The sequence below is a fragment of the Staurois parvus genome, unplaced genomic scaffold (assembly GCF_062004578.1).
Source record: "Staurois parvus isolate SC_StPar_1 unplaced genomic scaffold, SC_StPar_1.0 ptg000704l, whole genome shotgun sequence".
NCBI lineage: Eukaryota > Metazoa > Chordata > Amphibia > Anura > Ranidae > Staurois > Staurois parvus.
Genome location: NW_028318500.1, coordinates 6,029,229 through 6,563,049, shown reverse-complemented (window position 1 = coordinate 6,563,049; position 533,821 = coordinate 6,029,229). Strand labels below are relative to the sequence as shown.

At 42.9% G+C, this 533,821-nt stretch overlaps 6 protein-coding genes across 23 annotated transcripts; 3 read left to right on the top strand and 3 right to left on the bottom strand.

The window, feature by feature from the left end:
- Positions 1-10,445: 10,445 nt before the first annotated feature.
- On the bottom strand, positions 10,446-70,545 carry EIF4ENIF1 (eukaryotic translation initiation factor 4E nuclear import factor 1). Of its 5 annotated transcripts, none has more exons than XM_089653270.1 (20): positions 70,378-70,545; positions 60,660-60,778; positions 60,449-60,522; positions 60,213-60,340; positions 59,855-60,138; positions 58,544-58,742; positions 58,207-58,236; positions 55,618-55,784; positions 54,762-54,897; positions 49,048-49,224; positions 44,843-45,075; positions 44,315-44,389; positions 44,043-44,219; positions 38,249-38,332; positions 29,123-29,259; positions 28,950-29,037; positions 24,745-24,871; positions 24,007-24,336; positions 14,446-14,598; positions 10,446-11,158 (listed from the first exon to the last, which is right to left on the bottom strand). In XM_089653270.1, exons 2-20 carry the CDS (start codon positions 60,747-60,749, stop codon positions 10,950-10,952), a joined length of 2,898 nt encoding a protein of 965 aa, XP_089509396.1. In that variant the 5' UTR covers positions 60,750-60,778; positions 70,378-70,545; the 3' UTR covers positions 10,446-10,949. The 5 variants fall into 5 exon arrangements, with proteins under 5 accessions (XP_089509396.1, XP_089509394.1, XP_089509395.1 ...); XM_089653268.1 differs by having other exon boundaries at positions 38,249-38,328; positions 44,039-44,219; positions 70,378-70,544; XM_089653269.1 differs by lacking the exon at positions 70,378-70,545 and adding an exon at positions 70,265-70,283 and having other exon boundaries at positions 38,249-38,328; positions 44,039-44,219.
- Positions 70,546-98,261: 27,716 nt separating this feature from the next.
- SFI1 (SFI1 centrin binding protein) lies at positions 98,262-163,600 on the top strand. The gene is made up of 32 exons (XM_089653256.1): positions 98,262-98,388; positions 98,532-98,696; positions 103,425-103,496; positions 109,103-109,213; positions 117,009-117,103; positions 118,282-118,399; positions 118,493-118,595; positions 131,141-131,297; positions 131,458-131,619; positions 136,553-136,623; positions 136,722-136,814; positions 137,996-138,093; positions 138,176-138,242; positions 139,820-139,950; positions 144,963-145,044; positions 145,135-145,313; positions 147,898-147,973; positions 151,204-151,299; positions 152,807-152,883; positions 153,213-153,315; positions 153,386-153,482; positions 153,559-153,719; positions 154,841-154,915; positions 154,997-155,071; positions 155,151-155,327; positions 156,111-156,346; positions 156,592-156,717; positions 156,800-157,079; positions 158,720-158,864; positions 161,081-161,219; positions 161,298-161,409; positions 163,452-163,600. Exons 2-32 carry the CDS (start codon positions 98,539-98,541, stop codon positions 163,575-163,577), a joined length of 3,798 nt encoding a protein of 1,265 aa, XP_089509382.1. The 5' UTR covers positions 98,262-98,388; positions 98,532-98,538; the 3' UTR covers positions 163,578-163,600.
- Positions 163,601-163,602: 2 nt separating this feature from the next.
- Positions 163,603-219,180, bottom strand: PISD (phosphatidylserine decarboxylase). Of its 5 annotated transcripts, XM_089653258.1 has the most exons (8): positions 219,080-219,180; positions 218,866-218,903; positions 212,544-212,719; positions 177,452-177,688; positions 172,757-172,895; positions 172,323-172,457; positions 165,139-165,299; positions 163,603-164,456 (listed from the first exon to the last, which is right to left on the bottom strand). In XM_089653258.1, exons 1-8 carry the CDS (start codon positions 219,127-219,129, stop codon positions 164,232-164,234), a joined length of 1,161 nt encoding a protein of 386 aa, XP_089509384.1. In that variant the 5' UTR covers positions 219,130-219,180; the 3' UTR covers positions 163,603-164,231. The 5 variants fall into 5 exon arrangements, with proteins under 5 accessions (XP_089509384.1, XP_089509383.1, XP_089509387.1 ...); XM_089653257.1 differs by lacking the exons at positions 212,544-212,719; positions 218,866-218,903; positions 219,080-219,180 and adding exons at positions 187,068-187,233; positions 188,236-188,531; XM_089653261.1 differs by lacking the exons at positions 212,544-212,719; positions 218,866-218,903; positions 219,080-219,180 and adding exons at positions 187,068-187,233; positions 188,418-188,488.
- A 5,692-nt stretch (positions 219,181-224,872) lies between these two features.
- LOC149445951 (serotransferrin-2-like) lies at positions 224,873-306,185 on the top strand. Of its 3 annotated transcripts, XR_016306298.1 has the most exons (19): positions 224,873-224,996; positions 228,026-228,183; positions 228,317-228,416; positions 228,494-228,670; positions 255,472-255,634; positions 255,936-256,000; positions 264,526-264,683; positions 265,940-266,126; positions 268,939-269,087; positions 270,015-270,105; positions 272,153-272,212; positions 273,120-273,302; positions 274,191-274,341; positions 280,728-280,810; positions 280,938-281,122; positions 286,160-286,349; positions 299,311-299,378; positions 305,647-305,770; positions 305,987-306,185. XR_016306298.1 is itself a non-coding variant. In XM_089653254.1 (18 exons), the coding sequence occupies exons 1-17, from the start codon at positions 224,933-224,935 to the stop codon at positions 299,358-299,360; spliced, it is 2,214 nt and encodes a 737-aa protein (XP_089509380.1). In that variant the 5' UTR covers positions 224,873-224,932; the 3' UTR covers positions 299,361-299,378; positions 305,987-306,185. The 3 variants fall into 3 exon arrangements, 2 of the variants coding, with proteins under 2 accessions (XP_089509380.1, XP_089509381.1); XM_089653254.1 differs by lacking the exon at positions 305,647-305,770; XM_089653255.1 differs by lacking the exons at positions 299,311-299,378; positions 305,647-305,770.
- A 25,779-nt stretch (positions 306,186-331,964) lies between these two features.
- PRR14L (proline rich 14 like) lies at positions 331,965-359,316 on the bottom strand. Its single transcript, XM_089653245.1, has 8 exons — positions 359,226-359,316; positions 356,811-357,215; positions 354,295-354,379; positions 347,402-351,347; positions 342,806-343,877; positions 335,739-335,848; positions 335,208-335,279; positions 331,965-333,970 (listed from the first exon to the last, which is right to left on the bottom strand). The coding sequence occupies exons 2-8, from the start codon at positions 357,168-357,170 to the stop codon at positions 333,682-333,684; spliced, it is 5,934 nt and encodes a 1,977-aa protein (XP_089509371.1). The 5' UTR covers positions 357,171-357,215; positions 359,226-359,316; the 3' UTR covers positions 331,965-333,681.
- A 9-nt stretch (positions 359,317-359,325) lies between these two features.
- DEPDC5 (DEP domain containing 5, GATOR1 subcomplex subunit) lies at positions 359,326-512,201 on the top strand. Of its 8 annotated transcripts, none has more exons than XM_089653247.1 (43): positions 359,326-359,479; positions 359,577-359,667; positions 372,977-373,064; positions 376,504-376,550; positions 376,648-376,733; positions 377,560-377,643; positions 377,761-377,810; positions 397,330-397,399; positions 397,483-397,561; positions 401,239-401,300; positions 404,218-404,287; positions 406,247-406,325; positions 406,542-406,645; positions 408,962-409,036; positions 409,145-409,279; positions 412,027-412,088; positions 420,312-420,385; positions 420,456-420,525; positions 420,710-420,746; positions 420,952-421,069; positions 440,305-440,519; positions 449,295-449,498; positions 451,821-451,956; positions 464,004-464,104; positions 464,191-464,250; positions 465,331-465,514; positions 466,764-466,924; positions 474,109-474,226; positions 480,532-480,699; positions 483,852-484,071; positions 484,169-484,290; positions 484,388-484,487; positions 484,659-484,721; positions 495,230-495,351; positions 495,425-495,508; positions 496,944-497,076; positions 497,168-497,276; positions 507,301-507,531; positions 508,561-508,730; positions 508,868-509,039; positions 510,260-510,320; positions 510,412-510,494; positions 510,620-512,201. In XM_089653247.1, the coding sequence occupies exons 1-43, from the start codon at positions 359,477-359,479 to the stop codon at positions 510,913-510,915; spliced, it is 4,797 nt and encodes a 1,598-aa protein (XP_089509373.1). In that variant the 5' UTR covers positions 359,326-359,476; the 3' UTR covers positions 510,916-512,201. The 8 variants fall into 8 exon arrangements, with proteins under 8 accessions (XP_089509373.1, XP_089509374.1, XP_089509375.1 ...); XM_089653248.1 differs by having other exon boundaries at positions 420,949-421,069; positions 465,358-465,514; XM_089653249.1 differs by having other exon boundaries at positions 420,949-421,069; positions 507,301-507,471.
- The last annotated feature ends 21,620 nt before the right edge of the window (positions 512,202-533,821 follow it).

Sequence of the window (533,821 nt, the reverse complement as noted above, 5' to 3'; positions counted from 1 at the left end):
GGGCCACATTACACAGAGCAGGGAGGGCTGTTGTAGGGCCGTATTAAACCGACCCCCGGGCCGTAAATGGCCCACGGGCCGGACTTTGGACATGCCTGCACTACAGTGTAATCCTGACTGTGGCTTGGGGTTACAGCTTTTTGGTACTGAAAATTAACCCAGAGCCACACTTGGGATTACTGGCACAGAGGTTAAACAAGCAGTTGTAATTTTTGTATGATTCTATGGATGTAAGTGTTTGTGTTTTTTTTTTTTTTTTTAGATATTCAATGCAGGTGTCTTTTCAACCTAATATATTTGCACCTTTTATTTACTTTGTGGAAAAACTTCTACTTGAGACAGAAGAATGGAGGCTGCCACTATTGGTCATTCATTTTGAAAATACAAGCAGTTTTGATGCCTTGGGTCAGTGACAAAGAATAGAGACTGTCGCCATTACAGCCAGGCCACTTAGCCTTTTCATAAGAGGCCAGCAATAACCACCTCCATGTTTCTGCCATGAGTTGGACACAAACACAGCAAAAAGCCTAAAGCGGCAAGACCCAAGCCATCAACCAACACAGAGCTCCAAGAAGCTATGGAATCACTTCTGCTTTGCAAGGCAAACAATTTCACATTTGCATTTAACAATCTTGGAACCATTTAAAAAAAAAAAAAAAAGCACACAATAATACTATCATGCTTTAGGTCTCAAAGACAGCAGATTAGTGCCAGATCTGTGCACCTGTTCCTGGCTGTATGGTAAACTTCGACATGCGTATGTGTTTGCTAGTGCTGCATGTGCATCTGTGTCTACGGGCTGCCTGCACGCAATGCTGAAGCACATGCATCTGCCAGTGGCTCTAACTGAGCAATCATGGAAGAAGGGCTTTGGTAAGAAAGGTGACCAAGAACCCAATGGTCACTTCAGAGATGGGACAAAGTTCCAGAAGGCCAACCATCACTGCAGCCCTCCACCAATCTGGGTTCTATGGCAGAGTGACTAGACGGATGCCTCTCCTCAGTGCAAAACATATGCTTGGAGTCTGCAAAAAAGCTTTATGCTGGGTAAGGCCGAGAGTGTCATCTGGTATCAAATGACAGCGCGGTGTGCGTTTGACCAGCCATTTGTCACAAATGGGGTCCAAACCCAGTCACCTGTCACCACCAATGTTTACAGCACATCCCACAGATTACTCAACAGATCTGCAGAATTTGGAAACCAAGGTAATACTTCAAACCATTCTTGAATTCATCAGACCAGGCCCCCTTCTTACATTGCTCCATGGCCCAGTTCTGATGCTCACATGACAATTGCACTGTGCTTTTGACTGTGGACACAGGTCACCATGGCCACCCCAACCAGTCTGCGGCTATACTTTTTCAGCAATTTGAGCTACAGTAACCTCTATTTGATCAGACTACACAGGCCAGCCTTCACTCCCCACATGCATCAATGAGCCTTAGCTGACCCTGTTGCTAAAAGTGGTCCAAGAAAGGAGAACTAGCAAGTCTTAAAACTGCAGACTGGAAACATCCCACAGGAGCTGCAGTTTTGGAGATGCTCTGACCTAGTCATCTAGCCATTCCAATTTGACCCTTGTCAAAGTAATTCAAATCCTTATGCTTGCCCATTTTTTATGCTTTCAACACATCAACTTCTGCGACATGTTCAGTTGCTGCCTAATATATTTAACTGGTATTCACTTTTCCTGTCAGTGGTCATAATGTGTATGGCTGATCAGTGTGTATAATAGTTTTTCTTTCTGGTCCATTCAGGGACACAGAAATTCTTAAAGGATTTTTGACTTGCCTGTAAAATCCATTTGTTGGAGTACAGTAGAAGACATTGGCATAGTCTTAGAAGACTGGTTTGATTGATGCCATCTTCAGGTGATTGCACATAACAAAGTTGGGACCCTCCCCATATAATCCCTCCCACCATCGGTTATCCTCTTGGGTTTTTTTTTTTAGCAAGCACTATGGATCAAGAGACAGAAAACAGAATCAGTATTACTGCAGCTTGGAGGTATGAGAGTTTATTTTTTTTTTTAGCAATACCCAAACTTTTCCTGTAACCGCTCCCAGTCCACCATATGTGTATATACATCCACGGATGGGAGTAGTGATATCTTGATCATTGCAGCTATAATCAAAAGATTTTTTTAGTGATAGCAATTTCCCACATAGTAAGTGATTCAAGCAGCTATACAGCTGCTTGATCACTTTTACATGCCGCCAACCACCTTTACTGGGCTTTCATAACCCATCGTGGAGACCGGTAACTATGCAACCAGTTAGATCCAATGCCAAGACAGCATGAGAGGAACTTCTGTCAAACTGGAAGCGACAGGGAATTTGTCACTTCAGTTTGATCAGATGCCTTGAAGCCGAAACCGGATCTTGGTTTGATCAGATGCTTTGGAGGGCAGAGGAGAGATCTGGGGGTCTACTAGATGACAGATCTCTCCATAAAGAGGACCTGTCACAGCCCATGCTATCACTAGGGATGCTGTTGCTGCATTGTGATAGCAATAAAATTCTATAAAAAGTATCTGCAGAGACCTTATCCTTTTCAAAGGAGAGAAACCTGGACCAGCTCCAAGTATTCCAAATGGAAAACCAGATATAGCACAGATTTCCAAGGGTTGAGGACTCACACATTCCCGTCCAGTGCAGATTCTAAAGCTCAAGTAAGCAGGCATTCTTGTGTCCACTGACTCAAGTAGATCTCTATGCTACAGCAACTGACCTGGCTGATTCCATTTGAAACTTCTATCCTGGACCTGAAATTCCTTCAGATTCAGGAGGAATGCAGTGATGTACTCCATCCTGTTCACTGTTTCAAAAGACAAACTGCTGAAACCTCTCACCTGCAGATACAGGAACAATGACCCATGAGGTGAGCAATTGCTGAAGAGCAGCATACAGATCCTCCAACCTCTAAGGAGAAGGTAGCAGACTGTAAAGCATGACCTGGGGAGGAGGGAAAAAGAGTGAAACTCTAGCCTGTACCCCTGGAGATGACATCCATGACACAGAGGTCCTGCAAATCTCATACCCAGGAAACTGCAAAAGATGTCCCCCACTCAAAGTGGGGGCACTCCCATCACTGAGAGGGGGGGCTTGGTGTCAGGCCTATCTGGCTTGGGAGTTCAGGGTTTGTGATTAAAAGGGGTACTGGGCTTGGGCAAAAAAAAAAAAACTTTCTAAACCAAAAAAGGATTTGTTCATAGGTGTCCTAGCTTTATTCTTGCTAGACAAAAGCATGCTCTTACCACCAGCAACATCCTAAATTAAAATAGACATTCACCAAAGAGATACTCCTTAGGAAAAGTCTCTTCACCTGGTTTGTACATGCCAGTTACACAATATTGACACCACACGATACAAAAGCATCTGCATTGACAGTTCTACCCTGGATAACTGCTGTAGGAAGGCTCTGAGACCATCCACACAATAGTGTAGAGCAGCAGGAAGAAGTGCCAGATGCTTAGCAGAAGGATCTGTAGAACAGAGCCATAGTTCCAGGAGAGGCATCTGCTCTCACAAATTTCCAGAGACGCAATCACAGGCTGAACAGAAGGGCCAATAAGCACAAAAGAGGCCTTAATTACAGTATTTGGGTTCCCAAGCCATGGTAATTACTTAAATTGCTGTTTATGAATTCTCCTCTTTATCCCGATTAAAAAATAGGACACTGCTGTCAGTGTTAGGATACTTTTACATCTCCTTTCCAAAATGGGTCTCCATCTGGTGGTTTTCCATGCAACTTGTCCTCTGATGTTGGGGACTTGCGGTTTGTTTTGTGGCATTGCTTTCTATGATTTCTTGCTGCCTAGTCTGTATAGCTCCCTGTTTTGTGCAGGTCTGAGGGAGTTATACAATCAGGTCCATAAATATTAGGACATCAACACAATTGTAACATTTTTGGCTCTATACACCACCACAATGGATTTGAAATGAAACAAACAAGATGTGCTTTAACTGCAGACTGTTAGCTTTAATTTGTTGTAATTCCTACACCGTTCACCTGATTTGGATGTAAATACCCTCAGTTTGCATATGTGCCTCCCACTTGTTAAGGGACCAAAAGTAATGGGACAATTGGCTTCTCAGCTGTTCCATGGCCAGGTGTGCGTTATTCCCTCATTGTCCCAATTACAATGAAAAGATAAAAGGTCCAGAGTTCATTTCAAGTGTGAGCCATTGGTGAGCCTCAAAAACAGGAATGCCAGATTAAAGTTTGCCAAACAACATCTAAAAAAGCCTTCACAGTTCTGGAACAACATCCTATGGACAGATGAGACCAAGATCAACTTGTACCAGAGTGATGGGAAGAGAAGAGTATGGAGAAGGAAAGGAACTGCTCATGATCCTAAGCATACCACCTCATCAGTGAAGCATGGTGGTGGTAGTGTCATGGCGTGGGCATGTATGGCTGCCAATGGAACTGGTTCTCTTGTATTTATTGATGATGTGACTGCTGACAAAAGCAGCAGGATGAATTCTGAAGTGTTTCGGGCAATATTATCTGCTCATATTCAGCCAAATGCTTCAGAACTCATTGGACGCCGCTTCACAGTGCAGATGGACAATGACCCAAAGCATACTGCAAAAGTAACCAAAGAGTTTAAGGGAAAGAAGTGGAATGTTATGCAATGGCCAAGTCAATCACCTGACCTGAATCCGATTGAGCATGCATTTCACTTGCTGAAGACAAAACTGAAGGGAAAATGCCCCAAGAACAAGCAGGAACTGAAGGCAGTTGCAGTAGAGGCCTGGCAGAGCATCACCAGGAATGAAACCCAGCGTCTGGTGAGGTCTATGCATTCCAGACTTCAGGCTGTAATTGACTGCAAAGGATTTGCAACCAAGTATTAAAAAGTGAAAGTTTGATTTAGGATTATTATTCTCTCCCATTTACTTTTGGTCCCTTAAGTGGGAGGCACATTTGCAAACTGTTGTAATTCCTACACTGTTCACCTGATTTGGATGTAAATACCCTCAAATTAAAGCTGACAGTCTGCAGTTTAAGCACATCTTGTTTGTTTCATTTCAAATCCATTGTGGTGGTGTATACAGCCAAAAATGTTAGTCAGGTCCATAAATATTGGGACATTGCCACGATCATCGAAAAAGATACAGAATTGTGTCAAAGTTACAGAGGGTTAAGGAGTTTGTTACTTTTGTACAATAGAAAACCTATTTAAGTTTTCCAAAAATAAGATGCAAAACGAAAAATAAAATCTAATTTATTTTTAAAATAAGCAATTTAAATCTTTTGTCCACAACATCCTTTAATACTGAAACATCCTCCACTGGGACTGTTAAGGTAAGGATCCAGAGAAGGCTGAGAAAACCACTTCGTTTCCATATAGAACTTCTGCAGACACTGACTTCATCCCAAAAAGTTTGTTACAGACAATTTAGAATGTTAAAAGGGGGATGATATGCTGTAAAAAGTAAAACATGGCCCCTTGATGACGTCAGTGTGACGAAACCGGTTGGGTGTAGCCTACTTGATGTGGGCGTTAGAGAGCCTTGCTGGTCTGTGCTGTATGGGAGAGATCTGCGGTGAGCGTCAACTGTATCTCAACCCTTTTTTGCAATTGAAGTTGGTGTCTGTTAGACACCTTGTTTGTGAGTTTCCTTAAACCTTTTTTATTAAAGAGATAAATGAAAATAACGTATTGCACCATTATGTTCTCTTTTTTGTCCCTGAGTGTACTGCATGCTCTCATGGAGGTATGAGAAAGAGTGGAGAAGTTAATCATAATAGCTTGGGCTGCAAAGTTGTTTGGCTGTGATTATTATTATCTGGAAGTATCTGAAACATCACCATATCTATTTGGACATCAGGTTCATTGCTCTCAGACCACAAGCGCTGTTGCTGGTTTATTATCTGACCAGCCATTAGCTCTGGTGAGTTCATTTAATCTCCTTTGGTGGTGGATTTCTCACAATTGGTTCAAGTCACTGAAGATATATATATATTTTTTTGGACACTAATTTATGTTTGGACACTATAATTATTTAAAACACTAATGTTTTTTGGATGATGATCTACACTTTTGTACAAGTTTATTAGCGCATACCTTTTAATTTGGATTATGGTTGTAAACCTAATTAGCTGGTTCCATAATGTCTGACAGACCCTTGCCTTGGCCGGGTCGTAAAGCTATAAACATACATCCCACTTGAAACCACTTTTTCATACAATTTCCTAAATCCCGGCAGGAACAAGGCACAATAAAACAAAACATATATTCAGAGAGGTCAGTTTAATACGAGTCACTTGATAACTTACACCCCTAGATAACGTCTACCAGAGAGCAGAAAGAAATCTCTTTAACCGTCACAGGCAGATATGTCATATCTGGTGTCAGGTTAATATGCAAAATGATATTCTGAACGTCCAGCCAGTGGCTAGGCTGCTGCATGCACCTATGGAAGGTTATTGGCCATGGTATGAGAGAGAGAGAACGCGCGCAATAACACATCTTTTCTGTAAATATTTTTATTGCACCATTTTGACCTTTTTAGCAATAAATCCTATTTTCTGAAAAGTGTTGAACTGTTTCTAAAGCTCTTTAATGCAAACAATCCCTGTCTCTGAAGAGCGCTACTGTGTTTTAAAACCTCTGTATACACACTGTCACTGCGGACAGATATATCCAGACGCTTATTCAAACAGAGGAAACTCACAAATCTTAGCAGTAGCACTATTTCTCTGTAAAATGGTGGTGGCAGTGTGAAGGGTTAATTGCGTAATTAGTTAAAGATAGTTATTAAGAGGTCGTACAATAAATTACCGTATCACCCAGTAAATGGTCTCCATTCAGTAGCCAAAAAAGGCATGCAAAAAAAGAGGGGTTGTGAAAAGAAATTCACAAAGAAAGCGGCTACATTAAGAACAGAATGTGATATTCAGAAAAATTTCCACAAATTATGCTTTATTACACATACAAATTTGACATTTGGGCAATCGCCCTGGTTTACCATCACCTCAGTATGAGACAATACACACAGACCTAAAACCATATAAAATGACACCAGTACCGGTCTAAATGCATGTGCAACAAGGACAATGACTACAAGAGTCTAAAGTCCCTGTAGCACAGGCGCATAGCTGGACACTTCCCAAAGGAGGTGTATACAAAAATTATACCATAGGTATACCATAACACGTGTTATAAATGTGTAGCCTAAGCTACTACCAGAATGGTTATATCCCATACAGGAAATTTCAAAAAATTATACCATAGATATAAATATCACATGTATGCAATGCAGCAAGCACAGTATGCGTCAAAAAGAAGGCATGCCTCTAGGCCTATATGAGACAAAACAAATGTCATATAAATGATGCAACACATTCCTATGCCAGCACAAGTGGTTGGGGCCCATTCATCTGTGATTATTACCAGCCGTTTCCTAGGGCTCTTGAATAAAAATATGCCCCATTTTTTACCAGGATGAAAGGATAGATGCATAAAGCAGCGCACTGCTTGAAATGGTTTCTTCACCACTGCATGTGGACTACACACCACTTTCTGTGAGAAAAACAAGACACATCCCAATAGATCTTCTGCCTGTTGAAATACATGTGGTATATCTTGTTTCTTATACAAAGCACCATGATGTCCCCATCCTGTAGTGAAACAAACAATATGTGGGAAGTCACTGAAAGAGCTTTCACTCGGTATAGGATATATAGGTCATATATGTCACATAGGACCATATATCTTGTGTCCTGCAACAGATCAGATACGTCACTTCCGGTCATGCGCATTAGGTGGAACGCACGCTGACCCACAAGGAGGAAGCCATTTCACATGCCATGAGGCAAGCCTAGGCAGCACAGGCGCCGAGAAGAGGCTGGAACCCGCGGCATATCGGCGGATGTCAGCGGTGGTTCCTTGGCCTCCCCGGCCTTGTATGGCAGCACCTATGAAGGATATTCTTTCCTCTCCTATTATCCATTGCACAGGTGGTGAGTGGACTGTTGCAGGACACAAGATATATGGTCCTATGTGACATATATGACCTATATATCCTATACAGAGTGAAAGCTCTTTCAGTGACTTCCCACATATTGTTTGTTTCACTACAGGATGGGGACATCATGGTGCTTTGTATAAGAAACAAGATATACCACATGTATTTCAACAGGCAGAAGATCTATTGGGATGTGTCTTGTTTTTCTCACAGAAAGTGGTGTGTAGTCCACATGCAGTGGTGAAGAAACCATTTCAAGCAGTGCGCTGCTTTATGCATCTACCCTTCCATCCTGGTAAAAAATGGGGCATATTTTTATTCAAGAGCCCTAGGAAACAGCTGGTAATAATCACAGATGAATGGGCCCCAACCACTTGTGCTGGCATAGGAATGTGTTGCATCATTTATATGACATTTATGTTTTGTCTCATATAGGCCTAGAGGCATGCCTTCTTTTTGACGCATACTGTGCTTGCTGCATTGCATACATGTGATATTTATATCTATGGTATAATTTTTTGAAATTCCCTGTATGGGATATAACCATTCTGGTAGTAGCTTAGGCTACACATTTATAACACGTGTTATGGTATACCTATGGTATAATTTTTGTATACACCTCCTTTGGGAAGTGTCCACCTATGGGCCTGTGCTACAGGGACTTTAGACTCTTGTAGTCATTGTCCTTGTTGCACATGCATTTAGACCGGTACTGGTGTCATTTTATATGGTTTTAGGTCTGTGTGTATTGTCTCATACTGAGGTGATGGTAAACCAGGGCGATTGCCCATATGTCAAATTTGTATGTGTAATAAAGCATAATTTTTGGAAATTTTTCTGAGTATCACATTCTGTTCTTAATGTAGCCGCTTTCTTTGTGAATTTCTTTTCACAACCCCTCTTTTTTTGCATTAATTGCGTAATTAACCTGACCCAGTAACAATCGCTCTCAGGCTGTTGGCACTTAGATTGGGGTCCAGTGAACTGGAAAAATCTTTGTGCAGGGTGCAGCTGAGAGTGGCATTGTTACGCAAGTGGCAGCGCGGTTTTAGATTGGCTAGTCCTTTGGTCACAAGTTGGTGGGAAGGACTGGGGTGTGACACCGTGCCAGTCACAGTCCGTAATGAAATTTGCATCTTTTTCACTCACAGTGTTGCATAACCGTGCAATTGTCAGTGCAGCAGCGCTGAAAGCTGAAAATTGGCCCGGGCAAGAAGGCAATCTGTGGTGCCATCCAGAATCTGTGTGTACAGCTAACTGCAAAAGACACATTCCAGGCAACAAGGCAAGCCCTGCAAGGTCCCGATATGGTGTCTAAGGCTACCGCTGATTTGGATAGCTATTTATAGTGACTAGCTCAAGCAACTTGTAGAGGTAACCAAAAAAAATAAAAAGATTTTTGCTAGCTATTCTGCTGATTAAAAGGCTAACACTAAAGCATGCTGGTAGGAATTATACCAGGCTGGTATTAATTTTGGCCAAATATTCTAGGCAGCAATATAACTGAACAGTGAATAAATTACTGCATCCCTCAATGAATGCTAAAGAAATTGTTTTCTGGATAACAAAAGTGCCACCTGTGACATCAAGCTTTCAATGTCCACCTGGACAATTATGGTACAAGTGTGACAAGTACGGTACAAATGGGCCCTGAGTTTATAGAGCACAATGGTGTTTTTGTCCAATCATTTCATTATACATAACATTTTATACACACACACACACTTACATTTTTCCTGCAGGAGCCTCGGAAGTATTGCACCCACGATCCATAGACCCTGGGTGCAATGTAGGCTCCTGCACACACATCCTCCAGCTTTCAGCCAATATCTCTGTATGAGCTTTGTTTGAAAGCCGAGGACATATCAGTGGACTAAGGTTGCTCATCAGCACCCCTGAAGCCCAATAAAGCTAGAAGCCCGTCTGAATGAATGACAAGTACCATCTGCCACTGCAGCAGATTCCTGTAAATGAATAAACAAGCCTGTGTGGGTGGGTGGAGCCCCACACAGACTTTTTAAAAAAGTGACAGCAGGTAGGGGTTCTTCTACCTGCACCCACTATCACAGGGAGGGGGCGATTGGGGGGGGGGGGTAAGGGGCAGAAGCTGGAACAGGTTCTAAAAAAGTTTAACTTGGCCTTTAATATCCCACAGTACCGCAACCTACACCAGGCCCCAGCCTCCCCACCCAGCATTCAGGGTGTGGTTACCTATACTGGCAAATGCTAGATCAAAAAGCAGCACAATTTTCTATCCCAAGTTGTTACAAAGAGGCTACCTCCTGGACAACTACAACCATGTGCAAAATAAAGCATTTGATATGCAGATCATGCTAGCTTACATGGTAGCCAGATGGCACTCCTAAGTAGACCCTGCAGGGCAAACTGGTGCGAATTCTGCCCAATCTAATTTCCCAACAAATCTGACAACTCAAGCACCACCATATAATAACCATCAGAACTCATTCCGTTGGCATATGCAGATTTAATTGAAAGAAAAGCGAAATGTACAAATTAAAGGGAGAGCCCAGACTGTAAGTGGCAAAACAGATTCAGCTTTTTTGCATCTGTACAGCTAGCTAAACCAAAAACTATTCTAAATGTGAGTATATACACAAAAGAAGAAAAAAAACCAAACAAAAAAAAAAAACCTTTATACAAGTCTGTACACAAAAGTTCATTGCATGAAGGCCATTCTCTGTTACCCCTCAGCACGCTGCTAGGTCAAAAAAATATAAAATAAAAAATAAAGTGCCCCTTCCGAAAAGGCTTCCTGGGCAAGAGATGATTCCTCCTTCACCAGACTCTGCGCTGGTATTAAGCAGATAAGGGGAAGCATACTCTACTTCACAGCCCAAATTTAAACAAAAACAGAGTTGAGTAGATGGGTCTCTGGGTACAAGACACCAGCCATTCTCTGCCTGGAAGGGATCAGACGGTCCACCATCACCAGATAATTTAGCTCCACTTCACTGTCTGTACTCCAGTTCATCCACACTGATCACTTTAGCAGGCATAGACGGCAAGGGTTGTTGAAGAACATCAGATCCAAACCATTTAGCAAGTCCCACCGGGGAAGAACTCCTCTGAGGACGTTGATCCATCATATGCACATTGGGCCGGTTTGACAAACCTTGAGAAGCAGCGTGCATGCCAGAGAAGTTGTGTGTGCCAGATCCTGAAATACAAATACATAATAAACCATGTTCTTTTGGGTTCATGCAATGTATTCACATTACTATGGAGACCTGAAAGCCTCAGGTAGTACAAGCTAGTGACATCACAATCAAGAATTCTCCTTGCAGAACGTTTAGCAGTTAGCCACTGACTAGGGTAAGGATTCATAAAGAGAATCTGCAGTTCTCAAGTGCTCGCTTGCTTCCTGCAGGACACGTGATGAGAATTTAATGTACAGGTAAAACTCAAACTTTTGCACGATATTATAATTTTTCATTTATTTCAATAATGAAACTTAAAAGGTGAAACTAATATAGAAGAGAGACTCATTACATGCAAAGCAAGATAGTTCAAGCCGTGATTTGTCATAATTGTGATTATGGCTTACAGCTCATGAAAACCCCAAATCCACAATCTCAGAAAATTAGAATATTGTGAAAAGGTGCAATATTCTAGGCTCAAAGTGTCACACTCTAATCAGTTAATTAAGCCATAACACCTGCAAAAGGGTTCCTGAGCCTTTAAATGGTCTCTCAGTCTGGTTCAGTAGGAATCACAATCATGGGAAAGACTGCTGACCTGACACCATCATTGACACCCTCCATAAGGAGCGAAAGCCTCAAAAGCTAATTGCAAAAGAAGTTGGATGTTCCCAAAGTGCTGTATCAAAGCACATTAATAGAAAAGTTATGTGGAAGGGAAAAGTGTGGAAGAAAAAGGTGCACAAGCAGCAGGGATGACCGCAGCCTGCAGAGGATTGTCAGGAAAAGGCCATTTAAAAGTGTTGGGGACTTTCACAAGGAGTGGACTGAGGCTGGAGTCAGTGCATCAAGAGCCACCACACACAGACGGATCCTGGACATGGGCTTCAAATGTCGTATTCCTCTTGTCAAGCCGCTCCTGAACAATAAACAACTTCAGAAGAGTCTTACCTGGGCTAAAGAAAAACAGACCTGGTCTGTTGCTCAGTGGTCCAAAGTCCTCTTTTCTGATGAGAGCAACGTTTGCATCTCATTTGGAAACCAAGGACCCAGAGTATGGAGGAAGAATGGAGAGGAATACACTGCAAGATGCTTGAAATCCAGTGTGAAGTTTCCACGGTCTGTGTTGATTTGGGGAGCCATGTTATCTGCTGGTGTTAGTCCACTCTGGTTCATTAAGTCCAGGGTCAACGCAGCCATCTACCAGGAGATTTTGAAGCACTTCATGCTTCCTTCAGCAGACGAGCTTTATGGGGATGCTGACTTCCTTTTCCAGCAGGACTTGGCACCTGCCCACACTGCCAAAAGCACCAAAACCTGGTTCAATGACCTTGGGATTACTGTGCTTGATTGGCCAGCAAACTCACCTGACCTGAACCCCATAGAGAATCTATGGGGCATTGCCAAGAGAAAGATGAGACACATGAGACCGAACAATGCAGAAGGCCGCTATTGAAGCATCCTGGTCTTCCATAACACCTCAGCAGTGCCACAGGCTGATAGCTTCCATGCCACGCCGCATTGAGGCAGTAATTGCTGAAAAAGGGGCCCAAACCAAGTACATATGCATGCTTATACTTTTCAGAGGTCAGATATTGTTCTATGTACAATCCTTTTATTGATTGCATGTAATATTCTAATTTTCTGAGATTGTGGATTTGGGGTTTTCATGAGCTGTAAGCCATAATCACCACAATTATGACAAATCACGGCTTGAACTATCTTGCTTTGCATGTAATGAGTCCATCTCATATACAAGTTTCACCTTTTAAGTTGCATTACTGAAATAAATTAACTTTTGTACTATATTCTAATTTTTCGCGTTTCACCTGTATTACTTAACCAATTCCCATCTGGCCCATGTAAATAAAACGGCCGGACAGGAGCAGTGCCGAAGCGGGTTGCCGTTTATAAACAGCACCCGCATTGCCTGCTTGTGCGAGCTCCCAGGGAGCACATGGCACCGCGATCCACTGCCCGCTGTGTCCAAACACTGATCGAGACCTCACACAGTGGCCAGTCAGTGATCACATGATCACTGTACGGGACCTATCAGTGATCACATGAATAGTAGTAAGCAAGATGTCACTTCCCGACATTGCTTATTACTTGTGAAATCTACGATCACAGAAGTCACATTGTACAAGCTGTGAACAATCACAGCTCTCACGGTATTTCTCAATGGCTGCAAGAATGCAGCCAGAGAGGGGAAATGATTGCTTTTACACCCATAAAGGCTTAAAAGCAATCAGTGTAAAAAAAAAATAAAAAATCACCCCCCACAATTAGTAGTGTCACTATGGTGACACTGTACTGCTAGGGTGACCTGTTTTAAAAATTTTTTGAAAAATTATATTGTTTATTTTAATTTTTGGTTATAAACCAATTTGGGCTATTTTTTTTTTTTTTTTTTACTAAAAAAGGATAGCTGAATACATTTTGGCTAAGATTTGTGGAGAAAGATTTGCAAAGTTTTATAAGAAACACATTTCAAAATTTTGGAACTTCACTTGGTGGTATTTATTCACCACTGGGATTTTTATTTTTTCACCACTGGGATTTTTATTTTTTTGCTATATAAATGAAAGTTTTATCCTTCTCAAAAAAAGCCAAGAAATTAATACCAGGTACAATGTTGCATGACCACGCAATTGTCATTCAAAGTGGGATAGCACTGAAAGCTGAAGATTGGCCTGGACAGGAAGGGGGTGAAAGTGTCCGGACTTGAAGTTGATAAAAAAAGTTTTGTTTTTTTTTTAAATTTCACAAAAAAAAAAAAAAATTAAGTTATGGCACTCAGACTGTCCACCTATCACAACAACTTAGCTGCACTGTAAAAATTGTGTGATAAAAGTAAAATGTCAGCTTTTTGCCATGTTAAAGTGGTAGTCTGCGTTTTAACGTTACCTACAGGTAAGCCATATAGGCTTACCCAAACGTGCACCGTTTAAGAGATATTCACATTTGTAGCAACAGGTGACATCACAGCACATGTTCACTGAGCTCTGAATGAAAGGCACACTTAAGCGTGCCATCCATTCAGAGCACTATGCCACAACCTGTAAGGGAAGACCGGTTGAAGATGGAAGCCCCTTCAGCAGTGACAGGGCACTGTTGGAGAGATCTGCTTTAAAAGGCAAGATGGTCTTAATGTGATGGTATGGAGTACATACTGGCTGATTATGACATTACCCTGCAGGGGAACCAGTTTTTAAACAAGATACTTTACTAACACTTTAAACGTTCCACATCTGAATATTCACGGTTTTTCATAAAAAAAAAAATAAAAAAATAAAAAAGTTAATACCTTGCCGCTGCATCATTGCAAGTTGTAGAGGGTTTGCAGGGCGCTGATTGAGAAGTGGATGTCCTGTAGGTGCCAGTGGGTAAAAGGGTTGACCAAGGACAGATGGTGAAAGAGCGTGAAGAGCAGACAAATCAATACCAGGAGGTAGTAGTCCTTAGGAAATTAAAAAAAAAAAAAGTTAATAAAACCAGGAAACAAAAACACGCATCAAGTTTCAGAAGAATGCTTAAAGCTGAATTCTGGCAGTGTGAAAAACCCACACTTGCTGTGGGAATTTTATAGACCATATTGTGTTTAAGAATGATGTTCACATCAGATTTAAGGATAATTTTCAGGTGGCAGTGTTCATGTGCAGTGCCAACTAAGAGTAATGTCAGATGCAGTTAAAACAGGAAAGGCTTTTCTTCTGCACACTGGTCAGTAGCAATAATAAAAATAGTCAGATATTGTCAAGGTAAAGGATAAGATCAGTTTTCGGGGGGGGGGGGGGGACGACACAAAAAAAAAAAAAAAAAAAAAAAAAAAAAAAAAAAAAAAAAAACACCCCGCCATTTGTTTTCTTTTAAGAGCAGAACACCTGATCAGACTGCCTCACTTTGAAACATATTCCTACTTTGTAAGAGTGAAGTCTATACAGGAGGTGTCTTTGACCCTCCTGGCTTTCAGTCATGCCTTTAAAACCAGTGACTGGCACACACTGGTAAGTCAGTCCTTGGCTTTCCAGATCATACTGATCTTGTCCCCACACAATCATCTGACACTCTGTAGTATCAAATGCCTGGGCTATCCCCAGCTTGCCTTCCAAATCAATCCCATAACACAAAGGACTTTTGGGACTGGAAAGATATATCATTACACCCTGATTTACAACAACAGAAGCAGCGGATGCTCTGGCTTTTTTTTTTTTTTTTTTAATTTCTTCAGGTACTTCTATAGCGCCGTCAATTTACGCAGCACTTTACACATATATATTGTACATTCACATCAGTCCCAAACCCTCAAGGGGCATACAATCTAAGGTCCCTAACTCACAGTCATACATACACACACATATTAGGGCCAATTTAGACAGGATCCAATTAACCTACCAGCATGTCTTGGCTTTGTGGTGAGATCCCTGTACCTGGAGACAAACCTGTCCAGTTTGTTGAACCAGTAGGCCCCGAGTCACAGGCCCTTAGTCTCATTTATCTACACCTAGACAAATGGCCTTTACTAGGGAAAAAGAGGCCAAAAAGAATGTATTAAAAGGGATAGCCAAAAGGCCAAAATGTTCCCCTTGAGGGAACTTCAAGTTAAGCAAACCTGATAACAGCCAGGCCTGCCAAATACAGAGGCTTGACAGCCCAAGTCCTGAGGGACAGAGAAACAGGATGGTAGACTGGCCCTTGAGACAGAAAATTTAAACAATCCAGAAAATGCCAAGGGGAATTTGCCAGAAGTCAGAGAACTGGTATGTCAAAGAAAGAATCAAACCATTCTGGGCCATTTTGGTGCCACAAGAATCATTGGAATGTTGTGTGGCAACTCCATGGAGACACACACGAAAGCTTAGGTCAATCACTGGGTCCAGAGATCCCCCATTTAGCTTGATGAACCATAATGCTAACAGCCACACAATTGCTCCTTGTCCCCCATCTGCAACAAAGGTCCTGAAAAATCTCTGCTGTCTGGATCAAGGAGTGTGATCTCTTCACCAATCACAACAGTAAATTTACTTCTGCGTGGTGTCTCAGTCCAAAGATGCTAGAAAGTCGACTTGCATCCATTAATGAGAATCCATGGTAAGTTGTAAAACTGTTCCTGCAGGCACCTCCTGCAGATTCAGGCCAACACATCTGTACTAGTGACAACAGCAGATGTGAGACCCCACTGCTGTACAGAAAGAACCTGCTCAAAACTCCTGACCTAAAAGTGCAGCCAGGAGAAGTACAAAGGGGAACACTTGTGTGCATCAGGGTGAGGGCACAGCAACACATGTTAAGGGCGTTTTCTTAGTCAAGCCTGCCCAGATTGGTAACTGAAGGTTTTTATGCTACAAGGCATGGAAAAACAGATCCATGCATCACTGATTGAGACCCGATAGTGCCACACCAGCATCTGCCAGTTAATGAGCAACAGCTTCACACCATTTAGTATACGTTTTGAATACTTTTAACTAGTTATTATATTGTAAAGCACTGAGCAAACTGTTGGTGCTATATTAATCCTGTATAAAGGGAGACAATACAGCAACGATACAGTTCCATACAAGAGAGTTAGGAGGGCCCTGCTCCTTGGAGCTTACAATCTAAGAGGGAGGGGCTGGTGGTACAAAAGGTAATAAATGTGGGGCATGAACTTATGAGAGGAATCTAAGATTCCATTATTAGCTGAAGGCAGGATAGTCTTCCCTGAAGAGATAGGTTTTCAGAGATCGCCTAAAAGTAGGCGATCGTCTGATAAATTGGGGTAGAGTTCCAGAGGATGGGAGAGGTTCGGGAGAAGTCCTGGAAACGAGCATGGGAGGAGACAAGGGAGATAGAGAAGAGGAGGCTGTGAGAGGAGCAGAGAGGACGTTTGGGTGATATTTGGAGACAAGCCGTTTATAACTCTGCCCCAAATTACATCTCCAATCTTATTACGTTATTGTTAATGTTTTGAATTTTATTCATTGGGAAATGAGAAGCCAATGGAGGGATTGGCAGAGACGGAAGGCAGATACAGAACGGTTAGTAGGGTAGAGGAGTCTAGCAGCAAAATTCATGATACACTGAAGAGGGGATAGCCTGCGATGAGGTACGCCAATAAGCTGCTTAGTGGTTTCCGAGGTTTATGCAGCCCATAGATGGGACGTTTATCGGCCAAATTTTTGTCTGCACGAAAAATCGGCCGATAATCACACCGTTCGTTAGGCCAGCCCGTTGCCCATTTTTCGCGGATCTCTCATTTATTTTTAATCGGTCATGCTGTAAAATACACGAAAAACGGCCGTTTTTCGTGGACATGGGTGGCATCGGCAACAGGGCCAACCGATTTTTCATTTAATCGGCCAAAAATTCAGCCGATAAACGGCCCGTCTATGGCCTGCCTAAGACCGTGCGTATCTTGGAGATGTTGCAGAGGTGAAGTCTACAAAATTTGGACAGTGACTGGATTTGGGGCTGAAAGGACAGATGGGAGTCTAGCATTCCACCTAGTACCCTGGCATGAGGGGAGGAACTGCTTGTTGTATTACTGATCTTGGAGAAGTCAGGGGAGGAGGCACGGGCTGGAGGAAATAGTATGAGCTCAGGTTTAGCAAGAGTTCGTTTGATATATCAGCATGGATGTCACTCCACTTCCTCACTTAGTAGAATGTAATGCGAGGAGGAGACTGAAGTGATGAGGCGAGGAGTAGAGTGATAGATTTGTGTGTCATCGGCATAGAGATGGTACTTAAAGTCATGGGAGGTTATCAAGTGAACAAGGGAGGAGGTGTAGATGAAGAGAAGGGGTCCAAAAGGACAGAACTGTGAGGGACCCCTACAGAAAGAGGGAGTAGTGAGGAGACAGAGTTATAGGCAACGCTTAAGGAGCGCTGCGATAGGTAGGAGGAAAACCAGGAGAGAGCAGAGTCTCGGAGCAAAGAGAGTGGAGTTTTTTTTTTTGAGGGGATGTCAAGAGTATCAAAAGCCGCAGAGAGGTCAAGTATTAAGAGTATGGAGTAGTGGCCATTGGTTTTAGCAGTTCGTAAATCATTAGTAATTTTTAGTAGGGCATTTTCAGTTCATGGACTGCTGTCATCTATGATCAACTTAAGTACACAAATATGCCAAAGTATATAAACTTCTAAAATCAAATTTAAAAAAAGGAACTCTATTTCACCAGATTAAAAATAATCACGGTTCACCTCTCCTAAAGGTTGCTAATACTATTTAATTATGCCTTGGACTGCAACTCAAAATTGCCACTATCACCAAACTTGGATTATGTGACAAAAAGAATTATAAAAACCATTTTTACTGTCTAGCCAGTCTTACATGGACAGCTCTTTGTTTGATATGCACAGAGGATCATTCTAGGTTATAGTTTGGATTTCCAATTCATTAAAACCCTTAGGCTAGGTTCACGTTCATGTGGTGTGGCACATCGCATGTAATTTGCACAGGAACGGCACCGCATTCCTGTGCAAATCACATGCGAATTGTGTGCGGTGTGATTTGAGCCACACACTATGCATGGCTCAAATCGCACAAAAAAAAAAAAAAAAAAAAAAAAAAAAAAAAAAAAAAAAAAAAAAAAAAAAAAAAGGTGCAGGACCCTTTTTTGGGCCCGCATTAGAAATGGATCGCATGGGTATTCACACCTATGCGATCCGATTCCACACCGATTTTGGGACTGTTAACATGCACACTTGCAGCGGTTCGCATGAATGGGGTGCGATTCTGATGCAGTGCGGAATTCGCACAGAAAACGCTGCGAATTCCAGACCGCATCAGTGTGAACCCAGGCCCAAGGGTTTTAGTGTGTTTACAGTGAAAATCCATAAGGTCTCCCATTGGTACAACTTTTGGAACCTCTCAGCAAAGGACCAGCTTAAGGGTATAGTTTCTACTACCCAAACTCTGAAGCCTTCCAATTACATCTAATGGGATTGCTAGGATTTGTAGTCCATTTTGGCATGTTTGGGCTCCATGCACACTAGCGTTTTTTTTTTTAAGCTCCTAGAAGCTGAACAGCGTTAGCCTATGTGTCCATGCACACTACTTTAGGCTATTAGCATTTTGTGAGCTTTGAAGTCTAGGAGCAGAAGAAAAATGGTTTTTGTATTTTTTTGGAGCATTTATCCAGCAGAAAAAAAACGCTAACAGCTTTTTCGCCCTTTTTACATAAACTGTAAAAAAAAAAAAAACCCCACACGCTTGTGTGCATGCAGCCTTTATATAGTCAAAAGTAGATCAATATTAAGTGCACTTATACAGTATTTATGTAGCACCAAAATGTTTGCGCAGCGCTGTACATTAGAGTGGGAGACAGTACATGAGACAATACACGAAGGCCCTGCTCCTTGGAGCTTACAATCTAGGAGGGAGGGGATAGTGGTACAGGAGGAAATAGCTGTGGGGGATGGAGTGGTAGGAGGAGATCAGTAGTTAGGCGAGGGCGGGGTAGGCTTCCATAAAGAGATGGGTTTTCAGGTTGCGCCTAAAGGTGAGGAGGGTAGGTGATAGTCTGATAGATTGGGGTAGCCCTGGAGAGGTCCTGGAGTCAGGCATGGGAGGAGGAGACCAGGGAGCTAGAGAGTAGGAGGTCTTAAGTTAATTGTAGACGGTAGCAGTCTATGAACCATTTAGAAAGTATACAGGATAGACACTGAAATCTTGCATCTGTATCTCACAGCCTAAGCCACATGTGTTTTTTGTCCTGTACTTACCCATGCCGGGTACAAGTTGCTGGAAAGTTTTTTTGGTTTTTTTTTTTTTAATAAAATCATACACAACCTTTTAACTGGATCCATTTTGTTTTCTGTCTCCTTTATCCAGATGCCAACAGCTGAGGATGTCTAAATGCCAATTTTATACACCTGAAAATGTCTACTGCAATCAGAGCTTAAACAATGCTCCATCCAAGTCTGAGTCAATTCCACTTTCTTCTCTGCTGCCTGACTTGTACTTTGCCTGATGTAGGCAAGGCTGCTGATAGAAAATCGCGGCGCCCCGTACACGCTACCTGACAGGGCCCCTCCAAGAAAATCAGTGATATTTCACTAAAAATACATGAATCATTAGCAGACAGACATGTGATAAACTTACATAATTCCTGCTACATCTAAAAGATACATCTCTACAGAGTTAATAAAGCTCTTTGTGGATGAGGTCTGGGGTTCATTCACATGGGTGCTGTGGCTTTTACAGTGGGAATCAGTGGTTTATGCGCCTGGGGCCAACTGGAACTGTACGAACACCGCAGGTCCTAATTTGACAGGCGTGTGGATGCAGGTGTACGGCCCTGAACACAGTGTGCATTTGTGGCCACTTGCCCACACTTGCACACTTGTCAAATTAGGACCTGTGGCTCTGTTCATACAGCCGCTGCATCTTCTCACTGACTGGCTGTGTGAAGGAGGGGTTCAGACTGCAGCTGCCCAAGTACCTAATTAGATTTTGTCTATTTTTGTTAACACTATCAGGAAGGAGGGATGGGCTCTGGTGAAAAAGCATTATGACGGACTTTAAAAAAAAAAAAAAAAAAAAAAAGGCTTAGGCTGTGGCCAATTGAATGGCTAAGCTGCAATGAGGTCACTCCCATGCATGCGTGTTGGGAGTCATGGTCGCAGCACAGTTCTCTCTATGGATGGCATGCACATGCATCATTAGCATCACCAGCTGCTACACATGTATAGGTTTCTTAAACGTGCACGTTTAGGAAATATTAACTGTACCTACAGGCAAGCCCTACTATAGGTATAATAAAAAGACAGCAGAGTTTACTACTGCTTCAACTAGATCAGTTAGTAAATGGTTAAGGGGGAGAGGAGTGGGAAGCCCAGCATCATAAAAGCACACTAAGCTGCACTGGGACAAGATAAAAAGGCATATGTGGAATGGTATAACAGTAAATTCGTCATCCCATGGGAACGCAGCTGATGGGCTGTCACTGTCAGGGAGACTGAGCACTGGGGGAGAAAGCGGATAAGAAAAAATACAGGCCGGGCAGTTGGAGCACTGGTACGAGAGAGACAGGAAAGATGAGATTGTATGAGAAGTGCAGAAAGGAAGGACTGAGGCACAATCAATGAGACTGAGAAGGTGATCGGAGCATTACCGCAACACTAGGAGGAAGGAGTGGAGGAAGGAGTGAGCAGGATAAGAAACTGGAAGTGGGTGAGTCATGGATGAGAAAGTAAGGGGTAACAGTCTGAGCACAGCTAACAGAGCGTGTGTGCGTCTCCCTCCCTCCAGCCGGCGGGCAAACAGTGCATTGTTTTGTAATTCTACCCTTACCAATCCCCCTGCTCTCCGGGCCCCACTGTGTGCCCAGGCCCCCTACAGAAGGCCCAGTGGTACCCCCTATCGGCAGCCGTGGATGTAAGGCATGATGCCGTTTGACTGAGCCTGTGAATCTCCAAAGCAGCAACATTCAATGTTGAAGGGACAGTTAAAAGGCCATGAGCTCTAGAATGTTTATTGGCAGTTTAGGGTCCTGTGAAGACACTGTTCCTAGAAAGAACAACATTCCCAGGGCTCCCACCCAGCCCAACAAACTGTTCCACTAACTTGGGAGATTCTCACAATCAATGCAAAACTACTTCCGATTGCAAAGTTTGGCTAGAAATCCACCAAATAAGGTGGTTGGAGTTGAAAGGGAAAAAAAAAAAAAAAAAAAAAAAAAAAAGTATGAAATCGTCAAGTCCATTTGTTTCATGCAGACATTAAGCAAAGTAGCAGAGGTCTGGAGAGAAATTGGGCACACAGCAAGTGCTATCCAGTGTACAGAAGTGAGCCTTGAGTGAAAACCAGAACCACCACCAGAGCAGCAGTGGATAAGCCAAATGGCAGACCCACAAACTAAAAAAAGGATCATTACTGACCACAAAACATGCCTAGGAGGTTACTTTTCTGAACAACCAGCTACACAGCCTAGCGCTTGAACCACAGGATCCAGTCAAATCTGACTAGACAAAAGGCTTACCCTGGACATCTGTTTAAAGGGAGTTTCTAAGACTGTCCACACAATAGAAAGTAAAGAGTTTGATGCTTAACAGAAGGATCCAACAATGGAACCAGAGTCCCGGAACATAAATCTGGTCCATACCATGAAAGTCTCAGGATTTCCACAAAAGCAATCACAGGTTGAAGGGCAGGGCCAATAAATGAAGCCCTGAAGACCTATTCAAATCTCTAGGTCTACAGAGTCTATAAAGGCCAAAAACCATCAAGGGCTTAGAATCCGCCAATAGCAGGCGCGACCCCCCCCCCCCCAAAAAAACAAAACAAAAAAAAAACAAAAAAAAAAAAAAAAAAACACAACCACAAACACCCACACACCTTCTGCCAAACATTTCTTCCATGGGTATTATTGAGAAAAAAAGCTTTGGGAGATCTGACACTCATGTGGTGAGCCCAGTTCGCACATTAAACTTCAGCTGCAGAGTGCATAGGCAAAGTTTTGGGTGGTTTTGCAACCTTTTTAGAACCTATACTCTTAATCTCGAGACTTCATCAGTCTTCTCTAAAGTTACAACAGGAATGCACCTTACTAACAAGGACAGAAATGGTATCTTTGAGCCTGTCATGTTGTGATGATTCCAAGAGTGGCAAGTTTCTCCATTTCCGATTCCAGAAAAGGAAACATCATCCCTGCTTAAAAGACAGGAGTGATACAGAGCACCAGACGATCACAGGGAGTCATAATATCAGGGATGGGTCCTTCAAACAAGCAGAAATTTTGCCCCAGACCCACTGGCATAATTAGTGAGCAGAGGGAGGATGGAGTGAAGGGATATTGGTACTGTTTTTCTCCCCCCCCCTTCCCTCACATATAGCACACAACACACATGGCAGAGGGGATACAGTGGGAGTCCAAACAAGTCCGCCCCAAGTGCTGAACACAAAAGCTTAACACCTTTAGCAGAACCTTCTCTACACAGTCAGTTATCCCAGCAACCGTGCAGTGGATTTGAGCATGCACACAAATACCACCAGTCAGTATAGAAACACAGAAGAGTGACATCAAAAAAAGACCAAGTGGTCCACAGAGTCTGCCCTTTTGTCCAAGTATAGAGCTAGGTTTGTGCCAAGCATGTTTGAAACCACTTCCTGTTGACGGACTATCTTTGCTGGAAGTCTATTTCAAGCATTAAGTACTCTTTCAGTAAAATGTTTTCTAAGATTAGTTTTGAACTTTCCTCCTGTTTGAAGTCATGACCCTCATTTTGTAGATCATTTGACAAGTGTTTCAATCATGTTTTCCCTTTCCCTTATTTCCTGCAGACTCTACATCTTAAGTTCTTGAAGTCTCTCCTGATGCTTTTTCCCTTTAGCCCTTTTACCGATTTTGTTGCCCATTTCTGGACTCATTATCTTGTCAAAATCTTAGCGAGGTCTCTAGAACCGGACACAATTCTAAATGAGATCCAACTAAAGGTCTACATAGAAGAATCAGGACCTCCTTCCTGCTGGTTATCCCTACATTGATGCATCCCAGGGTGGTCATGCAGTGGAAAAAAACAGAATTCCATTTGCTCACTGCCCAATTGAACCCCATTTACAACCACACACTGGTATTTATCCTTTAGCCAATTGCATATCCACTGAACCACCCTAGGGTTAAGTCCTAGTTTGATATAGTTTCACATAATCTGGTAAAGTTGTACAAACATCTAAAGTCAAGACAGGCTATGTGAACAGCACCACCCTGGTCCAAAACAGTGATAGTCAACTTTAGAATATTTTGACGTGATCTGCCCTCAGTAAAGCCATGCTGTTTTGTGGCCAGCAAATTGTGGGTTTTATTTTAAGAACAGGAAAGCAGCAAGAGCTGTCCTCAAGGGGAGAAAAAAAATAAAATAAATAAAAAACCCCTACACAAACTACTAACCTGCCTGTAAGAGGGAGAGATGTTGTGGTGGAACTCCCTGCGCCAGCATTTTTTGCACCAACCCTGGATGCAACTGATGGGATGGTCGAACAACCGGCACAACAGGTACTTGGAGAGGTCGCAGGAAGGAAGCTCCAGGCACTGGTGATGCCAAAGTAGGAGTTTGCCTCCCTGAGGATTTGGGTCGATAGTCCTGGTCTTTGGTGTAGCGATTCTGGTGGGGTAATGGTGGGGTGCATCCAGAACGTTGAGATGTTGGAAATCTTTGTCCCAGCACTGGGGGAGAAGTGCCTCGGACATGGTCAGATACTGGACTAGTTAATTCTCCATCTGTAAAAATAAACCAAGACACCTGAGTCCTAACAGCTAACAGACAGAAAATGCTTAAATCTGGGCTAAACAAATACTGTAATTACAAGAGGCCTATATATTCTTATTGGAAATCTGTCAACCATTTCCTCTACAGCAGCACTGTATCGAGTAGCATAAAACAGCACCAGCACGTTGCTTATAAGACTGGTCACTGCTGCACTCTCCTTGTGCTGTGCGACTGGTCATGTATCCACTGCCCTGTAGCTTCCACCAGGAGCCCTGTAGTGGGTGGACCTACTGGGTCCTCACCACAGTTCTGCTACAGGCTATGTGCAGTACAGCAATAAGGTCACTGTACTGCTACAAGGCAACTTCTGACTGACTTTTGCAGAGTAGATTTAGATTCTTTGTGACTGATTTAATTACCTTCTTGTCCTCTTCGCCCCTCTTCTTTCCCCTGGATGTTCTGTTTTACCAAAGGGTCATCTTTGCTCTTCTCTTTGCTTTCGTACATTTTGCGGATCACTGAGGTAGGTGTAAAGGATGGAGACAGCTACAAAAGAAAGGCAAAAAACCAAAACAAAAAACAAACTTTAAGTCTAGACTGTGCTAGTGCAGTTAAAATATAGAATATATACACAGTATGGAGCTACATTTTTAGGCAGGTGTGGAATAAAATGCTGTAAATCAAGAATCAGAAACATTTCAGAAACAGTAGTGTTAGTAGTTCACTTAAAAATGAAAAGTGAATGAACGAGCAAAAAAAAAAAAAAAAAAAAAAAAAAAAAACGAAAAAAAACACACACCACAGCAAAGATTTTGGTACACAGTGTTTTTAAAAGAACTCAACAGTTAGGTTGTTCCAAACATCTTGCAGAACTAACCATAGATCTGTGGATGCAGGCTGCCTCAAAACCTCTCATCTTATGTAATTCCAGACAGACTCCATGATAAGATTGGGTTCTGTGGGGGCTAAACCATCACTTCTCATTTTTCTTAACATTGAATATATTGGCTGCATGTTTGGGGATGTTTTTCCTGCTACAGAATAAAATCTGGCCAATCACACACCTCCCTGATAGTACAGCATAAGTATCTGCTTGTATTGCTTAACATTGGAGAACACCATTGATCCTGACAATCCCCAACTCAGAAATTCAGCCCCAAGCTTGCAAGGAATCTCCACAATGCTTCACTGTGCGCTGCAGACACTCATTTTACCACTCTCCATCCAGTCGGTGAACAAACTACCTCTAGCTACAGCCAAATATTTAAAATTTTGACTTATCAGTCCAGAGCACCTACTGCCATTTTTTTGCACCCCACGTCCTGTGTTTTTATGCATAGTTGGGTCGCTTAGCCCTGTTTGCATCTACAATGCATAAAAACATAGCAGCAGGTGCTCTGGAATGAGGAGTCAAATTTGAAATATTTGGCTGTAGTAGAAGACAGTTTGAATAGTTACCTTGGAGGTCATTCCACAGCATCTCTGAAGTTAAGGTATGGCCTCTCTGAAAAGGCACATTTTCTTTTTTCTGAAGCCAGTCTGAGTTTTACTTTAATGCTTAGGGTTATTGTCCCGCTATCCAACTTCTACAAAGCTTCAGCTGGCAAAACAGTCACCCAAACATTGTTTATGACATTTTGGTAAATCTTGGAATCGGATGCTCGCAAGTGGTCCAGGCCATCAGGCAGTGAAGCAAGCCCAAATTATGATGTTCCCCTTCACCAGACTTCACCACTGGGATATGGTTTTGTTGTGATGCTATGCCCTTTTTGCACCATAGTGCAGAGTATGCTTCCAAAACAACTCAAAATGGTTTCACAGTTCACAAAACATTTTCGTAGGATCGTTACAATTTACCAAAGGTGCCCTTGGCAGGCAGGCTTCCCATGGCAGAACATCATGGAGAAAGGGCTGGACGGACACACACACACACCTGTTATTCATGGGTTCTTTACCTCATGGAGGACTATGCATTGTTCCTTGGGCATCATCTTGGCTGGTTACTGTAAACAGTACTAAAAAGGTCTCCATTTTTAGCCAATGTGTGTTGACCGATGGATGCCTAAACACAGATTGATTTGTATCCCTTTCCAGTCTTATGGAAATCAACTACTACGTCTTCATTGAGCTCTTTTGCAAGGGACATGGTTCACATCAGCTGATGCTTCTCATGAATAGCAATATTAAAAGTTTAAAGTGTCTTTATCAATGTAGCTGTAAACCACACATCCAAAACTCATTTTATTAATTGGCTTGCAGGTATGCGAGCAGACTGAATTTGCCTTAATTGAATTACTGTATGGGTTCACTTTTATCCTCTACTAAACCCACTCATCAAACATTCACAGTGCTAGAGATAAATTAGAATGAATGGTTTGTGTTATCAGCTCAAGTACATTGCATTTGATTATTGTAACTAAAGTCAGCCATAGACTGTTTGAATCTTGGCCGGTCCCTGCTGAAATTCGATGTATGTATGTATGTATGTATGTATGTATAGGCTTCGTGTACCCAAAGTTTATTAACTTGGGTACAACCAGCCTGTCAGATTTTACTTGCAATTATTGCTAGCAGCTATTATAGTTGCTGGCAGTAATCACTGTTCTCCTGGAGGGGACAGCTCCCCCCACCAGGAGGAGAACACAACGGTTCTGGGAAAAGGGCATATTCTCCCAGATTATGCTGCTGACTGCCTAGAGTGACAGACTCTTCCATGCATATTCCCAGCATGGAAAATTGGCAAACATGAAGTTATGCCTAGGAGATCAGGTCAACTTATTCCTGAGTAGCTCAGCTTCTTATCCCTTCCTTCCTGCAAGTTCCAGGTAGAGTATCTACCATGAACTTACATATGTCCCAAGTACCACTTTCTCCTGGGCCAATTCCGTGTGATAAGAATCTTATCCTATAGGCAAGGGAGAATCTGGAGGGGCTGAAAGTTTGGATATATATTTGGACTTTATAATTTATCATTTATTCATGGTGTTTAAGTTGGCTTATTTTGTAACAGTACTACTTTTGTATTCGAGTCATCTTATTCCATTTTATGGTTTATTGATTTTTTTAATGTAGCAGCAGTGAACATAAATTTGAGGTATAGCAGATATTTAATATCCTCCTAAGCTTGGGGTATTCTGGGTGTTTTCTTGTCCGGTCTTTTGGTAAAGGGTAAGCATTTTAAAGCCGAACTAAACCCTCCCTTCCTTTTCAGTCAAGGAAGCTGCCATCTTAGCCTCTGATATGTAACTGCCATGTTATGGCGCATGTGATCAGTTATGACACCAGCCATTTGACAGTCTGATTGAGAGCACAAGCAAATGTGATAGCTGACATTCCTGGCATGCTGGGAATACAATTTTTGAAACCATAAAAAAAAAACAAAAAAAAAAAAAAACAACAAGTAGTTCCCATTTAAGACAAATTAGAGACTGCCTCCAGGGCAAGACTGGCAGATTCATTCAGATCTTTCCATTTGCCACCATAGGAGCTGGCCTTCTGTGGTTCCTCAGGATTACAATTTATCTGCTCTGGGGTCAAAAAGTGTAACAAGTTAGCTGTTCCTATACTCAGCATGATGCCTTCAACCTGTTTACATCAAGATACAGATGTGGTGAAATAGAGTATAGCAACCACAAGTGGAAAGACATTTACCCCTTTTCTCAACACAGCAGTACTTTACTATTAGGTGTCATGACACTTTCCAGCACTTGTGCATCAGAGGTTAATTCGCCTTATTGTGTACGGGTACTACTAAAGCTGTATAAGACTGCATTATCTTAGCATATGCAACACTCGTTACAGTAATACATATTACCAGTCAACAAGTCCTTAAATAAGAAATGAAGAAAAAAAATTTTTGGATAAAGCAAGGGAGAGCTTTGGCCTGTGAAGGTTATTCCACATATTGGAAATTTTTTCCCCTTCACTTACTGTCCCATAGCTGCAAAAAGGAAAGTAAATCCACCAAAATTTAGCTTTAGTTATTTTTAAAATTTGAATCTCATGTCACAAGCCTCATTTTAAAGAAATCATTCAGAAGAAATGAAAAACCACCACACATGGAAAACGTCAGTTTTATTCCACTATTCGCCACAGCAGTAGTCCCTGCCTGAAGACTGCAGACTAAAAACAAAAGAGAACAAAAAACAAACAAACAAAAAACACACCACATACCAAAAAAAACAAACAAAAAACCCCCACACACACACACACCGCACAACCCCCGACAAACATTCAAATATTCTCGTGTGTAAATAAATCACTTAAATCCCTATTGCGTTAAACATGTAGGGACAATAACCAGGTGGTAACTACTGCTGTGGTTGATTTTGGGATAAACCAATTTATATACAGTACTGACATTTGTGTGCGGCAGTCTCATTCTCAGTATTTGGTGCACAGATGGTCGTTTCAAGAGTAGCACAAGTGAAACTCCAGTGTGGTAAGCAACACAGCCAAGGATTATGCAGAGACCCGACTGAATGACAAAACCCGATCTGATGTAAGGCAGCAAGTTACTGGACCTAGATGTCACAAAAACTTAAGTCTCTTTAGATGGACAGCATTTTTTTTATATTCTTGTATTACTTGCATTAAGATTATTCACTCATGGCCCAGTACTTACCATACTGGTTACAGGGGCATTAGGACCTGGAGACACAGATGACCCTCGTAGATTGCCTACTGGAGATTTATTTAGCCTTTGCTGCGGTCTGCAAACAAAAAAAAAAAAAAGCCACCATTGGTCAGGACAAGATTCATCATACCCATTAATAATGATTAAACAATTACACCAACCTGTTACGGAAACCATCCCTGTGTTTGTCCATTTGCATTTTGCCATAGACTGGGTGAAAGTAGTTAGCAGCTTGGAAAGCTAGTTCAGGTGGCACTAAACCATCCATTACAGCTTGTTGCATTTCCAGTGAACTAATCTGTTAACATATTAAAAAAGGAAACCAGTCACAAACTTGGGTTAAAAATATCAAACACACAGTATAAAATATATACGCACATAAAAACCCACACAAGTTTGATCATTTTGGACATGTGAATTTCACAGTAATTCCAAAGATACAGAAAGCCTAAAGAGTTATGAAATTAACATCCTATAAAAGAAGCGTGTCAACAGCCATTCCAGCCTAAACCTAATTTATACCCGTTTCCAGCCTCATTCTAAGTCATATACTAAACTTGTTAGAGGAAATGTGTATACTTGCGTATTACCTGGGTACTCTGGTCCAGTCACGTGATCGGTTCCCAGTACGGGCTTCAGAAGAGAGAAAAGATCGCCAACAGCAGCAGCAAAGCCTGAATGGTGATATTAACCAAAGGCTTACTATGGAGCACCTGTTAACTTTCACTGCTCTACCTTGACGCCAGTGCTAGGAGCTGATCACATGACTGGACTGCAGAACCCAGGGGATAGGCAAGTAAACATTTTTTTCCTCTACAGGCTAGTTAGGACAGAATGGGTGTGTAGGACAGAGTGGGTATGTAGGTTTTTTTTTGTTTTTTTGTTTTTTTTAAAGTAAGCAATAAGTGACCACAGAGCAGAGGGTCTTGTGTCTTGGTTTCCAAGGTGGTTTTTCCTTGCCTGTAAATTCCTTCTTAGGAAGCATGGCCAAAGCTTTTTTTTTTTTCTTTTCTCTTCTGGGACACAGGAGTGCCCCAGTCAGCTTATAGTAGGCCAATGCCTACTGTGAGGAAAGCACAGAGTCACTCCATATTGTTGGGATCCAGCCTGCTGTGTGATTGAGAATAGTCTTTTCTCCATTCCGAGAAGAATGGATCAATCAGCAGCGATTGCCCAGCTGTCAGTCAGCACCAACATGGAACAGCTATAGCATCCCACCAATGCTGCAGCATGAAGGAGAGTTTTTTTTTTTTTAATGCTCACACTTTATTCATATAGTTCAGGACTTCTCTCACTTTGTTTTGGCTATGGGAAAGGAAATTAGGGGAAATCTCCCCTATGGGACACAAATGGCAAAAATCTAGCAAGGATTAGGCTCCAAATACAGCAGACATGTCGTGGTCACACTGCTTCACACCCACGGCAAAAACAACCCAACATGCTGTGATTGACAGGTGGCAAGCCCAAGTGAATGAAAAGTGCCTCAAATGCCCCACACATCTAAATCTACTCCTGCCCAAGCCAAAAGGGAAAGAGCTTTTTTGCAATGGACAGAATGGGACATGTTGAAACTAGAAAGCTGTAATGAACAGAATTAGGGATTGCATATGCACAGGAGTTGTGTCAAATTGGGATACACATTGTTAGAGGAGTAGAGACATAGGCAAATGTACCACTTTTCTTTGCCTCAACCATTGCATGCAGCAGGGAATCCATCTTAGAGCAGGGGTCTCTAAACTTTCCAAGCAAAAGGGCCAGTTTACTGTCCCTTGGTGTTTAGGGGGGGCTGGACTGTGGCCAGTGGAGGTAGAAAATGACTGGCATCAGTGTCCCATCATTGGTTTTAATGGGAGGAATAGTACCCCATTACTCAAATTGTTTTTTTAAGAGAAGAATAGTACCTCATTGATTGTGTCAGCTGGTAGAATGGTGCCCCATCATTGGTGTCAGTTGGTGGAATGGTGCCTCACAGGCCAGATAAGGGCAAGCAAAGGGTCACATCTGGCTCCCAGGCCATAGTATGGAGACCACTGTCTTAAAGGATCGGTTGTATTCTCAAGTGACTATAAACCACTGTATTTTGCCAATTTATGGTATACTTAAACACAGGCAGAATCTATAATACCATCATATCCAAGTAAAAATGGTAGCAAGAACTAGAAGTAACATTACATGAGAGACAAACCATAAAAGATACTGAACTTGTAAAATACTTCATCAGAAGCCCTAAAATCTCCAGAACAATTTTAAAAACTTAATTCAATGGTAAGTAGAACAAGAACTTGCAATCTCCAATCAAATATCACCCCTCTGTTGGAGATACTGTCATGGTCAAGGAAAAATTCTCACATATCTGGTGGAATTGGCCTAAAATTGAAATGTGAGAAATTGTTACTAGGAACAATTAAACAAGCATGCTCATGGAGCCATGGGCATGCCTGTTCCATAACAGACACTTCGGTAGGCCACTGTCCTTGTGCAATACAAGAGAAAATGCTCTTTACAAGAAAGGTGCATTTCTAGGCATTCCTAGTTTGATAGTGTTCCAGGATTGGGCCTGGTCTGGACAGCTCCCTTGGGTTACATCTTTGGGGTGGGGGGGGGCTGGGGTCACCTCCTGGACTTGAGGTCTATGACTTTTTGCCATTGCAGCCTGCCACAGGTCCAGGGGACAATGGTTCGGTTCCCGTTAGTGGAATGGGCAGATAGTTCCCTCAGGCTCCCGGGAGGGAGGTTGGCTCAGGCAGGCCCTAGTTGGGTGCCAGAATGTCGGTCCTACTGGAAAGTTGGGTAGGGGACCACCTGAGCTGTGTTTGGGTACCACAGCAACCTGTAGTCATCCCCTGGAGGGGGTTGGGCCCCTAAGCTTAGCTGGTTTCCAATGGGGAGGTTTCTGTGGACGTACCCACTTCCGGGGACTCATACCTTTATTACTGTGGGACTCCATTATGTTGTGATTGCCTTTTTGACCCCTGAGGGCTTATGTTTTTGATGTGTTCATTTGTAGCCATGTGTCTGGTGGCAGAGCCACCCCCCAACTGGTATCCTTCAAGTGTAGGATGCACTTCCCCATTGGTGTGATACGACTGCTATTGTACTTACTCCTTATGTCTTTTCTTTCCTTGTTTTCTTTTCTGGTCCTTCAGTTTTTGTTTTATGCAGGGTTTCGTGGCGCCATGGTCCGACCGTCCCTGGAAGTGGAAATTGTTGGCCGACTTAGGCTTCTTCTGCCAAGCGTGCTACGCCGATCCCACCATGGCCTCATTCCTCTTGAAAGTACATGCACAAAATATTCAAGGCTTCAATTCGCCTTAGAGGCGGTCTAAAGTTTTTCATCACCTCAAATCGCAACAAAATTGACGTATGTTTGCAGGAAACCAGGTTCTCCCAGTCCTCCGCCCCACGGTATCTTTCGCCTCATTATTACCACTTTTTACATGGCCTCGGCTCCGGAAAAATGACGGGTTGTGCTTTCAAACGCAATCTCCCCTTAGTCTGCTCAGAATATAGCAGACCCCACGGGCAGGTACTTGCTCCTACAGTGCACCCTCTGGGACCAGGAGGTTACTTTTGTGTCTTACTACGTCCCCAATTGCTTTCAGCATAAAATTTTTTTCTCATCTTTGAATCTCCCAAAAGAAGACCCTTGGAGTGTCGGGAAATGATGGTGCAAATGTTACTTTGGATAGGTGCCATGCTTGGGGGCATCCGCTTCTCACATGCTAGAGAAACGTATGCACTCTCTTGCAGACGGCAGGGCTGGCAGACGTTTGGGGGAAAACTTCACCCAACTTTACATTCTACTCAAATCCCCATGACAGTTTCTGCAGAATTGACCACGTATTTATGCATGTCCAACAGCTTTCCTTGCTCAGGCGGATATTTATCCCCTCCTCGCCCTGGTTGGACCACGCTCCCGTGTTTCTACTCCTTGCCCTCTTAGGGTCGGTACAGCGCCCCTTTCACTGGCGCATTAACAAATCTTTATTGACCACTCAGGTTACCTGCCAACAAATAGAATCTTACATACATACTTTGCAGAAAACTCGGGATCTGTCTCTTCAGCAGTGCCCTTGTGGGAGGTGCATAAAGCCACGGTGAGGGGTCACATAGAGCTGGCAGCTGCTTGGAAGCAGGAGTGCAGTCTTTTGGATCTTCATTCTCTACTGGCCTCTGTGGATGCTCGGTAGAAGTCACTCCCATCTGCGGCACAAACACACGCGGAACGCTCTGGCTGCAGAGTTGGACCTACTTGTTTCTTTGGAGGCTGAACGAACCCTGTGTTAGACCAAACAAATTATTCCTGAGCTAATAAGCCGGGTCTGATGCTGGACAGGAAACAATTCTGTGGGGAAAGCCCACAAACCAATCCAATTGAGACTTCCTGCGGCTGGCTGTACTTCCAATCCCCAGTAGATTGTTTCCCATTTCGCAGACTTCCTTTCACACCTTTACACTAAACCAGATCCCTTCCCTGTGGCTCAGGCAGAGGTGTTCTCCGACTTCCTGGATTGTCCTAAGGGGCGCAGATGGCCCTCAACGCCGGTGTAACTGTATTGGAAGTGCTTCACACTATCAAATCTATGGTCCACCCAGGCCCCAGGTCCTGACGGCTTTTCAGTCTCTATTAAAAGAAATTTGTGACCCTGTTGGTGCCAGTCTTGGCAGATTATTTCAATGAGTTACGACAGGGCTCTTTGCCATCTCCGGACGTGCTCAGAGCTCATATCTCAAATAATTCCCAAGACAGATGATGTGCAGGAACCGCAAGCCTTTCGGCCCATTTCTCTTTTTAATGAAGATCTGAAGATATTGGGCAAGATCCTTAATCTTCGTATCAATAAATATTTGTGTAGTCTGGTCCACAGGGACAAAGTCTGTTTTGTCCCTGGGAGGCAGGCGGGTAATAACGTTCATAGTGGTCCACCTTATACAACAGCGGAAAATCCCGAAATTCTGTCAGTAGACAAAGCTTTTGATTCTCCATCCTGGGAATATCTGCAGTTTGTGCCATCTCATTGGGGACTATATTTGCTCTCTTGGATTCAAGCCTTGTATTCTTCCCCTTTGGCTAAATACGCTGGATATTTCTCAGATCCCTTTCCTATTTGGTGAGGGACGAGACAGGGATGCCCTGTCCCTCTTTGCCCTGGCGCTTGAGCCGCTGGCTTTAGCGCTCCAGGCCGATTGAAATATACCAAGTGTTCCATATGCGGGACAAGAATTCAAGTTGAACCTTTTTGGGACTATGCCCTCTTGATTCAATCCTGACGACGCTCCCAAATTTGCAACAGTTTCTTGCACGTTCCTCCTCTATTTCAGGCCTCCATATTAATTTGGATAAGACTGTCACTCTCAATTACTTTGACCTCAGATTTGGTTTCACACCTATAATCCCACTACCCTTACAAATGGGATTCCTCTAAACTTGAATACCTAGGCATTTGCTTGACCCCCACCTATGGCTCGTTGTTTGCTGCGAATTATCCATTGATTCACTCTGTGTCCTATCTTATGCACTCCTGGCAATTGCCACACCAGTCTTGGATAGGACGGGTTAATTCAGTGAAAATTACCATCCTGCCTAAATTGTACTATTTTCACACTCTCCCAGTGCGGGTTCCTCATTTCCTTCGGTTGATTCAGGCAAGGATTATGCGATTTATCTGGGCCAACAGGTGCTCCAGAAATACACTTTGTGCATAGACTCCAGGGAGGTCTAGGGGTGTCTAAATGTAACCAAGTATCATCAGGTGAGCCAGACCACCCCACTGTCTGTTGCATGCTTCCTGGGACGTTCCGTTCTGAGTGCTGCTGGAACTACATAATTGTGCCCCTATTGCAACATCACTGCTTGGCGTCATTGTCCCATACCAGGCCTGTTGGCTCACCAGCAGAAGTTGGCTTCCGATTTGTTCTCGTCAGCCACTAGAACAATTGCTCAGGCATGGAAAACCCCGTCTGTCCCTCTTCAGGGACTCAATGAACAGATGTCGAGTATCTGTAATGACTCCCAAACAGAATTTTTTTTTAAAATATGGGAGCTGTGGTTGACGCATGCTTTTCCCACACTCCCCCCGGCTAGTCTGGGTTTGTGATGTTGCTTGGTATTGGCGTTCCCGGACCCCTGCTTCTGGTCTTTTCTTACTTTTCTATTCCTCTTTCCTTTCTATTTTTATTTGTCTTTTGTGAGGCGGTGGATAGCTGCCTTTGGTTTGAGCTATGGTCAGTGTTATATCACTGTTTTGGCAATCTATGTGCAATTGATAGCCCCTGCATGGGCACACCTTTTACTGTGTGTTAGAGCACTGTTTTCTTTACTTTTTATGTGCAACTGATAGCTGCTGCGTGGGCGTGTCTTTTTGCTCACATCTTCTTGAAAGGTTTATAAATTAATAAAAACCATTGAAATACAAAAGTTGAAACAAAGAAGATTATAAAACTTCAAGGTGGTAAACCACAGAATGTAGCAAAAGATGTTGCTTTTTCCCCAGTCAGCTATGTCTAAAATCTGGACCAAGTACAAATAAAATGGGAAGGTTGTAAAAGGGAAGCCTACTGGTAGACCAAAGGAAGACATCAAAGCGTCAAGCTAGACAACTTAAAGCAATATGCCTTGAAAACAGAAAATGCACAACAAAACAAATTAGGAACAAATGGGCAGAAACTGGAGTCAATGTCTGACCAAACTAAGACATCACCTAAAGGAAACTGGATTTAGATACAGAAAGCCAAAACGAAAAACCAAACAGCCTAAACAGAAAAACAAGGTTACAGTGTGCTAAAGAAAAACAATCATGGACTGTAGATGACTGGATGAAGATGATATTCAGTGATGAATAATAAATCTGCATTGGGCAGGGTGATTATGCTAGAACGTTTGTTTGGTGCCATTCCAAAGAAATGTATAAAGACAACTGCCTGAAGAAAGCATGCAAATTTCTACAATCACTGATGACATGGGGTTGCATGTTTATGAGATTTTTGACACTTTTCTTATTCCATCAATTGAAAGTATGTTTGGTGATGACATTTTACAGGTTAATGCATCTTGCTATAGGGCAAAAGAAGTTTGGAATGTTAAAATGAAAAATTGTTATGAGGCTTGTCTGAATATTTTTTTTTTTTCTACACTATTAAACAATTGAATGAACATTTTCCAAGAGTGGTGATTCCATACTTTTTGCCAGGGATTGTAGCTAGCCTTTATCTGCAAGCTGTGTAGCGCGTGCTATGCTGCAGTTCTGACATGTGAAGTTCCCAGATAAAAATGTGCAGCATAGCAGTGTGCAGATAAAAGGTGTCTGTAAGAGAATCAATCTGAGCTGTGTGTTGGAGGGGGAGAGAAGCCGTGCTGCTGGTACCGAGGCTGAGCAGTACAGGAATGGGACAAGCCCAATAGGGACAGCTTTCAATGAGGATGAGGGGCACAACTGAAAACGGGGGGGGGGTGAAGTCAAATCCTGTGAGACAGAAGCCAAGCTGCACTCTGCGTCTATGGACACACACAGCCTAGCTCATGAGCAGGTCTGCACGTGTGCCACCATAGGAAGCAGCGGCACATGAAGAGGTAGCCTGCAGAGCACCGGTGTGTGGACCCCAGAAGAGGTGGTTCGGGGCTGCTCTGGCAATAGAACAGGCAAGTAAAACATCTTTTAAAGAGGTTTGTAAAAGTAATTTTTTTTTTCTTCAATAAAAGGACTGAGAGCAGGTAGGCTCCTGCTCACAGTAGCTTTTGCAATGTAAGCCGAGACACAATAGGTATCTAAAATAAGATATTGAAGGTTGAAATCTGTTTCTTAATGGTATTGCAAGCCAGAAACATTTCCACACCAGAATGGAGAAAAACAAAAATGCACCCCATGATATGCGGTTTGGGAATTAAATTTACAAGACCGCCAAGAGAAGCCTCAAGATACCTAAATAGAGAGAGGAGGGGGGGAGGAGGGGGGAATGAACTCGGGAGTCCCTAGACAAAAACTACTGAGAAACTACAAAAAAAAAATAAATAAATAAAAAAAAAAAATTGGACTAGTTATGCACTAAACCAGAATAGGCGATTTGTATATATGTAAATACTAAAAAAAGGGTAATAATTCATTCAATCCTTTTGAATTATTACCCGTTAGTATTTACATATATACAAATCCCCTATTCTGGTTGAGTCCATAACTAGTCAATTTTTTTTTGCTGTTTCTCAATTTTCAAGCATTCCTCCAGGCGAATAAACCACTTCCTGTGTACTACAGTACACCCATCTATAGGTAGACTTTCTAGCCTTGAGAACGGTAGGGATCACAGAGCCAGAAACCACCATCGCTCAGGACCTGGGTTTCAAACAGCCATGCCAGTAGCTGTAAGCAAATGCCAGGGTGCACTGGACAGCACTACGGATTTTTTTGGTAGCCAAGACTCAAAACCAGCAACTTTAGGAAAAGAGGATTTCAGAAGTGGTAACATCAGGTTTGCGAGCGCCACACTGCCAAATTCACCTAGTACACTGTATTAAGATAATTGCCCCCAGAAACCTGCACTGACTGGAAGTGCTACAGGCCGTCCCTGCTGATGTATGCAAGGTTTGCATACAGTGCCCTCTTGGCCTACTGACCACAGTGACCGATCAAGAGCAAATAAAGGCCCGTCACACAGATGTTTCAATCGGGTCCTCCTGTTAAGCTTTTGGAACCTCCATCCTCCTCTATGGAGTGGCAGGTGTAAACTGGCGTGTCCTATTACACTGCCCTTCATCCAATCCCATCTGCCAAAAACTGGCAGATGGTTCTCCTTCAGATTGGATGGCAGTCAGATGTACACAGACTGCCTCTCCATTTACACCCAACTGCCCACAAAAGGAGATCAAGTGGTGCGTACTCTGCATAAGCACAGTGGATGCGGACCTATCGTCCACCCGTTCAGCGCACAATTGCCCTGCAGAGCAAGCTGATTGCAGTCAGAGTCCACCCTGTATGAAAGGGGTCTCAAGTCCACCTCTGCCCAATTAGGGGTGCATTTTTGGGAAACAAAGGTTCACACAAGATCTGCAGAGAAACCAAAGACCCCCAGGGTGGGGGGCTATTTGCATTCTGAAGATTTCAAAATGCTGAAAAGCTCTAGCAGAGGTTGTAGCACTGCAAGAGGAAAGATTGGAGTCAGATACCAGCATTATAGGAAAGAAAAAAAAAAAAAAAAAAGTGGTCTTACAGCTTCCCCCCCAAATGCATGCATTTACTATAGGATGAAGAGCTGAAAAACACTAGGTATAGCATGTGTGAGACGCAAGGCTTTACCTGTGCCATGACTGGGCTGTCAGCTTTAGATATTCCAGTGGGAAACGGTTCTCCTAGAAGTTGAGGACTAGAAGGAAAACCTGCGTAGGGGGAAATAAAAGTGAATGACTTAATACACAGGTGGATCATGTTCTAAGGGATGCAGACTGCAAGGTAACCCTCCATACCTGGCTGAAGGAGAACTAGGTCCATCTACATATATCTTTGTTCTGTTGGCCCCTGAACAACTCAATCTCAGCCAGAATTTGGAAGCCAAATATTAAATTGGAAGTAGAACTAGAGGCAATTTTTTTTTTCTTGATTTTGGATAGAGTAAGGGGGGGTTATAACCCCTATAAGTTTTTTGTGCCCCAATGGAGTGATCTTTACTTCCTGTCTCTTGCCAACACAAAATCCTTTATATTATCCCCATTGGAAGATAAACACTATTACGTTTCTGGGGGCAACTCAAAATTTGGGATTTTTTTTTTTTTTTTTTTTTTTTAAAACCTTTCAGGTTCTGTTCACACTTGATTCCAAAGTGGCAAAATTTCCAGTGAGACACTACACTCTGGCACTCAAGTCGCATCAAAGCATTGCAGGAACCTTTTCAAAGTTGCTTTGACTAAGTTGCATAGAACCAAAAGGGGGCCATTGAAGACCATGGGCTGCAACTTGTCATGGGACTGTGTCCAAAGTCACATGACAAGTCGCACAAGTGTGAACAGAGCCTCCATAAACGGTAAACGGGACAGAGGATAAATCTCACTACTGGGGACACAGACAGCAGTAAACTTGACCGGTGCTCAATACCCAAAAAAAAAACAAACAAAAAAAACATTTTAAAAGTGTCCCCCGTCCCTACTGTGCTCGCTCACACACACACACACACACACACACACACACACACGATTGCATACATAGGTCGCACATGCGATCACATCACCACGAACGTTATAGCAATAGCACCAATTCTAGCTCCAGACAACCTGTGCAACTCTAAACCTGTAAAGGACTTAAATAAAAAAAAAAAAAAGTCACCTATGGAGATTCGTTAAGTAGGTTTGGCACCATACCACACGTGTGCCAAATTTTGAAGCGTGACATGCCGAGTCTTTACTTCTAATAACTTTTTTTTCACCAAAACAATTGGGTATTTTGTGTTTGAGCATTAAGTCATTAAAAAGTGACATTTGAAAAAAAGTAACTTTTGTGGTAGCTGCTCTGAGCACTCACTTTTTTCTATTGATGTATGCATCTCTCGTGAGAGATATAGGTTCTAAGTAAAAAAAAAAAAAAAAACCCCCCCACACACAGATTTTTACATGTAAAACAAACAAACAGTAGCAAAATAGCCCTGGTCTTATTGCTACCTCAAATGACCCGATCAACCCCCCATAGAGTGCACCTTTAAACATACCAAAGTGACCAGAAATATACAGTGCATTCATAAAATAATTTCAGACTCCCTTCACGCTTTTCAATTTTGTTATGTTATAGCCCGCTACTAGGAGTTGTTTAAAATTCATTGTTTTTCCCTATTAATCTACATTCCGTACCCCGTAATGACCAAATGAAAACCAAATTTTAGAAATGTTTGCAAAATGTATAAAAGCAGAATTTTGTAGCCTTCCCCAGGTCTGTGCCTTACAACAATCCCATCTCTGAGCTCTGCAGGCAGTTCCTTTGACCTCATGGCTTTTGCTCTGATATAGTAGAGAGGTGTGTGCCTTTCCAAATCATGGCCAACCAATTGAACCACTTGTGCTCTTTGGGCATACACAATGTACATCCCAAAGAGTGAACCTTAAGCCCTGGATCACATACGCGGCCACGAGAGCCCATTCATTTGTCACGCAGGGAAGAAGTCCCTGCACTTCTTTGGAAACCACAGCCCGCACGGGAACCTTGGTTCCCAGTGCGGTTGCGATTTCCAGTGTGGGCAGCGTGCATTCCAGATAATGGCACCCACCCGCGGGTCCGCATTCTTCTGTGTGGGTGGTGAGGCTACACAGATTTTTGTGCAGATCCGCAGCGGCGCCACCCGCACATGTGAACCCAGCCTTAATCACAAGCTCATAGCAGCCATCAGCTTGTGTGGGCTTTGTTTAACGGGCTTGAAAGTCCCCACCTCCCATGGCTCCTGGGCTCTCCCGCTCTTTCAAGAGCCTGGAAACACAACTGCTGGCGATTGGAGGAACAGCTTTGCGAGACCAAGGCAAATCCATGCCTCAATCTCACATGTAAACAATGAAACCGGAATTTATATCATTTCTAGTTTCAGATGCAGCATTTCCAGGCCAGGACAGCCAGGGAAGACATCTAACCAAGCCAATCTGTGCTTGGTTAGATGGTATTAAGGGCAGGGGAGACATTCGGGTCTATTAGACCACTAAATGTATTCATAAAGAACACCTGTCACCTACGCAATGTTATCACATAGGGGTATTGAATTAAAATTCAAAAGGAGCTCCAGTCACGAAAATTTTCTTCTGGCCGAGGTCCGAATAGGGTATGCCCCTTTACATTAGGTGCCGCCATCAGAGTGCTCCTTTACATCAGGTATTCCCGTCAGCATTCCCCCTTACACTCAAGTACCAGTTTCTATCATATTTCCCCCATCAGAGTGCCCCTTCCCACAGTATGCCCCCCCTAAGGGTCACTCTGATGGGCACATGCATATTAAGGGTCACTCTGATGGGCACATGCATATTAAGGGTCACTCTGATGGGCACATGCATATTAAGGGTCACTCTGATGGGCACATGCATATTAAGGGTCACTCTGATGGGCACATGCATATTAAGGGTCACTCTGATGGGCACATGCATATTAAGGGTCACTCTGATGGGCACATGCATATTAAGGGTCACTCTGATGGGCACATGCATATTAAGGGTCACTCTGATGGGCACATGCATATTAAGGGTCACTCTGATGGGCACATGCATATTAAGGGTCACTCTGATGGGCACATGCATATTAAGGGTCACTCTGATGGGCACATGCATATTAAGGGTCACTCTGATGGGCACATGCATATTAAGGGTCACTCTGATGGGCACATGCATATTAAGGGTCACTCTGATGGGCACATGCATATTAAGGGTCACTCTGATGGGCACATGCATATTAAGGGTCACTCTGATGGGCACATGCATATTAAGGGTCACTCTGATGGGCACATGCATATTAAGGGTCACTCTGATGGGCACATGCATATTAAGGGTCACTCTGATGGGCACATGCATATTAAGGGTCACTCTGATGGGCACATGCATATTAAGGGTCACTCTGATGGGCACATGCATATTAAGGGTCACTCTGATGGGCACATGCATATTAAGGGTCACTCTGATGGGCACATGCATATTAAGGGTCACTCTGATGGGCACATGCATATTAAGGGTCACTCTGATGGGCACATGCATATTAAGGGTCACTCTGATGGGCACATGCATATTAAGGGTCACTCTGATGGGCACATGCATATTAAGGGTCACTCTGATGGGCACATGCATATTAAGGGTCACTCTGATGGGCACATGCATATTAAGGGTCACTCTGATGGGCACATGCATATTAAGGGTCACTCTGATGGGCACATGCATATTAAGGGTCACTCTGATGGGCACATGCATATTAAGGGTCACTCTGATGGGCACATGCATATTAAGGGTCACTCTGATGGGCACATGCATATTAAGGGTCACTCTGATGGGCACATGCATATTAAGGGTCACTCTGATGGGCACATGCATATTAAGGGTCACTCTGATGGGCACATGCATATTAAGGGTCACTCTGATGGGCACATGCATATTAAGGGTCACTCTGATGGGCACATGCATATTAAGGGTCACTCTGATGGGCACATGCATATTAAGGGTCACTCTGATGGGCACATGCATATTAAGGGTCACTCTGATGGGCACATGCATATTAAGGGTCACTCTGATGGGCACATGCATATTAAGGGTCACTCTGATGGGCACATGCATATTAAGGGTCACTCTGATGGGCACATGCATATTAAGGGTCACTCTGATGGGCACATGCATATTAAGGGTCACTCTGATGGGCACATGCATATTAAGGGTCACTCTGATGGGCACATGCATATTAAGGGTCACTCTGATGGGCACATGCATATTAAGGGTCACTCTGATGGGCACATGCATATTAAGGGTCACTCTGATGGGCACATGCATATTAAGGGTCACTCTGATGGGCACATGCATATTAAGGGTCACTCTGATGGGCACATGCATATTAAGGGTCACTCTGATGGGCACATGCATATTAAGGGTCACTCTGATGGGCACATGCATATTAAGGGTCACTCTGATGGGCACATGCATATTAAGGGTCACTCTGATGGGCACATGCATATTAAGGGTCACTCTGATGGGCACATGCATATTAAGGGTCACTCTGATGGGCACATGCATATTAAGGGTCACTCTGATGGGCACATGCATATTAAGGGTCACTCTGATGGGCACATGCATATTAAGGGTCACTCTGATGGGCACATGCATATTAAGGGTCACTCTGATGGGCACATGCATATTAAGGGTCACTCTGATGGGCACATGCATATTAAGGGTCACTCTGATGGGCACATTCTAAGTTGTGCCCATTAGCTTGCCCCTTAACATTCAATGTGTTCAGAGTGTCCCTGTAAGACTACACCCTACCTTGAGGGCAGACAGGAGCTGTGCCGGGATCCTTGCTGTACAGGCAGGGAGCCAGAGACAGTGAGCTGAATGGGGAGCGGCACATGTTATGTCATGTTGCCATGATAACCACCTTGCTCAGCGGCAGATCTATCATTGCGGGTTGGGAAGCAGCACTGCTGGGGCCGTTTGCGGACCGCCATTTAGTGATAGCTGACATAGGGGTTTATAAACATCACTGCAAACGCCAGATTGAAAATAATAATTCTAGCAGAAGAGCTCCTAATCCATTCCAAACTGATGAGCTGTAAAGGCTTTTAAAGTGTCACCCAATATCATGGGCACACAATTTTAACTTTTGCTGCCAGGCCAGTACATTGTAGCCACTGGGATTGTGTATAATACCGACAGGCAGACACCTACCCATCAGGTGGAAGCAGCCAGGCACTCTGCTGCTGCCCAATCGCTTCCACAGCTCGTCAAGTAACCAGGCCCCATCTGTGGGTGCTGGTCCTAGAAGGTGGCGTGAACTATGTCACTTCTGGGCCACAGCTGTCACTTTCCATAGGCGCACACAATTTAAGGTTTGGTATGTTGGGTATGAGGGCACCACCTCATCTTTTACATTTAATTAAAAAAAAAATTTGGTTAACTTATTGCATTCGTTTGCCCTAAAATTCACTTTAGTGTGTTTTTTTACTGAAATTGTGTTTCCTAGACATTTGTGGTAATATCGTGCGGCATAAATTGAAACTACCACTATTTTATTCTCTAGGGTGTCTGCTTTCAGAAATCATGTTTGGGGCGGCGGTTGTCCAATCTTCAAGCCTGAAAGAATTTTTTTTTAAACACGCGTGAAAGGGCTAAGAATTGGAATTTTTTTTTTATTTTTTATTTACTCGTTGAAACGTGTTTTGACCAAAACATTTATATTGCGTTTGCACTAAAAATACATAATATTTATTATTTCCTGAAAATGTGTGTTTAACAGTTGCGCAAATATCAGGTAACAAATGCAACCAAAATTTCTGTTTTGACCTTGTCATTATGGGGTACTGACTGTAGATAGAGAAAAAAAAAAACGAAAAAAAAAAACAAAAACAAAAAAAAAAAAACACCACAATACACTTGCCTAGTGGAGAAGGTACTCTATTTCGAAGGTAGTCTGCAGAGGAGGCACGTGTGGGGAACACTTGTGGCATCTGAGGAGAAGGTGTCCGTTGCCGTAGCATAGACACTGTAGGATCCAGTGTTCCCAAAACATTGTTGAGGACACTAGAGGACGGATCGGGTATTGGAGGGCCAAGAAGCTCCTGTCCAGAACAAGGAAAGCATTTAACCATCAAATCACCAATGACTAGCAAGTCTGGTTGAATTCAGAAAATATAAACACACTGAAACACTATACCTGAAGAATATTTCTCTGAAGAGGAGACTGACCAGCAACATCAGAGGAAGATATCAAATGGCCATCTAGGGTCCGCTAAAGAGAATCAAAAGAAGTTAAAATGGCAAGATTAAAATATACTGTGGATTTAAAGTTGCAGTCCAATTATCCACCAACTGCACCCAGAGTGACATCCCTTTAAAAAAAAGTGCACACCAATACATAAGGGGGAGGAGGGGGGGATTTTTCATAAACCAGGCAAGATATGTCACATTAACAGGAGAGGTATAAATGCCATATCAATGTCAAAGCCCTCCTTAGCAACACCACAAACAAGCTGACCGAGCAAATTCAAGTAAAAGATTTAAACATTTACTAAAGATACGTCCAAGAAATACCTCAAAGTGTCAACACTAATAAGAGGTGCATAGAATTAAGCAGACAGTGCCTTACTTCAAGGCTGTATACAAGGAGCTATGACAAATCTTTCTCAAACACCTACAAGGTCGCTCAGTCACCTTCTGAAACTTTGGTGGTGCAAATACTTACATTGACTTTGGGTTGAGAAGGCAGCGTCCCACTTGCCTTCATGCTGCTAACAAGTTTGTTAAAAGCAGACATATCACCATCCTTCTGTATTTTCCTTGGGCCAGTCATAGCAGTCAATGCCTCCTCCAATTGTTCAGCCATAAAAGGAGTTGCAATCTTGTTCTCTTGTTCTACTTTCAAACCTTTAAGTCCAGCTTCAACCTGTTCCACTGACAATGCCACCCCTGAATGTGCTACATTGGAAAAAAAAAAAAATTAATATATAAAAATTCATAAAAAAAAACCAAGATTTCTTAGGAGTAGCTCATGTTACAACCTACTACAAGAAAAAAAAAAAAAAAAAAAAAAAAAAAAAAAAAAAAGACCCCAAGCTTGGTGTTCATTGAGTAATATAGAAGGTGCCACTGAAAAATACTTCCTTCTAAAAACACAAAATTCCCTGCGTATCACACCTATTAATGTACTTCAAAATACTCAAGTCACTGACCTCAAGTATGTAGATTAAGAATCAGCTTCACTCTAAATCGGCACATTTGTTCTAGGTCTGTGATTCTTTAAAGTACATAAAAACATGTGCACTTAAGCAAAACAGGTTCAGCCCAAGCACAGGTCCTCAAAAACAGGAATTTGTAAATTCCATATCCAAATTACAGCAGACTCCCAACCCAAAACAAACTATTGTGCTAGTTAAACTATGGTAGTAATGTCAGCAGTAGCTTCAGGCAACTCCTTTAGGTTATTAGCTTCCTGGAGAGCAGTAGTTTGACAGCCCCTGTGGCCATGAATGTGTAATGTTCCTTTAGTTTGGAAAGTGAAAAGTAGCACTGTTAAGATCCAGGCAGCAAAGTAGCAGGGATGAATCGATGGCAGTATTCTGTGCAATCCTCATGGAGCAAAAGTTGAAAGGGGTGCTTTCACGTTCCAAACTAAAGTGGACAGGGGGATCCTCGCCCAGGACCTGCTGTCACAATACAAATATAGACGCTGCAGACAGTTCGTAGTTTTCAATTAACTGCAAGGGTGCTGGTGATCTTCCTGGACTTCAGTAACTGTCCGCCCATATGAAGGTACAGGCAGATAGCTGTACTGACAGTGTGGGAGCCTGCCATTGCACACATGAGGATGCAATGCTTTACAGGCTCCGGATTTAAAATAAAAGCACATTTATAAGCAGATTCTTAGACCATGGGTTTATACACCTACCTTCAGGTGGTTAGACACTAGCAAAAGCTTTGCTGGGAACCACTCCCCCAGTGTACCCATGTAACCCTATTCTACTATGAGGCTCCAGCCATAACCCCCCCCCCCCCCAAAAGGGAGATCAGTGTTCGTGCCTATGGTCAAAGAATTACCATGGGGGGGTCTAAATGATGGAGTTCCATCCATGTTAACCACATTCAAGTATGGAGAGATGGGAAATAAAACTGAAACCCATTACAGTTGCTTTTAGATTTCCAATGAACATGTTATGTCTATAGCAGACAAGTCACTCTGTTGCAGTAGACTTGATAATCAGTCTATCTACAGGAGGCTGGTTACTGCAGTAAAGAGGTTCTAGAGAGCATCGTGAGGCATGATTCATTGCATAGACAGTGTCACTGCAGGATTTTTTAAAACATCTAGAGAAAACAAAAACCACACACCCCCCTGCAGACCTCTGTCCTTGAGTGCACCTCTCTAAAGGAGAGACTAAAAGCTCAGGGTGTCGGTACAAAAAAGGTGGGACAAGACATCACTCACCCTTCCCCCTCCCCCTCACAAGGAGCTATAGTACAAGATTCCCTCAGGAGATAAACAAGTTGTCCACGTGGCAGGAGAGGCCCATAGAACAAGGTGGTGAGATAGGATAGTTAAGTAGAAAACGGCTATGACCCACCTCCATGTATTCCTCAAGGGAGTAGTATGCCTTTGAAGGGCATGCGCAAAAGGAACATTTGACAAAGGCGTTCTGCTGACCAGGTCCACATAGGAGAGCAGTGCTGAAGGCAAAACCTGTATTTTTGCAGCAAAAGCTACTGGACCTGGGTGATTTTTTTTTTGGGGGGGGGCAAAATAAGGATGGATGAGGAGATAGAGAGAAACTGCACCATAGATTACGCCAGCCCAGTCTGCCATGAGCAATCAAAAATTGTCAAAAAAAAATTGTCAAAAAAAAAAAAACAAAAAAAAAAAACAAAAAAAAAAAAAACCACACACCACACACAAACCCTCTACTAGGTAGCTCTACGCAGAAACTAGACTATTGCTTCAACCAAGGCATCCACAGTAGACAGCATGTGGTGACTCTGCTAAAGTCAGAACCCCCCTTTCCTTCTTCAAAATGGGTTTTTAGCAACAGAAGTTAATCAGGGGGTGAAGAGGCAGAAGAGTGTTTAGGGTGTTCGTACCCAGATATTCCAAAGTGCTGATAGCCAATTACCCACAAGACTGGTAGGGAAAAAAAAAAAAAAAAAAAAAGTGAAGACCTTAATCAAAGATGAGACTTTACGTAAAATTCTTAGCTAAAGACAAGCAAATTCTGGAATACAATTAGAGTAACACTGTACAGTACTCAATGCAGTCCTCGGACAAGAGAAATCTGAATTTCTGCCACTAGGAGTCACTGCAGGGCAGAGGTTAAAATTAGTTTGCTTGTGGGTTCCATCTTGCATCTCCGACAGTTGGGCGATCGCTGGGATACCATAGATAGTTTGATCTCTTCACAGGCTTAATTGACAGGTAAAAGTAAATCTGAATTTATCTTTATAAACACCCTACTGATGTTCTCCACCATCAGAGCATAATGTTTACCTATAGTCTGATCAGTAAACGTTTGCTTCCTCTCAGTAAAACGGTGAGACTAACATCTGTGCCGATCCCAGCCAGGTGCCTGTATGTAATATAACTCGGGAAGGACAAGAGAGAGGAGTGGGGGATCAGTGTGCCAGATATGATCCAGCAGCTTTCCTAAGCTACTCTGCATGAGGAAAACTGCTACAGACCCTAGTATTGTGTCCTCTAGTACGGTTTCCTCCAGGCTCCCCTGTACTGTGCTCGACTGGCCTCCTTATAAAGTTCTCTTCTGCGCCCCCCCATCTGTTAACTCCTGGATCCCCTGCTGACATCATGTACACTGATTAGCAAAGTTTTGTTCCCCCCCCCCCCTTTAAAAAGTCTGTATATGCACTAAAGCATGCACGTTACACTCACTGTGGAACCTAAGGGGTTAATCCTCCACATTATGTAAAAAGGCTGTTTGATCCAGTCTTCTCTGATCCTCCTTTTACTGTCCCGAAACCATCTGCTGATAATACAGAGCCCTAGAAGTCACACTGCACTTGCTCCGTTTGGTATGTGTAGTTAGAGAGTTTTCTTTGGGAGGGTACATGGGATCAGGGCCAATCAGCACTGTCCAGAGGGTCAGGGGTTATGCAGCCTCATTGGCTGGTCACAGTAGAATGACACTTTATCCATTTTTCTCCCGGACACAGACACAGCTCCGTGTTATAACCTGCTTGAACTTACTCACCAACCAAGTCCCCAAAGACAGTTCCAGGCCTGGGGCTGTGCAACTACCCTGAGAAGCACTCAGATACCAAACAGTACACAAAAAATTCGAAAAAGCACAACAATGCAAAAGCCCAGTCCTAGAAGGCTAGCCCTGCACATCCAGTCCAGCAGAAATGCTAAAGAAATACTAATCCAGATAGCAGCTATGAAAAAAAAAAAAAAAAAAAAAAAAAAAAAAAGCAAGAAAATCTTGATTGAAACCCGCAAAAGGGAGAATGCTAGCAAAAAAAGCATAGCTTAAGAAAAAAGTATTCAACCAAGGACACTAGCAAACAACTATGGGATGCTGGGTAGAAGGAAAGGGGTATATATGGGGTGGATTAAAAGTTTCGGTCCCAGCCTCCTCTAGTAAAAGTATAATCTGACAGTTTCCAGATTCCTTTGTCCCTCAGTGGAAGAAAAAAAGGATTCCATATAGCAGTAAAAATCCAGAGAACACAGCATAATGTTTAAAGAATTTCCCCCTAGTATAGGGGAAAACTAACTTTATGCCATAAGTTTTATGCCAGAATCAAAGTGCTCAGTATTCAATAAATGGGAGATATTAACCAAATGCTCTCACTGACTGCTCTGATCACCAATGACCTTCAGGAAAACCATGCACCTGTCCACCCCCACCCAACAAATTTGTCAGCCTTTCACCAATTTAAACTTACTGCTCTCCCGTAACTTTTCCTTGTTTGCTGTAAGGTTTGACAACAAAGGCTTTAAATCCAATTTGGCTTTCTGAAACATCTCTAAGATATCAACTTTGTCAGCATTTTCTTCAAATTGAATAGGAGCAAAATAATTTCCAGAATTCTGTCCAAGAGAGGGAATAACTTGTTCCAAGCCTGTATCCAAAAGACAATAGTGTGAGCTCACATCCCTTAAAATGCATATTTTCTGTAATAAAGCTCATAATGGCTAGACTTCATTACACATTAGATGAACATAAAATTTGAGCAGATTGAGAAACAAATTCTCAAATTTAAACATCACCATCTTCATGCTTGTGTTCTCCCTGGGCAGCACTGCCCCTTATTACAACCCCTTTTTCTTTATCAATTTCTTCCCTAGTTCTAGCACTGTGCACGTGTCCTGCCTTTTCTCTTTACAAAGAGCCAATTAAACTGTATGCGCTTCCCACGTTTTCCTAGGAGGTCATTACATATAGAAGGATTGGATTTTTGGTTTACCTGTAAAAATTCTTTCCATGATCACAGGACATCTTCAAAATCCATTATGATGGGGGCAAGGGGGGGGGGGCACACACAAACACCCCGCACCCCCTCCAGACATGCCCTCAGTTTTTCTTTAGCAAACCATGAGCAAAAGGAGAGGGATCGCTGTGTTCTGTGATGTTCAAGGAATTTATAGGAAAACCAAAAATCCCATTTTCCTAATTGTACATCTCAGGACACAAGATATTTCCATATCCATTACGATAGGGATGTTCCAAAGCACTGAATAAGTGGAGAAGGCAACAAGCCAACAGACCCAAACCTCACACAGCCGCCTACAAGACTAACCAAATGTCACAGCCTCAGGAGGTTTGAACACCCACTTGGTAGTAACAATATGAACTGAAGGAGAGGTAGAAGAGTTATAACTCTGAGCATGGTTAATTACCCAGGAAGCACCAACACTCCTAGAAGAATGAGTCACAGAGCTGTGGAACCTTGCCCTTTAAGCCATAAGCTTGAGAAACTGGCGCACGCATTGAGGAATGGCACATTTGGAAGCTGCATGACCCTTCAGAAACACAAAGAGGGAACCAGAATTTCAGCAGTCGACTTCAGATAACATGACTGCAGGAACCACCACATCCAAGATAAGAAGTGCATCGTCAGCTGGCATCTGAAGTATGGGTTAGAAAGAAGGCAACACAATGTCCTGGTTAAGATGGAGCGAAGAGACCCATCTTAGGAAAAAAAGGATGTAAAACCACCTTGTCATGATGGAACACCAGAACTCCTTCCAAGTCCTATGGCAAATCTTCCCTGAAGCTGCCTTCCTACCTTTTAGTAAGGTAAAAATGGCAAATCTTGACATCCCCGTCTCGAGACCCTGGCTTCAACAGACAGTTAAAAGTCAGTGACTAAAGGATGGAAGATTGGGTCACTCCAGATGGGTACCACAAGTCACCAAACATGTTTACAATGTTCTCCTGGGCCAAGCCAGGACAGCAGGATGCCTTCCAACCAAACCTCATGAAGCAGAGGAAGAAGCTGTAATATAAAAAAAGGAATAAAAGTTAGGGAAAAATGATCCCAGAGTGTCAGAGCATCTACTGCAAACAGAACATCTGGGGTTCCGCACCTTCTGTAGAGTTCCTCAAACACCCCTGGTAGTTAGCAGCAGAGAAGATCCACCTGACAGTTTTCAAGGTCAGAATGTGGATAGCCGACAGGGCCAGGACAGGAAGTGCCACCAAGACAAGAGTACATCCACTTAAAATCGTCATTACCTGTGGTGCTTCCCTGATGCCACTAGCATTGTCTAACTGAACCCTTACAGGGAGGCCTTCCAGCTGCACTGAGCAGAGCAAGAAGAAAAAAAAAAAAAAAAATCTCCCTCAATTCCAGGATGTTAATTGGTAAAAATCTCTCCTGCAGTGCCCAAGTCCCCTGGATTGAGAGATTGTCCAGAACTTAACCTCAGCACACCAGGCTGTTGTGCATTATCAGGACAGTCTGTCAGCTGTGGACAGGCCAAAAAACGGCAGGACCACAAAATTGAAAATCCACGAGTTGCAAGAATCCAATGTGAAAATATTGGGATATGCAGATAAGCATCCTTGATATGCACAGATGCCAGAGTCACACTGCTAGAGAGAGGCAACTAATGACTACACAAATTCCATCCAGAATGTCAGCATCCCAAGAAACTTGAATCTTGGCATCAAAGATGGGGCAGGACATTGGTGTTCAGTTTCAGAAACGTGAACATGTTTGAGTAAACACATTAAACCTGTCGCTGTTGGGAACCACAGTATCTTTGAGTTTGCCAGATGATGTGGACCTTCTGACATCTAGGTTCAATGGGAGCTGGACAGATCCACATCCAGGACTAGAGACCCCAAGCATTTGCTCTTCAAATACTGTGGGATCAGTTCTCCAATTTATGACAGACTTTACAAATTCTGCTTGCAGTATTCATGTGGAAGGTGCTCTGATGAGTGATTGCCCCAGCCTGGCCCAGAACACTGTGCCATGACATCTTGGGAAAAAAACCCATGCACTCGTGCCTGTTAAAACCAGGGTCCTGAGAGAGGAGAGTCTGATTAGTTAATTTTAAAAAGGCAAGGAAGATTTACCACAGGACCTGGAAAGTCCTTGCGAGGCTCAGACTCCTTCCTTGTTTTTTGTGGGCTGTAATCAAGAGTTGATCGGGGATTGGCCTCGAGTGCAATCATGGGTCAGATTTTGGTCCTGGCGTTACTTTTCCAGAGGCCGATTGCTTCACATTCCTTGGTGCAAGGAGTCGTCGTGCATATTGTTCCAGCGGTTAAGGCTACTAACTTAGTGGGAATTCAATGCAAGGATATCCCTTTAGTCTGACAAGGAAGGTTATTTTTCTGGCTGCTCTTTGACTGTTCATACAAGAGGAACTCAGGAAAAGTTCCCAGTGCTCCACTGTGAGAAGGTTGTTTCATTGCCTCAGCCATCCTTTTTAAAGTGGTTTCTTTATTTCACCTCAACCAGGACACTTGCCATCTTCCGATCCAAAAGACTCAGACAGTGGGGGGAAAATGCTTTTTACACCTTGAATGTGGTTCATGCCACCAGATATTACCTGAAGCCCATTGCTGCTATTCAGTCTGATTCTTTGAGCTTCCCGAAGGCCCAAGGGAGGGTTACACAGGGATTTCCTGTCTTTTTGCCAGTAACCGACCAATCACCTAAGGGTGGCAGCAAAACCCTACTGTAACGGATATGAAGATACCCTTGTCCTGTGATGTACCCACAGGATTTTACAGGTAAACCAGAACAACAATTTTTCTACAACCAGAACAGGAGGAGGAACTTCTACCACCCATTCCACTTCAAGGCCACTCTTCCCAGAAGAGCAGAATACTCTTCTGGTGAAACCTTTGCACAAACAGTCATTATCAGAAGGCGAGCTCAGGGACCTCCACCAATGCAGTCAATATTTTGATCCAAATGTGCTCAAATCTGCAGTGTTTAAAGTGTTTCTAAAGGCTTCAGGTTACTAAAGGCAAAAAAAACTTCAGTGTGCAACTCCTCCCTGAGCCCCAATTATACTTACCAGAGTCCAATTTTGATGCAACGATGTGCATGAGAGCAGTGGCTCTTCCAGATATCTCGCTCCTCATTGGCAGAGACAGCAGCATAAGCCAATGGCAAGCTGCACTTGGGGACACAGTGGCAGCTCAGGAGCGAGCACTCACCAGTGCCCCCTGAGCAAGCAGGTGGGATGAGCCAGAAGTGCCAGTGAGAGATCAGATCAGGGATGCTCCATGCAAAAATTGCAGAGCAGATTTTTTTTTGGTTAAATTTGAACTTTCAGTGCTCGGAGCTTGCTTAGCTGCACAACAGTCAAAATCAGCTGTCAGAATGGGCACGTTTGCGAAGTACCGTGGTTTACCCCTTTACGTGGTGTGAAAACAAGACTTCAGCTGCATGAAAAACTGCAACAAACACAGGCTCATTGGAGAGAAAAAAACAAAACAAAAAACAAACAAAAAAAACCACAAGCTTCTAAACTACAAAAAGTTATGTTACCGTTGAGCACCCAGTTAAAAGCTCCCTACCCCCCAACAAAGGAAAAAAACTCCAGCTGAATAGAAAGCCTGAAATTAGAGGGAAATGCAAATATTTCATAAGTAACCTGAGAAAGGCTAATAAGATTCTTGCATAAACCCAGTGGTGACTTGGAACTCTTAAAAGCTCCAAGTGCTTGCTTCACTGGCACGTGAGCAATACCACATTATAAAAATGTAAAATGCAGCGCTGACAAATGAAAGGTGCCAATGATACAAATGCACAAACAATATAGTAAAATAAAAACGGAAATGCAATAAAGTTCTGTGAAGGTGCTCTCTGCGTTCCCAGTGCATATGGTAGAAAAGCGCACTAACCAGAAGCGTATTCATAATAGGCGGTGTCTTCATTATCCTGAAGATCCCCCCCTCTCTGGTCAGAATATGGACTGGAACTGGAGAAAATGAAGAAGCGCCCTCGTGTGGTGAAGATGGGATCCAGAAAGCCAGAGATCCCCTTCCAGGGATGTGTAGATAGGAAATCCTTGATGGTAAAAAAAAAAAAAAAAAAAAAAAAAAAAACTTTCCCCTCTCTGGAGCTGGTGGATCACATCAGGGCTCTGAAAATTGAAAAGCTCCTCACAGGAGACCGAGGGAAAAACTCAGTGTAGTATATAAGTTAAATATTAGAGCAAGTAAAGCAGGGATGCAATGAATCGCAGTGTCAGGTAAATACGAATAACTGACCATCCAGTATCTAAGATGGCTGCCAGGCCTCCAACGTGGCACCAGCGACGTGACGCCACGACGTCCTGGGCTCCAGCTGACACGTTTGGTGCGCACGCACTTCAGAGGTCTCTACTTCTTCGTCTCTACCTCTGAAGAAGTGTGTGCACATGAAACGCGTCAGTGGAGCCCAGGACGTCGTGACGTAACACCGCCGGTGCCACGTGGAGGCCCGGCCGCCATCTTAGATACTGGATGGTCAGTCATTCGTATTTACCCGACACTGCGATTCATTGCATCCCTGCTTTACTTGCTCTAATATTTAACTTCTATACTACACTATGAGTATTTCCCTCGGTTTCCTGTGAGGAGCCTTTCAATTTTCAGAGCCCTGATGTGATCCACCAGCTCCAGAGAGGGGAAAGTTTTTTTTTACCATCAAGGATTTCCTATCTACACATCCCTGGAAGGGGATCCCTGGCTTTCTGGATCCCATCTTCACCACACGAGGGCGCTTCTTCCTCATTTTCTCCAGTTCCAGTCCATATTCTGACCAGAGAGAGGGGGATCTTCAGGATAATTAGACACCACCTATTATGAATACGCTTCTGGTTAGTGCGCATTTCTACCATATGCACTGGGAACGCAGAGAGCACCTTCACAGAACTTTATTGCATTTCCGTTTCATTTTACCATATTGTTTGTGCATTTGTATCATTGGCACCTTTCATTTGTCAGCGCTGCATTTTACAAGGTTTCCTTGAATGTTTAGCTGCTTATTTTAGAGCGCTCACTGTAGCATTTTACTATTACAATACCACATTTATTTAAGCTTCAAATCTACTGACCAAATCAAATACTTTTCAAATCCCAGTAGGCTTGAAGACAAAATACCAAAGACTAGCAGAACAGATAATGAAAATATTGAAAGCAGTTTACCTGCTAGCCTTTCCAGTTCTTCATGAGGGGTGGACCTTAGGCTACTGGATCGACTCCCAGAATAGCTGTTACTGGAGAACCATCTACTAAATCTGCTGGAAGCCATTGATCCTTCTCCTAGTACATCCTCAATCATCTGCAGGAACAGAACATACACAGACTAAGTGATTGATCATGTAGAGAGTGTGACATGAGTTCCAATGGTGTTACACTTACTTGTAGGTGAAGGGACCACTTTGTGGCTTTGGAATACCAGCTTTGAACCCGAAGTCCAGCATTTAGATTTTAATGCCCCACCATTCACATTACTTCATATGAAGGCAATTTGTATAATAAACCACAATAGCAATACAGAACCAAATCACGCTGCACAACACAAAACATGGACTACCAAAACTCAAAAGCACTGAGCCAAGGAATTTCACCAAAATTAACATGAGCCAAACCTGCCTAGGCCAGCTAAACAAGACAACCTATAGATTCACAAAATGATACCCCCCAAACTAGGGCAGAAACCTCAGATACACATCCTATAGAAGATGACTCACGGTCTAACGTGGACTTACACAATTCAGCAAGAAACAAAAAAAAAAACAAACAGTTCTTTCAGTGATATATCAAGCCAGGTAAAAACAAAAAAAAAAAAAAAAACACAAAACAAAAACCATCAGACACCCTCTGTGTGCAAAACTGTGACTACCCATCACCAGTTTAAAACAAAAAAGATAGGCAATAAGTATTACTTAGAAGAGCTTTAAAGATTGCATGCCAAGACAACATTATGGAGGCTTACAATACCCACAAAGATTTGGTGCTTTTAGAGATACAAATGTGAGCATTACACCACAGCACTTACCGATGCCAAGCCAGGGACAGACTTATCCAGGTTAAAGAACTCATTAAAGTCAAACTCCCCTGGGGCTGGTCCTGGGAGAACAGCCTCTTGAGGCACTTCCTGGTCAGCCGATTCTCTTTGAATAGGAACTGCTTCCTCTTCTAAGACACCACCATTACATTCAATTCCTGAGAAAAAGGCCATGAAATAATGAACCTTATACAGTTTAGAAAAAGCAGAAGACATGTTAACAAAGACAGTTTAAACTGAACAGTTCTCCTGGGTATGTTATATTGAAATTATAAAAAAAAAAAAAATAATCACATTATATCTAGTCTAGGTTTTTAAAATGTTAGAGATATTGCTACCAGCAAGATTTCAGTTCCTTGACAAAAAAAGCCCCAGAATATACTGAGCTCCAACTAAAGCTCTCACTAGATTCAAACCAACTTGGACTTATCAGTTGGTAAATACTATGAGGACTCATTACGCAAAAGCTTTGGATTGGGCATGTTAGAAATTTCATAACAGTAGCTGGAGGAAACTAGTGGGCTACAAAACTATGCATATTGTTATGGAAATCACAAGTCACATTAGGAAGCAGACCTCTCCTCCCCCCCAACCATAGTTCCCACAACTGCCAATACACTGAACATTTGGGACCTGGTACGATATGCCATAATTGTCCAGAATGGGCTAGAGCAAGTTTAGTTGACAAATTCCCCAGTTCCATCCAGGCCTAGACGAAATGGCTTTCAAAACACTGGTCTATCCAGGGCCATTACAACTAGACCTTGTAACTAAACATGGTAAGAGACAGTTTCAGAATGAGAAGAGGCCCTAGACATCCAGGAATAGCTCAGATTCTGCAAACTTATTAACCTTTCAACAGTTTGGAAACTTGACTAAGAAGTCTTAAGTTAAAAACCCTTGATAAAATTCCCTTCAGAGTCCAGAGTACATAGCACTTTAGCCCTGTAAATCTGTGCTGGGGTTGAAAAGCATTTTAACCACTTAGCTACCGACCTATAGCAGATATACTGCTACAGGGCGGCTGCTCTGCACAAAACCATGTAAATATACACGATTTTGCAGTTCTAGGTAGGTGGCGCGCACGCGCCGCCCTACCTGTGCGGCCATTGCTTGCATCGGATGTCAATCACTGGGTCCTGGCCGGCACTCTGATCTCCACTAAAGCTGAGAGGGGAGAGAGATCTGTGTGTAAACACAGATCCGTCTCCTGTCAGCATGGACATGCTGCTCTCTGCAAAGCAGAGAGAAAGCATCATGTCTCCCTAGTAAAACAGCACACAGTGTAATCACAACAGTTACCCTTGCTTGCCCTAGATGTTAACCCCTTCCTGCTCAGTGTCATCAGTATGGTACCAGTGCTGTTTATTAGCACTACACACCGCCATTTGTAGATGCTATAAAAAAAAAAAAAACTCATGTAAACCAATTTACACGTATTGGTATTTTATTTTTTTTTTTTTTTAAGCAAAGACATGTAGCAGAATACATTTTGACCTAAAATTATGAATTTTTTTTTTCTTTTTAATTGGATAGGTTTTATAGCAAAGTCAAAAATACTGTTTTTCCCAAAAAATTTAGTTTATAGCAAAAAAACAAACGTCATTTATGTACAGCATTGCATGAACACGCAATTATCAGTTAAAGTAATGAAGCGCCATATTGCAAAAAATGGCCTTGTCAGGAAAGGGGGTAAATCCTCTGGAGGGCAAGAGGTTAATGACCCTTGTTGCTTTGGGTTAGAGAGTTAAAAAGTCTTTGCCCACAACTGTCCCCTCATGGCATCTCACCATTCTACAAAATGGTCTGTGGCTGTAAATGTAGCCCATGCCCCTGTCATTACTTGACTCCCTAGGAACAGAATGGCCTCACACCCTGTTTGATGAGCACCTACTCAAAATTACTTCTAACATTACCTCTAACACTAGCAAATACAAAAATACAACTGTTGGCGCTATATAAATCCTGAACAAACCGGTGACTTTACCAAGTTTAAAACCTCTTTTCCTTTGAGCCCTTCCACCCCCCCTCCAAGTTCTTGTGTCTATGTACAGTGTTTGCAAGTTTGTGTCCTGTTATGGAATGTTTAATTTTATAGTTCTTCCACAACAGGCTGTATGAAAAGTTAGTCTAGGGGGTCTTGAAAGATTTCAGATCAACTGCATTGTATTGTGATTAAAGTGATATTAAGCCCAGAAATATATTGCAGCTTACCAATCATTGGATGTGGTGGCTGTATTAGGTTGTTTTTTTAACTCTAGGGGGGTAGGAGTGTCATGGCTATCAGAGGGATGGGAGTGCTATATGTACTAGCAGATTGCGGTACACTAACAAATTGAAGATGAACTCAAACTAATACTTTATAGTCCATTACAGCAAATGTTTTTGGGATAACCGGAGGAAAAAAAAAAAAAACCCACACACAAACCACAAAAAAAAAAAAAACAACACACACACACACACACACTGGCTGTATTACCAGGTGAAAAATAAATGAAAGCTTACAAAGGAAATCAATAAAGACATATCCAAGAATTGGTAAGCTGTGATATAATGTTTGCTTTTGGGTTTAATACTTACTGGAAAAGGTTCGTGTAGTGTTCCAAATGCCTGTTCGTTAATTTAAACAGAAAAAACGCCAATTAAAAAAATAAAATTAATCAAAGACAACACACACGTATATGGACCAATGCCAGTTATGCTTAAACATTGTTTGGAAGAAAAAGGTCAGGAAGAAAAGTCAGGAAACACTCAACCAGAAATGTAAGCGTATGCTTCACGAATGTGAAGCTGAACAGCAGAAACGGTCACCTGCCTACAATGGTTTGCCACTGACCGTTTAAGATCTTGGAGGATTGTCAATGTACAAGAGTTATTAAAAGGAAGAGTCACAGAACCAAAAAAAGCCATTACTTGCCTTCTTTCACAGATGTTCTTTTGCGTGTTCTTTTTCTTCCCTTCTGATCTTCTTCCAGAATTTTCTCATCAAAGCCAGTGAGCTCTATTGTCTCAGACTGGCTAGTAGGACCACCAGAAAACCATTCGGGCTCCTCTTCTGTATAGGAATCATTCCTCTTGCGTTCACCAAATACTCTCTTACTATCACCATATTCTCTCTAAATGCGAGACAAACACCAAAGCAAAAACTCAAGTGTGCATTAGAAATCTAGGACTGCTGACCCCATTCAAACTCCTGTGGGGAGAGAGAGACTCTCTCTCGATTTACCATGAGCATTACAAGAACCCGTGCGCTTCATTTGATAAAATCTACTACTTGCAGCATTCATGATAAGGTTTCTATCAAACTACATTCTTCAGGAGAAGAGACACAGCACCTCCAGATGGCCACTATTTAGAGTAAGACTTAAATCATCTGCACAGGTTTACTTAAATGGGGGGGCGTAACACCACAAAAATAGACTCCTCCCCCCCCCCCCCCCACTTTGTGGCAAAATGTTGGCATATACTGTATTTTTTGCTCCATAAGATGGGGGGGGGGGGGGGGTGACATGTCTGTCTTATGGAGCAGCCGGTCCGGTATTTCCACTGGGCCGCCCGCTCAGCTCTGCAGCAGGACCTTACCTGTTCCTCGGTCCAGCGCTGCGCAGTCTTCCCTTTGGGGAGCAAGGGGCGGGAACCTGAATTTGACAGGTACCCGCTCCCACTTTCGCGGAGTTGTCCTCCCTTTAGTGCGCATGCGCAAAAAGCGCTGTGCTTTGTGAATGGTACGGCGTCTTCTGGGACACATGACAGGTCCCAGAAGACGCCAGACTTATTACAAAGCGCAGAGCTTCTCGCGCACTAAAGGGAGGACAACTCCGTGGAAGTGGGTTCAGGTACCCGCCCCCCTTCCCTCCCCAAAGGTCAGCAGTCTTGGTCACCTCCTCTACTGTGTCCACAGTCCATTAGTTCAGAATATTTTTTTCTTCTTGTTTTCTGCCTCTAAAACCTAGGCGCGTCTTATGGAGCGAAAAATACAGTAAATAATGGTTTCCTTTATACCTATATTAATGTACACACATGCAGCAGTCCCACTTCATGTACATTTTATTTTTAATCTTATACAGTAGCAGTAACAAAAGCCAAGCTTGCCGAAACCTCTGTGCCGAGTCAACAAGCAATACAAAATGTGCAACTTAAGGACCACCAGACTCCTACCAGTACCATGAATATTGCCTTAGCTTGAACTGGCCATTTCAATAACAAAAACCAAAGCAACAGGTCTTACCCTGAAACGCTTATCTTTGTACTCCTTTTCCCTTGTCTCACGAGGTTCTCGTAGATCTTTTTCACCTCGCAGATCACGTTCAAACCCTCTAGCAGCTATGATTCTGCCACTGCCAATTCTTCTGCCACCAATAAGTCGCAAGCTCTCATTCTCCTTGTTATCCAGGGGACTCCCAGATCGACGGGAACCGACAGCTGCAGTAACATGGCAACCACCCCCAAAGCTCCGTCGTTGCGGACTGAGGACCACATCAAGGTCATCTTCCTTAACGCGCTCTCTTGGGTCTGCAAAAAGACAAATCCATGCTGTATCTGTCTATAAGTCATCAAGAGAAGCCCAATAGAGCCTGGCACTTTACCTGCTATTCGACGTTTCAGAGATCCTCTTTCTACTTCAGTGTCTTTTCTGGAAGGGTCAACAGGAGAGCTGCGTCCAGAATTTGGATATAGAGATGCATGCCATTTCTCAGGGTCCCAAACACCATCACTGCCAAACAGGGCCATATATTTTTCATAAAGTATAAAGGCAAACTTTAAATCAAAATCAAACTTTCGTTAACTAGTCAACTCAAGCACAACATTCAATGCTACACACCTGTCATATTTGTCTAGTAAACAAGATGGTCTCTGTCTAGAGTGTGGCAGCTCCTTGATGTCCAGAAGTTCTTCCTGTTAAAGCAAACAGTTACTAACCATGAAAACCCCAAAGCATTTCACAAAGAACCCATGTCATCTTTTTCATAGCAGTTGCCTGTATAGAGAACAGCCACTGATTTGCTTTATAGTTACTAAAATAATGGAAATACCTTGGAGTATTGGTGATGGGATTTGCTTCGAGGGGCCTTCTTGAGGTTACCAAAAGATTCTCTGATGTCTGGGTCCTCTTTGTGATCCATTCCAACAAGCCCAGATATCCACAACAAACCTAACAAGGGGGAAATTTGTTAGGTAGCCTTAGTAGCAGATTTTTAATAAGCTAGCCTGGGACAACTGTGTAGTCTGCAATACTTTACACTGAGGCAACATGAATATCATCGAATGAAACTTATTTGGTCAAACTACCAAAAGACAACTGCAGCACTTAAAATAAAATCACACAAGACATATGCCCAATGAAAAAAAAAACAAAAAAAAACTCAAATTTGTCCATTGAAGAAAGCCAAAATCGGGAGTGGGCATCTTAGCAGATTTAAAAGAAAAAACAGGCCATCATATCACTAACAGGACAGAGTTCAGTATTCTGAAAGGAGGTTACTGTTAACAGGCTACCATTGGCAAAGGTTTAAAATAAGTATGGTCAAAGCTTTTGATCATGCCTCTCTTAAGGGTCACAGGATTACATTTGCTTTTGTACTCCTGTGAAGTCCAGTTATAGCAGGCTATATGCCACTATTAGGCGACGAGGTAGACCTGCATCAAGCTTGGAAGGATCTTAATATCGGAGGAGAGGTTGTTTTTTCTTGTTTTTTTAATTTAAATGACTGTAAGCTGCAATAGATAGCATTATTTAGCTTCAGGTTTCAGATCACTTTAAGATCTGTGATGGTGCAAACATCTCAGTTTTGTTCTGGAACTGTAAAATAGGTTTGAGCAGAAACAAACCTTTCGCTCTCTGGGATGATCACTCCCTGAGATAGATGATCGAGAGAACAAAACACAGATTGCAGATTCAAAAACATTTGATTGTCTACTGTGCAAGATTCAGCCGTCTGCCTTCCACATCTAAGCTCACTCTCCAAGTAGAAAAACCGCCACTCCTTTGTAGTACATTTCCTCAACATGGCCAGAACTTGTATCCCAACTGGAAATCCACCTTGCCTCCTGCATCAAGTCAGTGGATTAAAGTGAAACTACATTTACCTTGGCTCCAATGATACGGAGTCCCCCACCTGACATCTTTGGGTGGCCAGCTTCCAATCGCGGGCCGGGGATGACCTCACTCATGTATGTGCAAGAGATCGGACAGAATCAGCATTGCCAGGCTTGTACAGTGAGCTCTGTGTGTAGCCAACTGTACAAGGGCAGAAAGGCAGGTAAGAAACTAATACATGGAAACAGAATGTCTCTTTTGCATCACAATTCCTGCCTGTACGTCCTTTTGCATTTTTTGAGCTCATGTTTCACTTTAATAAAAGATAACAAAAAAAAAAAAAAAAAAAGGCGGCCAATTTCCATACACTGAAGCCAGCGCTGGGATCCAATCATGTGACCACTCAGTGGTCTGACCTGAACCTAGTGGCTCTCCCCCAATTTTTCTGTTTGCCTCATGCTGGCATTGTGCCTACAGAAGCATTTTGCAGAGCAGTTTAAGTATTTCAAATCCCCAGACCTGTGAAGTGGCTTTTTGTTGTTGGACAGCATGAAATTGGTGCAAGGCTTCCCACACCACTCCTGCGTGATCTCAGGCTATGACAAGTGGTGAGGAAACTGAACACGATTTGGACAGAAGTTGCACCACATCCCTGTTCACACCAATTCATTTTGTAAGGACGCAATCGCACTTCAAAGTATCAGTTTTGGGAGTATTTCCATGAGTATGAGTAATCATGAAAATACTTGGTTTTAACACCGATACATCCCTAATTACCAGTCAAGATCAGAATACAAAAATCCACACACTGAAAAACCAATACAGAGGGGTCATCTGGCGATTTGTTTTTTTTAAAAAAGCATCATAAACACACCAATATGTTTTGTTTCACGAATTTGTGTGTAATCCTTAAGAGGGAGGAGCCAAGAGCACTGGCAGGGGACCCAGGAAAGAGAAGGATCGGGGTTGCTTTGTGCAAAACTCTCACAGAGCAGTTATGTAGAACATGTTTGGGGGAAAAAAAAAAAATGATATAGATATACACACACAGTTGTGTTCAAAATAAGAGTGTGTTGAAAAAAGTGAATTAAGTTCAAAATCCTTCTAATAGCTTTTATTTCCATACACACAAATGCACTGGGAACACTACACATTCTATTCCAAATCAAAACAGGAATATCAAATGTGTTCCTCTAAAAAAATTGAAGAAAAGTGATTAGACGGTTCAAAAAAATAGCAGCGTTTGTATTCTTTACAAACGCAAACATTGACTATATAAACTGAAAAATGTTTGAAGATTTTGCTTTCCTTTGAATCAATTAATATTTAGTTGTATAAGCACTGTTTCTGAGAACTGCTGTACATCTGTGTTGCATGGAGTCAACCAACTTCTGGCACCTGTGAACAGGTATTCGAGCCCAGGATGATTGGACTACATTCCACAGTTCTTTATTTCTTGGTTTTGCCTCAGAAACTGCATTTTTGAGGTCACCCCACAAGTTTTCTATTGGATTAAGATCCGGGGATTGGGCTGGCCACTCCATAACGTCAATCTTGTTGGCCTGGAACCAAGATGTTGCACGTTTACTGGGGTGTTTGGGGTCGTTGTCTTGTTGGAACACCCATTTCAAGGGCATTTCCTCTTCAGCTTGAGGCAGCATGACCTCTTCCAGTATTCTGATGTATTCAAACTGATCCATGATCATTGGTATGCGATAAATAGGCCCAACACCGTAGTATGAGAAACATCCCCATATCATGATGCTTGCACCACCATGCTTCACTGTCTTCACAGTGTACTGTGGCTTGAATTCAGTGTTTGGGGGTCGTCTGACAAACTGTCTCCGGCCACTAGACCCAAAAAGAACAATCTTACTTTCATCAGTCCACAAAATGTTGCATCATTTCTCTTTAGGCCAGTCAATGTGCTCTTTGGCAAATTGTAACCTCTTCAGCACGTCTTTTTTTCAACAGTGGGACTTTGCGGGGGCTTCTTGCAGATAGCTTGGCTTCACATAGGCGTCTTCTAATTGTAACAGTACTCACAGGTAACTTTAGACCTTCTTTGATCTTCCTGGAGCTGATTGTTGGCTGAGTCCTTGCCATTTTGGCTATTCTTCTATCCATTCGAATGGTAGTTTTTCGCTTTCTTCCACGTTTTGGTTGCCATTTTAAAGCATTTGCAATCATTTTAGCTGAGCAGCCTATCATTTTCTGCACTTCTTTATAGGTTTTCCCCTCTCTAATCAACTTTGTAATCAAGGTACGCTGTTCTTCTGAACAATGTCTGGAACAACCCATTTTCCTCAGAATTTCAGAGAGAAGTGCACTGTAACCAGCATGTACAACATTTGCTGCCTTCCTTAACCACTTGCCTACCAGACACTTATACCCCCTTATTTACCAGGCCAATTTTTAGCTTTCAGCGCTGCTGCACTTTGATTGACAATTGCGCGGTCATGCAACATTGTACCCATATGAAATTTTGATCATTTTTTTCTCACAAATAGAGCTTTCTTTTGGTGGTATTTAATCGCCACTGGGCGCTTTACTTTTTGCGCTATAAATAAAAAAAGTGCAAAAAATTTGAAAAAAAAAGTTTGTTTCTATTATAAAATTTTTCAAACGGGTATTTTTTCTCCTTCACTGATGTGCGTTGATGAGGCAGCACTGATGGGCACTGATAGGCGGCACTGATAGGCAGCACTAATGAGGTGGCACGGATAGGCGGCACTAATATGCAGCACTGATAGGCGACACTGATGATGGGTACTGATAGACAGCACTGACTGGCATCACTGCTGGGCACTGACTGGCAGCACTGACTGGCACAACCCCTGGGCACTGACTGGCGGCACTGACTGGCACAACCCCTGGGCACCGACTGGCGGCACTGACTGGCAGCACTGCTGGGCTGCACTGGTGGACACAGGTGGGTGGCACTGGTGGACACAGGTGGGTGGCACTGGTGGACACAGGTGGGTGGCACTGGTGGACACAGGTGGGCGGAGCTAGTGGGCGCACTGCTGGGCACAGGTGGGCGGAACTTGCGGGTGGCACTGCTGGGCACCGATCATCAGGGCACTGATCATCAGTGCCCTGATGATCGGTGCCAATCCCCGCTCTGACAACTGCCGGTTCTCGGCAGTACTTTCCTCACGATCTGACAGCGTGAGGAGAGTGCAGCCGAGAACCGGCACTTGCATTTCCCTCTGATCAGCGTGTCATTGGGCACCGCTGATCACGTGGTAAAAGGCCACGGAGATCGCCGGGTGCGCGCCCCCTGGGGCGCGCAGGAGAGCGCGTTCTGGGAGGACGTCATATGACGTCCACTCAGAACTGGCCGGCCGCAGTGTAGCCGTCATTCGGCTATCTGCGGTCGGCAGCTAGTTAAAGAAGGGCAATAATTGCCACCTGTTTTTCAAAGAATGAATGACCTCACTAAGAACTCCACACTGCTATTATTTTGAATATGCCCCTTTCAATTACACAGAATCAGCAGCATGCATGTCATGACTGTTGGATTTCTATTACTCTACTACACCTGCTAGTAAAGTATTTGCCATGTAGAAATATCAACACACACACACACATCGTGCAAAAGTTCATTTGTTTCAGTAATGCAACTTAAAATGTGAAACCAATATAGGAGATAGACTCATGACATGCAAAGCAAGATAGTTCAAGTTGTGATTTGTCATAATTGACCTTTAAATGGTCTCTCAGTCTGGTTCAGTAGGAATCACAATCATGGGAAAGACTGCTGACCTGATAGTTGTGCAGAAAACCAACATTGACACCCTCCATAAGGAGGGAAAGCCTCAAAAGGTAATTGCAAAAGACGTTGGATGTTCCCAAAGTGCTGTATCAAAGCACATTAATAGAAAGTTGTGTGGAAGGGAAAAGTGTGGAAGAAAAAGGTGCACAAGCAGCAGGGATGACCGCAGCCTGGAGAGGATTGTCAGGAAAAGGCCATTCAAAAGTGTTGGGGAATTTCACAAGGAGTGGACTGAGGCTGGAGTCAGTGCATCAAGAGCCACCACACACACACACAAGGATCCTAGACATGGGCTTCAAATGTCGTATTCCTCTTGTCAAGCTGTTCTTGAACAACAAACATCAGAAGAGTCTTACCTGGGCTAAAGAAAAAAAGACCTGGTCTGTTGCTCAGTGGTCCAAAGTCCTCTTTTCTGATGAGAGCAACTTTTGCATCTCATTTGGAAACCAAGGACCCAAAGTATGGAGGAAGAATGGAGAGGCACACACTGCAAGATGCTTGAAGTCCAGTGTGAAGTTTCCACAGTCTGTGTTGATTTGGGGAGCCATGTCATCGGCTGGTGTTGGTCCACTGTGCTTCATTAAGTCCAGGGTCAACGCAGCCGTCTACCAGGAGATTTTGGAGCACTTCATGCTTCCTTCCGCAGACCAGCTTTATGGGGATGCGGACTTCATTTTCCAGCAGGACTTGGCACCTGCCCACACTGCCAAAAGCACCAAAGCCTGGTTCAATGACCGTGGGATTACTGCGCTTGATTGGCCAGCAAACTCGCCTGACCTGAACCCCATAGAGAATCTATGGGGCATTGCCAAGAGAAAGATGAGAGACATGAGACCGAACAATGCAGAAGAGCTGAAGGCCGCTATTGAAGCATCCTGGTCTTCCATAACACCTCAGCAGTGCCACAGGCTGATAACTTCCATGCCACGCCGCATTGAGGCAGTAATTGCTGCAAAAGGGGCCCAAACCAAGTACTGAGTACATATGCATGCTTATACTTTTCAGAGGTCCGATATTGTTCTATGTACAATCCTTGTTTTATTGATTGCATGTAATATTCTAATTTTCTGAGATTGTGGATTTGGGGTTTACATGAACTGTAAGCCATAAGCATCACAATTATGACAAATCACGGCTTGAACTATCTTGCTTTGTATGTAATGAGTCTCATATATTAGTGTCACCTTTTAAGTTGCATACAATCAATATTACTTTTATTCCTTATGCCGCTAGCATTAGAAAATAGATAGGAAAGTATTTCATATTTACTGGTTTTAAACTTTTTTTTTTTTTTAAATTTCTTCAGTTACTTCCTGGATTCTTGCCTAGGCAAATGAAGTCATACATTCCACGAGTCTAAAGAGGAAGTAAACTCCCACTAGACACTAGTACCTACAGGTAAGTTTATAATAAAGCTTACCTGTAGGTACAAGGAATATCTCCTAAACATGCACCGTTTAAGACAGTGGTACTCAACCTTCCTAATGCCGCGACCCTTTAATACAGTTCCTCATGTTGTGGTGACCCCCAACCATAAAATTATTTACCCAGTAATTATAATTCATGAAGTGTCGTTTTACCTCCAATACTGCTGCTTTCAACACCGTAGCTGCTTTCAACACCGTAGCTGCTCATTACACATCGGAAATGTGTTTTCCCAATGGTCTTAGGCGACCCCTGTGAAAGGGTCATTCGACCCCCAAAGGGGTCGCGACCCACAGGTTGAGAACCACTGGTTTAAGAGATACTCAGTGTTCCTGCAGCTGATTACATCACTGGCGCATTCACTCTAAACAAATGGCATACCCATGCCATTCCTTCAGAGCTCTGTGCCGCGGCCGAGACTTCTGTACAGGAGAGATGTCTTTGCAGCTCGGCCAACACTTGCAAACACAGAAGGAAGACCGGATGAAGATGGAATCCCTGTCAACAGTGAGAGCGTGCCACTGGACGGCTTCATTCTAAGTTAAGTCTTTCATAATGTGCTGGTATGCGATACATACCATCACATTAAGACATTTTGCAGGGGACATTTTTTTTTTTTAATCTTTTTTGGCTGTTTACTACTGTCACGGTGTGCCTTCACCCTCCCCTCCTGCAGCGTCCTCATCCTGCACATAGCCTCTGAAGCCAGGCTGTGCAGGATGGGGGGAGGGGACCCCTGCCTTAGGATCACAGCTCATCCGGCAATCTAGGCGGAGGAGCTGTGACCCCCCCCCCCTGCCAGGAGACCCCAGCAGCAGACAGACGAGATGTCTCTGCGCGACCCTGGTGGATGCAGAGCGGGCACGGGGGCTTCCCGCTCTCTGCACACTCCAGCGACAAAGGCCGCGCTCACAAGAAGTGCGGCACGAGTCAAGGGGGCGTGCCTCATTGCCCCAACAACGCGCACTGGGCCAGCCGATGCAACCCGGAAGCGTCCTGGGAGCTTTAAAAGGCCGGAGCTTTTGTGGGAGGTCCGGGCCTCTGCAGCCATCCCCGCTGAGCGCTCTGCATGAGCCCCCCCTCCTCTAAGGTCAGACTCCACAGCCATGACTCCCGGTGCTGTTCCTGACAAACTGGCTGCTGCGAGGGCCCCTGCCTGCTGATCGCTGGGCCCCTGGAGAAGCTGGCCGCTGTGAGGGCCCCTGCCTGCTGACCGCTGGGCCCCTGGAGAAGCTGGCCGCTGTGAGGGCCCCCGCCTGCTAATCGCTGCTGTCCCCTGAAAAGCTGGCAGCTGTGAGGGCGGCCGTCCGTTGCTGAGGGTCCCTGGGAAGCCGCCCTGCCTGCCGATTGCTGGGGCCCTGGGAAGCCGCCCTGCCTGCTGACCACTTTGCCCTGGAAGCCGCCTTCTGCTGAGCGTCCGCAAGTCGCCTACCTCCCTGGAAGCCGCCTGCTGCTGAGCGTCCGAAAGTCACCTACCTCCCTGGAAGCCACCTGCTGCTGAGCGTCCGCAAGTCGCCTAACTCCCTGGAAGCCACCTGCTGCTGAGCGTCCGCAAGTCGCCTAACTCCCTGGAAGCCACCTGCTGCTGAGCGTCCGCAAGTCGCCTAACTCCCTGGAAGCCACCTGCTGCTGAGCGTCCGCAAGTCGCCTACCTCCCTGGAAGCCACCTGCTGCTGAGCGTTCGCAAGTCGCCTACACCCCTCCCCCCCCGAAGCTGCCTGCTGCTAAGCATCTGCAAGACGCCTACCGTGAGTGTCCCTAGAAGCCATGAACTGCCCCTATTGTGCACCCAGACCACCCGTGTCCTGAACTGTCCCTGTTGTGCGCACAGACCACCCGTGTCCTGAACTGTCCCTGTTGTGCGCACAGACCACCCGTGTCCTGAACTGTCCCTGTTGTGCGCACAGACCACCCGTGTCATGAACTGTCCCTATTGTGCGCTCAGACCACCCTAGTCATGAGCTGCCCCTATTGCACTCCCAGACTACCCTTACTTGAACCGCCCCATGACGTGCCCAGAGTTTAGCTACCTGGGATGCCCCCGAGTGCTTGAGCCATCGTTAGCCTTGAGTCCCCGTGAGCCTGATGTCCCTAGTACACTGTGTAGGAGCTGTGTTGAGGCCAGACTCCAGAGCCAAAGTCCCGTTGAGTCCCCGTGAGCCAATGTTGCCCCTAGAAAGCTGTGTGGGGATTGTGCTGAGATCAGACCCCATCGCCAAGGCCCCGTTGAGTCCCCATGAGCCAGCTTACCGTGGGTGTCCCTACAAGCTGCATGTTGCAGAGTGCCATGAACTGTCCTAATTGAGTGTCTTTCATAGTTCAATAAAGCTTTGTGTGTTCCCCATCTTCGTTGTGTGTTCTGTCCTGCCTACGCTTCCATCACAGCTACCATTTTAAAGAGGTGAGAAGGGGAGGAGTGGTTTTCTCAGCAAAGCACACTCTCCTACTTGCTTGAGCTAAGGGAAGAAAGATCCCAGGAAATAAATGCTGCATGAATCATTACTCAAGATGGCCGTTTTTCAAAACTATTTCTCAACAAAATAAAAAGCATAGCCACAAAGCTTTGCTTTGAACTTCAAAATTAAATAGTGTTCTTGGTTTGTGTGGTGCTCAGATGCAGGGAAGAGCCACTTCAAGCTGGCCAAACATACAATGCGCTTTAAATTTCCCTTTAACTATGGTCAGGGCCTGCCTGATGGTACACAAAGGATTTAGGTCTGGCCTTATTATATGGTTTTGGTAAATCTATAGTAATTAAATTCATATAATGTCTGGCCAAGCCTTACTACCACTGCATGTTCTGGTAGCAACTATAAACTCCTATGCCTTCTGTACTGAAATGTATTGTTGCTGTATTGTCTCCCTTTACATTGTAAAGTGCTGAGCAAACTGTTGGCGCTATATAAATCCTGTATAATAATAGTAATGGACTGCCCTTCTGTCTGAGTGGGCCAATGGACAAAGATTATCCTCCCCACCAAGAATGCAAAAACCAAAACAGAAGTTCTAACCCTTCTCTATCTAAAGCTAGATTTAAAAAAAGAAGGTTTTCCCACACATAGCCCTTTAGAAGGGCCCTATAAAGCAGCCCAGCCATCCGCTTCAATGGGCTGTATGGGAGCTACTCACTGACCAGGCTACAAGTACAGTGTCCCCACTGACTGAGGAGCCACCTGACATACCCACAACGCCATACAAAGTCATTAAGAAGCACGCTCACCAGAACAACCACCGCGGCCCAGGAACCCGTTTACAGAAACGTAGTCAGAGAAAAGACCCAATAACCGCCAGCCACCCCCCAAAGTACCCAGACACACGTACTGGCACAATGTAGGCCAGCCCCGAGCACCTGCCGCATGCCCCCACACTTCAAACCCGCTCAAAATCCCCCCTCTTACCTGAATACACCCCCGCTCCGGCCCGGTTCCCCCCTCCCTCTAATACCCCCCGCCGCGTACGGACGCCGCTTACGCACGGCACGCAGTGTACGCACACAACGCAAGGCACGTACCGGCCCCGCGGCTCCCCCTCTCCTCGCCGGTCTGCTCTCCGCTGGGAGCTTCGGGGCCTTCGCTGGCCTCTGCCTCACGTCGCACCGATCTACGATAGCCAGCAACCGTTCCAGGCAGGCACCGAAAATCGGCTACGTCAAAAGGACCCCAGGCGTCCTACGTCACACGTTGACGTTAGAGAGGGCGTGTCGGCCAGACGCTTAACCCCTTAATTAGCGGGCGGGGGAGGGGGGAGGTGTGAATCACGTGACGCTGATGATGTTTGGTTTAAAAGTGAAAGTGAGGTCATCAGACATGACTGGGCAATACAAGATCCTGGAAAAACCTGCTTCTGTTGTACAAGGAGGGGTTTGGATGACTGTGTGTGTTGTCAGCGACTCACTCCAGTCTTGCTCTTAGTGCCACTACAGTCATGTGCTCAGAATTGGAGCGTTGGTATGTGTCTGATATCACTGTGTTGGGCAACCATCAATGTATTCTGCACATCCCACTGCTGCTCTTGAAAAGCTTTTAAATGCATAAAATCAGCCACAGAACCTGTGTAATTAATGTGTTCAGTTTTAAAGGGATGAGGTGGCAACACTAGTCTTGTGACTTCTATCAGTGTCCAGCTGAGCACTGGTTAAAGTTTGTAGGAGGAGTTTTCATTCTCCTCTGGCTGTCCTATGAGGCTGCATAACCCCTGACCCTTTGTCCAGACAGTGCTTGTTGGCCCTGTGCTGATCACATGCACCCCTCTAGCAATATACACCAAACCACCACGTGCAGAGGGACTCCTAGAGCTCTGTACTATCAGCAGATGGATTGGGGACAGCTAAAGAAGGGGAGGTTCAGAGACGACAGGATCAAACAGACTTTTTACATAATGCAGAGGATTAACCCCTCAGGTTCCACAGTGTGGATAACAAGCATGCTTTACTGCATATACAGACAGATTTTACTGTTGTGGGTTTAGTAACACTTTAAAACCTCAGACTCTGCCAATCAAAGGAAGTTTTGTAGTAATTCATAGAATACAAAGCTCCATGTGAATGGCTGAGCACTGCTTAGCCCAACCAGGGGCGGACTGACAACTCATGGGGCCCCCGGGCAATAGGGGATCATGGGGCCCCTGTGTCCTTGCCCAAACTCAAAAAAGCCTATGAAAAAGGTACCAGGGGCATCTCATGGGGCCCTCTACTGTCCCCAGGCCCTTGGGCAGTGCCCGAGTTTCCAAATGTTCAGTCTGCCCCTGAGCCTAACTATTATGTTCCTGGAGTGGGACTGGAAATTCTCATCCCACTGCCAGAACACAGCACTATATACTGTCTGAAACTGAGGCTACATTCCGCTTATACAGTGTACAAAGCTGTTGCATCTGTTAGTGAAGGTAAAAGTTCATTTGGACCAGCCTAGTCCAAACTATTTAACCACTTGCCTACCGGGCACTTATACCGCCTTCCTTACCAGGCCAATTTTCAGCTTTCAGCGCTGTCGCACTTTGAATGACAATTGTGTGGTCTTGCAATATTATACCCATATGAATTGTTTTTTTCCCACAAATAGAGCTTTTTTTGGTGGTATTTACTTGCCGCTGGGTGTTTTACTTTTTGTGCTATAAACAAAAAAAGAGCAAAAAAAAAAAAAATTGTTTCTTTGTTTCTATTATAAAATTTTGCAAACAGGTAATTTTTCTCCTTCACTGATGTGCGTTGATGAGGCTGCACTGATAGGCAGCACTGATGGGCACTGATAGGTGGCACTGATAGGCAGCACTGATGGGCACTGATGATGGGTACTGATAGTCAGCACTGATGATGGGTACTGATAGGCGGCACTGACTGGCGGCATTGCTGGGCACCAATCATCAGGGCCCCGATGATCGGTGCTGATCCCTGCTCTGAGAACTGTTGGTTCTCGGCAGTACTTTCCTCACGCTGTGACAGCGTGAGGAAAGTGCAGCCGAGAATTGGCAATTGCATTTCCCGGTGATCAGCGTGTCATTGTACTTGGCTGATCACGTGCTAAAAGGCTGCTGTGGTTGGCCTTTTACCACATCACGTGATCAGCTGTGTCCGTAGGACACAGAGATCACCGGGTGCGCACCCCTGGGGGCACACAGGAGAGCGTGTTCTGGGAGGAAGTCATATGACGCCCTCCCAGAACTGACCGGCTGCAGTGCAGCCGTCATTCGGCTATCTGCGGTCAGCTACTAGTTAAACTTCACTCAAAGCTGGAGATCAGCTATAAAGCCCAACTCCTGAGAAAATAACATTGGAGTTGCCCCTGTTCTGCGAGGGTTAAATGCTTAGGGGACAGGAAAACCAGTTTTACTACAGGATCCTCTGTTCTCCTGGCAGTTGGCTCTACCCTACGCTTTAGCCGTGGGCTATTCCTCACCATTCTCACATCCAGTGCAAGGCTATGGGCTCTGCATTGGTTTTGATGATGTCAGAGATCTATGGCCATGTATCATGAGAAGGGAGGAGAGGTGGCTGAATGGCCAGTGTTGAATTTTGTGAAAACAATGCAGGGACGTTTTTGAATAAAGGAGAGGACAGAAAGGGGCAGGCAGCCATCAGGAATTTTTCAACGCTGAAAATGCAATGGTCCACACCATCTATCTGGAAAGTGTACAATGACAAGTTTGGATCCAGTATTTATATATAGTTATATGAAGGGAATTGCTTCCCTTTCTGCTGAAGTCTTTTAAATGTACAAATGTGTTCACTGTGTGCAGGGTTATCATCAGTCAGCTGTGCTGAGGAGGCCAATACAAATCTAGGTATGAGTAGTCAGGAAGAAACGTTCCGCAACAGAAACATCCCCACAAAGAAGAAAGTTAAAATTGCTCCCAATGTCTGCGATGCAGAATGCCGGTCCACTGCAGAGAAATCATTTTCTTTAGGAGTGTCAGTCTCGTGTTCCCTGCTACACTAGTGGTTTCTCCTGACAACTCCTATGTCACTGATTATTGTTTCCTGTAGTAACATGGGGGTCAGCAGAAAGACCCAGTGAGCACAGCAGGGGACTTGGGGCCCAATACTCCCATAAGCATCAGTTTCAAAAGAGTCTTGAGGTATCCTAGTTGTCTGCATTAGCCCTGTTTTACACTGATGCATTTTCTGATGGGTTCCAGAATGAGTGTATCGCAGGACAAATGAAATAACATGAGTTTCTATGGATGCCATTCACATACTGTATATGCAGTGCAATTCGAATGCGATATTAAAATGGGTCCTGTGCGAGTTTAATGCAGTGCGATTTGTAGCTACATAGATTTGAATGGAAATCACTTATCTGTCCTAAGATAACCCAAGTACCTTTTCTGCAAGTCTATGCTTCGGGGAGAGAGAGGAGAGAGAGAGAAAACACTGTAAAACTGCATCAGAATCGTGCCTGAATTGCTGAACAATTACCCCTTGAAATCGCACTGAGCCCTGGTTCACACATATGCAGTGCTGGAAACACCGCAATCCTTGTGCATTTCATGCACTGCATGCGCAGTGTGTTTTATGATCTGCTGCGAGTATCAGTTCAAGGTTAAGGACACCCAAAAAGTAGGTTGCGCCTTTGCCTGAACCAGATCGCATGGTACCAAATGACCATGTGATCCGGTTCTAGTGTGTTACCAACAATGCAGATGTGGTGCGATTTGAGCCATTCAAAATGAATGGGATCAAAAGGCACCGCACAGAATCACATGTGAAATGCACAGGAATGCAGTGTGTTACCTGTGCAATTCAAATGCAATCCATAGTGTGAACCTAGGCTGAAACAGGCAGGAAAATTGAACCTAGCCTTTGAAGTGTTTGGTTTTGCGGCAGGGACGAGAGGTATTTTTTTTGCAGGAAGATCATTTATTTCCGCTTTCATTTTAGTGACGTTGCCACTGTAACATAAAATGAGAAAACATTTCTTGGCAAGCCCTGCTAATTTTATTTACTCCACCAAGATGTGCTGTAACTGGAATAAAGAAAACTCCCTGTACTAAGAGAATATGTACGCTATCAATTTATGCCGTCTTCAGTAAACTGCATGGCTGACATCAAAGATGTGGAGTTCTGTAAATATGGGGATGCCATTAAGATCTCCTTCTAACAATAGTATTTTCTAGGGATGCACCGATATAATTTTTTTCACAGCGAGTATGAGTACCGATACTTTTTTTGGTACTTGCCGATACCGATTACGTATACCTGCCGGCAACTGTTTTGTTTACACTTCAGCTGTCAGCAGGGGAACCCCGCTGACAGCTGAATGAGTGATTGTAAATAAAGAAAAACCTGAAAATGGGGACTTTTGAGGCACGGCATCAGCATAAAAACATTATTATATATCAAAATCCAACATCTGTGATATCTTCCTATTTTACATTAACAATACAGAATCATAAAAGATAAAAAAAAATTACAGCATCAAAGAACAGCATATATCTTCTCATATAACCCAATTCTTTGTAGACTTTGAGCTCATTTTTTTAGGCTTGAGCTAAACACGTTTTAGGGACTTGATCTACTTCTTCAGGAGCCATCACCATATAAATAATATGTAACTACTTATACAAACAAAAACATACATTCAATAATATCTCTCATTCTGGGATACTAGAGTATCATATCATGGGCACAACGGGGGCCAGGGGGAGGAAAGCCAGGGGGCCAAACCCTCTAGGGACCCACAGGGGACGGTGGGATCCAAGCTACACTATATTGGCATAAATCTAAAAAACTAAATATTTAAACCACTTAGTTCTTTGCATGGCATAAATGCCCCCTCTTTTTTTCTTTTTTCTGGGTGGTTAAGACTCTTTGCATGGTCAAGAGGAGGCATTTATGCAATAAATAGTTTATAAAATAGAAATGAACAAAAAAAAACATCAAGAAAATAATAATTAAATGGAGAAGGAGAATAAGGAGTTAATTATGACTGATTAGAGTAAACGTAGGATTAATAAGGGGTCAAAAAGAGGAACATTTAATAAAAAATAAAAAAAAACGAAAAATTTTTTTTTACTTGACAGGTTGTTTTAAACTTACTTCATCTAAGTTCATCCCTTTGATCTGTAAATTAATCAACAGAAAGATACAAATAGAAACAATGTTTCTTTTTATCTTTCTGTTTTAGACCAGGGGTAGGCAACCTTTTGAGCATGGTGTGCCCAAAGATGTTTTCAGGCTGGGTTCACACTGATGCGATGCGAAATTCACAGCGTTTTCTGTGTGAATTTCGTATCGCATCAGAATCGCAACCCGTTCATGCGAACCGATGCAAGTGTGTATTTTAAGTTAACAACACCCGGAAATTGGTCCGCAAAACATGGTGCAATGTGCAGAATCGGATCGCATAGGTGTGAATACCCAAGTGATCCAAGTCTAGTGCGCACCCAAAAAAGGGTCCTGCACCTTTTTGGTGCGGGTGCGGTGCGACTTGAGCCATACATAATGTATGGCTCCAATTGGATTGCACACAAATCGCATGTGATTTGCACAGGAATGCAGTGTGGTAGCTGTGCGAATCACATGCGACGTACCACACTGCATTAGTGTGAACCTAGCCTCAAAGAAATTGAGAGTGCCAGTTATATATAAAAAAAGCAAACTTTACACACTCAGTCACGAAAAGGAATTTTTATACAGTAAATGCTGTAAACTATTTGAATAAAATAGTAAGAAAACATGGAGCTTTCCCTGTAACTTACCTCTCTTTCAGAACATGTGATGTGAGGCAAGTATGGTGAGGTTGACATGAATATGTCAACCAAGGACTTCTCTGAAATATACAGTTGGAAATGAAGTGTGAGGTGATAGTAATCACCCTAATAAAGTTCTCTTAGATCAAACCCAATCTCTGTACCCTCAGACCCTAAATCAGCTCTCATTCCTGCACCTTCATACCTCAGATCAACACAATTCTTGCACCTTCACACCTCCAATCACCCCAAATCCTGCACTTTTGCACCCTAGATCAGGCCCAATTCATGTTTCCTCAGGCCGCAGATCAGCCCCAATTCCTGCACCTTCACAACTCAGATCACTTTAATTCCTGCACTTTCACACCTCAGATCACCCCAATTCTTGCACCTCCAGACCTCAGATCAGCTCCAATTCCTGCATCTCCAGACCTAAGATCAACCCGAATTCCTGCACCTTCACATCTCAGCTCACATCAGTGCCTGCACCTTCACCCACCAGATCACCTCGGTGTCTGTACCTTTAAACCCCAGATCACCCCAATTCCTGTACTTTCAAACATCAGATCATACCGAATTCCTGCTCCTTCACACCTCAGATTGGTCCCAAATTCTGTACCTTCACAGCTCAGATCACCCCAATTTCTGCATCTTCACACCTCAGCTCAGCCCAATTCCTTTAACTTCACTCCCCAGCGACAGTTCCTGTGTCTTCAGGCCTCAGCAATTCTTGAACCCCCAGATCACAATTTCCTTGCCTTCACACATCAGATCAGCCCAATTCCTACACATCCACCCTCAGTTCAGTCCAATTTCTGCACCTCCAAGCCTCAGATCAGCCTCAATTTGTGCACTTTCACTTCTCAGATCACCCCAATCCCTACACCTTTATACCTTAGATCACCCCAATTCCTGCACCTTCACACCTCAGATCTGTGCCAGTTCCAGACCTCAGTTCACCCTAATCCCTGTATTTTTACAACCCAGATCAGCCCCAATTCATGTTTACACAACCGGTGATTAGCTGTGTTGATCACTGCTGAATGCACACAAAAGTGTATGTTCAGCAGCCATCATCACGGGTAATCACTGGCTGTGTGAACAGTCTCGAATAGCTGCAGCACCCAGTAACCTGTCATTATAATTTACTGTACAGTCTGGCAGCTGCAGCTAACTGCTCACTGGTATAAAAGAAACTGCAGCAGGAATCAACAGATTCCTGCAGCTGCCATTTGCACCATGGCTAAATGCCTGTGTGGATGTAGCCTAAATTAGTAATTCCCAATAGTTGTTATGTCAGAAAAGCTTTTAAAACCCTTCTCCCTCCACATTAAATCCTTCTTTGCATGTACTCATAAAAGATTGCTGTGGAGAGAATGTTCAGAAAGGGCAGGTACAGCGCTAATAAAATCCTGGCCATTTTTATATGTATGCTGTGTTATTGTGAGTTGTTAGATTATCTGTTAAATCTAAGGATAAACATGATGACAAAACATGGCTTTTGAATAAAAAAGAATAATAATGCATATAATGATTTTGTAATGGTATAAATTACATTTTGCATTTAGATGTGTTTAGGTGCATTTGGTTTAGATGCCTTTAGAAAAATAACAGAAAATCAAATACTTATCATTCCGTAATTTTCCTTTCCTGGTGCCTGTTAATGGTAGTACACAGTACATATGGTTGGTACCAGAGATGGACTGACAACTCATGGGGCCCCCGGACAATAGGGGATCATGGGGCCCCTGTGTCCTCACCCACACTCAAACCACACCCAAAAAAGCCTATGAAAGGTACCAGGGGCATCTCATGGGGCCCCCTACTGACCCCGGGCCCTCAGGCAATGCCGAGTTCCCAAATGGTCAGTCCGCCCCTGGTTGGTATTTTGCCCACATCCAACCACCACAACTGATAGTAACACTAATAAATATTTCAGATTAGGTCAGACTAACCATTCTTATCTTTAAGCCAAGGGAGGGAATCATGTGCTGTATGGACAGGCACCAGGAAAGAAAAATAATGGAAAAGTATTCAGTTTTCCATATTCCCGTTGTCTTAATGTCAGCATATACAGTATATAGTAAGTAACTAGCTACGTGGGAGGGTGCTGCAAATATAGTTTTTCATAAACAGAGGATTCCAACATTCTTTTCCCCAATCCCTTTGAAGTGAAGTGTGCAGGATCAATGCTGTAATGTTTAATGAATATGGGAAAAGAGGACCAATTAGCTGCTCTGCAGATGATTTTCAGGGACACCTTCAAATATGCCACCCAGTATGAAGCCAGGCTCCTGGTGCAGTGAGCCGTGATGCTCTCAGGTAACCCATATTGTAATTCAGTTGACAAGATTCTGTAGATGCAATATAGTGCTTCTCTGATCTTGAATTGTCCAATTCATACAAGACTGACAAGTCATCCTTGCTGCTGCACACTGGAAGAACCCATTCTTAGTTATATTGATATGTTGAAGAAATCTTAGGAACAAAATCAGGGCTAGGATGAAGAACAACCCTGTCTGGGGAAAAATAAGATACATAAAGCTCTGTTACACCAAGGTCTTGTATATTTGATACTCTTCTGGCCATTAAAAAAAATAAAAGTCAGCAGCTACAAAAACTGTAGCTGCTGAGTTTTAAAAAATGGATGGACACTCACCTGTCCTTCGATCCCACGGTATCCTCACATCAGCCAGCGGGGTTGAAGGTTTTGTGCAGTGGACAGTGTGCTGCATGTATGCAACAATGAATCAACAGCTCCAGGATGGATACCGCTGTGACAGATGTGAGCGGGTTGCCCTTCTGGAAACTTGCGTTAGAGATCTGGAGGAGCAAGTTACAACACTGGGCAGAACCAGAAACCTTGAAAGGGGTCTTCTGCTCTCTGAGCAGGTAGCTAATGGGATTGATGTGGAGGGCAGAGGAGCTAATCAGGCTTATCAGGTAGGAAGATAAGTTACTGACTGTAACAAGAGGGAGTGGTAGGGGCTCACAGAAAAGGAAGATTGGCCCTGGGTTTGTGTACCCAAACAGATTTGCCAAGCTGAGTGAAGAAGTGGGGGTGACAAGCTCAGGGGTGGCAGCCCTAGATGTCACTGCTATCTCTAACAGCCGGGAGGGCAGACCATCTGGGAGGGGTGCTGAGGGTAGTGAAGGAAGGCCTAGACAGCTGGTGGTAGTAGGGAATGCTATAATCAGAAAGATTGATAGAATAATTTATCGCCAGGATCGCCTCAAATGAACGGTTAGCTGTCTCCCTGGTGCCAGGGTTCAGCATGTGGTGGACCGGGTTGATAAATTACTGGGAGGGGCTGGGCATGACCCAGCTGTCTTGGTCCATGTTGGAGCCAATGACAGAATACATGGAAGGTGGAGGCTCCTTAATAATCAATTTAAAGAACTAGGCTGCAAGTTGAAGGGAAGGACCTCTAAGGTCATATTCTCTGAAATATTACCTGTGCCATGCGCAACTCAGGAAAAACGGGGAGATTAGAAAACTCAATGCATGGCTAAAGACCTGCTGTAAGAGGGAAGGATTTGGGTTTCTAGAGCACTGCACTGACTTTTCATTGGGGTGCAACCTATATGCTAGAGATGGTTTGCACCTATATGGAAGGGGGTCTGCTGTGCTGGGGGAGAGGTTTATGGGAAAGCTGTAGGAGTATTTAAACTAGGATCGAGGGGGGAGGGAGAATTAGATTATAACGGGGTAAACAGATCAAACAGGGATCAGTACTTATTGGTGGGTGGAATGGGAAAAGATGGGGGGAGGGCTATGGCAGATGATAAGAAGGTTCCCATGTTACAAACAACAAATGGAATTGCTACCATTTGAATGAAAATAAAAAATATGCAAAATACGTTTGCACAAGGTTTCAATGGATTAAAGTGTTTGTTCACCAATGCCAGAAGTCTGCCAAGCACAATAGGTGAGTTGGAAGCTGTCAGGAATCCCAGGGCTCGCGGCGGCGCACGGGTCGGCGCATGCGCAGAACGCCGATGCGCATTAGCCGGCGGGCACTATGACATAGGCAACCGCGGCAACAGCGGCGGCTGCGCATGCGCACTCGCGATCGCGGACACGAGCCTGGCACCAATGACAGCGCAGGGCGCGCTATTTAAACCAGCCCTGTGCATACTTCAGTTGCCATATGGTCTTTGTTCCTTGTTCCCTGCTTCTCTGTTCCTGAGAGATATACCTTGTTACCGACCCTGCTTGATCCTGATCCCTGTTGACCGTCTCCTGCTCTGACCTCTGGCTCATTTGACTACTCTGCTGCCTACTCCTGATTACTTGACCTCCTGTTGCTGAACTTGGCTTGTGACCCGACTACTCTCTGTCTGCTGCTCTGTACCGTTCTGCCTCCGCTGTTACTGACCTGGCCTGTCTGATTACGCTATACTTGCATTGTCATCCGTCCATCCATCCTGCACGGATCCAGTCACTACTGCCCGGGCAGGATGGATTGGCAGGCCATTTTGGAGTATGTAAAACTTTAGAGCTGTTACAGCGCACGTTCTGGTGGCCAAGTATGGTCAAAGATTGCGAATTATATGTGAAGACCTGTGCCATTTGTCAGAGAAGCAAGTCCACCAGAAACAAGGTCTGGGGTCTACTACGACCCTTACCAATACCCGACAGGCCATGGAGAATGATTTCCATAGACTTTATAGTGGAGCTCCCACCTTCTCAAGATTACACTTTAATCTTTGTGATTGTGGATCGCCTGTCAAAAATGGCCCATTTCTTACCGTTAAAGAATACGCCTTCAGCTCCTGAGATGGCACAAATCTTTATTAAGAAAGTTGTAAGACTCCATGGAATTCCTAAAGATATTGTCTCTGACCGGGGGGTCCAGTTCACCTCGAAGTTCTGGAAAGCCCTATGTGAAATCCTAGGAATCAAACTTTCCTTTTCATCCGCATACCATCCACAGACAAATGAGCAGACCGAACGGACAAACCAAACATTGGAACAGTATCTCAGGTGCTACACCTCTTTTCTCCAGGATGATTGGCTGACGCTCCTGTCTTTAGCCCAATTCGCCTACAACAATGTGAGTCATTCCGCCACCAAGCAATCTCCGTTTTTTGCTAATTACGGGTTCCATCCTATGTTTCTGCCTGATCTGATTCCAGAAAGTCCGGTTCCCGCTACACAAGATATGCTAAATTTTTTTTCTTCTAACAACAAGGTGTTACAAGAAGCAATTGCAAAAGCCCAGGAGGATAATAAAAGGGCTTTTGACAGAAGAAGAAGAGGCAAACTAATCCTGCACCCTGGGGACCAGGTTTGGTTAGCTACGACCAACCTGAAAATGTTGTGCCCATCAAGGAAACTGGCACCTAAGTTAATGGGTCCATTCCGGGTGAAACGGAAGATTAATGACGTGGCTTATGAGCTCACACTTCCCGAATCCTTTAAGATACTTCCGGTTTTTCATGTGTCTTTATTAAAACCAGCAATACCGGATCCCTTCCCGGACCGTAGGTCCAGACCCCGGAGGCCATAAACATTGACGGAGAAGAAGAATTTGAAGTTGAGGCTATCTTGGACTGTAGGAAGAGGGGAGGCCAGACGCAATTTCTCATTAAGTGGAAGGGTTATGGAAAATTCGTGGGAACCAGCCCAAAACGTCCACGCTCCTAGGTTGATTCAAGAATTTTTCCGCAACCACCCACAGAGGAGAAATCAGTTGGGCATCCAGGGCTGCTGTGGGGGGCAATGTCAGGAATCCCAGGGCTCGCGGCGGCGCACGGGTCGGCACATGCGCAGAACACCGATGCGCATTAGCCGGCGGGGACTAAGACATAGGCAACTGCAGCAACAGCGGCGGCCGCGCATGTGCACTCGCGATCGCGGACACGCGCCTGGCACCAATGACAGCGCAGGGCGCACTATTTAAACCAGCCCTGTGCCTACTCGAGTTGCCGTATGGTCTTCGTTCCTTGTTCCCTGCTTGTCTGTTCCTGAGAGATATACCTTGTTACCGACCCTGCTTGATCCTGATCCCTGTTGACCGTCTCCTGCTCTGACCTCTGGCTCGTTTGACTACTCTGCTGCCTACTCCTGATTACTTGACCTCCTGTTGCTGAACTTGGCTTGTGACCCGACTACTCTCTGTCTGCTGCTCTGTACCGTTCTGCCTCCGCTGTTACTGACCTGGCCTGTCTGATTACGCTATACTTGCATTGTCATCCGTCCATCCATCCTGCACAGATCCAGTCACTACTGCCAGGGCCTGCCAGCCTCTTCACATCAGGCTTTCTTCCTTTACATACCATATTTCTCTACCACAGTTGGGTGTAGTCAGGGGCCACGACCTGGTCTCAGTCTGCCCCAAGTCCATCCCCACCATCAGGGGCTCTGGTGAATAAGCAGATTGAGGCTTAGACCCTGCACCCTGGGGAATCCCGTTCTGTGGGTTGCTAGAGGTACCGCCGGGCGGTACCTGACAGTACCATACAGCCATGACTAAACCTGGAAGAGGACCTTCTCCTTTGGACGATATATGCCAACTTCTGGCGGTGCTTACCCAAGCGGTTCAAATGCTACAGGAAGGTTATACGCACCTGGAAGGTCGTATTCAGACGCTAGCCTCGCCAGCATCCACATCTCAGAACCCAGTTACTCCATCTCCGGCCAGGAACCCCTTGGAACCTCCTGTCGGAGCAGTGGTCTCAATACCTCCACCTGAACCCCGCGTGCCGACACCGGAACGTTTCAATGGGGATCGAGGAATATTTAGGGCATTTCGCAATTCATGCCAAGTATACTTTGACCTGCAGCCGTGGACATTCTCTGCAGAATCCGTGAAGGTCGGGTTCATTATATCCCTACTGCAAGGTGAACCCCAGGGCTGGGCCCACCGACTACTAGAGACCCGCCATCCGCATCTGAGTTTGGTAACGACATTTTTTAAGGCAATGGCATTGTTATACGTTGATCCGCAGTGGGCAGCTTTGGCTGAAACGGCTCTGCATACACTCAGACAAGGTCACCAAGCAGCGGAAGAATACGCTTCTGATTTCAGACGCTGGAGTGGGGACACCCAATGGAATCATGCGGCCCTGCGTCACCAGTTCCGCATGGGTTTATCCGAGCCACTCAAGGACGAGCTAGCCAGAGTGGGCATACTCGATACCTTAGAAGACCTAATAACTCTGGCCATCCAGATCGACCGCAGATTGAGGGAACGTAGGCTAGAAAGGTCCAGCCAAGGTCAGGGGCCAACATGGGTACTACCTCGTGTTCCGGTCCAGTCTACTCCTCCTGTTGGAAATCAGAACTCAGAAACTACCGACATGCCCGAACCCATGCAATTGGGATTAACGCAACCTTCATTAATGTTTGAAGAACGCCAGAGACGTCAGTTAAATAACCTCTGTCTTTACTGCGGGGAAGCAGATCATGTGGTACGCTCCTGCCCAGCAAAACTAAGTAAGTGTGCCTCTGTTTTTTCTGCTGTGTCTCCCACCTGTCTCAATAACTCAAATGACCTAGCCATGCCTATTTCTTTCCAGCTTCCCGGAAGGACTGTGTCAGCGACGGCAATTAATGATTCAGGAGCTTGCAGTTGCTTCATAGACCTAGACTTTGCAGCTCAGCAGCAGATCCCCCTACAGACAAGGGAATGTGGGTTAAATATCTTCCTGGCCGATGGGTCCCGCATTAAATCAGGGTTGGTAGACCGGGAGACCCCATCCATCTGCACTATGGTGGCTGGCCAGCATCGGGAATTCCTTCACCTGGATGCCATTGCATCCCCTCTATTTCCAATTATCCTGGGGCTTCCCTGGTTACGAGCGCATGATCCCCAGATTAATTGGAAGACAGGGTCGATTCAGTTCTGATCACCCTACTGCCAAGAGCATTGCTGTCCCAAGGCTACCTCAGCTCCACAGTCCCTATTATGTGTGGACGCAGACGCAGAACTGACCCAAGTCATCCCCCCGGCCTACCACAGCTACCTTGATGTGTTTAGTAAGCGAGGGGCAGACATTCTCCCTCCGCATTGAACCTATGATTGCCCAATCGACCTTCTCCCGGGATCTGAGATTCCTTTCGGGCGAATATTCCCTTTATCTGAGCGGGAGCTGGGGGTATTAAAGGAATATATAGGTGAAAACCACCAAAAGGGTTTCATTCGCCCCTCCACATCACCGGCTGGAGCTGGAATCTTTTTCATGGAAAAAAAAGACAAGTCCCTAAGGCCCTGCGTGGACTATCGGGAACTAAACAAGATAACGGTGAAAAATCGCTATCCGCTTCCTTTAGTTCCTGAGCTATTCCAAAGGCTGAAGTTGGCATCTGTTTTTACTAAGTTGGATTTGAGAGGTGCTTATAATTTAGTCCGCATAAGAGAAGGAGATGAATGGAAGACAGCACTCCGCACCACGTTCGGGCACTTTGAGTACCTGGTCATGCCCTTCAGGCTGTGCAACGCACCTGCCACATTTCAGCATTTCATAAATTATGTGTTCAGAGATTATTTAGATGTCTTTGTTGTCGTCTACTTAGACGATATCTTGATTTTCTCCTCATCCCTGGAGGTACATAGAGGTCATGTCAGGTGCGTGTTGGAGCGACTTCGCCAACACGGCTGTATGCCAAGGCAGACAAATGTAGCTTTGAACAACACAGCATTTCTTTCTTGGGACTAATCATCTCCACCACGGGAGTTGCTATGGACCCCCAGAAGATCTCTGCAATCTTGGAGTGGCCAGTACCCACCGATAAAAAGGGTATTCAACGGTTCATTGGCTTCGCCAACTTCTATAGGAAGTTCATCAAAAACTTTTTGGGTCTTGTGTCCCCCATTACCCAACTCACGAAGCAGGGGGTTCGCTTCCAGTGGACACCTGAGGCACAGGTGGCATTCGAATCCCTGAAGAGATTATTTACTGCAGCTCCTATCTTAAGCCACCCGGATTCCTCCTTACCCTAAATACTGGAGGTGGATGCGTCCGAGAACAAAGTGGGGGCAGTCCTATCCCAAAGAAAGGGCATCAAGGAACTCATGCACCCAGTAGCCTTCTTCTCTAGGAAACTCACATCAGCAGAGAGGAACTATGATATTGGAGATCGGGAACTCTTGGTGATCAAGACGGCACTGGAGGAGTGGAGGTACCTGCTGGAGGGGGCTACGCACCCAATCTTAATTTTCACGGACCACAAGAATTTAGAATATTTGAGGACGGCTAAGCGCCTGAGATCACGTCAGGCCAGATGGGCACTATTCTTTTCAAGGTTCATGTTCCATATAACCTATAGACCTGGATCTAAAAACATGAAACCTGATGCGCTCTCACGCATGTTTGAGGACCCTGAAGAGGTTCCTAAACCAGACTGTCAGGGCAGGGGCCGAGGAACGGACAGGCAGGCCTAACAATGTAACGCACTGGCTGACGACAACCACTACCCACAGACCGAAGTCCCTCAGGGCGCGGAGTCTAAGTCCCAGGCTGCCCTTCACCAGGGCCCCTGATGGTGGGGATGGATTGACGCAGCCAGGAACCAGGTCGCGGCCCCCGAGACACCTCAGCTGCGGTAATGGCCGCCGCCAATGGCGTGTAGCTGGTGGAAGAGACAAAAGAGTAGTCAGACAAGCCGGGTCAACACCAACAGGACAAAACAGTACAGGACAGCAGACGAGAATCACAGGTCACGAGCCGGGTTCAGCAACAGAGGGTCAGATCAAGGGAGAATACAAAGAATAGTCAAGTCACAAGCCGAATCAGATACCAGGAGAGTCACGAGAGTCAGAACAGAGTAATAGCAACACAAAGACACAAGACACAAGTGCAAAGAGCATGTGCGGGCCACAGGCTTATATGTCATCAGCCACACCCCTCTGAGGGATGGACCACAGAGACCTGAAGGCATAAAAGGATTCCCATCATGCACAGCAGAATCCAAGATGGACGCCAGCACATGGAGTAACATAACCTCAGGGAAAAGGTAGGACCTTGACACAGACACCATTCTGTCTACAGGGAATTTTCTTGCCGTCTAATCCAAACTGTGGTTCAAGTTACAAACTGCATCCATAGGAATGCCAAGTCCACCCGGGGTTTCCTTGCAGAACAAGGAAGGACTTTTGTGGAAGGAAGGACAGATTGTGGTACCCGAGGAAGCCCGTACCTTGGTTCTGGGCTACTGCCACAATCATCCATTGGCAGGCCATTTTGGAGTATGTAAAACTTTAGAGCTGTTACAGCGCACGTTCTGGTGGCCGAGTATGGTCAAAGATTGCGAATTATATGTGAAGACCTGTGCCATTTGTCAGAGAAGTCCACCAGGAACAAGGTCTGGGGTCTACTACGACCCTTACCAATACCCGACAGGCCATGGAGAATGATTTCCATAGACTTTATAGTGGAGCTCCCACCTTCTCAAGATCACACTGCAATCTTTATGATTGTGGATCGCCTGTCAAAAATGGCCCATTTCTTACCATTAAAGAACACGCCTTCAGCTCCTGAGATGGCATAAATCTTTATTAAGGAAGTTGTAAGACTCCATGGGATTCCTAAAGATATTGTCTCTGACCGGGGGGTCCAGTTCACCTCGAAGTTTTGGAAAGCCCTATGTGAAATCCTAGGAATCAAACTTTCCTTTTCATCCGCATACCATCCACAGACAAATGGGCAGACCGAACGGACAAACCAAACATTGGAACAGTATCTCAGGTGCTACACCTCTTTTCTCCAGGATGATTGGCTGACGCTCCTGTCTTTAGCCCAATTCGCCTACAACAATGTGAGTCATTCCGCCACCAAGCAATCTCCGTTTTTTGCTAATTACGGGTTCCATCCTATGTTTCTGCCTGATCTGATTCCAGAAAGTCCGGTTCCCGCTACACAAGATATGCTAAATTTTTTTTCTTCTAACAACAAGGTGTTACAAGAAGCAATTGCAAAAGCCCAGGAGGATAATAAAAGGGCTTTTGACAGAAGAAGAAGAGGCAAACTAATCCTGCACCCTGGGGACCAGGTCTGGTTAGCTACGACCAACCTGAAAATGTTGTGCCCATCAAGGAAACTGGCACCTAAGTTAATGGGTCCATTCCGGGTGAAACGGAAGATTAATGACGTGGCTTATGAGCTCACACTTCCCAAATCCTTTAGGATACTTCCGGTTTTTCATGTGTCTTTATTAAAACCTGCAATACCGGATCCCTTCCCGGACCGTAGGTCCAGACCCCGGAGGCCATAAACATTGACGGAGAAGAAGAATTTGAGGTTGAGGCTATCTTGGACTGTAGGAAGAGGGGAGGCCAGACGCAATTTCTCATTAAGTGGAAGGGTTATGGCCCGGAGGAAAATTCGTGGGAACCAGCCCAAAACGTCCACGCTCCTAGGTTGATTCAAGAATTTTTCCGCAACCACCCACAGAGGAGTAATCAGTTGGGCATCCGGGGCTGCCGTGGGGGGCAATGTCAGGAATCCCATGGCTCGCAGCGGTGCATGGGTCGGCACATGCGCAGAACACCGATGCGCATTAGCCGGCGGGGACTAAGACATAGGCAACTGCAGCAACAGCGGTGGCCGCGCATGTGCACTCGCGATCGTGGACACGTGCCTGGCACCAATGACAGCGCAGGGCGCACTATTTAAACCAGCCCTGTGCATACTCGAGTTGCCGTATGGTCTTTGTTCCTTGTTCCCTGCTCGTCTGTTCCTGAGAGATATACCTTGTTACCGACCCTGCTTGATCCTGATCCCTGTTGACCGTCTCCTGCTCTGACCTCTGGCTCATTTGACTACTCTGCTGCCTCCTCCTGATTACTTGACCTCCTGTTGCTGAACTTGGCTTGTGACCCGACTACTCTCTGTCTGCTGCTCTGTACCGTTCTGCCTCCGCTGTTACCGACCTGGCCTGTCTGATTACGCTATACTTGCACTGTCATCCGTCCATCCATCCTGCATGGATCCAGTCACTACTGCCCGGGCCTGCCAGCCTCTTCACATCAGGCTCTCTTCCATTACATACCTCCGGCGGTTCCCTCTACCACAGTTGGGTGTACTCAGGGGCCGCGACCTGGTCTCAGTCTGTTCCAAGTCGATCCCCACCATCAGGGGCTCTGGTGAATAAGCAGATTGAGGCTTAGACCCTGCGCCCTGGGGAATCCCGTTCTGTGGGTCGCTAGAGGTACCGCCGGGCGGTACCTGACAGAAGCTTTGGTGCATGAACAAAACTATGATTTAATTGGTATTGCTGAATCTTGGATTCATACTTCACATGGCTGGGCCATTAATATTCCTGGCTAGGTTCTCTTTCGGAGACACAGGGTAAAAAGGAAAGGTGGTGGTGTCTGTCTCTATGTGAGAAGTGATCTCAGAGCGAGTGTGAAAGAGGACCTAGTTGATGGAGAGTGTGATGAGGCTAAAGCATTATAAGTGGAACTGCATATGGGGGTGTGTACTACAAAGGTAATTATTGGGTTTGTTATAGGCCTCCCAGTGTTATTGAGGAGGTGGAGACTCAGCTCTTTTCACAGATCGAAAGGGCTGCAAGGGCTGGGACACTGATAATAATGGGGGATTTTAACTACCCAGAAATTGACTGGAGTAATGGTACTGCAGGAAGAGTTAAAGGGCAAAAATGTTTAAACCTACTACAGGACAATTTTATGGTACAGTTCATAGAGGCCTCAACTAGGAATGATGCTCTGCTGGACAATGCAGAGTTTATTACGAATGTCCATATAAAAGAACATCTGGGTTGCAGTGACCATAACATGATTGAATTTGATGCTCTGCTGGACCATGCAGAGCTTATTACGAATGTCCATATAAAAGAACATCTGGGTTGCAGTGACCATAACATGATTGAATTTATTGTTAGCTGTAAACATCAAGCACAAACAGGAAAAATAAAAACACTCAATTTTAAGAGAGCTAATTTTCCAAGGTTGAGAGCTGCTCTCCAAGACTTAGACTGGGAGGGAATATTGGCATCAATGAACACAACACAGAAATGGGAGTTCTTCAAAAAGACTGTGATCACACTGCAAAAGTTTAAAAGGCTAAAAATCAAACCTATGTGGCTTATGGCCAAAGTTAAAAAAGATATAGATAATAAGAAAAGAGCTTTTATTAAATATAAAAATGAAGGAATGCTATCATTGTTTAAACATTACAAAGAATATAACAGAATATGCAAAAAGGAAATCAAGGCTGCAAAAATTGAAAACGAGCAACAGATTGCAAAAGATAGCTGGACCAACCCCAAAAAAGTCTTCAAATATATTAATAGTAAAAAGGTTCGGTCGGAGCATGTAGGCCCTTTACAAAATAATCTAGAGTGGGTGACTTGGGACAAAGAGAAGGCAAATGTATTAAATACCTTCTTCAGCTCTGTGTATATAAGGGGGGAGCTCTTGTCATAATGGGCATGGTATTGACACAGCTCCAGATGATCCACATTGGCTCACAATTATTATGATCCAGAAATATTTAGACAGAATAAAGGTGAATAAAGCACCTGGACCGGATGGCATACACCCACGGGTCCTTAACGAATTGAGCTCTGTCATTTCAAAGCAATTGTTTCTAATTTTTAGGGACTCTTTAATGACTGGCATAGTACCACTGCATTGGTGTAAGGCCAATGTGGTGCCAATATTTAAAAAGGGGTCAAAATCTTTACCAAGTAATTATAGACCTGTTAGTTTCACATCTATAGTTGGGAAGATACTGGAGAGTTTAATAAAAGACCACATAGATGAGTTCTTGCTGGAAAAAAATATTTTAAGCAACAGACAGCATGGATTCATGAAAGACAGAAGTTGTCAAACAAATCTGATTTCTTTTTATGAGGAGGTGAGCAAAACCTTGGACAGAGGGGTGGCAGTGGACGTGGTATACTTGGATTTTGCAAAAGCGTTTGACACAGTTCCCCACACACAGCTAATGTGTAAGGTAAAGTCTACAGGCTTGGAAAAATCTGTATATAAATGGATAGAAAACTGGCTAAAAGATCATATTCAGAGAGTAGTGTTTAATGATTCATACTCTGAATGGTCTAGGGTTGTCAGTGGTGTACCCCAAGGTTCAGTGTTGGGACCCTTACTTTTTAATGTATTTATAAACAATATAGGGTCTGGGATTAAAAATCCTATAAAGATCCATTATCTCCTGTGTTCAAGGACTCAGATCAAGCAGGTGTTAATGACAAGCAGCGTGTTGTGTGTTCATCCACTGGTGATCAGAGGTTGTGCAGCTCTATTATGAAGCTGGGGAAGCTTAATAAAACTGTAGAGGAAGATGAAAGAAAGAGCGCACAAACCTTGCGCATTACCTCAATAAATAGTGACTAATTTTATTAATAAGGAAATATACTCACAAAATGATTGTATAACAGGCATAAGTAACCATAATCCAAACAGGGTTACAGGTAAATCAAAAAGGGGGGGGTGAAGGCTAACGCGTTTCGAAGGGTGCTCCCTTCTTTTGTTAAACAGGCTGAACTGCTGTAATACTGACACTCAGTGGCTGAATAGCTCCTTGCCATGGGAACTCTGCCATACTGAAGTTTCTATCTGCCAAACCCAGCTCTGATGAAGAAGGGAGCACCCTTCGAAACGCGTTAGCCTTCACCCCCCCCCTTTTTGATTTACCTGTAACCGTGTTTGGATTATGGTTACTTATGCCTGTTATACAATCATTTTGTGAGTATATTTCCTTATTAATAAAATTAGTCACTATTTATTGAGGTAATGTGCAAGGTTTGTGCGCTCTTTCTTTCATCTTCCTCTACAATTAAAAATCCTATTTCAGTCTTTGCAGATGACACCAAGCTGTGCAGTAGAATAACGTGCTTACAGGATGTCTCCAACTTACAAGCCAACCTCAATGCACTGTTTAATTGGGCAGCTTTGTGGCAAATGAGGTTTAATGTTGATAAATGTAAGGTTATGCACTTGGGGGCTAAGAATATGCATGCATCAAACATACTAGGGGGGTACAACTGGGGGAATCAATGGTGGAGAAGGATCTGGGAGTTCTGGTAGATCACAAGCTTAATAATGGCATGCAATGCCAAGCTGCACTTTCTGAAGCGAGCAAAATCCTCTCTTGTATTAAAAGAGGTATAGACTCCAGAGAGAGAGATATCATATTACCCCTGTACAAATCATTAGTAACACCTCATCTGGAATATGCAGTTCAGTTTTGGGCACCAATTCACATAACGAAGATTGGGGAACTGGAGAAAGTACAGAGAAGGGCAACCAAACTGATAAGAGGCATGGAGGAGCTCAGCTATGAGGAAAGATTAGAGGAACTGAATTTATTCTCTCTTGAGAAGAGGAGATTAAGGGGGGATATGATCAACATGTATAAATACATCAGTGGTTCATATAGTGAACTCGGTGTAGAGTTATTCACCCTGAAGTCATCACAGAGGACAAGGGGGCATTCTTTACATCTGGAGGAAAGGAAATTTAATCTCCAAACAAAAGGTTTCTTTACAGTAAGAGCTGTGAAAATGTGGCACAGACTCCCTCAAGAGTTGGTTCTGGCCAGCTCAGTGGATTGCTTTAAAAAAGGCCTGGATTCTTTCTTGGATACACAAAATATAACTGGATACTAACATTTATATATAACATTGATCCAGGGAATATCTGATTGCCTCTCGGGGGATCAGGAAGGAATGCAGGAGCAAATTGAATTATGCTTTGCTGGGTGTTTTTGCCTTCCTCTGGATCAACTGTGGGTATAGAATTATAACTTTTTTTTTTTGTTAATGGTTGAACTGGATGGACTTTTGTCTTTTTTCCAGCCAGACTAACTATGTAACTATGTAACCAGCCGGGTTGACCGACCATCCTGTTTCCTCAGTGTCTGTATCTTCAGTGTGTACACCCATCTGTGACAGCTTGCGGCTTTACAGCTGTGTGCCCACTGCACAGGCGCGAGTAGCACTGCGCTTTGTGAATGGTCCCGTTGTCTTCTGTGACTTGTCACGTGTTCCAGAAGACTAAAAGAAGGGGGGGGGGGGACAACTTAGTCCAGCCCACAGCCAGGCCTTTTTGCTATTTTAGCAGCTTAGCTAATTTCCTCATTGCCCTTGCATGGTCAATGATCTCCAGTGAGTTCCTTCCTATGCCCCTGTGTACAACTTGGTCTGGCTGACTTCTCTTCCGATTCCGGTTCTTAATTTTTGGCAACTAACTACGCTGACTTCTAGTTTCCTGACTCTGGCTAGTCTGATTACCCGTACTGGCATCAAAACCCTGGCTTCTGTTTTTATTACATTCCTGATCTATGTTATATTTGCTATTTCAATAAAGGTGTGATTTTAACTGCACTTTCTGTCTCTGCCTGGTTCAAGGTTCCTGACAGCTACAAACTTATAAACACTGCCATCTACTGGTTAAAGAATATATCTCTACTGACTACTGATGTAGTTGTTGCACAAAATACATGAATACTTTATTCAAACATCCCCACTGAACAACTACTCCTTATATTAGTCCTATTTCGGATCTCAAATCTATAAATCTGTTTCTTGTAGATTGGAAGGCAATCTTCCCTATTGCTTCTCTGGATTTCCTGATAGAAGCCTCCTGTGGCCCGGTCTCTTCTCTTACAGTATTTGGATTGTCTGCATTAATTTCTGTGTCATGTTGTTGCTTACCTTCATGTGATACTGGTGTGGAATTTCCCTCAGTTTGAAGCTTTTGTGTTAGTTAAAGAAATTTTGAACACACTAAAGTTTCATCAACAATTACACTTCTACTGACTGTTACCTTGTTTGTGTCTTGGTGTAGGATTCTGTATCCCTTTTGAGATTACATTTTGATAAATGTGTTGTTTACTTGAGCCAAATACTGCTCAGGTTCCTCTGGTATTTCACTTTTGTTGTGTAACAGATTAGTGTAGAATACCTGGAGTAATCATCTATAAAAGTGAGGAATTACCTCTTCTTTCTTGGAGTCAATTTTTTCATTGGAACACAAAGATCTGAATTAATTAAGTCCAGAGGTTTTTTAGTTATGTTGTTATTCAACTTTGGAAAGGCTTTTCTTGTCATTTTCCTTTTATACAGCCGGTGCATTTCATTGTTTGATCACATGGACTAATTTGTATTCCACTTGCATAGTCATTTTCAGTTATTTCTTCATTATTCCCCTTTTGTGATGGCACAACTGTCTCCTTGGAAGGTCACTACCAGTGATGGGCTGAACACCCCCTGTTCAGTTCACAGTTGAACACTTGAACATAACGAAAGTTTGAATGCGAACTTTGAACAGAGGGGACAATTCACTAAGCAGTATCTTACTGCATCTGAGTATGCAGTAAGATACCGCACAGCTAATAATAATATTCTTTAATGTTTCAGCTGTCAGCGGTGTTCCCCGCTGACAGCTGATTCTAAAAAGAATTGACAGCATTGCCCAGCAATTAAAATTTAAAAAAAAAGTGTGGTGTCCCCCCCAAAATCCAAACCAGACCCTTATTCGAGCATGTAGCCAAGCAGGTCAGGAAAGAGGGGGACAAGCGAGCGCCCCTCCAAACCATACCAGGCCACATGCCCTCAACATGGGGGTGCTTTGGGGCAGAGGGGTTTATTGGAAACGGGAAACCCCCTTAACAAGGGGGTTCCCCAGATCCTGCCCCCCATGTGAATAAGTATAGGGTACATGGTACCCCTAATCATTCACAAACAAAAAGTGTAGTGAATAAATGACAGGTGACAGTCTTTGACAAGTCTTTCATTAAAAACAAAAATTTAAAAATGTCCCCTGAAGTAGATCCAATGTCAATCACGATGCCCGCCACCACTGCTGACCCAAAAAAGAAAAAGAAACAGCTCCACTCTCTGTGGTCAGGTGCATTGCTTTGGCCAATCACAATACACTGTCAGGGCGCAGTGCTTTGCGGGGTGCAAACAGCCTGCCAAAAGCCATTGCTGTTCGTGTGTTCACCGAACACATGAATGGCCGATTTTCGAGCCGAACTTACATTTGACTTGAACATACAGCCCATCACTAGTCACTACATTGCCTTGTTTTGTGACCTTCTTCACTGACAAAATATTAGTTTCAAGAACAGGGATATACAGGACATATTTCACAGGTATCTTTCCAGTAACTATCTGGGGAAAAGGACAGTAAAAAAACTGTCTCCCATTCCTTCTGATTCCATTATTTGCCCATTAGCTGTGGTAATTTCTGTTTTACTCTGGTCAAGGGGAATAAAGAAATTTCTGTCATTTGTGACTCGTAGCTCCTGAATCAACACACCATGTCTGAAAAGATGAGGTGCAACTTTTGGATTGAAAAACATATTCATTATCTAAAGAAAAATCAGTTTCTTCCACCACACTTTTGATTTTTTGTAGTTTAGTTTGTTTTTGTTCTAGCTTTCCAGATTCTGCAATCTGTTTTTAAATGGCCTTGTTTCTTGCACACAAAGTATTCCCAAAGCATGTTACTGTTTTTATTCCTAGTTTTCGTCGTTAAAGCAGACTCTGTGACAGATGCACTGCCACTATTAATGCTTTCTATTTCACACTTATATTCATCCAAAAGCTTGCCTTTAACATATTAACATACATATTAACATATTCCAATGTCAGTTCATCATCTGGACATGCATCAATCAAGTGCTGTGAAAAGCATTTCATAACTTTCTGGTAAACCACTTAGTAACAGTGCTGCAACATAAACAACTTGTATTTCTTCTCCTATATGTATCAGGCATACAACCATTTCCAAGGTGTGCCTTATGTAATCCTACATATCCTGGCATGGCTTTCTAACCAAATACAGTTCATTGCAGAGATTAGCTCTTTCAAGCACCTTTTGGTTGCTTCTCACACTTCTTTAGTAGTTTCACACTTACATATATGTATGATTGATCATCTTCTATGCTAAGAGAGACTGTGCTCTGAGCTTTCTGAACTTTCTCTATCCACTCATCTGAAGGGTGTTCTGGCCTGACTTCATTTATACATTTCCACGTACTATTTCTTATTAGCAGCATTTTCATCTTGTGTTTCCAAGACTGGTGGTTCTGGTTTGTCAGATTTGCAAATGAAAGCATTGTTGCAGCTGTGTTACTGGCCATTTTCTTTTATTCTGTTGCAGTCTGCTTTCTGAAAAAAAAAAAAAACAGAATTGGTTCTGCTAAATGGTAAGGGACTGCTGCTAACACCTACCACACCCTAATAGGAATGTGTAGAAACAGTAAAAACATAGGGTGTAACGTTGTTTCTCATATGTAGTGAAGTAAATCAATGTGCTATGTGGTAAGTACTTGTGACATGAAGTGATTACTCCGTGCTATACAACACCTCCCCCCTATCTGTTCCCCTGAAGATGGATAAATGTAGGAGGATAAATACCTAGAAGGATCCCTCCTTCCTATCAGCCACCTATCTACTCAAATTTACCAAGTGTGTCACACTGAATATGCTCGCCGTGCAAAATGAAAGGGTGGATCTGCAAACTACCTCCCTCTTTTGCAACAGATATTACAACATCCAAAAACGTGAATAATATGTAACCAATTGGATATGTGAGTAGTACCTGAGATTTGGTACTACAATACACCTCCCCATGTAACACCATGCATATACAATAGATTGTAACAAACAGTGCAATATACTCTATATATGTTGCAATAAAAATACTGCAGACCACTTTCCCCCTTTGAAAAAGTAATTTACAATATCACAGTGAACATGAAACTACAGTGTACCTCCCCCTATAAAAAACAATCCATTGAAAAAATACACGTAACATAGATCTCAATTAACCACTTGAGCTCCTGAGGATTTACCCCCCTTAATGACCAGGCCTCTTTTTGCTACTTGGCGCTGCACTAATTCAACTGATAATTGCGCGGTCATGCAATGCTGCACCCAAACGAAATGTATGTCCTTTTTTTTCACACAAATAGAGCTTTCTTTCGGTGGTATTTAATCATCTGTGCACTTTTTATTTTTCACGCTATAAACAAAAAAAGGCCAAAAATTTTGAAGAAAAACAATATTTTTTATTTTCAGCTATAAAAAATATATAGTAAACTCAAAGTTGGTTATAAATTTAGGCCAAAATGTATTCTGCTACATGTTTTTGGTAAAAAAAATCCCAATAAGTGTATATTGATTGCTTTGTGTGGAAGTTATAGCGTCTACAAACTATGGTATAAATACTGCAATTTACGCCATTTTTCTGCTATACAGCACTGCGCTAGTTTAACGGACAATTACGCGGTCATGCAATATGGTACATAAATGAAATTTACATCCTTTTTTTCCCAACAAATTGAGCTTTCTTTCGGTGGTATTTGATCGCCTGTGCGGTTTTTATTTTTTGCGCTATAAAAAAAAAGGCTTACAATTTTGAGGAAAAAAAAACAATATTTTGGACTTTTTGCTATAAAACATGTCCAGTAAAAAAAAATGCAAAATTCAAATGTAGTCATAAATTTCTGCCAAAATGCATTCTGCGACATGTCTTTGCTAAAAAAAAAACCCAATATGTGTAAATTAATTGGTTTACGTGAAAGTTATAGCGTTTACAAATGGCGGGAAAGATACTGGGATTTTTAGGGTTTTTTTTATACTGATAATGGCGGCGATCAGCGAATTATGGCGGCGATCAGGGACTTATGGCAGCGACCAGCGACTTATGGCGGGACTGCGGCGGACATTTTGACATTGGGGGGTACTGACTTGGGGTCACTGACATCCCCAAAAACACTAATACAGTGATCAGTGCAAAAAAAAAAAAAACTGACACTGTACTAATGGCACTGGGGAGGAAGGGGTTAACTTTATTTAGCAGGGAAGGGTTATAGGAGTGAGGGGAGTGTTTTACTAGGGGGCAGGGGTGTGTGCTGGGCGGGACAAGGCTGATCGAGAAAGAAAAACTGTTCTTTCTCGATCAGCTCATCCTCGAGCTGTCAGGGAAGTGACAGACAGCACAGCTACTGCAGCTGTGCTCTCTGTCACTGTTTGCCGCCGATCGCTGGGACATAGCCGCTAAGGAGCGGCTGTGACCAGGCGACTGACATCTGCGGCAGAGAACCGCGGGACAAATAGGGCGGCAGCGCGCCTCGCGCGCGCCCCCTATTTGTTTACAAAACACACGTCTTAAAACGTGGTTTTGCCTGTGGGTGCCGCCCTGCCGCCGTATATGTACAGCGGCTGGGCGGCATGCGGTTAATAAATTAAAATAAAAGTGTCCCTATAATTATAGTCCATATTGTATACTCCAATATGCTATGAGTGGATATAATAAACTTGAGCTTCACATGTGCTCCCCCTTTTGACACCGCACTCACCGCAAAGTTAGACCCCTGTTTCCGTGGGTCTAACGCACTTGTTGTAGCTCTCCAGATCACTGCGCACGGACTGTGCTTGACTCCTCAATTCCAAACATACTGGTGTTCCATAGACCGGACCATAAGAGAAAGAAACCCAGGGAATCACTTTGATCTTCCAAATACCGGACCATAAAGAAAGGAGGAAAGCCTCTATAGTGTAAAACCTTTATTGAAAAAATATTGAAGTGCCAAAAACACACTTACATTGTAAAGAGGTGAAATGAGCACTAAAAATGGAACGCCTTGCATTCCACATCCAAACACCTGGAAACCGGAAGTGACATAAGTTAGCCCCGCCCACCACATTTTGTCATCGTGACATCATCAGAAGCGCGTGACATTATCAGGAGAAATACACATATTGGAATTTTTTTTTAGCAAAGACATGTAGCAGAATACGTTGGCCTAAATGTATGAAGAAAATTGTTTTTAATTTTTTTTACTGGACATGCTTAATAGCAAAAAGTCAAAAAGTTTGTTCTTTTTCTCTCAAAATTGTTTTTTTTTTTATAGTGCAAAAAATAAAAACCGCACAGGCGATTAAATACCACAGAAAGAAAGCTCAATTCGTGGAAAAAGGACATAAATTTAATTTGGGTGCAGTGTTGCATGACCGCGCAATTGTCAGTTAAAGTAATGCATTGCAAAAAATGGCCTGGTCAGGAAGGGAGGTAAATCCTCTGGAGGGCAATTTACCTGATCCTTATCACTTATATATCCAAAACAAAAAAAGCTGCATTGTTGCAGCAAAAAGTATTTTATGGGGGAAGGCAGCCGCTGAGTGTGCGGTAATGCTCACATACTGTCGCTAGAGGGCGCTGTTATACGGTTATGTTGACCGAGGCGTCGTGTGACCAAGACAACGAGCGGGAAGTGAAGCGCGGAAGTTGCGGGAGGCGGAGCGGGCGGAACTGGTAGAGTCCGAGTGATAGATGGAGAATCGGTGCGGTGTTGTGAGTGTCGCACTTATTCATGTAGCCGGCACCGACCTCAGGTAATACAGAGCTGATCAACTCTACAAGGGAGTGAATATCACTTTTATCTGACATGTCAGTGGAAAACGAAAGCAGGAGCCGAGCTGTATGTGTGCTGACATGTGACCCATACATGTGGACATTGACAGAGAATGTCTTTCAGGTAGAACATGAATAATCCCGGCAAAGCCAAGTCCCAGCACAGGGGCCCAGCCAAGGCTCCCCGAACCGCTGGTAACGTGAGGCCGGCGAGGAGCGCTCGTCACATTGAGTACCGAGTCACTTATACCTGGAACCGCGGGGGGAGGCTGAAGGAACTGCGAATCAGGTGAGCTACCCATGTTGCTTTCTTCTGGCCTTGGCTGTATATTGGCTTTTTTGGTGCAAAATAAATCAGGTTTAGTAGCGACATTGTCTTGTTTTTCTTTTTTCAATTTAAAGAAATTGACACTATTATTATTATACAGGATTTATATCGCGCCAACAGTTTGCTCAGCGCTTTACAATATAAAGGGAGACAATACAGCAACAATACAGTTCAATACAAGAGGGATAGGAGGGCCCTGCTCCTTGGAGCTTACAATCTAGGAGGGAGGGGCTAGTGGTACAAAAGGTAGTAACTGTGGGGGATGGACTGGTTGGAAGAGTAGAAGATTCCAGTATTAGCTGAGGGCAGGATAGGCGTCCCTGAAAAGATAGGTTTTCAGAGATCGCCTAAAAGTGAGCAGAGTAGGCGATAGTCTGATAAATTGGGGTAGAGAGTTCCAGAGGATGGGGGAAGCCAGGGAGAAGTCCTGGAGATGAGCATGGGAGGAGATAAGGGAACTAGAGAGTAGGAGGTCTTGTGAGGAGCGGAGAGGACAATTTGGGTGATATTTGGAGACAAGATTGGTGATGTAATTTGGGGCAGAGTTATAAATGGCTTTATACGTTTATTGTTAGTGTTTTGAATTTTATCCGTTGGGCAACGGGAAGCCAGTGGAGGGATTGGCAGAGAGGGATGGCAGATATGGAATGGGAAGCCAGTGGAGGGATTGGCAGAGAGGGATGGCAGATACGGAATGGGAAGCCAGTGGAGGGATTGGCAGAGAGGGATGGCAGATACGGAATGGGAAGCCAGTGGAGGGATTGGCAGAGAGGGATGGCAGATATGGAATGGGAAGCCAGTGGAGGGATTGGCAGATATGGAATGGGAAGCCAGTGGAGGGATTGGCAGAGAGGGATGGTAGATATGGAATGGGAAGCCAGTGGAGGGATTGGCAGAGAGGGAAGGCAGATACGGAATGGGAAGCCAGTGGAGGGATTGGCAGAGAGGGATGGCAGATACAGGACGGTTAGTAAGGTGGATGAGTCTGGCAGTAGCATTCATGATAGACTTGAGTGGGGATAGCCTGCGACGAGATAGGCCAATGAGGAGGGAGTTACAATAGTCAAGGCGAGATATAACAAGGGACTGAATAAGTTGCTTAGTGGTTTCCGAGGTTAGGAACGGGCATATATTGGAGATGTTGCGGAGGTGAAGTCTACAAGATTTGGACAGTGATTGGATTTGGGGGTGAAAGGAGAGATGGGAGTCTAGGATTACACCTAGTACCCTGGCATGAGGGGAGGGACTGATGATTGTGTTATTGATCTTGATGGAGAAGTCAAGGGAGGGGGCACGGGCTGGGGGGAATACTAAGAGCTCAGTTTTGGAAAGATTGAGTTTGAGGAAGTGGAGTGACATCCATGCCGATATGTCACTTAGTAAATAATATACTAAATAAAATAATCCATACACATCCACTACTTTGAGGAATTTGACCCCCCCTCCATTTTTATTATTATTTTTTTTTTAATCCCCTCTTACTTGATGCTGAGATGGCTGCAGTTGAGATACTCATCTACACAGAGGATCCAGCGCTGTCCCACTGAGATCCTCTTCTCTGCTGCCGCTGCCTGCATGTTCTTTTGTGACATCATCAGGAGGCACCTGGAGCACCAAACATCACGCTATTCACTAAGGCTACTTTCACACTGATCCGCTGCAAAAACACATAGGCGTTTTTACCATGCTTTTGCCGCGCTTTCTGAGGGTTTTTAACCCCTTGGTGCCGGCGCCTTCCGGCCCTTTAAGGGTTCCAGGTGGCGGGGTGGGGTTTTAGGGTCATGTGACTGCTGTGATTCGCTGTCACGGCGGTCACATGATCGGGAAAGGTCCCGATCGAAAGAGGAGATCGGGACCTTTCCGTGAGTACCAAACGTGTGCTGGGAGCGCAAAGGGCACGTGCTCTCAGCACTTATGTTTTTTTGTAATAGAACGCAAATGCCCAGCGCCAAGAGGTTAAAGAACACGTGACTTAAAAACTGCACCAAAAAGGTTTCTCAGAGGAGAGATTTTTTTTCATTGATTTCAATGGGAAGAGGCGTCTCTGGGGCGTTTTTTTTTTAACTTCCCAAAGATGCTGCAAGCAGGAGTTTTTACACCGCACTGCAAGCTCAGTGTGAAAACATACATAGATATACATTCACATACATAGGAAAGTGTTTTCTTCAGCTTTTAAGCACTTTTATTTTTTAACTCAAAAACACTACAAAAACTCCTCAGTGTGAAGGTAACCTTATGGATTAACCACTTGCAGTCAGGGCCCCAAGTGCCTCCTGAGATATGAACGTCACATATCCCAAGAGGCGCCAGTTGCACTAACAGCATTCGCCTAGGTGAATGGTGGAGGGTGGGCCAAAACAAAACTATAAAAAAATCGCAATATATGTACTACGGAGGGTGGGCAGATTGCAGACAAGCCATGACACACAAATGAGCGAAAATCCGCTTTAATGGCCCTGTAAACTATTTTTCATTAACCACTTGCCATCCTGAGGATTTACCCCCCTTAATGCTATTCGGCACTGCACTATTTCAACTGATAATTGCGCGATCATGCAATGCTGTACCCAAACTAAATTTCCGTCCTTTTCTTCAAACAAATAGAGGTTTCTTTTGGTGCTATTTGATCACCTGTGTGCTTTTTATTTTTCACTCTATAAACAAAAAAAGTCCAAAAATTTTGAAGAAAAACAATATTTTTTATTTTTGGCTATAAAGAATATATAGTAAACTCAAAGTTAGTCATGAATTTAGACCAAAATGTATTCTGCTACATGTTTTTGGTTAAAAAAATCCCAATACGTGTATATTGATTGCTTTGTGTGAAAGTTATAGCGTCTACAAACTATGGTATAGATAATGGAATTTACACAGCTTTTACTTTCTGACTGCTCATCACATTTCTTGAGGTGCTAAAATACCAGGACAGTACAAACATCCCCAAATTACCCCTTTTCGGAAAGTAGACACCCTAAGCTATCAGCTGAGAGGCATATTGAGTCCATGGAAGATTTTTCTTTTTTTTCCTCAAGTTTTTGGAAAATGACAAAAAATTTTTCTTTTTTTTTTACACAAAGTTGTCATTTAAATGATATATTTCTCACACAAGCCATGGGTAGATGTGGAATTACACCCCAAAATACATTCTGCTACTTCTACCAAGTATGGGGATACCACATGTGTGAGACTTTTTGGGAGCCTAGCTACATACAGGAGCCGCCATTGGCCACCTACCAGGAAATGCAGAATCATGTATATGCGTGATCCTACACACAGGGGCCACCCTGTGGCAGTAAATGTACTGTGGGAGGTCCTTAAGTGGTTAAATCAATTTCCTACATTGTTTCTCTGCCTCCTCGTAATGTCTTCTGTGAGCTACCGAACCTCTCCTTTTCCCTTGCACTTTTGTTTGGAACCAGCAGTGCATGTTAGTTGCAATCCTATACACTGCTCAACGTACACTACAAATCCCACAGTCCATTTCAGGAGCAAGCAAGAGAAGGTGGCTTTGTTCCTTCATACAGTGAGACCATGGAGAATAAATGTAGTTACCCTCTAACAGGAAATCAGATCTCGGCTGTAAAAAATAACCATTGGAGTGGTTGTAGACTCTTCCATGTGGCTGGCCTCTGGCGGTGCACAGAGATGGAGCGGGTCCTCCTATATAGGTTGTGCCTGTTTGTCTGCAGTCTTCTTTTCTCTGCAGTTGTTCAAAGTGCTGAATTTATACAGCTTGTCTGAGAGTTTAGAAAAAAGGGAGCGGGGAGCTGAAGTTGCACATTGCATAGCTCAGTGAGGAGAGCTCTGAGAACTGATTGGAGGGATGAGAAACACCCCCTTCACACAGCTCACAGGAACAGAGCTGAGGCTGTGAATCTGCTGGAGGTCTCTCCCCTGTCACCTTTGAACTCTCTTGGTGTCCGGAAAACTTGTCAGGGGTGGCTTGTGCGGGTGACGGGGGGAGGGTGGGAGCGGACAGGCGTCACACTTGGTGCTCTGGATTGGGTCAGGTGCACGCTGTGCTTTGTTCATATTTCATATCTGAGGTTTACAACCACTTTAAGGCCTTTTGACATCACTGAGTTGCTTTAAAAAAGGGGGGAAAAAAAAAAGGAAGTTGGAGGAGGCAGTGAGCAATAGAAGGTACTTTTTAAGTGATTGTAAGGGTCTTTTTTTTTTTTTTTTGCTTACCTGCTCTGTGGAAAGTAGTCCCATACTACATCTTCTGGAGTCTCCCCACTGGCGATCTTCACTTCTTCTTCCAACGAGTGCCCCCCTCAAAAAGCTGTGTATTAAGCCCCCTCAGGCAGGCTGGCTACCTCACGCTCCCTTCTCACAGGATTTGACTGACAGCAGCAGGAGCCTATGGCTTCCGCTGCTGCCTGTGTCTCCTTTGAGACCAGGAAGAGAGGAGAGCGGGGCTGCAGATGTGACAGCCCTACATCAGTGGAGTCAGGTAAGTGTTTAGGGACAAGGGGGTGGGGGAAGAGGTAGTCGAGCATTTTTTTTTTTTTTTTTTACCTTAATGCATTCAAATGCTAAGACTTTAGAACCATATTAAGTTAGGAATGCATTCTTGAAAATATACTGTATACATTTCTTAAACCAGCATTTCATGTCACTTGAAGTAGCCAAAGCTTGCTAATTGTGGATGAAACCTGCCTAATATGACCAACTTCCTCTCTACAGACACCTGGCTAGAAAGTTTCTGTACCTTTGGATAAGAAGGACATTTGGAAGGGTTCTGCCATCCACTGCTAGGTAAATATATGCTTACTTTTGCCATTCCCATTCCTGTAAATTGTGTGTTTTACTTTGAAATTATAATGGAGCCTATTTCAGCAATGCAGGTCCACACTTCCATTGGGTGCTACTTTTCATCTTTTTAAAACTTTCCTATTTTCCTCCTTTGGCCAGCCCCATTACTGCTCCCACAATCTTTCTGTGTCAGGGTGGCCCCTTACTCTTACAGTGTGCTGTTAAGCTGCCCTTGCATGTACACTCCTGGCTGGCTGTGTCGCACTGTGCTGTGTGCATTAATGCACACACATGTTATGGCAAGCCCCAACTCCACCTGCTCCCTCCTTCAAGCTAATTGAGGGACGGCGGCTGGCGTCTGCACTCAACATTAGTTCAGGGAGCATGCATGTACACTTATGGCCAGTTGTGTCCTTCTGTGCTGTGTGCATAAATGCACAAAGACCATGTTATGGCAAGCCTTTTCTCTACACCACCTCCTTCAAGCTGATTGAGGGACAGCAGCTGGCATCTGTGCTCAATATCAGTTCAGGGAACTGCTCTGATGCTCCCGAGGCCAGTGGTGGTGCATGGAGAAAAAAACAAGTTTTTGCACGTGCAGTGAATTGGGTGCTGGTATTTATTATAAAAAAAGGGTTATGGTTTCACATTGCCATAAGAGTATATGAGGCCCATTCAAACTTCTCTGTTCCTCTTTAATGCGTTAACCCCTTCACGCCTAAGGATTAAAACAAATCTAAATGCCTAAGCACAATTTTGCAACATTGACAGGTGTTTGTAAAACCGTACATAGCATCACAATACTTTGTACATCCGGGTGAATTATACCTTGTTTTTTTTCAGGACAAATTGGGCTTTCATTTGGTGGTAAATGGTATTGGATATCTCCTAATATTTTTTTTTTATTATTATCAAAGGAAAACCGGCCCAAAATAGTAAAAAAAAAAATCATTCTTTTTTTTTAGCTGTGTGTTTCTTGTTACTACCATAACCTACCGCCAAAGAACAACCCAAAATAAATTCTCCAGCTCTTGGCGATCGCAGCGATATCATATATGTGTATGTTATTTGTTGTTTGTACCCGCAGTACAGCCCAGAAACAATAGTGCGAATTTTGTTTTGGTATTTTACTTAAAACACACTGACACCAAATGTTTTTTTTTAAATCCTGACCTTTGACCCTGACCCAAACACTTATGCAGGCCATAGACGGGGAGAAAAACGGCCGATTTTTCTTTTAAAAAACGAAAAATCGGTCGTTCAAGCGGCCGACGTTACCAGCAATGGTAAAAAAAAATTGGCCGATTTTCATCCCGTCTACAGCTGGCAAAAAGTGTCCCTGCAGAGAGCTCTGCTATTTCTCTGACAGTTCTTTGACATCTATAGCGGTTGCAACAATGTATCTATTTGTATCCATTTAGGATACAGATGTTTTTATTCGGAAACAAATAGATACATTGTTGCATCTGCTGTAAATGTCAAGGAACTGTCAAAGAAATAGCGGAGCTCTCTGCAGGGACACTTTTTGCTGGACTGGAATTCCTCTTATTTTTCATCCCTCTTCTTCTTCTTCCTCCTCCTCCCTCCTCCCTCCTCTCCCCAATTTGCCCATCATTGCCGCGAAAATCGGCCGCTTTTTTTTCCAGCTTTACCGATAAAAAAACATCTGCCAAAATACAGAAAAACGGCCGAACAAATAGCCCACTAACGATCCGAAAATCAGCCGATTTTATTTTCGGCCGAAAAATCGGCCGATTTTCGACCCATCTATGGCCTGCATAACTCTGGCACAGAACTAGATCAATCCTTGATCTAGGTATTTTTTCTTTATTTTTTTTATATTTATTTATTTATTTTTTTATTTTTTTTTTTTACAAACATTTTTTTTCTCTCTATGCCAGGAGTTGGAGAGATAAACTGTATCTATCTCTTCTATTCTTAGAGAGAAAAAAAAGGGAGCCAAGCTGTACAGTGACTGATCACTGTGATAGCCAATCAGAGGCTATCACGTGACCCGGAATCGGGAGAACCAGGTCCTGACCGTTAGAACGGGACCCGGTGCTCTCAGTGACATCGTGGTCTGTTCTGGGAGTGCACCGTGCAGCGCGCTCCCAGCAGAAAGACAGGTACGCAAATATGCGGCCCCGCGGAAAAAAGCCCAGTTCTGTGAGGCCGCATTTTCGTGCATTGTCACACTGCATCAAGTAGAATGCTGCATATCCATTTTTTTTCAAATAACTTTATCAAAGGTTTTATTGATACACAGACAACAAAACTAAACAAAAGAAAAACCAAAAACTCAGATGAGTACAAAATAAGACCGTAAAGTCTAGCATGTGGCTCCTCCCATAATACTATGGTAATCATACTTACACTGTATCATTCTGAAATCAAAGTAACAAAATGATAGCAATATATCATATCCTACCAACAAGATTGCCATATATCAGATAAGCTAAGAGTGGTGAAAAAGAAACACTTCTGCCATGATTAACCATTAGATCGGTGAGGCATAACAAGTAATGTAACAGTCAATCCATCCTAATAGAGAGTAGGGGCTAGCACACTTCTGAGCCTATAGTTAAGACCTAATGTACCTTACAAAGAGTACCTTTCTGCCTCATAGCTAGGTCATATAGTTTGAGACAGCCTTGCACAATCCTCCTCTAAGGAGATACAAAATACTTAATATTGTTAGCATTGCAGTAATCGCAGGGATATAAGGGCTAGTGCTGCTGTCCTTTGGCCGGAACGCAGGCAAACCGCTGCAGACGTTCTATGGCTTCATTGCTCCTGTCTCGTGAAGCACGAGGAGGGAGAGGATCAGTGCTATCTTGGCTGCTCCGGTCCAGTGCCCCAGCCTCTTCTCTGTTTCATCTAGTGATGGCTCTGGTCATGGGACACCACTGCAGGTTGGATCAAGAGATGGATCAGGTAAGCAGGGACCCAGAGCACTGTAGCTAGACTCTGTGAGGGTTCTGTAAGGCTGATGACAAGCAGATTTTCAGAGGCAGCTAGGATCTCAACATTCTCTCACATCGTCAGCTTGGCCACACCCTTCATATCCATTTTTTTATTCCATTCTTGACCCATTAAAAATGAATGAGCTACCGTAAGTCAACACATTGCACAACTCACAGCAATGTACACAAAAATGGCAAACTGATTCTTGCCTAAAGCATATCTCAATACAAAAGTTTTTTGCTAGTTTTGGATAGAGTAGGAAATGGTTGAAACCCCTAGAATTTGTTTTTTTTCTCTCCTTTGACCCACCTGGGAGATTTTCCTTCACTTCCTATCTCAAAAGGCAACTGGAAGTGAGAAGAGATCTCTTGATAGTAAAGGACAGTTGTCACCAAACAGATTTTCTCCTCTATTCCTGTTCTAATGATAACGAAAATTTTAGGTTTTTTTCCTCACTTCCATACTTGGTGGGAATGGTCACCAGGACATGGAGAGGATTATTATTATTATACAGTATTTATAAAGCGCCAATAGTTCGCTCAGCGCTGTACATTACAAAGGGGGACAGAACATGTGACAGAACAATACAATGCAAAACATGAGGGGATTGAGGGCCCTGCTCTTTCGAGCTTACAATCTAGGAGATAAATCTTTCTAGCGGGAACAAAAAAAACAGTTAAACCACGACAGAGATCTTAACCCTTTCCTGCTCTATCCAAAATGAAGGTGACTAATGATACAATTTAGAGTAGAACTATAGGCAAAACGTTTTTTTTTTCCAATTTTGGATAGCGTTAAGGAGGGTTTTAACCACTGTCAGATCTTTTTTCGCCATCGGGGTCCCATTGGGGAGATTTACCTTCACTTCCTGTTTCATAGCCAAAACAGGAAGTGAGAGGAAATACCAATGAGAACCAGTGTGCCCAATGGAAGATTTCCCCTCTGTTTTCTGGGAACAACCCAAAATTGTAGGGTTTTCTTTTACTTTCACTTTTATTGATCATGTTAAACAGGACAAATAAAGTGGGTGAAATCTAGCCACAGAGCTGTACAATACAGAATAATTATTATTATATTATTATACAGTGTTTATATAGCGCCAACAGTTTACTCAGCGCTGTACATTGCAATGGGAGACAATACACGTACATACAGTACAATAAAAACACAATGCGATACACGAGGGGTTCGAGGGCCCTGCTCCTTGGAGCTTACAATCTAGTAATACCAAAAAGAATCAGTGTTCCCATAGAGCTCAGCCTTCGGATATGACCAGTAGCACCACATAAAAAAAATACAAATATACAATGAACAATAAAGCAGTCAGAGGGTAGCCAGACAAAGTATTAATTACCCATTAATTAACGGCTACGTATAAGTTTTATCTTATATGACAAACCTAAAAAAAACCGTATACAAAAACTAGAAAAAAAAGATAAAATGTGGAAAGAAAAAGGGGGGGGGGGGAGTAGGGAAAGGGTGAGAAGAAAGTGTATCATTGAGAACTGTGAGATACATCAGAGCATTACCCCCAATGGGGGTACCGAGCATTCCGAGATCCATTAGCAAAATAGGTGTGATAGGCTTGAGAAGATGAGAAAGCCGTCCAATAAAACCAAGTCATCTATTGCTGTTCCTCCCTTCACTTCAAGGCCACAGTAAGGTCCTCCATCAACTGAGTTTCCACAATTACAGGAAACCATTGAGCTAGCAAGAGAGGTTCAGTACACTTCCACTGTTGAGCTACAGAGACCCTAGCTGCGTTAATCAGATGGACCAACAAAAACTTTCTTTAATGATGCCTGGACATCGGGGTCAGATGTAATAAGAAGGCCTCAGGGTGGTCTTCAAGCCGGAAATCTTTGAGTTCATAGATCGTATTTGGACTTTCTCCCAAAAAGGGCAGATAAGCTTGCACTGCCAAAAAATATGCTATAACTTTCCCTGCTCTTGACTGCACCGCCAACACAACAGCGACACTGCCAGGAAGATTTTATTCAACACTATAGGTACTGTATACCATCTGGTCGATAATTTGTACCCAGCCTCTTGAAACCTGTTCAAAATTGTAGTAATGCTTCCCTTTACAAACAAGTCACGGTGCTGAAGAAACCATAGGCACAGGCGAAACACATTGACTTCCCTACTGTATAGTAACACTTTTTGATAATAACTATTCCATATGGCTATATGTACTACACAATATGTAAAGAGTTAATGCCAGGAATGATCCCCTTTTTGAAAGGGTGTCCTGGATCTCATGTTTATCTTGTTTATTATGGTCTTTATGTAAATAAAATTGTAACTTTTCAACATGATAGTTTGGTCTCTCGCTGTGTCTACAAAATCCGTAATTTTGGCCATACAACCCTTGTCCAGCATTAGATATGTAACTGAGATTAGTTTTGAACTTTCCTTCAATTAGTTTAAGGTCATGTCCCTGTGTTCTTGATTTTGGTTTCATGTTGAAAATCCTGCTCTCGTGAACCTTATTCACAACCTTTTGTCTGGCACTTTTTTTTTCTGTATATATTGGATGTGGCACTAGGAAGCTCAATATTTTGCATATATTATATTTTAAGTTTTTTTTTTTTTTTTTTTTGTATGTGGCTATTTACAGAAATAACTTCATAATATCTCTTTAGACATCATTATTCCCATGGCTTGCTGCGCTTCTGCTTTGTCCAGTGGAAGGAGGAATGGTGGATAGCATGTAAAGAGTGGAGGCTTGGAGTTCGAGCTGACTGCCATTACAGGTAATAGGGTTTTGGGTGTGTATTCCTTTTATGTGGACTTTTTTGCTACTTAACGCGACGCTACCAAACGTGAACTATACCAACCAAGAGAAATAGCATATAAACAATAACCAGAAAAACTGTGCTAAAATGCGTTATAAAATGTTTAAATGAATGAAATATAATCTATTGCTGCCACCTCTAAAATATTTAATACAAACAACGTATCCTCTAAGTCAGGGCTTCAAATTTCGAGTCTAGACCTACTAGCCAGGCACAAACCTTACTCTCCACCAGTTGCCCCACCTAACCTTGCCCAGGTCCACCTCCAACCCCACCCCCTGCCCCAACCACGCCCCTTAAAGCTTAAGAAATTAAATTTTTCTTTACAATAAACTTTATTATAAAGAACTTTAATTTCATAAGCTTTAACCACTTGCCTACCGGGCAGGTATACCCCCTTCTTTACCAGGCCAATTTTCAGCTTTCAGCGCTGTCGCACTTTGAATGAGAATTGCGCGATCATGCAAGATTGTACCCAAATGAAAGTTTTATCATTCTTTTCTCACAAATAGAGCTTTCTTTTGGTGGTATTTAATCGCAGCTGGGCACTTTACTTTTTGCGCTGTAAACAAAAAATGCAAAAATTTGAAAAAAAAAAAGTTTCTTTGTTTTCTATTATAAAACTTTTCAAACAGGTAATTTTTCTCCTTCACTGATGTGCGTTGATGAGGCAGGACTGATGGGCACTAATAGGCGGCACTGATAGGCAGCACTGATGGGAACTGATAGGCAGCACTAATGAGGTGGCATGGATAGGCGGCACTGATAGGCAGCACTAATGAGGTGTCACGATAGGCGGCACTGATAGGTGGCACTGACTGGCATCACTGCTGGGCACTGACTGGTGGCACTGCTAGGCATTGACTGGCACAACTTCTGGGCACTGACTGGCACAATCACTGGGCACTAACTGGCAGCACTGCTGGGCTGCACAGGTGGCTGGGCACAGGTGGGCGCACTGCTGGGCACAGGTGGGCGCACTGCTGGGCACAGGTGGGCGCACTGCTGGGCACAGGTGGGCGCATTGCTGGGCACAGGTGGGCGCACTGCTGGGCGGAACTGGTGGGTGGCACTGCTGGGCACCGATCATCAGTGCTCTAATGATCGGTGCCGATCCCTGCTATGGCAATTGCCGGTTCTCGGCAGGACTTCCCTCACGCTCTGACAGCATGAGGAAAGTGCAGCCGAGAACCGGAAATTGCATTTCCTGGTAATCAGCGTGTCATTGGACACGGCTGATCACTTGGTAAAAGGCCGCTGTGATTGGCCTTTTACCACTTCACGTGATCAGCTGTGTCCTTGGACACCGCGATCACAGAGATCGCCGGGTGCGTGCCCCCGGGGGCGCGCAGGAGAGCATGTTCTGGGAGGACGTCTATGACGCCCTCCCAGAGCTGGCCGGCCGCAGTGTAGCCGTCATTCGGCTATCTGCGGTCGGCAGGTGGTTGAGAGATAGAGGGTATAGAGAGAGGGAGGGAGGTCAGAGAGAGGGGGTGAGAGAGAGGGGGGAGTCAGAGGGGGGGGGGGGGGTGAGAGGGAGTGGCGTCATAGAGAGGGGGGGTGTGAGAGACCCCTAGCCTGTCCCTGTCTGCAGTTCCTCCTGGGCCTCCTTGTTCCAGTACCCATTTGCTGTGTGTGATGCTCAGTACGATGCCTTCCATGCCAGCAGGATGTGCATGATAGCCAGCAGCGGGCAGGGTCTGTTCTTGCTCTTGGTGAGGACAGGAGGGGCTCTACTCCTTCCAGTGAATCTATATGATGTGAGATTTAGCGGTCCCTGACTGCCTGCACCTCCAGTTCGTCCCCATTCTCTGGGATCCCGATAAGTCTGTCTTCTGGTCCGGGGAGCAGAGAGGAGGTTGTGTGAGGGGGTGCGCATGCGCCCAACACCACTATAGCAACATCTGACACCGGAGTGGCCATCGGATAAAGACAGCTAGACGCGCCACAGGTCACAAGTACTGGGGGAGAACCTCATACAGTACAGTTGATAGGTAAAAGAAAAGGGAGTGATAGAAGGTGCAGGAACAGTCAGTAATGGGCAAGGAGTAGCCAACAATAACACTCGCCCCCATGTTATTTCCACTCTTCAAATGCAAGCAGGCGTGTGGAAATTTTAAGCTCTGCTCTAAGTGATTCAGTAACGCAAAATATCATAAACATAAATTTCAGAGTGAAAACTCATACAAGTGTAAAAAGTCCAAAGAAAAATCCTTTTTTATTCCAAAATGATTCAGTTTTTTTAAATAAAATCACCACGTGAGTAAGATATATAGTGTCCCCCTCTCGGGTGTGCATTCCCCACGTGGATATGCCTCCCAATCTCATGGTTGGCTTAATCGCTTATGAGATGTTATTCACAAGACAATCAACTTATAAACTGGATGACAAACACCTCCTCCAATTCACCACAATATCTTATTCCAGGATATTCCAATGACATAACATAGATATGGATAAATGGTTGGTATACAGGTGCTATGTGATCGTCTCTCAAATGGCCATGTAAAAGACAAAAAAACCAAAGTAACCCCTATGGTAGAGTATAAAACAGCTCCTTTATTGCCTCAAATAGACAGCCACTTAAAAGCTAGAAATGATAATCAAGCCCAATGAGGTTGCAGATAAGGAAACCAGCTAAGTGAACTATGGAAATCACTGCAGTACTCTCAGCACCACCGAGTTCCACAAAATGGCACCAATCTTTTCACTTCCGGTTCTGATCGTGTCACTTCCGGTTGCCACACAGTCACGCCCTGACGTGTTTCGTCATATCCGACTTACTCATAGGGGTGGCTGTGCGGTGCGGAACTCCTTCTTTATACCCCCTCCCATCACGACGTTACCGCCATTGATAGGCCAATGGTAATCCTCCCAAACTCCCACCCGTGATCTGGCAGAACACTACCTCAATCTAAGATGGATAGAAGGGCAAACTAAATCTGTATGTAAACTGACTACCCAGCTTACATCTATAGTTAACCCATAAAAGTACTACATTTTGCAACATCCTTGGGTGGAACAACAACAAAATGACATGCTTACATAATAATGGTGAATCTAACATAGAACATTAAGATTCATAGTATAAATTCACTAACAGTAAAAATTAGCAATAAAATATTTTTTTTATAGCATTGATTAATTACAATATCGCACAAAACAAAAAATATAATTAATAAAAAATATTACAATTAAAATATCAAAACATAATACATATTAAATTATAAAATAAAAAAAATGAATAAAAATAAAATATAAAAATAATAAACACCCTACAAGGACCCTTTAAACCAATTATTCTAATAAATACCAGTCCACACATGGTGCCAGTCCCAAAAAGCAAGGAATGAGCCCCAAAGTCAATACAGGCTCACAATTTAAATCTAGTTCAATATTGAGACCACCAGGCATCAAAGATTTCAACAAATAAATCCATTTAGTTTCTCTTTTAGAAAGATCCCTTACTCTATTAGACCCCCTCCATGACGGTGAGACCCAATCAACCTCCCAAAATTTCATTTTAGAGGGGTCTTTATTGTGGTAACAAGCAAAATGCTCAGACACACTATGATATGCATAACCCTTTCCTAAAATGTTTAATATGCTCAGCTATTCTCACATTCACATGCACCTGTATACCAACCATTTATCCATATCTATGTTATGTCATTGGGATATCCTGGAATAAGAGATATTGTGGTAATTTGGAGGAGGTGTTTGTCATCCAGTATATAATTTGATCGTCTTGTGGATAACATCTCTTATGCGATTTAAGCCAACCATGAGAATACGAGGCATATCCATGTGGTGAGTGCACACCCGAGAAGGGGACACAATATATCTTACGTGGTGATTTTATTTGAAGAATCTGAATCATTTTGGGATAACAAAAGGACTTTTCTTTTGACGTTTTTCACTTGTATGAGTTTTTACTCTGAAATTTATGTTTATTGTATTTTGTGCTACTGAATCACTTAGAGGATATGTTGTTTATACCAACCAAGAACCTACCTGTAAAGAACAGAGAAAATATTTTTCCTACTGCCTGCACAACATAAGTTCATTCTATTAATGATAAATGGTGCTCCGCACTCACACTTCTGGGGGTGTCCATTTCCACTGTTCCCCACTACCCTCACTGGTTCCTCCTGCTGGCTTCCATGTCATGAGAGACCAGTAAGCTCTTCGGGGGGACTATAAAGAACAATCCTTCTGAAAATGTGTGTGCAAGACGACTTTGGGGGACCATTTCTCATGAATAGAGCAGAGTTCAGTGGCATGGGTAGCGGGAAGCTAGGTATTCTCTCTGTTCTTTAGAGGTATGTGTCTGCGTGATATAGTTTATGTATGGCACAGGGTTGCTATAAAGCTCAACTCCTGCCAAAGCATTTTATTTTGTTTTGGATAGAGCAGAGAAAAGTCAGAGCCTCTCTCAGGTCTTTGTTAGGGAGATTAGTAAGGAGAGGAAGTGATGAAAAATCTCTCAAATAGGGACATACAAAAACCGTTAGTGGAGAAAGGTTACAACTACTAACAATGGTTTTTATTGCTGCTATTGCCTTCCTGTCTAGGTGTAAACAGATCACCCTCATTTCTTTTATATTGGTCAAAGGGACAGGGAAAATTTCCCCAGTGGGATCACAGATAGAAATAAAACCCTGACAGAAATTATAACTCTTCTCTGCTCTGTCCAAAGCAAAAAATGGTTGGAGGTGAGCGATAATTGACCCTTCTCTTAAAGTTCATAAGAGGACAAACCATTACCTTGTGGTATGTGCAGTCTCTGTATTCAGTAGGATACAAATAATGATTGTTGCCTTCCTTTGGCCTATACTAGGCCTGTTCTAGCTTCAGGATGTACAGTGTTTCTAGGAGGCATGCTTAAGTGGACCTTTCAGGCTTATTCATTTTTATCTTCTAATTTTCCTGACAGGTTTCTGGGTTTGAAATATAATGATCTATTATTTCTATTTTGACAGTTGACTTTCTAATTCCCGTGCATGTAAACATAGTGGAATGTGAAGGTATCACTTTGAACTGTTTTACATACACTATATTGCCAAACGTGTTGGGACTTTTACACGCACATGAACTTTAATGGCATCCCAGTCTTAGTTAATAGGGTTCAATACTGAGTTGGCCCACCCTTTGCAGCCATAACAGCTTCAACTCTTCAGTGAAGGCTGTTCACAAGGTTTAGGAGTGTGTCTATGGGAATGTTTGACCATTTTTCCAGAAGTGCATTTGTGAGGTCAGGCACTGATGTCGGACAAGAAGGCCTGGCTCAGTCTCTGCTCTAATTCATCCCAAAAGTGTTCTGTCAGGTTGAGGTCAGGACTCTATTCAGGCAGTCAAGTTCCTCCATCCCAAACTCGCTCATCCATGTCTTTATGGTCCTTACTTTGTGCACTGGTGCGCAGTCATGGTGAAACAGGAAGGGACCACCCCCAAACTGTTCCCACAAAGTTGGAAGCATTAAATTGTCCAAAATGTATTGGTATACTGATGCCTTAAGAGTTCCCATCACTGGAACTAAGAAGGTCAAGCCCAACCCCTGAAGAACAACCCACAACATAATCCCCCTCCACTAAACTTTACACTTGGCATAATGCAGTCAGGCAAGTACCGTTCTCCTGGAACCGCCAAACCCAGACATGTCCATCGGATTGCCAGATAGAGAAGCATGATTCGTCACTCCAGAGAACATGACTCCACTGTTCTAGAGTCCAGTGGTGGCGTGCTTTACACCACTGCATCTGATGCTTTGCATTGCACTTGGATGCAGCTGCTTGGCCGTAGAAACTGTGTGCTTCAGCATGCACTGATCCCGCTGTCATTTTATGTGGCCTACCACTTCATGACTGAGTTGCTGCTGTTCCCAGTTTCTTCCACTTTGTTATAATACCACTAATACTTGAAAAAGTATTCATATCCCTTGAAGTTTTCCATATTTTGTCATGTTACAACCAAAAACGTAAATGTTTTTTATTGGGATTTTATGTGATAGACCAACACAAAGTGGCACATAATTGTGAAGTGGAAGGAAAATGATAAATGGTTTTCAAAATTGTTTACAAATATCTGAAAAGTGTGGCGTGCATTTGTATTCAGCACCCTTTACTCTGATACCCCTAACTAAAATCTAGTGGAACCAATTGCCTTCAGAAGTCATCTAATTAGTAAATAGAGTCCACCTGTGTGTAATTTAATCTCAGTATAAATACAGCTGTTCTGTGAAGCCCTCAGACATTTGTTAGAGAACATTAGTGAACAAACAGCATCATGAAGGCCAAGGAACACACCTGACAGGTCAGGGATAAAGTTGTGGAGACGTTTAAAGCAGAGTTAGGTCATAAAAAAAAATATCCCAAGTTTTAAACATCTCATGGAGCACTGTTCAATCCATCATCTTAAAATGGAAAGCGTATGGCAACAACTGCTCACCTACAAGACATGGCCATCCACCTAAACTGACAGGCTGGGCAAGGAGAGCATTAATCAGAGAAGCAGCCAAGAGGCCCATGGTAACTCAGGAGGAACTGCAGAGATCCACAGCTCAGGTGGGAGAATCTGTTCACAGGGCAACTATTAGTCATGCACTCCACAAATCTGGCCTTTATGGAAGAGTGGCAAGAAGAAAGCCGACGTTCAAAGAAAATCATAAAGAGAGCCATAAGAAGCCCCGTTTTGCAGTTTGCTAGAAGCCATGTGGGGGACACAGCAAGCATGTGGAAGAAGGTGCTCTGATGAGATGAGACCAAATTTGAACTTTTTGGCCTAAAAGCAAAACGCTATGTTTGGCAGAAAACTAAAACTGCACATCGCCCTAAACACACCATTCCCAACAGTTTGGTTCAAAGGTCATGATCAGAGTCAGAGTGTATCAGTGTGTTTTAGTTAGGATAAAAAAAGTGAAATGTGCATTGTTTCTTGGCCCTACTATGGATACAAACCTCAAATAACATTTGAGCAAAAGGAGAATTTGTCTTGGGTTGTTCTTTGATAGTGGGTCATGGTAATGGCAAGAAATAAAGCTAATTTAAAAAAAAAGATCTTTTTTTTTTTTTTCTTACTATTTTGGAACAGTTTTCCTTTTGATTAAAAAATAAACAGGTGATATCCACTGTCATTCATCGCCAAATGAAAGTTCAATGGAATACACTAAGTAGATATGTACAGTTTTTTTTATTAACACATACCAAAGTTGAAAAACTGGATTCAGATGTTAAGGTTTATGTTACCTTTTTTGTTATGAAGGGATGAAGCTTGTTGCCAGCTGGGACTTCTTTGTGCCCTGGCTCTTTAAATTTGCCTTCCAAGTCCTGACTTGAAACCTCAGATATGTAGCTGTCCTAACTTCTAGTTTGGCACAAACAAAAAAACACATTTATATGACTGGAAATAACAAACGGGAAAACCAAAATAAATCATGCTCAGAAATAATATATTTTCAGATTGTAAAATGGCTTTATAAAAACATAGGAATAATAGTTGTGATTGATGCATTTACTCAAGTAGCAGCAAAAAAAAGGGAGATTATAAAGTATCCACTTGTTCAGCATTACAAATATATTGACTAGCAAGTTCAGTATATAACCGACTATTATGCTCCTTTTTTTTTTTTCTTTTTTTTTTCTTTTTTTGTATTCTCTATGTATTTATCAATGTTTGCTGAAATGTAATGCAACTGCTTTCTTTTGCTACACTAGAGTGATAAAGGGCATGTTTACTGTGTATATTAAAATTTTAGGTATATTTGTTACAAGATGTGTTTCTTTGCGTGGAGGAAATTTGTGCAGACACAGCGGGAGACTAAACAGAAGTATCAGGTTGCAAAGTGCCATGGTAAGAATTCTACCAGTAAAAGGAGAAAATGCCTATCGGCTCAGTCCATGTATAACTAGTAAAGACAGTTACCTGCCAGGGTATAAAACAATAATGCTCAGCCTTCAGCCATGTTAGGCAGCTTACCTAGAGGTTACCCCAGTAACTCAGAAGAAAGACAGATTTGTTCAGAAGAGCTATAGACTTGTAAGTGTAAAGACTTGTAAAAATACTTTTAGTGAAAAAGGAACTTCACTTTAATTATTAAAAATTAAAATTCAGCAGCTACAAATACTGTAGCTGCTGATTTTCAAAAATCAGTAAATCAATACTTCCACAAGCCAGCGCTGTCTTCCTGCAGCCCATTGTTCTCAACACTGTTGGTCCCTGCTGCCACCATCTTGGGTTTAGGAGTCAGCTGTGACTTCCTAGTAGATCACAAATAGCTCCACACCGCCCATATGCAGGGAGACTGGTCCTGTAGCTTTCTGGGACCTGGAACATTAGAGGGTTGAAACAAGGAATTTAATACTTACAGGGGTGATTACAAAAGTAAACTTTTAATAACTTATGTAAAACCCTCTCCCAAAAGGAAAAAAAACTGTTGCTGTAGTTGTAAATTGTTAGCTGGTGTTCAGCTTTAATGTGTTGGCCAAGTCAATCTAAATCTGCTAATGCAGCTATCCTTCTCGCAATATTGACAATGCTGCTATCCAAAGGTGTTCCTATTGCTCCTGCACTGGAGCATTATTGGACATGAATGTGCTATTGGCCAGATTACCAGGTGGAAAAAAGCCTAAAAAAGGAAACTAATGCAGCCATCACTTGTAAGCATTGGTAATCTGCAACCAGGGGCGGACTGACCATTTGGAAACTCGGGCACTGCCCGAGGGCCCGGGGTCAGTAGGGGGCCCCATGAGATGCCCCTGGTACCTTTTTCATAGGCTTTTTTGAGTTTGGGCAAGGACACAGGGGCCCCATGATCCCCTATTGCCCGGGGGCCCCATGAGTTGTCAGTCCGCCGCTGTCTGCAACAGATAACAATTTTTTTGGTGAGTGGTCAGTACTACTGTACCACCAATGATTTCACCAGTGCTTTTAAAGGAGTAATCTCAGTACTTGTGATTTATGTAAATAAAATATTTGAATTGTTATGGAGCTGTAACTTTCCCATTTTGTTGTAAATTTCCTGCTCACAGCTCAAAAGCAGATCATATGTCAGGTATGGCATCACTGGATTATCTATGTGCATATCCGCAGAACCAAGCAACACATGCTCTCTGAAGCTCTGGAGTTCAGACAAAATGGAGACCTACAGTGAGTTGACAGTAACTGTAGACTACCTACTCTTTAGCATTCTACTATACAATCTGTGAGATTAATCATCCATATGTTTGTTCTTTTTACCAGCAATACTTGGCACATGTGGGTGGTCCAGTTCCATCGTAGACAAAGAATCCACGAAATGGAAATTCTGTCCTTAAAACACTGGGCTGTGAGCTTGCAAATGAGGGTATGTCAGACTATGCGAGTATAACCTCATTTAAAATCTTTTGTGTCTATATTTCTTACATTACTAGAATTGAAATGTTTGACGTGTTTGGCTCCAGGCACATGCATTTCTGTAACACCTTACCACTTTGTGGATAGCAAAACTGTATTAGAACCTTTTAATCCTTGTGGAGATATTGGCTACCTTTTTGTGTTTTGTAGAAATTGACCACATTATGATTTTCTCACTTCCCAGAAAACTATACAGTGGGGAGAGGTCAGATTACATGTCAATGTGAATGCAAAGGAAACTGCAGAGGCATGCTTTTTGTCAAAAGGGTTCAGGGGACTTACAGGTGAAACTCAAAAAATTAGAATATTGTGCAAACGTTCATTTATTTCAGTAATGCAACTTAAAAGGTGAAACTAATATATGAGACTCATTACATGCAAAGCAAGATAGTTCAAGCCGTGATTTATCATAATTGTGATGATTATGGCTTACAGCTCATGAAAACCCCAAATCCACAATCTCAGAAAATTTGAATATTACATGCAATCAATAAAACAAGGATTGTACATAGAACAATATCGGACCTCTAAAAAAAAGTATAAGCATGCATATGTACTCAGTACTTGGTTTGGGCCCCTTTTGCAGCAATTACTGCCTCAATGCGGCGTGGCATGGAAGCTATCAGCCTGTGGTACTGCTGAGGTGTTATGGAAGACCAGGATGCTTCAATAGCGGCCTTCAGCTCTTCTGCATTGTTCGGTCTCATGTCTCTCATCTTTCTCTTGGCAATGCCCCATAGATTCTCTATGGGGTGCAGGTCAGGCGAGCTTGCTGGCCAGTCAAGCACAGTAATCCCACGGTCATTGAACCAGGTTTTGGTGCTTTTGGCAGTGTGGGCAGGTGCCAAGTCCTGCTGGAAAATGAAGTCAGCATCCCCATAAAGCTCGTCTGCGGAAGGAAGCATGAAGTGCTCCAAAATCTCCTGGTAGACGGCTGTGTTGACCCTGGACTTAATGAAGCACAGTGGACCAACACCTGCAGATGACTTGGCTCCCCAAATCAACACAGACTGTGGAAACGTCACACTTGACTTCAAGCATCTTGCAGTGTGGGCCTCTCCATTCTTCCTCCATACTCTGGGTCCTTGGTTTCCAAATGAGAGGCAAAAGTTGCTCTCATCAGAAAAGAGGACTTTGGACCACTGAGCAACAGACCAGGTCTGTTTTTATTTAGCCCATGTAGGACGTTGTTTGTTGTTCAGGAGCGGCTTGACCAGAGGAATACGACATTTGAAGCCCATGTGCAGGATCCATCTGTGTGTGGTGGCTCTTGATGCAGTGACTCCAGCCTCAGTCCACTCCTTGTGAAAGTCCCCAACACTTTTGAATGGCCTTTTCCTGACAATCCTCTCCAGGCTGCAGTCATCCCTTCTGCTTTGTGCACCTTTCCCTTCCACATAACTTTCTATTAATGTGCTTTGACACAACACTTTGGGAACATCCAACTTCTTTTACCTTTTGAGGCTTTCCCTCCTTATAGAGGGTGTCAATGATGGTTTTCTGCACAACTGTCAGGTCAGCAGTCTTTCCCATGATTGTGGTTCCTACTGAACCAGTGTCAGGAATGGACTGGCCAGCAATGGTGGGACTCACCTGCCTTTTGATCTGCAGTACCAGGGCTGGCCAGCGGGTGCTCCCAGCAATCAGAGACTTAACTTTGCAGCCAGCTAACACCTGGAACGGATTATGCTGGGGTATTTAAGGGATGGCCAGACCCACAGACTCTGCCTTGGTGTGTGTTTGTCCTGGGCCCTGTATCTGTCCTGCATCCTGTTTCTGTTCCTTTGCTGACCCTCTGTACTACGCTGCTTGCTACCTGTCCTGATCCCTGGCTTGTGACCCTGACCGTCCCTCTGCCTGACCCTCTGTACTACACTGCTTGCTACCTGTTCTGATCCCTGGCTTGTGACCCTGACCATCCCTCTGCTTGACCCTCTGTACTACGCTGCTTGCTACCTGCTGAACCTGGCCTGTGACCCCGACCATTCTCCGCTTGCTCCCCCTGTACCTACCTGCCCAATTGATATTGACCCGGCCTGCCTGACGACGCTTGCTTGTATGTACTGTTCTCTGTGGGTGGTTGGTTTGGTTTGTTTGCACTGTATTATGTTTAGTATTGCACTGCGTTTATGTTTGTATTGTTAGTGTTAATAAAATATATTATCCCATATCTGAAGTCTGCGTTTCCCTGCTTCAGTCACACATCTCTGGTCATACCTGGGAGCCCTGACATTACACCAAGGCCAATCCTGACCAGAAGTGGCTGCACAGGGAAGCCATCTTGGTTTGTTGATGGGAAGGATGGATCTGGATGAGGTTGAGTATTTATCTCTGCTAGTGTTTGATGACAGGGAGTATGCTTATCAAACTCTGAAGGAGTATACCCGGGATGAACTGTTAGAATGTATACGGCTCGCTCATGTTCTAGTAGATCAGGGCACAGAGTTCTCTGAGGTGCAGCCTTTGATTGAGGTTTGTGCAGAGTTGGTTTCATCTGGTTCCCCCGAATGCAGGGATGAATTTTTGCCACCATTTAGTGCAGACCAGGTAGAGTCCCTGGTGTGGTTATTAGAGGATGATGTGGGTTACTTTCTGGAGCGTTATTCCACACGTTCACCACAGACACTAAGAGATTGTATAAACGCAGTGCAGTCATTGACCAGACAGGCTTTGTGTAAGCTCAGCTTTGTTCAACCCCTACTGCAGACATGGACAGACTTGTTGCACCCAGCCTCAGTCAGCTTACAAAAACCCAGTCCTGCTTCTAACTCTTCTCCTGTATTCCCAACAGCTCCTCCAGTTACAGCCCAGTATACTTGGCTATCTACCGCATGTCAGTACCCTGTTCCCACTCGCTGCACCTATCCTGCCTTTAACCCTGTAAAAAAGCCCTCTGTAGCAACTGCTCCCTCTCCTGTTCCATCCTCCAGTTCTTCTCTGTCTCCAGCTGCTCCATTCGTTTGCAGACCTGCGTTTACTTGCAGTGCTCCAGTAGTTAAAACCAGAAAAAAGCGAAAATTCTTTCCAACCAATACCATCCTGCCAGTATCCAAACCGGTGAGCCTGCCTTCCGTGGTTCAGCCTGAAGCCTCTACTCGGCCTGAAGCCTCTACTCGGCCTGAAGCCTCTACTCGGCCTGAATCCTCTACTCGGCCTGAATCCTCTACTCGGCCTGAATCCTCTACTCGGCCTGAATCCTCTACTCGGCCTGAAGCCTCTACTCGGCCTGAAGCCTCTACTCGGCCTGAATCCTCTACTCGGCCTGAATCCTCTACTCGGCCTGAATCCTCTACTCGGCCTGAAGCCTCTACTCGGCCTGATGCCTCTACTCGGCCTGATGCCTCTACTCGGCCTGATGCCTCTACTCGGCCTGATGCCTCTACTCGGCCTGATGCCTCTACTCGGCCTGATGCCTCTACTCGGCCTGATGCCTCTACTCGGCCTGATGCCTCTACTCGGCCTGATGCCTCTACTCGGCCTGATGCCTCTACTCGGCCTGAAGCCTCTACTCGGCCTGAAGCCTCTACTCGGCCTGAAGCCTCTACTCGGCCTGAAGCCTCTACTCGGCCTGAAGCCTCTACTCAGCCGGACGCCGGCATTCAGCCTGATGCCTCTACCCAGCATGATGAACTGATCCAGCCTGATGATCCTATTAGGCCAGTTGACTCGATGCCCGCTGTTGATCCAGATGATCCGGTGCTCGCTGTCGTGCCAATTGACTCAGAGCCCGCTGTCGTACCTGGTGACTCGGTGCCCACTGCCTTGCCAGATGACGCGGTGCCCGCTGGCGAGCCAAATGACCTGATGCCTGGTGACCCAGTGCCCGCTGTCATACCTGGTGACCCGATGCCCGCTGTCGAGCCAGACGATCCAATGCCTGGTGACCCGGTGCCCACTGCCTTGCCAGATGACGCGGTGCCCGCTGGCAAGCCAAATGACCTGATGCCTGGTGACCCAGTGCCCGCTGTCGAGCCAGACAATCCGGTACCTGATGACCCGGTGCCCACTGTCGTGCCTGTTGATTCGGAGCCCACTGCCTTGCCAGATGACGCGGTGCCCGCTGTTGAGCCAAATGACCTGATGCCTGGTGACCCGATGCCCGCTGTCCAGTCAGACGATTCAATGTCTGACCCAGTGCCCGCGGTCACTGCCTGCCGCCCCGCCCGGGGGCCCGATGCCTGCCGCCCCGCCCGGGGGCCCGATGCCTGCCGCCCCGCCCGGGGGCCCGATGCCTGCCGCCCCGCCCGGGGGCCCGATGCCTGCCGCCCCGCCCGGGGGCCCGATGCCTGCCGCCCCGCCCGGGGGCCCGGCGCCTGCCGCTTCGCCTGGTAATCCGATGTGCCTCTGCCCGGGGTCCAGCCCGGTGTGCCTCTGCCCGGGGTCCAGCCCGGTGTGCCTCTGCCCGGGGTCCAGCCCGGTGTGCCTCTGCCCGGGGTCCAGCCCGGTGTGCCTCTGCCCGGGGTCCAGCCCGGTGTGCCTCTGCCCGGGGTCCAGCCCGGTGTGCCTCTGCCCGGGGTCCAGCCCGGTGTGCCTCTGCCCGGGGTCCAGCCCGGTGTGCCTCTGCCCGGAGTCCTGCCCGGTGTGCCTCTGCCCGATGTGCCTCTGCCCGGAGTCCAGCCCGGTGTGCCTCTGCCCGGTTTCCAGCCCGGTGTGCCTCTGCCCGATGTGCCTCTGCCCGGAGTCCAGCCCGGTGTGCCTCTGCCCGGAGTCCAGCCCGGTGTGCCTCTGCCCGGAGTCCAGCCCGGTGTGCCTCTGCCCGGAGTCCAGCCCGGTGTGCCTCTGCCCGGAGTCCAGCCCGGTGTGCCTCTGCCCGGAGTCCAGCCCGGTGTGCCTCTGCCCGGAGTCCAGCCCGGTGTGCCTCTGCCCGGAGTCCAGCCCGGTGTGCCTCTGCCCGGAGTCCAGCCCGGTGTGCCTCTGCCCGGAGTCCAGCCCGGTGTGCCTCTGCCCGGAGTCCAGCCCGGTGTGCCTCTGCCCGGAGTCCAGCCCGGTGTGCCTCTGCCCGGAGTCCAGCCCGGTGTGCCTCTGCCCGGAGTCCAGCCCGGTGTGCCTCTGCCCGGAGTCCAGCCCGGTGTGCCTCTGCCCGGAGTCCAGCCCGGTGTGCCTCTGCCCGGAGTCCAGCCCGGTGTGCCTCTGCCCGGAGTCCAGCCCGGTGTGCCTCTGCCCGGAGTCCAGCCCGGTGTGCCTCTGCCCGGAGTCCAGCCCGGTGTGCCTCTGCCCGGAGTCCAGCCCGGTGTGCCTCTGCCCGGAGTCCAGCCCGGTGTGCCTCTGCCCGGAGTCCAGCCCGGTGTGCCTCTGCCCGGAGTCCAGCCCGGTGTGCCTCTGCCCGGAGTCCAGCCCGGTGTGCCTCTGCCCGGAGTCCAGCCCGGTGTGCCTCTGCCCGGAGTCCAGCCCGGTGTGCCTCTGCCCGGAGTCCAGCCCGGTGTGCCTCTGCCCGGAGTCCAGCCCGGTGTGCCTCTGCCCGGAGTCCAGCCCGGTGTGCCTCTGCCCGGAGTCCAGCCCGGTGTGCCTCTGCCCGGAGTCCAGCCCGGTGTGCCTCTGCCCGGAGTCCAGCCCGGTGTGCCTCTGCCCGGAGTCCAGCCCGGTGTGCCTCTGCCCGGAGTCCAGCCCGGTGTGCCTCTGCCCGGAGTCCAGCCCGGTGTGCCTCTGCCCGGTGTACCAGTCTTTGATATCCCGCCAGTTACCAGACCCGGGCGGTGGAACATTTTTCCCAGCTAGGACTGTTTGGAGCGTCCTGAGGCCGCTCCTTGAGGGGGGGGTACTGTCAGGAATGGACTGGCCAGCAATGGTGGGACTCACCTGCCTTTTGATCTGCAGTACCAGGGCTGGCCAGCGGGTGCTCCCAGCAATCAGAGACTTAACTTTGCAGCCAGCTAACACCTGGAACTGATTATGCTGGGGTATTTAAGGGATGGCCAGACCCACAGACTCTGCCTTGGTGTGTGTTTGTCCTGGGCCCTGTATCTGTCCTGCATCCTGTTTCTGTTCCTTTGCTGACCCTCTGTACTACGCTGCTTGCTACCTGTCCTGATCCCTGGCTTGTGACCCTGACCATCCCTCTGCCTGACCCTCTGTACTACGCTGCTTGCTACCTGTTCTGATCCCTGGCTTGTGACCCTGACCATCCCTCTGCTTGACCCTCTGTACTACGCTGCTTGCTACCTGCTGAACCTGACCTGTGACCCCGACCATTCTCCGCTTGCTCCCCCTGTACCTACCTGCCCAATTGATATTGACCCGGCCTGCCTGACGACGCTTGCTTGTATGTACTGTTATCTGTGGGTGGTTGGTTTGGTTTGTTTGCACTGTATTATGTTTAGTATTGCACTGCGTTTATGTTTGTATTGTTAGTGTTAATAAATTATATTGTTTATCCCATATCTGAAGTCTGCGTTTCCCTGCGTCAGTCACACATCTCTGGTCATACCTGGGAGCCCTGACAACCAGACTGAGAGACCATTTAAAGGCTCAGGAACCCTTTGCAGGTGTTACGGCTTAATTAGCTGATTAGTGTGGGACACTTTGAGCCGAGAATATTGCACATTTTCACAATATTCTAATTTTCTGAGATTGTGGATTTGGGGTTTTCATGAGCTGTAAGCCATAATCATCACAATTAGGACAAATTGTGGCTTGAACTATCTTGATTTGCATGTAATGAGTCTATCTCATATATTAGTTTCACCTTTTAAGTTGCATTACTGAAATAAATGAACTTTTGCACGATATTCAAATTTTTCGAGTTTCACCTGTACAGTACATCAAGGTAAAGCCAGTAAAGCAGTGGTTCTACCTTAACTGACACATAATCTTACCTTTTGACAGAAAAAAGGTCACTACTGCTACTTTCTACACAGGACTGTACCTTCTCAAGTGCTCTCAACTTTTAAAGCCTAATTCCAGGTAAAACTGTGTCCCTTCACAGCCTTTCCCAGTAAAGGTGCCCACGGGCATATAGGTAAGATGAGATTTCTCCAGGACACAGACCACAATACAACACTTACTTTTTAATAATCTAAAGAAGCGGTAGAACCTTATACTCAGGCATAACCTCCCCTTCTTTATCTATTTTGAATTATGAGATATAATGCTTCTATAATTCTTTTAAGAGCCATATATCCACAAACCAACAGGCCGTTTTGAGCTCCTCAGCTCAGGCCCACTTTTTTCTCTTTTTCTTAACAGGCAAAATATTGGGTACTGTACGAGAGCTTGGCCCTGTTACTACATATGAGATTTTGTTTTGGTCCTTTTCTGCTCAATTGGTCCCAGATGGGGACATATTTGTGTAAGCGAGTAGGAATTAGAACTGAGCTTTATGAATATTATGTTTCATACGGCAGTATGTTGACTGTCTGAATCCCTCTTTGGATGATTTGAGCTTATCTTTTCTAGGTACTTTGTACAATTATACATTTTTAATACCAGACAGCAATGTTGTCTTTTTTTTTTTTTTTTTCTTTTCTTTTTTGTGCAAAACAATAAAAACGATTGAAATAGAAGGGGTAAAACCTATGGCCCTTCCCCAGTCTCACGCTCTAAAAAAGTGTGTAAGCTGCAGCTAAGCTTTACAGCCAAATTCCATGCAGGTATAAAAACCCTAAGCAACACAGTATTTATTATTATTTACTACTACTATTATTATTCCACTTTTACACGCAATCAATACACTTATTCTGAAAGAAAGACCGAGGACAATGTACAAGCTACAGGCCAATCTCTCTACTTAACCTAGACCTAATTTTTTTTTTTTTTTTTTTCCTCAAAATGTTGCCTATTGGGTTAATTATACACCTACAAAACTACACAAGACTATCCACCAGACCGAGTAGGTTGATTCCAAATAAGGAAGCAAAAGACAACATGACTTTGGCTCTAAACTCTATACCAGTAGTCGTCAACTTGTGAGTTAAAGGGGGCCTCAATTGCGGACATCACCAAATGACCTCACATAATGTTCATTATATGTATTGCTTGAGAGGATTGTCAGAAACTGGAAGGACAATAGGGTAGGTTCCCAAATTTCTCAGTCAGGTAGGGAGAACCCCGTACAAAGTTTACCCTGCAATGGCTCCCCAAAGGGTCAGATTAGCTCTGAATCCCTACCCTTATCTGGTATTTGCACGATTCAGGGGCACAGTCCTCCACTTCCTTAGGTTAAGGGGAAGAATTTTCTGCAGCCATATTTGGTCTGCATGATCCGCTGTCATGCTAGGAATGCCTGGGACACAAATGTGTTTGCTCTACTTCCCCTTTTCTCCTTTTGAGGCAGGTTCAGGCTTCAGAGGGAGAGGTGGAAGCTGTTGAGGATCAGGAATCCTCTGTCGATGAGTCCTCCCAGGAGAGGTCTCGGGATCCAAGACTGTCTCACATAGACCACAGTGGACCTCCTAACAGAAGGGGTGCACACCTTAAGTTAAGGTTGCCATAATCCTCTTCCCCTAAAGTCACTGGTTTTGGGTTCTGGCAGCCTGCAGAGAATACCAAACCTTTTTACAGTGCATCCTCACTTGTAAGAAGTGATGTATGGTGATTGGGCTCACTCAGAGAAGGTGTTTTTACCACCAAACATTTTGCTAACCAATACCCCATGGAGGAGGAATTCTGCAAGAAATGGGGCTCTCCATCACTGAGCTGGCTATTTCCTACTTAAACATAACCCTGACAGTCCTGGTGGATGAGGACCCAGTCTTTAACTGCTTTCCCGCTGCCCTATAGCAGATATACTGCTACAGAGAGGCAGGAGTGCGCAAAATCACATGTATGTGTCTATACATATGTGATTTTTGAATTTCCTGGTAGGGGGCGCACACTCCCTACCCGCGCCGCTATTCGCAGCCACAGCTGTCAATCACCGTGTCTTGGCCAGTGATTACTCGCTGGCACCCGGTGATCGCGGAGCATTACCGACAGAGGGAGAGAATTGTAAGTAAACAAAGCAGTGTGCTTACAGTTGAAAGCGCACACACACACAGCTCACAGTAAAACACACAGTTAATCTTTTGATTGCCCCACATGTTAAACCCTTCCTGCCTAGTGCCATTAGTCCAGTGTCAGTGCATTTTATTGCCACTGATCACTGTATTACTGTCACTGGGGATGTCAGTGACACCAAGTCAGTTCCTCCCAGTGTCAGAATGCCCACAACAGTCCCGCTATAAGTCGCTGATCGCTGCCATTACTAGTAAAACAAAAAATCAAAAAAGAATCCAAGTATATATACCGCCATTTGTAAACGCTATAACTTTCACATAAACCATTTAATTTACATGTATTGGGATTTCTTTTTAGCAAAGACATGTAGCGGAATACATTTTGGCCTAAATTTATGATAAAATTTGATTTTTTTAAAAAAAAAATTTCACTGGATATGTTTAATAGCAAAAAGTCAAATATATTTTTTTTTTCTCAAAATTGTTGGCTTTTTTTTTTATAGCGAAACAAATTAGCTCTATTCGTGGGGAAGAAAGGACTTAAATTTCATTTGGGTGCAGCGTGGCATGACCGCACAATTGTCAGTTAAAGTAACTTGGCGCCGTAACGCAAAAAATGGCCTGATCAGAAAGGGGGTGTGGGGGTAAATCATCTGGAGGGCAAGTGGTTAAAGATGACAAGGACAGAGGTTAGAGGTGCTCTTTAGTAAGAGAACTTGCCAAGCCCTCAAAAGCTGAATGAAGTGTATTCTCCATTCCAAAGATTTGGACCCCAAGAATCCTGCCATCGTGGAAAACTTTCTGAGGACCTTGTCTTTCTCGTTGAATGCCTTGAAAGAAACTCCATAAGGCAGCTTTCTTGGGTAGGCACTATGCCTGACTTCATGGAAAGGATCCTATGGCTCAAGTGTTGGTTAACAGAACTTCTAAGCAAAAAACAAATCAAGAGAATACAATCTATGGGTGCCTTCATCCAGAAGGTGACTTTGGGGAAAAGCACACTTTCACCCATTAAGAAGGAAAAAGAGGTAGATCAGAAGAGTTCCTTTCTTAAAGTGGTATTAAGCCCAAAACCAAAAATGTATTGTATTGCAGTTTACCATTCCTTAAATGTGGTGGCTGAAATAGTTTTCTTGTTTTAGACTTATTTGTTTTATTTTTGCCTTGTGATCCAGCCAGTAAGTCTGTTATTTTTCAAGTCTGTGTCATTCCTGTTGCTTTCTTTCCTCTTCAGCAAAAGTAAATCTTAAAGCTGTCAGCTGATTAGCTTCTAATGGCTCTGATTTTAGGCACAGTGCTGATAATAGAGAGCAATGGATCACGTATAGAGAAGGGGGAGACTGTGCATTACTGAATTTTAAACTGTATAAGCACTATTGCTATACCTGCAAAAGGGACCAGTGACCTATCCGGGCCTAATTTTCTGCTTAAAGTTCCACTTTAAGCAGCCAGCATTTGCTGTAAGCAGAAGCCTAAATCCCAATAACATTAGAAAAACTGGACTCCCAGGTTCCCCAGTTCCAGAGAAAATCCTATTCGCAGTGAAGGGGTGCCCCCAGGTGCATGAATGGAGGGCGGCATCTTTTGGCCTTCATATCCACTTAGCCTCAGCAAGTCTCAAATGTCTGCATCTGTGATGTGGTGTCCTAAGTGTACAAGCTGAAGTTTCACTGCTGTCCCCCACCATGGTTTATGCTCTCAAGGGTATCTTTGGATCCACAAAAAGAATAGTTGCTGGAGGAGAGGTCTCACAGATTCTATTCCAATGTGTTCAGGGTTTCTAAGCCAAACCGGTATGATCTGCCTATTCTGGACCTCAAGAATTTCAGCAAGTTCCTGAAAGTACAAACATTCAGTATTGAGTCCACCCAGTAGGTAATTGCTTCAGTTCATCAAGGGGTCTTTCTGTCATCAGTGGTTATCAAGGATGCTAACCTTCACATCCTGATTTTTCCAGCCTCACTGATGGTTTCTGCGATTTGCAGTGGAAGATCACCACTTTCAATTGGCTGACCTACTTCTCTTTCGGCAATCAGCTCAAAAACTGACATCAAATGTTCAGCAGTCCTGAAGAAGTTTGGATAGGTACTAAACTTTCTGAAATTGCCTTTGGGTCCACCACAATCTCTAGTTTCCGCAGGGGAAATGCCTGTCTTTCAAGCCCAGGTGGAGTCCCTGAGATGTTCAGAAACTCCCTTGATTTAGACCAGCATGAAGGTGGTTGGGAAAAAGGCTGTTGGTACAGGACAAATATCAGGAGCCCTTGAATCTGCCAATTCATCTGACTTCCAGAACCGAGGCAACTCTGAAATGGCGAGTATCCGCATAAATGCTGGAAACTGGAAAATCCTTTTTTCCTATGAATTGGAAAGTCTTGATGAAGGATGCCAGCCTGTCAGGGTGGGAGGTTGTTCTGCAGAACCTTTCAGTTCAGGAAACGTGGCCTTTAGAGGCGCAGAAGCTGTTGATCAACATCCTGGAGTAATTCAGCTGGCTCTACACTGGTTTTTCTTCTACCTCTATAGCCTGGCCACCACAATGCTGTGGCATAAATCAACCATCAAGGAGGAACAACATTGCACAGATTTGCTGTTGCAGGGTCCGGTTTTTCAGTTGCTGGCTTTGATGGCATGGCTGTTAAACCCCAAGTCCAGAAGAATATGGGAGTTTCGGACTCTTTAATCACTACCCTAATCAAGGCTAGAAAGTCAAACTTCAGGAAGGTGTACCATTATACACGGCTTATTTATAAAATTAATTTCTGATGTATGTTGTGGGCTCATATTGGCCTTTCTGTTGTCCTGGTGTGCAGACCTATCTGGCTTTAATTTCCATCAGGGAACAGGTCTGGGCCTTGTCAATCCTGTCCCACTTCTTGATTAAAGCCTTGCTGCAGGGTGTCACCTAGGTTGTACAGCCTGCATGGCCTCCCTGTCTCCATAGAACCTTGGTCTGGTCTGTTCTGCAGTGTTCTCCCTTTGAACATCTCTGAGAGATTACCTTGTCACTCCTTGTTGCTGGCTTTGTTGTTCATCCTTTATGTTCAGTGCTTTGGAATATCCTAAGTAGTAATGCATATTGACTTCTCTGTCCTGCAATGTCTGATTTAAGAAATTAGAATTTTTGGTTTACTTATAAAATCCTTTTTTTGAAGTACATCACAGGACACAGAGATAGTATGAAATAACAGCTTTGTAGATGTTTGCTTCCCGTACTGTCAACAGGGTTCATTTTATACCATGGCCTCTCAAAAGGTAACATCTTCCATGCTTTGGTGACATATGACCCATGATTTTAAAGTTGAAATATCAAGCTCAAAGTCAGTGAGATAAGGGAGGGAATATAAATCTTCCATAAGTAATCCTGCATGTTTATAATTTTCAAGTGAATGTTCCATCATACCAGCAAGTAAAGGGTGCATGTTTTTTTTGGTTTTTTTTTTTTTTTTTTTTTGTTTTGTTTTTCCATTTATGGCATTTAAGTTATATGCAGAATCTACTTTATGTAACATTTATGTGCACTTTTGTCTTGGTCTCCTCATTTATTTGTGTCTTCATGTTTGAAGGTTTGGCTACAGTGGAGAGAATTATACCTTTACACTCAAGAGGAAAAACATAAGGAGCAAAAGGCATTGAAGCACTTTCGGTGCTGCAAATTGAAGACCTCCATAAGATCCTGGCTTCTTTACATGTATTATCGTAGACAAAAGAAGCAGCAGAATAGTAAGAGCAATTTTGAAAAAAGAAATGTATAATTGTATTCTGAACATGTGTTACAGTTTATTTTTTTTTTTTTATTCCAACTTCGTTATGGGAGCTAAAAAAGCACCAGTCTGTCATCTAAAACCTGCCACTTATGTAAGAATATTTGTGTCTTTTACAGTATTGGCTGTGCATTTTTATCATGAGAATCTGATACAGCAATATTTCTCAGTCTGGGTCCACATCTTTGATGAAGTGAAAAAGATGCAGGCTGTCAAAGAACACTGTGATTTCCTGGCCCGTCGATGTGTTCTTAGAAGAGCTTTTACTCACTGGAAGCATTGTATCCTTTTATGTCTTCAGAAATTGCATACATGTGTTAATTGATATTAGCCTACAACATATGATTTCTTTCTTCATTGCTCTCAAGAAAACAAAAAAATGTAGACTAAGGGTCCAGGCACACTGGCTTACAAAAATGCCAGTGCTCTTAGCAGAAAAAAAATCAATAGTTTTTATTTTTGTTGTTTGTTTTTGTTTTTTTTTTCTGCCAGAAAACCGCTCTCAAGAACATAAAACAGAAGGGTTTTTTTTCTGCCTCTAAGCACTGGGCTTAAAATATGCCTCCATACGACCTAATATGCATGGACACATAGGGTAACATTAGTTGCTTATACAGGCAAAATGCAAAACACCTAGTAGCGTTTTTTTTTTTTTTTAAGCCATTGTGTATGGACCCTTAAAGGTACACTCCAGTTAATACCGAAAACAAAGCCTTGAGATGCAGGCAAGGAGCTGAGCCTACTTGCTTAGTACTTTAGTTTTTTTTTATCCATATCAAGCCACTTCGGTTCATTTCTTTGATAATCAGGTGATATCAAAACACACTGGCTTCTGAAACTGTAGACACCTTGCTGCCTCTCAGATACAGTAAAAAAAGCCTAGGTTCTCACAGCCACTAATTAGATTTAAACCTGTTTTGAAAAAATTAATGTGATAGGTGATGCAGGGAGAGAAGTTACACAGTACATAATATCAGGTATTCTGGTTCCTCTTCTACTCCTAGTGAGCCTCTAAAAAGATCTATAAAATAGTCAGTGAAATGGTCAGGAAGCTGCAGGGCCATAGGTGCTGAACTGTCTTGAGATCTCCAGACACTATGGAAACGTAACGTGAAAGACATGGCTCCACATCTCGCATATGTGCAGACAGATCAAGCACTATGCATTTCACATTTCATCTTGCCACTGTGTCGGGTGATCTCAGGAGAGTTCTGCTTCTACGGCCTTTCAGCCTTTTGTGATGTTTGACCTGTACCTTAGATGGCTGGGGGCAGATCTCTCAACACTATGGCAACACCTAATGTGTAAGACACCAGATATGGCACCATGTCTCATCGGGCCGGCTACAAGAACGAGGAATTGACAGCTGGCTCCCAAATGATGAAAGGATTTTTTTTTTTTATTAAGATTACCTTGTACAAAAGGGAAGAGGAAATTTAAAATAACAAAGGAGGTAATGAAAGTTCTCTTAAATATTAGAGCAATAGCCCCAAATTCTGAATTGTATTATCTAAATTAAGTGTGAACTAAGTATAGATGGCTTTGTGTCGTCATTGTCGGTAAAAGTGATACGGTACAAACATGTACTATATTGCCAAAAGTACTGGGACGCCTGCCTTTACACGCACATGAACTTTAATGGCATCCCAGTCTTAGTCCGTAGGGCATTATTTTCAGCTGTAACGGCTTCAAATTTTCTGGGCAGGCTGTTTAGGAGTGTGTCTATAGCAGTGATGGCGAACCTTTTTGAGCCCGAGTGCCCAAACTGCAACCCAAAACCAACTTATTTCTTTCAAAGTGCCAACACTGCAATGAAACCTGAATATCGAGCTTTTGGTTTAGAAAAAACAACTCGTACACTAGTGCAAACTAATTAACAGTACAGGGATGACCAGAGACTGCGGACAGTACAGGGATGACCAGAGACTGCGGACACAGTACAGGGATGACCAGAGACTGCAGACACGGTACAGGGATGACCAGAGACTGCGGACACGGTACAGGGATGACCAGAGACTGCGGACACGGTACAGGGATGACCAGAGACTGCGGACACGGTACAGGAATGACCAGAGACTGCGGACACGGTACAGGGATGACCAGAGACTGCGGACACGGTACAGGGATGACCAGAGACTGCGGACACGGTACAGGAGATGACCAGAGACTGCGGACACGGTACAGGAGATGACCAGAGACTGCGGACACGGTACAGGAGATGACCAGAGACTGCGGACACGGTACAGGAGATGACCAGAGACTGCGGACACGGTACAGGAGATGACCAGAGACTGCGGACACGGTACAGGAGATGACCAGAGACTGCGGACACGGTACAGGAGATGACCAGAGACTGCGGACACGGTACAGGGATGACCAGAGACTGCGGACACGGTACAGGGATGACCAGAGACTGCGGACACGGTACAGGGATGACCAGAGACTGCGGACACGGTACAGGGATGACCAGAGACTGCGGACACGGTACAGGGATGACCAGAGACTGCGGACACGGTACAGGGATGACCAGAGACTGCGGACACGGTACAGGGATGACCAGAGACTGCGGACACGGTACAGGGATGACCAGAGACTGCGGACACGGTACAGGGATGACCAGAGACTGCGGACACGGTACAGGGATGACCAGAGACTGCGGACACGGTACAGGGATGACCAGAGACTGCGGACACAGTACAGGGATGACCAGAGACTGCGGACACAGTACAGGGATGACCAGAGACTGCGGACACGGTACAGGGATGACCAGAGACTGCGGACACGGTACAGGGATGACCAGAGACTGCGGACAGTACAGGGATGACCAGAGACTGCGGACAGTACAGGAGATGACCAGAGACTGCGGAAAGCACAGGGATGACCAGAGACTGCGGACAGTACAGATGACTGCTGACCTTTGGGGAGGGAGGGGGAGCAGGTACCTGAATTTGACAGGTACCCGCTCTTACTTCCGCAGAGTTTTTTTTTTATCTTACCTGTTCCTTTATCCAGCCACGCGCTGTCTTCCCGGCTTCTGTAGTGTGGGCGCTCGTCGGACAGCCGGATGCCCAGTGCGCATGCGCGAGAAGCGCTGCGCTTTGTGATTGGTCCGGCGGCTTCTGGGATCTGTCATGTGTCCCAGGTACCGCCTTACCATTCACAAAGAGCACTGCTTCTTGCGCATGCGCACTTGGGACCCGGCTGTCACGCACACTACAGAAGCCGGGAAGACAGCGCGCCGCTGGATAGAGGGACAGGTACGGTCCCACTGCAGAGCTGAGCGGCCGGCCCGGTATTCTGACACGGCCGTGGTGGAAATACCGGACCGGCCGCTCTATATTCGCTCCATAAGACGCACTGACATTATCCCCCCTTTTTTGGGGGGAAAAAAGTGCGTCTTATGGAGCGAAAAATACGGTATTCTCCTGGCGTGCCCACAGATAAGGCTCGGCGTGCCGGCTGTGGCACGCGTGCCACGGGTTTGCCATCACTGGTCTATAGGAATGTTTGATCATTCTTCAAGAAGCACATTTTGAGGTCGGACGAGAAGGCCTGGCTCGCAGTCTCCGCTCTAATTTATCCCAAAGGTGTTCTATGGGGCTGAGGTCAAGACTCTGTGCAGGCCAGCGAAGTTCCTCCACCCCAAACTTGCTCATCCATGTCTTTATGGTAGTGGTGCACCGAAATGAAAATTCTGGTGCCGAAACCGAAAATTCAGGATGCGCTTGGCCAAAAACCGAATTGTCTGTTACTTTTTAATGTGTGTTTTTATTTATTTTTTTTAACTTATGATTTTATTGCTATCACATATGGGACCAATAGTTCCCCATTTGACAGCATATAAGTGACAGGTCCTCCCTGTAGGGGGGAGGGGGTGTGGGGCAGAGTGTGCAAGGAGGGGGCAGGAGAGGAGCAGAGTATACAGACAGGCTCCCTCACTTTCTGCCGCTAAATGTCATTGCTGGTTTTTAAGTGCAATTGTTGGCTTTTTTTTTTTTTTTCATTTTATAGTTCCGAAAAAAAGCTGGCATTCTCCACGATGATAAAGTAAACAAAGGGGCAGAGTCACTGGGTAATGTCACTGGGCCCTCCCTTTTGTTTACTTTAGCGGCTTGGCGAATGACAACTCCTTCTCGGAGCTATAGTGAAAGAAAAAAAGAAAGCCGGCAATTGCATTTAAAAACCGGCAATGACCTTTAACGTCAGCAAGTGAGGGAGTATGTCTGCATAAACTGCTCCCTCACAGTATACATTGTTTACCTCCTCTCCTGCCTTTCTCCGCCACTCCCCCCATATGCAGTACACACAGCCCCCCCCCCCCAAACCTAAACCCCCCAGCCAAATAGTCAGTCCCTCATTGGGGCCAAGTGTCTCATTATCAGCACCTGTATTGGCTCACTTTTTTTAATTGGCAAAATGATGATAGGGCTATTTTCGGCTGAAAAGTTTTGCCCACCAAAATTTTGGTGCATGCCTGCTTTTATGGACCTTGCTTTGTGCACTGGTGCGCAGTCTTGGTGGAACAGGAAGGGGCAATACCCAAACTGTTCCCACAAAGTTGGGAGCATGAAATTGTCCAAAATGTCTTGGTTTGCTGACGCCTTAAGAGTTCCCTTCACTGGAACTAAGGGGCCAGGCCCAATCCCTGAAAAACAACCCCACACCATAATCCCCCTTCCACCAAACTTTATTCTTGGCAATTAGCCAAGTACTACTCAGACACGTCCATTGGATTGCCAGAAAGACAAGCATGATTCTTCATTTCAGAGAACACATCACCACTACTCTGAGTCCAGTAGCGGCATGCTTTACACCACTTCATCCAACGCTCTGCATTGTACTTGGTGATGTAAGGCATTTTATGGGGCCTACCTCTTCATGGCTGAGTTGCTGTTGTTCCCAGTTGCTTCCACATTGTTATAATATCACTAGCAGTTGACCGTGGAATATTTAGCAGCAGGGAAATTTCACGGATGGACTTACTGCACAGGTGACAACCTGTCACGGTACTACGCCTGAATTCACTGAACTCCTGAGAGCGACCCATTCTTTCACAAATGTTTGTAGAAGCAGTCTGCATGCCTAGGTGCTTGATTTTATACACCTGTGGCCATGGAAGTGATTGGAACACTTGAATCCAATGGTTTGGAGGGCTGGCCCAAAACCTAATAATAATAATAGAGTGTATTTCACATTTCCTTAATTAAGGAACAGATATGCTGATTGCCTCTGAAGAAGTACATTTGCTTAATCTGGCCCAGGACCATTATAGATTACACCTAATGGTATTTGTCTTCTGTTTTTTCGGTGCAATATATCTTTGTTGTGTTCTTGTAAAGTGTGATGTTATTTATGTTGCAAAACGTTTATATTTGTATTGCAGGATGTTGGTTTTCATGCTCTAAAGAAAAACGTATTTCTTATACACACTTCACAGAAGAGAGAGGAGCAAGCTAGCCATCAATACCAAATTTGGGTGAGCAGTTTAAATGAATAGCTTGTTAACTAATCGGAATTCAGCCTGCCTTTCTCTGTGAGTTCTGTATTTAATATGTTTAAATGTAGAATGGCAAGTAAGTTGAACTAAATATGTGGTTTGGTTTGTCATTGGTTTCTTTCATTCAGATTATAAAAGAAATGGCTTTTTAAAAACTTATTGTAATAAGTAAGCTCATAGGTTGTCATTGTTGACTTCACAGTAAATTACCGTATTTCTCGCTCCATAAGACGCACTTTTTTCCCCCCCAAAAAAGGGGGAAAATGTCAGTGCGTCTTATGGAGCGAATGTAAAGTGGCCGGTCCAGTATTTCTTCCGCCACCATGTCAGAATTTCAGGCCGGCCGCTCAGCTCTTCTCTCCTGCAGGACCTTACCTGTTCCTCGCTCCAGCGCTGCAGTCTTCCCGCGGCGGCTTCTGTGATAGCCGGGTGCCCACTGCGCATGCACGAGAAGCGCTGCGCTTTGTGAATGGTCCGGCGTCTTCTGGGACACATGACAGGTCCCAGAATTCTCCGTGCCATTCACAAAGCACAGCGCTTCTCGCACATGCGCAGTGGGCACCCGGCTGTCACAGAAGCAGCCGCGGGAAGAAGGAAGGACAACTCCGCGGAAGTGGGAGCGGGTACCTGTCAAATTCAGGTACCCGTTCCCCCTCCCTCCCCAAAGGTCCGCAGTCTCTGGTCATCCCCTGCACTGTCTGCAGTCTCTGGTCATCTGTACTATGTCCGCAGTCTCTGGTCATCTCCTGTACTATGTCCGCAGTCTCTGGTCATCCCTGTACTGTGTCCGCAGTCTCTGGTCATCTCCTGTACTATGTCCGCAGTCTCTGGTCATCCCCTGTACTGTGTCTGCAGTCTCTGGTCATCTCCTGTACTGTGTCTGCAGTCCATTGGTTCAGAATATTTTTTTTTCTTGTTTTTCTCCTCTAAACCCTAGGCGCGTCTTATAGTCAGGTGCGTCTTATGAAGTGAAAAATACGGTACTTATTTTCTTAGCTGTCATTCTTATCCTGTAAACTTCAAACAAGTACTGTCCTGATCACTACTTGTTCCTGTTCATTTCCTCAAAGTATTGAAGTCAAAGAACCACATTTCTCTCAGTACAGGTTTCACTTATATCCTGATGTTTCAGTTTATGCATATCTTTTCTTGCTGTGCAGTTGCTGCGTAGATTCTGGACTCTATGGCAATATCATCTGGAGCAGAAGGAGGAAGAGAGACTTGGCTCCCTTATAATGGCAGCACATTCTCACTGCAGGTATAAAATGCAATGGTTCTCAGCATTAAAAATGTGTGCTTATTATCTTGCATTCCCATGCTATCTGGTTCTTTTGTTTCAGATTGTTGTTGTTACAGAAATACTTCAGTGCCTGGTTCCAGTACATTCGGCAGCGCAAGTTCAAAAAGGTATTAAAGCTAGATAGTTGTTGTCATTTCTAATAAAATGTATACTAAGGTATCTAATTAAAGAGGGACTGAACCCTAGAAGCTGTTCCAAAAAAAAAAAAAAAGTCATGAAGAGGGCAAATGACTAGTCACCAGTATTTCCTAAGGTGTCCCTGCAGCGGGTCTTTCACCATTACTAACGTATTATAAGTTCTCTGCACTGTAGTTCTGTGTAAAGGTGACAAGTTTGGTAGAGGCAAGGCTTTGCTTCCTCATATCAGAGCCTCCAGAAAGGAGAAGAATGAGTAGCACAGTAGTGGTATGGTCACGTTTTACTTGAATTCTCCTAAAACCAGTAGCAATCAGTGCCTTAAAGTGCTACAAAACCCACAACAGTAAAATCAGTCTGTATATGCAGTATTATTTATTTGTTTCAGGTACTTATATAGTGCCATCAATTTACGCAGCACTTTACATATATATTGTACATTTACGTCAGTCCCTAACCCTCAAGGGGCATACAATCTAAGGTCCCTAACTCACATTCATACATATACTAGGGACAATTTAGACAGGATCCAATTAACCTACTAGCATGTCTTTGGAGTGTGGAAGGAAACCGGAGAACCCAGAGGAAACCCACACAGGCACAGGGAGAACATGCTAACTCCAGGCAGGTGGTGCCATGGCTGTGATTCGAATCAGTGACCCTAGTACTGCCAGGCGGACGTGCTAACCATTTAGCCACTGTGCTGCCTAGTAAAACATGCCTGTTATAATTGCTGTGGAACCTAAGGGGTTAATCCTCCACATTGTGTTAAAAGGCTGTCTGATCTTGTCTTCTTTGATCCTCCTATTCTTCTACTGTCCCCAGTCCATCTGATAGTACAGAGGTCTAGGAGTCACTCTGCATTTGCTCAGCTTAGTGTGTATGGCTAGAGAGGTTTTGTTTTTTTTTTCTTTGGGAGGGTGCATGTGATCAGTAAAGGGCCAATCAGCACTGTCCAGAAAGAGAGTCAGGGGTTATGCAGCCTCACAGAACAGTCAGAGCAGAATGAAAACTCCTCTTACAAGATTAACCAGTGCTCGGCCGGACACTGATAAAAGTCATGACTGCTATATACTGCTGATGAGAAAAGGTATTTAGAAGTTTATATGTACTAAAATAATTGAATTTCCATGTTGTGTGTACAGTGGGAGACCAGATATAGTGCATGCAGGGTCCTGGGTTTAGTAACACTTTAAATGATTTCACACTGCAGATATACAGTAGAACTATGAGACTATAGGCACATGAGTGCACATACCTGGAAGTTCACAGCAATTTCTCAGGAGGAATTCAAGACAAAAAGTAACATTTTAAGGGTACTGCTTGGGTAGAATTAACATTTTTAGATTAACTCATAAAGTGAAGATTTCCTATGTAGGGGACATTTACTGTACATTTATTAATAGTTCATGTTTCTGACTATTGTACAGTCCACATCAGCTTGCAAATGTGATGTATGTTTCAGGGGTTGCCACTGGAATTAAAGGGCCCAGTGTGACTGCTGCTATTGCTTCACTCAAATTCCCTTTTATATATATTTGTTTTCTAGGTGCTGGTCACCACAGCAGAGAGCCATTATGCCAAGTGCCTATTACCTCGCTGCTTCCACGCATGGAGGACATGTGCATACTTACATCAGAAGGACAGAGAAATGGAAGATCAAGCCATCGAGTTTCACAGGTATACAATATCGATGTTCTGTCTTATTGCTTAGTGGCAGCAAGTGAATTTACTTATGGGTCCAATGTGAAGAACAAGGCATGTGTATCTTGGTGTGGTCAGATTATTTTGTGAACGGATAAGCAAAACTTCAAATATAATATTATTATTATACAGGATTTATATAGCGTCAACGGTTTGCTCAGCGCTTTACATTATAGTGGGAGACAATACAGTAACAATACAGTTCAATACAAGAGGGATTTGAGGGCCCTGCTCCTTGGAGCTTACAATCTAGGAGGGAGGGGTGAATGGTACAATAGGTAATAACTGTGGGGGATGGAGTGGTTGGAAGAGTAAAGGATCCGGTATTAGCAGAGGGCGGGATAGGCTTCCCTGAAGAGAGAGGTTTTCAGTGATCGCCTAAAAGTAAGCGATAGTCTGATAGATTAAGTAGGGTGTTCCAGAGGATGGGTGACGCCCTGGAGAAGTCTTGGAGATGAGCATGGGAGGAGGAGAAGGATGCTAGAGAGTAGGAGGTCTTGCGAGGAGCGGAGTGTGCGGTTTGGGTGATATTTAGAGATAAGATCGGTTATGTAAGTTGGGGCAGTGTTGTGGATGGCTTTATATGTCATTGTTTAGTGTTTTGAATTTCCGTTGGGCAACTGGGAGCCAGTGGAGGGATTGGCAGAGAGGGGTGGCAGATACAGAACGGTTAGCGAGGTGGATGAGTCTGGCAGCAGCGTTCATGATAGACTGGAGGGGGGATAGCCTGCGATGAGGTAGGCCAATGAGGAGGGAGTTACAATAGTCGAGGCGTGATATGACAAGGGAGTGAATAAGTTGCTTAGTGGTTTCCGGGGTTAGGAACGGGCGTATCTTGGAGATGTTGTGGAGGTGAAGTCTACATGATTTTGTCAGCGATTGGATCTGGGGCTGGAAGGACAGATGGGAGTCTAGGATTACACCTAGTACCCTGGCATGAGGGGATGGACTGATGATTGTGTTATCAATATTTATGGTGAAGTCAGTGGAGGTGGCACGGGCTGGGGGGAATACTAGGAGCTCAGTTTTGGACAGGTTGAGTTTGAGGAAGTGGAATGACATCCAAGCCAATATGTCATTTAGTAGGCTTTCGATGCGAGTGGAGACTGAATGGGTGAGGTGAGGGGTAGACAGATTTGCGTGTCATCAGCATAGAGATGGTAATTGAAGCCGTGGGAGTTTATCAAGTGACCAAGAGAGGAGGTGTAGATGGAGAAGAGAAGGGGTCCAAGGACCAAAACTTGAGGGACCCCTACAGAGAGAGGGAGTGAAGAGGAGGTGGCAGCGTTATAGGTAACACTGAAGGAGCGTTGCGATAGATAGGAGAACCAGGAGAGAGCGGAGTCTCTGAGGCCAAGAGAATGTAGTTTTTTGAGGAGGCGGGGATGGTCAACCGTGTCAAAAGCCGCGGAGAGGTCGAGTTGTAGGAGTATTGAATAGTGGCCGTTGGTTTTAGCAGTTAGTAGATCATTAGAGAGTTTTACTAGGGCAGTTTCAGTGGAGTGTAGAGGTCGAAAGCCAGCCATGTTATTGCTCAATTGTTTATTTGAAACCTGTACTTAGAGAAATATGGGGCTGCCATTTTTGAGCTATATCTTAAAGCTGAAGTTTAGTCTATCAATCAAAATTAATTATTTTTTTTTATTTTTTTTTACATATCTTCAGTTTCTTCCTGGTTTCCGGCCTAGGTCAACACAATGTCATAAATCCAAAGAGTCTTCATTGGCATTTTTTTTTTCTTTCATTTGGAGGAGGGGATGAGGGTATAGACTCCTATTCATTCACAAAACTGAAGTGTAGTAAACATTGTTTATTATACTTCAGTGATGAATGGACACAGGAGCGATCAGTGCTGATCGCTCACTATATCCATTCAAGGAAAACAAAGGGCTGATAAACATGTGTGTTACATTTTAACTGCATAGCTCTGATCATCAGCTTGTTAGCCGCTAATCAGAGCTATCTGTTTGTTCAGCAGTTTGCTGCATATCAGCAATACCCTTCATTGCTGCTCTTTTATCAGCTTTGGCTGAAGGTGAAGAAACTGAAGTGGGAGGGTTATAACTGTCATAGCCCTCTATGGAATAATTCATTTTTGCCAGAAATTAATAAATTGCAAGGCTTTGGGCTGTGGCGGGAGAGGGGTGTGAGATATTTGCCTCAACTGTACGAGGGCGGTGTATTGAAAACCTATCAGTCACTTCAGGCAGAATTTCATTTTCCGACACAAAGATTTTTCAAATACTTACAAATGAGACCAGCTATAAATGTCCAAGCTTGTACATATAAACTAACTGAATATAAAAATCAAATACTCAAACTACTAACTAAAGCTGACTCCAAAACAGGGCTTATTTCCCACTTATGTAGGATTTTAATGGCTGAGATACAAAACCGCACCTTTTTCCCTTCTAAGACAGGTTGACAGGAAGATCTAGGCCCCTTAACTGGAGACCTATGGGAGCAGGTACTGACTTCTCTTCCCTTTGTGTCCTTGCCACCAACTCGGGCTCACTCAACTTTCCATCCTTAATAGAGTCTACCATACTCTTGCTAAACTGTATAGATGGAAACGTAGGGATATGGATATATATATTTATTTATTTCAGGTACTTATATAGCGCCGTCAATTTACGCAGCGCTTTACATACATATATATATTGTACATTCACATCAGTCCCTAACCCTCAAGGGGCGTACAGTCTAAAGTCCCTAACTCACATTCATACATACACATACTAGGGACAATTTTTTAGACAGGAGCCAATTAACCTACCAGCATGTCTTTGGATTGTGGGAGGAAACCGGAGTACCCAGAGGTAACCCACACAGTCACAGGGAGAACATGCAAACTCCAGGCAGGTGGTGCCGTGGCTGGGATTCGAACCAACGACCCTAGTACTGCTAGGTGGAAGTGCTAACCATTTAGCCACTGTGCTGCCCTGATGTGCCAGAGGTCTGGCATACTTTATTAATCTATTATGGCTCTGCCCAAAACTCCATAGGTATTGGCAAGAGGTTGTGTCTCTCCTATCCTCCATATATCAAGCTACTCTACCACTACTAAATCCTAGATTGTGTCTTCTCATTATTTTTGATGACTCTTGAGTTTCTGATGAGGTGGTAGATTCTAAAACTAGACTGCTTTACATAGCATGGAAATGGGTTACCCAATAATGGATGTTCTTTAGCACTCCAACATTTGTGGAGTGGAGAAACCAAGTTAACTTTATTTCTCATGAAAAGCTGAAATACCAGTATAGGCATTGTACCAGAAAATTTGAAAGACTATGGAACCCTTGGCTGGCAGTACCTGGTCTGGCCCCATCCATTTGATTTTGGATAGCTAACTACGGGGGTCGGCAACCCGTTGATCACGGTCTACCTGTCTACTGCTGGCAAGTGCCAAGTAGACCATGAATGCTCCCTCTCCCCCAGCCTCCTCCGCTGCTGCTGACATTCTCAGTGCAGAGCGGAGAGCAGAAGACAGCATGGCTCAGGACGGAGGGCGGGAGGAGTAGCTGGCCAAATTAACTTTTCATATTAACTTGCAGGTGATTGGTTGCTAGAATGTCAGCAGCAGCGGAGGAGGCTGGAGGAAAGGGGGGAGAGGACTTTGCACGGGGAAGGTGGGGAGAAGGGGACCAGAGGCCACTGCTATGGGGGAAGGGGGGGGGCAGAAGACATTACTGGGGAAAGGGAGGGATAGAAGTCACTGCTATGGGGGAAAGGTGCAGAGGACTCTGCCCCCCCCCCCTTTCCCCCATAGCAGTGACCTCTAGCCCCTTTTCCAAGCCCCCACCCAACAATGTCCTCTACCACCCCCCAGAAATGCCATCTCCCCCCCTTTCCCAGAGCCTCCTCCACTGCTGCTGACATTCTCAGTGTCCTCTGCCCCACCCCCCCCCCCCCTTTTCCCCATAGCAGTGGCCCCTTTGCCTGTCCCCAACTGCTTAGGCAGCCTTCTTAGGGCACCAGGGTAGCTGGGGGACAGGAAAATCCTGCAGGGAGTTAAGATTTTTAAAATACCTGCCTTCCGACGATCCCCTTTATTGTCCTGGAGCAGCTGAAAGCTAGCATCACCTCACCCTCCCCCCAGCATACAACTGCTGCAGGAGGAAAATCCAGGGGATCAGTTCTAGTGAACGCCTCTCCCGCTGCCCCTCCCGTTTTTGTCTTCCTTTTTTCTGCTGCCTGGCCCTTCTCCCAAGTGCTCCCCTTTCAACAGGGCTCCTAAAGAAATTGTGAGAATTATTAAAAAATAAAAATTAAAAAATAAAAACTACAGACACCAACCTCTGCCCTACTAAGTTTGTATTTTTGCAGTGACATTTGTTTTATTATATTTTTCTACATTTTCCTTTGAGTTAGGCCTTGCTAGTTAATTTTTTTTATTTTTTTAAATGGCGCTTAACCCTGGTGATCTTTGATCTTTCATGTTGGTCAGGTAGATCTCCACCTCTCAAAGGTTGCCTACCCCTGGGTTACTGTCCCTTTTGAATATGGAGTCTCTCTGCTCATCTACAGTCTCTGTATTACTTTATTGGAGAGGTCTCAATACATGACATACATAAGCAATAAATATTTTGGTCTATTTGTGCAAGTTAGGTTTAGGTTGTTATACAGATGTAGGTTCATGTTCATACAGGAGAACCCCTTTACTTGGCAAATGTAAGTGAATTGCTAGATATAATTTCACGTTATTGCAGTGTTCTCTACATTGCTACCAAATTGGGTAATGTCTGTTAATTATGGGTGTCCATCTGCTTATGGAAGATATTGTCTTTGTTTAGGATACTTGAACTGTCATTGTATGTCTGAATACCTTCCTTAGTTTGTTGTGTGTAAATGGCTGCTTGCACAGTTGTGCATTTAAAACTAAAAATTCAAAAAAACGTATCTGATTTAGAAATGCTAATCTTCTTGCAACCTCACTACTTTGAGTCACAAAACCAGGAGGCTTAAAACTATTTTTTTTATTCAAATAGGTCTTGTGTACAAAGGAGAGTGCTTTCTACCTGGTGTGAAAAACTGAGCCATCAGAAGGAGACTCGCTTGGCTGAGAGAATGGTCAGCAGTGCTTTCTGTGAGCATGTCCTGGACATTTTGGTACATTTAGAAGTAGGCCACTTTTTTCACCCTTGTTTTTTTTAATTCTAGGCTATATTGCAATATAACTGGCGGCTGCTGGAGCAGTACTGGAGCTCGTGGAAAAGGCGTCTGACAGCTGTTCAGGCAGAGCATGATTTGGATGTCTTGGCTTCTGAGCACTGTTGGAGACGGCAGCTGATGCATGTGTTACACGCATGGAAGGAATATGTACAAGAAATGAAAGCAGAGTAAGGAAAAAACAAAACATACCGACTAATGTGTAGACCATCTTAGCTTTAAATGATATCAAACGTTATATACATCCTTTCTGTAACTTGTCATGTTTTAAGATACTGTAAATTTGTGTCCCTACATAAATCTTCTATACTATATACATTACATAGGATTGCAGTATCCCCAAAATGTTCAACATCTGTGAACATGCCATTTAAGTCTTTGATCACCCTATTCTTTGATGGAAATCCTTTTTCATGTCGGTGAATAACTACATATGTTAGGAGTCACTTTTATGGCTGTAGTTGTGATGCAGCCAGCTGTGCACTTCTGTTGTCTTACCCAATTTACTGTGTTGTGCAGCCTAGCAGCAATTTGATAAGAGGTGCCTGATGTTATGTTCAGTATGATCCCTACTGCACAATCTATCTTTTGCAGTAACTTCCTCTGTTTTTGGTATATTCACCTAAATTGTATGCTCGGATTTCTGGAATTTTTAGAAAGAAGCCTTTAACCACTTGCCTACAGGGCACTTGTACCCCCTTCCTGCCCAGACCAATTTTCAGCTTTCAGTACTGTCCAAACTTTGACTGACAATTACTCAGTCATACAACACTGTACCCATATGAAATTTTTGTCCTTTTTTTCACACAGAGCTTTCTTTTGGCGGTATTTAATCCGCACTGGGTTTTTTATTTTTTGAGCTATAAGTGAAAAAACGACCAAAAAATATGAAAAAAACATTTTTCTTTTTTTCTGTTGGAAAATTTGCAAATAAGTAACTTTTCTTCAAAAATCTTAGCCAAAATTTATACTGCTACATTTCTTTGGTAAAAATTACTTTTATTATTATTATATGTATTATTTGGTCTTTGTGAAAGTGATAGAGTCCACAAGCTATGGTACCAATCATTGAAAATTGTACCAATGTCCTCTCTCATTTTTTGAGACACTAACAAGCCAGGACAGTACAAGTACCCCCCCCCCCAAATGACCCCTTTTGGAAAGTAGACATTTCAAGGTGTTTAGTCAGAGGCATAGTGAATTTTTTGAAGTTGTAATTTTTTCCCACAATTCTATTGAAAATTTACACTTTTTTTTTTTCAACAAAATTGTTATATTAAAAGGTTATTTCTCCCACACGGCATATGCATACTTGCAGCTACACCCCAAAAACACATTCTGCTACTCCTGAGTATGGGGATACCACATGTGTGAGACTTTCACAGTCTGGCCACATAGAGAGGCCCAACATGCAAAGAGCACCGTCAGGTGACCTAGGGGTATAAATTAAACATTTAATTTCCTGTCTACCTATTAAACTTTTGAAGGCCCTGCAACACAATGGCAATGGTACACTGATGGGCGACAGGTACACTGATGAGCACTGTGATGGGCTGTGATCTGTGTATGCACTGTAAAAACCGGTAACTCACTATTAGAAGATTTCTCTCCTCACATAAGATCTGTGTGTGAGGAGAGGAAGCTGGTAACAGTGAGTTACCGCTTTGAGTTTGCATTTATGACAGGCTGTGATTGATCACAGCCTGTCACGTGGAAAAGAACAGCAGCCAACAGCTCCTTACCACAATCGATGATGATCTGTGTCCCAGGAACACAGATCAGCAGCGATCGGCGCGCTCCCGCGGCTGAGCATGCACGTATGACATCCTCCCAGAACGAGAGAACCGCCTTGCGCCCGTCATCTCCTTATATGGTGGGCGCGAGGCGGTTAAATAATAGGGTTCCTGCCTTTACTGCTAAGACCCACTCTACTAGATTTAGGAGTTCCTCTTGGCCTTTTCAGCATCAAAAAACTCTTTCCCAGATTTTGAATATTGACTTCTTGGTTTTCTGTTCACATTGTTTCTAAATTCTACCAGGTGGATGTTGCAGCTTCATCTGTTGCCACATTGGGATGTAAAGTACCTCAGGCAGTTCTCTGAGCTGCAGGTGGTCCTCGGTTTTCTATAGTATACTTGGACCTGCTAGTGTTTTTGTTGTGTTGCCCATCCCTCAGTTGGATTGCTTTTGGGCGTTCCAAAGATTAAAGACTTCTTAAGTCCCTGAGACTAGAGAGAAAATGGGATTTAGATGCTAACTGTAAAATATGTTTTCCATGCCATCCCTCTGAGCTTTATAATTATGTCCTTGGTACTGCTCTACTACAAAGCTCCAGCATGGGTTCTCAGGATAGCCTACTTTTTTTTTTTTGGCAATGTCCAGTCCTCCAATAGGCAGTAGTATAGCCCAAAGATTTATTCCTGGCATTCCTAGCTAGCATAGCTGCCCTGATATATAAACAGAAACTCTAACTTTTAAACCTATACTGTAAATAGCATCGTTGAAAAAAGTCTTTAATGTTCTAATTATGTAAAGTAGGTTTAAAGTAAACTGACAGCGTCTTTGTACATTTTCTGATGTGTATGGTGTAGCCTTAGTGTCTCTAGTGCATATCATATGTAGGCAGATGGGAAAACACAAGCAGAATGTAGTAGAAGAAGAAACTAAAACAATGTAGCTATTGAAAGTAGGAACAGATCAGAGACTAGCTGATATTTTATCCTTTTCACAATGGTGTTCTTGTTTCCAAATCAGGAGATCCAAAGAGGCGGCAGCAATGAGTCATCACAGACAGCACTGTATAAAGACATGTTGGCATCACTGGAGATTGGTGAGCCTTTTATTGTATTCTTGGAAAGCATTTCCTGCTGGTCATGTCTTATTGGCACAGTTCACTGCGTAATGTTTTTTTCGTTTTCAATTTTATTTTTAAATGTTTGCAGGTTTGTGTACTGTCTTTAATACCCGTTTTCCTTGCTTAGATATAAAATCTTCATTTCCAAATTAAAGGTTTACCAAATTAGAATACTTGATGTCTAATAAGGTCAGCATGGACTGCTCAATTGATGACTTATTCTAACTAAAAGGCCATATGGGTGGCCTATCAAAAATAATGCAGCCTATAGATTACTCCATTTTCTCTTGATTCTCCTATCAACACAGTAAATGATGACAGGGGAATGCCTTCTGCAGCACTACTGTGTTTTGGTGGGGGGGGGGGAGAGGGGGTGTCTTCTCGGCAGCAGAACACAATGGTTACTGCTAGTGAGATATAGCCTCTGGCATTGATCAAATTTTACAAATATCAGACTTGTACCCAATCGATTAATGCAGGGCTTAAAATTTCAAGTCTAGACCTACTAGCCAGGCACTAACCTTACTCTCCACCAGTTGCCCCACCCAACCTTGCCTAGGTCCGCCCCCCAGCCCTGCCCCCAACCACGCCCCCTTAAAGCTTATGAAATTATGTTTTTCTTTAGAATAAAGAGTCCAAAACATAAAAAACTGCATTTATAACATAGCTTTATTATGTCAATTTAAACATAACAGCAATAGCTTAATAGAAATAGGGTGCAATCAAAATATCATGTTTTACAGCTGTAAACCTGTAGTGAACATTTTGTATTTTTTTTTGTTTATCTCCTGCATCTTTAAAAAGAAACTTTAGTAACTAAAGTCTGTTTTAAAGATGTAAGTTTAGTTTACAGAAGTATAGCATAAGAAAAAGTGCTTATTTTGATGCCAAAAAACATGGAATAATAGTTACTGTAAACATGTTGTATTTTTTTATCTCCAGCAGAGACCTTGGAGAAGTGTGGCATTAAGAAAAAAGAAAAAAGGGCCTCTTTTGATGGCCAATAAACATTGCATAAAATAAATAACAATAGTAAACATTTTGCATTTTTTATCTCCAGCATCTTATTAAATGAGAACTCTGAGAAGTAGTGCATTTAGAAAAAACAAAAAAGTGCTTATTTAGATGCCAAAAAAATGGCATAACAATAGTAAACATTTTACCAAAGATGTGCTAATAGAGCAGCCATGGTTTGTATTGTACAGCAGGACCAAGACTTGTGTAATACCCTTATTACAGTGGGGGAGAGCGGACCTCTCCTCCAGTCCCCTGCGGCGGTGGAGAGGGTGTCTCCTCTCAGTGGAGTAGAGTGGACCTCTCCTGCACCTGTCCCCTCTGCGGCGCTGCCAGTGTAATGGCGATGCCGAAGAAGCCGTAAACCGGAAGTTGGAAACCGGAACTCGGCTTCACAATGAGGCTTGGAGCGCAGGTGCAGCCTCTCCATCATCTGTGCTCGCCACACAAGAATTTCTCCTCGCATTTGGCGAGCGGGCAAGCAGATTTTTTAAGCCCTGAAATTAATGGATTAACTTTGGTACCATCAGCCTGCCCATACATGAATTGAATCTCAGCCGGTCACTGCTGAACCAGCCAAATTTCGATCCATGTATGCCCTACATAAGAGGAATGTGTACCTCTTCTAAGACATTATTAAGCTGTGTTGTGTTTTTTTTTTTTTTTTTTTTGGAGGAGAGACTAAAGAGCAGAAGACTGAATGGCACAGGCTATTCACACTATTAGCAATTAATTTCTGTTTAGAAATGGTGAATGCCATTAGCTGGCTGCCAGTAATAATTTTTCTTATCCAGTTTTTAATATGTCCATGACTTTACAAAAAAATCTATGCTATATATTGTTTTAACACTAATGCTTCTGCTGGGTGTTCTAACTTTCTGCTTTGTATGTTTAGTCAAGTCGTATTTTATAAAAAAAAAAGCAATGCACTACTTGAACAATCCATGAGTCTGTTGTTAGGTCTCATTAGGGGACAGCTTCATCAGCTTATAAGTACAATTGATGAAATAGTCTCAGTAGATTAAAGAAACATATCCTGCATGTAACTTTTCCATTTTTGAAGTAAGGCGGAGAAGGGGAATTAACTCTAAAAGGGGAGTGAGTGTGTGTGTGTGTGTGTGTGTGTGGGTGGGTGTGTGTGTGGGTGGGTATAAAATCAGGTGGGAGAATCTGTTCACAGGACAACTATTAGTTGTGCACTCCACAAATCTGGCCTTTAGGGAAGAGTGGCAAGAAGAAAGCCATTGTTGAAAGAAAACCGTTAAAAGTCCTGTTTGCAGTTTGTGAGAAGCCATGTGGGGGACACAGCAAACCTGTGGAAGAAGGTGCTCTGGTCAGCTGAGACCAACATTGAACTTGTTGGTCTAAAAGCAAACCACTATGTGTGGCAGAAAACTAACACTGCACATCACCCTGAACACACCATCCCCACCGTGAACTATGGTGGAGACAGCATCATGTTATGGGGATGCTTTTCTTCAGCAGGGACAGGGAACCTGATCAAAGTTGATGAAAAGATGGATGGAGCTAAATACAGGGCAATCTTAAGAGCCCTCAGTTTTGATGCAAACAGTGGGTTGGCACATGAGTGGAATTATGAAAATACCAAATGCCTTGATGGGTTTAGAGGAGAGTGTATATATAGGCAGATTGTGTTTGCATACATACTGCCCTAGGTAATGCTCACATAAGATGCTGAGCCTCCATTATTGAAAAACATGAAATTCAATTAATGGAAGGGGTGGGCCAGGGACAGTAAAGTTGAGGAAGAAAGGACTAGATAATTCTGGACATCCCCCAGCCACTAAAAGAGGCGGGCTCTATCTGACTTGCTGCAGCTTCTAATGAACACTATTGGGAAGCGAACAGTGTGCAGTGAAATCAGAGTAAGCAATTTTAGTAGAGGAGAGGCGCATGCACAATTTTGCAAGACTAAAGGTAAAGCTGGAATTAGCTTTAAAGCAGAACTAAACCCATCAGCTGTGACCACTCATGGCAAAGCACTGTACATTTTATAATTAGTCATTCACCCTTTTGCTGTATTTATTGTGGAAACCAAGGAAGATGCAAATAATGGCAGTTTTCTGTGTTGTGTCCCTTGTATGTAAAAAATGATTCTGAATTTAATATTTTGTTTTTTTTCTTGATGTGTGCTTGATCAATAAAGTGAATGAAAATGTATTTGTCTACAGTTTGTGTGTTACAGACTTCAAAAGCAACAGAGGCTACTACGTGCCCAGGACCACTACCAGCACTGGCTCCTAAAAAGGATTCTAAATGCTTGGAAAGTATGTATGGTCGCTGTGTGGGTTACCTCCTCTTCTTTTTTTTTTTTTTTTTTTATAGCGCACTTTTGTTTGTGCCCATGGTGTTTTCTTGCCTCTTTTACGCCGCATGTATGTTTGAGGATATATTTGTTGTGTGTAGCCCAGTCAGGCTAAGGAAGAGGCATTGACATTTGGCAGAGAAGGTTCCTGTCTCACAGCTCCACTTCTGGGTATTGGCAATAGCGGTTACAGCGGTCCCTTAGTGCAGTGGCTCCAGCTATCAGAGCTGTCTGGATCTGGATTAATCCCCATGCCGGAGGCCAAGGGCGGGGGGTGTGGACATTTTCTGTCGGTTCCTGTTACCATATGACCTATGCCTATTTGCCTTTACAGTATGACCTTTGTGAGTGCATTTTGACTCTTAAAAAATAAACCAGCTTCGTCCAAATGAACTATTCATGGTTACATAAATAATAAAATATTATAAATTAACAACTGCCCCTAAATAGTGACCATACAATTAACAATGAACAATTGTGAATAGATAGGTGCTGTACAACCATATAACATTCAACAAAACATCTCTCTGTATCTTATTTCAAATAATACAAAGTGTGCTAGTAAATACTCACAATTAAATCTGTACAATACAGCACATTTAACATTAGTGAACGTGGAAAACTCACATAATTATCAAAATATTTATGGTGTCAGTCCCTTCAAGATATGTTGCTGTGGACCAAAACTTTGTGCGCTTTCACCTCGTGCAGATGAAATAAGTGAATTTCTCACTCACTGTGTTTGACCCCGGTTAAGGTGGTCACAAAACGCATTATTATGATATGCATAGAAGGTCCACATCTGGCTCTCCTGGTGTATTCCTCCTGGTCATCAGCACGTCACAGATAATAGCCCCAGATGAATATCCACAGGATTCCAAATAAACCAGCAATGTATGGACTACCGATATCAGGCTCTACTTACCAATGAAGAGATGCTCCAAGTGGCTCAAATAAATCAAATAAGATTTAAGCGGTCTAAGTATAGCGTTTTTGTTGGATTTATCACAATGAAAATCATACAGTATTGCACTCACATGTCAAGGTGCCCCACTGACCAGAACCAGTCTGTATATCCTGTGTGTTCAATAAAATTGCCAACGTGCATTCCAAGCCTCGCTTTCGCTGGGCCGGACGTGACGTCACAGAAACCCAGAAGTGACGGAATCACACTTTGGTTTCTGTGACGTCACGTCCGGCCCAGCAAAAGCGAGGCTTGGAATGCACGTCCCCCATATTTTGGAACACACAGGCTATACAGTTCCCAGATTTTGCCATTTTTGTCATCCAGCCTTGATTCGAACTCAAGGAAACCTATACAGATATGGGAAGGATGTACACACGCATGCAGAAAATACCTTTGGAAAGACATCAGTAGTTATCGCTGTGGCATTGTGATGATGCATAGACTATCATTTTGTATGCTGATCTGGAATTTGTTATATGTGCTTTGTTATATTTCTTTGCAGCTTTATCAAAGAAATGCAAAGGACATTCTGCAGTCAGTGATAATTAAAGAGAAGCTGTACAAAGATGTAATCCTCGGGTGAGTTCTTCTTGTATGTTAATGTTTTTTATTCTTCACTGTAAGGTGCATGTTGGCCAACTAGATCTATTGTTGTTCTTATCCTTTTAACATATAACTGGATGGATTGAGGGAGAGTATGGGGCTTTCCTTCATATGGTTTCTCTTTAGTATGTTTAGTAACTTTTCTGTTTTTCTGTTTACATATGAAACAAATAAAAAAAAGACCAAAATTGTAAATATACACTTGAACATTTAATCTGAGCAAATATATGTCGTAAGCTTGTTGCATGTTTGTACATTCAATTTGGTGATGGTGACGGTTCATTGCATGTGGTTGTGATTTCCAGGGGGGCACTGCACACTTGGCGAAGTAACACAATGGCTCAAACTGAGGAGAGAAAACAGACATTCCTTGCTGTAAATCATTACAGAACAACAACACTACGGAAGGTACAGTATCACATTTACCTGATCTTTGCCTTTTAATTAATGCACTCCTAGTAACCTAGCTGATTTGCAGGTTGTGTGGGCATGGAGAGATGCAACATGTGTTCAGGCATATAGTAGGGAGCAGACAGCAGAACAAGTGAGAGAAGCAGCTGCATGTCTACAAAACGGTGAGAACGAATTTGAGGAGAAAATGAACGGGAATGTGCTCTACGTAGGCATTACGTGTTTTGTTTTGTTTTTAAGGAAAGCTTCAACACATGTTCTTGTACTGGAGAGACCACAGCAAAACTACTAAAGACATGCGAGTTAAGATGGAGATGGCAACCAAACACTATGCTAGATGTTTGTTGAGACAATGCCTAAAACAGTGGAAATTCTATCATTCTGCATACTGGAGAAAAATGGTTAGTGGAATGGTATTATTATATATACTGTCAGGTGACGAACAAGCTACAGGAAATACTTCCAGCACTTTGCTAGATTTTTCTCCTGGTTAAGAGGCTAAGCAAAAATACATTAATGACAGATAAAGGTGCAATTGCTATTTTTTATTATTTTTTTGTTTCAATATGTTTTTATTAGAGTTTTCACAAAAAATAAAAGACGACAATAAACATACAAAATATGAACATTCGATGTGTACAATGTCCATATGACTGCATAATATGCTATTTTTATCATTTTTAAATTATGTTTAAAAAATGTTTTTCTCTGCTTTGTTGAAAATTCTGCAGATCACTGTCAGTGCAAGTCCTCTGACATATGGCTGTGATATGTGTCTCCATAAATTTATGAAAAATCAGACTTTCCAAGAAGTACTTCTAGCATTCGCTTGTTATTGTTTCAGCAGTAACGCCTATTTTCCCAAGTGTTAAAAGCCAATCATCTCATTCATGAACATTCCTAAACCTTTTGTCCCATGTGTGGCCACCCCTAAATCTTATGTTTTCTGTATGGCCATCCTAAACCTTAGCAAAATATTACCTGTTTGATTGCTTTATATAATATAGGAATGCATTTCACTGCTATCTGGAATACTGATACGCATACTAATCTGCATAGGTTAGACGTGTTTGTAAGAGGTAAAATACATGTTTTTTTTTATATTTTTCCAAATAAGCAATGTCATGGTACAGTTCATTTCCTCCTGCTAAATAATGACCATGGTAAGGAAAGAGGCTGTCTGATCACACAACCAAGCTTTCAATGAGATGGCTACTCTGGTTAGAAGGGAATTCCCTAAAAGGCTAGTAGAAATTGAAATGTGCTAAACCTGAATCCTCTTAAACATTAGGTTAGGATTAAAACTTGTACCGCAAAAAAAGGAAGGCAGAGGGCATACCATAACACAGACTGGTGTATAAGAACACCAGGATCAGAAGAAAGGAAAAGTGTTCCTTCCAGTCAAACACCCGAGGTTGTTGCTGGGGTTTAATAGAGTTGCATATTTGCCATGGATAAGCACTGTTGTGGTGTCGATAATTTATTGCAGCTAAATAAAAACTGCATTTTCTCTCCACCACAGCTTTTGCAGAGGCAGAAAAACAACTTCTTCAGACTCCACCTAAGTAAATCCTGTCTGAGAAAATGGCAGCAGATGGTAAGGGGCATCTCTGTTAAACATTATTAGTATAATTGTTCTGTACAGCAGATAGATGTAATTGGCATTCTTGTGTTGTAGCTGGTGGAAAAAAGATGGCAGGACAAGCAGACAATACAAGCTTTGTGGCATTGGTCTCTTAATCTGCAAGGAAAGGTAATATTCTGTATGCAAATGCAGTAATAAACATAATGTTGACCCAATGTATAGTTTAATAATCACAATTTATGTTTAGGTGTTTGATTGTTGGCTGGCCTATGCTCTTGAACGCCGAAGAAAGAAGCAGCGATTTGCTGAGGCTGTGGAAGTGTACCGAACTGACCTTATGAGGGAAGGAATCACAAGGATTTTGCGTTTCATGTCTGGAATGAAGCAGTTCAGAGCTGAGATAAGCACTCAAAAACAATTGAAAGTATGTTCACCTACTTCATACTGAGTAATGTCTTCTTTAAGAATTTGGATTGTACTTGCCTTAACCCCAAACTAATTAACTTTTTTGCAAATAATTTTTTTTATATGTTCAGTATATGCATTTTTCAGGTATTTTATTATGCTAATAGCAGGGGTAATCTAAGGCTACGTTCACACTAGCGTTGTGTGCAGGCGGCAGAGAGGCGTTTGGGAAGCGTTTTTACCGCTTCCCAAACGCCTCTGACAATTCTGCACATTGCAGCACATGGTGCTGTTCTAACGGGAGCGTTAGTGTCGCATCGCGGCAAAACAGACGCCTCTGGTCGAGTCAGGAGGCGTTGAAGCCTCCTATTATAGTATATGGTGCCGCTCAGCAAACGCCCGGCCAGCGTTTGCGACACGGTTGCGGAGCGGTAACACCATTCAAACTTCCTTATAGGCGTTTATGGGGCATTTTTAATGCTCGGCAAACGCTTAGCAACCGCCGCTAAACCACGCATGCAGCGTTTGCTGAGCGTTTGCCGAGCGTTACACACTCCGCAAACGCCGGACCAACGTTTGCCAAATGCTATAGGGGCGTTTGTGAACGAGCCCTAAGTGATGCCTGTTAAAAAGATCACAAATGTGGGACATGTATAACTTTCTTCTACTCAGCATCATTGACCTTATCACAACACTGCTGTGCTCCATTTAAGTAGCCTATGGACCTCAGTTCATCAGTGACACAGTAGATACAGTCTGTTTCAGAATAATATCTGCATTTTTTTTTTTTTTTTACTTTTAGGAGGTATATACACAGAATCGGGCAGTTCGTCGCTGTGCCATGATCTGGAAGGAGAAAGTGTTTAGGAAGCGACTGCAGAATTCTGTTCAGAAAAAGAAAGTGACTTTCCAGCTGCCATTTCGTGATGTATGTGGAACGGAGGTCTGCTCCCCTCCTTCAAAGATTTCCTTCCCATATCCTACAGGCAGAGGCAATGCTACTTTCTTATCTAGTGGGCAACCCACCCTGAGCACAATGTAAGAAATTAAAAATCACTAACAATCCTTTATAGTGTAACCAGAATTCTCTACACAAATTTGTAATTATGAAAATGTTAGCTTTGCTTGAGAGATGTCAGGCCAGGCATAGACAAAGCGTTGAAAGCTAGGGAAGCCCTAGACTCCTCCAGTGTGCTTTTTTTTTTTGGTTTCATAGAAGTAGCAAGATTTGATAATTCAGCCAATAACCTCACTCATTCCACTTCCATCTTTCCTTTTTACAGAAACATGGTGAGGTCAGAGCGCCTAAAGCCTCGCACTCCAGACTTCTTGTTGCACTCTTTGGAAAAAGAAGGGGTTCTCGCTGCCATGTTCATAGATTCCAAAAACCTAGACCTCAGTTCTCAAATGTGAGTTATGGTCTTAATTTATGTAAAAAATTATGTGTGAAATTCACAACTAAATGAGTTAAATAAAAACTGTTTCATGCAGTGATCCCAGTGCCAAGGACAATTCAAAGAATTATTCATCAAATCGAGCTTTAGATTCAGATGATGAAATTCAGCTAGAACTGAAGTCAACAAGTTCTGCTCATGAAGCACCGGAAACTGAATGTGTAATTATTCCTCCCACTGATTGTCCTCGAGCACCTCCATGGCTTTCTGGTGGTCCTTTATCAACTGCACCTCAGACCTGCTCGCTGCTGCAGGTGCCGATGGCAATGCCAGGACTGATGCCTCCTTCTTCGTTCAAGCCCCGGGTCCAAACACAGGTAAATATTCTAAAGTGCCATTGGCTGTAATATTCACTGCCAATTTTTTATTTCAATGGTTTTTATTAACTTTTTAAACGTTTTAGCAAAGAAGGACTTGAGCAAAAAAACACACCCACACAGGGGCTCTCAATGAAACATTAAAAATAGAGAACAATGTTATAACACCAACATTGCAGAAGGCACGCGAGGCAGGGGCTATCAATGGCACATAAAATACAAAAACAGTGATATAACCAACAGAAACTCAAAACCATAGACAGATATCTATTGCCTCACAGAAATCAAACAAAAATAAAGAGGACAAAAGAGTAGAGAAGGAAGAAGTAGACAAGACCAGAAGCAGGGGTCCGGGAACACCAACACCGAACAGCATCATACACCCAGACTAGTCGGGGGGAGCGTGGAAAAAGCATATGTCAACCACGGCTCCCATATTTTTAAAAATTTCCGTTGGGAGTCATTACGGATACTCGACATCTGTTCATTGAGCATCAGAGTGGTCATACGGTCCTACACTCCCTGAAGAGGGACAGATGTACTTTTCCAGGCCTGAGCAATTGTTCTAGTTGCCGACAAGAACAAATAGGAAGCCAACAGGCATGGTATGGAACAACGAAGCAAAGCATACTGAGCTTCCCGGCATATAGAGAGATGGAACAAGGTGTAAAGAAGGCCAAATACACAAGATCAAAAACGAATCAGTCTTGGGAAGACCACCATATATGCAACACATCTCCACAATGGCCACAACCCTGAAAGCAGCGATCACTATAGGCAGGGTTTGCCTGGGCTATACAAGCCGGGACCCAATACCAACGAAACAGTGCTTTATATGCCGCCTCCAGCGTGGCTGTATTAAATGAACATTTAGCTATAAACAACCAGGCCTTATTCCAGTCCTCCAGATCCATGACCGCCGCCAAATTGCGCTCCCACTGAGCGACATATAATAGAGTAATACATGTTGAGCGCCTATTCAAGGATGCATAGAGTAGGGAAACAAGACCCGGGGCACCCATAGGCTGTTTGTAAAGCTGTTCAAAGGCAGATTTCTGATATGGAAAGGCGGAAGTGCCACGCAGAGAGGTCAGCCAGTGCCGCAGTTGAAGGTAACAAAAAAAACTCCGGCTGAGGGACATCCCCTGATTCCCGAAGAGAGTTCTAGATGGAGAAGGACCGAGAAGTCAAAAAGTGTTGCACCTGCAAAAAACCATTGGCCACCCACCAAGAGAATGACCCCAGTTGATCTAAGCCCAGCAGGAAAAGAGGATTATTGATAATTGGGAGCAAAGGTAGAAAGGGTGACATCAGGCCACTGGAGTAGCGTACTGAATCCCACACCTGTATGCCATGGAGCAAAATTGGACTCAATGTCATCGGGCGTAGGGCATGGAGCCATAAAAGCGATTCACTGCCGATTTTAGGAGGTGTTTTTTCACCCGAAATTGAATTGTTCACCTTTTGGGACCTCACTCTAGTTTTATCTCAGTTTTGGACAAGAAAAAAAACCTTCCTTTTCTGTATAGAAAAGACGCAAAATTAGATTGTCTAATACTTGTGCATCATAGTTTCTTTCATTTACTGGAAGATGTTTGTCTGTGCCTTACATTTTATTTTTCTTTGTTCACTCCCTACAGAGCACAGCCATACCAAAACTGGCAGAGAAGCCAGAGATTGGGAAGCAGCCCCACTTAAAGCCTGTTTCAGACTACTCTGGCCAGCTTCTATCACCAACTGATTTCCTTCTGGGCAAAGGGATAACACCACATGTTACCAATACAGGTGAATAAACATCAAACTTACACTTCTTTTAGCACATCTTAAACTATCCATGCAAATGCATTCTTGCTACACCTATCAGAAAGTGGTGCTCAGTATGTAATCCAAAGAATGGATTGAACCAAATATTTTAGTACACCGGTTCATATCAAATGGCTGTAGGCACAATAATGTGCCTCCTGAAAGCGGGGCTGAACAGTCACCAGTGTAATGCAGGTGTTAAATGTACTTCTATCACCTGTAAGAAAAGCAAAAACGTGTATATTCATAATGTGTGTCTTTGTGCAATGGCCATGGAATATTTATGCATTTCTAATGGATTAACCCCTTGTCTACCAAGGTACATTTATAAATTCCAATTATTCAAGGAGTTGGTACTGTGACTGTGTCTGGATTTTTGTTGGTTAGCCAGTGATTGGCTGTCATGTAAAAGTGATCACCGCAAACATCTGAGTTGAAGCAATAATTCTAGAACCATAATTCATGGTTAACTCTAAACTGATAACCTGTAACATTGCATATCATAATTTTATGCCATGTGTTTCCCAGTCTCCACTGCAGTGAATGAGCCTAGAAGTGACAAACATTTCGCTTCCTGGTTCGGAGCTGTCATTCACCATCGGGTGTAGACGGGTAAGATAAGCATGGCTAGTGCACATGTAGGGGCCTATGTATGTAAACAGCGATTTCGCCACATGTGAGGTATGGCCGAGAACGTCCGAGTGAAAGCTGTAGTTCTAGGAACATGGTCAACGGTTTATCTCCAAACTGATAACCTGTAAAGGCTTTTAAAATGTCACCTATGGAAAATATTTGGTACTGTAGTTTAGTTTTATACCATTTCACAGACGTGCAATTTTGTGTTATGATATGTTTGGTATTTATGTACTCAATACAACCCAGTCTCTATTTTACCAATATATAAGTATTGTTTTTCCTTTAGCTTTGCTTATGAGGGAGTACATATATATTCTAATATACAGTATCTGTTCCCAAATGAGAATACGTTAGACAGTACTCCACCAACTTGTAGATGTCATGACACTGTAAAGACCTATGTTGACACGCTTTGGGCTTGTGTCAATGACTTCAGTCTGGGGTGCTTCTGAAATCATTCAGAATTCATTGACAGGTGCATTTGACCTATTTTTTGTTAATACCACGTTTCCCCAAAAATAAGACGCTGTCTTTTTTTTTTGGCTCAAAAAAACACAGTAGGTCTAATTTTTGGAGTAGGTCTTATTTTTTAAATGTACAGGTGTGGACAGGGGGTGCAGAGGTGAGCTGCAGGCAGTTATGGATGAGGGTTACTATGGAGAGGGCCGGCTGATGACAGCTGTGAGCTGCAGTCAGGTGTTGCAGGGGAGACTTGACAGGTGATTTACAGACAGGGTGCAGAGGTGAGTTGCAGATGGGGAATGCTGAGCTGTGGCTGGGGGGTGCAACTTAGCTCACCTCTACACCCCCCCAGCCGCAGCTCACCTATGCACACTGTCTGCAACTCACCAAACTCAATTTACCTCTGCAACACCTGACTGCAGCTCACCTTTGCACACCCCCTCCCCCTCAACTACCATCATATGGTTAGCTAGCTTTTCAAAACAAAGCTGTCAGCAGCCGGCCCCTCTCTATAGTAACTCCCGTTTCGGGTCCTATCTTCCCACATAGTGCACCAAGCGCACTTACTCACCGCTCTGTCTCTTCCCCACTGGCCAGCGATCACCAGCTTCCATGCATTTGGCTGCAGGAGGAGATGCCCCACCTCTAAACACACTGCACCCGCAGATATCTGTTCTTTCCCTGTCCCACAGTGAGTACAGGGGTAGGGAGGTTCTGTGGGAACGGATGGTGCTGTCACTTCAGCCACTCTTCTGTGTTTATAAGAGACCGTAGATATGGGTGTGTGCAGGGCCAGTGGTGGAATGGCGTTCCGGTTGAAAAAAAAAGCCCTGATCACAACTAGGTCTTATTTTCAGGGTAGGGCTTATACTTTACCCATTTCCAAAAATAGCACTAGGTCTTATTTTTGGGGTAGGTCTTATTTTAGGGGAAACAGGATAGTTGACAAATGTTAACATGGGGGGGGGGGGAAGCAGCAGCAAAACAAAATTGTATAAACAACACTGCAGCATACACCTTGATTCTAGAAAAAGTGTTGAAAGTGCTGTATACTGTATCTTTTCTAAATCTGCTATCTTCCTCATTTTCATTTTTTTCAGTAAAGGAGACCACTGTTCAAGAAGAAGAGTCAAACCTTTTTCTAAAAGCAGAGGAAATACAGATTGCTGCCCTTCAACAGGAACTTGCTGATATTTACTACAATATGCAGAGATGCCAGGAACAGAAAGAGGAATTGAAGTAAATATACACAGCATATACGAGAACTGTTAATCTGTAGGAATTAGGTGCTAGTAAAATCTCCTATTCCTTTTTCAGAGCCTGGCGGAGGCATGCCCATGTGTTAAGTAGATGGTTGGAATCTGGTGCCCCTGGGGAAGATTCTGCAGAACAAGAAATTGCTAAGGAAGTTCAGAATGAACTACAGCAGGTACTAGTTTATGGTTTGAAGATTTTGCCCATCATCTGGTTAAAAGGAAATTTCACTTAGAAAATGTGTATGTTGCTGAAATTTCTCATTGCCTGTTTGATATACAGAACCTAGCTGCATGCTTAGTGCAAGTCAGTTGCTCAAAGCATTGAGGAAAGAAACCTTTTCTGAAGGAGGTCAATAATAACAACCTTTATAGTTCTCGGTTTTGTTTTTGAGCACAGAAACCTAATGCGATAGGGACCCCTTCATTCAGTGTAGCTGCCTCAATGTATTCATTGAGGAAGTTGCCAAAAGAAACCTGCCATCAAAGGGCATGAGCAAAAGGCACTTCTCATGAACAAGGCCAGTCACATGGATGTTAAAGCTTAAGTCCAGGTGTTTTGTGACTTTAAATAGTTTGAATGGACTGAGCTAGTAGAACTATTTTGCTTCACTAATACATGTGCTCGCTGGGATTGAGGTATAAACTGTATGTAGAATCAGCTACTTGTATACAGCACTGTGTCCTGCCAGTGGGATGAGGACTTCCCATCCTGCTCCTGGCACAAAATCGAGATGGGCTGCATGCTGTTCAGCCATTTATAGGAAGCATTGCATCTAATCAATGAATACAAGGCTTCCTCTGACTGGTTGAGGTGGAGATCATGATGTCATTTGCCTGCCTCTCTCCACCTCAGCCAGTCGGGGTACAGGAAAACCTTTTTCCGTGTTGTTGGTCCCATTCAGGGTTCAGGCTTTGTCCAACATGTTGGGGATAAAGCCAAAGGGCCCATGGACCTGTACAGCACCCTGTGGCCTAGGTGAGCCCTGCATGTAGGAATCCAGTGCCTGAAGCAAACATTACTGGTTGATCCTGCTTCCATAGAGTCCAGGTATGGTTTCTTAGGTGTACTTGAGGCTAACCAAGCTGGAACCTTCTAGTGAGCCATTAAGTAGTCCGTTCTCAATAGAAGTGTCAGTCAAAGGAGATAAAATAAATCTAGTGAATAATAGTGAGAAATTTTTCTCCGAGAGGAGAAGGCATGCATTTCCTAAGAATGCTGTTTGGATTGTATGGAACCACTTAGGGGCAGGCTTGGAAAAGCTTTTGCCATTGTCCAGTCACCTAAAGGTAGTGGCATATAACACATGGTATGAATCAATCCCTCTGTCCTGTATGATAACATTTATCAGAATAAGTGTTTACCATTATGGAACATGACTCCAGGAAAGCAGATGGTCTGAAGTCATGTGTTCATTAGGAGTAGTAATAGATATTCTTACGTGCTGATTACAACATTTTTTTTTTCCATTTAAATCATGATGATGAGGTAACATCTTTCATTCACGAGTAGGTAACAATAAAACCAGTGTCTTGGTGCAAGGATTATCACAAGCTAAAGCCACAGGTCAGTAAGGAAAAAGGTTGTGAACCATATTACGGTGAAGTGGACATTATCTTTAAAAGTTATCTACCTACCTGTCCACCCCTCTACAGTGAGCCACACATGTGCAGATTACTGTACAAATCGGCAAAGCTGAATTTGACTGAACTCCCACATGTGCGCAGGAGTGACATCATCCCTGCCTGGCCAATGAAAATGGCCAGTGATGGAAACCTGGAAGCGGGGAGCTCCAGGATGCTGGATCTAAGGTGAGTATAGTTCTGCTTTTGGTCAGTGTTTACCAGCCATTAATGAGGTATGTACACCTGCCTACATATGGAAGGGCCCACTCCTAGTCATAGTGGGAGGTAAGTGCCATTGTATACTTGTCAATATCTATAGTGCAGTTTAACCTGGAGACAGACAGACTTGCCTGGCCCATTTGCTATCCCGCAAGACAATCAACATCCAGTGAGAATACTGCTGTTCCCTAACACTGAAGAATTTTGGAAAGTGTGCTCTTCTGTTAATTTTGGTAGCAACCACTCATGCGAACATATAATCCCGGAGAGATTTGAGTAGCAGAGATGTCCCATTCAGTGAATGTCTCTTGGGTTGTGGATAGTGGTGCTTTTCAGCAATGTTAATACAACATTATCCTTTTCCTGTTTCCAGCTGGAACAACAAATAGAGGAGCGTGTACAGAAACTAAATGTGGAGAAGACTAAAGTGCACAATTATATTGCCCGTATTGAGGAGATTACTGCATCGCTGGATGCCTTTTCTTTGCCTAGGTTGTAAATAAAAACACTTTTTTGTAAAAATATGGTGTTTGCATTTGTTTTATTTCAAAATGTATGCTAATAAATGAATTTAATATGTTAGCAAGATCATCTCATTTTAGAAGTATAAAATTAGTGAGCTACAGCTCCACTGAGCAGAGATTCACTTCCTGCTTATGCACCACTTCCCTTTTGCAGACACCCAACCAGAACAGTGGTGTTCTTATTCATGTTGCTGCTTGTTACTACATCTGACCAGTGCGCTAAAGCTGCCGTAGGGGGTAGCCCTTCCCTGAGGTTGGCAGTTTCCCTCCAGTCGACGTCCCATTATAAAATTGCTGGCAACAAAATAGAAGTTTCGCCCAGAAGGTATTAAAACATACGTAGATACATATCCCTCAGAGTCTGGAATTCTTTCCTCCAGTGCCAAGGCATCCAGCCACACCTAATTGAGAGAGTGGAAAGAGAAGTGCAGAGTGAGACTAAGAGGGGAGCTGGTGTGAAGGGGCAGTAGGTATAGCGGATGATCTGGATTTGCAATGACTTCCTTTGGTGCTGCCCGTGCACATGTCTTGACTTGCATAGAGATGTAACTCTGCGTCTCCCAACCGCCAAGCACGTATGAACAGCTTCTAGGGCATTCTCTGTTTCACATTTAAGAATACCAATCATATTAGAGCGAGCCCACAGCCTCTCCAAAGTGGATTTTCTGTCCAGCTTTCAAGTTAAAGGTGAAATTCTTTGGTGCCTCAAATATTAATACTATGGTGGAACCAAGATTAAATTCTCCTAGCTGATCTCCTTTCCGCATCACAATTCCATCCTGATTATTGTTCGTTATATAGCTCATGTCATTATGTGAACCTTTGCTGTAGCGGGGGCTGTTAGTCTGTAGATCCTGGAGTGGGAAAGAAAAAAAAGGCTGATTAACACACAGACCACACAAATGTATATTCTCTAATAATTACTATGAAATTGTTCATGGTGTGCAAACATTGAAAGCCTTCATTAAAATCAAGTTTTTAATCAACGATAAGGTCATCTTGCCAAATTTTGTTCTCAAATCAAGTTTAGCATGCAACATAATCCATTCAAAAAAAGTCAAAGCAACATAGAGTATGTACAACTAGATTTTTATTTTTTTTCCCCTTCAAAAGGCCTCTTTTAAAAGGTGGCCACAAACAATATTGCTGATAATGGAATAACATTTGTGTGTGTGTGTGTGTATATATATAATAAAAGTGTGTGATTTTTTTTTTTAATATGTACCTAGCAGGTAAGCACAGTATTAAACCAACAAGACTGTTGTTTCTGAAACTGTACTTTAGCTATGTAACTTGATATGTTTAAAAAAAAAATCATGCTTGCCAATTTCTAAAGAAAGATACGTTAGACTGGATACTCTATCTGGGAGCCCTTCTACGGGCATGGGCATTGGCTAGAGAGAAAGAACTTGTGTAGAGCACCTGACTTTGCTAGCTTTCTACTTCCTGTGTCTGGAATGTCTCTATATTTGTTTTGCTAGGTTGTACAGTTCAAGATAACCTTTTATAATAATACATTACCTATAAAACACTTACCCTGTCAAAATATATGCGTATAGAGCCAACATTAGTGGCTCCGACTGCTGTGAGTGAGAAGAACCCATGTTTCCAGCTCCCTGTGAGCACAACACGTTCATTATAACAGAACAATTCTTTTATCCAACGAGCAACTCCTGGATTCACGGACATGAGTGATCCTAAGAAAGCAAAAGAGCAACAATTTATGTTAAAGCACTCAAATGGCCATATCAACATAAAAGATAGCTTAACAGGAAAAAAAAAGGGTACCCAGATAGGTAGTGTGTTTCATGATACAAGGTCTTTCACTTTAGTGTTATACTCCTGCCTACAGTGGAATTGGACACTGGGGGGAAAAAAAACCCAAAAACTTGGCCAGCCCAGGATAACCCATCCTATTACCAGCATGCCTGTTTTGTAGCAAACATTACTAAGAGGATACTTAAAGTGTTACTAAACCCACAACAGTAAAATCAGTCTGTATTTGCAGTAAAGCATGCTTGTTATACTCTGTGGAACCTAAGGGGTTAATCCTCTGCATTCTGTTAAAATGCTGTTTGATCCTAACTTTTCTGATCCTCCCTTTCTTCCAGTGCCCCCCTCTTATCTCCTGATAAGACATTGTTTGGAGTCACTCTGCACATGCTCAGTTGGATGTGTACTGCTAGAGTTTAATAAAAGATACAATGGCAAAATACAGTAGGATGAAACATCCAATGACAAACTGAGGCAGTGTGTACCATACTCATAATACAAATCACATAGCTGTGATCTAGGAAACATCCAGCAGGAGGACATCAGCATTCCAAAAATGTCAACCTCATAACAATATACTGTAGATTCTAGACATGGTTCCAAGAGATGCCAGATCTGAGTCTTGAAATCTTGTTATGTACATAGGCTGTCAAGTACTCCATATTATAAACATTATGGATGCGTTTATAAAGATCTGTGTCGGAACGTGGCAGTTGTTGCTTCCATTTTAAAGCTATCAAACATCTAGCAGCCATTTAGACATAGTTAAAGTATAACTAAAGGACATTTTTTTTTTTAAATTTTGGATAGAGTGGAGAGGGATTAGAACACCTGTCAGTTTGTATTGCTGTCTGTGCCCCCATTAGGGAGATTCACCTTCTATATTTGTCTTGTATACCAGTATCAGTGAAAGTAAAAGAAAGTCACAAATTTTGGGTTGTCCCCAGAAAAGTAATAGAAGGGAATCTTTCCAATCAGGACACTAGCTCTGGGAACTTGGGAGTCCCCAAGGAATTCCCTTAATTTGCAGAGATTTTCTCACTTCCTGTTTTGGCTATGGTACAGGAAGTGAAGGTAAATCTCCCCAATGGGTCACAGATGGCAAAAAATAAACTGAGCAAGGTTATAACCCTCCCTTACTCTATCCAAAATAATTTTTTAAAAACGTTTTGGATATAGTTCTATTTTAATAAATTTAACGTCGTTTTTTGCTGTATTCGGTGAAATAAGCCCTAGAAGGAAATTATCTGGGTTCAAACGAACAGAAAAACCAAAAAGCTACTCCAAACAGGAATCAGTAGTTTCCCAAAATGGGCACATTTTTTGGGCAATACCATTTAATATTATATAAAGTAGTGACCCCATAGATTCATTACATCGACAACAGAGGGTAGGATAGGGTTAATAGCATGTAACAATTCAGGGGTAAGATACCAATGAAACAAAATTTTATATTGATTCTCTTTTTAACGTATACATAAAGATGTTTTCCTTACGTTATCCCAGATATCTTCCCACTCCTCCTGTTTCAATGTCCAGCCCAGGGTGCCCTCCCATTTTAGCATGTAACCGACCTCCTAGATTTTAACTGAATAGAGTATGAATAACCGAATTAGTGATACCCGTCTTTCAGAACCTGGGCTTCAACAGCCATGGTGTTAAAGCCAGCGTCCAGGAAGCAGGATAAACTGATCTTTGAAACAGAAGATCTGATAGAGCTCATGGAGTTTAACCAGACTGGTGTACCACAACTGGGTGCAAAGATCCAAAAGAGCCATCTGAGCATCCACTGATTCTGATAGATGATCCCCATAACTGGAAAGAAACTTGTCCAAATTTGGCATCCACCAGATATGCCAAATGTCCTGGAAAAACTACAGTAAAGGTATTCATTCCCCTGGGTCCAGATTACTAGCTGAGGAAGTCCATCTACCAATTGTCCACACCTGGGATGTACAAAGTGCACAAGCCTGCAACATGAAGTTCTGCCCAGGACATGATTCAGTCTACTTCTCTTACTGCATGAAGACTTCTAGTTCCTTCCTGATGATTTATATACTCCCTACGCAGCAGAAGACCTTCCAGAATAGTTCAGCACCGCAGATACAGCCAGATCACCAAAAGTTCTAAAATGCTGACTGAAAGCTGAGACTCCCCTTCATCGACAGAGTACCCAGGGCTCCACCCCTGCCCAACTGGCTGGCCTCCATCATCAGGATTTTCTAAAAAGAACTGGGAAAGAAGAACTTCTGATTCCAGAGCCACCAAGCCAGGAACAACCAATTCAGTTTGACCAGGGATTGGACTGATTTGCCTCATGAAATAATGTTCAGTTGTAGAGATTGGGACTGCAACTGGGCAAATGTAACTGCCTTGAAAGGAGGCTACCATCAGGCCTAGGACTCTCATGCAAAAACAGACAGTGACTGTCAGATCACTCCTGGACTGAAGATCTTAAATCTGAGAGTCTGAAATTTCCCCTGTGGATAAAACACTTTGGCCTGCACTGTGTCCAGAACTAGACCCAGATACTCCAAATCAAGGAGTTGGTTCCAGCAACAATTTCTGCACGTTCAAGATTCAACAGAGCTGCTATGTTTGGACAGTCAAGGTAACATCCTGCAGGGCCTACAAAGACTTTTCCCTCAACAGGAGAACATCTAAGTATCGCACAATGGGGATGCCACAAGAACACAGCAGGGAACAAAATGGGGCCAGCACCTTGGTTATCATCAAGTGCAAATAGAAAGCCAAAGGGCAGGAACACAATCTATTAGTTTAGGAGCCCCACAACAAAATCCTAGGTAAGGTGGGAACATGCCAAAAGTGTCCCTGGTGAAAGGTGATGACAAACCTGGTGGACATGTAGAATTTCTGATCTGGAATGAAGACATTCAGGAGGTCTAAAAGATTCAAGACTGGAAGCAGCATTAGCAGAATCAACAGGTCAATCCTCTAGTTTCAAAGTGGTATGCAAAACATCTCTTCATTTGGGAGTAATAGCAGAAGACTGCGACTCCTCCAGAATAAGCTTGTAATGCAAAAACGAGCAACTCAGAATCAGATAGCTTCTGAGCCATCATCTGCAGAGGTTCTAGGACCACAGATAACAGAATCTGTGGGGGATGACACTGAAACATCCTTGTGGGTGCTCTGTTGCCAGAGTCCGTAAATAACTGGATAACTTGGGCCATAAAGTTTTACATGTTTGTACTAGATGCATCAGCTAAATGGGCAGAGGAACCAGCAAGCAGGAACACGTTGAAGTTCTCCATGGCTCTTTGCAAGCAAGAACAGCAGCAGAGAAATGCTTCTAGGATGCTGTATGGCAGCAAAGAGTGTGGCACTCCACCCAGTGGATGACATCAGCATTCAGTTTCACAGCATGATGGTGGAAACTGAAAGAAAACAGAATTTTTGAGGTAGCTCCAAGTGCTCAGCCTTGCCCATTCATTAACTGTCTCAGAGACAGGACAAGCAATGAGGCAACAATAGCAGCTCTGGATCTAAAAAGTGTTCTAACCAGAGTTTGGAAATTTCCTTAAGAAGAACTCATTGCCACAGAGACATTTCCAGGCTATTCCTGGAAAAATACAGGCCGAGGATGGCTGGGTTGGATAGCTCTAATCGAAGAGACCAGCTTTGAATAGCATAAGTAAAAATGTACTAGCAAAACTAGGTTTCAGCAAAGGTGAAAAGAAATTCATCTTAGGACATGAACAAAAACTGAAGGATGCTGGTAGAAGGAGGGGTTATCCTAGGTTGGCTTAAGTTTGTTTGCCAGTGTCCTCCTGTAGGCAGCAGTATAACCTGAAGCTGAAAGATGTCCTGTGTCCCTCAATGGACAAGAAAGAATGCATAACTGGTTTTCTATCTAAGGGTTACCTTCCCAGCATAAAAACAAGATGAGAAAAGAATGTGCATAGTTGAAATACATGTATATGTAAAAATAATTATCAGCCAAACCTTTATTACAAGTAGTTTCCAGAGTACAAAATATAAAGTCAAACTGTGGTCTGCCCTCTGTTGTACTTCACAACAGGTCTATCACCCTGATGAGCAACCTTTCTTGACTGATAATGGGGTGTTGGAGATCGGATGGAGATTAACTTCAGAAACTACACTAATAGCATAATTGCACCCGTGTTTCAGGTTCCTGAGTCACTCTGGAAGCTATCAGAAAATACCCCTAGGTAGCTACTTCTCAAATCTGCTTAGTTTCAAAATCAGCACAGGGCCACTTTAATGATATCTATTCTAACAGAAAATAACTTTAACCCAGGGATATAATCAAGACCTCAGCGGAAATGTATTTGAATTCTTAAACTATTAGTTTGAAACCTTAGAAAAGTGTACATACTCTACATTTCCCTGCATGGGCAACATTTGCCTATATTTTATTTAGGGTAAGTATACAACTTGCTCAAAGACATAAAAAAGCAGGAGATATTATCAGTTACCCCTGTAACATAAGTTACTATGGAGAAAAGTGCAATTCCAGCTGTGAATTATCACAATTCAATGACAAAGCACATTATGAACCTAAGGATACATTTCTCCCAAATCCACTTCTGACTTCCTAAACCCAGTATTTACGAGAAGACAATGGTGTTGTATATAATCTTTCAAAGCCCAAAGTCTGCCTTATCAAGGCGATTAAGCCAATATTGTGCAGCCTGACAAAACCCACATCCCAGTTGGATGATAATGCTGGACATACACTGTTCAAATTTGAAATCCTCTTAGTGGATGGCCCTGTCAGCCCCCTCCTGCTTGACATCCTTTGACTGACTGACAATCTTCTGGCTGGCTCTTTTGATTTTTCACTCTAGCAGTGACACCATCAAATTGATAAACTACAATAGCCCAGTAGGGATATTTGTCCATCTGCGCTATACAGTAGAGAGAGAGAATATAAAAGAGAGAAGGAAATATGAGGAAGGAGTGGGGTGTCAGGGGAGACTGGAAAATGAGAGGATGGGAGGGGTGGGGGGAGTGGAAGAAGGTAAATAAGTTTACCTCTCCCACGGACCACACATCTCAAAGATGTAACATCCATTGATCTGGTTTGGAGTAGAACATTCATGGGGCACAGACCTGGAGAAAGTTTTCACGGGTATGAACTATTCATTAATCATAGTTCCATTCAATCGAGTGATGATGACCTTAGAGAAGTTTAATACTGGGGATTTCCAAGAACAGGCTATAGTTTGTTTAGTGGCATTGAAGATAAAAAGGTAATATGTTTTGTAGTTCAGCTTGGGACATTTAGAGAAGGTTTATTCAGTAGTGCTAGTACTGCCAGGTCTGGCTTCAATTTTTCAATCAAAGTCTGTTGAGCCAACAGGGCCACAGCTCAATTTTTGTCCAATTACTAGTGATGGGCATGATGTTTGAGTCGAACATAAGTTTGACTCCAACATCGGGCGTTCATGTGTTCGGCGAACACACCAACAGTAAAGGCGTTAAGCCGGATGTTCGGCCACCACGCCCCACAATGCACTGCGCCCTGAAAGTGCACTTGACCACAGGTCAGGTGCAATTCTTTGGCCAATCACAGCACATGATGATATCCCAAGGGGGGTGGGTTGATCCCGCCCCCTTGTGACATCATCACAGTATTTAAGAACGGTCATCCCAGCGCAGCTGTCAGACAGCAAGAGCTAGTGTCGAGAGCGGACCGCTTTTTTTTTTTTTTTTTTACTCTGTTTGGGTTGGCAGTGGGCATTGTGACTGACGTTGGATCTACTTCGGGGGACATTTTTTTAATTTTAGTTTTAAATAAAGGACTTGTCTTCTTTTAGTGAATGGGTAGCGGTACCATGTACCCCATACGCATTCATATGGGGGGGCGAGCGCGGGATCTGGGGGCTTCCAGAGTTCGATAAGCCCCCCCACCAGTAGACCCCCACAACCACCAGCCTAAGTTGTGGGAAGAGGCCCTTGTCCTCATCAACATGGGGAAAAGATGCTTTGGGGGCACCCCCCATGTTGAGGGCATGTGGCCTGGTATGGTTCAGGAAGAAACATCCTGACCTGCATCCTCGGATTTCTTTTTTTTTCAATTTTGGCGTGGGGGTTCCCCTCAAAATCCATACCAGAAACTTGAAAGGCTTGGTATGGAAGGGGGGGTTGTTTTTTATTGCCAGGCAATGCCGGCAATTCTTTTTACATTCAGCTGTCAGTGGGGAACCCCGTCGACAGCTGAAATATGAAAGAATGTTTTCACTACTAAAATACTGCAACTAAATTATATAATTCATGCGGTATTTTTGTAGCTGTGCAATACCTTAACCACCTCCCGCCCGCCATATAAGGCAACGACGGGCGCAAGGTGGTTCTCTCATGCTGGGAGGATGTCATATGATGCCCTCCCATTCTAACTGTGCATGTGCGGCTCCGGGAGCATGGTGCGCTGTGTCCCTCGGACACAGCGGATCACCGATCAACAGAAAGAGCCAAATATTTTGGCTCGGTCATGTGATCAGCTGTGTCCAATCAGCACTGAAAGCTGAAAATTGGCCTGGGCAGGAAGGGGGTATAAGTGCCCTGTAGGCTTGTGGTTAAGATACTGTTTGGTAAACTGTCCCATCCGTTCAAAGTTCGCAGTTGAATTTTCGTTAGGTTCAAATGTTCGACTGTGAACCAAACCGAACAGGGGGGTGTTCGGCCCATCACTACTACTACACATGCATTCACATCTGGAGTTGCGTATGCCAGCCTTTAGGCTTTGAGAGCTGTGTACTTCACACAGTGCACCCGTACAGACACACAGACCCTGTGTGTGTACTTCCTGTTCCAAGAGGGAAGCAGGGACAATACATCCAGTTTATTCTATATGTCCGTTATCTACAATTTATTTAAAACCCCTAGTCTACAGCACTGATACATCTTAAACAAAACTGTCCACAGACGCACACAATGTTTTTTTGGAATGGAAGCATTACCTGGGAAATGACGTCTGTGGTACACATTCCAATCTGTTGGTGAGTGAAAGCAGTGATAGTCGCCAGGAGCCAGGTAAATGACACAATGATAGAGCTCATTGCCTTCCTGAGTCACAAGCTGATCCTGGAAAGAACCTGTAAAACAAAGAAATGTAAATAAGCATAATCCAGTAAAGTAATCCATATAGCAGGAAAACCCACTTTTAGCTAACGAAATAAAGCAACAAACTATATCACCAAGGACAGGTTACAATGATGGTAACTGTAATTCAGCTGCAAGTTATACCAGGATTAGTAAAAGGAGATTAGAGCACAAGTATGACAGGGAAGTCTTCAGACAGAGGGAAGTGTGATTATGTAATAATGAAGAAACTGATGTGTAAGCCACTTCACTGAAAACATTGTCCATTTCCCAAGGTTATGTACAAACTCACTCTTTGTGACGGAGAGATTATCGGTCCATGTCTGTGGCCCCAGAAAGGATTCCAGGGAGTAGGTTACCCCTTTAACCTGCTCCACCTCACAGTTTTTCACTCTGCCAAAGTGTAGGATCTTTCCATCAGATGGACTAATCTGGTGACAAAAGTGTAGCAATACAAATAAATTACACATTCGTTGTGTAGCAAACAAGTTTCCACAAATTTGTTTATATTTTGTTTTATTTAATATGTTATACAGATTTTCTAATAGCATGAGGGTGAGCATAATCTAGGTGGCAGCAAATCTTTTACTGCTATTACACTTTAAAGTGAGAATAAAGGCTCAATTTAAAAAAAAAAACAAAAAACATACATACAGTTGTGTTCAAAATAATAGCAGTCAGACATCACTAACCTGATCAATCACTGTTTTTGGTAGAAATGATATTTCTACATGGCAAATAATTTACTAGCAGGTGTAGTAGAGTAATAGAAATCCAACAGACCCAACAGTCATGACATGCATGCTGCTGATTCTGTGTAATTGAATCACTAATTAAAAGAGGCATGTTCAAAATAATAGCAGTGTGGAGTTCTATTAGTGAGGTCATTCATTCTTTGAAAAACAGGTGGCGATTATTGCCCTTATTTAACCGTTTCAATACCGTGCAATTTTACACCTTCCTGCCCAGGCCAGTTTTCACGTTTCAGCGCTCTCACACTTTGAATGACAATTGTGCGGTCATACAATATTGTACCCAAACTAAAATTTTATCATTTTCTTCACACAACTAGAGCTTTCTTTTGGTGGTATTTAATCACCGCTGGGGTTTTTATTTTTTGCTAAATTAACAAAAAAAGACCAAAAAGTTTGAAAAAAAACACGTTTTTCTTTGTTTCTGTTATAAAAGTTTACAAATAAATAATTGTTCTTCATAAATTTAGGCCGAGATGTATTCTGCTACATGTCTTTGGTGAAAATAACCCAAATTAGGATGTATTTTTTAGTTTGTAGGAAAGTTATAGAGTTCACAAACTACGGTATAGATCTGAATATTGATCAATCCTGAAGTACTGACAGCCAATCTAATTTCTTGAGGTCCAAGAATGTCAGAATAGTACATATATCCCCCAAATGACCCCTTTTTGCAGAGTAGACAGTCCGAGGTATTTCATAAGAGGAATGGCGAGTTTTTTGAAGTTGTATTTTTTTTTGTCATAATTTTTCGGAAAATGAAAAAATTAAAAAAATTATTTTCACTATTTTTTTTTTACATACTGTCACCAGTGCAGTACAGTGTCATCATATAACTGGCATGGCGGTGAACAGGGACACTGACTGGTGACAGTATTTAAAAAATATATATATATATATTTTTTTTTAATTTTTTAATTTTTAATTTTTTTTTTTAAGATTTTTTTTTCATATTTTACTATGACCAAAGTAGTACAATGTTACCATAGTAACATTGTACTACTTTGGGGAAGTGATCAGTATTTTTTTTTTTTTACACAATTTGCTTATAGCAAAGAATTACTTTGCTATAAGCAAGCATTTACCTGAATGAAATCGATTCATTCAGTTTTTTTTTTTTTGTGCTTAGCTGTGATTTGGTCACAGCTAATCACATGACATGTGCATGTGACCTGCTGTGACCATTCACAGCTAGGCACTAGTATACAATGGATGGCATGAATGAAGCCATCCATTGTATACAACTGTCATGTGACCTGCTGTGATTGGTCACAGCAGGTCACATGGTACCAGCAACGGGGGCCGGTACTCAGATCTGTCATCGGCCGTGTCCGAGGTACACGGCCGGTGACAGATCGCGCCGCTGTGCCGCTCTGCAGTTGCGCGAACTGAGCATGTGCGGGAGCACGCCAAAGGGCGTGCACCCGGAATGCAGAAGCACTTTTGCCACCGCCAAACGGCCATTGGCCGGGCGGCAAATGGTTAAGGAAGGAAGGCAGCAAATGTTGTACATGCTGGTTACTGTGCATTTCTCTCTGAAATTCTGAGGAAAGTGGGTCGTTCCAGACATTGTTCAGAAGAACAGCGTAACTTGATTAAAAAGTTGATTGGAGAGGGGAAAACATATAAAGAAGTGCAAAAAAGGAGGGCTGCTCAGCTAAAATGATCGCAAATGCTTTAAAATGGCAAAAACTACAATTCGAAGACGCCTATGTGAAGCCAAGCTATCTGCAAGAAGCCCCCGCAAAGTCCCACTGTTGAAAAAAACACGTGCTGAAGAGGTTACAATTTGCCAAAGAGCACATTGACTGGCCTAAAGAGAAATGGCGCAACATTTTGTGGACTGATGAAAGTAAGATTGTTCTTTCTGGGTCTAGTGGCCGGAGACAGTTTGTCAGACGACCCCCAAACACTGAATTCAAGCCACAGTACACTGTGAAGACAGTGAAGCATGGTTGCACAAGCATCATGATATGGGGATGTTTCTCATACTACGGTGTTGGGCCTATTTATCGCATACCAGGGATCATGGATCAGTTTGAATACATCAGAATACTTGAAGAGGTCATGCTGCCTTATGCTGAAGAGGAAATGCCCTTGAAATGGGTGTTCCAACAAGACAACGACCCCAAACACACCAGTAAACGTGCAACATCTTGGTTCCAGACCAACAAGATTGACGTTATGGAGTGGCCAGCCCAATCCCCGGATCTTAATCCAATAGAAAACTTGTGGGGTGACATCAAAAATGCAGTTTCTGAGGCAAAACCAAGAAATAGAGAAGAACTGTGGAATGTAGTCCAATCATCCTGGGCTGGAATACCTGTTCACAGGTGCCAGAAGTTGGTTGACTCCATGCAACACAGATGTACAGCAGTTCTCAGAAACAGTGCTTATACAACTAAATATTAATTAAGTGATTCAAAGGAAAGCAAAATCTTCAAACATTTTTCAGTTTATATAGTGAATGTTTGAGTTTGTAAAGAAGAATACAAACACTGCTATTTTTTTGAACAGTCTAATATTCACTTTTCTTCAATTTTTTTGGAGGAACAACACAAATTTGATATATTTTTCTTCATGTTTTGATTTGGAATAGAATGTGTAGTGTTCCCAATGCATTTGTGTGTATGGAAATAAAAGCTATTAGAAGGATTTTGAGCTTTATTAACTTTTTTCAACACACTGCTATTATTTTGAACACAACTGTACATGTAATATTTACCTGATCTGTACAAAACAGTGTCAATCCTCCTCTTTTTGGGTCTCCTCCCCCCTTCCAGCAAGTGGCCTGCTGGGGGGGGGGGGGGGTTACTTGTGCGGGCTCAGTCCCGAACATGGACAGTGGGGCTGTACCCCGCTCCCTTGTTACTGGCTGTGCCTGACAGCAGCAGGAACCAATGGCCAACGACCAGGAAGAGAGCCAGGACAGCAGCCGCTCTTGTGCACATTGCTGGATCAGGATCAAGCTCAGGTAAGAATGGGGGGGGGGGTCTAGGGGGACAGCTGCATAGTGGAGGTTTTTTACCCTCTTGCATAGAAACTTTGTAGCATAGCTCTCAGCACTGGTCCTATTCGACTCCTGTGTGTTGAATAGCAGCTCCCCTCACTGGCCGCTGTGGTGCCTCCTGCTGATCCCTAGTCGATGTAGGACTCAATAGTGATGTAGGGATCATCAGGAGGAACCATTGCAGCCACAGGTGCTCTTCCAGAGACCTGAAGTGTGGGATAAAAATTGGTGCTGGTAGCTCTGCTGCCAAGCATAATTTTGACACACTGGCCATCGCATGGGTATGGGGGAAGTATAAAGTAATTTTTTTTTCCCCTAACTGTGGATGTAATTTTTTTTAACCCCTGGACAAGCACAAATAACTATGTGCACATAGGAACAGCGATCTGGCTGTTTTTTATCCCTGAAAAGCAGGGTGAAAAAACAGCCAGATTAGTAAGTAAAAGTAGCACACATAACACTTATTAGGTATACAGTTAACCCCTTGATTGCCCCTAGATGTTAACCACTTCCCAGCTAGTGTCATTAGTACAATTTCAGTGTACAGTATTATCACAGATCACGGTGTTAGTGTCACTAGCGATGTCATTGTCAGTTATTGACCATCCTGGCCAGTTTGTGTTAATGCCAGATTGCCCACCACCCTTTCACAGTCACACTAAGTCTCTGAATTTAGCTGAATAAATTTTGGTCTAAAATTATAAATACATTTGATTTTTTTGTTTCTTCAAAATTTTTGGTCTTGTTTTGTTTATATAATAAAAAAACCCAGTGGTGATCAAATACCACCAAAAGAAAGCTTTATTTGTGTGAAAATAATATAAATTTAATTTGCGTACAGTGTTGCATGACCGCGCAATTGGCAGTTAAATTAGCACAGTGTTGAATAGCAAAAAAATGCCCTGGCCATAATGGGAGTAAAACTTTCTGGAGGTCAAGTGGTCAACAATGCAAATCAAAACTGTAATCTGTTACTTAATGCTCAATATTTATATAGGCATGGTAATCACTATGATAGGGTAATTGCATTTGTACAAAATAAATCTAGTATACATTTTAAAAAAGTAACTTTCTGACAAAGAAAAAAAAAAAGCCATAAATACCTACTAAATGTGTATATTTTAGAACATAACCTTGAGTTCCGCATCTGTACAGTTGACACTGGTTCTGACTGATTAGTAAAAAGGTATAATTGTGCATTGACGTCAAGACATCCTGTACGTACCACACTATGGGAGTCGCATACAGGCCTTGCCTGAGGTTTCAGCTTCCTTCGGAAGAATTCACTGAGGTTTCGGTACTGGTGCAAATCTTCCACTGCAGCCTCCTTCATGTTCACACCAAAAGTCCAGATATATAGACTGTATACAGGTTTCCGCAGCCATGTTGGTAGCTCCACCTGATTCAGGCGTCCCCATGCCCGAGAAAGCAGTCTTGTTGGCACAGACTTGTAGATGGCAACCTATATGCAGAAAAAAAAAAAGGTAAAAGAATTGCTAATGTCAGGCATGAATAAACTGTGGGCTGTATATGTTAAGGTACCCAAATGCTTTACAGATTATTACATTGCTGAGAACGGTACATGCAATCACAGTTTCAAACATCTAAAGATAGAGGTTTTCAAATTATCAACACAACCAACAAAAAACAGGACTCAATACATACATTTTAAATAGCTGGTTACTTATGACCATATGAAAAACAGAATTGTTGCTGTTAAACAGGTAATATATAAACATATCAACATTTTTAGTTCACCTAAACCAGTAGGAACAGCTGCAGGGGATGCACAAATTAGCCCAAATTCCCCACTGCTTGGCCAACGTTTCAACTCTTTCTGGCAGATGTTACTGTGCGCCTTGGATTCCCCCAGGAAGAGTATTTGGGGATAGTTTGGAAGTACTGTCCTACTATACTGAATGGATTCTTGGCCATTTCCTCCTATTGGATGTGCATAGCTTTTGGGAAGCTTCCCAGATGGCATCCACATATAATGTGCAAAACTCTCAGTGCTCATCTCTTCTCATGCAATTTCTGGACATCCCCAAGTAAATTGCGAATATCTGTATAGACCGCTCAAAGAAGCTCAGTGAACGTCAGACTGGAGGACTGCACCCAGATAATGAATATTGTCTACCATAGTGAGCTACAGACAAAAAGATGCCTATGAGGTCTGCCAGCATTCAAAACAGATGTCAAACAACTGTTCCTGAGCCGCTGGATATTGTGTTTGGAGTGTATGCATTATTTTGGTACTATAATACAACTTTTGTATAGCTATCAATCTCATTTATCATCGTTTTCAGATAATATCGGTTTCATCAGTTTTTAATGATAGTGTCCAGCTATAAAGGCTTGTACCGTAAATATAAAATAGCTTGATTAATCACATTTAGAAGTACCCAGAGATAAGAACCCAGATTGGCCCTGGCAATCACCTATGACTAAAATGTCCGTTTTGTCTGACCCCTTGAGCAAAAAATAAAAATTCAAAAATGAAGGGAAAATACTAATGCTTTAAGTAAGCATTCCAGTATTCTATGTTTAATTTCTTGTGCTGGCTGGAAGAAGAAAACAAACGGACTGCTATAGGATATCCATGTTATTCTGCTTCATTAGTTTTCATATATAAGGTTCTCCTATACAAAGTCTAAGGGGTCTATTTAGAAGATAAATTGCTGTGCGAATGTCAAGTATTTTCACAGCTATCACAAACAATCCCCGTAATTTGCCTAATAGGTTTATTTCCTGTGTCAGCTCTACCCATTATCCCATAATATTTTCCTAAAATACCTTCATTAGGAAAAAAACTGTGGAAATGTTGGGAGATATTCACACAGCAATTTATATATGTAACGACCCCATAATGCAGGGGTATTGAATTAAAATTCAAGGAGGTCCAGTCACTAAAATTTTCTTCTGGCCAAGGTCCAAATAGGGTGTGCCCATCAGCATGCCCCCTTACATTACGTGTCGCCATCAGAGTGCAACTTTACATCATGTATTCCCATCATATCAGTTGTCCCCTTCAGAGTGCCCCTTTACATCAGGTATCCCCATCACATTGCTACCTTACATCAGGTATTCCCATCAGAGTGCCCCCTTACACTCAAAGTACTCCTTTATCTATTTCCCCATCAGAGTGCCCCTTTCCACAATATGTGCCAATTTGTGCCACCTTAAGATAAAATTGGCCCATCAGAGTGCCCCTTAACATAAAATAAGGGGCACTCTGATGGGCACATGTTATGTTAAGGGTCACTCCGATGGGCACGTTATGTTGAGGGTCACTCCGATGGGCACATATGTTGAGGGGCACTCCGATGGGCACATATGTTGAGGGGCACTCCGATGGGCACATATGTTGAGGGGCACTCCGATGGGCACATATGTTGAGGGGCACATATGTTGAGGGGCACTCTGATGGGCACATATGTTGAGGGGCACTCTGATGGGCACATATGTTGAGGGGCACATATGTTGAGGGGCACTCTGATGGGCACATGTTATGTTGAGGGGCACTCTGATGGGCACATGTTATGTTGAGGGGCACTCTGATGGGCACATGTTATGTTGAGGGGCACATGTTATGTTGAGGGGCACTCTGATGGGCACATGTTATGTTGAGGGGCACTCTGATGGGCACATGTTATGTTGAGGGGCACTTTGATGGGCACGTTATGTTGAGGGGCACTCTGATGGGCACATTCTATGTTGTGCCCATCAGAGTTCCCCTTAACATTCATCAGAGTGCCCCTGTAAGACTACACCCTACCATGAGGGCAGAAAGAAGCTGTGCCGGGATCCTTGCTGAACGCTTGTGTACAGGCAGGGAGCGGGAGCCAGAGACACAGTGAGCAGAAAGGATCGGGGCGCACACGTGATGTCATGTTGCCATGACAACCACCCTGATCAGTGGTGGATCTGTCATTGCGGACTGGTGGTCCGGGCGGCAGTGCTGCTGGGGTCATTCGCGGACCGCGGTCTTCCATTTAGTGACTGCTGCCTTAGTGTATTCTCTCCAGATTACAATTTTTAGTGGAGTATTGCTTTAAATCAAGAATAGCTAGTGGTACAACTACTATATTTCTAAAATGACAAGAACACCACTTTGAACTGTACAGAAATTGTACTATCAATTAAAGTAAACCTGTAATAATTGTCTGACAGCAAAAGTAACAATAACAGACACCTACCCATGTCTGCTCCTACCCCAAAAGTGTTGCTTGCCTCCCCATCATGCTGCAGGAGCCCCCCAAAGTTCTATATCAACATTTTCACGTCAGTATCTGCTTAGGACAGTGGTCGCCAAACTGGCCCGGGGGGCCGTATGCGGCCCTTTCCCTGCCTTTATCTGGCCCTTGAAGCACTATTCCTCCTACTGACACCAACAATGGGGGCATAATTCTTGCCACTGACACCAACAATGGGGCACTATTCCTCCCACTGATACCAAGGATGGGCACTATTTCTCCCACTGACACCAAAAATGGGGCAGGATTCCTTCCACTGACACCACCAATAGGGGCACAATTCCTGCCACTGACACCAACAATGGGGCACTATTCCTCCTAATGACACCAAGGGGCACAATTCCTGCCACTTACACCACCAAGAGAGGGCTATTCCTCCCACTGACATCATTGATGAGCACTATTCCTTCCATTTACACCAACAATGGGGCACTATTCCTCCTACTGACACCTAAAGCTTGAAGAACAGTAAATTGGCCCCTTGTTTAGAAAGTTTGGAGACCCCTGGCGTAGGACAATGCAAACCACCCCATGTGACATTGCTTAGGTCTACCAACAGGTAAGCCAAGCTCTGGATTGTGGAAGAAAGGGGGTGCATATCCCATCTGTGGAATGTGAACTTTTCAAGGGACTACTGTGGAGCAACGGTGAATGAGACAATGCTGTACAGCATTGCTGTCTACAATGCTAGTAAAGGTTTCAAACATCCCAATACATCTGACTCAACAAGTAAGGAAGAAAGGAAAGATGAGAACCATGTGGATGCTGCGCTTTGAAAGCAAATTAGCAGACCCAGCTCCATTACTGCATTTGTTATCAGTTTATTTTAAAGAAAAGAAAGCAACAATCCACTCGAGACCAATATTTTAGCTATTGTTATATACTAGTGGTGGAATTATCCATTAGCTTATTCGAAATCTCACCACAATGGCAGGAGCTAACAACCAAAATACAAATTCTTGTCTGACTCACCCTTAACTGCTTGCCATCCGGAACAATTTTGACATTTTTCATTTTTTTCTCTACATAATTACTTAGAACCTCTAAACATTATATATTTTCTAAAAGAAAAGGCACTGTAGAATAAAATGGTGGCTGTGGCAATTTTTTATGCTGCACAATATTTGCGCAGCCAGTTATCAAACACAAATTTTCAGGAAAAAAAACAAACACACTTAATTGAATTTTAATGCACACAAGCACAGTATAATACCCATTTTTTGCCAAAATAAAAAAAGATAATGTTGTGTCAATTAAGTAGATACAAAATATGTCAAAACTTACATTTGCGCACACCTGTAAAAGGACAGCAAACTATGGTACCCCAAATTGTCCATAGGCGATGCTTTATAAGTCTTTACTGGTTATGACTTAAGGCGCTAGAATGATTGCTCTCTCTCTCTGACATTTGCAGTGATACCTCACATGTGTGGTGCAATAACTGTTTACAAATGCATGCTAGACCTATGCGCTTGTTTGCATTTGCAGGTGCGCACAGGCAGGGGCAAGGGAGCTTTTACATTTAAATTTTTTTTAAATTACATTTTATTTCTTTTTTTTCTTCATTTAACTTTATTGCTATCACAAGCCCCTTGTGATAGCTTTGCCCAGTGACAGGTGCTCTTTATGGAGACATCAGGGGTATATTAACCTGTTCCCATCTGGCCAATAGCAGAATGACAGCCGAGTGAGAACTCCAGTAATTGCTTTCACCTGTACCAGCACAACACAAAGAGAGGGATTGTGGGAGATGTAGTTTCTTCTCAGGAAATGTTTCTTTTTAGATTACAGACATAGGTCATGGATTAACCTCTGCAGTGCCATGCCACATCCCTCATGTTTCAAACAAATTTCTGACATAGGAATATGATGATATACTCTAGTATAGACTGCGTACAGACCATAGAAACTATATGAACAATGCACATTTTAATGCACAATTCAATAACAAACCTATATTTTCATTTGCAATTAAATATCCAAATATATATAAAAATCTTTCAAGGAATAAAGACTGAAATCAATTGAGACAAAAGTGTCTCAAAAAGATATTTTGTACAAACAGATAACTTTTCTTTAATAATCTTAAAACTGAACTCCGGGTACAAAAATTATTATTTAAATATATTTCTACACAGCCACATATGATATAAATCCACTTTGTGAATACCAGATTAATTTAAAATAACAATTACATCATCACTGTGCCACACATAGGCAGTGCAGAGAGCAGAGCTGTAGGAGGGGTCCAGCAGGCCTACAAACTGTAGGTTACTGGCAGCAAACTAGAGGAGGGGGCGGATACAAGACCAGTCACCCTGCACAAGCACAGACAGCAATGTTGACTGGTCTTGATTACAAATATCTCCTACACATAGGCCAAGTTTCATGCTGGCTTACTTCACAGATCTAAAAGTTGTACACAAAGCACTCCAAGATTCCAGTATTCCTCTTTTACATAGAAAATATTTGCTTATCATGGAGTTCACTTTAAAGAAAATCTGTCACAAAACAAATACTTGGACTGCAATTGCTGCTCACCTTTGAAAACTGCTAGTTGCTTGGCTATCCTGCGGGTCCCTCTTCAGTACTTTGAGGCTGCATTCATATATGTATGTTTTTGTGCATTATGTCTTTTGTAGTATGCTAGTCCATTCATTTTAAATAGCTTCCCAATGTATCCGACTCTTTTTTGTTTCCAGAGTACCGCAACTCACAGATGGTTCATATCTTTGTGTTGTGGTGTACTATCACACAAGTCCATTGTGGTGCTTTGGGGAGCCATTTAAAATAAACAATGCAGCACCGCAGTGTGGTTCACACATTACCGTAAGTTCCAGTAAAACACACTTTACTATAACACAAATATGTGAATTTAGCCTGAGTCAATGACCCACAAGAAGAATGTAGATTAGATATTCTGATGTCACTTGCTACATACTTGGGTCAGTGACTCTGAAATTAGATGACCATCCAGGAAAGTAGCATTTCCAGAAGGCTGGCAATGGCAGCCAAGCTCAAATCTGTAGGGTGCCACTTCTGCATACTCCGAACATTGGTTATCGCGAAAAACATAGATCCCAAACATGTACAAATGTAATGACCTTTGGTATCTTTGGTCCTTAACCTATGGTGCTAGAGCTGGTAAAGAGTTTTTAAGAGGAACTGAACTGTGGAACGTGTGGCAAAAAAAAAAAAAAACCATTAAAAAAGTGTTGCCTGCAGTATCTCTGCAGCTGATCTTTCCCTCTTTACTGACTTATTATACCTTGTTCTGCATTGTGTCTCGGTGTGAAGGTGGCCACTTTGGAGAGGCAGGGCTTTTGCTTTCTCATGCCAGAGCCTACAGCCCAGAGCAGTGAGCAGCACAGTAGTAGGATCATTGAATCTCACTCCCAATCTCTAGCAGTCAGAGGCAGGAGTGCCTTAGATCTTGCACTGTAGATATAGAACTATGGGTATATAAGCACAGGAGTGCCTAGGCATGCTTACATACGACAAAGTGCATTGTTATTTCTAGAAAGAAATTCCCCAAAACTGGAAGACCAGGGCACCCCTTCTTGTCCAATACATCATGACAGTTGAAGCAAAGGGACAAGCACGAAAAATATTCTCGTAAGATAACAGAACAAATAATTTTCATTTGATTAGTACAGTATTTGTCTGTGGAAAAAAATGAAAAAATAAATAATCGAGTGACCAAGACCGCGCATGCTTGGAAACGGGATGGAGATTGAGCTCTTCAGTCACTTTTGCAGCAGTTGTTTTTTCTTTTTCCATGTCACAATCCTGGGCAATGTTCTTTTGTCTCTTTTGGTCAGATGGCCATGTCAACTGTGCTTATGCTTGTCAGACGTCTTTCTGGAAACTGTATATGCCGTCATAACCTTTGACACTGTACCTCCAGACACGGTAAATAAATTGGCAATTTCAGTAACAGAAAAGCAGGCACCAACAATTTGCCCTTTTTGAAGCTCAGTAAGCTCTGACATGACTCTGTATTACTAGCATGCACACAGTGAATGACGAAAGTGAGGCCTGTTAGCTAGGTCAGGGCTTGGCAATTCCCAGGCGCCAGGTCACCTTGGCAACTAGAAATTATGTCCTGGAGCCTGGGTTCACAAACTGCTCCCCATAGACTTCAATTCAAAAACTCCTCCCATAGACTTCAATGCAAAAACTCCTCTCATAGACTTCAATGCAAAAACTCCTCTCATAGACTTCAATGCAAAAACTCCTCTCATAGACTTCAATGCAAAAACTCCTCTCATAGACTTCAATGCAAAAACTCCTGTAAATAGAAATCCTATGTGAACACTTATTTCCACATACCACTCTACTCTATCACTTGCGAGTCTAGAATGCACTGCTATAATTCGGCACAGGACCCTCTTTGTAATGTCACTCAAAATACAATGCATGTGGATCGCATCTGTGTGAACCAGCTCAATAGGAACACATAAAATCTAGTCTGTCAAGCAAATCTTATGAATTTGAAAATGCATCCAGAATCGCATGTGTATGAACCAGGGCTGCTCCATTCACACCTGGGCGTTTTGGAATCGCCTCAGAATCGCTGTGATTGCAAATGTAGGCTCAGATGCCATTATTTTCAATGGCGCCTAAAACGTGGTGTGGTTTTGCCATGATTGTTGCATGGCAAATCGCATCGCATGAAGCTTGCCACCCAAAAGTTGCCTTGTCCCGGGGGCTGACAACCCATGCTACGCTAAAAAAAGAACAAAAGACTGGCTCCTAACTTTTTTAGCTGGCTCCTATATTCAAAGCAAAATTTGTCAAGCCCTGAGCTAGGTGTCTCAACACAGTAGAAGCAAAAAAAATGCTACATTACGTCCGCTTTCAGCGCTAAACATCTTGTCACTTTCACCCTGCAAATCATGTAGTGTTTCCATTTTCTGTCTAACCCTTGTACAAAATGTAAAAATAACTGAATGCAGCAGATTATATAAAATAACTTAACACAGGCAATTCACCTATGATTTCCCCAGTTCTTGAAGTACAAAACTGCCTGCTGAGGTCTACACTGGACCCTATTGCTCATTAATTCAATCTGTACATATCTATTAATGGCACTTTTTACATTTATTGGTCCTGTAACAGTTCTGTTTGTCAGATGCATCCAGTTCCAAACTGCCTTTTTTAAGACACGAAAATATCAGTGTACTTTTGATTAATTGAAAAGGCCTTTCAGATGAAGACTGCAATGTTCAACTACAGCCAAATAGAATGAAAATGTGCTTTTTTCAAAGCTGAACAAGAACCATTTTACCCCTTTTACTTCTCACAACAGTAAGGCTATTCATCAACTGGCCTGCTAAGCATTGTTAATATCTGGCAGGCTTTTCCACAGTGACAACTTGTCATAAGAGATATGCAAGAGGATTACGGTTAGTCCAGCCAGATGAATGAAGGACATATACTGAAAGAATGTTGACCTCCAGTCGGCTGTCCCCAGCATAGTTTGTCTCCCACAAAGCATAGATCATTGTGTACTGTCCCATTCATGAAGAAATAGACCAAGAAATGTCATAGAACTGCAGCACTCAACTAATCATGTCATGTCCGATGCTACAGAATTAGTTTATTTTAATTCAGAGTTGTCACAGAATCTAAATTCTAAAAATACCTGCCACCACACTATGGGATATCCTCTTAGATGAAAACATTAATTCAAAAACAAAAAAAAAAGTATTTATGAAATGGAGTTAAAATAGCCTGAAAGGTTGTAACTGAGCTCTGTAGTAGTTAGATCTCCAGCAATAGTCAATACTTATGACCTTGGAAAGTTGTTCCTACCAAATGCAGTAATGGAAGTATGCTGGCACTTCTGGGTAACAACGTTTGTAGATTCTACATAGAAAAGGAAATAGTCTGTTTATGAGATTGCTTCATAGATAGTTGGTGTGGTCCTGGAAGTTTCATAACCAGAAAGAGCCAGGCAGGCCCTTTTCACAGCCCATCATTTTCCTTGTGAGATCTGCCTGTGTAAGGCTAGCCTGAAATTGGCAACATACAAAGAGATGTGACTGCTCAGAAACCACTACTGATGATTTCATTATTGCTTATGGAACTCCTGATTATAGCCACTAATATTGCATCCAAGAGGAAGTGCAACTGTACTGTTGTTTTTCTCTAACATACTGGCATATACTAGGTATGTGTCATAGTTACATAGTTAGTCTGGCTGAAAAAAAGACAGAAGTCCATCCAGTTCCACCATTTAAAAAAAAAAAAAAGTTATAATCAAACACCCACAGTTGAAGAAGGCAAAAAAAAACCCAGGAAAGCACGATCCAATTTGGTCCTGCAGGGGAAAAAATTCCTTCCTGATCCCCCAAGAGGCAATCGGATATTCCCTGGATTAACTTTACCTATAAATGTTAGTATCCAGTTATATTCTGTGTAATGTGAGTGGGTTGTAAATAATTCCCTCTAGACAAGGCAATATATTTTTGTAAACATTATTGCAATGTGCCTGCACTACACAGCCTGTAAATATAATTAGTAGTTTTATAGCTACATATGGGTTACTCTTGCAGTCACAAAAGAGACAGACAGTACACTTACCCTGCTAGTAGGTCGCCATCCTACTCTGACCAAGGGCCGAAGTGCAGCAAATGGTAAGAGGTAATAAAGGATCGTGAGAGGCCAAGAACGCAGCTTCAGGGCAGACCTAGACATACAGGTCAACTGCCCCAACCTCCGTCTGAGAGCCAGCTGAGGAAACTGCAACCTGCAAATTAGACACAATTATGAAAAGATCCTACTAGGTCCCTGAATGAGCTGGCACATACCCAGTCTGAGCACAAGACTGGCATCATGGAAGCAACTTGGCAGTGCACAACAGGTGTAATCCATCATGACTTTGTACAGGACAGACCTGCTGGAGGACGTTTGGAACACTGCGGTTTGCTTAAGCAGGCCTCAAGCCTTTATTTCCTAGGATGAGGGTGTACCACATACAACTAAAAAGGACCACAAGACAAACTTGCATGGATACAAATCCAGCTAATTAAAACACACATTTGCCCACCAGAAGACATCATTCATGTTCAATAAATCAGATTCCACAAAGTAAAGTTTTTAAGAGCTGGGCCAACCTCACCAGACACAGATAAGTACCTTCTTAACCTATCACTGCTGCTGATTATCCAGATACAAATCAGATTTTCTATGCTGTCTGCAGGGGTCCAGCTGACCCAAGCACAAAGAGTACAGATCAATTGCAAAGGAACAATGTAAAAATACTATAGAGACCATCATCCATTCCAACAGCGATTTTGCAAATATGGGTGAAAAACACAAAAAGGGCTGACATCAAAGTGCCATCGCCAAAAAACACAAAGCAACTCACATTAAGTGAAATGTCGGGACATTCAGCTCAAGATCTTATTCACTGCCGTCAAGCAGGAGATGAGGTACCCAGGAGCCAGAGCCGCCTCTCACACTCCCCCTACATTGCAGACAGCCATGGACCAATCCCTGCTTTTCTGCCTCTTTCCCCATCCATCCCTTCCAGTGACACATTCCTTTCAGGCCTGGTGCCTCTTTCACACTGCAAATGCTGAGCAAGCTGCTTTTCTGCCCGACTGACCACACCGTAGCATCACTCTCTCCCCCACCCCTCACTCCACTGAATACATAAGGAGCTTTTGCCTAATTAGGCCAAACAAAAGCTTAGCCATTGCTCTCCCTGTCCTTTCCTCATTTTGGCTGACCTGCAATCTGAAGGTACCTGAAGCGTGCCCGTCTGCTGGTAGAAGCACTGTCAGGTTTCGCTGGTTCTGCTGGGTCTGTCTGTTCTTCCCTGGCACTGTTATTGGCACTGGCTGCTCGTGTTCGGCGAACATGAAGTTTCACTTTGCGCAGGTTACATCTGAAGGGAGCAGGGTTGTTTGCAGGCTTCCGGCATCTCACCATCTCCTCGGGTAAAGGTCCGGACCGTGCTGGCCCCTCGGTGACTGGCACATCATCAGGTCCGAGGCTGCCGGTCTTTGCTGCCTCCCAGCCTGGCGGAGGATGTGACGACACGGATTAATACTCTGTAATAAGCAGGTTTCTATCTCTTGCTCCTCCTCCCTTACCTCACCAGCTAGAAGGTCCTCACCCTTTATCCCTGACAGCATATAATGTACAGGTCAGCATTACTTCTATCACATGATCGATACATGAGAAAATGTATGTAAAACACATTCGATATTCACACCCACTGGAATTTCCTGACTACCTTCTGCAGAAAGAAATGCTATATCTATAATCGTGAAATGACCACCACAACATATGTACAAGTTTACTCTTTATAAAAAGCTAAAATACCATATAAAGCACAACAACCAAATTCACAACAGCCACAAGTAAGCTTTTCTTTTTCAATTTGTAATTTAATAAAATGACTAATACTGACACAATCTGCAGCACAGAGAACTGTGAAATGTTTTTTTTTTAAAAATGAACACTGCAATTGGAATCAGAGAATCCACACAAATCTGATTGTTTATGAACGTAAACATTTAAAATTTCCGAAAATACTGCCTTGGTCACAATGATTAAACCAGAAATCCCACAAAAAAAACTATAGACATTAGTGCATATCTAGAGTAGCCAAACTGTGTCAATGAACAGGCATCGGCTACCTAACTACCAGTCTCTCTGTGCATCCACGGAAATTCTCAACACTTTTTCTATCCCGTTGATGAATGTTTTTCTGTTCCAGGAATCCTAGGTAATTTTATTTAAATTTCCAAAAATTCTGCCTTGGTCACAATGATTAAACCAGAAATCCCACAAAAAAAAACTATAGACGCTAGCAGACTGACCATTTGCAAACTTGGGCACTGGCCGAGGGCCCGGGGTCAGTAGGGGGCCCCATGAGATGCCCCTGGTACCTTTTTCATAGGCTTTTTTGAGTTTGGGCAAGGACACAGGGGCCCCATGATCCCCTATTGCCCAGGGGCCCCATGAGTTGCCAGTCCGCCCCTGGACGTTAGTGCATATTTAGAGTAGCCAAACTGTGTCAATGAACAGGCATTGGTTACCTAACTACCAGTCTCTCTGTGCATCCACGGAAATTCTCAACACTTTTTCTATCCAGTTGATGAATGTTTTTCGGTTCCAGGAATCCTAGGCAATTTTATTTCCTCTATGTTGATGTTCCTCCTGACCTGTTACCTTAGAAGTGTTGTTCTTGGAGTAATGATCCAACTTAAGGATGTACAAGTTAATCGATGCTTCTCTTCAAGATTGTCAAATACAACAAAGCGAACACGCACCGCATCCAAAGCTTATGGACTTGAGCCACCCACAAAGGGAGCAGCCGAAGATCCTGGAAAATCCATTTCCGAGATTACAATTTTCAAGGGTCATTTTAAAACATTCCACAATATAGAGAACAATATGGTCACTTACTCAATTTTTCCTTCATTGCACTGGTTTTTCTGCTTTCATTTTAAAAAATTTTTTTCTATAACTGCCATTTAAAGCAGCAATGCAAAGAAAATACTCTGTTTTCAGAAATAAGGGCTGTACCTCCATGTGGCTGTGCATATCGTCTCTGTTATTTGCCACCATACTGTGTTGCTATTTCTTCAAAATCTCTCGGCAAGACATTATAAATTCACATTTAAGCATTCTTCATTTCCCAAAAAAAGGTAGGAAAGGCTACAAATGGGTTAGGTACATCTGAAATTTAACTTTGCACTGCCCAGGTAACATGTATAGAAACCAAACAGAATCCGTGTTCTGATAAAATCCCATTGAAATCAAAACCAAAAATGTAATATATGGCAGCTTACCAGTGATTATATGTGACGGCTGCTTTAGTTTTGTTTTTTAGGCTTTTTTTCATTATGCTTCTCCTGAGTATGGAGATACCACATGTGTGAAACATTTTCAATGCTTGGACTGATTATGTACCAGATTTGTAGATGTATTTTGTGTTTCACACTAATCAACCAACTGTATCAAAACCAAAGTACTGTAAGGGTCACCTCTGTATGAGTGGTCAGGGAATATAGCTTAGTGTATCATCACCTATAGCATTTCCAGTTCCTATATGCCAAGCAAGCCTAACCTGCTGGTACATGGCTGCCCCCAGAAATGCCATGTTCAGTGGCCAGAAATAAAAGAGGCTGAAGAAAGGAATAACAAAACAGTTTCTGTGGTTCCAGGACTGCAGATCTCCGCAGGGAATGGCTGGTACTTGTGTCTCACAGGACGATAGTCAGCAGGACATGCAGATGGGTCAGTCCAGGCCACAGACAGAGACATGGTCAATGAATAGGCCAGGGTTAGTATAAGCAACAGGCAGAGGCAATGCTGCACTGGTGTGGCAGTGATCAGGAACATTGTTGCTGGCTGCACTGGTCCGGTGACAGCAAAACTTGTGTAGCAGTGATCAGGAACATACTGCGACCAGGGCAGTATGCTGTACTGCTCTGGGTGGGTCATTCAGGATTTTTTTTACACTGTGATTGCTTACACAGCCATGATGATTGTATAAGCCATTGAGCACTATTGTAAAAGCTGTGATAGGCCAATGCCATCAAATGGTTGCTGTGTTTGGCCCTATACCATGTGATCACTGTGACCAAATCACAAAGATCACACTGCTAAGCAATGGCATCATGAAGGACAGCCACTGTTTACTACTACTAATGTGATCGCTGTGATTTGTTACAGAGATCACATGGTGTCAGGGCTAATCACAGCAGCCCATTATCTTGATCGGCGATTGGACACAGAGGGCACAGATTGTGCCACTCTTGCAGCCCCAAGGTGGGCACGAGAGCCTGCTCTGGGTGGATGTACAGGTATATCCTCCCAGAAAAATGCTTGTCCCGCCCGGCCAGGCAGGAAGTGATTAAAGAATATGCATACAGCACAGCAATTAAATTGTATGTATGCAATGTAGTTCACATCATTAATGAGGCTGATAAATGGAATTTCCAGGTTTTGAGCTAGAACCTGTAATTGTGTTTGATAGTGAGCCTGCCTTAATGATAAAACTTCAGTCTATGCACCTATCCACATCTTAAGTTATAAGTAATGGCTATCAAATGAGGTTGCATGTGGTAAGATGAGGTTTCTCCACAGTCCTGCTGACTTGCTCTCCATAATATTTAGAATTTAGCAGTCTACTAGCTAAGAGAAGAATCACTGTTCTTTAGTGGTTCACAGAAATTAAAATTCTTGGACAAAAACCAAAACACAAAAATCAGGATGGCTGAAAACAGAAACCGAAATGGACAGTTTTTTAAAAAAATGTTTTTTTTAAATATGTTATCTTCAACTTTTTAATTAAATATCATTCATTGAATGAACTGAATTAATGAACATGAATTTATTTTCAGCACCTGGTGGCCAACAGGCTGCTTTTACACTGAGCGTTTTTTGCTGCGCTTTTGCATTAATTAAAAAAAAAGGCACAAGAAAAGCTCAAGAAAAATGCATCCCTTTAAATTCAATGTACAGTATGTCTTCATGCTAGTCCATTGCGCTTCCCTTGCGGTATAGAAAATCCTTCTTGCCGCTCCTAAATGCACCTCCTCCATTGAGGCCTGGACTGGGACACATTCACATCTATGCTTTTTTGAGCTGCTGTGTTTTTGGAAAGGGTCAGGGACTTTTTTTTTTTTTTTAAAACACAAAACGTTGCATTTTTGGATCCATAGACTTCAATGGAGATGCTGCAGAAAACACATGTAGTGCAAATGCTGCATGCTTTTGCCGCGTTTTTGATGCGCTTTGCATTTTTAATCTGCCCAGCAACAAGTTGGCCAAAAAAAGAAAATAAAAAAGCATAAAAAATGCGCATGCAAAAAACACACATCGGACTGCAAAACGGACAAAATGCAAACTGCATTTATGTGAACCAGGCCTGAAATGCATTGAAAACCCATCAAGAGTACACGTGTTCCGTTTTGCATTTTTTTTAGTCCCATGACCTATGAACAATGCACCTTAAACGTGGTAAAATTGTGGTAAAATCACAGCAAAATCACTTGTTTTCGGTGGCCATTATCAGCACATTTCAGTTGCCGATATTTCGGCGCATCCCTACAACCTGTTCAGTTAAAAATAGAAATGAAAGGCAAAGCATTTGTGCATGGATATAAAAACATTATTAATACCTTTCTCTCTGTTTTATAAGTGATCACACACCCTCTAGGCTCCTTATGTATCTGAGAACAGAGATCTGGGGTTGGAAAAAGAGCAACACAATGCTCTTCCTAGTGAATGGCTGCGAAAGGGTGGGGTGTGTGAACACAAGTCTGATCAATGGAGGAGAGCAGGCTGAGTTCCCAGCACAGCTAGAGAACTGACCATGCTGTGCTCTCATGCCGTGTGTGGTCAATTTTTAATAGGGAAGCAGAGGGACTGGAAGGAAAACCAGGGATTTCACTCAAAGGAAGCACTGCAAAGAGAACAGGGTATTTTTTCATACAAGTACATGATACAACAGGCACATATCAAGAATATGAAATGTTGGGTTTACATATTCTTTAAGATAAGAGTGATTTATTTGCAAAGGAGTAGAGGTACATCACCCTGAGCCACTAGGAAAAAATGAGGACTCACGGAGCGGGGTTAGGGTTATAGGGTGGGCATGCCCTTGAAAGCTTAGCCAGCGTCCAATCACCTGAAGGTACAAGCCTATCACCCAGAGTCTATGAATACCTGGCCTGTGCCCTGTGCTGAATTATTAACCGCTCCCTCGGACACAGCGGATCACCGATCCATGGAAACAGCCGAAAATGTCGGCTCGGTCATGTGATCAGCTGTGTCCAATGACAGCTGATCACATGTAAACAGGGAAATGCAGGTTATCGGCATTTCTCTCCCCACGAGCTGTCCCACTGACAGCTCGTGAGGAGAGGAGAGCCAGTAAATCGGCATTCCTCAGAGGGGACATGTACACAGACCATCAGAGCACTGATGATCTGTAGCCCCAGCAGCGCCACCTGTCAGTGTCCATCAGTGCCAGCTCTCAATGCTCATCTATGCCACCTGCCAGTGCCCATCAGTGCCACATTTCAGTGCCCATCAACGCCACATATCAGTGCTCATCTGAGCTGCCTTTCAGTGTCACCCATCAGTGCCAGTCAGTGCCACCTATCAATGCCAGTGAGTGCCACCCATCAGTGCCAGTCAGTGCCGCCTATCAGTGTGCATCAGTGCCACCTATCAGTACCCGTCAGTGCTGCCTATCAGTCCCGCCTAACAGTGCCAGTCAGTGCCGCCTATCAGTGCCATATATGAGTGCTGCCTTTCAGTGCCCATCAGTGATGACTGTCAATGCTCATCAGTGCAGCCTATCAGTGCCCATCACTGCAGCCTCATTAGCGCATATCAGTGAAGGAGAAAAATCACTTATTTACAAACTTTTACAACAAAAACTAAGAAAAAACATTTTTTTTCCAAAATGTTTAGTGGTTTTTGCTTTGTTTAGGAAAAAATAAAAAACCCAGAGGTGATTAAATACCAAAATAAAGCTCTGTCACAAAAAAATGATAAAAATTTCATATGGGTACAGTGTTGCATGACCACGCAATTGTCATTCAAAGTGCAACAGCGCTGAAAGCTGGAAATTGGCCTGGGCAGGAAGGGGGTATAAGTGCCCTGTAGGCTAGTGGTTAAGATAATACACATTGAGTTTCCATATTTTAAGCAATCCATAAAAATGATATCAAGAACCATACAGAGCCAGATGATTTAATCACACAGACCTGAAAAAGTAGCTTTATGTTTCTTTATATTTTTCTGTAGTACGATATATTAAGTGCAATGGCTAAGCTTACTATAAGCAATGCACAGCCATCCATCTGGTAAGCATATAACCAAGCCAAACCAGTTTCTACAACTGCATTTGCAAGCACAGGATGTTTAAGCTCCATTTCTCATACAATGTGGAATCTCAAAGTGTGAACTGCTTCTTCAAGATAAAAATATGATTCTGTTTTCTGGTAAATGTTGCTAAAAAACGGGCCACAATTTCATGAAGCCGGAGCGTTACACCTTGCAACTCAGAACTAATACTAAGAGTCAGAAACAGGAGGCAACATCAATGCATTAAACTGTTCATAAAATCACCAGTCAGCTCATATATAACTCATTGAGAAAACCTCTCTCTAGAGAAGGCATGTCCAAAGTCCGGCCCGCGGGTCGGTTTAATACGGCCCTCCAACAGCCCTCCCTGCTCTGTGTAATGTGGCCCTCCCTTCTATGGCAGACAGTCTTCTGCTTGAGAGCAGAGGGCAGTGCGCATGCCTGACTGCGGCGCGTTCTCCCTGGTCTGTGTAAATGCGGCTGCCGCACGGCCCTCCCTTCTGTGGCAGACAGTCTTCTGCTTGAGAGCAGTGCACATGCGTGACTGCGCCGCGCTGGGAGCGACAGAGGGCGGTGACGTCAGGGCCGGGCTTCCAGCATGAAGTGTGTTTCTCTTCCCCTCCCGGCTGCCGAGCAGAGACTTCAGCTCCAGCTACCTTTTTCACCCTTCACATTAGTGCAGGTAAGTTTTTTTTAAATTTGTTTTCAATGCATTGTGAAAACTCAGCTGTCAGTTGATCTTAATGTTATCAAATGAAAAGTATGTCGTTTGCAATTAACTTGGCATAAAATAATTTATTTGCATTTAATTGTAATGGTTCAAAGAATGTTCGGAAAAATGTTTGGCCCTCCACCATGTTCACTTCATCCAATCTGGCCCTCTTGGAAAAAAGTTTGGACACCCCTGCTCTAGAGTCTTTCTAGCTGCCAGATAAAATTACAGTCAAGTCTCTTCAAACATTTCCCCAGCTTTATTACAAAAACTTAGGCAGACCATAGACTGTGTAAGTTTCACATGAAATTTGCATGATTCCCCCATCAACACACAGTGCTTATGGGGGAATCCCTCCTGCTGAGCAATGGTCTTCTCCCAGTGGCCGCTATAGCAGCCAATAGTGATAATCGCAAGTAAATCTATCAGGTTGGTTGTACCCAAGTTGATTGATCAATCAACTTGGTACATTCAGCCTGCCCAGACAGGGTTCGAATCTCATCCGGTTCCTGCTGAACTGGCCGAGATTCAAACCAGCTATGGCCAGCCTTACCTTTTAAGGATCTATACCCATAATGTCAAATTAAACTGCAACCAAGTCATTTTTTTATAAGTTATGTATGGCACAAATCGCACCGCATCTGCACCAAAAAGGTGCAGGACCCTTTTTTGGGTCCGCGCTAGAATCGGATCGCATAGGTATTCACACCTATGAGATCCGATTCTGCATAACGCACAGCATTTTGCGGACCCATTTTGGGGTGTTGTTAACTTAGCATACAAACCCGCAGCGATTCACATAAACGGGGTGCGATTATGATGCGGTGCGAATTTGAACAGAAAACGCTGCAAATTCTGGACCGAATCAGTGTGAACCCAGGCTTACCCCCCTTAATGACCAGGCCATTTTTTGCTATTCAGCACAGCGCTATTTCAACTGATAATTGCGCGGTCATGCAATGCTGTACCAAAACAAAATTTATGTCCTCTTTTTCCACACAAAAAGGGCTTTCTTTTGGTGGCATTTGATCACCAATGGGTTTTTATTTTTCGTGATATAAACGAAAAAAGATTAAAAAATTTGAAAAAACAACATTTTTTTTACTTTCGGTTATAAAAAATATGTAGTAAACTCAAAGTTAGTCATACATTTGGCCAAAATGTATTCTGCTACATGTCTTTGATAAAAAAAAAAATCCCAATACATGTATATTAACCACTTCCTGTCCGGATACTTTTACCCCCTTCCTGTCCAGGGCAATTTTCAGCTTTCAGCGCTATCACACTTTGAATGACAATTTGCGCGGTCATGCAACACTGTACCCATATGAATTTTTTACCATTTTTTTTTAGACAGATAAAGCTTTATTTTGGGGGGTATTTATTCACCGCTGGGATTTTTATTTTTTTTGCTATGTAAATGAAAAAGTCCAAAAATTTTGAAAAAAAGTGTTTTTCTTATAAAATTTTGCAAATAAATAATCTTTCATCATAAATCTTGGCTGAAATGTATTCCGTTATCTTTTTAGTAAAAAAACAATAAGCCAAATTAGTTTATAACCACAAATTATAATTTTTAAATATTTTGTTTACATTTTTATATTATTATTTATGTTTTTTTTTTTTAACATACTGTCACCCTAGCAGTAGTACAGTGTCACCATGGTGACACTGTACTATTTGTGGGGGGTGAAGAAAATTTTTTTTTTTACAGTGATTGCTTTTACACCCATATAGGATGTAAAAGCAATCATTTCTCCTTCTCTCTGTCTGCATTCTTGCAGCCATTGAGAAATACTGAGTGAGCTGTGATTGGTCACAGCTTGTCACATGGTACAAGGCTGTTGTGAATAGCCTTGTACCATGTGACCTCTGTGATCATTCACAGATTTCACACATAGTAAGCAATGATGTCACAAGTGACATCTTGCTTACTACTTTGCATGTGATCACTGATTGGGATCGGGATCCCGTCCGACGATCAGTGTTTCACTGTGTCCGGAGGACACAGCGGGCACCGGATCGCGGTGCTGCGCGCTCCCACGGAGCGAGCACAGCTAGAATTGGCGGATGCCGTTTATGAACGGCAACCCGCCCCTGGAGTGCCACCGTCCTGCCGTTTATAAACAGCAGGCGGATGGCAAGTGGTTAATTCCTTATCACATTTCTTGAGGTGCTAAAATGCCAGGGCAGTACAAAAAAAAAAAAACCCCAAATGACCCTTTTTTGGAAAGTAGAAACCCCAAAGAATTTTCGGAGAGGCATGTTGAGTCCATGGAACATTTTATTTTTTGCCAAAAATTATTGGAAAATGACAATTTTATTTATTTATTTTTACACAAATTTGTCAGTTAAATGATTATATGTTGCTCATGCATGCCATGGGTATATGTGGAATAACACCCAAAAACACATTCTGCTACTTCTTCCAAGTATGGGGATACCACATGAAACTTTTTGGCCGCGTAGCCACATACACGTCTCCAAAATCCAATGACCACCTCCAGGCTTTCAAAGGGCATATTTCCTCATATCACTTCCTCACTACCTATCACAGTTTCGGAGGCCTAAAATGCCAGGATAGTACAAACATCCCCCACATGACCCCTTTTTTGAAAGTAGATACCCCAAGGAATTAGATAAGAGGCATGGTGAGTATTTTGCAGATATCATTTTTGTCACAGGGTTTTGAAAAAGAATGAAAGAAAAGAAAAAATACACCTTTCCAAAAAGGGGTCATTTAGGAACGGGGGGGGGGGGGGGGGAGGCTGGTGCTTTTACTATCCTGCCATTTCAGCACCAACTTTAGAAACCTTTTCTGACACTTTTTGTTTACTTGAAAAAAAACTTTTTTTTGCTAGAAATTTACTTTGAACCCCCAAACATTATATATTTTTTCTGTCATACAGTATTTGCGCAGGAATTTTTCAAACGTAAATTTTTTGGAAAGAATATACAGTCAGGTCCATAAATATTGGGACATCAAACACAATTCTAACATTTCTGGCTCTCTACCACAATGGATTTGAAATGAAACAAACAAGATGTGTTTTAACTGCAGACTGTCAGCTTTAATTTGAGGGTATTTACATCCAAATCAGGTGAACGGTGTAGGAATTACAACAGTTTGCATATTTGTTTGTGGTGCCTGATTCTCTGAGCAGTTTCCCCCCTCTTTTTTGGTTTAGGAGACACCTTCGGTGACTGAGCCATTTTTCTAGCTCTGCATATAGTTGTGTTCGCGTGGTTCCTGTTCTAGGGCGCTTCCTGGTAGGCTGTCTGGAGATACATATACTGATCTATTATGTAGTTGTCTGTACTTGTTCAGAACATAATACTGAGAGTTTACTCTTGTACACCCTTACTTTGATCCATTTAATGCCATTTGTCTACCTTTTTGTATACACTGAATTGTGTAGTCCCTGGCTATATAAAAAAAATACATAAATACAATATATATATATATATATATATATAATATTATGCTGAGTAAATGGATAACAAACATGATATGCTTTAAAATTGCACATGCCCGTTCCAACGGGGCAAATAACATAAATTTGTAATATATATATATAGGCGACGATTTAAAAGGCTTTACAGGTCACCACTTTAGATTATACAGGAGGTCTAGTGCTAGAATTACTGCCCTTGTACTGACGTTCGTGGTGATACTTCACAAGCATGGTTCAATCTCGCATGGTCACTTGCGTTTGCCTTTACGCGCGAGCATGGGGATGGGATTGGGGGTGAATTGTTTGTTTTTTTTTTATCACTTTTTATTGTTATCACAGGGAATGTAAATAATCCCTTTGATGACAATAGGCAGTGACAGGTACTATTTTCTGAGAAATCTGGGGTCAGTTAGACTCTAGATCTCTTCTCTGGCCTTAAAACACCTGATTACACCAAGATCGGTGTGATCAGATGCTTGTAAAAGCAATCCAGCGGCTAATTATTTATTTCAGGTACTTATTAGTGGCGAAGATTGTTTTTCCATGAAAGCCGACAGCCAGCTGAAAAAAAAACGATACCAGAATGATGCTTGTAGCTGCAGGCATCATCCCAGTATATCCACTCAATGTCCAGTGACGTACCAGTACGTTGCTGATCCTTGTTGGGCATATATGTAACATCAGAGAACATGGGCATATGAAGAATCGGGTCTGTGGACCAATATGGCAGCAATTCATTCTTTTTTGCAATGCATATGTTGAGGGTTAGGCCAAAAAAAAGTTTTAAATTCAGAAACTGTGATAGGTTTCCATGTCGATTGTCTGGCAAGAGCTGAATTTGGGTGGGCAGTGATGTATTGTTGTGCGTGTTAAATTGCTGTTGCCCACAATCAATTGATACAAATATTCCGTAAAAAACAGCAGAGTAGCTAAACACTAGTGCTGACAGCGAACGTGGCTGATCCTGCTAACAATGAGTTTTTGGGGACAAAATACAAAGGAAGCACTAGTATAGTTCAATTCGTGATCAATATATTGATCTGTACAAACGCTATGCTAGTAATGGTGGTGATTAGCGACCTACAGCATGAGTGCAATAGTGTGAGGACAATCTAACGCTAGCCGACTCTGGCTGTGAGGGGCATTAACTGACCCTGATGCTATCTGATGTTGCTACTGGCAGTAATGCAATGATCAGTGGAAAATTCTATATACTGACACTGTACTGACTGGGTGATCAAAGAGTTAAATGTGCTAATCCAATGTGTGCATGTATAATGTAGTGCTTTTACTCTGTGCCATGTTAAACTTTTTTTTTTTTTTTACTATTTTTTTTTTTTTAAATACTTTTCATCAGAGTAGTGTCATGTTATCATAGTAACCATAGTACCATATTTACACTTTGCATTGCATGAGCTTGCTTTGAACTGTCGTGAATATGTCAAGTTCATGACAATTCAATATCATAGTGATCTGTGATTGGTTCCAGCTGGTCACATGGTAGAGGGTGCTGTGATTGGCCCCATGTGTTATGTGAGAGCTGTAGACCAATCACAGCTCTCCAGGAACAGAAACAAAGTTTTTATGAATCAGATTGATTCATAAAAGCATTGTGATAATGTGATCGCGTGATCACCGGGACTCAATTACTGGGATTCTCACTCTGCTGTGTCCAGTGGACACAGCGGACGTGGGGGGGGTAGGGTTGCATGCCCGCTTGGGATATAGATTATATCTATCTATCTATATATATATATATATACACACACACACACACACACACACAGCGGACATGGGGGGGTAGTGCCCTATATACATATACACACACACGCACACATACATACACACACTTGTATACATACACACACATCTAATATCACCAAGATGCCAGGAGAAATTAGAGGCTATTCACGATGTTACATCCGTGAAAGGCCAACACATAGGGAGAGATATCCATATAAGTTATGCCTGATTTAAGGATTCATTCCATTCCATTATTATTGTCCTTACCAAAATGTGCTTTTAATCCATCTTTTAACTGTAGTTTTTATATTTGATGACCCCCAAATTGAAAATAGGTATTTCCATCAAAGAGAACGTCAGTAACAAGTTTCCAGTCAGATCTAATATATATAGGAAATAGGAGTTTGTATCTCTAAAACTAATGACAGGAATGGATTTCTTCAGAGGCTTTAACACAAGCAAAAGGCGATCTGTTTTTAGACATGCAACTGTTATTTTTTTCAAATTTCACAGATGACTCAGAAAATAACTGCCAATTCTTGGAAAACATCCTGGTGTGTTAGCTTTGCGAATTGAGTCTGTGGCTAATGTAGCTACTTATTATGGATGTAATCTACAGTAGAATATAAAATACAATGCAGATCCCACTAAAAGAGGGATCAGACAAATTAAATAATAATAATTTAAGGTTTTAGATCAGCCCTTCTTCACATTTTGTCCCAGAGGAACCCCTGAAATAACATAGGTCTCAAGGTACCTTTGTTTAACCAATACATTGGGGATAAGTGTGAAAATGCCCCTTACATTGGGGGCCAGAGGGAAGAATGCCACCATTACAGACAGCTAAATAGATAGTTGGTGTCATGCTGCTGCATCTGCCAAGTGGCTTTGGCTCTGAAATTATGCAGGCATCATCAATGGGAGGTCAATCAGCCACAGCTCAAGGAACCCCTAGCAACCTCTGGAGGAATCCTAGCTGACAACAGCTGAAGTAGATAATTAAAGCCTTCCTGCTCTGTTAAGGAACTTTAGATTGGAAGAAAATAATGATTTGTTTTGTAATTACGCAGAATGAAGTCTGCTGCTTAATTTAGCTTTTTAACTGCCAAACACCACAGAGCTCTTGAAGGGCCAGTGTACTTAAAACTAATTTATCAGTGTTTGGTAAATGATAGAGGGAAAAGAGAACCTCCTGGTGTCACTGGGAAGGAAGGGAGTGAATATCCTCCTATTGGTTCCACAGGGAGCAATAAAAAACTTGGCAAAGGCTCCAAACTTTCCTTGCAGTATGGAAGTTAACACAGTAAGTTTTAATTTTTTCGATTGCTTCTGAAAAAAAATGAAACTTATGAAAAAAGAAAAAAAAAAAATTTAAAGAAATATTTGGAATTTGTCTTTTAATTATCTTGTTTATTGTTAGTGCAGGGCAAGTCTCTCCCATAAACCATAGGAGAAGATCAAGATCTCCACTGCGGGGCAGACAGTCTGAATGTCAGTTCCATCAGAAATTTCAGAACCATAATTCCACCCCAAGACACAGAATGTAGTCATCCTCAATGTCTGCACATTAGCTTCAGCAAAGACATCATCCTGACTCTACCTCGAGATACCGGCATACTGTGGTCATTCAGAACCAGCCAGATCTGGGGAACATTCAGAGTCCCCCTCTTCATGATCAGCAGAGGGAGGAGTGTCCTGCTTGCAGTAGCTGCTTCCAGCAATTGGAAGAGGGGGCAGAAACCACCAGCTTACCCTGCTCCCACCAATTTCACCACTATTGCATCATGAGATGGGCAAAGGAGAGGGACTCCACCTGTCCTGTCTGCCAGCAAAGGTTCCCTTGTTATACGAAGCGTGTCATTCCTATACCAAATTATGGAACCATGACCTTCATCACCCCTGGCTCACTCGGGGTCAGTGGGGACTCATTTTCCATTAACTTTGTTAATGGAGAGCCAACTATACAAGGATTGCCAGGTAAAATAATAATAACCCAATTTTTGTTGAGTTAGTGGAGAAATCCTTCTACTCTGTGGAGAAAACTTGGGTTGGTTACAAAATGAACAACAGCTTTGTATTTGCCAAAGCCGAGTACACACTGTCCAAAAATCAGCCGATTCCGCAGGAACCCACTGACTTTCACTGTTTATCCAACAGAAGCCAGTCTAATGACCAGCTTTTGTCAAAGGGACATGCTGGAAAACCAGTGTCCAAATAGCCCTCGCAGCCAAGGGGGGTGGGGGTGAGTCCCCCTGTCACAATACAATAGCACAGCGAGGGAGGTCACCACACCAACATCGCTTGTGTTGGTACGGTGATCTGTCTGCTGGGTTGAACAAAAAACAAATTTGCAGTGTGTAACAAACTTAAGAATCATGTCTGCTGCTTTATTCAAACGGTCTGCTTAGCTGCTAGACAACATAGAAGCTCTAAGATTTACCTGCTGTATGGTTTGGGTCAAACACATGGGGATCAATGCATCCTCCATATAAATATACAAACAGTTATAAAAAATTAAAGGTAATCATATTTATGATGAAAAGTAGGTTAGAATTGCAGAAAATTGTCCCATGTTTGACCTGCCCTGGGGTTCCCTGCCCTACATCTCTACATCTGTAGCAGCAGTTACAGAGGGAGGATTTATTCTCCATATTGGATACTAAATATATTTGATAATCTAGAGAATGCAGTAGAAGGACATTCTGCCTGGACATTCTACTGGTACTGAGAACAATGTCTCAGGACCACCGCTGTGACTTTATACAAATGGAAAAAAAAAGTTATAAGTAAAGAAATAACATTTGGATTATGTCTTTAGCATTAGAGAGGAAAGAAGCATCTCCCATTTACTAAACATCATTGTTTTTGTAGGCCACAATTTTCCCATCCATCATATCAGAGAATCCAGAACTTCAATATAGTTACATAGTTAGTCCGGCCGAAAAAAGACAAAAGTCCATCCAGTTCAACCATAGGAAAAAAAAAAAAAAAAAAAGTTATAATCCTATACCCACAGTTGATCCAGAGGAAGGCAAAAAAAAACCCAGCAAACCATGACCCAATTTGCTCCTGCTGGGAAAAAAATTCCTTCCTGATCCCCCGAGAGGCAATAAAATATTCCCTGGATCAACTTTACCTATAAATGTTATATCCAGTTATATTCTGTGTATCTGAGAAAGAATCCAGGACTTTTTTAAAGCAATCCACTGAGCTGGCCAGAACCAACTCTTGAGGGAGTCTATTCCACATTTTCACAGCTCTCACTGTGAAGAAACCTTTCCGTGTTTGGAGATTAAATTTCTTTTACTCCAGACATAAAGAGTGCCCCCTTGTCCTCTGTGTTGACCTGGGCCCGAGAGCCTGAAGAACAGCAGCCCCAGAGTTCAGGAAGAGATCATAACCCTGACAATAACTACTCTCCGGTAGATCAGAACTAGCAAGCTTCCAGAGTCCACCTGTCTATAACAAGGACAAGGAGGAGTTGCCAGAGTGCAGTATCTGTCTACTGGAGATATAAGAGGAAGCTGAATCCACCAGAATACCCATTTTCACACTGACTGCATTACAAAATGAGTGCAGGAGAGCAGAACCTGTCCACTCTGCTGAGATAGCGAAGCTCACTATGTATGGGTGTCTTACATTTGTTAGTCTTTTTCTATCACTTTTACTATTCCTGAGTAAAAGAGATTGTTTTTAATATCTGGCAAAAACATTTAGAAACAATTTTGAAATCTGACTTTTCTTCTCTCACCTACAGCCCTTGTTTGATCTACCAAATTATGGCTGAATGGTCCCTGTCATTCCCGGAGAATTTTACTCCATGGACCCGCTGATTAGTATGGAGTTTAATCTGGCAGCACAAACTCTGTGAATTCAATAACTGAACAATGACATCAGCAGCAAGTAATCCATGCGTGATATAAGGATAGATTTCCCCCCTTACAATATTATTCCTGCCAACTACTAAAATGGTCACTTTCTGAAAAATAAAGGTCCTTGTGTGAAAGCTTTGTGAAAAGATGTCTTCAAAATCCTGCGCAGTGGTTAAATGGCAATCCAGAGGCTGCTGCTAGCAATAAACACAAATAATTGTGTGTCAGTGAGGGAATTGAATATGTTGTGCTGCCATGCTAATGCTGTGGGAGTCTGGAGGTAATACATATAAAAGTATTTTTTAAAAACTACAATACACCTCCCCCATCAATGTGTATTCAAAATGTGCTATATTGTAGTCCCGGCATTTTTGAGAAATTGCTTTTTATGTTTTAGGGGCATTTGTAAATCACCATAAGCAACAGTACTTTATTAGAGATATACCCCCTATAGAGGGAGGTGTATTATAGCACTTTATTTAATAGGTTGCACCAACACAGACACGTTGAAGATAGGCAGGCATGATCGACACATGCATATTAGGTAATGGAGCACATTTGAATACACATTGATGGGGAAGGTTTATTGTACTTTTAAAAATTACTTTTATATGTAGCACCTCCAGAGTCCCACAACATTAGCACAGCAGCGCAGCATATTCAATTTCCTCCATTGGGAATACAGCCTATTGACACTGGATCCAGTTACTGTGAATGTAATCTGTAATGTTTGCTAAAATGTAGATCCTTATTCCAGAGTGAGCAGACAGGTCAAATCTATTAATAAATTGGTGGATCAGATAAATAAAGCATTCTGCTCTGTGAAGGATGTTTGGGTAGTTACACAATGAACATTGGCTTTGTATTTACTCAGAATTATGACCACCAAATTATATGGATTGCCTGCAAAGCTGGTAAAGGCTATAAAGGCCTTACAGGCCTAATTCACTGATATTTGATATCGCAATTGTTGGTAAATGGTGGAGGTTAGAGTGAAGTTCCTGATGTCACCGAGAGGGAATTGAGTAGAAGCCATTGGTTTCCCAGGAAGCACTTAAACCTAACAGAGGTTCTAAGCTATACCTGCTCTATGCAAAACAAAAAAACAAAACATTTTGTTGGGAGTTTCATTAACTGCTGTGGCTGAACCAGGAGATGGATACAAGAGACAAGAATCTGTCCCCTGAGCAGGCAGAGGGTCATTTGGCTGATTCTGATATGCGTCTTAATAGTCGCTCTTTTCTCCCAAAACAACCCACCTTGACCATTTTTTGGTAACAGTGATTGTTTTGTTAGCTGGTAAAATTATTTAGACTTTTTTTTGTTGGATGAGCATATTTATTTAAAAAAAACCTTCAATACAATTTTTCTTTCTCTCCCCACAGATATACTGTAGCTGCAAAATTGTGGACAGATTATCAACATCACCATGGACCAAGCCATCCGCTTCCATTTTCTTTTAAGATAGATAATTAAGTTAGTTTGTTAAGTTATTTAGTTAAGTTACATAAGGGCAGCACAGTGGCATAGTGCTTAGCACTCATGCCTTGCAGCACTGGTTCCATGGTTTCTAATTCCAACCAGGATACTACCTGCATGGAGTTTGCATGTTCTCCCTGTGCTTAACTGGGTTTCCTCTGGGTACTCCAGTTTTTCCCACTCCAAAGACATGCTTTATAGGTTAGGTTAAGTTTAGTTAAATTAAGTAGAGTAGAGTAGGAACTGGCCAGAGAGGGATTACTTTGATGCAGTTGGCTAGTTTAAACATGCATAGCTATGTATGTGAACTAAAAATCCCTGATTTTATGCAGTTTCCTAGAAAAATTGTATAGCAGTGTGCAGAGGGTTCATTCAACATTTCTAGTGTTTATGTGGTTGCACCCTTTTAGCACCTAATGGGATATATATATATGGATTTTTAGTGTGTGTGTGCTCGCACACAGGTATATGTTATTTCAATTGCATAGTGTAGGTCAGTGAAAAGACCTGAGCTGTAGCTCCACTAAAACTTGTCTTTGTGCCCAATATTGGTGCTATATCCACTGAAGTATGCTATATACAAGTATTTTGCATATTGCAGAGTAGAGTAGGGAGGGGCCAGAAAGGGATTACTTTGACACTGTTGGCCAGCTTAAACATACATAGCAATGTATGTGAACTAAAAATGCCTGAATTTATGCAAGTTTGCTAGAAAAGGGTGTATAGCAGTGTGCAGAGGGTTCATTCGGAGAACAGTATTTGTATCAGGCTGGTCAAATAGTCATTATCATTCACCTACACATGTGCAAAAAATATCATAAAAGAAAAAACTCATCATTGTCCATTTTCTCCATTGATATCAGTAATGTTGTACATCAGACACAGCCGGTCATACAGTATATACATTCCTATATAGTTCATGGTAATTAAAATGCTCATGCTACCTAACTAAAGATGGCCATAGAGGGATAGAATTTAGAACAAAAAATTCTTAAGAAAATTTGTATGAAAGATATATGAAAGTTGTCAAAACATTTGAATGTCATTCAAAAGATGAATGAATAGACTTTATCAAATGAAAACCATATACACGGTTAGAAAATTGTTAGAGAAACAGTTGGTGTCAGTGGAAAGAATTATGCCCCATGGTTGGTGTCAGTGGCAGGAATAGTGCCTCATTGTTGGTGTCAGTGGCAGGAATAGTGCCCCATGGTTGGTGTCAGTGGCAGGAATAGGGTCTCAAGGGCCATATAAAAGGCAAGCAAAGGGCTGCATCCAGCCCCAGGGCTGTAGCTTGCAGACCATTGGTCTAGGCCAATATGATGGTGTCACAATCTTGCCATTAGATTTGTGTCTAATTTTTTCTGCTAAATTCCAGATGATCAAACAAATCAGTTACACCTTTACTAGCTTTGATAAATCTCAATAGAGCATTTCAGGCAAATAGGAATTAATTTGGTGGAGCAACTTTGTTGGACATAAAAGAAAATATCAGTTTTGGGCAGATGCCTAAAGGTTTAGACCTTCTTAGTTTGCTATAAAATTACCCCTACCATACCAGATGCTTATTAACCCTGTAGATCACTCCTTAAAAAGGAACACATCATGAGGTTTGCTACCTGTCACAACAGTTGCTGCCAGTACCAAAGTGCTGAAGAGGTAAAGCAGGGGTGTCCAACGTATTTTGCAGAAACACACTCCAGTCCATTTACCATGATTTCCTATGGGACACATTCACATCTATGCTTTTCTGAACTGCTGCATTTTTGGAATGGGTCAGGGACTTTTTTTAAACACAAAATGCTGCAGAAAACGCATGTAGTGCGTTTTTGACACGTTTCCACATTTTTTATGAGTTTTAATCTGCCCAGCAACAAGTTGTCCGAAAAAAAAAAATCCCACAACATTCAAACAATGCAAAATGCATCCCAAACCATGTCAAAATGTGCATGCAAAAAAAATGCAAACGCACTGCAAAATCAGGCCTAAAAAGTATTGAAAACCCATGTGTTGCGTTTTGATGTGTTTTTTTTTGTCACGTGACCTATGAAAAACGCACCCTAAACGTGGTAAAATCGTACCAAAATCGCATGTTTTCGGCACCCATTATCGGCACCTTTTTTCCTATAAGAAAATAGCTGATTACATTATTTCCGGCCAATACATTTGGCTGCCGATATATCGGTGCATTGCTATTGTTATTTTAATTTACGATGTGCCACTTGATGTGGGCCACCATGGAAGACACTTCAGGAGCTGTACCAGACACATCCAAATAAGAGGAGTCCCAAAGGCATAAAAGACGCTGGGTTGAATACAAGTCTCAGTAAAGAATAGTAAACACGCATATCCACAGATCCCTACATCAGCACAACTGATGTGGATGCAGGGATCTCTCCCACTGCGCTACTGTATTCGGACAGTGAGGACCTCCCACCCCACCAGAGAACACAGATTAGCGCTGCAGCCACTGGCTGCAAGCACTGCTTGAATGCAGATTTTCCAGCAGGACCGTTCAGCAGAAGCCAGTAGTTAGAGCGGCTTCTGTTGGACAGACAGTAGTACACATGTACCAAAATTCAGCCGATTCCTGCTGAACTGGCCAAATTTTGGTACATATATTCTCAGCTTTATCCTTAGAACTGCATTAAATTCACCAAGGAGAGCCAATCCGAGGGAAGTTTGGTCTCACATGCTTATGGTACTCCCTCTTAGACACCTACAAAACTTGCAGCCTGAAAATGATGACAGCAACAAAGATGTCCGTTAGTTGGAATCCAACAATCTACTTACACATTGACACAATATATTTTAAAGCAGCTTTCACATCTGGTTAGAAACAAGAACGGTCATTGGGAAACAGTAAAACAACTTTAAAAAACTGTATACGGTCAAATGTTTTAACTGGGTGTTAGTGTAGTTATACTCCGTGTCCTTTGTTTGCCTTACCTTATAATGATGGGCTCCCGTGTTATGGCTGCAGTTTGTAGTGTCATGGCAGTTCATGTTTTACTCAATCTAACTTGTCCCTATTCACCAGAAGGACAAACAACTTCTTGTTCTGGGTCACGTAGCATCCAGTGCATGCCTAGTCAATTCTCTGTGGTGCATCACAAATGTATGATGGCTAATGTGATGAAACAAACGCATATCTTCCAGCATGGTAAGCTCTGTCACTAGCTTTCACCTGAAGTGCACTAGACTGAGTGACCCAAGGATTGTGGGATATGAAGTTTCTTCACAGGAAGTTTCAGTTCTCACACTGCAGTGCCATGCCTACCTGCTAATCCGGGTAGCAAATGACACAAGATCAATGCACATCTCAAACAGCTAAAAAACAAACAGAGCAGGTAGGAAAGTTTACATTTCTTTTAAAGAAAATATATTTTGTGAAACTTCCCCTCAACTAAATCTGTCCATACAGTATGGACAGTACTAAGGATGGTGCATGTGTGTTTGACCATGTCACAAAAGAATTATAACACAAGCCTCAACTGACATGTACATACACAGGATATATCAAGTCTAGAGAAGAATTTGCACAGAGGTAGGGAAAAATTCCCCCAACGAACATTAAGTCTGACAAAATGGGGACAGGCACCAAGAAGGTGATGTCCATTTGTAGTCTGTATAAAGCATGGTCATACTTTCTGATTTTACCGCTCTTTTTTTTAAAGCCAAACTCAAGCAAAAATGTTTTTGTTTTGGGTCAAATGGAGGAAGATTTAGAAGATCTGTCAGATTTTTATTACTGTCAGTGTCTAGTTGGGTAGTTTTCCCCTGACTTCTTGTCCCTAGCTCAGGCATGTCAAACTCAATAAAAACCAAAGTGTGTGAGTGAAAAATCTTCAAGAGACTGCATTATGTGTCCTGAGGGCCACATTTACATAATTCTGGGAAGACGAATTCAAATTGCAATAGTCATAATACTTTCACAAATAAGAACCCATTCACAGTGTAGGGAAAGCAGCCTAGCTTTCACCATCTCTTTGGGAAAACAGCCTCAAATATGTGTTTGTTTTTTATGTACAGGTAGTGACAGCCCACAGAGGAATTCTGGCTTCAGCCTTGTAGCAACAAGTTTTAGTGCACATTCAGTGTCCCTATTTAAGGCAGCTGCCTCCCCTATAAAAATGACCACGCAAGTCACCTAATTCCCCCTGGTTACTTCAGCGCTCATTCCTAGCTCAACTGGTTTTCTCAGTGCTTTCAACAGACACAAAAGAGCATCTTGGAGAAAGGTGGACCAATAAATGATCCTACCAGTGCTTCTATTACAATAGCAAGATATTAAACCTTCGTCCCTCACAACACAAGATGTGTCCTAATGTCTATATTCGCCCTCAAGAAGGGGTTTTAATATGAATCATTCAGACCCCCTTAATCATCTCCAATCAACTGAGAAAAAAAAAACAGTTCAACTAATATAAGGTGGTGCACAGAAATAAAAATTCTGGACCGAAACTTCAGGATGCAGTTAGCCAAAAACCGAAACCGAAAAAGGACAGTTTTTAAAAAAATATATTGTTAATATATATTTGTATTATATTCGACTTTTGAATTAATATAATGAATTTAAATGAATATGAATTTTAAAAATACAATCCAGTAACGTAAAATAACTTTAATTGAGAGTAACATGCAAAAACTGGACAGAAAATAAGTTGAAATATAAAAAAAATTCAAAAATTTATATGGAGGCGTTTTTGCATTGGTGTCAATGGGGTGCGATTTTAAATTAGAGTCAATAGGGGGCGCTTTTGCACTGGAATCAACAAGAGGCGCTTTTGAATTGGAGTCAACAAGGGGCGCATTTTGTATTGGAGTCAACAGGGGGTGCTTTTTGCATTGAAGTCAACAGGACGCGATTTTGCATTGAAGTCAATGACATTATTGGCACTATAGATTTTCTCTATCTGCAAAATGTCGATAACCCTATTTTCTGCGAGTAGATTTCGGTGGCTGATATATCGGTGCATCACTAAAATCTTGTCACATGTGCCCAAGCTCGTACACGGCAAATATTAACTTGGCTTCCCTTTCCTGCACTCTTTCCAGTGCCAGACATTTTTTTCATGAACTGGTGCCCAAAATGGAAATGCATAGCCAAACGGTAGCCGATGTTTATCTAAAGCCCTTCTTTATTTTTAGTATTTTTAGCTTTGAATAGAGTGGGCTGAAGTTAGAATCTCTATCAGGCTGTTACTGCAAAAAAATAGAAGAAAGAAAAAAAAAACCTAAAAATAGAGTTTTAAGGTGCCCAAAGAATACACATATATTTAACATAAACACATACCCTGCATGGGGATTTTGCTGCTGTCTTTGCCCCCATTAGGAAGATTCAATTTTTTTGTGTCCTGTCCTGGTGACCACTGCCTCTGAGACTTACAGTGATGGAAAACCTAAAATTCTAAGTTGTTACAAACAGGAATAAAGGGGTAATCTTCTAACAGGGACAGCTTTTCGGCCCCTTTCAGAAGGGGCGGACCAGTCAGTGGATCCACCTGCTCAAAAGGGGGATCTCTCCGCTGATCCCCGCTAAGCAGGCGGATGACAGGTCCGTGTCCACTCTGCTGCTGCAGAGCGGACACAGACACTGCACTGCCCGCTGTCTTCTATGCTGTAACTGCCATCTGATCCGATCCACCAGACGGATGGGGAACGGATCACCATCTGTCTGATTTCGGCATACAGGATCGGATCGGATGCTGGTGGGTGTCAGCGGACACCTGCCGGTCCATAGAAGTCTATGGATGGTCCGATCAGGTTGCCTGAAAAACTGACAGGTGGACCTGATCGAACAGTCAGTGTGAAAGGGGCCTTATGGTGACAACTGTCTAAGAGGACAATTTTTCCCTTTTTGTTGTGTCTACAAAACAGAAGTGGAGGGAAATCTCCCCAATGTCACACAGATGACAAAAAAAACCCTCACAGGAGATTTACCAAATTCCTTATGTATTCAAAGAAAGTTTTCACATCTAAATCTTCAAAAGGAAATCAGCCATACGCATAATTTTAGCCCTCAAATGCAAACTTTAAATATAGCTACATTGAGCCTCAGAAGAATAAATCAACCAAGTGATCACAAAAAGATAAGGTAAACTTATTTTCCATAATACCCTGCCATGTCCCCATATGGTATCACATACCCATGTATAGTGATATAACATACTGCACAACCCTGATTATCCCAAGCAGCATGCCCTAAACAGAGTTGGGGGAAAGAAGTTCACAAATCAAGGAAATATGATTTGTTTATGTAGTAGTTATTCCTGCAGGGTGCATGCATCATCAATTAATCTATTTATTACAGTTTAAGTAGACATGAATTTATGGAGCTGTACCTGGAACACATCATTCCACAAAAAATGTATTGAATACTTGGCAAAAGCTTAAAATGGAGCTCCACCCAAAAAGGGAAGTTCCGCTTTAGATACTGGTCCCCCACTCCCCGTCAGGAATTGGCACCTGTAGGGAGCGGGTACCCAACTTTGACAGGTACCTGCTTCCACTTCAATTGCCAAAGTTGTCCTCCCCTCACCCCTCCCATAGTCTTTTAGGACGTGACAGGTCCCAGAAGACTACAGAACCATTCACAAGGTGCAGTGCTACTCGCGTATGCGCAGTGGCCACCCAGCTGTGAAGCCACAAGCTGTCATAGCCGGGTGTCCACACTTAAGATGTAGACATCGGAGAGTGGCTGTTTTTGTAGTTTTGACTGGAGCTCCGTTTAAAGAACACCGAATATTCCCATTCTTATTCCCATCAATTTTCTTTGAGCACTTATGCATTTACTGGTATCCATTTTCCACGAAGGGTTAAAAAAAACCCTATATATGGCATTTCTAAATACTTTAGGAAAAAAAAAAAAGATAAACTGACAGGCAGAAAAAAAAAGAAAACATTACTTGCAATGTAAAAAGGTATAAGAAAACAATATATAAAGTATTGACCCTACCTCCCAGGTGTGAGCTACTTGTGGGGGAACCTCAATTCCAAGCTTCTCCAATCTATGAACTTTATGACTTTCATACTGTCTGTAGCCAGCATAACTTCCACTTGTTCCCAGAAGCACATACAGAGGTCTGATCTTGACACCCAGAGCAAGAGATGCGGCTTGAAATCTCCGTCCATCTGTACAATAAAAACAAGAAACGGTAATCTGCAAAATGTTGGCAATATAATAAAATGACATTTAGGGCCATTTGATGGCGGATTTTACACAAAACATTATACTAAAACTATCAACATTTCAGATAATGATGTCAAGCATTTTACATGCAGAAAGAGAGGCAGTTCATGGAGAAATGGCTAGGCGAAAGAAATGATGCAATAGTCACAGCATAGCTTGCAACAATTAAAATGTGTAGGAGTTAAAGGCCAACCCCATACAAGCCAGATGAATCATTCCTTGGCCTATTTTAGAAAATCAATTAGTAGTATGTGTAGCACTCTATCAAATACCCATTGTTCATTCAAATGTGAACCACAACTATAAAAGAAACAAAATGCATATAAGTCCACAATGCAGTCCCAATGGAATTGTAATAATAACAATAATTACAATCTTCAAAGTATTCTTAATAGTACCAGAAAAGTTTTCACAAAAACAATTTGCAAGCATCCACAAAGATCCAGAACATGGGATATCGTGCAAAATGTCCTTCAAGCTATCCTACAGATCGAGAAGACCATCACCCACAATTGCAAAAATATGCTCACCCTGTTGTATGGACCTCTAAGTTATAGGATGTCAAATTCTGCTTGTGTATATATCTCCATGATAATCTTCCATCCACTCACAGCACTTTTGCCTCCAATGTACCCTGCGATCCAGGACAACTTAATCAGGCAAGCAAACTAGACTACATCGTGCTCACTGTTTCCAAGATAGTATATAAATATAAAAAAATCAAATTTACTCACATGAAGACAACTAACTGAAAGCACCCATGATATTGTGCACGGAAAGCAGTATAAGTTGTCTCACCAGCGTGTCTTCCCCACACATATGTAGTATGCTCACCCCACAACATGGACCTCTTAAACAATAGGAGTTCTACTGGCACTTTAAATGTCTCCCGGGATGGACTCCTAAAGCTTACAGCATCTCCATGTCTGGGGCTTCCAGCAATCCCAAAACCTCAGCAACCAAGAACAAGAACATATAGCCCTCACTACTTCACAAGTTTTATTAAAATATAAAAGGGATTAAAAAAAATATATCACATAAAACAAACTTTCCAGCACTTATATAACAACCTTCAACCCTTACCTTTTGTTCAACCCCATCTAAACACCTACTCGCTTCTTGTGGTCAGTGTAAGCGAACTGCCTCCACACGGGAAAAGTCCACATTTTCTGTTGTGGAGCCAGTTCACAAACACTTCTTCACTGTTCCTGATGGAGTTCTTCTAACTGAAGAAACACGTTGATTGTGACCTGCTAACACCACTTCTGCTATGTCACTTCCACCATCTGGAAAATGTTTGCTTCCATGGGCCACAAAAAGAAGAGAAAGGAAGGAGATCTCGGGGCTGATTCAATGTTTGTACCATTTAACAGCATATTGGATTTTCTTTAATCCTATTTAACAAAAAGCGGGAATACACTATTTCTGGTTTTTGCCTGTCTCTGTTTATATACTAGAGAGTTGGTGGAGAGGAGGAATTTAACCTGTGTGTTTTAAGAATGGCTGTTGCCTAGTTCATTGGTTTCTGAGGTCAGTGGTCCAGTGGAGGAGTTGATATATGGTGCCCTTGGATAAATGAAAGAAAGCACTTGCAGACCCAAGCACTTGGGTTGAGCACTATTATATATTTATTGATGGAATGTTAATATGTCACATTATTATTATTATTTTGATTTGTTGGGAAATGAGTCACTTTAACCGCTTCCTGACCACCCTATATCAGAAATTTCTGCTACAATGCAGCATATTCACGTATATATACACGTGATTTTGCATTTCCGGGTACGGGGTGCCGTGGCTGTCAATCACCGGGTGCAGCCAGTGATTACTCGTCAGTGCCCATTAATTACCAAGGGTCTCTGAAGGGGAGGAGAACTGTTTTGTTTACTAACAGTTCTCCTCCCTGTCAGCTCGGGCACACTGCTTTGGATGGCTGTGCACAGCACAGTCATCCAAAGCAGTGTGCTTACATTGAAGCACACAGACACTGCCCCATAGCAAAACACACCCAGCACACAGTTGACCCTTTAATATTTACACATTTCACATTTAGTCTTCGTGCACACTGGACATTTTTACAGCTGCTGTTTTTGATGCTGTTTTCTACAGCTAGTAAACCCCCCACCATGTTGTCCTATGTGTTCATGCACACAGACTGTAATCAATGTTTTTTGGCTGGAAAAAAAACCCAGGACTAGTGGATTTAGTTTTATTTGTAGACTTTCTTCTATTATGAACAGACTTACTGGCTGGTGATCCAGCCAGTAATTCTGTTGTTTTGAAAAAGAACAAGGCTTGCTGTCTTGCAGATATACCAGTTACAGGGATGAGACAAACCATTTATCACTGACAGGGATGCTTACAACAATCAGCTTTTATTTATTCATGTAAATCCCAATAGGAACAGCAATTTGCTGTAACTGCTTATAAAGAATTAGCTGGACTCTGGCTTCAATTTGCTAGTTATTTAAATCTGCTAGTACATCTAACACTCCCCTCCCCCTAAGACTGACAATGCTGCTGTACATAGGTGCCCCTGTGCTCATTCACCCAGAGCGTGAGCAGTCTAATACAGGGGATGTGTTACTGGCTAGACCATCAGGTAAAAACAGGGTAAAAATAAAGCCTAAAAAAAGAAAACAAAAATGCAGCCGCCACATCTAATGATTGGCAAGCTGCAATATGTTACATTTTTGGTTTTGGGTTTAATACCGCATTACACGATCCAATATTTTAGCAACTGGTTAAACATTCCACAGTTTCTAATGTTTTGATATTTAGCCACAAAAAAAATTATTTGCCTTACACCTCTTCTTCCAACTGGTCCTGCCACACACGTCCTGGGTACCTGATATGCACAATACACTAGGAACAGCGCAGGCTCCAGTTTTGTTCCAAGTACTTGCTTAGGGGTGGGGGTGTAGCTGCTGGGGCAGTTTCCTCTATTGCACCAGCCTGGAGCATGCATTCAAAGGTGGCTCCATTAGACCTGTAAAAGGACAGAGCCACCCAAAAAAAAAGGAACAAGGGAAGAGAGCATTTTACAACTACAGGCTTAGCAAAAAAAAAAAAGCATACTGCAAACATAGTTATAAGGTGCTGAGAATGGAGGAGTTTCAGCCTGCTCGGATCCTAGTCTGAACCCACATGATCAAGTCCGCCAGGAAATTGTCACTGAACTGGGCTAATCATAAGTGGCCAAGGCATTTCCTGCCCTGCAGCTTCACATATACATGCCCCTTGTATACATACAGCATATGGCTGCAGGGCAGGGATTGCCCCAGCACATAGAAAATTTGCCTAGTACAGATGACAGCTTCTGAACACAACCAAGCTCATCTCCAATGCTGCACCAGCTCTAAAAGCGGAACAAAACCCATTAATTTAATGGTTTCCCAGAACCGTTACATCCAAGGCATGCCAGGAATGCTAACGGTCATATCTGTTTGTGCTCTCCACCAAGCGGTCAAGTCATCAAATAACTGGTGTCATAACCGATCACATATGCAGGACCATGACAATTGCAGCTGAAATCGACGCCAAGATGACAGCTTCCTTGGCTATAAAGTAGAGGTTCCCAACCCCAGACCAGTGCCGAGCCATGGCTACTTGAGGGCTGGGGCCGTGGGCTCTGCCTTTTGTCTGGTCAGAGGCCCTGCTGTAGGCTGTGAGCTCCTTCAAACACTATGCTCCCAGTGTCCAAAACTGCAGCCTTTTACACAGGGGTGTATAGCGAAGATAAAAGGAATTTGAAACAGTCTTGTGTCGATAAGTTTCAAATGAATGGGCTGCCCTATTCATAGTTAGTCTGGCTGAAAAAAGACAAAAGTCCATCCAGTTCAACCATAGAAAAAAATAAATATATATATATATATATATATATATATATATATATATATATATATATATTTATTTTCGTGTAGTGTGAAACAAAAGTGAGTTGATATTACGTGGAGATGTGAATGCAGCCTATGCAGCATAGATGGAGGAATCTCCCCTGTTAGATATTGCATCCCGTCAGCCATCTCCAGCAGCTGTCGGAATACCCGAACAGTCGCTGCATCTGACTGGCTGCAGGCAGTTCTTGGCCTGACAATTTTCCACCAGGCTCCTTTGACAAAGAGCCTGTTGTTGACGGGGGCACCCACAATTCGGTTCTGGCCTGATTGATCATAAAATTAACCAAAAAGCTATCTGTGCAGTCAGCAAAACTACATAACCTGGGTTGCAATCTAACATCCAGTAAGTGATTTCTCAGCACCTACACAATCATATACATACTGCAAAAGAGTGTAATGCACCCCCAAAAAATAAAAAAAAAAATATAATAAATCTTATAGATAAAAAGCACCAATATACATAAATCTCATAAAGCACCAACATACATAACTCTCATAGTGCTGAATGTATAAAATTTGCAACATGCAGTTCACAATGAATCTCTGATACCCACATAATGTGATAGGCCCAGGGCCGTTGCTAGACTATTTTCTGCCCTAGGCAAGACCAGCTACTTGCGCCCCCACCCAAAAAAAATAATTTTTAAAAACAACAGTAGACAATATTAAATCAACAAAACGTGAAATTGCTAAATTTCTTTTAATTCGCAAAAATAAGTGCCATACAATGCCACCAGCACCAATATTAAAGACAAAATCAGTGTTATGGATGGACTGTATTTGCGGCTATCAGTGCAGGGTGACAGTTGCAGTGAGTGGAGGATGAAGGATCCACACTCTGACAGATCCCAGGCTGGAATTCCTCAGGCAATGGGGGGGGGGGGGGGGGGAGGTAAACCGCTGTGGCAGCAGGTAGCCCTGCCCACGTACACAGAGAAAACACCTAAACTGAGCGATCCCACAAAGTGACAGATCCGATACAACACAACACTGTGGGATCGTGATGATGTCATCACTCACTGAAACATTTCCCATGTGATGGATGGCCAGCCAGGTCACACTCCCACAGACACAAGACATCAGTCAGACATTACATTCCTCAGCAGATGCAGCTCCGCCTCCACTGATGAATGGGAAAAGAAGGGCTGGAACTCCACAGTGATCAACAGCCACCAGCAGGCTTGCAGTAAGGGACCGAGTCTGAGAGGAACACTGGAAGGAGCGGCAGCTCAGCTGCTACACTGGCCCCAGACACCTCTTTCTTCCTCCCCTCTGCCACACCTGCCCTCACCTGAAGGATCATTCATGACGTGGCACGTCTCAAACAAAGTGCCAGCGTCCCTAGGTGGCAGTGCGTCCTAGGCTGCTGCCTAGTTTGCCTAGTGGAAGCACCGGCCCTGGATAGTCCTCTATTTATGATATAAGTGTCAACCCTGAATTTAAAAAAAAAAGGCCAAAGTACAAATAAGTCCACAGATCTCAAACAAAGTGAATGATCCAAGATACGGTTTCTGAAATTCCAACAGTATTATAAGGAACACACTCCGGCTGGTGACCAATAAATCGCTCACCTCCAGGTTCTGACATCAATAATTAAAGACGGTCAAAACAGTGCGTTCCCCCAACAGGGATATCAGTGATGGCAAACTTGTTACTGTTAACTTATGCCCGCAAGTTAGAAACACAGAAAAAGAAGGGAACTGATAGTGCTCACTGATGGATTTTACTGAAGGTAAATAACAGTATAAAAAAAACTCACAAAGGAAAGACATGAACACCGCTCATCATAAAGCTTATAACAGTCTGATCCCATAGAGAGATCTCTCACTACTATGTGTATTAGCCCTGGCACAGCAAGCGTGATGACGTCATCAACATACCTGTTACCTATACGCGTTATGTCCAACCATTTGGGACTTTCTCAATAGGTACCACCATTCGAACCCCTAATGCCTGCCCTACCATGCACTGGATATTAGGGATCCTCAACAATCTGAATATTGCTCTACGCTCTAACCCACATTAAGCAGACTAGACAGCCATATTGACACTTGTGTGACCTCTTCAGGTTTGATACTTCTTGTGTTTATAAGAAATGTGACAGACCCATTCTATGGACTGGGAGGAAAGGAAATAAAAACCTAGACAGGTGAGGTAGAAGGAATGATTAATACAAGAAGCACACTCACTGGAATGAAGGCTTCGACGCTGATGAGGTGTCAAGAACCTAGAAAAAAAAACATAACAGGCACATGGTTAGATCCTACATATATAACCTGGTACCGAGGAGGACAGCTATAGCATGGTGTATGTGTCCTCCAGTCAACCCTAGGCGAGAAGAACAGCACGCATTGTTTTCACCAGGCTGCATATTATTTCTTTCATGGAGGGAGAATATTGTACCTGGTCAGCCTGCACTGAAGACCGCACGCCCGCCACATGCATAGCGCCATCTTCCTCCTGTCACCCCTGCGCCGGTTATGACTCAGGTAACACAGCCGGGTAGTCAGCCAATCCGGGCCGCCTTGTTCATACACTAGAGCGTCACTTCACTATAGCATGTCAGGAACTACAGCGCCATCTTGCCGAAGACCAGGCAGTGTTTTGTGTTGTGCTTGTTTGGGCACACTTGGTGGCTCTAACACGAGTTTTGCTGCTAGAACCCATAGAAGTACCTGTACCAGCTGTGTTATATGTTCTAGTATTTATGGTCTGTTATACAGGGCAGTGGTCTCCAAACTGGGGCCGAATTCAGCCCTTTGCTTTCTTTTATTCGGTAATTGGAGCACTATTCCATCCACTGACACCAAAAAAAGGCTTACTTTTATCCGGCCCTTCCATCCACTGAGACCAACAAAGGGGCATAATTCCACTGAGACCACTGATGGGGCACTATTCCTCCGACTGACACCAATGATCGGGCACTATTCCTCCCACTGACACCACTGATGGGCACTATTCCTCCCACTGACACCACTGATGGGGCATTATTCCTCCCACTGACACCACTGATGGGCACTATTCCTCCCACTGACACCACTGATGGAGCACTATTCCTCCCACTGACACCAGTGATCGGGCACTATTCCTCCCACTGACACCAGTGATCGGGCACTGTTCCTCCCACTGACACCAATGATGGGCACTGTTCATCCCACTGACACCACTGATGGGCACTATTCCTCCCACTGACACCACTGATGGGGCACTATTCCTCCCACTGACACCAGTGATTGGGCACTATTCCTCCCCCATATATTTCATAGGCTTTTTTGAGTTTGGGCAAGGACACAGGGGCCCCATGATCCCCTATTGCCCGGGGGCCCCGTGAGTTGTCAGTCCACCCCTGGTGGTGAGTGTATGTGAAGTATAACAAGACTTGTAATCGGTTGAATGATTGGAAAGTAACTGTAACTTACAGTTATTTAAACAGGTACAAAGTTGGAATCAGTTATACGAAACAGGTTATAGTGGAACTTTTGTCAAATGACTTCAGGTTGGCCCCTTTTGCAGGTATAGCTATGTAAAACATTAAAAATAAGTGCCTATACTGTTAAAATCCTGTAATATACTGGATCACTCTGCCCTGCACATGCTCAGTTGCTCTCCATTTTTAGGCATTTTTAGGCACTGCTGAGTCTGTAGAGGCCGATCTGCTGACAGCCTTAAAGCAGAACTAAACCCTCCTATCTCTTAAAGCCAAGGAAGCTGCATATGTTTGACCTTCAACTGTCATGGTGCTGCACATGTGATCAGTTATGACACCAGGCACTTGATGGTTTGACAGTTTGGTTGAGGACACAAGCAACTGTGACAGTTAGCAACCCTGGCATTCCAGGAATGTAACTGTTTTCTGAAACTTTCAAATCGATGGGTGTAGTTCCACTTTATGATTTACTGCTGTTCAGGGACTCACGGCTTCAGCAAAATGGCAGCCTCCTGCAAAAAGAAAAGGGAGGCAATTTACAGCACACACTAATTTTGGTAGCATTAAAATTCATGGGGAATGTATGTCCTTTGCTAAAGAACATAATTTTTATCAAGTTGTTATGGGTAAAGTTCCACTTTAAGAATGTCAACCTGCATGCAAACCCTATAGTACCCTATAATGAAATCTGTGCAGATGTGGACTCTTCACAGCAATATCTCTGTGACTCCATCAGGGTAACATATGGCTGCATAGTATAGTCTTCATAAGACTCTAAATTAAAGGAGACTCGTGCTGAGACTCACGTCAGTAAAACTGTTCAGAACACAGCTACTTGCAGTTATTCACACATAGCATCCTTCACGGTGAGGTTCAGGGTGGCTCTAACTCAGGTGAACAGCTGGAGGGGTCCAAGAACATCCCAATGGCACTGGAGAGCTCTGAAAACACAGGTGAAGAGCTGAGAAGGGATCCCATAGACACGCTACTGGAACTGGAGTGCTCTGATAACATTGGTGAACAGCTGGAGGGATCCCAAGGACAAAGGATACTCCACTGGAACTGGAGTGATCTGGTAACACTGGTGAACAGCTGGAGGGATCCCAAGGACAAAGGATACTCCACTGGAACTGGAGTGCTCTGGTAACCCAGGTGAACAGCTAGCAGGATCCCAAGGACACCTCACTGAAACTGGAATGCTCTGGTAACACAGATGAATATGCGTAAGGATCCCAATCCCAAGGACACATCATGGGAACTGGACTACTCTGGTAACACAGATGAACAGGTGTAAGAATCCCAAGAACACATCACTGGAACTGGAATGCTCTGGTAATACAGATGAACAGCTAGAGGGATCCCAAGAAGAACGTGCCCCCTACTATAACTGGAGTGCTCTGGTAACACAGATGAACAGCTAGAGGGGCCCCAAGGACATCTCACTGGAACTGGACTGATCTGGTAAAACAGGAGACCAGCTGGAGGTATCCCATAGACATATGGCACCCCACAGGAACTTTGAGTGCTCTAGTAGTAATTGGAAAGAGGCTCCCCACAGTAAGCTGTGTGCTGCTTGGCTCCGGTCCAGGCACCCACACGCCAGTTCTGACAATGGAGGTCCTCTCACCTGACTGAAAATGACTTGCCTAGCTACCTCTGCCTCATCAGGTGTGGCCTCTCTAAGTTCCTGAGGAAATAAGTTTGAGGTATTTATGCTACCTGAGTTGCAAACACACAGTGTATGGAAAAAGGAGTTAAAGAGTCCAGCACCTGCATCGAAGTTTGAGAAAATGGGTACTCCACTACAGATCCAGAATGATTCTGCAACAGAAGGGACTATTAGAATAGGATGGAAGCCAGAGAGACATTAGATACTTGCACCCAGGCTCCCCTGTACCATCAAAATGCATGGAATTCTGATATACTCATCCTTACCTGATAGTGTTTGCACTTTCATCCACTCTGTTTCCTATCACTGATCACTGGAGACTTTTGGGGAGAGACTGAGGGGGCTCCCTCTTCCACAGCATCCCGGGGACTGATGAGAGGGCTATTTGCCCATTGCTGATACTGTTAGCAGGGACTGAGCCAATCAGAGCAGAACACAAAGTGTGCCCAATTCATACTGCACCCATACTGCACTCTATACCGCACTTATTCCAAACCTGGACTGCACATATACAACCTTATACCGCATTTTACCAAACTTTTACTGCATCTGAACCACATCTACCTTGCATCTGTGGCAAGACTGTTCCATACCTATACTGTATCTATACTGCATGCAGGTTAACTGAGACTGTGGTTAAGTGCAGTAACGTGCTTAAAGGGTCCAACGATAGCCGGCAGAAGAACATCTCAAGAGACTGCCCCTCTCATAATAATTATTCTGCAAACCCCCTTTGTTCTCCTGCCACCTCTACTACCATCCTCCTTTTCTTTTGGACAGTGCATACCCAGTTGGTCTAGGACTAGCTTTGCTGCCATAAATGCTCTCTGGCAGTATAGTTCCAGCACTCAGTAGATTAAATTTTACTACTGTTCACTGTTGCACTTGAGGTGGTCTCGCTACTGTTTATGCTGATCTGGACACAAAATGTGATCTTATTCCTAGTCTTTACTATTAATAACTAGTTACCATCCAAACTGGGTGATAATATAATTAGTTTGCCTTTACTACCTGCTTTAATATTACTGAATCTAGTGATTTCCTGTGATATTGTATGTTTTTATACACACACCCTGGTGTGTCAGAGGGGCAATGGTCAAGGCAAAGAACAGAGGACCTGTCAGGGATAGAGCGTAGGAGTATATTTTATACTTCTGCTGCTGTCTCTGAGCCTATGAGGAGGGAGATAGCAGAGAGAGCCATTGCTCTCATGCACAGAACTGGATCAAGGTTAAGCTCAGGTAAGTGTAAGAGGTGGCGCTGCACTCAGAAGGTTTTTTGCAGAGAATGCATTAACTAGTTGTGGACCGTGCACTGTACATAAATGTTGACAATGCAGACCAGCTGAGCTGGATCACACACATTTGCTATAGCACAAGCCGATCAGCGAGTCCCGACCAATGATTTATGTCCAGGACCTGCTGATCGGTGGAACAAATGACAGAAGAGAGCTCTGTGTTGGTAAATAACACTGAGCTCTCTACAGACAGCTGCGTTGTGCCATTTCTTTTCTCCCTGCAAAGCAAGGTATAAAAACCGGCACATTGCTAGTAAAAGAACCACACAGTAAACACAATAAACATTGTTAGGCACACAGGTAACCCTTTGATTGCCCCCAAATGGTAACCCCTTCCCAGCCAGTGTCATTTGTACAGTGACAGTGTATAGTATTAGCACTGATCACTGTATTACTGCCACGGGAGATTTCAGTGGCAGTTAGTCAATTTCCACAAAGTCTCAAAGTTAGTGTCATAATGGCCATTGCACATCACAGTGCCACTATAAGTTGCTGATCCCTGACATAAAAAATCTGAGGGTAAAGGTGATGGACTGGGCAAGCATGTCTCCAGACCTAAACCCTATTGAGCATCTGTGGGGCATCCTAAAATGGAAGGTGGAGGAGCGCAAGGTCTCTAACAGCCACCAGCTCCGTGATGTTGTCATGGAGGAGTGGAAGAGGACTCCAGTGGCAACCTGTGAAGCTCTGGTGAACTCAATGCCCAAGAGGGTTAAGGCAGTGCTGGGAAATAATGGTGGCCAAATAAAATGTTGACACTTTGGGCCCAATTTGGACATTTTTACTTAAAGGTGTAATCACTTTTGTTGCCAGCGGTTTAGACATTAATGGCTGTGTGTTGAGTTATTTTGAGGAGACAGCAAATTTTCACTGTTATACAAGCTGTACACTCACTACTTTACATTGTAGCAAAGTGCCATTTCTTCAGTGTTGTCACATGAAAAGATAGAATAAAATATTTACAAAAATGTGAGGGGTGTACTCACTTCTGTGAAATACTGTATGTGCGGTGCTGATTGAAGCACAGGTATCACATCTAATTGACACAGTAGTTGTTCCGCAGTTCAGGTCAGGTTTTCATCAGGTTCAGGACAGGATTAACTCAGGATTTTATCTTGTTCACACATATGCGGTTTAGAAACGGTTCCCATAGAAGACAATAGCCTGCAATCCACACCTGAACCTGAACCTGCTATGAAACCTGCTATGAAATTGGACAGGACTCTTTTTCAATTCGCACTGCCAGTCCCTCAGACACATGTGAACAGGCACCATAGGAAGTAATGTTATTTCACATGTCATAAAGGTTGGATGTGGTACAAACCGCATCCAATCCACATATATGTGAGCCGCCACTTAAACACCTGCTCTTTATTGGTTGTAACAGGGTACATGTGACATACGGTATTTATGGAATATAATTTATAATGTTTCTCTTTAGAGAGAAAAAAATAATTTAATATTTGTTTTATTATGAAGCTGAAGACAAAATACTTCTAATTGGCAGAATGTTTGTGCTTAGAGTTTGTTACTACCAGGTTGAAAGATTGTGAACGACCAGAGCATGCTGCGGAGCATCTAACTTGGCAGGACAATTTGATACAATTTGTGAAAAGGTGACTGTAGAATGGAATGAATGGGCCCATACTCATAAAACGTGAATGCTAAAAATAGATTGTTTGTTTCAGGAACATTTCTGGCTTGAAACGAGTATTACATGTGTTATTGATAAGTTCCATCTGTAATGTTCCTTCTCCATTTCCTCTAGTTTCTCCCCATCTTTTCGCCCCCTCCCTTCTCCTGCTTTGGACGTCCAGTATCCCATGTAAGCAGACAACAGATGAGCATTTTTCCTTCACAAACATGCGTCTTCTTTCAGTCCTGAATTTGATCATTCTTCCTGCTATCCTTCCCCATGTGGTTTCAGGTGAGTAATTAAACTACTGTTACTATTGCTAGTATACAGGATCACAGGCATCAAAGCTCTTTTCCAACAAACATAACTCCACTAGGCAGTTTGAAGTCACAAATAACAAGAGGGTCATTATGTACCAGGTGTAGAAGTAGTGACCAGCTTGACTGTATATTAAAGATATAGACAGGTTTTTGGGGTTATGAATGTTTTGTTTTCTATGAATTTAAACTTTTTTATTTTTTTAGTTTTGTTTGAAGTAATACACAGTTTTATCATTACATCAGATTTTAGTTCTGAGAACCTGGTGATTACAGTGCGCGGCTCAGGTTTCGGCGGTGTTTACCACTGTCACTAAGGCAGACAATGATAGGAAATCCAACATTTTACAATTGTTACAAGAACTCGAAGTGACAGGATATCTTCTAATAAAACTCTTGCTGTCTTTTCTATAGACGATCTGACGTATCTATGCTTTGCTTTTTGCAAAACACACACTAGATCACAGGTGCTTTTGATGTGAAGTTATTCCTTCTCAAAGATCTTCAAATCACAAAAAAGACTGAAGAGTCAGGGTTCAATCAATTTCCAGCAGCTTAAAACAGGGGGTATAAAACTCCGGAGAGGTAGAGATCTAGCTGAACAATATGGAAGACATTAAGGTTACCACAGTGCAGCGCCCTTTTTTTTTGTAAGGAGATAACTTAGCAGGGCCCTATTCGAATATAAGAGAGGTCTAACTCTGAAAAAAATCTAACACTGCAAATGTCACTGTAAAGATATAAACGTATCCCACTGATATAGTCAATGAGAAATGTGGCATTCACTTTCATTCAGACTTTTTTTAAATGTTTTTTTATCATGCTTAGTCTGATGCAGGAGTTATGTACAGAGTGCAGAGTCCAGATTATGTCATGTATAGAGTGCAAGGGTCAGGATTGTGTAATGTACAGAATGCAGGGATCACGAGTATGTAATGCACAGAATGCAGGGGTCAGGAGTAGTTAATGCACAGAATACAGGGGTCAACATTATGTAAAATAAAGTGTGCAGGGGTCAGGAGTGTGAAATATACAGAATGCATGGGTCAGGAGTGTGTGACATACAGAATGCAGAGGTCAGAATTGTATAACTTGCAGAGTGCACAGGGTCAGATGTGTCTTATGTACAGATTGCAGGGGATAGGATCATGTTTGTGCAGAGTGCAGGGGTCAACATTATGTAATGTACAGAGTGCAGGGGTCAGGGGCATGTACCATACAGAGTACAAGGGTCAGGAGTGTGTAACATACAGAGATCAGGGGTCAGAAGTGTGTAACATACAGAGTGCAGGGGTCAGGAGTGTGACACTAATACAGTGATCAGGGCTGATACTATACACTGTAACTGTACTAATGACACTGGCTGGGAAGGAGTTAACATCTAGGGGTTATCTGTGTGCCTAACAATGTGTAATGTGTGCTGCTTACTAAGCGATGTGACTGGTTTATACTGTCAGGAGTGAGCTATGTAGAAAGTGCAGGGGTCAGGAGTGTGTTACATCCAGAGTGGAGGGGTCAAAAGTATGTTATACACAGAGTGCTTGGATCAGGATTGAGTAACTCATTGTGCGCAGGGGTCAGGAGCGTGTAACGTACATAGCACAGTGGGCAGGAGTTTGTAACATACAGAGTGCAAGAGTCAGAATTTTATAATGTACATAGTACAGGTGCCAGGTGTGTGTAGGGTCAGAACTGTGTAATGTAGAGTGTGCAGGAGTCAGGACTAAGTGATGTACAAAGTGCAGGAGTCAGGAGTATAATTCATTCCACCCACTTTATTGCAATACCAACAGTACCCCCCATGAGGCATTTCAACAACCCCCCCCCCCACATACAGTACATACACTTATATACATACTTGCACACACCAACACACACAGTCATCACTCCTCTTTCTATCTTAAGTCCCTCTGCTGGCATGGCTGACTGTCTCCCGAGTTTCTTCGGGTCCTTGTTCACTCTCCTGCTGGCAGGAAAGTATGGGAGCAACAATCTTGAGGAGGAGCGGAACAACTGGCTGTTCCCTCTTTAAGGCTGTCCTCTTCATGTATGTACAGAACTGTGACTGCCTGGAAGCAGGGTGTTGGGCAGCAAGAGCACCAAGAATCTAGGGCACGTGCCACAAAGGCTTAATGCTAGTGACAGTCATGACGCTGGTATTGTGATCTACCTGTTACATGGTTGTGATCTACCCACCAATTGGCCTGTTGCTTACCCCAGTTTAGAAACACCTGCTGGTTGTTTTTCATTAGAGGTCTGCCAGCCTGCCAAGATTACACTAACTGTATTGTGACCTTTCAAAATTAAATTTCTGCACAATGTGTATAGATACAGAGATGAATGAGGACTTGTTTTAAAGTGCTTGTTCAGAATATGTAAACACATTACCATTGCAAAATCTGAGCACAGGTTTATTTTAACTTTTCACATTTGAAAGAACAGTAGAACATGATTCCTGGTTGGCTAAATGTTGCATATTCACCTCCTTAAAGTGGAATTTCACTCTCTAAATCAACCTTGACTTTTGAATCCTTATGCTGCTAGCATTAGTAGAAATATAGAAATGTATATAATATTTAATTGTTATAAACTGTTTTTTAAATTTTTTTAGTTACTTCCTATTTTCCATGCCTTGGCAAATGATGTCATAAATCCCAGGAGTCTTCAGGAGGGGAGGAGGGGTTTCAACACTCCTGCATGCCTGAGCTAAGGGAAGATGGATTCCAGGAAGTAATTGCTACATCAATCATCTGCCCTTACTTAAGATGGCCACAGCTAGAAATAGGGGATGATTTTCTAAGTAATTTCTCAGCAAAATAAAGCTTGGAGACATGGATGGATGGGTACATTTACTTTGAATATTAAAAATTAATTAAATAATGCTTTTGGTTTGTGCTCAGATACAGTGTAGTTCTGCTTTAATTAAACCTCATGTCCTGATTGTATTGATTGTAATCTATTGATGTAATAATTGTATTGATGGAATTCCTTTATCCTTTAAAGGGAAGAAGTTTCGCTGGTGTACTCTGTCTGATGGGGAACAAAGAAAATGTTCTCACTTGGCCCGTACTCTCCAGAGTGTATTACCCTCAAATGATCAATTCTCCAGGGTATCCTGTGTCCGAGCTCACAATACACAGGACTGTATGAGCAAGATAAGGGTGAGAGGACTCAATAAATTAGCATTTAGCTTAATACAAAATTAGATAGACAGTCTTGGAAACACACCATCATGATATTTGACCTGTTTTGTGTGATAATAATTTTTGATGCTTAACTTGTGTGTCTTCATAGGGCAATAAGGCTGATGCAGTGTCCCTTGATGCAGGAGATGTCTACACTGCTGTCAGACTTTATAACCTGGCAGTTGTAGCAAAGGAACAACATGCTGAAGGTAATGTATTGGTTTTTGGATTGTGTAAATGCCAATGTCTGAAACCACAGACATAGTAACTATGTTTTTTTATGCAGGAAACTGTGTGTTTGCAGTGGCAATGGCCCGTCGTGATACTCTGAACATTAATTATTTAAAAGGGACTCGTTCTTGTCATAATGGGGCCAGATGGACATCAGGATGGAATATTCCTCTTGGGTTCCTGCTTTCCAAAAACTTACTTTACTGGGATGAAGAGCAACCCTTAGCTAAAGGCAAGAACAATTGAACTATTTGTATTACTGTATATAGAAGGATTTTCTTACACATAATCAGGGTAACTGTATTTAAACAGTAGAACAAAATTGGCTGTTTGAAGGTGAAGTATTTCACCATTTTGAGGTATACCATTATGTAGCTTACTACTGCTGCTTGATGTTAGCTCAGGACAAAATTCATTATATATGTAGCGCTATGCTCTTAAGGGTTGCTGAGTTCTTGGGTCTCCCTACGTTCTGCTAAACCAAAACCAGACAACATGCATTTTTCACACTTTCTTCAGTCAGTAAAACAGTCCTTGAGCTTGTTTTTGTTGCTTTTATTAGGGGTTAACAACTTGGATGGGGTCTAGGGGTATAAGGGATGTCCAAGGAACTGTAAAGCTTGAGGACAACTTCTGTACAAAAAATGCGGCCCAAAAAATTAGCAACAGTCTTAGTAAGGAGCGCTGAATCTCCTTTATGTGTACCTTCCCAGACCCCAGATGAACCTTTCCTCATCCACCTGGCTGTCTTGAGGGTATCCTTGGGCAAGGGTTTCCAAGATCTACTGCAGGGTAGTAACAGATGGGAACTAGTTAGGTATTGCATCTGACTGTCCTCTCCCCTAACGCTGGGCTGGCACCTTCCCTGCTAACAGGCTGTCCTCCCTCTCTCTCTCTCTCTATATATATATATATATATACTGTATATATATGCTTGTGCATTAATGTAACTGCTTCCCGACCGCCCTATAGCAGAAACACTGACACGTGATTTTGCATTACTGATACGTGATTTTGCATTTCCAGGTAGGGGGCTCGGCCGCAGCTGTCAATCACCAGGCCGGTAATTACTCGCCGGCGCCTGGTGATTTCTGAAGATCTCCGATGGGGAGGAGGATTGTTTTGTTTACTAACAGTTCTCCTCCCTGTCAGCTCTGGCACACTGCATGGATGGCTGTGCACAGCACAGCCATCCAGAGCAGTGGGATTACAGTGAAGCACACAGACACAACCCCCTTGTACAACACTCCCTGCACACAGTTAACCCTTTGAACGCCCCTCAAGTTAACCCCTTCCTGCACAGTGCCATTACTACAGTGTCAGTGCTTACTTTTAGCACTGATCACTGTATTGGTGTTACTGGGGATGTCAATGACACCAAGTCAGTTCCCCCCAGTGTCAGAATGTCCGCCACAGTCCCGCTATAAGTCGCTGATTGCCGCCATTACTAGTAAAAATAAAAAATAGAAAACAAAATCCCAGTATATATACCACCATTTATAAACGCTATAACGTTTGCGTAAAGCAATTAAGTTACACGTATTGGTATTTTTTTTTAGCAAAGACATGTAGCAGAAAACATTTTGGTGTAAATTTATGACTAAATTTGATTTTTTAAATTTTTTTACTGGACATGTTTAATAGCAAAAAGTAAAAAATATTGTTTTTTTTTTTCAAAATTGTCGGTGTTTTTATTTTTCATAGCGCAAGAAATAAAAATGCACAGGCAATCAAATACCACCAAAGGAAAGCTCAATTCATGGGAAAAAAAGGACGTAAATTTCCTTTGGGTGCAGTGTTGCATGACCGCGCAATTGTCAGTTAAAGTAACAGCGCCGTATCGAAAAAAATGGCCTGGTCAGGAAGGGGGGTAAATCCTCAGGAGGGCAAGTGGTTAAATCAGCTAAATACATTCCAGGTGCATCATAACAAAATGTGGAATGCATTTAGCTGATTTAAATTGCAAGTTCAATTTAAATCCAACTCCCCTCACCAGCAGCACATATTCATGTTAGCCTAGCTACGACTCTAACTTATCTTTTCTTAGCTATCCCTCTCTGATAAAAAAAATAAATGATCCTGTACTTCCAGATATGGAGGAGCATGTGACTCATTCCAGGGTTCGGAGGAGGGTAGAGTAATGAACCTGTTGCTTTGCACTGCATTGACTAAGCACAGACAATACAAATGTTTGTTTTAGCTATATAAACTTTATGTTTGTCTAAGAAAAGGTTTGGTTTAGAAAATTAAAGGAGGTGTACAGGAAAAGCTATTTTGGTTGTACTTCTCCTGTGGATCACAGGAGTGCAGTTCACTCTGCACTCATTCAAAGGCACATCTGTAATATTCATTCCAATAAGGTGCAGTCATGTAAAGCTGACAAGCTAGTATATGAGCAAGGTAGACAGGAAGGTAGGCTGAGCAATAAGGCTACTAACAGAGAAACACTATCAATTAAATCATAAATATTCATTGGTCCGACAGTAAATGTCTATGAGTTTTCCAGACATCTCATTTTCTGTCAAATAAGAGCATCCTATCTAGTAACGTATAGTTAATAGGTTCCATGAGCATCACCGCATCGACTCTTCATTGAACTGAGGCCAATGGTACCATGGGTGAACTTCAATGAAGGGCAATGGCCCAATGGGGCTGAGACACAGATGGTGTGAATCAGCCTCATAGCCTCAGTCCATATTCCCGAGATATGGCCCCCCAGTAGGCAAATCTGCATAGACAATTGCACCGGGGCATCTACCACAGCAGAGGCCACTTCAGAGATTTTGCGCCATGCCAATGAAAGGTTTGGACAGGCCCAAAATATATGCACAAAGGTACCAGCAAGGCCACAACCCTGGAAGAAAAGATGGGATGTCCATGGATACATGAAAAACTTCTCTTTTAACCTCCCTGGAGGTATTCCTGAGTGTAGCTCGGGGTAAAGTTTCAGCACCACAAGCGGTAACCCTGAGTTACACTCGGGAATACCCTGCAGCATTGCTCCGGGATCTCTTCTTCACTTACCTTGTCCTGCGCTGCAGCGATGTCCCCCCTGCAGCGTCCCTGGCAATGTCCTCCGGCCGATGCCGGCATCTGTCTTCTGAGTTCCGTTCCCTGTGACGTCGGGACGTACGGGGACAGAACTGGCGGGAAATTTAAAAATGTCAAAAAGTGACATTCACTAAATACACTAAAATCACATAGTAAAACATTACTGTATCAAATCATTTCACATACATTTTGTCCCGAGTGCTTTGTCCTGTGCCCTGCCTGCATTTTTACTGTTCTTTCTGCCTGGAAACTGAGAAAAGTCCATGGCGTCCAAAAAGTGTCCCTGTGGTTTTAGACCAGCTAGAGAACAGTGATAGTAAATCAGAACCACTTGCAGAATTCAGTGATAATGATTCGTGGGGGAAATTCGTCATCAGACACTGAAAACGATTTTGCGACTTTTGCTCAGTAATGTGCGAACTTGGCACTCTATTTCAAATTTCAGTGTTTTTGATTTGATTAAATTATTGAATTAAATTTATTATTATTATTAGAGATGAGCGAAGTATTCAAAAATTCGATTCGACTGATTCGGCGAATTCGTAGAAAAATTTCGATTCGAGTCGAATATATTCGCTGTGAATTTAACTTAAAAAAGGGTGTTTCTAGGCTTCAGAGAGACTTAATATTAGTGCTGAACACTGTACCTTTAATTTAAATGCCCTTGGAGTCTGCTGGGGAAGAGAAATAATACTGTCAGGCAGTATGACATGCAGATGAGTGCCGTCGATCTTAGAATCACCGCACACTTCACTCATTTGGCCAGTCACGGGGCCAAAACCAGAGTGTGGAGCCACAGTGTGGCGGTGGAGGCAGCAGCAATGGGAGGCCATACAGCACCCTATGACAAAAATGGAAACCACCAGCAGTGTGAGGAGACCTGAAAGTGGCACATGGCAGAGTGTGGCGATAGAGACAGCAGCAATGGGAGGCCGTACAGGGACCCATGACACACTCTGGACCTGGCAGCAGCATGAGGAGGCGGTACAGGGGCCCATGGCAGATTACGGGCCTGGCAGCAGCATGAGGAGTCGGTACGGGGGCCCATGGCAGATTACAGGCCTGGCAGCAGCAATGGGAGGCCGTACAGGGACCCATGACACAATCTGGACGTGGCAGCAGCATGGGGAGGCGGTACAGGGGCCCATGACAGATTACGGGCCTGGCAGCAGCATTTGGAGTCGGTACGGGGGCCCATGACACACTCTGGACCTGGCAGCAGCATGAGGAGGCGGTACAGGGGCGCATGACAGATTACGAGCCTGGCAGCAGCAACTTGGACAGGAGGACGTTCAGTTTCTGCACCGTCTGGTGCGTGCTCGCAAACTGTTGTCTCTTGGAAACGGATTCCAAGAAAGACTGCTGACGGAATCCGTGAAGAGGAGTAGCAGGAGAAGGAGCATCTGAACGAGCGGAATATGCCAACAAGCGACAACAGGGGCCCATGGCAGATTAGGGGCCTGGCAGCAGCTATGGGAGGCCCGTAATCTGCCAGCACCCTATGACAAAAAATGGAACCCACCAGCAGTGTGAGGAGACCTGAAAGTGGCACATGGCAGAGTGTGGCGATGGAGACAGCAGCAATGGGAGGCCGTACAGGGACCCATGACACACTCTGGACCTGGCAGCAGCATGAGGAGGCGGTATATAGGGGCCTATGGCAGATTAGGGGCCTGGCAGCAGCTATGGGAGGCCCGTAATCTGCCAGCACCCTATGTCAAAAAATTCTACACACCAGCAGTGTGTGAGACCTGAAAGTGGCACATGGCAGAGTGTGGCGATGGAGACAGCAGCAATGGGAGGCCGTACAGGGACCCATGAGAGACTCTGGACTTGGCAGCAGCATGAGGAGGCGGTATAGGGGCCCATGGCAGATTAGGGGCCTGGCAGCAGCTATGGGAGGCCCGTAATCTGCCAGCACCCTATGACAAAAAATGGAACACACCAGCAGTGTGAGGAGACCTGAAAGTGGCACATGTTTGGGGCATGATTCATGGCAGATTTAGTCAGTTGTGTCAGGAACTGGTGGTTTGAAATCCAGACTAATCCACGCCTGATTCATTTTCACAAACGTCAGTCTCTCCACACTTTGGGTGGACAGTCGTGTCCTCCGCGGAGTTGCAATACCTCCTGCCGCACTAAACACGCGCTCCGATGCCACGCTACTGGCCGGGCATGACAGCCTTTCAAGGGCAAATTCAGCTAGTTGGGGCCAAAGGTCAAGTTTCGTTGCCCAGTAGTCAAGGGGATTGTCTACCTCGGTTGGCAGGGTGCTGTCCAAGTAGGCCTAAGCCTGTTGTTTGAGGTCCTGCTCCAGGTCCACCTGATGCTGCTGCTGCTGCTGCTGCTGCTGCTGCGGCTGGTTAGTAGTTTCCTCACTGCGCTGGTGAAGAAAGCTACTCATCATCGACTGCAGACTGAGGCAGCCGCTGCTGGTGGAGCTGCCACTGCTCCTACCACCCCACCCCTCCCCTGCTGCCATGGCAGCGGAACGCGAGCGCACAGGGCCCACAGTGTCTGAGGATGGACGTTGGCGCAGACAGGCAGAGACCAGCTGACTACATAGGTGGTTTTTATAGTACGTTATTTTGGCCTCCCTCTCAGCAGGTGTGAAAAAGGCCACCATTTTGGAACGGTAGCGAGGGTCCAACAAGGTGGACAGCCAAAAGTCATCCCTCTGTCTGATGGTTATTATTCGGCTGTCGCTACGCAAGCAACCGAGCATGCTATGGGCCATTTGTGCCAAGGAATGCGAGGGACTCCCTGCCTCCATCTCCACAGCATACTGCCACGGTGCGTCTGGGTCCTCTGTCTCCTCCTCCTCCTCCTCCTCTACCAGATGCTCCTGCTCCTCCACTCCTGTCCGCTGAGTGGAAAAACCACCCATTTCACTCAATAATTCCTGAGCACCAATGTCCTCCTCTACCTCCTCCTCTTCTTCCTGTCCTGCCCCCACAGGGGTCATGTGGCGTTGAGATCTGTGCGCCACGTCTACCGCACCCTGACCAGCCATTGTTAACAGCATTTGTTCCAGGACGTGCAACAGAGGAATGACGTCGTTCATCCCATAGTCCTGCCGACTCACGAATAGCGTGGCCTCCTCAAAGGGCCTGAGCAAGCGCAGGTGTCACGCATGAGCTGCCAATGGCTGACATCTAAGTTACACAGGGAGTACCTTTATCCGCTTTTAACATCAGGAAATCGGTGATGGCCTTTCGCTGTTCGTAAAGGCGGTCTAACATATGTAGGGTTGAATTCCACCTTGTTGCAACGTCACAGCATGAGGAGTCGGTACGGGGGCCCATGGCAGATTACGTGCCTGGCAGCAGCAATGGGAGGCCCGTAATCTGCCAGCACCCTATGTCAAAAAATTCAACACACCAGCAGTGTGAGGAGACCTGAAAGTGGCACATGGCATGAGACACTGTGGACCTGGCAGCAGCATGAGGAGGCGGTATATAGGGGCCCATGGCAGATTAGGGGCCTGGCAGCAGCTATGGGAGGCCCATAATCTGACAGCACCCTATGTCAAAAAATTCTACACACCAGCAGTGTGTGAGGAGACCTGAAAGTGGCACATGGCAGAGTGTGGCGATGGAGACAGCAGCAATGGGAGGCCGTACAGGGACCCATGACAGACTCTGGACCTGGCAGCAGCATGAGGAAGCGGTATATAGGGGCCTATGGCAGATTAGGGGCCTGGCAGCAGCTATAGGAGGCCCATAATCTGCCAGCACCCTATGTCAAAAAATTCAACACACCAGCAGTGTGAGGAGACCTGAAAGTGGCACATGGCATGAGACACTGTGGACCTGGCAGCAGCATGAGGAGGCGGTATATAGGGGCCCATGGCAGATTAGGGGCCTGGCAGCAGCTATGGGAGGCCCATAATCTGCCAGCACCCTATGTCAAAAAATTCTACACACCAGCAGTGTGTGAGGAGACCTGAAAGTGGCACATGGCAGAGTGTGGCGATGGAGACAGCAGCAATGGGAGGCCGTACAGGGACCCATGACAGACTCTGGACCTGGCAGCAGCATGAGGAGGCGGTATATAGGGGCCTATGGCAGATTAGGGGCCTGGCAGCAGCTATGGGAGGCCCGTAATCTGCCAGCACCCTATGTCAAAAAATTCTACACACCAGCAGTGTGTGAGGAGACCTGAAAGTGGCACATGGCAGAGTGTGGCGATGGAGACAGCAGCAATGGGAGGCCGTACAGGGACCCATGACAGACTCTGGACCTGGCAGCAGCATGAGGAAGCGGTATATAGGGGCCTATGGCAGATTAGGGGCCTGGCAGCAGCAATGGGAGGCCCGTAATCTGCCAACACCCTATGTCAAAAAATTCTACACACCAGCAGTGTGTGAGGAGACCTGAAAGTGGCACATGGCAGAGTGTGGCGATGGAGACAGCAGCAATGGGAGGCCGTACAGGGACCCATGACAGACTCAGGACCTGGCAGCAGCATGAGGAAGCGGTATATAGGGGCCTATGGCAGATTAGGGGCCTGGCAGCAGCTATAGGAGGCCCATAATCTGCCAGCACCCTATGTCAAAAAATTCAACACACCAGCAGTGTGAGGAGACCTGAAAGTGGCACATGGCATGAGACACTGTGGACCTGGCAGCAGCATGAGGAGGCGGTATATAGGGGCCCATGGCAGATTAGGGGCCTGGCAGCAGCTATGGGAGGCCCATAATCTGCCAGCACCCTATGTCAAAAAATTCTACACACCAGCAGTGTGTGAGGAGACCTGAAAGTGGCACATGGCAGAGTGTGGCGATGGAGACAGCAGCAATGGGAGGCCGTACAGGGACCCATGACAGACTCTGGACCTGGCAGCAGCATGAGGAGGCGGTATATAGGGGCCCATGGCAGATTAGGGGCCTGGCAGCAGCTATGGGAGGCCCATAATCTGCCAGCACCCTATGTCAAAAAATTCTACACACCAGCAGTGTGTGAGGAGACCTGAAAGTGGCACATGGCAGAGTGTGGCGATGGAGACAGCAGCAATGGGAGGCCGTACAGGGACCCATGACAGACTCTGGACCTGGCAGCAGCATGAGGAAGCGGTATATAGGGGCCTATGGCAGATTAGGGGCCTGGCAGCAGCTATGGGAGGCCCATAATCTGCCAGCACCCTATGTCAAAAAATTCTACACACCAGCAGTGTGTGAGGAGACCTGAAAGTGGCACATGGCAGAGTGTGGCGATGGAGACAGCAGCAATGGGAGGCCGTACAGGGACCCATGACAGACTCTGGACCTGGCAGCAGCATGAGGAAGCGGTATATAGGGGCCTATGGCAGATTAGGGGCCTGGCAGCAGCAATGGGAGGCCCGTAATCTGCCAACACCCTATGTCAAAAAATTCTACACACCAGCAGTGTGTGAGGAGACCTGAAAGTGGCACATGGCAGAGTGTGGCGATGGAGACAGCAGCAATGGGAGGCCGTACAGGGACCCATGAGAGACTCTGGACCAGGCAGCAGCATGAGGAAGCGGTATATAGGGGCCTATGGCAGATTAGGGGCCTGGCAGCAGCTATGGGAGGCCCATAATCTGCCAGCACCCTATGTCAAAAAATTCTACACACCAGCAGTGTGTGAGGAGACCTGAAAGTGGCACATGGCAGAGTGTGGCGATGGAGACAGCAGCAATGGGAGGCCGTACAGGGACCCATGACAGACTCTGGACCTGGCAGCAGCATGAGGAAGCGGTATATAGGGGCCTATGGCAGATTAGGGGCCTGGCAGCAGCTATAGGAGGCCCATAATCTGCCAGCACCCTATGTCAAAAAATTCAACACACCAGCAGTGTGTGAGGAGACCTGAAAGTGGCACATGGCAGAGTGTGGCGATGGAGACAGCAGCAATGGGAGGCCGTACAGGGACCCATGACAGACTCTGGACCTGGCAGCAGCATGAGGAAGCGGTATATAGGGGCCTATGGCAGATTAGGGGCCTGGCAGCAGCAATGGGAGGCCCGTAATCTGCCAACACCCTATGTCAAAAAATTCTACACACCAGCAGTGTGTGAGGAGACCTGAAAGTGGCACATGGCAGAGTGTGGCGATGGAGACAGCAGCAATGGGAGGCCGTACAGGGACCCATGACAGACTCTGGACCTGGCAGCAGCATGAGGAGGCGGTATATAGGGGCCCATGGCAGATTAGGGGCCTGGCAGCAGCTATGGGAGGCCCATAATCTGCCAGCACCCTATGTCAAAAAATTCTACACACCAGCAGTGTGTGAGGAGACCTGAAAGTGGCACATGGCAGAGTGTGGCGATGGAGACAGCAGCAATGGGAGGCCGTACAGGGACCCATGACAGACTCTGGACCTGGCAGCAGCATGAGGAAGCGGTATATAGGGGCCTATGGCAGATTAGGGGCCTGGCAGCAGCTATGGGAGGCCCATAATCTGCCAGCACCCTATGTCAAAAAATTCTACACACCAGCAGTGTGTGAGGAGACCTGAAAGTGGCACATGGCATGAGACACTGTGGACCTGGCAGCAGCATGAGGAGGCGGTATATAGGGGCCCATGGCAGATTAGGGGCCTGGCAGCAGCTATGGGAGGCCCATAATCTGCCAGCACCCTATGTCAAAAAATTCTACACACCAGCAGTGTGTGAGGAGACCTGAAAGTGGCACATGGCAGAGTGTGGCGATGGAGACAGCAGCAATGGGAGGCCGTACAGGGACCCATGACAGACTCTGGACCTGGCAGCAGCATGAGGAGGCGGTATATAGGGGCCTATGGCAGATTAGGGGCCTGGCAGCAGCTATGGGAGGCCCGTAATCTGCCAGCACCCTATGTCAAAAAATTCTACACACCAGCAGTGTGTGAGGAGACCTGAAAGTGGCACATGGCAGAGTGTGGCGATGGAGACAGCAGCAATGGGAGGCCGTACAGGGACCCATGACAGACTCTGGACCTGGCAGCAGCATGAGGAAGCGGTATATAGGGGCCTATGGCAGATTAAGGGCCTGGCAGCAGCAATGGGAGGCCCGTAATCTGCCAACACCCTATGTCAAAAAATTCTACACACCAGCAGTGTGTGAGGAGACCTGAAAGTGGCACATGGCAGAGTGTGGCGATGGAGACAGCAGCAATGGGAGGCCGTACAGGGACCCATGACAGACTCTGGACCTGGCAGCAGCATGAGGAAGCGGTATATAGGGGCCTATGGCAGATTAGGGGCCTGGCAGCAGCTATAGGAGGCCCATAATCTGCCAGCACCCTATGTCAAAAAATTCAACACACCAGCAGTGTGAGGAGACCTGAAAGTGGCACATGGCATGAGACACTGTGGACCTGGCAGCAGCATGAGGAGGCGGTATATAGGGGCCCATGGCAGATTAGGGGCCTGGCAGCAGCTATGGGAGGCCCATAATCTGCCAGCACCCTATGTCAAAAAATTCTACACACCAGCAGTGTGTGAGGAGACCTGAAAGTGGCACATGGCAGAGTGTGGCGATGGAGACAGCAGCAATGGGAGGCCGTACAGGGACCCATGACAGACTCTGGACCTGGCAGCAGCATGAGGAGGCGGTATATAGGGGCCCATGGCAGATTAGGGGCCTGGCAGCAGCTATGGGAGGCCCATAATCTGCCAGCACCCTATGTCAAAAAATTCTACACACCAGCAGTGTGTGAGGAGACCTGAAAGTGGCACATGGCAGAGTGTGGCGATGGAGACAGCAGCAATGGGAGGCCGTACAGGGACCCATGACAGACTCTGGACCTGGCAGCAGCTTGAGGAAGCGGTATATAGGGGCCTATGGCAGATTAGGGGCCTGGCAGCAGCTATGGGAGGCCCATAATCTGCCAGCACCCTATGTCAAAAAATTCTACACACCAGCAGTGTGTGAGGAGACCTGAAAGTGGCACATGGCATGAGACACTGTGGACCTGGCAGCAGCATGAGGAGGCGGTATATAGGGGCCCATGGCAGATTAGGGGCCTGGCAGCAGCTATGGGAGGCCCATAATCTGCCAGCACCCTATGTCAAAAAATTCTACACACCAGCAGTGTGTGAGGAGACCTGAAAGTGGCACATGGCAGAGTGTGGCAATGGAGACAGCAGCAATGGGAGGCCGTACAGGGACCCATGACAGACTCTGGACCTGGCAGCAGCATGAGGAGGCGGTATATAGGGGCCTATGGCAGATTAGGGGCCTGGCAGCAGCTATGGGAGGCCCGTAATCTGCCAGCACCCTATGTCAAAAAATTCTACACACCAGCAGTGTGTGAGGAGACCTGAAAGTGGCACATGGCAGAGTGTGGCGATGGAGACAGCAGCAATGGGAGGCCGTACAGGGACCCATGACAGACTCTGGACCTGGCAGCAGCATGAGGAAGCGGTATATAGGGGCCTATGGCAGATTAGGGGCCTGGCAGCAGCAATGGGAGGCCCGTAATCTGCCAACACCCTATGTCAAAAAATTCTACACACCAGCAGTGTGTGAGGAGACCTGAAAGTGGCACATGGCAGAGTGTGGCGATGGAGACAGCAGCAATGGGAGGCCGTACAGGGACCCATGACAGACTCTGGACCTGGCAGCAGCATGAGGAAGCGGTATATAGGGGCCTATGGCAGATTAGGGGCCTGGCAGCAGCTATAGGAGGCCCATAATCTGCCAGCACCCTATGTCAAAAAATTCAACACACCAGCAGTGTGAGGAGACCTGAAAGTGGCACATGGCATGAGACACTGTGGACCTGGCAGCAGCATGAGGAGGCGGTATATAGGGGCCCATGGCAGATTAGGGGCCTGGCAGCAGCTATGGGAGGCCCATAATCTGCCAGCACCCTATGTCAAAAAATTCTACACACCAGCAGTGTGTGAGGAGACCTGAAAGTGGCACATGGCAGAGTGTGGCGATGGAGACAGCAGCAATGGGAGGCCGTACAGGGACCCATGACAGACTCTGGACCTGGCAGCAGCATGAGGAGGCGGTATATAGGGGCCCATGGCAGATTAGGGGCCTGGCAGCAGCTATGGGAGGCCCATAATCTGCCAGCACCCTATGTCAAAAAATTCTACACACCAGCAGTGTGTGAGGAGACCTGAAAGTGGCACATGGCAGAGTGTGGCGATGGAGACAGCAGCAATGGGAGGCCGTACAGGGACCCATGACAGACTCTGGACCTGGCAGCAGCTTGAGGAAGCGGTATATAGGGGCCTATGGCAGATTAGGGGCCTGGCAGCAGCTATGGGAGGCCCATAATCTGCCAGCACCCTATGTCAAAAAATTCTACACACCAGCAGTGTGTGAGGAGACCTGAAAGTGGCACATGGCAGAGTGTGGCGATGGAGACAGCAGCAATGGGAGGCCGTACAGGGACCCATGACAGACTCTGGACCTGGCAGCAGCATGAGGAAGCGGTATATAGGGGCCTATGGCAGATTAGGGGCCTGGCAGCAGCTATAGGAGGCCCATAATCTGCCAGCACCCTATGTCAAAAAATTCAACACACCAGCAGTGTGTGAGGAGACCTGAAAGTGGCACATGGCAGAGTGTGGCGATGGAGACAGCAGCAATGGGAGGCCGTACAGGGACCCATGACAGACTCTGGACCTGGCAGCAGCATGAGGAAGCGGTATATAGGAGCCTATGGCAGATTAGGGGCCTGGCAGCAGCTATAGGAGGCCCATAATCTGCCAGCACCCTATGTCAAAAAATTCAACACACCAGCAGTGTGAGGAGACCTGAAAGTGGCACATGGCAGAGTGTGGCGATGGAGACAGCAGCAATGGGAGGCCGTACAGGGACCCATGACAGACTCTGGACCTGGCAGCAGCATGAGGAGGCGGTATATAGGGGCCCATGGCAGATTAGGGGCCTGGCAGCAGCTATGGGAGGCCCATAATCTGCCAGCACCCTATGTCAAAAAATTCTACACACCAGCAGTGTGTGAGGAGACCTGAAAGTGGCACATGGCAGAGTGTGGCGATGGAGACAGCAGCAATGGGAGGCCGTACAGGGACCCATGAGAGACTCTGGACCTGGCAGCAGCATGAGGAAGCGGTATATAGGGGCCTATGGCAGATTAGGGGCCTGGCAGCAGCTATGGGAGGCCCATAATCTGCCAGCACCCTATGTCAAAAAATTCTACACACCAGCAGTGTGTGAGGAGACCTGAAAGTGGCACATGGCAGAGTGTGGCGATGGAGACAGCAGCAATGGGAGGCCGTACAGGGACCCATGACAGACTCTGGACCTGGCAGCAGCATGAGGAAGCGGTATATAGGGGCCTATGGCAGATTAGGGGCCTGGCAGCAGCAATGGGAGGCCCGTAATCTGCCAACACCCTATGTCAAAAAATTCTACACACCAGCAGTGTGTGAGGAGACCTGAAAGTGGCACATGGCAGAGTGTGGCGATGGAGACAGCAGCAATGGGAGGCCGTACAGGGACCCATGACAGACTCTGGACCTGGCAGCAGCATGAGGAAGCGGTATATAGGGGCCTATGGCAGATTAGGGGCCTGGCAGCAGCTATAGGAGGCCCATAATCTGCCAGCACCCTATGTCAAAAAATTCAACACACCAGCAGTGTGAGGAGACCTGAAAGTGGCACATGGCATGAGACACTGTGGACCTGGCAGCAGCATGAGGAGGCGGTATATAGGGGCCCATGGCAGATTAGGGGCCTGGCAGCAGCTATGGGAGGCCCATAATCTGCCAGCACCCTATGTCAAAAAATTCTACACACCAGCAGTGTGTGAGGAGACCTGAAAGTGGCACATGGCAGAGTGTGGCGATGGAGACAGCAGCAATGGGAGGCCGTACAGGGACCCATGACAGACTCTGGACCTGGCAGCAGCATGAGGAGGCGGTATATAGGGGCCCATGGCAGATTAGGGGCCTGGCAGCAGCTATGGGAGGCCCATAATCTGCCAGCACCCTATGTCAAAAAATTCTACACACCAGCAGTGTGTGAGGAGACCTGAAAGTGGCACATGGCAGAGTGTGGCGATGGAGACAGCAGCAATGGGAGGCCGTACAGGGACCCATGACAGACTCTGGACCTGGCAGCAGCATGAGGAAGCGGTATATAGGGGCCTATGGCAGATTAGGGGCCTGGCAGCAGCTATGGGAGGCCCATAATCTGCCAGCACCCTATGTCAAAAAATTCTACACACCAGCAGTGTGTGAGGAGACCTGAAAGTGGCACATGGTAGAGTGTGGCGATGGAGACAGCAGCAATGGGAGGCCGTACAGGGACCCATGACAGACTCTGGACCTGGCAGCAGCATGAGGAAGCGGTATATAGGGGCCTATGGCAGATTAGGGGCCTGGCAGCAGCTATAGGAGGCCCATAATCTGCCAGCACCCTATGTCAAAAAATTCAACACACTAGCAGTGTGTGAGGAGACCTGAAAGTGGCACATGGCAGAGTGTGGCGATGGAGACAGCAGCAATGGGAGGCCGTACAGGGACCCATGACAGACTCTGGACCTGGCAGCAGCATGAGGAAGCGGTATATAGGGGCCTATGGCAGATTAGGGGCCTGGCAGCAGCTAAAGGAGGCCCATAATCTGCCAGCACCCTATGTCAAAAAATTCAACACACCAGCAGTGTGAGGAGACCTGAAAGTGGCACATGGCAGAGTGTGGCGATGGAGACAGCAGCAATGGGAGGCCGTACAGGGACCCATGACAGACTCTGGACCTGGCAGCAGCATGAGGAGGCGGTATATAGGGGCCCATGGCAGATTAGGGGCCTGGCAGCAGCTATGGGAGGCCCATAATCTGCCAGCACCCTATGTCAAAAAATTCTACACACCAGCAGTGTGTGAGGAGACCTGAAAGTGGCACATGGCAGAGTGTGGCGATGGAGACAGCAGCAATGGGAGGCCGTACAGGGACCCATGAGAGACTCTGGACCTTGCAGCAGCATGAGGAAGCGGTATATAGGGGCCTATGGCAGATTAGGGGCCTGGCAGCAGCTATGGGAGGCCCATAATCTGCCAGCACCCTATGTCAAAAAATTCTACACACCAGCAGTGTGTGAGGAGACCTGAAAGTGGCACATGGCAGAGTGTGGCGATGGAGACAGCAGCAATGGGAGGCCGTACAGGGACCCATGAGAGACTCTGGACCTGGCAGCAGCATGAGGAAGCGGTATATAGGGGCCTATGGCAGATTAGGGGCCTGGCAGCAGCTATAGGAGGCCCATAATCTGCCAGCACCCTATGTCAAAAAATTCAACACACCAGCAGTGTGTGAGGAGACCTCAAAGTGGCACATGTTTGAGGCATGATTCATGGCGGATTTAGTCAGTTGTGTCAGGAACTGGTGGTTTGAAATCCAGACTAATCCACGCCTGATTCATTTTCACAAACGTCAGTCTCTCCACACTTTGGGTGGACAGTCGTGTCCTCCGCGGAGTTACAATACCTCCTGCCGCACTAAACACGCGCTCCGATGCCACGCTACTGGCCGGGCATGACAGCCTTTCAAGGGCAAATTCAGCTAGTTGGGGCCAAAGGTCAAGTTTCGTTGCCCAGTAGTCAAGGGGATTGTCTACCTCGGTTGGCAGGGTGCTGTCCAAGTAGGCCCAAGCCTGTTGTTTGAGGTCCTGCTCCAGGTCCACCTGATGCTGCTGCTGCTGCTGCGGCTGGTTAGTAGTTTCCTCACTGCGCTGGTGAAGAAAGCTACTCATCATCGACTGCAGACTGAGGCAGCCGCTGCTGGTGGAGCTGCCACTGCTCCTACCACCCCACCCCTCCCCTGCTGCCATGGCAGCGGAACGCGAGCGCACAGGGCCCACAGTGTCTGAGGATGGACGTTGGCGCACAAAGGCAGAGACCAACTGACTACATAGGTGGTTTTTATAGTACGTTATTTTGGCCTCCCTCTCAGCAGGTGTGAAAAAGGCCACCATTTTGGAACGGTAGCGAGGGTCCAACAAGGTGGACAGCCAAAAGTCATCCCTCTGTCTGATGGTTATTATTCGGCTGTCGCTACGCAAGCAACCGAGCATGCTATGGGCCATTTGTGCCAAGGAATGCGAGGGACTCCCTGCCTCCATCTCCACAGCATACTGCCACGGTGCGTCTGGGTCCTCTGTCTCCTCCTCCTCCTCCTCTACCAGATGCTCCTGCTCCTCCACTCCTGTCCGCTGAGTGGAAAAACCACCCATTTCACTCAATAATTCCTGAGCACAAATGTCCTCCTCTACCTCCTCCTCTTCTTCCTGTCCTGCCTCCACAGGGGTCATGTGGCGTTGAGATCTGTGCGCCACGTCTACCGCACCCTGACCAGCCATTGTTAACAGCATTTGTTCAAGGACGTGCAACAGAGGAATGACGTCGTTCATCCCATAGTCCTGCCGACTCACGAATAGCGTGGCCTCCTCAAAGGGCCTGAGCAAGCGGCAGGTGTCACACATGAGCTGCCAATGGCTGACATCGAAGTTACACAGGGGAGTACCTTTATCCGCTTGTAACATCAGGAAATCGGTGATGGCCTTTCGCTGTTCGTAAAGGCGGTCTAACATGTGTAGGGTTGAATTCCACCTTGTTGCAACGTCGCAGATCAGGCGATGCTGTGGAATTCCGTTCTGCCGCTGCAGCTCAAGGAGGGTGTGCTTTGCGGTGTAGGAATGGCTGAAATGCATGCAAAGTTTACGTGACATTTTAAGGATGTCTTGCAGTGGGATGGTGGATTTTAGGAACCGCTTGACAACCAGATTGAACACGTGAGCCATGCATGGCGCATGGCACAACCTTCCTTGACGCAGAGCAGACACCATGTTCTTTCCGTTGTCGGTCAACATGGTTCCGATTTTCAGTTTGCGCGGAGACAGCCATCTGTCGATTTCTCTGTTCATTACACTCAGAAGTTCGTCCCCTGTGTGACTACGTTCGCCAAGGCATACCAGGTGCAGAACAGCGTGACACCGTTGCGCCCTGCACATGTGATATGCCGGTCGGGTAATGGGACTTGGCACGGGGGTGGCGGCTGAGGACACGGCGGAAGAAGAGGTGGTAGAGGCGGACATCTTTGCCGGACCAAGGACGTGCAAACGTGGAGGCAAAAGCGGCGTGACCTGTCCAAGTTGCTGGTGCGGCTGTGACGGCACCACGTTCACCCAGTGGGCCGTAAATGACATGTACTGTCCCTGACCATAGTTACAGCTCCACACGTCGGCGCTGCCGTGCACTTTGGCAGAGACCGACATGCTCAAAGACTGGCCCACCATGTCTTCTACATGTGAATGCAGGGCTGGCACTGCCTTTTTGGCGAAGAAATGACGGCTTGGCACTCTCCACCGCGGCGCGGCACAAGCCATCATTTCTCTGAAAGGTGCTGAGTCCACCACTTGGAAAGGGAGGGACTGCAGCACCAGCAACTTGGACAGGAGGACGTTCAGCTTTTGCACCGTCGGGTGCGTGCTCGCAAACTGTTGTCTCTTGGAAACGGATTCCAAGAAAGACTGCTGACGGAATCCGTGAAGAGGAGTAGCAGGAGAAGGAGCATCTGAACGAGCGGAAGATGCCAACGAGCGACAACTCCCCTCAGCAGAGGTGTTGGAGCCTTGACTGGCTGATGGAGGGCGATTGACGTCGGGTGACGGAGCAAGTAACGGAGCGGGTGATGGAGCGGGGGCTGGGGCGGGCAGAACCGCCGTATCTTTATCACGGTTTTCCCAGGCCACCAAATGGCGACGCTGCATATGCTGCCGCAACGCTGTAGTCCCAACATGGGCCCCCTGGCCACGCTTGACTTTCTGGCCACATAGTCGACATACGGCTACGTTTACTTCCTCGGGCGGCTTGACGAAAAATTGCCACACCGCCGAGTAGGAAACTTTGCCCCCGATACTCCTCACTGGCTGACTGCTGCTTCCTCCGTGCACACCGGCACCACTACTGGCCGTGGTGGTAGGCTGCAGTGGAGCTGGTGCTCTACTCCGTGGACGTTTGGCTCCACTGACACTGCTGCGACCCTGCTGCTGTCTCCTGGGCAACCCACCGACTGTTTTGCTCGCTGCCAAGCTGCCACCCTCTTCTCCTGATGATGCGGAAGAAATTGCCTGATGACGACGAGGCTGCCAAGTGCGATCAACCTCCTCATCATCAAGTAGGGTCTCCGCCTCACTACTAGCCCCCTCGGCTGAGTCTGGGTCAGGAGACAGACCTGTCTCTAGACCGGCTACCGAGCCACTCTCCTCGCCACTACTTCTTCGCCTGGCTGCTGAAAAGGCGGATGTCTCCCCCCGTTCCTGACCGCCCTCTGTTAGCTCTTCCTCACTGTACAGTGGGGCTGAGCCCACAGCATGCGATACTTCGCTTGGTGAGGGAACACCAAAGGACAGGGGCAGGTAGAGGACACGTGATTTCAGTGGGCTTGGTCCCGGGCCATGCCAACTAACGGTTGTGTCTGACGTACCCACCGACCGTTGGCTGTAGGTGTCAGAGGTGACCTGGGAAGAGGAAGACGACCGAGCCAACCAATCGACGACGGCAGGGTTGTCGGTGGAGACACGACCGCTGGATGACACCGGGAGCACTGGCCTCTGGCTGCGAATAGTGCTGCCTCGACCCCTTCCTCTGCTGCCACGTCTGCTTGCTCCTAAAACATTGCCTCCTCTGCCACTCCTCTGCATGTTGTCTGACATACTCTTTAATTAAACGATTATGTGTCCCTGAGTAACAATTCTGTGTCCCTGAGTAACAATTCTGTGTCTGTGCGAGTAACAATTCTGTGGCCCTAAGTAACAGTTCTGTGGCCCTCAGTAACAATTCTGTGTCCCTGATTAACGTTTCTGTGGCCCCAAGTAACAGTTCTGTGGCCCTCAGTAACAATTCTGTGTCTGTGCGAGTAACAATTCTGTGTCTGTGCGAGTAACAATTCTGTGGCCCTAAGTAAAGTTTCTGTGGCCCTAAGTAACAATTCTCTGGCACTCAGTAACAATTCTGTCTGTCCCTGAGTAACAATTCTCTGGCACTCAGTAACAATTCTGTCTGTCCCTGAGTAAAAATTCTGTGGCCCTAAGTAAAGTTTCTGGGGCCCTGAGTAACAATTATCTGGCACTCAGTAACAATTCTGTCTGTCCCTGAGTAACAATTCTCTGGCACTCAGTAACAATTCTGTCTGTCCCTGAGTAAAAATTCTCTGGCCCTAAGTAAAGTTTCTGTGGCCCTGAGTAACAATTCTCTGGCACTCCGTAACAATTCTGTCTGTCCCTGAGTAACAATTCTCTGGCACTCAGTAACAATTCTGTCTGTCCCTGAGTAAAAATTCTGTGGCCCTAATTAAAGTTTCTGTGGCCCTAAGTAACAATTCTCTGGCACTCAGTAACAATTCTGTCTGTCCCTGAGTAACAATTCTCTGGCACTCGGTAACAATTCTGTCTGTCCCTGAGTAACAATTCTCTGGCACTCAGTAACAATTCTGTCTGTCCCTGAGTAAAAATTCTGTGGCCCTAATTAAAGTTTCTGTGGCCCTAAGTAACAATTCTCTGGCACTCAGTAACAATTCTGTCTGTCCCTGAGTAACAATTCTCTGGCACTCCGTAACAATTCTGTCTGTCCCTGAGTAACAATTCTCTGGCACTCAGTAACAATTCTGTCTGTCCCTGAGTAAAAATTCTGTGGCCCTAAGTAAAGTTTCTGTGGCCCTGAGTAACAATTCTCTGGCACTCCGTAACAATTCTGTCTGTCCCTGAGTATGAATTCCGTGGCCCTAACTAGCGTTTCTTTGTCCCTAAGTAAAGTTTCTGTGGCCCTCAGTAACAGTTCTGTGTCTGTGCGAGTAACAATTCTGTGTCTGTGCGAGTAACAATTCTGTGGCCCTAAGTAAAGTTTCTGTGGCCCTAAGTAACAATTCTCTGGCACTCCGTAACAATTCTGTCTGTCCCTGAGTAACAATTCTCTGGCACTCAGTAACAATTCTGTCTGTCCCTGAGTAAAAATTCTGTGGCCCTAAGTAAAGTTTCTGTGGCCCTGAGTAACAATTCTCTGGCACTCCGTAACAATTCTGTCTGTCCCTGAGTAACAATTCTCTGGCACTCAGTAACAATTCTGTCTGTCCCTGAGTAAAAATTCTGTGACCCTAAGTAAAGTTTCTGTGGCCCAGAGTAACAATTCTCTGGCACTCCGTAACAATTCTGTCTGTCCCTGAGTATGAATTCTGTGGCCCTAACTAGCGTTTCTTTGTCCCTAAGTAACAGTTCTGTGGCCCTGAGTAACAATTCTGTGTCTGTGCGAGTAACAATTCTGTGGCCCTAAGTAACAGTTCTGTGGCCCTCAGTAACAGTTCTGTGTCTGTGCGAGTAACAATTCTGTGTCTGTGCGAGTAACAATTCTGTGGCCCTAAGTAACAGTTCTGTGGCCTTCAGTAACAATTCTGTGTCTGTGCGAGTAACAATTCTGTGTCTGTGCGAGTAACAATTCTGTGGCCCTAAGTAAAGTTTCTGTGGCCCTAAGTAACAATTCTCTGGCACTCAGTAACAATTCTGTCTGTCCCTGAGTAACAATTCTCTGGCACTCAGTAACAATTCTGTCTGTCCCTGAGTAAAAATTCTGTGGCCCTAAGTAAAGTTTCTGGGGCCCTGAGTAACAATTCTCTGGCACTCAGTAACAATTCTGTCTGTCCCTGAGTAACAATTCTCTGGCACTCAGTAACAATTCTGTCTGTCCCTGAGTAAAAATTCTGTGGCCCTAAGTAAAGTTTCTGTGGCCCTAAGTAACAATTCTCTGGCACTCAGTAACAATTCTATCTGTCCCTGAGTAACAATTCTCTGGCACTCAGTAACAATTCTGTCTGTCCCTGAGTAAAAATTCTGTGGCCCTAATTAAAGTTTCTGTGGCCCTAAGTAACAATTCTCTGGCACTCAGTAACAATTCTGTCTGTCCCTGAGTAACAATTCTCTGACACTCCGTAACAATTCTGTCTGTCCCTGAGTAACAATTCTCTGGCACTCAGTAACAATTCTGTCTGTCCCTGAGTAAAAATTCTGTGGCCCTAAGTAAAGTTTCTGTGGCCCTGAGTAACAATTCTCTGGCACTCCGTAACAATTCTGTCTGTCCCTGAGTATGAATTCCGTGGCCCTAACTAGCGTTTCTTTGTCCCTAAGTAAAGTTTCTGTGGCCCTCAGTAACAGTTCTGTGTCTGTGCGAGTAACAATTCTGTGTCTGTGCGAGTAACAATTCTGTGGCCCTAAGTAAAGTTTCTGTGGCCCTAAGTAACAATTCTCTGGCACTCCGTAACAATTCTGTCTGTCCCTGAGTAACAATTCTCTGGCACTCAGTAACAATTCTGTCTGTCCCTGAGTAAAAATTCTGTGGCCCTAAGTAAAGTTTCTGTGGCCCTGAGTAACAATTCTCTGGCACTCCGTAACAATTCTGTCTGTCCCTGAGTAACAATTCTCTGGCACTCAGTAACAATTCTGTCTGTCCCTGAGTAAAAATTCTGTGGCCCTAAGTAAAGTTTCTGTGGCCCAGAGTAACAATTCTCTGGCACTCCGTAACAATTCTGTCTGTCCCTGAGTATGAATTCTGTGGCCCTAACTAGCGTTTCTTTGTCCCTAAGTAACAGTTCTGTGGCCCTGAGTAACAATTCTGTGTCTGTGCGAGTAACAATTCTGTGGCCCTAAGTAACAGTTCTGTGGCCCTCAGTAACAGTTCTGTGTCTGTGCGAGTAACAATTCTGTGTCTGTGCGAGTAACAATTCTGTGGCCCTAAGTAACAGTTCTGTGGCCTTCAGTAACAATTCTGTGTCTGTGCGAGTAACAATTCTGTGTCTGTGCGAGTAACAATTCTGTGGCCCTAAGTAAAGTTTCTGTGGCCCTAAGTAACAATTCTCTGGCACTCAGTAACAATTCTGTCTGTCCCTGAGTAACAATTCTCTGGCACTCAGTAACAATTCTGTCTGTCCCTGAGTAAAAATTCTGTGGCCCTAAGTAAAGTTTCTGTGGCCCTAAGTAACAATTCTCTGGCACTCAGTAACAATTCTGTCTGTCCCTGAGTAACAATTCTCTGACACTCCGTAACAATTCTGTCTGTCCCTGAGTAACAATTCTCTGGCACTCAGTAACAATTCTGTCTGTCCCTGAGTAAAAATTCTGTGGCCCTAAGTAAAGTTTCTGTGGCCCTGAGTAACAATTCTCTGGCACTCCGTAACAATTCTGTCTGTCCCTGAGTATGAATTCCGTGGCCCTAACTAGCGTTTCTTTGTCCCTAAGTAAAGTTTCTGTGGCCCTCAGTAACAGTTCTGTGTCTGTGCGAGTAACAATTCTGTGTCTGTGCGAGTAACAATTTAGTGGCCCTAAGTAAAGTTTCTGTGGCCCTAAGTAACAATTCTCTGGCACTCCGTAACAATTCTGTCTGTCCCTGAGTAACAATTCTCTGGCACTCAGTAACAATTCTGTCTGTCCCTGAGTAAAATTTCTGTGGCCCTAAGTAAAGTTTCTGTGGCCCTGAGTAACAATTCTCTGGCACTCCGTAACAATTCTGTCTGTCCCTGAGTAACAATTCTCTGGCACTCAGTAACAATTCTGTCTGTCCCTGAGTAAAAATTCTGTGGCCCTAAGTAAAGTTTCTGTGGCCCAGAGTAACAATTCTCTGGCACTCCGTAACAATTCTGTCTGTCCCTGAGTATGAATTCTGTGGCCCTAACTAGCGTTTCTTTGTCCCTAAGTAACAGTTCTGTGGCCCTGAGTAACAATTCTGTGTCTGTGCGAGTAACAATTCTGTGGCCCTAAGTAACAGTTCTGTGGCCCTCAGTAACAGTTCTGTGTCTGTGCGAGTAACAATTCTGTGTCTGTGCGAGTAACAATTCTGTGGCCCTAAGTAACAGTTCTGTGGCCTTCAGTAACAATTCTGTGTCTGTGCGAGTAACAATTCTGTGTCTGTGCGAGTAACAATTCTGTGGCCCTAAGTAAAGTTTCTGTGGCCCTAAGTAACAATTCTCTGGCACTCAGTAACAATTCTGTCTGTCCCTGAGTAACAATTCTCTGGCACTCAGTAACAATTCTGTCTGTCCCTGAGTAAAAATTCTGTGGCCCTAAGTAAAGTTTCTGTGGCCCTAAGTAACAATTCTCTGGCACTCAGTAACAATTCTGTCTGTCCCTGAGTAACAATTCTCTGGCACTGAGTAACAATTCTGTCTGTCCCTGAGTAAAAATTCTGTGGCCCTAATTAAAGTTTCTGTGGCCCTAAGTAACAATTCTCTGGCACTCAGTAACAATTCTGTCTGTCCCTGAGTAACAATTCTCTGGCACTCAGTAACAATTCTGTCTGTCCCTGAGTAACAATTCTGTGGCCCTAATAACGTTTCTGTGGCCCTAAGTAACAATTCTCTGGCACTGAGTAACAATTCTGTCTGTCCCTGATTATGAATTCTGTGGCCCTAACTAGCGTTTCTTTGTCCCTAAATAACGATTCTGTGGCCCTCATTAACAAGTCTGTGTCCCTGAGTAATGGTTCTCTGTCCCTAAGTAACTTTTCTCTGTCCCCAATTATCGTTTCTGTGGCCCTAACTCTGTCCCTGTCCCTAGTACAGAGCGGTCTGCCTCTGTTCAATAACTGCAGGCAAATGAAGAATTCCAAAATGGCCGCTATTTATAGCTCGACCATTACACAGTGCTGGCTGGCTGGCTGCTGATAGGCTGATGCGATCACATGTAGTTGAGGAATGCATTATGGGTCAGCGCGCCTTGTCTGCGCGCCTTCCCAGACATCCCCGCTCCGTCGCCGCACATGTCAGCCGCCATTTTCTGAAAAATTTCGATTCGCGCGTCCGAATTAGGCTATTTTTCGGATTCGGCACGAATCTAAATTTTTCCGATATTCGACTCGAATTCCACTTCGGATACTTCGATTCGCTCATCTCTAATTATTATATTATTATTTTTTGATTATTTATTAAATTATAATTCATGATTTTGTGTTTCAAATTTTAACATACCCGGGATGTTTACTAAACTCTTGTTCGGACAGATTTCAGTGAGTTATTCCTAAAAATTACAGGCCTACAATAAAAAAACTACATATTTCCATGCAAAAAAATTTACCGCTTTGAGCACAGAAATACTGACATAATCAGACCGCTAGGGAGGCTATGTAAGCTATGCACTCAATATTTTATTCTACAGGAGCTTCAACTCCACTCATGTAAAGGTTTTCATCCTAACCAGAGTTCTGATTTTAATCCAATTCCAAGGGTCTAAGGAGCAACTAAGCAGTGCAATGAGAAATATACAACTGGTAATTAGTGGGACATACTGTATAATCATTAAAAAAGATTTTTAACATTATTGTTCAAGGTCCAGTTTGTGATCTACGCACACAGTGGCAGCTATTTTGTAACAAAAAGATATTCATGAGACTACTACTGAATTTCTCTGTCGGTTTGTTTTCCATAGATTTGACTATGGGTTATGAAAAAAGCCATGTAGGCTGAAACGCGTCAACTCACTGTATCTGTCAATTCTACACTATGGCTTTCAAAATAAATGCAAGGTTTTAAGAGCAGCAGCGGTTGTGTGGATCATCCAAATGGAGTTTGTTTTCCATATGGCTGCTATAAAGGGGATAGATGGTGTCACAGTTCATAAAAATTGAGGTTGAATTTAGAGTAAATTGGCCCTCAATTTTAAACTTAGTAGCAAAGGCTACACTATTCTTAAAAATGTTCCCTCTCCCCTTTACCTACCATTCCTGCATACCCTGTATTCAAAAATATCTGTATACTTACCTTTTTTAGTTTAGTCCGGTCATGTGATTCAGCAGCTGTGACTTCCCTGTGTAAAAGAGCCCTCCGCAAAGGCTGTGAATTCTCGGAGCCTTGACATGACCTTTAGGATCCCATGGCTCATTCATTGTTGGTGCTGCCTTCTACAGCAACCCCTCACTGACAGTGGGGTCAATGTTGCTGGACCGGGTGACCTACCTGGACCTAAAAAAGGTAAATATGCAAATCTTTTTTATACAGGGTATGCAGATAGGTAGAAGGAGAAGGGACGGGAACATTTTAAAGAATAGTTAGTATTAGCCTTATCTTCTACTTCAAAGCTGAGCTCTGGGAAAGCCAAAGTCCTAGGAAAAAGGGTCAGCCGCACATCAGAGGATTGATGAATATAGTGTATATTTATTGAACCATATTACAGACAAAACACCAGAACATGAATACAGGACCTGTTGACGCGTTTCATACAATCTCATGCTTAATCATAACCACGAGATCGTGAGAAACGCATCAACAGGTCCTGGTGTTTTGTATGTCCTATGGATCAATAAATACACACTATATTCATCTATCCTCCTGTGTGCGGCTGACCCTTTTTCCTGTTGCATTGTGTGTGGTGGCAGGCCAGAGCCTGCACCTGTCGTGGATTGATCTGGATTGTTTGCCTGAGCGGTATACTTCTGTTCTTTGGATAAAGCCAAAGTCCTCCTTTGTAGTGGGGCTGATCTCACATTAGTTAACTGCCTTTGGTCCCACAGGCCCCTCCATGCTGCTAGACCGGTTCCTGCAGCCTCTTCTCCCCCTACTCTCCAGCAGTCTAAGGTCCTCTGACATCATCATGACCAATGCAGGGCACAAAGGGAATGCTGAGGGACAGTCCCCTGTCGGAGCACAGAGGGACACCATTTGCCAGGGAAGCTGAGGATCAGGCAAGAAAAAGTGCTTTTACTGTTCCCCAGACATACAAGACCAGTTAACCCTTGCAGTCTGGGTGCAATCAGTCGGGCTTTAAGTCAGTAAAGTCAAAATCCTGTCTACAATCAGACAATGCAAGATGCCTGATAGTAACTTTGTTAGCCATGAAAGCCTCCTCTGTGCTCCTCTATGATTTAGTTTAATTTTGTTTCTGGGTCTTGACTTTCCATTAATTTATGGCTAAGCAACAGCAGCCACCATTTCTTTATCCGAAGAGAGTGGACTTATAGGCCACTGAAGCAGCCTCATTGAAGACTCATGTGGCAGTTGGCAGGGCGTAGTGAAAGTCAGGTCACCACAATAAAATGATAAAAAGTCAGAGAGTGCCACATAGGAGACTTTTTTTAGTCCTAAAGTGTGAGAAAAGTATGTTCTAACGTTCAACAGCTTCACCAAACTGTAACCCACACAGACATAAAAATGCTTTTTTTAGTAGAGTAGGGGAAGGCTAGAACCATGTCTGCTCTTCAAGTTGCAAATTTTCCCTCACTTCCTATATGGTGGAATCATTATCACATTCTGTGAAATTCCACATTCTGTTTTGGTAAAAACCAGACAGGGGTTCTAACCCTTCTCTGCTCTATCAAAAAAACTCACTCCATCCAAAAAAAAGCTTTGGCTGGACTTATACTTTAAAGGGTCTATTTATCAATATTTTTGCTCTAGATGCACATAACTTTCACCCACACATTTTTTCCAATTTGAATGAAAATATGTGATTCTTGGGTGAACACATTGATAACTTGACCTAAGTTTACAATTTTGAAATGGACAACAGGTTCACGTTATATACAAATAAGTTTTAAAGCTCAACTCCATAAAAATAAAAATAAAAACACTCTTGCAGTTGGTTCCCCCCGCATTGCAAGGGTTTATTGCTTGCTTAGTCTAGGGGTAGAGGATTAGGCAGAAAATACTTACCTTTTTCCTCACTCCAGTAGAGTTCCGCCAATGCTGCAACGCTTCTTCAGCCTCTTCTGTTAGCTGCGACTGGCTCCAGTTGCACTCAAACCTCCAAAAATGTATAATACAGGACTAATGCTCCTGTATTTTACACGATGGCGCTGAATCTCTGCCCACAGACCAGTGCTTCTGGCAGAAAAGGAGAGTGCTGGCCGGAGTGGGGTATAAGGTAAGTGATTCAGCCTGTTCTGAAATCCCCCAAACATAACAAGCAATTAACCCTTGCAGTATGGGGGGAAGGGAAGGGTGGATTATTTATTTTCATAGAGATGGACTTTAAGATTGGCTTTTGGATTGTATGCAGACTTTATACAGTCCCTGTTTTGTTTCTTCTTAGTTGTCAGTAGATATTTCAATGCAAGCTGCGTTCCTGGAATCGGAGTCTCCACCCCAAACCTGTGTGAACTATGCCAAGGTCCCAAATCGTATGTACGAGAGAAAAACCACTTCTGTGAGAATAGCAGCAACGAGCCATTTTCTGACACTGATGGTGCCTTCAGGTACAATGGACACATTCTGCAGACACTTTATCACTGACCTCTGTCATTAGATTAATATCATTTCATAGCAAGTCATTTTCTGCTGTGAAGGTATCAAGAACATTCCTGTGAGTTAATGATACATCTATCTTAATAAAAATTAGTTTATTAAAAAAATAATATACATTTTTAATTATAAAATCAATAAAAGATTGCAAACTAAATATGGCAAGGCATAGAGTTTCATTGCACGATACATTGAATACAAAGGATAGGTCTTAAAAGTTCATCATATGCTTTTTGTTATGTTTGCAATATGCAGGTGTCTGAAGGATGGGGCAGGTGATGTTGCTTTCACGGATCACTTTGCTATAATGAATGTACCTGGTAAGTTTCATATATAGTGCTTTTGGAAAGGAATTATATACTGTATATCTTTGAAAACACCTATTTTATTTTCTGTTTCAATATTTTTATTAAGAAAGTTTTGTTTTAAGAATATAACAAGCTCAAGATACGTCCTCGCAGGGGCAGAGCAGAACAATAACACAGAAACAGTTACATCCTGCTGACTTGTATTAGCCAAATAACAAAATGTCCAATGACAAATGACAGCAAGGAGGGACGGCAAAAAAGCTGAACCAAATAATAGCAGCAGTAATCCAACATAGTACCGGAAAAGGAAGAAAAAAGAAAAAAGGTTAGAGGAAAGGATAAAGAACAGAAAACGACAAAAAAAAAAAAGGAATCAGAAAAAAAAACATTGAGGAGAGAGAAACTAGAAGAATCACAGATCTAGGGCTAGCACCGGCAACGACTATAAGAGGCCATAACTAGTAGGAGGCAGGGATGGCAAGGAATAACGTATCAAAGGTTCCCAAACCTTAAGGAATCTTGGATGAGAATCATGAAGAATGCTAGACATCTGTTAATTGATCAACATAGCAATCATCTTGGTCTTCACCCCCTGGAAGACAACCGAAGGGGTTCTCCAAGCTTGAGCTATAGCACGTTTGGCCGAAATAAATTGGTAGGATGCCAATTTCTGCTGAGACCTAGACAGACCCAAAATTGGGCAATGCAGAAGGGCCACCCTTGCATCCCTACGGACCGTAATATGACACCTCTTTTATTTTGAGCTCTTGCCTAATAAAGTTCCCACTTTCAAAGCATCTGTATACTATTTTTAATTTATTATTTATTTATTAAAGGTAGTTATATAGCACCATCATTTTACGCAGCACTTTTACATATATATTGTACATTCACATCAGTACCTAACCCTCAAGGGGCGTACAATCTAAGGTCCCTAACTCACATTCATACATACAGTACACATACTAGGGCTAATTTAGACAGCGGCTAATTAACTTACCAGCATGTCTTTGGAGTGTGGGAGGAAACCGGAGTACCTGGAGGAAACCCGTGCAGGCACAGGGAGAACATGCAAACTCCAGGCAGGTGGTGCCGTGGCTGGGATTCTTATGATCTGTCATTTTTTTTCACTATTTGGGTTGTGATAGAAATCTATATATTTTATTGTATTTTTAGTGTGGTGCAAACTTTCGAAAACACTAAATGGTGTAGTATTTTTTAAAGATTTACATAGCTGTTCATCCATAAAAACTGCATGAAAAATTAATTCTGTGCGAATAGGGCAAAATCGAATGTTTTCAGGCTATAGTCTATGCAGATTAAATATCATTCATTAACCACTTTACCCCCCTTCCTGACCAGGCCATTTTTTGCGATACGGCGCTGCGTTACTTTAGCTGACAATTGCACGGTCATGCAACGCTGCACCAAAATGATTTTGATTACTTTATGTCCTTTTTTTCCCCACAAATGGAGCTTTCTTTCGGAGGTATTTGATTGTCTCTGCGGTTTTTATTTTTTGTGCTATAAACAAAAAAAAGACTGACAATTTTGAAAAAAATATTTTTGACTTTTTGCTATAAAACATATCCAGTAAAAAAATTTTAAAAATCCAATTTTGTTGTAAATGTAGGCCAAAATGTATTCTGCTACATGTGTTTGCTAAAAAAATCAATACATGTAAATTAATTGGTGAAATTGCGTGAAAGTTATAGCATCTACAATGCGGTATATATACTGATTTTTTTTTTAAATACTAGTAATGGCGGCGATTAGCGGGACTGTAGGACTGCGTCCGGCATTCTGACACTGGGGGGAACTGACTAACTGTCACTGACATCCCCAGTGACACTAATACAGTGATCAGTGCTAATAAAAAGCACTGATGCTGTACTAATGACACTGGGCAGGAAGCATTTAACATCTGAGGTGATCAAAGGGTTAACTGTGTACTGTGTGTATTTTACTGCTGGGTTTTACTAGGGAGGCATGCTATGCTGGAGCTGACAGGGGAGAGATTTGCATTGTTTACATACAGACCTCTCCCCTGTCAGTGATAGTCAGCGATCGCTGGGTGGCGGCGGGGAATCTCCAGCCGGGACCCAGTGATTGACAGCTGTAGCCGCCAATGGTGGTGCAGGTAGAGTGCGTGTGCGCCCCTTACCCGGAAATACAAAATCACGTACATATTATTATTATACAGTATTTATATAGCGCCAACAGTTCGCTCAGTGCTGTACATTACAATGGGAGACAATACACGAGACAGTACAATAACAATACAATGCGATACATGAGGGGTTTGAGGGCCCTGCTCCTTGGAGCTTACAATCTAGGAGGGAGGGGATAGTGGTACAGGAGGAAATAGCTGTGGGGGATGGAGTGGTAGGAGGAGTGGAGGAGATCGGCAATTAGCTGAGGGCAGGGTAGGCTTCCCTGAAGAGGTGGGTTTTCAGAGTGCACCTAAAGGAGAGGAGAGTAGGTGATAGTCTGATGGATTGGGGTAGGGAGTTCCAGAGGATGGGGGAAGCCCTGCAGGAGTCCTGGAGACGGGCATGGGAGGAGGAGACCAGGGAACTAGAGAGAAGGAGGTCTTGAGAGGAGCGGAGAGTACGTTTAGGGTGGTATTTGGATATCAGGTCGGTGATATAGTTTGGGGCAGTGTTATGGACAGCTTTGTACGTCAGTGTTAGCATTTTGAATTTTATCCGTTGGGCAATCGGAAGCCAGTGGAGGGATTGGCAGAGGAGGGTGGCGGATACGGAGCGGTTAGTAAGGTGGATGAGTTTGGCCGCAGTATTCAGGATAGACTGAAGCAGGGATAGCCTGTGGTGAGGTAGGCCGATGAGGAGGGAGTTACAGTAGTCAAGTCGTAATATGATAAGGAAGTGAATGAGTTGTTTAGTAGTTTCCTGGGTTAGGAACGGAGGTATTTTGGAGATGTTGCAGAGGTGGAGTCTACATGAGTTTGTCAGCGATTGAACCTGGGGCTGGAAGGACAGATTGGAGTCTAGGATGACACCAAGTATTTTGGCTTGCGGGGTGGGACTGATGGTGGCATTGTTGGTCGTGATGGAGAAGTCAGGGGGGGGGCGCGGGCTGGGGGGAAAACTAGGAGCTCGGTTTTGGAAAGGTTCAGTTTGAGGAAGTGGAGTGACATCCAATCCGATATGTCGTTCAGTAGGCTAGTGATTCGGGCGGAGACTGAAGGGGTAAGGGGAAGGGTAGAGAGATAGATTTGCGTGTCGTCGGCATAGAGATGGTAGTTGAAGCCGTGAGAGTGTATCAGTTGGCCAAGGGAGGAGGTGTAGATGGAGAAGAGAAGGGGCCCAAGGACAGAGCCTTGAGGGACCCCCAACAGAGAGAGAGAGTGAGTGGGAGGTGGCAGCATTATAGGTAACACTGAAGGAGCGCTGTGATAGATAGGAAGAGAGCCAGGAGAGAGTGGAGTCTCTGAGGCCAAGAGAGTGTAGTTTTTTTGAGGAGGAGGGGGTGGTCGACTGTGTCAAAAGCCGCAGAGAGGTCTAGGAGTAGGAGCACTGAATAGTGGCCATTAGCTTTGGCGGTTAGCAGGTCGTTGGTGAGTTTGAGTACGGCAGTTTCGGTGGAGTGTAGGGGACGGAAGCCAGATTGTAGGGGATCAAGGAGATTGTTGTCGTTGAGGTAGGAGCTTAGGCGATTATAGACTAAGCGCTCAAGGAGTTTGGATGTAAATGGCAGCAGGGAGATGGGTCTAAGGTTGTTCAAGTCGGTGGGATCCAGGGAGGGTTTTTTAAGTATGGGGGTGATGTGTGCGTGCTTCAGAGGGGAGGGGAATGCGCCAGTAGAGAGGGAGAGATTAAAGATGTGGGTGAGGGAGCGTAGGATGGAGGAGGATGGAGAGTGTAGGAGTTGTGAGGGGACAGGGTCGAGGTGGCAGGTGGTGAGGCAGACTTCAGAGAAGACCTTAGTGACCTCTTCAGTGGTAGCAAGGTCGAAGGAGTGGAGTGTTGAGGGGGTTTTAGTGTAAGGAATGTAAAGTGGGGTGGAGGTCTGGCCAGTGGCGAGGTCGAGGGGTGTTGAGGGGGTTTTCGTGTGAGGAGTGCTAGGTGAGGTGGAAGTCTGAGCAGCGGCGATGTCCCTACGAATTGCGTCAATCTTGTTTTTGAAGTGATTGGCAATCTCGTGGGCGGTAAGTGAGGTACTAGGTGGGGGCGGAGAGAGTAGAGAGTTAAAAGTAGAGAAGAGCCGGCGAGGACTGGAGATCAGGGTATTGATGAGCGTCACAAAGTAGGCTTGCTTGGCAGCGTGGAGGGAGGAAGTGTAGGTGAGGAAGGCAGATTTATATCGGGTGAACGCTTGTTGGGATCTGGTTTTTCGCTATAGTCGGTCCAGCGCACGACTGCGTCATTTGAGATTTTTGATATGATCAGTCTGCCAGGGCTGAAGCGGTCGGGGTCTAATGCTTCGTGTGGTTAGAGGCGCTAACGAGTCTAGAGCGGTTGACAGCGAGTTGTTATAAGCAGTAGTGGCCAGGTCAGGGCAGGACAGGGGAAGGATACTGTCGTAGAGTTGATCAGCTGCAGAGTGGAAGGGGGCCGGGTTCAAGTTGCGGAGGTTTCGGCTGGTGATGGTTTGAGATTTGGAGGGGTAGGTGTTTGAGGACCAGGAGATGGCGAAGGTAATGAGGTTGTGGTCAGAGAGAGGGAAGGGGGTGTTTGTGAGGTTGTGAGGAGTGCAGAGATGAGAGAAAACAAGGTCCAGGATGTTCCCGTCGGAGTGGGTGGTGGACTGTGTACACTGTGCGAGTGCAAAGGAAGAGGTTAAGTGGAGGAGTTGGGATGTAGCTGGGTTATTGATGTTGATAGGGATGCTGAAGTCTCCAAGGATGATGGTGGGTAGCTCGGAGGAGAGAAAGAAGGGTAGCCAAGCGGAGAAGTCGTCGAGGAAGCGGGACACGGGTCCGTGAGGCCGATAGATTACAGCAATCCTCAGAGGGATTGGAGAGAATAGTCTAGTGCAGTGAGCCTCAAAGGAGGAGAAGGATAGAGAGGGGGGTTTGAGAGGACTTGGAAGGTGCTCAGCGGTGACAGGAGCATACCAACCCCACCACCTTTTTGACTGCTGGGTCTGGGTGAGTGGGTCCAGATGAGACCTCCATAGGAGAGTGCCGCAGGGGAGGTAGAATCAGTGGCTTGGATCCAGGTTTCAGTGATCGCTAGGAGGTGGAGGGAGCGGGAAACAAAGAGGTTGTGGATGGAGCGGGAAACAAAGAGGTTGTGGATGGCGGTGAGTACATATACATGATTTGGTGCAGCTCTGCTGCCCTGTAGCAGTATTTGTGCTATAGGGTGACGGGGAAGCGGTTGAAAGGGCAAAATACTAATAAATTATGACCACCAGAGAGAACTGAGGAGCATACTTATTTGCTTTGATACTTACTGCCATCTAGTGGCCATAGGCAGTATTAGATTCACACTTTCTTTTCAGTTATTAATATTCGATCTGCAGAGAATGTAGCCTGACAACATCGATCTTGCCCCATTTGCACAGAGTTTTTATGGATAAAATGCTACGCAAATTTTTTTTTATAAATACAACCCTTAGTTCTTTTCTTTAAGCATGAAGAAAGACACTAAGTGTTTTGGAAAGCTTGCACCCCAAAATATATTAAAGTAGAACTATAGGCAAACATTTTTTTTTTGGGTAGAGTAAGGGTTGATATTTTGAAGTTAGTTGATATTTTGACATCTGTCTCCCGTTGGAGAGATTCTCTAAACTTCCTGTCCAATAGCCAAAACAGAAAGTGGGAAAATCTCTGCAAATTAAGGGAATTCCTTGTGGAGCCCCTGATCACCAGAATTAGTGTTCTTACTTTTCTTGGGACAGCCCAAAATATGGGGTTTCTTTTACTTTCACTTTTGATGATAATGGTAAACAGGACACATAGAGAGGGTGAATCTCCCTAACAGAGGCACAGACTGCAATAAAAAAAAAAAAACAGACAGGCATTCTAAGGCCTCTCCACTCCATCCAAAAGTAAAAAAAAAAAAAGTTTTGCCTTTAGTTATTCTTTAAATCTGCCACATGAAATGTATTACATGTACAGTAAGTATGTTATTTTCTTACTTCTACTCATGGCTATCACAGTACATCACTCTACTACTTGACACTCTATTACATTAGATTGTGAAAATGCACCAGGATTTGTGTGTGTTTAACACAAGCTATGACATTTTTTGGGGGGGCTTTTTGTCATTTTTGACTTGCACAGGAATTTCAGACAGCTTGGGTGATAGATCAGGGCAGCAGGGGTACAAGTAGGAGGAAAGGGCTCATGCTACTTTGCAATCAGAAGAGAGATAGTCCCTGCTTTGTTAACCTCCCTGGCGGTGTTCCCGAGTGTAGCTCGGGGTAAAGTTTCTGTACCAAAAGCGGTAACCCCCAGCTACACTCGGGCTTACCATGTGGCGCTGCATAGGGAGTCCCTGCAGAGCTTACCTTGTCCTTCGCTCCCGCGATGTGTCCCCTGCAGCGTCCCCGGCCATCTCCTCCGGCTGATGACGGCATCCAGCTTCTGTGTTCCGGTCCCTGTGACGTCGGGACGTACGGGCGCCGGCGGCGGGAAATTTGAAATTTTTTTAAAAATGTCATTTTTTTCAAAACGAATTTTACATAGTAAAACATTGCTGTTTCAAACCATTTCACATACATTTTGTCCCTAGTGCTTTGTCCTGTCCCCTGTCTGCATTTTGACTGTTCTTTCTGCCTGGAAACTTAGAAAAGTCCATGACATCCAAAAAGCGTCCCTTTAGGTCAAAAGCGGTTTTAGATCAGCTAGAGCAGTGGTGGGCAACCTTTTTTTTCAACTGAGCCAAATCTCGCCAAAACCACGATTGAAATTTATTTTGAGAGCCACATTTTTAAAACTGAAAATACATAGGATGGTACACTGTTTTTAGTTTCAATAAGTTTTTATAGTAATTCATCCCCCATAGTAATTCATCCCCCATAGTAATTCATCCCCCATATAGTAATTCATCCCCCCTATAGTAATTCATCCCCCATAGTAACTCATCCCCATAGTAATTCATCCCCCCTATAGTAATTCATCCCCCATAGTAATTCATCCCCCCTATAGTAATTCATCCCCCATAGTAATTCATCCCCCATAGTAATTCATCCCCCCTATAGTAATTCATCCCCCCTATAGTAATTCATCCCCCATAGTAATTCATCCCTCCTATAGTAATTCATCCCCCATAGTAATTCATCCCCCATAGTAATTCATCCCCCTATAGTAATTCATCCCCCATAGTAATTCATCCCCCATAGTAATTCATCCCCCCTATAGTAATTCATCCCCCATATAGTAATTCATCCCCCATAGTAATTCATCCCCCATATAGTAATTCATCCCCCATAGTAATTCATCCCCCCTATAGTAATTCATCCCCCATATAGTAATTCATCCCCCATATTAATTCATCCCTCATATAGTAGTAGTAAGTAAGTAGCAAGTAGTAAGCCAAGTCCCCCCTGTGTCAATTCACTTACCTTTGCTCCGCGCGTTCTTCTCGCCGTGTTCCCGCGCCATTCCCGTCTTCAGGGCCGGAGCCTAGCTCCTCTCACGTTTGTCACGCTGCCCCGCCTACACACATCCTGACAGCCAATCAGTGGCTATCAGGATGTGAGTGGCAGCGAGACTGGCCAATCATTGCATTTGAGCGCGCTGCCCTGGCTTTTTTTTTTTTGGATCACGCTCCGTGGGCCGGATTAAAAGGTCCGCCGGGCCATAGTTTGCCCATTGCTGGGCTAGCTGCAGAGTCCTGACTTTTGGAGAGGAGAGCCGCCCGAGAGGAGGGAGGGGAGCGGGCGCCCGGCACACAGAAGAGCCGCATTAAAGTGTGTAAAGAGCCGCATGTGGCTCGCGAGCCGCGGCTTGCCGACCACTGAGCTAGAGAACAGCGATAGTAAATCAGAACCACTTGCAGAATTGAGTGATAATGATTCGTGGAGCAATTCGTCATCAGACACTGAAAACAATTTTGCGACTTTGCTCAGTGATGTGCGAACTTGGCGCTATATTTAAAATTTCAGTGTTTTTGGTTTGATTATATTATTAAATTAAATGTATTATTATTATATTATTATTTTTTATGATTATTTATTAAATTATAATTTAGGATTTTGTGTTTCAAATTTTATCATACCTGGGATGTTTAATAGACTCTTGTTCGGACAGATTTTAGTGAGTTATTCCTAAATATTACAGCCTACAATAAAAAAACTACATATTTCCATGCAAAATAATGGTACCGCTTTCAGCACCAAAAATCTGAAATAATCATACCGCCAGGGAGGTTAAATCATCATAGGCAGGGAAAGGGTCACTTCCTAGTATATAACAGTGGATGTTCATGATGGGTGTACCGATGATTGTTTAGGTATATAAGCAGAATGTTACGAGAAATCAGATCCTTGTTTGTATGGTCAGTTATATTTATTATAGCAATGTAAAATGTTGCCATACTATGCTTTTTTTTACTTTTATTTAGATTCGGAGCTGGATCAATTTGAACTTTTATGCCGTGATGGATCCACTGCTAGTCTAAAGTCCTACAGAACGTGTAATTTGGGACAGGGGCCCAGTAAAGGGATTGTCACAAGATTGCACATGCAAAGAGTCACTAAAAAATTTCTTACTGTGATTCAGGTGATGTTTTCTGTTTTCAAATTAATAAATACATATATTTCTATGTAAAGTTTACTAAAATGTAAAGTTTATATTTAGAAAAAAGAAGGAAAAGTAAAGGTTTTATTGCTGCCTGTGTCCCCCATGTGTGAAACTCTGATACTCTGATTGTCATCGTGACAGAAAATGATGGGAAATCTAATATGATACAGCTATCACTGGAACAGGAGGTGACAGTCAATCTTCCAACTGGATTTTCCTTATCTCTCACCTCTTGTGTCTAAAAGACAGGAAGTGAAGAGAAATCTCCCCTAATGGAATACAGATGGAACCAAAAAAAAACTATCTATCATGGTCTTTAATTTTTCTCTATTTTTGTATCCAAACATTCCCGTACAAAATTACATTAACATTCCTGTAAAAAATTCCTGTAAAGATTTACACTTGTTTCGGGTCCTGATGTTCTTAGTAACCCGTTACTAAAGCTGTTGACCATTTGTAGGGTATTCCTATGTATGAGATGTTCTTGGTGCCTGGATTGTATAAGGATGTGTTATTATACCAATGACATTCTTGCCTGCTCTGCATAAATTCTCTTCTATGTAACCTCTATCCAACACATATCAAATCCTGTAAGGTTAAAGAGAGATTTCATTTTCCTAAATTACAGGTGACACACAACAAAAAAAATAAAATATCTGCCAACCGTAGTAAAGTAGAACTACTGGAAAGCTTGCACCCCAAAATATATTAAAGTAGAACTATAGACAAACTTTTTTTTTCATTTTGTATAGAGTAAGGGAGGGTTATAACACCTGTTAGATTTTTTGTTTCGCCAACTGTGTCCCATTACAAATATTTTTCTTCACTTCCTGTCCCATAGCCAAAACAGGAAGTGAGACTAAATTCCTGTAAATTAGGGGAATCTCTTGGGGCCCCCAGGTCACCAGAACTAGTGTCCCATAGATCTCTCCTCTATCACTTTTTCTGGGGACAACCCAAAATTAAGGATTTTCTTTTACTTTCAATGATAATGGTCAACAGGACAAATAGAGAGGATGAATCTCCTTAACGAGTACACAGACAGCAATTAAACCTGACAGGGGGTCTAATCCTTCTGCACTCTATACAACACTGAAAAAACAGTTTTGCCTTTAGTTATACTTTCATTTTACATATATTTATTGTCCTTCACAGTATTTTCATTATTCCTTTCATTTTAAGCTAGAACATATTTTACATTCCTTATTAAATAAATGGCATTTTTTTCTGCTCAGAATTTATTTGGAAGAAGCGGAAGACAAAAAAGTCGCCTTAATCTCTTCTCTTCAGAGCCTTTTGGGGGGCGGAATCTCCTGTTTCATGACTCTACACAGGGGCTACAGGTTGTAGCAGAAGATTTGGAGATGACTGCAATACTAGGACTGGATTATGTGGCTCTCCTAAGGGGCCTGGGTCATGAAGGTGAGGAACAACAAGCAGAGATTGGAATAGTTTAGTCTCCTATCAGATGTTCAGTCCAAAACAGATATTTCTAATGATGGTTATTATTGATGGTTAGAAATATTCTATGGTGTCACATTTGAACCATTCTAATTCTCACCCATTTACCTATGTTTCTCTTCTGGTTGCCCAGTGAGTCTGGCTTATCCAAATTAGGTGGTCACAAATACCACAAATAGCAACGTTGGTTTGCAATGTTGAAAGAACCTTATTAAAACTGACGTACATATTACCTGTCTTTTGTCATGCTCAATATCATTTACAGTTTGTTCCTTTCTTTATGTATAGACTCTTCTGAACATAGAGAATATTTGTATTACTTACATTCTGCTAGTTTTAATTCTTATGACCTGTAAACTTATTTTTAGTAGTATCACACTTTGGATTGTGATAGGCAAGTAAAATGTAAATGAAACCTTTCACTTGGCGAACTGAATACATTTTGAGGAGCAAGCTCCAGAAAATACGTAGTTTAGGGGGTTAATTTAACATTCGTTATGTAATTGTGCTGCATATTTATTCTCTCCTTGTTGGCTTAGTCCTCTCTGTCCTTTGCTAGAGATAATAAGAGTTAAGTTATAAGTTAGGAAGGCAGGCTTGGGATGGAGTCAACCTCATAAGGCGAGTTTGGACTTTTTCCTCCCTTTGCATGCCCTTCCTCCTGAGAGTTTGGATTTCATCATTAAGAACTTGGCCTGGAATTGTAAACCAATCATGTTGGAGTGTCTCACTCTTGAGGAAGAAGAGAGAGCCAAACAGCACTCTTGTTAACCAACAGCCAGGGAGTAGTCTCCACTGTTATTTCTTTCATAATCTGGAACTGTTCTTGCAATAATTAGAAAATCAAGAAAAGCTGTTTCTTGCATCCTATGTCTCATTTCTGTGTCAGATAGAGTAATGAAAATGGAGCTTGTGGCAATATAGTAGAGCCTATAGATAAAGGAAAGGGGCTGGAATGGTAACACACACAGCCAGCTCAGAATAGCAATGGTGGTACCAGGTGACAGTGGGTTCTAAAGGATGAGTGGTTGGAATGGGCCAATATACACCCTTCTTGGGCAACTGGGCTTTTGAACCTGGTCCTCATCTGTTGAGTTACACTCAAGGATGCTGCCTGTAGCCACAATATTAACAAGGCCTTGTGGATAGACATACAGTATCAAGTATGAGGGAAATCTCTCATATATGAACAATGCCTATGGGACTTTAAAAGAGTTACATAAACAAAATGATGCAGTATAAAAAAAAAAAAAATTTTATGCATATTCTACATACCAATTCTAAAAACATCTTGAAAGAATCCAAATACGCATATTGTACATCTCTGTTGGTGATGGCTGCCAGACAACTCTGTGATTATTGTTCTGCTTTTTTTTTATGTTGATTGGTTGGTGCATATCTTTGTCAGTATGAATACCATTATCTCCTGAAGAAGTGAACATTGCTTTATGAAATGTGTAGAGATTTATGACATTGCCTACTTATCTTTATGTGCTCATAATGCTGTTATACAGTGTTTTTTGTATATGAAGTGTACATCAATTCATTTTCTACCAAGTTGTTTTAACATTAATATGTAGAATGTAAATAAGAAATGTAATTTTTTTATTACTGCATTTTTTTTTGGCATAACTCTTTCAAAGTCCCATGAGAATTTTTCATGTATGACAGTTTTTATTCATTTAGGGGCTGAGCTGTGCTGACATCAATGCAGTTTGGCCTCTAGTATCTTGTTAATATCAAGTATAAGGCTGTTGTCTTTGCCTGTGAGTGAAATTTATTATGGACCTTGTGTGTGTATTGGGCAGCTGGAAGGGGTGCTTGACTTCTGCAGTTTCCCTCTTGAAATCCATCTATGTGCGGAGCTGGAACCTTGCTCAGCTTTGGTAGTGTCAGTAATATTAGAAGTAAATACTTCCTTCATGTAAGCTTCTAGCCTACATTAACACCACATCTACCTCCAATCACTAAGGTGCCTACAAACTGTTTATGAAAGCTAGCACCTCAAAATATATGCAGTTAGCCAAGGCACTCATAGTACACAAAATATGAAGATTCTATTTGAATTCTACAGATTAATTAAACCGTCTTATAAAATTAGAAAAGATTCAATAACCAATATTCAAACATTTAACTTCACTGCCTTGCCCTCCAGGGCCAGATTTAACATAAATGTTCTGATGGGCTATATGTTTTATTTTTGTGTACATTATGAAACAATTAGGGGCATAATTATAAAGTAGTGAATATGATTTTCACCAAACATTCACTGGTTGTAAATCAATCACTGTCATTTAAAACACATTCACCAGGATGCAGTAACTGCTTGGTGAAAGTCAGATTACCTCTATAAATATTTATTACCGTTACTTATACAGTGTAGCGCCATCAGTTTACACAGAGCTTTACATATATTATACTTTCACATCAAGCTCTATGCCCATGGTAATCTAAGGTCCCTAACTCATTCATACTAGGACCAATTTAGACAGGAGCCAATTAATCTACCAGCATGTCTTTTGAATGTGGGAGGAAACAAACACAGGCACAGGGAGAACATGTAAACTCCAGGCAGGTAGTGCCATGGTTGGAATTTGAACCGACGACCTTGATGCCAGACAGACATGCTAACCATTTATCCACTGCATAGCCCCAATATGCCTTTTAGTGTTATATAGTTGGCATGATGAATTCAAATAGCTAATACTGTGGCTACATATGAGTCAGAAAGCAAATGGAACTAATTTGATGAGATAATATATCCATTTCTTAGGTATTTCATTGGATCACAGTGTTATTCGTTGGTGCTGTATCAGTTCAGCTGAACTAAGGAAATGTGAAAATTGGGCACTGAGTGTGAGGTCAGATCCACTGGTCTGCGTCCAGGCCAACTCCCTAATTGGATGCATTGAGATGATCAAGGTAATAGAGCTTAATATCTTTAGTGCATTGTAGGTGGGGATAATCCTTTATTTACTATTTACAGTATAGTAGAAGTGTTAGGTATGGAAATGGCAGAGAGAAGGAAAGAAGAAAGAAACTCAAATAAATCTATCATGTTTCTTAACTTTAAAAGAGAGAGACAAATAAGTAATCTTTTGTCAGACATTCTAAATAAATGTAATTGGATGAAGGACATTTGTGTAGATAAGGACACTTAAGTGATAAGGAGCTGGTGGGTGGAGAAAATGTTTGGTTAAAAATGAATATACTTATTGTTCTGGTACATAGTTACATAGTTAGATTTTAGCATGTAATGTGAGTTTATGCATAAGAATAACAAAGTCCTCAATCGATTGAAGAGTGCTGGTACCCTATCCTGATTCTACATTCCATATTATTACATACCTTACCAAGTCATGCAATGTAAAATTGCTGACAAATTACACATAATTGTCAGTTGTAAAAACCTGTTATCAAAATAGACCTGCTTGAAGTCTGTCAAGATATACCGCACCCCCACATGTCACAAAGGTGTTTACTGGTTAGTCTTACCTAAAGACAAATTAACTGAGACCAGGATTAGGGGCAGATCTCTCCAGTTTGATCGATGTGGATATGTGAAAATTGTGGCAGTTCAAGCCAAAAAAGTTTGTACTATTATTGTATAGCTTTGTTGATTCTGATCCTTTCCAGCCAGCCCTCTTTTACAACCATTCAGGAGGATTACTTTCACCAGATGGAATACCTACATAAAAATATTGCAGGGGCCCAGTGGCTGTCCTCTTCTTTTGTACCAGTGCTGAATACTTTCACCTAGTGTTATCTCTATTAATTATTTGCTATACAGTATATGTGCCATGGTGTTCTTTTCTATTGTCTCATCCTCCTTTGGTGGTATTGTTTTAGAGTAACGAAGCAGATGCTGTAACTTTAGATGCCACTCATGCTTACATTGCTGGAAAGTGTGGTCTCCAACCAGCTGTGGTTGAATATTGGGGTGAGTGTGCAAAGTATTCCAAGACATTGTATCAACAGGTCTTCAATTCAAGTGACATATTGAGACATGAGAAAGGATTTACCAGAGTCTTCAAATGAAAATTGACTAACTACCAAATATAACTAATATCTCATTTTCCCACACACACAATTACATTGCAGCATGAATATAATTACATTGCTTTATACTATACATCACTAAATGGCGGACCGTGATTCGGATCCAGAACAAGCCACTTTTCCAGACGGACCCACGGTCATGCCACTTCTTTCCACCAGCCTCCACCGCTATTATTATAATGGCAGAGCAGAGAGCAGGAGCTGATGGGGTTAACTTTTCAAGTTAATGACCAGGTAATTGGATGTAGGGAGATCCTAGCAGCCAATCACCCGCTAGTTAATACAAAAGTTAACTCTGGCAGCTCTCGCTCCCACACTCCATTCAGTGCTGTGACTCCCACACTCAGTCCAGAAATGTTCTATCTCCCGCTCTCCACTCTGTCTAAGGTAGGAGAATGAAAGGGAGCAGAGGACACTACTCTGGCTATGTGTGTGAGAGGGGAATTATGTGAGAAGGGCAGAGCATGCTACTGTGGAGGGGGGTTGTGATGTGAGAGGGGTGCAGTGCTTTGAGGGGGGGGCTCTGAAGGGGGGCAGTGCTGTGAGGTGGGTGATTGATGTGAAGAGAGCAGAGCACTCTACTGTTGGGGGGGATTTGTGATGTGAGAGGGGGCAGTGCTTTGGGGGGGCTCTGAAAGGGGACAGTGCTGTGAGGTGGGTGATTGATGTGAAGACGGCAGAGCACCCTATTGTTGGGGGGATTTGTGATGTGAGAGGGGGCAGTGCTTTGGGGGGGGGCTCTGAAGGGGACAGTGCTGTGAGGTGGGTGATTGATGTGAAGAGGGCAGAGCAATCTAATGTTGGGGGGGGATTCGTGATGTGAGAGGGAGCAGTGCTGCGGGAGGAGATGTAAAGGGAGGGCAGTGCTATGGGGGGATGTGAAGGGGGCACAGTTCTGCTGGGGGGTGAAGTGAAGGGGCAGAGGACAGTACTGTGGGGGAGGGATGTGAAGGGGGCAGAGGATAGTACTCTGTGATGCAGGGGGGGGGTGATTTGAAGGGGGCTGAGGACTGCTGTGAATAAAGGGGGAGTGTGATGTGAAGGGGATTCAATACACTACTGTAATGGGGGTAGGGTGATGTGCAGGGAGCCTGCGAACACTACTGTGAAGGGGAAACAGAGGGGTGAGGGGGACTAAGGACACTGAGGGATTGCAATATAGGAGGAGAGGGCTCACAAAACATGCGGTTCGAACCTCTGCTGGAAGAAAATTTTACTGGTTGGACCTCCATGAATTCAATGCCCCTGCTGTACACTGTAGCACTACTTCCAGTGCAATCCTGACTATTGGCCAATGGCCAGCAACCTTGTCTTGCCAATATTAGTTAGTGGAATGGCTGACATACAGTATGCCACTCTATTATTATACAGGATTTATATAGCGCCAACAGTTTGCTCAGCGCTTTACAATATAACGTAATATAACAATACAGTTCAGTACAAGAGGGATAGGAGGGCCCTGCTCCTTGGAGCTTACAATCTAGAAGATTCTACAAACACTTCCCCCTAGGAGCAGAGAGGGACTATAGGGCTCACCAGTACTTGACATCCTCAAATCATGTGCCTTTACCCACCCACTTTAAGAAAATCATATAAAATTATAAGCTTACACTGGAGCAGAAAAGGGAAAACTCCCTTTGTCTTATCAAATCTGAGTTTAATATTTTGATCTGGGTTCACAATAACATTATAAGGAGCTAGAGAGGCCAAGAACAGAAACACATTTTGTAAATGTATATAGAATTTATTGCTGTTACATTACTTTATGCTAAGTAATGTGCAAATGATAAGAACGTAACTATATTTAACTAACTAGTTGTAGTTATAATGGTGCCTGCATTGGACTGTGACAAGACATTCTAAAACAAGGATGTAAGGTGGGTAACTATAAAATATATTTTAGCCCTTGTTTTACTTTATTCTTATAGGGGAGAGCTCGGATTGCCTCTCAGATCCTCTGAAGCTGCTTCATCACGTCTCAGAGAAAGGTAAAATATAACAGTCCACAAACATTTTTAGAGTAGGAATGATTGAAACCCCATGTCTGTGTCCCACTAGGGAGATTTACCAACACTTCCTGTTTCAAAGACACCACAGGAAGTCAGCGATAATCTTTACAAATTTAGGAGAATTCCCCTTACAGGCAGTTATCACTGGAACAGTGTTAGAAGATTTGTTCCCCCCTTTGTGTTTTGATAACTGCAAAATGTTGGATTTCTCTAATTTTTTTGTTGAGCGACAGTATTCACCAGAACAAATAGGTTAAATCATCCCAGCGGGGATGCTGGCAGCAATACAAATTTGACATGGGTTCTGTTCCTTGTCTGTTCTATTCAAAACCTTTAAAAAGTTTTAGCCAAACACACACTCCCCTGCTGAATTTGGACCGGGTGATTTAAACTATTACATACAATTGGACATTCTACCTTGTTATTCAAAAACGTAAGTACAATAGTCTATACATGTGAATCAATTTTTCATGGTTTGTAAATTGCTATTGTGCTTTCCCGAACTGCCCGTCTGACCCTAGGTTCACATCTGTGCGGGTGGTGCCGCTGTGGATCCGCACAAAATCCGTGCAGCCGCACCACCCGTACAGAGGAATGCGGATCCGCGGGCGGGTGCCATTAGTTTTAATGGCACGCCGCCCGCACTGGAAAACGCAACCGTACTGGGAACCGAGGTTTCCGTGTGGGCTGCATTTTCCAAAGAAGTGCAGGGACTTCTTCCCTGCATGTCACGGGGCATGGGAGTCCATTCAAATGAATGGGCTCTCATGCCCGTGCAAAACACGGCCTGCACGGCCGCATATATGTGAACCAGGGGTCAGTGTTGTAACATTTTCCATTTTATCTAATTCTCTGTACCAGGATTATCATATAAATATCTTTTCAGGTTTTCCTTCTCTCTATGCACTGGCTGTCACCAAAAAGAGTATGAAAGCAGTGACTCTTATTGACCTGACTGGGCGACGCTCCTGCCATGGCAGCATGTATAGCCCTGCAGGATGGCTCCTGCTCTCCAAATACACAGTCCGGGCACCAGGAAATGAGACTTGGGACTGTGACATTAACTCAGGTAAGGGAACAGAAGAGATAAACACAAAGGATGAAACTAAATATTACTCATAAATGAAATAAATATATCAGCAGTTACTTAGGACTTCCTTTTTTGGTTTAGATTGCACTTTTTAAATATCTTAAGACATCTATACATTGTCTAATGCCTGTAGCATTCTACAGCATTTGATTCCTTCTTCTGACAGTTAATATATCTGATCTATAATATCTATTTCATGTTGGATAATCTCCAAGAAAGTAGAATGGAAAGATAAGTTCACTTAAAAAAAAAAAAATGCACTTTTTTTGCAGGTAAAAAAATTTGACGAAATTTTTTTTTATGGACATGTTTAATAGCAAAAAGTCAAAAATATAGTTTTTTTTTCTGAAAAATTTTTTTTTTATAGTGCAAAAAATAAAAACCGCACAGGCAATCAAATATCACCAAAAGAAAGCTCAATTTGTGGGAAAAAAAGAATGTAAATTTAATTTGGATGCAACATTGCATGACCGCGCAATTGTCAGTTAAATTAACACTGCGCCGTAACACATAAAATGGCCTGGTCACAAAGGGGGGTAAATCCTCAGGAGGGCAAGTGGTTAAGCTGACCGTACACTAGTAGATTTTCAAATAATAAACAAAAATCTTATAATTATAATTGCTGACTTGACAAATGTTGTTTGAAAGTATTTCAAAATTGAAAGTTAACAGCAAACTTTTTTTTTTTGAGTGAGTGGTCTTTTTTGAACGAAAATGACACTCACTGTTAGAAATTAGTTTGTTCAAGAAAAAAAATTCCACCATGCTCTTTCAAATTTTCTTTTCTTTTGAAATTATATATTAAGTTTTATGATCTTGCTAGGTAACCTATTTAGCTGTCCCTTTGGCTTTGCTGTCCTCCTTCAGCTTATGAAAAATATTTCTGGAAGGGGTGCATGCCCGGAGCAGATGGTGGCCTCTGTAAGGTCTGTGTTGGCTGGGAGGAGGATGGCAGAGTCAACGGGAGGTGTGCAGCCAATCACGACGAGCGTTATTATGGCAACATGGGTGCTCTCAGGTGAGTCTACAAAAGAGAAGCAATACATGAAAATCATAGTCTTATGTGCCTAAAGGCCAATTCTAGTTTTGGATGATGGAAAAAGGAAATTCTCTATTAAATGTGTGGTTGTCCATATAGATTTTTAATGCCATATACATATAGGGCCACATAGAAGATGTTTCTGTTTATCATTTTTCTGACTTATCCTAATCAGGTGCCCCCTTGATGATAAAATCCTGACCAAGCTTTTAAATCTTTTCCTGTTTTTATTTTGTCTGTGTCCTTGTTTAGGGAAAATGTTCTCATTTCTTGTTCTTACTACCAGCCAACAAATAGTCATAAAGTGCACAGACTTTTTCCCAGAAAGGACACCAACAATAATCAAAGGTTGACATAGATTTTAATACTTCTCTGCTCTGTCAAAAACTAAAGAAAAAGGGTTTTTTTGGATTTGGGCATTAAAACTGATCTCCGTAAAATTTAAAGTGCTTCCTTTCAGTGGTTGTTTATGTCTGTGAAAAACAGTTTTACTTACTGTACTTGAAGTTCCATTCCTATAGGATCCTTGACACTGTTAGACTGCAGTCTTTTACTGCCTTGCAGCCTTTTCTCCCCTGCTCTCCTGCAGTCTAAGGTCCTCTGATGTCACTAAGACCAACATGGGGCACATAGACTTGCATTTGAAAGTAAGGATGCCGAGGGACAGTCCACGACCAGAGCAGAGGGAAGTGCTATTTGCAGGGGACTTGGGTTGTAATGGGGGGATCCATGGTCTATTGGGTTGGGTATATATATATGTGGGATTTGGATCCTATCAGGTTAGCTCTGATGAAGAGGGGGTACCCTCAAAACGCATCAGCTGTCTTGGATCCTGGAGGGCACTTCTGCTGGCATTGGGTCCATTTGGGTCTTTACATCAATTGTACCACGAATGTTGGTTTCACGTGCCATATATCACTTGTGTTTGTGAGTATGTTTTTAGCTCGTCATACTACCAATAAATCCACAGGGATAATGCACTAGGCTGGTGCGCCTTTCTTTCTTTTCTTTGATTCCTAATACACATGTAATAGGCTCTCAGTGGCCAATCCCAAGCCTATGTATGTTAACCACATGCCGCCCAGCCACTGTAGAAATACGGCGGCAGGGCGGCACGGCTGGGCAAAACCACGTTTTAAAACGTGTGTTTTCAAAACAGGTAGGGGGCACGCGCGAGGTGCGCCGCCGCCCTACCTGTCCCGCCGATCACGGCCGCGGATGTCAGTCGCCGGGTCACAGCCGATCGTTACCGGCTGTGTCCCGACGATTAGCGGCAATCACTGACAGAGAGCAGGGCTGCAGTAGCTCTGCTCTCTGTCAGTTCCCTGACAGCTCCTGACATGCTGATCGGGACAGAAGAGTTTATCTGTCTGGATCAGTGTGTCTCCGTGCAGTACACACCCCCGCCCCCTAGTAAAACACTCCCCTCACACAGGTAACCCTTTCACTTAATAATAAAGTTAACCCCTTCCTCCCCAGTGCCATTAGTACAGTGTCAGTGGGTTTTTTTTGCACTGATCACTGTATTGGTGTCACTGGGGATGTCAGTGACCCCAAGTCAGTTCCCCCCCAGTGTCAGAATGTCCGCCGCAGTCCCGCCATAAGTCGCTGATTGCCACCATAAGTCACTGATCACCGCCATAAGTCGCTGATCGCCGCCATTATTACTATAAAAAAAAATTAAAAATCCCAGTATCTTTCCGCCATTTGAAAACGCTATAACTTTTCACGTAAACCAATTAATTTACACGTAATGGTTTTTTTTTTAGCAAAGACATGTCGCAGAATGCATTTTGGCAGAAATTTATGACTAAATTTGATTTTTAAATTTTTTTTTACTGGACATGTTTTATAGCAAAATAAAATTGTTAGCCTTTTTTTTTTTTATAGCGCAAAAAATAAAAAAACGCACAGGCGATCAAATACCACTGAAAGAAAGCTCAATTTGTGGGAAAAAAAGGATGTAAATTTCATTTATGTACCGTATTGCATGACCGTGCAATTGTCCGTTAAACTAGCACAGCGCTGTATAGCAGAAAAATGGCGTAAATTGCAGTATCTATACCATAGTTTGTAGACGCTATAACTTTCACACAAAGCAATCAATATACACTTATTGGGATTTTTTTACCAAAAACATATAGCAGAATACATTTTAGCCTAAATTTATAAATAACTTTGAGTTTACTATATATTTTTTATAGCTGAAAGTAAAAAATATTGTTTTTCTTCAAAATTTTTACTACTGTACATGTCACTGTTATGTGATAAAACTGCTCAGAAAATCTGTCATGCTGATAAGCTGCAATTCCCTGCACTATTCTTCAATGCTACCTTTAATATATTTTATGGATGGATGACTGTGGTCCTCCAATGCGCCAACTTTAATAATATGGACACATTTGCAAATATACATACAGTATATATATATATACATACATATATACACACACACTATATTGCCAAAAGTATTGGTCGGCCTGCTTTACACGCTCATGAACTTTAATGGCATCCCAATCTTAGTCCATAGGGTCCAATATTGAGTTGGCCCACCCTTTGCAGCAATAACAGCTTCAACTCTTCTGAGAAGGCTGTCCACAAGGTTTAGGAGTATGTCTATGGGAATGTTTGACCATTCTTCCAGAAGCACATTTGTGAGGTCAGGCACTGATATCAGACGAGAAGGCCAGGTTCACACTCTCCACTTTAATTCATCCCAAAGGTGTTCTCTCAGGTTGAGGTCAGGAGTCTGTGCAGGCCAGTCAAGTTTTCCACCCCAAACTCGCTCATCCATGTCTTTATGGACCTTGCTTTGTGCACTGGTGCGCAGTCATGTTGGAACAGGAAGGGGCCATCCCCAAACTGTTCCCACAAAGTTGGGAGCATGAAATTGTCTAAAATGTCTTGGTATGCTGACACCTTAAGAGTTCCCTTCACTGGAACTAAAGGGCCAAGCTCAACCCCTGAAAAACAACCCCACACCATAATCCCCCCTCCACCAAACTTTACACTTCGCACAATGCAATCAGGCAAGTACTGTTCTCCTGGGAACCACCAAACCCAAATGTCCATCGGATTGCCAGACATAGAAGTGTGATTTATCACTCCAGAGAACATGTCTCCACTGCTCTAGAGTCCAGTGGCGGCATGCTTTACAACACTGCATCTGATGCTTTGCATTGCACTTGGTCATGTCTTGGATGCAGCTGCTCCGTCATGGAAACCCATTCCATGAAGCTCTCTACACACTGTTGTTGTGGTAATCTGAAGGCCACATGAAGTTTGGAGGTCTTTAGCTATTGACTCTGCAGACAGTTGGCTAATTCTGTGCACTGTGTGCTTTAGCATGTGCTGACCCTGCTCTGTCATTTTACGTGGCCTACCACTTCGTGGGTGAGCTGCTGTTCCGAGTTGCTTCCACTTTGTTATAATACCACTAACAGTTGAATGGAATATTTAGTGAACCTATCACAGTACCACACTTGAATTGACTAAGCTCCTTAGAGCAACCCATTCTTTCACAAATGTTTGTAGAAGCAGTCTGCATGCTTAGGTGCTTGATTTTATACACCTGTGGCCATGGAGGTGATGGGAACACCTGAATCCAATGATTTGGAGGGCTGGCCCAATACTTTTGGCAATATAGTGTATATCTATGTTCAAAAGTTTATATACCCTGGCAGAAATCATGAAATTTTGGCATTGATGTTGAAAATATGACTGATCATGCCAAAAACATTTTTTTTAAATCTTTTATTTAAGGATAGTGATCATATGAAGCCATTAATTATCACATACTGTAGTTGTTTGGCTCCTTTTTAAATCACAATAACAGAAATCACGCATATGGCCCTGACCAAAAAATGTACATAACCTGAAATGCTTAGCCTTGGTACAGACACACAAGGTGACAAACACAGATTAAATGGCAATTAAAGGTTGATTTCCTACATCTGTGGCTTTTTAAATTACAATTAGTGCCTGTGTATAAATAGTCAATGAGTTTGCTAGCTCTCACATAGATGCACTGAGCAGGCTAGATACTGAGCCATGAGGAGTTGAAAGGAACTGTCAAAAGACCTGCATAACAAGGTAATGGAACTTTATAAAGATGGAAAAGAATATAAAAAGATATCTAGAGCCTTGAATATGCCAGCCAGTAGTCCAAGAAAGATTGCAGCCACAACTGCCAAAAGAATTGTTCTGGATACAAAGAAAAACCCACAGGTAACCTAAGGAGAAATACAAGCAGCTCTGGAAAAGAGGGTGTGGTTCATTTAAGGAGAAAAATACGATTGAACAAAAATTAGCTGCATGATCAAGTTGCCAGACAGAAGCCTTTACTGCTCTAATGCCACGAAAAAGCCTGGTTACACTATGCCTGACAACACCTTGACACGCCTCACAACTTCTGGCACACTGTAATCTGGAGTGGCAAGACCAATATAGAGTTTTATGGTCTCAACCATAAGCTCTATGTTTGGAGAACTAGGACTATAGTGAAAAGAATACCATCCACACTGTGAAGCATATCCAACACAACAAACACTTTACTCCTGCGCTAGGAAAGGACTCAGTAGACCCAATAGGAATGTTCTGGAATATGCACTGCTTGCTGCCCTCAACAGACCGGGGTGGTCCAAATACACTGGATACAAATGGAGAAACAGAAAAAGGGCGCACCGACCTAGTGCATTATCATTTAAAATAATTTATTGAAGAAACAAAAATAGATATCATACTCACAATGGACATATTAACACAGGCATGTCAAACTGAACAAGATGTATGATCCAAACAACATCTGAGTCCATACGATGGAACCCTGGATGACCAACTGGCTAACGCGTTTCGAGGACACAACCTCTTCCTCAGAGCCAACCTGTGTTAATATGTCCATTGTGAGTATGATACCTATTTTTGTGTCTTCAATAAATTATTTTAAACGATAATGCACTAGGTCGGTGTGCCCTTTTTCTGTTTCTCCATTTGTATACTGTGAAGGATGGTGGTGGTTCACTGATGTTTTGGGGAGGGGGGGGGAGCTCTAAAGGCTTGGGAAATCTTGTGAAACTTGATGCCAAGATGAATGCAGAATGGTATCAGAAACTACCGGCAGACATTTTATATTCGTGAAAGATGTGCAAGGGATGCTCTTGTACCTTCCAGCACGAAAATGACCCTAAATACAAGGCCAAGTTGACCTTCCAGTGTTTACACCAGAAAAAGGTAAAGGTTCTGGAGTGGCCATCAAGCTACTCTGGGGAGATCCCAAACATGCAGTTCATGCATGACAACCAAAGACTTTGCATGACCTGGAGGCATTTTGCCAAGAAGAATGGGCAGCTATACCAACAAGAATTCAGGGCCTCATAGACAACTATTACAAAAGACAGCACGTTGTTATTGATGCTAAACTGGTCAATACACAGTATTAAGAACTAAGGGGATGCAGACTTTTGAAAAGGGGTAATTTAATTTGTTTACTTGTTGCCATATTTTATTTTATAATTGTGCCACTCTGGTATTACCTACAGTTGAATATAAATCTCATAAAAAATAAAAGAAATGTGTTTTGCCTGCTCACTCATCTTTTCTTTAAAAATGGTACATGCTGTATATTACCAATTCTCCAAGGGTATGCAAACTTTTGAGCACTACTGTATATTCTAAAAAAAAAATAGTCTGTATTGTACATTTTGATGTGATTCCTCTCCATCTGTAAACATTATTCCTTTTTTGGCTATTCAAGAAAATTCCAATGTCTGGAAAAGTATCCATGTCAATGCCTTAATATGTTTTATTTGTTTTGGTGAAACGTATCTATATTTGCAACTTCTTTAAATTTTTCTTTATTTTGATGATAGGTAGAACAATGCTGTCATTTTTGTCCTTTACTTTGCTACTTGTTGCTTTTAAAATGGTCACATTGCTCAACAAGTGCTCTTGGGTCCTTTCACACGGTGTGGAGTGCTCTCAAATCAGCAGGTGATCCATGAGCAGTTCCTATGTTGAATCAGAGCTGAACGGGACAAATATGACAGCTCTGTGGAAGGCTGGGTATAAACGGACTCTGGCATCCGTTTACATCAGGCTACCTCTGATCTGTCATGTCCATTTAAATCCAACTGTCCATAGGGCTGCAAGGGGCATCAGAATCAGAATGCCCATGTGAAAGTGGCCTAAGAGGAAAGACTCCACAATATGAAAGCAAAAGAAATAATCTGCACAACTTATCAAGTGTTGATCTCTGGCACTTTTTGTTTATATTTTCTGTCTGAACTGTAGTATTCTATAGAAATATTGTTATATGTAAAATAAAATGTTATGTATTTTCTATTGTACTAACCTGATGATGCTTTTAGGTGTTTAGTTGGAGACCCAAGTGGGCGCAGTTATGGGGATGTTGCATTTTTGGAGCACCACTCACTCCTAAATAACATAGCAAGTAAGAAGTTTCATCTCCATCTTTTGAATATTAAGCCATGAACACTTTAACCTTTTAGCCCTCTTTTCAAACCTTCTGCTCATTATTAATGCTAAGAGAACATAATGCAACACATGTTTTGCTATAGATATGGAATCTTCTGGTTGGGCTTATGGCTATAGTGCTTCAGACTTTGAGCTGTTGTGTCCTAATGGTGAAAGAGTCCCACTGACAGAATGGGAGTCCTGTAATTTGGGTGTGATCCCACCCAGTGTAGTGATGACACGCCCTGTAATTACTGCAAAGATCCAAGACTTTCTGATGAAATCCCAGGTAAGAAACCTTACTCACAAGTAATTCATACTTCACTGAAGAACTGGGTAGAGCTGAATACTTTGGCTAGTATTATTGAAAGGTTTGACCAGAACCCAACAAGATGCAGTTAGGTCCATATATATTTGGACACAGGCACAATTTTCATACTTTTGGCTCTGTATGCCACCAAAATAAATGAAAACAAAATAATCCAAATTAATTTGAAGTGCAGACTTTCAGCTTTAATTCAAAGGGTTGAACATAAATATCAAGTACAAATTTTAGGAACTGCAACCATTTTTATACATAGTCCCTCCATTTTCAGGAGCTCAAATGTAATTGGACAAATGAATATAATCATAAATAAAATGTTAATTTTTTAATATTTTTTTGAGAATCCTTTATTGTCAATGACTGCCTGAAGTATGGAACCCATGGAGATTACCAAAGACTGGGTTTCCTCCTTTCTGATGCTTTGCCAGGCTCTAACTGCAGCTGTCTTCAGTTGTTCTTTGTGGGTCTTTCTGCCTTTAGTTTTGCCTTCAGCAAGTGAAGTGCATGCTCAATTGGGTTGAGATCAAGTGATTGACTTGGCCATTGCAGAATATTCCACTTCTTTTCCTTCAAAAGCTCCTGGGTTGCTTTTGCAGTGTGTTTTGGATCATTGTCCATCTGTACTGTGAAGCACCGTCCAATCAACTTTGCTGCATTTGGCTGAATCAGGGCTGACAGTGTATCTCTAAATACTGCAGAATTCATCCGGCTGCTTCTGTCACATCATCAATAAACACCAATGACCCAGTGCCACTGGAAGCCAGGATTGGCCCATGCCATCACACTGCCTCCACCATGTTTTACAGATGACATTATGTGCTTTAGATCATAAACTGTTCCAGGCCTTCTCCACACTTTTTTCTTCCTGTTATTCTGGTACAGATTAATCTTAGTTTCATCCAAAGAATGCTTTTCCAGAACTGGTCTGTCTTTTTAGATGTTTTTTTGGCAAAGTCTAATCTGGCTTTACTATTCTTCAGGCTTATGAATGGTTTGCACCTTGTGGTGAACCCTCTGTATTTGCTCTCGTGAAGTCTTCTCTTGATTGTAGACTTTGATAATGATACGCCCACCTCCTGGAGAGAGTCCTTTACTTGTCTGGATGTTGTGAATGTTTTTTTTTTACCACAAAGAGGATCCTGTGATCATCCACCACTGTTGTCTTCCGTGGAAGTCTATGCCTTTTTATATTGCTTACCAGTACATTCTTCTTTCCTCAGAATGTACCAAACTGTTGATTTGGCCACTCCTAATGTTGCTGCTATCTCTCTCTGATGGATTTGTTTTGTTTTTGAAGCCTTACAATGGCCTGTTTCACTTGCATGGACAGCTCCTTTGACCACATGATGTAGGTTCACAGCAATATATTCCCAATGTAAATACCACACTTAGAATCAACTCCAGACCTTTTACCTGCCTAATTGATGAAGAAATAATGAAGGAGTAGCCCACACCTGGCCAAAAACAGCTTTTGATTCAATTGTCCATTTACTTTTGGTCCCTTGAAAAAGGGGGGGGGGTGGCTACTCTTAAGAGCTGCAATTCCTAAACCCTTCCTCCAATTTGGATGTACATACCCTCAAATTAAGCCTGAGAGTGTGCACTTTCAGCCCATATCCATTATATAACTATAGCCTGAATATGTTTTGGTAAATACCTGAAAATCTTAAATTGTTCCTGTGTCCAAACATATATGGACCTAACTGTATGTATAGATGAGGTATGTATAAGGTAAAGATACAGACTAAATGTCTTGTAGAAAAAAATAATACACATAGGCAAAAAAGAGTTTTTGTATTTACTTGAAAGATTAGTAAAGTTTTAGCCTTTGATACAAATTCTAGTGTGTTTCTTGCAAATTCATACCACTGTTGTACATCAGAGCCAAAGAACATTGGGGGTGACGTGTGTGCTGGGTTGTTGGTGGGCAGTGATGTCATTGCTATCCCCCAATCCCTTTGCATAAGTGGCAGGGATTCCTAGTGACGTCAGTGGCTCCTAGGAATGCTGCAGATGCAAGCACCCATGGCTTCCTTAGGAACCAGCGACACAAATAACACTTCTACATATGATTTTTGCTTCTGCCGAAATGGATGCTCAACAGGCAAGCATCATGTTTAGACAGAACCACCAGCTAATATCTATTTGCAAGCATAATTGGTTAATTGAAATGAACACAACAAGGTATTGAGCATACCAGACTATTACCAGCAGCAAATAAATATATCCATTGGTAATCGCAGTTGGTGGGAGTAAAAAGGTGTAAACAAGTTACATAAACATGTAGCCAAATTAACAGCAAGAGGTTACAGATACCATACCATATGGACAAAGTGTCAACTGTATGCCATCTGCAATTGGTAGAGGAGCCTTTAAAAAGGACTTCTAATAAAATATTTAAAGTAGTTTTACACTTTCAAATGTTTTTGTTGTTTTAAGTAGATATTAGCGTAGTTAAAGTATATTCCCTGTTCATTTGTTTGCCTTACCCTGAAATGACGGGCTTGCATGTTATGGCTGCAGTTTTCTAGTGTCATGGCTGATTTATTCTCCCATGTCCATGTATTCATTCACCTAGCTTGTCCCTATTTACAAAAAGGGAGACGACCTATTGTTTTGGGTCACTCAGCATCCAATCGATGCTGCACCATTTCTGTTGTGTTGCATCAGAAATATGGGAGTACTAATGTGATGAAAACACATCTCTTCTCTTCATTGCTCTGCCTGCTTGTGCTTGTTTCATATCTAATTAATATGCAGTGTTTACCTGCAGAACACTAGACTGAGAGACCTAGGCATTGTGAGATTTGTAATTTTTTCACAATAGTGTCAGTTCTTAGACTACAGACAGAGGTCCTATGCGGTGTCAAGCCACGTTTCATGTTCGAACACAAACAGAAGCTTCTGGCACAGGAATGGGAAGATTTATTCTACTATAGCCTGTGTATACAGTCCAACAAATGACACCATAAAACTACATGATCAATGCACATCTTACGCAAGTAAAACACATAAGGTGCAGGTAGGAAGGTTTATAATGTCTTTAAGTTTCCTTTATACTGGTTAACACTCTAATAAAAATTTGTGTAGTTAAAAACAAGATGAAAGTAAATGTTACAAATGAAATGCTGTTTTGACTATCAAATCAAGTTTTAACTAAAGGCGTATCTCTGAAATGGTTATAGATGTATGTACTTGCTGACAGCTACAGAATCTTGAAAAAGTATTCATACCCCTTGAAATTTTCCACATTTTGTCATGTTACATCCAAAAACGTAAATGTATTTTATTGGAATTTTATGTGATAGACCAACACAAAATGGCACATAATTGTGAAGTGGAAGGAAAATTATAAATGGTTTTCAAATTTTTTTACAAATAAATATCTGAAAAGTGTGGCGTGCATTTGTATTCAGCCCCTTTTACTCTGATACCCTAACTAAAATCTAATAGAACCAATTGCCTTCAGAAGTCACCTAATTAGTAAATAGAGTCCACCTGTGTGTAATTTAATCTCAGTATAAATACAGCTGTTCTGTGAAGCCCTCAGAGGTTTGTTAGAGAACATTAGTGAACAAACAGCATCGTGAAAGCACGCACCAGGCAGGTCAGGGATAAAGTTGTAGAGAAGTTTAAAACAGGGTTAGGCTATAAAAAAATATCCCAAGCTTTGAACATCTCACGGATCACTGTTCAATCCATCATCTGAAAATGGAAAGAGTATGGCACAACTGCAAACCTTCCAAGACATGGCCACTCACCTAAACTGACAGGCCGGGCAAGGACAGCATTGAACAGTGAAGCAGCCAAGAGGCCTATGGTGACTCTGGAGGAGCTGCAGAGATCTACAGCTCAGGTGGGAGAATCTGTCCACAGGACAACTATTAGTGGTGCACTCCACAAATCTGGCCTTTATGGAAGAGTGGCAAGAAGAAAGCCATTGTTGAAAGAAAGCCATAAGAAGTCCTGTTTGCAGTTTGCAAGAAGGCATGTGGGGGGCACAGCAAACATGTGGAAGAAGTTTCTCTGGTCAGATGAGACCACAATGTAACCTTTTGGCCTATAAGCAAAACGCTATGTGTGGCAGAAAACTAACACTGCACATCACCCTGAACACAACATCCCCACTGTAAAACATGGTGGTGGCAGCATCAAGTTGTGGGGATGATTTTCTTCAGCAGGGACAGGGAAGCTGGTCAGAGTTGATGGGAAGATGGATGGAACCAAATACAGGGCAATCTTAGAAGAAAACCTGTTGGAGTCTGCAAAAGACTTGAGACTGAGGTGGAGGTTCATCTTCCAGCAGGACAATGACCATAAACATACAGCCAGAGCTACAATGGAATGGTTTAGATAAAAGCATATTTATGTGTTAGAATGGCCCAGTCAAAGTCCAGACCTAAATCCAATTGAGAATCTGTGGCAAGACTTGAAAATTGCTGTTCAAAAACGCTCTCCATCCAATCTGACGGAGCTTAAGCTATTTTGCAAAGAAGAATGGGCAAAAAGTTCACTTTCTAGACATGCAAAGGTTTGAGGCAAACCTAAAAAGACTTGCAGCTGTAATTGCAGTGAAAGGTGGTTCTACAAAGTATTTACTCAGTGGGGCTGAACACAAATGCACGCCACACTTTTCACATATTTATTTTTAAAAATTTTTGAAAACCATTTATAATTTTACTTCCACTTCACAATTTTGTGGCACTTTGTGCTGATCTATCACATAAAATCCCAATAAAATACATTTACATTTTGGTTGTAGCATGACAAAATGTGGAAAATTTCAAGGGGTATAAATAATTTTTCAAGGCACTGTAATTGTCCATATCATCCTGCAGTTTAGGAAATGATTGTACACAAAAAAATAGAGTTATGCTTTTAAGTAGAATAGCAAAGGTGTTTACCTAGTTTTCATGTACAGTATGTATAATCCTTAATAAGTATACTCAAATGATATTGTACTGCCTAGATATTTTACATATTGTTTGCCCTTTTTCCTAGCAATTCCTAAAAACAAATGAAGACTCCACTTTTCAACTTTTTAAGATGGCAAAACCTAATGAAGAGGGTGATCTGCTTTTCAAAGACTCAGCTACTTGTCTTTTGCCAGTTGGACTCCATACACTTCAGGATATCCTAGGAGAAAGTTTCATGCAGCTTGCTGACGATGTCTTTGACTGCACCAATGCAGGTATTCAATTCTATTGTATTTAAAATATATTGCAGTTTATTTACTAAAGGGGTAGAGACTGTTAAGGGTAGAGAGAGTGTAAAGTTGATGCTCACTTTGCAAAGTGTATATTCACTTAGCTTAGTGAAAAAAGTAAAGCCTTGCTTCTTTTTTGGACCATTTGGGGTCTAGTGCATTTTTGATGCATTTTGATGCATACCGGTGCATTTTTTAAGTGCGTTTTACCATGTTCTGGTGCGTTTTTGATGCCTTTTACCACGTTCCAGTACAGTTCTGTGCAAGAAAAATACAGCATGTTCTACTCTTTTTTTTTTTCTGGAACTGGAGCACACTGGAACTGCAAGCACTGGTGTGAACCATGCCATTGACAACCATGTAACCTGCTTTCTGTGCGTTTTGGATGCAGAAAAAAATACACTGGCCTGCATGTAGTGTGAACCAGCCCTAAGCATCTGGGGCAATTTTCTAATTTTTCACACACATTAAAATTTGCATTGTTGCTGTAAAAATCCTAAAAGTCTCAAACAATTATATATTGTTTGAAAGCAAAGGTTCTGAAGAATAAAGTTAGTAGATGTTGGCAGTTGCAATTTTTGTATGCAGCATGATATTTAGCAAAAAAAATTAGTGCACTTAAACACATTATAATATACAGAATTTGGTAAAATATAAAAGATAGGGTTACATTGAGTAAATAGATACCAAACAGCTCAAGCCCCATCTTAAAAAAGGTTACCACTGTCCTGGGCACCCCGGAGGAATGTAAAAGTCCAGTAACCACGGCAGTAGGAGGCTCTGCAACTGCAGTTGTGAGCTTGCTTTAATCACTGGAAGACCTCACTGTTTTTTAAATGGCTTATGTTATTTAACCGCTTTCCCGACACCCTATAGCAGATATACTTATACAGAGTGTCAGGGGTGCGCAAAATCACGTATATATGTGATTTTGCATTTCCGGGTAGGGGGTGCGTGCGAGCACCGCATGCGCCCTACCCGCGCCACCATTTGTGGCCGTCAATCACCGGGTCCTGGCCGGTGATTACCAAGCATCTCTGACAGGGAGGAGGACTGTTTTGTGGCACAGCACAGCCATCCAGAGCAGTGTGATTACAGTTAAGTACACTGACACTGCCCACCAGTAAAACACTCCCTGCACACAGTTAACCCTTTGATCGGCCCTCATGTTAACCCCAGTGCCGTTAGTACAGTGTCAGTGCTTTTGATGTCAGTGACACCAAGTCAGTTCCTCCCAGTATCAGAATGTCCGCCGAAGTCCCGCTATAAGTTACTGATTGCCATCATTACTAGTAAAAAAAATAAAAATCCAGTATCTATACCGCCATTTGTAAACGCTATAACTTTCACATAAACCAATTAATTTACACATATTGGGATTTTTTTTTAGGAAAGACATCTAATACATTTTGGCCTAAATTTATGACGAAATTTGATTTTTTAAATTTTTTTACTGGATATGTTTAATAGCAAAAAGTAAAAAATATTGTTTTTTTTTTTTCTCAAATTGTCGGTCTTTTTTTTTTTCTATAGTGCAAAAAATAAAAAAAATGCACAGGCGATCAAATACCATCGAAAGAAAGCTCAATTCGTGGGAAAAAAAGACGTAAATTTAATTTGGGTGCAGTGCTGCATGACCGCGCAATTGTCAGTTAAAGTAACGCAGCGCTGTAATACAAAAAATGGCCTGGTCAAGAAGGGGGTAAATCATCAGGAGGTCAAATGTTTAAGAGGTTAAACAGAATACTACCATATTTTGTATCAGAGGACCAACAAGGTTTTTTTTAACAGTTTAAAGTTTAAAGCCTTTAACATTGGATGCTTATTTTGTGCCAGTGCAAACAGCAGTTATGTCAGATTGATAAAAAATACTTGTAAATGGTGGTTATGAGTTACTGCAAATACTACATAATAGAAATTAATTCCTAAAAAGAGGCATTTAAAAACCTAATGTCTAATGATCGTAGAAGGTGTCAAAGGTATGCCTAATAAAAGTATTTTTGTACACAACCTAAAATCCTTTTCTTGGAGTTCATTGGGGGACATGGGATTCAGAGAAATTAGTTATACTGCTGCCTACAGGGGGATTTGGACAATGACAAACAAGAATACTGTGACCAGCTTGATCTAACCCCTCCCAATCTCAGCATGTCTCAGGTTTATAACAAAGCAGTACTGGGAGCAAGACCACAAAGGGATAAACACAGAGGGATAGAGCCTCTGTTCCACCCTGAACTCCAACAAAAGGATTTATGGGGAGTATAAAAATCCTATTGTCTTTGTTGTTCATTGAGGAATACAGGATTCAGAGACATTTGGGATGTTCAAAAGCAGTCCAACTGATGGGGTGGCAACACAGTAAACAAAACATTAACAGACCCACTAAAAAAACAAAAGAAAAAACAATTTGGGGGCTGTCTTTAGCTCAAAGACCTGCCTGAAGGATCATATGTCTGAAGCCGGCATCAGATGAGGCATGAATATCTATGTAGTAAAACTTAGAGAACATGTGAACAAAAGAACAGGTGGTAGCCTGGAAAATTTGGGAAACAGCTGTCTGATTCTGAATAACCTAAGAAGCACTCACAGAACTAGTAGAGTGTGCCTTGCCATTAAAGGTTAGAGCCTGATGTGACGGTATGCGGCGTCAGACACCAGCCCTTCTCACCAACTTGTGACCGAAGGACCAGCCGATCTCACACCGCGCTGTCACTTGCGTAACAATGCCGCTCTCAGCTGTGCTGTGCACAAAGATTTTCCAGCTCCAGGATCCACAATCTATGTGCCAGCAGTCTGAGAGCGATTGTTACTGGGTCAGATTAATTACGCAATTAACCCTTCACACTGCCACCACCACCTTTTTACAGAGAAGGAGGAAACTCACAAATCTTAGCAGTAACACTAGGATATTAGTAAAAGTGTCTGTAATACACACTGTCACCACAGACAGATATTGTAAGGGACCGCCCGGTGGTACCACTAGCACTCCACTGATCGGATGTTCCCAGCGCACGGAGTCTAAGCCCCAGGGTACTTGTTCACCAGGGCCCCTGATGGTGGGGATGGACTTGGAGTACCCCAGGACCAGGTCGTGACTACTGAGGACACCCATCAGTGGTAGGGGTATTCGCCAGGGGCTCCCACGGGAGAGAGCCAGGTATGAGGAGGTCTGGAGACCCCGTAGAGAGGGACGGATGGATGGATGGATGGATGGCTGAGCAGGAGCAGGGTCATACAAGCCGGGTCGGTAACTATGGGGATGGTGCGGTACAGAGCAGCGGGCAGAGAATAGTCGGGTCACACGCCAGGTCAGCAACAGCAGGTCAGATCCAATAGGGGGCATTCAGGAGAGAGGTCAGGCAAGCAAGGGTCAAAACAGGAGAAAACAGCAAGGTCAGGGCACAATCCGGGTCAGCAACTTACTTCAAACAGGTTCACAGGTTCACAGGATACAAAAGACCAAAAGGCACTGAATGACAGCTCAGGGCCGTTTAAATATCCCGCCCTGCGCTGTCATTGGTGCCAGGCGCGCGCCCGCGGTCACTATTGCGCATGCGCGAACCTGATTGCCGCGGTCGGCCAAGTCCCGGCGCTCGCGTACAGGGAGGTGTACTGCGCCTGCGCCGAGCCCAGCGGCGCGACGGTCTCCGACATTGCCCCCCGCCTACGGGCAACCTCCGGATGCCCACCCGATCTCTCCACCACGGGTGATCACGAAGAAACTCCCGGACTAGTCTAGGTGCGTGGACATTATGAGCCGGTTCCCAAGAATTATCCTCAGGACCATAGCCCTTCTACTTAATTAGGAATTGGGTCTGGCCCCCCCTTCTTCGGCACTTAAGGATTGTTTCCACCTCAAATTCCTCTTGTCCTTCGACCGTTATGGCCTCTGGGGGTCTGGATTCTCGTTCTGGGAAGGCATCTGGGATCACCGGCTTCAGCAGAGATACATGGAAGACTGGATGAATTCTGAACGTGGCCGGAAGGATCAGCTCATATGCCACTTCGTTGACCATCCGCTTTACCTGAAAAGGCCCCACAAATTTAGGTCCCAATTTTTTCGAGGGACAAAGCATCTTTAAGTTGGTTGTGGCCAACCACACCTTCTGCCCAGGCCGCAACGCCAAATCCCCTCTTCGTTTCTTGTTAAACCCCTTCTTATTGTCCTCTTGGGCCCGAGCGATGGCTTCCTGGAGTAATTTGTTATTGACGGAGAAGAAGGTCAACGCATCCTGCGTTGCTGGAACTGGGCATTCAGAGACCAAATCAGGGAGAAAGACAGGGTGAAACCCATAATTCGAAAAGAATGGGGACTGCCCCGTTGCCGAATGGCTTGCGTTGTTATAAGCGAACTCCGCCAAGGGTAAAAGAGACAGCCAATCATCCTGCAGGAAAGACGTGTAGCAACGCAAGTATTGCTCCAGGGTCTGGTTCGTCCTCTCGGTCTGACCGTTGGTCTGAGGGTGGAACGTGGAGGAGAGGGACAACTTGATGTCCAGGGCCTTGCACAGAGCCCTCCAAAACTTAGATGTAAACTGGACCCCTCGATCAGAGACGATGTCCTCGGGGTACTCCATGAAGTCTAACGATCTCACGGATAAATATTCGCGCCGTCTCGGTTGCTGACGGAGTCTTCCTTAGTGGCACGAAGTGAGCCATCTTGGATAGGCGATCAATGACCACCAGAATTGCTGTGTGGTCTTGTGACGGTGGGAGCTCGACTATGAAGTCCATCGCGATCTTCTGCCAAGGCCGTTCGGGAATCGGCAAAGGTCGCAACAGCCCCCAGGCTTTGCTCCTTGACGTTTTGCTCTTCTGGCAGATGGTACAGGATCTCACGTAGCGCTTGCAATCCTTAGCCATGTTTGGCCACCAAAACGAGCGCCGGAGAAGCTCCAGAGTCTTGACTGGGCCAAAGTGACCTGCCAGCGGGTGATCGTGGCAATGCCCCAAAACCAGGGTCCGGACTTCCTCAGGTACCACGATAGAATCCTCCTTCCACAGGAGTCCCCCTTTGTTCTGGAGGGATACCCCAACTGGGGTTGGTGTGGCCGTAGATGCTTCTATTAACTTGGAGCGAAGGTCCATCTGGAGAGCCAAGAAGTTCCCTGAGGACAAGATAGTGTCGGGTACCAGTTCTTCTTCGGAGTCCTCAAACATACGAGATAGCGCGTCAGGCTTTGTATTTTTAGATCCGGGCCTGTAAGTAATATGAAAATTGAATCTGGAAAAGAATAGGGCCCATCTTGCCTGCCGTGAGCGTAGACGCTTGGCAGTCCTCAGATATTCCAGATTCTTGTGGTCTGTGAAAATCAATATAGGGTGTGAGGCACCTTCCAGCAGGTATCTCCATTCTTCTAGCGCTGCTTTGATAGCCAGCAGCTCTCGATCCCCGATATCGTAATTCTTCTCTGCTGGGGTGAGTTTCCTCGAGAAGAATGCTACGGGATGGAGTAACTCTTTGGTGCCTTTCCGCTGAGACAGGATGGATCCTACCGCATTCTCCGATGCATCTACCTCCAAGATGTAGGGCAGGGCCGCGTCCGGGTGGCCCAGGATGGGTGCCGAGGTAAACAGCTTTTTCAGAGCTTCGAAAGCTCTTTGAGCCTCTGGTGTCCATTTGAACCGGGTTCCAAGTTTGGTTAGTTGGGTAATGGGGGAGACCAGACCCGAGAAGTTTTTGATGAACTTCCGATAAAAGTTTGCGAACCCTATAAACCGTTGGACACCTTTTTTGTCCGTGGGTTCAGGCCAATCTAAAATTGCAGAGACCTTCTGGGGGTCCATCGCGACCCCCGCAGTGGAGATAATCAGGCCTAGAAACGTGATGCTAGATTGCTCAAAGCAACATTTCTCCGCCTTAGCATATAACCCATGCTGCCGCAATCGCCCCAAAACTTTTGCCACATGTATCCTATGATCCTCTAGAGAGGGTGAAAAAATTAGTATGTCGTCCAAGTAGACGATAACGAAGACATCCAAAAAATCCCTGAAGATGTCGTTCACAAAGTGTTGGAAGGTGGCTGGTGCATTGCACAGCCCAAATGGCATGACCAAGTATTCAAAGTGGCCAAACCGGGTACGGAAAGCTGTTTTCCACTCGTCCCCCTCTCTTATGCGTACCAGGTTATAGGCCCCCCTTAAATCAAGCTTTGTGAAAATAACCGCAGCCTTTAGGCTCTGAAACAGTTCTGGTACCAATGGCAATGGGTAACGATTCTTTATCGTGACCCTGTTCAGCTCCCGGTAGTCAATACAAGGTCTCAGGGTTTTGTCTTTTTTCTCCACGAAGAAGATTCCCGCTCCTGCTGGAGAAGTGGAGGGGCGGATGAATCCCTTCTGGAGGCTGTCCTCGATATATTCCTTCAGGGCCCCCAATTCAAGCTCAGATAGGGGGAAAATACGCCCAAAAGGGATTTCAGAGCCTGGTAACAGGTCGATTGGACAGTCATACGGGCGGTGGGGGGGCAGAGTGTCGGCTCCCCGCTTACTGAACACGTCCAGGAACCCATGATAAGCTGCGGGAATAACCTGTTTCAAGTTGGAGTCTCCTTCGGAGCAAAGGAGAACTCGGGGCCCTGCGGGGCCCGAAGTGCGACAATGTTCCCGACAGTATGGGGAAGGGAACGAGATTGACCCGGTCTCCCAGTCAATCTGGGGGTTATGGGCCCGTAACCATGGGAGCCCCAGAATGACTGGGAAAAGAGGTGATGCAATAGCGTCCAGGCGGAGGAACTCCTGGTGCTGGTTGGCAATGATAGTGGCAATGGGGGGAGTTTCCTGATTAACTACCCCCGATTTTATCTGGGAACCATCAGCCAAGAAGATGTTGAAGCCCTTCTGTCTGTGTTGGAGAGGGATACCCTGTTGGTGAGCAAACTCTAGATCCAGGAAACAGCTGCATGCCCCCGAATCAACTATGGCTGTCACCTCCACGATCTTTCCTGGAAGCTGAAAGGAGAGGGGCACTACTAAGTATTGCGAAGGGCAGGTATTGCTAATAGACAAGGAAGAAAAACGGGTGCACTTACTCATTTTCTGAGGGCAGGATCGCACCATATGACCAGCTTCACCGCAGTAAAGGCAGAGGTTCTGGGCTCGTCTGCGCTGGCGTTCCTCCGGGGATAATTTAGGCCGTGCCAGACCTAGCTGCATAGGTTCCGGAACATCTCCTGGTGGTGGGTTCTGGATGCTTTGTCGGGTTGGTGGGCTGGGGCCTAGGAATGGACTCCAGGTATTTCCGCGACCCTGGCCGGACCTCTCAAGCCTGCGTTCCCGCAGTCTTCGGTCAATCTTAATTGTCAGGGCAATAAGGTCTTCTAGAGACTCGGGAACCTCCACCCGGGCCAGCTCATCTTTCAAGGGATCGGAGAGCCCCATACGGAACTGGTGCAATAGAGCGAACTCATTCCAGCGTGTGTCCCCCATCCACCGCCTGAAATCAGAGGCGTATTCCTCTGCTGCCCGCCGGCCTTGTCGGAGCGCATATAAGGTCGCTTCGGCAGAGGCTGCCCGCTGTGGGTCATCATACAAGATGGCCATTGCTTCAAAGAAACTATTGACCGATCCCAGGTGAGGATCATTGTTTCCCCTTAGCCGGTGGGCCCAATCCTGGGGTTCCCCCTGTAGTAGTGAAATAATGAATCCTACCTTCACGTTTTCGGTCAGGAAGGTACGGGGTTGTAGCTCAAAGAACAAGAGACAGGAATCGCGGAATGACCGGAAGCGTGTGCGGTCCCCGTGAAAACGCTCCGGTAGGGGTACTCGGGGTTCTGCCATAGGGAGCGGGGCGGAAGCCCCTGAGACTGGCTCCTGAGCTACCAGGGCCGGGGGTGCAGAAACTGGGGCCTGTGGGGCAGGGTCAGAAATAGAGCCAGTCTGGATGCGATTCTCCAGCTGCATGCATCTGTCCTGCAGGACCGTTACGGCCTGCGTCAAATTAGCTAGGTGCCTGCAAATTTCCTCTAGCGGGGAGGGCCCTCCTCTAGGCTCAGTCATGGCCTTTTGGTACTGTAAGGGACTGCCCGGCGGTACCACTAGCACTCCACTGATCGGATGTTCCCAGCGCACGGAGTCCAAGCCCCAGGGTACTTGTTCACCAGGGCCCCTGATGGTGGGGATGGACTTGGAGTACCCCAGGACCAGGTCGTGACTACTGAGGACACCCGTCAGTGGTAGGGGTATTCGCCAGGGGCTCCCACGGGAGAGAGCCAGGTATGAGGAGGTCTGTAGACCCCGTAGAGAGGGACGGATGGATGGATGGATGGCTGAGCAGGAGCAGGGTCATACAAGCCGGGTCGGTAACTATGGGGACGGTGCGGTACAGAGCAGCGGGCAGAGAATAGTCGGGTCACACGCCAGGTCAGCAACAGCAGGTCAGATCCAATAGGGGGCATTCAGGAGAGAGGTCAGGCAAGCAAGGGTCAAAACAGGAGAAAACAGCAAGGTCAGGGCACAATCCGGGTCAGCAACTTACTTCAAACAGGTTCACAGGTTCACAGGATACAAAAGACCAAAAGGCACTGAATGACAGCTCAGGGCCGTTTAAATATCCCGCCCTGCGCTGTCATTGGTGCCAGGCGCGCGCCCGCGGTCACTATTGCGCATGCGCGAACCTGATTGCCGCGGTCGGCCAAGTCCCGGCGCTCGCGTACAGGGAGGTGTACTGCGCCTGCGCCGAGCCCAGCGGCGCGACGGTCTCCGACAGATATATTCAGAGAATTATTACATACAGTAGCACTCTTCAGAAACAGGGATTCTTTAGTTGGCATTAAAAGCTTTAGAGACAGTTTCAACACTTTTCAGAAATTAGGATTTAGTAGGTCAAATGGTGCAATAAAATATTTACAGAAAAAGATGTTACAAAGATATAAACAGAGCAATAAAACAACAGAGAAATAAAAGAAAGAAGTTCAGAAGGCAGCATACTTGCAAAAGTCCTTGGTTTGAGCAGAGTCCAATCATCCGAACAAAGGCTGCTCTGGCTCTCAAGTGTCTTAGGTGGTTCCTGATCGATGTTAAAAGGAGAGCTAATTTTTCTCTAAGCTGTCAGTCTTTTTCTATCATCTCAAAGGGGTGTCTGCTGAGAACAAATGACCAATCGTCCAGTTTGGGGATGGGTGTTAGGCGGTAACCAAGGTTATGACCAAATCCCTTCCAAGTTCATACTAAGGTCAATAACCTTCAATAGGTACAGGTAGCATCCTAGCAACTGGCAGATTAATATTTAGAATTATATTCTAAACGCACAGATACCAAATTTAGCATATCTTTGACACTCCGGATAAAAGAGACTGCTTTATTTTCTTTTGTAGGTGCTAACCTAGGGATGTAAGGTGTCATGTGACTCATATTAAAATGACCTATCAGAATATATACTTCATATCAATGTGCCCACTTTCTGCTGAAGTGTATGAATTTGTATGAAAAATGACTCATGTGGAATGTATGTTTTATGGCACACTCTAGCTCTAATGGCCTAGCAGGTCATGACTGACTGAGTTATTGTTTTTTGATCGGGCAGAGGAAAGTGGTTTTTCAAAGAAGATCCCCTGGGACCAGACTAATTAGTGGTTTACAGCCATGGAGCTCATCTAGCTGTGTTTTAGATAAGAGGCATTTTTGAACTCCGTTCACTTACAGCCTCACATTCCATTCAAAAGGGAGGAGGGAGGACAGAGACAACATGGCCGCGACCTAACAAGATGGCTGTCAGTGTCCATGTCTCTATTTCGCACAATCGTCACACCTGATCAAAAAACCATAGGCTCGTACAATAATCTGTCTGAGCTACTGAGAAATAGTGGAACGAGAAGCTGGTTCCTTTTTGTGGAGACTTTCTGGGTTGGCAAAGAGAGAGTCCATTTCCTAATGAAAGCAGTAGCTGCGAGCTGAGAGTTACAGCACAAACGACATCTAGACCAGCCTTTCTCAATTGGGGTGCCACCAGAGGTCCTCAGGGGTGCCGTGGCATCCTGGTAGAGAAAAGCTGTCGGATGAGTCTGAGCTCCCGATCCCCAGCCGAGCTGTTCTTCAGCAGTGAGGGAGCTCTCTCAGACTGTTGAGTACACTCAGCAAAGTGAAAGCAAAGGAAGAAGAGTCTGCTGTGCTCTCTGCCTCCCCCTACAGTGCACTACCAGGCTGTGTGAAGGAAGCTACTGTACTGCAAATTTTTAAAGGGCTTTATACATGTTAGTGTGTGGATGTGTGTCCTTTTTGTGTGTGTGTGTACACGTGTCCTTTTTGTGTGTGTGTCTGTATGTGTGTGTGTGTACATGTATGTGTGTCTGTGTGTACATGTGTCCTAGTGTACGTGTGTGTGTGTGTGTCTGTATGTATGTGTGAGTGTGTGTACACATGTGCTTGTACGTAAATTACTTTTAATCCTGACCTCCTTTTCCTGTACTATCAGAACTGCTTTTTTTAGGGCTTGTTCATAGCAGCCAGGACTGCTGCTCCTCTGTAAAGCAATTCATGCACAGATCGCTTTTCAGAGGCACTTGACAGGTGGTAAAGAGGCAATATGTTGCTTCTTCACCACCTGCTTTAACCCTGCAAATGCTGTAAATGCAGCATTACCACACTGCAACCGTGTGCAATGCACACAGTTGCGGGTCGATTGCAGTGCAGCCCCATTCAGCTGGAGGTATATTTCCAGACGCAGCCACATCATGTGTACACCCCCAGCTCCTGCCTCTGCAGCTACAGCTGGAGAAGTTGAGGGTGGAAAACAAACAGCTTAACTGCGTGTTTTACCACCCCCAACGTCATGTGAATAAGCCCTTAGTTCACATCTATGTGGCTGCGTGTAGGGCAGCCCATTCATTTCAAGGGGCTGCCCTATCCACAAAAATATTTTAAAATTGTGCTGCACCAAAAACACACCACATTTGCCAATGTGCGGGGTATAATTAATGGTACCCTTAAAGGGCAGAGCATTTGTCTGCGTGTCAGGAAAGGGTGTGATTTTGCATGCCATCTGCGACAAACAGTGACCTGAACCAAGACTTGGACAGGGGTCCGTCAAGACTGAAAATACTTATCAGGGGCACCCTGACTGAGAAAAGGTTTGGAAACACTGATCTAGACCACAATTTTTCAACCTTTTTTCTAGTCCAGGCACCCTTTAAAATTATGAACAATTTTCGAGCCACCCCTAATAGTTTTACATACTACAGCAGCATCCACACACGTAGGGCACCCAACATTAGAAATAATTTATTCTTTCAAAACAAATACACTTTTGCACACTGGTACTGACTAGTATTCCAACATTTATTCTACCTTGTTTTCTCTCCACCATAGAGCTAATCCCAGTGCTGATAGAGGGGGGTGGGGGATCAAACAAGGATGCTGTGGGATGCTGGTGGCTGGCCCACATGGTGCCCAAGGTTGTAATGTTGCACAATGAAAAACTATGGCTTTTGGGTAACAAAAGGCAAGCTCGATCTCCTTCCCACAATTTTTGGGCAATTTTTACATATTTTGTCAAGGCACCCTTGAAGAACCCAGAAAGCACCCTGGTTGAGAAAGGCTGATCTAGACAATAAAGGGAAATCCTTCTGATGTACTAGAGCCAGACAGAGAGATGAAACTGTCCTGGCTAAGATGAAAAGGCTGATGCCACCTTAGAAAGGAAAGGCCTTAACACTACCTTGTCTCTACTTCTAGTCTTAGGGTTCTAGGGTACTTCCTAAAGAGTTGGTTCTGGCCAGCTCAATAGTTAGTTTTTCAAAAAGGCCTGGATTCTTTCCGAATTGTACATAATATAACTGGATACTAATATTTATAGATAAAGTTTATCCAGGGAATATCCGATTACCACTTGCGGAATCAGGAAGGAATGTTTTCCCCTGCTGGAGCAATTTGGATCAAGCTTTATTGTTTTTTTTTTTTGCCTTCCTCTGGATCAATCGTGGGTATAGGATTGTATACATTTTTTTTCCCTTTTAATGGTTGAACTAGGTGAACATGTGTCTTTTTTTCAACCTGACAAACTATGTAAGTCTTTAAAAGATCAAGCTGCCAGTTCAGACACGCACTTGACAGTGGTGATGACAACAAGAAATAACAACTTTGTAAATAAGTGTAGAAAGGGGAAATGTCCATAATAGGTTTGAGGGACAGTATCTGAAGTACTAAAATAACCAAATTCAACAGTTAGAGGTACAAGGGAATGTGAGGATCCCTGTATGTCTCTGCAACATGATTGCAGGTGCTGGGATTTGACTCTTGATCGTACTGAATCACTGATTCAAAGAGGCCTCTGTTCCTCAACACCTAGGCTTCAACAGCCGTGCTATTAAAGCCAGTGGCCATGAACCAAGATGGTAAACTGGTTTTGGGATAAAGATCCTTACTATCTGGAAGGGCCCAATGAGTGTCTTCCAGGAGTCTGATCCCGTTGAAATACCACTAGGTACTTTAGATGACTAGGTCCCCAAATTTTGTAATCTGGATCTGTTAAATGCCCTGTGACCAACATAGTACACAAAGGTCTGGAAATCTACACAATGAAGACCAGTGCCTGAGGGTAACATTCCAGGCAGGCCCCGCTATTATCTATAACTTGTGGGGTCTGGGTAGGCTATTGTTGTAGATATGCCGATCCGGAAAGCTGCATAAAGTGACTAGATCACGCAGCATCTTCAGCAAGTCTTGACTGCTGAAAAAATATTGAGAAAAGGAAAAGCATGACTAGTAGAATTATTACATTTTTCTCAGTAAAGAAAGGACATCCACCTTTTTAAGAAACTAGCAAAAAAAGGAGGCAAGTTTGGAAGTGGGAGGCATTATGCCAGATCTCTGTATTTTTAACCTGATAGTATTTAAATCCTCCAGCAGTATAACCCAAATGTCTATGAACCCTGTGTCCCTCATGGAAAAGATAGAAACAATTGTTTTTTTTTCTTGGCTTATGATAAATTCTAACTATTCATTTTTCCAGGTATCTTGGATTTCTGCAATACAGACATTTGTGCAGACACCAGGAATTAGTATGCTTCTTCCAATAATGTAAATATTTTGGTTTGTAAACTCCCATGTCAAAAAAATATTGCAATCATTTTTGTATTGTTCCCACTTGCAAGGCTAAATGAATGGCTAATTAGTACGAAAAAAAAAATGGTTCATATTAAAAAGAATGAAAGCAAACTACATATGAGACCTCAATAAAAAATATGTGTATATCCTGCACTGGCAGACAAAAAAACATGCTCAAAAAAACAAAGTATTTTGCAGCTAATCCACTGTCATATGTTCCAACAGCAAAACAAACAAATTATAATAAAAAGTGCAGTGCAATAATCGATCTATATCAAATATTCAATATGAAACGTGGTGTACATGTGGTCCGTGCTATATATCAAAATATAATCATAAAAGTGAACCAATGAATCTTATGCAAAATAAATATCATCAATAAAAAAAAATTAATCATCACCACCGTGCCCATGTGATTATTTGCAAATATTCACATATATCCCCAGATACATGCAAACATATTTGTTTTATATAACACAGTTCATTTCTCCAGAGATATCCTACAAACCAGTCTGAAATTGTTTTTGTCCTGTACCACTATATTGAACAACACCACCTGCCGTGCAAACCGCTTACCTAAATCTCTGACCAACTAAAAAGTCAGGTCAGTCTGCTCTTGCCCTTAAGTCAGAGTAGGTATTGTATCCAATGGCATGTCCAGATTCATCAACCAGCGGTCTCAGCTCTTCCTCCTCTGGTCAGCACTCTCTCCCAGCAGTCACTCAAGAAAGCATACACAGCCTCTCATAGTGCAATATTGTTAATAAACCATCCCTTTAACCACTTCCTGTCCGGACACTTTTACCCCTTCCTGTCCAGGGCAATTTTCAGCTATCAGCGCTATCACACTTTGAATGACAATTTGCGCGGTCATGCAACACCCATATGAATTTTTTACCATTTTTTTGAGACAGATAAAGCTTTATGATGGTGGTATTTATTCACCGCTGGGATTTTTATTTTTTTTGCTATGTAAATGAAAATGTCCAAAAATTTGGAAATAAAGTGTTTTTCTTATAAAATTTTGCAAATAAATAATCTTTCATCATAAATCTTGGCCGAAATGTATTACGTTATTTTTTTAGTAAAAAAAAAAAAAAAAACCAAATTAGTTTATAACCAAAAATTATAATTTGTAAACACTTTTTTTACATTTTTATTTTATTTTTTTATATTATTATTTTTTATTTATTTATTTTTTTTTAATACTGTCACCCTAGCAGTACAGTGTCACCATGGTGACAGTGTACTACTTGTGGGGGGTGATGAATTTTTTTTTTTTTTTTACAGTGATTGCTTTTACACCCATATAGGATGTAAAAGCAATCATTTCTCTTTCTCTCTGTCTGCATTCTTGCAGCCATTGAGAACTACTGAGTGAACTGTGATTGGTCACAGCTTGTCACATGGTACAAGGCTGTTGTGAATAGCCTTGTACCATGTGACCTCTGTGATCATTCACAGATTTCACACGTAGTAAGCAATGATGTCACAAGTGACATCTTGCTTACTACTTTGCATGTGATCACTGACTGGCCAATCAGTGATCACATGATCAGGACCTCGTACAGAGGTCCCATCCGACGATCGGTGTTTCACTGTGTCCAGAGGACACAGCGGGCACCGGATCGCGGTGCTGCGCGCTCCCAGGGAGTGCGTACAGCTAGAAATGGCGGGTGCCGTTTATGAACGGCAACCCGCCCGTGGAGTGCCACCGTCCTGTCGTTTATAAACAGCAGGCGGACGGCAAGTGGTTAATAAACCTGCTTATATAAAAACACTCACAAAATAAGTGCACTTTAAATCTAGTGCAAAAAGTAAATCGCTTTTTTAAATGATCTCATGTTGCCCCCTTTAGGATAAGCATCACCTTTAGTGTATACGCATAACCTCGGCATATATCTGTTCCTGGGTGTGATGATGTCACGTGGCTCCACCCCTAGCACATTTTGTCACGTGACCTGTGATGCTTCTCCCACTTGCCGACCACAATACGTATATATACACAGCTGCTTTCAAGTGGTTTACCAGGGATATGGCTGAAGATATCAGCCATAACCCCGGTATCTTTTTTTTCAGCAGGTGGATGGCTTTCTCATGAAAGTGGTCTCAGTGGCTCATTAGCCACTGGATCTCCTTCAGTAGTGGCAGGAGGGGACAACTCCCCCTCCCGTTGGGGTTTCCCGGGTGTGGCCGGCTGGTCACAGAGGCAATGAGAAACTTGATCGTCTCTGATCACCTCTATGGCCTTTAAGGACCAGAGCGACGTCATGATGTCACTTCCAGTCCAGGGTGAAACACATGTATGAGTTTTGTATAGAATGTTTGATATAGATCGTATGTTAGGCTGCACTGGTTATTATAATTTACATATGAGACATCACATACATGAGATTTTATAATTTATGTATTGGATTCTAGCCCTTGCTGCCATTTGTAAAATGAATGTACTAAAAATGGTAATTTTAAATGTATGGATAGTGCCATTGCTGACTTTTTAAAGGTGCAAACTTTGCAGGTATTATCCTTGCTTTTTTGTTTTGGATAGAGTAGAGAAGGGTTAATATCTCTCTTGGGTTCTTTTTTAGTGCCTGTGTTCTGCTGGGGAGATTTCTCTTCAGTTTATGTCCTGCAAACGTAGCAGGAAAAGACAGGAAATCACACAGGAAATGAGGGGAATTCATAGACAGTTGCTACTGGAACATTTGTCCCTGTTGAATGAAGGCGGACCCCACTTGTTCTCATGAATTGAAAAAATTTGAGCACACTTTAATTTTTTCAGACTAGGCATATATTAAGTTATAACCATTATATATACCCAATGAGGTGAGTAGCCTTAGGTGATACACAGATTAAACAAATCCTCCTACATAAGTTGTACCTGTCTATCTGCAGTATTTCTCTTCTCTACATCTGTTCAGAGTGCTGAATTTATAAAAAAAAATGGTCTGGAAAGCCAAAATTACACTCTGCAGAACTCACTGAGAGCTGATTATAGGGAAGAGACACACACCCCTCCACACAGGAACATAGCTGAGGCTGTCAATCTGCTGGAGGTCCCTCTCCGTCACCCATTTTTCTCTTGGTGTCAGGAAAACCTGATCAGAAGTGATTCATGCTAATAGCAGAGAAACTAAACAGCAAACGACACAAAATGAAACTTAGTGCTCTTAATTGAAATACACTCAAGAGCACAGGTGTCAAACTGGCGGCCCTCCAGCTGTTGCCAAACTATAAGTCCCATGAGGCATAGCAAGATTGACAGTTACAAACATGACTTCCAAAGGTACAGGCATGATGTGATTTGTAGTTTGGCAACAGCTGGAGGGCCACCAGTTTGACACCCCTGCACTAGAGGGATAGGATTTGTTCATATTTCATGTCTGAGGTTTAGAGCCCTGGCCAAACATTTTGAAAATGACACAAATATTAATTTACCTGCAAGGAAACGTGCAGTCATCATTGCTTTGCGCAAAAAGGGATTCACAGGCAAGGATATTACTGTTACCAATATCAACCATTTATCAGATCATCAAGAACTTCATGCAGAGAGGTTAAATTGCTGTGAAGAAGGCTTCAGGGTGCCCAAGTAAGTCCAGGAAGCGCCAGGACCGTCTCCTAAAGTTGATTTAGCTGTGAGGTCAGGACACCACCAGTGCAGAGCTTGCTCAGGAATGGCAGCAGGCAGGTGTGAGTGCATCTGCATACACAGAGAGGTGAAGGCTTTTGGAGGATGGCCTGGTGTTAAGAAGGGCAGCAAAGAAGCCACTTTTCTCCAGGAAAAACATCAGGGACAGACTGATATTCTGCAACAGGTACAGGGATTGGACTGCTGAGGACTGGGGTAAAGTCATTTTCTCTGATGAATCCCCTGATCGTTTGGGGCATCAGAAAAAAAAAAAACCTTGTCCAGAGAAGAAAAGGTACCATCAGTCCTGTGTCTTGGCAACAGTAAAGCATCCTGAGACCATTCATATGTGGGGTTGCTTCTCAGCCAAGGGAGTGGGCTCACTGACAATTTTGCCTAAGAACACAGCCATGAATAAAGAATGGTACAAAAACATCCTCCGAGAGCAACTTCTCTCAACCATCCAAGAACAGTTTGGTGACGAACAATGCCTTTCCCAGCATGATGGAGCACATTGCAATAAAGGCAAAAGTGATAACTAAGTGGCTTGGGGAACAAAACATCAACATTTTGGGTCCATGACCAAGAAACTCCCCAGATCTTAATCCCATCGAGAACTTGTGGTCAATCCTCAAGAGGCAGGTGAACAAAAAAACCCACCACAAATTCTGACAAACTCCAAGCACTGATTATGCAAGAATGGGCTGCCATCAGTCAGGATGTGGCCCATAAGTTGATTGACAGCATGCCAGGGCGAATTGCAGAGGTCTTGAAAAAGAAGGGTCAACACTGCAAATATTGACTATGTACAATCTGTTGCATTTATGTATTATTATGTGTATTAACATGCTGTGCAGTACGGCAGTCCATTAAAAGAATGGTCTGCCAAGGCACTGGAAGAAACAAAAACTGATAGCATTTTAGCAATGTAGCACATCAAAACATACTATAGTATGTTACAATGTGATTTGATGGCCTACACCACAAGTGCATTGGGGTGCTGTCAGGGAGCGAGGAGCCAGACACACAAGGAGGTGCAATTAAAGGTAGGTTTATTGTACAAAAACAAGACAGAGTCTATGCAAGTCCAACAGCAACAACGGATGACTTGGTAGGACAGAAGCCAGGAAGGATGGTCGCCAGAGCCGGGGTCAGAAGCCAGGAAGGATGGTCGCCAGAGCCGGGGTCAGAAGCCAGGAAGGATGGTCGCCAGAGCCGGGGTCAGAAGCCAGGAAGGATGATCGCCAGAGCCGGGGTCAGAAGCCAGGAAGGATGGTCGCCAGAGCCGGGGTCAGAAGCCAGGAAGGATGGTCGCCAGAAGCCAGGAAGGATGGTCGCCAGAGCCGGGGTCAGAAGCCAGGAAGGATGGTCGCCAGAGTCGGGGTCAGAAGCCAGGAAGGAGTCTTGCCAAGGCTGAGTCGGTATCCAGGAGAGCAATGAGAACTAAACAGGAGCTTGCTGCTGTGCAACAGACAGGACACGAATGCAATGGACAGCTACAAACAGCAGACTTAAATGTGATAAGCCGCCACCTCCTGGGAGGAGCCGCAGAGGGCTGAAAGCATAAAGGATCCCACAATGCTTTGCAGACACCTAAGATGGATGCCAGCACATGGAGCAGCACAAGCCCTGAGGAAAGGTAGGACCTTGACAGGTGCACATCAATGCACATAAAGAACACGTACACACAGTCTATGTTAATCTTTGTTTATGAGCATAAATCTCAATAATATCAGATTCAGCCAGCATTTAAAAATGCATTAGCTGGCCAACAAGCTTCCTTAAAGAAGTTCTGTGCACCTGTGACCCATTTTCTTCAGCTCACTGTCGGCTGACGTCACTCAGTCGGTCCAGGTTTTCAGCAGATCGTTGAGAGGCTGAGCCAGGTGACGCTCCAGACTCTAGGGTGGATCCTGACTTTAAATTTGGGATCCACCCAAGTCTGGAGCAGCATCTGCCTCAGCCTTTCAACAATCTGCTGAGAGCCTGAGCCAGCCGCTCCCTCCCCCTCCACAGCCCAACGCTCCAGTGAGTGCCCCCCGCAGGGCAAAGCAGACAGTGGTGACTGAAAGTCACCGCTCTCTGCTCACAGCGGCGGTGAGAACTAAGTGATCAGCGGTCATGTGATCACTGAGTTCTCACTTAGAGCCGTGGGGGTCCGATGCTGCATCCACCTAGGTATGTATGATTTCAGGGAAGAAAAAGAAAAAAAAAACCCTGAACTTTTTAATAATGAGCTCCGGACATACAGTATATACAGTAAAGACACAAATTAAAGCATAATTAAATGTTTCTTTTGTTGCAGGACTTTTGGTGTGCTTTAAGAAAATGCGCCAAAATCACCAGACATAAAAGAAGTCTATGGCAAAGCACAGCTAACCATACCAAAACCACGGGTACACTGTGCTGCTGCCATAAACGCACTGGTTCAGTGTGAACTTGCCCTTAGGGTTATCAAGAACATGCAAAGCAATTAAAAGCCAACATTTTCCAAACTTTTTTGTACTAGATAAAGCACAGCAGTGTTAGATTCTTTCCATTTTTATTGCAGTGTGCCCTACTGGGAAGATTTTTCCCTCCCACTCTAATGGTTAACTGCTTGTTTATGCTTAGGGTACCAATGAAGACTTACTTACCATATCCCACGCTCTTTTGGTATTTGGCAACTGCTGGAGCACAGAGAAGAGGCAGCGGTGTTAAAGCATGGAGGAGCCTGCAGGATCAAGGGATTATACAAGTAAGGGTCATTTTAATGGTACCCTAAGCATGAACAGGGGAGGGGGACGTCACTGCAAGAAAGGATTTTTCTTTTTTCTCCAGAATACAGTTTTAAACCCCTTCATAGTAAAAGGTTAAAGTCAGCAATGTAGCTTCTATACTTCTGACAGGTACCTGTAAACTCTCCAGCTGTCAATTTCTGATCGGGACATTTTTCCTGTTTTCTGTATTGCAGTTGTTTTGTAAGAAGACTACAGAAATGTAAAGTTGCTGCTTATCTTGCACACTGTGAAACGGAACAGTCACTGAGGTTTATGATGTTATTATACCATTTTTACTGCTACTACACTGCTAATGAAAAAAAATCATATGGCAGCTGGCAAACACAGTTATAACTTTATAAATTTGAAATAAATTATACTAATCTAATTAAATTGCTTGTTGATTTATGTAAATGTAGATATGCCAAGTAAATGCCAAAAAAAAAAAAAAAAAGATAAATTGAATCACACTGCTGAATTTGAGGAGAGGTACGCCATTTTTGCTAGCTACAATACAATTTATGCACATGAAATGTAGACATTTTGAAGGTACCAGACACAATGCACCACACAATTGGTGCACATGTAGGACCTGTGTAGGGGGGCTTTGGGCTTGCGTTGATGGCATTAGTTTGGAGCGCTTCTGAGAAGATTCAGAATTTGACAGGCACATGCAGGGGCGGACTGACCATTTGAGCACTCTGGCACTGCCCGAGAGCCCAGGGTCATTAGAGGGCCCCATGAAATGCCCCTGGTACCTTTTTATAGGCTTTTTTTGAGTGTGGGCAAGGACATAGGGGCCCCATGATCCCCTATTGCCCGGGGGCCCCATGAGTTGTCAGTCCGCCCCTGGGCACATGTAACCCACAGTTCACCTGTTTTAAGTAGGTTTTTTTCATTACCATAGACTTGTAAGAGAATGCAAAACCTGCCTGAAGCAAACAAATGCTCATCAACATAACCCATAACAAGAGGTCTTTGAATGCTGGGACTTTTGTGGAACCCTGACATTAACCACCTCCCGTCCGGCCGTTGTATATAAACGGCCGGACGGTGGCAGTGCAGGGTCGGGTGGCCATTTATAAATGGCCTCCCCGCACCCTGCTTGTGCGTTCTCCCTGGAAGAGTGCAGCACCGCGATCTGGTGCCGCTGTTTCCTCCGGACACAGTGGAACACCGATCGCCGGACGGGACCTCTGTGCGAGGTCCTGATCATGTGATCACTGATTGGCCAATCAGTAATCACATGCAGAGTAGTAAGCAAGATGTCACTTGTGACATCATTGCGTACTACGTGTGAAATCAGTGAATGATCACAGAGGTCACATGGTACAAGGCTATTCACAACAGCCTTGTACCATGTGACAAGCTGTGACCAATCACAGCTCACTCAGTAGTTCTCAATGGCTGCAAGAATGCAGCTAGAGAGAAGGAGAAATTATTGCTTTTACAGCCTTTATGGGTGTAAAAGCAATCAGTGTAAAAAAATAAATAAATCTTCGTCACCCCCCACAAGTAGTACAGTGTCACTATGGTGACACTGTACTACTAGGTTGACAAGTATGTAAAAAAACAAAAACAAATAATATAAAAAAATAAAAAAATGTAAAAAAAGTTTAAAAATTATAATTTTTGATTATAAACTAATTTGGGTTATTTTACTAAAAAGATAACGGAATACATTTTGGCCAAGATTTATGATAAAATACTATTTATTTACAAAATTTTATAAAAAAAACTTTTTTCAAAATTTTTGGACATTTCATTTACATAGCAAAAAAAATAAAAATCCCAGTGGTGAATAAATACCACCAAAATAAAGCGTTATCTGTCTCAAAAAATGCTACAAAATTCATATGGGTACAGTGTTGCATGACCGCACAATTGTCATTCAAAGTGTGATAGCACTGAAAGCTGAAAATTGGCCTGGACAGGAAGGGAGTGAAAGTGTCCGGACTGGAAGTGGTAAAAAAAAAAAAAAAGAAACTGTCCCTTAAAGAGTTATTGCTTTTTTTAGGTTCCATTACCACCGCCTATATTCTGCTGTGCCTACCATAGACATACATACACTGCAATGCTAATTGGGTTGCAAGCCACAAAGATTGTGAGAACCTGATGAACACCCATGCAAATATGGAGATGATGTTCAGACAGTGTCATTGCTGGGAAGTGCCTAAAAGGCAAAACTTTTTTTCATTTTGGATAGTGGAAGGGAAGGTTATAACCCCTGTCTTTATTTTGCCACCTGTGTCCCAGAATTCCCTTCACCTGTCGCATAGCCAAAACAGGAAGTGAGAGGAAATCTCTGCAAAGTACTGTAAGTGTCAGGGTGTCACCAGAACTAATGTCCCCATTGGAAGATATTCCCTCTATTAGTGTTGTAAATCTGTCAGTGTTCTGTCGACCCAAAATGTGGGATTTTCTTTTACTCTCACTTTCAATTATGTCAGTAAACAGGACAAATAGAGAAGGTGAATCTCCCTAACAGGTGCACAGACAGTAAAAAAGGCTGGCATATGTTCTAATCCTTCTCCACGCTATAAAAAAAAAACCACTTTTTATTTCCTTTAACCACTTCCCTGCCTCCCTATAGTAGAACTACTGCTACAGGCTGCGTGAAATCACATATATATATTTTTTTTCTACACACACACATATTGTAATGACTTTTGGGGACTGTTTATTAAGAAAAATGATATTATCCCAAAATTGGGAATCCTGGCTGACTGTCATGGGTTAACATCCTCGGTTAATTTCAAGTGACCTCCCAAAAAGTTATCCTAAACAATGAGTGGAAGAGACTTGTTTAAGAGACAATGCGAGTCAAACACCACTATTTGGACTTCTGCAGGTGAGCATATACGAGGTCTGGAAGTGACAATAGGGTAACCAAACCGGATTGTCTGAGAGTTCTCACAAAACCTTGGAAAGTGTGTGATGACAAACAAGACTTCTTGAAATGTGACAATATGCTATTGAATACTGAGGTTTAATTCCAGGCCAGTCTATTTACCCTAATTACTCAACAGTGGATGAGGTTCTCTGTCACATTTCCATGAACTGTACATTCAGCACAAGGTAAAATCTGGGTCAGTTAAGATACAAAGGAAAATTTGGTTTATATCAAAGGAAATATTATCAAGGGTATATTTCCACACACCAAAATATATTCAACAAAGTTGGGTATTGCATACCACTCAACTAAGTTTGAAATGATGAAGAAGAAGATTATTTGTGAATTGGGGTAAATTTTATAATTCCAAAAAGAAGTCAGCTATTCCAAAACAGTTTAAATATCAGGAAAATGAGAAACCAAATGTATTTACATCTTTCTATGGTCCTTATCCAAGAGTTAGTAGTGAAATCAACTATACTTGAATAGGACATATATATTTGATACATAAAGACATTTTATTTCTATCAAAGGATGAGTCATCATTAGGACCACCAATTCTTTTGTGATACCGGACTGTCCCCAGTGGACAGGTGAGGAATATCTCTAGGTACGCACACTTCTCAACCGACCAATCAACAAGCCTGTTGGGAGGTCCCTTGAAACAAAAGATTGTATGGTATAAAAATGCCATACATCTCAGAAAAAAAAACGATACTGAAAGGGGAAAAACTCACAAACTGATGAACTCACTTGCTCACCTGATCACTTCAAGACTTCAAGACCTCAAGACTTCTAATAATCACTTCACTTCTTCTGAAAGACTGCTACTACATCTTGATCACTTCTGAACTTAATCTTCCAACTATTTCTTCATTACTCCTACCACTATATACTGCACTATACTCACTTGCTACCTGCGGCCATTTTGCTGAGAACTTCCAGCTGCCATTTTGAAAGAAAAGATTTCCACCAGAGACGCTGATGCTCAGTCAAATTCTGGGAGTGGTGAGACTGCTAAAATATTGTAATTTTCTTGATATTTCCAACTTTAAAGATTTATAACATTGTATTTTGTGGTTAGGAATATATTAAGGTTATATATATATAATTATCATCAACATAACTGTTTGAATATTGTATTGAGATTATATATATTATTAACTAATTTGTAGTGTTGTTGTAGTGCGATTTACAGTTGTGTCCAAAATTATTCAACCCCCAATGCTGTAAAGGGGTTTAGGGACTATAGTGTACATTTGGAATTGTATTCAGAATCAAATCCTACAAGGACGTTGTAACTACCCAAATGCAACTAAAATGACATCAATTGTTTATGTAATACAGTAGTAAATGGTTCTTATGTGGTTTCTTCATTGCCACAATTATTCAACCCCTTAAAGACTACCACTCTGAAGAACAGAGGTTCATACAGGTGCTTTCCATCAGGTATTGAAAACACCTGTGGATGTCACCGAGCAGCAATCAAGCATAATAAGCACCAATTAGGCAGCTTTAAAATGACTGTGATACTCAGCTCCTTCTAGACATTTACTGGTGTGGTTACAAACATGGTGAAGGCAAGAGAATGGTCCAGGAAGACAAGAGAAGAGGTGATTTCTCTTCACAGGAAGGGCAATGGCTATAAGAAGATTGCAAAGATGTTAAACATACCAAGAGACACCTTAGGAAGCATCATTCGCAAATTCAAGGCAAAGGGCACTGTTGAAACGCTACCTGGTCGTGGCAGAAAGAAGATGCTGACTTCGACTGCTGTGCGCTACCTGAAGCGTAGAGTGGAGAGAAGTCCCCGTGTGACTGCTGAGGAACTGAGAAAAGATTTGTCAGATGTGGGTACAGAAGTTTCAGCCCAGACAATAAGACGCACACTGCGTAATGAAGGCCTCCGTGCCAGAACTCCCAGGCGTACCCCCTTGCTGTCTCCAAAGAATAAGAAGAGTCGACTGCAGTATGCCAAAAGCCATGTGGACAAACCACAAAAGTTGTGGGATAGTGTTCTGTGGACTGATGAAACAAAATTAGAACTGTTTGGGCCCATGGATCAACGCTATGTTTGGAGGAGGAAGAACAAGGCCTATGATGAAAAGAACACCTTGCCTACTGTGAAGCATGGTGGAGGGTCAATCATGCTTTGGGGCTGTTTTGCTTCTGCAGGTACAGGGAAGCTTCAGCGTGTGCAAGGTACCATGAATTCTCTTCAGTACCAGGAGATATTGGATGGAAACGTGATGCAGTCCGTCACACACCTGAGGCTTGGGAGACGTTGGACCTTTCAACAGGACAATGATCCCAAGCATACCTCCAAGTCCACTAGAGCATGGTTGCAGAGGAAAGGCTGGAACATTTTGGAGTGGCCATCGCAGTCACCAGACTTAAATCCGATTGAGAACCTCTGGTGGGACTTAAAGAAAGCAGTTGCAGTGCGCAAGCCTAAGAATGTGACTGAACTGGAGGCCTTTGCCCATGAAGAATGGGCGAAGATACCCGTAGATCGCTGCAAGACACTTGTGTCAAGCTATGCTTCACGTTTAAAAGCTGTTATAACTGTAAAAGGATGCTGTACTAAGTACTAAGATTGAATGTCACTTGGGGGTTGAATAAAACTGATAATGCTGTGAGCACAGAAAAGACATTTGTGGTTATTTCATTATAACTGTTATGTTATATTTGTCTGACCTACAAGTGCCTCTTTAATGTAAATGTAAGCAAGATGACTGAATGATCAAAAGCAATGTCAAACTGGCCAAAACACTCAATTTCAGTGGGGGTTGAATAATTTTGGACACAACTGTATCAGATATACTTTTCTTTTTTCTCTATGGCCACGAGAAATTAGAAATAATTTTGGAAGCACTATAAGGTTAAAACTTATCCCTAATAAAATTTTATATTTTCTTTTAAATTAATAATCAGATATTGTATGATCCCATATAGAAATTAGCATATTATATTTTTGATTGTATGTACGAGTATATATTCATCACCAGTATTTTGCATTTGTATTAATATATATATAAATTTTGTACATAAATAAATTTATTTATCAAAAAGGCAATTTTTGTGTATATGGTACAAAATCATACTGGTAAAAGAACTCAAGGTATATTATTAAGTGGTGATCAAATTATTAAGGTGTCCAAATTATTGGTTCATTAAATATTTGCCGTATTTTAACGGCTGGAGGCACTGCAATATTTTGTTTAAGGGAGAGGACACCGCCCTACGTATTTAGAATAAATAATTACATAAACCACCACAATATATATATATATATATATATATATATATATACACATACACAAACATACATATACATATATATATATATACACACACACATACCATATTTTTTGCTCCATTAGACGCATTTTTTGCCCCCAAAAAATGGGGGGAAATGTCTGTGCGTCTTATGGAGTGAATATGGAACGGCAAGCCCGGTATTCCCCCCCAGCCGTCGCCTCTATATTAGAATACCGGGCTGGCTGCTTGGCTCTTCTGTGCCAGCGCCAGGCAGGGCCCAGAGCAGCTGCCCCTCAAAGCGGAGTTCCAGCTGAAAATAATAAAATACAGACACCTGTTCCTCAGTCCAGCTGTGTCCTCACCGCTGGTTTCACCAGGTGTCTTCTCTCCCTGGCACGGGCATCTTTAGTGTGGGCACCCAACTGTGAAAGAAGCGCTGGTCAGGTGCGTCTTATGGAGCGTAAAATATGGTATGTGATTTGCACAGCAGAGAAATACAAAACAGCATGTCTCCAAGGTAAAACCGCACACACAGTATAAAAACACACAGCACACAGTTAACCCTTTAATCACCCAAAAGTTAACCCCTTCCTGTCCAGTGTCATTAGTATAGTGTCAGTGCTTTTTATTAGCACTGATCACTGTATTAATGTCACTGGGGATGTCAGTGACAGTTAGTTCCTACACAGTGTCAGAATGCCCACTGCAGTTCCGCTATAAGTCATTGATCGCCACCATTACTAGCACAAAAATAAATAAAAATTCCAGTATATATAACGCCATTTGTAGGTGCTATAACTTTCATGTAAACCAATTAATTTACACGTATTGTGATTTTTTTTATTAGCAAAGACATGTAGCAGAATACATTTTGGCCTACATTTATTGGACTGGATTTTCTAAATTTTTTTATTGGACATATTTAATAGCAAAAAGTCAAAAATATTGTTTTTTTTTTCAAAATTCTCAATTTTTTTGTGTATTTGGTGCTTTAATTTATGTACAGCATTGCATGACCGCACAATTGTCAGTTAACCACTTGCCTTCCTGAGGATTTACTCTCCTTCCTGACCAGGCCCTATTTTTGCTATTCAGAGCTGCACTATTACAACTGGTAATTGCGTGGTCATGCAATGCTGTACCCAAACAAAATTTGCTTTTTTTTTCACACAAATAGAGCTCTCTTTCGGTGGTATTTGATCACCTTTGAGCTTTTTATTTTTTGTGCTATAAACAAAAAAAAGACTGAAAATTTTGAAGAAAAACAATATTTTTTACTTTTGACTATAAAAAATTTATAGCAAACTCAAAGTTAGTCATAAATTTAGGCCAAAATGTATTCTGCTACATGTTTTTGGTAAAAAAAAAAGTGGATATTGATTGCTTTGTGTAAAAGTTACAACGTCTACAAACTATGGTATAGTTAATAGAATTTACACAGCTTTTACTTTGACTGCCTATCACATTTCTTTAGGTGCTAAAATATCAGGACAGTGCAAACACCCCCAAATGACCCCTTTTCGGAAAGTAGACACCCTAAGATATCTGCTGAGAGGCATATTGAGTCCATGGAAAATTTTTTTTTTTTCCTCTTTTGGAAAATTACAAACTTTTTTTTAATTTTCATTATTTTTACACAAAGTGATATATTGCTCACACAAACCATGGGTACATGTGGAATTACACCCCAAAATACATTCTGCTACTTCTACCGAGTATGGGGATACCATGTGTGAGACTTTTTGCTATCCTGGCATTTCAGGGCCTCTGAAACTGTAGGTAGTGATAGGTAGTCAGGAGGTATAATGAGGAAATAAAGCCCTTTAAAGGCCTGAAGGTGCTTATTGGATTTTGGGGTCCTGTACTTGGCTAGACTGCCAAAAAGTCTCTCACATGTGGTATCCCTATACACGGGAGAAGTAGCAGATTGCATTTTGGGGAGTAATTCCACATATACCCATGCCATGTGTGAGCAATAAATCATTTAAGTGACAATTTTGTGTAAAAATTTAATTTTCAAAAACTTGTGGTAAAAAAATTAATTCTTCTATTGATTCAACATGCCTCTCAGCAAATAGTTTGGGGTGTCTATTTTCCAAAAAGGGGTCGTTTTGGGAGGTGGGGCATTTTATGCCCAGCTTTAGAAGTTTATGTCACACATCACTCACTCTTCTAACCAGCTGAAGACCAAGCCTCTTCTGACACTTTTTGTTCACATGAAAAAAATCTGTATTTTTTGCTAGAAAATTACTTTGAACCCCCAAACATTATATATATTTTTTTAAAGCAGACACCCTAGTGAATAAAATGGTGACTTTTCAAATGCAAATGTTTTGAAAAAAAACACACTTTTTTATACTTTTAATGCACATAAACGCAATATATTGGCTAATTACTTGGTAAAATATAAAAGTTGATAGTATGCCGAGTAAATAGATACCAAACATGACATGCTTTAACCACTTCCAGACCGGACACTTTTACCCCCTTCCTGACCAGGGCAATTTTCAGCTTTCAGCGCTATCACACTTTGAATGACAATTGCGTGGTCATGCAACACTGTACCCAATTGAATTTTTGGTGGTATTTATTCACCGCTGGGATTTTTATTTTTTTTGCTATGTAAACGAAAAAGTCAAAAAAATTTTTTAAAAAAGTGTTTTTTTTAGTAAAAAAAAATCCAAATTAGTTTATAACCAAAAATTATAATTTTTAAACATTTTTTTTTTACATTTTTATTTTATTTTTTTATATTATTTTTTATTTTTACATACTGTCACCCTAGCAGTACAGTATCACCATGGTGACACTGTACTACTTGTGGGGGGTGATGAAGATTTTTTTTTTTTTACACTGATTGCTTTTACACCCATATAGGATGTAAAAGCAATCATTTCTCTTTCTCTCTGTGTGCATTCTTGCACTCATTGAGAAGTACTGAGTGACCTGTGATTGGTCACAGCTTGTCACATGGTACAAGGCTGTTGTGAATAGCCTTGTACCATGTGACCTCTGTGATCACTCACAGATTTCACACGTAGTAAGCAATGATGTCACAAGTGACATCTTGCTTACTACTCTGGCCAATCAGTGATCACATGATCAGGACCTCGCACAGAGGTCCCGTCCGGCGATCGGTGTTCCACTGTGTCCGGAGGAAACAGCAGGCACCAGATCGCGGTGCTGCACTCTCCCAGGGAGAACGCACAAGCAGGGTGCGGGGAGGCCATTTATAAATGGCCACCCGACCCTGCACTGCCACCGTTCGACCGTTTATATACAAAGGAGGTCCCGTCCGACGATCGGTGTTTCACTGTGTCCGGAGGACACAGCGGGCACCGGATCGCGGTGCTGCACGCTCCCAGGGAGCGCGCACAAGCAGGGTGCGAGGAGGCCGTTTATAAACGGCCACCCGACCCTGCAGTGCCACCATCCGGCCGTTTATATGCAACGGCCGGTCGGGAAGTGGTTAAAACTGCGCATGCCCCGCGCAATGGCGACAAACTACATACATTTTTAATATCTATAGGTAATGCTTTAAAAGCCTTTACAACCTACCATTTAGATTTACAGAGGAGTTCTAGTGCTAGAATTACTGCCCTTGATCTGACGTTCGCGGCGATACCTCACATGCATGGTGCAACTGCTGTTTACATGCTGGCACAGGGGCAACACACCTGCATGCAGGGTATGAGGGTGATTTTTTTTTTTTAAGTTATTTTGAATTAAATTATTTTTACACTGTTCCCTTCATTTTTTTATATTTCAATATTTTTATTGAGAAACAAGCATATTAAAACGTAAAACAAGATGGCAAACAATAAAAGAGAAAAAAAAGGGCCCACCCGCATGGTGGAACAAGATGTAGAATCATAATCATAACACTGGTAGGTACATAAAAAGATTAGCAGACAATAGCATTACAATTCACACAAAAAATGTCATAGCCATCAAAACATACAGGTTTCATAGATCAATAAACAAAAATTAAACCAAAATGAACCAAAAATAACAGAGAGAAAAAAAATGTTTCAACGAATAGTAGAAAAAGAAAGGAAGAGAGAGACGAAAAGGAAAGTACTCTTAAGTGAAAGAGAGAAAAAAAAAATATATAAGAGGGGGGGTCAGCTGCCAGACACTCACAATACAGTAATATAATTAATCCAAGGATCCCAAGTCCTCTCAAATCTGGACACATCATCAGTGACGATACTCGTCAGTTTATCATTAAACATTATCCAGTTGAGTTTTTGTTTCACTCTATCCAGCGGGATCAAGGATTGTTTCCAACTCCCAGCTATGGTAATGCGAGCCGCCAATATGATATATAAAATTAATTTAATCGATTTTTTGGGAACATCAGAGGGTAGTATATTAAACAAGGCCACTTCCGGCGATCTACGGATATTAATTCCTGTCACTGAGTAAAGAAAATTAAATATGCGGATCCAGAACCTACTCACGACTGGACATTTCCAGCAGACGTGGAACATGGTACCCTCTTGACCACAGCGTCGGAAACAGCCAGATGAAACGGAAGGATACATTATGGCTAGGCGAGCAGGAACCAAATACCATCGAAGTAGCGTTTTGTAGTTAGATTCAACAAGATCAGTGTTAATCAAAATCTTCGATAGGGCATGGGCCGCAGTCCGCCAGGTATCCAAATCTAATGACCTATTTAAATCCCGTTCCCATAGAATCATGTAAGATAATTTAGTTAGGGGATCAACCAACAAAGCATAAACAATGGACAAGCGACCTCGCATCATCCCACTTGCCCCACAGGAGACCTCGAGGGAAGTAAGCGCACAAGGTTCTGTGAGTAGTCTAAGTTTGCTATCAATAAAAGAGCGAAGTTGATGGTAACGAAATATCTCTCCACGAGGCATCCCACAAAAATTCACAAAATAATGAAGAGACCGAGGGCGAACCCCATCCAAATAATCCCCAATACATAGCAACCCCTTATTAATCCACCATTGGAACCTCGCGAAAGACAAACCCGGGGCAAACTCAGGATTACCAAACACCGGAGCCAACGGGGTATGCGGAGAGAAGAAAGGTTTACAAGCTCGCCATCTATCCCACACTGACAATGAATAGGATAGAGTAGGACACAAAATAGGAGGGCGCAATCTACTGGGAAGCCACATAAGAGTACCAATAGCATATGGACGGCACGAAAGAGCCTCAATCCCAACCCATTGGGGGACATATCCCCTGGCCGTAGTACAAGATAGTTGTGCTATTTGGGCTGCCTGAAAGTATGCGAAAAGATTAGGGAGTTCCAAACCGCCATGCCTCTTCAAAGAAAATAAGGTAGATTTGTTCAGCCTAGGGCGCTTTCCCCTCCATACAAATCTGGAGACTGCAGCCTGTAGTACGACTAGTTCTCGTTTGGGAATCAGAATTGGTAACATCCTGAAATAGTATAATAATCTAGGTAGGAAGGTCATTTTAATAGAATTAATACTACCGAACCAGGAAAGTGAAAGATCCTGCCAGGCTAATAAGTCATTTTTAAGTTGTTTGAAAAGCGGGAGATAGTTGGCTTGGTATATCGTCGATAAAGATTTTGTAAGGAGAATCCCCAGATAGGGGAGAGAACCAGGGGCCCACTGAAAATCAAAGTTTTCCCGGCAGTAGCGAACCTCTGAATCGGGTAACGAGATATTTAAAGCAACAGTTTTAGATGAGTTGAGCGAAAGATCGGAGGCCTCAGAAAACCGATGAAACAGATGGAAGAAACCAGGCAGAGACGTTCCAGGATTAGATATGTACATAAGAACATCGTCGGCAAATAGGGCGCATTTATGAACCCTTTGACCACAGGTAACACCCGATATAGTGGAAGCAGCGCGAATAGCAATCGCAAGAGGTTCCATCGCCAACGCAAAGAGCAACGGAGAAAGAGGACATCCCTGTCTAGTTCCTCGTTCTATCGAAAAAGGGACTGATTTATGTCCACGAATGGAAACTTGAGCTGACAGAGTAGAATAGAGGGCCCGCAACAGTGTCGTAAAATAAGGGCCAAACCCAAACCTGTCCAACGTTCTAAACAAATAGTCCCAGGACAGACTGTCGAATGCCTTCTGAATATCCAGTGACAGTAGTAAAATTTCCCTTTGCGACGATCCATCCCAATTGGACTGCACAGCTGACAGCAAAGCTATAGTCCGCCTAATTTGGTCCGATGTTTGTCGACCACTTATGAAACCTGATTGGTCATCATGAATGTATAAAGCCAAGAAGTTATAGAGCCGTAGGGCCAGGATTTTAGTAAGAATCTTTAAATCACAGTTAATTAAAGAAATAGGCCGGTAATTGGAGACCATAGCGGCATCCTTGAAAGGCTTGGGAATGACACTAATGAATGCCTTATTTTCCTCTGGGAGAACCACTCCCCCCTCCCGCAAATAATTAAAGTACAGGGCCATATGGGGTATCAGAATGTCCGGGAAAGCTTTATAGTAATTATTGGGAAGACCATCCGGTCCCGGGGCCTTATGAGAGGCCAGAGATTTCACCGCATTCCCAACTTCTTCACAGGAGATAGGTTGTTCCATTAGCTCCCTATGGGCCTCCCGCAGGGGGGGAAATGAGATAGACTCCAAGAAAGCCTCCAGAGAGGAAGAAGAACAACCCCCCGTGGGCGAACTATAGAGCTGAGAGTAAAAAGAATGGAATTTGTGGAGGATCTTACCCGGGTCCTGGGATAACGAACCGTCCAGTCTGAGCTTGGGGAGGGCCGTCTGGGAATGTCTAAGAGTCAGCTTGCGTGCTAACAGGGTGCCAGGCCTGTCCCTCCAAGTAAAGAATTTATGATTAGACCAACGAAGTTGTTTATCCACAGTGGTAGTAAGACATAAGTTAAGTTCCAGTCGGGCCTGGTCAAGTTTAAGTAACAAATCAGAACTGGGATGTTGCTTATGTTGAGCAACCAGGTCAGTATACAACTGAGTTTTAGTAGCAAGTAGGTCATTTCGGGCTTTTTTAAACGAGAAGAGAGTTGAATATATCCCCTGACTGAGGCCTTATGAGCTGCCCAATTAATCGCCGGGTTCGTGTCCTCTGCTTTATTAAAATCAAAAAATATTTGTAGGTGTGAGGAGATTTCCCAACAATGAGAGGGATTACCCAAAATAGAGTCATTAAGACGCCAATGAAAAGCCGTCTTACCAGGAGTCTCGGACGACAAGGTGATAGAAACTGGGTCGTGGTCAGACCAGGGCGTGGAAAAGATTTTAGCAGTAACAAGTTTGGGGAGTGAATATGTATAAAGAAAAATATGGTCAATGCGAGAATAACTATTATGAGCCCTGGAGTAGTGGGAGTAGTCTCGAGAAGTAGGATTAGCCTCCCTCCATGCATCAATAAAATCATATCGATATAAAAGTTGAGCCAATTTACGGCTCCGTCTAGAAGGAGGCTGAAGCGTGGCGGTTTGGGAACGATCCAGAGTCTGGTCCAACGCTAATTTAGAGTCACCAGCTAGAATAACGTCACCCTCAAATTCTCCGACCAGAGTGCTTAGCAAAGATTGGAAAAATTCAACCTGATTGGCATTGGGGGTATAATAAATTATAAAAGTGATAAGGTTTCCTCCCAAGTGGCCTTTCACCAAAAGATATCGCCCCTCCTTGTCCCGGATAATTTTAGATTCGACAAAGGACACTCGGCGAGAAAAGCATAGGGCCACCCCCCGCTTTTTCTCTGTAGCATTAGCAAAAAAGCAGAGAGGGTAATTTTTATGAATATAACGTGGAGAGAAGGAGGGGGGAAAATGAGTCTCCTGTAAGGCAAATATATCCGCCCCAAGGGAGTGGTATGAGCTAAAGGCCTGTATGCGTTTGGATGGGGAATTGAGCCCCTGAACATTGTGAGAAAGGAAGCAAATTTCTCCGCTAGTAGACCGTAAGGAAGACATGATAAATAATTATGGAACTAAGCATAATAAAGACCCCTCGTTCCTTAAGAATATGAAGATCCCTAGAAGTCCTTAAATGTCGCCAGCTGACCCCCTTCCCTGCATTTTTTTTAATCACTTTTAATGCTATCACAGGGAATGCAAATATTCCCTATAACTTCAATGGGCATTGTCATATATTCTTTTTTGAGAAATTTGGGGTCTATCAGACTCTAGATATCTCCTCTGCCCTTACATTATCTAATCTCACCAAGATTTGTGTGATCAGATGCTTTCCCAATTTACAAATGGAGCTGTTTATATCCTGCAAAACTGAAGTGATGAAATGCTTGTAGCTTCTGATTTCTGAGACTATAGAGCTGATTGGCACCATTCCGGTCTCCAATTAGTTGTACGGTCAGCTGGCAGAAACATCGGCTATATTCTCAGGTTCCCCCGATGGCACGGGACTGCCCGAGAAGGCCGTGGAAGGCAGCGGGGGGGGGGGCTATCTTCTCCCACTACTTGTAACAGCAATCCTGCAGCTAATTAGCCACAAGTGTTGCTTTTACAGGAAAGCCGATCGTCGGCTGAAAAAAAAAAAAAAGAAAAAAAAAAAAAAAGGATACCAGGATGATGCCTGCAGCTGCAGGCACCATCCTGGTATAACCACTCAAAGTCCAGCGATGGGGGCTGAATGAAAAAAAAAGAAGAAATCTCTGCCAGAAAAAGTGTGTGGTGTGCCCACCATTAGAATATACTGCCCTGCATCCACCCACTTCTAATGGTGGGCACACATTTTTTAACTGTGGATGAAAAATCTTATCCAGCAGCACTGCACACACCTACTTATGTATGTTCTGAGAGCAAGACCCTGTTGCTGTCAGAATAAACAAGTCAGTGCTGCAGCTGAATGACATCCTCATTTCTCAAGTAGGCTTTTTCCCCCCTAAGACGGGTATTTACAAGCCGTTGGGGGAAGCCCCCTGGCGATTAGGTCGCACAGCGCACATGCGCCAATTCCAAGATTGTACAAATGTCTAAATAGTGGCATGCTTGAATAAAAATTGTCCACGTATAAGTGGTACCCCATATGGAAAAAGGATGACACCAAGTCCCAAACTATCTTGCCACTGTTCCCCATGTAGTCTGGGCATCCGGGGGGGGGCTCCAAGTGACTTTTCCCTCCTAAATCCGAAACTTATATGCATAGCCTGATACCCTCTCACAGGTCTTATACATCTTGACCCCATATCTGGTACACTTGCTGGGGAAAAATGGTTTGACTGAAAGGCGGACAGAAAAATTAATGAGGGACTCATGAATGCAGATGTTTTGCTGGGGAGTATAGACATCTGCAAATTTTTGGTTAAGGTGATTTAAGAGGGGGAAGTACAGGTGCTGCAGAATTTGTGGGCTACCAATCAGGATTTCAAAGCACATCTGGAAGGATACTAGGGGTTTTATGGGCCTGTGTGCAAATTCTTGGTGGCTGCGGGACACTACTTGTGCTCACCACCGCACCAGCTTGTACTGCACTTATGGGACTCACCACGTCACCAAGTGATACTGCAGTGCTGGTATGTGAAAGACTAGGATGTACGAGGCCGCTGGTGCTCGCCAGTTCACCAAAAAGGTAGAGCGGCACTAGTACTGGCGCTCTGCTGCATATGAGAGTCATCATGCGATTGTAACATCTCAGCAACCTTGGAATGGGGTGGGTAAACTGATCTTAGCAGGAACCTCTTCTCCATCGTCTGAGTTATCTGTCAGGGTGCCGCTGCTGTCTAAAAGTTTGTATTCTGAGGCCGATTGTGTCAGTGAGTCCTCCCTTCATTCTCATCTGACATGCTCAGAACCCTGTAGGCCTCTTCACTAGAGTGCCTTTCCATTGAAATTTTGGCCACTAAATCTATAGGTACCTAGTGCGATTCACGGGAAAAAGGAGCACCTGGCTGTCAGGGACTGCTTGAATTGCTACAAACAAATTTACTGGCAAGTGCTAACAGAGATAAGGCCCGATTCTGTGAACATTGTGGTTTTGTGTGCAATGTAACAAGTGACAGTGACCTACTGACGCTGCACTTGCTGGGGGAGAAGGGGGGGGGGGAGCATAGAGGCTAAACGCAGGTGCTGGGGCTGATCCAGCTAACACTGCGGTTAAATGTGATTACTGGTGTACGGCCAGGCAATCTGACGCTATCTGGGAGGGGTGCAAAAACCATGGGACCACGAATTAACCCAGGTAGGTATACTGTGTAGATGAGTCCACTTTCCTCCTCACTCTGCTGCAAAACGGTCTCGTCTCCTCTTTATCCCACATATCCTCCGCATATGTAAACAGAAACGCGTGTCATAGTGTCGTATAATAATATAACGTGATTTATTAAAAAATAAAAACAAAGTGTTCTGCTGGGACACCACAGTAAAAAATCTTGTTATAATGTATTTTCAATTTGTCGTGTTTCACATGACTGTCATATGCCTTTAAGTGTTTTCTATATCTTGTCTCTGCCCCTCCCTTTTCTTTGGTTTAGTTAATGTTGTATAGATAGCCCTCCCCCTTTCCCAGGAGTGCATTGCAGCAAGCCTCATAAGACAAGATGTCTTATCGATAGAGTCACTGACTGTGGTATCCAACTGAGGTTGAAGTTATCACTATTTCATCACAACTGTAAGTTACAGAGATCACACTATCAATGCTTAGATTGGAGAGACAGGTCAAAACATCTGTGGCATGCTTCATAGGAACCTGGCTAATCAAAGGATCAGTGAACTGTCTTCATTAGAGATGAGCGAATCGAACCTGGCGAAGTGGAATTCGTTTCGAATTTCAGGAAAAATTCGATTCGCATCGAATCCGAATTTTAGCAAACTTCGGGTGCACGAATCTAATTTTTCCCGATCAGCCGGCAAAAGTGTCACTGCAGAGAGCTCCGCTATTTCTGACAGTTCATTTACAGCGGTTGAAACATTGTATCTATTTGTTTCCATTTAGGATACAGATGTTTTTATTCGGAAATAAATAGATACAATGTTTCAACCGCTGTAAATGTGAAGGAACTGTCAGAGAACTGTCAGAAATAGCGGAGCTCTCTGCAGATACACTTTTTGCTGTACTGGAATACTTCTTCTTGTCATTCTTCTTCTTCTTCTTTTCATTCTTCTTTTCATTCTTCTTCTTCTTTTCATTCTTCTTCTTCTTTTCATTCTTCTTCTTCTTTTCATTCTTCTTCTTCTTTTCATTCTTCTTCTTCTTTTCATTCTTTTCATTCTTTTCATTCTTCTTCTTCGTGCCCCGTGACTGCCCAAATGAGTGAAGTGTGCGGTGATTCTAAGATCGACGGCACTCATCTGCATGTCATACTGACTGACAGTATTATTTCTCTTCCCCAGCAGACTCCAAGGGCATTTAAATTAAAGGTACAGTGTTCTGCACTAATATAAAGGCTCTCTGAAGCCTAGAAACCCTTTAAATAAGTTAAATTCGCGGTGAATAAATTTGCATCGAATCGAATTTCTCTCGCAAATTCGGCGAATCGGCCGAATCGAATTTTTGAATAATTCGCTCATCTCTAGTCTTCATAAGAATCCTTGCTGGCTAGAATACACAGTGAGATGTTACATGGATACTGTATATAACAGCTATAGAGTGCAGCCACCTCTACACAAGTCTGTACAGGTCTACAAGTATATCCCAGCATAACACTCATCAGTGTCAGGACAAATTATTGATGTGAATGTTTTACAACTGCAAGTTTATACACTGCATCTGTATACATTACCACATGGATTGTCTGAACCTATAAGAAAGAAAAATAAAACCTTCCTGCAATCATTGCCTAGGAAACCTGCTCACCCGCAGAAAAAGTGATACATTTCTCTGTAAACTTTATATCAATATATCAACCCCTCTCCTTGCTAACATGATGTTTCAGGAAAGTAATATACAGTATGGGGAAACTGATACACAACCACAATCAGAGCTACATCCAGAGCAGGACTTAGATAAAAGAGAAAACCGCTTAAGAAATCCAACCTGGAAAGTGCAAAAGAATTTTAATACTGATGAAGAATTGCTGTCTAATATTAACGACCTATGGTCTAATACTGTTAAATGCATGTCTGCTCTCTCCCAACAATCTCATGAGCCAATACAACAAGAGATCGCTATCCAGAAATTGAATGTTGCTTATGAGAATTATCAAAGACTGTGTGTTAAATATATAGCTCTGTTAAAAGAGGTACAAACACTCAAAAGGTCATTGGAAGAATTAATGAGTTTTGAGGAGCTGAATCTTGAAAGACAATTTAGTGGTGCGAACAAAGACAAAGGCAGAAGTGAGAATAGCACAGCTCCATGAATCCAGATCGTATCGCTCTGCATCTACTAGACGCTCCTCAAGATCTTCCAAATCCATACATACAATCAAGATCTTCTACACTCAGTCAACAACTAATAAAAGCCCGTGCTGATGCTGAAGCTTCTAAAATTCAGGCAGCTTTCACAAAAAAAAAAAAAAAAAAAGAAAAAGGCAGAAATAGAGGCTCAGGCCGCATATAAGGACGCATATAAGAAGGCAGAAATTGAAGTTTTGGAAAAACAATGTGAGAATGCCACAGTAGTGGCAAGGTTAAGGGTCTTAGAACAAGCCGTTAGTGAAAACGAAAGACAACAATTCCAGACACTCAGTTGTATCTTATGTCTCAGATTCTTTACACACCTCTCCAGAACATCAACTCCCTTTCACAACAGCCAAAGTACTCAAAGTCTCTTCTCTGCACATACTGTACCTCAAGACGGTTTGCCCTTATATCCTCCAATAGATCAGACTGCAACATTTCAGCTAGCCGCAGACACTGGTATGTATTTAAACAGACCGTCCACCTTACTTTGGCACCAACAGAGTAGTTCCTAGCAAACGCACTACTCTACAAACCAACATGCCAATGGACTTTAAGCCAGCTCCGGCATTGAATGCCTTAGCAGCAACATATGTTCCCAAGTCACTCCACGTAAGTCCACCAACCGTCACAACCAACTCTGTTCCACCTGCAGTCTTGCACCCAAAATCTGAAAACACGGACATGTCACAGTTTGCTAAATACATGCTCCCCAGAGAGCTTGTTAAAACAGGCCTCACTAAGTTTGATGACAAGCCTGAAAATTACAGAGGCTGGAAATCCACTTTTAAGGCCACAATGAGTGACCTAGACATCAATGCCACAGAGGAATTAGATCTACTCATCAGATGGCTAGGTCCCCAGTCTACTGAACGCATCAAGAAGCTCAGAGCAGTTCATATTGACAGCCCTGCTGCAGGCCTTAATGCTGCTTGGGGCAGACTTGAACATACCTTTGGCAGCCCAGAGGCCATTGAAGATACTTTATTCAAAAGGTTGCAAAGCTTCCCAAGGATTTCTGCTAGCGACAATCTAAAGTTTCAAGAACTCAGTGGTGTTCTATTACAGCTTCAACTTGCTAAGGCTGACATCAACTTACCTGGTCTCAGTTACCTTGACACCTCTCATGGCATCAAATCTATTGTTCCCAAGCTACCATATGGAATTCAAGAAAGATGGGCAGCGCTTGGATCAAAGTATTAGGAAGAACATAGAGATGCCTTTCCTCCTTTTTCCTACTACTGCGAGTTCATCAAAAGAAATTCAGACACTAAGAATAACCCAAGTTTCTAATATGGGGACTGCAACCCTCTGAGTACACTCTCTCCAAGACATAGGAACACAGAGACCGTAGAGGTCCAGCGTTAGTGAAAAGGACTAATGTTCTACCTGCACCTGCTACAGTTCTTGAAAAGACTGATCAAAACAAGAGAATTAAGGACCCAAATCGCCAGTGTCCAATACATAACAAACCACATCCATTTAAGAAATGTATCGGCTTCAGAAAGAAAACCCTCCAAGAACGTAAGAAACTTTTGAAGAAATGTGGGATTTGCTACAAATGCTGTGCCTCCACAGAACACTTTGCAAAGGACTGTAAAGCGATCAAATGTATAGAGTGTGACTGTGATGACCATGTGCAAGCTCATCAATATTCGCAGAACTCTATTACGCTCACAAACAATCTTCCTGAGGCAAAGCAAGGCGGGGAGCACCCAGATCAAGCAGCACCTACCACCCCAGTGTTCTCTACTTGTACAGAGGTCTGTGGAGAAGGATTCTGCAACAAATCCCGTGCAAAGATATGCTTGGTCCGTGTATACCGCAAAGGTCAACCTGAAAAGGCCATAAGACTGTATACTATTCTGGATGATCAGAGTAACAGATCTCTTGCAAGAACACAGTTTTTTGAACTGTTGAACATAACTGGAGATGCTCTGCCTTATACTCCAAGCACTTGTTCGGGCACTACAGAAGTCTTAAGTAAGAGAACCCGTGGTCTTGTAGTTGCTCCTCTGAATGACCATGTGGAAATATCTTTGCCCACTATCACTGAGTGCAACCAGATTCCAAGCATCAAAGAGGAGATCCCTACTCCTAAAGCTGCTTTTCACCATTCTCACTTAAAGCACATAGCCAACCAAATACCAGCCCTCGATGAAAGTGCCGATATCCTGCTGTTACTTGGTCGAGACATCCTAAGGGTGCACAAAGTTCATCATCAAATCAACGGTCCACACAATGCACCATATGCTCAGCGTCTGGATCTAGGATGGGTCATCATAGGCATTGTCTGCCTAGACAAGGACAGGAGGTCCTACTCAGTCTCTTCCCTTAAAACACATTTCCTGTCAAATGGGCGAACAACTTGTTCCACACAACGATCACATAAATAGACTGTGAAAGAAAGACTGTTTGAAAAAAGGTGCACACCAGCACATCATACAAGACAATAAGAAAGCTCTTAATCTCTGGGATGACAACATCAGCAACACAGTGTTCGAGGTAACCACTAAAGACAATGAGTTGACAGCTAATATAGAAGACAAAGAATTCTTGAAAACCATGAGTAAAGAGTTCTAACAAGATGATTCCAACGGTTGAGTAGCACCTCTACCATTTCGTACCCCAAGAAAGAGACTACCAAACAACAGGATACATGCAGAATCAGTTTGTTTCTTTAAATCACAGTTTGAACCAGAAGCCTGAGATGAAAAAGCACTTTGTGGACTTTATGCAGAAGGTGTTTGAGAGAGATCATGCTGAGCCTGCACCTCCTCTTACGGAAGGAGAAGAATGTTGGTACTTACCATGCTTTGGGGTCTACCATCCTCGCAAGCCTGATCAAATTAGGGTGGTTTTTGACTCAAGTGCTTGTCATGAAGGTATCTCCCTCAATGACAAATCTTCTCACTGGGTCTAATCTGAGTAACAATCTCATAGAAATTTTACTTCGCTTTGGACAAGAGCCAATTGCTGTTCTGGCTGACATTCAGCAGATGTTCCACTGTTTCATCGTCCGTGAAGACTACAGAAACTTCCTCAGGTTCCAATGGTACCGCAACAATGATGTCAATGATGAAGTCAAACTATTGAATGAAGGTACATGTTTTCGGTAACAGTCCTTCTGCTGCAGTAGCAATTTGTGGACTGAGGAAAACAGCTCAAGAGGGTGAGAAAGAATTTGGATCTGATGCAAGAGTTTGTCGAAAGGAATTTCTATGTAGATGATGGACTCAAATCTCTGCCCGATGAAGGAGAAGCTATTGACCTTCTTACTAGAACCCAGAACATGCTTGCCACGGCAAACCTCAGACTTCACAAAATCATGTCTAACAGCGACAAAGTCATGATAGCCTTTCCTTCTGATAACCATGCTGTCAGTGTGAAGAAATTCCAACTAGGATCTGACTTGTTACACAACGCAGTCTTGGATTGCTTTGGAATGTTAAACAAGACACATTCACATGTCAAGCATCAGCCTGTGACAAGCCCTTCACAAAGCGAGGAGTATTGTCTACAGTGAACAGCATTTATGATCCCTTAGGTTTCATTACACCTCTCACCATTCAGGGTAAAATACTGCTGAGACAACTTACTTCTGAAAGCTCAGACTGGGATACACCCTTACCCAAGGAGAAACAACAAAGGTGGGAATCCTAGAAACAGTCTCTAAAAGCATTAGAACATCTCCAGATGCCACGCTTTTACACCCAAGCATCCTTAGAGAATGCCACCAGAAGAGAGATTCATGTCTTCTCTACGCCTGAACAATGGCACTATGTTCCCACTAGCCTCAACCCTGCTGACTGTGGCAGTCGTGATGTACCTACTACTGCATTTCGGGACACATCTTGGCTATATCCACCACGAAAGAAGGTTCTGCATACCTTAACTCCTGGCCTATAAAGGAACTAGTACTTCTTTTGCTCAAAAAGGAAGACAAGTCATCAACCTGATTTAAAGGGAGGTAAGACGGAATTGTGCATTTTGCTGCCATCCCCTCTGAATATGGATTTCCATGTCTCAGTGTCAGGAATGGACTAGCCAGCAATGGTGGGACTCACCTGCCTTTTGATCTGCAGTACCAGGGCTGGCCAGCGGGTGCTCCCAGCAATCAGAGACTCAATTTTGCAGCCAGCTAACACCTGGAACTGATTATGCTGGGGTATTTAAGGGATGGCCAGACTTGCAGACTCTGCCTTGGTGTTGTGTTTCTCTTGGGCCCTGTATCCTGTTCCTGCTCTCTGTTCCTGTCTGATTCTCTGCTGACCCTGCTCTGATCCCTGGCTTGTCTGACCATCCCTCTGCCTGACCCTCTGTACTACGCTGCCTGCTACCTGTTCTGATCCCTGGCTTGTGACCCTGACCATCCCTCTGCCTGACCCTCTGTACTACGCTGCTAGCTACCTGCTGAACCTGGCCTGTGACCCCGACCAATCTCCGCTTGCTCCCCCTGTACCTACCTGCCCAATTGATATTGACCCGGCCTGCCTGACGACGCTTGCTTGTATGTACTGTTATCTGTGGGTGGTTGGTTTGGTTTGTTTGCACTGTATTATGTTTAGTATTGCACAGCGTTTATGTTTGTATTGTTAGTGTTAATAAATTATATTGTTTATCACATATCTGAAGTCTGCGTTTCCCTGCGTCAGTCACACACCTCTGGTCACACCTGGGAGCCCTGACACTCAGCCTGGACTTTTGAGACCAACGTCTGCAAGTATTATGCTAAATGTTTGCATTGTTTTCCTTTGTTCTTCCATTCCCTCTTGTTTTGCAGATGTTCCTGGAAAGAATCTTCATTATTTATATTGGACTGGAACTAAAGTTTATTATAATAGAAATCATAGATTTCGACGGGAAGTATCAGGTTTCACATGACTGTCATATGCCTTTAACCTCCCTGGCGGTATTGCCGAGTGTAGCGCGGGGTAAAATTTCAGTACCAAGAGTGTTAACCCCGAGCTACACTCGGGCTTACCATGCGGCGTTGCTCAGGGAGTCCCTGCAGCGCTTACTTTGTCCTTCGCTCCCGCGATGTGTCCCCTGCAGCGTCCCCGGCCATCTCCTCAGGCCGATGCTGGCATCCGGCTTCTGGTCCCTGTGACGTCGGCGGCAAATTTGAAATTTTTAAAAAAATGTCATTTTTTTAAAAAAATGATTATTATATAGTAAAACATTTCTGTTTCAATGCATTTCACATATATTTTGTCCCTACTGCTTTGTCCTGTGCCCTGCCTACATTTTGACTGTTCTTTCTGCCTGGAAACTTAGAAAAGTCCATGGCGTTCAAAATGCGTCCCTTTAGGTCAAAAGCGGTTTTAGACCAGCTAGAGAACAGCGATAGTAAATTAGAACCACTTGCAGAATTGAGTGATGATTTGTGGGGAAATTCGCCATCAGACACTGAAAACGATTTTGCGACTTTGCTCAGCGATGTGGGAATTTGCCTCTGTATTTCAAATTTCAGAGTTTTTGGTTTGATATTATTGAATTAAATTTATTATATTATTTTTTATGATTATTAATTAAATTATAATTTCGTGTTTCAAGTTTTATCATATCCGGAATGTTTACTAGACTCTTGTTCGGACAGATTTCAGTGAGTTATTCCTAAAAATTACAGCCTACAATTAAAAACTACATATTTCCATGCAAAAAAATGGTACCGCTTTCAGCACCAAAAATCGGAAATATTCATACCGCCAGGGAGGTTAAGCATTTTCTATATCTTGTCTCTGCCCCTCCCTTTCCTTTGGTTTAGTTAATGTTGTTTAGATAGCCCTCCCACTTTCCCAGGAATGCTTTGTTGCAAGCCTCATGGCATGGAGCAGAAACATTATGATCTTTTGACCTATCGAATGTTCATTGTTGTAAGATTCTCTCAGTTTATGGATTAAACTTCACAAGATGTCTTATTGAATGAGTCACTGACTGTGGTATCCAACTGAGGTTGAAGTTATCACTATCTCATCACAACTGTAAGTTACAGAGATCACACTATCAATGCTTAGATTGAAGAGACAGAACACGTGTTCAGGAATTTGAAAGATGGCGGCTCGTAAACTTTGTTTAGCAGCTTGACGTCATTGGCCCACTCTATGCGGTACATCACATCTCGTGACTTCCTCAGGAGTTCACGTGAGGAAGTCACGTGATGTAACTATGGCAAGCGTTTGTTTACATATGTAGAGGATATGTGGGATAAAGAGGAGACGGGACTGTTTGCAGCAGAGTGAAGAAAGTGGAGTCATCTACACAGTATACTTACCCGGGTTCAAAGGGAAAGGTGGTATTTGACCTATGCAATTTGGGTCATAAAAGGAGGTGACAGTATATATATATGTATGTCTCTGGAGGAGGAGCACCTATAGGAATATATGTGGATAGAAGCAATAAAGAGTACCTGTTTGGGAACAAATTATAAATGCACGGATCAAGCACACATTATGGACTTTTAAGCTGTATTCACCATTGTTGCATAATCACATGGTTTGGATGCTTAAATCATATATGAGGTTATAGAGATATATGCGTGGCACTATTTTCTGATATATGTGTGCTTGGAGTGTGCAGTGTGCCCAAGCCAACCGGGAGGACGACTGTTAGTAAACAAAGCAGCCCTCCTCCCTGTTGGTAAATCAGGGGTAATCACCGGCTGAGACACGGTGATTGGCAGCACGGGTAGGGCATGCGCCTTCTACCTGGAAATGCAAAATCACGTATATATATATATATATATACACACAAATGTGATTTTGCGCACCCGTGCCGCCCTGTAGCAGTATTTCTGCTATAGGGTGGTCGGAAGTGGATAAAGTAACACAGCGCAATATCGCAAACAATGGCCTGGTCAGGAAGGGGGGTAAATACTTTGGAGGGCAAGTGGTTAATTATACTTTGGGCTGCTTTCGCACTGCTCCGTTTCAAAACAGCAATAAAAATATATATGCATTTTTGCCGTGTTTGTACAACTTTTTTGGCTTTTTGGTTGCCTGACAACATGCAATGGTGAAACACAGACCTGTGTCCCAAAAATCCATCAAAAACACGTTTTTCATTAGTGTTCAATGCATTTTATTGGGGAGGTGCTTTTTTGGTGCGATTTTAAACATGCACCAAAAATGCAGCAAACAGGACTTTTAATATTACAGCTGCAATGCAACTAACCAGTGCGAAAAGTTCCATAGGATTTAAAAAGGGTTTCATTTTTCATGTTTTTTTTTTTTTCTTTTAAATTGAAAAAACTGGTCTAAAGCTGATCACTGTAAAAGGGCTCATTCAAAACATTAGCTCAGGATAAACCAGCAGCTCTGCACTTTATACAGTATATATATATATATTTTTTTTTAAATTTTTTATCCAGAATACATAATTTTAACAGCCACACTGCAGATTTCCCTTGTGTTAATGGAAAAACCATTTCATGAGTAAACTTTAGAAAAGGCTGTGCGTGGGCTACTTCATGTAGTAGAGTCCCAGGATTTAGTTCCCGCCTACACTAGGTATATAAAATTATTTCCAAAACACAATCGTAGCACAAATGTCTGATAGCATAGTACATAGTAAATCCATTTAGCAAAAACTTTTGAAAAAATACTTTTAAAGTCAACTGAAATAGAATGCACCTCTGAGGCGGAAGAAACAACAGGTTACAGAAGCTTATGTGATTACGTTTTATAATAAATATCAATCACTTGAGTAAGAGCAGCTTTAAATTTATTCAGGATCCATAACTTAACATAACAAAAAAAACCACACAAACAGACTTATCTCAAATTCACAGAAAGTGCAGTGTATGGAGTACGTGTCAAAGCTCACACTGCTTATCACTACCACTCAGAGGGGAAATAGAAGCTTTCAACCCACACAACAGCAGCCAGCAAGGTTAAAAAACAGGTAAAAATGAAGAAATGCAGTGGGTAGAATATATATATATATATATATATATATATATATTTATATTATACACATACATACATACCAGCACTGTATGAAGAAGATTGCACCAAAGCTGTGTACCATTTAGGGGTTAGGCAGGAACACAAAAGTAATGAAGAAAAAAAATAATGAAAAAAAAAAGAAAAGGGATACAAATATAAACACTCACCAGCCAAAAACATTTAGCTGCCAGGATATTGATTCAACAAAATTGTTTAAAGCTTTGTACATTAAATGCATAACAGTACTATGTAACAATTGTGGCCAGTAGCAATCAAAATATTTGCAGTATAGCAGTGCTTTTTGCCAGAGAATTGCATTTAGGAGTCTGGTCATTTTCACAGGCTATGCAAAAGCTGGCCGTACAATTATCGAAACTCGGTCAACCCAGCAGGAGCCATCTAAATATCGATCAGTGTATGGGCTTTGCTGCACAACAGAATTGCTTGACTTCTGTCAAAGGGACATGTTGAAAAATGTTTTGCTGATTCTAACCTTATTTATTAATTTTTTATAGACCACTAGCTGAATGAAAAAAAATTGTACATGGCCACTCTTCATTTAAAGCCCTTATGCACAGAAATGTGTTCCAGTTTTAAAAATGGAAAGTTTATAGGGTCACTGCTCCCAACACAGATACATTAGTTTTGGCTAGACACATGCACAATCAACTAAACTGCTAGTTTTTATACCACTATTGGCCACTAGCAACGTGATCTAAGTGCCTAAGTCCACAGCTCTATCAATCTTTTGCAGTCATGACAAACAGGGTTTTCATGCTCGCTGGATATGTATCGCTTTACATGATGAAGAATGTGGCAGAAGGAGGTGCAAGACTATACTGGGGAAAACAGCAGAACTGAGGATTTTAGTAGGAAGATCTCACCAATAAAATCCCTGAGAGACATTAGACACCAGCACGATTCAGTCTGTCATCACCCATCCAAAACTGAAACAGTTTTGAGTGAGTTGATCCTTTATTACAGAAAAAGCCTGCCACATCAACAAACAGCTTGTTACCTCTACCGCAATGTCATATAAAAAAAACAGAGTCCTGTTTATTTTTACATGGAAAAACTAGAATATTTATATATTTTGATAGAGACACAATCTCAGTAAGTGCATTAATGCTATCCTTCGCTTTCCAGTGCAAGTTTAATATATTCAAAGTGTGCCACAGTTACCTGTGGATAAGTTCCTATGTTCCAACTGAACATGCACATAACTTAGAAAGCAATAATCCATTCAATTAGTAAGTCTCCACAATATCGTATATGAGAGACTGTGGTCATTTGAATGGAACAGAATAAAAAATATATATATTCAAATAATTAAAGTACACACAATATTTTCTAAATGGTCTGGGGCATTCTTCAATCAATGATGGAAAGAAATGTCCTCTCACCAACAACTTCATTCAGCATGATCATTTCTAATTCCTAAACTTCTTGTGCATCCTCAGCAAAATTAGCCTTTTGTCAACTGGGCTTTTCAGCAGCTGACCCCCTTTCTAAGGCTTCTTGCTCCAAGAAAAAGTTTTCCAGGTCCATCAGTTTCTGTATGAGAAGTGCATCCAGTTGCACACCTTCTGTGGCGGCTTTCCGCCCCCGTTTGCAGGTGGTCATGACTCTCACTTTGCCCTTTGCCCTCTTTGGCCTGGGCACTGTACAGTCTCTGAACTCCAGGATGCGTTTTCTCTTTGTCTGGGAGACGGACACTAAGACACCATTCTTTTCTTTGGGTTCTTCAAATATGGTTTCCAGGCTTCTGGAGGGAAACAGAAAGATGACAAGACATCAAAGAATGAACACAGTAAAAAAAACAAAAAAAAACAACCCATAAGCGTAGAAGAGGATAAACATAACCACACTGTATACATTGTGAAAAAAGTCACTCATTCAGTTTCCAGCCACATCATCCTATAGCAGTGGTAGTAATGTAGGCCAAGCGGGTTGGTGTGGTGTTCCCTTGTCAATCATTAGGCTTCAGACCAACTGATAGATATAATCCTGCTCCTTGTAGGTGGAGTTGCCTAGTACAGCTTCCAAGTGAGCATCCTGAGCAGGGGCGGACTGACCATTTGGAAACTCGGGCACTGCCCAAGGGCCCGTGGTCAGTAGGGGGCCCCATGAGATGCCCCTGGTACCTTTTTCATAGGCTTTTTTGAGTTTGGGCAAGGACACAGGGGCCCCATGATCCCCTATTGCCTGGGGGCCCCATGAGTTCTCAGTCCATCCCTGATCCTGAGTAATATTTGTAAAAAATGCAAAGAATTCAGCCCATAAAGTGTAACATATATAGTACAGTATATCTCTGAAATACACACATTCCCCAATGTCTTCTTACTTTAAACGAGGTGCAAGTACACAAAAACATCTGTTAATCCTGCTGAAACCCAGGGAGCACTTAGCTTCATGTATCACGATAACGCTGCATATGCTGCACTGAAATCTCAAGCAGTATTGTCAGCCCCATCTATGTTGTACCTTGCTGAACTTACCCCTCAAGTGTTATAGAGCTGAGGAGACGAGGGGGTGTTTTGTAGTTGAACGTTTCCAGATTCAAAGCCAATACATCAATATTAAAAAGTGTGATTTTTTTTTTTATGAGTTAGAAAATGACCTGCAGGCACAGTAATTTTCTTGGACCCATAGGCAAAATGCACATAGCCATAGAAGTAACACCAAAAGAGAAAAAGGTGCACACTACCTGTTATCCCCGAAATAAGCAAGAGAAACACACCTCCATACTCTACCTCTTATGGACACACAGAGAGACTCTGGATTGAGCGCGCTCGAATGCTCCTCTATAGCAAGGGGCTTGCTATGGAGGCACTCAGTAGTGAGGAAGAACCAGAAGTACCAGCAGGGGACTGCACGAGAGCACAGGCTGCTCTGTGCAAAACCATTACACAGAGCAGGTAAGTACGACATGCTTATTTAAAAAAAAAAAAAAAAAAAAAAAAACCAAAAAACCCCCCAAAAAAAAAAACAAACAAACTTACCTAGCTGGTGGGGGAGATTTGTAGTTTTTGTTGGTATAAATATCCTCCAGACTGAATTCTTTCTTGTTTATTCTAAAATATAATGTAAGAAATTTCAGGTCAAGTCATGAAATGATTAGTTATCTCTAATGAAATACCAAAAGGGCAGTAAAAGCAGCACTGGTAGTGGATACAACAGACTGAGCAAGCCCAGATTTTTGTTTTGCATTTTAAAACTTAGCTAAATTCACTGATTACAAACCATACCTTCCCCCACAACCTCTGCAAATGTACCTACACTCTAAGAATCATACCTGACCACTGCATGCCTACAACTCATATCTTTACGATCACAAAATCAGTGTCAACAAGGCCCCATTTATGCCACATTTTATAACCGTAATCACTTTATGATTCTTGGGTGCCACCCAGTACTATCTAGACTAAATGTGCATTTTGTTAAACTCTGCAAAAGCCAAGGTGCACAGGTTCAGCTTTTTACAAGAGAAGAGAGAGTGAAGCAAGGCTGTTTAAATGTAGAACGTTTTTTACCGTTTGGGTTTGGGTAGACCCATTGGCGTCAGATTTGGGTCGGGTTTTGGAATAGTTTTGCGAATTCGAATTTGAGAAACTCGCTGAGGCTTCCGTTCACCTTCTTCTTTCTAAAGAAAAAAAAAGTTAATTTTTTATTTAATAAAATGATAACTAGATCAATGCATGCACTGTATGCTGGTAGTGATATGCAAACATTTAAATAACACCACATTATGGTTATTTCAAAAGGTTGTTATAGAAACAGAAAAAAAAAAAAATAAGTATCAAGAAGTTGGGAGAACAGACGTAAATGTGGGTGAGGACAAAGATGTAAGGGGGAAAAAAAAATAAAAAATACATTGCCCAACTCCCCCCACACTGCAAGGGTTAAAAGCTTGGTAGGTATGGGTGGCTGCTCTGTGCAGCTCTAGCATGCTTCGCTTCTCTCTACAGCATCATCACATACAATGCAGGGCTATTAACCTTGTCTTGTATGTGGAGGAGGAGGAAGGAGTGCAAACTGCAGCTGGGAGCACTTTAAAAACACAGCTCATACCAGGACAAGGAGCGGGAAACCAGTGTTCTGTGCGAGTTTCCTGCATCGCATTTAAAACTCACAGCAGTTGCAATCTGCAGGTGTCAATATTAAATTAATGACAACCCAAATGCAAGTTGCAAACGCAGTGCGTTTGTCGGCACCAAATCACATGGTAGATGAAGTATCATGCGATCCCGTTGAAGCGAGATTAAAAAAACGAATGCATGTACTACTTTTTGGTGCAGTGGGATGTGATTTCAGCCTATTCACTTTGAAATGATGCGATCCGAATCTTGCGATCCGGTTGCGAGTTTAAAAAACTAATGCATGCACTACTTTTTGGTGCAGTGGGATGTGATTTCAGCCTATTCATTTTGAAATTGCACTGCACAGAACTGCATGTGAATTGTACAGGAATGCGCAGCACGTTCCTCTGCAATTCCCGGTGTGAACTGGCCCCAAAGAGGAAGATTTGCAGGACTCGTTGCACGGCTAGAGGGAAGCAAAGAATAAAAAAGGTAAGTATTCCTCTGGAATAAGGAGTTGGGCTTTAAGTAGAACTATGCCATGCCAATTAAAAAAAAAATTTTTTTTATAGATTCCTGGAAGCTCAGATTTAAACTTAACTCCTAACTAAGTGTTCAGGAAAATGTTGAAACTGCTAATGGAAGGCGGTATCAAGTGTGCATGCCATGATACCAAAAAAGTACTAAATGAATCGAAACATCTCACATTTGCATAGTACTATGTATACTATAACTATAGGAAGGGTCTTAACACTTCAATTTGAACCCTTTTGCTTCCAAGTCAGTACATCGTAATGACCTGACAGTGGGGGGGGGGGGTTTACACACTCCCAGCAACCACTAGAGGTGTGTGTATATCCAAGAAGCCGACTTTCTGAAAAGCAGACTCCTGCCTGTCAGATGGAAGCATTCTGGCATCTGCGCTGCCGCTTGATTGCTTCCCCACACCCCCGGCAATGGCTCCTATCATGTATCCCAGGCTCCACTTGCGCATATGCGGTCCCGGAACCAGCATCCCCTTCTTGTTGCAGACCAGAAAGGGACGTGTAAAACATCTCTTCTGGGTCCCCCTGCCAGTTTCCCCGGTCAGTGTGGAATGAATGAATGTAAAGCACTCCGATCTGCACTGCATTACATTTAGTGGAGCACAGGGGAGAAATCAGGGGTTGAAAAAGTCTCACAAAAAGAACCTGTCACCAAAAAACCACCACATAGGGACTTTTTCCTCTATATAATGGAAATAGGTAAAAATAATATGTTCTAAATTGCAAAATATTAAAGTTATACTCAAGCACATAAAATCCCTCCTGAAAAAAAATTTGAGGCCCCTCCAACCCTAATATATATAGGCACATGCAAATTTAAATGCACACGGCAGGAGCGCCTACGCATGAAAATGTTGCTTGCAATACACATGGTCGCATATTGCCGCGCACAGGGTTAAATGTCATTTTTTTTGGTGGGCAAAAAGAGACTAATCAGAAATTTGGTACAATTACTCTGGACCAGATTATTAATTAGGCGAAAAAATTAAACCCCAACTAAAGCTCAGAAAACAGTACAAATGTGCATACAAAAAACAACTTGTGAACAGTCCTATGTGCTTTATAAATCAGCTCTAGCCCACCAAATCAGCCTGTCTCCTGCTAGTAGTCTTCAGCTATGAGCCACTGCACTCTGTGTGGAAGCAGTGGTCTGACAAGCCCTCTGCAAAAATCAGACTTTAACCTCTGCAATCAGCAGAGATCACGAGTGTAGTTGATTTCAGGAAATCAATCTTCGAAACATTTTGGTATGAATAGTAGAGTACCCTTTCCTCACTACAATTCATACCTGTTTTACTAACATTTGAATGTTTTTATTGATGGTTTTTAATGACTATCATGTGGAATGAGCAGTGACTGTCATATGAATCCTAGCAATGATTAAAAAGGAGAAGTACAGCTCTTTTGGCTGTAGTTCTCCTGGGAATCAATAGCACAGTTCGTTCTGCACTCCTGTGACCAGTTTTCAGCTGACAGTGGGCTGAAGTCCACTGTCAGCTGATGTCACTCAGCCGGTCCAGGCTGGGGAAAGATCCCAACTTCAATGTCAGGATCCACCCCAGAGTCTGGAGCGGTACCTGGCTGAGCCTCTCAGTGAAGCGCTGAGAGCCTGAGCCAGCTGCACCCTCCCTTCCACAGCCCAGTGCTCCAGTGAGAGCAGGGATGCAGAGCAGACAGTGGTAATTGACAGTCCTACTCTCTGCTCAGAGCAGAGAGAACTCAGCGATCATGTGATTGCAGAGTTCTCACCCTTAGCTCCGATGGGGGACAGCTGAAGCATAGGAACGATGCTGCATCCACCTAGGTAAGTATAATTTGGGGTGGGGGGAGCCCTACTTCTCTTAAAATGGAGCTATAGCTAAAAGTCTCTTGAAAATGAGGGGGGGGGGTAGTTTTACCTATAGCTCTGTCTTAAGAGAAGTAGGGCTCCACCCCCTCATTTTCAAGAAAGGGTTATAACCCATCAGTTTTTGTCATCTGCGTGCTTTTGGTGACATTTACCTTCACTTTCTGTCCCATAGCCAAAACAGGAAGTGAGAGGAAATCCCTGCAAAGTAAGGGAATCCATTGGAGCCACCAGGTCAGCAGAACTGGTGCCCTAATTGGAAGGTTTCCCCTCTATTAGGGCTCGTTCACACTTGAATGTTTTTCCAACTCTTGCCAAACGCCCCTATAGCGTTTGACAAGCGTTGGTCCAGCGTTTGCGGAGCGTTAACGCTCCACATGCACGGTTTAGCGGCGGTTGCCAAGCGTTAAAAACTCCCCACAAACACCTATAATGAAGTTTGAATGGTGTTAACACTCTGCAAATGCCCTGCAACCGCAAACGGTGGCTGGTGCTGCACTGCAAACCCCCGTAGACTTGAATAGGAGGCTTCAACTCCTCCTGACTCGACCAGAGGCGTCCATTCTGCCACGACGCTAATGCTCCCTTGTGAACAGCACCATGTGCTTCAATGTGCAGAATTTTCACAGGCGTTTGGGAAACCGCTTCCCAAACGCCTGTCTGCCGCTTGCAAACAAGGCTAGTGTGAACGTAGCCATACTGTTCTGGGGACAATCCCCAATTTTGGCATTTTTTTCCTTCAATTTGAGGATACTGCTAAACAGGACAAATATAGAGTGAAAGCAATAACAGAGCTAGCAATATAATCCTGAAAGGTGTTCTAATCCACTCTGTCCAACAGTGTAACAAAAAAAAAAAAAAAAAAAAAAAAAAAAAGGGAAGAAGGAAGAACTCCCTAAAGACAGAAGATGCAGGAAAAGGAAATGCAAAGTATGATTTCTTCAAAATCAGTGCATTTGTAGTGATTTCCACCAATATTTCCTGGGAACTACTGTATTGTAACTTTGCTGGATAGGGGAAAAAAAAAAAAATAAAAAAAAATTGGGAGGTAGCATTAAAGAATTTAATATCAAGAAAGCTTTAGGCCACCAGTGAATATGTAACCTGTTTGGGAGATTCTGCCTCACTTCCCATCTACAACACCAATTCTAAAACAGTTGGGACGAAGTGTAACTTCCACATAAAAACAGAATGCAGTGACTTGCAAATCTCTTAAACCCATCTTTTATTCACAGTAGAAAAAACAAAAAAAGGGAACACATATCAAATGCTTAAACTGAGAACTCCTCAGTTGTGTACGTGTACCTTTTCAAAAAAAAAAAAAAAAAAAAAAAAAAAAAAAAAAAAAAGGGGGACAGGGCCATGTATACCACAGTATAGAATCCCATCTCCTTTTAACAACACTCCGTAAACATCTGGGAACCAGTTGCTGGAGTTTTGGGAGATTAAATGTTGTCCTATTCCTGCCTGAGCATATGCTGCTTTAAAACCTGGAAATATTTTTTAGGATTGATGGTGTCCATTCAATACACACTAATGCACCCCAATACAATTTGAGATGCAGGCTTTTGAACTGAGCACTGATAGCAAGTTGGAAGGTCCCTCACCTCTTTAGTCTCGAGGATGCGGAGCTCATTATTACCAAAAGAATGTCAAATGTTTGCAACAGACCATTTTAAATTAGCTTTGGCCCAGGAAAGACAGCAGCATTTCTGGATCATGTTTGGACATGGCTTCTTTGCATGATGGAGATTTACCTTGCATTTTTGGATGCAATGGCATGGCAGAGCAAACTGTTCAGAGACAGTGATTCTTGGAAGTATTCCTGATCCCATGCAGCGATGTCCAGCACAGAATCATGCCTGTTTTTAATGTAGTGCCATCTGAGGGCCTGAAAATCACGAGCCATCAATATTGCATTTTGGCCTTGTCCTTTGCACACAGATTTCTCCAGATTCTCTGAATTTTTTGATACTTTATACTGTAGATGTTGATAAATTGCAAAGAGATCATCATCTTTATAAGACTTTTTTAACATAATTCTGAAATTGTGTGGCAATTTTTAGATGCAGCTCATCACAGATTGGTGAACCTCTGCGCACCTTAAAGCTGGCCATATACGTGTAGATTTTCAGACAAGAATATTCTTAAGAAAAGTTGTAAGGAAATTCTTTGGACATTCGATGAATGAATGTAATTCGAAAACGGTCTTTTGCATTTAACATTTGACTTTAACCGCCTCCACCCGCCATATAAGGAAATGACAGACAAGCAGTGGTTCTCTTGTTCTGGGAGGACGTCATATAACGTCCTCCTACTCTAACCGCGTGTGCGTGCCCTCGGGGGCGCGCAGCATGGTGATTGGTGGTGCGCTGTGTCTCCAGGACACAGCGGATTACCGATCAGCAGAAAGTCGATGACTTCGACTGTCATGTGATCAGCTGTGTCCAATCACAGCCGATCGCATGTAAGGAAATAACGGTTATCGGCACGCTGACAGCTCGTGAGGAGAGGAGAGCCGATAATTGGCATTCCTCAGAGGGGACATCTACACTGATCATCAGGGCACTGATGATCAGTGTAGCCCCATCAGTACCACCTGTCAGTGCACATCAATTTCATATGGGTACAGCGTTGTATGACTGCGCAATTGTCAAAGTCTAGGCAGAAAGGGGGTGAAAGTGCCGGTAGCCAAGTGGTTAAAATAAATGTAATTTCTGAACGATAACCACATACACTGGTCGAAAATTAATTTGATCGAGAAAGGTTTTTTTCTTCCTATTCATTAAAATTTTCCCATCACTGCTGTCGAAAACGAACATCGATTTGACCCCACTAACGATCAGAAAATCAAATAAACATTCTTAAAATGAAAATCTATATGTGTATGGCCAGCTTTACTTCTGAGACACTCTGACTCTCCAAGATGCCATTTTTTATACTCAAGCAGGTTACTGACCTGTTGTCAATTAACCTAATTAATAGCAAAAGGTTCTTCCAGCTCTTCCTTGTTAGTGCCATCTACTTTGCCAGCTTTTTGTAGCCCTGTCCAGACTTTGAGATGTGGAGCTGCTGTCAATTTCAATATTTCCCCCCCCCCCCCCTCCCCCTTAAAATTGTACATTTTCTCAGTTTAAATGATTTGGCATGTTTTCTGCTGTGAATGGGTTTAGAATATTTCCAAATTATTGCATTCTGTTTATATGAAGATTTTACACAGCATCTCAATTTTTTTGATATTAGGGTTGTATTTGGGGAGCATCAGACAGTAAAGAAGTGAGAGGAAGTCCCTTGAACACGTATCACAAAGTATACTTGTTAAAGTTGGCTGACCATGAATTGAAATTTGTCCTGTTAAACAGGGAATGGCTAAATTTTAATCCGTGTATGGCTGTTTCAGTTCATAAGAAGTCAATCTAAGGATTAACTTCTCACGAACAGGACTGCTGGAAAATTTCAGTTTGATCAGCACTGCAGCCAATAGCCTGTGGCGCTGATCAGTGTATTCGGACAGCGGGGAGGAGGGGGGAGTCTCCTCACTATCAGAATAGATGGCGGGGAGGATTCCTGTATGCTCATTGAATACATGGATAGGGGCATTGGGTCAGTTTTTATTGCTGTCTGTGTCCCCAACAGGGAACAGATTTCTTTTACTTTCTACTACAGGTGACGAGTGCCAGAAAAAGGCACTATTTTTTTGCTTTGGGAACCTGTAAAGCATTGCACCAGTGATTAGCAGATCACAGTGCCATGCAGGACTCCTGCAGACCTGTCAGTGTACGGGCAAGGAGATACACAATGACAAGAGGAACAACGATATGGTATTTCATTAAGAAGTACAAGTCAATAGCAGCAAAGGCTGTTGGAAGTTGTAGTTTTCCCATTCACAGAATACTGTGAATGAGTGATGCGGCCCGGTTGGAGAAGATTCCCTGCCAGCTGTCACAACGGGTGATTGAGGGGGAGCAGGGGCTAGTCCTTTAGTAACATGTTACACCGGGAATATGGCTGCTGTTGGGCCATCAACCAGAACAAACTAGAAACAAATAATGTCTGTCTATATGAAAGCCTAGGGTTTTAACATCTAATCAATATCATAAGCAGACTTTTCTCCATTGTTTTATCCTTACCTCATTTTCCTGGTTTTGATTCTCAGTTTTTGCATGAGGAATAGGCAGACCTTCTCTTTGTTCAAAAGGACGAGTGTGAGCCTTGGATGGTATCAGAATGCATGGAGGTTCAAGACTGTCTTGTAGAATGGACAAGTTGCAAGCTACAAATTTACATTCTTTCTGAGCAGATACAGGGAGTGGAGCCCCAAGACAATCACCTTGTTGAGGAGACAAAAAACATGAAGTTTTCAGGCCATCGCCTTGCTCATGGGACAAAACCTCTGAATGTCTATGATCCACCATTTGTTGTGTGGTCAAACAGTGAGCAAATTGAGGAACATCCTGTTGAGCAATCAAATATTGCAAAGGCTTGATATCAATATCTTGCTTGTTAGAATTGTACAGAGGATCTAGACCGCTGTCATGTTCAATGGACTCCCCACATGAATATCCAAGACCATCACCTTGCTCAGTAGACCAACTGCATGAAGGTCCAAGACCATGGTCTTGTTCAGTGGACAGCTGACAAGGAGGTCCACAAGCATTACTTTGGTCAAAAGGCAAAAAGTTGGTTGGTCCAAGTGCATCTTCTTGAACAGATAAACACGAAGAAGGCCCAATATCTTTGTCTTGTTCAGTGGATACAAAATGTAGAGAATCAAGAGAAAAAAGATTGTTGGCATGCTCATTGGACAGAAAGTATGGAGGCTTAAGGACATCATCCTGCTTAATAGACAGACAGTGCAGATGGCCAAGATCATTGGTTTGCTCAGTGGACAAATACAGCGGTGGTTCAACACCCCGGTTTTGCTCGGTAGACAGGCAGAGGAGATTTGCTTGTCGATGAAAAGGCAAACAGTGTAGAGACCTGTCATCTTTGCCTTGCTTGTTGAACAAACTGCATGAAGGCTCAAGACTACCACCTCCCTCCAAGAATAAACTGCTTGCATGGTTAGATAAAGCAGATATACACTGTGAAGGCCTAAAATATTTTTCTTGCCACGAAGACACATTAAACTGAAGCCTTGGTTCATTTGCTCTGATACTGTTCTTTGGTTTCAAATCAGTAGACTGTTTCAGGACTGGTACACTGTAAAATAATAAATACAGATGAATGGTGCATCATATTTGTCATACAGCTGTAAACAAAACAAAACACACTTGGTGGAATCACATTTGGTACCATTCAGAGGCAGCTGAGGAACATCACAAAAATAGATTTAACGCAGCCATAGATGAATTGAATCTCGGCCGGTTCAGCAGGTACTGGCCGAGATTTGATCCATTTATGGCAGGCTGTTGTACCACAGTCAATTCAAGTAGCCTGTCAAATTTTTTTACATGCGATTACTGCTGGCGGATATAGTCACTAGCAGTAATCGTGATCTGCTGGCTGGGAAGGCCAATCAACACGGATTGTGCTGATGGGGGAATCGAGTAATTTTCTTTCCTTTCACTCATGGCGGAAGGAAAGAAAATCGAATATATGGCTTGCCTTAAGTTACCTGGTAACTCAATTTCTAGGAATCTTCCAGGACTCCATTGAGAGATAGCTCCACTTATAAAGCAGAACAGCTTACCCTTGTGCATTAGTAATGTAAAAAGTACTGAAGGGACAACAGATTTTAAAACATACAAGGGAGAGGAATTAGGTTGGTGGGGGGGAAAATACACATGCCTGTATGACTATTCACTGATCTGCAAAAGCATCCAAGGCCTAAACTGCTGCCATTCCCCTCAAAAATAGCGGAAAAATTATTTAGTTTGAGGTTGGGGCAAAGAAGTCCACATTGGGAAACCCCCTCCTCCATTTCTCAATTAGCAACTCAAATGTCTACCGGTTTGGAGACCACTCGGACGTCTGTTCTGCTCAAGAAATTAGCAAGTGAATTTGGTTTTCCCTTTAGTTAGACTGCAGAAAGAGATGATAGGTTTGATTCTACCCACTGTAAGATGTCTGTCAGGTACAGCAACTGGTGTGATCTTGTACCCTCTTGCTTGTGGATGCAAGTGATGGTTGCAATATTGTCTGAGAAAATCTGCCTCTGACTTGTGCACCAAAATAATGTAAAGCTTGTTCAACTGCTTTTAGTACACTTATGTTTGAGGACTTTGCAGACCAAGACCTGTTTCATGCTCAATGCCAGTTCTTCCTCTAGGTGTGCTACCTATCTTCATGAGCGTACATCTGTTATGATGGCATCTAGTTGGAACGACAGGTATACTGCGATCAAAGTGTTCCCGTTCAGCCACCACAAAAGAGAGTTTTTGATCTGAAGGGGGACGAGAGCGGTTTCTCCCAATGTAGATGGGTCCCTATTCCATCATGAAAGGAGGATGTTTTGTAGGGGCCTTGAGTGTAACTGTGCCCACAACACTGTTGGGACTGGTGTTATCAGACCTAAGAATTTTATGATCTTTCTGGAAAAAATTTTTGGGATCAAATAGAAATTTTTAACTTTCTTGATCAGTTTATTCACACTCTCTGGCGAGGAATATTTTTTCCTGAGTGGAGACTATCATATATTCCAAATACCTTACATTTTTGGCTGGTGCTAACTGAAATTTCTTTGTCGATCAGCCATCCCAAATCTTCTACATGTTTTTTCCCCCAAGCTGCATGTTCTCTTGCAGACTTTTTATTTTGGATTCTGTGAAACAAAATAGGCAATTGTCCAAGTAAGGTATTACCCCAATACTATGGAGTCTTAATCCCTACAGAGCTTCCACTAGAACGAATTTGAAAATATGCTTGGAACTGAGGATAAATTTTGCCGTGTACTGGAGATGTATCCTTTTGAGGTCCTTTCATCTCAACGCTCAAGAACTGTTGGAAACCAATTCTGATGGGAATGTGCAGACACACATCTTTAAAGTACACTGCTGCCATAAAAATTCATAGTAACAGCAGATCCCTGAGAGACTAACTTGATTCCATACAAATTTTTTTCTTCTGTAATTTACCACCTTGTTTAGTGGTTTAAGGTCAGAACTCGCCTGGAGGGCTTTGTCCTCAAAAAACAGTGGGAGTATAAACCTCTTTTCCCCTCTTCAGTGGGAACAAAACAAACAACCTTTTTGGCCAAGGGCTCTTCTAGGCTAGAGATCATACCTGCTGCTTTCGTCTTCTCTCTTGACAGTTGAGTGGCCATAAATCCTCTGGGGGAAGTAAAAGAAAATTCCATCCTGTGAACTGACAGAATAATGTTCAAAATGAACTGATTTTCTGTCAGTTCCTGCCACTGTGAGAAGAAAAGCAACCAGTCTCCCCCCTCTCTTGGGGCTTCAGTAATTGACCTTTGGGGGGTGGCTGAAAAAAAAAAAATCCACCTTTACCCTTCCCTTGGTTAGAAGACAATCTCTTTTTGGTCCTACTACCAGGCATGATGGTAGTAGGAGGGGTTATTGTGGGCTGGCCTATAATTTGTTTGCCAGTGCAAATCCTCCTGTAGGTGGCAGTATAACAGGACAGTTAATGACTTCTTGTGTCCCTCAATGACTGAGAAAGAAATAACAGTGTAGACAAAAAAAATGCAGTGCTCATACAGATTTTCCATTCTATTACAAAGTATTTAAATTAGCTTGTATAAAATCATCTAACACATCTTTTAACACTGCAAACAGCTATAAGGATTCAATATTTGCTTTCAATTAAATCACTTCAAATAGAGCTTTATAATATCAGTTCTACATGCCTGGTGAGCCAATCCTAGCATAATTATCAAGACAGAGATTCAAACTTGGATTGTTTCCAGGGAGCCCAGGGATGTCTGCATTCGACCCTTGCTGCACACCATGTACAAAAACATACAGGTAATTATTGTGTACTGTTGACATGTCAGCAATTGTGGACGCTTAGATGTGTATACAGCTTATTTACAGGGATGCGGTCAACACAGCGTCACTTAAAAACTGAACACACCCTGTGAAATGATGAGCTTATATACCCTCACCCAGTTTGTTCCAATTCTGGTCACCTTTTCTAATTTCCATACCTGGAAGACACTCTCTCCCCCCCCCCCCCCCCCACATTCTCCGAGCCCACCATTTCATCCCCAGTATCCCTTTTTTGCACCTTATCAACACATAGTCAAACTCTATTGTTTGCAAGTATACACTTCATTTAAAAGTCCACCTCTAGGAAAATGTAAATTAACCCATAGCAGTGGGGCTGTGCCCACATTGCTAGGGGCGGTTGATTGCTTGTTTTGGTTGGGGGGGGGGAGGAAAAGCCCTTTTTACCTGATCCTCCACTTACGACAGGAGGCGCTACCCAATGCTCTAGTGGTGGACGATCCCTTGGGTCCTAGATCACTAGACACCCTAGACCTAAACAAGCAATTAACCCTTGCAGGGTACATCCCTGCTGCAAGGAATCTTTTTTAGTTGCCCAGAGATGCTAAACTAAATGCTGATGAGAATATCCACAAAGCAGACTTCTGTATGATAGTCCACTTTGTATTTGAACTGACCAACCAAACCTATAGTTGAAAAACACCACCACACTTCAGCAATCATTTGATTCACAAAATAAAAAAAACAAACAAAAAAAAAAAAAAAAAACCACACAAACACTTTAGATATTCTATTTGTGTAAAATACTGTGATAGTTACCTGATGCTGAGGCTCTGACTTGGCTGCCATGAACTGCAGGGAGGGTGTGGCGTGGCAAAATCAGAGGAGAAAGCCGATAATCCATGTCGACTCCACATAGACATCACGCGGCCAAGTGAAAAGGCCAGAGAAGATGAGAATTCTCTTTTCCAGGAAAACTGTGGTGGCAATCCCTTTAGCCCATGTGCAAACTGAGTCACAGAAAGTTTTTGGACGGTGGGGATTCTACTCCCCAGATTTCTTTTCCTGGTCCACAATCTATAACAGCCAGGAGATGAAAGTGCAAGTACTGTATGAAGTCCAAGCACTGAGCATCCAGACTTTCTTTCAGATTTACCTTTGCAACTGGAGTCAGATTTAGAATTGCCTAAACATCTGAAATGTGGATTCCAGTGAGTGAAGAGCTGAATGCTGTCATTGGTAGCAGGGAAGTGTGGGGAGAGATAAAAGGATAAAGTCCACTCAGAAAGCTGTGCTGATTGGGTTACAGGTAGTACATTTTTAAACATATAATCAGGGGGATTAAATTTAATAAAGTCTGATAAATAGCTTGGATCTATTTTCATTTGAAAAGATACAGGGAATGTGGCGTTGTCCAAGGAAAAACTGCTAGCAAGAACTTCAGGGTAAGCCTTCGAAAGATGAGCAGGAAAAATATCCATACACTGTGAAAGAAGATGGTCACGGCCTGATGAAAAGCCCACATTTCCTGCCGTCTGGGAGCTTATTTTCATATTCACACAGGAAAAAACATTCAGCAATTTTCTAGCTTGAAGCTGAACACCTCTAAAGGGAACGAGTTTTGCAGTGTTTGATAAAGGTGTCAACTTGGAGGAACTCTTACATGGTGCAGTCAGTCTAGAGGCAATTGCCGATAGTTGGTGTAGCAATGTTTGCTCCGCAGTGCACTTGTTTAAAGTAACTACATCCCTCTTAATCATATCTGCATAAAGTGTATTAGAAGTCATTTTTGGAACTGCATGTTTTGATGGTAGAAGTCTATGGTTAGGGATATGGCAGGTATGTGCATGGAAAGCTTTAGAAAGTCTGAAGACCTGCATGTTGGAATTTGGGACATTGTATTCCGGCATGAAACTGCTCTTGCACTTTCTGCTTGGCTGCCTTCTCAGAGATATGTCACTGGTCATATACATATTTCTGGGGAGGTCTGAGGCTTTCTGAATTTTACAAATGCTTAGTGAATGAGGATGTAGTCTGAGAGTTTTATGGGAAGCGGTATCCATAGAACCCTGCAAATCTGAACTGGAAGGCTGACCAAAATTTTCATGACTAGTCTTTGGTCTTTTTGCTCCTTGTATTGTGCAAGTAAGGCTTTGAGGTTCAAGTTTCAAAGTACAATTTTCAATACTTTTGTCTGCTCTAACAACTTTCATTTCCATTTGACAACACGTAGGCTGTCTAAGGCAGTCTTTTGGTAACTGCTGATTATCTTGTAATGGCAGTGGTTTCTTACTAATGTTGGTAGGTAGAGTTTTCTTAGTCTCAATACATATCCTTTTCCGTTTAAGTGTTCCAACTGCCATTTCAGGAGGAGATCCTTTACCAGACTGACCTTTAAATAATTTAAATGGAGATCTATGCTCATCAATGAGGATGGAATGAATCTTCATTATTGGATGTTTTGGTGAGCAGAAAGAGGGCTGAGCAGGTTTTAATATATTCAAGCATTCAAAAGACCTTTTGTAATTAATATTGTTCCTAGATCTAGTTATCATATGTTTTAGCGGAACAACATGTTTATTTCTCAGAGTATGCACTATTTCAGAGTTAGTCAATGAAGAGGCTAATATACCAGCTGGTAAGACCGTACTTTTCACAATAGGACTACTAGACAAAAGAGGATGTGTCAGAATTTCCATTTTTTGCAAACAAGAATCATTCACCTGTGCATAGCATTTGGATTTCTTTGCACTTCTGATTTTACCTACTGGAGAACAAGCAGAGAGAACCTTTGCATTTACAGCTTCTGTACGAGAAAAGGAAATCCATTTGGTCTGGCTGATGAGGGGATCAACACAAAGTATTGAATTTGATTTTTCCACCCTGTGGCTGCAGGCAAAATGACCATGCAGCTGGCTTTTGGGGAGCTTAAACGTATTATCTGGGCATTTCAGAATGAGTGTTTTTACAGAATCCAGCTGACCAGAAGAATGCCCAAATAAGGCATGTTTCGTATCTTCCCAACCTGGCAAACTATCGGGAACACTACAGTCCTTAGCATACAGCAAACTTTTTCTGCCACAACTTAAATGGTTTCTTAACTCAAGTGCCTGGGATTTTGCCTTTTTGAGGATCATATGGTTAGTACTATTAAAAGATAAAACATCAGGCACCACGGCCTTTGCTAAAAAGCTCCAAATATCCACATAAGGTACAAGGGCATTTTGCATGGTGGTCTCTAAATGACAAGTCTTATCAGCTACTGATAGACATTCTGTAGGTAATGTTCGACAATTAACTTCTTTTAAATGATCTGAGTTTAAGATGGTTTTGTTAACTGCTAACGATTTAGATGACTGGCTGTGACTGGAAATCACATAGCTATCAAGTTTAGCAAATTTATTAGGATTCTCAGAGCCTGGTACCTCAGATACTATGTTATCTTCAGCCTGCTGTCTGGCACTTTTGTCTTTTTTTGTTCTCATCTCAGAATCAATGTTTATGATATTGCAGGGTGTGATTGTGTCACACTGAAGATTGGGTACATTGTTGTGATGTTCTGAAATTTGTGTAGTGCTGCAGGCGACAGGCAACTGGGCTCCATTTAAAATATGTGGAAGCGGAGTGTCCTGTGAGATGGTACAATGCATCTCCGTTTCCGCCACCTGAAAGAATTGATCTTTTATTTCCTGTTCTTGTCCTGTTGCTTCAGAACCTTTGAAATGAACAGCGGTTTCATCTGCCAAGTTAATTGTAGTGTTTTTCCAAGAAAATTCCCCAAATGTACTTTTTGCAGGAACCAAACGAATGGAACTAGAATGAGAAGATTCATCTAATTTGTACCCCAGGTTATTGGCACAGCTGAGATCTTCATGACAATCTGCAGAAATACTTCGCAGATGGACATGTTCCCTTATGTTGGAACAAAAAGAACATTCTTGTGTATTACAGGATTTGGCACTCAACCTGTCAATGGAAGATGAAAGATCTGGTTGCGTGGTCACAACCTCGGTCAAAGGAATACATTTTCCAGAGTCTGAGAGCAAAGTATCATCTCTGATATTCTGTGAATGAACATTCTCCAAACCAGTCTCTACTTTTCCCACCAAGTGTATAGTTGAAAGATGTGTACAAAGACAGTCCTTTCTATGCTCGCCTTCTGTACAAGAAGTCATATCTAGTGATTGCTGAACACAAATGTCCTTTGACTGTGTCACATCCTGCACAGCATGCTCCAAACAATTTTGTTTAGGTCTTGTACCATTGTTAGTCATACTTTCATCTGTGTTTGTAGAAAGTAGAGATGCACTGTTGATTTCCCCCAAAACAGGGCACTTGGATTCTTTGCAAATAAAAGCTTTTTTGCACAAGACAGGGCCCTCTTGGGTGTCACACATATCTTGGTTTCTTTTAGTCATATTATGACATGTACAAGAATAAAGTGGCACTTTTTGATCTTCAAGGCACGTACAGGAACCTCCATCTCTTAGACCACTGGATAGGCATGGGTGTTCTGAGGACATTACCACAGTACATTCTTCATGTCCATCAGGATGCTGTTCAGATGAGTTCTGGAGCTCTGTTACCATGAAACTGCAAATTTCTCTGAGATTCCCTGAAGAATCAAATGCTTGTACATTTGGGGGTTTATTCCTCTCCGACTGAAGATTATGCAGTTTTGCATTCTGCTCGGAATGTAATTCGGTCTCAGTGCTTGTGTCTTTCACACATGCAGCTTTATCAGGTTGACTCAGAGTTTGGTTATCTGAAAGAGAAAAAAGTAAAATTACAAGCGGACTACAGAGTTTCACCCAGGTAAGCAACTTCAGCTTCCCGTACATGCAGTGGCAAAATGCCATATTTGCCTCGGTGCAAAACTCTGGCAACATAACGTCTGTAGTAAACTACAACAAATCTATTGTGTGAATTGTGCATTTTACTGAAATGACTGAACTGTGTCTATCCAATCCTAAAACTAGCAGCTTGTCACTCTTCCTCATCTTATCTTTTGTAGGGCCTGACTTCACATTGAAAACAGGTAGTAGCTTGGTACGCATAGACACAAACGCCTATTCATCTTTTTACAATTGATCTCTCCACTAGGGCTTCTACAGGCTAATGGACTTGAAGCCTGTGACTATGCCACAATGTAATAAAAATGTCATACATTAAGTGACAACACTTGTCTTAGAACTGTGTCAGCTAGCTGGTGGGCAAGAGACTCACTTCACTTGGCACATGTGCTGGGGATTCATCAGCTGTTAGTTGTTTCTAGACACCCTGAACTTTTCTCTCACAATTTGTATTTACAGTACCTGTTCTAAAGCTGGCTGCATGGAACAGAATTTAGCAACAATATAGTCAACCATTTGTTCTAGGGCCTGCTATATACAAACACACACATCTTCAGTACTCCTCTTCAGTTATCCAAGGATGAACTTTCTTGAATTCCCTCCCATATTTTTTTGCACAAAATAAATTATTAAAAGCACAAGGTTCTCTTAGCACAGCAAAGCTGTAATAAAAACTTCAATAATCCATCATGTACAAATTAAGTTACTGTTTTTTTTCTTTAAAGGCTTATATAATTTAAAACACCGAAATTTAATACGAACACCAAATCAGGTTCAGAGAAATTAAAGTGCAAGTTCGCCTTTACAGAAAAAAATGAAAAGCTGAACATTGTACATGCTCCCCCAGCCCCTTGGTCCCTTCTGTACTTACCACTTACCTCTGTGGGTGACGAGCTGTCAGTGCCCAAACAGCCAGTGTAGCAGTTTAGGCATTTGAAATACCTGCTTCCAGGATGGACCAGAACGATACTCTGTGCCGGTGCTGACCAATCAGAATTTTTTCATTTCATCCCAGAAGCTGCTCAGAAAGATGAGGAAGAGCAGGTATTTCAAATCCCTGGCTGTGTGGGCACTGACAGCTCATCACCCATGGAGGTAATTACATCAGGTACCAAAGGGAGTGGGGAGTGGGGAGTGTTACATAGTTAGTCTGGCTGAAAAAAAAGACAAACGTCCATCCAGTTCAACCATAAAAAAAAAAAAAAAAAGTTATAATTCTATATCCACAGTTGATCCAGAGGAAGGCAAAAAACCCCAGCAAAGCATGATCCAATTTGCTCCTGCTGGGAAAAAAATGCCTTCCTGATCCCCCGAGAGGCAATCGGATATTTCCTGGATCAACTTTACTTATAAATGTTAGTATCCAGTTATATTCTGTGCATCTAAGAAATAATTCAGGCCTTTTTTTGAAGCAATCCACTGATGACCTGGCCAGAACCAACTCTTGAGGGAGTCTACTCCACATTTTCACAGATCTCACTGTGAAGAGACCTTTCCATGTTTGGAGATTAAATCTTTTCCTCCAGACCTAAAGAGTGCCCTCTTGTCCTCTGTGATGACCTCAGGGTGAATAGCTCTACATCGAGTTCGCTATATGAACCACTGATGTATTTATACTTGTTGATCATATCCCCCCTTAATCTCTTCAGTGTTTCATTTTTTTCTGAAAAGGTAAACTTACACTTTAATTTCTCTGAACCATATTTGGTGTTAATATTATACACTAAAAGGTTTGCCAACTGCCACACATGTACACTGTTCTGTTCAATGATGTGCCAAAAGGTTCTTAAAGTAGTATTAACCCAAAAGCAAACATTTATTAACAGCTTACCAATTCTTAGATGTGATGGCTGTATTCATTTTCTTTTTAATGCTTTCTTTCATCTGGTGATCTGGCCAGCAAATCTGTGGTCTCAAAAGCTGAAGCTCTCCAGCAGAATGCATCAGTTACAGGGATGAAACAGACCATTTAACACTGGAAGGGGTGGTTAAAATGATCAGCTTTTATTTACTGTATTCATATAAAACCTTTCCCCAAAAGGAAAAAAAAAAAAAAAAGTTTGTTGTAACTGATTATAAAGTGTGAGCTGGAGTTTGGCGTCAATTAGTTACTGGCCATAAATCTCCTAATACATTTCACACTCCCCCCCCCCCCCCCCCCCCAGATTGACAATGCTGCTCTCTGATGTGCCACTTGTCCTCATTCCTCCAGAGGAGTATCTCACCAATACTGGAGGTGTATTACTTGCCAGTTCACCAGGTGAAAACAGAGGGGGAAGCCAAAGAAAGGAAAACTGATACAGCCACCACATCTAATGATTGGCAAGCTGCAATACTACATTTTTTTGGGTGGAATACCACTTTAAACCCCTTCTATTTTTTATCTATACTTGACAGCTTAGTAGTCGATCACTTTCACTACTTTCTGATTTTTCACATCCCATTTATTTTTTGTGCGTAACAAACTTGTCTTTTTGGCCTGCAATTTAAGAAGTACTGATGAACACATTACAAAACTGGTTCCCAGGTTCTTGCCTGTAAGCATCCCATTCACTTACTAATCAACCGCCTCCAACTTACAACCACCTGCTTTGCACTTGATCTCTAAAAGGTCTTTGCACAGATTTCTCTTCATTAAAGGATTCATCTTTCACATAGTTTTCCACCCTTCAGCTAAAACCAAAACACCCTGAAAGCTCATACCCTTAGATAAGTATATTATTTTACCGAAAATATTTTCTGTATTTTCAGATTTAACTAGCCAGTGCTCATCTACAACAACCATTATTTTGATGAAAGTTTTAAACAGAAGAATACATGTTTCTTGATGGTAACACTATAAAAGAAACAAGGCACTACCTATTGCATGTTGCTCAGCAGAAACCTCAGGATGTATGTCGATTTCCAGGAAGTTCCCTTTGTCCTGCATAGCAGAAGATTCAGCCTGAAATTAACAAAGTCACTGCATCAACATTGCGAATGTCATGTGTAAAAGCTTACATGTGGGCCTCATGCACACTCTGCATATATTATTCCTCCCTTGGCTCATATCCTTATTTTTGATGACATCACTGAGTTTCTCTGCTTATCTGTGCAAATACAGGAAGATCATTGCTTGCAGGAGGAGCGGTGCATAGCTTCCTGAAAACAACAGACCGCCATAGATAAAGGCCATATCCACAGATACCGCCCAAAGCGCCTTCCATGATATCCTCCTCTCTAGCTCTCTCATCACCTCCTCCCACGCTCGCCTCCAGGACATCTCCAGAGCCTCACCCATCCTCTGGAACTCCCTACCACAGCATGTCCGGTCAGCACCCACCCTGTCTGCCTTTAGGCGATCTTTGAAAACTCACTTCTTCAGGGAAGCCTACCCCACCTCCACCTAAGAACTGTACTTGAATCACCTCCGCCAGATCACCCCCCCCCCGCAGCTATCACCTTTTGTATCACCACCCCCTTTCTTTAGATTGTAAGCTCCACAAGCAGGGCCCTCATATTCCTTCTGTACTGAAATGTATTGTAATTGTACTATCTCCCTTATATTGTAAAGCGCTGCGCAAACTGTTGGCGCTATATAAATCCTAATAATAACTAGAAAAGCTACAATTTCTGGGGAAATTGTGTGAAGTGTTCTTGCCTCCACCAGTAGTCTACAACTGGAGTGGGCAAAGTAGCTTTTGTCACTCTGCTGCCTGCTCACACACCTGGGTTCATATGGCAACTCACTCTACAGCAAGGGCAGAGGAGCGGTTAAAAACAAACTGCTCCAACTTGTTCACTTCACTGGCGGTTGCCATCTTCAAACGGTGGTAGTTTTAAAATTATAAATCCTACACTGAAGAGCTTTATATTGTGAGAATCACAAGACCCAGACCTACATTTTGATGCATAGTATGTCAATGAAATATTAAAAATGAAGGCACAGTCACAGTTTAGAAATTGCCCTTCAACTTTCAGGTGTCTAGAGTGGAGTTTCTATGAATGTCAATGGGTGGCGTGAGTTGCAAACAAATGGTCATATTGTGAAAACTATCAGGACTGTAGCTTAGCCGGACATTTTTAGTGGCAGCAGGGATAGCTGAACGTTTTGATATAAGATTTGTGTAGGTGGGCTTGAAAATGAGGGAGTGATGGCAGTTTAGAAATCATGTCCTGATTTTTCAGCTCGCACTCTAGCTTTTGTCAGCTCCCACTCTAGTTTTGAACATTGCGCCATTCATTCCTATGGGACCAATTTCACCACAAAAACACCGATATTTCGTGAACCATTCGGCGAAACCTTCCACAAAGTAATAGCACACCAATCGGGAACAATCCGCACGGTTCGGTATATTATTGTCTATGTAGTGTAAAAACTGTGGGAGGAGTTAGGGTGGTAAATTTGGCTATAATAAGAATATATATGTGACATAACAGTAAGTGGTCTTGCCATGCAAGAAAACTTAATAATGCTAAGCCTCGATGATTTACTGAAGTCAAATGGGAAAGGGGAGGGCTAATGACAGTTTAGCTGGGAGGAAAGCGCTAAATGATGCTGGATGTTTTCAAGCCAGAAAATGAGACAGGCTCTGACTTGCTGCAAATGTTTACACATACTGTGAAGTTAAGTTTACAATGAAATCAGAGTATGCAATTTCAGTACAGGAGGGGAGTCTGTGCAATTGTGCAAGACTTAAAGTAAGGCTGGAGTTTTTAGCAGAACTGTAAGCAAAACTTTAAAAAAAAAAAATAAAATGTTTGGATAGAGTAAGAGACGGTCATAACCCCTGTCAGTTTATTTTTTGCCATCTGTGTCCCATTGGGGAGAATTCCCTTCCCTTCCTGTATCACAGCCAAACAGGAAGTGAGAGGAAATCCCTGCAAATTAAGTGAAATCCTTGGGGATCCTCAGGTCACCAGAACTAGTGTCCCCATTGGAAGATTTCCCCTCACTTTTCTGGGGACAACACAAAATTTGGGATTTTCTTTCACGGTCTCTTTTGATGCTGTGTACAAGACAAAGGCGGCATGTCTTCCTAATAGGGGCACAGACAACAACAACTGACAGGGGTTCTAATCCCTCTCCACGCTGTCAAAAAGTAAAAAAAAAGTTTTGCCTTTAGTTGTACTTTTATAACAATCTACTATAATAAAAGCACTGTGTGGTAGCTGCATATGAATATATGACAAGTATTCAAAATCCACTGCTGTGGAAGTACTATAGGTAAACCCTTAATACGACCGATGTGAATGTACAATATATATGTGTAAAGCGCTGCGTAAATTGATGGCGCTATATAAGTACTTGAAATAAATAAATAATACCAATGAAAAAAAAAAATACAAACTACTTGAGGGAATGGTGCATGTGCAAGAAAGACATCTCTATTTACCAATTCTTGGAGATCCATCTTCGGAGTGGTGCTTGAAATATCCATTGGGGTAATCCTCTCCACAGTATCCAACATTACAGCTGAGTTTAAACTATAGTGTCCTCTAAAGTCCTGGCTCCCAGAACAAGAGATTTGCTCTGGCACCTGAATAAATTCAATAATGTTGACAGTATCTGTTTGTGGCAGGGAGTGATTCTGATTTTCAGTCGTCAGATTTCCCTGTTTCTTGATACCCCAATTTGATATTGGCTCATCTATGAAGTGCACATTTAGTATAGGCCACTTGTGGTTCACAGTATTGCTCAAGGAGGACTCCAGTGAACGTAGCTGGCTCTGCTCCTGAACATCAAGTCCCAGCATTATGACATGTGAAGGGGAACAGTGCGCTGACCTGCCTGCAGGTCCCTGAGAAGAAGAAATAAAAACAAAAATTAACATATGCAAGATCTAAATAAAAAAAAAAAAAAATCTGATTTTAAGACATGAAAAATTAACAGTAATTTTAAGAAGCCTTTCAAAAACTTGCTCCCAGGAACTAACAGGTCTTATTTTTCATGTGTGAAGGCAATGTCAGTGGTCCAAAAAACATTTTTAAGAAACATCTTCAAAGTAGAATTAAGAATAAAAAGAACAGGCCCTACAAAAGCACAAGATATGTATTCACCTGCCCTGCCACCCGTTCCTGGAAACTTAGCACTCTTGCAGAGCAAAACTGCCAGCAGACACTCAATTGTTTTTTTGTACAAATACTATACTAATTACACAAAAACTGTTCGTTCTGTTATCTTAGGAGAAATTTTTTTTTTATGCTTGTCCCTTCGGATGTTTCCGCATGAACTATTGTGATCAGATCTCAAAAGCTGTGTACTAGAAATCAGATTATCAGAGAATAGCTCAGAAAACGTGGGTTTTTTTTTCGTCCGATTATCTCAGCGCATGTACTAGGCATAAGAGTGTATAAGTAAAATAAACGTGGTTATGGTGCTGTGGCTGTACCTATGTATATACAATTCTATTTTACTTATATAATATTACCTGGTCATAGTGGTTATATAGGCACAGCTAAGCACCATAACCACTTCAGTTTCACCTATATACTCTTAGCTGATAAGAGTGGTTATATAAAGACAGGCAAAGCACCGTCACAACTTCTGTCCCATGTCTACACTATTAGTTGGTCATAGAGGATATGTAGGGTGTAGAAGTAGTGATGGTGCTCTAGTTGTTCCTATATACACAGTTCTATTTTCCATACACCCTCTTAGTAGATCTATAGACACCATCAGCACTTGTATAATACTTGCACACTCCTAGCTGCTCATAGAGGATATGTAGGGTGTAGAAGTATTATACAATTGGTGATGGTGCTCTAGTTGTACCTGTATACACAGTTCTATTTTCCATACACCCTCTTAGTAGATCTATAGACACAGACAAGTCACCATCAGCACTTGTATAATACTTGTACACTCCTAGCTGCTCATAGAGGATATGTAGGGTGTAGAAGTATTATAGAAGTGGTGATGGTGCTCTAGTTGTTCCTATATACACAGTTCTATTTTCCATACACCCTCTTAGTAGATCTATAGACACCATCAGCACTTGTATAATACTTGTACACTCCTAGTTGCTCATAGAGGATATGTAGGGTGTAGAAGTATTATAGAAGTGGTGATGGTGCTCTAGTTGTACCTGTATACACAGTTCTATTTTCCATACACCCTCTTAGTAGATCTATAGGCACAATCACCACTTGTATAATACTTCCACACTCCTAGCTGGTCATAGAGGATATGTAGGGTGTAGAAGTATTATAGAAGTGGTGATGGTGCTCTAGTTGTACCTGTATACACAGTTCTATTTCCCATGCACCCTCTTAGTAGATCTATAGGCACAATCACCACTTGTATAATACTTGCACACTCCTAGCTGGTCATAGAGGATATGTAGGGTGTAGAAGTATTATAGAAGTGGTGATGGTGCTCTAGTTGTTCCTATATACACAGTTCTATTTTTTATGCACCCTCTTAGTAGATCTATAGGCACAATCACCACTTGTATAATACTTGCACACTCCCTGCTGCTCATAGAGGATATGTAGGGTGTAGAAGTAGTGATGATGGTGCTGTGTCTATATGAAGGCAGACATTTGATTTGTCTCCTCTTAGCTGACCATAGAGCCTATAAGGAGAGGCAGAGCCCCGTCACATCCCACGCTGTATAATGCCTCCTAGCAGCTAGTAGTATAGAAGTATATAGAAGTGGTGGCTCCTATCTCTTTCTATTCGAGGTCTATAGTGCTCTATGAGCAGCCAAGTTTCCCCGAAGAAAAGTTGCCCGGTGTCGTCAGTCCGGAGCTGTCATCGCCCCCTGCGTCTCTCCTCCTCCTCCCCCCGGTGTGTGAGCTCTCCATACCCGGCTCTCACTCCTCCCATCCCGCGCCTCGCTCTCCCCAGCCTCTCACTAGCTCCGAAGCTCCATGACTCCGTCACTGTCTCCTCCCGACCGGGCACTCACCTCACTTCCTGCCACCCTCTCCGACGTCATCTCCGGCGGTATCGTCACGTGAGCTCTTCAAAGTGGTACCCGGGGCTTCCGCTGCTTTATTCCCGTGCCTGACCCTCCTCGGGTCACCGTGCGCTTGGCAATTGAATGGCAGGACCCTAATGGTAACAGCTGTGTGTCTTATGGGCCTCCCCACCCGTGCTCCCTCCTGACCCCAACCTGTGCCCCCTTTATGCGGTGACAGCTGTCGTTTCTTTACAGGTCAGAGCCCCTCAGGACCAGGTTGGAGCCACCATGAGAACCAACAAAGTGTACAAGCTGGTCATCCACAAGAAGGGCTTTGGGGGCAGTGGTGAGAACACACCTGACACCTATTCACTGGGGGGGCATGCATTGCAATGACCTCATATACAGGGGCTGTAATCAGAGATCAGTCACCATGCAGGGCAAGATCTGTGAAAGCTAAAACCACAAGTAGGGCCAAAGCTTTCTTTGGTCACACTTCTGTGGGTCGCAGGAGTGTACTTATTGTGGCTCCCCTGTTATCCAGAATCAGCCAAGGGCAGGCTAAAACCTGTTGTCAGCTGAGGTCTCACAGAGCCTGGATGTATCTCAACCATATTGTCAGGATCCACCCATCGACAGCTACACTATATTGCCAAAAGTATTGGTCGGCCTGCCTTTACATACACATGAACTTCAATGGCATCCCAGTCTTAGTCCGTAGGGTTCAATATTGAGTTGGCCCACCCTTTGCAGCTATAACAGCTTCAACTCTTCTGGGAAGTCTGTCCACAAGGTTTAGGAGTGTGTCTATGGGAATGTTTGACCATTCTTCCAGAAGAGCATTTGTGAGGTCAGGCACTGATGTTGGATGAGAAGGTCTGGCTCACAGTCTCTGCTCTAATTTTTCCCAAAGGTGTTCTGTCGGGCTGAGGTCAGGACGCTGTGCAGTCCAATCAAGTTCCTCACCCCAAACTCGCTCATCCATGTCTTTATGGACCTTGTTTTGTGCACTGATGCCCAGTCATGTTGGAACAGGAAGGGGCCATCCCCAAACTGTTCCCACAAAGTTGGGAGCATGAAATTGTCCAAAATGTCTTGGTATGCTGATGCCTTAAGAGTTCCCTTCACTGGAACTAAGGGGCCAAGCCCAACCCCTGAAAAACAACCCCACACCATAATCCCCGCTCCACCAAACTTTACACTTCGCACAATGCAGTCAGGCAAGTACTGTTCTCCTGACAACCACCAAACCCAAACGTCCATAGGATTGCCAAATAGAGAAGCGTGATTTGTCATTCCAGAGAACATGTCTCCACTGCTCTAGAGTCCAGTGGCAGAGTGCTTTACACCACTGCACCTGACACTTTGCATTGTACTTGGTGATGTAAGGTTTGGATGCAGCTGCTTGGATATGGAAACCGATTCCATGAAGTTCTGTATGCACTATTGTGCTAATCTGAAGGCCAAAGGAAGTTTGGAGGTCTTTAGTTATTGACTCTGCAGACATCTGATTCCAATGATTTAGAGGTGTGTCCTAATACTTTTTTTCAATATAGTGTAACTCCAGCTCTCAGCACACAGCTGTCTGACACTATAGTGAGCAATGGAGGGGCTGTGTGGGGAGAGCGGTGGCTGACAATCACTGTTCTCTGCTCCAAGAAGACTGGGAACTTATTGTGCTGGGTTTCATGGCGGGCTATTGATTAAAGTGTTACTAAACTCAGGACCCTGCATTCACTCTATCTGGTCTCCCACAATACATGGAAATGCAATTGTTTTAGTAAATTTAAACTGCTAAATACCTTTTCTCATCAGCAGTTAGAGCAGTTTTGTGACTTCTATCAGTGTCCAGCAGAGCACTGGTTAAAGCTTGTAGGAGGAGTTTTCATTCTCTTCTATGAGGCTGACCCTCTGTCTGGACAGCGCTAATTGGTTCTGTGTTGATCACATGCACTCTTCCAGGAAAAAAAAAACTCTAGCAATACACACAAGGCTGTGTTCTATCACAATATATATCGGGGACAATAAAAGAAAGAGAGGATCAGAAAAGACAGGATCAAACAGCCTTTTTACACAATGCAGAGTATTAACCCCTTAGGTTCCACAGTGAGTATAACAAGCATGCTTTACTGCATACACAGACTGATTTTACTGTTGTGGGTTTAGTAACACTATAAAGTTTAACTGCATTGCATCTGAGCACCACAAACCAAAACAGCTATTTAATTCATTGCTAATATTCGAAGCAAACTCTCCCCATCCATCCATCTTGTACCAAATTGTATTGTAATTATAATGTCTACCTTCATTTTGCAAAGCGCTGTGCAAACTGTTGGCGCTATATAAATCCTGTTTAAGAATAATAATAATGTCTTCATGCTTTGTTTTGCAGAGAAATCTCTTTGAAAAACACCCCCTAGAATTTCTGCCCGTGGTCATCTTCAATAAGGGCAGATGGTTCATGTAGCATTTACTTCCTGGAATCCATCTGCCTTTAGCTCAGGCATTGGCTGAGCTGAGAACTCTCTCTCCCCTCCTGAAGTCTGCTGTGATGTATTATGTCATTTGCCTAGGCCTGGAAACTGGGAAGTAACTGAAGAAGTGTTAAAAAAAAAAAAAAAAATTAAAACAAGTAAATATGATACAGTGGATATAAAATGTCTACACACCCCTGTTAAAATGTCAGGTTTCTGTAATGTAAAAAAATGAGACAAAGATAAATCATTTCAGAACTTTTTTCACCTTTAATGTGATCTATAAACTGTAAAACTCAATTGAAAAACAAACTGAAATCTTTTAGGGGGGGAAACATAAAAAACTAAAACAATATGGTTGCATAAATGTGCACACCCTCTTATAGCTGGGGATGTAGCTGTCTTCAGAATTAAGCAATCACATTCAAAATCATGTTAAATAGGAGTCAGTTCACACCTGCCATCATTTAATGTGCCTCTGATTAACCCCAAATAAAGTTCAGCTGTTCTAGTAGGTCTTTTATGAAATTTTCTTAGTCCCATCCTACAGCAAAAGCCATGGTCCGCACAGAGCTTCCAAAGCATCAGAGGGATTTTATTGTTAAAAGGTATCAGTCAGGAGAAGGGTACAAAAGAATTTCCAAGGCATTAGATATACCATGGAACACAGTGAAGACAGTTATCATTGAGTGGACAAAATGTGGCTCTACAGGGACATTACCAAGAACTGGATGTCACTCCAAAATTGCTGAAAAGACCAGAAGAGAACTAGTCTGGGAGGCTGTCAAGAGGCCTACAGCAATAATAAAGGAACTGCATGAATATCTGGCAAGTACTGGCTGTGTGGTACATGTGACAACAATCTCCCCTATTCTTCATATGTCTGGGCTATGGGGTAGAGTGGCAAGTCGGAAGGCTTTTCTTACGAAGAAAACATCCAAGCGCGGCTAAATTCTGCAAAAACACATCTGAAGTCTCCCAGAAGCATGTGGGAAAATGTGTTCTGGTCTGATGAAACCAAGGTTGAGCTTTTTGGCCATAATTCCAAAAGATATGTTTGGCGCAAAAAGAACACTGCACATCACCAAAAGAACACCATACCCACAGTGAAGCATGGTGGTGGCAACATTATTCTTTGGGGCTGCTTTTCTTCAGCTAGAACTGGGGCCTTAGTCAAGGTAGAGGGAATTATGAACAGTTCCAAATTCCAGTCAATATTGGTACAAAACCTTCAGGCTTCTGCTAGAAAGCTGAACATGAAGAGGAACTTCATCTTTCAGCATGACAACGACTCAAAGCAAACATCCAAATCAACAAAGGAATGGCTTCACAAAAAGAAGACTACATTTTTGGAATGGCCCAGCCAGAGCCCAGACCTGAATCCGATCGAAAATCTGTGGGGGGATCTGAAGAGGGCTGTGCACAGGAGATGCCATTGTAATCTGACAGATTTGGAGTGTTTTTGCAAGGAAGAGTGGGCAGATATTGCCAAGTCAAGATGTGCCATGCTGATAGACTCATACCCAAAATAACTGAGTGCTGGAATCAAATCAAAAGGTGCTTCAACAAAGTATTAGTTTAAGGGTGTGCACACTTATGCAACCATATTATTTTAGTTTTTTATTTTTAATTCCCTTCACCTAAAATATTTCAGTTTGTTTTTCAATTGCGTTGTACAGTTTATAGGTCACATTAAAGGTGGAAAATGTTCAGAAGTTATTTTTCTTTGTCTCATTTTTATACATCACAGAAACCTGACATTTTAACAGGGGTGAGTAGACTTTTTATATCCACTGTATACTTTCTTATCTAATTAATTATGCTAGCAGCATAAGGATTAACAATAGTCAATGTTGATTAAAAGTGTTGAGTTCCACTTTTAATAAACTTTCTAGTCTCTTGAAGTCTGTTGGTCTATACATTAGGCCCAAGACAGGTTTATGTTGTACCTATGTTGAATATTCTAGACCCAGATTTCTGGTAGTATCCTAACGGTACTCTTTCTGAATTTGCATGTGGATGATTAGGTACCTGTATCTTGTGTATTTCTATGGTTTTCTGTCTATTATCATTGTGATAAAAAAGACTGAGAACTGAGTGATCGGTGGTCATGTGATCGCTCAGTTATCAGGCATAGAGCTACATGGAGGTGCGTATGGATGTGTTTTTTTTGTTTTTTTTAATCCCCAAATTTATCCTTGAAAAAAACCCTGTGTCTGTTACAGAAAATGCTAGATGAAGGTTCTCTGCAATAGAAGAGCTATTATAATCACCATTAGAGATGAGCTCAGGCACCCTTCAAACTCCCATCTCTCCGAATATCCAACTTCCCTTTTTTTTTTTTTAATCTTTCTTCTTTCCTATCCCACAGCACAAACAAAGGGGCAGGATGCTGGTGATGTCAGTGCTCTTATTTAGCCAATATGCTGGATGGGCATACATTTGGGGAATGCTCCTGCTCATCTCTGCTCACCATCACTAACCCCTTCCCATTCCTTCCATTCCAGCACTGCAGCTTCCATTGGAATCTTCAGCTTTTCACACTTCCTTGAGGGACAGATGCTTGTGCTCCCCACCACATTCTGCCTTCATCATCCAATCCCTACATCACTGCTTTTGCCTGTATTGACATAGGAGTCAGAGCATGGCATCACGGGGTGCAGTGGGGAACACAGGCTTCTGACAGTCATGGAAGTGTTGAATGCTGGAGATTAAAACAGAGTGAGATGGGGAAATCGGCCACTGGGGAGTTAAGTATAAAACTTATATTCTGCTAAGCCAAAACAAAAATGTTCCATATTCCAGAGCTTTATTTGGAATTGCTCAGCAACAGCTGACTTTTGGAAAGAAGTCACTACGTTCCATACTAATCTACTGTGACGTTGAATGGGTTGTCTCTGGCTGGTGATACTGCCCACCAAACATATTGAGGGGTAATTTATTTGCACATCAAAACGTGTCACCCCCGTGTGCTACCTTTGCAGCTTAAGAAGGGGAGCTGTTGAAGGGTGGTAAAAAACAGCTCCTTCTACATATGTTGTACCTGTTTATCTTCAGCCCCTCTCCTCTACATCAGTTCAAAGTACAGAATGTGCACAACTTGTCTGAGCTTCAGCAGGCAAGGGCTGTTCACATGCTGTGGATGCAATGCTTTACGGCGCAGTAAATTTAGCATGACATGCCAAGTTGACAGGCAGCATCACCTGTCAAACTCACCATTCAAGCTGCTCGGCTTACAGTTTTCGGCACATTAGCCCCATTATAAACTGGTGTTCAGTAGGACCAGAGGATCAGCCAAAATTGGCATTCAGGAGGGGATAGAATTGCCTGACAGTGGCTGCTTAGCCGTGCTTTCAAAAGCAATCCACTGCAAATTGCTTTTCAGAGAACAGGCTAGAGTGAATCTACCCTAAGAGGGCAATTCACCACTGGCCTCTAGTGTAAGGAGCACTACAGTTTTTACAACTTCGGTTGTTAATTTCTCTTAATGATTATTGTCAAAAATAATTTTATGTAGAGCAGAGGGGTATCATAAAATGATCTACTCTGGATTTCAGATTCTTTGGTTACAGCACATTCCTCTTTTTTTTAATTCCTGTATCGCTATTTTCTGATCGCAATGATACTGATACCATGAACTGTAGATGTACAGTAAGTTTTCACATTGGTTCTCTAGTAGCTAAAAGCTGTTTAAGGGCTTCTCCAGGGTAGAAGAAGTTGAGAAAAGCGGCAGGGGACAATTACAAGCATCTGTCTCCCTATATGGCTTTCCATGAAGGCAGTTGAAAGCCTCTTCTCCTCTCCCTTCCTCAGCTTTCAGCTGCTTTCTTTCAGGGAGATCGGTACTTGTAATTGCTCCACTTCACTGATCACTCCCAATTATAAGATTCCCCCTGCTGCCCGGCCCCACTGTGTGCTCTACAGGAGGATATGTCAGAATGGGGTAGTGGGGGAATGGGCCGATAAATATGTCATTTACCGGCTCCTTCCTTTTCTGAATGAAGAGTCAGTGATCAGTACTGATCACTGACTGTTCATTCATAACTGAAGCCCAGTAAACTGTGTTTACTGGGCTTCAGTTTATGAATGAACAGGAGCCTCTGTTCCTGTTCATTCATCTGCAGTGCAGCTGAGGCTGCAGAGAAAAGGATTGGGGAATATTTCCTCAGTCCCTTTCTCTCTCAAAAGTGAGACTTCAAGGGTTTGTTTCGACCCCTGATATCTCACCGAAGCCCCCCAACAGGGCTGTTAGAATGTAATAAATTTAAATTTTCTAAAAATTTTTTTTAAAAAATGACAAAAATAATAAACATAAAAAACTACTGACACCATCCACTGCTCTACTGACACTATCCATTGCCCCAACCTCCCCCCTCCCCCCTCAGCAATTGTGGAAAAAAAAAATAATGGCTTATTCACACGGGTTCTCTTGCACATACAGTGTGAATGAGTGGTTTGTTTGCCATTTACTCAATAGGGACGCAGCGGCTGCATAAACAGCTGCAGATCATATAAAAGTGGTTCACTCTGTTCAGGCCACAATGCACATGTGAATGAGCCCCAATACCTTATTTACACACAGAACTTTATTACCTCCAATACAGTTCTATCTTTTAGATTTAGCAGGAATTTTGTAAGTTATGTTGTATTTGTGCCCACTAATAAGGATTTTAGTGTATTTTTTGTGAAAAGGAAATGATGACACCGGAAATGGTCAGAATACTCACAGGAAAAAAAGCAGCTACTGCAGTATGAGTTTAAAGAAGGTACATAAAAATGGAGGTAAATACATAAAAACGCTGGTAAACGCAAGTGCTTCTATTAGTTTTTTTTTACCTGCGTTTTTTTTTATTTGCACAAGTGTGAACCAACCCTTAAAGAAGACTGATCTTTTGAAGGAAAAAGTGTAGTTTTCTCAAACAATTGATTGGATATGCAGTTTAGCACTTAGGTGTTCTTAAAGTATATGTTATCCCTCACCTTGTAAAACAACCCATTCGGTATGAAATAGAAACGAAAGGCAAAACATTTGTGTATGTGTGTGTTTATATATACATATAATGCATATGGGCTAAAAGTGCATACTCTCAGGTTTAATTTGAGGGTATGTACAGCCAAATTGGAGGAAGGGTTTAGGAATAACAGCTCTTAAGAGTAGCCATACCCCCTTTTTCAAGGGACCAAAAGTAATTGGACTGTTGAATCAAAAGCTGTTTCATGGCCAGGTGTGGGCTACTCCTTCGTTATTTCTTCATCAGTTAAGCAAGTAAAAGGTCTGGAGTTGATTCTAAGTGTGGTATTTGCATTTGGAATCTATTGCTGTGATCCTACATCATGCGTTCAAAGGAGCTGTCCATGCAAGTGAAGCAGGCCATTGTAAGGTTTAAAAAATTAAATCCATCAGAGAGATAGTAGCAACATTTGGAGTGGCCAAATCAACAGTCTGGTACCTTCTGAGGAAAGAAAAATGCACTGGTGAGTTCAGCAACATAAAAAGGCATGGACGTCCACGGAAAACAACAATGGTGGATAATCGCAGGATCCTCTCTAGGGTAAACAAAAACCCATTCACAACGTCCAGACAAGTGAAGGACACTCTCCAGGAGGTGGGCGTATCATTGTCAAAGTCTACAATCAAGAGAAGACTTCACGAGAGCAAAATACAGAGGGTTCAGCACAAGGTGCAAACCATTCATAAGCCTGAAGAGTAAAACAGCCAGATTAGACTTTGCCAAAAAACATCTAAAAAAAGCCAGAGCAGTTCTGTAAATGCATTCTTTGGATGGATGAAACTAAGATTAATCTGTACCAGAATGAGGAGAAAAAAAAAGTGTGCAGAAGGTTTGGAATCGCTCATAATCCAAAGCATACAACGTCATCTGTAAAACATGGTGGAGGCAGTGTGATGGCATGGACATGCATGGCATCCAGTGGCACTGGGTCATTGGTGTTTATTGATGATGTGACAGAAGACAGAAGCAGCCGGATGAATTTTGCAGTGTTTAGAGATATACTGTCAGTCCAGATTCAGCCAAATGCAGCAAAGTTGATTGGACGGCGCTTCACAGTACAGATAGACAATGATCCAAATCACAACAAAAGCAACCCAGGAGCTTTTGAAGGAAAAGAAGTGGAATATTCTGCAATGTCCGAGTCAATCGCCTGATCTCAATCCAATTGAGCATGTATTTCACTTGCTGAAGGCAAAACTAAAGGCAGAAAGACCCACAAACTAGGAACAACTGAAGACAGCTGCAGTTAGAGCCTGGCAAAGCATCAGATAGGAGGAAACCCAGTCTTTGGTAATGTCCATGGGTTCCAGACTTCAGGCAGTCCTTGCCAGTAAAGGATTCTCAACAAAATATTAAAAATTAACATTTTATTTGATTATATTCAGTTGTCCAATTACTTTTGGTCCCTTAACAAAGGGGGGATGGCTACTCTTAAGAGCTGTAATTCCTAAACCCTTCCTCCACTTTGGATGTACATACCCTCAAATTAAACCTGAGAGTGTGCACTTTCAGCCCATATCCATTATATAACTATATCTTGAATATGTTTTGGTAAATACCTGAAAAAAACTAAAATTGTGCCTGTGTCTAAATACATATAGACCTAACTCTAAATACCCTCCCCTCCCCCTTTTTTATAAGTGATCAAAAACAGGAAAGGGGGGGGGGCGTGTCAGAAGTCTGATCAATGGAGGAGAGCAGGCTGTTTTTTTAAATAGAAAAGCAGAAGGACTGACAGGGACACCAGGTGATTTACACAAAGGAAGCAATACAAAGAGAACAGGATACTATTTCATGCAAGTACATGGTACAGCAGGCACATATCACAAATATGAAATGTTGGGTTTACATATGCTTTAATACTTATTTTTCAATTTCAGCTTCAGGTCTGTAATGGTGTTCTAGCATGCCCCCCCAAGATTTCACATTTCTTTTCTTGTTACTATAAATTTTGTTTGTACATGCTCTTGTATTTAGTTCACTGCAATTTCACTCCAAAGACTGCTCAGAGCTTAAAGTGTATCTAACTCTTGACAACAAAATTGCTACCAGCTGTAGATGTGGTGGCTGTGTTATGCAGGCCATAGACGGTTCTTTTATTGGCCGAATTTGCGGCCGAAAAACGAAAATCGGTCGTCCTGTTGCCACCAATGATTACAAAAATCATCTGTTCTTCATAACTTTTCCAGCGTGACCGATAAAAGAAATGAGGAGGAACCGCAAAAATCGGCCGATTCATTTTTTAGGACGAAAATTCGGCCGATAAACGAACCGTCTGTGGCATGCAATATTCTTTTCTTTAATTTTCATCTGGTTATCCTGTTAGTAATCCACTTCCTGGCCTAGGGTATCAATTTAGGATAGCAGGTGTGTTAGAAATGCAGAACACCTCCCCCTCTCCTCATCACTATAATAAAGGGGAGGTGTTCTATAGTCCACAGAGAGCACTAAGTAGGGCTTATAACACTACAGAGAGGAATTTGCTAATTTATGGGCTGTCTGCCCAGAGCAACATGTATTTTTTTTTATTTTTTTTGCACCCATTGAACAAAAAAAAAACACACTTTCAATTAATATTTAACAGACCAAAAGGGAGCAAATAAGATAAGATGACTGATAGGGTTTATATACACTTTAAAGTCCACTTATAGACATTTCTAGCAGTTATTTTTTTTTTATCTTTGGTGAAATACTAACAAAGAGGACTGCCTGTTCAAAGGGCTTTTGGGGAAACAGTATTATCCTTAGGATAGCTATAGCATTCCAAAGTCTCCCAGATGCTACAGATAAATCTAGAAGATTTGTGACACCTCCCTTTTGAAATAACCCTGACGGCCTTTTTGTATGTAGTATTAGCTTTATAGTACGTGGCCTGCTTTATTGTTTAATCTTATTTATATGCTAATATACAAATTTGTTATTGTCCATCAGGGATCATGTTTGTGCTTTTGCTATGTGTATAGATCTATAGTATAGTTATATAAATGTATCTAAAGATAAATTAATTGCAGTTGATCTTGCCAGTGTGTTTCCTATGTATTATAATTCGGTGCAGGAAACCAGAAGATTTCTACTGTAATCACAATTCTTATCGCATTACCTCAATAAATAGTGACTAATTTTATTAATAAGGAAATATTCTCGCAAAATGATTGTATAACAGGCATAAGTAACCATAATCCAAACAGGGTTACAGGTAAATCAAAAAGGGGGGGGGGGGTGAAGGCTAACGCGTTTCGAAGGGTGCTCCCTTCTTCATCAATTCAGCCTGTTTAGAATTGCTGTAATACTGACACTCAGTGGCTGAATAGCTCCTTGCCATGGGAACTCTGCCATACTGAAGTTTCTATCTGCCAAACCCAGCTCTGATGAAGAAGGGAGCACCCTTCGAAACGCGTTAGCCTTCACCCCCCCCCCTTTTTGATTTACCTGTAACCCTGTTTGGATTATGGTTACTTATGCCTGTTATACAATCATTTTGTGAGTATATTTCCTTATTAATAAAATTAGTCACTATTTATTAGGTAATGCGCAAGGTTTGTGCGCTCTTTCTTTCATCTTCCTCTACAGTTTTATTAAGCTTCCCCAGCTTCATGATAGAGCTGCACAACCTCTGATCACCAGCGGATGAACACACAACACGCTGCTTGTCACTAACGCCTGTTTGATCTAAGTCCTTGAGTGCAGGAGATAATGGATCTTTGATCACAATTCTTATCTCCAGGCTGCATGACAGCCTATAGAAACCTCAGATGGATTACATAGAAGCTTGGAATAATGTGATTTCCATTTCACTGGCTGTCTTGTTGTCTGAAGGCAAACACTAATTTGCTGGAAAAAAATCTCTTCTAGGACAGCTACATACCTTACAAGGGTATTTAGAAAGTTTTGTTGCACATCTTTATCTGTTTTAGTTCCATACAGTATGTATGTACAGTTGTGTAAAAAGGATGTTTACTCCTGTCTTCTTTGATCCTCCCCTTCTACTCTTCCTGACTTATCTCCTGATAGAACAGAGCCTTGGGGGCAAGTTGCACTGCTCTGTTTGGTGTGTATTGCTAGAGAATTATTTTTTCCTTAAGAGGGTGCATGTGATCAGCACAGAACCAATCAACGCTGCCCAGACAAAGGGTCAGGGGTCCTGCAGTTTCATAGGACAGTGAGAGGTGAATGATAAGTCCTCCTACAAGCTTTAACCAGTGCTCTGCTGGCCACTGATAGAAGTCGCAAGACTACTGATGAGAAAATGTTTTTAGCAGTTTATATTTACTAAAATAATTGCACTTCCATGTTCTATGTACTGTGGGAGACCAGATATAGTGAATGTAGGGCCCTGGGTTTCGTAACAGTTTAATCAACAGCCCGTCATGAAACCCAACACAATAGGTTCTCAGTCTTCTTGGATCCGAGAACAGTGACTGTCAGCCACCGCTTTCCCCACACAGTCCCTCTAGTGCTCACTATAGTGCCAGACAGCTGTGTGCTGAGAGCTGGAGCTACACTATTTTGCCAAAAGTTTTGGGACACACCTCCAAATCAGAGGACTTCGTAACACTTTAAGTAGAAAGGTGCCTTGAAGCCTGGAAAACATTGCACCCGCGATCAGCAGATTGCAGGAGCCATGCAGGACTCCTCATTGTATCTGTCTGCTTGTACCTCGTATGAGCTGGAAGAGACCATGAACTTCCAGAGGGCTCAACAGCGCCATGGTAGTTCATTGAGAGCCACAAGCTGACAGCCGCAAGGCTGTTGGTACTTGTTGTTTCCCACTCACAGAACTTTGTGACTGAGTGCTTTTTTTTTTTGTGTAAAATCGTAATAGCAAGCGAGAGGGGAGAAGATTCCTGCTTATTGTCACTAGACGCTGTGGAGTGCGCAGTGGCTGTAGGAATAGGAACATGTTAAATGGGTGGAACATGCAACATGTTCCAAAGCTGAACTTCTCCTTTAAATATATCTTCATCCACCACCATACATAATATTAAAAGATTCCAGGAGTAGTAGAAGAGTTCGGTGCTTAACTGGCCTGCCTGCACTCCAGACCTTTCACAACTGAAAATATGTGGCTTGTCTTGAAACAAAAAATATGACAAAAAGACCCAGGACTGTTGAGCTGGTAGAATACTTTATCAGGGAAGAATGTGCCAACATTCCTCCCCAAAACTCAAGCAACTGTTCTACTAAGCTCCCAGATGTTTACAGAGTGTTGTTAAAAGAAGAGGGGATGCTACATCATGGTAAACATTGACCTGTTTTGAGATGTGTTATTGCCATCAATTTCAAAATCACTTTTTTTTTTAAATTTCCTTGAAATAGTACATTTTCTTTTTTTAAACATTTGATAGATTTTGTATTGTGTATAAAATATGGGTTTATGAGATTTACAGATCATTGCATTCTGTTTTTATGTGGCTTTTATACATCAACTTACATACAACTATTTTTAAATTGGGGTTGTAATGTGTACTAAATATTTAATTTAAAGGATTGTGGCAGCCCCAATTAGAGGGGGTAGTGAGTATTAGTATGTGTCTAACAAAACAAGATCTTTAAAAATGGCTTAAAGGATAAGTTCACCTTTTGGACAAAAATAATAAATGCACATTTTTTTGTAGGTAAAAAAATGTGCATTTATTATTTTTGTCCAAAAGAGCCTGGAAAGCATTGCACCAGCAATCAGTAGATCGTTGATGCCATGCAGTTCTCCTGCAGACCTGTCAGATTATCTGCTTGCTGTACGGGATGTATTCTGACAGGAAGCTTCAATGAACTACCACGGTGCTCCACAGCGCCACGGTAATTTATTGAAAGCTACAAGCCAAGAGCTGCTAAGTCTGTCAGGACTTCATTCGAAGAACTCTGCGAATGGGTGATGCGGCCATGTGGGCGGAGCCCCACATGGCCGTGCTGTTTTAAAATCTGACTGACAGTACGGGGAGAAGTCTCCCCCTACTATCTGTAAGAGAGAGGGGGGGGGGGGGGGCGGCAGGCGTGGCTATGGGAACATGTTCCCAAAGGTGAATTTATCCTTTAAATGTTACAGTTCACACCGTGTAATATCATAGCTTTTTTAGAGCAAAAAAAAGAAAGCCAAATGTACATATTTACATATGCATGTTCATATATAAAAAAAGTAACTCTGTTTAACCCTTTTATTTATTTCTTCCAGATGATGAGCTCGTGATAAATCCTAAAGTTTTTTCACATATAAAGCTGGGAGATATTGTAGAAATTGCTCATCCCAATGATGAATATAGGTGAGGAGCAATCATGGTGACTTGAGTCAAAGCATATATAATCTCTGGTCTTTTCATTATCCCACTTCGAATCAGTTGATTTCCTGGGTCAGTGAAGCAGCTGCGTGCTAAGAGTCACAGCCAGCTGCCAAATAGGCAGGTGGGTGGATCCCAACAATACGGTTGGGATCCTTCCAGAGCCTGAAGCGCCCCTGTGACGTCAGCTAACATCGGGATATAACCTGCTATAAGCTGACTCTGAGTCACAGGAGTGCAAAAGTAAGCTGGCCCAAACAAACTATTTACTGCACTAACAGATTACACACAGTACACATTGTTAGGCACAAAGTGAACCCCTTGTTCGCCCCTAAATGGTAAAAGATAGGTTCACCTTTCATGACTTGTTACATCCATATTCCAGGTGTAACATGTAACACATTAAGAATGGACCAGCCCACGCTCCCCCCCCCCCCCATTGTGACAACTAGTCTGTGATCTTCTCCCCGCTAGCTGTCACAATTTTAAAAAAAAAAAGAGTGCTCTGTGAATGAATGAACTACAAGTTCCAGCAGCCGACAGGCTTTGTGGCTGTAGGCTTGTAGATCTCAATGGATAATAAATGCATATTTGTTTTACCTACAAAACAAAAAATGAGCATTTATTATTTTTTGTTAAAAGGTGAACTTATCCTTTAAAGCAGTAGAAACCTTAATACCCTCCCCCCCTCCCCGAAAACTGTCACTGCTGCAAAGCCTTCGATCTTCACCCAGTCTTCCTTCCAGGTTCCTGGGCTGCAGTCACTTGAATGGCTGAAGCCACAATGATGTCACTCCCGCACGTGTGGGAGCTGCAGCTGCAGCATACAGCTCTGAAAGGTATGCTGTTCCTTCAGGACGCATGCGCCAGTGATGTCGCTGGCTGCTGCTCACTAGAATAACTTCTAAACTGTGCTTTATTATAAGCTTACCTGTAGAAAAAAGTATACAAATTTAGTTTACCACCAATTTAACCCCTTCCCAGCTGGTGTCATTAATACAGTAACAGTGTATAGTATTAGCACTGATCACTGTATTAGTGTCACTATTTATATCAATGTCAGTCAATGTACCCCCCATCTGGTGTCAGATTGCCCGCCATACTATTATAGTCCCACTATAAGTCGCTGATCACCGCCATTACTAATGTGTGTGTGTGTGTGTATGTGTGTATATATGTATATATGTATGTATGTGTATATATATATATATATATATATATACCATGGTTTGTAGACGCTATAACTTTCATGCAAACCAAATAATATACACTTTTATTATTTGTTTTTTTAACAAAGATGTAGAAAAATAAATGTTGGCCTAAATTTATGAAGAAGTTAATTTTTTACAATTTTTATTAGATATGTTTTGCAGTAGAAATTAAAAAAAAAGTTTTTTTTTTCAAAATATTCTGTTTTTTTTCATTTACGTAATAAAAAATAAAAACCCCAGTGGTGATCAAATACCACCAAAAGAAAACTCTGTATTAAAAAAAAAAAAAAAAAAATATATATAAATTTCATTTGAGTACAGTATTGCATGACCATGCTATTGCCAGTTAAAGTAGTGCAGTGCCACATAACAAAAAATGGCCTGGTCATGAAGGGGGTAATACCTTCTGGAGGGAAGTGGTTAAACATGGAGCAATATCTTTTATCTTGAGGAGAGCGTGGGATTAGGAATTCATCCAATATTTGTGTACCCAGAGTCTTGTGACCATTTAACTGGGAGCTACCATCTTTGGCCCCCTGGGTCCATATCCCATATCAGGAGACCAGGAAGCATGGTCCATGAGAGCTTGCTGCTGGTTGTCAACACTTATGATTACAAAGCGCTATTTGACCATTTTAACCAGGGTCATTTTTTTCTGGTGAGTGAGAAATTCACTTATTGTTTACACATGGTAAAAAAAGAAAATTCTTGACCTATGAGACTACATTTCCATGGGACTGTCACTCAATATATGTTCACTATTCATTATATTCTGCCCGGGACTATTATTTGCTTTATGTTACTGATGGAAAACTCTATTTTGTGTCTACCTATTCATGAATTTATCTAAACATGGAGTTAGCCTTTAACCCTTGAAGTTGGGGGGGGGGGGGGAGAGCTTGAAAAAGTTCAAGCAGATGTCCTACTACTGCTTATGGGCAATATCACTTTGTGAGTAGTTGTTATTGATACGTATTAACTTTGTTTAATACTTCATATAATGTTTCCAGTAAGGAAACACCATCTTCTGCTATACAGTGTATTTTTAATAACTTTTTATTTTATGAACGTGAATTCTTTTCTTCAGGAGGGTATTTACAACTTGCTTTTCCAACCCGTCTTCAGCCTTTTGAGGACATTTAAAGGAAAATTAGTTTCCATTAGTGTGCATCTTCTATTTCCAGCTTTAATAAAATTGTCAATTAAGTACAATGATCAATCTTAAAGTGGTATTAAACTCAAAAGCAAAAGTTTAATATTGCAGCTTGCCCTTGGATATTGTGGCTGCATTAGTTTTCACTTTTAGCTTTGCTTTCTTCTACTTTTCATCTGGTGATCCAACCTGTAAGTCTGTTGTTTTTCAAAGGAACAAGCTTTCCAGCAGAAAATCTCAGTTACATAGATGAGACAAACCATTTAAAACTGGCAGGGGTGCCTACAATTATTCTCATTTATTTATGTAAAACTTTTATCCCAAAAAGGAAAAAAACTATTTGCTGTAACTGCTCATAAAGTATTAGCTTGAATTTGGCTTCAATTTGTTAGTGTACCTAAATCTACTAGTACACCTAATACTCCCCTCCCCTCATGACTGTTAGTGCTGCTGTCCAAAGATGTCCCTGTGCTCCTTCATCCAGAATTTAGGCACGCTAATACAGGAGGTGTGTTACTGGTCAGATTACCAGGTGAAAACAGAGGGGGGAAAAGCTTATATAAAGAAAACTAATGCAGCCACCACATCTAATGATTGGTAAGCTGCAATAAAAATTTTTTTTGGTTCTTGGTTTAATACCGCTTTAAATTTTACAAAGAGACATCCATAGTGAATTAGTAACAGTAGAAAGAAAAGCAGGATGCATACTCCTCTGAGGGCAAGTAGGCAGGTTTTTATCACAGTAGACTACAACTTTTTAATTGGTTGCTTAAGGCAACTATTTGCATTGTATTATAGAAACTATTGCAGTCATATTTTGTTAAGAATTGCAAAGAGCTGTAAAAATGTACAAGTACTAGTCAGAAATGATCTCTGAATGGGGATTTTGTTGCTGTTGGTTTCTGTTCACACTTTTATATTGCTTTAATGTTTAATTTTATCAGTATATGTTATTTTACCTTGTGTTGTTATTATATATCGCTTGTCAGGCTTTATTGCATTTTCCATGTTATATTTGCAGCATCTGTAAATTTGTTGAACACATGTTGTATTTTTACAGCCCTCTCTTGTTGCAAGTGAAATCGCTGAAGGAAGATTTACAGAAAGGTAATCTATGTTTGACATACTGTACTTATACCACAATATCATCCATTTTGGTAATTCCTTGCTATTGTAGTCAACTAACCTTTCACTTTCTGTGCAGAAACTGTCAGCATTGATCAGACAGTGGCTCAAGTTTTTCGCCTTAGGCCGTACCAGGATGTTTATGTTAACGTAGTTGACCCAAAGGTAAATTCATGGACTCTTTATCTGATATCCTTATATCCTTTTAAATATTATTATGCATAGATTACTTGGATGTTACATGGAAACTATGCTTACTTTTACCTACTTGTACTACTGATTAGGGGTGTTGGCACTGGTTAAATGCCATCTTCCAGTACAACAAAAATGGTGCCCCACCATATTTGAAATTAATATTCTTTGTCCTTTTATGCTAACCAGATATGCCTCTTTTCCTCCACCACACTTTGTGTGGTGGGTTTATAAGCTGTAAATGGCCAAAAAAGAATGCACATCTCATGGTATATTTAAAGAGAGTACTAATACCACACAAATTCTTCTTAATGAAGCTATGAAATGAAGGGAAATCATTTGTACTGATGATGCAGTTAGTGATTGTCATGTCTTATTTATTTATGTTTTTAATAACTAACATGGTATACTTGCCTGCTCTGTGCAATGAAATTTCACAGACTGGCCCCGAATCTCCTCTTCGCGGGTCCCCCGCTGGTGCTCCTGGCTCTTCCTTTTCTGAGTGCCCCAATAGCAAACTGCTTGCTCTTGCAGGCTCAATCCTGAGCCACGCTGTCTGCATCCATAAACACAGACAGCAGCTTGCCCCCTCCCGCTCCCTCCTCACTGGACAATGGCTTCTGTTGCCTCAGCAAAGCCTATGAGTGCAGGGAAAGAAGACAGAGCTGCTACAGAGTGAGGAGGTAAATATAAGGAGAAGAGAGGGGAGGGCGATACTTCTACCCAAACAAGTTTAGGCTGTAGAACCACTTTAACAATAAAAGGTTCTTATGCATATTTTATGTTTATATGTTCTTAGGATGTGACACTTGATCTTGTGGAGCTGACCTTTAAGGATCAGTACATAGGACGAGGGGACATGTGGAGACTGAAGAAAAGCTTGGTGAGTTCTGAAAACAAAACTATTACGAAAATAATTGTACTTTATTTTTCTTAACAATTAATGATAGAAAAACATGGCTCATCATTACTAAGTTAAGAATAACCCTTCTATTTGCAGGTGAGCTCCTGTGCGTACATTACTCAAAAGGTGGAGTTTGCTGGGATCAGGTAAGCTGGCTTTCCTTTTGTATATGGTACCTTGGACATTTAAGCAGGGTATACAGTGAAGGAAATGAGTATTTAATCCCCTGCTGATTTTGAATGTTTGCCCACTCACAAAGAAATGATCAGTCTAAAAATCGAATGGTAGGTGTATTGTAACACTGAGAGACAGAATAGCAACAAAAATTCAAAAGAAATGCATGTCTGACCTCTGTGATTGCCAACAAGGGATTTGCTGCCAAGTACTAAGTCATGTTTTGTGAAGGGGATCAAATACTTATTTCCTTCACTGTACATGCTGATTTTTTATTTTTTTTCACAGATCCCCACATCAACACAAATGACATTGATGCAAGGATCTCTCTCCCCTCCCCCCCCCCCCCCCGTTAGACCAGCATCTGTTGAACATCTGTTGAACAGACGGCGGTACACACATACCGACAGTCGGCCAATTCCTGCTGAACCAGCCAACTTTCTATATGTATATTCCCAGCTTTGGAGTGAACTACATTCTTCCTCTCTCCAGGACAATGAGAAGTTCTTTAAAAATTCATGTATAGCTTTGCTTCAAGTTATCACAACCTATTTTAAAAAAGTGTACATGCAAACAGAGTTAAAGGATAAGTTCACCTTTCGTAACATGTTACACCCATACTTAGGGTGTAACATGCTACTGTAAGACTGCACCCCCGTCCCCCCGATGTGATGATTCTCAATGAACTACCACGGTGCTGTTGAGTGCCGTGGCAGTTCATTGATCCTTCCTGTCAGTGTAAAACTGCCTGTACTAGGAAGGAGCAGACCGGTTATACTGTCAGTCTGCAGGAGTCTTGCATGGCAGCAGCAATCTGCTGATCGCTGATGCAATGCTTTCTAGGCTTCTATAACAAAAATAATTGTAAATGCACATTGTTTTACCTGCAAAAACTTGTGCATTTATTATTTTTTGTTAAAAGGTGAACTTATCCAGTAAGTTCCCTCATGGTTTCTGTCTGGTGGGGTCTAGTTTTTTTTTCTTCACTGGAGAATACCATTAGTTATAGTTTAGTTTTGCGAGCCTGTAGATTTAATCTATATTGTCCATATATTATGCAGTCTGATGCTGTAGTTGCTAAATTTGGGTGTACATGGAAAACAATAACGCTATTAAATTTATGCCTAGATCTAATTAGAATCTGTGGGAATACACGCCCCACCAGCTGATTAGCAGCTCATTGTCTGGTAATTTCAGAGCTTTTGTTCACCTTTATGATGAATAGGGTTATTGTTCACATATAGTACTGCAGAATACATGGGTGTACACAGGGATGCAGTCCTATTTTGTGACCGCTAATGTTTGCTATAGTGCTGACTTGCTTTGTGTGAATGATATAGGGATGACTAGAAGCTTACAACTATGCACTCACATGAAAAGGCAAGCTCTAAAAAGTGTGTCTGTAATCAAACCAGTTAATATTGGTGTCAGCATCTCTGCACACATTTATCTCGGAACAATGATCAGGAGCTTTGATGCAGATATCATCGTGGGCCTTTTGTCATTGTGTTCAGGTAAATATTGATTAAGGCCCTGTTAATATGAGTGCGATGCAATTTTCCTCATTGTGTTTTTACTAGTTTTACATGTGGTTTTAGGTGTGCTGCCATTAAACTCTATTAGAATGTGCATTTTCATGAAAGTTCATTAACCACTTCCCGACCGGCCGTTGTATATAAACGGTCGGACGGTGGCAGTGCAGGGTCGGGTGGCCGTTTATAAATGGCCTCCCCGCACCCTGCTTGTGCGCGCTCCCTGGGAGCGTGCAGCACCGCGATCCGGTGCCCGCTGTGTCCTCCGGTGAAACACCAATCGTCGGACGAGACCTCTGTACGAGGTCCCGATCATGTGATCACTGATTGGCCAATCAGTGATCACATGCAAAGTAGCAAGCAAGATGTCACTTGTGACATCATTGCTTACTACGTGTGAATTCTGTGAATGATCACAGAGGTCACATGGTACAAGGCTATTCACAACAGCCTTGTACCATGTGACAAGCTGTGACCAATCACAGCTCACTCTGTATTTCTCAATGACTGCAAGAATGCAGACAGAGAGAAAGAGAAATGATTGCTTTTACATCCTATATGGGTGTAAAAGCAATCAGTGTAAAAAAAAAAAAAATCTTCATCACCCCCTACAAGTAGTACAGTGTCACCATGGTGACACTGTACTGCTAGGGTGACAGTATGTAGAAAAAAAAAAATAATATAAAAAAAAAATAAAAATGTAAAAAAATATTTAAAAATTATAGTTTTTGGTTATAAACTAATTTAGATTTTTTTTTTTACTAAAAAGATAACGGAATAAATTTTGGCCAAGATTTATGATGAAATATTATTTATTTGCAAAATTTAAAAAAAAAACACTTTTTTTCAAAATTTATGGACTTTATCATTTACATAGCAAAAAAAAATAAAAATCCCAGCGGTGAATAAATACCACCAAAATAAAGCTTTATCTGTCTCAAACAAATGGTAAAAAATTCATTTGGGTACAGTGTGGCATGACCGCGCAATTGTCATTCAAAGTGTGATAGCGCTGAAAGCTGAAAATTGCCCTGGTCAGGAAGGGGGTAAAAGTGTCCGGTCTGGAAGTGGTTAAAGACCTGCATGCTGTATTTTTGATGCGCTTTCCTAAAACACGTGTTGTAATAGAAATTAATGGCAGCACACCTAAAAAGCAGTGTAAAACGCGCATATGAATGCAACACGGAACAAAGGCACCACGCTGATGTGAATCCAACTTTATAGTGTAAGTGTAGGCAACAGTTACATAATTGGTCAAAATACATCTGCATGAAATGTCATCTCCATTTTTTTAAATTCTGTTCCAACAGGTTTCTAATCCAGACACCCTTTCCATACAGTATAGAAACTCCTGACTATGTAATTTCTCCACTGCAGCCAAAGTAACACCGCTTAGTTCAAGGCTTTGATTTAATAGTGGAACTGATCAAGTTCTATCTGTACTGTGTTTTTAAGGCAGGCCATAGACGGGCCGTTTATCGGACGAATTTTTGGCCGATAAACAAAAAATCGGTCGGCCCCATTGCCGATGCTGCCACCCATGTCCGCGAAAAATGGCCAATTTTCACAGATTTTCCAGCATGACCGATAAAAATAAAAGAGGAGATCCACGAAAAACGTCCGACGGGCTGGCCCCACTATCGGTGTGATTATCGGACGATTTTTTTGTACGGATGAAAATTTGGCCGATAAACGACCCGTCTATAATTCATACAGGCGGCTAGTGCCCTCTGCAAATTCTAGCTGCAAGGATGCAGATTGTTGACAGGCGTGTGCAAAGAGCTGCGACTACAATGACAGACTAATCGTGGCTGCAGCTATTTTTGATTATTTGCACACACAGCGATTTACCAGCGGTTAGGAACAGATGGTAGGGGCAGATCGTTGTTTGCATCCAGCCACAATCACTTTAGGCAATCCCTGGCTGTAGGAATAGTTATACAGCTCTTCACACACACGTTATTCCAGACGCTGGAATCCACAGATCTGGAATGTGCATGGTGTGCTAATCTCATGTGTGAATGGACCCTTAGTTAGCAAGCTCTGTTTGTTATGTTCACAGTGCTGTGTAATATAATAACGACTTGCTGATTTACAGAGCTGCGCCTTCCTCTCCCAGTAAAGCAGGCCATAGAGGGGTCAAACATTGGACGATTTTTTTAAAAAAAATGAAAAATCGGTTGTTCGATCGGCCAAGGTTACCACCAACGTTTAAAAAATCGGCCGATTTTCGACCAGTCTATGGCCGGCATTAACCCCATAACTTCTGTCACTTGGAGAGACAGGGGAGTACACCATACAATGTGACAGCAATACAAATACATTATTTGGATTACAATGTTTTTATTTGGATACAGATGTTTTTATTTGGATACAAATGGATACATTTGTTGCAACCACAAGACTTTTTCATATAAAATATAATAGCGGACTGGACTTCCAGTTCGTAGGACGGATTCAGGTGTCTCCCATTCCTATGATCGATTCACTTTAGCAGAATAAAATTCCTCCTCCCTCCTCCTCCATCGGCCTATCGTCAAAATCGGCCGCAAATTTACCAACATGACCGATAAAAAAAAATGTGAAAAAACCCAGAAAAACGGCTGACCAATTAACCCACTAATGGTACGAAAATCGGCCGGTTTTTTTTCGACCCGTCTCTGGCCGGCATAAATTTGCTGGTGTAAAGGGGATTGCATGAGACTAGTACAAAGAAGTAGATCTAGAAATGATACATAACTGATTTAAATGTTGGTATTTTATCTCCTTTACCTACAGTTTAGGAGTTAGGATTAGGGTTAGCAGGTAAAATCAGTGGTTGGGGTTATGTTTTTTAAGAGATTAAATACTAGGATATGTTTTAAGGTTAAGGTGGAAAAAAAATGCCATTTTTGTAGGTGTGTGTGATGTATATGTATATACAGGGGGGTTGCACAAAAATATGGAAACACTACATGATTAGCAGGTGATAAAGTGACGACATGTTTCGCGCGGAAATGATGTAGCATTCTTTTGCACCTAGCTAACAGGTGGGAAGCCTCACTTTCTTCATTCACTACGTACACTGCTGGTAATATGGAGTCATGTCAGAGTTTACTGAGCTTAAAAAGAGGGTAAATAGTTGGTGCCCGCTTAGCTGGTGCCTCTGTGACTAAAGTTGCCAATTTATTTGCCATGTCACAAGGTACATTATCAAACGTTATCGCAGCATATACAGTTCCCGGGTAAACGCCTGATGAGCATAAGCACAGTCGATATGGTCAGCTGACCAAAAGAGTCAAAAGGAAATTGCGCAGGATTATAATAAGAAAACAACTGCTGCAAAAGTGACTGCAGAGCTCAATCTCTGTCTTCCAAAGCCCGTGTCTACAAAAACTGTGCAGAGGGAACTCCGTAAGCAAATCATTCATGAGTGAGCTGCAGTTGCCAAACCACCAGTGACCAATATTAATGCTCAGTACAAAGAGGAGAGTGTGGTGCATTACCCATAAATCGTGGACTATCAGTCAATGGAAGACTGTAATATGGTCCAATGTATCGAGCTTCACATTGCTTCCAACCACCAGGCATGTTTACATGTGGCGAACACCGTCCCAAGCTTACAACCAGGACCGTCTTGTGCTAACGGTAAAGCATGGTGGTGGTGCAATCATGGTTTGGGCAGCCATATCTTGGTATTCTGCCAGCGACTATGTACAAATTTGGTGCAGACATTGTTTCCCGAAGAAAGCGCCATTTACCAAGATGATAATGCTCTGATTCACATAGTTTGTATTGTCAAATCGTGGTTTGACTAGCATGCAGACGAAGCCTTGCACCTTCTCTTGGCGCCGTAATCGCTGGACCTGTGTGTTTGTGTGTATGTATATGTGTGTGTATATATATATATATATATATATATATATATATATATATATATATATATATATATATATATATATATATAAAACAGTTTTTAATCAGCAGAGGGAGTTGTTAATCAGTTTCAGCTGCTTTGATGTTAATGAAATTGACAACAGGTGCACTAGTTGGGCAACAATGAGACGACCCCCAAAACGGTTGTGGTTTTACAGGTGGAGGCCACTAACATTTTTTCCCCTACTCTTCTTTCTGACTGTTTTTCACTAGTTTTGGCTAGGGTCAGTGTCACTACTGGTAGCAGGAGGTGATACACGGACCCTACAGAGGTTGCACAGGCAGTCCAACTCCTCTAGGATGGCACGTGCCATTGCCAGAAGGTTTGCTGTGTCTCCCAGCACAGTCTTAAGAGCATGGAGGAGATTCCAGGAGACAGGAAGTTACCCTAGGAGAGCTGGACAGGGCCGTCGAAGGTCCTTAACTTATAAGCAGGACCGGTATCTGCTCCCTTGTGCAAGGAGGAACAGGAATGAGCACTGCCAGAGCCCTACAAAATGACCTCCAGCAGGCCACTGGTGTTAATGTCTCTGACCAAACAATCAGAAACAGACTTCATGAGGGTGGCCTGAGGGCCTGACATCCTCTAGTGGGCCTTGTGCTCACTGCCTGGCACCATAGAGCTCAATTGGCATTTGCCATTGAACACCAGAATTGGCAGGTCCGCCACTGGCGCCCTGTGCTTTTTCGCAGGTTCACTCTGAGCACATGTGACAGACATGAAAGGGTTTGGAGAAGCCGTGGGGAACATTATGGTGCCTGTAAAATTGTTCAGCGTGACTGTTTTGGTGGTGGGTCAGTGATGGTCTGGGGATGCATATCCATGGAGGAATGCACAGACCTTTATAAGCTAGACAATGGCACCCAGACTGCCATTAGGTGCCAGGATGAAATCCTTGGACCCATTGTCAGACTTGACGCTGGTGCAGTGGGTCCTGGGTTCTTCCTGCTGCACGAAAATGCCCAGCCTCGTGGCAAGAGTATGCAGGCAGTTTCTGGAGGATGAAGGAATTGACACCATTGAATGGCTCCCATGCTCGCCTGACCTAAATCCAATAGAACACCTCTGGGATATCATGTTTTGGTCCATCCGACGACGCCAGTAGCACCTCAGATTGTCCAAGAGCTCAGTAATGCCCTGGTTCAGATCTGGGAGAAAATACCCCAGGACACCATCCGTCATCTCATTAGGAGCATGCCCCGATGTTGTCAGACAGGCAGGCATGCATACAAGCACGTGGGGGCTTACAAACTACTGAGTACCATTTTTGAGTTGCTGCAATGAAATTTCAGCAAAATGGACTAGCCTGCTGCATCATTTTTTCACTTTGATTTTCAGGGTGTCTTTAAATTCAATCCTCTGAGATTAGGGTGCACAACCCCAGTTAATGCATGAAAGCAGAATCACTGCTACAATAGGAACAGTCAATTAGCAACGTTTAACAGATTATACAGTTATGAGTAAGCTTCAACCATTTACATGCAACACTGGCAATAAGAGGGAGAAGGGAAGTCTTGTTGGCTTATCAGCTCCCGCTGGGCCACCGGTGTTACAAGGAATATGCAGGGAATTATATAAATGTATACTCCTGCATAATTATGTGTAGGTACCCTTGTCTGAGTAACAATGGCCTTAGAAAGGAAGAAGTCAATTTTAACTTGAAATTGCAGCTGGAGTCCTGTAGTACTAAAAGTTTCTACGGTGACAGTATCCGCTGTCTTCTACTAGCAACGGTGGGGCCCATAAACATTATTGAATACTGGTAATTCAATGAAGTTAAACAGGCTATGGTACTGTTCAAAGCAAAGGTCCAGGTGACTGAGGTGTAAAGATGTCTGCATGCAGTGTCTCTAGAGTGATGACAGAGGTTGGGCATCCACCCGCTCACCAATCCTGTTGATGGCACAGTCTCTTAGGAACAAAGAGTTCTTGAATAGGCTCTTGAATGTCTGCTGCGGTGTGTAAAGAGTCCGCATGACAGCCTGTCAATCCGGCGGACATCGATGTCTTGTGTGATGCTGGACAGTGGCAGTCCCAGAGCAGAGAAAGGCCAATGAGATCTTGTTGTGGCGATCGGCGTTGCAGCACTGCAGATCTGCTGCCCATAGATTTGCAGCTGCAGGCCTGCAGGTTGTCTCTATAGGACAGCTGCCTTTCGCTCTTAATCCCACACCCCTTGCAGTATAATATATCTGCTCTCCCAGAATTTAATTATTATTATACAGGATTTATATAGTGCCAAGTTTGTGCAGCGCTTTACAAAATGAAGGTAGACATAACGGTTACAATACAATTTGGTACAAGAGGAAACCGAGGGCCCGGCTCGTTAGAGCTTACAATCTAGGATGAAGGGTTGAGTGATACAAAAGGTAATAGCTGTGGGGGATTAGCTGTTGGAGGAAATAAAAGGCAGTTTACTAGTTAGAAGCAGGATAGGGTTCTTTAAAGAGAATAGTTTTCAGTGATCGCTTAAAGCTGGATAGATTAGTCAGACAGATTGGGGTAGGGCGTTCCATAGCATGGGAGAAGCTCGGGAGAGGTCCTGGAGGCGAGCATGGGAGGAGGTGACACGGGAACTAGAGAGCAGAAGGTCTTGGGAGGATCAAAGAGAGCGGTTTGGTAGATTTTTTGAGACCAGGTTAGTGATGTAGCTTGGGGCAGAGTTGTGGATGCCTTTGTAAGTTGTTGTTAGTATTTTTAATTTTATTCGTTGGGTGAGTGGAAGCCAGTGGAGGGATTGGCAGAGAGGGGTAGCAGACACTAAATGATTGGTAAGGTGGATGAGCCTGGCAGCAGTATTCATGATGGACTGGAGGGGGGATAGCTGTATCATTGGTTAAAAAGGGGCGTATTCTGGAGATGTTGCGGAGGTTGAGGCGGCAGGATTTGGACAGGGATTGGATGTGGGCCTGAAAGGATAGTTTAGAATCCAGGGTTACCCCTAGCACTGTGGCATGCAGGGATGGGTTGATAGTGGTGCTATTGATCCTGACCGAGAAATCAGGGGAAGAGGCACGTTGGGGAGGAAATATTATGAGCTCAGTTTTGGATAGATTGAGTTTTAGGAAGTGGTGTGACATCCAATCTGATATGTCTGTTAGTAAATTGGTGATATGTGAGGAAACTGATGTGGTGGGTTGAGGAATAGAGAGAGAGGTTTGTGTGTCATCAGCGTAGAAATGGTATTGGAAACCATGGGAAGCTATCAGCTGACCCAAGGAAGTGGTGTAGATCGAGAATAGGAGAGGTCCAAGGACAGAACCTTGGGGGACCCCAACAGTAAGAGGAGTAGGAGAGGAGGAGGTAGAGTTGTAAGGTAACACTGAAGGTGCGGTGAGACAGGTATGATTCGAACCAACGGAGAGTAAAGTCAGAGACCAAATAAATAGAGTTTTTTTTTTTTCTTTTTTTGAGGAGGGGGTGGTCAACTGTGTCAAAGGCAGCGGAGAGGTCCAAGAGTAAGCGTATGGAATTGTGACCTTTACTTTTATTGGTTAGCAAGTCATTTGTGAGTTTTAGGAGAGCAGTTTCTGTGGAGTGTTGTGGGTGAAATGCAGACTGAAGGGAATCGAGCAGGTTATTCTCAATAAGGTGGCAGCTCAGCTGTTTGTAGACTAGACGTTCAAGGAGTTTGGAGGCAAAAGGGGGTAAGGAGATGGGTCTTAGGTTGCTAAGATTGGTGCGGTCCAGTGAGGCCTTCTTAAGTATGGGAGTGACTAGCGCATGTTTTAGAGAGTTGGGGAAGATGCCAGTAAAAAGGGAGAGATTGAAGATATGCGTTAAAGAGTGAAGGAAAGAGACAGAAGGTGACCCGTATTATTTGCGAGGGAACAGGGTCCAGGGGACAGGTGGTTGGGTGGGCTTTAGAAAACTGTTTACCAACCTCCTCTATAGTAGCTGGGTTAAACAAGGGAAGTATAGATTGTGCAAGTGACAAGGAGTGTAAGGTGAGGGAGATATATGTACAATGGAGATCTCTTCACAAATTGTATCAATTTTATTTTTGAAGTGATTAGCGATCTCCTGGGCAGTGAGTTAGTGGGTGGAGGTAAAGAAGGATGAAGTAGAGAGTTAAAGATAGAAAAGAGTTGATGGGGATTGTGTGAGAGGGTGTTTAATGAGAGTGATAAAATAGGTCTCTTTGGCAGTGTGGAGACAGAAGTTGTATTTTTGTAGGGCAGATTTATATTGGTCGAAGTCTTGCTGGGTCTTAGTCTTGTGCCATAAACGCTCCAGAGCATGGCTACGTTTTTTGAGGCATCCGGTATTGTCTGCTTGCCAGGGCTGTAGCGGTTGGGGTCTAATTCTGTGTGTAGTGAAGGGGGCCAATGTGTCCACGGTGGATGACAGTGAATTGTTGTATACAGAAGTGGCCAGGTTGGGGCAGGACAGGGCTAAGATTTTGTCACAGAGACAATCTGTTGCCGAAAAAAGGAGCGGGGTTAAGATGGCAAAGGTTTCTGCGGGTAACTGTTCGATAGTTGGAAAACAAGGAGGAGGAAGCCAAGGAGAGAGTGAAGCTAGTAAGGGAGTGATCAGAGAGAGGAAAAGGAAAGTTGGTGAGGTTTTAAGGACTGCATAGGTAGGAGAATACATGGTCAAGGTAGTTACCATTGAAGTGAGTAGAAGCATGTGTCCATTGTTTTAGGTCAAAAGAAGTGGTTAGGCTTAGGAGTTTAGAAGTAGCAGGGGTGTTACGATTAACAGGGATGTTGAAGTCCCCAAGAATGACTGTGGTAATTTCAGAAGAGAGAAAGTAAGGCAGCCAGGCAGAGAAGTCATCAAGGAAGCTTGATACTGGTTCAGGAGGCTGATAGATCACAGCAATTCTTAAACTGCAGAGAATAGACAAATAAAGTGAACTTCAAATGAGGAGAGGGACAGAGAGGGAGGTGAATGAAGGACCTGAAAAGTGCTTTGTGGGGATAGGAGGATTCCAACTCCACCTCCTTTCTATCAACTAGGCCTGGGAGAGTGAGTCCAGAGGAGACCACCATGGGAGAGAGCAGCAGGAGAGGGAAAGTCAGATTCGTAAAGCCAGGTTTTTGTAATTGAAAGCAGGTTAGGAGTTTGTGATAAAAAGGTCATGGACAGAGGTGAGTTTGTTACAGACAGAGCGGGCATTCCAAAGGGCACAGGAAAAGGGAAGGCTAGTTCTAGGAAGAAGAGGCATGGACACCAAATTTAACAGTGGCTACAATCCACACAGAGGATAGGGTGTACTGGGTGTATTGGTCAAAGGAAAAAGATGGTGGTCCAGGATTTGGGGAAATGTCTCCAGATGTTAGGAGAAGCAGAAAGGTGAGAGAGGTAATATGGGAGTATGACTTACATGGAGGGACAGGTCCCAGTGTCCTGGAGGACATTTACCATATAGCAGTGCAGGGTGAATTAGCATTTATACATGGCATGGGTGATAGTACAGATGGATATTGCTCACAGACCTTTACCATATAGCAGTGCAGGGTGAATTCGCATTCATACATGGCATGGGTGATAGTACAGATGGATATTGCTTGAAGACATTTACCATATAGCAGTGCAGGGTGAATTAGCGTTTATACATGGCATGGGTGATAGTACAGATGGATATTGCTCACAGACCTTTACCATATAGCAGTGCAGGGTGAATTCGCATTCATACATGGCATGGGTGATAGTACAGATGGATATTGCTTGAAGACATTTACCATATAGCAGTGCAGGGTGAATTAGCATTTATACATGGCATGGGTGATAGTACAGATGGATATTGCTCACAGACCTTTACCATATAGCAGTGCAGGGTGAATTCGCATTCATACATGGCATGGGTGATAGTACAGATAGATATTGCTCGCAGACATAGTGTCACCATGGCGTTCTCGAACTTACAGTGGAGTGGTGACACCCTTCACCTTGATGACTCTCACTGGCATTACGCTATGCACAACTCAGGGATTGTTACTACTGTTGTATTTTCTCTGTTACAAAGTATTTCTTTGCGTATGCGAACAGTTGATGACGTTTTGTAATTTCATTCCTTTCTTTTCAATACAAAGATTGGAAACAAAATCTTTGCCTAGGAGAGACCTTGCTGATATAATTACATTGTATCTTGTTGCTGTGTAGCAGTGTTTGGAGTTCTCCACCCAGTTTTAAGCCTCCTACACAGCTGTTTCTGTTTCAGATGACTGTGTTTCAAGCTACTATTAAATTGATGATCATGAGCACCTGCTTGGTATAATTGATTAATCATACACCTGACTCGAATCCTATAACAACAAGTGTACAAAGTATGCAAGTGTAAGAATTGATACTGGTTTGAAGCCAATGGGTAGTCATACTAAATATTCATTTGATTTAGATGTTTCTTCCATTTTGCTCGCTTTGCATATTGTAACTTAATACAAATAAATAAAATAGGTATTTTTAGCAGCATTCTTACTTACAATAATTAAATCTTAAAACGCATGAAATGTTCTGAGTTTTATCTTCTTTTATGTACATAGGGGTACAGGTTACACCCTGCATGTCAATTACCTGCCCTAGAATGTAGAACCCCTACTTCTCAGGCTTAGACTGGGGAAACTTGGTGTAAATTACCCCTGAAAATTATTAGCATTGCTAATTTAATCAAAATGATTTGGATGTCACAGCTACTATATCTGCTACATAACTTCCCAGTGGCTTCCGCAACATATATTCAGGACCATTGACACTTTATTTAGGGAATTAATATGGAAACATGGCCACTGTAGAATAAAATTTAGTACACTCCAACTTCCTAAAGATGGAGGTGGCCTGGCAGTGCTAAATTTTATGACTTGGCCTCCCAACAACAATTTTATGGCAGTCATACAATTGATCAGGACATTCCCAATCAATGCATCATCCTCTCGCAGTTTGGCGAGGTGCCGTTAGTGGATCTATTGGTTTCGGGACATTTTCATGCTGAACGTAGTTTTTCATCATTCGTTTTCTTTCATCATCTGTGGAAATCTGTTTGGAATAACTAGTTCCTATCCAAATTTGATAAACTTAGGGTAAAATTATAGTAATGTGTACTTGTGAGCTACTATAGTGATATTTAAAAAATGCTTATAAATAACTAACTCCTAAAAATGTGATGGTGCATCAACACAAAAACACATACTCATAATACTGTGTGAAAATAAACTAATAAAATATTAAATGTGTCGCGCTCCATCTACTAAACACTAAAATATTTGCATTGCTCTCCCCTTCAAACGTGCATTACATACACATCTATACTAATTAATAATGAATAATATAAATAAATAAATCTGAATAAATAAATGTTAATCCATAGTGATATAAATAAATTAATATTAAAATTAAAACACCTCTGTGCTATAATCAATTATAAAGCAATATTGCTAAATATTTTATAAATTAATAAGATTAATAATGTGAAAAAAAACTCTAATAAATCTATTCAAATTCCATGTGCGTGATATTATAGTTATACAAATCAGATAAACAAAAAACCACCATGCACGGTGATATATATGTGCAAAACAATTTCACAATTCAGATGCTTCCCATTTACAGTTTTGGGGAATAGAGAGGCATACTAAGCATTGGAGAGGGGATAATATGATCAGAGAGCACGTTTGAAGGGGAGAGCAATGCAAATATTTTAGTGTTTAGTAGATGGAGCGCGACACATTTAATATTTTATTAGTTGATAAACTTAGGGGTTTTGATTCCTGGAGGCAGGCAGATATTGCCCATGTCCATCAGCTTTATGACGGGGATGTGTTGAAGCCTTTTTAATGTCCTAGAAGAGAAGTATCACCTGTCCTATAACACGTTCTTTCAGTATTGCAAACTCAGCCATGCTTTGCAATGTCAAGCTACTACTTTTTTTTTTTTTTTTTTTTTATACAATCCTTTCTCTGTTCTTACCATGGCAGTGTCTACCTTCTGCTCCAAAAAGAGACTAATAGGGACTTGTAATCCACTTTGCAAATAGCCCTTTAGTGCCCAAGTTCAAATTAGCTGTGGACGATGGTGGGAGGAAGACTTGGGCCCTTTAGAGGATGACCAAAGCCAGCAGGCCCTGGAGTTCATTCCAAGTGTCTCTATATCCCCATCTCAACGTTTAACCCAGTTGTTTATTTTACATAGCGTACCTGCTGATTTTCATTTACTATGGACTACGGTTCTTTGTATTTCTTGGAAATTAATATTACAGAAATGGCTCCCCCCGCTTTCCCAAAAGAGGGATAGGGGATAACTTGAATCTGTGAAGGGAGGAAATAACCTATAAGCATAGAGGGTGTCCCAGAAAATTCTGTAAAACCTGGAATCCTTGGTTGTCCTACACTGAATCCACTTATTTTATCTTCAGATGACCTGCAAGTTTAGGAGGGTGTGATACTTCTCTGCTGGGTTCATTGTTTTCATAATAGCATCTCCTGGGGCTCTTAGTCCTTGTGAGACACACCAATGTTCATCTTAGGTGTGTATTACTTGTTTGTGAATGTATTACCTACTGAAAAACTGCTGAAGGTATAAAATAGTACTAAAATGGATGATGTACAGCTTGCCTTATATCACTTTTACTGTTTTTTGAAGATGCATTCCTTCTGTGTCTTTTGTTATTTCAATCTTGGGCATTGTTATTTCTTTGTCTCTGTAAAAAAATTTTTTTGGCTAAAAATTATTAAAAAAACCAAAAAAAAAAAAAACCCGCCCAATTAAAATATCTGTACTGACAGCTGCATATCTCAATACATTTCTAAAAAAAATCCTAAACCAGTGCAATATAATACAATAATTTCATGTACAGCTAGGTCCATATATATTTGGACACAGGCACAATGTTTTCATACTTTTGGCTCTGTATGCCACCAGAATAAATTAAAACAAAACAATCCAAATGAATATGAAGTGCAGACTTTCAGCTTTAATTCAAGGGATTGAAAATAAATATCAAGTACAAATTTTAGGAACTGCAACAATTTTTATGCACAGTCCCTCCATTTTTAGGTGCTCAAATGTAATTGGACAAATGAATATAATCATAAATATAATCAATTAATTTTAATATTTTGTTGAGAATCCTTTACTGGCAATGACTGCCTGAAGTCTGGAACCCATGGACATTACCAAAGACTGGGCTTCCTCCTTTCTGATGCTTTTCCAGGCTCTAACTGCAGCTGTCTTCAGCTGTTCTTTGTTTGTGGGTCTTTCTGCCTTTAGTTTTGCCTTCAGCAAGTGAAATGCATGCTCAATTGGGTTGAGATCACGTGATTAACTCAGCCATTGCAGAATATTCCACTTTTTCCTTCAAAAGCTCCTGGGTTGCTTTTGCAGTGTGTTTTGGATCATTGTCTAACTGTATTGTGAAGTGCAGTCTAATCAACTTTGCTGCATTTGGCTGAATCGGAACGATCAGGTATGATCTGTGCAGTGGTGGCAAGCAGCAATCTCCTGTATGGCTTTCAGTGATCAGATGGGAGCTGCATCTCCTCCTCTCCCTCCCATGGCTTTCAGCTGCTTCATTGAAAGCCATACAGGAGATCGCTGCTTGCCACCACCCCACCGCCGCCCCCCCCCCACCCTATTTTCACTCGCCCAATGTGAGCGAGCAAGTGGAAATTTCAAGGACTGTGTGTGTGTGTTGAAAAAAGTGAATAAAGCTCAAAATCCTTCTAATAGCTTTTATTTCCATACACACAAATGCATTGGGAACACTACACATTCAAAACATGAAGAAAATATATCAAATTTGTGTTCCTCTAAAAAAATTGAAGAAAAGTGAATATTAGACTGTTCAAAAAAAATAGCAGTGTTTGTATTCTTCTTTACAAACTCAAACATTCACTATATAAACTGAAAAATGTTTGAAGATTTTGCTTTCCTTTGAATCACTTAATGAATATTTAGTTGTATAAGCACTGTTTCTGAGAACTGCTGTACATCTGTGTTGCATGGAGTCAACCAACTTCCAGCACCTGTGAACAGGTATGCCAGGCCAGGATGATTGGACTACATTCCACAGTTCTTCTCTATTTCTTGGTTTTGCCTCAGAAACTGCATTTTTGATGTTACCCCACAAGTTTTCTATTGGATTAAGATCCAGGGATTGGGCTGGCCACTCCATAATGTCAATCTTGTTGGTCTGGAACCAAGATGTTGCACGTTTACTGGTGTGTTTGGGGTCGTTGTCTTGTTGGAACACCCATTTCAAGGGCATTTCCTCTTCAGCATAAGGCAGCATGACCTCTTCAAGTGTTCTGATGTATTCAAACTGATCCATGATCCCTGGTATGCGATAAATAGGCCCAACACCGTAGTATGAGAAACATCCCCATATCATGATGCTTGCCCAACCATGCTTCACTGTCTTCACAGTGTACTGTGGCTTGAATTCAGTGTTTGGGGGTCGTCTGACAAACTGTCTCCGGCCACTAGACCCAAAAAGAACAATCTTACTTTCATCAGTCCACAAAATGTTGCACCATTTCTCTTTAGGCCAGTCAATGTGCTTTTTGGCAAATTGTAACCTCTTCAGCACATGTCTTTTTTTCAACAGTGGGACTTTGCGGGGGCTTCTTGCAGATAGCTTGGCTTCACATAGGTGCCTTCTAATTGTAGCAGTACTCACAGGGAACTTTAGACCTTCTTTGATCTTCCTGGAGCTGATTGTTAGCTGAGTCCTTGCCATTTTGGCTATTCTTCTATCCATTCGAATGGTAGTTTTTTGCTTTCTTCCACGTCTTTCAGGTTTTGGTTGCCATTTTAAAGCATTTGCGATCATTTTAGCTGAACAGTCTATCATTTTCTGCACTTCTTTATATGTTTTCCCCTCTCCAATCAACTTTTTAATCCAGGTACGCTGTTCTTCTGAACAATGTCTGGAACGACCCATTTTCCTCAGAATGTCAGAGAGAAATGCACTGTAACCAGCATGTACAACATTTGCTGCCTTCCTTCCTTAAATAAGGGCAATAATTGCCACCTGTTTTTCAAAGAATGAATGACCTCACTAATAGAACTCCACACTGCTATTATTTTGAACATGCCCCTTTCAATTAATGATTCAATTACCTTTTTTTTCGCTCCATAAGACGCACTTTTTTCCCCCCAAAAAAGGGGGGAAAATGTCAGTGCGTCTTATGGAGCGAATGTAAAGCGGCCGGTCTGGTATTTCTGCCGCCACCATGTCAGAATACCGGGCCGGCCGCTCAGCTGTTCTCTCCTGCAGGACTTTACCTGTTCCTCGCTCCAGCGCTGCAGTCTTCCCGCGCCGGCTTCTGTGACAGCCGGGTGCCCACTGCGCATGCGCGAGAAGCGCCGCGCTTTGTGAATGGTCCGGTGTCTTCTGGGACACATGACAGGTCCCAGAAGGCTCCAGGCCATTCACAAAGTGCGGCGCTTCTTGCGCATGCGCAGTGGGCACCCGGATGTTACAGAAGCCGCCGCGGGAAGAAGAAGGAAGGACAACTCCGAGGAAGCAGGAGCGGGTACCTGCCAAATTCAGGTACCCGCTCCCCCTCCCTCCCCAAAGGTCTGCAGTCTCTGGTAATCTCCTTTACTGTCTGCAGTCTCTGGTCATCCCCTGCAGTGTCTGCAGTCTCTGGTCTTCTGTACTATGTCCACAGTCTCTGGTCATTCCCTGTACTATGTCCGCAGTCTCTGGTCATTCCCTGTACTGTCCGCAGTCTTTGGTCATCTCCTGTACTATGTCCACAGTCTCTGGTCATTCCCTGTACTATGTCAGCAGTCTCTGGTCATCCCCTGTACTGTGTCCGCAGTCTCTGGTCATCTCCTGTACTATGTCTGCAGTCTCTGGTCATCTCCTGTACTGTGTCCGCAGTCTCTGGTCATCTCCTGTACTGTGTCCGCAGTCTCTGGTCATCTCCTGTACTGTGTCCGCAGTCTCTGGTCATCTTCTGTACTGTGTTCGCAGTCTCTGGTCATCTTCTGTACTGTGTTCGCAGTCTCTGGTCATCCCCTGTACTGTGTCCGCAGCCTCTGGTCATCCCTAGTACTGTGTCCGCAGTCTCTGGTCATCCCCTGTACTGTGTCCGCAGTCTCTGGTCATCCCCTGTACTGTGTCCGCAGTCTCTGGTCATCCCCTGTACTGTGTCCGCAGTCTCTGGTCATCCCCTGTACTGTGTCCGCAGTCTCTGGTCATCCCCTGTACTGTGTCCGCAGTCTCTGGTCATCCCCTGTACTGTGTCCGCAGTCTCTGGTCATCCCCTGTACTGTGTCCGCAGTCTCTGGTCATCCCCTGTACTTTGTCCGCAGTCTCTGGTCATCCCCTGTACTGTGTCCGCAGTCTCTGGTCATCCCCTGTACTGTGTCCGCAGTCTCTGGTCATCCCCTGTACTGTGTCCGCAGTCTCTGGTCATCCCCTGTACTGTGTCCGCAGTCTCTGGTCATCCCCTGTACTGTGTCCGCAGTCTCTGGTCATCCCCTGTACTGTGTCCGCAGTCTCTGGTCATCCCCTGTACTGTGTCCGCAGTCTCTGGTCATCCCCTGTACTGTGTCCGCAGTCTCTGGTCATCCCCTGTACTGTGTCCGCAGTCTCTGGTCATCCCCTGTACTGTGTCCGCAGTCTCTGGTCATCCCCTGTACTGTGTCCGCAGTCTCTGGTCATCCCCTGTACTGTGTCCGCAGTCTCTGGTCATCCCCTGTACTGTGTCCGCAGTCTCTGGTCATCCCCTGTACTGTGTCCGCAGTCTCTGGTCATCCCCTGTACTGTGTCCGCAGTCTCTGGTCATCCCCTGTACTGTGTCCGCAGTCTCTGGTCATCCCCTGTACTGTGTCCGCAGTCTCTGGTCATCCCCTGTACTGTGTCCGCAGTCTCTGGTCATCCCCTGTACTGTGTCCGCAGTCTCTGCTCATCCCCTGTACTGTGTCCGCAGTCTCTGGTCATCCCCTGTACTGTGTCCGCAGTCTCTGGTCATCCCCTGTACTGTGTCCGCAGTCTCTGGTCATCCCCTGTACTGTGTCCGCAGTCTCTGGTCATCCCCTGTACTGTGTCCGCAGTCTCTGGTCATCCCCTGTACTGTGTTTGCAGGCTCTGGCCATCCCCTGTACTGTGTCCGCAGGCTCTGGCCATCTCCTGTACTATGTTCGCAGTCTCTGGTCATTCCCTGTCCTGTGTCCGCAGTCTCTGGCCATCTCCTGTACTGTGTCTGCAGTCCATTGGTTCAGAATATTTTTTTTCTTGTTTTTCTCCTTTAAAACCTAGGCACGTCTTATGGTCAGGTGCGTCTTATGGAGCGAAAAATACGGTACACAGAATCAGCAGCATGCATGTCATGACTGTTGGGTCTGTTGGATTTCTATTACTCTACTACAGCTGCTAGTAAATTATTTGCCATGTAGAAATATCATTTCTAGCAAAAACAGTGATTGATCAGGTTAGTGATGTCTGACTGCTATTAGTGTGTGTGTGTGTGTGTGTGTGTGTGTGTGTGTGTGTGTACCTACCTTAATTGGCTGATTTGCACAGTGTAAAAGGTCCATATGAATAATTTACTTTATGTAAAGGAATTTGTATATACATGAAATTATTGTATTGCAGTGATTCTTACTTTACTGCAATTCTTCATACCTGCCAATTTTTTTTTTTTTTGTGCTATGTTAATTGGAATATAAAATCTGTATTATCCCAATTTAGCTTCAAAAGTGGAAATATACTTTAAAACAATCCTAAGAAAATTTGATGGATGCCATTGATTACCTCCTTTTGAACTGCTAGTTTGCTTAACCAACAGATCTTAAAAAGCCACATTTCCTATTTCAGGAAACGCCACTATCAAGTTATGTTTGTCACACTTCAGCTACCTGATATTAAAAGCTATTTCATGTTGTGCATTAGATGTTCTGAAAAAGCTGCCCAAGAGTTAATACAATTGAAAGAAATTGAAGGTAGTAAGAGATGTACATTTTATGAAGAGATACTGTAATACTGCTTGTTCTAATCCTGATTAGATGAGTGAAATGTCCCAAAAACTGGGTTCTCTGAATATTAAAGTGATGACATATTACAACATAGTTATATCTTCTTAATGGCAGAGCACAAGCTGGAGAATTATGGGTAAAGAGTGAAAAGGTGACCTGTGGATACATTAGTGAGGACACGCGGGTAAGTATACACTTTTATACCTTTTATTACATTCATTAATTGACTTCCTGTAATAATTCTACTGTGCCTCTCTCCCTTTTTAGGTCGTGTTTCGATCTACTTCTGCCATGGTGTATATATTTATACAGATGAGCTGTGAGATGTGGGACTTTGATATTTATGGTAATGGTTTTGTCACTTTACATCAGCTTTTCCTAACCTTACCCTGGAGGAACCATTTTACTGTAAAATAGCATGATCAGCAAGCTGTTGAATGTTTTGAATAAAATAATTTAAAAAATGGCATACTTAGAATATTTGACAAGCAGAGCAGTTTATTTTAAAACACTCCCTGTCTATGTCAATAATAATCATAATGGCCCCTTATTTTTAGTATCAGTTGGAACTTGTCCCTTTATGTTGGCAGTCATTGTAAGTGGGAGAATGATATGTCATTCACTGCCCAAGGAACCCCCTGGCAGCCTCTGGAGGAACCCCAGGGTTCCAGAAAACCCTGGTTGAGAAAAGGCTACTTTAGTTTGGTAGGTTATATAAACTTCTAATTACTCAACTACTAAATTCACAATTGTAATACATACAAGGGAGCTTTTTACCTTTTGCATTTCTGTATATTTATTCCTGACATGTACACAGCCCTGCCAGACAGCACAACCTGTCTGCAAACCTGCAGTCATTTTACTGCAATTAAATTGTATTTAAAGCCAATTTTTTCATTTTGGTTTGAGTAGGAAAGGTTTAGAACCCGTCAGTCTATTTTTTACTGTCTTTGTTCAGATAGGAAGATTTCCATTCACTTCCTGCCCCAGAGACACAACAAGAAGTAAGAAGAAAGCCCTATAAAAAAAATTAATTCCTCTTCGTTTCCACTGTAATAGATCCTCCCATCAGAAGATATGTACCCTTACCTCTTGTTATAGTGAGAGCTCTAAATTTTGGATTTTAAGTCCCTCTCTGTCACAGTGAGAAATGTCACATGGCAGAGAGAATCCAGAAAGCACACACTAAGCAGTCCTAGTCCTGAAACAAACTTGAGGGTGAATACTCCACTCTAAAAGTCCAAGGAACACCAGGCAATGTTTATAAAATGTCACCACTTTATTGTAAAAAAAAAAGTCACATAAGCAGCCACAAGACATCACCTCTGGCCGTGGCGGGCCGAGGCTTGGTGTCCCTTTCGGCTGGTGTCACTGCTGTTCATCTCCTTCGCCACCTGATGATTTCTCCTTCCACCCTGTCTCACCTGACATTGGCACCTTCTACCTAGAGGGCTTGTGGGTTCCCATGAATGCACCTTGTGGATCCTTTCTTGTGGTATATGGTTGCTCATGTGACTTTTTTTATAATAAAGTTGTGACATTTTATGAACAATGCCTGGTGTTCCTTGGACTTTCAGAGTGAAGTATTCACCCTCAAGTTTGTTGCAGGACTAGGCACTCCTTGATTTGTGGTTTCTGGATATTCTCATAACTGGTCAGATGAGTAAGTGAGCAGCCTAATCTCGTTCCTTTCCACACACTATCCTATTGTGCCTTCGGTCAAGCTCCCCTTTCCATGTGTATTTTCTGGCACAGAGAGAAGCCACATCTCCTCAACAGGGTCACAGACAGTAATAAAAACTTGGCAAAGAGTTTTAATCCTTACTCCCTCAATGGTTTGACTGTACATACCCTTTAAAGCTGATCTGCAGCTTACGGAGAAGTTTAACCCCTTCCCATCACCGCCTCTTGGCTCTATAAGGGGTTATAAATGCTAGGAGGCAGTGACAGGCATTCCGATCATGTGACCGCTGAGATTGGAAGTCACAGCAGTCACATGATCGGAAAGCTCCTGATCACAAGTAGGCATCGAGAGCTTCTGGTACCTGCCAGATACATGTGCTGGGAGCACACAGAGTGCATGCTGTCAGCATAGAAATGTTTACATTTGGAACGCACATATGCTGCCGCTCTGCTTTAAAGCCCACCTGCCAAGAGGCTGCATATGTGCTTATGGCCATCGGGAAACAGGGTAAATAGTTTGTTTAGACCAAGCTGTTCCAAATTAATTCTCACGTTTAGTAAGAGATGCAGTGGCTGAAAGCACAGCATACACTGAATGTAGTCTCCGCTACATACAGTATACAGCACGGAGTTCCGGAAGTGAGATTGTAATCTACCTTCCCCCACCTGGGACAAAATCGAGTCAGAATGAGCTGCACTCAGCCTTTCACAGGGAGTATTGTATACTATGAATAAATACAAAGTTTCCTCTGACTGGCTGAAGTGGAGAGGCAGGCTGTCATAATCTCCGTCTCAGCCAATCAGAGAATGCTTTGTATTCATTCATAGAACACAAAGTTCACTGTTAAAGGCTGAGCCCAGCTCTGTCCGACTTAACTTTGTTCCGGGTGTGGGATGGGAAGTTCCTATCCCACTGCTGGAACACAAGGCTGTATACTGCACATAGATGGGGCTACATACAGGTTATAAAATAGAAATCAGTTATAACAACTAGGTCTTTCCCTGATTGGATTTAAATCATGGCTCTACCTTTCCCAGACAGAGCTCTACTGTACAGGAGGTTTAAATAGATTGGTACCCAGTTAGATTTTGGCACTTATACAAATTGCTTTAAAAAAAACAAATAAAACAAAAAAAGTACAGTAGGTCATTAATGTGGCTGAACACTTGCAACAGTTAATGGTAATATCTGTGACTTTTGTGCTATCCCTTAATTTAGTATATTTGTGTTAACATTTGTGTAAGCCAAAACACTTTTCTTTTTTTCTTTTTCTTTTGGATAGCATAAGGAATTGTTACAGCTGCTATCAATTAATATTTTTTTTGTTGTCTGTATCCTACTGGGATTACCCTTCACTTCCTGACTTGGAGACAACTAAAAATGAAAGGAAATCTCCCAAAAATGAGCATAAATACCATCATAGACAGCTGCCACTGGAATATGTGTCCCCATTGAATGATTTTCCCTGGTAAGAACTCTAAAATGTTGTCTTTCCCCTCACAAGGACTCATAGAGGGGTGACTCTGCCTACGGGGACACAGATGGAAACAAAATCTTGAGCAAAGGTCTAACACTTTCCTACTGTATTCAAAAAATGGCTTTTACATGCATTTTAAGAAACTGGGTTTCAAATGTAATAATTTAAATGGATTTCTGGTTACCTCTTTTGGAGTTACAGGGCTGTTTCCCTACATTATCAAGTTACAAGAAAGTGAGTTACTAAACCAGCCAATGTTCATCTGAAGCCAAGATATTAGTTTCGGGTGGACTTGCATTTTAAATAACGGTTTTTGTTACAATTATTTGATAAGAACTAAAACAAGATTTTGCATAAATATCTTGCTCCCAACAGAGTACCCATAACTTACCTCCACTGTTTTGATCTGCCATGACTGGTGAGACTGTGACATGCATTAATACCAGCAATGAGGCTGTAACATTACAGTTTACAAACCTGTCTAGCTGTGCTGTGGGTGCATTCATAGTTCAAATTTTCTTTAAAATATGACTGGAGTTTCTTCTTCATACTCTTTATGTCTGGGATAGACCATTGGCTGGAAGAGGAGTTGGATAATTCAACATTCATTGTCAGTATCTGGACAGATATTGGAGAGAGCAAAGCCCAGCCTGTAGTACTCATATTGACCAGTGTTTAATAAAATACTTTAGGTATTTGAACAGAATCAAGTGTTGTTCCTATTGTCTGCATTTAAAACCTAGTGAGCACAGCTGGATTCCCTGTACCAACACCTCTGTCATTTTCTGTATGTTGGGCCATTTATTTACAATCTCAGTATGTCCAATAAAGGCAGCCATGTAAAATTTGATTTTGCTTGTAGGTGACCTTTACTTTGAAAAAGCTGTGAATGGATTCTTAGCTGATTTATTCAACAAATGGAAGGTAAATGTGTTGTAATTTTTTTTTATTACAAGAGACATTGTTTTCATCAAACAGGGTAAATGTTATACAGGGTGTCCCTGGACACATAGGCAAAATGCATATTTTCAATACATTTCAATACATTTTTCAACAACATTTTATTTCATTGGAGTAATAATAACATATTCAATGTGATTTCCACCATTTGTGATGCAAAGTTCCATGCACTTTGCAAGATTCACATGAACCTGATGCAGTAACTCCACATTTTCGTCAATTTGAGCACATTTGTTCATGATGCGTTCCTTCAGGTGATTCATATCTGTGATTTTCATGGAGCACACCTTCTCCGTTAGCATACCCCAAAAAAATAGGTCAAGGGAGTTGAGGTCTGGAGAGATTACATAGTGATATAATATACACATATATTGATGTTTCCTATGTGTCCATACTTTAGGAACACCCTGTACAACAGTAATCCGAAATAAAAATCGAAACATGAGAACAGGATGGTGTCAAGTCTGGTACTCTAAGGAGGCTTGTGATACGAATTATCAGCAAAAAGTCTTTAGTAACTGTGAAATTTGTCTTCTAAGCAGATAAGATTATACTGTGTAATATTGAACCTGCAACATAAGTTGGATTTGAAAAGTACTTGGGAAGGGGGAGAGATAAGTTAGGGGAAGGATTTGATGAATGATTATGAAAATAAAGGAAGTGGGATACAAGGGAATGGGGAATGAGAGGAGTAGATGGGTAGGGACATGGGGGGGCAAAGGAACAAAGTCTTAAAAATAGAAAGAAGTAAGGGAGTGGAGGGAGTAGAAGAAATGGGGATAAAAAGGAGTGTACCCCTCAACCCCCCCCCCCCACGGGAGAAAAAGCCCTCCCTATATTTGTATATTAAGCCTCAGGTTATAAAAGAGGAACAAATCTAAGCTCACCATATAAAAATTAACTGGTCCATGGTTGCCTGATTTCTAGACTTCTTTCTACTTGGTATTTTTCATTTCATATCTAGTGATGGGCACATTCCATTTCTAATCATTTCTTTTTAAATGCCAGCAGGTCAGTGATCCTCTTTGTCCAGGGCAAGATCTATTTTCATAACAGCCTGGTTCATTACAAGACATCCAAATGTTCATGGTGAAATTGCTAAAAACATAACAATATTGATATAACCGTAAGAGGCAACCATATTATGTAACATCTATCTATGCAGTACAATTTCTATTCGCTTTGACTCTCATTCTAAGAGACTGCTATTTTCTTTATTTCTTTTGCATACTTATGAACATATCATGAGGTTGCATTACACTGCAAATCTACATTCTTAAACATTCATGTCTTACATGTCACCAATAAAAAACAATATTAACACCACAGATAAACTTGACTCTATTAATTATATCACAACACAACCTTCCCACCACAGTATACTAAACGGTAATGGTAGCTGGACTTTTAGTAGAGAAAATGCAGTGAGATGTGCCTAAGTTTTAGGAACCACTTTAAAACTACAGAGACTTTTTAATATATGGTTTTGAAATCAAATGGTTAAATCACCCAGTGAAAGAATCTAAAATCTGGTCATTAAGTTGGCCACATAGACAGTAAAGCTGGCCATATGCACATCATTTTTATTTTTTTTATTCTACCTGTGGGCAGAACAAATAAAAACTAAGGCAAGCCATATATTGTGATTTTCTGTTGTTGCAAGAAAAAGAAAATTGCTCGATTCCCTCATCAACACTGACTGTGGAGCTTTTGTGTTTTCTCGGCAAAAGGGGGCGGTGCTCGGAGCCATTCCTGCTAGGATAGCTCAATGATTACTGCTAGCGCTATAGCTGATGGCAATAATCGCATGCTGACAATCCAACATGCTGGTTGTATCTAAGTTGATCGATGGATCGACTTGGATACAAACCAGCCTGCCCATAGATAGATCGAATCTCGGCCAGTCCCCGCTGAACTGGACGAGATTTGATCTATCTATGAGCGGCCTAACAGATAAGTCCACCCTTGCTATATATACAGTGTGGATGGACAAATCTCCTTCTGCATCTATTGTATTTTTACTGCTGCTGGTCGGCCAGCAATTTTTCAGCAGGCTTCTTTGACAAAATTTGATCAAACAATCTTTTTTTTTTGGCAGGGCCGCCTTTTGCAAAAAGTTTTCTGTATGCTTTTAATTGTTAGGTGCATGAGAGGTCCACTCCTCAGCATGCCATAGCTGTGTAAGTCTAAAGAAAATAAATTGGCTGTCATCAAGCAGCATTTAACTTGTTTTTATACACTTTTATTTTTTAGGTCTAATTGAAACCAAAAAAAAAATAAAAGGGCAGAAACTTGTAACCTTGTACAAGCCCTGACTGCCCAGTATTACCTACAGTGCTGTGGTTTCTCCCAGCACCATCCCCATATCCATGGTACACATTGCACCCAAGTATTGCTACTCACCGGGTGAATGTGTCTGGGTCTGTACAGCAGTCTGACATGTCAGCATTACATTGAATTAATCATCAAAGTGCTGCTGATTGGTGCACCATGTATATTAGATATCCAAATGCAGTTTTGTTCTGGTTGCTGTATGGTTTGAGCAAAGCATGTCACGGTAAACAGTCACTTATGTCAGCCTTGGTTAATGATCATTTCAAGTAGTATCATTACAAACTGGATGTGACATTCGCCAGACATCACTGCATGTGTATTTTTTGGTGCATATGTTTTAAATTTAAGTGATTAATTCTTTTGCAGTGAATGTTTGCTGAATGTTACATTCATATGCCCATAAGACATCTGTTTATTTCTTTTTGTGTTTAATGTGTCTTTATATGGGAAAAATTGCTCAATTACATGGCTCAAACAGATACACAACTTAGAGCAGTTAGGGCAATTTAAATTTAAATTCATTCTGTACCATGTTCTGTTTACTCAGGAGAAGAACTGCAGTCATGAAGTAACCGTTGTACTCTTTTCTAGAACATTTTATGATGCCAAATCTATAGGTAAGTTACAGTTGTTTGTTGTTTTATACACTTCATGCATGTATTTATCTTTAACTCTAGCAGTTAAGTGTAGTTTGTTAAAGCAGAACTACACTACATCTGACCACCACAAACCAAAAACTCTGTTACTTCATTTTTAACCCCTCACCTACCGGGCACTTCTACCCCCTTCCTTACCAGGCCAATTTTCAGCTTTCAACGCTGTCGCACTTTGACAATTGTGCGGTCATGCAACATTGAACCCATATGAAATTTTTATCATTTTTTTCACACAAATAGAGCGGTGGTATTTACTCACCGCTGGGTGATTTTATTTTTTGCGCTATAAACAAAAAAAGAGCAAAACATTTTAAAAAAAAAGTTTTTTTGTTTCTATTATAAAATTTTGCAAACAGGTAATTTTTCTCCTTCACTGATGTGCGTTGATGAGGCTGCACTGATAGGCAGCACTGATGGGCACTGATAGGCGGCACTGATTGGCGGCACTGCTGGGCACAGGTGGGTGGTACTGCTGGTCACTTGTGGGCAGAACTGGTGGGTGGCACTGCTGGACACCTGATGATCGGTGCCGAACCCCGCTCTGACAACTGCCGATTCTTAGCAGTACTTTCCTCTCGCTCTGACAGCATGAGGAAAGTGCAGCCGAGAACGGGCAATTGCATTTCCGGGTCATCAGCATGTCATTGGACACGGCTGATCACGTGGTAAAAGGCCGCTGTGATTGGCCTTTTACCACATCACGTGATCAGCTGTGTCCTTAGGACACAGCAATCACGGAGATTGCCGGGTGCGAGCCCCCGGGGGCGTGCAGGAGAGCTCGTTCTGGGAGGACGTCATATGACGCCCTCCCAGAACTGGCTGGCCACAGTTCAGCTGTCATTTGGCTATCTGCAGTCGGCAACTGGTTAAAGTGATTCTAAACTTAGTTTTTTTCCCCCTTTAAAATAACAAACATGTTATGCTTACCTGCTCTGTGCAATGGTTTTGCATAGAGCAGCTCCAGTCCCCCTCTTCTTGGGTACCCCGCCGGTGCTCCAGGCTGCCCCCCACTGAGTGCCCCCATAGCAAACCACTTGCAATGGGAGCAGTGGTGAGGGCTCTCTCCTGAGCCTTGCTGTCTATTGACTTGGATACTGGGACTCTGCCCCACCCTGCCCCCTTGTCACTGGCTGTGATTGACAGCAGCAGGGGAAAACGGCTTTTGCTGCTGTCTCTGAGCTGATGAGGAGGGAGAGAGCCTCTACTCCTGTGCAAATCACTGGAGCAAGATTTGGATCAAGTAAGTATAAGAAGGGGCTGGGGAGAGGACTACATGCTGAAGGTTTTTTTTTTACATTATTTCAGAGAATGCATTAAGGTAAAAACCCTTCTACCTTTAGAACCAATTTAATATTCAAAGCAAACTCGCCCATCCATTTTTGTCCCCATGCTTTATTTTGCAGAGAAATCACTTTGTAAAACAACAACCCTCCTCCCGTCAACATTTCTTACTGTGGCCTTCTTGAGTAAGGGTAGATGATTCATGTAGCATTTATTTCCTGGAATTCATCTGTCCTTAGCTCAGGCATGCAGGCAGGAGGGTATGCTTAGAAAAAAATCCTCCTCCCCTGCTGAAGAGTCCTGGGTTATTTGACATCATTTGCCTAGCCCTAGAAACCAAGAAGTAACTGAAGAACTATTAAAAAAAAAGCTCAAAACAAGTAAATATATTATTATTATTATACAGGATTTATATAGCGCCAACAGTTTGCTCAGCGCTTTACAATATAACGGAGACAATACAGCAACAATACAGTTCAATACAAGAGTGATAGGAGGGCCGTGCTCCTTGGAGCTTACAATACTTTCATATCTATTTACTGATGCATAATGATTAAGACTCTCTGACTGAGACAGTCAAGTTCCACTTTAAACTGTAGACCTACATCCTGTAACGTTTCTTGTGTTCTCCATTTTTAGATGAATTTCCTGAATCACATCGTTCTAATGCCACTATCATCCAAGATCACAAGGGCAGATTCTATGAAGATTTCTATAAGTATAAACATGACTTATTTTATTTACTGCAACACGCCTTTTAAAATACAAGCAAGCAATTAATAAACCGTAAAATGTATAAAAACAAAATAGCTAGTAATAATCAAAATATGCACAAGACACTATCCATATTTGCACTGCTGACTTTGCCTTTCTGCATCCTATATTATCTGCTATAGCTGGCATTACTGAACCTCAACTATTTTTTTTGGATCAGGGTGGTTGTGCAGAATGAAAGGCGAGAAGAATGGACATCACTCTTGGTGACTATAAAGAAGCTTTTTATCCAGTACCCAGTGCTTGTGAGACTTCAGAATGCAGGCAAGTCGGTTTGTGTAGGATTGTAGGCACCATCCCTAATTGTGTATGATTCCCAATAAAGAAAAAAGAATATATAGTACGTGTGTGTATGTATGTATGTAAGTATACGTGTGTGCATATATATATATATATATATATATATATATATATATATATGTGTGTGTGTATATGTATATGTGTGTGTGTGTGTGTGTATATGTGTGTGTGTGTGTGTGTATATGTGTGTGTGTATATATATATATATATATATATATATATATATATATATATATATATATATATATATATATGTGTGTGTGTGTGTGTGTGTGTGTGTGTATGTATGTATGTGTGTGTGTATGTGTATATATATATATATATATATATATATCTATATATATAAATAACAAGGCATCTTACCACATATCCTTCTAGCAGCAGGTGGTGCTCTAGGCTTCTTTTTTATATGCTTACCAAGCTATCCTTCCAGCGACATTAAAGCTTTGTTTTTGTTTTTTTTTTAATTAAAATAAACATGTTATACTTACCTGCTTTGTGCATTGGTTTTGCATAGAGCAGCCCTGATCCTCTTCTTTTCGGGTCCCCCACTGGTGTTTCTGGCCCCTCCACTTCGGCACCTGTGATAGGTGGCTCAGCCCCACTCCCTCGGCACAGCATTTCATTGGCAGCGGCAGGAGCCAATGGCTCCCGCTGTTATCAATCTGCCCAGGGAGGAGGGAGATAGCGGCGAGATCTGCTGCTCTCGCGCACATTAATGGATAGGATCGGGCTCAGGTATGAATAAGTGGGGGCTGGGGGGGACTGTGCAGCACAGAAGGCTTTTCACCTTAATGCATAGAATGCATTAAGGTGAAAAACCTTAAAGTTTTAGAACCATTTTAAGCTGGCCATATATAGATTGAAATTCATCCGGCTCAGCAGTGACCGGCCAAATTTGGATCCATATATGGGCAGGCTGATTGTAGCCAAATCAATCAACTTGGGTACAATCATCCTGTCTGATTTTTCAGTATGCAGTTACTTCCAGCGGTTATAGCCGTTAGCAGTAATCGTATACAATTATGCTGCGGGAAAGAAGGAAATAAAATTTGGTCTTCAATGGGCTGCTTTAGGCTGACAATAGCTTACTCGTCTTTTTTCGATCAGCTGGCTCGTTGATCTAAATAATAGCGAACATTTGTCTCCGTCCACACAAGCACACAATACACTGATCTGCAGCTGTAACAAAAGTTTTCCAACATTCCCAGTTGACAGAAGTCAATCGTGAACCACACATGGATCAAAATTCTGCTGGTCCCTGCCAGCTTTAATTTCTTTACTGAAAGTGGTTGTTGCTTACACAGCTTAGCAGCTGAAGCTGAGTTACAAACTTAATGATTCAGGGGAGTGTCTAAGATCCCTTGTTTCCTCCTTCTCCTAGCCAGACAGGCAGTGCAGGGTTCCAATTTCTTCTTTGGGGTCTCTTTTGAAAACCTAGGTGCACATAAACCTGCATAAAAACTGTTAAATGAATATTACAAAAATATATAAAACTGGCTAAAAAGTAAAATAAAATACGAATAAACTCCTCACAGATTGCATAAGCTAACCCTTGTTTTGCCCTCTGTATGCTGGAAATGTGACCATCCTGATGGTGACATTTTTCATGTTCTCTGGACTTGTTCATCTGTCTCCCAATTTTGGTCCAGAGTGGTGGGTGTAATAAATGATGTGACTCAGACTCGCCTACTGAGGGTGTGCTGACTGGGCTTGGTGAATGACCTGGCCCCCACTGTAGCAGAGACAACATTTCTGGGATTGCCCCTTTTTTATGCCCGAAAGTCCATACATTGGAAGAAACTGACCTCACCTTCACATGCTTTCTGGAAATGCCTCATAAATGCTAATTTGCCTCTCAACTGATATATATACTATCATAGGTGTAGAAAAAATAAGTTCTGGTCAAAATGGATGGAGGAACCCTCTACGGCGCATGACTTGGGCCCTTGATTTTCCACTTCCCTGCCCCCCCCCCCCTTTTATTTTTTATTTTTTCCACTGTACAATGTATGAGAAGATTCTCTGAGAATCCTTTTAAAGGTGTTGTGGACTGTTTTGTGAGCCATCTTGCTGAGGGTTTCTTTCTTGTTAGTATTTCTGTGTTCGGTATTAACGGTAACCCCTTGCATGGGTTAGGTCGTTGGAGTCTGTACACGTTTTGTTTTTTTTTTCTCTGAAAATGCAATAAAATGTATTTGCAAAAAAAATTTACTCAAAAATTAGAGTTTACATTTAATAGGTAATAAATCAAAATCTTAATTTTTTTTTTTTTTTTAGAATCTTTTCCACCTGGACACAACTCAACCTCTGACCAGGGGAACTATCTGGAAGCTATTAATCTGTCATTTAATGGTATGTTTGGAAAGTTAGCAGAATGGTACAGTTTATGAGTTGTAATATGGCAATTGTATTCTACCTCATATCATGTATACTATGGTCTTCTGTGGTTTGCTTTGCCAGTGTTTGACAAGCACTATATAAATCGGAACTTTGACCGCACTGGGCAGATGTCTGTTGTGATCACCCCAGGAGTTGGCGTTTTCCAGGTTGATCGGTCTCTAATGATTCTGACCAAGCAACGTATGATTGATAATGGTGAGAATGCTCTAATATACACTTTGGTTTATATACAAAACTAATGGCACACATAAACTTTGTATTGGTGTGATTATAAGCAACTTGATATTTGCAAGTGATGTCATGTAGGGGGTTAAATGTCAAGCAGGAATGAGTACTTGTGATTATCAGAGTCAGATTTCCAATTCTCTAAATTCTGTAGTCTTCTTTAGCACAAATTCTAATTCAAGGATTCCAAGGTACCATTATGAAATTAAAATTAAATTTGGGGTAGGTGTATTACTGTTTATGGATTATTAGAAATACAGGGAAATATTCTAATGTTCTTTTTTTACTTTCCCAGTATCAAAGCTATTTTTGCGTGGCCACCTTTTCTCTACTGTTCAAGTGGAACTAATATTGAATATTTCATTATGCCGCCCCCCCCCCCAATCTTCCTCATTAATTATTAACTAGAGAAGCAGAAATCTGAATAAATGCTTATGTTCTGGAAGGTTATTTTCAGGCACAGTGGCATGCAGATATGGGGTAGCTGAAAAGACGTACATAGGCTGCCTGTTGATGTGTCCAAGAAATGATGTACAGAGAGCATATTGAGGTCTATGCAGCTGCCATGGGCAATACTGTACCAGTCTGTGGGTTTTCCCGTTTTATAGAATAAAAGCGTTTCCATCTTTCACATTCACAAGCTGCCTGTGCATTATAACTTTTTTTTTTTTTTTAATTATTTTCTACTGTTCAATTAGAATTAATATTTAAATATTTCAGCGAATGTTGCCTTACCCTCCCATTCCATCATCATCAATACTTACTCTAGCTAGAAATGTAGAAACCCGATCAAATGCTTGTGTTCTCAAGTCTGGTAGACCTACGCTCCTTCAGCTTTCTTTTACAGGGTTATTTTCGAGCATAGTTGTGTGCAGGCGTGAGGCAGCTGCATAGACATTTCTGAACTGCCTGTGGATCTGACCAAAAATTGATGTAAAGACAGCACCAAGCTGGGGGTTTACTGACTTCTGGAATACAAGCATTTGAACAAAGCATTTTTGTTGTGGTGGGTGTTGGAGAATGAAAGGATTGCTTTGGCTTAAATATTTTAAGTTCCACTTCAAGGTGAACCTGTAGCCAGACTGTGGATACCGTATTTGCCGGCGTATAAGACGACTTTTTGACCCTTGAAAATCTTCTCAAAAGTCGGGGGTCGTCTTATACGCCGGTACACATGTTAGGGGGGCTGCGGCATTAAGTACAGGGGTTTGCAGGGGCTGATGTCTCTTACCTGGATCCAGTCCCACGACGATCCGGTCCAGGAAGCGCGGCGTCTCCTTCAGTTCGGCCACTGGATGTTCGTGCGGCTGCTCGGCTCCGCCTCCTCACCGGTGATTGGCCGCCAGAACTGTAGCTCAGGAAAGGCACACAGGCGGCCAATCACCGGCGAGGGGGCGGAGCCGAGCGGCCCCGCGAAAATTGAGTGCCGGAGCAGCAGGTAAGTGTTCTGTGTAGAGGTGCTGCTGCAACCACATATGCTGGCTGCAGCAGCACCATACGAGAACAGGGTCAGCAAATCTCAGTGGGAGGAATAGTGCCCCATCATTGGTGTCACTGATACCAATGATGGGGCACTATTCCTCCCACTGATACCAACGATGGGGCACTATTCCTCCCACTGACACCAACGATGGGGCACTATTCCTCCCCCCCACTGACACCAATGATGGGGCACTATTCCCCCCCCCCACTGACACCAACAATGGGGCACTATTCCACCCCCCACTGACACCAATGATGGGGCACTATTCCACCCCTCACTGACACCAATGATGGGGCACTATTCCTCCCACTGACACCAATGATGGGGCACTATTCCTCCCACTGACACCAATGATGGGGCACTATTCCTCCCACTGACACCAATGATGGGGCACTATTCCTCCCACTGACACCAATGATGGGGCACTATTCCTCCCACTGACACCAATGATGGGGCACTATTCCTGCCACTGATACCAATGATGGGGCACCATTCCTGCCACTGATACCAATGATGGGGCACCTATTTATTCCCCCCACTGATACTAATGATGGGGCACTATTCCTCCCACTGATACCAATGATGGGGCACTATTCCTGCCACTGATACCAATGATGGGGCACTATTCCTCCCACTGACACCAATGATGGAGCACTATTCCTCCACTGATACTAATGATAGGGCACTATTCCTGCCACTAATGCCAATGATGGGGCACTATTCCTGCCACTAATACCAATGATGTGGCACTATTCCTCCCACTGACATCAATGATGGGGCACTATTCCTCCCACTGGTGTGCATTGGAAGAGGGGTAGTCTTATACGGCGAGTATAGCCCAAACACTACATTTTAGCAGGAAAAGTAGGGGGGTCGTCTTATACGCCCAGTCGTCTTATACGCCGGCAAATACGGTATTTTAAGTATTTACAGTATGCTTCGCAAGCATTAAAAAGCTTTAGAGTCACTTTGCACCTTCCCCCACAACCCACTGATACCTCTACTTCAGCTAGTGCAAAACATTCATTTCTTCCAGGTATGGCGGTGAACGGTACCTCCTACCATGTAAAAATGTGTATCGGTGGTCAAGGGGTGTGGGTGGCCTTTTAACAAGACCTTTTTAAGAAGTAGGAAGTTAGGTTTATGTAACGATGTAATACAGAAATGTAAACAGAACTACCCATGGAAGCTTTGATTGTTAGGGGCCCTCTTAATTTGTTTTTTATGTTTGCAGGAATTGGTGTAGACCTGGTGTGTATGGGAGAGCAGCCGCTTCATGCAGTGCCATTATTCAAGGTAAAAATTCCACCCAGGATTCTTTTCTCCATAGGACTAAAAAAAAATATATATATATATATATATATATATATATATATATCATTACCAGGCCAGTTTTGTCTGACAATCACCCTGTCACACAACACTACATAAGTAAGTTTTAAATATTTTTTTTTTGTTTTGGTGGCATTTAAAAACTGCTGTGTTTTTTCATTTTTGCTGTAAAAAGGAAGACCAAAATTTTGAAAAAAAACCCTTTCCCTACTACTGAAATATAAATGCCAACCCATCTGTAACATGTGATTAGCTGTGGCCAATCACAGCTAATCACAATACACACTGAATGAATCAATTTAATCTACTAAAAATGGTTGTTTATAACAGTGATATTCACTGTTATAAGCGATCATAATGTGTAAGAAAAAAAAAATCCTGATCACCTTCCACAAAGTAGTACAATGTTACTATGGTAGCACTATATTGCTCTGGTAACAGTATGTTGAGGAACAAAAAGTATCTTTTTTTTTTTGCTAACATACTGTCACCAGTCAGTGTCACTGATTACTGCCACACCAGTTATATGATGACATTGGTGACAGTACGTGAAAAAAATAAAAAAAGCAAAAAAAACACATTTTGTTTTAAATTTCTTCATTTTCCAAAAAATGACAAAATGATCACAACTTCAAAAACTCCCCATGCTGCTTACTAAATACCTTGGACTGTCTACTTTTCAAAAAAGGGTAATTTGGATGTTGTTCAGTGGGAGCGCGACCTGGGAGTGGCTGTGGATCCGGAGGACTGGAATAAGGCCTGGTCACTCAAAGCTAAATGCTCATTTAATACAACCACATTGGAGGCAGCCTATAAGGTATTGTTTCGTTGGTACTGGGTTCCGGCTCGGTTGGCCCGGGCTAACCCTGCCTGTAGTGATCAATGTTTTCGGGGTTGTGGTCATCGTGGTGATGTATTGCATATCTGGTGGTCATGCCCGAGACTGTTTCGTTTTTGGTCTCGTGTATTTGGCCTCCTTTTCACCTTGTTCCATCTCTCTATACGCCGGGATGTTCGGTATGCTTTGCTTCATTGCCCCATAGCGGGCCTCTTGGCTCACCAGCAGAAGTTGGCTTCCTATCTGTTTTTATCCGCCACTAGAACAATTGCTCAGGCCTGGAAGAGTCCGTTTGTCCCTCTTCAGGGGGTGCGGGATCGTATGACCACTATGATGCTCAACGAACAGATGTCGAGTATCCACAATGACTCCCAACGTAAATTTTTGAAAATATGGGAGCCGTGGTTGCAATATGCCCTTCCCTCACTCTCCCCGGCTAGTCTGGGGATGTAATGGAGTTCGGTGTTGGCGCTCTTGAATCCCTGCTCTTTGCCCCCCCCTTTTTTCTTTTTTTTTTTTCTTTTCCTTTTTCTCTCTCTCTCTGTTTTTGGTGTGACTAGGACAGATGCATTTAGTTGTTATAATCAGTTACATTAATGTTTTGTAACTTATGTGCCATTGATAGCCCCTGCGTGGGCGTACCTTTTGCCCTGTTGGCATTAGAGCATTGTTTTTCCCCCTTTTTTTTTTTTTCATTTTGCATTTTGTTTATCTGTGCAATTGATAGCCCCTGCGTGGGCGTGTTTTATTGCCTCTGTTTATACTGTTTAAAAAATTTAATAAAAACCATTGAAATAGAAAAAAGGGTAATTTGGGGGACATATGTACTGACCTGGTATTTTTGGGCCTCAAGAATTGAGATAGGTGGTACATCAGGATTGATCAATTTGCAGATACAGTATATATATCATAGTTTTGTGGACTCTGTATAACTCTCCTGCAGACTAAATAATATATATATACATACATATATACACTGGTTTGGGTTATTTTTACTAAAGAAATTAGCAGTATGCATTTTTTTAAAGAAAGATGATATATTTGCAAAATGTTACAACAGAAACTATGAAAAAATACTTTCTTGTTTTTCTTTAACCACTTGCCGACCACCCACAGTACTTGTACTGTGGGCAGGTAGCATGTACAGGCAAAGCAATGTACTGGTATGTCACTCTGGCTGTACTAACAGAGGCATGTTAGTACAGCTTTGTTTCCCTTCTTGGTGAGCTGTGATTGGCCCACAGCTGTCACATGGTACATGGGCCAATCATAGCACCCTGTACCATGTGATTAGCTGTAGCCAATCACAGATCACTAGTATTTTTAACTGTTACTTGTAAAAAATAAGAAGTGGTAACATTGAACTACTCTGATGAAAGTTTTTAAAATAAATAAATAAAAATAGTAAATAAAAAATGTTTAAAAATAAATATTTGATAATTTTTTTTTTTATAACAACTTGATGACCGCCTACCCACAATGTGCAGGCAAGCGGCTGCTCTGGGCAAAGTGATCGCCCCTATTACCTTTTTAAATAACAACTGTCACCCAGCCAGTGCCATTAGTACAGTGTCAGTATATAGAATTTTTCACTGATCACTGTATTACTGCCTCTAGCGACATCAGATAGCGTCAGGATCAGTTAGCGCCCCTCCCAATCAGGGTCAGCTAGCGTTAGATTTCCTGCACACAATCTCACTTACACTATAGGTTACTGATCACCGCCATTACTAGTATAGTGTTTGTATGGATCAATATATTGATCAGGAACAGAACTATACTAGTGCCCCCTTAGCATAACGTCCCCATAAATGCAATGTTAGCAGGATCCACCCAGTTCATTGCCAGCACTAGCATTTAGACCCTCCGCTGTTTTTCACAGAAGATTTGTATCAATTGATTGTGGGCCAAAGCAATTTATATGCACAATACATCGCCGACCACCCAAATTCAGCTCTTGCTAGACAATTCCCAAGTAAACTATACTCATGTTACTGCACATTGAGCTGTTATACTAGGATGATGCCAGCAGCTACAGTCATCATCCTGGTATAATTTTTTTCAGCTGGCAGTTGGGTTTCATGTAAAAGCAATAATAATTAGCCACTGGATCGCTTTTTCAAGCAGCAGGAAGGGTAGCCCCAATCACCTCCCCCGTCGGTCTCTCCCATCCCACTGGAGAACCAGAAAATGCAGCCGGCGTTTCTGCCGGCTGACCATATGGCTGATCGGAGACCAGAATGACTCCAGTCATCTCTATGGTCTAAGAAACTGGAAGCAATGAGCATTTCATCTTTCTGTTTAGCCAGATATAAACCGCGCCATTTTATAAATTGGGAAAGCATCTGATCACACTGATCTTGTATGATCAGATGCTTTAAGTGCAGAGGAGAGATATACAGTCTAATGATGCCAGATTTCTGAGAGAGTACCCCTAACTGCCTGTTGCTATCACAGGGGATATTTACATTCCCCGTGATACCAATCAAAGTGATTTAAAAAGAAAAAGCCTGAAGGTGGTCATTGGATTTTGGGGGCCTATATGTGGCTAGGCTGCCAAAAAAGGCTCACGTGTGGTATTCCCATACTCGGGTGAAGTAGCAGAATGTGTTTTGGGGTGTTGTTCCACATATACCTATGGCATGCATGAGCAATATATCATTTAAGTGACAACTTTATGTAAAAAACCCCCCAAAAATCCCTTTTTTTCCCCAAAAAATTTGTGGCAAAAAATAAAAATCCACAGACTCAACATGCCTCTTGGCAAATTCCTTTGGGGGTCTACTTTCCAAAAAGGGGTCATTTTTGTACTGCCCTGGCATTTTAGTACCTCAAGAAATGTGATCAGCAGTCAGAAAGTGAAAGCTGCGTAAATTTCAATACATATACACCATAATTTGTAAACGCTATAACTTTCACACAAACCAATTAAAATACACATACTGAGATTTTTTTTTTTTACCAAAGACTTGAAGCAGAATACATTGTGGCTATTTTGTCTTAAATGTATGGCTAAATTTGAGTTTATTGGATATTTTTTATAACAGAAAGTAAAAAATATAGTTTGTTTTTTTTTTCAAAATTTTCGGTCTTTTTTTATTAAAAAGCCCAGTGACGATGAAATACCACCAAAAGAAAGCTCTATTTGTGTGAAAAAAAGGACATAGAGTTGCATGACTGCACAATTACCATTCGAAATAGTGCACTGCCGAATAGCAAAAAATGGTCTTGTCAAAAAGGGGGGAAAACCTTCTGGAGCTGAAGTGGTTACTTTAATTAATTAGCAAAAAAAAAAAAACAATGGTGATTAAATACCACCAAAAGAAAGCACTATTTGTGTGAACAAAATGATAAAAAATTAAATTTTTGACTGCAGAGAGATTTTCTGAGACTCTTGGAGACTGTGGTGATACTTTGTATGTACCGACCCCTATCTTCAGGAAACCCCTTGGCCTGTCTGAGAGACCCCATTTTGACTTGGTGTGGGCCCCGGGTGGGAGAGACATCTTGCATCTTACTTTTTACTTTTTGTGTTCTGCTACCCAGCTGGTTCTTTTTTTGACCCTATGCTCTGCTCCTTCTGTCCTTTCTGCAGATATTTGAATGTGATCTTTTTTTTTTCTTGCTCCCGACTGTCAAGGTCCTACCTTTCCTCAGAGCTTATGCTGCATCCATCTTAGGTTTCTGCAAAGCATGGTGGGAGCCTTTATGCTTTCAGGCCTCTGCGGCTCCTCTTCCAGATGGGAGTGGCGGATCACATTTAAGCCGGCTGTCTGCAGTTGCTCTTTGCATTCGTGTCCTGTATGTTGTGTTGCAGCAAGCTCTTGTTCTACTCTCGTTGCTTTCCTGGATACTGACTCGGCTTTGACAAGACTATTCTCTGCCTTATCCCATTATCTGACCTCCCGTTGCTGAACCTGGCCCGTGACCTGAGTATTCTTGCCTACCGTCTTGTACTGTCTGTCCCGCTGTTATCGACCCGGCCTGTCCAACCACGCTATCGTCTTCCATCTGGCTTCCATCAGCTATACGCCATTGGCGGCAGCCATTACTGCAGCTGGGGTTACTCGGGGGCCGCGACCTGGTCGCAGGCTGCGTCAAGTCCATCCCCACCATCTGGGGCCCTGACGAAAGGCAGCCTGGGGCTTAGACTCCGCACCCTGATGGACTCCGGTCTGTGGTTGGTGCCTGTCGTCAGTCCATTCAACCGCTCCTGCCCTGACACCGACCCCTTCTCCCAGATTTCTCTCCCCCCACTCCCCTTTTCTTATCCTCTTCTCCCTATTTCCTACTCCCCACCTTCTATTCTAATTTGTTCCCCCTTCCCACTTTAGTTTTACTCAATGGTTCCCTATTTTATAGAGCGGTTCTATATCGGATGTGCCTTTCCTGTGCAGTGCCTGATTCTCTGAGCAGGGCCCCCCCCCCCCTTCGGTGACCGGGCCATTTTTTTTTTTGCGTGGTCCCTGTTCTCAGGCGCTTCCTTGTAGCTGGTTATGTAGTTGTCTGTACCTGTTCGTAACATAATGCTGACAGTTTGCTCTTGTACATCCTTACTTTGATCCATTTAATGCCATTTGTCTTTACCTTTTTTGTATACATTGTATTGTGTAATCCCTGGCTGTATAAACAAATACATAAATAAAAGAATAAAAAAAAAATGGTGTGGTTGCATAAGTGTACACACCCTTAACCTAATACTTTGTTGAAGCACCTTTTTATTTTAATCCAGTCTTTTTTGGTATGAGTCTATCAGCATGGCACATCTTGACTTGGCGATATTTGCCCACTCTTCCTTGCAAAAACACTCCAAATCTGTCAGATTATGAGGGCATTTCCTGTGCACAGATTTTCGATCGGATTCAGGTCTGGGCTCTGGCTGGGCCATTCCAAAACTTTAATCTTCTTCTGGTGAAGCCATTCCTTTGTTGATTTGGATGTATGCTTTGGGTCGTTGTCATGCTGAAATATGAAGTTCCTCTTCATGTTCAGCTTTCTAGCAGAAGCCTGAGGGTTTTCTGCCAATATTTACTGGTATTTGTTTCATAATTCCCTCTACCTTGACTAAGGCCCCAGTTCCAGCTGAAGAAAAACAGCTAAAAACCATGATACTGCCACCACCATGCTTCACTGTGGGTATTTGGTGATGTGCAGTGTTGTTTTTGCGACAAACATATCTTTTGGAATTATGGCCAAAAAGTTCAACCTCAGACCATAACACATTTTCCCACATGCTTTTGCGAGACTTCAGATGTGTTTTTGCAAACTTTAGCCGGGCTTGGATGTTTTTTTAGTAAGAAAAGGCTTCTGTCTTGCCACTCTACCCCATAGCCCAGACATATGAAGAATACGGGAGATTGTTGTCACATGTACCACACAGCCAGCACTTGCCAGATATTCGTGCAGCTCCTTTAATGTTGCTGTAGGCCTCTTCACAGCCTCCCAGACCAGTTTTCTTCTGATCTTTTCATCAATTTTGGAGGGACGTCCAGTTCTTGGTAATGTTACTCTTGCACCATATTTTCTCCACTTGATGACTGTCTTCACTGTGTTCCATGGTATATCTAATGCCTTGGAAATTCTTTTGTATCCTTCTCCTGATACCTTTTAACAATGAGATCCCTCTGGTGCTTTGGAAGTTCTCTGCAGATCATGCTTTTTGCTGTAGGATGCGACCAAGAAAATGTCAGGAAAGACCTACTAGAACAGCTGAACTTTATTTGGGGTTAATCAGAGGCACTTTAAATGATGGCAGGTGTGTACTGACTCCTATTTAACAGGATTTTGAATGTGATTGCTTAATTCTGAACACAGCTACATCCCCAGTTATAAGAGGGTGTGCACACTTATACAACCACGTTATTTTAGTTATTCTTACTCCCCCCCCCCCCCCCCCTAAAAGATTTCAGTTTGTTTTTCAACTGAGTTGTACAGTTTATAGGTCACATTAAAGGTGGAAAAAAAAAACATTTCATTTGGGTACAGTGTTGCATGACCAAGCAATTGTCATTCAAAGTGTGACAGCGCTGATAGCTGATAATTGGCCTGGGAAAGAAGGGGGTGAAAGTGCCCAGTATTGAAGTGGTTATTGTACAGGTCATATACAAAGGAAGGAAAAAGTGAAGAGGTAATGTTCTGGTGACATACAGTGGCAGAATGGAGATGAAGGAATAATATTCAGACGTGCAAGATGAGGTGAAAGGATTAATCTAATATATGCTAGTATGTGTAGTGGAGGTGGGGGTCATGAAAGGTTTAATGAAAACGATCCTTGTGTCAGTGAACCAAATTAATCAATCTGCAGCTCCATCCATTCATTCTATCCCCATTCATAAGTACTCAGTCTCCTTCCCCAACAACAAAGAAAAATTCCCAGCTCAACTTACCAACCAGCCTGCAACCAACCAAATTGTCTTGTCTAACAGTTCACGTTAAAAACAGGGGCTTAGTTTGCACACATTTGCAAATATATGCATAAGCTGCAGAGCATTTTCATGGCAGCCCAGTATTATCTGCAGTCCTAACACTACACATTTTGAGAGCCTCCACAGTAGAAGCACATGTATAATAATGCATAGACTGAGGGCGGGTAAGTCTGGAGGGAGCCCACCCCTCCTTAAAGGCGCAGGGGCGCACTGGACATCCAGCATATAGCAAAATGGCATCTAAGCTGTCCAGTGCATCCCCTCATCCCCCTCATCAATATACCAATAGTACAAACAAATGGCACCTGCCCCAATTTATAACTGGCCTTTGCAGCAAGGAGCACATGGAAGCTTGATGCATGTCAAACAACAACAAAGAAAAATTCCCGGTTCCAACCAGCCTGCAACCAACCAAATTGTTCTGTCCAAAAGTTCACACTAAAAACGGTTTCATTTGCATACATTTGCAAATACAGGAAGGGGAAGGATCAGCACTGTAAACAGTACTGTGATTGCTCTGATGACCAGTCCCTTGGATCTGTGCCTAGCCCAGTGTCTCGGTGCACTGAGCTGTCTAATGAAAGCAATACACAGCAATTACAGGGCAGGTCGGTCATCTGATGTCTATATATCTAATGCCAATCATAAACAGCACTGGGTAAATAAAGGCGAAAAATGGGCAGGAAATATGTTTTCATGCATGCACACATATTTTTTAAAATGCACCTGGAGCTGTGCTAACTCAGGTCGTCTTCTGTCATGCAAAACTTGACTCTGTGGCAGAGACCTCAGGCCCACCCTTCTGTTCAACACAATGAGCTTGTGATCACAGGAGCTGAGGAAGTAACATGTCTTAGGTTTCAAGGCTCTGCTTGTCTTGAACTTTAAAAAAATCAGATATTTATACAGTTATTGTTGTTGCAGCTGCACAATAAGAGTAGTCCTGGAGATTCGCGCCCTGTGGATGATTACAACATTCCACACTGGATTAACCATAGGTGAGAACATAAACTCAAGTGGTGGTAGTCTTCCATTAGCGCCCAGTCTAATGCTGATGATCTTTTCCAGCTTCTACACATCGCAGAGTCAACCACTCAATAGCAGCTTCACACCACGCATCAAACTGGCTGCTCGAAAGGTAAAAAAAAAAGGGACTATGAAGATTTCTGAATGGTTGACAGCTTGTGTTTCATAGAATGTACATTCTGCTGGTGTTTTTGGGTCAGGAAAGGATATTTTTTGAGTCTTACACTAATGTCGGCTTCTATATGCTTTAAGAATATTGTATTCCTTCCTCGAATTTTGTGTCTTTTATATTTTAGATAAGCAGTGATAAAGGCAGGATTGGACGGGATCCTTGTAAGTTTCATTTTGCCTTCTCTTGTCTGTTTCCAGGATGTGATTTGATTTTCCATACGAACTCAGTTTTTTCAGGTCCCAATTAAATTTGACTCCCTTATTTGAAGCTATGACCTATGAGATTGGTTATTGTCTTTTTGAAATGGTAAACCTGTTTTTCTTTACCAAATCTTATAAATGTTTCATGTCATTTTGTTTGAAGCAGTAGGAAGCCCCAAAGAGACAGAGAATGCTCTACCGATACAAGTAGACTATGATGCTTATGACTCACAGGTGTTCAGATTGCCAGGCCCATCCAGAGCTCAACGCACAACCACCTTTAGGTAAAGAGAATGGAAGTACATGTGATGATGGATAAACGCTCACCAGCCACTTTATTAGGTACACCTGTTCAATTGTTTAGTAATCAGTCAATTACATGGCAGCAACTCAGTGCATTTAGGCATGTAGACGTGGTGAAGACAACTTGCTGAAGTTCAAACCGAGCATCAGAATGGAGATAAAGGGGATTTAAGTGACTTTGAATGTGGCATGGTTGTTGGTGCCAGACGGGCTGGTCTGAGTATTTCAAAAACTGCTGATCTACTGGGATTTTCACACACAACCATCTCTAATGTTTACAGGGAATGGTCCAAAAAAGAGAAAATATCCAGTGAACGGTAGTTATGTAGACGAAAATGCCTTGTTGATGTCAGAGGAGAATGGGCAGACTGGTTGCTGCGACATTCAGATGCTAGGGTCAAACTTTGGTGTAAACAACATGAAAGCATGGATCCATCCTGCCTTGTATCGACGGTTCAGGATGGTGGTGTAATGGTGGGGGGAGATATTTTCTTGGCAGTATCAAGGTGTACCTAGTAAAGTGGCTGGTGTGTGTATTTTACTGTGACATATCGTGTTTTACTTTGTTGGTGGATACATTGCTTTTTATTATGTTCTTCAATGAATTACATCACTTTGTGATTAAAAGCTGAATAGCATGAAATGTTGAACAATATCTAACTGCTCTCCTCTGACCTTGCATTTTTACACACATAAATCATCATGCCAACGCACATAATTTTTTATTCCCTAGTTATAGATTGCTTCTGAATAATAAACTAAAGTCATAGTATATTTTTTGTGAATGCACATTTTAAGCTATAACGTAATGTTTATTTTAAAAGCAATTTTATAAGGTATTTAAAGTATATCCAAACCCTAATTGAATGGCATTTGGATTGCTAAAGCACAATGCTTCATAAACAATTGTCATGCATTTTTTCTAATATTGTTTAATAAGGGACACAAGGTTAGAAAGAATTCTGAAACAACTGGGTTATACTACTACCTTTTAGCAGAATAGCAATTAAAAAGAAAAAAAAAAAAATCAGCCAATATAACTAGAGATGAGCGAATCGAACATGACGAAGTGGAATTCGTTCCGAAGATTTGGAAAAATTCGATTCGCAACGAATCCGAAGATTAGCAAACTTCGGATGCACGACTCGAATTTTCCCAAAAATGGCGGCGACATGTGTGGCGACAGGAGAAAATGGACAGAGAAGATGGGGCGGGGATCTCTGGGAAGGCGCGCAGACAAGGCGCGCTGACCCATAATGCATTCATGAGTCATGAATCATGACATGTGATCGCATTAGCCAATCAGCAGCCAGCCAGCACTGTGTAATGGTGGAGCTATAAATCGCGGCCATCTTAGAATTCTCCATTAGCCTCCGGTCATTCAAGAGAGACAGACCTGTGTGTATTAAGGGACAGAGTTAGGGCCACAGAGACTTTAGGGCCACAAAATTGTTACTCAGGGACACAGAATTGTTACTCAGGGACACAGAATCGTTACTCAGGGACACAGAATCGTTACTCAGGGACACAGAATCGTTACTTAGGGCCACAGCTATCAAAGAATCGAAAATTTAAAGTGACATACACCCTTTTTTTTTTGGTGGCTGTCGTGCACAGTTGGTGCTGCAGTTTGCCGATTGTGCAAAATAAACTGACTTTCTGCTTCACAACCACTATTGTACGTTCAAAGAGTTAAATCCATTTACACGCCGGCTGGCGGTAATATTTTTTGGGTGATTAGTGCATTCCAGTGACACAAACGTACAGTTTCCAGCCAACGGCAAGCTGCAATTGACCGATTGTGTACAATAAACTGACTTTCTGCTTCACAACCACTATTGTACGTTCAAAGAGTTAAATCCATTTACACGCCGGCTGGCGGTAATAGTTTTTGGGTGATTAGTGCATTCCAGTGACATAAACGTACAGTTTCCAGCCAACGGCAAGCTGCAATTGACCGATTGTGCTAAATAAACTGACTTTCTGCTTCACAACCACTATTGTACGTTCAAAGAGTTAGATCCATTTACACGCCGGGTGGCGGTAATATTTTTTGGGTGATTAGTGCATTCCAGTGACATAAACGTACAGTTTCCAGCCAACGGCAAGCTGCAATTGACCGATTGTGCTAAATAAACTGACTTTCTGCTTCACAACCACTATTGTACGTTCAAAGAGTTAAATCCATTTACACGCCGGCTGGCGGTAATATTTTTTGGGTGATTAGTGCATTCCAGTGACATAAACGTACAGTTTCCAGCCAACGGCAAGCTGCAATTGACCAATTGTGCTAAATAAACTGACTTTCTGCTTCACAACCACTATTGTACGTTCAAAGAGTTAAATCCGGTTTTATTTTTGGGGTGCTTATTGAATTAAAGAGTATGTCAGACAACACGCAGAGGAGTGGCAGAGGAGGCAATATTTCAGGAGCGAGCAGACGTGGCAGCAGAGGAAGGGGTCGAGGCAGCACTAGTCGCAGCCAGAGGCCAGTGCTCCCGGTGTCATCCAGCGGTCGTGTCTCCACCGACAACCCTGCCGTCATCGATTGGTTGACTCGGTCGTCTTCCTCTTCCCAGGTCACCTCTGACACCTACAGCCAACGGTCGGTGGGTACGTCAGACACAACCGTTAGTTGGCATGGCCCGGGAGCAAGCCCACTGAAATCACGTGTCCTCGACCTGCCCCTGTCCTTTGGTGTTCCCTCACCAAGCGAAGTATCGCATGCTGTGGGCTCAGCCCCACTGTACAGTGAGGAAGAGCTAACAGAGGGCGGTCAGGAACGGGGGGAGACATCCGCCTCTTCAGCAGCCAGGCGAAGAAGTACTGGCGAGGAGAGTGGCTCGGTAGCCGGTCTAGAGACAGGTCTGTCTCCTGACCCACACGCAGCCGAGGTGGCTAGTAGTGAGGCGGAGACCCTAATTGATGATGATGAGGCTGATCGCACTTGGCAGCCTCGTCGTCATCAGGCTATTGCTTCCGCATCATCAGGAGAAGAGGGTGCCAGCTTGCCAGCGAGCAAAACAGTCGGTGGGTTGCCCAGGAGGCAGCAGGGTCGCAGCAGTGTCAGTGGAGCCAAAAGGCCACGGAGTAGAGCACCAGCTCCACTGCAGCCTACCACCACGGCCAGTAGTGGTGCCGGTGTGCACGGAGGAAGTAGCAGTCAGCCAGTGAGGAGTAGCGGGGGCAAAGTTTCCTACTCGGCGGTGTGGCAATTTTTCGCCAAGACGCCCGAGGAAGTAAACGTAGCCGTATGTCGACTATGTGGCCAGAAAGTCAAGCGTGGCCAGGGGGCCAATGTTGGGACTACAGCGTTGCGTCAGCATATGCAGCGTCGCCATTCGGTGGCCTTGGAAAACCGTGATAAACATACGGCGGTTCTGCCTGTCCCAGCCCCCGCTCCATCACCCGCTCCGTTACTTGCTCCGTCACCCGACGTCAATCGCCCTCTATCAGCCAGTCAAGGCTCCAACACCTCTGCTGAGGGGAGTTGTCGCTCGTTGGCATCTTCCGCTCGTTCAGATGCTCCTTCTCCTGCTACTCCTCTTCACGGATTCCGTCAGCAGTCTTTCTTGGAATCCGTTTCCAAGAGACAACAGTTTGCGAGCACGCACCCGACGGTGCAGAAGCTGAACGTCCTCCTGTCCAAGTTGCTGGTGCTGCAGTCCCTCCCTTTCCAAGTGGTGGACTCAGCACCTTTCCGAGAAATGATGGCTTGTGCCGAGCCGCGGTGGAGAGTGCCAAGCCGGCATTTCTTCGCCAAAAAGGCAGTGCCAGCCCTGCATTCACATGTAGAAGAGATGGTGGGCCAGTCTTTGAGCATGTCGGTCTCTGCCAAAGTGCATGGCAGCGCCGACGTGTGGAGCTGTAACTACGGTCAGGGACAGTACATGTCATTTACGGCCCACTGGGTGAACGTGGTGCCGGCACAGCCGCACCAGCAACTTGGACAGGTCGCGCTGCTTTTCCTCCACGTTTGCACGTCCTTGGTCCAGCAAAGATGTCCGCCTCTACCACCTCTTCTTCCGCCGTGTCCTCAGCCGCCACCCCCGTGCCAAGTCCCATTACCCGACCCGCATATCACATGTGCAGGGCGCAACGGTGTCACGCTGTGCTGCACCTGGTATGCCTTGGCGAACGTAGTCACACAGGGGAGGAACTTCTGAGTGTAATGAACAGAGAAATCGACAGATGGCTGTCTCCGCGCAAACTGAAAATCGGAACCATGTTGACCGACAACGGAAAGAACATGGTGTCTGCTCTGCATCAAGGAAGGTTGTGCCATGCGCCATGCATGGCTCACGTGTTCAATCTGGTTGTCAAGCGGTTCCTAAAATCCACTATCCCACTGCAAGACATCCTTAAAATGTCACGTAAACTTTGCATGCATTTCAGCCATTCCTACACCGCAAAGCACACCCTCCTTGAGCTGCAGCGGCAGAACGGAATTCCACAACATCGCCTGATCTGCGACGTTGCAACAAGGTGGAATTCAACCCTACATATGTTAGACCGCCTTTACGAACAGCGAAAGGCCATCACCGATTTCCTGATGTTACAAGCGGATAAAGGTACTCTCCTGTGTAACTTAGATGTCAGCCATTGGCAGCTCATGCGTGACACCTGCCGCTTGCTCAGGCCCTTTGAGGAGGCCACGCTATTCGTGAGTCGGCAGGACTATGGGATGAACGACGTCATTCCTCTGTTGCACGTCCTGGAACAAATGCTGTTAACAATGGCTGGTCAGGGTGCGGTAGACGTGGCGCACAGATCTCAACGCCACATGACCCCTGTGGGGGCAGGACAGGAAGAAGAGGAGGAGGTAGAGGAGGACATTAGTGCTCAGGAATTATTGAGTGAAATGGGTGGTTTTTCCGCTCAGCGGACAGGAGTGGAGGAGCAGGATCATCTGGTAGAGGGGGAGGAGGAGACAGAGGACCCAGACGCACCGTGGCAGTATGCTGTGGAGATGGAGGCAGGGAGTCCCTCGCATTCCTTGGCACAAATGGCCCATAGCATGCTCGGTTACTTGCGTAGCGACAGCCGAATAATAACCATCAGACAGAGGGATGACTTTTGGCTGTCCACCTTGTTGGACCCTCGCTACCGTTCAAAAATGGTGGCCTTTTTCACACCTGCTGAGAGGGAGGCCAAAATAAAGTACTATAAAAACCACCTATGTAGTCAGTTGGTCTCTGCCTTTCTGCGCCAACGTCCATCCTCAGACACTGTGGGCCCTGTGCGCTCGCGTTCCACTGCCATGGCAGCAGGGGAGGGGTGGGGTGGTAGGAGCAGTGGCAGCTCCACCAGCAGCGGCTGCCTCAGTCTGCAGTCGATGATGAGTAGCTTTCTTCACCAGCGCAGTGAGGAAACTACTAACCAGCCGCAGCAGCAGCAGCATCAGGTGGACCTGGAGCAGGACCTCAAACAACAGGCTTGGGCCTACTTGGACAGCACCCTGCCAACCGAGGTAGACAATCCCCTTGACTACTGGGCAACGAAACTTGACCTTTGGCCCCAACTAGCTGAATTTGCCCTTGAAAGGCTGTCATGCCCGGCCAGTAGCGTGGCATCGGAGCGCGTGTTTAGTGCGGCAGGAGGTATTGTAACTCCGCGGAGGACACGACTGTCCACCCAAAGTGTGGAGAGACTCACGTTTGTGAAAATGAATCAGGCGTGGATTAGTCTGGATTTCAAACCACCAGTTCCTGACACAACTGACTAAATCCGCCATGAATCATGCCCCAAACATGTTATTAGGGACAAATGGAAGACCTCCACCTGATCCGTACATTTGTATATATATTTTATTGAGAGGCTGCTGGTCGGCCGACTCATGTTTTGCACATTTTTAATGACTTATACTCTGCAGGTCGGGCCCCTCATGAATTGGGGTTTTTCAATTATTTATACGTCGCTGGACGACTGTCACATGAATTTAAACTTTTTAATTATTTATAGTCGACCAGTTCCAGACCGATGGAATAGCAATTTTTTTAAATATTTATTTGACACGTGTTGTCCATCTCATCAATGAGGTGGACTGTTTATTTATTGGCCACGGTTTGGCCCCCTCCTGTTTCTTACATTGTTAACTTGTTGTATCGGTCACGGTTTGGCCACATGTTTGGTTGTCTTGTTAAGATTTTCTGTAATGTACACAGTTACGCTTGACTTGTCGACTTTCCACAATCTACTAAGGTATAGCATCGCATCAAAGTGTTTTTTTTTTTTTTTTTTTTGGTCTAAACCATTTCTTATAATGTCAATTTGTAGGATACGCCGCTGTAAGGCGACCTACTTTTTTGTCACTGTGTAGACATCTATTTATAGGCCGATGTTTGGCCACAAAAATATATTTAGTAATAACCTAGCCGTTCAGGCCGCTCCCTGAACACCTCGGGAATTGCTTTGTATATCTGTCGCCTTAGAGGCCGCTGTCTGAACAGCTCATGAATTGCTTTCTATATGTGTCGCCTTTAAGGCCGCTGGCTGGACAGCTGATGAATTGATTTGTATATATGTACTTATTGTCCGCTGTCCGGACAGCTCATGAATTACTTTTTGTATATAGCCTTCCAAACCACTCTCAGAATAAGTCATGATATTTTTGCTGTGTATAGCCTTATAGGCCAATGGTCAATCAAGTCATGATTGTTATAGTGTGTATAGCCTTATAGGCCGCTGTCTTTACAACTTTATAATTCCATGCAGTATATAGCCCTATCGGCCACTTTCTGGCATCCAGTTGCTGTAGCCCCCATCACCACACTGTGCCACGGGCCCCTGTACCGCCTTCTCATACTGCTGCCAGATCCATCCTCTGCCATGTGCGTCTTTGTCGTCTGCTCACGCTGCTGGGTTCCAGTTTTAAACCTAGGCCTGTGTATGACTTCCGAATACTGCTGCCTCCACCGCCACCCTGCGCCATGTGCCTCTGTCGTCTGCTCACGCTGCTGACGGCTTCCGCTTTTTAACCTAGGCCTGTGTATGGCTTCCGAATACTGCTGCCTCCACCGCCACCCTGCGCCATGTGCCTCTGTCGTCTGCTCACGCTGCTGACGGCTTCCGCTTTTTAAACTAGTCCTGTGTATGTCTTCCGAATACTGCTGCCTCCACCGCCACCCTGCGCCATGTGCCACTTTCGGGTCTCCTCACACTGCTGCCAGGTCCATACTGATTCATGGCCCCCTGTACCGGCTCCTCATGAACGTGGTTCAGCGGGTTTGCATCACTTAACGGCAAATCGTTGACAAATGCTGGGACGTTCAGTGTTGTGCGCATTAAGCCAGACACCAAAGGGCAGCACAGACCTGTTATTACTCGCTCAAGCATGGCTGAACAAAACCAGTCTCTACCACAAATTGGACCCAGACCTGCCCAGGGTCTCGTAACTAGATTGCACGGAGGAGTAGAGTCCGTTATCGGAATTAAATAGACAAAACGCCACACCAAAAAGAGTGGCCATTTCCAACACTTATTCCAGAAAGAGGAACAACCCGTTTCATATACGGCCCGTAGACGTTTCACGTCTGCCACATTCAGTCGATTTAAGACGCAAGCTCCACTTCCTGTGGTCTCTGACCGTCGATATACCTTTAAGTGTCAGCTTTGAAGCTATATTCCCTCCGGAGCACTGACACTGGTGCCCTTCCGTCAACATGCCTTTAAGTTTCAGTTTTCAACCATATTCCCCACAGAAGCCAAACTCTTGGGTATCCCAGAAGCTGCTCAGCGGGTCAGGGCAATAAAGCTCCCGGTTCGCAGGTTGTTCCGTCTTATGGATGGAAGTACGACGGTATATGATCTTCTTCGCACCCACGGCATTTCCTCATAAAATTTCTGCATTGCATCTGCAATCACAACGCTGACTTCCCGGATCGCCACTCAGCCATTGGACTCTTGATAGTCGTCTCCCCACACTGCTGCTGGGGGGACTTTTTAACCTAGGCCTGTGTATGGCCTTCAATTGAAGCTGCTTCCGCTCCGCCACTCTGCCATTGGACTCTTGATAGTCGTCTCCCCACGCTGCTGCTGGGGGGACTTTTTAACATAGGCCTCTGTATGGCCTTTAATTGAAGCTGCTTACGCTCCGCCACTCTGCCATGGGCCTCTTGGGTATCCCAGAAGCTGCTCAGCGGGTCAGGGCAATAAAGCTCCCGGTTCGCAGGTTGTTCCGTCTTATGGATGGAAGTATGACGGTATATGATCTTCTTCGCACCCACGGCATCACCTCATAGAATCTCTGCATTGCATCTGCAATCACAACGCTGACTTCCCGGATCGCCACTCAGCCATTGGACTCTTGATAGTCGTCTCCCCACACTGCTGCTGGGGGGACTTTTTAACCTAGGCCTGTGTATGGCCTTCAATTGAAGCTGCTTCCGCTCCGCCACTCTGCCATTGGACTCTTGATAGTCGTCTCCCCACGCTGCTGCTGGGGGGACTTTTTAACCTAGGCCTGTGTATGGCCTTCAATTGAAGCTGCTTCCGCTCCGCCACTCTGCCATTGGACTCTTGATAGTCGTCTCCCCACGCTGCTGCTGGGGGGACTTTTTAACATAGGCCTCTGTATGGCCTTTAATTGAAGCTGCTTACGCTCCGCCACTCTGCCATGGGCCTCTTGGGTATCCCAGAAGCTGCTCAGCGGGTCAGGGCAATAAAGCTCCCGGTTCGCAGGTTGTTCCGTTTTATGAATGGAAGTACGACGGTATATGATCTTCTTCGCACCCACGGCATTACTTCGTAGAATTTCTGCATTGCATCTGCAATCACAACGCTGACTTCCCGGATCGCCACTCAGCCATTGGACTCTTGATAGTCGTCTCCCCATGCTGCTGCTGGGGGGACTTTTTAACCTAGGCCTGTGTATGGCCTTCAATTGAAGCTGCTTCTGCTCCGCCACTCTGCCATTGGACTCTTGATAGTCGTCTCCCCACACTGCTGCTGGGGGGACTTTTTAACATAGGCCTCTGTATGGCCTTCAATTTAAGCTGCTTACGCTTCGCCACTCTGCCATGGGCCCCTGTACCGCCTCCTCTTGCTGCTGCCAGGTCCAGAGTGTGTCATGGGTCCCTGTACGGCCTCCCATTGCTGCTGACTTCATCGCCAGACTCTGCCATGTGCCACTTTCAGGTCTCCTTACACTGTTAATGGGTTCCATTTTGTGATAGGGTGCTGTATGGCCTTCCATTGCTGCTGCCTCCACCGCCACCCTGCGCCATGTGCCTCTGTCGTCTGCTCACGCTGCTGACGGCTTCCGCTTTTTAACCTAGGCCTGTGTATGGCTTCAGAATAATGCTGCCTACACCGCCACCCTGCGCCATGTGCCTCTGTCGTCTGCTCACGCTGCTGCCAGGTCCATACTGATTCATGGCCCCCTGTACCGGCTCCTCATGAACGTGGTTCAGCGGGTTTGCATCACTTAACGGCAAATCGTTGACAAACGCTGGGACGTTCAGTGTTGTGCGCATTAAGCCAGACACCAAAGGGCAGCACAGACCTGTTATTACTCGCTCAAGCATGGCTGAACAAAACCAGTCTCTACCACAAATTGGACCCAGACCTGCCCAGGGTCTCGTAACTAGATTGCACGGAGGAGTAGAGTTCGTTATTGGAATTAACTGTGAGGGACTTTTAAACCTAGGCCTGTGTATGGCCTTCAATTGAAGCTGCTTCTGCTCCGCCACTCTGCCATTGGACTCTTGATAGTCGTCTCCCCACGCTGCTGCTGGGGGGACTTTTTAACATAGGCCTCTGTATGGCCTTCAATTTTAGCTGCTTACGCTCCGCCACTCTGCCATGGGCCCCTGTACCGCCTCCTCATGCTGCTGCCAGGCCCGTAATCTGCCATGGGCCCCCGTACCGACTCCTCATGCTGCTGCCAGGCCCGTAATCTGTCATGGGCCCCTGTACCGCCTCCTCATGCTGCTGCCAGGTCCAGAGTGTGTCATGGGTCCCTGTACGGCCTCCCATTGCTGCTGTCTCCATCGCCACACTCTGCCATGTGCCACTTTCAGGTCTCCTCACACTGCTGGTGGGTTCCATTTTGTCATAGGGTGCTGTATGGCCTCCCATTGCTGCTGCCTCCACCGCCACACTGTGGCTCCACACTCTGGTTTTGGCCCCGTGACTGCCCAAATGAGTGAAGTGTGCGGTGATTCTAAGATCGACGGCACTCATCTGCATGTCATACTGACTGACAGTATTATTTCTCTTCCCCAGCAGACTCCAAGGGCATTTAAATTAAAGGTACAGTGTTCTGCACTAATATAAAGGCTCTCTGAAGCCTAGAAACACCCTTTTTATAAGTTAAATTCGCAGCGAATATATTCGGCACGAAGCGAATTTAATCGGCGAATTCGGCGAATCAGCCGAACCGAATTTTTGAATAATTCGCTCATCTCTAAATATAACCACTCCCATCATGCTTAGATTTTTGACTAGTGTTCTCTTCAGAGAAAAGCATATCCGTTTTCTTGATATTCTTTTGTTTTTTATAAAGCCTTTTGATAATTGTTTGCTACAGAACTCATTCTGCAGTTTTCTGGAATGGCTGATCCCTGACACGGTCTTTTGAGGCCATACCATGACCCCATCATAATGAGGAAACAGAACCTTTCTAAAATGTGGCCTTTGGGCACTGGGTTCTGCTTGTGCTATTCCCCAGGCACCTACTATCCTGGATTGTTAGCTGCAAAGCAATTTAAAGGTCCAGAGCCTTGATACACCTGTTAACTTAATCCTGTCCCAGAGGAGTATACCCACTGGAGGGTCAAAGACTGCCAAAAGAGGACCCAGTGAGATAGGTCTCATTCCAGACACTTTCCGGTACCTTACTGCTTGTTTGTTTGCTGCAGGGTGATCTCCAAACCACCTCTGTGGTAAGTAAGGGGGCTTGCCTCCCTTATTGTAGAGCCTGGCATGTGTACTTTGTTTCCTGTTTGTATCATACTAATGGGGTTACCCTCTCGCTCCTTGAGCACATCATAAAGTCTGCCTATAGTGACTGCCAGATAGCCATAGAATCTCTTCTGTTTCAGCAGCTGAATTATGAGTGCTTATTTCTCCATACTAAACAGTATGGCAGATCATATGCGCAAATAAATAGATCCTGTGGGCGTTCCAGCACACAATCCACTAACAGCCCTGGGGCAGTTTCCAGGGTCCTTCCGCAATAACCAGGCGCAGACAGCCTGTACTGTAATCCTTACTTGAGTCAGCACACCTCTGTTGCTCCTTCTGGCATGGCTCTTTCTTTTGTGCGGCTATGTCTGATTATATGACAAAATGGCTGCCATGATAGCTAACTGAGAATGCAGGGGCCACAAGTGTAATTCTACACCTTCCCCTCCAGAGTCTGTTACTGATATGCCCACAGATGCTTCTGCACACTCAACTGTGGATGACGAGGAGTGAAAACTATCCTTGTTGGATGATTTTGTGCCTGAGGAAGTTCAGTCTGATGTCATTACTCCTAAGCTTCAAGATACCAGTTGTCTTTGTTTTTTAGGGTTTTTTTTTTACACTTGCACATGTCTGGATATGAAACCATCTTCTTCAGAATCCTCTAAGGTTACAAGTATGGGCTTCCTTACAAATCGGCAAACTTTTTCCAGTACACTTCTCGCTGCATCCTGTTTTGTATGGTGATTGGACTACTCCTGACAAGCCGTGTGAACCTTCCAAGCATTTTGCTGAGCAAAACACTATTGAATAGACCTTTTATTGGAAGGTGGACCATTCCTATTTTGCCCTGCAACCAGTGATCCTTGGTGCTCAAAGTTTGACTAATGCACCCAAGTCATTCCTGACGGTTTTGAAACTATTAGAACTCATACCCAACACTACTGTGTTGATGAGCTTGTGGATATTTTTCATTGATTTATTGCTGGTAGTTTGTACTGATTGTATCAGCTTTCATTTGATCCCCTGTTGATTTTTAATGTTTGCCCACTCACAAAGAAATGATCAGTCTAAAAATCGAATGGTAGGTGTATTGTAACGCTGAGAGACAGAATAGCAACAAAAAATTCTAAAGAAATGCATGTCTAGCAAATTATGCACTGATTTGCATGTTCATGAGGGAAATAAGTATTTGATCCCCTTCACAAAACATGACTTAGTACTTGGTGGCAAATCCCTTGTTGGCAATCACAGAGGTTAGACGTTTCCTGTAGTTGGCCACCAGGTTTGCACACATCTCAGGAGGGATTTTGACCCACCCCTCTTGGCAGATCCTCTCCAAGTCATTAAGGTTTGGTGGCTAACGTTTTGCAACTCGAACTTTCAGCTCCCTCCACAGATTTTCAATCAGATTAAGGTCTGGAGACTGGCTAGGTCACTCCAGGACCCTAATGTGCTTCTTCTTGAGCCACTCCTTTGTTGCTTTGGCAGTGTGTTTTGGGTCATTGTCATGCTGAAACACCCATCCACGACCCATTTTCAATGCCCTGGCTGAGGGAAGAAGGCTCTCACCCAAGATTTGACAGTACATTGCCCTGTCCATCGTCCCTTTCATGCGGTGCAGTTGTCCTGTCCTCTTAGTAGAAAAACACCCCCAAAGCAGAATGTTTCCACCACCATGTTTGACAATTGGGATGGTGTTCTTGGGGTCATAGGCAGCATTCCTCCTCCTCCAAACATGGCGAGTTGAGGCCAAAGAGCTCAATTTTGGTCTCATCTGACCACAACACTTTCAGCCAGTCCTCCTGTCAGGGCCTGGACTTGAACCTGGGACTTCTACTGTGTCAGGCAGTAACTCTTCTCATTGAGCTACCTAGGATGCTGGACAACACTCTGCCTCTTCTATTGGATAATCCTGCCTTGTGCCTTGTTTGCTCTTGAACCTTGAGCTCCTTGCTCCTCCCATGAACTTCCTATATAAACCATGTCCTTGGACTTCCTCCTTGCCAGATTATTGTGCCTTTCCAGCCAATATCCCGCTACTGTTCCTGCTGCTGTCTACACCTCCGCTACTGATCTTTGGCTTGTTCCTGACCACGATTTCGTCTCATCCTAACGTACTACGATTGATCTGCTACCATTTGTGACCGACCCTTGGCTTGTGACCGACTCTGCTTTCGTCTGATCCCTAACCTGTTGATCCGCTATTGGTTCCCAGTCTGCTCATTCCCTGGTGGGGTGATCCTGAGATCTGCGACCTGGTATTAACACGCAGCCCAATCCATCTCCACCATTAGGAGCTCTGGTGAATACCTGTTAATACTTAGACCCCGCACCTCAGGTGAGCCTGCGTCATTCCCAGGGGGATCCGCTGGTGTACCTATCCTGCTGGTTCCAGGTAAGCCTTTTACTGCTATAGCAACTGGTCTCTGAACCTGATCTTACACCGTGACAGAATAATCTGGCCCACACATGGAGGCCACTATAGCAAATGCCATGGCTCCTGTCAGGCAGCAAATTTCAGAGCTACAAGAGTTTGGTGTTACCTACCAAAAGAAATTTGCTGAACTGCAAAGTGTAGTAGAGGGGCAACAGGAAGAGATCCATGCTCTGCAGACACGATTGCTGGACATGTGCTCCCGCGATGTTGCTAATACACGCATGCCTCTGCCACTCAAGTTCAATGGAGACCTCCGCCACTACAGGGGTTTCCTTAACCAATGCCGCATTTATTTCCAGATGCAACCTGCTGCATTTAATACTGAGAGGCAGAAGGTATTGTTTGTTATAAACCTCCTGACTGAGGAAGCCCTAGCTTGGGCCTCTCCCTATATAGAGCAAAACAATGCAATGTTAAACAGTTTTGCGACTTTTGTGACTGCAATGAACCAGGTCTTTGATGATCCCAACCACTGCGCTACCGCTGAAGCAAAGCTGCATAGTTTGAGGCAGGGTAGAAGCCCTGTTGCGGAGTATACAACTGAATTTCGACGCTGGATCTCAGATACCACCTGGAACCCAGCAGCGCAAAAGAGTCAGTTCCGACAGGGCCTCTCTGATCAGGTGAAGGATGAGCTCGCCAGAGTAGAGACTCCTAACGATCTTGAGGAGTTCATCCAATTATGCATTCGGATTGACCAGAGACTGACAGAAAGAAGAAAGGAGAGATTGGGAAGTAATGGTGGCATGCTTTTTTCTTCAGATTCTAACACACCTGAACCTATGCAAGTAGATACTATTAAAAGATCCATTTCTACTCAAGAGAAGGAGAGAAGACGTTTGGAGAATTTATGTTTATATTGTGGGGACTCTGGGCATTACGCAGTCAATTGTCCTAATAAAGTCAAAAGAACAATTGCTGCGACTGATGTTATCCTGCCTGAACGCATAAATTCAATTACCCAGTCTATCTCCCCATTGATCGATGAAGAAAATAAAGTTGGTCCTAAACAGTCTCATTTTGTTGTCCCTATCAAACTTTTCACTGAGGGCCATGAAGTTCCTTGTTCTGCTATGCTGGACTCTGGGGCTGGGGGAAACTTGATGGACATAGAGTTTGCCCACAATAATAATATTCTCAGGAAAAACAAATCTGCCCCTATTGATATGGAAACAGTTGATGGTTCACCTTTATCATCAGGACCAGTTACTCATGAAACAGTTCCTCTAGTACTCCAATTTCAGGCTGACCATTTTGAGACCATCAGCTTTCAGCTGATTACATCACCTAAATTTCCTGTCATCCTGGGCATCCCTTGGTTTTCTACCCATAATCCCTTCATCAACTGGGGAGCACGGACCATAAATTTTACATCTCCCCATTGTGAGGAACATTGTAGGAAACCATGTGCTACAAGTTGTCTACCAATCAGGAAATCACAGGCTGATATGGTAACTACACAGTCATATGACAGTCTGCCTCCACAATACCATGAGTTTCGAGACGTCTGTGATAAGAAAAATGCGGATCAACTACCTCCTCATCGTCCATACGATTGTCCCATTGAACTGCTTCCAGGAGCAGAAATACCATTCAGCCTCATTTTCAATTTATCAGAACCTGAGTTAAAGCTGCTGAGGGAGTGGCTTGATGAGAATTTGGAGAAGGGCTTTATCAGACCCTCAACATCTCCTGCAGGAGCAGCCCTGTTCTTTGTTGAGAAAAAGGACTCCACCTTGCGTCCATGCATTGATTTTAGGGGCTTGAATAAAATCACTGTTAAAAACCGTTACCCACTCCCTTTAATTGCAGAGATGTTGGAAAGACTCCGCTCTGCCAAGGTCTTCACAAAACTTGACTTACGGGGGGCATATAACCTGGTACGCATGCGTCAAGGCGACGAATGGAAGAATGCCTTTAGAACCAGATATGGACACTTTGAGTACCTAGTTATGCCTTTTGGCCTATGTAATGCTCCCGCGACTTTTCAGCACTTCATAAATTATGTGTTTCGAGATTTGTTGGACCAGTTTGTTATTGCTTATCTGGACGATATCCTGATCTTTTCGGACAACCTGGTGGAGCATCGCAAGCATGTCTGCACTGTATTCAAAAGGTTAAGGATGAACCGACTTTACATCAAACTGGAGAAGTGTGAGTTTGAACGAGCCCAGATCCAGTTCTTGGGATATATCGTTTCTTCAGAAGGAGTGAGCATGGATCCCGAAAAGATCAAGGCAGTGGTGGATTGGACTGCCCCTGGAAACGTTAAGGAAATACAATGATTTATTGGATTTGCCAACTTTTATAGGAAATTCATAAGAAACTTCTCTAAAGTAATAGCACCAATTACACAGCTGACAAAGAAAGGAGTGCCCTTTGCATGGTCAACTGAGGCACAAACTGCTTTTAGTAAGCTAAAGACTCTCTTCACATCTGCACCAATATTGGTACATCCTGATCCTGAGCTACCTTTTATTGTGGAAGTGGATGCCTCAGACTCAGAGCTATCATTTCTCAGCGACGAGGAGAAAAAATGCAGCTTCATCCCTGTGCTTATTTTTCTCGTTTGATGTCATCTGCTGAAAGGAATTATGACATTGGGAATAAGGAGTTGCTGGCAATTAAGGAAGCCTTTTCCGAATGGAGGCATCTGTTGGAAGGGGCTAAGCATCCTGTGACTGTCTTCACGGATCATAAAAATCTTGAATTCATCCGTTCTGCCAAGAGATTGTCTTCTAGACAAGCACGTTGGTCACTGTTCTTTTCCAGGTTCAATTTTATTATCTCATATCGACCTGGGTCAAGAAACGGAAAGGCTGATGCCTTATCACGAATGTCGTCTGGGCCTCTCCAGGAGAACACTTCTGAATGCACAATCCTGCCTCAAGAGAACTTTCTAGGGGCCACAAGTCCTAAGGCATTCTTGAATCTTCTTAAAGAGGGGTATGAGAATGACCCACTTCTCAATCAGCCACCTACGGACATTAACCTGACTTATAAGAATGTCTTTTGGATTCAAGGACATCATCTTTATGTACCTGAATCTTTTCGTGTGGAAGCTCTCAAGTTGGTTCATGATTCCAAACTTGCTGGGCATTTTGGAGTCGCTAAGACCGAAGAACTATTATCACGTTCCTTTTGGTGGCCGGGGTACAAGAAAGATGTCAAACGCTATGTGACCTCATGCTTGACCTGTGCACGCAATAAGATTCCCCGAGCCTCCCCTTTGGGGTTGCTTCAGCCACTCCCTGTTCCATCAAGACCATGGGGGTCTATTTCTATGGATTTTGTGGTGGATTTATCTCCCTCAAAAGGAATGACCACCATTTTGGTAGTGGTTGACCGTCTCACTAAAATGGCCCATTTTGTTCCAGTTAAGGGGGTGCCCACTGCTGAACAGACTGCAGAACTAATGGTTCGAGAAGTCTTTAAACTGCATGGAATCCCTGATGATGTGGTGTCTGACAGAGGTGTGCAGTTTACTTCGAAATTCTGGAGAAGTTTTTGCTCAGCCTTAGGTGTTACAATTAATCTGTCCTCTGCTTTTCATCCCCAGTCTAATGGTCAGACTGAGAGAACTAATCAGACAATGGAACAGTATCTTCGATGCTTTGTCACTTATCTTCAGGATGACTGGGTGGACTGTCTTCCCACTGCAGAGTTTGCATACAACAATTCTAAACATAGTTCCACCTCTCAAAGTCCTTTTTACTTAAACACCGGTTACCATCCAGTTTTTATTCCTGATCTCCCTATCACAACTCCAATCCCTGCTGTTACCAATAGACTAACTACATTGCAGGAAATTCAAGAGAAATTGATTGAGACTTTGAGGGAAGCTCAGGAATATTACAAAAAGGCTGCAGACAGACACCGGAGAACACTTCCTACGTTTCATGTGGGTGACAAAGTTTGGTTATCAACAAAGAATTTGAAGGTCCATGTGCCATCTGCTAAGTTGGGTCAAAAGTTTCTGGGTCCTTTTCAGATTTCTGCCCAAATCAACCTAGTCACCTTTCGCTTAAAGCTTCCGGATAGTATGAGGATTCACCCTGTTTTTCATATATCACTACTCAAACCGTTTCAGGAAAATCCTTTCCCTGGAAGAATTTTTCCACCTCCTCCACCTGTTGAGGTACAGGGTGAAGAAGAATTTGTGGTGGAGAAAATCCTTGATTCCAGGATCTTTAGGAATAAGTTACAGTATCTGGTTCAATGGGAAGGATATGGGCCAGAAGAAAAATCTTGGGAGCCTGAGGAGAATGTTCATGCTCCTAGACTAACAAGAGAATTCCACCAGAGGTTTCCACACAAGCCTAGTCCTAAGACGTCCAGAGGACGTCCTGGGAGGAGGGGAGTACTGTCAGGGCCTGGACTTGAACCTGGGACTTCTGTGTCAGGCAGTAACTTCTCACTGAGCTACCTAGGATGCTGGACAACACTCTGCCTCTTCTATTGGATAATCCTGCCTTGTGCCTTGTTTGCTCTTGAACCTTGAACTCCTTGCTCCTCCCATGAACTTCCTATATAAGCCATGTCCTTGGACTTCCTCCTTGCCAGATTATTGTGCCTTTCCAGCCAATATCCCGCTACTGTTCCTGCTGCTGTCTACACCTCCGCTACTGATCTTTGGCTTGTTCCTGACCACGATTTCGTCTCATCCTAACGTACTACGATTGATCTGCTACCATTTGTGACCGACCCTTGGCTTGTGACCGACTCTGCTTTCGTCTGATCCCTAACCTGTTGATCCGCTATTGGTTCCCAGTCTGCTCATTCCCTGGTGGGGTGATCCTGAGATCTGCGACCTGGTATTAACACGCAGCCCAATCCATCTCCACCATTAGGAGCTCTGGTGAATACCGGTTAATACTTAGACCCCGCACCTCAGGTGAGCCTGCGTCATTCCCAGGGGGATCCGCTGGTGTACCTATCCTGCTGGTTCCAGGTAAGCCTTTTACTGCTATAGCAACTGGTCTCTGAACCTGACCTTACACCGTGACACCTCCTCTGCATCATTCATATGTTCAGTGGCAAACTTCAGACGGGCCTGGACATGTGCTTTCTTGAGCAGAGGGACCTTGCGGGCACTGCAGGATTTCAATCCTTGTCTGCGTAGTGTGTTACCAATTTGTTTTCTTGGTGACTGTGGTCCCAGCTGCCTGGAGATCATTGACAAGATCCTCACGTGTAGTTTTGGGATGATTCCTCACTGTTTGCATGGTCATTGACACTCCATTAGGTGAGATCTTGCATGGTGAACCAGACCTAGGGAGACTGACAGTTGTTTTTTGCATCTTCCATTTGTGAATGATTGTACCAACTGTTGTCACCTTCTCACCAAGCTGCTTGGCGATAGTTTGGTAGCCCAGTCCAGCCTTGTGTAGATCTACAATCTTGTCCCTGACATCCTTGGACAGCTCTTTGGTCTTTGCCATGGTGGAGAGTTTGGAATCTGATTGTTTGGTTGCTCCTTTGGACAGGTGTCTTTTATACAGGTAACAAAATGAGATTAGAAACACTCCCTTTAAGAGACTGCTTCTAATCTCAGCTTGTTACCTGTATGAAAGACACCTAGTAGCCAGACATAATGCTGAATTATAGGGGATCAAATACTTATTTCACTCACGAACATGCAAAACAGTGCATATTTTGTTAGACATGCATTTCTTTAGAATTTTTTGTTGCTATTCTGTCTCTCAGTGTTACAATACACCTACCATTCGATTTTTAGACTGATCATTTCTTTGTGAGTGGGCAAACATTCAAAATCAACAGGGGATCAAATACTTATTTCCTTCACTGTATGTGTTTAGCTTTTTAAATTGTTTTCTTTATGCGTCTTTAAAATTTCTTTCATTTGCACAGGCCAGTGAGAGAAGCCCAGACACGGAAAAGTTCCTGTTCTTATGATACATCATGTAGCCCCTCCCAACAGAGTCGCCCCTTCCCAGCTGAGGAGGGGCGGAGCCAGGCATCAGATGAGGGTTCCCTGGGCAAAATCTCAAATATCCTACTCATTCCACGGCCACACCTCCATCAGTATGAAGCCAGCAGTTCTTTGGGATACACCAGTAACAGAGGTAAATAATTTGTTGTAAAAAACTTTTTGAAGGGAGAAGGCTCTTTCTCTTTATTAACAAACTATTTGTTCTGTAATTAAAAAGTAAAAAAAAGTATATTTGCTTGAGGTAAATTAAATATACTTACTACATTTTGCTTTGTACTCTTTTATGATGTAAAAGTAAGCCAGTATTGCTTTTCAAACACTATAGCGATCTTCTGACCATTTAGCTCAGGGGTCCTCAAACTATGGCCCGCGGCCCACATGCGGCCCGCCGAGGACATTTATCCGGCCTGCCGGGCAGGGGCGTATCTGCCGCGAGGCAAGGGACTAGGGTTTGGCAGGTTGGGAGAGCTCGGGCGGGAGGCAGGAGGGCGGGATTAGCAATTCTAGAACAGGGGAAGGTGGGCTCGGTTTATGAACCCGCACTACTCACCTGGCCTCTCTTCAGCCAGCCGGCCATATATTCTGATCAGTGCATGCAACCGTCACGGGCGGAGGGCAGAGCCTAGAGCTTACCATGAAGAGGGGGAGCAAGAGAGGAGACTCCATCGCTGCATGTCGGGTATCACGGCCACGGACCCTAGATAAGTGCAATAGATGATCGATCTCCTCCCTCTCTTCCCCCCTCCTCTCTCTTCCCCCTTCCTCTATCTCTCCCCCCTCCTCTTTCTCTCTCCCCCCTCCTCTTTCTCCCCCCCTCCTCTTTCTCTCCCCCCCCTCTTTCTCTCCCCCCCCTCCTCTTTCTCTCCCCCCCCTCTTTCTCTCTCCCCCCTCCTCTTTTTCTCTCCCCCCTCCTCTTTTTCTCCCCCCCCCTTCTCTCCCCCCCCCTTCTCTCCCCCCTCCTCTCCCCCCCCCTTCTCTCCCCCCTCCCCTCTCTCTCTCTCCCCTCTCCTCTCCCCCTCCTCTCTCCCCCCCTCTCTCCCCCCCTCCTCTCTCCCCCCCTCTCTCCCCCACCCCCCCTCCTCTCTCCCCCCCTCTCCCCCCCCCTCTCCCCCCCACCCTTCTCTCCCCCCCCTTCTCTCCCCCCCTCCTCTCCCCCCCTTCTCTCCCCCCCTCCCCTCCCCCCTCCTCTCTCCCCCCCCCTCCCCTCCCCCCTCCTCTCCCCCCTCCTCTCTCCCCCCCCCCCTCCCCTCCCCCCTCCTCTCCCCCCCCCTCCTTCCCCCTCTCCTCCCCCCCTCCTCTCTCTCTCCCCTCCTTATCTCTCCTCCCCGCTCTCTTTACATTGTACACAGATCTGACCCAGCAAGGTGTCCTGCATTTACCGTATATTTCGCTCCAGAAGACACACTTGGGGGGAAATGTCTGTGCGTCTTATGGAGCGGCCGGCCCAGTATTCCCGCCGCCGTTGTATGTCCGCAGTCTCTGGTCATCTCCTGTACTGTGTCCGCATTTGTTCATAGTTTTTTTTTTTTAAACTATAGTCCGGCCCTCCAACAGTCTGAGGGACAGTGAACTGGCCCCCTGTTTAATAAGATTGAGGACCCCTGATTTAGCTGCTTGAAAACAATGGGTACGTGTTCCCACATGTTTTAAGTCCAACAATACACATAACATTGTATATTAATCAGTTGCTGACTGCAGGTAGCCGAATGATGGCTGCACTGCGGCCGGCCAGTCGTCCTCCCAGAACGCGCTCTCCTGAACGCCCCCAATGATCTCCGTGATCGCTGTGTCCTACAGACACAGCTGATCACGTGATGTGGTAAAAGGCCAATCGCAGCAGCCTTTTATCATGTGATCAGCCATGTCCAATGACACGCTGATCACCGTTAAATGCAATTGCCCGTTCTCGGCTGCACTTTCCTCACGCTGTCAGAGCAGGGATCGGACCGATCATCAGGGCACTGATAATCGGTGCCCAGCAGTGCAGCCCACCTGTACACAGCAGTGCCACCCACCAGTGCCCAGCAGTGTCGCCAGTCAGTGCCGCCTATCCGTGCCACCTCATTAGTGCCGCCTATCAGTGCCCAGCAGTACTGCCTATCGGTGCAGCCTCATCAACGCACATCAGTGAAGGAGAAAATTACCTGTTTGCAAAATTTTATAATAGAAACCAAAAAACTTTTTTTTTTGTTTATAGCCCAAAAAGTAAAACACCCAGCAGTGATTAAATACCACCAAAAGAAAGCTCTATTTTGTGAGAAAAAATTTATAAAAATTTCATATGGGTATAATGTTGCATGACCGCGCAATTGTCATTCAAAGTGTGACAGCGCTGAAAGCTGAAAATTGGCCTGGTAAGGAAGGGGCTATAAGTGCCCGGTAGGCAAGTGGTTAAAATACATTTCTGTTTTTAAATTGACAGTTGAACCTTTTATTGTGGAAACTAATACCGTCAAACACCACAGATGGTTAAAAATGTATGTACCCAATGAGAAATAGTAATTAGATTTCATATTGTTATAAGCTCTGTTTAAAAGTGCAGTTACAGGTAGAATCTGGTAGGCTATATACACCTGGCTATTCAGTCACAATATGTCTCCGCAATGTTCAAAGTTCTGTTTCTGCCTACTCCTCATGCTACAAAAAGGAATATTTTGCAAACAAGCATTTTGACCCTCTTTTAATATGACTCATCCTATCCAAAGACACATGTACCAAAGTTGTCATCAATAATAGGATGGCAAGTCAATCCATGACAGTAGGGTCTAAAAATCAGTAGAGCAGAAAATAAGCAAAGAAACAGCCAAAACAATCAGGACACCAAAGGCAAGATGGAATACAGTACCTCCAATGTCCACCACAGAAAATGGCCACTCCTTTTCGCATCAAAAAAGTGGGTATTAATAAAGTTCAAAGCAGGAAAAGAAAATACAAAACAGCTTGTGACTTACAAATCACCCATGAGCAGTGGGTGTTGACAAGTAGTAATTACGTAATTTGTTTTTTCACTGCATGCATTTGTGGACTGTCTCTGAGATACAGTTTTGGAATTTAAACAGACCTGCAGCTAGATGCACATTGACTTTTGTGTATCTTTTTTTTTTTTTTTTTGTTTGCATACTACTCATGTGGATACAGTATATGCACAGTGGATTTTGTATACCAGTATTTTTATCAGTAGAGTTATGCACCTTTTATAATTGTTTGTGTGCGTGTGGTGTGTGCTGCACAATATTTATGTTTTTGGTTTATATAATTTTTTTAGTACTGTGCTTATGTTTAGCATCTGTTAAATTATATGTGTGTGAATCACATTTTTTGTGCTAGCCAGCTGTGATAGGGTAATTTTTTAAAATGCTGCACAGTGACACTTTTAACATATCAGCAGACAGGATTGTGACGAACACGGTACCCAACCCCTGCTCTTCTCACCAACTCGTGACAAAAGGACCCACCAATTTCACACTGCGCTGTCACTTGCGTAAGAATGCCACTCTCAGCTGCACCCTGCACAAAGATTTTCCAGCTCGCGGGACCACAATCTAGGTGCCAGCAGCCTGAGAGCGATTGTCACTGGATTAGGTTAATTATTAATTGACCCTTCAAATTCCAAACTGCCACCAGATAGCTTTGGGCCTATCAACCCTTCACAATATTAGCAAGAACAAATGTGAACAATAAACATCTGTAACACACACTGTCACCACAGACAGGTATATTTGGAGGATTATTATATACAGTAGTATTCTTCAAGAGACAGGGATTCTTTAGTTGCATTAAAAGTTCTAGAGATAGTTTAAACACTTTTCAAAATAGGGTTTATTAATGAAATGGTCAAATAATGCAATTAAAATATTTACAGAAAAGGAGGTTACAAAGACATAAAGAGAACAATACTGCAACAGAGAAATAAAAGGTGAAAATGGAGAATACTTGCAAAGTCCTGGTTTTAGCAGAGTCCAATTGTCCAAGCAAAAACTTTGCCGTGGATCTCTTGGCTGTTCCTTAGTTGAAGTTAAAACGAGAGCTACCTTACCAGGTCCTGTCATTGCCTTTTCTGTGATATCAAAGAGATGTGGACAGAGGCCCTCTGACCAATGATCCGGTTTAAGGGATGGGTGCTGCAAGGTCACCACGTTTATGACCAAGTCACAAAGACAGTTTTATATGAATAATATTGGCAGATTATTATTCAGAATTATATTTCAAATCCAGGGATACCACACACTGCATACCTTGGAGGAATTTGTCACCCATGAGGCAGGAGACTGCTTTCTCCCCTTTCGTATGTGCTAACATAGTCATTTATGACTTTGATTTACTCGGTATGATATTCCCCTTTCAAATATATACCTAATATTAATGTGTCCTGTTCCTGTTGAATTCTATCATTTGTATGTGGAATTGTTAAGTTGTGGAATAGACATTTTATGGCACGCTCTGCATTCCTAGAGCTTTAATGGCCTTGCACATCATGTCTGACAGGCTTGAGTGAGCTATTATTGTTTTATGATAGGTCAGAGGGAAAATACTTGTTCTTGGTTTATGGAAATAGACATGCTGCAGACCTCAATTAATGTTTTACAGCACTGACCAGGTCTCTTTTTGTCCCTGATTTAGATAACAGGCTCTTTTGAAGTTTGTTAAAAGTTATGGCTACAAATTCCATAGTTTGCAGGAAGAGGGAGGGAGTATGGTCACTGATCATGAAAACAAAATGGTTGAGACCTTAACAAGATGACTGTCGCCTACAGCTTCCATGTCCCTATTGCGCACAATCATTACAAGGGTGGTTGAGGGGATGGTGTGGATTGGTGAGGGTGAAAAGGGATAACAAAGTAAAAAGAAGGTAGTGTGGATCAGTGATGGTAAAGAGAGATGAAAGAAGATCAAGAAGTCCATGTGGAACAATAATGTACATGCAGTATGAATTAGTGACATTGAAAAAGGATGGGAAAGAAGGCAGTATGTTTCAGTAATGGGGGAACAGGACAGGAGATAAGGAAGGAAGCTGGATGGTAGAGGGGGCAATATAGATCAGTAATGGAGGAGCAAGAAGGAGACCAGAGAAGAAGCAGAGTAACCAGTGATGATGGAGCATGATGAGAGAGGAGGCAGAATAGATCAGCAATGGAGCAGCAGGATGGGAGAGAAGAAAGGAAGCAGCAGTGATGAGTGGCAGTTGAACAGGATGGGAGAGTATGCAGTATGGATCAGTAATGGAAGAAATGGGTGTAAGAGAAGTGAGCAAGGCACAGGGACTATTGACAGTTGAACAGAATGGGAGAGGAGGAACTGTGGACAGGTAACGGAGAGCAGGATAGGAGAACAGAGAGGAAGCAGCAGGGATGAGTGACAGTGAAACAGGATGGGAGGGGATGCAGTATGGATCAGTAATGGATGAGCAGGATGCAAGATAAGAGAGTAAGCAACAGGGACCAGTGGCAGTGAAGTAGGGTGGGAGAGCAGGCAGTGTGGATTAGTAATGGTGGTGCAGGATTGGAGAGAAAAGCGGAAGCAGGATAGGCTAGTGTCAATGGAGCAGGATAAGAGGAGGCAGCGTGTCTCCGTTCTAGTGAGGCTGTATAGTACAGAAATTAAGAAGCTGCAAGGACCAGTGACAGTGGATTAGGATGGGAGAGGCGGCAGTGTAGGTAAGTATTGATGGAGCAGCATGATAGAGAAGAGAGGAAGCAGCAGGGACCAGTTACAGTGGAGTGGAGTGGGAGAGGATGCAGTAGGGATTAGTTGAGCAAGATAGGAAAAGGAGCAAAGAGTGGGGAGCAGTAACAGGATGTGGATGAGGAATGGAAGGTGATCAGGTTACCATCCATGAACTCCTGATCTACAGCGCAATGGTTTAGAACAGATTTCAGAATTTGATTCCTGTTCCAAAACTACCTGATGGATGGAATACATTTTGGATAGGTAGTATTATGGCATAGCAGGATGGGTGCAGAGGGGTTAACTTCCTTGTGATGGTGTGTGGGTGGTGGGGTTGTTATCTTGAACAGAAATTTTGCCTGATTGAGCCCTCAGACTTGCTGTCAATTCTACTTTGTATAAACGAATGGATGAACTTATGTAGTATTTCTATGGTTACGTTGCTTTGTATGCCCACTCTCAACCCACGCATTAGTGTGACTCACTGCATTGCCGCTGTTTTCAACATTCAGGGATTACCCAAGTGGCAGCAGGCTCCATTTTTCAAAGGTGCATGATTTTTTTTTCTATTTGCCTGAAGGCTACCTTTAAACTGTGTGCATATAAGATAAAATATCTAGTAATGACATTGAGACAGGAGAAACGTCCATCAAATACACCTAACTGTATTTGCTTCTTACGCGTGTTCTACAACATTAAGGCATTACTTCAGGAAAGCGGTCTAGACGCCTTAGAGCATAACAGATAAAAGGCAAAAAAAAAAACTGGCCTGTGCAAAAATAATACATCTGCAGCATTTGTCATGCTTGCAATATGACCATATGCGTGAGGAAGTTTGCATTAAATTGTTCCTCCCCTTCTGCAGTGACCAAAAGATCCTTGTCATACTACAAGAAAGTCACAGAAGTATTGTACTTTGCTTAACTTTCATTTTAGTTGTTACTTTTTACTTTTTTACTGCATGTGATCCTTGTCAGCAACTATCAGTATTCCTAAATAGTTGCTTTAAAGTGACTGTAAGGTCACTTCACTAATGATTATCACATGCAATATTTTTTTTTTTTGCATTACATGCAGTAATAGGAGTCAAATCATCAAAGCAAAATATTGAATTTGAGATAAATACTGCAAATTGGGTAAATATATATTATGAACTCCCTCACAGAAAAAAGACTTTAAAGGTACCAATTTAAAGCACACAATATATTATAAGTATTGAAAGATTCAAAATAAAATAGATGTATTTCTTGTTCCTAGGAACAGCAAGAAATACACATTGTAACTTGAGTACTTTAAAGAGTTAGGCCTCTTGCACGCTGCAGCTTGAAAAAGCTCCATGCAGCATTTTTTTTTCACTTATCTAAAATTCAGCCAATTATTTACAATTTTCCTGTACACACAGGTGTAAACAAACGCTGTGTCTTCTTGAGTAAAAACAAAAAGCAAAATGTGTGTTCCTGGTCAGTAATTTGCACCGCTACGTGCAAATACGTGCATATGAGCATAAATATTAATTGTTTTTGACTAGGAATGTATTGTGCACATGAATGCGCATACGCCCCAATGCGTGCAAAATATGTGCGTATATACGCAAAACAAATGCCTGAAATTACGTCCAGAAATGCTATACTCAAACATCAGTACCGCATGCAAGAGGCCTTAAAAAAAATAGTTGTTTCACCAGAGTTTGCGTGCCCATGTTTATGTCCTTAGCTCAGAAATGGAAATAAATGGTATCAATGCACCAGAGGGAGATCGTTCTGTGAATGAAAGCACATTAGAAATGTTTTCACAGTTTCATAATATTTCTGTATGCCTTCATTTAAAGAACAATCTTCCTCTGGTGTAGTGCTAGACTGTGTAAAAACATTTTCAATGAAAAAACACAAAAAATAAAACTCACTTTAAGGCCTCGTGCACACTGGACATTATACAACTGCTCTTAGAAGCATCTGGCATTTTTCCTGCCTTTCCTGCATGCTATTCTATATGTTCATGCACACATAGGCTTTTAGCAGTATTTACAAGCAGGAAAAAAAAAAGAACACTGTCAGTGCGTCCAGGAGCAGCAGAGTTTGGGAAGAAAAAAACACTCGACACTTTTAACCACTTTATTATAGCCTAATGATGGCTACAGCACAGTTCTCCAGTTCTGGGAGGGCGTCATATGACGTCCTCCCAGAATGCACCCTCCTGCCTGCCCCCAGTGGGGCACTCCCGGCGCTGTCCGTGATCGCTGTGTCCTAAGGACACAGCTGACCACATGATGAGGTAAAAGGCCAATCACAGCGGCCTTTTCCTATGTGATCAGCTGTGTCCAATGACACAGCAGATCACCGATTAAATGCAGTTGCCGGTTATCGTCACAGCGTGAGGAAAGTACTGCCAATAACTGGCAAATGTCACAGAGGACATCTGCACTGATCATCATGGCAATGATGATCAGTGCCCAGCAGTGCCGGCAGTTAGAGCCACCAGTCAGTGCTGTGTCAGCACTGCCCATCAATGCCGCTTTTCAGTGCCCATCATTGCTGCATATCAGTGGAGCATCATCAGTGCCTCCTCATCAATGCCCACCAGTGGCGCCTCATCAGTGCAGCCTATTAGTGCCGCCTATCCATGCCACCTCATCAGTGCTGCCTATCAGTGTCCATTAGTGCTGCCTATCCGTAAAGCCTCATCAATGCACATCAGTGAAGGAGAAAAATTACCTGTTTGCAAAATTTTATAATAGAAACAAAGAAAAACCTTTTTTTTCAAATTTTTTTTTTTTTGTTTATAGTGCAAAAAATAAAAAACTCAGTGGCCATTAAATACCACCAAAAGAAAGCTCTATTTGTGTGAAAAGAAAGCTCTATTTGTGTGAAAAAAAAGCTAAAAATTTATTATGGGTACAGTGTTGCATGACTGCGCAATTGTCTTTTAAAGTGTGAGAACGCTGAAAGCTGAAAATTGGCCTGGGCAAAACGTGTGTAAACATATCTAAACACTCATTTAAATGGTAAACCTTAACCTTAGGCTTTTCTAGTCCAATATGTTATGTAAAAAATCACATTATGGCCCACGACATAAAAAGCCAGACCACATTTGCTAAAGATATTATTTTATTGCTCATGCATAATTGGCAATGACACATTGAAGTTGTTTCCCTATTTTATCATTGAAATAGAGGAACAATATCGACTGATATGAACTAAATGCTCTATAATTTTATGTAGTTTGCATATGTTTGTCTTTGTTGCAGATTTTCTGGAGCGGATGATGGAATCTCAACAGCGAGACTCTAGCGCCCCTGGCAGGTTTCATGTAGGTAGTGCAGAATCAATGCTGCATTTCCGACCTGGGGGATACCACCCCCAAAGGGCTCTCATCAACCCTTTTGCACCATCACGAATGCCAATGAAGCTCACTTCAAATCGTAGAAGGTGGATGCACACTTTCCCTGTGGGTAGGTCCTACCATTTTTTCTTTGTTTGGGGGGGGGGGGGGGGGGGGGCAACAAACAAATGACAAGGATATAAAATCTTGACTGTAGGGGTTTGCACCTTCTTATGCCAGGTTAATCCCATAAAGTGCAGCTTTTTAGTGTTTACTTTGTGTCTAGTAGATATTCTACATTGTTTTCCTGCCCTAATGCTTTATTTTTGTTTTCCTAGAAAAATATATAAATGGATTGTAGCCTATCCCAGATGTTCTTTCTCAAGTTTTGTTAGAACCTCTTAACTTTAACTTGTATTTTAATCTGAAAATGAAAATGTGTTAGATTGTAGTTTACCAGTTTTTGGATGTAGTGGTTTGATTTTTCAGAAAATACCTGCCAAAAATTCAATGTTGCTTTCTGTTAAAAAGAAAGCACAATCACCCTTGTTTTCTTGTGTAAACTACTATTCCCATAAATATGCAATTACATTTAGAAAAAGGCAGACCATTTTTTAAGTCCATTTTGTGTGACAACCGTGACGCCTTCCATAGATACAATGGAGAATTGGTTGTAGACACAGGGCTAAGGAATAGAAAGTGTGTTATTTGCAGGATTACAAAGGGAAAAAGCATGAAAACGAATGCAGACACTACATCTAGGGAGACCAGCAAGCTGCAATATATTACATTTTTTGATTTGGGGTTTTGATACAATATCTTGAACATCGGTTCGCACTTCAAATTCCTCAAGCTTTGGTGGTGTTCTGCCTCATACAGAGCCTTTAGATGTTTTATTAACTACTGTTTAGGGAGATCTGGCTTTTTTACAAAATCCTTTTCTCTTTGAATTTAGTGTTCAGCACATATACCATTCCAGTTTTTGTTTTCAGACAAGTTCTACTATTCTATGGTTTATATTGCTTTCCTTATTGCTCCTCTCAGCCTTTCCTCCTGTTACTGTTCTGCTACAAACTGAAGAACTAATGCTAGAGTATGCTGGTGTAGCATCTTGGTGATTTGGTACCTATGAGTAAGGCACAAACTTCTTATCTAATTAATGAGTTAATCAGTAAACAGTTAAAAATCATTAACATCAGGTTGCTTTTCTATTTCACTAAACAATTGTATATAATCTGTTAAAGTGTTACTAAACCCACAGCCCTGCATTCACTATATCTGGTCTCCCACAATACACACAACATGGAAATACAATCATTTTAGTAAATATAAACTGATAAATACCATTTTCTCATCAGCAGTATATATCATTCTTGTGACTTCTATCAGTCTCCAGCCGAGCACTGGTTAAAGCTTGTAGAAGGAGTTTTCATTCTGCTGTGCTTGTCCTGTGATGCTGCATAACCCCTGACCCTCTGTCTGGACAGTGCTGATCACATGTACCCTCACAAAGAAAAAAAAAACTCTCTAGCCATACACCCTATACTGAGCATGTGCAGAGTACCTCCTAGAGCTCTGTACTATCAGCAGATGGATTGGGGACAGTAGAAGAAGGGGAGGATCAGAAAAGACAGGATTACATAGCCTATTTTCACAATGCGGAGGGTGAACCCCTTAGGTTCCACGGTGAGTATTGCAAGCATGCTTTTACTGCATATACAGACTGATTTTACTGTTGTGGGTTTAGTAACACTTTAAGGTGCAGCATACTATATAATTGATAAAAGGGTCCACAGTAGCCAGAAGAATAAATTAGTTGGTTAAGTCAGATTACAGATTATTCAGTAAAATCAGACATAGACCAGCTTTAATCCACCAACATTCGGTGGAACTGTAGGGTTTTTCCAGAGTTTGCTCCTGGTTCCTTGAGCAGTGGTGGATTGACCTATGGCTTGATGGTGTCCCCATAATTCTCAGTCTGGTGTCACTTTACAGAACCAGCAATGTGGGACCAGTGGAGCCTCTTGTTTCTCTGCTAAATACCCAGTAACACTAATTATATGTTCCTACTGAATGCCAATAAAATGAGGTATTTGTCCCACTGACAATTTATGCAAACTAACAATACATTTAATTCTTATTGTAAGGAGAATTCTGCCTCACACTCACCACCAATGTAAGAGGTCCCTTTTTCACTCACCACCAATGAAAGGGTTCTCTTTTTAACTGATCACTTAGTTTCAAATAGACTAGGTTTGCCACATTGTATATTCTTTTATTTCTTATTATAACTACAATTTCACATTACTGTACTATAAACTAAAGAGGGATGCAGTGACCAAGCCTGAAAAGTCATTTTGTGAGAAATAAGTGGGAATCATTCCATATTTGCTTTTCATCTAACTCATTGAATCCTACCATAATTTTTTGCATTTTTCATCACAATCCTTAGGTCCCTCTGGGGAAGCTATACAAATACATCACCAAACTCGTCAGAACATTGCAGATCTACAGGGGAATGGTCAGAGAGAGTTAGTGCATTCCTCAGCAGAGCTTCTTGAACTCGCTTACCAGGAAGCCACTGGCAGGTAACTGTCTTTAATCAGCGTGTAACTGCTTTTTTTTTTGTTTTTTCCTTTAACACTGTTTTATCACCACACACCACTAGAATTTTTGTGACTTAATCATGCATGTAATAAATCTGTTCTTTACGCAATTTGATAGTGATTTGGACATGTGATGCAGTTGGGTAAAGATTGCACACTGCAGAATTACTTATTCGTTCCAAGAAATTGATCATGATTGGTGATTCATATTAGCTTTCTAACGGTGACTTCTTCAGTGCAGCCCATATTTGGTCATACAACCCCAATTCCAAAAAAGTTGGGATGCTGTATAAAATCTACATAAAAACAGAATGCAATGATTTGCAAAGCTCATAAACCCATATTTTATTCCCAATAGAAAATGTATCAAATGTTTAAACTGAGAAAATGTACCATTATAAGAAAAAAATGAGTTCATTTTGAAATTGATAGCAGCAACACGTCCCAAACAAGTTGTGACAAGACAACAAAAAGCTGGCAAAGTAGGTGGTACTAACAAGGAAGAGCTGGGAAATATTTTGCAGCTAATTAGGTTAATTGACAACAAGTCGGTACCAGTGACTGGGTAAAAATAGAGCATCTTAGAGAGTCAGAGTGCCTCAGAAGTAAAGATGTACAGAGGTTCATTAATCTGAAAAGCTGACTAAAAATTGTCGAACAATTTCATAATAATGTTCCTCAACATAAAATTTCAAAGACTATAAATATGTCATCTACAGTACATATTATAATCAAAAGATTTAGAGAATCTGAAGAAATCTCTGTAAATGACAAGGCAGAAACACAACATGGGGAACCCTTCACTTCCTTGTTGCATCACAGAAGAGGGTGTGATAGGTTGTGTTCACCACTCTGAACCACACCTCCCTCATTACAATACTACCTTCCTCCTATCAGCTATGTAGTACAAGGGCCTGTCTGATTTGATACAAATTGAATAGTTTTTCAGCTGTATCCTCCTATTCCGTAGTTCTGGTAAATCATAAAGGAAATTGTACAGAGATTGCGCAATCAGATTGCATAGTGTATGGCCACCTTTATACAAGTACATACAGTCAGGTCCATAAATATTGGGACATCGACACAATTCTAACATTTTTGGCTCTATACACCACCACAATGGATTAGAAATGAAACGAACAAGATGTGCTTTAACTGCAGACTGTCAGCTTTAATTTGAGGGTATTTACATCCAAATCAGGTGAACGGTGTAGGAATTACAACAGTTTGCATATGTGCCTCCCACTTGTTAAGGGACCAAAAGTAATGGGACAATTGGTTTCTCAGCTGTTCCATGGCCAGGTGTGTGTTATTCCCTCATTATCCCAATTACAATGAGCAGATAAAAGGTCCAGAGTTCATTTCAAGTGTGCTATTTGCATTTGGAATCTGTTGCTGTCAACTCTCAAGATGAGATCCAAAGAGCTGTCACTATCAGTGAAGCAAGCCATCATTAGGCTGAAAAAACAAAATAAACCCATCAGAGAGATAGCAAAAACATTAGGCGTGGCCAAAACCACTGTTTGGAACATTCTTAAAAAGAAGGAACGCACCGGTGAGCTCAGCAACACCAAAAGACCCGGAAGACCACGAAAAACAACTGTGGTGGATGACCGAAGAATTCTTTCCCTGGTGAAGAAAACACCCTTCACAACAGTTGACCAGATCAAGAACACTCTCCAGGAGGTAGGTGTATGTGTGTCAAAGTCAACAATCAAGAGAATACTTCACCAGAGTGAATACAGAGGGTTCACCACAAGATGTAAACCATTGGTGAGCCTCAAAAACAGGAAGGCCAGATTAGAGTTTGCCAAATGACATCTAAAAAAGCATTCACAGTTCTGGAACAACATCCTATGGACAGATGAGACCAAGATCAACTTGTACCAGAGTGATGGGAAGAGAAGAGTATGGAGAAGGAAAGGAAATGCTCATGATCCTAAGCATACCACCATCAGTACATCAGTGAAGCATGGTGGTGGTATTGTCATGGCATGGGCATGTATGGCTGCCAATGGAACTGGTTCTCTTGTATTTATTGATGATGTGACTGCTGACAAAAGCAGCAGGATGAATTCTGAAGTGTTTGGGGCAATATTATATGCTCATATTCAGCCAAATGCTTCAGAACTCATTGGACGCCGCTTCACAGTGCAGATGGACAATGACCCAAAGCATACTGCAAAAGCAGCCAAAGAGTTTTTTAAGGGAAAGGAGTAGAATGTTATGCAATGGCCAAGTCAATCACCTGACCTGAATCCGATTGAGCATTTCACTTGCTGAAGACAAAACTGAAGGGAAAATTCCCCAAGAACAAGCAGGAACTGAAGACAGTTGCAGTAGAGGCCTGGCAGAGCATCACCAGGGATGAAACCCAGCATCTGGTGATGTCTATGCGTTCCAGATGTCAGGCTGTAACTGACTGCAAAGGATTTGCAACCAAGTATTAAAAAGTGAAAGTTTGGGTTTTGGGGATTCTATTCTTTCTTGGATTCAAGCCTTGTATTCTTCCCCGTCGGCTTCCGTTAAATACGCTGGGTATTTCTCAGATTCCTTTCCTATTTGGCGAGGTACGAGACAGGGATGCCCTCTGTCCCCAGCACTCTTTGTCCTGGCGCTTGAGCCGTTGGCTATGGCGCTCCGAACTGATTGCAATATATCGGGGGTTCCATACGCTGGACAGGAGTTCAAGTTGAACCTTTTTGCAGACGAAATCAAGGAGAACCGCTCTTGACTCTCACTAACCCCTTGACGACACTTCCAAATTTGCAACAGGTTCTTGAGCGCTTCTCCTTGATTTCGGGTCTCTGTATCAATTTGGATAAGACTGTCGCGCTTAATATTACTTTGGCCTCAGATTTGGTTTTGCGCCTACAGTCCCACTTCCCTTATAAATGGGCTTCTTCTTCTCTTGAATATCTAGGCATCCGCTTGACCCCCACCTATGACTCACTGTTTGCTGCAAACTACTATCCACTGCTTCGCTCTGTGTCCTCTCTTATGCATTCTTGGCAATTTCCGCACCTGTCATGGATTGGACGGATTTATTCAGTAAAAATGACCATCTTGCCGAAACTGCTATACTATTTTCGCACCCTCCCAGTGCGGGTTCCTCCTCATTTCCTTTGGTTGCTTCAGGCAAAGATTATGCGTTTCATCTGGGCCAATAAACGCCCCAGAGTTTCCAGAACTACACTTTTTGTCCATAGACTTCAGGGTGGCCTTGGGGTTCCCAATGTTACTAAATATCAGGCGAGCCAGATCGCCCCGCTATCTATGTTGCATGTTTCCTCAGACATACCTCTCTGGGTCCTCCTGGAACTACCTAATTGTGCCCCTATTGCGATATCGACACTTCTATGGCTTCCTTCTGCCCTGCGTCCCACGGCACTGAGTCCGATTTTGCTCCATGGCTTGCAAGTGTGGGACTCGGTACGTTACTCCAGTGGCCTAATGTCACCTTTTTTGCCTTTGCTCCCCATCACTAACAACCCCCTCTTCCCACCAGGTTTAGATCAACCAAGGGCGTTTTCTTGGTGGGTGACCAATGGTTTTTCCCAGGTACAACACTTTTTGACCTCTCGGTCCTTCCCTACCTGGAATTCTCTTCAGGAGTCATGGGATGTCCCTCCGGCGGAGTTTTTTCGTTACCTTCAATTGCGGCATTGGCTGATCTCATTGCGGGGCACATCTGTCTTCCCGTACCAGAAATCTGCCTTTGAACAGCTTTGCCAACAACGGCCAGGCGCCCCAGGCCTTACTTCCCTTCTTTATGCAGCTTTGAATAGACGCTCGCCGCATACTTCTCTTTCATATGTCGTTCAGTGGGAGCGCGACCTGGGAGTGGCCGTGGATCCGGAGGACTGGAATAAGGCCTGGTCACTCATAGCTAAATGCTCATTTAATACGACCACGCTGGAGGCAGCCTATAAGGTATTGTTTCGCTGGTACTGGGTTCCGGCTCGGTTGGTCCGGGCTAACCCTGCCTGTAGTGATCAATGTTTTCGGGGTTGTGGCCATCGTGGAGATGTATTGCATATCTGGTGGTCATGCCCGAGACTGTTTCGTTTTTGGTCTTGTGTGTTTGGCCTCCTTTTCACCTTCTCTCCATCCGCCGGGATGCTCGGTATGCTTTGCTTCATTGCCCCATACCGGGCCTCTTGGCTCATCAGCAGAAGTTGGCTTCCTATCTGTTTTTATCGGCCACTAGAACAATTGCTCAGGCCTGGAAGAGTCCGGTTGTCCCTCTTCAGGGGGTGCGGGATCGTATGACCACTATGATGCTCAACGAACAGATGTAGAGTATCCGCAACGACTCCCAACATAAATTTTTGAAAATATGGCAGCCGTGGTTGCAATATGCCTTTCCCACACTCTCCCCGGCTAGTCTGGGGATGTAATGGCATTCGGTATTGGCACTCTTGGACCCCTGCCCCTTGCCCCTCTCTTTTTTTTTTTTTCTCTTTCTCTCTCTTTCTTTTTCTTCCCCTCTTTCTTCTTTTTCATTCTTTCTCTGTTTTGGTGTGACTGGCCTGCTGCATTTAGTTGTTATAGTCAGTTACAGTAATGTTTTGTAATTTATGTGCCATTGATAGCCTCTGTGTGGGCGTACCTTTTGCCCTGTTGGCATTAGAACACTGTTTTTCCTTTTTTTTTTATTTTGCATTTTTTTTATCTGTGCAATTGATAGCCCCTGCGTGGGCATGTTTTATTGCCTCTCTTTTATACTGTTTAAAAATTAATAAAAACCATTGAAATAGAAAAAGTGAAAGTTTGATTTATGATTATTATTCTGTCCCATTACTTTTGGTCCCTTAACAAGTGGGAGGCACATATGCAAACTGTTGCAATTCCTACACCGTTCACCTGATTTGGATGTAAATACCCTCAAATTAAAGCTGACAGTCTTCAGTTAAAGCACATCTTGTTTGTTTAATTTCAAATCCATTGTGGTGGTGGTGTATAGAGCCAAAAATGTTAGAATTGTGTCGATGTCCCAATATTTATGGACCTGACTGTAGGAGGGAGTGGATGGAGATACTCAGTTGTCAGGCCCTATTTACATCTCCATTTAGTGAAGACTCACATTCCCCCATGCGTTTTGTTTTGGGTGTTTTGGAGCATTTTCACTCATCAAGCATAGGGCAACCCATTCACTTGAACAGGCTGCCAAACATGCAACAATCACCCCAGAAAAGCTCCAGAACTTTTTTTTGGAGCGGTCCACAGTGTGTTACCGCAGTTTTTGGTGTGTTTGCTGCACTTGGGGTGCCTTTAACATGTAATGACAACACAAACACGATGCACATTTGCAGCATGTTTCTGAAACACTTGGTAAAGCAGGCATTTTCTGTGTAGATTGCCATGCGTTTAGAAACACACAGATGTGAATGGTGCCTCATTGTTCTGTGCAAATAAACCAATTTCACTTTCAGGCCCCAATAACACAGAGAGTAGTGGGAGCGCATGTTTTGTGGCTCGTTTTTCCAGTGACACACATAGGGTGGCCCGTTGATTGCAGTGTGCTGCGCTGCGTGTGGCAACATAGCTCGTGGGACATTTTGGTGTGATGCGTGCAGCACGTTTCCTACTGCACGTTTTGCTGCATTTGTCACCCATTTTTTTTAATGTGTGCTTGTTTCTCTGTTTAGTGTGCCTTTAACAATTATTGATACTGAAAGCGCAACTAGTTAATTTTAGGTGTATAAAGGTGGCCATCCACTGTACAATCTGATTGTACAATCTCCTTTAGATTTACCAAAATTGTACAATAGGAGAATACAGCATCTATCCAAACAAGCAGGCCCATGCACTACATCAGAGGTGTCCTGTGGGCTGTATGCAGCCTGCACCCATCTGAAGGGATTCTGGGGTAGCCAGGCTAATGCACATGGGGAGAGATCCTTGGGATGCTGTGTAAACAAAAACAAACAAAAAAACCTTGATGGGTGTGTACTAATGAGGTCACTGTAGGATGTGTGTGCTAATATGATCAGCTGGTAATCTCCTTCCGGGGTCCTACTGGCTCCTCTGTCTACATTCCAGGAAGTGAAAAAGCTTTCTAAGAAATTTACCAGTGGCTAAGGTAAGGCCTTGCTCTCCAAATCAAAGAGAGCTTGTATACTTTTGCAACTGAGGTACATTTATGGTATATTGGTGCATAGGGGAGCTGGATTTTATAAAACAAAACAAAAAAAAGGTGAACTTGGCCTTTAAAGTGTTACTAAACCCAGGACCCTGCATTCTGTGTATCTGGCCTCCCACGGAACACAGAACATAGAAATGCAAGCATCTTAGTAAATACAAACTGCTAAATACCTTTTCTCATCAACAGTTAGAGCAATCTTGTGACTTAGTTACATAGTTAGTCTGGCTGAAAAAAGACAAAAGTTCATCCAGTTCATCAAACCCAGCAAAGCATGATCCAGTTTGCTTCTGCAGGGGAAAAAATTCCTTCCTGATCCTCCGAGAGGCAATCGGATATTCCCTGGATCAACTTTACCTATACATGTTAGTATCCCGTTATATTCTGTGTATCCAAGAAAAAACCCACGCCTTTTGTAAAGCAATCCACTGAGCTGGCCAGAACCAACTCTTGAGGGAATCTATTCCACATTTTCACAGCTCTTACTGTGAAGAAACCTTTCTGTGTTTGGAGATTACATTTCTTTTCCTCCAGACATAAAGAGTGCCCCCTTGTCCTCTGTGATGACCTCAGGATGAATAACTCTACACCGAGTTCACTATATGAACCACTGATGTATTTATACATGTTGATCATATCCCCCCTTAATCTCCTCTTCTCAAGAGAATAAAATCACTTCCTCTACTCTTTCCTCATAGCTGAGCTCCTCCATGCCTCTTATCAGTTTGGTTGTCATTCTCTGTACTTTCTCCAGTTCCCCAATGTTCTTTTTGTGAATTGGTGCCCAAAACTGAACTGCATATTCCAGATGAGGTGTTACTAATGATTTGTACAGGGGTAATATGATATCTCTCTCTCTGGAGTCTATACCTCTTAATACAAGAGAGGATTTTGCTCGCTTAAGAAACCGCAGCTTGGCATTGCAAGCCATTATTAAGCTTGTGATCTACCAGAACTCCCAGATACTTCTCCACCATTGATTCCCCCAGTTGTACTCCCCCTAGTATGTATGATGCATGCATATTCTTAGCCCCAAGTGCATAACCTTACATTTATCAACATTAAACCTCATTTGCACATAGTTGCCCAATTAAACAGTGCATTGAGGTTGGCTTGTAAATTGGAGACATCCTGTAAGGACGTTATTCCACTGCACAGCTTGGTGTCATCTGCAAAGACTGAAATGGGATTTTTAATCCCAGACTCTATATTGTTTATGAATATATTAAAAAGTAAGGGTCCCAACACTGAACCTTGGGGTACACCACTGATGACCCTAGACCATTCAGAGTATGAATCATTAACCACTACTCTCCGAATACAATTTTTAAGCCAGTTATCTATCCATACAGATTTTTCCAAGCCTGTAGACTTTACCTTACATATTAGCCGTGTGTGGGGAACTGTGTCAAACGCTTTTGCAAAATCCAATTATACCACGTCCACCGCCACCCCTCTGTCCAAAGGTTTTGCTTACCCCCTCATAAAAAGAAATCAGATTTGTTTGACAACTTCTGTCTTTCATGAATCCATGCTGTCTGCTGGTTAAAATATTTTTTTCCAGCAAGAACTCATCTATGTGGTCTTTTATTAAACTCTCCAGTATCTTCCTAACTATAGAAGTTAAACTAACAGGTCTGTAATTACTTGGTAAAGATTAAATATTGGCACCACATTGGCCTTACGCCAGTTCAGTGGTACTATGCCAGTCATTAAAATGAGAAACAATGGCTTTGAAATGATAGCGCTCAATTCTTTAAGGACCCGTGGGTGTATGCCATCCGGTCCAGGTGCTTTATTCACCTTTATTCTGTCTAAATATTTTTGGATCATATCAATTGTGAGCCAGTGTGGATCATCTGGAGCTGTGTCAATACCATGCCCATTATGGACAAGAGCTCCCCCATGCTCCTTTGTATATTCAGAGCTGAAGAAGGTATTTAATAAATTTGCCTTCTTTGTCCCCAGTCACCCACTCTAGATTATTTTATAAAGGGCCTACATGCTTGTACCGGACCTTTTTTACTATTAATATATTTGAAGAATTTTGTGGGGTTGGTCCTGCTATCATTTGCTATATGTTGTTTGTTTTCAATTTTTGCAGCCTTTATTTCCTTTTTGTATATTCTGTTATATTCTAGGTAATGTTTAAATGATGATAGCATTCTTTCATTTTTATATTTAATAAAAGCTCTTTTCTTATTATCTATAGCTTTTTTAACTTTAGCTGTAAGCCATATAGGTTTGATTTTTAGCCTTTTAAACTTGTTGCCCATGGGAATATATTTTGCAGTGTGTTCACATACAGTCTTTTTGAAGAACTCCCATTTCTGTGTTGTGTTCATGGATGCCAATATTCCCTCCCAGTCTAAGTCTTGGAGAGTAGCTCTCAGCCTTGGAAAATTAGCTGTCTTAAAATTGAGTGTTTTTATTTTTACCGTATGTGTTCGCTGCTTACAGCTAACAATAAATGAAATCATGTTATGATCACTGCTACCAAGATATTCTTTAATATGGGCATTCGTAATAAGCTCTGCATTGTTTGAGATTACCAGGTCCAACAGAGCATCATTCCTAGTTGGGGCCTCTATGAACTGTATCATAAAATTGTCCTGTAGTAGGTTTAAAAATGTTTGCCTTCTAACTGTTCCTGCAGTACCATTACTCCAGTCAATTTCTGGGTCGTTAAAATCCCACATTATTATCACTGTCCCAGCCCTTGCAGCCCTTTCTATCTGTGCAAGGAGCTGAGTCTCCACCACCTCATTAGCACTGGGAGGCCTATAATAAACTCCAACGTAGCCCCATGTGCAGTTCCACCCATAATGCTTCGGCATCATCACACTCTCCATCAACTAGGTCCTCTTTCACTCTCGCTTTGAGATCACTTCTCACATAAAGACAGATAGTGCTTTATGCTTGGCAGACTTCTGGCATTGGTGAACAAACACTTTTTTAGTTCATTGACACCTTGTGCACATGTATTTTGCATATTTTTTATTTTCATACAAATGGTACCAATTCCACTGGTTGTTTGTAACATGGGAACCTTCTTAACAGCCATAGCCCTTCCCTCATCTTTCCCCAATCCACCCACCAATAAGTACTGACACCTGTCTGATCTGTCTACCCCGTTATAATCTAATTCTCCCTCCCCCCCTCGATCCTAGTTTAAATACTCCTCCAGTCTTCCCATAAACCTCTCCCCCAGCACAGCAGACCCCCTTCCATATAGGTGCAAACCATCTCTAGCATATAGGTTGCACCCCAATGAAAAGTTTGCCCAGTTCTCTAGAAACCCCAAATGTTTCCCTCTTACACCAGGTCTTTAGCCATGCATTGAGTTCTTTAATCTCCCCGTCTTTCCTGAGTTGCGCATGGCACAGGTAATATTTCAGAAAATATCACCTTGGAGGTCCTTTTTATTCAACTTGCAGGCTAGTTCTTTAAATTGATTCTTAAGGAGCCTCCACCTTCCATGTATTCTGTCATTGGTTCCAACATGGACCAAGACAGCTGGGTCATGCCCAGCCCCTCCCAGTAATTTATCAACCCGGTCTCTAGTTACCAATCGTCTGGAAAATGGCCGCGAGCGCTCACTGCGCATGCGCGAAAGCCCGTTCTCGCTGATTCACTGAAATCACTTGGAAAATGGCCGCATACTCACAAGTGCACATGCGCGAACCGTAATCGGTGACGCAAGCACGCACAAATGCGCGCCAATTACAATTTCATTCATATACCAGTCATCTATCATGGGCACACTCCCTCTGAGGAAGTGTTATTTACACGAAACGCGTTAGGGAGGTGCCCCTGACCTGTGTACTTATACCACAAGGCTATCCTGACTGACACCCTGGTGGCCAGATCTTATCCTGGATGTAAGTTTTATCCCTTATCTGTACATGCTGAAATCTTGCTAATTAAAGAAATACTACACTATCAGAAGCTTTTTTGGGGCTCATCATTTCCATGGGAGCCCGTTTTTGAAGGTTCCTGTTGGTTTGGAGTGATGTGTGACTCCCCCCTCCACCGCTGATGATTTTCCTGGTTGATGGCTTACGAATACACCTGGACTGATGACATGTAGTGGCTAACCTGCAGATGACATCTACCTGGTATCACAAGTCCAGAGCACCAGGAGCGGGTCTTAATTGCTCCATGCGCAGTTTATGCGCTATCTGGTTAGTGCATCATTTGTACATTCACAAGAACACAAGAGTCACGGTTATCCTTGATCATGGATTGTTTGGACAATTGCACATAATCACTTTATCTCACCACGTAATATGGACTGAGTTATCTTTACATATGCTATTGTGCAACTTATGTATTTGATTCTTTCATCTGTTGTTTTATTATTAGTAGCGCTGCATACTTTTTTATATTTTCCACCCGGTCCACCACATGCCGAACCCTTGCACCAGGGAGACAGCAAACCATTCGGTCGAGGCGATCCTGGCGACAAATTATTCTATCAATCCTTCTGATTATAGAATCTCCTACTACCACCAGCTGTCTAAGCCTTCCTGAACTACCCTCACCACCCCACCCGGATGATCTGCCCTCCCGGCTGTTAGGGATAGCAGTGACATCCAGGGCTGCCACCCCTGAGCTTTCCATCCCCACATCTTCATCCAGCAAATCTGTTTAGGTGCACAAACCCAGGGCCAGCCTTCCTTTTCTGTGAGCCCCTACCACTCCCTCTCGTTACAGTAACCTATCTTCCTACTTGATAATCCTGATTAGCCCCTCCGCCCTCCACATCAAACTCATTAGCTATCTTCTGGGAGAGCAGAAGACCCGTTTCAAGGTTGTCGGTTCTGTCAGTGTTCAGCGGAACACTGGTTAAAGCTTGTAGGAGAAGTTTTCTCTAGGAGGATGCAGAACCCCTGACCTCTGTCTGGGCAGTGCTGATTAGCTCTGTGCTGATCACATGCACTCTCCCAATAAAAAAAAAAGAAGCCTCTTTAGCAATACACACCAAACTGAGCATGTGCAGAGTGTCTCCACATAATATGTCTTATCAGGAGATAAGAGGTGGACACTGGAAGAAGGGGAGGATCAGACAGCCTTTTTACACAGTGCAGAGAATTAACCCCTTAGGTTCCAGAGTGAGTATAACAAGCATGCTTTACTGCATATACACACTGATTTTACTGTTGTGGGTTTATTAACACTTTAACATTCCAGTGACCCGTTGCCAACTCGGGGAATTCACACATTTTGCAACCAAAATCTTTCGGGGCACAGCCACAATGCAAAGTCTTCCCCTTTACCACATAGACCAAAGCATAGGGGAATTTTTCTAATCTCTAGGCTACGTGCGTTGGGCATGTAATATATTTGATGGAACAACTTAAGTTGTATAAGCCTGTATCCTGATGTCATATGCCTTTCATTAATGTCCTCTCAATCTTAACCATAATTTTCTTACATTTAGTACACACAGCTATTGTGCTTACTGGACTACAAGCAGAACTTTTCATACAGCAGTAAATCTATAGTATATAAAGTGACCATACATACAAAGAGTCCAATGCACTCAATACAGCAATGAGACCCAGTCACTGGAAAGTGTTATGGTAAAATGGTGGATGGCTCTGCTGCTTTAGGAAGGGAGGCATTCTGTTGGTGACCATAATGTGTACTGTCTATTTATCTGACCATTGTGCTAGTGATATCTTGGTTTGGACTTGTGTTTTATGTTTATCACATGTATTGATTGAAAATGCAAAGTAGATTTCTAAATTTAAAAACCCATGTTGTAACTCATGTGTATGGTTTAGTAGCAGCTGTACCGTTGAAAACTTTGTGCTGCATTTACATTTTTCTCAATAGTGCGAGTATGGCGCTTTTTCTTTTTTTTGTAATTTATTCATAGACATGGAGGTCCTCGCATTCCATTGGACACCAGCTCATGTGGAAGCACTGAAGAGTTTTCTGGTAACCCCAGCATGAATGGGCAGAGGAGCCACAGTGCAGGTAACACCACCAAGACAGAACTCTTACATTACTGCTGACTGTTTAATAAGAATTTATTTAATGCCAGTCCTGTTCTCTCACTACAGTTACTAACCACAAAGAGAAAGAATTCCCTGATGAGAGCTTACTCTACTGCCCTGAACCTAGTGAGTGGGGAGGTTTAACTAACAGTAAAACATGAGAGTGTATTTAATACCATAGTGCAGCCAGTCACAATCCCTGAGTTGTAAAGACTAGTGCTCAATAACCGCTGAGATGTTAAAGTAATTATTCAGATTCTAGGTACCACTTGTCTGTTATAGGCAGGAAAATCAAAGGAAGCTTCTGATTCTACTTTTGCTATGCACTAGTTCTTAGAAATCAGGGTTTTTTTTTTTAATATGTCTTGCCTTTTAACTCCTTAACTGTTTTAGAAAAACTGTTTAATGCTTCAGTAATTAATAGACAACTGGCGTACAAGTAGCTGTGTAATATATGTTTGCAAACCATATGAATCTAGTTAACACAGTTTGATGTATAATATTTCATTTTGGGATGTCTCTTGATATTCATGCTAAAGTGCTGATGGATAATGTGGTCATGGAGGAGTAGGAATATTATGTTGAACTCACTGTCCTTCACATAGAGATATTCTATTATGTCATTGTTATGATTAATATATATTAGTGTTTGATGTTCATCCTGTGTGGACGCATCTTTTGTCTCACATTTCTTCACCTTGCTTGCATGTTTCGCAACCTCGAAATGAAATAATGTTTATCAATTTTGTGATGAAATTCATTCTTTAATTTTATGATGTTGGATCAAAAGCAAATGTATCCCAATGCATGATGGGTTGGAATGTATCTCAGGCATGGCAATGTTAACCTACTCTCTTTTTCTTCCTTTTCTCTCCCAATATTTCTGACTGCCGCCAATTCACTCGCTTTTGCATACACTTTCACACCTTACCACCCAATGTTTTTCCCTTTCCAAAAAACTTTTCAATAATTCAATTCCTTAATTCCTTATTTTCAATTGTTCCCATTTACCCATATTTTATGCTTCCTTCTCCACATTTAAAATTGTGTTCTTTGCTTTTTTCTTGTTTTTTGTTTCTTGGACCTTCGATCCTCATCTAATCCTCAAATTGCTATCACACTCCCATTATTTTTCATCCATGTCAATCACACTTCCTAATCCTGCTTACTATCACTTTCCACACATACATGGTGGTCTCTGGGCAGTTTTGATGCTGTCTGCTCCCCCCATAGTGCCTGGCTTCTGCTGCACAGTTGGGGTGGATTGGAAATCCCTCACCACCCCTGCCTGCCTACCACTCACCACCGACTACTTCCCGGACAGGCAGAGCCTGCAAAATGATTATACAGAGGGCTGCTATGACCTACTGCCAGAGGCTGACCTGGACAGGTGAGACCATAGAAATTAAAAAATATATTCAACAATAATTACTTTTATAATGTTTATTCTGTTATTCATTGTAACATAGCAACAGTTAAGTGACGTACAGCCTAGCTATTTACTAACAATTATACGTGTAGTGAACTTGTCCTTTAAAGCCAAATTTCATCCAAAGTCTGTTTTTTTTTTGGATAGTTTGCAAACAGTAAGAACATCTGTCAAGTTATTAATGTCTGTGTCCCCATTGGGCAGATTTGCTTTGACTTTCTGCTACAGTGAGAGGGGCATACAGTGGTGGGAAATATTTCCAACAGGGTTGAAGACAGCAACAAAAAACTTATTTATGTTTTATCTACTTAGATCCTATGAGATTTGTCTTGCGGTCTGTGCCTTTCTGTATTGGTGACACCCGTTTTCCTAATTTCTTGTCCTGAGGTTACAGGAATTAAAAGATAGCGGTGGACTTCCCATTGGAGTCAAGACAACAAAAAAATATTCTAACCCTTCTCTGCTATATTTATTACTAAAAAATAAAGTTTTGACTGGAGATGTGCTTTTTGTGTGTATATATAGCCATTTTTGTCTACTTTTGGATAGTGTATGGAAGAGCTAAACTACTGTTGGTTTATATTTTGCTGTATGTGTCCCCTTGGGAAGATTCCCCCTCACTTCCTGTCTCAGAGATGCAGCAGAAAACAAGGAAACATAAGGATAAATAACTTCTTAGACAGTTGTCAGACAGGTGTCCACGTTGTAAGATTCACCCTCACCTCTCAACTTTAAAATTTTTGGATCTCGCATGACTTTTTTTTTCTTGTTGATAGTGGTCACCAAGACAAACAGAGTGAATCTACCTAGTAGAACACAGAGAGCTATACAAAACCTGAAAGGGGTTCTAATACTCATATAAAATTGTTAAAGTTGCGGTTGCATATACATGTTAAGCAACCTTAGAAACCCTGGCACAGTTGTATGTTGTATATTACATCACCTTTTTAGTAAAAGTGAAGTCGCCTATTAAACATTTACGGCTGTAAAGTTGGCACTTGTCTGTATAGCAACTTTTCCCTAAGCAGTGCACAAGCACCACCTTGGCCTTATAAGTGTACTTTTAGGAAGCAATTGTAAAGAAAACTGAAAAAAATATCCTGTGTAATCCCTTGGGGCTAGAGTTGGGAAACACTGATCTGGAGGACTGTGTGCCACTGTAAAACGTGATCCTTTCCTAACTGAATCAATGTTATATCATATTTCACAGACGGGATGAGGATGGTGCTCAGATGACTGCTCAGCAGGTTTTTGAAGAATTTATATGTCAACGTCTCATGCAGGGCTATCAAATTATTGTTCAACCCAAACAACCAAAACCCAGCACCAGTGCACCACCTCCCCTCAGCAGTAGCCCACTGTACAGACGAGGTACTTGTAATATTCTTTAGATTTGTTTCATGTTACCCTTTGTAATTTTAGTACAATCCTCTGCATATTTACTGTACATGTATAATCTAACTTTTTTAAAATAGATTTTCTAGTTGTATACAGTGAGTTACATTACCTATTTTTACAAAATAATAAGTCGAACATTTATGAGATATATAATCTTTCACAACCTGTGTAGTATAATATTGTGGTACGGTCAAGAATTCTGACTTTGTAGAGCTAATGTCCACACTTCCTCAATGGATCATGTCCATTGTGTGCCATGTAGTTCTACATGAAGGAGGAAAACCAGAATGAAGACATGAAGATTCTAAAAAGAAGGGAACTGTGACAGACGAGGATCACTGGCACTGTAACAGATGTGGCTCACGGGTACTGTGATAGATGTGGCTCACGGGTACTGTGACAGATGTGGATCACTGGCACTGGGACAGATGTGGATCACAGATGTGCATCACTGGCATTGGTACTGTGATCCACATCTGTCACAGTACCAGTGATCCACATCTGTCACAGTACTAGTGACAGATACAGGTACTGTGACAGGCTGATGTGTGCCGTCGTGCTTGTGTGTACTCGCTGATCAGCTCTGCTTTTCCTCACTCATGGGCTCTGTGTGAGGAGAAGCAGAGCCATTCAACTGAATGGCGGCTTTGTTGACATCACATGACGGCTGTGATTGGACACAGCTGTCGTGATCAGAAGGGTCAATCAGAGGGCCCTTCTGCCGAGCGGTGTTGCGCCGTGTCCAAGGGACACAGGCACACCGAGAGTGCGCGGCCGCACATGTTCTGAAGGACGTTCCTGAATGTCCATTTAGAACGACGAAGCTCCCACCTGGCTGTTTATGTGCAGTGGCCAGGTGGGAAGCGGTTAATAGCAAAAAGGTAATATTGTTTTTTTCCCCAAAATTAAACACAATTAGCACAAAAAATAAAAACCGCACAGACAATCAAATACCACCAAAAGAAAGCTCAATTTGTGGGAAAAAAAGGGCATAAATTTCATTTGGGTGCAGTGTTGCATGGCCGCGCAATTGTCAGTTAAAGTAGCTTAGCGCCGTAACGTACAAAATGGCCTGGTCAGGAAGGGGGGTAAATCCTTAGGAGGGCAAGTGGTTAATGTAAACTATAAGCTGTACAACTCAATTGAAAAACAAACAAACATTATTTAAATTTTTTATATTTACTTTCCCCTTAAAAGTAAACATAAAAAACTAAAATAATGTGGTTGCATAACTGTGTACACCCCCTTTTAACTGAGGATGTAGCTGTGTTCAGAATTGAGCGATCACATTCAAAATCATGTTAAATAGGAGTCAGTACACACCTGCCATCGTTTAAAGTGCATCTGATTAACCCCAAATAAAGTTTAGCTGTTCTAGTAGGTCTTTCCTGACATTTACTTAGTCGCATCCTACAGCAAAGCAAAAGAGAAAGGAGGGCGCCAGGTCAGTGTAGGTTAAAACATAGAAACGTTATTATAAGATGACTTACATCTAAGATTCCTTTGGTCAGCATGCAGGATGTGAAGAAAAGTCAGACCAGCGGGACCACAGGTCTCTCATATGGTAGAGCCGATATTAGCAGCATAGCCTGGGAGGGAGCCACTCATGGACTCAACAGTTCCCGCTGAGCGGTGGGGAGATGTGACAGATGCTGTGAATGGCTTGTGGGCGGGCTGCAACGTGTTTCAGAAGCCCCGCCTCCTTTGTCAAGTAGGCCCGTCCATAAAGCAGAGGGGTATATAAGAGCTGTCAGATCCCGGAGAACCAATGGGGAGAGGAAGGGGGAGGAGTGAGAGAGCGGAGAAGACTGCAGTAAGAGTGTGTGGTAGATCAAAGGGATAATCGTGGACATGGATGGGACTTGTGAAGCACAAGATAGCTATTAGTTAGCGGTCCATGTAGCTGAGAGAAAAATCCATCAAAGATAGAGAGGTAAAAGAGAGCCGGTGGGGAGGGAGGAAAGGGGAATGTATTGCGAGAGAAAGAGCATGAGTTGAACCGAAGGACCAAAAACAAAGAAAAAAATAAAAATGGTAACAGATCAAAACAAAACGATTAAAAAACATGCAGCTACATGATCGAATCCACCATGAAAAGAGAATAAAATGCATAAGAGATATGGATTAACATAATGATAAAAAGCAATATAAATAAATATATAAAAAGTATATATGTATATTTTTTGTACACGAAAAATGGGGGTTACATGAGCCTATGGATATTCTATAGTGGCTTTTTTTAATAAAGAACCTAAATAGGTGGGGAATGTGAACAAGTGGAAAGGTACACACTCAATGTATGATAAAAGACTGAATAACTGTAAATCCAATGGGTAGATTACTATATTGGGGTGCTGACACTGAAACATAATGATTCATACAGAAAGGAAGAAATAAGTTGAGGGCTTGCTTTGGGACCATGATGTACACTTTAAATATATTGGTGATGGATAATAGTTATAGTTATATGATGGTGTTAATTTCCAAATCTTCGTTAAGCCCTTTTGGTGACAAGGTGTTCAGGGTAAAAATCCAGAATGTTTCTCTGGTACAAAGCTTATGGAATCTATCAGCCTGAGGGAATCTATTTGATTACCCAAACCTTTAGGCCATCAGTGTACTTGTTATGTGGAGTCAGAAAATGTCGGGGGACACTATGGTCTTCGTTGCCATCCTCTATGAGCCTCCTGTGTTTGCCAAAACGTGCCCTAATGGACCTGATGGTACGGCCAACGTAAAGGAGTCCACAGGGGCAGGATAGGCAGTAGACAACATACTCCGTGAAGCAAGTGTAGTTCTTAATGGTGTATTTTTTTTCTTCTTAAATCCCAAAAGTGCTTTTGTCGACGTGTGACAAACTTACACATTTTGCACCTCAGTTTTTTGCACTGATACATGCCGGTGAGACGGCAAAAAGTGGCCAGTGGGTGAGTGGTGGGAGGTGCAGGAGTGTCAATTCTGCTGGGAGCAATTATGTTCTTGACACTGCATGCTTTTCTGTAAATGATCCTGGGTTTGTCTGTCATTATGGGACTTCATTTAGGGACCTGAAGTAAAATGCCCCAATGACGTTTAATAATATTCTCCATTTGTCTATGTTTATAATGGATTTGGGTGATGAATTTAACATCTCTGGAACTGTCCATAGGTGTTTGTGTTCTGGGGAGGGGAACATGGCAAGTTTGATAAGCCTTCTTAACCAGGTCTGCATCATGCCCCTTGTCTAAAAATCTATTAGTTAAAACCAATCCCTGTTTGATGTAATCAGTATCCTGGGTACAATTCTTGCGCAATCTGCAAAATTGACCCTTGGGGATATTTTCTAACCATTTGGGGTGATGGCAACTTTTAAAATGCAGATGCGAATTTCCCGCAGGTTTGAAATGTGTTTTGGATACAATGTTTCCCTCCCGATGTGCCAACTCTAAGTCAAGAAAAACAAGTGACTCTGGGCTGCTGACGTGGGTGAAAGATAGGCCCATATTGTTGCTATTACAGTACTGGATGATGGTGAAACCAGCTTCATGGGGGATGGATGTATATAATGAACACACGTCGACAGATAGCCACACATATGACTCCATCCATTTGTAGTGTGATAGGGTATGTAGAAGGTGTAATAAGTCTCGCACAGGAGGACGGGAGAGCTTGAACAATGGGTTGCAGAAAGGAATCTAAGTATTGGGACAAACCACTGGTCAGGCTGTCCATGGCAGCAATGGTAGGTCTGCCTGGGGGACAAGACGGATTTTTGTGTACCTTAGGTAGGTGGTAAAAGTAGGGATGTTTGTAAAATTCCTTATAAAGAAAAAGGTATTCTTCCAAATCGATGATCTTATTTAGGTAGGCAGTGTTGATGAGAGTTTTGAGCTCAGCCTTATAGGTGACCAAAGCCCTGGGAGTTTTTTTGTATGTGTTTGAATCAGAAACGAGTCTAGTAGCTTCATTGACTTGTCCTGAATTACAATGCCTCCTCCTTTGTCTTCCTGTTTGATGATGATGTTATCCGAGGCAGCTAACTTATATAAAGCTAGTCTCTCTGATTTAGTGAGGTTATGGTGTTTGTGGGACCTGGAGTGGGTAGTGGAACATAATTTAAGTATGTCTGTATATGTAACCTGATAGACCGTATCTATGAACGGACCTTCGGAATGGGTGGGATAGAAAGTGGAGGGAGGCTTCAAACCAGTATGGGAGGTGCAATTAAGAGGAATGGAGATCTTATAAGATTCATCCTCAATGATCTGATCTGAATGCCATCAGGTCCCCTGAATCCCAAGCAACCTCCGCATAGGATGGAGAGGGCGGCGGATCTGTGGTTAGAGAACCGAGGCTCCTGATGTAACAAAAGTTTGAAAATTCTCTTTTCATGGTGGATCCGATCATGTAGCTGCATGTTTTTTAATCATTTTGTTTTGATCTGTTACCATGTATATTTTTTATTTTTCTTTGTTTTTGGTCCTTCAGTTCAACTCATCCGCCTTCTCCCGCACTACATTTACTTATCCATCAATGTGTACTCATTCATTACTATCCAATTCATCATTGTGTGAGCGCTGAATACTTTTGTTTATTGATGATCATTGCATATACCACTGTGCATCCTACAGCAAAAGCCCTGGTCCGCAGAGAGCTTCCAAATCATCAGAGGGATCTCATTGTTAAAAGGTATCAGTCAGGAGAAGGGTACAAAAGAATTTCCAAAGCACTAGATATACCATGAAACAAAATGAAGACAGTCATCATCAAGTGTAGAAAATATGGTGCAACAGTGAAATTACCAAGAACTGGACGTCCCTCCACAATTGATGAAAAGACGAGAAGAAAGCTGGTCTGGGAGGCTGCCAATAGGCCTACAGCAACATTAAAGGAGCTGCAGGAATATCTGGCCTACAGCAACATTAAAGGAGCTGCAGGAATATCTGGCAAGTACTGGCTGTGTGGTACATGTGACAACAATCTCCCATATTCTTCATATGTCTGGGCTTTGGGGCAGAGTGGCAAGACGGAAGCCTTTTCTTACGAAGAAAAACATCCAAGCCCAGCTAAATTTTAAAAAACACATTTGAAGTCTCCCCAAAGTATGTGGAAAAATGTGTTATGGTCTGATGAAACCAAGGTTGAACTTTTTGGGTATAATTCCAAAAGATTCCAAAAACAACACTGCACATCACCAAAAGAACACCATACCCACGATGAAGCATGGTGGTAGCAGCATCATGCTTTGGGGTTGTTGTTCTTCAGCTGGATCTGGGGCCTTTGTCAAGGAAGGGGGAATTATGAACCAAATACCAGTCAGTATTGGCACAAAACCTTCAGGCTTCTGCAAGAAAGCTGAACATGAAGAGGAACTTCATCTTTCAGCATGACAATGACTCAAAGCATACATCCAAATCAACAAAGGAATGGCTTCAACAGAAGAAGATTAAAGTTTTGGAATGGCCCAGCCAGAGCCCAGACCTGAATCTAATCGAAAATCTGTGGGGTGATCTGAAGAGGGCTGTGCACAGGAGATGCCCTCACAATCTGACAGATTTGGAGTGTTTTTGCAAGGAAGAGTGGGCAAATCTTGCCAAGTCAAGATGTGCCATGCTGATATATTCATGCCCAAAAAGACTGAGTGCTGTAATAAAATCAAAAGGTGCTTCAACAAAGTATTAGTTTAAGGGTGTGCACACTTATGCAACCATATTATTTTAGTTTTTTATTTTTACTTCCCTCCACCTAAAAGATGGAAAAAGTTCTGAAATTATTTATCTTTCTCTAATTTTTTTACATCACAGAAAACTAACATTTTAACAGGGCTGTGTAGATTTTTTTATATCCACTGTAAGTCTACAGGGTGCTTATACCATCTAGATATGATCTTGTGGTTCCTCTTCTTGAGTCTAGCCTATATACACACATTGGGGTTGATTTACTAAAACTGGAGAGTGCAAAATCTTGTAAAACTCTTTATAGAAACCAATTGGCTTCCTTTTTTTTGCCAAAGCTTAACTGAACAAGCTGAAGTTAGAAGATGACTGGCTGCCATGCACAGCTGCACCAGATTTTGCACTCTCCAGTTTTAGTAAATCAACCCATCCCAGTACATGGGGGTATGGACTGCCCCAGTTCCCTCTCCCATTAAGCTATGAAATTTGGATTTTTGGAAAACATGTCAGAAAATAAAGATTTATAGATCATATGTACTATATGGGTCAACCTCTTTTCTTGAAGGTATTCTTCGACACTCATAAAGGGTCTAGTTAGGGAGAATAATGCGTAAATGGAGCAAACATAGGGAGTTGAAACTTCCCAAGCCTCATTGAAAACTTCCCTCACCTATGAATAGGGATCAGTCAAAGGAGTGGGCATATATGCATTCCAAAATGTAAACACAGCTGTGCCAAGAACACTCTCCCGGCACAGTTACTGGCTGCTAACTGAAAGCTCCCGAACGCAAGTAGCTTTCTGATCATGTAACCGCTGTGATAGCCAGTCACGACGGTCACATAATCATTAACACCAGAAATCTCTTAAAGGGCTGGGAGGCATTGGCAAGGGTTAAGCATGTCATCCCATACATGCAAAGTGATTGATACTGTAAGGGACAAGGTGACTACAACAGGCAGCAACCCTGATGCAGCCCAAGGCAAAGGTCCCAGTTGTAAGGCAATGATATCCTCATCTAACCAGATCCATGGTTTATCTTGTTTATTATAAAACCAGTCAACCAGTCTGGTTAGTGTTGTGGCAAACCTTTCATTCGTTTTCGGACAAATGAGCATATCTTTTCTAATTCTAGAGCATTCGTGTCACCAAATGAAATCCTGCATAGCTTTTATCTAGGTCAGGTAATGTTTAGGTGGTTTTAATCAGTACAGTTTGGAATGCATGTAATAGCTTAGGTAAATCCAAAACTGGTATAAAGGTATTAATGAGTCTTGCAGAGGAGATAGATCCAAAACAGCAGCGTTTTTATTGTTGATGTATCGATGAAGCTTAGTTCATCTTTCTCAAGACAATAGTTTGGGAAAATATCCATTTTAATTATAGTTATCCTTCCTAACAAAGAAAAAGAGAGGATTTATCATAGGATGACATACTTTCCAGAATGAACTGAGAAGTTGTACCAAAAATGAGGCTCTGCATATTCTTTTTTCTGCCCTCTTTAGGGTTGGTGTCCCGAAACCACACAGATGACGAAAACCAGTATTGGCTTAGCATGGGCCGAACATTTCACAAAGTGACCTGCAAGGACAAGATAATCACTGTGACCAGATATTTACCAAAGTAAGAGAATATCTTTTGTAAAATATGTACTTTACAATGTTTAACCAACTCTCGATTTCTGCCAGGATATGCAAACTTTTGAGCACAAAATATATTCCTCAGTGCAACTTATAACATCCAAGTGAAATATATAACACCAACATGTCAGAAAAAAAATCAAATCCAGAATTAGTTAGAAAAAGGATCACCCCCCTCCTAAAAATGACTGTAAACTCAATCAGGTGTAGCTATGATTTTATTAGCTCAGCGTGACAAGATTTCCTGGAGCATTTCTGTCTTTTGTAGTGTAACTGAAGCAAACAATCAACTATGGGTGGGAAGGCACTGTCAAAATATCTCCAGGATAAAGTTGTGGACAGGCACAAGTTAGGAGATGGATAGAAAAATATTCAAAGGCTTCATCAATGCCTAGAAGCACAGTGAAGTCTATTATTAAGAAGCAGAAGGTGTTTGGTACAACACAGACCATCACTGGGTCAGGACGTCGCTCCAAACTGGATGACAGCTAGGAGGAAACTGGTTAGAGAGGCTACCAAGAGGCCTACAGCAACTCTAAAGCAGTTGCAGGAATTTGACAGAATGGTCATTGTGTGCATGTGACAACAATATCACAGATTATCTACAAATGTGGGTTGTATGGGAGGGTTGCAAGAAAAAAGCCATTCCTCATGAAAGGCCACAAGCATTCACAACTGAGCTTTCCCAAACTGCACCTTGAAGAACCTGGAGCCACATGGGAAAAGTTGTTATGGTCAGATGAGACTAAAATTTGAATTATTTGGCTTCAACACTAAACTGTATGTCTGGTGGAAATCCAACCATCAAAATAACATAATTCCTACAGTAAAGCATGGAGATGGTAATATCCTTCTATTGGGGTGTTCTCTGCAGCAGGGACTGGAGCACTTGTCAGGGTAGAAGGAAAAATGGATGGGGCAAAATACCGTCAAATTCTTGAAGAAAATCTGTTGCCCTCTGCCAAAAAGTCGTCAACATGACAATAGCCTAAAGCACACAGCAAAAATGACCACACAGTGGTTGAAGGAGAAAAAGGTGAACATCTTTGCATAGCCTAGCCAGAGCCCAGACTTAAACCCCACTGAAAATCTGTGGAATTACTTGAAGACTACAGTCCACAAACAGTCACCATCAAACTTAACTGAATTTGAACAGTTCTGCAAAGAAGAGTGGGCAAATAATGCAAAATTAATAGAGGTATATTCCAATAGACCAGCGGTTCTCAACCTGGGGGTCGCGACCCCTTTGGGGGTCGAACGACCATTTCCCAGGGGTCGCCTTAGACCATCGGAAAACACATATTTCCGATGGTCTTAGGAACCGAGACGCCGCTCCTGTCTCCGGTGATGTGTGGGCGGGATGATATGCTGCCCCTGTCACCGCCTCCTCGCCGCTGATTGGCCACCGGAACTGTAGCTCAGGAGAGGCACACAGGCGGCCAATCACCGGCGAGAAGGTGGAGCTTGGAGAGGAGGAGCCGAGCGGCAGCGCGCGGAGATCGAAGAAGATCGAGGGAGCTGCAGGAACGAGTGAAGAGAGAGGCCAGAGAAGGAAGACAGCTGACAGGTAAGTGCAAATTTTGCTGCTGCAGCTAGGTATGCAGGCTGTAGATGGGAGAGGGAGAGAGCGAGCCCAGGCTGGAGCAGGAGTCAGCAAGGTAAGTATCATTGGTGTCAGTGGGAGGGATAGTGCCCCATCATTTGTGTCACTAATACCAACGATGGGGCACTATTCCTCCCCCCCACTGACACCAACGATGGGGCACTATTCCTCCCCCCACTGACACCAACGATGGGGCACTATTCCTCCCCCCACTGACACCAACGATGGGGCACTATTCCTCCCCCCACTGACACCAACGATGGGGCACTATTCCTCCCCCCACTGACACCAACGATGGGGCACTATTCCTCCCCCCACTGACACCAACGATGGGGCACTATTCCTCCCCCCACTGACACCAATGATGGGGCACTATTCCTCCCCCCACTGACACCAACGATGGGACACTATTCCTCCCCCCACTGACACCAACGATGGGGCACTATTCCTCCCCCCACTGACACCAACGATGGGGCACTATTCCTCCCCCCACTGACACCAACGATAGGGCACTATTCCTCCCCCCACTGACACCAACGATGGGGCACTATTCCTCCCCCCACTGACACCAATGATGGGGCACTATTCCTCCCCCCCCACTGACACCAATGATGGGGCACTATTCCTCCCCCCACTGACACCAACGATGGGGCACTATTCCTCCCCCCACTGACACAAACGATGGGGCACTATTCCTCCCCCCACTGACACCAACGATGGGGCACTATTCCTCCCCCCACTGACACCAACGATGGGGCACTATTCCTCCCCCCACTGACACCAACGATGGGGCACTATTCCTCCCCCCACTGACACCAACGATGGGGCACTATTCCTCCCCCCACTGACACCAACGATGGGGCACTATTCCTCCCCCCACTGACACCAACGATGGGGCACTATTCCTCCCACTGATACCAACGATGGGGCACCATTTCTCCCACTGACACCAATGATGGGGCACTATTCCTCCCACTGACACCAATGATGGGACACTATTCCTCCCACTGACACCAATGATGGGACACTATTCCTCCCACTGATACCAATGATGGGACACAATTCCTCCCACTGACGCCAATGATGGGGCACTATTCCTCCCACTGACACCAATGATGGGACACTATTCCTCCCACTGACGCCAATGATTGGGCACTATTCCTCCCACTGACGCCAATGATTGGGCACTATTCCTCCCACTGACGCCAATGATTGGGCACTATTCCTCCCACTGACGCCAATGATTGGGCACTATTCCTCCCACTGACACCAATGATGGAACACTATTCCTCCCACTGACACCAATGATGGGGCACTATTCCTCCCACTGACACCAATGATGGGACACTATTCCTCCCACTGATACCAATGATGGGACACTATTCTTCCCACTGACAACAATGATGGGGCACTATTCCTCCCACTGACATCAATGATGGGACACTATTCCTCCCACTGACACCAATGATGGGACACTATTCCTCCCACTGATACCAATGATGGGACACTATTCCTCCCACTGATACCAACAATGGGACACTATTCATCCCACTGACATCAGTGATGGGGCGTTAGTCCTCCCACTGCAAAATTACAGTTATGAAGTAGCAACGAAAATAATTTTATGGTTGGGGGTCACCACAACATGAGGAACTGTATTAAGGGGTCGCGGCATTAGAAAGGTTGAGAACCACTGCAATAGACTAAAGGCTGTAGGTAAAGTAAAGGGTGGTTCAACAAAATACAGACACAAGGAGGTGATCCTTTTTCCAATTCATTGATTCTGTTTCTGATTTTTTTATTTTTTTCTGACATGAGTAAATACAGCTGGATAAAACAAAAAAAGTGTCTGTATTCATTTCAGACTGTAAAGCAACAAAAATGTGATTATTTTAAAGGGGGGTGATTCTTTTCTATACACACTATATATGTAATTTTTTTTTATATATACCAACACTAGTCCGTGTCCCTGATCATCACCTTGTCAGTCATATGATGACGCTGTACTGCCGTGATGACAGTATGAAAAAAAAAAGTTGTGGGGAAGAAAAAAAATGTATTTAATTTCTTACTTTTCACAAAAAATTGTGACAAAATATTACAACTTCAAAAAACTCACCATGACTGTTCCTAAATACTTTGGACTGTCTGCTTTACAAAATAGGGGTTATTTGTACTGTCCTGGCATTTTAGGGCCTCAAGAAATGAGAGAGAGAGAGAGAGAGAGAGAGAGAGAGAGTTTTTATATTTACATACCATAGTTTGTAGACCCTATAGCTTTCACACAGACTAAATAATTACACTGGTTTGGGATTTTTTACCAAAGAAATGTAGCAGAATACATTTGACCTACATTTATAAAGAAAAATTATTTATTTGCAAAATTTTTTAACCGAAACTCAAAAAAAGTTTTGAAAAATTTTCGTCATTTTTCTTTTATCTAGCAAAAAAGAAAAAGATAAACATTGAATTAGGGCACAGTGTTGCATGACTGATTAATTGCCATTCAAAGTATGACAGTGCACAATGGCAGTTTCTGCCTGTTATGTGACTTCTTTATATTTGGTCCCTCCTTGTGCGGGGAAAGGGGGGGTTGTGGAAGTGTACCTGAAGGTAACATTCTCATCTTATTCTGCACTGCAGTATTAGAAGTCCTTCCCTCTTGTCAGAGTAGGAGTGAGGATCTCTGACATACAGGCATGGTCAGTAAAGTTGTGCTGCTAGTGCCCATGTCTGTAAAGAGGAAGTACTTTCACGCTTACCCAATCCTGTTGTACTTAGAGGAAAAGTTGACAATAGGGCTGAAATTTGATAGTGGTGTTTTTAATTTTGTCAGCCCTCTGCAAGCAGTGAGGTCATCACAAAAATACTGCCATGGTCAACAAGTAAGAACTTCTAAAGGGAACTGAGCTTGAACATATGTAGAGGAAACCATTGAGTAAAACTGACCATACACTGTTCTTTCATCGTGGGGGTGAAAAAAACCAAACAGATTACTTTAGCTAAAATAAGTAATCCCCCAAGGAAACCCTTGCTAATCAGCAGCTGCAGATTATTGGCTACAGATGCTGATTGACTAAAAAACCTCCAACATGTCACTTCAATAGAAGTTGATTACATAATCGCCTTCTATCGAGCAAGGGAGCCCACACGCTGATCGAACTCAGCCTGTCCCTGCTGGACTGGCCAAATTTTGATCAGTGTGTGGTCAGCTTAATGTTCAGTTTATAGTAGTAAGATTTTTATCTAGGAAAAACGGAAATAACAAAGCTATTGAAGGAAGCAACATTAGAGGGATTGATTGCTGCATGGTCTTTCAAAGGAATACAGAGGAAAAAACATATCTTAATCGTCCAGTACAGGACATAGGCAGAATATTCCTACACCATGGGTTATAGGTGTGTATCTTCAGGTGAATGAGCACTGGCAAAGCCCCTTGGCACCTCCCCTATAACCCTACCCACTCTGAGTCCTCAGTTTTGTGTTAGTGTCTGAGGGTGAGAAATTCATGGATAAATTATCTCTTAGCTTAACTAACTTATTATTTTTCTTTATTATTTTATCTTCTGATTCTTCAATAAAATCCTCACTGTCAACTAATGCCAGCATAGAAGAAGTGTATCCACATAAGTGCTACCTTGGTAAAACCATGGGAGCCACACCAGACCCTGTGCTGTAGTGACAGCTCATAATGTTGCTTCGGTCACTGAATCCTGTGTTGGGTGCTCACCTTTGGCACTCACTGCAACACACTAAGTTAGCTGCAGGGTGCTATGCAGGTCCAGTGCTATGATTCATCACTGTGAAACCCAGTCTCTAAAGACTCCTTTGGGGATATGCCTACCGTGATGGGCGAAGCCTGGACTTTACAGTCCAGCATTGAGGACAGGCAAGACAGGGTCACCCTGTATCTCTATTGATTACTGTAGAAAATGAGCCTATGTGTGGAATAAGTTCACCTCAGTGTTAAGCTTTACAAACTCGCCACTAAAATTCAACCAGTAGCTCAGTATCAGGTGGATAACCAGGTGTTACATTACACCACTGGTAGCATACATTAACGCCACTTTCACCTAAAGCCCTTCTAAGATAGTCAGGTGCTTCCTCTCACTCATTCACCAAGTGGATTTGGTACCACATTTACCTTACAGACACATTGACCCTATTGTGTAGATCCTATTCCATAAGTACCCCACAGGGGAATATTCGCACTTGTAGCTATGGTGGAGACCAGGAAAAAGGAAACCAATGCAAAATCGCAGGTGAACATTCACTCTGCTAAAGGCCCACACACACTCAAACTTAGAGTGGTGATGCGTCTTTTGCACCAGAGCAAGAGGTGGTTCTTATATTGGTCTCAGCATCATCTCTAGTTCTAATTCAGGCACGCAATAAGCGGCCTATTTGACCAAAGCAGGATTCTTTGCCGGATTCTACCTGTGTGTACTATACTCCAAGTTATGGAATTTTCAGTCAAAATTCCTTTTTTGTGGCATTTTATTTAAAGACAATGGGGTCAATTTTATCAATGTGTGCACCCAAGATTTAAACTACTTTCAATCAAGATTCACAGATTTTTTTTTTCAGTTCAGTGTGAAAAATGTGCGAAACTTGTGTGAAGACATTGATAAAGAGAGTTCAATGTAATGATTATGGATGAACATGCACTTGTGTTTTCTCCTTAGGTATCCATATGAATCTGCCCAGATCAGTTACACATATAACCTGTGTCCCTCCCATTCTTGCTGTGACTTTGTGCCTAGCTGGGTGGAATTCTCCCATGAGCGGCTGGAGGACTACAAGTGGAACTATTTGGATCAGTACATCTGCTCAGCTGGTTCTGAAGATTTCAGGTTGGGCATACACAATAGAAAAGTAATAACCTTCTGCTTTATTTATACAGAAATTAACCCCCTTGTATAGTAATGGGGGTTACAAAAATAACCTGACTACACTGTTAAATGTATAAAGCAAATAATATTAATTCACACAGACTCAATTTAAAGTAGTACTGAAGGCTAAACATTGTATACCTTAATGCATTCACAGCATTAAGGTAAAAACACCAGCATTAAGGTAAAACACTCCAGTATATTCACAGCCACTCTTCAGTTCCTAAACACTTACCTGTTGTCCTTGTGTAAAAAGGTGTGCTATTGCACTTATAGATGAATAAAATATTTTAAATGACAGCTGCAGCAGTCCTAAATTGTGAACCTGAATGCACAAAACATGAATGTATACCCATATGGACCGCGCATACTATGTGCATAAAACAGTGTAAATAATCAACATAAAGTTCAATATCATTCAGTCCTACACCAGTGAAATTGGTGCAAAGTGCTAGTATTCAACGTTTAGTATTTTGATTGTATATCTCCAAGCCAAATGACAGGTGCTCCATTGTGCTCAAAAATAGTGCCCCACATGGACTGACACCATCATCCAATGACCATCTACTGTATCTCTAGAGGTCATACACGCTTTTGGGACTATCCCAGTGAACCGATTGTGGCAATGAAGTAACCACCTCTCCTTAAGATGAGACTGTGATTGATAATAGACAAGTTCCAAGATCACTCTCTCCTCTCCTCCAAAAGGTGGTTATGCAATATGTCACCATATATAAAGAAACAGAAGGGGACATTCCATAGTGTAAAACCACTTAACCTTTATTCAGGGGAATAACTAAAAGAAATACACTCACAAATAAAGTGCCTTGTTGCTATTGCACTTAAAAAATGGATGCCGCTGTGGTGGTTGCTCCTTAGAGCGGCGTCCATTCCACAGGGAGGATGTGATGTCAGCGGAAGTTCTGTCATCAAACCTCGACGTGTTTCGATCTCAGATCGTCCTTTTCAAAGTCTGCCATCTTGTAGACACTGCCCCATCCCCTGTCTGTTCTGTGGACTACTAGGGAAAATCACCAATCCTACACTCAACCTGAGCTCTATGATAACTGATTATTAAGTGTAGAAGAAATACATAAGTGAACTTAACGATGCCTTATGCTCCACTCAGCCATAACCTTATGACCATTGACAGGTAAAGTAAATAACATTGTTTATCATGTTACAATGGCATCTGAAAGTGGGAGGGATATATCTGGCAGCAAGTGAACATGTCCCTGAAGTTGATCTGTAGAAAGCAGAAAAAATGGGCAAGCGTAAGAGTTCAAGCGACTTTGACAAGGGCCAAATTGTAATGGCTAGATGACTGGGTAAGAGCATCTTCAGATTTGCAGCTCTTGTGGGATGTTCCCAGTCTGTAGTGGTCAGGACCTACCAAAAGTGGTCCAAGGAACATAAACCAGCAAATGGGTGGCCAAGGTTCATTGATGCACATGAGGCGCAAAGACTGGCCCATGTAGTCCAGTCCAGTAGTTCAGATTGCTGAAATAGTTAATGCTGTCTATGATAAAAAGGTGTCAGGACATACAGTGCATCGCAGTTGGGTGTATATGGGGCAGCGTAGCCACAGACCAGTCCGGGTGCCCATGATGACCTGTATCCACAGCCAAGAGAGCCTTCAATGCTCACGTGAGTATCAGATCTGGACCACAGAGCAATAGAAGAAGGTGGCCTGGTCTAAAGAATCACTTTCCTTTTATATTATGTGGATGGTCGGGTGCGTGTACGTCACTTACCCTGGGAGATGACACCAGGATGCACTATGAGAAGAAGGTAAGCCGGCAGAGGCTGTGTGGCTTCAAGGATCTGCTACTGACAACTTGGTGTCAGATACTACTGCATACCTTCAGAGGTCAAGTGGAGTCCATGCCTCGATAGGTCAGAGCAGTTTTGGTGGCAAAATCGGGACTTACTCAATATTAGGTGGTTATGATGGGTGGCCATAATGTGTGGGCAATCTGAATATGTATGTGTGTGTGTGTATATATATATATATATATATATATATATATATATATATATACACATACACACACTATATTGTCAAAAGTATTGGACACCACTCCTTGGATTCCGGTGGTTCAAGCACTTCCATGGCCACAGGTGAAAGAACGGGTCACTCTCAGGAGCTCAGTGAATTTGAGCGTGGTACCGTGATAGGTTGCCACCTGTGCAATAAGTCCATCTGTGACTAAATATTCCACGGACAATTGTTAACGGTACTATAACAAAGTGGAAGCAACTGGGAACAGCAACTCAGCCAAGAAGTGGTAGGCCACGTAAAATGATAGAAAGGGGTCAGCACACGCTGAAGCGCACAGTGCACAGAGGTTGCCAGCTGTCTGCAGAGTCAATAGCTAAGTACCTCCAAACTTTGTATGGCCTTCAAATTAGCACAACAGCAGTGTGTAGAGAGCTTCATGGAATGGGTTTCCATGGCCGAGCACCTGCATCCAAGCCTTACGTCACCAAGTGCAATGCAAAGCATTGGATGTAGTGGTGTAAAGCGCACCGCCACTGGACTGTAGAGCAGTAGAGACATGTTCTCTGGAGTGATAAATCACTCTTCTCTGTCTGGCAATCCGATGGACGTGTCTGGGTTTGGTGGTTGCCAGGAAAATGGTACTTGCCTGACTGCATTGTGCCAAGTGTAAAGTGTGGTGGGGGGGATTATGGTGTGGGGTTTCTTTTCAGGAGTTGGGCTTGGCGCCTTAGTTCCAGTGAAGGGCGGAGACTGCAAGCCAGGCCTTCTCATCCAACATCAGTGCCTGACCTCACAAATGCGCTTCTGGAAGAATGGTCAAAAATTCCCATAGACACACTCCTAAACCTTGTGGACAGCCTTCTCAGAAGAGTTGAAGCTGTTATAGCTGCAAAGGGTGGGCCAACTCAATATTGAACCCTACGGACTAAGACTGGGATGCCATTAAAGTTCATGTGTGTGTAAAGGCAGGTGTCCCAGTACTTTTGACAATATAGTGTATGTGTGTGTATGCATGTATATGTGTATACACGTATATATATATATATCGTTTATAATAATGGTTGTCTTATTTTCTTATTTATTTCTATGAACTCTGCATCCTCCTGTGTAGTCTGATTGAGTCTTTAAAGTTCTGGCGCACTCGGTTCCTTCTCCTTCCCTCTTGTGTTGGACCCACCAAGCGCATTACTGAAGGGGAGCAGCGTTGTGATGTGTATGGAGACCGCCCCAGATCTGAGCAAGAGGAAGTACAACTAATAGATGGCTTCCTGCGATTTGTGGAGTGTCTGAATCGAATCCGCAGGCGTCACAGATCTGACCGGATGATTCGAGTACCTTACCATTCTTTTTATCTTGTTGGTTTACTATTATATGGAACATACATTTTAAATGTTTACCGATCTGCTTGCATTTTTATTGTATTTTTAGAAGGGGACAGGTATGAAAGGACTGCAGCTTCCAGCTCACCCCCCAGAACCCTCTGGACCCCCAGTAGGAAAGAAAGGAACATCTGCACTCTCAGCTCTGCTAGAGTTGGAATCAAATCAGAAGTAAGATGGCCCATCTCTCAAGAATCATTGGAAAATCATTTTTCTCAGAAATAATTTAAGAATAAACAAAGTAAAATAAATTATATGTTTTTTACAGGGGTTTGGGGGAACAGCAAGCCCTAGCGCATGCTGGAAAAGCTTCTTGCCAGGCCACAGATCCAGCTGTCACCCCAACCTTTGTTGACAGCCCTCGTAAGGTAAGGAAGAAGGGGTAGATATAGATTTTTATTAACCTTTGGATAGGACTTGGTCACTTCTGTTTAGTCCATTTTCTTAATTCCTGTATGCCTTCCAAATGTAATGCTGTGTGGTTCATCCTGTCACTGTCTGTCTTTATGGCTCTCTCTGCACTGTCACTTTCATCTCAGGATGGGGCCTTCTTTATGGATTTTGTTCGCAGTCCACGTACAGCGCCGTCATTCAACCCGCAGGTTAGTATCCCAAGTACCAGCAGTTGTGTGACAGCATGAACCTTTGCAATAACCAGCATGTATTGCTATGAACCTACATATACCTCTTACACAACATTTCTAGTGCTGCACTGTCTAACACTAACTATATACAGTATGCTCTTTTTTATATGTATGTTTTCTTTCTATATGAATTAATGTGTGTATTTGCAATGTCCCCAGTTTTGTGCTTGCATTTGTATCATGTGAATCTTGTTGTTTAGGCTTTGTACTAATGCACTAATTTGTGCTTGCACTTATTGTCTTACATAATAATACATATCCATTGGTGCCTAACAGTATTATAAAGGTCTTTGCATGTGAATGCATATTTCATATATACAAAAGAGTATTTTTTAAAGCTCTAAACTCCAGCCAAACATCTAAATGCACTAATTTATTAGTGCTGTTTTGCCTGTCAAAAGATTTGTATTACTATCTATTCAGTACTGAGACTTGCACATCCCATCCAGAGAGCACAAACAGAGGGACAACACCACTTTATGTTTTACAATTAAGGAATGGCACATTTGCTTACAGTGAATCCAGCTGGCTCCTAGGAATTTCTCTATCTCCCAGTCTGTGTTTTGCACAGGGATTAGAAGAAGCTGAGGTCATGTAAAATTCAGCTACTTACACTAGTTGCAGTTATCAAAAATATATCACCATGTATGAATGAACACAGAGTTGTATTAATGGGTTCAGCTTTAAAGTGTACTATCATCAATAAGAAGAGATAACCTTGTAAATAATTGTATTGCATAACATTTGTTATCTTAATAGTTTGAGATGACAGTAGACAGTTAAATATCAGGCATCTTGCTTGGTATAACACTGCAGGTAGTTCTTAAACTACAAAAATCTATATAATGATTTTTTTTTTAGAGGAACAGTGACATTAGGCATGTTTGCAAGTGGAATCAATAGTAATTTGGTTTAATCTTAATTGTATGGTACAGGACACAGGCAGAGTATTTATATACCACGTGTTATAGAAGTGTACCTCCAAAGCTTTAGAAGACACGCCCCCTGTGCACCTTCCCTAAAACCCTACTGCACTCTGAGTTCTCAGTTTTGTGCTAGTGTCTGAAGATGATGGACCAAAGATTTTTCTTTGTGCTATCTTTGGATTCTTCAATCAACCAAACTATAGCCAAAATAGAAGCAATGTATCCTGACTGGTGCCACCTTGGTAAAACCATGGGAACCCTTCCCGGACCCCACACTGTGGCAATAGCCCGAATTGTTGCTTCTGGCACTGGATCCTGCATGGTCCATGTTACACCACTATGGAACCCAGTCAATGAAGACCCCTTTGAGGGTATGGTCACCTTGATGGGCAAAGCCTAGACTTTATATAGTCCATTGTTTTGTCAGGGTCACCCTGAATCTTTGACGGTTACTGTAAAAATGGGGCTATGTTTGGAATCTATTCACCTCCCACCAAAACCTTGGTACTAAAATTCGACCACTTCGAGCTTAGCCTCAAGTGGATGATCCGGTGTTACATCACACTGCTGGTCGCACACTTTAAAGCCACTTCTGCCTAGAGCCCTTATAAGGCACTCAGGTGCTTCCTCCCCTTACTTTCACCAAGAGGGTTAATTATAGGACGAACTACACCTGGGTTATTTTGTACTTACAGATGCACTGTTACTCTATACACTGCACCCTACTTCATGAGTATTCCACAGGTAAATACCCTCACTTGTAGCTATGGCAGAAACCAGGTCAAAGTGAGCCAGTGGAAAATCACAGGCGAACATGCACTCTGCCGAAGGTCTGAACAACACTTAGCCTTAGAGTAAAGATTTTTCCCTTGCACCAGAACAGGGTCCAGTTCTAAAATTGATCTCTGCATCAGATTCTAGATCTGTTTCAGACATGCAACAAGTGGTCTACTTGACAAAACCAGAATTTTCTGCATCTACAGTACATCACAATTTCCGATAGTTTACAGTTTTAATACAGCCATTGTTGTCCAGGGCTCAAGACTGCAATGCCTCTTCTCCTACTTCTGTCTCCCAACTGGAGTCAGATCCTGATATGTCTGTCCTAGAGGAGGCAGACACAGAAGGGAATGAAGAGTATTATATTGAGGCATTACTGAAGGAAGCTGCATAAGATTTTTCTTCCCCAGACTACCGCCATATTAAAGAGGGGGCTTCATCATAACATGTTTGGTAATGTTGAAAAGCCTCTGTCCGCAGGAGCCCTGGCATTTTGCAGTCTAGCTCTCATTCTTCTCACCATGACACTTTGGGTACAAAGAGACCTGCATTTCCTATTAATGGATAAGTAGGATGTGGAGTGTATGACAACTGGGTCACTCCTGAAAGAATTTTCACTTCTTCCAAAATCTTTACTGAACTCTATCCAGTGGAAAAACAGTTCACAAAGAGGGCTATTCCTGTAGCTGATCCTGCTGTGTTCACAAAGGTCTTAGCACCTCTGCTTGCCCTTCTCAGAACTCAGGGCATCTGAGTCACGGGCTACGTAGCCGACCTTCTGAAGGACTCCTCTCTCTTGCAGCTATCAGAAAATGTCCACAGGGCAAAAGATGCTCCAAGTTTTCAGCTTGGTGATCTGTTTCAATAAATCTGCTCTCCAGCCTTCCATTCACCAGGAATACTTGTGTCTGGTCCTGTGCAGATCCCAAGCAAATGTCTTTCTGTCAGAAAAGAAAGGTTCGAAGCAATACCGTTTGCCCAATTCCATTCAAGAACTCTCTAGCTCATCATCTTGTCAACCTGGAATAAGCAGGCTTTTTCTCTCAATTTACCAATGCTCCTGTTCAGCCAAACAAGGAATTCCCTATCTTGGTGATCACCACCCTAGCCCCAACAGTGGGGAAGTCCTTCCTTCCCTACCACTGGAAGGTTATCACAACAGACACAAGTCTCTCAGGCTGGAGAGGAGTGTAATAATCCCTTACAGTCCAAGGAACATGGTCATGAGGGAAAACAAAGGTTGTCCTCAACATCTTGGTGCTCAGAGCAGTCCGGCTGACTCTACAGCATTCAAACCCCCCTTCCGAAAGGACATCCAGTCAGGGTGCAGTCAGACAATGCCACAACTATGAATAGAATAGGTAGGCGCTATGTGATATGAGTTCAAGGTGAAGCTGCCCCTAATTGAGTGTGGTTAACACTTATAACGTGAGTAAAATCTAAATAGATAGGCACTACATTTATTCAATAATCTTAGTATGGTGCAATAAATATGGAATTTTTATCACTAAAGAAATCCCTATATGGTTATCTCAAGTTTGGTCCATGCCTCAAAGTGCCTAGACCAGTTGGTGATATTAACCCTTCGTATGCCAATTAGACTGATAATAACATATAGTACCATATAAAGTGAATGTTGAAAACACAAACAATGTGAAAACTCTTATAACTGTCCCAAATTGAGGTAAAAAAAAAATGCAAAAAATCTAAAGGTGACTGTGATCTTCCCCGCGAGCTCATAAACGTGAAGTGTGGATGGCTCACTCACCAGAACCTTTGACCCCATTTATGGTGGTGAAATGCACCTTTGGTTTTATAGGGGACCACCCTCTCTTGTTAGGTTCTCCATTGTTCTCCCTCTAGGGCTCTGTGGCTTATAGCCAGACATAAGGAATTCCAATATGTTTCCAGTAATATAATTTATGGTTAACTTTAGATATTCCTCCCACGAGAATGCAGCCGGCCAATGCATGAATCAGACAAGTGAATAGCTTATCTAAGTGTAGTATTTTAATAAAAATCAAATCACATAGAGAAAGTTTTCCACTCACTTGTACAGGTGCTTGCAAACCAGGTTTGTTTTCAATCAGATATGCCAAAATGGGGGATTCAGGATGTGGACATCCTAGCCTCCAGATCAACAACAAATTACCTCTGTTGCTAGAACCAGGGATTCTCCAGCTCTAGCCTCAGATGCTTTAATAATCCCTGACAACCCTTGATCTCTTCCCAACAGCTCAGATCTACTATCCCAAGGCCCTCTATTCCATTCTGCTTCTCAGTCCCTAGATTTAACAGCATGGCTGTTGAAATCCCGGTCTTAAAGGATAGAGGGGTTTCTAAAAGCAAAAAAGACCTCTTACACGAAGATCTATTATCAAAGTCCACAGATACATCCATCACATGATGGATAAGGAATCTGATCGCAAGAGCTTACAGTACTCTTTCTCAAAGAAAAAACTCCTCCTGCATATTTTAATGCCCATTCCACCAGATTGGTGGGAGTTTCTTGGCCATTATGAGACCAAGCCTCTATAGCCCAGTTGTGTAAGGCCACCATATGTTGTTCTGTTCATGTATTTTCAACGTTTACCAGGGGGACATACAATCTTCTGCAGATACAGCTTTTGGCTGTAGGGATCTTGCAGCGGCACTCTGACGTAGGGTCTTCTGACCCTTGCTGTTTGGGCCTGTTGGCACAGTTAATGTTTGCCTCATTGTTGTCCAATCCTCTTTTTCATTGCATGGGGAGGTTCCATTGTGTATGAATACTCTGCTTGTGTCCACTGTACTGCACAATTAAGATGAGAAATTTTGAGTTGTCCGTAAATTTCAGATCTTGGAATACAGTGCAGGACACAAGATACCTTTCCTTCCATTGCTTGGTTCACTTTGCATTGCCTTCTACAAAACTAAGGACTTAAGGAGTAGGGTATGGTTGTAGAGGAAGTGCCCAGGGTGTCCTCTAAAGCTTTACCAGTGTCCAATCACCTGAAGGTGCATACCTATAACCTGAGGTGTATGAACACTCTGTATCCTGTACTGTACTCCAAGATATAGCATTTGCAGGTAAGTCAAAATTCCTTTTTTTTTCCCATAAAGAGAAAGATGAAGGTTGAGGAACTTTGTTTTACTCAGGAGTTAAAGTGTAATGCCAGCCATTTTTGTTTTGTTTTGGATGGAATGAGGAATGACTAGTTCCCTGTCAGGTTTTAAATACATTCTGTGGCTCTATCCAGTGACAATGTTGCTTCTGGCACAGGAGATGAGGACATATAGGAAAATAACTTAAATATTATTGTCTGCTTTCACACTAAAGTTTTTTTTGTGTTACTATTGCAAGTCTTTTAGAGACAGTTCTTCAAAAAATGAGAAGAAATTTCTCCAACAGGGACAAACCGCAATAAAGCACAACACAGGTTCTAGCCTCTCCCCATTTTTTTTAAACTGTAAGATTTTACTAAATAAAATGCTCACGAAAAACAAAATTGCTCCATAAGCCAACACACCGTAGGGGTAGTTTTACATAGTACAGATTGGTTTTCAACAACGAGTCACTGATACAGGCATACAATGACGCCTAGAGGAAGAAAGAGCATAAAACAGGTCAGGTTATCAGAGAGTGAAATTTGAATTTTTGCCTGTTGATGTGAAGGTGTGCAGCATGGTAAATTTGTTCAGGTTTGTAATTGGTCATCAGTAATCAGGAGGTCTACCACTATGGCTGGGTGGCCATGGAACTGAAGAAAAGCAGAAGGAAGTGGAGGTGGTCATGGAACTGAAGAAAAGCAGAAGGAAGTGGAGGTAGCCATGGAACTAAAGAAAAGCAAAAGGAAGTGGAGGAAAACAGAGAGAGCAGCAACAGACAAAGAGGGGGAAAGCTGAAAAAAGGGGGTTGGGTATCCAAGTTGGAAGGCCCCATTCCAGCTGTTTTGGCATGGTAAAACAACTCATGAGTTAATGGCTTTAAACTGCAGAGTACCTAAGAAGACAATCCGGGTGGTTCAAGTAGCAATGTAAGTGGAACACATATCATGATGGTGAGCCATCAGTTCTTCAAGGCATTTGAGATGGATCAGGCCAACAGGCTGCTCCTTCATTGTAGGGAAAGAGGTCAGTTTCCAGTGTTAACAAGATTCCTTGTAGCTAGGAGAAAAAAAAACAGCGCACACCTTTCTTGGCTGTGGAGATTGGCCCAGGGGGTATAAAAAGCAAAGCAATCTTGGGTGACACTGATGTATGCAAGTCCATGACTGTCATAAACATGGAAGATTCAAAAGTTGTGTATAAGAGGGCAGTTTTTTATCTTCCAAAAATAAAAGTTGCACCTGGAACTCCACTTTAATCTTCAGGATTAGAGTTTAGGAGGTTAAGAATTAACGTTAAGTCTCTGTTCACACTCCTGCTACCTGAAAGTTGCGCAACTTGCAGTGCTACTTTGTCAGGCGACTTGGGTACTACTTTGAAGCAACTATGAAGCAACTTTCAGGGAATGCCTGGATAATCTTCCTGTAATGTCGGATGCAAATCACATCAATAAAGATGAGGATCTGGCTTGGAGGCGATTTCTATTAAAGTCTATGGGCACAAGTAGGATAGCAGTTGCCTTGGAAGTAGTACAGGTAGAGTGCTAATTAAGACAGCTCTTATTGACTAACATGGGATTTCTCATGTCATGCGACTTGGGGTCTTAAAAGTCGGATCCCAGGTCACGGCAGTGTGAACCAACCCTAAGTGTGTTAAGAGTTTAGTGTTAGTACAAAGGTATATTTTTCAGCGTTCGGTCAATGTGATTGTAAAGATTTTGTGGTTTTTAATTTTTTCGTTTGTTTTTATAATTACAAACATGTTATACTTACCTGCACTGTCTGATGGAATTGCACAGAGCATCCCTGAACCTCCTCTTCTCAGGTCCCCCACCAATGCTCCTGGTTTCTTCTTCCTTCTAATTACCCCACAGCACAGCTCTTCCCCGCTTCCAAGTCTTTGCACGATGATTTACCATGATTGCAACGTGATTTATTGTGCTACAATCGCAGCAAAACCACACTCTGTTTTCAGGTGCCATTAATAAACAGATTGAAATGAATGGTACCTAAACACGTTCTGCACTTTGTCATTTTATCAGAGCGTTTTGAAATTGTGGGCTGAATTGCAGAAATTCTGCCCGCGATTCAAAATGCCCATGAGTGAATGCAGCCTGAGATTAGGCATAGAGGCAGGAAGGTGTGCTTAGCTAAGAAAACCCCTCCTCACTGTTTGTATAGGCCTGGAAACCAGGGAGTAACTGAGGAAATGTAAAAAAAAAAATGTTTAAAACAAGTGGGTGACTGGGGACAAAGAGAAGGCAAATTTATTAAATACCTTCTTCAGCTCTGTGTATACAAAGGAGCATGGGGAGCGCTTGTCTATAATGGGCATGGTGTTGACACAGCTCCAGATAATCCACATTGGCTCACAATTGATATGATCCAAAAATATTTAGACAGAATAAAGGTGAATAAAGCACCTGGACCGGATAGCATACACCCACGGGTCTTTAAGGAATTGAACTTTGTCATTTCAAAGCCATTGTTTCTAATGTTTAGGGACTCTTTAATGACTGGCATAGTACCACTGGATTGGTGTAAGGCCAATGTGGTGCCAATATTTAAAAAGGGGTCAAACTCTTTACCAAGTAATTATAGATCTGTTTAACTTCTATAGTTGGGAATATACTGGAGAGTTTAATAAAAGACCACATAGATGAGTTCTTGCTGGAAAAAAATATTTTAAGCAACAGACAGCATGGATTCATGAAAGACAAAAGTTGTCAAACAAATCTGATTTCTTTTTATGAGGAGGTGAGCAAAATCTCGGACAAAGGGGTGGCAGTGGACGTGGTATGCTTGGATTTTGCAAAGGCGTTTGACATAGTTCCCCACACACGGCTAATGTGTAAGGTAAAGTCTATGGGCTTGGAAAAATTTGTATGTAGATGGATAGAAAACTGGCTAAAAGATCATATTTAGAGAGTAGTGGGTAATGATTCATACTCTGAATGGTCTAGGGTTGTTAGTGGTGTACCCCAAGGTTCAGTGTTGGGACCCTTACTTTTTAATATATTTATAAACGATATAGGGTCTGCGATTAAAAATACCATTTCAGTCTTTGCAGATGACACCAAGCTGTGCAGTGGAACAACGTCCTTACAGGATGTCTCCAAATTGCAAGCCAACCTCAATGCACTATTTAATTGGGCAATTATGTGGCAAATGAGGTTTAATGTTGATAAATGTAAGGTTATGCACTTGGGGGCTAAGAATATGCATGCATCATACATACTGGGGGGGGGGGGTACAACTGGGGGAATCAATGGTGGAGAAGGATCTGGGAGTTCTGGTAGATCACAAGCTTAATAATGGCATGCAATGCCAAGCTGCGGTTTCTAAAGCGAGCAAAATCCTCTCGTATTAAAAGAGGTATAGACTCCAGAGAGAAAGATATCATTTTACCCCTGTACAAATCATTAGTAAGACCTCATCTGGAATATGCAGTTCAGTTTTGGGCACCAATTCACAAGAACATTGGGGAACTGGAGAAAGTACGAGAAGGGCAGCCAAACTGATAAGAGGCATGGAAGAGCTCAGCTATGATAAAAGATTAGAGGAACTAAATTTATACTCTCTCGAGAAGGGGAGATTAAGGGGGGATATGATCAACATGTATAAATACATCAGTGGTTCATATAGTGAACTTGGTGTAGAGTTATTCACCCTGAGGTCATCACAGACTCCCTCAAGAATAGATTCCCTCAAGAGTTGGTTTTCCAGCTCAGTGGATTGCTTTTAAAAAAGGCCGGGATTCTTTCTTGGATATACATAATATAACTGGTTACTAACGTTTATAGGTAAAGTTGATGCAGGAAATATCTGATTGCTGCTCGGAGGATCAGGAAGGAATTTTCTCCCCTGCAGGAGCCTATTGGACCATGCTTTGCTGGGTTATTTTTGGGTGTGGGTGTAGGATTATAACTTTTTTTTTCTTTTAATGGCTGAACTGGATGGACTTTTGTCCTTTTTCAGCCAGACTATGTAAGTATGATATACCTATAAATAAATAATTTGCGCTAGTAAATGTGTATAAAAAAAAAAAAAAAAAAATCATCAAATCATAAGTCCAGAAAAAAATATATATATGCCAATACCACAAAAAAATTAAAAAAACTTTTAAGTGCAAAAAACTTTTGTGCAAAAAAAGTGTCTAAATATGAAAAATTTTTCACCAAAAAACCTTGATAATATAATGGCAGATCATCCATAAATATATCTTCAGAAACGGAAACTCTGCAACACACCGATCCTCATCGATCGAAATAACAGGATGAAAAACTTTGTAGTTAATCGAAAATCCACTTCTCCAATAGATAAAGGACCACCTTCAAACGTATCCATGGGGGGAAATGCCAAGCACTCGAGAGAAACAGAAAGACTTCATGGTGCAATATTATAAAAACCAATTCCTTTATTAGGTACTCATTGCACTTACTCAAGAGGTGTCCCAGCCAACACCAGCATCAACAGCATAACAGCAATCACATAAACGAGCCTGGCTACTCAGCACATGCGCAGTAGCTGGCAGCCAAAAACGTAATGACGTCACATCAATCAAGCTCCGCCCTACGCGTTTCGTCATCGACGTCCTCACGGAGCTCCGATGATTTTTTTTTTTTTTTTTTTTTTTTTATACACATTTACTAGCGCAAATTATTTATTTATTGGTACACTTTATATATGGTGATTTTTTTGCAGCTGGTACACTATTAGTAAGTTATATAATTTTGACCATAGGCGCTATTATTAATTTTTCTTATGATATACCTTCCTATCTTTTTACTAATGCTAGCAGCAAACGGATTAAAAATAATCAATGTTTATTGAGAGAGTGAAGTTCTGCTTTTATGCATTCTCTGCATTCAGGGAAAAAACCTGCTGTGTTCTGCTCCCCCCCTCCCATACTTACCTGAGCCTGATCTCGAACCAGTGCTGTGCGTAAGAGCAGTGACTCTCTTCTCTCTCTTCCTCCTCAATAGACATGGAGGCAGCGGCCATTGGCTCCTCCTGCTCCTGCAATCACAGCCTATGAGGAAGGAGTGGAGGGGAGAGTCAAGTCACGCTGTGTGTATCAGTGGACACATAGAGCCCAGCTCAGGATCGAGCCCACATGTATACCCCCACAGCCTGCGGCTTTCTACGGGGGCACTCGTAAGGGGGGAGTAGCATTCGCGGGGGACCCCAGAATGGGGAGGATTGGGGATGCTCTGTGCGAAACCATTGCACAGAGCAGGTAAGTATGACATGTTTGTTATTTTATTTTTTCCTTTACAAGCACCATAATTCTTAGGGTTAACTTAAAGCAGACCTAAACCCAGAAAGCCAATTCCCCTCCCCCCTCCCTCATCACCACCATTACTCTGACAGCTATCATAAATACCTAAAAATAAAATTAAAAAAAATTAGATGCCTTTGCTTGTGTTGCAGAATGCTCTCCCTTCAGGTCCTACAGGCCAGTGATTTTTCTTTTGCATGTGCCCTGAAGTCTAATATTTCCTCGGTGTTTCAGCATCTGATTATCCTGTCCAGTGTGCTGCATGTAAATGGTTGTTTGGCATGGTTGTAACATGCCAAAGTATTTAAAATGTTTTTGAAAACCTAATTATTGCCTGATGTTAACTTTTTTCAGCCTTTATTCTAATGCGAATATCATTCTCATCTGTTACAGATTTCTGTTGATCAAGGAGTCTCTCCTTACACTGATGGAAACAGCAGCCTGACAAACAACACCCCAACAGTTACTCAAGGAAGCAATATAGGAGAGCAGCCATTTCAATCAGCTGAGCCAAGGTAAACATACTTCATTATCATTTTTGTGATTCTGCTTGTAAAACGTGATTTCTGACAGGTAATTTTGGTTCAGTATTCCACAGATGTCTGGGGGACCAAGCACTCTGCCTTCCAGTGCCAGCCTGAGTGAGATTCTAGAGGCTATGAAACACCCAACGTAAGTACCTGGTATGGTTTGACAGATTTTTAGACATTTGAAGGAGTTGAAGAAAAGCTGTTAATTTATACATTTAGCACAGTGTGACAGCCTTACTTAAAGCGTATATAAACCCAAAATCAAAAATATAATATATTTCTGCTTACCAGTCCTTAGATGTGGGTGTTGCATTACCTTTCTTTTTTTTTGAGGCTTCTATTCCTTTATTCTCACCTACTCATCTTGGCAATAACACACTTCCTGTTCTAGGTTGACAACCTTCTCTCCCAGTATTGTATCTATGGAGCAGCAGGCTGTCACCCTAGGCCAGTGGTGGGCAACCTTTTTTTTCAACTGAGCCAAATCTCGCCAAAACCACGACTGAAATTTATTTTGAGAGCCACATTTTTAAAACTGAAAATACATAGGATGGTACACTGTTTTTAGTTTCAATAAGTTTTTATAGTAATTCATCCCCCATAGTAATTCATCCCCCACATAGTAATTCATCCCCCAAATAGTAATTCATCCCCCATATAGTAATTCATCCCCCATATAGTAATTCACCCCCCATATAGTAATTCACCCCTCCTATAGTAATTCATCCCCCCTATTAATTCATCCCTCATATAGTAGTAGTAAGTAAGTAGCAAGTAGTAAGCCAAGTCCCCCCTGTGTCAATTCACTTACCTTTGCTCCGCGCGTTCCTCTCGCCGTGTTCCCGCGCCGTTCCGGTCTTCAGGGCGGACTGTGAGAGGAGCCTAGCTCCTCTCACGTTCGTCACGCTGCCCCGCCTACACACATCCTGACAGCCAATCACTGGCTATCAGGATGTGAGTGGCAGCGAGACTGGCCAATCATTGCATTTGAGCGCGCTGCCCTGGCTGTTTTTTTTTTTGGATCACGCTGCAGAGTCCCTGCCGCCCGAGAGGAGGGAGGGGAGCGGGCGCCCGGCACACAAGAGCCGCATTAAAGCGTGTAAAGAGCCGCATGTGGCTCGCGAGCTGCGGCTTGCCGACCACTGCCCTAGGCTGCTTGCTTTGTTTGGACCACAGACACCTTCACAACATGGGGGAGGTCTTCTGGAGTTTAGAGGAAGGAAATAGGAAGGCTGCTAACATGGGATTTCAGTTCAGCGCACAGGAGGTTAAAATGACTGAATTTCTAGCAATTAACATTAATGTTGCAGTACTAGCAGAAGATGCCTGAAAAATTCAATTTATGCACCACATCTAAGGACTGGTAAGATGCAACATATTCATTTTCTGTTCCTGGATTTTGATATTGTGATAATATAACATGGTTAGTGTAGAAGATGTTTCATGCCCTTTATTTATAGTTTACATAGCTGATATGCATATTGACATGGAAAAAGCTTTCACCGGTTTAAAAAAAACAAGCAGTAAGATGTCCAGTGCGCCTAAATATGAGTGGTGTGTTACTGAATTTCTTGCAGTACAGGTATTCCATTGCTATCAGAACAGAAAGGTCTTCCTCCATCCTGCTTTATCAGTGCAGAAGTTGTACATTGGCTCATCAATAACATTAGCTGGGTGCAGACTCAACCTGTGGCAATGGACATCATGCAGGTAAGAAAACTGCCTGCATTCTCTACAGTGATAATTAGATATTTTGTATATTGCTTTTTAATCAAAACTAAATTATGTATGTATCTTGCAGAAAATGTTGGATGAGCAGTATATTACACATGCTTCTGGAGAAACACTTAGAACCTTTATCTATGGGTTCTATTTATATAGGATACCTCCTGAAAGAGAGCCTGAAAGGGGTGAGAGCAACATGTGTTTGTGATTTAGAAAGAACAATTGAGTACTGTCCGTGATACTTTTTGCAAGTGCACTAATACAGTGCGTCTTCTATGAAAATGTGGTTTCTTATGTGTGCAGTACAGGACACAGGAGCTTTAGTATTTAACCATGGTTTACATGCAGCTACCTTCAGGTGATTAGACTCTGACTAAAGAGAGAGCCACATTATCATCCTTGAGGTTTCTTTAGGGGTGCCTTGGCAAAATGTCTAAAAACTGCCCAAAACTTATATACAAGCCAGCACGTGGAGAAAGTCTGCCTTTGTTACACAAAGCCACAGGTTTTCATTGAGCACCATTACGACCTTCTAGCCGCCAGCGTCCTGACAACCAATGACATCATCAGTTGATAAGGAGGATGTCCGTTACCAGCATAGCATCCTTTTTTGACCTCCCTTGTCCCTTTCTGTCTGTGCTGGGGTCACATCAGCTCAGTGATGGACAAAAACTGAAGAAGAGAAACAATGGAATACTAGTCAGTACCAGTGTGCAAAAGTGTATGTGCTTTGGACAAATAAATCACCTCTAATGTTGGGTGTTCTACGTGTGTGGATGTTGCTGTGTTGTATAAAACTTTTAGAGTAGTCCAGAATTTTAAAGGTTACCTCGGGACTGTCAATAGTTTTAGAGGGTGCCTTGAAATTGTCCATAATTTAAAGGATGCTTTGCCTAAAAGAAGGTTGAGAAACACTGCCCTATATAACACTTCTTGTTCCCATCTAGGCTCAGAAGATTCAAATTAAACAGAAATGTACAGTGCTACAAATATAAAACATTTAATAATTGCAAAATGAACATGTCAGTTGTGCAACTTATACCAATACATGACTAGTGCACCCCAAAATCAATGTAAAGATTTATTATGGTGAGTCCATACTAGGGCTAGAGCTAACTATTATCTACATAATCATTTAGTTGGCCGATTTCATTGTTTGGATTAATCTGATAAAAACCTAAAAAAGAAAAGTGTGGTATGCAATTTAGTTAATATGTAAAGTTAAAAAAAATATATTATTGAATATCTATATGGATTGGTAAATATAAATAACCAGCTAAATAGATGGGGAACAAAATATCTAATCCACTCTAAGAATAACAGAAGATATATGTATGTATGTATACATATACATACTGTATATGTGTGTATGTACAGTTGTGTTCAAAATAATAGCAGTCAGACATCACTAACCTGATCAATCACTGTTTTTGGTAGAAATGATAGTTCTACATGGCAAATAATTTACTAGCAGGTGTAGTAGAGTAATAGAAATCCAACAGACCCAACAGTCATGACATACATGCTGCTGATTCTGTGTAATTGAATCACTAATTGAAAGGGGCATGTTCAAAATAATAGCAGTGTGGAGTTCTATTAGTGAGGTCATTCATTCTTTGAAAAACAGGTGGCAATTATTGCCCTTATTTAAGGAAGGAAGGCAGCAAATGTTGTACATGCTGGTTACAGTGCATTTCTCTCTGAGATTCTGAGGAAAATGGGTCGTTCCAGATATTGTTCAGAAGAACAGCGTACCTTAATTAAAAAGTTGATTGGAGAGGGCAAAACATAAAGAAGTGCAGAAAATGATAGGCTGCTCAGCTAAAATGATCGCAAATGCTTTAAAATGGCAACCAAAACTTGAAAGACGTGGAAGAAAGCGAAAAACTACCATTCGAATGGATAGAAGAATAGCCAAAATGGCAAGGATTCAGCCAACAATCAGCTCCAGGAAGATCAAAGAAGGTGTAAAGTTACCTGTGAGTACTGTTACAATTAGAAGATGCCTATGTGAAGCCAAGCTATCTGCAAGAAGCCCCCGCAAAGTCCCACTGTTGAAAAAAAGATGTGCTGAAGAGGTTACAATTTGCCAAAGAGCACATTGACTGGCCTAAAGAGAAATGGTGCAATATTTTGTGGACTGATGAAAGTAAGATTGTTGTTTCTGGGTCTAGTGGCCGGAGACGTTTGTCAGACGACCCCCAAACACTGAATTCAAGCCACAGTACACTGTGAAGACAGTGAAGCATGGTTGCGCAAGCATCATGATATGGGGATGTTTCTCATACTACGGTGTTGGGCCTATTTATCGCATACCAGGGATCATGGATCAGTTTGAATACATCAGAATACTTGAAGAGGTCATGCTGCCTTATGCTGAAGAGGAAATGCCCTTGAAATGGGTGTTCCAACAAGACAACGACCCCAAACACACCAGTAAACGTGCAACATCTTGGTTCCAGATTGACGTTATGGAGTGGGCAGCCCAATACCCGGATCTTAATCCAATAGAAAACTTGTGGGGTGACATCAAAAATGCAGTTTCTGAGGCAAAACCAAGAAATAGAGAAGAACTGTGGAATGTAGTCCAATCATCCTGGGCTGGAATACCTGTTCACAGGTGCCAGAAGTCGGTTGACTCCATGCAACACAGATGTACAGCAGTTCTCAGAAACAGTGCTTATACAACTAAATATTCATTAAGTGATTCAAAGGAAAGCAAAATCTTCAAACATTTTTCACTTTATGTAGTGAATGTTTGAGTTTGTAAAGAAGAATACAAACACTGCTATTTTTTTGAACAGTCTAATATTCACTTTTCTTCAATTTTTTGGAGGAACAACACAAATTTGATATATTTTTCTTCATGTTTTGCTTTGGAATAGAATGTGTAGTGTTCCCAATGCATTTGTGTGTTTGGCAATAAAAGCTATTAGAAGGATTTTGAGCTTTATTCACTTTTTTCAACACACTGCTATTATTTTGAACACAACTGTATATATGTGTGTATGTATGTATATACAGTGGATATAAATAGACTACACACCCCTGTTAAAATGTCAGGTTTCTGTGATGTAAAAAAATGAGACAAAGATAAAACATTTCAGAACTTTTTTCACCTTTAATGTAACCTATAAACTGTACAACTCAGTTGAACAACAAACTGAAATTTTTAGGTGGAAGGAAGTAAAAATAAAAAACTAAAATAATATGGTTGCATAAGTGTGCACACCCTTAAACTAATACTTTGTTGAAGCACCTTTTGATGTGATTCCATCACTCAGTCTTTTTTGGTATGAGTCTCTCAGCATGGCACATCTTGACTTGGCAATATTTGCCCACTCCAGATCTGTCAGGGCATCTCCTGTGAACAGCCCTCTTCAGATCACCCCACAGATTTTCGATCGGATTCAGGTCTGGGCTCTGGCTGGGCCATTCCAAAACTTTAATCTTCTTCTGGTGAAGCCATTCCTTTGTTCATTTGGATGTATGCTTTGAGCCGTTGTCATGCTGAAAGATGAAGTTCCTCTTCATGTTCAGCTTTCTAGCAGAAGCCTGAAGGTTTTGTGCCAATATTGACTGTTATTTGGAACTGTTCATAATTCCCTCTACCTTGACTAAGGCCCCAGTTCCAGTTGAAGAAAAACAGCCCCAAAGCATGATGCTGCCACCACCATGCTTCACTGTGGGTATGGTGTTCTTTTGGTGATGTGCAGTGGTGTTTTTGTGCCAAACATATCTTTTGGAATTTTGGACAAAAAGTTCAACCTTGGTTTCATCAGATCATAACAAATTTTCCCACGTTTTTGGGAGACTTCAGATGTGTTTTTGCAAAATTTATCTGGGCTTAGATGTTTTTTTTCGTAAGAAGAGGCTTCCATCTTGCCACTCTACCCCATAGCCCAGACATATGAAGAATACGGTTTGCACATGTACCACACAGCCAGCACTTGCCAGATATTCCTGCAGGTCCTTTAATGTTGCTGTAGGCCTCTTGGCAGCCTCCCAGACTAGTTTTTTGCTTGTCTTTTTATCAATTTTGTAGGGACGTCCAGTTCTTGGTAATGTCACTGTTGCGCCATATCTTCTCTTCTTGATTATGACTGTGTTCCATGGTATATCTAATGCCTGGGAAATTCTTTTATACCCTTCTCCTGAACTGATACCTTTTAACAATCAGATCTCTCTGATGCTTTGGAAGCTCTCTGTGGACCGTGGCTTTTGCTGTAGGATGCGACTAAGAAAATGTCAGGAAAGACGTACTAGAACAGCTAAACTTTATTTGGGGTTAATCAGAGGCACTTTAAATTATGGCAGGTGTGAACTGACTCCTATTTAACATGATTTTAAATGTGATTGCTTAATTCTGAACACTGCTACATCCCCAGTTATAAGAGGGTGTGCACACTTATGCAACCACATTATTTTAGTGTGTGTGTATGTATGCATGTATATACATTCATGTGTGTGTGTGTATGTGTATATATATATACGCAAATCACTGCTATGAGTGGTTAGTTTATACTGTGAAACAATATAAATTAACACACTCACCGGCCACTTTATTAGGTACACCTTGCTAGTACCAGGTTGTACCCCCTTTTGCCTTCAAAACTGCCTTAATTCTTCATGGCATAGGTTCAACAAGGTGTTGGAAACATTCCTCAGAGTTTTTGTCCATATTGACACAAGTTACCATTGCCTTTGTATCATCTTGAACCAGTCCGCCCCTTCTCTTCTGACATCAGCAAGGCATTTTTGTCCACACAACTGTTTCTCACTGGATATTTTCTCTTTTTCGCACCATTCTCTGTAAACCCTAGAGATGGTTGTACATGAAAATCCTTGTAGATCCGCAGTTTTTCAAAATACTCAGACCAGCTTGTCTGGCACCAACAACCATGCCACGCTCAAAGTCACTTAAATCCATTTCTTCCCCATTCCAATGCTATTTTGAACTTCAGCAAGTCATCTTCACGTCTAGATGCCTAAATGCATTGTTACTGCCATGTGGTTGGCTGATTAGCAATCTGTGTTACCAAGCAGCTGAACAGGTGTACCTAATAGAGTGGTTGGTGAGTGTATATATACACTGTATAAGGGTGTATGTGTGTGTATATATATATATATATATGGCCCTGATCAAATGCCCTGGAGTGTTTGGCCTTGGTACAGACACACAAGGTGACACACACAGATTAAAATGGAAATTAAAGGTTAAGTTCCCACATCTGTGGCTTTTTAAATTACAATTAGTGTCTGTGTGTAAATAGTTAATGAGTTTGTTAGCTGTCATGTGAATGCACTGTGCAGGCTAGATACTGAGCCATGGGGAGCAGAAAAGAACTGTAAAAAGACCTACGTAACAAGGTAATGGAACTTTATAAAAATGATAAAGGATATAAAAAGATATTCAAAGCCTTGAATATGCCCGTCAGTATTGTGCAATCACTTATTAAAAAGTGGAAAATTCAGGGATCTCTACCAAGCCAAGGTTTAGTAGACCAAGAAAGTTTGCTGCCACGACTGCCAGAAGAATTGTTTGGGATAGAAAGAGAAACCCACAGGTAACCTCAGATGAAATACAGGATGCCCTGAAATAAGACTGTATGGTTGTTTCAAGGAGCACAATATGACGAACAAAAATGAGCTGCATGGTCAAGTTGCCAGAAAGAAGCCTGTGCTGCGCCGACGCCACAAAAAAGCCCGTAATCTGGAGTGAAAAGACTAACACAGGCATATTAAAGAATATTACAGAGTGAGACTTTTTTTGCATGGATATAATAATTTTTAAATATGATGCACAATTATGGTAAACTTTTACTTTTAAATTTTAATTGTTTTGCCTTCCCTGCACAGAGCCCAAAAGTGGAATTTTTAAAAAATAATAAACGTCATACTTACCTGCTCTCTGCAATGACTTTGCACAGAGCAGCCCTGATCTTCCTCTTCTGGGGTCCCCTGTGGGTGCTTCTGGTTCCTCCTTCCTTCAGGGTGCCCCCATAGCAAGCCACTTTTCTGTGGGTACTCGTGGGGGCTCGAACCCTAGCCAGACTCTCTGTTTTTGTTGACGACACACAGTGATGCTTGGCCTTGCCCCCTGCTCCCTTCCCACAGGCTGTGATTGACTGCAGCATCTGAGTTCTGTGAGGAATGAGAGGGCGCAGCACCGGATCGGGTGGTGGTGGGGGAAGGAGTGGTCTGGTCACATATTTTTTTTTACCTTAATGAAGAGAATACATTACGGTAAAAAAACCTTCTAAAGTTCAGAATCACTTTAACCAGTTCCCACCCGGCTTATAGTAAATTGATGGCTGAGTGGGACTTTTGTCGATCGGAGGGTGGACATCATATGACGTCCTCCCAGATCGCTGCCTCTCGCACACCCGTGGGGCTGCACTGCGACAAGATCTGTCACTGGCTGTGTCCATTAGACGCAGCCAATGACTGATTTGTGTACTGGCCTTTTGCCAGTACCATGTGAGCGCTGTGACCAATCACAGCAGGTCACATGACAATTGTACACAATGGATGGCTTCCTTTCATGCCATCCATTGTATACAATTGTGTTGCTAGCTGTGATTGGTCACAGTGATCACATGGTACAGACTAGGCCAATCACAGCACATCTGTGTCATGTGATTAGCTGTGGCCAATCACAGCTAATCACAACAAAACAAACTGAATGTATTTCATTCAGTTAGATGCTTGCTATAAGCAATCATAATGTGTAAAAAAAAAAATACTGAACACTTACACAGAGTAGTATAATGTTAATATGGTAACATTATACTACTCTGGTCACAGTGTGTCATAAAAAAAAGAAAATATATTTTGAAAAAAAAAAATATATATATATATATTTTTTTGTACTCCTCACCAGTCTGTGTCTCTGATCACCGCCACACCAATTATATGGTGACGCTGTACTGCACTGGTGACAGTATGAAAAAAAAAAATGAGATTTTTTTTTTTTTTAATTTCCCAAAACGATTTGCCATGCCTCTTACTAAATACGCCAGACTGTCTACTTTCCAAAAAGGGGTAATTTGGGGGGATATCTGAACTGTCCTGCCATTTTTGGGCTTCAGGAAATGATAGGCTGTCGGTACAACAGGATTAATCGATTTTCAGATATATACTATAGTTTGTGGACTCTATAACTTTCCTACAAGCTAAATAATACACTGCTCAAAAAACTTAAAGGAACACTTTTTAATTAGAGTATAGCATCAAGTCAATTAAACTCCTGGGATATCGATTTGGTTGATTAAGTAGCAGAGGGGGTTGTTAGTTTCAGCTGCTTTGGTGTTAATTAACAACAGGTGCACTATATGGGCAACAATGAGTCGATCCCCAAAACAGGAATGGTTTTACAGGTGGAGGCCACTGACATTTTTTTCCCTACTGATCTTTTCTGACTGTTTTTCACTAGTTTTAGATTTGGCTACGGTCAGTGTCACTACTGGTAGCATGAGGCGATACCTGGACCCTACAGAGGTTGCACAGGCAGTCCAGCTCCTCCGCATGGCACATCAATACGTGCCATTGCCAGGTTTCCCAGCACAGTCTGAAGAGCATGGATGAGATTCCAGGAGACAGGGAGCTACTCTAGGAGAGCTGGAGAGGGCCGTAGAAGGTCCTTAGCCCATCAGCAGGACTGGTATCTGCTACTTTGTGCTAGGAGGAACAGGATGAGCACTGTTCCTCCCTACAAAATGACCTCCAGCAGGCCACTGGTGTGAACGTCTCTGACCAAACAATCAGAAACCGACTTCATGAGGGTGGCCTGAGGGCCCGACGTCCATTAGTGGGCCCTGTGCTCACTGCCCGGTACCATTGAGCCCGATTGGCAGTTGCCATTGAACACCAGAATTAGCAGGTCCGCCACTGGCGTCCTGTGCTTTTCACAGATGAGCGCAGGATCACCCTGAGCACATGTGACAGACGTAAAAGGGTCTGGAGAAGCCATGGAGGATGTTATGCTGCCTGTAACATTGTTCAGCATGACCGTTTTGGTGGTGGGTCAGTGATGGTCTGGGGAGACATATCCATGGAGGGACGCACAGACCTCTACAGGCTAGACAATGACACCCTGACTGCCATTAGGTATTGGGATGAAATCCTTGGACCCATTGTCAGACCCTACGCTGGTGCAGTGGGTCCTGGGTTCCTCCTGTTGCCTGGCCTCATGTGGCAAGGGTATGCAGGCAGTTCCTGGAGAATGAAGGGATGGATGCCATTGAATGGCCCCCCCACTTGCCGGACTTAAATCCAATAGAACCGCCACCAGGTTGCACCTCAGACTGTTCAGGAAGCTCGGTGATGCCCTGGTCCAGATCTGGGAGGAAATACCCCAGGACACCATCCATCATCACATTGGGAGCATGCCCTGACATTGTGAGGCATGCATACAAGCACGTGGGGGCCATAAAAACTATTGAGTACCATTTTGAGTTGCTGCAATGAAATTTCTGCAAAATGGACTAGCCTGCTGCATCATTTTTTCACTTTGATTTTCAGGGTGTCTTTGAATTCAGTTACCCAGTACCTATCAGTATAGATATCCAGCATGATATTTTTCTCCATTGAGATCTGATGTGTTTTCAAAGTGTTCCTTTTATTCTTTGAGCAGTGTATATACTGATTCGGGTTATTTTCACCAGAGAAATTTAGCAGTATATATTTTGGCCTAAATGTATAAAGAGCAATTATTTGCTAAATTTTCAGTCTTTTTTCATTTATTTAGCAAAAAATAAAAAACCCAGTGGTGATCACAAGTTAATGATCGCTGATAATACTGTAGATGATGTACCTGTCTGAGTCATAAAATGTAATTATTTTGTAATTTTTTTCATTATAAAAGTAAAAGAGGGCAACATGAAATTAGTGCGATATTTGACACTGTTTTTGATAAACGAACCTATTTTGTCTTCAAGACATTCCTTGATACGCCTCAAATTTATCAGCATGTTTTTGCATATGGTGCCTTTTCAAATTGCAGTCTTTGAAAACTGCCACAAATTCCCTACAAAATAAGCAGAGTACTTTAGTATTTGCCTTTACAATAAGTAGCTATCTGTCCAATTTACCTTGAATAATCTTCCTTCAACCCCAACTTTTTTTTTTTATTTTTTTAGTTCTGTTACAACAATGTGGAAGACATACTAGAATTAAAAAAAATAAACATAGGTAAAGGAATCGGATTTCATCCATGTGCTGTGCATTCAGACTGTGTACACGGCCAGGTACAGTGCCAGAGGTGGGGGGGGGGTGTTGTTGGGGGACTTCGGATGGGGTGCAACTTAAATCTGGGGGGAGCGCAACCCACTTCAGCTCTCCCTCAGATCCAGCAATGCAGCACTTACTTGCCTGGCACTAGTGGACGACCCTGTATGCATCACTGGTGCTATGCCAAACACTGCATCCCTCCAAACATGCCCAGCTTGTCCATGCCAGCCACTGCCGTGAGTTCTGTGCCAAACATGGCATCCCTTCAGACATACACAGGCTGCATTCATAGTCATAAGTTTACAATTTTGTGTTGGGCCACATGCATAGCCCTCTTGATCAGGAGTGTCCAACCTGCTCCTCAAAATAATAGGGTTCCTCCCTTCCTTTTTCAGGCACACTCTACCAAATCTGTAAGTGATTCATGGGCCTTTCAGCATCAGCCATGCCCCAATAATCTTTGATCTTTTCCATGTTGTTCAGGTGGATTTCTACCTCTCAAAGGTTGCCTACCCCTGTTTTAAGTAGGTAAATCCAGCAGCTTGATCCCCCTAGATATGCTTATAATTCACATAAGCAACCATTTGCTTTGAACTGCTATAAGATAGTGTTTCTAAACTCCCATCTTACAGGATCCCCCAAAAAATCATAATTTTAAGGCTGTTTATAAACCTGTGTGAATCTAAGGACATTCTGAATGCAATTAAGAATTAGTAAAGACTTGTATTCTGAAACATTGATGTAGAATCCACTAGAAAGAGTTTTTTAGTTGTAATCCAAGTCAATAGGAAAGTTGAGAATCACAGACTTCTACCCACATGACCCACACTAGACAGTGAATTATAATACCAAGGTACATTTAGATTTATGGCTTTGTACTAACATTTGTCTGTATCATAACTGTTAATTTGCAGCTTCTGTCTCTCAGATGTTAGCTGATGATTTTTACATAGCTATAAATATTCTTTTATCTTGTAGCTACAACAAACTTGACTCAACCAAGCCCATGGCATTCAGCTGCAATGGAGGATTTTACAGCTTTTCAGAGGAAATGGTTTGAGGTGGCACTGGTGGAAGAAGAACTACTCCATTCTGAAATCCCACCATTTCTCCTGCCTTGGTTACCCAGTCGGCCAGCCTCTTATGCAAGTAGGCACAGTTCTTTCAGCCGCAGCTTCGGAGGAAGGAGCCAGGCCGCAGCGCTGCTAGGTAGCTGCCCGCAAAGGGCAGAGGAGCTGATGGAATGCCATGTCCAAGAGAATGATCTCCCATGGACTATCCATGGCTTTCATGGTTCATCCAGCCCATGATTTGAATTATTCACAACATCCCCTCAAATGCTGTGATTTCTGCAGATATTTCTACTACATCAAGGCCAAAGCCCAGCTCCTAAGAACACATGGCAAGCCTTATTTTCTGAAGCAGCAGCAGCTACTATTTAATAATTTTGACAACCATTTTAAAATCATACATGCGTTACATTTGTAAATAGCCTGAACACAAGCTAGTGATGCTGGTACTGTATCTATATGCCAGTATAAAACTAAAGCATCATTTTTACTGTTCTATCTGTCTGAAACTCTCATTTTAATAGCGGTTTCTGCTGTTCTCCAACATGTAATGGGAATCTGATAATGCTGAGTCATGTCACATCAGTATTAATTCTTCATATTCTACTTTAACCACCCAAATAAAGGTAACATAGCTAAAGGCTACACCTTTGCTGCGTCCATGTGACATCATTGGTTCCTCTCTTGACCTTGTGGCTGTAATCTCATTTCCAGAAGCTCCTCCCCTGACGGGTACCACGTAACTTGCATGCCAGGCATCTATCTGTTCAGAGCCATGGAACAGGCTCTATCATCACAACCTTATCCTCTTATTTCCTGGGTGTTTTCACATTTTGTGGGAACAATGAGATCATTGAAATGTCTTTTTATATCCTGTGACATATTTCATTTTGATCACTGGTCATTCATTGATTGTTTTCCATTTCACACTCTTGCTTGGTTGCATGCTTTTGTATGTAGGCTGCATGTAGCATTCTTCAGCTTATTGTTATATTGTGAGTCTGAATCTCTCTAACTGTAAACTTTATTTTCCATGCATGAGTCTGTTGACTTTTTTTCATATTTTATCAGTTGGTTATCTTCCTTCTTGTTGGATATTCTTCCTTTTTAGTTTCTCCCAGTTGTAATATATTTTCTTTTTTTTCTTACGTGACCTTGATTTTCATAGCTGCCACTGTCCCAGAGCAGAGAACAGTAACCTTAGATGTGGATGTTAATAACCGCACGGATAGACTGGAATGGTGCAGCTGCTATTACCATGGAAACTTCTCTCTAACAGCTGCATTTGAGATCAAACTGCACTGGATGGCGGTGACTGCTGCAGTACTTTTTGAAATGGTGAGGGCTTTGTGTTTATCTTGTTGTTGTCCTTGTAATTTATCAGTTTGTTTTATTTTTTTTTTTTTCAGTTCTCTTGGAATTTTGGATCATTGTAGCATTTACTTCAAGACGATTCTTGCTTTTTCTTTCTTTAGGTTCAGGGTTGGCATAGGAAAGCAAACTCCTGTGGTTTTCTACTTGTGCCTGTTTTGGAGGGTCCATTCGCATTGCCGAGCTACCTATATGGAGACCCCCTGCGTGCTCAGCTCTTCATTCCCCTTAATATTACCAGCCTAGTAAAGGCTGAGAGTGATCATCTATTTGAAGGTGTGTAACAAGCAAATAACTTTAAGTTAGGCATGCTCGTCTACTTTACACATAGCTACATAGTTAGTCAGGCTGAAAAAAGACAAAAGTCCATGCAGTTCAACCATTAATGGAAAAAAAAAAAATTATCCTATACCCATGGTTAATCCAGGGGAAGGCACATAAACCCAGCAAAGCATGATCCAATTTTCTCCTGCAAGGGAAAACATTCCTTCCTGATCCCCCAAGAGGCAATGGGATATTCCCTGGATCAACTTTACTTATAAATGTTAGTATCCAGTTATATTCTGTGTATCTAAGAACAATCCAGGCCTTTTTTAAAGAAATCCACTGAGCTGGCCAGAACCAACTCTTGAGGGAGTCAATTCCACATTTTCACAGCTCTCACTGTGAAGAAACCTTTCCGTGTTTGGAGATTAAATTTCTTTTCCTCCAGACGTAAAGAGTGCCTCCTTGTCCTCTGTGATGACCTCAGGGTGAATAGCTTTACACCGAGTTCACTATATGAACCACTGATGTATTTATACATGTTGATCATATCCCCCCTTAATCTCCTCTACTCAAGAATACATTCAGTTCCTCTAATCTTTCCTCATAGCTGATTTCCTCCATGCCTCTTATCAGTTTGGTTGCCCTTCTTTGTACTTTCTCCAGTTCCCCAATGTTCTTTTTGTGAATCAGTACCCAAAAGTGAACTGCATTTTCCAGATGAGGTCTTACTAATGATTTGTACAGGGGTAATATGATATCTCTCTCTCTCTCTGGAGTCTATACCTCTTTTATTACAAGAGAGGATTTTGCTCACTGTAGAAACCGCAGCATCATCTGAAAAAAAAAAATAACCCTTTACTGCATGTTCGTGCTTATTCTGCACATTTGTGCAATAAAATTTAAAGTGCTTAGTAGCGTGTACGTACTATGCAAATCTCCATGTTCCAGGCCCCACCATTTCCCAGAAGGCCCAAGAGCCTGTGCAGCCTTTTTCCTAGGATTGGCTGCTGCATGGCAAAATCATCAGGTGTTATTTTGATGAAAGCTGCAGATGTAAAAATATTGAAAACGACTTTTGTAATAACATTAACATGTTAAAGGTTATATGATGTTTTAGTGATTGAGCGGATGCATACCTTAACTTTTTTGTATAAACTCATACAAAGGAAACAAAACAAGAATGCCTTAAGAGTTGCTACAGACCGTAATTTATGGGATTATTGTTTCAGGTTTTGAGCCAGAGACCTATTGGGACAGAATGCACTTGTTGCAGGAAGTGATTGCATATCGGTAACATTCTTCCAGAAAACAATATTTTTTTTTGTTTGCCATTTGTAACTTATTTTTCTTGAACTTCCTTTTTTATTCTCCTTCCATATAGGTTCGGTTTCATTCAGGACAAATATTCTGCATCTGCCTTCAACTTCCCATCAGAAAATAAACCTCAATATATACATGTGACAGGTAAATTTAGATACTGCAAAGACAAAAACATGTTCATCCTTTTTTTTTTCTTCATTCTTTTCCCTGGTTGTCCTACACCTAATAACTAATATCTGGATTCTTACGATTTTTACGTTTTTATGCAGGTACTGTATTTTTACAGCTGCCATATTCAAAGCGGAAATATACCTCAGGTCAGCAGAGACGGAGAAGAAATTCCACCAGTTCATCAACTCAGAGTCTGTTTGGTGAAGAAAAGATAGGTTACAATTGGGCCTATAATACTATGCTGACCAAAACCTGGCGGTCCAGTGGCACAGGAGATGAGCGATTTGCTGATCGTTTGCTCAAGGATTTTACAGACTTTTGTGCTAATCGTGATAACAGACTTGCTAACTTTTGGGCCAGCTGTCTGGAGAAGATGAACACAAGTGAACCCTAAACTTTTCTGCTGCAGAGGTCACTGATGACTGGCTTAAGGTGATGTGCAAATCTGCTTTTGATTCTGTTTCCTCCCTAAACCTCTATGAGGACCAAATGCCTGCATCAGCTGCTTCTTCTTGCTCCTGGACACAATTTGAACTGATCTTAGAAGGGTAAATCTGGTTGTTCCCCTATGGGGAAGGAAGACTTTCAAAAGCAATAAGCTTCATTTATGTTGGCTTATTTAATAACATGGTGCAAAGTACAGTGAGTTAAAGCAACCAATCTGAAACCATTCAAGCCAGATCACTTAAAGTACGGCTATCGCAAATGTTTTTGTTTATATTATGTGTGCCTAACACATTAAAGAGTATACACTATATGTATTTTAAGTACCTTCATTTATAGTTGTAGCTGGATATCTGTGTTGGTTTTGCTGGGAGATATATGTAACAGCAATGTGGGCTTACATTCCATTTACTAGTGTGCTAGCTCACCTTTTAAAGCTGCTAGTTTGCTTCTCAACTTTGGAAAAAGAAACAACAAAACCACTATTTAAAATGGTTTGATGATTGCTTTGCACTATCTCCAAAATGGTTAAAAGCTTTTAGTTTATTATTGTATAGAAATACAAGCAGACTGGATAACTAATGTACATCACTGCCATTGATAAAATTAGGGCTCATAAGAGATCGTAAAAGGGAGCCAGGTGGTGTTGCATAAAAAGTCACATTTAATGCTGCAATATGAGGTACATTTTTTGTCCAAGATCACAAGGAGGTCTAGCTTGAAAATGGTACATTCGGCTTCAGTCAATTTTGACCTGCAGTTGACTGCATTCTAAGCTGCATCAACCATTTATTGAGCTGCTTTTGTATTCCCATTGACTTATGTGTAAAAAAATGTAGTTCTGAAGTATAAAAAAGCCTGTGTATACAGCTCCCACAGGTAGGCCTGCAGACTGGTTGTTAGCGTAGCCCAAGCCCTCATCTCCATCTAGTCAACACAGATAACTAGTAATAACTAAAATAAAAGGTATTTGAAAAAATACATACATTGGATTGTGTATTTTGAGTTTATAAACCACTCAGCATTTTAATATTAATATTATTATTCTTTAAAGTGAAACTGTACTGTATTTTCAGTGAACAGCTATTTTGAATTACTATTGCAGTACTTGCCCTAAATTATGTTTTACGACTTTTACAGTTTTACATTGTTGCATTTCTATATTTTTGTTACTGTATTAAATATAGAGATATAAAGTTTAGCCACTGGAGGAAGCTCTGTGTGGGTCAGTGCAAATGCTTACCTTCCTGATTTTTGATCCTTACAGACATTAAGGTTTGGCCTGATTCGGCTATATGTATTTTCCTGGGCAATCACTATGTGGGGTTGCCTGCCCCCTGACAGGCAGGCTACCCTGTAGCACTCACCCTTCCCTCTCCATTGGCACAAACATGACCCATGTGAACTTGAGAGTTTATACAATGATCATTTGGCTACTGGATCATGCAGTTATCAACTGTCTGTAGGCACTTTAACAATTGTAGATATAATGCCATATGAGAAGTACATTTTCATTAGGTAAGTCATAGACTTTATTATTAAAAGGAGCAGTAAAGCACATTCACTATGTAGTTTTACAAAGTAGGAGGCAGAACCTGCATATGTAATGATTGACTGAATACGGCTGCTTCTGTGTGCACAATTATTAGGCAAATGAGTATTTTTGACCAAATCATCATTTTTATGCATATTGTCCAAATGCAAGCTGTATAAATATGAATGCTTATTGGACGTAAGCATATCAGGTGGTGTGTATTTGTAATGATGGAGGGTGTGGCCTAAGGAGATTAACAACCTATATCAAGCTGTGCTTAATTATTAGACAGCTTCTTTTCCTCAGGCTAAATGGGCCAAAAAAGAGATTTAACTGACTCTGAAATATCAAAAATTGTAAAACGTCTTTCAGAGGGATGTAGCACTCTTTGCTAAGATATTGTGGCATGATCACAGAACCATCAAATGCTTTGTTGCAAATGGTCAACAGGGTTGCAAAAAACAAACTTAAAGCTACCAGGAACCCATTATCCTCTAGTGCTGACATATTTCAGAACTGCAACCCTATCTGGAGTGCCCAGAAGTACAAGGTGTCCAGTGCTCAGAGACATGGCCAAGGTAAGGGAGGCTGAAACCCGACCACCACTGAACAAGACACATACTGTAAGTTGAAACGTCACGACTGGGCAAGAAATATCTGAAGACAGATTTTTCATGTTCAGTAAATTTTTATTGGAAAAAATTTGATTTTAGAGGATACAATTGCAAACGCTATTATGTTTACAGGCAAAATTAGTATATCAAGAGCCAACAAATCAAAAGCGGTTGTGCACAGAATCACCAAACTGTAACCAGTGACAAAGGAAATGGTATGTCAAGAATTACATTGACCACATTATGTCGATGGATCAGCATGTGGAACAGATGAGGATCCATACACCTAATGTCCAATATCAGGCATTGGTGAGACGTATATTAGTATATAAAATACACGGAGTATATAATTGAACCAAGGAATACATAGGAAAAACCACAAATCGTCCCTGTGGGAGAGCCTATAGAAAAAAAAAGGAGGATGCAAAAGGACGTCAAAAGCACTCAAACACGGGTTATGGAGCCTCTGTAATTATAGTAATGTAAAACTGCCTATTGATATAGAAGGATGGGCATGTTGGATCCAAGGAGTCCAAGTTTTAAGAAATCTCTTATTAGTGTCTGAAAGAATGCTGGAGAGCTTTTCATTAATAAGGAAAAAGTCTAGTTGGCAGTGAACTACTGTAAAAGGTGTGAACTGTTGTTTCCAAGCTTTCACTATGGTTTGTTTTGCTGCCAATAGTACATGTGTAGCCAGCTTAGATTGGTATTTAGTGAGGCTCAGGATTTTCAGGTGGAGAAGGACATGCCATTGGTAAGGGACAGGCTAATAATGAATGTAGGAGTTTAAGGACCTTTGTTCAGAACCGAGAGAGCATAGGGCATGTCCACCATATGTGTAAGACGTCTCCCGGGGTTGCGCATCCTCGGAAACAGGTACTAGGAGTAGATGGCTGAAGGTGCGCCAGACGGGACAGGACTGTTTTGGACTCGGTCACTTACAGACCATTTACCGTGATCTACCAGTGAGCCAAATTAATATAGAATTACGTGCACGTGGAAGAAAGACACTGACACTGTTGCAGTATGTCAACTTCCTAAAATTCTGTTTTATTGAGGAACTAACAGTATCATTTATAGGGCTTATGATGCAGGCAAAGCATATACATTGATTGGGTGAAAAGTCCACTGGGTTTCTGCGTGTTCTTCCATCCGTGTTGATATCTTCCAATCATTTTTCCCAAAAAGACTCATTCCCTTTTATGGGGGTTGTTTACATTAAAAGATACTTTTCTCCTAATGAGTCACCTAGGGTGAGACTCCGGATGAAAGCGCCATCTTAATTATCATCATTGTTCTGTCAACCTATATCTGATTGTTTACTTAAGAGAGTAAGGAATTTTAAAGAACAAGAAGCAGAAAGTAGCAAGACTATAAAATTGTCATTTTACTGATCATCTAATAAAACGTGGACTGTCTATCACAATCCACTACAGGACCAGGTACCACCTGATAAAAGTTATAAAATCAGATTCGATAGTAAGAATATTGATGGAACAGGCAGTAAATATTGTCCATATTTGTGCCCAGCAACCCATGTCTTTAAGGTCCTTTTCCCACCTGGAAACATAAGAGTGATTTTTGGGATAGTGAAGGTTATTCAACTGTGAATAAAGGATAGATAATCAGTTTTAGGGAAAAAAGGGCGTCCGTTGACAAATGTGTTCAAACAACGATAGCTGGGTCGTCGGATCTTTGTCAACAAGCATCAAAGTCACCCAATGTTTGATTTGTAAGAATCGGAAGAGTTCAGTGTGAGGGGCTTCATATTTGTCCCTTATTTCTGTCCAGGTGTAGATAGAACGGCCAGTGAGGAATGCGTGGACACAATGAAGTTTGTGGGAAATCCACCAGTGGAAGGCGCTAGGTAACTCAAGGCCAGGAAGAAACGGGTTTGCCCAAGAGGGGAATAAGTGGTAGATGAGGGGAGATTATATTTGCAGCGAATGAGCCATTAGGGGGCTAATGTTGAGGGCCTAGATCTTGGAGGAAGCCATAAAAGTGAGCAGGGGGGAACCAGAAGGCAAAAGAGCACTTCCAAGGTGACCCATGTAGCGGCTTGCTGTGCAGCGTATCTGAATTCTGTTATGGGCTGGTATTATTACAGTAATAATACCAGCTCATACCAGTACCCCACCTCCACCTTGCTGGTGTTTGAGTCAAAGTGGAGAACTGCGCCGTTACTGATCCAGCCACAGGCCCATTCATCTGGTCCATTAGAGTCACTCTCATCTCATCAGTCCATAAAACCTTTAAAAAATCTGTCTCAGATATTTCTCGGTCCAGTCGTAACATTTCAACTTATGTGTCTTGTTCAGTGGTGGCCGGGTTTCAGCCTTCCTTACCTTGGCCATGTCTCTGAACACTGAACACCTTGCACTTCTGGGCACTCCAAGTTGGTAGCAGCTCCAGGGGAGAGGAGGGAGCACTAATATTGGCTGGGCCAAAGAAGCCTATGGGTGACGTCACTGCTTCAGGCTTTACAAGCCATTGTTGAGTGCTCTCCTCTCCCCTGTAGCCATTGCTGCCAGACACGGCAGATCACTTGACTGGACCAGAAAATAGGTAAGTATATACATCTTTCCCACATAGGTTAGTTAACATAGGTGTTAGGAGAGGTAGGGAGCATTTTTAAGACTAGTAAGAATTATCCCGGAATTCTAATCATACAGTGCAGAACACAGGCTGGATATTCATAGACCCTAAGCTATAGGCTGCTGCCTTTTAGGTGACTGGACATCGGCAAAGGCTTTACTTAGCAAGCCCCCTGGGAGTACACTTATAACCCCATCCCACTCCATGAGTCATCGTTATTTTTGCTGGACTTATCTCTTTTATAGAGAAGTTTTCTATGCTTAGTTTTCTTTATTTTATTTCAGATTCTTCAGTAAACTTTTTGCTGTCTTCTACTATACCAAAAGAAGAAGTGCATCCAGATTGGTATAACCTTGACAATACCTTTGGTGCTGTGGGGACAGGCTGTAATGTTGCTTTGGGCAGCAGATCTTACTTGAGCCCTCACTTTAGCAAAGAGTGTAATTAGTAGCAGGGTGCTATACAGGTGCTGGGCTGTATTCCATTCCTATGGTTCTCAGACCCTGAAGACCCCTCCGAGGCTATGCTCACTGTGATGGGCAAAGCCTGAACCCATAGTGAACAGTAACGTGGAAAGGTAAGACTGGTTAATTCTGGTTAATGGACTGATACTGTAGCTTTACAGCAAGTATAAGACTTGATATCTTATTGTTTGCAGTACACTTATTTATATTTCCACTGAATTCTTTTTTTGCTTTGTGCAAAACTATCAAACATGCCCCCATCCCCTTTTGCCATAGGACAGTCATCACCTGGGATGCTGTGTATCCTTTTAAGGACTTGCTTACCCCATTTCCACATCTGACTTTGTGAGTATCCCACAGGGCAACACCCTCACTGATAGGGTATTAGAAACAAAGATGAATATGCGGATTCAGAGATGGTGCAAGAGGAGATTGCTGAAGAGTTCTCACTCGCAGGCTCATATACACCTGATATTAGGGCTTCATGCAAACTTCTTGCCAATGTAGACATTCTCACTTCTGCTGTACCCAAAACGCCTCAGCATAGTACTTGATTCTCCTCCCATCTTGCCATGCCCTTCTAGGTACTAAGAGATCTGCAAAGTCTAAAAAGACATTCCCCTGTCACAAACTAATAGAATGGGCGGTTTATGATGATTGGAGTACTATTGAAAATATATTTTCACTCCTCTAAGAATAATTGCCAAGTTATATTCAGTGGAAGAATTCACAAAGTAAGCGAACTGTTCCAGTGTTAAATAAACATCTTCCTGTATGTATAGAGGATGTTTTCATTTACAAATTCTGCAGACAGAAAAGTTGAGATGCTCGTACAGGTTCAGCCCTGCAACTAGCTATTGCTGCAATTTCTGTCAAACTGCAGCTTATTGACTAGGGCAATGAACAATCAGCAGGAACCTGTGTTCCAGGAAAAAGTTCTGGTGGAGTACTTAAAAACATTGTCTTGCAACCTACTTTTCTGTGTTGATGCCCTAAAACAAGTCATGACATACATTTCCAGAATCACTCATTTCTCTTCATATGTGCAGAATCCTATAGCTAAAAGCCATAGGCATGTGTCTTTTGAGAGAGAGCTTGTTTGGTGATGCATTTCACCTTTTTCAGTAATGGAAGATTTCAAACCTCTCCCCTCACCTTGGAGGCTGCTACCTCTTCTAAACATCAAAGCCTAAATTCAGCCTTTTTCTTGAACAAGACTTGGAATACAAAGTCCACCGAATCTACCCCAAAGCTCTCTTCACAATGAAAGGTCGCCCTCAGCCTTAAAAGCGGGGGGATGTCTGTTGCAGTTTGCATTCCTCTGGGTCACAGACATCCTAGATCTATACATTCAATTGGTGGTCTCAAAGAGTAGAAAATAGTTTCAAATTCTAGGTTCTGGTTTTGGTTTTCTTCCAAACCAGCCAGCATCTACCCAAATATGGTCAGATCTTAGATTGTAAGCTCCAAGGAGCAGGGCCATCCTAACCCTCTTGTATTGAACTGTATTGCTGTATTGTCTCCCTTTACATTGTAAAGTGCTGAGCAAACTGTTGGCGCTATATAAATCCTGTATAATAATAATTTGAAGACTGCCCTAACCATCTTTTGTTCCAGGGAGGAGTTGTTTTGGTCCCCCTAGAGGACAGGTTCAAAGAATTATTCAAACCTGATCATGGTACTGAACCCATTAGGAAATTCAACCTAATCTCGATCTAAAATCTCTAAAGTACCTTTTTGTGTTTTGGATTTTTGCATCAAATCCGCAAGGTCAACAATTGCTTCTCTGAGACCAGGACAATATGGGGCATCAGTAGACATTCAAGATGCCTATGTACACATTCCTATTTACCAATCTCATCAGCACTTTATGCACTTCACATTAGGAGCTAAACACTTCCAACTGCCATTTCGCTTATCCTCTGCCCCCAAAATATTCACAAAGGTCCTTCTATCCCTACTCTCCCTCTACCCCCTACTCTTAATTACTCAATACATTCAGCAAACACGGTACTATCTGTAAACATCCAAACAAATGTTCAGATTCTTCAAGCCTTTGGCTGGGTAATCAACCTTCAAAAGTCTCCAGCTTTCCCTTTGTTTAGAATACTTGGGTCTCTTTCTAGACACAGCCCAAGCAAAAGCTTTTCCTTCCAGCACACAAACTAGCCTCCCTAAGATCCCATGCTCAGACCTTAAGAGCAGAAGGACATCCCTCAGACAGATTCTCCATGAGGGTCCTGGGCCTTATGGTAGCCTCTTTTTGAGGCTGTGCCATTTTGCTCAGTTGCACTCAAGTCCTCTTCAACACATCATTCCACTGGCCTAGAACAAATACACACCTTCTCTTATTCTTCCTATACTTCTTTCCAGTCAAGCAAAGAACTGCTTAGCTTAGTGGAACTGCAAACTCAGCCTTGGATAAAGTAATTTCTTACATGTTCAAAGCAAGTGGTATTAACAGATGTCTATCTCTCATGGTTCAAAGTACCTGTTCCCCAAGGCACGAAAACCCCTCAATCTATCTCCTGAAATGAAAATAGCTCTGCATTAAAGCCCACCTCTTTCTTCAGGTAAATTCAATCATTGTGCAATCAGACCATGCCACAGTAGTAGCCTTTATCAATCTTCAGGGGCCTACCAGAAGTCAGGCTGCCTTAATTACATCTGATTCTCTCCTGTCAAGCAATCTCTGATGTTCACATACTGGGAGTGGACAACTGGCAGGCAGATTTCTTCAAATGCCATCACCTAGAGCAGGGAGAATTGTTCCTTCACCCGAACATATTCAATCTTATACAGTTGCAAGAAAAAGTATGTGAACCCCTTGGGATTACGTGGAGTTTTGCATGAATTGGGCATAAAATGTGCTCTGAACGTCATCTAAGGCACAACAATAGAAGAACACAGTCTGCTGAACGTAATACTACACAAACATTAGATGTTGCCATGGTTTAATTGCACATAACATGTAAACATTCACAGTGCAGGGAGGAAAAAGTATGTGAACTTTGAACTTAATAACTGGTTGACCCTCCTTTGGCAGCAATAACCGCAACCAAACGTTTCCTGTAGTTGCAGATCAGACCTGCACAACGATCTGGAGTAATTTTGGACCACTCCTCTTCACAAAACTGTTTCAATGTAGCAATATTCTTGGGATGTCTGGTGTGAATCGCTCTCTTAAGGTCATGCCACAGCATTTCAATTGGGTTGAGGTCAGGACTCTGACTGGGCCACTCTAGAAGGCGTATTCTGTGCTGTTGCAGCCATTGTTTTGTTGAATTACTTGTATGCCTTGGGTCATTGTCCTGTTGCATCACCCATCCTCTGCGGAGCTTCAGTTGGCGGAAAGATGGTCGTACGTTTTCCTGCAAAATGTCTTGATAAACTCTGGAATTCATTGTCCCATCAATGACAACAATCTGTCCAGGCCCTGAGGCAGCAAAGCAGCCCCAAACCATGATGCTCCCTCTGCCATATTTTACAGTGGGGATGAGGTTTTGATGTTGGTGTGCTTTGCCTTTTTTTCTCCACACATAGTGTTGTGTGTTCTTCCCAAACAACTCAATCTTGGTTTCATCTGTCCACAGCATATTTTGCCAGTAGTGCTGTGGAACATCCAGGTGCTCTTTTGCAAACTTCAAACATGCTACAATATTCTTTTTGGACAGCAATGGCTTCCTCCGTGGTGTCCTCCCATGTACTCCATTCTTGTTTAATGTTTTCCTTATTGTAGATGTGTCAACAAAAATGTTAGCATGTGCCAGAGATTTCTGTAGGTCTTTAGCTGACACTCTGGGATTCTTCTTTACCTCATGCAGCATTCTGCACTGTGCTCTTGCAGTAATTTTTACAGGACGACCTCGCCTAGGGAGCGTAGCAACAGTGCTAAACTTTCTCCATTTGTAGACAGTCTGTCTTACCGTGGACACATGAACATCAAGGCTTTTGGAGATACTTTTTGTAACCCTTTCCAGCTTCATGCAAGTCAACAATTCTTGATCATAGGTCTTCTGAGAGCTGTTTTCTGCGAGGCATGGTTCACATCAGACAGTGCTTCTTGAAACCAGTAAACCCAAAACAGGTGTGTGTTTTTTAAGGGCAGGACAGCTGTCAGCAACACATCCAATATCATCACACTGATTGGAGTCAAGGTTGGCTCACTCCTGGCTCCAATTACAGTCAGGTCCATAAATATTGGGACATCGGCACAATTCTAACATTTTTGGCTCTATACACCACCACAATGGATTTGAAATGAAACGAACAAGATGTGCTTTAGCTGCAGACTGTCAGCTTTAATTTGAGGGTATTTACATCTAAATCAGGTGAACGGTGTAGGAATTACAACAGTTTGCATATGTGCCTCCCACTTGTTAAAGGACCAAAAGTAATGGGACAATTGGCTTCTCAGCTGTTCCATGGCCAGGTGTGTGTTATTCCCTCATTATCCCAATTACAATGAGCAGATAAAAGGTCCAGAGTTCATTTCAAGTGCGCTATTTGCATTTGGAATCTGTTGCTGTCAACTCTCAAGATGAGATCCAAAGAGCTGTCACTATCAGTGAAGCAAGCCATCATTAGGCTGAAAAAACAAAATAAACCCATCAGAGAGATAGCAAAAACTTTAGGCGTGGCCAAAACAACTGTTTGGAACATTCTTAAAAAGAAGGAACGCACCGGTGAGCTCAGCAACACCAAAAGACCCGGAAGACCACGGAAAACAACTGTGGTGGATGACCGAAGAATTTTTTCCCTGGTGAAGAAAACACCCTTCACAACAGTTGGCCAGATCAAGAACACTCTCCAGGAGGTAGGTGTATGTGTGTCAAAGTCAACAATCAAGAGAATACTTCACCAGAGTGAATACAGAGGGTTCACCACAAGATGTAAACCATTGGCGAGCCTCAAAAACAGGAAGGCCAGATTAGAGTTTGCCAAATGACATCTAAAAAAGCCTTCACAGTTCTGGAACAACATCCTATGGACAGATGAGCCCAAGATCAACTTGTACCAGAGTGATGGGAAGAGAAGAGTATGGAGAAGGAAAGGAACTGCTCATGATCCTAAGCATACCACCTCATCAGTGAAGCGTGGTGGTAGTGTCATGGCGTGGGCATGTATGGCTGCCAATGGAACTGGTTCTCTTGTATTTATTGATGATGTGACTGCTGACAAAAGCAGCAGGATGAATTCTGAAGTGTTTCGGGCAATATTATCTGCTCATATTCAGCCAAATGCTTCAGAACTCATTGGATGCCGCTTCACAGTGCAGATGGACAATGACCCAAAGCATACTGCAAAAGCAACCAAAGAGTTTTTTAAGGGAAAGAAGTGGAATGCTATGCAATGGCCAAGTCAATCCTCTGACCTGAATCCGATTGAGCATGCATTTCAGTTGCTGAAGACAAAACTGAAGGGAAAATGCCCCAAGAACAAGCAGGAACTGAAGACAGTTGCAGTAGAGGCCTGGCAGAGCATCACCAGGGATGAAACCCAGCGTCTGGTGATGTCTATGCGTTCCAGACTTCAGGCTGTAATTGACTGCAAAGGATTTGCAACCAAGTATTAAAAAGTGAAAGTTTGATTTATGATTATTATTCTGTCCCATTACTTTTGGTCCCTTAACAAGTGGGAGGCACATATGCAAACTGTTGTAATTCCTACACCGTTCACCTGATTGTAAATACCCTCAAATTAAAGCTTACAGTCTGCAGTTAAAGCACCTCTTGTTTGTTTCATTTCAAATCCATTGTGGTGGTGTATAGAGCCAAAAATGTTAGAATTGTATTGATGTCCCAATATTTATGGACCTGACTGTAGCTCTGGGAGAAGTCATTAAGCTAGGGCCTCACATACTTTTTCCTCCCTGCACTGTGAATGTTTACATGTTATGTGCAATTAAACCATGGCAACATCTAATGTTTGTGTAGTATTATGTTCAGCAGACTGTGTTCTTCTATTGTTGTGACTTAGATGACGTTCAGAGCACATTTTATGCCCAATTCATGCAAAACTCCACGTAATCCCAAGGTGTTCACATATTTTTTCTTGCAACTGTATGTCAAAAATGGGGAACTCAAGATGCTGACATCCTGGCCTCCAAGCTCAACAAGTCACCCCTGTCTGTGGCCAGGGCCAAGGATCCTCTAGAACTGGCATTGGATCCCCTACTAATTTCCTGCACTCCATTCAGGTTAATTTATGACTTCTCTCCAGTGCCGATTTTTATTTGGCTAATTTGCAAAACAGACTAACAGAAAAATGTGGTGCTTCTCATTGCACCAAACTGGCCCAGAACAATCTGGTACAAAGACATACTCAAATTTATGGGAGATGACCCCTGGCCTCTTCCAAACAGGTTAGACCTGCTGTGTCTCAATGCCCCCATTCCATCCTGCTTCTGTTATTGGCTTTAACAGCATTACAGTTAAAACCCAGGTCTTGAAGGACAGGTATATCTTAACTCTGTTAATCCCACCTTACTCAGAGCCAGAAAAGCCACTTTGCAAAAGAAAAAAAAACTACCATGTATAGAAATCATTTTTCACCTGGTGTGAACACAGGCTTTCAGCCCAAGAGATTAATATGTGCCTCTCTACAATCAGGACTTGACCAGAATTTGGCCTTAAAGTGGTTGTAAATCTCTCAAATGAAAAATGAGCAAAGCATATCCTTCTATAGTGTATGTTTGCCTCAGTCTATAGCACTTAGCGTTGATCCTGCCAGTTCTCTCTTTCCTCTGCTATCTGCATGAGTCACTTCTGAGAGTTTTTCCGGACACAAGGCAATCCTGTGAGACAGCTCCCCCCTTCTCCAGCACACAGCAGGTACGCAGCTGTGAATGTTTCCCTCTGAGACGGTGTGGGGGAAGGGGTGTCTCTGTGTTATGCAGTGTGTGACATCAGATCCCTGGCCCCCGCAAGGTGATAAATACCCTTTGATCTAATTACTATGGAAGACTGTGGAGGAGAGGGGGCTGCAGATAAACAGGTACAGCTTATATGGGAGTATTTGCGTCATTATTGTGTATCACCTGAGGCTAGTCAATTCAGTAGGTATATGTAAGGGTTTATCTTTATAAGCACTTTTAAAGTGGAACTAAACCCATTGATTTACCTATTTCCCAAAACAGTCACATTCAAAGCATGTCATGAATGATGACTGTCAGAGGTTTGTTCTCTCAACTGAACTGTAAGCCTTCAAATGGCTGGTGTAATAACTAATCACATGTGCACCACCATGCAGATCAAACAGGCTAAGATGGCAGCTTCCTTGATGGTAAAGGAGGGTTTAGCTCTACTTTAATAGATGGTTTTGGCCTTAGCCACCCACAGATATAGAAAGGAAAGCCAAAGGTTTTTGAATAGGATATTAGGGATGGCACACTTCCCTGACCCCTCTGATATATATTTTGATAATCGCATGATCTGAGAAAGGGGCAAGTCCCTGAAACATGTTGTCATGATGACCAGCTTCTCTCCTTTGGTTTGAGTGCTCCCATAGGCTTCCAGTTTGCCCTCCCCAGCCCTTGTTCAGGCGGTCTCTCGCCAGGTGTATGACATAACAACCGGATCTGGGACATGTGACTTCAGGCAGACGCACCATCTTAGTGATGTATCAATCTTTGCACTTCTACGTCATGCTTTTTAACCCAACATTAAAGTGAACTTCGATTTTACCTGTTCCTGGGATTTTGACTCTGTTGGCTTCCACAGGGTTGGGAACGCTCCTTTATTTGTTGTTTTTTGCTCATGTCTCATTGCTGGTCAGATGAGTTGTTGGAGCTGCCCATACTGTGGTTATCCATATATCCCCTGGAACCTCATTGCACTTAGTATTTACACCTTTTTTTTCTAACAAAGTTTGTTAAAATCCTTGCAATGCACATAGATCACTCAGACTAGATTTTTTTTTTTATTAACAAAATGGAGTTACTCTTTAAAACCACCTTACTACCACACTATAGCCAAAATATGTCTACAGCGTGGTAGTCCAGTTATGGGAGGGCGTCATATGGTGTCCTCCCAGAATGCACCCCCTGAGCACCCTTAGCAGTGCGTAACCAGTGCTGTCTGTGATCGCTGTGTCCTTTGGACACAGCTGATAACATGACATGGTAAAAGGCCAATCACAGCGGCCTTTTGCCATGTGATCAGCTGACCACTATGTAAATACCAAATAGTAAAAATATGTGAGCGCACTATACAGGTGAAACTCGAAAAATTAGAATATCGTGCAAACGTTCATTTATTTCAGTAATGCAACTTCAAGCTGTGATTTGTCATAATTGTGATGATTATGGCTTACAGCTCATGAAAACCCCAAATCCACAATCTCAGAAAATTAGAATATTACATGCAATCAATAAAACAAGGATTGTACATAGAACAAACCTCTGAAAAGTATAAGCATGCATATGTACTCAGTACGTTTTTTGGGCCCCTTTTGCAGCAATTACTGCCTCAATGTGGCGTGGCATGGAAGCTATCAGCCTGTGGCACTGCTGAGGTGTTATGGAAGACCAGGATGCTTCAATAGCGGCCTTCAGCTCTTCTGCATTGTTCGGTGTTATGTCTCTTATCTTTCTCTTGGCAATGCCCCATAGATTCTCTATGGGGTTCAGGTCAGGCGAGTTTGCTGGCCAATCAAGCACAGTAATCCCACGGTCATTGAACCAGGTTTTGGTGCTTTTGGCAGTGGTTGCAGGTGCCAAGTCCTGCTGGAAAATGAAGTCAGCATCCCCATAAAGCTTGTCTGTGGAAGGAAGCATGAAGTGCTCCAAAATCTCCTGGTAGACGGCTGCATTGACCCTGGACTTAATGAAGCACAGTGGATCAACACAGACTGGAAACTTCACGCTGGACTTCAAGCATCTTGCAGTGTGTGCCTCTCCATTCTTCCTCCATACTCTGGGTCCTTGGTTTCCAAATGAGCTGCAAAAGTTGCTCTCATCAGAAAACAGGACTTTGGACCACTGAGCAACAAACCAGGTCTGCTTTTTTTTAGCCCAGGTAAGACGCTTCTAATGTTGTTTGTTGTTCAGGAGCTGCTTGACAAGAGGAATAAGACATTTGAAGCCCATGTCCAGGATCCGTCTGTGTGTGGTGGCCCTTGATGCACTGACTCCAGCCTCAGTCCACTCCTTGTGAAATTTCCCAACACTTTTGAATGGCCTTTTCCTGACAATCCTCTCCAGGCTGCGGTCATCCCTGCTGCATGTGCACCTTTTTCTTCCACACTTTTCCCTTCCACATAACTTTCTATTAATGTGCTTTGATACAGCACTTTGGGAACATCCAGCTTCTTTTGCAGTTACCTTTTGAGGCTTTCCCTCCTTATGGAGGGTGTCAATGATGGTTTTCTGCACAACTGTCAGGTCAGCAGTCTTTCCCATGATTGTGATTCTTACTGAACCAGACTGAGAGACCATTTAAAGGCTCAGGAACCCTTTGCAAGTGTTATGGCTTAATTAGCTGATTAGAGTGGGACACTTTGAGCCGAGAATATTTATTTATTTCAGGTACTTATATAGCGCCGTCAATTTACGCAGCGCTTTACATATATACAGTGGGGATCGAAAGTTTGGGCACCCCAGCTAAAAATTTGTAATAATGTGCATAAAGAAGCCAAAGAAAGATGGAAAAATCTCCAAAAGGCATCAAATTACAGATTAGACATTCTTATAATATGTCGACAAAAGTTAGATTTTATTTCCATCATTTACACTTTCAAAATAACAGAAAACAAAAAAATGGCGTCTGCAAAAGTTTGGGCACCCTGCAGAATTTATAGCATGCACTGCCCCCTTTGCAAAGCTGAGATCTGCCAGTGTCATGGATTGTTCTCAATCATCATCTGGGAAGACCAGGTGATGTCAATCTCAAAGGTTTTAAATGCCCAGACTTATCTGACCTTGCCCCAGCAATCAGCACCATGGGTTCTTCTAAGCAGTGGTCTAGAAAACTGAAACTGAAAATAGTTGACGCTCACAAAGCTGGAGAAGGCTATAAGAAGATAGCAAAGCGTTTTCAGATGTCAATATCCTCTGTTCGGAATGTAATTAAGAAATGGCAGTCATCAGGAACAGTGGAAGTTAAAGCCAGATCTGGAAGACCAGGAAAAATATCAGACAGAACAGCTCGCAGGATTGTGAGAAAAGCAATTCAAAACGCCACGTTTGACTGCACGATCCCTCCAGAAAGATCTGGCAGACACTTGAGTTGTGGTACGCTATTCCACTATAAAGAGATACTTGTACAAATATGGTCTTCATGGAAGAGTCATCAGAATAAAACCTCTTCTATGTCCTCACCACAAAAATCATCGTTTGAACTTTGCAAATGAACATATAGACAAGCCTGATGCATTTTGGAAACAAGTTCTGTGGACCGATTAGGTTAAAATTGAACTTTTTGGCCGGAATGTGCAAAGGTACGTTTGGAGAAGAAGGGGCACAGAATTTAATGAAAAGAACCTCTGTCCAACTGTTAAGCATGGGGTTGGATCAATCATGCTTTGGGGTTGTGTTGCAGCCAGTGGCACAGGGAACATCTCACGAGTAGAACGAAAAATGGATTCAATACAATTTCAGCAAATTTTGGATGGTAACTTGATGCCATCTGTAAAAAAGCTGAAGTTAAAGAGAGGATGGCTTCTACAAATGGATAATGATCCTAAACACACCTCGAAATCCACGGGGGATTGCATCAAGAGGCGTAAACTGAAGGTTTTGCCATGGCCTTCACAATCTCCTGACCTCAACATAATTGAAAATCTATGGATAGACCTTAAAAGAGCAGTGCATGACAGACAGCCCAGAAATCTCAAAGAACTGGAAGACTTTTGTAAGGAAGAATGGGCAAAGATACCTCAAACAAGAATTGAAAGACTCTTGGCTGGCTACAAAAAGCGTTTACAAGCTGTGATACTTGCCAAAGGGGGCATTACAAGATATTAATTCTGCAGGGTGCCCAAACTTTTGCAGACGCCATTTTTTTGTTTTCTGTTATTTTGAAAGTGTAAATGATGGAAATAAAATCTAACTTTTGTTGACATATTATAAGAATGTCTAATCTGTAATTTGATGCCTTTTGGAGATTTTTCCATCTTTCCTTGGCTTCTTTATGCACATTAATACAAATTTCTAGCTGGGGTGCCCAAACTTTAGATCCCCACTGTATATAGTACATTCACATCAGTCCCTAACCCTCAAGGACCATACAATCTAAAGTCCCTAACTCACATTTATACATACACATTTAGACAGGAGCTAATTAACCTACCAGCATGTCTTTGGTGTATGGGAGGAAACCGGAGTACCCGGAGGAAACCCAAGCAGTCACAGGGAGAACATGCAAACTCCAGGCAGGTGGTGCCACGGTTGGGATTCGAACCAGCGACCCTAGTACTGCCAGGTGGAAGTGCTAACCATTTAGCCACTGTGCTACCCCTATTGCACCTTTTCACAATATTCTAATTTTCTGAGATTGTGGATTTGGGGTTTTTATGAGCTGTAAGCCATAATCATCACAATTATGACAAATCACGGCTTGAACTATCTTGCTTTGCATGTAATGAGTCTATCTCATATATTAGTTTCACCTTTTAAGTTGCATTACTGAAATAAATGAACTTTTGCACGATATTCTAATTTTTCGAGTTTCACCTATAATAGGGGGGAAAAGATACAGCAGCTGTGCACAAAGGTAACCAAGATAAACCTCAATCGAACAATAAAAAAGGTGCAGTGCTAAAACTATTATAAATTCTAATGATATTAATAAAAGTTCATAAATGAGTATAAAACAACATAAATAAGCATAAATCTTTGACAGTTGAAAAGTGACTTTCAGTGCTCCTAAAGTGCCAATTTTCTTGATGGATCAGTGCTTGTGCAATAGTTATAGAAGAATTGCACACTCACCGGACGCGCAATGTAAATGCGCATATAAATCCAGATGTCATCAGGGTATCATCACAGTAAGTAAGCCAGATATTGCAGTAACTTCCCTCTGAGGGTGGGATGGTGCATCAAATGGATCCTGGGGCTTTAAATGGAGATCCAAAAAACAGCCAGAGCTCCCCTTAAGGGATGGATAGGTGGTGCTCTCAGTGTGTGCAGGAGGCTCCCTCTCTGGATACTGGAATGGATCTTGTGTAGGGCTTCTGAAATTTAATACTGCTGAAGGACACTGCTTCAGAGTCCTGGTCTAGAGTAGGAATTTGTTATGTCCCTCATGAAATATCTACCTATGGAGGCTGAGTAGCAGACAGCATCAAGAACACTGTAAGTAAAGGACTTACTGGGTTCCCAGCCTACTCCACCAGATCAGTTGGTGGAATTTAATCGCCGCTGGGGTTTTTATTTTTGCACTATAAAAAAGCAAAAAAATTAGAAAAAAATTGTTTTTCTTTGTTTCTATTATCAAATTTTGCAAACATTTTTCTCCTTCACTAATGTGCGTTGATGAGGCTGTACGGATATGTAGCAATGATAGGCACTGACAGGCAGCACTGCTGGGTGGCAGTGATGATCAGTGCAGGTGTCCTCTGTGATATTTGCCAGTTATCAGCAACTGTATTTACTTTGTGAGCTGCTATGTCATTGGACACAGCTGATCACGTGGTAAAAGGCCGCTGTGATTGGCCTTATACCTAGTCATGTGATCAGCTTTGTCCATAGGGCACAGCGATCACTGACAGCTATGGGTGCGCGCCGCTGGGAGGATGTCATATGATGCCCTCCCAGCATTGGACAACCACGCTGTAGCTGTCATTCAGCTATTGCGCGGTTGTAAAGTGGTCAAGGACAGTCTCCTTCTAAGTCCACTATTGCTGGGTGGCTCATGCTCTTAATAAGGTACCTCCAGTACTTATACATGCCTACTCCACCAGATCAGTTGGTGTTTCCTGTACTTTTCAACATCCAGCATCTGTGTTGTCACCTGGTCTTCAATTCACACCTTCTCTTGCACGTCCCCATTTTTCCAACATATCAGCAGTTTCTTCACTTTGTTGTGGGAACCCAGAACTTCCAGTTCAGGGCCCTGCTATTTGTCCTATAGTCTGCACCTTGAGAGTTCACCAAGCCCCTGGTCCCTGTGTTCGTTTTCATATGCTACTATGACCTCCTATTGAGGGAACAGTTGGCACAAGTTCTGGTTGACATTGTGGCTTGAACAGTTCAGAGCTTGTGAAGGTTCACCTGGATCCTAAGCCTTCAGGAGTCAATGCTAGAACAGACTCATCACTTGGAGTGTCTCAGTTTTATACAAGAGACAGTGTTGTCTTCCCCAAGAGAAACTACTTTGTTTCCAGACTCAGACTCTTAAAGTAGAAATCTAGGATTCCGTGAACTTTAGTTTGTTTAGGCCAAGCTGGTTGTCAGCACTTTGATTAGATTTGTACAGGGTGTCTCTCATTTGGCCCCGCTTGTGTGCTCACCTTTGACTCTGTGGGATCTGAATTTGTTACTTTGGTACTGCAAAAAACAGTTTTTACACCGAACAGGGAGATTCCTCTTTCGAATCATACTCATAAGTTTGCCATCAGCTCTGGGAGGTGTGTTTTGAGCTGGTAGCTTTGTCCTGTAAAGAACTCTTATTGGTCTTACACAGGGACAAGGTTCTACTGAATCGTAGAGACCCCTTCCTAGGGTGGTTTCGTCCTTTCACCCCAAATAGGACATTGGTCTTCCTTCCCTGTCTGGCTTCAGTTCATCAGGAGAACCTTTCCACTGCTGGATGTAGTTCCCTCCGTGAGTGTCCACCTCAAAGCCTTCCTTTAGTCCTCGGTCACACTGGATGCGAATTGGCATGCGATTTGCATGCCCTGTGACTTGCGATTTGCATGTCAAGTCGCACCCTATTGTCTGCAATTACAGCGGTCATATTGGTGCAGTTCCGACTTGATCGGAGCGGCACTGATTTCTAAAATGCACTACCTTTGGTGCGATTTGCATAGACATCTGGGACATCTGTTTTACTAAAACATATTTTAAAACAACAGATAGGAATGGATATATACCCACTAATAGCTGTCACCATCCATCCTGGATCAATGGAATTCCCAAAGGACAGTTTCGCAGAATTTTAAGAAACTGTACAAGGTTAAAGGAATATATAGAGCAAACTAAAATTATTAAGGATAGGTTTATCGAAAAGGGGTACGATCCAGAGGTGTTGGAAAAAAACAGATTTGAGGTGAGCAAAAGCTATATAGGGGATAAGAAGATTACAAGATCCTTATCTAAAAAAAATCCTGTTAATAAAAATAAAGTGGAATATGCCTTTATTACAGGTTTTAATGGCCAATATAAAGATGTGGAATCCATTTTTTCCAAATACTGGCCGATTTTAAGAAGAGATACCAATTTGGGCTCACTAATCCCAAGTAAACCTTCATTTATTTACAGAAAGACAAAAAATTTGAGAGATGTTTTAGTGAAAAATATTATATCCCCTCCCAATAAAAAAGAAAAACATATGTTTGATTTTAAAGGCTTCTACCCCTGTAGAAAATGTAGAATGTGTAAAATAACCAATACTAAAGTAAGAGTCATTACAAATTTTACATCTAATAACACTGGTATGATATTTAAGATTAAGAATTTTATTACTTGCACTACCCCCTATGTCACGTATTTATTGGAATGCCCTTGTAAACTTATTTGTAAAGTATGTAGGCAGAACCTCGAGACCTTTACAAAAAAGATTAAGTGAGCATATCACAAATATAAAAAAAGGGAAGAAAGATCATTGTTTATCGAGGCATTTTAGAGATCACCATAATTGTGATCCTAGTGTCCTCAAATTCTGTGGAATTGACAAGATAGATACACATTGGAGGGGAGGTAACAAAATTAAGGCCATATCCAAGAACGAAACATATTGGATATTTGAATTGAGAACTTTGAAACCGGGAGGCCTAAATGTGGATCTGGATTTGAATTGTTTCATCTCTAATTTTTAAATCCAAATCTATGAGAATAATCGTTATTATTTGTGTGGCTAAGATATGAGTCTTGATTTATTGTGCTTTGGAGTTGATAGGGAATGATAAATAATAATGTAATTGATCTTATGTTTATCTTTAGAAAGAAAATGGAACAAAAAGAATATAAGGAAAAGGTAGTGCTAATATTAAAATGATAAAGATTGTAATTTGGTTTTATAGGATATTATCTTCCATGAATTAGCAAAAGTATTTAGGATGATATGTCTATTGGGATATCAGAAGGCTAATTTAGTAATTTTACCATTTGAGGTCTTATTTCGACATGTAAATATGAAAATAATATCTCACTTTAGTATATATAAAATGATAGTAATTTATATTGCTTACGAAATATATAATTAAATATAATAATTTTAAGGAATAGGGTAATATATTTATAGTTGGGTTTAGTGATCGGTTATAATATACTTTCATGGACAGATTATACTTAGTCTATTATAGACAGAGTTTTATGCGTATATAAACTATTTGATAATTAGGTGAGATATTTATAAATTTTTGATAATATATAATATGTGATCTCAGAGGAGAATAGGTTTTAGTTGTTAATTTCTGAATTTAATTTATTTTATTTTATTATAATTCATTTATTATATTATGGTATTCTAATATTAATAGGGATATAGACATATAATGAATTATTGGAGAATATAATTAGTTGAGTATATTATGACATCGTATATGAAGGAATTGATGTGTTTTTATATTCTGATCTTAATGAGAATTGATGAATAGAGTTGGTAATTTAGGGTGATATGTATAGATATGTACTAAATTGTGCTGTTGCTATGTATAGGTTAAGGATATACTAGATAGTGTGGGCGTTGCCCCTCCTAAAGATGGAGATTGTGGCGCCAATACTATACTAGGTATGGCTTTCTGTCATTTGTACGCTGTTTGGCTATCGAATTCCGGAAGGTGAGGGCATCGCCCCTTCTAAAGATGGAGATTGCGGCGACAGCACCTTGTGAGGGAGGAGTATAAATTGAACTTCCTAGTCTGGCGAACGTACCCTTTATGATTACGTCCAATGACGAAACGCGTCAAAGGGAGGTGACGTCAGACGCATACGAGAATACCAGAAGTAGAGTGGCGGCCATCTTGGAGAGGGCAAAATCTCGGCTGTGAGTTGCGATTAGGACTCTCCTGGATTCCGGATGGCAGACAGGTCTTTATATGCTATGTGCGATTAAAGATGTTTTTAATGTAAGCAGGATAATTAAAAGCTTTTGATATGAGTATGTGGCAGTATTACGCTATGATTTGTTCCTTGTATATGGGTATCTGGCTGACGTATATGGTGGAAGCATTTCTCAGTTGCTAGGGTGAAAGGATCCATACAAAGCAAACCCTGAGGACATCTATAAAAGGATTTATATCACCAGACAAATTTTCTGTGGATTAAGATCAAAAACATAAATTGCTTTGAACATTGGTAAGGGTATTCATTCCTTACCCTGATAGAAGTGCGCACTGTGTTATGAGTTTCTAGCACAGCAGAGTGTTTCACATGCATGGTTTTGCACAGTATATCACGTGTATGTGGTTTTGATATATACACGTGTTTTCACTTGGGTGAATATTATTGGATTGATTTTATATGTTAATTTTTATTTATAAAGGATAATGCACTATGTATATTTTTTTGTTTTTGTTTTTTTGAGGTAATCAAGGTTTTGCAAGCAGCGGAGAGTTTGTTACATTTGAATCAATTTTTGGACTACACGTATTTGTTTATTGGACTTTAATTTAAAATTGGACTTTATTTGAATAATTACAGATTTTGGATTTTTTGGAGATTATTACATAAGAAAAGTTATTTTATTGATTATCACTGAGCATATTTGTATTTATAGGATTTATATAGTGCCAACAGTTTGCGCAGCACTTTACAATATAAAGAGAGACAATACAGCGATGACACAGTTCAATACAAGATGATTAGGAGGGCTCTGTTCCTTGGAGCTTACAATCGAAGAAGGAGAAGCTGGTGGTACAAAAGTTAATACCTTTGGGGGATGAACTGATAGGAGAAATAGAAGATTCGGTTATCAGCTGAAGGCAGGATAGGCTTCCCTGAAGAGATAGGTTTTCAGAGATCGCCTAAAAGTGGGCGATAGTCGGATAGATTGGGGTAGAGCGTTCCAGAGGATGGGAGAGGCTCTGGAGTGGAGCATGGGAGGAGGAGACTAGGGAGCAGGTCGTGGGAGGAGCAGAAAGGATGGTTTGGGTGATATTTGGAGACAAGATTGGAGATGTAATTTGGGGCAGAGTTATAAATGGCTTTATATGTTATGGGTAATGTTTTTAATTTTATTCATTGGCAATGGGAAGCCAGTGGAGGGATTGGCAGAGAGGTGTGGTAGATATGGAACGGTTGGGTAAGGTAGATGAGTATGGCAGCAGCATTCATGATAGACTGAAGAGGGGGTAGCCTGCAATGAGGTAGGCCAATGAGGAATGAGTAACAAAAGTCAAGGCAAGATATAACAAAAGAGTGATTAAGTTGCTTAGTGGTTTCAGAGGTTAAGTACGAGCGTATCTTGGAGATGTTGCAGAGGTGAGGTCTACAAGAGTTGGACAGTGATTGGATTTGGGGCTGGAAGGACAGATGGGAGTCTAGGTATA

Bases quoted from the DNA above. Each gene is read 5' to 3' on its own strand.
- EIF4ENIF1 (XM_089653270.1), bottom strand. From the start codon at position 60,749: ATGGATCACAAAGAGGACCCAGACATCAGAGAATCTTTTGGTAACCTC. The intron at 38,333-44,042 runs CTAGGCAAGTGT...ATTTCCCCCTAC, and splicing joins GAAATAGAGTACCTTCTCCA to GCAGGTTTTCCTTCTAGTCC. The intron at 29,038-29,122 runs GTTGGTGTAATT...TTTTGTTTGCAG, and splicing joins AGGGATGGTTTCCGTAACAG to ACCGCAGCAAAGGCTAAATA.
- SFI1 (XM_089653256.1), top strand. From the start codon at position 98,539: ATGAATAATCCCGGCAAAGCCAAGTCCCAGCACAGGGGCCCAGCCAAG. The intron at 139,951-144,962 runs GTATACAATATC...TTATTCAAATAG, and splicing joins CAAGCCATCGAGTTTCACAG to GTCTTGTGTACAAAGGAGAG. The intron at 161,410-163,451 runs GTACTAGTTTAT...TCCTGTTTCCAG, and splicing joins TTCAGAATGAACTACAGCAG to CTGGAACAACAAATAGAGGA.
- PISD (XM_089653257.1), bottom strand. From the start codon at position 188,420: ATGGTGAGATGCCGGAAGCCTGCAAACAACCCTGCTCCCTTCAGATGT. The intron at 187,234-188,235 runs GTACCTTCAGAT...TCTAATTTGCAG, and splicing joins AGCAGACGGGCACGCTTCAG to GTTGCAGTTTCCTCAGCTGG. The intron at 172,896-177,451 runs GTACGTACAGGA...TTTTGTCACCAG, and splicing joins TATGCGACTCCCATAGTGTG to ATTAGTCCATCTGATGGAAA.
- LOC149445951 (XM_089653254.1), top strand. From the start codon at position 224,933: ATGCGTCTTCTTTCAGTCCTGAATTTGATCATTCTTCCTGCTATCCTT. The intron at 269,088-270,014 runs GTAATAGAGCTT...GTATTGTTTTAG, and splicing joins GATGCATTGAGATGATCAAG to AGTAACGAAGCAGATGCTGT. The intron at 270,106-272,152 runs GTGAGTGTGCAA...TTATTCTTATAG, and splicing joins AGCTGTGGTTGAATATTGGG to GGGAGAGCTCGGATTGCCTC.
- PRR14L (XM_089653245.1), bottom strand. From the start codon at position 357,170: ATGCTGGGACTTGATGTTCAGGAGCAGAGCCAGCTACGTTCACTGGAG. The intron at 354,380-356,810 runs GTAAATAGAGAT...TGTTAATTTCAG, and splicing joins AGATGGATCTCCAAGAATTG to GCTGAATCTTCTGCTATGCA. The intron at 335,849-342,805 runs GTAAGGATAAAA...TTTTTTCTTTAG, and splicing joins ATCAAAACCAGGAAAATGAG to AAAGAAGAAGGTGAACGGAA.
- DEPDC5 (XM_089653246.1), top strand. The intron at 440,520-449,294 runs GTAAATAATTTG...TCTTTGTTGCAG, and splicing joins GGGATACACCAGTAACAGAG to ATTTTCTGGAGCGGATGATG. The intron at 484,488-484,658 runs GTAAGGAAGAAG...CTTTCATCTCAG, and splicing joins TTGTTGACAGCCCTCGTAAG to GATGGGGCCTTCTTTATGGA.